This window comes from Rhinolophus ferrumequinum, chromosome 3 (assembly GCF_004115265.2).
Source record: "Rhinolophus ferrumequinum isolate MPI-CBG mRhiFer1 chromosome 3, mRhiFer1_v1.p, whole genome shotgun sequence".
NCBI classification, from domain to species: Eukaryota; Metazoa; Chordata; class Mammalia; order Chiroptera; family Rhinolophidae; genus Rhinolophus; species Rhinolophus ferrumequinum.
The window spans coordinates 45,314,988-45,891,703 of NC_046286.1; the positions used below are offsets into that span (position 1 = coordinate 45,314,988).

General features: G+C 37.5%; 3 protein-coding genes, 1 long non-coding RNA gene and 2 pseudogenes across 7 annotated transcripts; 4 read left to right on the plus strand and 2 right to left on the minus strand.

The window, feature by feature from the left end:
• Positions 1-113,600: 113,600 nt before the first annotated feature.
• Positions 113,601-113,828, plus strand: LOC117020821 (small nuclear ribonucleoprotein G-like; annotated as a pseudogene).
• A 126,706-nt stretch (positions 113,829-240,534) lies between these two features.
• RNGTT (RNA guanylyltransferase and 5'-phosphatase) lies at positions 240,535-479,038 on the minus strand. 2 transcript variants are annotated; one of them, XM_033103163.1, is made up of 16 exons: positions 478,791-479,038; positions 473,061-473,170; positions 468,715-468,818; positions 468,533-468,621; positions 455,997-456,072; positions 454,550-454,790; positions 444,181-444,290; positions 442,942-443,043; positions 410,744-410,879; positions 403,016-403,087; positions 397,660-397,824; positions 359,205-359,273; positions 333,455-333,555; positions 282,800-282,866; positions 244,582-244,705; positions 241,141-243,104 (listed from the first exon to the last, which is right to left on the minus strand). In XM_033103163.1, the coding sequence occupies exons 1-16, from the start codon at positions 478,852-478,854 to the stop codon at positions 242,941-242,943; spliced, it is 1,794 nt and encodes a 597-aa protein (XP_032959054.1). In that variant the 5' UTR covers positions 478,855-479,038; the 3' UTR covers positions 241,141-242,940. The 2 variants fall into 2 exon arrangements, with proteins under 2 accessions (XP_032959055.1, XP_032959054.1); XM_033103164.1 differs by lacking the exon at positions 359,205-359,273 and having other exon boundaries at positions 240,535-243,104; positions 478,791-478,922.
• LOC117020573 (60S ribosomal protein L28-like) lies at positions 265,207-265,589 on the plus strand (annotated as a pseudogene).
• On the plus strand, positions 309,603-313,178 carry LOC117020574 (uncharacterized). Its single transcript, XR_004422724.1, has 3 exons — positions 309,603-309,728; positions 309,885-310,012; positions 312,982-313,178. It is a non-coding gene; the product is annotated as an uncharacterized LOC117020574 (long non-coding RNA).
• Positions 479,039-531,212: 52,174 nt separating the features above from the next.
• Positions 531,213-535,224, plus strand: PNRC1 (proline rich nuclear receptor coactivator 1). The gene is made up of 2 exons (XM_033102418.1): positions 531,213-531,903; positions 534,127-535,224. Exons 1-2 carry the CDS (start codon positions 531,364-531,366, stop codon positions 534,568-534,570), a joined length of 984 nt encoding a protein of 327 aa, XP_032958309.1. The 5' UTR covers positions 531,213-531,363; the 3' UTR covers positions 534,571-535,224.
• Positions 535,225-545,278: 10,054 nt separating this feature from the next.
• SRSF12 (serine and arginine rich splicing factor 12) lies at positions 545,279-560,469 on the minus strand. 3 transcript variants are annotated; one of them, XM_033103555.1, is made up of 5 exons: positions 560,268-560,469; positions 552,663-552,767; positions 551,258-551,361; positions 550,950-551,091; positions 545,279-546,159 (listed from the first exon to the last, which is right to left on the minus strand). In XM_033103555.1, exons 1-5 carry the CDS (start codon positions 560,330-560,332, stop codon positions 545,790-545,792), a joined length of 786 nt encoding a protein of 261 aa, XP_032959446.1. In that variant the 5' UTR covers positions 560,333-560,469; the 3' UTR covers positions 545,279-545,789. The 3 variants fall into 3 exon arrangements, with proteins under 3 accessions (XP_032959446.1, XP_032959447.1, XP_032959448.1); XM_033103556.1 differs by lacking the exon at positions 552,663-552,767 and adding an exon at positions 552,189-552,535 and having other exon boundaries at positions 551,258-551,381; positions 560,268-560,425; XM_033103557.1 differs by lacking the exons at positions 552,663-552,767; positions 560,268-560,469 and adding an exon at positions 552,189-552,308 and having other exon boundaries at positions 551,258-551,369.
• Positions 560,470-576,716: the final 16,247 nt, after the last annotated feature.

Consider the following 576,716-nt stretch of genomic DNA (forward strand, 5'->3'; position numbering starts at 1 on the left):
TCCCACCCTTGGTCAAATCTGGAGAGACTGGGGTGGAGGGGAGCTCTCTTTTGCCCGCTGTGCATTGGGCAGGAGGTTAATTGTTTCATTCGATACATATTTATTGATGACCACCTATGTGCCAGGCACTGTTCTGAATACCAGGAAGGGAACACAGGAGTGTCCATTCTTGTGAAAGAGACATAGTAAACGGGGACAGATAATATGTTCTAATGTCTTGTTTCTCAACTGCTAATGGAGAAAAATAAGGCAGGATCAGAGAGCAGAGATTGATGGGGTGAGTGAATGCCTCCCTGTGGAAGTGAGCATTTTAGGCAAGAACAGCAAGTACAAAATCCCTGGGACTTGAGACACCTAATTAAGGTGTATAAGAAGAAGGCTCAAGAAGGTATGCAGGTATGAGGAGAAGGAAGAGCCATATGAGACAGGTCAGAGGGAGGGGGGCAGGGGCCAGGTCCCTGAGGCAGAATGCACCCTCTGAGTTTTATTCAGAGTATATTGGAGGCATTGGAGGAGAGAAGTGACAGGGTCTGATTCACTGTTTTTTTTTTTTTTTTTTTTTAACCAATATTTTTCTTTTAAACGTCACAGTATATCTCAGAACACTTCAGTGAGAAAAGATTTGGTCTACTAAGGAATCTGCTTGATAGCTAAATACTTTAGACCACAATGTTAAGATTAGGTTACATACATCTTACAACCAACATAACCTCAGTCTATTAAAATAAGACAATGCGAAACTAGAAAAGTAAAAGTAGCTCTGCTTTAGTGCCTAAGTTATCACAGTATCATACACTTAAAAGCAGAAAGAAATCTTATCTTTCCTTTAAGTAGTTATTGTTATGCCATACAGATTTTTAAAATGTTAACAAAAATTTAAAATTCCTTGAAAATATATTATCAGAGGGAATGAATACACATCATACATGGAAGAAGTAGACTAAGCTCTGCCTGAAAAATAGCTTGTATACCTGATTCACTGTTTCAAAAAACCAGTCTGGTGTCATGTGGATAAGAGATGTAACGTGTTTCCCCAAAAATAAGACCGGGTCTTATATTAATTTTTGCTCCAAAAGACTCATTACTGCGTATTTTCAGGGGATGGTTTATTTTTTCATGTACAACAATCTACATTTATTCAAATACAGTCATGTCATCTTCTTCTGGAACATTGCTATAAGTACTAAATGCGTCCATCTGGCTGACGATCTCAATGGGGCTTATTTTTGGAGTAGGTCTTATTTTCGCGGAAACATGGCAGGTGACACAGGTGGAAGCAGGAGGACCAGACGAGATGACAAAATGATGAATTGGGCCTGAATCAAGATGTAGGTGGTGGGAATGAATATATGATGAAAGAGGAACTGACAAGACCTGCAGATGGATTAGATATGAGATATGAGAGAAAGAAAATAAAAAATGACACCTAGGTTTGTTTGCTTAGTTTTTTAAAGAATAATTTATGATTTTAATTAGAATTACCAAAGCAACACATGTTCACTATAAAAAATTTAAAGAATGCAGAAAAATTAAAGTAAAAATAAATAACTTATAATCCCAGCACGTAGGAACATTTTAGTGTATAACGTTGGGTATATAAGTATATATATTATGTATGTATATGTGTATGTATGTATACATATATATACATATGTATATATAGGTACCCCAATTTTCTCACTATACATGTATATGTATGTACATATATGCATACTGACTATATATAATTAGAAAATTGAAGTTATTTGTTTGATTATTTGTTTATATCTCTATAGACTTATGCATATTTATTTTATTATAACGGTTAAAATTCAATACTATCATTATTTATTTAATTCCTCAAATTTTTTCAACTTTGGCTATTAGGAGCTCCTTTAGGTTGGGTCCTATGTTCTTTAGACTTCTCTTTAAAATTATTAAATATTTCATATACACAAAATAATTAAGAATATACATTATATATGATATAAGTCACAATATAATAAAAATCTGTGTACCCAACTCCTAGATTTTTAATCTTAGCAATTGAGTGAGGGTATAGAAAAACGGGAGACAAGCAGGATGGGGAGGAAAATCAGTAGTTTGGTTTCAGCTATGTTAAGTTTGAGTGAAGGATACTGAAGAGAGAGTTGGAGCTCAGTACAGTGGTCAAAACAAGCTGACATTTAGGTTTCAGAAAAAGAAAAAAAATATCCTACACAGTCCTACCACTCAAAGATAAATTCTTTTAATTAACATTTTGGATTAATTCCTTCCAATTCATGTTTTCACATGGCTAAGATATACTGTGTGTGTAATTTTGCATTCATTTCTTTCTCATTTAAGTTGTAATATAAATATTTCTGGTATTTTTAGGATATGTATGTATGTGACATAATATTCAAACATGTTTGCACACCATAATTTATTCTTAAAATTCAAAATTTTATCCCTATATGTCTTGGTTTTAGATTCTTTTCTCTAAATTTTCTTGGCCCCTGGTGGCCCTTTTCAACACCCAGTCTCAGGGCTTTTTTACATCTGAAATATCCTCCTCTGAGGCCTTAGATTACTGGTTGGGTTCATTTTCTCTGTGTTCTTCTTTGGAAATATGTATGATTTAGAGTTTTCAACTCTGTTATTTATCCTTTGGGGTCATTATCTTGTCTTTTTTTAAAGTTTTTTTTTGTTCTGTTTTGTTTTTAATTAACTTTTCTCTTAAGGTCATCTTTTTTTTTCCTTTAAGCCTTTCTAAAAGTTTATGAATAATAATTATCAGACATAATTGGTATGGACGAAAAAGTGTCCACATACCAAACCAGACAAGCTCCGGGGAGGTCTGCATGGCAGGTCTTACAAACTCAGAGAATGCAGACCTCACAAACTCAGAGACCAGAAGTAACCAGATAGGATGGTCTCAATATAAACATTTCTTACTAAAAGTCGTCATGGTGGGTAGTCATGTCCTAGTCCTGTAGCTTCCTTGACAAAGGTCAATCTTTTTTTTTTTTTTTTTTTTTTTGAGTTTCAGGTGCACAAGACAAAGTAATACTTAGACGTTTATCATTTATGTCCCTCACACTGTGTGAACCCCCCTCCCCCCATCCACTATTCCTCTGACATCGCACAGAGCCATTACATTTCCACTGTCTCTATTCCTAACGCTGTACTCCGCTTCTTGTAAGTATATACATACATATATATATAATTATATTTGGCATTCATTATTGTTCAGCTTCAGCTTCAGGTGTACAGTGCAGTGATCAGGCATCTACATCATCCCTGAGGTGGTCTCCCAAATGGGACACGTGTCCATCGGATACCCTACAAAATCTTTACAACATTATTGATTACGTTCCCCAAATTAATTTTCAAAACCCCGTGGCCATCTTGTGGTTACTGACTGTTTTCTAATCCTCTCACCTTCCCCCTTATCCCCACCCCCCGCCCATCTAGCAACCCTCAGTTTTTCCTCTATGTCTCCAATACTGTTTCTGATTAGTTCATTCACTTATTCTTTTCTTTAGATTCTGCATATAAGTGAGATCATATGGTATTTGTCTTTCTCTGTCTGACTTATTTCACTTAACATAATGTTCTCTAGGTCCATCCATGCTGTTGCAAATGGTAAGATTTCTTTCTTCTTTATGGCTGCGTAATACTCCATTGTATAAATGTACCACAGTTTCTTAATCCAGTCATCTACCGATGGGCATTTCGGTTGTTTCCATGTCTTGGCTATTGTGTATAGTGCTGCAATAAACAGAGGGGAGCATAAAGATTTTTGAATTGGAGTGACAAAGGTCAATCTTAAACTTAAGTGAGCCTGTCTACTGTCTTTTTGCTTCTAAGATAACATACCTTTGAAATACTAGAGTAATCTTTTCCAGACCCTTCAGGGCACAACCTTGGGCAGGAGAGCACGAGACCACAGAACCCCTCACTGTTGTCTTGTTCTCCATTTACCCGGCTCCATGCTGTAAATGATAATTATTAACTGTCCTGTACCCACTAATGTAAAAGAAGTATGTTTCTCCATTATGCGTTTTATCCAATCCCAGAGATTTCCCCACTTTGCTTTCTCCCTCTCTCTTAATTATCACCAATGGATTCCATGCAAACTTCTTTATGTCTCTTCCTTTTATCCTAATGTATAAAATAAGTTGCAAAACTGCCGTTCTCCACAGCATTTTCTCAATTCATTGAGATTTTACTTCTCAGCAATTGTCGTCAGTTTGACTCAAATAAATTCATAAAAATTCTCTACAGGGTTCAGTGTTTCTTACGTTGACATTGGTAATACAAGGAAAATATTTTCTAAGATATTCTTTGCCTAATGAAGTAGGAATGAGTAGTAATTTTGATTCCACCATTGCATTTTTAGGTTCCTTAATATATGTGTATACCTCATCTCATCCTATATTTTTTCTATCTAAGCCAACACCTAAACCTGTTAGCTTTGTATAGAATCCAGCCATCTTTTCATTCCCACTCTTCATATCTTTTTGTATTCCTTTTTTAGCTGCGTATAAGTATCTGGGGAAAAAATGGGTTTTTTTTGTTTGTTTGTTTCTTGTGGCAAATCATTTTCAGAGATTTGTGTTCCTCCTCTCTATTTTCAGATAATGCTCCCTTTCTTGGGAGCCGGATATTTCTCTGTCTTTGTTTCTCTCTCTTTTCTAATATTAGTAACTTATCTTTTTGAGGGGATGGGAAGTCTTTATATAAATCTAACTTTGTCAGTGGACATAACCTTTGGATTATCCCTGGTGCCACTGACTGCTCTCTTGGGTACAGAACAATTGATCTCTACGATATATACACAGACTCTCTCCCAGTTCTGTTGATTTGCAGGCTGTGGAGGGATGAATAAAATACGACTTTTACTGGAATCTGTTCATTAGAGGAAGAGTTCATATTTGTCTGCAGTTCTTCTAAAAATCACTGAACATGTAAGTTATACAATTAATACTATAAATACATATATAAATACACATAAAGGCCATATTTTCTAGTCCTAGTTTAATGGGTATAGTTATTAATAATAAATTTGTTTTTTGTTTGTTTGTTTGTTTTTGAGCTTCACCTTTTTTTTATTAGTTTCTGGTGCACAAAACAATGTAATAGTTAGACATTTATCATTCATATCCCTCACACTTTGTCAACCCCTTTCCCCCCATCCACTATCCCTTTGCCATCGCACACAGCCAGTACATTTCCACTGTCTCTATTCCTAATGCTGTACTCTGCTTTTTGTAACTATGTATATATATATATATATGTATATCTATAAATATATACACACATACAAACTTGACATTCATTATTGTTCAGCGTCAGCTTCAGGTGTACAGTGCAGTGATCACGCATCTATATCATCCCTGTGGCGGTCTCCTATAATAAATTTTTAAACAAATATCTCACCTTCCTTTTATGATGTCTTATGAGATACTTTATATGAAACCACAAAGTCTTAAGCACTATTCAGATGTAAGGCACAATTAGTACTATTGTTATTAATAAATATAACAAACTTTTAAGATAAGTAAGGAAAAAACTTACATGACGAATTAATGATAATGAATGAAATTGGAAGGTAGAAACTATGCTGCTTCTGACATCAGAGTAACAAGCCAGAAATGGATCAACATGAGCCCTGAGGTGCTACACCATTGTTATACAGGAAATGTAATGGATTCTTTTATCCTATTTATCCTTGAATAAGGGTTTTCTGTGAGTTCCTTAGCAAAGTAGAATTAAAACTGATATCAAAACCCAACTTTATATGTAAGTTATAATTTGTGGTATGTAATTATATTATAACAGACCATATTAATATAGGTTTACTCAGTCCCAGGTAAGCATTTTTCTGTCTCCTTTTCATGTCCTCATTTGAAGAATCTCTTCAAGTATTATTGTGGAGAGACATCTAGGCTGAGAGAAGCCTTCCTGACTTTTCCAGTAAATATCCTGGTATCCACACACAGATTTCTAAGGCATTATAAGTTACAACTGTCCATTTCAATACCTCAGAAGACTATGGTTTTTAAAAAGCAACATGAATCTCTAAGGAGCATTTAACAGCATAACAATGCTGTTTACAGAGACATACAATAAAAGAAAAATCAGGCATTCATCCTGACGGGGGAAAAAAAAGTTACATAATCCTGATGTATCAGAGACACTTTTTTTTTCCCTTGAAAATCTTAAATTTTTGTTCTGTGGACTTTAAATCATAAATTTCAAAAGTCAAACAGCAACAATGAAATAATGACAACAGCAAAATCTAAAATCACTCACCCAGAAATGTAGACTAAAAGATAAAAATAACACCCTGGAAAAGCAATTGCTTTTATCCAAAAGTTCTAACAGCTGAGACAAGACCCAATCAATAAATTACAGAAAGTAGAAATGGCACTTATTGTTTAATTAAGCACCTAGCAGACAGCTCTTGATTCTCTGCAAATTTAGGTGAGATAAGCCAGTTCACTGTTAGTAATAAATATATTATTTAAGGATTCTTGAAGATCTCTTGCCCCAAATGTGTCTGTCTCTGTACCAACTCTGTTCCTTAAATATTCTCCATGTCAATGCTTCTGCTTAAGGTACTTAGAGCTACTGTTTAAATGCAATGATACTAGAAACTAATAAGAAAAAATTTTATAACCCCTTCCTTTCTTCCCTCCCAGTGGTTCCCTAGAAGGGGTAACATATTCAAAAGTTATCTTCCTTTAACCTTTTAGTTTATCTAGTTTGCTACTCAGTCATCTATTAAGGACCTGAAAAAAATGGAGCCCTGAGGAGAAAAATTTCACATGTAAAAAAAAGTTTTTATCACATTATTGCATAATATGGTTTAAAAAAAATCGAGTATAGAAAGGCGCTTAATAAGAAATGCAGCTAAATTTTGAAGAAGCTCATTGGAGGACAAAACGGCTGGAGTAACCAGGAGGCAGCCTAAGTTGAGTGCCCTATAGCAAAGTGAGGAGACACCAAAAGATAATAGAGAAGGCATGTTGAGGTCAAATTCTACCTACTTAGCTATTTTGCCTGGATCTAGCTCTGAGGGAAAGAAAAATAACTAAAGTTCATTTGTTGTTGTTTCATCTCTTTGGTTCAGTCTTTCCTAATTAGACCGGTAATATGTTGTTTCACCTTTTCTCTTACTCTCAGGTAGAAGTACTAATCCACAGCTAAACGATCTTAAGACAGCCAGGTAGACAAGGAGAGGGCATGGCAAAATGCCCATGGATACCCAGTGGAAGCAGGTAGTGCTCTAATTCTTACACCGGGTAGTGAAAGCAGGGTCCAGAGGGCAGCTGAGCCTCCACCCACACCTGGCATCAGTGAGGTGGAATGAGGTAGCACAAGGTGGGACTAGTTAGCATTCTATTCCCACCATTTCCAGAGCCGGGCTCAGTGGGGAGTTGACCCTCCACTACCAACCTGTATCAACAAGATGCAAAGAGGAGAGGGTATTTATTACTCTGATTCATTCCAGAAAGAAGTAACATAGCATTTTTCAAGTGCTGAAAGAAAAGAACAATCAACCCTGAATTCTATACCTAATAAAAATATTCTTCAGGAATAAAAGGAAAATCAAGATGAAGGATAACAAAGAATCTGTTGCCAGAAGAATACCCTTAAAGACTGGCTAAAGAAATTTCTCTAAACAGAAAGACTGGAACTTCAGAAAGGAAGAAAGAACAATAGCAGGGGCATGAGAAGGGTAAAAAATAATGAGTCATCCTTCTCATGAGTTTTAAAGATATGATTTTAATGGTTGAAGCAAAAATTATAACATCATTTGATGTGGTGCTCAGTAAGTATAGAAAAAAATAAGACACCTTTTAAAAGTGAGGGGGGCAAATGAGCCTAAATGAAAGGAAGATTTCTATACTTCTCTTAAAGTGGTGAAATGTGAATGCCATTCAGCTGTGACATGTTATATATTTATATTGTAATACCAAGAGCAACCTCTTAAAAAAAACTGTAAGAGAGATATTCAAAAGCACTAGAAATCAAAATTTAATTTAAAAAAAATGTTCAAGTGATCCACAAGAAGACAAAAACATGAAAACAAAGAGTCAAGAAACAGAATGAATAAACAGAAAACAAATAATAAAATGGCATACATAAGCCTTAACATAGCAATAATTACTCTAAATGTAAATGGTCTAATGTACCAACCAAAACAAGATTGGCAGAGTAAATTAATAAAACATGACCCAACTGCATGCTATCTGTAAGAAACTTCTTCAAATCTAATTACATGGGTTATTTGAAAGTAAAAAGATGGAAAAAAGATATATAATGCAAATATTAACAATGAAATCACAGGAATGGCTATATTAATATCAGTTAAAGTAGACTTCAGAGTGAAAGAAATTAATAAGGCAAAAAAAAAGGTGATGTAGAATTCAAAGTACAATAGCCAAATTAAGGGAGTCCCTAAAGGGAGAGAGAAGAAAAACACAAAGGAAATTAAATAGGTAATGATGAACCTCTCAGCATTAAAGAAAGATGAAGAAACTCAAATTGGAGCGACTCCATAGAGTATCAAACAAGATAAAGATACACTGGACTTATGATGAAATTTGATAATCTTTACACTGAAATTTAGTAACACCTAAAAACTTCAAGAAAGAGCATATCACTTCTAAAACACCAAAACACAGATTTACATCTGACTTCTCAACAACGACACTGAATGCAAGAGGACAATGGACTAATTTTTTTTAATATTAATGAGAAAGAACTTTTAACCTAGAATTAATATCCAGTCTATCATTTAAATGCAAGGATATGTTTAAAGGGAAACATCCTTGATCTTATACATATGTATCAGTCTATTTCTACTTAATTGGGAGTCTTAAAATTTTGAGGATGCATTTATAATTATCTCAAAATACATTTGAGATGACATTTTTATTTTTGCATCATTACTTATGAATACATGTTTAATTGTTGAGAGCAGCTGGATGAAGATACCGTGTTACTGGTTACTTTGATGACTTATGTTCCAAACTTATTCTTTTTGAACGGCAAATATATTTCTGTGAATGCAGAATTAATAAATTATTCAATATGTTGAAGAACTACTTCAATGAGAAGAAAAGGAAATCTAGAAATATGCCACAAGACATATAGGAACGCAAAGGGATCAAGTAACTTAGAAAATGTATTATCTAAAAAAGCAATGATCAAAACAGAAAAACTGAAAATAAAATAAAACTCCTAAACGAAAAAAAAGGGCATCCGTAATAATCCAGAACTCCTAGGTGATAGCATCGGGGAAGAGGGGTTGATAGAGATAGCAAAGGAGGTCATAGTAAGCCAAAGCACTTGTCGTGCTAAAAGGAACGAGATAGAATAGATCCGTTAATTAACTGATAAATTTAAGAAATTGATATTTTAAATTTGCATAAGTATAAATTTTAAGCAATTTGACACAAATGTCAGAATGACAAAAATAGATGGTATAACATTAAAAGTAAAAGAATAAAAGTTGACATAAGCAATGGAAGACTTCAGGGAAGGAGAAAAAAATTACAGTAAATGTAAAATATGAAGTAAGGTGATAGAAATAAATCCTAATAAAATAATTAAGGTAAACACAAATGTGTTAAACTCCTTCTGAAGACACACAGAATCTCAGAATGGATTTAGAAAAAAGATCCAGTAATTCGCCTATAACAGACATACTTTTGTAAACAGAACATAGAAAAGTCAAAAATCAAAGGATGTGAAAAAATATACCAAACAATGATGGAAGTAGTGTGGATGAATAAGGGTCTACATACCAAACCTGACAAGCTCAGGGGAGGCCAGCATGGCAGCCCTATGATATCAGATGCCGAAATGAACCACATAAAAATTCCTAACTAAAAGCGGGTCATGGTGGTCGTCCCATCCTAGGCCTGTAGCTTCTTGGACAATGATCAATCTTTACCTTAAGTAAGCCTGTCTGTTGGCTTTTTGCAAGATAACATACCTTTGAAATGTCAGGGTAATCTCTTTTCTGGACCCCTCAGGGCATAACCTTTCACCAGAGCACAAGACCACAGAACCCCTCATTATCTTGACCCCCAAATACCTTATGTCTCCTCCTTTGATTCTAATGTATAAGTTACAAAACTGCCATTCTCTCAATCTGTTAAGATTTTGATTCCCAGAAAATGTCAGTTTGGCTCAAATAAACTCATAAAACTCCTCTACAGGTTTGGACTTTCCTTATGTTAACAGTAACAACTTTAATATGTTACAAAAGAATTCAAGACAAATATAAAGGACCAGGGAAAAAAAGGGTTACATTGGTAAAAGAAACAATACTATAGGAGGTAAGGAAATAGAGACAGGAAGTGAAGATAACTCAGCAATTTCGGCTCTAAAAAGAAGGGTAGGATTGGGTGGTACCTGAAGGCAGGATGGTATTTTTAGTATATAATAGTAGAAGCTTCTTGAGAAGGTGATAGGGCCAAACATCGGGGGAGATTGAATACTTCCACAGGAAAAGAAAAGAAAGGAAAAGACAGGGCGCACAGAGGTGAGCGTACAGATATTCTAGGAAGAGTGCATCTTCTGTCAACTCTCACATGCCTTTCAGCCCAGCATTTAGTATGTACACAGATGAAACCTACGTGACACCCTCATACATCTAAGATGTCCAAAGATGAGATCTGGGAGTCTAAACTACTCCTGCAATGAACAACAAGAGAAAGAAAGAAAAATAAGTTTTACATTCTACAACCAAATTGCTTGTCACATCTCAATAAACTCAGAAAGCTTGCTTGTTAAATCATATATATACATATATATATATATATATATATATAATATGTATTATATATTATATACTATATATATATAAAGCAAGCTTTGTGAGTTTATTGAGATGTGATAAGCATTTTGGTGATATATATATGTATATATGTATATATATGCATGTGTATGTGTGTGTGTGTGTATATTTCCACAACTGTGGTCTCTCTGATTATGTTTAAAGATAGAAAAGCAGAGTGTATAAATGCAGCGTGAGTCAAGAAGTGTGAGATATATAACTCAGATTTCCAATCCAGTTTTCAAATCCCAGAGATGCTGCCAAGCTTTGAAAGCTTGGATATACACGTGAACTAAGCCTTTGAAACTTCTATATTTGCCATCTCTGATGGAAATGTCTGCCTCAGAAATGTGCCTTTATTACACTGAGAATGAAAACCATCCGTTACAGTAAGTGGCCTGATGTCTCCATGAGGGACTTTCAAATACAAGAAGGAAATCACGCTCGCGAACCAGTTATGGTGTATCCAGTGCCCATGCAAAAAAAGAGCCAGAGACACAGAAAGCTTGGTCTGGCTTCCCTCTTCTAAGAAAATAATGGAGGTTTTTTTTTCCTGAAAACAAGGAAACCAGTCCAACACGTGCCTGGAGGAGAGAACAAAGGTTGCTATTTTTCCTTAATGACAGCACTGGGTTCTGAAATTGAGCACAGCAGGTAGGAAGATCATGTATAGATTTCAAAATATATCTAAATTTTACACAGGCCCTTCCCTTAAGAATGAGCAGCACCAAACATGTTAGCAGTTTTCTTTATTTTTCAACCAGAAACAAGACATTCTGAGAAAAAGAACCCGTATTCTTGCCTCTACTGTCCCTTGATTCACTGTCAGGAAGGAGAGATTTGGCCATGATGGAAGTTGGAGGCAGGGAAGGGCTAACCTGTCTTGTTCTGGTGACTTCCCACCTTTGATTAATTCCTAGCCTCAGGGGATGCCTCTCACAGCTTCTCTCTTTGTTTCTATAATTGTCATTATTGTTTTGCTAAATGTATCCCTCTGTGCTCTCTACTGCAATATGCTGTTTCAGGATCTTAAGGGATTCCTCTACTCTGGGACATTAAATTATGGAGACTGAGAAGTGCTATTTCCCAAGGCTGATGCTATTTGATGCATTAATTAGAGATCCTAAAAAAAAAAAGAGGGTTTTTTTTAAAGCATTGATCAAATGTCCAATGTATATATAAAATAGACAAATAGGTAACATTTTAAAGGGTGTTTGTGACAAGGCAATTTGATCTGCATAAATGAAAGATTAAGCAGAAAAGAGGAATTTGTAAAACTAGATACAGAGTAATTCAAGGAGGACATGAAAGTCCCAATCACTGCTGGATTTAAGAAACCAAAGCCTGGACCCCAGCAGTGCGTCAAAAGACTGTATAGATAGCTGATGAAAACTAAAGGTAGCTATTCAATGCTGTGCCGTCATGGAAATGGAAATGTGTGGCGTAAATCCAGATGTTAGACATGTTAATGAACAAAAATCCAACAGAGTAAATTTAAAGATCTAATTGGCTTTATTGAACGGTTCATGAGTAGGACAGCATCTCATCTAGTAAATAAAGAGGTACTCTGAAGTTGTACAAATGGAAGGTTTTCATAGGCAGAAACTGGGTAGGACAAGAAAGTCAGCAAAAGAAAAGAAAGGATTATTTCAGGCAGAGTCATTTTCTTTGAGGGAAAGTTAGCAGGGGGTCTTATCAGACAGATCACTTCACTAGTGTTGATAGGGAAATTACAGACTGGTTTAAGGTCACATTTCTGGGAGGGGCTGAAACTGCAATTAAGTCTTGATTTGTTGCCTTGGGTAAGCGACTGCAGCTTGGGCCTGTCATTTCTTTTCGTAACAGACAATTAAGAAAAGATTCTTTTCTTTACCTATTTATAGCTAGATCCACAGACAGATGATGAGTTTTGTAGGAGGAAAGAAGCTTGTCAAGGGCTTCCCCAAGAGCATGGCAGACAGGCGTTGTGAATGGTAGAAGAATGAATTCCTTCATGGTTAGGATAATAGAGCAATCATTCTGCTGAGGATATACATCAATGGAGGGTTCCAAGTTAGTATGGATCAATATTACGGTCAGATGAAATCAAATCATGAAAAATTATGTTTAAATAACAATGGGATGAATAACAATGGAAATATGAGGACAGATAAAGAGATGGATGAAGCAGTAACCGAGATCACTGAAGTGTAGGAATCAAAATGACTGGCAACTGCATTTGTGGGACAGTCTAGTTCCCTCATGGTAAGCTTCATTCTTCTCCCTACCTCCAAAAAGAGTAGGAGGCAAGTCTGAGTTCCTGAAAGATTCTTACAATCCCTGACAATTTTGTGACCTTTGTGTGTACAGAATTACTTATTTTTCTCTGCACTCAAGTGAGAAACTCAAATCATGTTGAGTTTCTAACCTGAAGTTTGTGTTCTCAGAATTGTGAGATCATTCTGGGCTGGTTGTCTCTGGCTGTGCGGGCATTAATTATATCTGCAAATCAAACAGGGTGTGGAGGGGATGATGGGAGATGTTTGAAACAATGCACAGAGGCAAAGTGATATGACGAGGGGTGTCTATTTGATCTCCAGTATCCCTCTTTAGCATAATTTGGCCTCCTTTATATTACCCTAGTTTCTTCTTTGTGAGCTTTCTCAGATGAAGCAGACAGATGGTATATTGGGAGACAGTCTGAAATGAATGGGGAAAAAAAGTGGGCAGTACTTCAGTAGAAGGTGAAAAAGATGAGAGACTAAAGTGGGCCATATTGCCAGTCTCCTAGATATTATATCGGCGGCATCTGTTTGCCTTAAACTCAATTTCCTTCTTATTTCTTCCGCAGTAAGACTTTGTTGACAGCTTTCACTTTAGTATTTAAGTGAAAAAATAGTATGTGGATTATCTAGTGCCTTACCTTAATGAAAAAATATCGCCTTTAATATTTTCTCTGAGTTAACTGAGTGGCTTAGCTCTTGATGTGATGAAAACAGATTATTCAAAGAACCATTCCACTAAAAGTAGACACCATTGGAGTAAGTGTCCATTCTAATGATTCAGCAGCTCAGTTTGCCTCCAGCAGAGGTTAGAACACTCAAAACAAAAAGAAAAATGGTAGTGGAGGTGGGGAGACAATTGTAGTTCCAGCCCGATGGTAGAAATTTCTCATAATGTTATCACAGGAAAATGGTTTGCTAGGGTTATGACAGTAATATCAGGATTTAGCTTAAGACTGAAAAATTGCAATAATTTCTCTCCTTTCCCATTACTCCAACCCAGGAAGTCAGCTGGGGAAACACTGCCATTCATAAAGCAGATGTAACCTTTTGAAGCAGAGAAAAGCTCTAGAGATTAGTAAAGGACAAAGGAGCAGGCACCATGCAAGGAGAGGGTTTCCGGTTCAACAAAAGAAACACTCACTAAAGATGTCTCAAAGCTGGCCTTTGGTATCCTACTTAAACGTATTGCAATTACAGTGATTCTGACCCTAAAAATGGCTTAAAGTATTATCTTCCCAATACGACCCATCAACTGTATAATGCCAGAGACTAGAAATGTCTCTAGTAACTGGTCTTGTTCAGAATTGAATTGCTTTTCTATAACTAATTTGCCACCTGTATTAATTTCCCAGGGCTGCTATAACAAAATACCACAAACTGGGTGGCTCAAACAACAGAAATTTATTGTTTCACAGTTCTGGCAGCTAGAAGTCCAAGATGAAGGTGTCAGCAGGGTTAATTCCTTTTGAGAACTGTGAGGGAGTAACTATTCCCTGCCTCTCCCCTATAGCTCTGGTGACCGGCTGGCAATCTTTGACATTCCTTGGCTTATAGATGCATCACTCTGATCTTTGCCTTCACCTTGACATGCTGTTCTTCCTTTTGCGTGTCTCTGTGTTCAAATTTCCCCTTTTTATAAGGACATCAGTCATAGGGGATTAGGGCCCACCCTATTGACTTCATTTTAACTTGATCGACTTTGTAAACATCTCCTGCTTCCAAGTAAGGTCACATTTTGAGGTACTGAGGGTTAGGACTCTATAATGTATCTTTTTTGGAGGGTACAATTCAACCCATGATACCATCTAACTTAGTTTGCAATAATTCAGTTATTTTTTTAGCTATCCTTAAATGAGAATAACCACCTTCCCCTAGAAATGACCCACTGAGACTTCTAATGTAAAGCTGGTGTCTCACATTACTGGTTCCAAATCCTTCCAGAATGGAGCTAAGCTTCTTCTGAACCTGAGGAGCAGAAGCGACAATTACAGTGATATTTAATCCCATGCCTGCTTTGGAGGTTGTTACCAGGGCTCTAAGTTCCCTTCCAGTGACTTGCCTTAGCTAACAATCAGAGGGGTATTATAGTTCACTTCACAAGGGAGTGATGCCCCCCTCCCCCAAAGTGTATGGTATCAGCCACAGAAGAACTACTTCTCCCACTAACGATGCCGGCTCCACTATTATGGTTGTTCACCGCCTTTTCTCTTGAGGTTGGAGAAGACCTCAGTGTAAAGGGCATTTGCTCCAATGGTATCAGCTCTTAGAGGTCTTAAAATGCATGCCCCTTCCTCCAGCTGGCTCCCCTCTACTGAGAATACTGGCAGTGGGGCTGAGAATAGCTGAGGACATCACTTAATGTTTCTCCTCACCTGATATTACAAATCTAATGCAATTTACATCACGAGACTCTTGAAAAGCACACCCATAGGTAGCCCGATAAGCCACATCTCCGGGCTTGGATTTACAAGTAAGGAAGATGACATCACAGAGATTCAAAGGTGATTGCATGATAGCACGATGAAAAAAGGAGTGTGACAACAAAAGGTAATGCTTTGGGCATCAGAGTAATCATCCTTTATTGTTGCACATAACCTTTGTCCTGTCCTTGGTCTCATTCAGAAACAACAGTGCTAACAAATTGAGAGAAGCGTGAGGATCTTTGGCCTCCGCATGTCTGCCTCACCTGGGTAGAATGTTCTCATGTGTTGCGAGACCACTGATTGCAGTTTTTCCTTTAGCTCTTTAGCCACCAATGCTCAGCCACACAGACCCTGAAAACACTGCTTAGGAGACCGCATTAAATAAGTCAGGGGTGTAGGAAAAAGGAAACCTCACACTGCGGGAGGGATTATTTGTGGGGTCTCAAATATTGATTCCATTGACCACTTACCTCCGATAGTAATGTGGAACCTGAGTTTACCCAACCCAATAACAATGAGGGAGCTCTGCAGGCATTTGGAGGGGTGTGCACAGGGGTTTTAGAAATGTTAGTAATAAAAGTCAGATGGTCTTTATGATTGTGGGAAGGAGATATTTCTTGAAAAAAATGGCAGTTTTCCACTTCTATTATTCTTTTCGTGAGTCAGATGTCTAAACCATGTGGGTTTTTGCAAAATAAAGAGAGAGGTAATGAAAAGTAATATTACCAAGAGAGAAAAGCATATTTCAGCTTCAGATTTTAAAACCTGTATTGCAACATATACATTTTGTTTTTATTAAAAACCAAGTCCGTTATTTCTGGCAAAAGGAAAAGAATGTTTACTATTTGTGATGAGACTAAAAACAAATAAGAAGGACTGAATTATATTACCATTCAGTGAAAACTGGTTACTTCTCTTGGTTGACACAAAGAACTTTTCCTACAGCCTGTTAGAAAATAACTTGAAATTGGTAAAATATATAAACCAGGTTCTCAGGTTGAATAGCAGAAAATTGAAAGTTGCATTGTACACTGCTCATATGCCATCTATTTTCATGGTACTTAGATTCAGTAGGTACAAAAAAACAAAAACAAAACAAAACAAAACAAAAAAACAAAAAACAACCAAAACCAAAAACCATGATAAATGAAGAATAGTCATGTGAGGAAATAAAGAATAAAAGGCTATGCTGAAGAAAGTACAGGAGAGGTGCTCTGGAACCAAGGTTTTTAAACATGTTCATTCTGTTACTTCCCTAAGGCTGTAAGAACTACTGTTGTCCATGTCACCCCTCAGCACACAGGCCAAAAAATAGTTTCTGAGATTTCCTTCTTTGGGAAAGAGGGAACTAGATTAGCCTTATTCTCTGTTCCTGTCACAACAAAGAAGGGGTGATGATGGAGGAGGCATATGTGGTGAATGAGTGATAATGGGAAAATCTACCTATGTCAAGAGGAGCTCCTCCCATTGCTTATTACTGACAAGAAAAGTAGCCAAAAGTGGACCTCATCACAGGAAAGTGCTGGAAAGCTGGTGTGGTGCCTGGAAATCAGAAACTCTGAGAGCTAGGTCAAGCTCTAATTATTACCAGTCTTGTGATCTTGGGCAAGTCACAGCTGGTTCTGAGTCTCAGTCTCCTTTTCTATAATACGAGCATAAATCACTACTCTTAGAAGTATTGATGAGATTGGGGTGATGAAGATTTGCAGGGACACACACACACACACACACACACACACACACACTCACTCAAATGACAGTACAAATGGGAGCAGAAGTCATTATATTGTTAGCTAGGCTAATGTTGCTTCAGTTCAATAAGCTGCGTAGGTCTTCTCCCTCTGCTAGAAAGCCAAAACTTACTGCCAACCAGTCCCTGGAGATCAAAACAGTCAGTATTTACACATGAAGAAGAAAAGAAAGCTAGAAAAAGGGCCAGCCCACTTCCAAAATCCAGACACTGGGCAAGCTTGCCACATGAGGCGGATTCAAAAGGTCAAAGAGAGAGGATTACTCTAATGCAATTGTCTCTTAAAACATGGCTACCCTGGTTGCCAGCAAGTGTGGCCCTGTCAGTGTGGAATTTGGAGATAACCAAGGCAGGAGATGGAGGGGAAGGAGATTTTCCTGCCACCTTTATCTTCCTGCCTACTTATCTCAAAGGACTGTGGTGATAATAAAAAATAAAGGTGAAATCCCTTTATAAACTGTAAAGTGTTATAGAAATATCATGGGTTACAATATTTATCATTAGCGGGAGAAACTGAGAGAGATTTTGCTAATGAACCACCACAATAAACCACCATAACAGAAACATGCTTTGAAATGTCTTTGAGCCTCTCACTTTTGGGAATGCCACTCTAGTCTTAGTGGTGAGTCTCTAGAAAACGTTGGTTTTATTTTTTTAATAAATTTTTATTTTTCAATTACAGTTGACATACAATATTGTATTAGTTTCAGGTGTATAACATAGCGATTAGACACTTATATAACTTACAAAGTGATCACGCCAATAAATCTAGTACCCATCTGGTACCATACATAGTTATTGCAATATTAACTATATTCCCTATGCTGTAATTTACATCTCCAAGACTATTTTATAACTGGCAATTTATACTTCTTAATCCCTTCCCCCTTTTCACTCTGTCCCCCAAACCCCCTCCCATTTGGCAACCAAAATGTTTTCTGTATCTATGAGTTTGTTTTTGTTTTGTTTGTTTGTTCATTTTGTTTTTAGATTCCACATATAACTGAAATTATATGGTGTTTATCTTTCTTTCTCTGACTTATTTCACCGAATTTAATACCCTCTAGGTCCATCCATGTTGTTGCAGATGGCAAGATTTCATTCTTTTTTATGGCCAAGTAATATTCCATTGTGTATGTGTAACACATCTTCTTTATCCATTCATCTATCCATGGACACTTAGATTGCTTCCATATCTTGGCTATTGTAAATAATGCTGTAGTGAACATATGGATGCATATGTCTTTTTGAATTAGTGTTTTGGGTTTCTTCAGGTAAATACACAGAAGTAGAAGTCCTGGATCCTTTCTTCTTTCTTTTTTTTTTTTGGTTTCTTGTTATAGCTTTTGTTTTAAAGTTGTTTTGTCTGATATAAGTATGCTACCCTAGATATTTTTTATTTCCACTTTTATAAAATATTTTTCCATCCCTTTACCTTCAGCTTGTGTGTGTCTTTTAATCTGAAGTGAATCTCTTAATGACAGCATATGTCAGGGTCTTGTTTTCTTATCCATTCAGCCACCCTATGTCTTTTGATTGGAGTATTTAATCCATTTACATTTAAAGCAATTGTTGATAAGTATGTAGTTATTGCTATTTTATTATTCATATTTTTTTATCTTTATTCCCGTCTTTTTCTTACAGAAGTTCCTTTAACATTTCTTGTAATACTGATTTGGTGGTGTTGAACTCCTTTAGCTTTTTTTTGTCTGGGAAGCTCTTTATCTGTCCTTCAATTCTAAATGATAGCTTTGGTGGGTAGGGTAATCTTGATTGTAGGTCCTTGCTTTTCACCACTTTGAGTATTTCCTGCCAAATCCTTCTAGCCTGCAAAGTTTCTGTGGAAAATTCAGCTGACAGCCTTATGGGAGCTCCTTTGTAGATAACTAATTGCTGTTTTTCTTGCTGCTTTTAAGATTATCTTTGTCTTTAACTTTTGGCATTTTAATTATCATGTGGGCCTCTTTGTTGTGGGCCTTTTGGGGTTATATTGTTTGGGACTCTCTGGACTTGTATGTCTTGGACTTGTATGTTTATTTCCTTGGCCAGGTTAGGAAAGTTTTCCATCATTATTTCTTCAACTAGGTTTCAATTCTTCACTCTCTCTTCTCTTTCTGGTACCTGTATGATGCAAATATTGGTACACTTGATGTAATCCCAGAGGCTCCTTAAACTATTCTCATTTGTTTTGGAGTCAGTTTGTTTTTTTTTTTGTTTGTTTGTTTGCTGTTCTGGGTGTTTTCTGCTGCCTTGCCTTTCAAATTACTGATTCTGTCCTCTGCTTGATCTAATCTGCTGTTCATTCCTTCTTATTTTATTTCTGACTGGTTCTTTTTGATGGTTTCTGTGTCCTTTTTTATGTTTACTATCTCTTTGTTGAAGTTCTCACTAAGTTCCTTGAACATTACTATAGCTAGTATTTTTAATTCTGTATCTGGTAATTGTTTACCTCCATTTTGTTTAGTTCTTTTTCTGGAGTTTTTCCTGTTCTTTCATTTGGAACATGTTTCTTTTGGCTGTGTCTGTTTGTTTCTATGTATTATGTAGATCTGCTGTGTTTCCCAGTCTTGGCATGGTGGCCTTATGTAGTAGCTGTCCTGTGGGGCCCAGTGGCACACAAAGTTTTTCTAATCAACTGAACCAGGTGTTCCAGGTGTGGCCCTTGTGTGGGTCCTGTGTGCCCTCCTGTTATAATTGAGCCTTGATTGCTGTTGGCACATCAGTGGGAGGGATTGACCCACAGGCTGATTGACAATGAGAATTGGCCATGACTATAGTGGAGGAGCTGTTGTGCAGAGGTTGACACCATGGAGAAGGATTTGCTTTAGGGGAGAACTGATATCTGCTGAGTCTACCCTTTGAGTTTGTCTTTTGTGGATGTGGTTGGGTGGTGCTCTGGTGTGGTCTGAAGCTGGCCACCAGGTTGTTTCTGGGGCCTCTTGGGAGGGGCTTTGGTGTAGACCAAGGTCAGCTGATGCCTGTGCTCTGCCTGGGGCCACTTAACATCAGCTACAAAGTGATCTGCAGATGGTTGCTGCTTGTGCTGGGCTTGAAGGTGCCTGGGAAAGGCTAAGCTTTGAACTGTGGCTGGCTTCACAAGTATTGGGCTTGGGGTTATTTAGCAAGAAGTACAGGGCATGCTGTGGCCAGATGCTGCTTGTTTGGGATTTGTGGACCTTTGAGAGATTTTAGGCAAGTCCAAAGCATCGTCCAAGACAGGCCATTTATATGGAAAAACCACTGGAAACAGCTTGGGTGGACCCAAAAGTTGGGGTCGGTTCTCAGAGAATCGCAAGCGTGGGGCAAACAGCGTTAGCCAGGTTGATGGAGACTCAGATATGGCACCTGCAGGATGGGTGAGGGGAAGGCTCAGCAAAGGAACAATGGCTTCTGCCAGCACTTCTGTCTGGGAGAAAGCTGCCCTTCCACCCCCCATTCTGAAGCCAGACAATTTAGTTCTGCATATGTCCCTGGAGTCTTTCAAGCTACTGCCTCACACTGGAGATCAGAGTGAGAAAGTCATGAGTAAGTAAGTCCCTACATGGGCCCTTAAAAAGAGCACCTGGGACTCCAGTAGCTCTCGGTCTAACTCAGCCACAACAGCCACTGGTTTACACAGCCAGAAGTTATGGAGACTTCTCTTCCCAGCAGTAGAACTCTGGGCTGGGGAACCTGGTGTGGGGCTGGGATTCCTCACTCCTCAGGGGGTCCTCCACAGCTGAGACATTTCTCTCAATTTTTAACCATCGGACATGGATACGGAGACCAGCCCATTCAGCATCTCCACCCCTCCTACCATTCTCAACTTGGCTTCATTTGTATATCCTTAGTTATAGTACTTTTGTTCAGCTAGTGTTCAGGTGATTCTCAATGATGGTTGTTCTGTTTAGTTGTAATTTTGATGTGGTTATGCGAATAGGTGAGCACAGGATTTACCTACTCTGCCATCTTGACTGGAAAACATTGGGTTTTCAATTCTACTAAACAAACTAGAAGTAGGGGGTAGTTACTTGAAAGCCCAGCTCCACACACCCACGTTGATATTGATATTAACTTTGACATGTTAATCTTGAGTTCTGGGTCCAGGAAACTGCCTCTGCATCTTGCCTGCTTGCACTTGATGGGAGGCTGATATCATGCATGAATAGGGAAACACAGTATGCAGAAAAATTAAGTTATTGGTTTCTTGGGTACTTTACTCTGAAGAACAATTCCAAATTTCTATTCAAATTTAACATTTGAATACTAAATTACCTCTCTCATTCCCTTGGCTTTCTCTTTCCTTTATTATCAAAAAGACTTCAAAAATCAGAACCACTCTAAATGTTGAGTAGCATAGAAATGGGTAAATGTATTATGTTATATCCATATAATAAGACACTATGAAACGAGATGTGAGATTATTGTGATATAATGGACTAAGTGTCAAAAACATCTTACAATGCAGTGGATAGGCCTTGATTTCATTTCAGTAAGACAAACAAAACCCATAGCTGTATGGGAAAAAAAAAACACTAAAAGTGTATGAATACACATGAATGTTAACAGTAGTTATTTATGGATATAAAATATTTATTTTCTTCTTTTAATATTCTCCATGTTCCATACTTTCTATAAAGAATGTATAGAATCACTCCATCATTACAAAGAAACAAATGTTATCTTACAAATAATAAATTTAAAAGGACTTATATATTTTTTTAACTCATTATAGCTTAACTTCAATTCTAAAGCGCATCTTGGAAAATGTGGTACCTCAAAACCATCATATACTTCAGATCAATTTATATTGTCTGGAACATATTGTCAGTACATACAAAGTAGTTACACACCCTGGGGTCTGATGCCTGGGTCCAGAGAGTGGCAGTGGGGTGTGAGTTACCTTCTGGAGAAGGCTGGAGCAGCCTGACCTGAAAGCCTCTAGCGTGGACCTAGGGAGAGCCAGTAGGGTTCTCAAGTAAGATCTTCCCTGTGCTCTGAAGGGTTTCAGCGTATGGTATCCCAAAATATACTATCCCGGCATAAGAATTATTTTGAGCTGAAGGCAATTGAGAAAAAGCAGATGAAGAATAAGCTTTCGACCCCAACTTCCTGAAAGCAGAATATACATTCCCCTTGTGAATGTGCCCCCTTCAACCTCCCATACTAGGAATGGGATAACAATCTTATTACCAGAGACAAGATGGCACTGAGAAAGAATCTACACAAACAAACCTTACTGGCCATTTGGATTTTTCTTCTGGGAATTGCCTCTTCAGATCTTTTGTGCATTTTTTTTCTATTGGTTTGTCTTTTCTTTTTGATATAAAGGAGTTTTTTAATATATTCTGTGCATTAATCTTTTGCCTATTAAATATGTTGCAGATATTTTCTCCCAGTATTTATTTAATAGTGTTTATGTTATTTTCTGGTCTACAGAAATTACGAATTCTGTGAAGTTGAATCAGTACTATCTTTTTGCTCTTTCTAACACAGGAGTTTAAGAAAAGCACATATTTAAAGAGTTGAATTAAAGTCTAACCCTATTCTGCATTTATTTTATTTTATTTTAGAAATTATCATAATGTAAAAATCAACTATTTTCTTTGATGTACAGTTCTATGAATTTTAACACATTTATAGATTTTTGTAAACACTATACATTCAGGATAAAGAACAGCTCCATCACCCTGTGCTATCTGATTTTAATCACAATTTCCCTTCACCCCCAACCCCTGGCAATCTTTTATTTATTTATTCTTCACATAGTTGTTCATAACATTCACTTATTATCTTTTCCATATCTGTGGGATATAGTGATATCCCCTCTTTCAATCCTGATATTGGTAATTTGCATTTTATCTTTTTTATTCTTTGTCATTTTTGCTAGAGGCTTATAAATTATATTGATCTTTTCACAGAAGTAGCTTTTTGTTTCATTGATTTTTCTCTGTTTCTCCATAGAATATGCTGCTTTCTATTCATTGATGTTTACTCTTATCCTTATTATTTCCTTTTTTCTACTTGCTTTGGGTTTGTTTTGCTCTCATTTTTTTAGTCTATAAAGGGGAAAGCTTAATTTGAAACTAATTTTCTTTAAAATATTATACTAATTTAATATTACAAATTTCTCTCAAGTGTATCTCACACATTTTGATATTTTTTATTTTCATTTTTTTCAATTCAAAATATTTTCTAATATTCCTCGACTTTGTTTTTGATCTTTGATTTATGTTTTTAATATCCAAGTATTTGGAAATTTCCCTTTATATTATTTATTTCTAATGTTATTCCATATGGTCAGCAAACATACTTTGCATGATGTTGAATATTTTTAATTTGTTAGGATTATGATCTATCTTGGTAAATGTGTTCCATGAATACTTGGAAAGAATGCTTACTCTGCTGTTGTTGGATGGGGTGTTCTATAAATGTCAATTAAATCCAGTTGTTTGATGATGTTGTTCAATATTGCTACATCTTCTTAACTTTTTTGTGTCTACTGGTTCTACAAAGGAGTATTGGAGTTTCCAAATAGAGTTGTAGATTTGTTTGTCTCTCCTTTCAGTTCTGTCAATTTTTGTTTCATCTATTTGAAGCATTGATTCCAGATATACACATATTTAATACTGTTGTGTGTTGTTGAATTGACAATTTTTTCATTGTATCATGTCCTTTGTCTCTGGTACATTTATTTGTCTAATACTATTAATAATATAGTCATACCAGTTTTCTTCTAATTAGTGTTTGCATGATACATATTTTTATTCTTTTACCATGTATAATTATATCCACTTGTTATCATTTTATTCAAAATGTGTTTCTTACCCATGTATATCATGTCCAAAGTGTGTTTCCTATAGTCAGCATGTCATTGAATCACATTAAAAAAAAAATCCATTCTGATAACTTCTTTTTTAATTGGTGTATTTTTACCATTTACATTTAATGTAATTATTTATATCTTTGTATTTAAGTCTACCATTACACTATTTGTTTTCTGTTTGTTTCCTCAGCTTTTCATTTATCTGTTTCTCTTTTCTCATTTTCCTTTCAGTTGTTTGAACATTTTAATTTATCTACTGGGCTTTTACTATCTTTCTTTGAATAGTTTTTTCTTAACTTTTCAGGATCTATTTAGAATCAATATTTTACCACTTCAAATGGAGTATAGAAATCTTCCCACCATATAGGTCCCTCCTCCCATTATGTTGTAGTTGTATCATATATTACATTCACATAGAAAATACCATTTTTATATAAATGCTTAAGCTATTCTTATGAACATTCATTTCTTTATCAACTTTATAATCAGCTTGTCAATGTTCTAAAACATTCATCTTGAGTTTTTATTGAAATTACAACAAAATTATAAATATTTGGAAGAAAATGACCATTGCTTAATAAAGCATTTGACATGGAAGAGATCCTTAGTAACTATTTGTTGAGTAAATAAGCAATTTGTATTACTGAGAGTTTCCATAGAGAAACATGGCATGCCTTTTCATTTACTTATATATGTCAAGTATTATTTTAAAAAATATTTAGTTTATTCTTATGTTAGAGTAATTAATCTGCACATAAGTGGCTCAGGTTGCACCAGTCATAACACTTTGACTCCCTTGGCCATAACTGATTAGTCCAGGGATGGACATTTGACCCAAGTTGTGACAACCATAACACTTACCAGAATTTTTAAATTCAAAACAGAGAAATAGTTGTAGTTTATCTGAGGTGGTGGATGGAGTGAAATGTGGGGCATTGCTACTGAGGGTAGCCATGGCACTGTCCCATAACAGGGAGGGAAGCCTGCCAAACGCAGTAGAGGGATTTATTCCTTTCCTGGTTCCAGTTATTCTAGGATGCCAGTTGAACTCTTGTTCGTTCTGAAATCAAGAGAGTGACAAATCATCTTTTTCAGCTTAACCTTGTTCAAGTTGAGTTTCTGTCACTTAAAACGAAAAGAATCCTAACTATCATAAATATCCACAATGATCCAAAGAGGGTTATTTCTAAGGTGTCAAGGAAATATCATTAGAGAAACTGCTTTCATGAATAGGTAGTGATTATTACTATTATAATTATCAGTTAAGTATTGATATATAAATGATAGCTTTTAAAGTATTTAAGAGTACTTGAAAACTCTTTTCAACAGTCGTTTAAGTATTTTCCTTGCAATCTTGCAACTTATTTAGCCTAGTAAACGATAGTTAATGTAAATGAGTGAAAGATAAACTTAAGGCTAGCCTCTGTCAAATTATCTAAAATAATGAATTAATTAAATATTACAGTGCTAATTTTTTCAGATAGCAGAATAAGCTACCATAATTAGAAACCACAGATATTTTCTAAAATTATAAAAAATCCTACAAACATTTCAATATTAACAGGGAGGATTGTCAGACAACTTACTAGTGTTAGTATTCCACCATTGTCATTACTCAAAATAAAATGCTAAATACCCCTTTAGCAGTTAATGTTCTAGGATGTCAAGGAAGAGTCTAGTGAACTATCTATGATGACATATGTAGACTCATTGGCCCCCTTTGCTCCCCATAGCTGGGGCTTATTGTTTCCTCCTACAGTCTCTGCCTTATCTGATACACAAACTCACTCAGACTCTGAAGTCAACTCTCTTCTTGCTCAGTTTTAAGAGAGATTTAAGAAGCCCCTCACCAGAAACATCAAGGGTCATGGTTAAGTCAGCTTTAAGGCTACTCTTGCTTTGATCTTGTTCCTTGTGACAAACTGAAGGCCAATTTATAACTGCTAAGGGCCTCTGACAAAGTTCCACAGGAATTTCCAAAGCCTTGACCCTGAACTCTGGTGCTTGTGTCTGGGCGCCTTGATGCCAACCATCCCACTGCTCTTTACCCACCACCAGATTTCCCTGTTCTGCTCAGCTCATCTGCCAGGATACTCTTCTGATGTCAATGCCTGGGTCCTGTACATTCACCTTCTGTCTTCTTCTGGGACCTCTTCAGGTCTTTCGTTCCATCTACTCTGACAGGAGCATCTAGACCCCAGAATCTAGTCCTCCGTCAGCTGCTCATTGTGCTACCACCTCAACCCTAGTACCAGCAGACCCTGCAGATCTGTTCTTCACTGACAATGTAAATCTTTTCTTGACTATTAGGCAAAATTGTTTTTACACCTCTTCCTTTAGCACCTTCTATGAGCCTTTATTATAAGATGTAACAAATGCATTATAATTGTTTACCGAGCTGTACTTTGAAGGCAGGCACAACATTCTATTCAATCTTAACATTCCATGTGCCTATTCATACTTCTAAACCTTCAATAAATGTGTATAATAGTTAAGCTGAGGGGTAATAATAAATTTTCTCTATTAAACAGGATATTACCATCCTCCATTAGACAGAAGAAAAGTTGATCACAATTCTTAGCAGTAATTCTCTCCTACTGCTAAGCATCATGGTACTCAGAAAAAAGAAACAATACCACTCTTTCATTTCATCTAAATCTGTCTTGAGTATCCATAATGATGTCAGTGTTCTTCAGACCACAATACCCTGTTTCCCCAAAAATAAGACCTAGCCAAACCATCAGCTCTAATGCGTCTTTTGGAGCAAAAATTAATATAAGACCCGGTCTTATTTTACTATAAGACCGGGTCTTATGTAGTATAATATAATAATATAATATAACACTGGGTCTTACGTTAATTTTTGCTCCAAAAGACGCATTCGATCTGATTGTCCAGCTAGGTCTTATTTTCGGGGAAACATGGTAGTAGGGAATGAAAGGCCAATGTTGCATTCTCCCAACCTACTACAGTGCATGTCTTTGGTCTTTTGCTCAATTCATTAATTTTAACAATTAATTCTGCCTATGGCATATCATAGTAATGGTGATAAAAGTAATAATGCTAAAATATCTACAACCATTAAAACTAATAGGAATGTATGGTATAAAGTTTAAGACCACAGAATCAAGAGTCATACCTGTGATTAAATCCTGAATCTGACTGTGTAATATTAAGCTAATATTGATTTAACCTCTATAAGGCTCAGGATTGTCCTTTTCTGAGCCTTAAATGAGGGATGATTAAATGAGGGATGTATTTAAAGTGTCAGTATAGTTCCAGGTCAGGCACAAAGAAAGTTCCTTTTTAGGGGAGGATAAAAAAAGCTATTGCTTTTGTTGTTAGCTATTGTAAGATTTTAGAAGCAGCAACATTTTTTTTTCTTTTTGTTTTTGTTATTTATTAATTCAAAACTGTTTATTGAACATCTAATCATATAAAACACTTAAGCATAGTGCTATGGGAAGTATGAAGCTATAAAATGCCACAGTGTCTGTCTGCTGAAGCTTCTAATCCAAAAGAGGGCTAAAACATGGGCCAAAAAAAAAAAAGAAAACTACACGTGAGGACAGCAAATAGGTGGTGTTCCCCAAAAGCCACCAACAAAATGCTAGGAGAGTTTAGCAGATGGAGGGAAAGAACACGCATATCTCAGAGAGGAGAAGCCTTGTGTGCTCCATGTAATGAGGTGCCTAAGAGGTGTCTCATAAATGCCTGCTCTTTGTCCCATAGTAAGAATATTCTCAACTGGTAAAAGGTAGCTACTCCAAAAATGCCAGTCTAAGTAGCTTGAATTTTTTCTGCTTCTGCTACTTATGATTCAACCACCATGATATTTAATTGTATGTTATTTAAGAACCTTTAAGGGATTCTTACAAGTCTGCCTGATAGGTATTCATTAATTCAGCCAAGCTAAACAAGCTGTAAATGAAACTGACAAATGATATTATCCCACTTGCTGTATTTTTCTTTTCATACCCAGCAAAAGATATGAAAGGATCTCAAACTCCTGCCACTCTGCAGAGAGCCAAAGGGCCAGAGATAATTAATGTGGACTGGTGCTGAATCCATTTCTCTTTCATCTTTAATATGTAGTAAAAGCCACTGGAATATGAATCCAGAGGCTTAGATTCAATAGAAATGATGTCCCTCAAAAGTCAAGGATTTAATTATCCCATCCCTATATCTTCCCTTTCCTGGTCTGTAGGTGGAAATGTGGAAGTGGATCTGTAAAGGAGATCTTGCTTTGTGTGCCAGTTGCTCTAAAGAGGGGTGAAGATCCTGAACCTGGGAGAGTGGGGAGAGAAAGTCTTTCTAGAAGTTTATGCCCTTGAAGATGAAGAACAAGGATGATTATTTTAATTGATACCAAGATTATGAAATCTGTGCTGGATTTCTATAGAATCAGAGTTTGTTGATGATCACGAGGCACATTTGGAAGACTTAGGGTCAAGCCTTCAGTCACCTTAAAGTATCAGGGCTTCAAATCATATAATTTAATATTTCTTTTAGATTCTACATATCTTCTCTTTATAGTCCTCTTTTTAAATACAAATGCCTCTGGGAGAAGCCAAACATTGCTGCAGTATTGTTATTCTTTAGCAAGAATTGGTTTGTCAACATCCCTCTGGTCATCACCATCGTATTTTCCTTTAGATCACAGCCAACATTTATCAAATGCCTTTTTATTCCACACAGCCATCATTTATCGAATGCTTGTTTTATTCCAGGCATGCCATAGCTGGGTCAGAAATGGTGAGTACAGAGACTTAAACACAATTAAAAAATCATTCATAGCAGTCATAGATGGAGCAGACAATTGTAAATTATTTATAAAATTCTTCAAGCAACATAAATTGCTTTTCTCTCATCAATTTCTAAATATCCAATTCTGTAGATTAGCAAAAAATAATTTCTATTTGGGCTTGAAATCAATATTGTGCTTTTGTTTAAATATAAATGTGTTCATTATTCTGGTAATTCAGAAATATTTCTTTCATAGTTTGAATTTGCGTCCCTCCAAAATTCATATATTGAAATTGTCTTGCCTAATGTGATGGTATTAGGAGGTTGGGCCTTTGGGAGGTGCTTAGATCGTGAGGATGGAGCCTTCAGGAATGGGAATCGAGCGCTTATAAAAGACCCCACATAACACATAGCACCTTTTGCCCTGTGAGGGTCCAGGGAGAGGTTGGCAGTCTGCAACCGATGAGAGGGATCTCACCCAGCCTTGCTGGTGCCCTGATCTTGGTCTTCCAGACACCAGAACTGAGAGAGATAAATATTTGCTGTTTAGAAGCCATTTAGCCTGTGGTAGTTTGTTATGGAAGCCCAAAAGAACGAAGACAACTTCTAAGCAAACAATAACACTGTACTTTATGAAAGTCTCTCTCGGGAGAGCAGGGAAAACTTTCTGGGTTCCCAAAAACCTTGATGCCAACTAGCTCACCACTCCACCTAGGTAGGGAAGAGTACACAGCCTTCCAGAGGGGCACAATCGCCACTCAGTCTTGGTTGTCCATGTGGCACATTTCTGAATGCCTGATTGGACTGAACGGGGCTGAACTGGGAGGAGAGAGGAAGCAGGAAGCTCACACTTTCCCAGGAAAAGCAGGTATTGTGACTGGATAACTATTCCCTTTCTCTGTCTCTCTGTCTCTCTGTCTCCCTGTCTTTCTCTCTCTCTCTCTCTTTCTCTTTTTCTCTCTCTTCCCTTAGTGTCAGAAAGGAAGAAATTTTCCTCTACCTTTCTACATTTTTCTGGCTGGTCTGAGAATTAAATGACATAAAACAGATTAACAGAAGAAAATCATATTTTAATACGTATTCACGGGTAATTTTCACATTAACGTGAAAATTCTGAACAGTAAGGCAAAGTGAGACCTATGTATATCCCCACCCCCACCCCCACCCCCAACCCCAACCCCAACCCCACCCCCACCCCCACCCCCACCCCCATCCCCATTCCATCCCCATCCCCATCCCTATCCCTATCCCCATCTCCATCTCCATCTCTATCTCTATCGCTATCTCTATCTCTATCTACATCTACATCTACATTTATATCATTCAGTACTGCGGAAAAGGAGGTAGGATCTGGAACTTCAAAGGAGAGTAAGGCAATTCACAGGGAGATGAAAAGAACTGATTTTTAATAAACAAAAGTTTGCTGGGTCATCTAGAGACAATAGGTCTTAGAGAGGACTTAGATCTTGCTTGGTTTCTCCCTGTTTGCTACACCTATTTCATATTATATTATGGTTACCTACGATGCTAGCTCTTCCTGGAATAGGCTTTCCTTATCTTAAATTCTCTTAGGCATGTTGGAGTTTCTTCCTAAGTCTTTTTTTTTCTTAAAAATAAAATAACTCTCATGCCAGATAGACACATTTTGGGGTGGCAAGATTTGCTCCCTAAGTCATCAAGAGATAGATGCTTTGCACAAATCCTTGTGCAAAGATCTTAATTAGAATGATGCTTTACATAGTGACAGTTAGACAATACAGGTTCATTGTGGGTCTTCCACAAACGCTGTCAGCTCTCTTGACACTTAGGTCTCCATCTAAGCTGCTTCCACTGTGCACAAAAGATGCCACCTTTTCTGTGATTGTATGGTGATGCCTGAGTTACCCTGGGCCTAATAATGATTTCCTTTTTGAAACCACCTGTGGCCACCAGTAAGGATTTGAAATTCAAATGCAGTCATATGAAATTTACTCACTTTCCCATGATTTATTTAAAATTATACTCCCTTCTAGTCCCCAGCAAACCTATCTCCCTTCCCTGATTTTCTTTTTCTCAAAATATGTATCACCATCTGACATACTACATATTTAATTTGTGTATTAGTTTGTTTTCTGTGGCCTAATCCTACTACAGATAAACTCTGAGAGTTAGGAACTTTCTGTTTTGTGTTGACTACCGTGTCCCCAGAATTAGCTAATCTCTGGTACAGGATAGGTATTCAGTAAATAACTATTGAGTAAATAAACAAGTTTTTTTCCATAGCCATTTGTACTCTGAATACAAAAGTAGTACAAGATTGATGTGAATTTTTAAAACTACAGAAAATCACCAAGAAGAAAATAAAAACCACCACTCATAATACCACCAATCAAAGATGTTACTATTGTGGTATAAATAGGTGCAGTGTTTTTTCTCAATTTCTAATTGACAAGATAAGGATTGCATTGCACATTTGGCTTGTAACCTGTTTGTCACATTCATTTTTTTCTATTGCATGATTTTTAATATCTGCATAGTAATCCATAGCATAGCTATACGCTACTGCGTTTAATTAATCACTTGTTGAGTACTGAGTTTTATTATGGGAGACTTTTTTGAAATTCCCCTCTGCTATCAAGTATCTAATTCTTCTTCTCTATCAGAAGCATGTGAAATGAACAAAACGAAGACAATTTCTATGCATTCTTAAATAAGATGTGCAATAGACCCTGTAACTCTTCCTAGAGACAGGCTATTTAGATGCCATAAAATAAGAGAATGCCTGCAAATACCATGCTTAAATGTACATTTTTGTTGAAAAAAAAGTTTGCTTGTTCACTTGATTGTTTACTTTTAATTTTTTTATAAAAGAGGGAAAAAAACATTCTCTTTGATGCCCCAGATGAGATAAGAAACCCTCCCTTAATTTCTACCCCAGGAAAAGCAATATCCTCAATAAAGGGGATCAGATCATTCCCCCTTTGATCTTGCAAGAGGTTTATAGAAGACCACCGGAGCCTCAGTTAACATTGCCACCATCACCTCCATCACTAGATGAGACTATCTAGGACCCAGGGACACAGAGGTGAGTATCGACTCGCCTTAGGCCAACGGCAAGGGCAATGGGATAAAACATATGTTATTAGATATTGTTGGGCACCGCGTCTTACAGGGAGAAAAAACTTCAGAGGAGATCTATGTCTACTGGTATCCTGATTTCCATCTTGTTTGTATAAAAAATATAAAAATCTGTGATCTTACTCAGAGAAGGAATTCTCTCTCATTTTAGCAGCCCTCTTACTGGCTTGTTTCTAATTTTTCATGTTTATAAATAGTACTGTTTCATTATCTTTGTTATACATTTTTGTGCACATCTATGATTGTTTTCATAGGGTAGATTTCTAAAATGTGTATTAATATTATTGTTAAGGCTTTGAATCACATTCTAACTTGTCCTCAGAAAAGTTGTGCCAATATCCCTACCACCAACAGCTGAAGATTGCCTCTTCCTACACCCTCACCAATAGTGCCAGTTACTTTTTGGGGAAAAAAAAAATAAAAAAAGCATGTCATTTATACATATGTAAAGGTTTATAGAGAGGTTTAAACTCATTTCACAGCATCATTTCTCTAACTGTGGGTTTTATAGACCTCAGGTGGTATTGTGCTGGGATTTCAGACCATGTTACAAATAGCATTCCAAGAGAAATTGATTCAGGGACTTTTTCTCTAGCCTCAAGATATATCTTAAAAATGTTTTCATTCATATTTTTCTATATTTCTAAGATATGTAAAAATCAAAATATAAAAGTAGTAGATAATTATAAAAGAGAATCCAAGCATGGCTATGCTATTATATTCAAACTAAAATCTAAAAACAGATTTGGCACTAAAGCATAGTTTCTATGGACAGCACTATAAGGTTCTTCCTTACGCTCATGAATAGAACCTGCATTTGTAGTGAGTGCTGTTTTCTTGGAGAGTTTTGCAAAACACGATATTTTTGTAAATTTCTGCTGAAATACCTCATTTTGTTATTGTTATGTTTTGTTTTGCTTTGCTTTGTTTTCCCAGGGATTCTGAGCAGCATATGTACATTTATTTTTCTAGGAAAATCCTAAGAATTATGAATCTCTAAGAACCTTTATAGGGGGTGTGTAGAGTCTTTGTGTTCGGTTTGGCTCCGTGACGCCAGTATTGATTGGATGACCTGAGAATCTTTTTGTTCTTCATTTGCCTTCTTGAGGATTGGTGGGGAGTTCAAATCAGGCAATTTTTGTTGCTTTTTGGCATGTACCATATTAGCAGCAATTGTCTCTGCCTCATCAGTCTCAGCTTGAACATTCACACATGGCCAACTTTTCCCTGTACCTCCTGTGAGATGGTCTGAATCAAGCTGGGCCTGATTTAAGGCTTATTTCACCTATAAAATGAAACTGCCCACATTTCAAATCCTATATTTTGTTGGGTTTGAATTATTAAATCTTTGGTCTCTTTCATTTGGTCTGGTTCTTTGATGTACCATGTTATCATTGATTAAAGGTATTTTTTAATTTGTGTATCTATAAGTACAATTAATTAGGTTTTCCAAAATTTTAACTTGTTTCACTCTAATCCAGGACCTAGAAGGCCATTCCTTACATGGCGAGCTTCTTGGATCTACTAACCTTGGTTTAGGAATTTTGTAGAAAGGGTTAAAAGTACCTATGCCCTGGCTCACAACCCCAAATTTTCAAAATATCTCTAACAATACTGTGATTTGAAAGGTACTGTCCAACCCAAACTATTGCTCCTATTGACCTGAAATTTGAAATATGCTTATTTATTTCTTTGTCTAAGACATGTTCACCAGAAAGTTCTGTCAAAATGAAATCTTACCTTAGATGATAACATTTTAGTGTTTAATATATTTTCATGTTAATTTAGCAGAAACGAGGGCCCTAAGGAACTGTGGGAAAATATTGAGTATTTTGAAGAAAGGAGGAGCCAGAGTATAGGACGCAAAGGTCCAAATGGAAAGTTATGAATGAACCCCGCAGGAGAACCTCTCAAGCAGGCATTAGAGACAGAGCATAATACAAATAGTTCCAAGGTCTACCTTTGATTGAGAACCTACTTCAGGAAAGCTGCATCATTATTGCATTTATTCAAATTCATACAACATTCGACCTCTGTTGTATCATGTGTGATTACTCCCTAGTTAGAGGTGAAGGAAGTGTGCCTCAGCGGAGCTCAGCAAGTGGCCCAGCCTTGAGGTACTGACAAGTGCCTGAGCTGAGCTGGGGGACTGCTGCTTGGTTCATCAGCTCTGTGAATTGTTTCCATTTTGCTATTGATGCCCCAAGTGGGAAGAAAAAGGAAATGGGAGAGGGGAAGCTTCAATTTACAATGCTTTTGAGAGAAACAATTTACAATGCTTAATGTCATCTCTGCCAAAGCCTTCCATCCAGGACATTTAGTGTCTAAAGAAAAAATTTTAAATCAGCTAAAAGGAAGAATTTAAACCATGTGACTTTTAATGCTTGATAGATCACAAGGTTTAATGTAACCTAATATAAAGTTCAAATACATGTCTTTCAGATTCAATATTCTTTTTGAAGGCAGGTGTAAGAATGGACTTTATTATTATTCTACCTTATTACCAAAAAAAGTATTTAAGGGAAATTTAATGGACTATAAATAAAATCAACTAGAAATACATTATAAATAAAAATAATGGCATAAAATAGAATCACTATTGAGATTAATTCAAATGGCACATCATCCATCTGATAAACTTGCTATAAGTGGACTCTTGGCTTTCAAGCACAAGATAAAAAGGGAAACTTGAAGTTATATTAGTTCACTGTGCATAAAATAAGGCAAATCAATTGCTTATATGGCAATCAGGCAAAAATAGGTCCACTAGTACCTTAAATGCAGGAAAAAGTATTCCAAAGAGCACTGACACTTACCTTAAGGTACTGTGCCTAGACTATAATAGATGCTCAATAAATGGCCATTATTAACATGGCCATAGTTGTTTTTTTTCCTAATGTTGCTTATAGCTTCTGTTTTACAGTAGCGTCTCTTCACCAGTGACCAAAATATTTATGAAGCAGAAGAAAACACAAATTTTGTATCAATACTGAAACTAAAATTGTCATCTAATCTATTGTACCTAACAAGAGCATGCACCAGTTCAATATAAGCCTTGTAGAGCTAAACTGAACAAAACAATCAATGCTCTATAATACATGCCAGGTTTCCAGAAACAGAGCAAATCTGATGACCAAAAAGAAAGCAAAGCTCTATTGTGTAATCCCCACTGATTGCCTCTGGCTCAGAGTCTATGCCATTAACAATTAGAGTCTACGCTAATTAACAACCTAGTAGTCTCCTCTTTTTGAAGAGGTCAAAATACTCCTGTCCAAACCAAAATATCACTATGATCAAATCCTCGGGAACAATAGGTTAGACTGGTTGTTGTACTGGTATCATGCATGGCATCTTACTAAGTGTAGTTCAAACAACTCCAATGCTGGATGAGAATGAGCATTCTCATTCTCAGAGGAATGAGAATGAGCAGAGAATATTGAGACAACAAGCAGCAAGGGATGTGGGCTTGGCGAGCTCCAATTACTCAGGTATCAGAAATACAGTCAATAGGTCTAGTAGAAAATCTTATCCCAGTCTGTCAGTGACGGGTGAGTCTGAGGATGAAGCTAGAACGGGGAATGGCAAGATGACCACTAGCTAGAGATCCAAGGGCACACACAGGGAGAGTGAGGAGGGCCTGAAAAAAGGAAAACGATAGTTTATTGTCAAAGTCGGGGTCTGGATGGAACTTTCTGATGGAGATAAGGGAGGGAAAAATAGCTCAAGAATATTACAGAACCAGGAGACTAGATTTTAATAAAAAACAAAAGGAAGAATACATCGCTAAAACAGATATGCTCCTAAAACCAGAAAAAAAAATTAGAAAACTGGAATCCTTAATCATATACAAGAAGGCACAATCTTTATAATAGAGGGGGAGAAAAGTCTAACAAAGACCAATCATATCAGCTAGGATAAAAAGTAATTGGTTTTAAATGTCCTATTTAAACATAATGAAACCCCCCGCTTAGGTTAAGGGGGTAAAAGTCATCAATTCTATCTACTTACAAAAGACGTACCTAAAAGAAAAGACTACTGAAAAGTCAGAAATAATGTACTACAAAAACTGAAAGGGAAACAACACAGGTTGAGTATATATACTAGGGCAAACAAATGACAAAGCCGGGATCACAAAGACAATACCAAGAAATTCAAGACAAAAGCATTGAAGAAGTGAAAAAGAATCATTTCATGTTGATGAAAGGTAAAATTCATAATAAAGGGATTAGATATACGAATCTGTAAATCCTATATAATGTAGTATGATAAATTCTAAAAACTGAGATATTCAAAGAAAAATGGAATGAAGAACATTGTTTGTAATGTTAAACTAATAGCAAATCTTGTACTCTTTAAATTTCTTTTCAAATATCATGCAAATTTTACAAAAGTTGTCATGTAATCTATTACCAAAAACCTCAATGGTTTCCAAAAAAAGAAATTAAACTAGACACATTATTTGTCTGCTGTGTATTAAAACAACAAATTAATAATAAAACCTTAAGCAACAATAAAAACAAACTTATTATAACAATAAACACATATATATCTTCCCCAAAATAACACTTTAAAAACTATTTGATCAAAACCAAAGTAACAACAGAATATTTTTTTAAACAACAAAAATTGAAACAATGGTTTCAATGTTAAAGAAACAGATTGAAAATAAATAAACCATTCAACTCAACATCATAGAGAAGAATACCAAAAAAGGTAAAGAAAAAACTAAAATGAATAAGGTACATTTTAAACAAACAAATAAGCAACAGAGGAAGAAGACTAGACAGAGCTCTGCCAAACAAGAGAAAAATAGCCACGATGCAAGGAACAAGTAGATATATGTGGGAATGATATGGAGGCTGCAACAACAGACACACAATTTAAAACAAGAGAATGTGTTGTATTATTCAATGTTAATATTAGAAAGTTCCAGTGAAAATAAGCTTGTCTTTAAGAACTAAGTTACTAAAATTGACTCAACAAATAATCAAAATCAAATAGACACACAGCCACAGATGATATGGAAAAGGTGTAAAAGAAGTGCTGGCTCTGAAACCAGATGGAGTTTTTCCAAATGTTGAAGGAACAGCTAATGCTACATAAATGGCTCCAAAGAGCAGAAAGATATCGATAGCTACATAATTTATTTTATAAAGATAACATAGCTCTGATACTCAAACAAACAAAAACAAAAAAGCCAATTCTTTTTTGATATTTCCAAAAGCCTGAGATAAATTGCTGAAAAAGTAAATTTAATCAACCAAGTGAGATTTATGACCAGAACTCACAAATCTATTAAATAGACTCAATAAGAAAAAATATTTCAGGATAGATAATAGATACATGCTGAAAAAGGTTTTGATACAACCCATTCTTATTTTTTTTTAAAGATTAGAAAGCTAGAAGTTGAACATTATTAAATCATCAAAGAAGGAGCTCAACATCACATTTCGGGGTAAAATGTTAGAGCCCCATTACAATCAGGAGCAAAGCAAAAATCCCTGCTATAAATGTTATTGTATAAAATTATACACTGAGTTCATGCCAATCAAATAAAATGTGAAACAAAAGATGACATTAAAAAATAAACCCTGGAAACATAGGAGACGAAAATCATCATTGTTTATTGATGATTATAGGTCAAAAATGAAAGGCAATCATGTTTAAAATGAAACCTCTTGGAATTAAAAAGAGAGCTCAGTAAGGCAGTCAGCTTTTTAATATTGGCTTTCCCATATACCGACAATCTCCAGTAAGAAAATGTAATGGGAAAACACGCATTCATTAGTACCGCAGTAAATTCACTTTCTTCAACATTGGCGGCGTCCCCCACACTCCTGAGGAATCTTATCACAGTTTTTTGGTCCATTTTCTATCTTATCATGATCATCCACCCTTCCACCCGTCCTCCATCTTAGCAGATAACTGCCCCTCCCTCATCAGATGGGAACCCTTTCCACTACCTGTCACTCATCCTTCTCACCTACTTGCATCTGAACCCATCTTCCTTTTTCTTTCCCACAGTATGCCAGTGGTCTCACCCTTCTCCCCATCAAAAGCCAGGCCTCTATCTGTCCTTACATCCCATCTCTTCCCACCGTCTCAGAAATCTCACATTATGGATTATGCCTTTTTTCTTCCATTAACCTCTCCTTCTTTATATTTTATTCTATTACCATTTAAATATGATAAAATCTCTCCCATCTTTCTTCAACCCTCGCTCTTTCTTTTCCAGTTCCAATCCCTTTTCCCTTTCATGGTCTTTTCTCCTTTTAAATAAATCTGGGAAAGTTATTTATATTCATCACTAGTAAGATCTATTCAAGGCAAATTCAATGATGTAAATTGTCCATTTACAACTTCTTCCTGGAATGCCCTCGCACTACCCCAACCCTTCTTCACCTACTTTACTCCTATTCATTATTCACCTCTCAGATCAAATGATACTGACTCAAATAACGTGATCCAACATCAAGACTTGCATACATGGAGAGATAATATGTTCCAAGATTAGAACACCGAATATTAATTAGATGGAAATGTTTCTTAAATAATTTGTAAGCATAACACAAGTCCAGTCAAAATCCCAATGGAATGTAGCATTGACACTAAAACTTGACAATGATAGCACAAAATGATAAACTGACCTCATTTATCAATAAGGATGCTAAAATTCTTTATAAAGTTGTAGAAAATAAGATCCTCTCTCTTATTGAAAACAATACTCTATGGCCTAGTAGGATTTGGGGGGGGGGGGAAATGTTTCAACATTGGGAACTGAATTAATAAAATTATCTAACTAATTAGATAAAGGAGAAATACATATGTGTCAATCACTGTTTAAGAGACATTTGATGAAGTTTATGATCTTCGATAATAAAATCTCAACCTAGAGACAACATCATATATAAAATCAAAATATAGAAACCAATACAAGAATGACCACTGCCTCCTCTATCATCAAAAAACAATGCAACAAGGCCAAAAGAAAATGAAAGACGTAAACACTGGAGAAGAGGAGATAAAATCTCTATTATAGATGATGGGGTTGTTTCTCTGTAAGAGCAATTAGAGTCGACTGAGTTAATTGTCATAAACAGTGAAACAAATACCTTTATAATACACCATTAAATTCATTTAAAAGAGTTAAATATTTATTCTAAGTGGAAACAGATATATAGAATATCTAAGAATAAACTTATACAGTAATGTGTTAGAGATTTTTTTTTAATTACAAACAATTTTACTGTTGGACATAATAGAAGATTTGAATTCATGTAGAAATATATCATGTACCTGAAAACTTTACTATCAAAATACCGATTATTTTCCAAACAAAATTTCACACAAAATAAATCTGACAAGAGCAAAACATGTTTCTAAAGTTATTTAATATAAAAATTAACCAGTCAGAATAACTAAAAATTTTTGAAAAATAAAAATGAGAAATGGGTTTTCTCTTACAAGAATTTAAATTGTAGAATAAAACAATAAATGGAAGTGGGTAAAAAAAAAATCAAGGAACTATTATGAACATTTATAAAATTATAGTATATGATAAATTTCATACTTCAAAAATATTAGGAAATGATAGATTATTTAATAAATATTAATGAAATATCTAGCAACTCATTTGAAAAAAAATATATTTTCTATACCACAAAAACAAATAAACCTCAGAGATTTAAACGTTTAAAAAGAAAAGTGTTATAAGACTACATAAAATTGTAGTACAGAAATTTTCTAAATAAGAACTTTACAAAAGAAAATATTAAAATTTAAATATGTAAAAATTAAAAGTGTCTATACATTTAGAAAACAAAACAAACATAAGATAGAAAAAACCAACAATATGTGTCTACTACCATTGGCTTGGTTTTATGTAGGTGTGTATGTAAGAATGTTAGAGGAATATCTAGAAGAAGATACTCCAAAATGGTGGCATTGTTTTCTATGAGTGGCAAGTTTATGAGTGCCTTTTATTTTCTTCACACTCATGCATGTTTAGTAAAATTCTTTATGCAGCAATGTGGATTTGGCTACACATTAACAATTGGCCACACTCCTCAGCCAAGTCCCCATTTTGCTAAAATTTTTACATTCTGGGAGTTGAGGGTTAATAAGAAAATTGAAGAAAGTAAGAACCTGCCAAGAAAATGGCAGACAGTCCCTTCTTAAGAAATAGAAAGCTTGAAGTGTGTCCCCAGTATTCTCATAGCCTGATTTCTCCAGATTGGATTGACAAAATGGGCCCCAGCTCATTAGAAAGTTCCTGGAAGTCCCAATTAGTGATAAGATCCAGAATCGTCCTCATCAATATTTATGGTACAGTGGGCATGTACCACCAGATGGCGTCAAACCACATCTGGGACCAGAAGTGATTTGGAGAGTCCGGTTGGACTTGGAGGTGGGCTAGTGACACAGGCTTGCTCAGGCCATTTTACATGTTTCATTTTTTACAGTACTCTTATTACATTGCAGTGGGACCTTACTGCATTATTTTTCTCCTAATTTTAAAAAACTATCTTTAATTAAATTTTTGAATAGATGATTTTTTACTTGGTTCAGATCCCCAATGAAATAATGGATTTATGCGATGTTCAGCAATCACTTTGCTAACATCACAAAAAAAAACACAACTGGACATTTTCTATCTCCAAATAAGAGAATGGATCACCATATATAACGTGTTCTTGTCAAAATTTCAAACCTGTATCTGCTTAAACCTCTATATATAATTGTCAGTTTAAAAATATACTGGGAACAGTGGAACAGTAAAATGACACCATGGAAGCAATCAGCAAAATTTGGAATCTAGGAACTTCTACTCTTAAAAAATAAATTTCAAGGTGAAAACAAAAAAAGAAAGGAAGGAGAAGTTATAGACTAAAAGAGAGTTGAAGGATTTAGTAATCAAATGCCATCTAGATCGTAACATGAACAAACCAAGAGTAAAAATATTTTAGGAAAAAAATGAGCACATTTTAAAATATTAATATGTAATATTTAAAATTATTGTTAAACTGTTAATATCTGATAATGGTTAATCAGATATTATGGTCGATATAATGTGCTCTATGATATAAGAGCACATTAATGGATAAATGTGCTCTTATATTTTAAAGTAAATACTAAATATCTGTTGATAAAATTGTATGATATCTGGAATTTGCTTGAAAGCAATACAGTGGGGTTTGGGAGTATAGATAAAACAAAATTGTCCATGAGTCAATAAGTGTTAAAGTTGAGTAATAGAGATGTGAGGATTCACTATGTCATTCTCTCTATTTTTTCTATATTTTGAAGTTTCTGTAATAAAAAGCTGAAAAAGAAATGACAAAGTTTCTGTTCTATTCTCTTATCTGCCCAGTTCCCAGTTCTCTAGGTAATAACTATTTGTAGTTACTTGTGTATGCTTCCAGAGTTTGTATGCAATAAACTGTTTTTATAATTTATAATATAAACACGAAAATATATATTTTATATATATTTCTTGGGAAGTATCTCACTTTCATCTTATCAGTTGTCAGTTATTTGAGACCATGCTCATTTCCTTTCCGAGTTCCATGGACACAGCACCAGATCATTGGAACCAGGGTAAGTGCTTGAAAATAATGACAGCAGAATCATTCCTGGTGACTGTTTCCATGGGAATGGAAATGAATCAGCGGCAGAAAACTCTTAAATTTCAGCCTGAGGGTCACAGAAGGCCATTCCATTTTCAAAGGATGGTGGCTGTTTACAGCTTTTATGTTTGGGGGGGGGGGGGTGGGTATTAAAAAATATCAGCTATAAAGGAATTTCATTGAAGAACATTACCTCATCGTACGTATGAAAACCCAGCCGTTATTCAGGGAGACCTGACAAGCTTTCTGCCTGTACACGGCCCTGGTCGTGAGTGGCTGCTCAATACCGTCATCTTCCATTTGACTGTGATTGTCCTGAAATTCTGCCATTCTATAGCATTTTAGAGTAAAAGGTAGGTTTATGGGGGTCTTGAAGAGTACGGCTTTACACCTGTGAGTAGTACTGAAGGGGCTTCCTGTGGGCTACTTGGAATGCAGTGAACGTAAAGATGAAAACTGGGATTCTTTCAAATTAATCTTTGACAAAAAGCAACGCACAAAGAGTTTGAAGAAGGACAGCAATGTCATAAATTCTTATATGGAATTAAGTTTTGAGAGAAGCTATTTAAAGATATTTCAAATAATTTAAATAATTATACTCAATCCAAAGGCTGTTTGTACATCTGTCTTTTTATTGTTTAATAATACTAGATTGTGGTTGCAGAACAATACGTGGTCTCTTCTTTATGCACATCCAGCAGCATGAATCTTGGCAACACATCATCTGGGAAAATTGGTTTTTGGGTGATGAGTTGCCAGGTTAAGAGAATTATATTCCTGCTATCGTGCCTTCATTATCAGAGCATTTTATAAAATATGTTTTTATATGGTACAGGAGTATTGTTATGATAAGAATTAATAAACCACCTTATCAAGCAGCTTAAGAAAGTCAGTGTGGTAGTTTTAGATTTATACTCCACAATATTATGCAGGCAATGTAGATAATAACAATAATAGCATCTTTAAAAAAAATAAACTGTGCAATTAACACCCACTTCTATAAGTGACACAGAAGCATAGGAATAATATGAAGGCATTTTTAGCTGATTCATTAAAATAGATAAAGTAAAAATGAATTTCATGTGTAGCACCAGAGGATGGTGCTTTAATTTAATTTAATTCCACTTTCTTGGGTCTGGGGATAGAGAGAGAGAGTTGAAAAGAGAGGACAAAGACACCAATGTTGCTTTGAAGAAAAATCACAAACTCTTAATTTTCTTGCTGTGGATGAAACAGTAAGTTACCAAGTCATGCGGTGACCTTAACTTGCAGTGACCACAAGTCATGCAGTTTACACAGGTAAACTTCAGAACCTCCTTGAGGCATGAGACATTTAAAACTAATTAACAGTTATTAATCTAGGAAAATTCCCCAGGCTTTAAAATATATTTTCTTGAGGAAACAGGTAGTGAAGACACGTGATTGAAAAGAACGCCCTGTTTTCATTAAGTGGGAGACAGAAGACAAAGCAAGGAAAAACGCAACTAACAACTAACATGAAACAAGCTAACAAAACAACTAACAGCTGACGTATTCTAGAGCTAGACAGAGGGACTTGTAGGAGCATTAAACAATGGCGGTGGCATCATGAATAGGAGGTTTCAAACATGGCATAAACTCTCAGCATTATGAGATTGTTGCATCATTTCTCCATATCTTTTACAGCTCCATGTTTCTCATTTAGAAAATACTATGCAAATATATACAAAAGCAATATTATATTTTGCCTTTTGTGTATTTGTCCTGAGACTGACTTACAATGTTGTATTTTCACAACTACCAGCCAAATGGAGTTTAAACTGTTAAAAGTACAAAAGTTCAACATTTATTCACTCATTTTTAAGCTTTTCAGGTGCATATTTCCATGTTTACAATATATGTTTAAACTGTTGTTTTTGAGTATTTTTCTGCTAGTCTTTAATACTTTAGAATTTTCAAACTAAGGAGTCATTTGGGGTAGAACTTGAGTTATCCGCTATTAGGAAATCATTTTTAGTTCTTGCAATATATGAAAGAAAAACATCCCAAACTTTGGATGTCGAGTGCTGTCTGTTCCGACAGGTACTGTCTATATAAACCTCTGCAACAACCTTTTCCTGCAGACATCATTCCCCATCTATACAAGGCCTGACATTGGCCTAGATTGTTATGGGCTCTTGATACATATTTTGATGATCTTCTAAAGAAACTGAGGATGAAGAATTACATAATTCATCTGAAATCATCTGCTTAGTAAGTGGCAGACTTGAGATTCAAAACTTAGGTTTCTGATTCTAGACTCATGTCTTTGCACTCTCTAGTACTCTTTCTTTTAAAATCAAAACGTGTGCCGAGTATTGCACTATATAGAGTCCATTTAAAAACTGTGCAGTTCCCTGAAGAATTGTTTATGAAGGTTCTATATCAGAAAGAAAGTTGTTTTTTATGTAGGACCTTTGAATTTATCTCTGGTTTTGGCCTTAAAATTCAGCAATCATAACTCCCCACCTCAGAAAATAAATCAATAACGTGCCAACCAGGTAACAAAATCAGAGTCCTTTATATGAATATTGTTTAGTTTCATTTTACAGGCATATGTTTTAGATTATGTTTTGGAATCAGAAGACAGGCTATGATAATGGAAATGGGTTGCAAACCTTCTCCAGATCATAAAATGCAACAGTTCATGCCAGAATAACATATGGGACTGGTGGCCTTCTTGCAGTGAATGAAATTCAGAGGGATATTTCAGGGTCTTATGACTAGGGAGAGGACTGTGTACTTGGGCATTTATCCATTTTCTAAAATCTTTCAATAAATAATGGTCAAGTGAGTTTAATTATAACTTAAGTAACATCTCCTCGTCTGTGAAGTGGTGGGAAAATAGAACCTATCTAGTAGAGTTGTCAGAATTAAATAAGAGTGTGTGCAGAGGGCTTAGAAAAATACCTTTGAGTAACTCCTAAAAAATATTACCATGTTTCCCCGAAAATAAGACCTAGCCGGACAATCAGCTCTAATGAGTCTTTAGGAGGAAAGACTAGGAGTTTAGGAGTTTTTGCTCCAAAAGACTCATTAGAGCTGATTGTCCGGCTAGGTCTTATTTTCGGGGAAACATGGTAGTTGTGACTATTATGTTCTTAAAATGCCCTTAACACTGTGCTGGGTGCTGGAGATTCAAAAATGAATTTGACATTAGTCCTTTCCTGAGGAAACTTGAAGTTCAGTAGGAGACGTATAAAGTCATGCAGATAAGACAGTATATGGTTTTATAGGATGCAGAGGGAGCACAAAGGAGGCGGTAGCCAAATTTGTTTGGGGGTCAAAATAAGCTCCATGCAGGAGGTAAGAACCCGAGTCTTAAAAGGTAAGAGTAAATATTCTGCAGGCGGGGCTGGGAAGGTGGTGCATTCCAGGGAGAGGGCCTTGTAGTAGCAAGTACAGGCTCAGTTATGGAAAGCCTGGTCTGGAGGAACTGCTTATTTATTAGTATGGCTGAAAATAGGTGCTTGATGGCGAGAAGGAAAAAAATGGGTCCTGAGGTAGACTAATTCATGAAAGACTGTCCTTTCAGCAATGAGAAACCACTGAAGCGCTTTCAACAGGAAGATATTATAAACAGATGGGTGCTTTAGAAAACTCATGGAAGATAGGCTGAGGTGGGGCAGAGAGAAGGGTATGAAACTGGATGTAGGAAGAAGAATCAGGAGATTATTGAAACAGACCAGGCAATAAATTAAAAAAGGCTTGAACTAGGAGCAGTGACGTTGGGCTTGGAGAGGATGACAGATTCAAGAGAAATAAGAGGATAGGATAGAAAAGAAGTTGGGGTCAATTAGGTGGGCGGCAGTGAAAGTAAATGTTGGGTACAAATATTTCTGACTTAAGCACTTCGAAGTATGTTTAGCAATGTGGGGAATGGAGGTAGAGGATGTCGAAAGATGAATAGTGAGTTCTGCTTTGGACACAGGAAATTTGAGTGCTGCTAGTACATGCTGGTGAAAATATTCAGTAAGCATTGAATGTATGACTTTTGAATGTAAGGAAGAAGTGAAGCTAGAAATACAGATTTGGAGGTCATCAGCATATCAGTGGACATGGAAACAACCGATAAGGTTCCTTAGAGAGACCATGTAAGCAGAAACGAGAATAGTGCTAAGGTCCAAATGTTGGAGAAACCAACATAAAAGTGAGGCAAAGAAAGAGAAAACTGAACAAACAAGGCTAATAAAAATAATCAAGGAGATAGAGGTTGAAGCCAGAAAGAATGGAGTCACCAAAAGCCAAAGGGAGTCTAGAATCTCAAGGTCACCAGTATCAAATACCATAAAAATTATGTGAAACCTAAAAGACGCTTATTGGAGATGAGCTTAGGGATTTGTTATTGTCATTTCAATCTTTACTATGGTAGTTTCAGTGGGAGCCAAACCATACTAGGTTTCCTGGAATATGTGGCCGTGTGTGTATACGTGTGTGCTTGTGTGTATGCTTATGTCCATATATATATTTCCTCTTATTTACTTTGCTGCCTTCATAAGACTGCCTGAATATTTCTTATTGTATGTATCCCGTCTACTCATGTTTCTATAGGTTTCTCATATGTTTATGCCTGATTTGGCAGTCTAAGTATCCATATGTTGAGTTAGGAGACTAGGTGTCAAAATTAGCAGTGTTTCTCAGAGTTTCAGCTGTAATAAATATGGACAAATAAAAGTAATTCCCTCAGGGTCCTTCTTCCCAAAGAAAATGACTTTTAGCAAAGGGGAAAGAGCCACTCTTCATGATTTCAGTCACATCTACTCAGAAAATGACCTGAAAGGACACAATCTTAATAGCAAGATCTGGCAGACCTGCCATATATTCCTTAAACCAGTTCAATATGAAGCAATGCTTCTTACTTCTCATCACAGGGTGAGTTTTTTTAAAACGCTTTTTCTTAAATTCTAAAGAGATGATTGTTATATAGGTTTTTCCATGGTGAGAGCAGAATCTCAGTACTGCAGGCCTCTATGCTTCAGTGTAACTCATACAAACTCAAAAATATAAACAGAAAATCCATATTTGAATTTTTAACTTTTGATTTTTAGGTAATTATAGATTCACTGGAAATTGCAAAGACAGTACAGAGCGGTCCCGTGCATGTATTTTCATACGTGTTTCACCTATTTTTCCCCAGCGCTTACAACTTATATGTTTGTAACTATAGTACAATACCAAAACCAGGAAGGTGACATTGGTAAAATGTGTACATATTGTTCTATGTGGTTTCATTACAGGTATGAATGTGATGACACTAGTCACCCTGACACTCAAGATACAAAACTATTCCATCGCTGTAAAAGATTCCCTCATGCATGCTACCCTTTTCGTCATTTCAAAAATGTTATGTAAATGGAATCATACAATATGTGATCTTTTGAGGTTGGCTTTTTTTTCACTCAGCATAATGGCCTTGAGATCCATCTAAGTTGTTGCAAGTCCCAATGGTTTATTTCTTTTTATTGCTGAGTAGCATTTCAGGGTATGGATGTACCACAGTATGTTTAACCATTCACTCAGTGAAGAATATCTGGGTTGTTTCCAGTCTTTCAGCTGTTACAAATAAAGCTTCTATGAACATTCATGCACAGATTTTTGTGTGGACTTCAGTTTTTCTTTCTCTGAGATAAATGCCCAGGAGTATGATTATTGGGACATACGGTGAATATATATTTAGTTTTCTTAAGAAAGTGGGGAACTATTTTTCAGAATGGCTGTATACCATTTTAGATTCCCAGCAGCAGTGTGTGAGAAATCCACTTTCTCCACATCTTCAAAAGCATTTGGTAGTGTCACTATTTTTTTTTATTTCAGTTGTTCCAATAGGTGTGTTGATAGATCATCGTAATCTTAATTTGCATTGCCCTGATGGCTAGTGATGTTGAACAGCTCTTCATGTCTTATTTGCTTGCCATTTGTATACCCTCTTCAGTGAAATGCCACTTTATGTCTTTTGCTCATTTTCTAACTGTATTGTTAGGGTATTTTTAACCGATGAGTTTTGAGAGTTCTTTATTACATGTAACATATCTATATATCCTTTGTCACATATGTAATTTGCAAATATTTTCCCCCAGTATGTAATTTGTCTTTTCATCTTCTTAACAGACTCTTTCACAGAGCAAAATATTTAACTTTAATGAAGTCCAATTTATCTTTTTTTTCCTTTTATATTTCATTCTTCTGATGTCATGTCATATTTGGATTTTAGGATTGAAAATTCATTTGAATTTCTGGAGGACAATAAGACAATCAGTGTTTAGCTCAAAAAAATGATTATAACTGAAGTGATAGATGTCTGGGATTTGCTTCAAAATAATCCAGTTTGGAGGATGAGGTAGGAAAAAGTAGATGGGCATATAGATAATTAAGAATGGCCGTGAGCTGATAATTGTTGAAGCAGGGAGGATAGGTACATCAATTTCATGATAGTGTTCTTTCCACTTTTGTTTATGTTTAAAATTTTCCATAATAAAAAAAAGTTATTAAAAAAAAAAACAAACAGTGCATATCTTTGGGGAATTTTGCCTTAAGGAAAAGATTGATATGATGGAAAAAGAAAGCTATTTGTACAGAGATGTTTATAACAATGTTATTTGTGAAAGTAGAAGGGAAAATCAGAAATACAAATAGCTAATGATTAGGGAATGATTATATAATCTATGGTATATCATTTCAGGGGACCATAATGGAGCCATTAAATTGATAAACGTAAGGCTGAAGATACATGAAAAATATTCTACAAAATAATGTTAGATAGAAAAACCAAAACACAATTCTTCAACTATAATTTAACCGGCCATAGTATTGGAATAATGTGATTTTACCTTTCCGTAGCAAAATTTCAGTTCATTCTCCTTAAACAATTTAATGATAATTTCAGTTGCCATAAATAAAATAATTTGGCAACAAGATTCAGCCCCTTCGAGACCACATTGGCAGGTCTAGAAAGCAGGACAGGCATAAAGGTCTCTCTTTCTCCACCATCTATATGTGAGCATAGATAGCAGCCGCACACACACTCCCACCCCTCAAATATACACCCTTGAGTATCGATAATGTGTTCAAGTTTCTGGCAGTTACACTGGCATTTTACTAAAGATTTTTAAAACTTATAAAAATTGAACAGAGTGCAAAAGACATTAAATATTAAGCTGGCAATGGGCTAATTTTTTTGAAAAGTTGCTAAAGAGATACAGTTTATTTGACTTATAACTTGAGGGATAATCCACCTTAGAGTATTGCAATGCTCACAACTACTTCTGCATAAATGTGGCAGAGCAGGTGGTGAACCCCCGCCAGATCATGTTCTTAAAGGCAGTAAATCTAGTTTGCATTGAAAATCATGCTGGTTTTAAAAGACATCCACAAATTATCTGTTATTTTTTCCTTCAAAATGTAGAGCATAATTCCCCTGCCCTTACGTGTAAACTCTACTTACTCACTCATATCTGAAGCATAAAATGAGGTGGAAGTGAAAGTGCCTGACTTCCAGGGTTAGGACATAAAAGGCATGCGGCTTCCTTCTTGCTCTCCCTCAGATCATTTGCCCTGGGGACCACTACTACCAGTTTGTGAGGGCACTCATGCAGCCCTATGGAGAGGCTCATGGGCGGAGCAACTGAGGCCTCCTGCCAACAGCCACACGAGTTAGCTTAAAAGCAAATATCAAGACCCAATAAAACTTTCAGACAACTGAAGCCCAAGATGACTTCTTTATTATTACCACATGAAAGACCTTGAGGTATAATCACTCAGCTAAGCTACTCCTGAATTCGTGACCCACAGAAACTGTGAGGTAATAAATGTCTGTTGTTTTAAACCCCTATGTTTTGAAGTAATTTGTTATGCTACAATAGATGATGCAGAAATTTCTAGAGGCCTTCTAGAAATTTTATTTAATGTAATTCTTAAAAATATAAGTTTAGTGGTATTTTATTGATTTCTCCTAATCTTGAATAGTCTCTTTATGGAACTATGATTTTGCCAACAGAAATTTTGTCAACTCAAAAAATTTTTCAGAAACATACTTCTACAAATGCAAAAAAAAACCTTCTGGATCTAAACTCTATAAACCCATATGATATGGACTAGAAAATGTCACTGACATAAACAATAATGTTAAGAAGAAAAGGATTTTTGAGTGCTTTTAGGTTGTTTAAACATTAATAACTTCAAATATCTTTTCTATTAATATTAGTTCCAAAAATATTTGTCTGTAAAATGTTTCATTATTTGAAATTTGTTTTATTTGTAGTTTTGCTTTTAATATTTAAACTGGAGAGAAGAAAAGGTAAAAGAAAGTTGAATAGATTCTAAAGCCTGAAAAAATAGGATCTCCTCATTTGTGAAATATTTCTCATGTGAGTAGTACCACACGTTTTTAGATTTTTAGGGCAATGTTCTTCCTTTTTTGGGAGACAAAAATAGTATTGTTTAAAATGCATACCAGTTTTTAAATTATTTATTTTAAAGAAAACAACATTATGTGACATGTCCTACCTATGATTTAAGAATCTGCTATGATTTAAGAATCTTTTTCAATGCTTTTTGTGACTGTCAGTTGATTTAGATTCTTTCTCTTTATTAGGGGTTTCAATTAATAGTTGTAACGCCAGAAATGTGTTCTGGGGTCTTGAAAGAAAGGCTACAAGTCTCCAAATCTTTGATTCCTCCATATTGTATATGAACTGGCAGGTTTATTCTGTAATGACACTGTCAGTATACTCCATATGAGAGGCTTTGAATTTCATCGTGGAAGTAATTCAGTGCGAAATAGATTTTCTTTCACTTTCACAGAAATAATCTACTGGGAAGTCTTTCCATTGAGGGTGTGAGGATATTAGTCCATGTTGGATGGGGAGGGAAGGTGGAGTTTTGGAATCATGATAATGCACCACAAAGACCAGATGTAGTTAACTCAGGCAGACAAAAGACTTCCTGAAGCTGAACAATGATAAATTCTATGATAAATGTGAAAATGACAAATCCTAATGATAAAAACCAAGCCTGAATAATGTCCCTGGCTTAAGAAGCAACTTAACAAATGTAACTGAAATATGATGGAATAATAAGCAAATGGTACCAGAAATTATTAAATAACCCACCCCCCTGGAGATACCAAAGGAACTTGTAGAAGCAAGAGCATCTGCATTTGATTCCTGGACTCTGGAGAATGCAAAGGTAGCTAAAGCCACGCATTAATTTGACAGTATGGTGGGACATCATATTGAGTGTCTTTTAGTGATTAGAAAAATGGTGCAGAGCTCCTTTCTATACTCACAGATGTTTAATATATTCCTAAATAGCTTCTATGTCATTGAACTTATTAAACCTACAAATAGGTGCTTTGCCATTCAAAGCATAAGATTAAACTTCACGATGTGTAAGAATTAGAAGCCAATGCACAGATTGTTAATAAGAATAATGTAAGCCTCCTTTGGAAATACAATTAGATACCGTAATATCAGATGTAATGTACAATATGAGATTTGTCAAGGAAAATATAGGATTAATAGTTAACCAACAGTTACCATAATTTTTTTAAGAAGAAAGTTACTGTAAGATGCAAAACTAAAAATGTGGAATATGTGACACAGCCTTACAATCATATCATGTCTTAGCCACAGTCATTACTATTGTTTGCTAAGCAATGTGAAGTATGTAATATTCCACTATGTGCCATATTTAATAAAAACTAGAGTACATAGCTAATCTTAAAAATTAAATGTGGAAAATAGTGTTTTACATCTGCAGTTCTATAAATTAAGACATACATAGTACCTGGAGCTAAGTTCCAATGAGTAAAATATGCTGCCATTTGTCCAGGAAGTTGATTCTATTGTCCTTCCATGGGGAGGCTTTGAACTTTGTTCTGTTTCCAGAGTGGTGTTGACTTATTTGGGGTCTTTCTTTTGGCCTATGTCCTGTTGTTATTAGCTGATTGGTGGGGGTAAAGTTGCAGGTTAGGAGGTCAGGGCAGATGGAGGCTAACTGGTCCTACCACAGTTGCATGCATACATGCCTTACAGAGTTCCAACTACATTCTTTGGCTCATAAGGAAACTCTGAAGGAATTAGGTTCATTGAGTTAGGACAACAGAAAGCTATGGACTGTCCTGCTGACAACCTTAACAGTATGTTTGAAGCTGCTAAATAAATGTTGTCCAACTGTTTTTATTCTACTCAAGGTCATGACTAACACAGAGGGAATGGTCTTTAAAAAACTGTAGCTGAAGAAACCCCAGATGTACATGAATTATTGTTGCAATTTAAGAGAAAGAGGACAGGATGGTGCCTTTTTTGCAATAGTTGGATTTTGTAATTCTTTTTTGTAATGGTTGGATACCTTCTTGAAAATGAAGGAATGGATCTCATGCAACTCTGTAATTTCCCAAAGCACAGAATTCTGCTTGTAAGAGCAGGAGGAAAGAAAAGTGGTTACTATTGATTTCACACCCTAAAATATGAAGGTGACAGGTTATTTTATGGAAGCCATACTAGTCATCTGCTGAGTATTGTATTCACAGAGATTTTTTATCTGAAAAATAATTGATATTTTAGTCATATTGGTTAACATTTAAACAATTAGACTTTTCTTCCCAGATGTTGCCTAATATATCTAGATTGGTGATAATGATTCAGGGTGGTGGGGGTATTGGACATATGTCCCAGAGGAGAAAGGGACCTAGAAGAACTCCCTGAGAATGCCGATGGCCTTTCCAAACTATACCCTCATATTCACACAGACCACATTGTGCGTCACTGCTGTAGGGATACGTTGTTATTAATAGGTGATGACACATCCTTCTGTGAAGCCAGTGGAGAAATGATTGATCACCACTGATGTAGATCAATGCAAGATGAAATCTGATATAGAGCTCAAGCTGTGAGGGTGGACCACCTGGGTCCAAAGTTTGCCTCATCTGAGCTGTGTGACTTTGGGCCAGTTACTTAACCTCTCTAAGCCGCATTTGCCACATTTGTAAGATGGGGATGAAACAGAACCTTGCTCCAAGTGAGAATTGGGAGTTTAAATGCGATAAAGCAAGCAAACCACTTAGCACAGTGACTGGCGGATAGTAACTGGCACTTGATAAATGTTAGACAGTATGGTGATTGCTCCCAAAAGGATTAAAAATTCTTAAATCAGAGAAGAGAGAAAGCTCTTTTTAAAATAGCATTAAAGAAATGTCTACGAAGGGACTAAATTAATGGTAATTTCGCTTGGAAATTGTAAAGGAAAGCCTTCTATTGGGTGGTATTTGATGATCTCCAAGTTTCCTTGTTACATTTTAGGATTCTTTTTTTTCCCTAAAACTACATTTTAGGAAATGCAGTTGAACACAAGAACTTTTGCCACTTAGGCAGTTGCTACAGAATGAGCGCTGTGCAAGCAAACGATTATGTACTTAGTAATTTCAGTGTAATTTAGAGTTCACTGGTCAGGATCATGCCTACAATTCTTTATCTCATTTGTTCTCAGCTGTACTGATTGTCATTATCTATGAAGATTCACATGGAATAACTTACTAAACTTGCCCAAAAACTCCTAAAGGGCAGCCAGCTGGTCTAGGAAAAACATCCTACATTGAATTTTACTTTGCCTGAAATATTGCCACCCTTTGTGTCTTCTTGTTGTTGAAGGAGTTCAAAGTTCTTTCCAAGCTGGTCCTAAATTATGTGGCCAAGTTCACTTCCCTAAGTGTTCACTCCAGGCTCCAGAATATGTCTTCTTGCTGGACCTTCATGGGGAATACAACCACCCTCTTCTCCATATCTCTGCTCTTCATTTCAAGGCCTTTCAAAGGGCAATGCAAATTCCCTGCTCTGGTATTGCCACATGATATCTCTCTCTCTCTCTCTCTTTCTCTCTCTCTCTCTCTCTCTCTCTCTCTCTCTCTCTCTCTCTCTCTCTCTCTCTCTCTCTTCTCCCCTCTCCCTTCTCCTCCCCCCAAGACTGCAATGACAGAATACCATAGACAGGGTAGCTTAAACAGCATACAGTTATTTTTCACAGTTCTGGAAGCTAGAAGTCAGAGATCAAGGTGCCAATGTGGTTGATTTCTAGTGAGAACTTCTTCCCGGCTTGTGGACCAGCTGCTTTCTTGCTGTGTCCTTATCTTAGCCCACTATATGTCCTTACTTAACCTTTGCCACCTCCTCACAGGCCCCAACTTCAAATGCAGTCACTTGGGGATTAGGGCATCAACACGCGAATCTTGGAGGGGGACAAAATTCAATCCACACAATCCTCCTCCCCCTTGCCAAAACCCTCCCGCTCACTCTCTCTTCACCTTTTGAGTCTGCATAGCTTCGATGACCTGTCCTGTTCCCTTGCTGCTTCAGACAACATGTTTTTCATTGTTGGATAGTAGTTTCTTTATATCTATATCTTGTCTCCTCAACTAGGCTGTACGTTGCCTGAGGAAGGTACTGCAGGTTTTGGCCACTCCCAGTCTGAGCATGTAGAAGAGATTCAGTATAGATATACCTGATTCACTCATTAAAGAATACCTTCCATTCAGTAAAAGTATCTACTGCAGTATCAAAAAAGGTAAGACTTATTACCAGCATTTATTAAAGGTTTATTATGAGTTCGGGCACTATTCCAAGTGCTTTAAAAAATTCATTTAGCTAATATGGTTAACTCGTTTTCTTAAGTGTGAACTAAATGCTTCCCATAAGCCAGGTGCTTTGCATAGATGCCTTATATCTCACTTAATCCTCACCATTACCCTGTAAAATAAGTATTATAGTGACCATTTTAGAGATGAGGAAACAGGTTCAGAGAAAGCAAGTTCCCAAGGTTATATGGCTAGTTAGAGGTAGAGCTGAAGTACAAAGCAAATTGGTCTGATTCTAAAACCCACATTGTCTCCACTATATCACACTGCAGGTAACACAAACCAGCAAAGAACCATCTCCCTGAGAGTGTTGACAATGGCATCTTGACTGTTCCTGGACTGAACCATTGTTCAGATACTGTTGGATTTTTGCTGCTAACAAAGGAACAAGCAGAAATTTTTGTGCAGTATGCAATATTTTCAGCAATCCAACAGTGGATGAGAAATTCATTCTGTGCTTATGAGGCTGCCTGCAGTGGCCAAGTTGATTTCGTCTGTCATTCAGAGTAATTCAGCTCTTCATTACAAATACTACATGGGGACAATTAGTATTCCATTGGTTCTAGAACAACAAAATCCTAAGGTGTACAGAAAGAGCATGTGGAGCCTGGCCATGAGCAAGTGTTTCGTGTGGAGATGGCAATAGGCCACCAGGTTGTGAAAAATCCAGTCTGTGTCCAGATAAATTAATACCAAAACTCCAAACAGAAACAGTACCTTTCTGAGTGTTATTGCTCAGTAATTTCATCTCCAAATAATGTAAATGAAACAAAAGGTAACCCTAGGGGGTACAAGGGAATGGATTCTCTCAATCCTTTGCCGGTGGTTGTATAAATTAGAATCACCTTTCAGGAGACAATTTGGAAATACATATTAAAATCATACCTTTGAGCTAGCACCCCAGATGGCCTCTGAACTAACTAGAGGAAAAGAAAACACACAGGGGAGTAAGAATCATCTCTTTCAGTGGTCCCATATCCAACCCGTGACTAATCAAATGAGCGCTTTCCTGCATGTTTGTTGAATTAGGGAGTTTTGAGAAAGGGAGGATGCATTTTATGTTATTTTCTAGTAAGCAACTCAAAAGATACACAGTGTATAGTGAAAAGTCTCTCTCTTACTCCCCATAGCCACCCAGTTCCTCTCCCCAGAAGCAGCCAGTTACTGGCTTATGAATCCTTCCAGAAATAGTCAATGCGCGCGCGCACACACACACACACACACACACACACACACACACACACATTTTCCTCAGGTGATTAATGATTTCTTCTGCATTACAATCAATAGGGATTACAAAGCAGGCACCAAGTTTCAGTGTAAACACTTATATTAGAAATATACTTCATTGTCTAGTCATAGATTTCATCAACACACACTGACTTTCATTATGTCTACCTGGGAAGGGTGGCCACGAATACGAGCCCGATGCTGTTCCTGGCCACAAATGTTTGAGACTCTCCCTCTAGGTTAGTTGCCCTTTCTGCCTGGGGTTCCCCTTCACCAATATCCTGGGAAATCTTTTTGCCTCTCATCTGTGTTTGTAGGCTTTTTGTCCTGCGTTGATTATTCCTCTCTCGATATGCTTTCTCCTTTAGGTACAGCACATCCTCCAGTAGCTTTTTGAGAAAGTAAGAGAGCAAAAATTTTTGCATGTCTGAAAAATCTCTTTATTCCATCCCTTCCTTTGACTGATAGTTTGGCTGAGTATAGAGTTCTAGGTTGAAAATACTTTTCTTCCTGACTGTGAAAGCATTGCTCTACTGTTTTCTAGAGTTACTGTGGAATAATATGAAGCTATGCTAATTCTTCATCCTTTGCAATCCTCCATCTTTTAAGGGCAAATTGGTCTGATTCTAAAACAAATAAATGAAGCAGCATTCATATCCATGCTGCCCCTTCTCCTTCACCGGTCACAAGGCAAGATACTCATGTTCTCTCTCAGGATGGAAGTGGCTGATGATCTGTGAGGTTTCTTCTAAACTTAGGTTTCAATTATAAATATATAGATAAGAACATTCTGAAACCTCTCTGGGTATGAGAAGTATTTATTATCACTACTGGTTAATGATCATGCAAATTTTTGCTTTTCCCTGCTTATCTTTTTCCAAAGCTCTCTTTGACTCTATCCTCTGAGTTGGGAAAACACATTAACTTGGGCTAATTGACCTGTCAGGATTAATGAAAAGTCTAAATTACAGGACATATTAAAACCATTACAAGCATCTGTGTTCCAGAGAAATGAGCTTTGGACCATGCATCTGAAGACCTACATTTAATTAAATCCCAGCTTTGCCACTTACTAGTCATGTGTCCTTGAGCCAGTCTATTAACCCCTCTGAGATACTGTTTTCTAATCTGTAAAATGGGCATAATGCCTAGCTCACAGGGTTGCTGTGACAATTAAACATAGTACAGGCAGTTTTTTAGTAAATTGTACAACAAAGCACTATACACGTAAGGCATTCTTAGAGTAATTTAAATTAGATAATCAAAATTGCCTAGTGGAGTTTCTTGGGAAGCTGCTTTAAGGTATAAAAAAAAGAGTATGTTATTTGCATATTTATTTATGTTAATGCATTTCCAGGTTGCTTAGAAACTGTTACTTCTACATAATTTAAATTTTTGCTATAGAAAGTGGCTTAACTAATGCTTTCTTCTAAAGTATGGTAAAAATAAACTTTAGCCCAGTTCCTTGTCCAAATTATTAGAAATTCCAAATAGATAAGTTTTATTGCAGTTTTACTTTTGTTTTCATTTAGAAAAACATAAAATTGTTATTCTGAAGTAGTAAGACTTTTCTGAGAATAACTGCTAAAATAGCATTGGGGTTTGGATGATTTGAAATAAATGGAACCTTGTCATTATTACTTGAAGCTGAATTGGATTTTTTAAACAGAAAATAAAATAGGACAGAAATGACTTTAAGAAAGAAGTGGCAATTTATTTTTTTTTTAGATAGAATTGTATAGACATTTCTTTTAAAAAGCCCCAAACAAGGAAACAAGGACTAAAGATCAGATCAGAACAGGTTTCATGTACCAGCTACATCTGACATTGTACCTCAAGGACTCTTGCCCTTTGTATGTACTGGTGTTTAGGTCAAAGAAATAAACAAGTAGCATCTGAGAGGTCTGTCATTCTGGAGGAAACACAACTGAATACTGGTAAATATATAAAGAGGGATTCATATAAAATTGAAATCAATTGAAAAGGGTATAGGAGTTGTCGTTACTCTTCCCATCACAGATTTCTCTTGTCAAAATGTCCTTATTTCTAATATTGTGACAAATTTATGAAAAGAATTTGCTATAGTTCAGTCTTTGATCAAATAATATCATTCACTCATTCCACAAATATTTGTTGAGCCCCTTGTGTGTACCGAGTATAATTCTAGATGCTATGAATACAGTAGTGAATAAAATAGACATTTCCTGCCCTTATGGAGCTTCCATCCTAAAGGCACTCAACAGTTGAGTCAGGAAAAGAAAGCATGGGTGGCAGGGATTACAAAACGTGAGGAGAAATGATCCTATATCTTTTGAAAGTATGATCTTTTCCTTGGTACTTGAGGGAACTGAAAGCCTTGGGAATCCTTTGGCTCCAGACCTGATTCCAAAATGTCCTTCCATATACAAGGCAAGGAAAAAAACTCAAGGCATGGTGGTCTGAAAAATCTGGGTGAATGCCTGGCCAATGCACTATACACCTGAAGAGCCGACATAGAATAATATCGAATGTCAACTATCACTAAATATATAGGTATATACACTCACGGGATGTGGAGTACAACATAGGGAAGATAGTCGATGGTATTTTAACAGCTGTATAAGATGTTAGAGGGGTGGTAGCTTGGGGGGGTGGGTTACCACTTTATGAGGGGTTTAAATGTCTAACTATTACATTGCTTTGTACACCTGAAACTAATTTAAAAAAAAAAAATCAGGGTGAAAACGAAGAAATCAGATCATTTAACTGAAAGACCCACTGGTCCTCTCCTTTCACCAGACAGAAAATGGCAAGCTGCCAAACTGCTCTGGTATATCAGGGGTATTCCAGGACAGCCTTAATTTCTAATATTCTGTCTTACTCTCCTCGTGAGTACATTCATACTTGTCATACCATGTTTTCCTAAATGTTTGGTTGGGAAAATATGGCCTGTGTCACTATAAAGCAAATGCTGAAGCATCCGCTGAGATACTGCAACTCTGCTCTGCCAACACCATGTAGCAAGCGCAATGAGGGGAGACTGATTAACAGAGGCAGTAACAGCCTGAGATCATGAGGAAAATATCCATAGCTCTTAATATGTCAGGAAGCACAGTGGCAGCTGGGGAGAAAGAAGGACTGTGTGCTTTTGAAGAGAGAGGAATTTCAAAAAAGCTAAAGCCATTTGGAGCTATGAAAGACAGTGGAGCCCTACCTAAAAAGTAACATTTTCTTCCCATTTCCCGCTGTTTCCCAGATTGGGTGAGAGAGAACTCTGACCTTCTTCCTGGGAATCTCCAGTGGAATTTCTGGCCACGTCTAGATCTTTCTGCCCTGCTGTGTTCCTATTGCAAACTCCCCACATGTATTTCTCGCTAAGGAAGATCATGGAGGTAGCGCCACAGTACACATCGCTGTGGTCACAAAAAAACAAAACCTCTTAGCTTTGTCTCATCTGACCGAAGGCTCTGTTTCCTTTTAATAACAAAAAAAAAAAAAAAAAAAAAAAAAAAAAATTCTATATAGATATGTTTGTATATTTCGAACTTCACTTCGATTTTTCAGGGATGGAGATAGTTTTGTTCTCCACTCTCCTTTCTGATCACATCCAGAGAGGTGGTCTCACTCGTTGAAGTTACTTGATTCCATTAAACACAATGTTGCAAAAAATTTAAGCCAAATCAAACTTTACAGACCACCTAGCCCAAACCCTTATTTTACAGATGAAGAAACTGAGAGCCAAGGAGGTTAAGTAATTCTCCCTGGTCACAAAGCCAATCAATAGCAGGGTCAGAGTCTGCTGACTCCAACCCCATAGTTATTCCACAAAATACAGGAATACTCACACACTCAATAACATTTCCAACAGACTTTTTACATCTCTGACATCATCTACTGCCGTAGGGAGGAAGTGGAATCTCTCTTATGGAACAGGCAAGTAGGAAAGGTACTCAGTCTCCATAGAAAAGCAAGTCCCTAGAGTCCCAACAGCTCCCCATGGGATCAGAGGCTTTCTGACCACGCTCAGAGTGTTTCTTTAGCCTGCGGATGGCACCATCAGGCATAGAGTAATTTAAGATAATTGTATTTGTGACCCTCTGTGTTTGTGTATGTAAGATACAATGTTAGTTAATCAAATTATACAATTTGTATGATTCTCGACCCATAAGATAGTCCCAGCCAACAGCAAAAACATGCTATCACGTGTGGTATAGAAAGCTTAACTCAGACAAGTGTGAACAGATATCCCTTTTCATCACGGTGGATTTCTAAAACTGATTGTGTGTAAAGATGACTGCAATAAAATGGGCTGTAGTTACCATAGGAACACAATCTCTGGTGTTTGGTTGCAGTGTTATAAGTGTATGTGTGTGTATGAGTGTATGTATTTTGGGGTGGGGGGATGTATTCTTGATCATAAAGGATCCAGTAGATGGGTAGCTTTTAAAATGGATAAACCGATTTTTGAATGCAGTAGTCTTACATCATTCATTTGTCTTAGAGTTGATTTATTAACTCCAACATGAATTAATTAAATATTAAATTTGCCATCATTTTATTTGCCTTCTTATATTTTAGATGGACCTTGAGGTGTTAATTTTAATAGCCTAGCTCTTTTTAAATTAGATACCCACTAATTTTGAACTACCTTTTTTTTTTGCCCTTGGAAAATATCACCATAGCGAACAGAATTATTAAAAATAATTCTATTGCCCACAGTTTCTTTTAAAGTGATGGTTACTCCATACATTTTTGTTGGTATTACTAACTGACAAGATTTCTAAAAAATAGGAGTTAATCCTACGATTCTCCCCATCTTCTTCCTCTACTGCCTCAATTTATTTAAAACTACAAGTTAGGGCAGCTGTTCACCTATCAGGCAAAAAGCATCGAGGTCTGGAAACAGTAGGAGCTGCTGTGCATCCTTCATGGTCGTGAGACCAACCTGATACTTTGTGGCTGAGCTTTTTGAGCACTTCACACTCCACTGAAAAGCATCCAGCCAACTGCCAGACCTTTAGAATGGGCATTTTACAAAAGAGCTCACAGAATTATTAAGACAGACATGAGGAACGGTCTGTCTGCCCTGGTACTTTCTTTTTCATTAGAATGGGTACATTGTCACCAGAAATACTGGATAAAAGGGAGCAGACATGGAGAATTGAATTATGGGTATGGATTAGATAGCTGGATAATTGGGACTGACTCTACTGTCTGTATAGCACAACAAGACTCAATGAGTCTGGTCAATTAGCAAAATTTACTGGATTTTTCTGTCTCTGAAGATCTGAATTTGACTATAATAATCAAGTATGTCTCCTAATTCTGTGTTCTATTTATACATGTATTTGAGGGACTCTATCCAGAGACCTTAAGAATATCTCAAAATATAAATGGTTAGTAAACTGGGAAAAGAGTCATTGTGGCACTTAATAAAGAATATAAACAAAAATGATATGCTTTAGCTTTTATCTATTATCCAGCCTAATACTGCCAAGGATGGGCTTAGCAGGCATGGTCACATGCTGAAGGTACAAGTATAAAAAATATAGGCTCTTTGCCAAGGAGGGAGACACTTGTAACTTTTTAGCCATTACTCACACTTGTAGGAACCCTAATTGCTAGTAATCAGTGATCTGTATTTCCATTATTCTGGGTTAAGAACTACCCTCTCCTCACTGACAACTCAGAAGAACATACATAATGTTCTAAAGCAAAGTTTCTCACAGTAGTTTCCACAGAACATTAGCCCTGTTCTTTGGACTAGCCACGAGGCAAAAAGAGTTCTGGGCAGTGCTGAGTCCTGGGTGGCCTCCACGGACATTCCTAGTGCATTTCTGACATATTAAAACTCTAAGAAATCCTGCAGTAAAAAACAACTTGCCTAACTTTATTGAACCTTTTTACCAAATTTACTTGGCCATGGAATCCATTTGTCAGATGACAGCTATCACCCTCCTCAGGTAGTTGGTACAACCCTGTTCTGAAGCAGAAAGTCATAGCATATTATCGTGGAGAACTTAGTCATCTTATTACTACCTTCTCCAAGCTCAGCTATCTCTGCTACTTTGGTCACATGTCTAGTACAAGTGAACTCTATTTCACAAGGAGGCCATTACATTGCTACTAGAAACTTCTTCACCCATTGCTACTAATTCTAGTCCCTGGAGCAATGTGAGGTGAGATTTTCTTCCATTTGGCAGCTTTTCACAGACCTGAAGATAATTATTATGTTTCTACTGAGTTAATTCTACTCTAGGCTGACTAGCTCCATTTCTTAACAATTTGTCCTGTGACGTGGTTTTCAGTCCTTCAGCATCCTAGCTGTCTTTGGTCATGCTCCACTTTGTCAATGTCCTTCTTAAAAATGTAACCCCAAAGACTGAACATAACAGTGCAGGTCTCACAGTGTTTTAGATTATATTATACCCTAAATCATAGCTGGTATTATAATCTGAGCAGTACAGCGGACAGTGGGATTATTAGCTCCCTTGGTCTCAACATTTACTTCACAGATAACCACAATTTGGGTTTCCGGGGGAAACAACTCTGAGATGGAAATCAGTGTGTGGTAGGTTTATTAGAGTGTGTTCTTGGGATCAACACCCATGGAAAGGAGCAAAAGGAAGCACGATAAGGCAGAAGTTGAGCTGTGATGCAGTGTCAACAGAGGTATCAGCTGAGCTTGTGGGGTCGTTCCTTTAACACTGGCCAAGTTGAAGTTGAACAAGTTGGGGTGAGAAGGCTGGGCTTTTCTACCACTCTTTCCTGTCATCAGTCAGTAACTGAATGAAGGCCACTCCAGAAAGCAGAGCCATCTCCTTGGGAAAGGCAACTCTCTTCAGTTCAGGCGATCCCCAAAGGGAGCTGAAGCTGAAGGCTGGCAGCTGACTGCACTCCCTGCAGTTGAGGGACTAAGTCCTTCGCTCCTGAAGGGTATTCTGGGCAGCACATGATAGCCTCTACCATGCAGATCCTTCATGATCTTACACACTTTGATTAGGAGTCTATTTTACACGCGTCTGAAAACCATTAAAGAGTTTAAAGTAGGCGAGTGACATGACTGGTTTTGCATTTTTAACAGCTCACTCTTGCTAGTGTATACAAACTGAAATGGAGCAAGGGTTGAAGAGGGGGAAAAGTTAGAAGGCTACCGCAGAAGCCCAGATGAAAGATGGTTATGGCTTGGATTAGAATGATGGAGTTGAATATGAAGAGAAGTGACCACGTTTGAAATCTACTTCAGAGGTAGAAAGGTTAGGTCTTGGAAATGAATTGAAGTTGATTGGGAGGAGAAGGATGAGGTTAGACACAGCTTTAAGGGTACTGGAGTCTAGAAGTCTGAAATTAAGATGTCAGCAGGGCCATGCTCCCTCTGGAGGTTCTAGGGGAGAATCCATTCTGTGCCTCTTCCAGCTTCTGGTGGCTGCTGGCATTCCTTGGCTTGCGTCTGCATCACTCCAGGCTCTGCCTCTATGGTCACATTGCCTCCTCAACTTCTGTGGGTGGGTCATATCTCCCCATACCTCTCTCTTATAAGAATACTTATGATGGCATTTAGTTCCCACATTGCTTGGAAGTCTCCTTAGCTAAATATCCAAGTTCATCATTTATAAGATCTGCTTTCCTTACAACTGTAGGACACAATTTAGCTAAGTTTCCGATATTACATGAAAAGAATCGTCTTTTCTCCAGTTTCCAATAAAATGTTGAGCGCTCACCGGAAGTGCCTTTAACAGTCCTATTTCAATAAATGTTTTGTTCAAGGCAATCAAGGGTTTTTGCTGTCATGCCCCTCAAAATGCTCCAGCCTCTTCCTGCTATTCAGTTCCAAAGCCACTTATGAACTTTTGGTATATGATTCTGCAGCACTAAATTTCTGGTTCCAAAATCTGTATTAGTTTCCTATGGCTAGTCTGCTTTTCCACTCATAGGACCACTCTGCAATGAAGGCACAGGACCCAGGTCAGACCCATTAGAAATCTTCTCTGAGATTTTAAAAACTTTACTTCAAAAGAGAAAATCCTGATTTATTCTCTAGTTACGTCTGTTAGACTATGTGTTTAGGGTTGTGGACGCCCAGTTCTCTATAATATAGAGAGTCTGTCCTCACCAGAAAAGGATAAAGTCAATACGTTAAAAACACAGATAATGGACAGACATGGAGTGAAGGTCCATTCTGGATTCTACTTCCTGTATCTTTTTGCCCTTAAGGTCAGGACCAAGCCTGAGGAACCCATTTAGAGTTGGTGCCAGCTAAGGAGATTGAAAAGGAGTGGCTAGAGGAACAGAAGGACACCTGGAGCATGTGAAGCCAAGAGAGAAAATGGTCAAGAAGGAGATGGTAGCGTGAGGCAGGTACACAGAGAGATCTAGAAGGGACAATTGAAAAGCCTCCTTTAGATTCAGCAATCAAGAATGATTAGTTAATGCTCAGGAAGCCCATTATAGGGAATAATGAGGACTAAGACAGGATTAGAAATGGCAGAAGAGTGAGTAGGAGGTGAGGAGGCACAGAAGGGATTGAGAGCATATGTGGAGAGAGAAACTTTTGGTAAGAGAATAAAGAAAATGGAGTGGATGCAGGTAGGATTGGCAATTTGTTGGCAGGAATACAAGGACTTATATTTTCTCTGTAACATATGAGGCCAAGTCTACTGTGGGTAAAAAAAAGAAAAGCAGTAAGGTTGGATGGAACGGCGGATGGGGGTGATATTCAGAGAAGTTCAGGGGATGGGAGTTTTTGAAGAAAGTGGAGAAGATATTAAAGTAATTGAGGATGATGGAAAAGTATCTCATGATCATCCTAAGAAGTGACATCATCAATATAAAGGTCTTTGGCATGTTCCAAAGAAGACATTTTAACTAGAGTCCAACTAGATAACTTGAAGGAATAGAACAGATAAGGAAGGAAATCTAATCAATACATTGTTGAGTTATAATTTGTGAGTATTTTTCTATACTTTTCTTCAGTTTCCTTTTTTTTTAACCGTATGTTAATTTCATAACTGGAATGTGACTGTTCCCCTGATATATATAACCCCACTGGGGACCATTCAGAAGTCATGTAGAACACGCCTCAGGACTGTCCACCCAAGAGATGGGAGAAGGGAATGCTTACCCATGTGGTCTACCCAGTGGTCCAGGAGTTGCCCTTGGGTGCTAACTCCCCTGAGCATGTGTCAGAGTGATTGAACAGGTTCCTGCTGGCTCCTTGGCTGATATGACAGAAAAGCCCCAGAGCACAGTGACAGATGTGCAGGCAGACGTGGCGTGGTGTGGCCAGTGTGCGGCTGGTGTAAGGAGGCGAGCCAAGACATGGAACACAGCACAGGCGCTCTGCGCTCACGGCAGGACATGCTGGAGTTTGTAAATGGAGTCCGCATGTGTTTTCCAGAGCCCAGAATCAGGAAATAAAAGAATAGCTCTTTCATAAATTTAGCTGTGAGTTAGTGAACAGGGCCCTGGACTTGGTCAAGAGACTTTGTTTCTAGCACAACACACGTCTCTTTACCAGCTGTGACATCTCCTCAGTGTCAGATTCCTTATCTGAAAGTGGAGAGCAATGCTTACCTCACCAGGTAGTATACAATTAAATGAGGTGATAGAGACATTTACATACGCATACATATATAATCTAAAGTATATTATATATGTGAGTGTGTGTGTGTGTGTATAATGCTAATACATAGAATTTTGTAAAATGTGACCCCCTATGTACAGTGTTCTTGTCACTCTCCATTACAGCTCTGAGCAGAGCTCAAGCAGGGTAAGGCTTCCTGGTGAGTCTTGGAGGGGCCTCTTGGACCCCACACACAGCCCGCTTTCTATTTCCTGAAGAGCAGCAGAGTTGGAATCTGGGGCACCAGCTCTTCCCACTGTTCTCTTTCTTCCTTCCCAGCATGTCCCCTTCCTGTTACTAATTAGTCAATGTGCCCATCAGAGAACCCCAGAGTGGCCACTGAGCTTTACCTTTATAACAAATGCAGGGTGGATTCTGCCAAAGACCTACTTACCTATACTTAATTTTGTCAGAGAAAATCAGTGATGATGCCCACCCCCCTTTAGGGTATGGCATTTTCACCTTGTTAAATAAAATCTATAATCCACACCAACTGAGAATGTTAAATTGTTCATGGTTCCTTAAAAGTTTCACTTCTTTTTAATTATCTCATTGCACTTGAAAAGAGCCAAATGATTATAATTTGTGGTTATAAATTTGTGTTCTAAGTAAGTCTATTTTCTTAATTTGATTTTTACATAATTCAAGCTGTATCTTATATACTGTATATGTACTTTTTTTTCAAAACTACAGTTTTGTATCCTGTTTTTCTATATAACTTACCGTGAGATCATTTTCATATGCAACAGTTGAAAATCAGAAGTTAGTGGTAGAACAGGTGACAAAAGGGAAACTTGGTCTGCTGAACTCAGCCCCTCTGGTGGTAGACAGATGGGTCCTGTAAGACATGGACACAGATAGGGGTAGGATGAAGTGTGGGTCTCTGAGGGGGTGGATAAAGATGGGCTACAGGGAATAGAGACTAGAAGCATCTAAAGTGGGCAGAAGGGATGAGAATACTTCCCCAACTGTCTACCACACGTGGCTCTATCCTAGCCAGCCTCAGAGCAAAATCCCACATGCCCACTTGGGGAGTCTGATACTGTTTCTAAATTATTCGCTGTCCAAACTTTTTCTGTTGGCTATAAAGATAGGTTTTATTGTTAGTGCTATATAACCTCCAGAAATCAGATTTATGCTTTTGGCTTCACACAGTCCCTCATGTGAAACTCAAAGAAAATAAAAAGCCAGAGGTGGGAGGGGAAAAGTAATAAATTTAGGGGTTCTCTAGTCAATGAACAAGACCCTCATTTTCATCGAGTTCAAGGTTATGTTGGCTTTAAAGATCAAGATGCTGATCTTTACGTTGGGATTTCAAGGGAGGCTGCACTTATAAATTAGTAAAATGTATGAGTCATTGCAAAGTTGTGTTTGATCCAAGATTCAGCTACCAGCCTAGCATAACACCAGCATCTGTCCTAAATTCAATGGGCCTTCGTTAAAGCTCCATTCCTATAACCCAACCAGTCTTGGGGTTAAACTGCAGAATGTTTATTGCTGTCCACATTAACGTTCAATTATGTAAAATGATGGACTTTTGTTAGAGATCAGTTGCTATTTGAGAATGTGTGTTTATGTGAATGCATGGTTGGGTTATAAGGCAGAGCTCCCTGAAGGACTACAGCAAGTGCAGTTTTTAAAATGAACTTTGGATAATAACCTTGACCCCTGTGTTCCAAAGACATTAGCAAGATGTGAATAACACTGTTGTGTGGTGGTGGCTTTTGGAAGAGAATCAATATATTTGGGAGATGTAAGGCTCAAGGGGAAAATCAAGAAGTACCAGATAACTCGATGAGAAGCATTCAAAGATAGACTCCATTAAACCAGGAGAGTTTCTTTTGGTGACAACTAACCTCACAGATGATAGAGGTTATTAAATTGAATTATTTGTTCAAAAGACAAAACTCTACAAAGAAAAGAAAAAGATATTTAAATGGCTCTGCCTTGCACAGATTTTAGGCAGTGAATCAAGTTCCCAAACAATTTCACTTATTGATGGACTAAATTATATTAGATTATGAAATCAAGTAAAAGGCAGCACATTCCATGTTTGGGACCCAGAATATATGTGCATTATTGCATTCATGCATGTCTCTGCTGAGTGAAGAAGTGCATGTTTCACAGGTAGAATAATTTTCCAGCTTTTAGTCCAAAATTGACACAATGTCGACACCAAGAAAATTGGTAGAATATCACTAAGGCTTAGATCCTGTCAGTGGGAATCCAATGGGAATTCATTTATGTGCCTAATAGTGTGTTTCTTTTACATCCTGTGCAAAAAGAAGAGCTTCTTCTCAGAGACTAGGGTCTGCAGCAGGGGACAAGGATTGAGCTTCGAGACTGGCAGTTTTGTGCTTTTGTACAATCAATATTGTTTATGGATTGCTCTGACATAGCTGCATCTATTTGAAGGAGAGGGAAGAAAAAAGAAACTACAAATACATACACTTGAGAATTTCAGGAAATTACCCAAACGTTCAAATCCTTCCCGGGGGCAATGGTTTTCAATAGAAGTTTACATGATAAATCCATGCAGTGAATACATTTAAAAAATAATAATCTGGCAGCCGCATGGAACAATAGCACTCCCATATCGGCTGCTCATTTTGAAAAGCATCCTTAGTCAGAATGTGTGTGAAATTAGGCCATCAAAAGGGAAACAAGACAAAAGAGACCTAAAATGACTGAAACAGGCAAGGCAGCTTATCCACTAGTCACTGACAATGCCACGTATGCTGTGGAAACAACTCAGAGCAGGGCTTACAAAGAGGCACCCAAAGCCAGTATGGAAATGGATGATAAGCAGAAATATGTGGCCATGGAGAGCAGGAGAAGAGGCAGCTGCAAAAACAGACGGCAGGAAACGATGGAGTCAGGTTGTACACAAAGGCACCTATAGTAATGACCCAGTGATGGCCATAACTTGCCGGTTGGGAGGCACTGCCGTGAGTTTGCTCTTTGCCTTATCAATGGTTTATGAACTGCTGATAAAACATGATCAATTTCCATAGCCAAAATTATGTGAGGGTTTTGATAAGGAGAGAAAAGATACTGCAGATGCCAAGTATGGTTTTAAAAAATATCATGTCTGAAACTAGAGTAAACAGCAAAGGCTAAATTTTCAAAAGCAAAACACGAGGGCCAGCATTTGTGAGAAAGCCCATTCACACCCACACTCTGGCTGGCACGAGGGATGTGGGCATAACTTGCAGGGAAGTTGCTTCCGAAGTGAGAGGACCACTGACAGCCATCATAACTCTCCCGGCATAATCTCACAGCTTCAGCTCTGTCTTTTGTGAGTGCAAGATCGCCACGTTTTCAAGAACATTTTTAACACCTGAGTCACTTCTTTGCCAAAAGGGACAAGTGTTCCCACAAGACAAGTGACATTCAAGGTATAAGCCAAGAGAAGCTGTTTAAAAAAAAGCAGGAATGTGCAAGAATCCTATTTCCAAAATATCCTCTCTATATTGAAACTCTCCATTTTCATGCTTGCAATTTTCTAAGTGTTGCTTGAATGCTTTCTTAAAGGAAATTTGCCAGCTAATCAGTTTTGGGTTTTTACCCTCTACGGTGCATGGACAGAAAATCGGGTATAAATCATCACTGAGGAATCAAAGGCTATAGCATCAAGCCAGGACTTGTACAACCTAAATCATCCCCTTTAGATCCTCAAATGGATGTGAGAATATCATAAGTTACTCGTATTTTCAGCGGTGGAGGAATAATTTAACAAAAGCACTGTGAGTAAAGCAGTTCATTCACTGGTCAAAAGGTTAAAGAAAGGGAGTTTTAGAATTTGCCCTTAAGAAAAAAGACGTTTCCCTGATTCTGGCTTTAGAAATTGCCCCTCAGCTCCAGCACAAAAGAATGATTGAGGAGAGCACTGACAAAGAATATTGTTTCCTCCCCATTATGTCTCACACCTGGCTCCATATTTACTTGGCGAAAATTCATATCTTATAGTTCTAGTCTGAGTCAATGTCTGCAGAATCGCTCACTACTGTGCCGTACTTTCCCAGCTCAGAGGACACCATGGGCATTTAGAAGGAGGCCAGTGTCCTTCATTCATCAAGGTGGCAGTTTTGGAGGTGTGGGGGAGCTTGTGATTGTTGCTACACGTAGGCTATTGAGAATTGCTCTTTGAAGCACAGCCCTCGTTTCCAAATGAAAGGCAGCCTTTGAGAAAAGCTTCTGTGGTAGGTCGTCTCCTAATAACAGTAGGAAATTATTTCCACAACATTTGGGGCTCTGCTGACTCTCTTGACATCTCCTCCCAGTTCAGCAGGCTCCATCCCTCTATTGGATTACAAAAAGTGAGAGCAGGTCCGGGCCTCATTATAACAAGACTCCAGGGGTTGGGGACCGCGCTCTTCTCCAGTCTGTAATAACTGTGTCAGCTGCAAAAACTGTGCGCCGACCTCCTTTTTATCAAAGATCATATTGTGATGAAGAGGCATCTTTCTTTCTTCGTTGTAGACTTATCCTCAATGCTAGAAGAAACGATTTCCTCTTGTTGTTACCTTGAAGGCGACCAGTGCCACTAATAACAAGTCAGTGCAGCCCGGATTCTAAATGTTAATAGACTGATGACGGGCCTGGGGGGGAGTCCTTCTGGGCTGGGGAAGCGGGCTGGCAGGGACCCATCTCACTGTGTTGACTCATGCCTGAATCACAGCCAGGCTGGCAGGATGTTGTTTTGGGGAAGTTCGCAGGCCTGTCAAAAACCTGCTGTTGCCATTGGCTGATATTATGCAAGATTCCAAATGATATTTATTTATATTCTGCTTTTGGGTTTGTTGTGTGGTGTTTTTCCTCCCCTCCCCCCACTGCATAGGCACTAGAGCATCAAGTGAACAAAAAGAAAAAAAAATATTTAAAAGATAGGCAAGGGCTCATTAAAAATAAAAGACACTGCCCCCAAGCCCGCTTCAGCTCCCAGGTCAGAGCAGTGCCAAGCAATTTGCTCTAATTCATTAAAGCCCTCTCTTCACGCCTCCAGATGGACCCAGTTGGGAGACAGGCCTGGGGAATGAGGCAGAACCCCCTTAGAATTCCATCAACGGCCGAGAGCAGCGTGCAGTTATGTCCAAGCATACTCCTTTCCACACTTGCAGAAGTTCTTTCCAACTTGCTGGACTAACTGTCTCACATTAAACATGTAACTGCCCTAATGAAGCTGGCCTCGGACTAGAAGGATTTCCTTTGTTTCATGTCTAACTGATGTTGTGGGGGCGGGGTGGTTGTGACTGTGCAGCTCTTAGAAGATTCAAGGAGACTTAAGCTTTTCAATCTGAGCTTCTCCCACTCCCAGAGTCTGTAGGAGTTTGACTGTGGAGCTGAGGAAATTCTCTCAGCTGTATCATGTAGCACTGAGAAGTTCCTCTGCAGAAACTTGGTAGGCAGAAAGAGTGCGAGTGAATTCATTTATGTGCCTAATTTAAGACACAATTGAGAGGCACAGTGTTCTAATAGATGGAGTTCTGGCTGAGAAGTTAAGAAACCTGAGTTCCATTTTTAGCTCAGATGATGATGGCTCAGCACAGTGAAACGAGGATTGGCACTTTGCAGAAGAATTTGAACTCTAGAGACAGTCGATTCAGGACAAAATTATACATAAATACAGCCACGTTCCCCATTATCTAGAACTTTTATTGTTCTGACAAAACCCAAATTTTGCTCTCCCTAAATTCTTAGGAAAGCCCTAATAAAAAATGTTCTTTGAGTTGAGCCTCAAAGGGAAAAAGCATTGTTTATTATTCACTGTGCATGGGGAGCTTTCTTGGGAACCTTGTTCAAAGCAGACCTGTGCTGCGGGGGAGGGGCACCCCCTCCACAGGGGCGATGGCGAGAGAGAGTTCTTCTTTCAAGTCCTGCCTAGGGCACTGGACACAGCTGCATCACTGCCTTGCTGGAAAAAAACGACCTTGGCCATTAGCTTGAGTGCTTCATGTTTGTTTCCGTCAGAATAGTGCACTCTGGGAAGATTTTAGGCTTAGAAGACAAAAGAATCGATGCTGATAGTTTCATTGACCTTACATCCACTGCAATCTACTTAGTGGCTAACGTGCACCTTCTCAGGCCACCACGATTGCATAAAAATAGATCTCAAGTATGGTTATAACCAAATAAGATTACCAAACTTTCCCCCCAAAATAATGATCATTTAATGAATCAACACAGTGCCCCGCTAAGTAATACTGTAATACAACGTTCCACTCAAAGTAGTCATTGCCATTCTGGCACTAAAAACATCTGTGATTCCTTTTTCTCCATGCATTTCAATTTTTCAACTGTCAATCAATCTGTATTTGTATCGTGTTTTATTTTATTAAAGATAAACATTTTATTTTTAACACATTTTATTGCTTCAATTATTCAATAAATATTTATCAGTGTCAACTGTTGTACGTTTTTAGGTATTTGGGATACAAAGATAAATGTCTGTCTCTGACCTTCAGGAGCTGACCTTAGGGGAAGACAGACCAATCAGAATAGGACTAGGTCACAGGTGCTCTGATACAAATCTGTTCAAGTTCAGTGGGGATGCAAAGGCAGAAAAGGTTACAAAAGAGGAGGTAATGAATGCGTATTTCTAGGTGGTAAAATGGGGTGTGTTTCCTAAGCAAATTCAAAGTTCAGAACAGCATGAGGTGTTTAGGGAATCTCAGTGATTAAAGCCAAGGCAGAGTGGGGACCTAGGTAAGGGAAGAAGCAGAACATGAGGAGGAGGCAGAGGTCAGATCTTGGAGTGCCGCTTATGCTTTTCTAGACTTTATCATGTAGCCATTGGGACATTATGGAAGGATTTTATCTGGGGGAAAAATGAAATTCAATATGCAGAAAAAGATCACTGTGATCCCTGAATAGAGCTTAGGTTAGAGAGAATTTTAATGGATATTTACTCTCAGGTACACATTTTCTTTTTTCTTCTAGAAACCACTGCTCCCCATGCCCATTTGGTGGGGTTTGTGTAAGATGGCTTGACTCTTTTTCTGGCTCAGTTGGGCATAGGCCACAGTGACAGTTGACCATGGGACTATGCTGAAGCAACTAAGCAAGAGTCTGTCTCTTCCAACTGAGATTACTGGAAGAACAGGCCTGGAACTGAGCTGCCAGCATAATCTACATTTAGAGAGCCCGCCTGAGATGGAGCCACACAGAGGAAAGTAGAGTAGAAGGGTGCAGTGAGACAAAGCCCTGATGATGTCATTTTAGATCCCAGATTGAACTGTCCCTGAATCGTTTGATTTCTAAGTTATAAGAGCCCATTAGTTGAATTTTCTGTCACTGGCAACCAAGAGATTCCTAATTAATGCAGTGAGGCAGGAAGATCAGCTAGAAGATTGATGAATAGTCCAGGTAAGAGATGAGAAGAGGCTGAAGTAAGGCAGTGGTAGCAGGAAGAAAAAAAAAAAAAAACTGAAAAAAGTGAAAGAAACTAAAGAGGTAGAGGCCTAGGATTTAGTGTTAGTGGCTGCTTAAATGTGAGGGTGAGGGGAGGAAGGTATACAGGATGTTTCCAGGGTTTTAACTTGACCCCCATGGCAGTACCATTCACTAACACGGGATGTTTGAGATGAAAAGGAGAAGGTTTGAGGAAGAAGCGAATGAGTTTGATTTTCGATGTGATGAATTAGGTCCTCTGGGATATCCAGATGGAGACGTATAATAGTACACAGTTGGATAATGATTCTAGAAGTCAGAAGAGAAGTCTGGATGAGCTCGAGATCTGAAATATCAAATGTGGCTTACAGATTCCTACCACACATGCGAACTATTAGAAACCCAAAGATCCCAAGATGGGAACAATCAATGCATATGAATCAAAAAACCCCAGCTGCTTCTCAAAGAGGGAACAATTTACAGTGGTCCCCCCTTATCTGTAGGGGATACATTCCAAGACCCCCAGTGGATGCCCAAAACTGTAGATAGTACCAAACCCTATGTATACTATGTTTTTTCCTATACACACATACATTTTACATCTCCTCTTTGGCATATCAAAATTGCCAGCCTCACTACTCTTGTGTTCGGGGCCATTATTAAGAAGATGAAGGGTTATTTGGACACAAGTACTGCGATACCACCACAGTAAATCTGATAATTAAGTGACTAATGGGCAGGTGGCTTATATGGTGTGCATATGCTGGACAAAGAGATGATTCATTCCCCAGGAGGGACAGAGTAGTACAATGTGAGATTTTATCATGCTATGCAGAACAGCTGCAATTTAAAACTTATGAACTCTTTATTTCTGGAATTTTCCATTTAGTGTTTTTGTATTGTGGTTGGCCATGTGTAACTGAAACCAAATAAAGCAAAACTGTGGACAAGGGGGGACTAGTGTACATTTTGGGCATGACAATTCTTGGCAGAACTGTTCAGGATGTTGAATTTTTAACATCTCCTGAAGCTATACACTAAATGTTAGAGCACCTCCCATTCTTGTCAATGGGCCAACTGGAAATGCCTATACATAGTTCCAAACACCCCCCTGGAGAGACAGTGTCATTCTCCGTGTACCATGTGAATTATTCTGACTAGTGTGTGTATCTATATGCTAGCAGGTTAGTATCTATATGCTACCGTATTATTTACACACATATGGATAAAATGGCTTATCTGTAAGTACTGTTGAAAAGCCACACAAAGAACATGAAGGAAAAATCCCTGACCTTGTGAATATATGCTTGTGAACAACCTAACATCTGGCCAATGTTTCATGGCGTCTTCACTTAATACCAAATTAAGTCACCTGAGTAAGTCACTAATTTAGACTTTTCTTCCCAATGCATTACCACTCAAACAGAGACAATGGATGGAATCAAAATCAACTAGAAAATGTCTTCTCTCCGCCATATTTGGTAGTGTGTGTTCTTAGATGTGGTGGAGAGATTGGAGCCTAATACACTTACTTCAAGGTATGAAAAGGAATCAAGGAAGAGTCAGGGCATTTCCTCTGGTCCTTTGTTTCCAGATGGGGAGCTTTCCAAGTGCAGAACCATTTACCAGAAAAGAGAATGGTTTCTAATTGAGCAGCAGAGAGATTGAGAAGTAGAGAAATTTGACAACATTTTGAGTCTTACATCTACTAAAACATGAAAGAAGGGGGGAAAAAGGGGGCATAAAAAAATATATTTTTTATGCATGCTCAGCAATTTTCATCAAAAAATTGTGCTTGCTCTTTCTTTAATGATGTCATCCTCAAAGTCCCAGGATATGCTATTTGTCCGCCTCTGAGGAGAATCTTATTCAGGATAAGCTGTCACATGGCAACATTCTCATCAACTAGGAAAGCCTCCTATGTATTGACAAAGCCAGGGATATTTTTAAATACGCTTCATAACTAAAGAAATGGAATCAATACTGTTCCAAGACCTCTTCGTTATTCACCTCTTATTATTCCAGTGAAAACTAGATTTCTAAATCTCATTTTATTTCTAAAATAATTAATAAAAATTAATATCAGTAATGTTATTAGCATTATTAGTACTTATTGACATTAGTATAATCAGCAGTAGTATTATCAGTAATACATATTGAAAACCTCCCTTTTGTACTTGACAAATTGTAGGGATTATTCTTCCCATTTATTGTTGAGAAAACTCAATATTCAAAATCAAGGGACTTTCCCAAGATTTCCCAACTAGGAAGTGGCAAAGGGAGGGTTAAGGCTAATGCCAGAGACTGAATTTTTTCTGCTACACTACTTTCCTTATGCGAATTCTTCTCAAATTTTAGTGTATTGTATATCAGAATTATCTAGAGGACTTGTTAAAACACAGATTGCTGAGCCACTTCCCAGAGTTTCTTTCTCAATAGGTCTGGATTGGGGCCCCCAACCTGCATTGTAACAAGTGCCGCAGTGATGCTGATGCTTCTGGTCCAGACATCACACCACCCTTTGAGAACTGTTCACCTATTATCTATGTATATTTTTTTCATCCTTCGGTTCTTTGAAAGTTGGCTGCCCTTTTATCCAGAATACAAAAGCACTAATTACTAACTGGCACTGCTTTCTGCAATGTAGTCTGAAGATGAAAGTAAAATATGGGTTTATACTAAAGGTGGGAATGTGTTAGGTAACAAAGTATTACCCAAAATTAATGCCCCTGATATTTAACAAGCACACAGACTATAAAAGGCAATTGGATACATGCGTCCCAATAAAGTTGCTCCTCCAAAGAAGTCCTTTGGGGAACACATGCTTATTCAAAAGATAACATTATTGAATAGCCTTATGATAATAAATCTTTATCTTTTGAGAAAAAAAACAAACAAACATGAAGTCTAATGAAGTAGGTAAGCAACCAAAATGGAATACATCACTTTGGATTTTCAAAAAGACATATTTTCTTGTATGCCCTTTAGACTAATCATGAATACAATTCTGGGGGAAGAGGTTCAAACATTCATAAAGTAATGGCAGGTTGCCAGTGTAACTGCTTTGTGTATGTGGAAGGATTTTGGACTAAACAACTGTAAGATTCCTTGAAACTCTGAAATACAATTCAATAGCAAGCTGGATCAAAAGGTCTCATTTCCTATTACTTTCTATTGTCAACTGAAGGGTCTGCAGTTCCATAGGAAATTAGTTTTATGGAATATTTTTAAGTAAACATTTGTTGAACAATAACATACATATGGAAATGTAAACAAATCATAAGTGTGCAGCTCAGCGTATTTTCAAAATGAACACATCCATGTACTCACCACCAGGTCAAGAAAAACATTACCAGCATCCAAGAAGTCTCCACCCTCGTCCACTGCCAGTCACAACTACTGACTTTTACCACAATCTATTAACTTTGTTTATTTTTTAACTTTCAGTACTCTTGTGTCTGGCTTATATCACTCAATATTATGCCTAAGAAATTCATCCATATTTCTGATATAGTAGTAGTGGTTCACTCTCATTGCAATATCATATTCCTTCACCACAATTTTCTGCTGTTAAAAGGTATTTGAGTTGTTTCCAGTGTGGAGATATTACAAACAGCACTTCTATGAACATTCTGATACATGTCTTTTGGTGCCGACCCCACCCTTATCCCACCCAAGAATGGAGTTGTTGGGTCTTTGAATATACATATGCTCTACTTGAGTAGATACTGTGAGTTTTCCAGAGTCGTGTCCGTTTGCCCTCCTTTCAGCAGTGTATGCATGCAAGACACTGCTGCACGTCCTTGTCAGCCCCTGACATTGTCTGCATTTTTAAGTTTATCCATTCTGATCAGTGTATGGTGGTATCTTACAGTTTTCCTTTGCATTGCCCTGTTGACTGAGGACTAAGTACACTTTCATATGCTAATTGGTATTCTTAGATGTTTTCTGTCGTAAAGGGCCTCTTTAAAGTCTTTTGCCCGTTTTTTCTACTGGTTTGGATGCCTTTTTCTTATTTACTTTTAAGAATTTCTAAATATATTTTGGATATGAGTCATGTGTCAGATATGTTTTGAAAATATCTGTGCTTGCCTTTTCATTCTCTTAGAGGTGATTTTTAGTAATCAGAAGTTCTTCATTTTAGTGTAGTATGATTTATCATTCTTTTCATTTATGACTGGTGATTTGTGTATCCTGTTAATGATATGTTTGCCTATCCAGATGTCAGGAAGGTAATTCCTAGTTTAATTTAAGAAGCTTTAATATTTTACCGTTCATATTTCAATCAACAATCCATTTGGAATTAATTTTTGCTTGTGGTGTGAGGTAAAGGTCAATATTTAATTTTTATTCTTCATTATGGATATCTAATTAACTCAGAACCAGTTATTGAAAAGATCATTTTTTCCTTCACTGCGTTGCAATGTTATTTTCGTGAACATATATGTGTGTCTCTTTTTGGACCTTTCAATTTGTCCATTCAACTACCTGTTTGCAAGTACCACATTGTCTTAATTACTCTGGCTTTATAATAAGTTTGACTTCTGCAAGTGTAAGTTCTTCAGCTATTTTTCTTTTTCAGTGTTGTCAGTGGCTACTCTTTGTATTTGCATATAAATTTGAGATTTGGCTTGTCAGTTTTGAAAAAACTTAATCTGGTATGATTTTAATTGTGATTACAATAATTATATAGATATTTGAAGTGGGGGGAAGAAGTGGTATCTTAGTCATATTGAATCCTCCAATCCATGAATATGTTATATTCCTCTGTTTATGTAGGCATTCTTTAATGTCTCTTAATAATGTTTTGTGATTATGGAAACTACACAGTTTTCTTGTACATCTTTTGGTCAATTTATTTGTAAGAATTTGTTGTTTTTAAGATTATTGTAAATAGTATTATTACTTAATTTTCATTTTCTATTTTTTAATATGCTGCTATATAGAAATATAATTGATTTTTGTACATTGGCCTTGCATCTGACAACATTAACAAATTCACTTATTAATTCTAGTAGTTGGTCTACAGATTATTTAAGAATTTGTACATACTCAATCATGTTATTTGCATATCTAGACAATTTTATATCTTCTGATTCAGTTTTTCTCACATTTCTCTTAACTTATTACACTTGCTAGGACTCCTAACACAATACTGAATAGAAATGGTGATAGCAGGCATCCTTATTTCATGTCAGAACTCAGAAGGAAAACAGTAAATATTTCACTATGATATATGATGTTTATTAGAGATTTTTAAAAATCAAACTAAAGACATTTTCTTCCATTCCAAATTTGTGAAGAGATGATGATGATGATGATGATGATGATGATGAATGAATGCTGAATTTATCAAATGCTTTTCCTGTATTTTTTGAAATACTTACATGATTTTTCTCCCTTATTTGGCTGCTGTATTAATTACATTGATTAATTTTCAAATGTTAAATCAATCTTATATTCCTTACGTAAACCCAAATGAGTTACTTTTTTTGTCTTTTTTATATATGGATAAGAATTGCTAATATTTTTCTTTGGATTTTTGTATCTAAGTTTGTGAGAAAAATTGACCAAGTTTTATCAGGTTTTGGTATCAAGGTGATATTAGCCTTACAAAATAAGTTGGAACATGTTGTTTCCTCTTTCTCTGTTCTCTGGAAGAGTTGTGTAAGACTGGTTATTTTTTCCTTAAATGTTTGGTAGAATCCACAAGTGAAACCTTTGTGGACTGGAGTTTTCTTTGATAGCAGGTTTTTAATTCCAGATTAACTAATTTAATAGGCATAGGACCATTCAGCTGTTTTGGTAAGATGTGTGATGTTAGGAATTTGACAACTTCATCTGAATTTTAAAATTTATTGACATGAAGTTGCTTATAATATATGTTTATCCTTGTAATATAGGTAAGATTTGTAGTAGTATCTCCTTTTCATTCCTTATATTTGTTATTTGTGCCTATTCTCTTTTTTCCTTGATTAGAAGTCATAAATTATGTCTCTTTTCAAGGCTTCAAATTTTGTCTTTCTCCAAAAAAAAATTTTTCATGAACAGTAATATGTGGTAAGCTATAAATTCTGTAATCACAAAAAAAAAATGCAGAACAAGAAAAACCTCAAACTACAAGGATTAAACAGCAAAGCTTAATCCATGACATATGTTACAAAGAAGGTTCTAAAACATAAGTCTTTAGCTGCTTTCTTTACATTTCCATTTCACTAACTTTACTATAAAATCATTGTTATTCACCTACTTAAAAATCCCAAATTCACATCTATTATCACATTAAATTAAGCTTTCTGCTCATACTGACATCAAATATCTTATAGTTGCCAAATTTTAGTAATATTTTTATGTCATTCATGCAGAAAAATAAGATTCATTGCAAGAGTTAGATGACTATTACAGATTTCTTTTCTATTTCAGTAATTTCCAATCTGACCTTTACCATTTAATTCCTTCTATTTTCTTTGGATTTAATTTGTTGTTACTTTTCTAACTTTCTGAGCTGGATAAAATCATTGATTTTAAGACATTCTTTTTTTTTAAAATTTGTATATGGGCCCGCAAGTTTTCCTTCAAACAAGCTTTAGCTTCGTACTGCAAATTTTGATATGTCATATTTTATCATTAATTTTAAAATATTTTTTCATCTCTATTTAATTTCTTTTTCAGTCCATGGGTTGTATAGAAGTATACTGCTTAATTTCAAAATTTTGGGGGATTTTCTATTTGTTAGATTGTTGTTTTTATTGCTATTTATTTCTAACTTAATTCCACTGTGATCAGTAAGCATACTTCTGACTTTCTCAATCTTTTAAAACTGTTGCATGTTGCTTCATGCCCTAGAATATAGTCAGTTTTTGTTAAAGGTACTTAAAAAGAATGTGGATCTGTTGTATGGTTGTGTTCCATATATTTCATTTACATCAAGTTTGTAATCATATACTTCAAATTTTTTATATTCTTTTATTTTTCTGCTTATTTTCTATTAGTTATAAAAAAATTGTGTTATTGTGCCCTTTCTAGCCTTTTCCATTCTTTTTCTCCCTCTTCTTTAGTCTATATACTTTTTACTGTCGTCTCTTCCAATTTGCTCATCCTTTCAATTGTATCCATCTGATACTGAGTGCTTTATTATAGTTACTGTACTTTTCCATTCTCAAAGTTTTACTTTATCCCTTTTTAAAAATAGATTCCAATTATCTGGTAAATGTTTCCATCTTGTAATCTGTTTCTTAGCCATAGCAATCACAATTACTAAGAGAAAAATATATGACTGATGAATTTAATGGCTTGGACACCCATAAGTCTGTATCTATTGTTTATTTATCTCTTTGTCCTGTTTCTTTGTATGAGTGGTAATTTCTTATTGAATGCCAAAAATTGTAGTTGAATCATTGGAGAGGTACAATGCTATCTTTCTCCATAGTGCATTTACTCTATCCTTTGCCAGAGAGAAATCAGATCATGTTTGTACTCTTTGAAGGCTTAGTCTACCTTAACCCTTATGGTATAGTCAAAGGAAGGCCTAAGGTATTGACTAGTGCCCACATTTTTGGTAGGTCTTGGGCTCCAATTTTTATTTCCTTAGCACCATGAAACTGATTTCAAAAAGAAATTCACTCTGCTTTTTATCTGCTTTTTGTTCAGCTTCATAGCCTCTGCCATGCCTAGTTTAAGAATCAGAAAATGCCTCCATGGAAAGACTGGTACCAGATGTGAACTTACTTCTCTGTACCTCCTGTCTCTCTGGGATCTTGGCCCTTCAAGATCTGGCTGCTTTAGCAGGCCCAAACTCCAATTTGCCATCCTCTCTCTGTGAGATTGCCTGTGCCTTTGCTTAGCAACTCAGTCTCTTTCTCTAGTCCAAGAATTGAGAAAATGCCTCAGGAGGAGAAAACCAGCGTGCAGAATACTCGGCTCACCACAGTAAACTTGTAATCTCTCTTAGATCTTTGTCCCTCAATTCTTGGCTGCCTTGGTAGCCTTTAGTCCTTTCACACAACAGATTTGCTTTTGTTCCTGGCCTTTCTAGTTGTTGTCAATGGAACCATCAGTCTTTTATAAACCACACTATCATAACCAGAAGCAAAAGTCCTGTTTCATTAAATATTTTTGTTATATAACACCCGCCCTCCTTCCTGTGCCAACTCCAACACTCGTTAGTATAGAATAATGCTCTATTTAACTCTTTTGAGAATACTGTTACCCCAAATTTATTAGGAAATAACTCCTACAAAACAAATATAGTAAACTTTAAGACTGCAGCTTGCATAAGGAGCTGAGATTTCCTCAGCTACATCCAAGTGTCTTCAGGATCTACTGTAGTGTTTGAATCAAGGACGCAAGCAATCCTAGTCAATGACTGAGCGTGGCAGGGATACCAGGTCCTGGCCATTTCCACCCAACATGGGATTCTTCTACAGGGAATCTTCTCGTGGCCCAGACTCTTTCAGAATAGTACGCACATCTTAGACTCTTCCTCTGCAAATGTCCTTCCTTTCTTCTCTCCTTTCATGGGTGTCAAACCTGCATTGCAGCCTGAACACTTTCCTGTCCACTCCTGTTCCCTCTTCCTTTATCTTTTACAGCTTTTGTATTTCTAACTCCATCTTAGTATCTGCTTCCCAGAAGACTTGAACGGACACACACTCACATAGAGACCTTTCTTCTAGGTATGTCTCCTTAACTTACTCATGATAGCTAAAGAAGTAGCAATATTCTTGGTTGGGTTTTGCCACCAGTTTCTCTTGCATGTAATATATTTATATTTATCTCACTTCCCTGAGAACTCAATAGTGAACACTACTCAAATATTAACATCTCTTCGCTGTGTAGTTTATTGTGTTTTTGATGTTTTTGCTACTGTTGTTGGGAATAAACATATTTATTAATTTATTATTTTCTTTATTCTTTCATTAAAAAAGAAAACCTTATTGAGCATCTAACACCTGCTAGAAACTTGGCTAGATTTTCTTCTCAGGAAAAACAAAACACAAAAACAAAAAACAAGCCCTAAGAGCACAAAACAAACTTACCATCCAGCATGTCATGTTCAATCCCCGTTTGGTGTCTCTCTTACCAAATCCCAGCAGATAAAGCTTCCTCCACTCTTTTCCAGCCACATTAGCCTTTGTCATCCTGAGGTTTTGGTATGTGAATAGGCTATCTGCTTACTATTTATGGCCCAATTGTAGCCATTTTTCAGAACAAACACGTAATGTACTTTTGGTTAAGCTATGTGAATGGCTCTGGAAGTTTGAGTATCACTTCTTCCCACTCTCAAACATCTAGCCGGTTCTGTGTTCCTTTGCTCTTACGATTCTGACGTGCATTGCAGTCAGGGCAGTTGGAGAACGTAGCTAAAAAGGAGATTATAGAACCATGCACTAACAGAAAATCTGAGGAAAAGCCTTGTCAAGAAGCAGGACTTAAAGAGAAGAAGGCATCAGGGAACTACCACAAAGCTGATCATTTCCCAAGGACTGGCATTTATTTCCTCTAGAGGGATGGCCAGAGAGAAGGCTCTTGATGGCCTGTGGGAAACTCATAATGACTTCCTGGTTCCTTTCCATTACCCGTGCTAAAATGACTCTCATTTCAGAAAACACTTTTCTCAGTCATTCTCCTAAAATCCATGGAAATCAGGCTAAACAGTTTCATTATCGTTATGCGGCAGAGAGGAAAAGGTCTCTGACTAAAATGCCTGCTCTAAGGCAGTCATGAGCTCAAATGGGTCAGTGACAGAATGGAAAAAAAAAATGATATGATTCTAACACATTGTGCACCTGTAGGCTTGAAAATCCCTTCTATGGTCTCATAGCCAACTCCTCACTGCTGAATAATTTTAAAGAAAAAGCTGGGTCTTCACGCTTAGAGTAAGATGAGCTTTCACTTTCACAGTGTCTAACACCAGGGTTCCAATTTTGATTGGCTTACATGGATCGGTAATTTCCTCTCTTCTTGACAGGGAGCCCACACTGAAGCCTACTAAATTGTACAAGAAAGTGTGTGATAAAATACAAGCACAACTACAATAAACTCCAACGCGAAGATTAAAAATATAACTGATAAGCTGAGGATCTCAAGATAAGGAATTGAAATACCACCAAGAAATGAGGATTACAGAAGGGCTATCTGTTTGGAAGACAAGCACAATCGAAAGCTCACTGATTCATTTTACCAGTCCTAAAAGGACAATCAATCAGAAATACTCCAGCCACCAAAGACGAGATGATACTGAAGTAATTTTGCAATCTTAATTACAGTGAATTCTGTCCTTTTTGCTTTACATCCCTTTGTGGATGAGTCAATGCTTCTTTTTCCTTTTAAATTCAGTAGGAAATTTATGGTTGAGCTAGATAAGAAAAACAGACAATATTTGTCTGCTCTAGTGTGCCACTAGAGTTTCCCACTATTGGAGAGAGTGTGTGTATGTCAGAAAATATTCCTGAGCAAACTGCTGGGTGACTGTGTAATGTCCTCTTACCATCTCTTTTGGAGCTCCTCCTTCTGAAGTACCAAGATGTTCCCACCCCAGGGAACCAATTCTGTGTGCTCTTACTCTCCACACCCTATCATCCCTGACCTGCTGAGGTGTTAATTCTACCAAGCTGTCAGAACAGAGCGCAGCATTTTAGCCTCCAAACCTTGGCTCAATTCTTTCCCTGCCTAGAATTCCCTCCCCACCCTTCTCCATCTGTTTAATTTCTGCCTTTTTTTTTTTTAAAGCATACATATTGGCCAGAACTCTTTTGATTATAAGTAACTAAAATCATATTCAACCCAGCTTAGGCCAAAAGGGCCTTTCTTGAACTTAAGTACATAGGCAGAGTAGAATTAGAAGGTAGGTGGCTACAGCATATCTGGAACCAGGCTCCAAAATGTTGTGAAGTCCTGGTCTCTCCATTTTTCATCTCTGTTACTTTTAGGATTTCAGCTTTTTTCTCATAAAGAAGCTTTTACTTAGTTGGTTTTCTGCAGGTCATCTCTTCCCAGCTTTTCCAACAGAGAATAATTGCTTCCTTTCTTTAGGTCAAATTTTAAAATTTCATAGAATGATATTGGGTGGACTAAATTAGGGTCACATACTCATATTTATGCACCTGGGAACAGGTCTGTATGGTTTTCAGCCTTTATTAGGGCTACATGGTTGGAGAAATGAGATGGAGAATTCCCTAAAAAAATTTCCTAAAAATATGAAGCTTTTTGTCGAAGAATAAATTGACGGGTACACCAAAAAATGAGTATCCTCATCTATCTGAGTTTAATTCTGCCTCTGTTCAAAGTAGTACCCTCACATACTTGGGTAAGTCACTTTGACTTTCTTTGTCTCAATCTCTTTGTCTATTAAAATTAGGAAGTTGAGTTCAACTTTTTAAGGACCCTTTAAGCTTTAGAATTTTGTAAGTAAGTTTCTAAGTCCCTCTAGAATAAAGGCTTTCATGAACATCTTATATTATTCTCTCCCTTCTCTGAATCTTAGCATCGCTGATATAATTCTTATGGACTATAAAAAGAAGATGTTTATGTTGGACTTTATAATTAGCCTGAGTTGACTATTTGAAGTGTTGATTTAGGAAATTGAGAGTGTCAAATGTGTATGACATTTGTCTTCCTGACAAGAAGGTTGAACTACAAGTTGATATATTACTCAGAGAATCTATGGAGGCAGTCGGGGTTAAATAAAAACATCTAAGATAAAGTTACCACTATGAAAGGAAGAAGGACTTAGAAAGGCATTCCTCTCACAGTCACCAGATAAGATGTAATTGTGCCCAAGTATTAAATCTCTCCCCAAGACATCTCCAAAGTTAGACTGGAATGACTAATAGAATGGAGGGGATAGGAACATGAAAGACATTTCACCTCAGCAATGGAAAAATGAAATTGGACCATAAGGAATTTTAGCTAGACATACTGCAGGTAGAATTTTAAAAGATATTAAGATACCTTCCTGAGAAAGCAATGCCAAGTTGTAAGAAAGCAGAAGAAATTTCAGAAAACCCCCCACAAATATATTACAATAGAATTTTGGCTAAAAGCAAAAGTGAAAAATAAGGGATAGAAGACAATTCTTTTGGAACCAATTTCAATAATTTGGGTCAACAATATTCAGTAGTATTATCTTCACATGCTGCTGAATAAAACTGATGAAGTTAATAAGAGGGGCTTCTTAATGCAACAAGGTGTTCTCATTAGGTGGCAGCTAGCAGAACTAATGTATGGGCAGACATTCTTACCATGAGTATCTGGAGAGGAGACTAAAACAAAATTGAAAACTAGACGCAATGAGTCAGTCCTTAGTGCCTTAGCATCACTAACGGAGGAGAAGCTATGCAGAGATGAAGTTTCCCTTTTGAACCTGCAGAGAAAATGAAATTAGAGATGAAAAAATTTAAAAAAAGAACTTAATACGTAGATACTGTGGACAATGAATAGAGAACAGACTAATAATTGTGTATCTTAAAATTAAGGACTTCTGTTCATCCAGAGACACCTATAAAAGAGTCAAAAGCAAGTCAAGGAAGGCATAGAAGGAGCTATTAATATACATATATCTGGCAAATGACTCTCACCCAAAATATATAAAAATTCCTAACAATAAATTTAAAAAATATGACCCAGTAGAAAAATGAACAAAAGGCTTGAACAAGAACTTTTGTTCCCTACAAAGAATAGACCTTCTTTTAATTATTTACGGATCATTTACAACAATTGAGTATGAATACAATTTTTGAATTCAAAAAGTAGACATTCTGTGACCCACATATCCAGGAAGTCAGATAGGGCTATATGTCAACAACAAGTAACAAATGCTTAAACACAAAAATCTCAAACAACCTGAACATTTTTTTTAAAAAAAACTCTGTCCTAAATAAGTATTGGGTCAATAAGGACAGCAAATTAAAATCACAGACTCTTTTTAAAATAATGAAATTGAAAACACTACTTTTTAGAACTTTGGGAATAGGGACAAAAGCTATATTTAATATTTAAAAAGTTAAAGACATTTTTCTCTATTTTCTTTATTCTTTTTTTTTATTACAGGCCTTTCTGATGACATTTTCCTAGCTAATGAGATTTAAACTCAATCATCTAATTGTCCCTAATAAAAGTTGACAAAGGAGACTACGTTCTCGTAGGGTAGATGGCTGAGAAAGTGACCTAAAGAACCAACTGGACTTCTGCAGTTGGGCTGTAAAGCAGGCACTGGAGATAACCCTGCACAGAGTTCGTTCCCTATGACTGTTACTGCCATCCCTAATAACACCACCCTCTGTATCTCACATGAATTTCTTAAGTGCCTATACAATTTGCCAGTGACACCTGCCATTCTAGAAATGATGCCCTTGGGAGGCATTGGCAGGGTGATGGCAGGGAGGACAGGAGAAGGGGAGCATGGTCCTACTGAGGCACGTTTAACAGTGCTGGTACTAGGTTAACCTGAGTAGCTGGGCTGCAGTGGCCAGCAGGGTCCCACTCTGGCTGGGCAGTGATAATGCATGTGGGGCAGAGAGAAAAGATGGCGCATCCAGCTGGACAGCTCTGATAACTGGGGAAGTCAGCTTTGGTGTGTGGCCACCCATTGAAAAACATAAATGTCTTATAATGAGATTCACTAAGTACAATGATAAGCAAGTTTCATCTGCTCCATTTCAAAAAAGGAGTTAAGAAATCTGAATCCAAAGGGTTCTTTTTACACTCCATTGAAGGCAATAATCTCAGTATCAGACAGGGCCTAATTTTCTCCATACAATTTGGAGTGAGAAAATGCTTCTGCTTCTGGAATAGCTAATATTTCCATGCTAGCTTAAAGTCCACAAAATGCAGGTCACTCGGTCCCATTTTCATAGTGATTGCAGCAAGTGGGCCCCTGAATCCAAAAAGCTCCCAGCAGCTAGCACTGGTTCTCTTCAAGAAACAGCCCGGAATTATTTGCTGGTGTGACTGAGAGATTTGCAAAGTAGAAAAAGAGTCTGAGCACGTCTCTTAAAATGTGACCTGCTTTGGAAACCTTGGGTTAAAAGTCAGAAACAATAATAGGATAGTGGCCCAATACCTTTGGATATTAAATAACAAAGACAGATGGTAAGTATAGTGATTATGAAATTACAGTTTGTAAAGTGCCTCCAAGAATGAAGATGTGAATAGAAATCAGTACCCTTTCATCAGGGAGAGAATGTTTTTGCAGAACCCCTTAGTTTGCTATCCAAATATGTAACCTAGATTTTACCTTTCAAACCTTGTTTATTACCCGTTACTGCTTAAAAATAAAGCCAAGCAAAACTTGCTTTCCTGTCTAGCAAACTCTCCCCAACTTACTCATCAAATACATAATTTGTCATTGGTAAATGGTGTGACATTGTGCCTTCGATTTTCCTACCCTTTCTATCCTTGTTTTTATAATTAATATGAACTATAAATTGTACTTTTCCATTATCTCCCTTGAAGGTAAGTGTTCTGAGCCATCCACATTATTTTATTGAACTCTCTGAGACTAAAGACCCATATGTTTTAGGTGATTGGCTGGAGTCAGGGGTTTGAGTTCGACCTTGGAGCAGTTTTTCTTTCAAATAAAGTCAACTGGCTTACGTGGGAACTGAATTAAGACTGAGCCCATGGATTTCTAAAGTTGTCTCCTGGCTTGTAATTTTTCATTGCTTTTTCTATTACACTTAGAATCCTACACAAAGTGGTTTATGACCCATTAAGCTGAAAATTGTAAAATTATATTGTCAGGTAAGGTAACTATGGCTGAATCAAAGTTTTAATATATCTTCATGTGTTTTCATCGCATTGAAAGAAAATATATTTATGTCATGAAAATGGATGGAGTTCCTAGAGATGGCCATGCTATGTAGCTATAGCCAAACTGACCTTTGCAACTTGTGTGTAAAAACTATTGGAGTCCTGTAATGTATTTGCAAAACTGACTTTACTTTTGTCCTCCACTCTCGCTTTAAATTTGCTCTGTAGATAATTTTTCTTTCTTTTTCCCTTGATGATCATCGGGGCAGGCCCCATTCTTTTTCTGTCCACCCTTTTTAACAACTTTATTAAAGTAGAACTCAAGTAGAAGAAGTATAAAAAGAGCCATTGTGAATGTACAATTCAATGATGTTGTTAGTATATTTTAGTGCATTATACATCCATTGTGACAGACCAGTTTTAGAACAATTTCATGACTTCCCCCAAATTCCTTCAAACCCATTTGGTCTGAATCTCTGCTCCCTCTCCAGCCCCAGGAACTACTTTCTGTCTCTATAAATTTTCTTTTTCTGGACACTTCATATAAATAGAATCATACAATTTATTGTCTTTTGTGTCTGGCTTGTTTCACTTACCATGATGTTTGTGAAATTTATACATGTTGTAACAACATACATCTGTATTTCATTGCTTTTTATTACTAAATAGTGTTCTACTCTATAGACATGCCACAGTTTTGTTTATTTATTTGCCAATCAATGGATATTTAGGTTGTTTCCACTTTGGGCTATTTTGAATAATGATATTATGAATATCCGCGTACAAGTCTTTGTGTATATATAGATTTGCATCATTAATTGACCATAAATATAAAGGTTCGTTTTTGGACTCTTAATTCTCTCTTTGATCTATATACCTATCCTTCCACCAATACCAAGCTTTCATGATCACCATTTTGAAATGCAGTAATGTAAGTCCTCCAACTTTGTTCTGTTCGAAAATTGTTTTGTCTCAATTAGACACTTTCTGTTTCCATATCAATTATTGAAGCAGTATGTCAGTCAGAGTTCAATCCAAGAAGCAGAACCAGTAGGAGTGATATATATTCAGAGATTTATTACAAGAAATTGGTTTATGGGACTGTGGACTCGTAGGGGCTGACTAAGCAAATCGGAAGCCCGTAGGCAGGAGGTCAGGAAGGGCAGCCTGGAACGTATGGGCATGGGCTGAAGCTCCTGTCTGCAAACAGAGATTTTTCTTTTTCTCAGGGAATTCTCAGCCCTGACTCAGAGCCTTTCAATCAATTGAACAAGCCCATCAAGATTATCTACCATGATCTCTCCTGCTTAAAGTCAAATGAATAAGACGTTCATTACATCTACAAATTCCTTTCACAGCAACACCTAAATTAGTGTTTTATTGAATAGCTGGAGACTGAGGACTGGCAAAGTTGACACATCGAAAAAAATTACAATCAGGTTATCAATTTCTACAATATGGGATTTTGAAAGGAATTGTATTGGTTCCAGATCAATTTGGAAAGGACATCCATCTTAACACTATTGAGTCTTCCCAACCAAAACATAACTTGTTTCTCCATTTATTTGTCTTTATAAATTTACCTTAGCAATGTTTTGTATTTTTCCACGTGGGAAGATCTTTCATTACTAATTAGGTCCATTCACATTTTCTTCATCTTGCATCTGTTTTGGCTATTCGAGTCTTTCTAGGAACTTGTCCTTTTCATCTAAGTTGACTAGTTTATTGACATAAGATATTTCAAAATGTTCTCCTAAAATCATTTAAATTTATATAGTACAGTAGTGGTGTCCCTTTTTTCATTCCTAGTTTTGGTAATCTGTGTCCTCTCTTCTCTGTCACTCAAGGTAAGGGTTTGTCAATTGTGTTCATCTTTTTAAAGAACCTACTTTTGGTTTCATTAGTCTTCTCTATTATTTTTGTTTGTTTGTTTGTTTTCTATTTCAATAATTTCCACTATACTCTTTGCTATTTGATTTCTTCTGTTTACTTTTAGTTTAGATTGCCCTCTTTTTCAAGTTTTTTTAAGGTAGGTATTTAAAGTTATCAGTTTTCTGCTCAGTACTACTTTATATTCTTTCCATGTATTTTATATGTTGTGTTTTTGTTTCATTTTGTTAAGAATATTTTTAGTTTTCTTTTCGATTTCTTCTTTGATCCATAGGTTATTCAAAAATGTGTTGCTTAATTTCCAAAGAGATTGGATTTTCACCAGATATCTTTTCTTTTGTGAACCTCTAATGTAATTCTGTTCTGGATCAGCGTATGGTCTAACCTAGAGAATGTTGCATATGCACTCAAAAAGAATTTGTATTCTGAAGTATTTTGAGTATTCTATAAATGTCAGTTAGATCAGAGTGGTTGATAGTGTTGTTGAAGACTTATATGTAACTGTTGATTTTCAATCCAGTTGTTCTATCATTTATTGAGAGTGGGCTGTTGAAATCTCCAGTTACTATTGTTAAATTGCCTATTCTCCTTTCAATTCTGTCCATTTTTACTTCATATATTCTGAGGCTCTGCTGTGTGATATGTATGTACACTTTTAATTGTTATAACTTCTTAATATCATGATCCTTTTATAATTATGAAATATCCCTTTTTCCTTCAGTGATATTTCTTGTCTTAAAATCTATTTTGTTTCGTATTATTGTAGCCACTCCAGCTCTCTGACAGTTACTGTTTCATAATGTATTTTTCCATCGTTTCACTTCCAAAGTATTTATGTCTTTGAATCTAATGTGTGTCTCTTGTAAACAACATATAGTTAGATCTTGTTTTTTGGTCTAGCCTGACAATCTCTGCCTTTGAGTAAGTGTTTAGTTCATCCACATTTATCTAATTATTGATATCATTGGATTATGTAGACAACTTTGCCATTTGGTTTCTATTTTTTCTCAGATTGTTTTAATGCTCTGCTCTTCCTTTGCTAACTTCTTTGTATTAAATAAATATTTAAGTGTTCTAACCAAAGAGGAAAATCTTCTGGACATAGAGCAAGTTTAAGAGTATTAGACATGAATCCAAAAACATAGTATCTATGAGAAAAGAAAAACCATACTTCATCAAATTAGAATCTTTTGCTGTGTGAAGTATCTTTTTAAGAGAATAAAAAGATAGGTTACAGACTAGGAGAAAATATTTTCAAACTACATATTTGGCAAAGAACTTGTGTCTGGTATATATAAAAATATTTGAAAACTCAACAGTAAAAATAATAATCTAATTGGAAAATGGACAAAAGGCATAAACAGATATCACCAAAAAGGAGATATGGATGACAGAGAAGCACACAAAAAGATGCTCAACATCATTAGCCATAAAGGAAAAAGCAAAATAAAACCACAAGTATTACTACACACCTGAGTCTAAATCAATTCAAAATAAAAAGTTAAAAACAAAACTTTCACATATCCATACAAAAAGAGTCTAGTCCAATATATCAATCTATACTTCAAATTTCATCTGATGATAACACTCCTTCTTGGAGTTCTTCATCTTTTCCTGGCTTACTAAACTCCTTCAGAGTTAGAGTTGGGAAGGGGGGGGCGGGGAGGGTTGGGGATACAGAGTAAGGAGGGAAGCAAGAGAGGATAGGACAGCTCCTATCTGACTGGTACTGTATTAGGATGGCCTCATGTTCTTTAGGCCTGGAAGGAGTTTGAAGTGGGTATTCTCTGATCAGCACTGTTAGGGGTTCTTCAGAGACTCCCCATTGGGCCTTCAGACCACAGCTCCCTGAGTAAAGGCTGGCCAGATCAGTCCCCTCTGCCTCTTCTCCCCTGATACACCCCACAACTTCTGAGTGCTAACCCCTGGCAGGTCACCGCTTGGGAAGAATCTCTTTTAAGTAACCCTATGCCAACGTCTCTGTGGTTTCCACGTCTGGTAACTGGAACTCCCAAGCCTTTCATCTGCTGACTAAAATGGGTGAACTTACTGCCCAAAGGCAGAGTCAATTGTGTGGCCACACAACTTTCTCAGAAGTGAATTGGTCATCAGTTCTCTGCATACTCCTACACTCTGGTAAGATCTCTCTAGAATACTCATAGAATACTCATAAGAACAAGAACATGAAATACTACCAGTGCCTTGGCAAATGATACATGACTTCTGAAATCACTACATTAGAATGGGTGGACCATTTTCATTCATACTACAAAACATGCCACCAATTCTAAAATCTATTTTTAAATCATTATAACACTACAGTTTAGCAACCAATTAAATACACACACACACACACACACACACACACACACACACACACACACAAATCAATTTTAACCAGACAAACTTTTTACATAAGCATAGATCTTTGCAGACCCTAAAGACTGCATGGAACCCTGCAGCAGCTTGAGCAATACTCTAAAATGACACACTAATAAGCACAAAAACATATATTAAAAAAAAAAAAAGTTATAGCAAATGAACCAGCAGATCTTGAGGGAACTAACAGGCAAAATCCTAAATTGGATCTGTCACATTCTGGCAATAGCAGTCACTTACGGTTAGTGTGAAACAAGGTGCTAACAGGCTAAAGGGCCCACAAGAAGCCAAAATAAGTGGGAAACAAATGAACCTCCAACAAAGGATGAGAACGAAGACAACTCAATCATTGCAGCCTTCCTTGTCTTGTCAATAATTCCCCCCCTCCCCAGTATACAGATTTGAACTCATTTTCATCCTTTCCTTACATTCACACTGTATGTGCAGTCTGTGCATTTGTCCCTTCAGGCCTACCTCTATCTTGGGGCTTGTCCTCGCAAACCTGGTCTCTCTATGTGTCGTCTGCTACCTCTGATTTCTCCTGTACAAATCACCAAACCTTCCTCAGATGCCATTTTCAACTTACCGTATTTGGGGTCAAGAACTTACTGCTTTCTCATTGGTTACTTCACTCTTACAAGCTCTTTAACTCAATTTTAAGAGTGAAAACAGACTCTGTCTACAAGAGTGTACCTTTCCATTGAGACTCATGGAGAATACATAAAAACTCAGGCACATCTTAAGGCTGTCTGGTGTTTCTGAAGACCCAGCCAGGGAGAAAAGCACTACCTCTAGTCAGAGAGGGGGCTCAGGGCGTCAGATTCTCCCCATACCAGGCAAAAGGCAGCTTGTGCTTATGGCATAGCAGGGCATGGGCATGGTTCTGACCATCTGGACAAAGAGGCTTTCTCCCCACTCCACCCTTTACTTTGGTAGTCAGCTCCAGCAGCTCCGGCAGCAGCAGCAGCAGCAGTGACTGGTGCGTGTTCTACTCTCTCAGGATGTGCTCAAAACTTGGCTATTATACCCTCCTCCTTTATGACTAGAGAAGCTCTGCATACAGATACTAATCCAATGCTGTCTAAGTATTAACATTAATATATGACCGAAGCCACCTATTGCGGGTTGACTTGTGTCCCCCAAATAGCTACGCCTAAGTCCAAATCCTCTGGGCCTGTGAATCTGACCGAACTTATTTGGAAATAGGGTCTTTGCAGATGTAATTAAGTTAAGGATCTCCAGGGAAGAACATCCTGGATTTAGAGCAGGCTCCAAATCCAATCATTGGTATCCTATGACAGAAAGGAGAGGGATATTTGAGACACACATATAGAAAAGAAGGCCAGTTGAAGAGGGATGCAGAAATTGGAGTTATATAGTTACAAGCCAAAGAACACCAAGGGTTGCCTTGCTGGCAGCCACCAGGAGCCAGGAGAGAGGCATGAAAACAAATCTCCCTCAGAGCCTCTAGAAGGAACCAGCCCCGCCAACAACTTGATTTTGGACTTCTGGCTTCCAGAACTATGAGACAATAAATTTCCGTCGTTTTAAGTTATCAAGTTTATGGTAATTCATTACAATAACCGTAGGAAATTAATTTACTACCATAGAAGAATGAACTTTTGGAAACAAGAGTAAATCTGAAATTGTGTACAAAAAAATTTAATTATTTTAATCGTATTGTAAAAGTTTTTATAGTCAAATTTTAAAAGTTTGCTGTTATATACAGTAACAATAATTTCTCACTTGCTACATTTCACCCATGGTCACTATAGTATATATTCATGACATGAATAAGTGCCCACTTTCAACTAAAGTCAGTGGAAGAGCAAGATTTCCAAGGTACCTCATTTTTCCTCTATAATGTTTTTAGCTTCTTCAAATTCTTTATATGTGTATATCTAAGATGGTTTATCATGGACATGGTTGTACATAGTTTAGGAGCTGAAATGCACTTCTGTTGGCAAAGTTGGTATTTATCCTCAAATGATATTTTTAAACCACCCTTTAAGCAAGACTTTCATTTTTAAAAACTCACGTTATAACTAGATTATTTCATCCAAATTTTAAATTAAATCCAGTTCTCAAAAGGTTATTTTGTAAAATAATATGAATGTCAGTACACTAAATAATTCTATGAAAATTATAACATATAATCTAATCTCTAGTGCAGCACTGTTAGAAATGTAATGTAAACCATCTATGTAATTTAAAATTTTCTAGTGGCCACATTAAAAAAGTAAAAAGAAACAGGCAAATTTAATTTTAATAATATATTTTATTTAACCCAATATAGCCAAGTTATTACCATTTCAGCATGTAACCAATATTAAACAATTATTAATGAATTATTTGATATTCTTTTTTTTGTACTAAATGTGTATTTTAGATTTACAGCGTACCTCAGTTCAGATGAGCCGCCTATCATGTACCCAATAGTTACAAGTGGCTAATGGCTACCATACTGGATGACACAGCTTTAGAGAGTGCTTTTAGTGCATACTCCTGAACTGGATGACCACTTCCGAGTACACCAGTGGTTTTGTGACAAATTTCAAGTTGACAATATTTTATTACAATTTCCAAACATAGTTACAGAAAATAAAGTTGTTTCATATCAGAAATTGTAAATGTTACTATCAAAGCAATCTTTGTTCATCCTTTTCACCTCAATGCCACTTTTTTAAAATTTTGTTTCCTAAAGAAATCTTTGCCTTTCCCAAAATTGCAAAGATATTCTTTCATGTTTTCTTCCAGAAGCTTTATAGTTTTAGCTTTTCTGTTTAGGTCTATGATGCATCTTGAATGACTCTTTTGGTGTGCCGTGTAAGGTTGGGGCTGAGATATATTTCTTTTTTCACATGGATATCTAGTTCTTCCAGTATTATTTGTTGAAAGGGTTTCCTTTCTCCCTTCAAATGCTTTGTGCCTTTATTGAAAATCAATTGATTGTATATATTTTCACTTATTTCTAGTCTGTCTATTTCATTCCACCAATCTATTTGTTTAAATTTACACCATTACCACACTATCTTGACTACTATTGCTTTAGAGTATGTCTTAATGTAACCTGATTTTAACACAAAACAGTATTTCATAAATATCTCCCCAGGACAACAATTCCGCTGTGACACCTTCAGCTTTTATGAGTGTGCAGTGTTCTACTCTATGGATGAATCATAATTTATTAACAACATTCCTTATTATTGGCTATTTCTAGCCTTTGTATTTAAAAGAATCACTTTAAAATTCTTTAGTGAACATCTTTGACATTGTTCGAAATTATTTCCTAAGAGTAAATTTTTAGAAGTGGAATTGCTAAATTAAACTGTGTGTTGAGTTTTAAAGATTTTTATATATATTGTCAAAATACTACATAAAGTATGTGTCCATTTATAGCTGCCACCTGTAGGGTATGAGAGACCAGTGCTGTGTATTATTAATTAAAAGAGAAATTTGTTGTGTAATTTTAATTGATAGACAACACTGGTATATCACTGATGTTTTAATGTGCTTTTGTAACTTATAATTTGTATTTTCTAGTAAAGCTGGAAGAATATTTTATGCATATTGGCCATACAAATACAAATTTCTATTTTATTAAATTGCCTATTCATGCCATTTGGTCATTTTCCTACTGCCTTTACTTCATTCAAAATAGACTAATGGTCAAAGCTAATTTTACCTCAATGTGGAAGTCCTTTCAGGCCAATTACAAGATAATTAAATACATCATTTTTTTCTAGAAATAGCATAAATGAAATGAAATTACAGAAGAGGTTCTATTAAATATAGCTGTTAAAATAATTTTATTCATTACAATTATATTATGCCCTTGTCCCAACTACGAGCTCATTTTCCTTATCTTTTGGGTCAATTTCAGGCTCTGCGACTTCAGGGCTTTGGCACTGCACTCAATCTGTCCAGATGGCTCTAACTTCCTACTTTGCCCTTGCTTTCTCCTGAAAACTTGTCATTTCTGTACTCTTGGCCTGTTCCTTCTAAATGTGTTTCTTTACCACTCCCTAGTTGCCTCTTTCAAGTTTATTTTTTACCTACTCAAGTTTTTGACCAATATAGCCTTACTGTGAACTTTCTGTTATTGAAAAAATAGAATGGAGAAAGAAATACTAAAAAGAAAAAACTCAAAAACATTAAAAGGGAGAATTTCATGTCATGTATGCAACGGTTGTGCCTACTTCTCTTAATCATTTCAGTGTCACTGTTTAGAACAGGAAATTTCCCTCTGATCTTGGTACCAGAAATAGTTCGCTCTCGAGCAGTTGGTTTGTTTCCACGTATGGACTTCATGAATCATTTAACCGATCGTGCTCTCCTATCTGAGCTGGCTGCTAGAAATCTCAGAGTCAGATTTGTAGTCCATCTGCACCAACTGGATCGCATCTCAGGACATACTTTCTATCTATTAATCCCACGCTTTTTAAATCATTTTATTCTTTCTACTTTTCTCTTATTTTCCTACTACTTGTTGTCCATTTACCTTGACTTCTTTTTACTTAAAAATATCAAAGTTGTATAGTATGTATTTTGAACAGTGACTTAGAACTTTTCTTCAGAATAAGATGGATTACCTATAAATAATCTCCTATTTTCTAAGAGGAAAAAAAGATGAAAATTTGCCTGTACCTAATGTTATAATTCATGTCTCACCATGAGCTAAAAGCTCCTAAAAGTAGTACCTCTTGCACCCCATTTGCAAATAGACAGGTGGTTATCAAGAAGTTAATTGAACTGCCCAAGGTCACAGACTGAGTCAGTGACAAGTGTCCATAATGGACCTTTGCTTCTTCACACAGTAGTAGATTGTTTATGCATCCAATACTCCCCTTGCACTTGGGTCATGACTATTTTAGGTTAGTTAATTACTTTAAAAATTCATTCAAAACCAGCAGTCCTTGGCTTTCAGGTCTATCAGTTTTTAGATCTATGAAGAACTGGCCTAAGGTTATCACAAAGTTAATTGTTTTGGATTACTTTCTTCTTCTTCTTCTTCTTTTAAAATCTGCTACAGTAGAGAAAAAAATCATTGTCTTGACTTTTCCAAAATCTATAACTCAGACTTAGGAAAAATTACTGTGGTTTTGTTGGTCCTCACTGCTCAAAGAAAAATACAAAGTAGTTATATTCCAAAGGAAAATGTTGTTATATTAATGAAAGTATTAAGCTGGTATGTTAAAATACACAGAGATGCTTAGGACATACAGAATTAGGTCAAAGATGATTTTGGTTAGTTCTAAGGAGAGACTGAGGAGCCTACATGAGTTAGGATTTGAGAGAAGGGTAGGGCTTGAATTTACTTAAGTCAGGAGACAGTGAAGTTACAGAAGCAGGAATGAGGAGGGCGTTTTGGAGATGAAGGAAGGACATAATTTGACCACAGTAGAGAAACCATTTTGGGGATTGTGAGGTTTAAATTGTATTTTCACCTTCATTGGACAAAATGAAAACCAAGGGGAATTTTTATTTTCATTCTGAGTGGTTACAGACATAACCATAGGTTCCTCAATATGACAGTAACGGCTGACCTTTTTGTTGTTTGAAAACACAGCTAAAAGCCCAACGGGAGATAGCATTGAGAGGATTGCCACACAGTGACCATGTGAATGGAAAAGAAATGTTCAGTTTAAGACTCATTGTCTGGAAGAAATAGAAAGAATGTAATGATTGCTTAGACAAAAAGAAAATTGAAGAAGGATAATTGTAAGGCCTCAAATGTTGGCAATGAGACCGTTTTGAGATGTTCAGAAAACATTTGGAGACATGGCCCTAGGCACTTGATAAGAAGACAAAACTGGAAGTGATAAAGTGATAGTTTTAGGTCATTCAATTCAGTATCTCAACTTCTGAGTTTCCACTTCATATATAATCCTATGCTAGACACTACAGAAAGTAAAGGAGGAAGGTAAGACATGATAAGGCAAAGCTTAATTACAAAGAGGAGTGCCACTGAGAGTGAGGAACATAGATCTAAATCAGGAGCCAAGTGAAGTATAAAAAAGGTCTTAAATAGAAGAAAAAAACAACAGAGTGAAAGGCAACCTACAGAATGGGAGAAAATATTTGCAAATCATATATTTGAGAAGGGGTTAATAACCAGAATATAAAAACAACTCCTACAACTCAACAAGAACAAAATAAATAACAAAACAAATCAAAAATGGACAAAAAATTTGAATAGATATTTCTCCAAAGAAGATTTACAAATGGTCAAAAAGCATAAGAAAAGATGCTCCAAAAACATTACTGATCATTAGGGAAATGCAAGTCAAAACCACATTGAGGTACCGCCTCACATTCATTAGGATGGCCACTATTTTAAAAAAATAGGAAGAAAGAAAATAGTGTTTGCTGAGGATGTGGAGAAATTAGAACCCTGTGTGCTGTTGGTAGGAATGTAAAATAGTGCGGTTGCATGGAAAACAATATGGAGATTCCTCAAAAAATTCCTATATGATCCAGCAATCCCACTTCTGGATATAAATCCAAAATAATTGAAAACAGGATCTCAAAGAGATATTTGCACACTCATGTTCATTGCAGCATTATCTACAATAACCAAGAGATGGAAGCAATGTAAATGTCATCAGCAGATGAATGGATAAAGAAAATGTAAGATATATGTATACATCACACACACAATGAAATAATATTCAGCCTTTTAAAAAAAGGAAATCTTGTTGTATGCTACAACATGGATGGAATTTGAGGACATGATGCTAAGTGAAATAAGCCAGTCACAAAAAGACAAATACTGCATGATTCCACTTATATGAGGTGCTTAGAGTAGTCAAATTCATAGAAACAGAAAGTACAATGGTGGTTGCCAGGGGCTGAGGGAAGTGGGGAAAGGAAGTTGTTGTTCAATGAGTATAAAGTTTCAGTTTTGCAAGATGGAAAAGTTCTAGAGATGTGTTGGACAAGAGGTGCATATACTTAAGTCAATACTGCTGAACTTAAAATGCACTTAAAATGGTTAAGATGGTCAATTTAAGTATTTTTTATCAAATAAAAAAAAAGAATAAAAATATAAGAAATCTCTGAGGCTGTGAGCACTGAAAAAGAAGTTTCGTGGGCCCAGAACTGAACCTTGGAGGAAGCCACAATTTAGAAGGAACTCGGAGATGACAGGAGGAAAGCAGTGCGGGATTGAGTAAAGAATATAATATCACAGAAGCTGAAAGAACGTGTTATAAGAAGAACCAAATGCAACAGAGAGATCAACAAGACATCAAAAAAGCGGGAATCATTATAGACCTTTGATGGAGCACTTTCAACATTCACTCATTGATCCAATCCACAGAGATTTATAGAGCTCCAACTATGCACCAGGCACTATTCTAATAGGGAACAAAGAGGACAAAGTCTTATTCATTGGTTTGCACACAACCAATAAATATATGTCAGATAGTGGTAAGTACTATAAAGAAAAATAATCATTCTAAGGAGGCTGGGTTAGGGGGTACTATTTTGTGTTTTTGGTTTTCTTTAAATACAATGACTGAGAGGTCATCTGAGCAGAGAAATAAAGGGAGTCTGTGGATGATTGGGGGGAAACAATCAAGGCAAGGGGTAGAGCAAATGCTAAGGCCTGAAACAGGAACACACTTGGCCTTGAGGAGCAGTAAGGAGGCCAGTGTGGTTGATGCATGGTCTGAGAAAGAAATATCGACAAGAGATGAGCTCTGAGAGGTGGCCAGGTCGCTGTGGCACTGAGGATCAAACAGGAGGAAATGAAGTTTATAGTAATTCAGAGTTTGATAGTGGAAAAAAAGGAGAAATGAAATGAACTGAAATTGAATAGCTCTTTGGCGTCACAGGATGTTTACATAATTTGTTTTAAGAAAAGATCTGGTAACAAACAGACTTTAAAACAAAAGCTGTAACAAGAGACAAAGAAGGACCCAGTAATTCCACTTGTGGGTATTTATCTGAAGAAACCCAAAACATTAATTCAAAAAGACATATGCATCCATATGTTCATTGCAGCACTATTAAGCATCCATCAATAGATGAATGGATAAAGAATAAGTGGTACATATATGATGGAATATTACTCAGCCATAAAAAAAGAATGAAATCGTGCCATCTGCAATAACATGGATGAATCTAGAGATTATTATGCTGACTGAAATAAATCAGACAGAAAAAGACAAATACCATGTAATTTTATTTATATGTGGAATCTAAAAAAAATAAATAAACAAAATAAAAAAAAACAGAAACAAACTCATAGATACAGAGAACATTTTGATAATTGAGAGATGAGAAGGGCATTAGGGAAATGACAGGGGTGTAAAGGATTAAGAGGTACAAATTGGTAGTTACAAAATAACCATAAGGATGTAAAGTACAGCATAAGTCAGGGTAAGTCAGGGTGATTACTTATATGTTATATAAATGTCTAATTGCTATGTTGTGTACCTGAAACTAGTATGTCAATTGTAATTAAAAAATAAAAAATTATTTTAAAAAGATATGGTAAACATTGTGGGGGAGGAGGAGAGGGAGATAGAGGGAGTTGTGAAATGGGAGGGAATTATCATAGAAGCAAAAATCCCTTCAGAGAGAGAGAGAGAGAGAGAGAGAGAGAGAGAGAGAGAGAGAGAGAGAAAGTATACACATTTTAAGAAAGGAAAAAACTTAAAATCATAATGCTCAATATATGCCGATAACAAAAGGTGAATACAAGTCACATTTGACTTCTGCAATTACAAGAGGTGCTCAAAGTGGTTACCATCAGTGTCCAGACACTTCTGATTATGGCAAACTACTGCTTGAGCAAAGTTGACCAATGTGTCCACTTGTATACATTGTTTTGGCACCCCTGGTATATATACAAGGTCTGACAATTAAGTTTGCGAACTTGCCACCGTGTACTTACATTGACAGCACTGTACAAACAGCTAAGTAAGGTTTCATGACCTTGGTATATGAGCGTCTCACAGCTGTATTTGTGTCGATGTGTGGTGGTGTCTTGCTGAGTGGCATTCATTATTGTTGCATAATTTTGTGTGCCATTGCAAGAATGTCTGAGCTTGGATTAGAGCAATGAACAAACATTAAATTTCTTGTTAAATTTGGCAAGAGTGGAAGTGACATCAGGGACATGATAGTACAAGTTTATGGGGATGATACCATGAAGAAAACAGCAGTGTACAAATGGAGTAAACATTTTTCTGAGGGGAGAGAATGCATTACTGATGAAGAGAGGTCAGGGCAGCCAATAACAAGCAGAACTGATGAAAACATTGCAAAAATTCATCAAATTGTGTGTCAAAGTCATCGGCTAACTGTGAAAAGCATAGCAGACCAAGTGAACATTGATAGAGAAACAGTTAGGAAAATCTTAACTGAAAATGTTGGCATGATAAAGGTGTGTGCAAAAATGGTCCCAAAGGAGCTCACCGATGAACAAAAGCAAAGGAAAGTCGAAGTTTGCCAAGACCTTTTGGAGAAACAAGACGATGTTTTGGGTCATATTATCACTGGTGATGAAACATGGGTGTACCAATACAACCCTGAAACAAAGTGTCAAAGTGCACAATGGAAGTCAGCCCATTCTCCACGACCAAAAATTTTCCATTACTCTAAATCAAGAGTTGAAACAATGTTGCTAACCTTTTTTGATATCAGAGGGATTATTCATTATGAATTTGTACCAACTGGACAAACAATTAACCAAGTTTACTATTTGGAAGTGCTGAAAAAGCTATATGAAATAGTTAGACGACCTGAACTTTTTTCCAACAATTCATGGTTCTTGCATTGCGACAATGCACCAGCTCACACAGCACTGTCTGTGAGGGAGTTTTTAGCCAGTAAACAAACAACTGCATTGGAACACTCTCCCTACTCACCTGATCTGGTCCCCAATGACTTGTTATAGGTAAAGGAAATATGGAAAAGAAAACATTTTGATGACATTCAGGACATGAAGGGTAATACAACAATATCTCTGATGGCCATTCCAGGAAAAGAGTTCCAAAATTGCTTTGAAGGGTGGACTAGGTGCTGGCATCAGTGCATAGCTTCCCAAGGGGAGTACGTCAAAGGTGACTGTAGTGATATTCAGCAATGAGGTATGTGGCACTTTTACTAGAGTGAGTTCACGAACTTAATTGTCCGACCTCATATTTATATATATGTGTGTGTGTGTGTGTGTGTGTGTGTATATATATATGTATGTATGTATATATTTACATATATACATATATATGAATCTATACTGTCTGACTTCATATGTATATTTATATATATAAAGTCATACAATATAGATTCATATATACAGTATAGATTCATATATATGGATTCAAATATATATGTATATAAAGTCAGTATAAATTCATATATATATATATATATATATATATAAAGTCAGACAGTATAAATTCAATTCAAATAGGAGAACTGCTTTGATCTTCATTTCCTTAAGACTTCTAAAAATGTTAAAAAAAAAACATTTAAAAATAAATCTAAAACAAATACTTTATAATAATTTAGAAAGTTCACAAACACATTAGAATACATTAGTAGCATGATTTTATGGGGAAAATCATGCCAAATAAAACTTAAAATCTCTAAAAAAACCCACAACCTCACTAAAGTAAATATTGGGAGATTTTAAAAGTATTAAACCATACTATTCAACATGAGGAATGTTAAACAGTCTTAGATTCATGTCCCCTCTGTCTTTAAAAGGTTTGCAGTAGACAAGGTATTTTGGATTTGTGACAAATAGGCAACAAAAAGTCTTGATATTTAACATGCATAGTTGGTGTAATTGACTATAGCTCAGGTCTAATACTGGAGCACTATCTAATACTGGAAACTATTAGAAAAAGCACAGACAAAGAAGATGAAAAACAAATTAACAGCATAGTGTCTTTCTGTGAACCACAATGCAACACCTACCAAGTATTGGAATGACTTTCAGTGTTAGCTAACACCAGTTATCAACTTCATTAATATTTTTTTAAATTGAGAAATATATTTCACTATATATATGTTAAAATTGTGAAATATATTTCACAACATAAGTATTTCACAATATAAAATTGTGAAAAATCCCTACAAAACATATAGAAAACACACATCCATAGTTTAATAAATGATAATCATCCTCCCTTTACTTTCCCCTCAGGGAAAACTGCCAACCTGAATTTTGTGATACTCATCCCCTTACCCTTCTTTACAGTGTTTCAACCTATGATATACTTCCCAATATACTTCCCAAACAGTATATTGTTTCACTCAAGCAGTGACCTACATCCTGGCATTTATATTGACTAACTTTTATTAGATTTTCACCTTTCTAGTTGTTGTGAAATTATACGTCATTGTGGTTTTAATTCACATTTCCCAATTACTGATTTTGAGTATCTTTTCACATGTTTATGGGACAGTTGGAATGGCTCCTCTGATAGTAACTTTTCCCACTTTTGTATTTTTTTTCTTGTTGATTTCTAGGAGTTCTTTATATAATCCTTTGAGTTGTAAGTCTTGCAGATATCTTCTCCTACTTTTTGGACTGATTTTTCACTTTCTTCTTGATGCATTTCAGTAAACAAGCATCCTTAATATTAATGTAGCCAACATTTGCCAATTTCCTGCTATGGTTTTAGCCTTTTCTCTTTCTAACTTAATTGTATCATGATCAGAGAATGATTACAAATTGGTTGGACTAGCTCTTGTCCTAGTAAAAATTCAGTTTTTATAAATGTTTCATGTGGACTATACATTAATATGTAGAACGTGTATTTCCAAACCATTAAATGTATTGTTCTTTAAATCTCTGTTAGATCAAGCTTAATTGTTCAATTAATATCTTCTATATCCTTACTAATTTTTATCTGCCTGGTCTGCCTAGTAGTATTTTAGAAAGTACCATAGTAGTAGATTTGACAATTTTCTTTGTAGTTCTATCAAATTTTGATTTACCTATTTTTAAACTATGGTGTTTTTTTCATAAAGTTTAAATTTGCTGTAACTATAGGGTGAATTAAGAATTGTAATGTTATTTTCTGCTCTCTTTATTTCTTATTTCCTTACAGTCTAATATCTAATATTAAGATAGCTGCCCCAGGTTTCTTTGGGTTATTTGTCTAACAATACAATTATTTGTCACATAATACAATACCTCATTTCATCCTTTAGTTCTAAAAATTTAGGTATCCTTTTGATATATGTGGTCTATTGTAAATAGTATATGACTAGATTTTTTTTTTAATACAGGTTGGTTATTCTTATATTTTACCTATAGAGTTTAGTCCATTTACATTTATTGTGATTAATAATATCAAATAGGTTATATATAACGCTTTTATATTATTGATCAATATAGAGAGAGAGATTTACTATGAGGAATTGGCTCACATAATTATGGAGGCTATAAAGTCCCACAATCTGCCATCTGTAACCAGGAAAGTAGCTGGTGAAATTCAGGCCAAGTCCAAAGGCTTGAGAACCAGGGTAATGCTCAGTCCAATGGCAGAAGACCAATGTCCCAGCTCAATCAGACAGAAAAGGCAATTTTACCTTTCTCTGACTTTTTGTTTTATTCAGACCTTCACTTGATTGGGTGATGGTCACTCACATAGATGAGGGCAATCTGCCTTACTCAGTCTAACAATTCAAATGCTAATCTCACCCAGAAACACTCTCACAAACACACCCAGGAATAATGTTTAGCCAAATATCTGGACACCCCATGGCCCAGTCAACTTGACAAAAAAAAAAAAAAAAATTATTGATCGTCACACCAGCTTATGTCAATAATCCATTCCTGAAACATCATATATTTTACATAAAAACACTGAGAGTCTATTTGCTGTTATTTTAAAAGAGAAAATGTATGATGCATTATATGTTAACCCTGCATTCCAAACAATTTTCTTAAGTAGAATACTTAAAACATAAATAACAAATCCTCATATTAGGATGTAAATGCTTAAAGCATTATTTTAGGATAAGCAAACATGAAAGTCCGCGTGCATACCATGAACATTATGTTTACAATATGGCAAAGCAAATAACAGCAATAAATGTATTTGTTAGTAAAAACCTCAGAGAAAAATTTCCAATAAAAGCAACACAATTACCTGGAATAAACTGTAACTCACCAAATGTGGAGAAAATTTGATATTAGAAGAAAAGTGAGGAGGGAGCAGGACCAAGGTGTAATTTTTTTGTCACTGCTTGTAGAAAGTGCGTATGTGGAGGACTGCATTGATAACAAGTAATTTCAAGCAAACTATCCAACTCAGAAGCTGATAGAAACTTTTTATCATTTGGCACTGTTGAAGAAGCTCCTGAACAAGAAAGCCATGAGACTTTTAAGAATGAGAAACTTGTAAAACGGAGCTTTGTTTAAACTCCCATCCATTTTCTCCATTTTATCTCTTTCACCATGATTTTTTCAATGTTTTTTCAGAGTGTGCATGTGTGTGTTTGTGTGTGTGAGTATGTGCAACTTATACATCCCTAGTTAAAAACGAGAGGCCCCTTGGAAATGTGTTCAGGACAAGCACACAGTGGGAAAGAGTGGTTCCCACTGAGTGTAACACTGTGAGGTTCTGCTCAGGGCCAGCATCCCCTTTGTTGGAACTCTGCATGCTTTTCACAAGATCTTCGTGTGATTCTGATGATTTGCCCATTGTATTTGAAATGTAACCTGATAGTGCTCCAGCACATCATTTTGTTAAAAATGCATTGAGTATTTGGAATGTAATTAGACACTGCTCCTATAGAGCCACTGGCTGATAAAAGATGTATTCAGAGTTCTATGATATTTGGTTATTGAACACCAAGTGGCATTTTACTGGAAAGATATTAGATGTAGAAAACTCTACAAGATATGCCTGTATTTTAATTTACTTTTATAATCTTATTCTTTTTCCAATTGTATCTCTATTTTCTGTTCTCCCTCCTTCCTTCTTTTTTGCCTTCCAGCCCAAATGTGGGCTGGCTTGTGGTTATGAATTATTGAGGGAGATATTAGACCTTATTTTTCTCATTTCCAACACCAAATCCAAGTCAGGCCAATCATCTTGCTGCCCCCTTCCATAGGATGGACTTCATTTCTCCTGTCCATTGCTCTAAGGGTATATGTAGCCTTTCCAAGTCCTAGCTTATTGGGAATATCACCTCCTAAGACTCCCTTAGCTTTAGCTTACGTTCCCTGAATCCATGCGCCTCTGCCAAAACAGAAGCACAGGTACTCAGTATAGAAGCCACTTTGAGTGTACCCAAGGTTCTGCATTTACTTCAGTTCTCACTTCTGAAAAGCCTTTACTTTTATGCCAGCTCAGCAATGAATTTTAAAAGATTAAGAAGATAATTTCATATTTAGCTTGTTTCCATCAAGAATGGCTATTCAGGGCATCTCATGTGGCCATGCTGCTAGAAACAGAAGTCTCCCCTCCTTTGCTAACATCTTTATTATTATCCAAACCCAGGGAGAAGGAAGACTGTCAAGTAACTTCTCAATTCATGCTAAATGAATCCGGAAAATAATCCAAACAGGTCAAAAAGTGCCATAATGTTTTAATATGGCAAAATGGGACAAATCATAAGAGTAAAGTTAAGGTAAATCATGTCATCAGTGGTAAGAGAAGGCTTGTATGCCCACAGGGGCCTGCTACTGCTCACCAAGTTCAGTCGGTTTATTGCTGTTGGGAGTTTGAGCAAGACTGTTAGGATTGGAGGATAGTTGTAAAAAAATGTTGTCCTGTTTTTGTTTAAACTAACAATCCTATGGGCATAGAACAAAGTCTGGAAAAAACTTAACAGTGATCTCTGGGTGAGGGGAACTATGGCTCATTAGTTATTTTATATCTGCTCATCTTTTTCCCCTAAAATTTCTATAATAAACATGTTTTATTTTGTAAAAAAAAGGAAGGTGGCAATACGTTTTTTTTAAGGCAAAGATACATGATATATAGCATTTTGAAATTGGGAAGCAGGGTCTACACCGGGGCTTCAGAAGATCAATGCTTTGCTATATGGACTCTACAGTGCAGACAGATGCTTTTGATCAGAAGGAGCAGAAAAAAAACGATCAAATGACTTATGGGAGTAAATGATGTGGAAAGGTTTAAGTACGAGAACACAGCAGAGAATGATTTCTAAATGTTATAGGTCTTCAACACTTAGGAAGACACCTTCCTTTAACTCATAATAAAATGCTATAGCAAGAAAAGTAAAATGAAAGTTCTTTTGAAGGCTGACAATGAAAGAAACACTTCCTGAAATTGCCTAAGATTAGAAAACACATTTAAATTTTAATTAGGATGATTAATCAGCTCAATATTCTGCACACACAGGAAGGTTCAAAAAGAAAAGCAGTCTTCTTGAGGATGCCCATGCTGATGTCAGCAAAGAAATTTCCTTACACAATCCATTCATTCGATCAGCAAACACTATTCAGTACCTACTATGTGCCAGGTACTATGGGGGATACTGGAATCCACAGACAACTAGTGAGAGTATCGTTTATGCCTTCAAGGATCCCAAGCTCTTTTTAGGAAGACAGATTTGTACCTGAGCTCCACTGTAGCATGATAGAAGCATGCTCATTGGGAATCAAATCCCTTTGTGAATTCGCCACTACACAGTGACCTTTCCTATCTCACCAGGTTATTAAGGGACCAATTTCTGGTCTTGGTGTCTGATGTGTATTCTTCCATCCAGACCCACAGGTTCAATTTTACTTGGTATGTATTTGTTGAAAGCAATAGAAACAATCCCAATCACCTATCAGTTGAACAAGAGACTTTACCTAAATCTACATTAGGGGAGCTAGAGTCTCGGTGTGTGGTAGGTTTGCCAGATCCAAGCCCTGCCCTTCTGTCTTTACTACACAGTCATTGACAGTTCGAATGTTTGGCCCCCAAATGAAGTCAAGAGAAAGAACTCAGATACTGGTGTTTTGAAGTAGAGAACATACAGATTGATTGCCCCTGATCTAGAAACTTCCAGAAACTACTTCAATTTTATAGTTTCTGCAGTACTAAAAAACTGTAATTGCAAATGAAAGCAGGGTGTTTATTCAAGAATATAGGCATGTGATATAATTGTTCCTATTTCCAAAGCAGCTTGAAGAGTGACTTGCAGGACAGTAAAGTCAGAGCATGAAGGGAAGCTCATGACTTGTTGGGTTTCATGGCCTGTGCTTCTTAGGGTCCCTTCTAAAGAATGTGCTCTATCCATGGGCCTTAGAAACAGCATCCCAAAGTGACATTCCCATGGAAAAGGTAGGCCAATCAGATCCTTGGGAGAAGAGTTTGAACTTAGCAGTGGAGACTGTAGTGAGGCAGTAATCATGAAACAGAGTTGGAGCTGTGGCTTTATTAGATCATGGGCAAGATGAGTGAGAGAAGCTGGCCAAAAGAGCAAGAATAGACAGATGAGAGAAAAGCAGAGATAACCAGAGGTAAGAGAGATTGCATGGCCCTGAGATATTGGGGAAACATTGGTTCTTCACTTCAGTCCCTGAATCCATGCATAGCCATGAAATGACCTGACATTTCTATAGAAGAGCTCCTTTCTACTTGGGCTAACTCAGGTGGCTTCGTTTTCTTTGGATTACTAAAGAGCCTTGACTAAGACAAATCAGAACGCAGTTGAGCAGAACCATTTTATTACCTGGTATAAGTAACATTCCAATGCATCAGTGGGTAAACAAACTCTATTAGTGAAAATCAGCAGAATACTGAGAGCAAATGATGAAAAATGCACTGCAAGATACCATAATACCGAAACAGGAGAGGGTGAAATGGATTACATGTTCAACTTGAGATTCAGTGGGAAACCAAGATAAATACCACAAGGGACATTTTAAGCCCTCATCTCTGATGGAAATAACAGCTTGAGTGCCTTGATCGGCTACTGGGCTCAAAAATGTTATGAAATCAGGTACTTCCAATAGCAGCAGCAGTGATATTAATTTAAGAGTAATTCATATCTCAAGACAACAAACTGAGGCTTCATGACAGGCTTCTGGATTTTCCAAGTCACAGTGTGGTTTGATGGACTGAATACATCAGCTTTTGTTTTCTACATGGCAATATCACAGCCATGTTTCTGTGCCTAAGTCACAAATACATGTACACAATCTTTTTTGATACTTACTACTCATTTATTAAATGGTAATGGTCTAGTCCTCCAATAAAGATAAATTAATCTTTTGCTTAGGAGATAAACCTATAAACTGGTTTCTTGTCTACAGCACTCATCCATTATGGACCTTGTGCCTTCTGAAAGATGAATAATTACAGTCCCTGAGGAGATTTATTATATATATTGCTGTGGTAGTCATCAAACTGGAAGGAGGGTTGATAGGTGTGGGCAACAATGATAAAATGAACAGTGCTCTCGTCTGTCAGGCAGCAAAGTAAATCAGTGAGAACAGCCCTCATTACCGCAAGTTGAGAGGGTATGTGTGGTGTCCAATTTCTGGGCATGTACCCTTTCTCTTTGCAATAAAATAAATACTTACCATAAGGACTTACTTATCATAATAAATTCACCTAATGAGTAAGTAAAAGAAAGATCATATATGACTTATGATTGAGTTCATTTGGGGCCCTATTTTATATAAATAACCTCCATTTTAAAATAAAATAGCCATATATATATATATATATATATATATATATAATTTTATATATATATATAAAATTATATATATATATAAAATTATATATATATATATATAAATTTTTTCTTTCTTTTTTCTTTATCTCTCTCTTTCTTTCTTCCTTTTTCTTTTTCTTTTTCTTTCTTTCTTTATTTTTTGCCACATTGGAAGTCTATATTCCTTGGGGGGAAATGGCAGATCAGAAATCAGAATCTAACAAGCTATGCATAATAAATGTGTAGCATATGTTACGGCTGAATTCACTTCTACTGTTTGCAGCATATACATTCTACCTAGAATTGCAAAAGTGCTTGTTATCTTGATGACACTGAGGCAAGAAGAGAGGGTGACAAGAAGAATGCCATATTTAGCTCAAGATATTGCCTCCTGGGATCATGTTAGGATTCCTAACAATAAATCCATGGGAATAAATTCAGGAATCACTAGGGTTTAAAATTGCTATATCCTAATTATAGACTGTTCTTAGCAGTCTTATAGGTCCTGTGGTTTAATTTCATAAATGATGTTGATTTCGTTATAACATATATCCTTTACAAAATGCTGATTAGAAATGAGTCGGGCCTTCTGTTAATTCAATATCTTTGGATGATTCTGTCCTACCAATTCCTACTGGTAAATCAAATCCTTCTCTCTCCAGCTTCAAAACCCTAGTTTCTTCTTTTAAAAGCATCTACAGGATTTGTTATCTTAGTCTTCATTCAGTAAATACTTATTGACTGCCAACTGGGTATAGCATTATGCTGGACACAAAGAAAGATGGAAAGACGGATCATGCAAACTTCTAGCCTTCTAGAAAATTGGTCTTTCAGGACAATAAGCATGTACACATGAAAAGTGAAATATCAATACAGAAGTTAGAATAATGGTGGATCATAAAAGACATATCTCAAAAAAGTACATTTTGAAATGCCAAATAACTGGTCTACACAAAAAAAAAATAAATGAGAATAGAAGCAGCAATAATCTTTCACTGTTCAGTGGGCAGAAAAGACTTCTTGAAAAAGGAAAAGAGATTTGAACCATTTTAAAAGAGGCAGTCTGAGTATTGCCAAGAACATGGGTCAATATGCAGAGGTGGGTAAGGCATGGTGTGTTGGGAGAAAATGTTTCACTCCTGAGACTGGGGGGAAAATTAGCCAGAATGCTGGAGAACAAGCAGGAGAGTAATTTGAAGATAGTTTGTAGAGCCTCTTGACTAGCAGTTAAGTAATGTATATTAATTTATGTATTAAATCAACTTTAATAAGGCATAATTTATGTACAATCAATTGCACACATTTTGAATGTACTGTTAGATGAGTATTAACAAACAGATATTGTCATGTAACGACCACTTCAAACAATATATAGAACATCTCTACCATTCGTGTGACCTGTTCCCATCAATCTTTCCCAAACCCTTTCTTTTTCATTAACACACCACAGTCCACTACTACCCACAACTGGACATTTTGAGTAATTCCAGTTTTATGCTATAAAATATTCAAGCTGTTCTATTATATTTTATACAGCTGCAAACACTTTAAAACACAAGGGTTTTTAAAGGTTTTGTGAATTATTTTCTTAAGCCTGGGCCTCCCAAGTGTATTTCTAGGTTAAACCATATAATACTCCATTCACCCCCTAGAGTTTGAGTGTGGTGTGGTATCTGAGGTCATATTTCTACCTTGCTGTGACCCCCAGATTCCCAGGATACATGCTAATTTTCTTCATTGGCTTTATTATCAGTATCAACAAGCCCATTTAAGGCTTCAACTTAAACATGGCAGATTGATCATACACATATGCCTCCTCTCATTCTCAAGAACTGGAGAGAATGAAAATAAAGGAGATATATATATATATCCACAAAGATAAAGAGAATGGGAGATAAGATATCAGACAAAAAGTTTCAACACATCTTGGGAAGACAGAAGGCAGACAGAGCAGCAGTAACAGATTTAACAGAGGAAACTATATTTGAAAGAGCCTTAGAGATGAGAAACCACTTTATCCATAGAATGTCTCTGAGATTCCCAGACTGTCAGATACTGCAGAAAGAAGAGATGAGGCATGAGGTTGAAAAAAGGGATTGGTTGAAAGTCTGCATGTATGGAGTGTCTAGACTCCAAGGATCCTTCTCCCACATTAGTCTGTCAGGCAATTATGCACCATCTGTATGTCCAACCTCCTCCCCAAGCAGGACAAGGGAGATTTAATTTCTTGAGAATTCAAGGAAGAAGCACTGAATTCAGAGATTCCCAGACCTAGTGGTAGACATTAAGTGAAGAAATTAAATGAAAGAGAGAATACTGAATGGTGGGTGGTCCTTACTTTGCTCACTCCCATGATATTGGCAGCTAGGCATATGCCCTCAGAACAAAATTCCAGAGAGTGACTTTTAGGTTCTACTTCAAAATCAAGTGACCATTCACTGCCGATGCACCCTGCAAAGAAGTCTCCCAGCTCACAAATCTCCTCTGTGTCATATAGAGATTCCAGGAAACTCTTTGCTGCTGCTTTTATTATTATTAAAAATTGACAGCCAAGGATTATTGACATTTCAGGAAATTTTCCAAAAAGAAAGGGAGAGATGAAAACAAAGTGTAAAAAGGAACCCAGAGGAAGGAAAAGAGAGTGAAGAAAACATAAGAAATTTTCTCCCCAAAAACATGAATACTCTTAGAGAAATAAGAGAATGTGTTGCATTCATAAAATAAGAATAGAAAGTTAGCAAAAAGGAATAGTAAAGAATCAGAAAGTGCTCTTAAAAGTTAAAAATTAGATATAATCAAGGAACTCCCCCAGAAAATAAAACAAAAAGGCAAAGAGGTGGAAAAATATGAGAAAAAAATATTACAGTTTCAACCTAGGAAGTACAGCTGAGTTCTGGGAAAAGAAAACAGACAAAATGGGAGGAAGAAAATTATAAAAGAAATAATTTAAGGAAAGTATATGAATATCTAGATGGAAAGCGTTGCCCAGTAAATTGCAAACAGACTTACATGAAGACATATTATTGTAAAATTCCAGAATACCAGAGTTACAGAGAAGATTAATAATTTTTTAAAGCTTTCAGAGAGAAATACAATGATACACACAAAGGAACATGCATCACAATGGCATTGGATCTTTCAATAGCTACACTGGATAGCAGAAAACAATAGAGCGATAGCCTCAAAATTCTGAAGAAAATGTATACCAGCCAAACTATCAATCAAAGATCAGAGTACAAGGAAGATATTTTCATAAAGGCGAAGCCTCAAGAACTGCCTTCCCATACACTCTTTCGTAAAAAATAACTGAAAGATGTTCTCCATAGATGTAAGGAAAATTATCAAGGTAATGAAAGGCACAGAACTCTGAAAATATGGGAATTCATAGGAAAATAGTGAAAGAATTTCCCAAGTAGAAGTTGAAGGAAGTTCCCTTCGACAGCTGTGTAGGAAGCCTGAAGACCAGCTAGTCTAGAGTGAGGCAGGAGCACCCATGGTTCTGGGTGGGGGTGTTCGGGGGGGAAATGACATTGATAGACAACCTGCAATGTTTAAATGTCTTATAGAAAGTCATATGAGAGAAAGAAAAGAAGCAGTTAATAAATGCAAGTTGAGGGCACAGCAAGTGCAAAAATGAAGTTAAAAATGAAAAGTGAAATAACAAGGTGAAGGAGGCTTTAAATCAGTAGGTCTAAAATAAGCAGGGGGTGGGAGTAATGTGGACTGTAAGTGTGTAAAGGCATGTGTGTACATTACACATGTAGATGTATAAATACATAGGCAAGCGTGCACAGACGTGTGTGTGTGAGTGTGTGTGTGTGTGTGAGTGTGTGTGTGTTGCAAGAGAGAAGTAAGGACAGAGGAAGAAGAAAGATTATACCTTATTCAGAGGCCCTGTTGCTGACATAAATCTCATGCTCCTTTACGGACATGTCCTTCAGGTGATTTATTTTTGTTTGCTTGCTTGTTTGTTTTTTGGTTGTTTTGCTTTTGAGTTTGTTGTAAGGGTAGAGGTCACTGCTAATTCTGTGGTGCGCTGTCTATCCCTGGGAGTCAGAATTTCTGGAGTGCGGCATCCACACAGCGCAGCACCTGACTGAGGGCTGGAGGAGTTTGATGGCATTCTGAAGTCTAGTGATATGAGTTTCCTGGGGATCCATAGTATAACCCTTTATGCAGAAGTCTGTGGTCACATCCTGGACCACCTGAGTTGTGTAAAGTAGACTAAGTCAAATCCATGTCAAATGCTACCTTTTAAAGCCTCCATGCGTTTCAGCAAAGACAACAGGAGACAGGGAGGCTTCCTCATGATTTTGAGAAAACAGACTGACTCTGCCTTTTAAAAGTCTTGGTGGAAGCCACAGTGGGAATGCGATTTTGCAGCAATGTTTGCTCTTTGTTTATTCCCTTAATTATTATTGCTAATTATTACTCTTTGTCATTAAGACCTGTGATGCCAGGTGAGGAAGGCCACGAATTCTGTTTGGAGGCTTCTTTTGAACTCTCTGAGGCACTATGAGCAAAGCTCACCCTCCCGAGTTGAAAAAATTTATGGACAAGAAGTTATTGAAATTAAATGGTGGCAGGCACGTCCAAGGAATATTGTGAGGATTTGATCCCTTTATGAATCTTGTCATAGATGAATGTGTGGAGATGGCAACTCGTGGGCAACAGAACAATATTGGAATGGTGGTAATTCTAGGAAATAGTTTCATCATGTTAGAAGCCGTGGAACGAGTATAAAGAACGGCTTTGTTCACCAGAGAAATTAACTGCTTCCCCATGTCCCCTCGCCATAGCTGCTGTTTTACGACAATATAAAAATTGGATCGGGTACATTTTCATGTTGAACTTTTTTGTAACAGTAAAAAAAAAACCTGTGATGATATATATGTCTGTGTGTGTGTGTGTGTGTGTGTGTATGTGTGTGTGTGTGTGTGTATAATATATTTAAAATATTCTTTATTTCACACAGCATATTCTTACAGGAATGACAGAGATGATATCAGGATAGAGATGGATTAGCAGCCTAGTCAAAAAGAACAGCAGGCATGTCAAGGGCATTGGCCTAAGGACGGCCCCAGACCTCTGTGGAGGGTCCTAAAAGGGTGTGACAATTGGGCAGAGGACCCTGGAGCCTGGGATCAGAGATCAGGGTTCAGGGCCTAGCTGTGAATGCAGGCAAATGACTTGACATGACTGCCTCAGTTTTTTCATCTGTAAAATAGAAATAATTACTCATATCATGGGATTATTTCAAAGTTAGGATATGCAAAAGATTTTTAAATGTAAAAGATTATAAAAGTATAATTTATTATTACAATTCATATAATACATTTTATAATATATAATTAGTATAATATGTGATAGATAATTATTATGATTTATTTTATAACAATACATATTTAATAGATACCAAATTCTTTCCATTTTTCATACTTCGATGCATTGTTTCCAACACGTAGACAATTAAACCGTGGCTGATATGTAACAGCAATCACTAAGGTGACAGATCTTGAATTATGCAAAGACAAATTAATCAGCTGAGGCAGCTGCTGAGTAGTAAATGGAGCATTGGGTATTCTTAGGATCCAGGACCAGTCTCCTTGGCTCTGGCACTCCTTAAGCACCCTGATCATGTCATATCCCATCTCTGAGCCTGAGTCTTCGTATCTGTACAGTGAAGGAGTTGGATGGTCTTCAAGGTTCTCTACCAGAAATTTTCTCTCAGAAATAGTTTCTCATGTGCATCTGAGTTGGGCATAAAGGTAATCAGCAACTGTGTTAGTTATCTATTACTATAAACAAATTACCCCCAAACTTAGCAGCTTCAGCCACACTTATTATCTCCCAGTTTCTGTGGGTCAGGAATCTAGGCTCAGCTTAGCTGGGGACCTCTGACCAGGGCCTCTCACAGCCTTCAATCCAGCTCTTAGCCAGGGCTGCTGTCATCTCAGGGCTCAATGGGGGCAGGATTCATCTCCAAGCTCACTCTTGTTGTGACTGTTGGCAGAATGCAGTTCCTCCAGGGTTGTGGGACTGCGGGCCTCAGATCTTTGCTGGCTGCTGGCCAGAGGCACCCATTCCTGGCCGCATGGGTTTCTCCACAGGGCTGCTCGCAACCAGGCAGCTGGTTTTCCCCATAGTGACATCCCGTTGCTTCTGCCAAATTCTATTCATTAGAGGCAAGTCAGGAAGTCTAGCTCACATTTAGGGGAGGGGTTATACAAGGGCATGTTCAGTGGGAGGCAGGGATCTGTGGGACACGTTGGAGTCTAGCAATCAGAGCAAGTAAGAGAGAATCACCAGGGAATTGCCTCATAGTGATCAAGTGATACTACTTATCCATTGGTTCATTCATACGCTAAACATTCTTCATTGCCTTCTGTGGCGGTGCCTAATCTTATATGCTCTGGGATAGCAAAGACAACAACTAAAAAAGCCCTTTTTCCTATCTACATACATTTGTTCTCCATGAAGCAGAGGTGGGAGGTTGTTGGAATTACCTGGAGCTCCTTCTCAACTATGTGTGTCTAGGAGGGCACTCCACCCACATGGATTCTAATATGCCTTCTTGTTAAGAACTACTAATCAGAGAAAGGCTAAGACTGGTACTCAGGAGACTGGAGAATAAAGTAGCAACAGGGAAGGACCGTATGGGTTCTCCTGCCCACAGACCCAGAAGTGTTACTCCCAGTGGCTGTTCCTGAGAGACGTTACTGGAAGAAACAAATGTTATGTATGTAATACCAAGTTCCTATAAGGAACCAGAAGATGGCTGCTTCCATACCACACTTTCAGCATCCTCCCAATTTTATTTTCTTTTATCATTTTGTGTGCGCATTTTCCCCACCAAATGGCAAACATCATTGAGGGCAGAGTCTGTCATATTTACATACCTCCTGCATCCTCCCCTCCCCGCTTCCCTCCCTCCACAACTGTCCCCCTTTCCAGTCAATCTCCCCATTCAGTTTATTTAGTTTAATGTCTTACATGTGGAACTTTGCTACAGCAGCTATGAAATTAATACAGTCCCTAAACACCCACAGAACTATGGGTAACGTAGAAGGAAAATGCATCAATAATTATTTCCTAAAACAAGTGCTAAGTTTTCAAGTTTTTCTGTACTCCAGATGGGTTGTTTTCTGCTTTGGGGACTTTGCACAGACAGGAAAAGGAGCAAAGAAAAGGGAAATGTTTGAAGTGCTCTGGTTTTCTGGCAGAGGGTATGCCCGGGGTGCATGCACACTGTCTGGCCATTCCCTAGAAGGCTTCACCTCAGCAAATGCGTGTGGATCTTCAGAGGGTGTCTGTTAGAGTTAGGCAGCATTGTGAGATCTTGTGACCAATGAGACCTAAAGGGTTATAGGAGGTGAGAGAGTTATTCCTTCACAGAAATTGAAAAATTAGCAAATTCTGTAATACAAGGCACTGGCTGTGTGTGATCATAAAGATTCAGAGAAGGAGGCTAACTGGGAGAGAGTTTGGAGGAGTTAGGATGGCACTAGATGGGGAGCCAACGGGAGTGAGTGAAGAGAGACAGACAACATCTGTGCTAGTTAGACAAACAGACCTTGGTGCTAGATCAACTCTGGCTTTGAATCCCTGTATTGTTTCTCACTACCTGTGCACCCTTATGTGATTCTAAAGCTTTCTAATCTCCAAAATTCAGAGAATAATAGTATGTTTCTTATGTTGCTATTGTGAGAGTTGATGCAATAATGTTCAGAAAACATAGAATTATGTGCTTAAGACATAGCTTAATAAATGGTCATTATCATCATCATTATTAGAGGCTGGGACACAGTATTAGCAAAGTGGAACCAACCTGATACACATGAGCAAGGAGGACACTTGTCTGATTGGAGGATTCTGCAATGGCCACGGCCCTTTAGTAATGAGACTTCCGTTCTTTGGCCTTTAAACTCTTCCCGTGAAATTCAATCAGCTGAAGCACAACTGTATATTTTTGTAAGACTGAAATTCTGTAATAATTGAGAATTTTGAAAACGATTCATTTTATGTATGAAACGATTATTAAGAAGTTTCAAATAGGGAAATACAGTCATTCTATTTCATGAGAAATGGGTTTGCTAGTTCATTTTAGAAATGACATAATTTTACTTTTGAGCCAACATGTTACAAAAATTAAATTATAAACACAGACAAGCCAGAGAGCTGCCCTGTGGCTGCTCCACCAGCCACATGTGGCTATTGAAAACTTGAAATGTGGCTAGCCTGAAATAAAATATGATGTAATTTTAAAATTCAGTCTGGAATTTAGGGACAGTATGAAGAATTTAAACTATCTCATTTATCACTTTTATATGGATTACATGTTGAAATGATAAAATTTTGGATATGTTGGGTTAAATAAGATATATTACTAAAATTGATTTCACTTGTTTCTTTTTACTTTTTTAATATGGCTACTAAAACGTTTAAATTACGTATATGTCTTGCATTTGCATTTCCCATTGTACCTCTATTGGGTATCCTCGCACTAGACAATGAGACACAGAGCTCCTTCTATTTATTTATTCATAATTTATTCTACCATGCTCAGTCCTTTGTACTGGGAATACCAAGACACACATGCAGTCGGTCTTTGTCCACATTACAGGGTTTAGAGGTTACGGAATTAGGGTAGGATATATGGAGCCAGGAGGCCCTGACACCTGTATTGGGCTGGGTGAGTCACTCCTTGTAATATCCGTGTTCTCTGCTCTGGCAGCTGCAGACCTCACCCGCGCTTTGCTTCTCATTTTGCATTTTCTCTTTGTCACAGCCATTGCTTCCTTTGCATCCACTCCTCTAGCACCCCCTCTCCCAGCTCAAACGGGAATTCGGCACTCAGATCTGCACATACGGGACCACACCCAGAGAACTCACCTTCGTCCTTCTCTAAACCACTCCCAAAGAGCTGGCTTCCTAAGATGTTAGTCTTGTGTGTCTCGATTCTTTACAAATAAGGAGCAGAGTTCTTTGTTTGAGAGACAAATACAGACATAAATAATTCTCTGTCTCCCTTGCCCCTTTTCTCTCCTCTACCCACCCCCCCCTTAAAAAGATTCCATAGTCTCCCTTTGATAACCTCATTGGTATTGAATAACATAACATCACACAAGGAGGTGACTTTTTTTACACCTGGATCTTCCCTGCTACAGTCTAGTCCCTATCCTGTATTTCTCACAGGGAAAAAACAGCTTCTCCTATTAAGCTATTGGCCTTCCCCTGTATTCACAAATAGTTAATGTGTTCGTCTATCTTCTTTTTTCATAAAGAATAAGCACAATTTTCAAAGTTTCTTTTTTTTTTTTTTGATGTGTTTTCTTACACTTTCACCTTACTCTACTTAGGTTTTTGAGGCAGTAAATTATTTCATGTACTTTGAAGGTTCTTATTTCTAAAACTTATTTATGCTGGTCTTTTTAGAGTCCTCATGCTTCCCCCACAAAGGTCTTGGTATCCCATTAAATAAATGAGAACAGTGCCTTAAAGCATGGCACATAGAATGAAAAAAGAACCCTTGGTTTACACTTTTTTATATTTTTCTTTATTGTTACCCAGTATTCCCCATCACAGTAACAAGGCTGCATTCTTGATTCATGTTCAACATCCAGGCCACCCCCACCCGCAACCCTGCCATCCCTGTCTGTCATTCTTGTATTATCTGCAATTCCCAAAAGAGTATTTATGTCACTGTCTTTCCTGTTATCCTGCAGTTTTTCATCTTGGATTCCGTGCTATTTGCTTTAAAACTAGCAAAGAAAAAATACTAAGAATGGTTGTTTTTTAGGTTGTAAATGAAATTGTATACAATGGGAGCTTCGGTGTTTTTTTTATTTTTATTTTTTAGCTTATCTTATTCCCTAAAGTGAAAAAAGCACCTGCTACTTAAATCATAATTCTTTTGGCAGTAGTTTCTTGGTCAGAATCAAATTCCTTCTTTGCCTTCAAAAATGGCAAATATATCAAGATTGTTGTTTCATTGTGTATATTGAATTACAGAATACTCATAAGATTTCGTGGCCCTACAGATTTCTTCATTTTTGCAGCATGTAGTGCCAGAAACACTATTGTTTCCACACAACTCAGCTAAAGATACTTAAAGGGCACATGAATCTGGAGTCAGAAAAAGACATTGTTATACACTGTATTTCTAGCATGTTGATACATAAGGCCAATTTTTGGGTTGTGGCTTACAGTGTTTTACTGTAACTGAAAATAAAATTGATAATTAAAATAACTTTGGCTAGTTGAGAAGAGTTTTTCAATCAAAAGCTAAATTACGGAAATATTAAATCCTTATATAAAATGAAAATAAATTTTAGAAAATAAAATGGAAAAGAAATGAAATCCAAGGCTTTAAATCTTTTAGTAACCTTTATTGGAATGCCCTAATTCTAAAAAATAAATACATAAAAATAAAACAATAATAATAAATAAATAAAAATACACTTTCATAATAGAAGAATATGATCATTGAGGTAAAGGCACAAAGAAAAAATAAAATTATTTTGAGTGTTTATTTTTTTTATATTTTTAATTCCTGAAATGTTTTTAATGTCTGATAATCCTCCTTGCTAATATTTCTCCTTTTGCATGGTAACCTGTTTTTTGTTGTTGTTGTTGTTTTTTTTATGGTTGTCATATATTCTCAATACTCAGTGAGAATGCTACTTGGATTTCTTTCCATTCTCTTCATGTCTGCCATTAATTCTCTTTCCCTGGAATGTTTATACTGATTGTCCAGCTAGATCTCTTTCTATACTAGCTCCTAATTCTTCTCAAATGCCTGATTTTTCTAATGATTGTGCATATTTATAGGTTTCAATTTTAATAACTGGTATAAAGTGGATCTCTCTGGTAACTGTGGAAGTAACTGTGGAAGTCATACTGATTAACTTACCCTTGCCGGCCTCTGCCAAAGTTTATTTCTGCAGGAATACAGGCTCTCCCTCACCTCTCTCACTGCCATTTCCGCAGCAGACAAGATCTAGGATCAGATCACACATCCCACCCGACATCATGGCTCTGCTCCCGCCCGCTTCCAAGGACCTCTGATGTGAAACCAGGGAATCTGTAACTGGCTGCACAAGTTGGGATCAGGCTCGTCCGCTCTAACAGGTACTGATGTACGACCCATCACCCTCCCCTACACTGAGTCCCAGAAAAGCAGAAATGCTGCCAGGGTGCCATAAATACAAATACATCAACCCGCTCTACTTTTAAAGAGAAACTAGAAAGTCAACTACCAAGTAGAGAGACTAGGGTACTTGAACTCAACCTCACATTCTCCTGTCACGACACCTTCCTCCATTCTCATCTCCATGTAGAATAATTAAGTGGCACCAGAAGCTCAAAAGAAAAGTGAGTACTTGTCAGGAAATCCCTTACACCTTGACCTTCAATGAGGTTATACTAGAACACAGGGAAAGCCAGTTACTGCCAAAGATAAATTTAAGATGATGTGAACATGAAACTCTGTGTCACAGGGGGAAGAGAAATAGAAACTTTAGTTACATGGACTATTAATTTTATCGAAATCGCAGCAAACACCCAGGAGACTATATTATTCGCTTTTCAGCTGTATTTTTATCAAATATATAAAGGCCTTATGTCCCATACCTTTGTTTTATGCCCCCATTTCTGTCCTTTCTCTGAAGATATCCTGCATTATCTCTTATTGTACTGTTAGCTTAACTCCACTTCCCCTTGATCTCTGTTCCCATTCTGATCCTAGCTTTTGAAGAAACTTAAAGCAAAGCTTGCTTTGGCCTGGCAGACACAGAGCAGGGTTAGGAATTTGACACACTTAGGACTCCATACAGCTCCATGCCTTACAAACTGCACTACCTTAGGACATTACCTGCCCTCTCTCATCCTCAGTTTCCTCACCTATAAAATGCTAATGATACTGCTCAAAGGATGGGCAACACTTTATCAAAGTATCAGAACAGGGGCCCAATTAGAGATGAGATGAGTATGAATCTTCTAGTTTTTAACTGGATGCTTCAGAAATTTGAGAATTCCAGAAGTTCCTTTCATGTACAATACCCTGCATGGGTGCTCGGAGGAACACAAAACCTACAGTGTAATCACATACCTGCTCTCAAGGTGGGCACATGAGCCCAGCCTGATCAAAATGGAGCTCTGAATAGAAGTGGAATAAAAGTTCCTTTCGCAGAAAAAGCTCTCCCGGAGACAATGCTGAAGCTTAATCCCAAATCTTTTCTGTATTCCACTGCCAGTGGCAAGGGCAGGTGGCAATTGCACTGAGCTCTGAAAGCCATTTAATCCCCTTTTGGAAAATATTTGAGGTCATCTCACTCCATTGCCCAGGCTCCTCTCTCAGGGACATGAGCATTCAAAGACATCTTCTTTCAGTTCTGAAAACTCCTGGCTCTGGAACACACCAGGGCTTCTTTTGCCAGGGGGGAGAATTCCAGTGATGTTTTCTTAAAATTAGAATCCAATTCACCAAGCTTGGATTTCTTACTATTACTAATAAGGAAGTTTCCCTGCAAAAATAATTCAGGTACTCTGTGGGTCAGAGGTTAGTGGGAGATTACAGGTTTTCTTCTTATTTTCACTGTACTACTTCTGACTTTTAATTTCATGTTGATCGTACTAAAATTAAACTCACATGCATATTCCAGAGCGTGAGATAAACAAAACCCAAATATAAGGTAAAGATGAACATTGACTTTTACTAACTACCTTCCTCCTACTTCTTTGACTCAAAGAAAGAGTTTTCTTTTGTATCCTTTGCTATCAAACTGGGACCTTCCCACCAGGTTCAAGTCTGAACTTAAAACATAGGTTCCAAATTCTCCCAGTGCCAGTATTTGGGAGAGTTTTGCCTAGACTCACATATTGTGGGAGGACAGGCAATTTCAGGGAAGTGAATGTCTCCTCCTCCATGGCTGAACTGAGTTACCAGGGAAAGGATGAAGCAGCCATGTGACAGCCGGGGTCCCTCCAGATGCCTCACGTCATAATGGCTCTTTGTCTCCATTAAAGTCCAGTCCACACATACTTCAGTCTCTGTGGCAAAGTAAGTAATCCTCTGTTCTAATAGAACCAAATGTTCTTTGTCCTGCTCTACACTTCCCAGCCATTTCCAGTTAGGTAGAGCCATGGGACCAGTTGACCCAATGGGCCATGAGGAGAGGATGAGGTGTGTCACTCTGGGAAGAGACAGTGAAAAGCCCATGAGTGAAAAGCTCCTTTCTCTCTTTCCCTGCCTCAGTGCCAGTGGCATTCCAACCTTCCAGATGGTAGCACCCCATGAGCCAGAGACTCCAACTGACAACAACCACTGAGTCCCCCAACCACCACCACCACTTCAGTTCACAAGGGATTTGTCACACGTGCAAACAATAAATGTTTGGGAGTTCAGATTGCTTGGTTACCATGGCATAACCAAGCCTATCCTACCTAATACATTCTAAAACCCAAAACCCTTATTCCTACCAGAGACTAGGAGAATTTCTGTTGCTTGTACCCAGAAGTCTATGCCACCCACTCATCAATGTGAAATGACATTCATAACTAAGCAAAAATAGCATTTGACCAAAATGTGTATTGTGTGTGTGTGCATTAATAGTTAGAAATGTTCACAAGGATTATCTCTGGATAGTAGAATTATGGGCAAATTTTGTTTCTGTTCTTTATACCTTTCTGTATTTATCCAGTTTTCCTCAATGTATTTATATTCCTTTCACAATCAGAAAGTAATTTTTTTCTTTAAAAATAATTTTTTATTTTGGAGAATGGAGAAATGCTACCTGAATCAGACAGGGCAATCCATTAAATCTCAAATTCTGTCTTTAGCAGTGATCACAGATAATTTACAAGTGAGTAATATTATTTATTACAACAGTCTCAAAATATTTAAATGGCATAATAAGCATTCCTAGCTTACACTTTAATAGCCCATTTTGGCCCAATTACCAATGCAGTTATCAAAACATTTCTTGATACCTTACATTCAAAGCCATGGGTTATTCTATTTACTGAAAATATTCTTCCAATTCACCTAAAACTTGGAGACTATTTAGATGATACACATTTAAAAGTCACATAAATTCCTTCATAAAATTTTCTAGTATAGATATTCAATCTATGTTCATAACCATTCAGCATATACTGAGTTCAAAAAATATCTTTCCTATCATAGATTTATTTTAAAGTTTACTGGGGTGACAATTGTTAGTAAAGTTACATAGATTTTTGCTATACAATTCTGTAATACATCATTTATAAATCCCATTGTGTGTTCACCACCCAGAGTCAGTTCTCTTTCCATCACCATATATTTGATCCCCTTTACCCTCATCTACCACTCTCCTTCTCCTCTCACCGTCTAGTGACCACTAAACTATTGCCTGTGTCTATGAGTTTTTGTTTCTTCATTTGCTTGTCTTGTTCCTTTGTTATTTTCAGTTTTATATACCACATATCAGTGAAATCATATGGTTCTCTACTTTTTCTGACTTATTTCACTTAGCATTATAATCTCAAGATCCATCCATGTTGTCACAAATGGTATTATTTGATCTTTTCTTATGGCAGAATAGTATTTCACTGTGTATATATACCACAACTTCTTTATCCATTCATCTATCGAAGGACATTTTGGTTGTTTCCATGTCTTGGCTACTGTAAAAGCTGTAGTGAACCCTGGAGCACATGTGTCTTTATGGATAAATGTTTTCAGATGTTTTGGGTAGATACCCAGGAGAGGGATTGCTGGGTCATATGGTAATTCTATTGGTAATTTTTGGAGGAATCTCCACACTGCCTTCCATAACTGCTGCACCAATCTGCATTCCCACCAATAGTGTATGAGGGTTCTTTTTTCTCCACAGCCTCTCCAACACTTGTTACTATTTGTCTTGTTGATGACAGCCATTCTAACTGGGTGAGGTGATATCTCATTGTGGTTTTTATTTGCATTTCTCTGATGATTAGTGATGTTGAGCATTTTTTCATATGTCTATTTGCCATTTGCATTTCCTCTTTGGAGAAATGTCTCTTCAGGTCCTTTGCCCTTTTTTTAATTGGATTGTTTGTTTTTTTGTTGTTGAGTTGTACGAGTTCCTTGTATATTTTGGAATATTAGCCCCTTATCAGCAGTGTTGTTTGCAAAAATCTTCCTTTTATAATCAGAAAGTAATTTTACCATTATTTTTAAAAAAGAAATTGTTGCATTGATATCAGCAAAACATATTAGGACAGATAGATATTCAAAAATACAGTTTTTCCTTGCTGCAGACAAAATTTGCTTATGCCCTGTCTGCCCCGGCTTCTGCCTCACCCACCCCTATGTGTGCTCACTGAGGTCACCCCGGGCCTCCGTTTGCCTGTGGGCTCTCATCACTCTGACTGCTCAGCACGTTTTTCTCTCTCCCTGCACTAGTTCCATGTGGATTAGGACATGGATATATATTGGGGGGTGGGGGGCACCACTTAGCCCACTACACTAACATAAGATGAAATTAGCATTTCGTAAAATTTGTTAAATACTCTGTTTCCCCCAAAATAAGACCTAGCTGGACAATCAGCTCTAATGCATCTTCTGGAGCAAAAATTAATATAAGACATGGTATTATATTATATTATATTATATTATATTATATTATATTATATTATATTATATTATATTAAGACCTGGTCTTCTGTTATAGTTAAATAAGACTGGGTATTATTAATTATTGAGACTATATTAATTTTTGCTCCAAAAGACGCATTAGAGCTGATGGTCCGGCTAGGTCTTATTTTCGGGGAAACACGATAGATCAATAAATTATAAATAAGTGAATGACTTCTCCAGGCTGGACTTCCTTCCTGAAGTCTGATTTATTCTTCTCCAGATGTGACAAGAAATGGCTTGTTTACTTCAAACTCACTATGCCCAATCCTCTCATCCCATGCAAGAAAAAAAAAGTGCATTTGGATCTGACCCTGTGGCTCTTAACCAGCTAATACATTTCTGGCACAGTGCTATTTTGAAAGAAAAAAAGGCCTGTTTCCCTTTGTCCAGTTGGTTGTTTAATAAAGTCAGCAGCATGCTGAGCAAATCCACATGGGGTCTGTGGCCCTTTTTCTCAAGGTTGATGCGAGGATTAATCTCCATTGGTGATACTTCTTTCTTTTGCAGTCGAGTCAGCAGGAGCTCTCAGTCCAGAGTGAATCTCACCAGATGGAAGGCTGGAGGTGCAGGCACTATCTAACATAGAATCAACACTGTAATTATTAGTCACATCGAGGAGCCTGGTATGGAAATCAGTAGAAGGGTAACCAATGGGGGAAAGAACAGCTGTATCTTAGTTAACATTAAAACCATTCTTCTCCTCTTAGGTGAATCAGAGATAATCCAGTAGGGAGATACGTTCTTCTTCAGGGATCTTCCATATCCTCAGGCAGCCGCCAAGATCTGTATTTCTAGTCAAGCTGATTCCCTACATAATGTTAATATTATAAACTCACACCATAGATTGGATTTAAGGTATCTCTCCTTGTATCAAATCTCAAATTTTATATTAGTGTGAATTCTTATCTTTGAAACAAAGGAAGGCCTTCGCAAGTACACGGAACTGGGAACCCAATCCTCCCTGTAACGTCCAGTTGAGAACAGAATTGCCAGATTCAGAGTGCTGACATTTGACAGCCCTACCTACACCTTTCTTCTCCAGACAGACATGACACAAGTTCACGTGTGCTGCTGATCTGAGTGCTCCCCGAGGAGTCCCCATGTTTAGAGATCAAAGCGAAGGTCAGCACCCCTACTGTCAGGGGAGCCAGGACCACTGAGAGGAAAATAGGAGCAAAATGACCTTTTAGCAATGAGGCAAAAGAAAGAGCGGCAGTGTTCCTTGTGTGATGTGACACCCAGGGCTGTGCAGAGATCCAGGGGACACAGGGCACTGAGGACACAGGGCACTGAGGAAAGGACCTGAGGGGGAGCAAAAGGGCGTTACCCAGTAAATGTCCTTGCTGACTCCAGGCTGGCCCTGGGTCCTACCCTATGCTCAGAGGGTTATACCATGAAAACATCCCAAGCTATTAAATGCAAGAGTGCTTTCATTTCCATTTTATTAGCTTAGCTTTTGCCTTCCTACACACATTGACTCTTTAAAAAGCTGTTGCAGCTCCATTTTGGCTTCCTGTTTCTTGCTTCACCCATCATAGCAGCAAAGCCTTGAGCTGCCAAGAAGGAAAGAAAGTAATCTCCACTAATCCATTTCATGAAAACTACTAGTCAGTTATGTTTGCCTGTCATCTGACTTTAAAAATTAAAATACATATTCTTTTGCATATAAATAGAAATAAAACTGGAAGAATGAACACTAAAATATGGACAGTGGTGCTCTGACTAGGGAGAAGAAAGAGAACAGACTTTCATATTTTCGTTTTGCTTTTTTTTTTTTTTTTGCAGTAATTCTATAATACTTTCATAGTTAGAAGAAATCAATAGAGATATTTTCTATTAAAAAAAGAAAGCTGAGCGGGTTCATTTTTGCTCCTTACTTGGTCAAAAGAAAATGAGATCATTCTGAAATTGCAATTTGTGAAGAGATGGGTGTGTTTGAGTGTGTGTGCACTCACGTGCACTTCTCATAATGACAAAGTATGCATGCACATGAAGAGCTCAGGGACAACAGTGCCACTGAGGGCTTTTGCCTTCTGTCTGTAAGATACTGAAGTATGAATGCTTCATCTGCACTCCCCAGGCTGTGCAGAAGAAACAGTCCACACCTCCTCTCCTTCTCACAGCTGTGCAGCCGGGATCCTTGTGCCACGGGGGAGTACAGCTCCTTTTGGTGTATGCCAGGAATCTTCATGGAGAAGACAGGGCATTGTGCCTGACTACCAGCGACAGAACTAGCAAAAATAAAGGCCTAACAAAACGACTGAGAGGGATGTGGAGACACACACATTCAACTCATCAAGCCAACAAAAACATACATGTAAATAAACATTAAAGCAAGGAAATAGGAAAAAAATAAAAGAGGTAGTGGGAATAACTTAAGTGGCTGGAAATAGATGGAGCTGATCTAAAGATACCTCTGTGTTAATGGATATGAGAAAAAAAGGAGGGAAAATGGAGACAGAATTTCCTCTTCCTTACTTCTTGCCCTAAATTCACAGCTTGGAAACATAAAAGCTCTCAAAAAGTATTGATATTTTCAGTTTCTCCTTGGAAATGTAGAGAACCTGAAAGAGCACTGCCGTTACACGTATAACAAGAAAAACTGGGACAAAAAACAAATTGACAACTTTTCCTGGACCCACGAGAGAATTGAGGTCACAGGGCAAACTTTCAACCTATAATCTGGGGAGAAAGAGGTAGATGCAGGGAGAAACAAAGCTAAGTATTTGTTTACCTGGGATAAACATTGCCAACTACCATTTAATTAAAGTTTAAAGAATTATTAAAAGCTGTGTGTGCGCTAGTGAGAGTGTGTGAGTTCTCTGGGAACCATAGACCTGGGAGAGTTCATAACTTTGCAGGTTTTGCTCCACAAACAAAAACAAGACACTTACAGGGAATGCTAAGGAGAATCTGGAGAAAGCTTTTGTCCCTAGTGCTGGCAGACATTGGGACACAATGGCCACTGCTGAAACTCCACATGGACCCATTTTTTCCATCTCCCCTATGAAACAAAAGCTTTAATCTGCAGGAGAAGAGCAACAAAATTTGATGCCCTACAACACTGGTAGACATCTATTGCAGCTGTGAGAAGGGAAGAGATTTCTAATAAGCTCTACCCTGCGGGAATGGCAGGATCATGTGCAAGGACCAGCACTACTGCTGGAACGATAGGAACACTTATGAAGACCACACTCCCCAGATCCAGGCTCACAATGCCTGCCTAAGGCTGAGGCTAAATCAGAACATCAGAGAGCAACCACCTCCCTAACTCTTTCCCCTACACCACAGTAACAAGCATTAAGAGGATAACAGTAGAATATAGCTGGAAGAAGCACAAGTGACAGATTCTCTCGGGGGAGTAGACACTGAGAAAAATCCTCCGGCAAAATATCCCACACCCTAAACACAAGGTCTCATGAGAGAAATTTAAAACCTGTTACCTAAGGATAACACAGCACAAAAAGAAACCAAACTCAGCCTGTCTCCTGACTAGATGAACACAAACCTCAGCACGAAAGGCACAGAAGGAAAAAAAAAGATGTGCTCATCTCCATTTAATAAACATAAAAAATAATTACTACAGTATCTTATGTATTATAAAACATGTGCAGCTTTCTACTAAAAAAAAAAGCATACAAGATGGTAAGGAAAAAACCTACCTGAAGAAACAAAACATGCAACAGAAACAGACTAATTTCCAACACAGACGTTGGAATTCAGGGAATTTTAAACAATTTATGTTTTTTCTTCCCATGTTTTTCTCCCCCGCCTCCAACCTGAGCAGGTGGGCAGACTTTTGTCAGCAATTTCCTCAAAGGAGGTTGAAGCAGGAAACTGCAGAGGTAGCCTTTCGGGCTTTGGTTTGCCAAAGCCTGAGCCAAACGTGGGGACACTGCTGAGGGTTAAGGGGGACAGGCAGCTCTTGGTATTCCTTTGGAGGGTAACAGCGTCAGCCAGAAGGCGAGTATAGGAGACAAACTTTTAGGTTCCAACAAATGAGGACCCATAGCCAACTGTCTTTCAGGACCTTGGGGTAAACTTGGGGTCAAGGGAAAAGCAAAATGCGCCTGAGGAAGCAAATCCTTAGCGCTAGGGTTCCGAATCATACCAAAGATTTTCAGAGCCAAGGCAGCAACTCAGCCTCCAGACACATAAGCATTATTCTGATCTAAACAACGGTGGAGTGATGGCCAGGGTTCTCCACATAGTTTGCTTTGCATGAGTTTCCTGGAACCTTTGCCCAACCATGAAAACGGCCAGGAAGAACACTGACTGGATGACGTTATGTTTTCTGACAGGCTAGCTAGGTGAGGGCTTGGGATTAGGCTAAATCTCATTTAAATAAAATGAAATAGTGTAACATTTCTTGAACATTGTCAGGACCCCACCCATGCACCTTTAGCACCTAGCATTTCCCTGCTTGCTGGCCCAGTTTTCAACTACCCAAACCTCCAGGCCTATACCTAAGAGCTCTCTATGGCTGCTGGAGACAGCTGTGCCTGCATGAGGCCCAGGCTTGAAGTTCCAAAAACTCAATGCCCCTAAGAGCAACCTCAACAGTGACTAGTGAATAAATACCCCAGCTCCCTTGCCCCTCAGGCAGGGTAACTCTGTATTTATGTTGTTTCTCAAAGTTCTCCAATGGTATTAAATGCCAGTTATCCACAATGGTAAATTTCTTGATAAAACACCTACACTGCCTTCCTTCCTTTCTCTGTCTCATTTCCCCAGTGACTTCCTAAATGCTATACATTAACATACTATATGCTAAAGTTTGTATCCCCCTCCAAAAAAAATAAAAAGTAAAATAATAGTCATTCACTAAAAACTAATCCCCAATGTGGTGATATTTGATGGTAGGGTCTCTGGGTGGGATTACATCATGAATGAGATTAGTACCCTTATAAAAGAGACCCCAGAGATCTCTCTCACACCTTCTGCCACGCAAGGACACAGCTAGAAGTCTATGAACCAGGAAGCAGGCTCTCACTAGATTCTGAATCTGCAGGCACCTTGACCTTCAACTTCCCAGCCTGTGGGAAGTAAATTTCTATTGTTTATAAGCCACCCAGTCTACACGGTATTTTGTTATAGCATCTTGAATGAATTAAAACACAATATAAACCACTTACATTCAAATCTTTATCTCACAGTCTGCTTCTGGGCAGCCCAAAATGAAGACTCCCAAGATTGGCAGCAAATTAATACCTACTATATTTTTTCTAAAAATCTTTTTCCTGATTGTTATTGGGAAGAACGTTTATTCCCCCACTACTCCTGTTTCTGTAAGAGAAAGAGTAGTCAAAACACTTTCAGGTTCTTATTGCCCGCTCACTCCCACCTCTACACGGAAGCAGTGAGTTATCTGGTGAGTTCAGGAATTCAGCATATTTGAATCAACTCAGGTCATCTGGACTTTGTCATATTTTCTGATCTGCCTGCCCTCTGAGAGGGTACCTTCTGGTCTATTCAGCCCTGCAGCAATTATCAGGACAAGATATGCCTGTCACTACAGGGGTAAAGTATCTCATTCAGAGGTAAAGGATTAATATTTAACACAACTTTGTATTGGCCTAAGCCATTCCCTAATCAACTTTACCAGTAATAGAGCTCAGTATTAATCTCTATCTCCTGTGTTTTGTTTTTCACTTGATTCCAAATTTAGGAGAGGAAGAGGGCAAATAATAATATTTAATTGTTGTTTTAAATGTTGTCCCAGCTATTCTTGAAATTAAGCATCCATTTCATTTGTTTATTGTTTGTTTGAATGAGTATACAATTCTAAGTTGACAGTTATTTTTTCTTTTAGTTCTTTAAAGATGTTGTTCTACTGTTTTGTTTCTGATGAGAAAACTGCTGTCATCTTTAACTTTTCATTCCTTTACTCATGACACATCTTTTTTCTCGCTTTTTCATTTTTCTTTTCTAGTTTTTGAAAAATATGTCTCTCTATAATTAGTTTTGAGCAATTAGAATAGCATGTGCCTTGGTTAGACTTTTTTTTTCATGTTTCTTGTGCATGGCGCTTATTGATCTTATTTGAAATGATTCATAATTTTCATCAAATTTGGAAATTTTTTCAGGCATCATTATTTCTTCAAATTTTTTTCTGTTCTCCTTCCTCCATCAGGGCTCTAATTATACACGTATTAGGCTGTTTGATGTCCCATAGCTTACTAATGCTTTTTAAATGTGTTTTTAATCTTTTTTTTCTGTATGTGTTTCATTTGGGGTAGTTACTATTATGATGTCATCAAGTTCACTAATTTTTTCTTCTGCAATGTCTAATTTAATGATTCCATCTAGAGTGTCTTTCATCTCAGACATTGTAGTTTTAATCCTAGAAGTTTAAGTTGGGTCACTTTTATATCTTCTATGACTCCATTTAATGTTTCAAACATCTGGATTACTTACAATAATTATATTAACGTCCTTGTACTAATTTTAACATCTCCATCAGTTCTCGGTTAGTTTTGCTTGGTTGGGTTTTTTTACTCTTCATTTTAAGTTGTATTTTCCTGCATCTTTGCATGCCTGGTAATCTTTGATTGAGTACTAGAGATTATGAGTTGTACCTTATTGGGGTGCTAGATATTTTTATATTCCTATAAATATTCTTGAGCAGCTTTTTTCTGCAATACAGTTAAGTTTCTTGGAAACTGATCATTTTTCCCCCAACTTTATTGAGGCATAACTGACAAACAGAAATGTATATATATTTAATGCATACAATGTGATGATTTGATATACATATTCATTGTGAAAGGATTCTCCCCATCCAGTTAATTAACATATTCATCACCTCACATATTTAGTTTCTTGGGGTTTTTTTTGGTTCTGCTCACTTAGCAAATTTCAGTTATACAATATGGTATTATCAACTATAGTCTCCATGTTATTATATATTAGATCCTCAGACCTTATTCATCTGACAGTTGAAAGTTTGTATTCTTTTACCAACTTCTCCCTGTTTCTCCCACCTCCCCGCCACTTTTCTTCTCTGAGTTCAACTTCTGTAACTTTGACTTTTTTTTTTTTAGAATTTACATATAAATGATACCGTGAGAAACTGATTCTTTTGGTCCAGAGCAGCATTTAATCTAGAGTTAATAAATTCCCACAGCTGAGGCAAAACTCTTCTGAGTACTCTATCCTGTGAATTATGAGGTTTTCAAATCTGGTTTGTAGGAACAGACACTGTGTGAGCAATGGCCACCATTCTTGCTGGTCCTTTGGGTGCTTTTTCTCAAGTCTTCAGTTGTTTCTTCATACGTGTGTGCTGGCCAGTCATGTGCTGAAGAGCTGGGAGCCGCCACACACCTCTGGAGTTCTCTCTCCATGCAGCTGTTTCCTCTCTGTGCTTTGTTCTCTGCACTCAGCCACTTTGGTCTCCTTGCACTTCAACTCAGGGACACCTTGAGGCTCTGCCTGCATTACCCTCCCTGTGCTGTGGCCTGGAAACTCAAGGTAGTAAGCTGGGGCAATTTTAAGTTTCACCTGGTTTAGTTTCCATCTGTCGAGAATTACTGTCCTTCATTTCAAAAACGAAGATGAAATAAAGGCTTTGTCAGGCAAAAATGTTAAAAGAATTTTCTCTGGCAGAAGAAAAATACCAGAAAGAAATTAGAATCTACACAAAGGAATGAAGAATGTCATAAACAGAAAATAGAAAATACTTTATTCAAATGGTAGCCAGTCTCAGTACCACTAAAAGGTTCATCTATTATTTTTCCACTGAAATCAAATGCCTCCTTTATTATACATCAAATTCCTTAAATACACTTCAATCTATTTGTATATTCTGTTCTATTCCTGTGACCTATTTGTCTATTTTTTTTTCAATAGTACCATTTTGTTTTTATTTCAACTACTATTAAGTTGTTTAAAATTTGTTAGGGCAAGTTTACCTCATTGTTCTTCATTTTCAAAATTGCCTTGATAATTTTTCCATGTTTATGACATAAACTTTAAAATCAATATATCCATTCCCCTTTCCCAATCATAAATCCCTGTTGGGATTCTGACTAAAATTATAATAAATCCATATGTTAATTTGCAGGGCAACATTTAGCTGAGAACAAGTTTCCATTAGGAGAAAGAGATCATGAGAGTCTGGGCTTGAGTAGAACCATGAGATACTACATTTCGTGCTGAAGCAGTGGCGGCTCATGTAATGCTTTGTGGAAGACTGACTGGGCAGGGGACCTTGTTAAGGGGGGAGCATTGGGTCAACCAAGGCGGCTGGAAGAGAGGAATATGTGCATGATTCTGGGTCATTCTGATTTACCCAGCTCAGTGGTCTGTCTTAGAAACATGGTCAGCTTTCTTTTGAAGAGTAACTTTATTGCTGAAATATTATTCTAAGGAAGAAATTGGGGGTGGGAGGAAGTTGCCTAATGACGTATACAGAGCCAACTAGAGAGAAAGGCTTCAATCCTTGGTCATGAACTCACCTGTGGTTCTGCCACTCATGCTTGTATGTGTTGTTTGAAATTCTCACGTAAAGGTAAAAAAGGCCATGAAACCATGATTTTTCAAAAAGAGGTGAAAAAAACTACTATAAAAACATTACATAATTTAAAAAAACAAACAGCTAAAAAAAAATAACGTGTTCTAAGAATTTAAATTTCCCCAATGTGCACAGAGGGCTCTTTCAATCAAAGCAGCTGCGACATTCCCTATGGGTATGTCATCTGCACATAGGTAAGAGCAGTGATGACACAGGTGAGAACTGGGCTACCTCAGCTTCTGTACAGGTATAACTGAGTTCACTACCTTAGTAACAGTAGGGGTCCCAAAGGTAAACCTTGCCTTATTCTTAGCTGTACTGACAGCTGACAGTTCTCCATCAGTGAGGTGATCTTATTTCCCAACTGAAACTCTAAATTGTGAAGGGTTTGAGATAAAAGATTATAACACTCACATATAAATGTGTTCATATTTTGCCTAAATCCTTTCATACAAGAATTTCAAAGCACTGTAAAAACTACATAGTGGCAGGGTTCATGTATCCCCATCTTTCATGTGAAGGAACAGAGAGGAGAAGGGAGTACTAAAGTCCCTTTGAGCTGCAGGATGACTCGGAAGTAAAGCTGAGAGGAGAACTTACACCTGGAACATGCACTTGGAATCATCTTGCCCTGACTGCAGCTGTCTCCCAGCTTGAGTGAAAATTCAAAAATATTCAGTTTGGTTCAGAGCTGTGTCTGGGAAGTGGCCTGTAATGACATATATCGAGTATTCCTTAAGCTGAATCCTCAACCCGAAATTTGTTACTGGGAAGATTCAAGAGGGAAACAAGAGATCTCTGTCATCATGGCACTTATAACCTACTCAGGGGAGAACAAACACAGACACATAACATTGGTTTGCCACACCAGGAGTTCCTTGAGGGTGGAAACTTTTACTCAATGTACCCCCCAGAACCTGGCTTAAAAAAATATTTTAAATAAAAATACCTGCTTAGAACACAAATGAGCATGATGGGTAATCAGTGCTAAATGGGTTCCAAGAATGGAGGGTTCATGGTGGGCTGAGTGGAGAGGGATGGCTGCCTGTCAGAGAAAGGATGTGACCGGAACCGCAAAATTCTTTGAGAATGAATTCCTATATGACCATTGATCATAAGTCCTTCCTTCTCTTTCTGTACCATGAAAACATAAGAGGGAAATCAGTGTCACAATTAACTCTTTTCTTTATCCAGTGAGAACCATCTCATTTATTCATCCTACAAATGATTTTTAGCACGTACTACTGTGTTCCCCCGAAAATAAGACCTACCCCGAAAATAAGACCTACCCCAAAAGTAAGCCCCAGTTAAGATCGTCAGCCAGACCGACGCATTTAGTATATTACGACGATGTTCCAGGAGAAAATGACATGACTGTATTTGAATAAATATAGGTTGTTGTACATGAAAAAAATAAGACATCCCTGAAAATATGCCCTAATGTATCTTTTGGAGCAAAAATTAATATAAGACCCGGTCTTATTTTCAGGGAAACATGGTATATGCCTGGCGTTGCCCCAGGGCCTTGAGATGTAGAAGTGAAGAAGTCAGGCAGTCTCTGCCCTGATACCGTGGAGAGCTATGGAGTCATGTGCTCATGTACTAGCCTCCCCTTGCCTCTGACCTCCCTCTCGTGTTGGGTCAAAAGACTGTCTTCATATCAGAGGCTAATAGATGCTTTTCTTTCTCTTGCTACCCAAAGAAGAGAGATAAAAGCCCATTAGGATCCCTGAGTGTGGTGAAAAGGTTAGCGATGACTGTAAACAGCACTATTACACTATTATTCTTAGGCCCTTGGGAATCTCTAATGAGAAGAAGCCTTCACACTCAAATTCTCTGGTGTCAGTTTCTTTCAGGAGCTTCCCTTGGGAAACAGTGACTGAACAAAATGCCCTTTTTTGTACTATGCATAATCCATTACTCCCAGGAAAAGGTGGGGTTGGAAATAGGGCCAGGACACGAGAATTAACAGCTGGATTCTCATCACGATGATGAAATCACATAGGAATCCGATCCCAGTGGCGTGCCCCTGCCCTGTGCCTTCCTACGCTTAGATTTTAGTTCCACTTTCACAGCCACCTCTCTGAGGTAAAATGTGGACTTGTCTCCCACACACCTGCCCTATGGACCCTGATGCACCCTACCATCCTATGACTTCACTGTGTACCTGTTCTCTGACCCTGTCCACTTAAGTTTGACAAGTCCTCCGAGTTCCATTAAACAACGTTTCTATAAAGGAAGGATTGGGAAACTATGGCACACAGGCCGAATCTGGTCCACTGCCTGTTTTTGGAAATAAAGATTTACTGGAACACAACTCTACCCACCTGTTTATGAATTGTCCAGGGCTGCTTTTGCTCTACAATAACAGAGTTGAGTCATTGTTACAGAGACTACATGGCCCAGAAAAATTTTTTTAATTTACGAATTGGCCCTCTACAGAAAAAGTTTGCTGACTCCTGCTGTAGAGTGAGGAAATGTAGGACGCATTGTATCCTAAATGTGCTTTTCATTGTATAAAAAATGCAGTTGTTTGTATAAAGGAAATTGTATTTATATCTAATATTTTTCAGATAATATAAATTTTATAAGCCGGTTTGAGTCATTTATCTTTGATTATGAGGTTCCAGTGGGATTTGCATCTGTAGTCCTAGTTTGTTGGTTCCCAGAATAGCTAAGGCTAATAATTCATTCCAGTGGGTTCAAAGAAAGGCAATTAAATAGAGAAGTAAAGCATTTTGGGATGGCCTCAAATGAAGATTTTCAAGATTGTATTAGAGAAATGGAAATTGGAGGGACACCTTGTTTTGAAATGTACCCGTCCTTCTTAGGTCAAACTATCAAGTGTACCATAGGAAATAGAAAAACAGTCATAGACTTCCTAAGATTAATATCATTTTCCGTTTGGATGGAAGGAGGTAATCTCAAATATTCAAAACAAAACTCTGGAGATGATCTAAAATTAAGCTCTGCCTAGGAAGCAGGAATTCCTGAGACATAAAGATCTTGCCTGCTGTGAACAATCCTTCAAGTCAGTAGATTGCTGAGGGACAATAAGAGTATGAAGGGCGCTCACTGAGCAAGCAGTTGCTTTGGTTACTCTGATATAAGATGGTCTGTAGTTACATCCTCACGGCTAGTTGATAGTTGATTGAGTCGGAAGAAAGGCCTATATATTGAATTTGCTAGAAATAGCTTTTTTCTATTGGTAGGAAAGTTTACTCAGCTAATATCTCTGACAGATCTACGGACCAACAGAGTAGCAGAGACATGCTGAGTAGCTACCATCAGTGGCTGAGCAGAGTAAGTTGTTTAACCCTGAGACAGGAAACTCAGCTTGGGGGCTGAGGGAAGTCACAGAAATGGGTATCAGACTGAAACTTCACTGGCTGTGATTCCACTGAAAGTGAGAAATTTATTTGCAGATGGTATAGTTGCATAACTAGAAAACTAAAAACTTCCATTAAAACTATTAGTATGAATAAGGGAATTTGGTAAAGAGGCTGAAGATAAGATATACAAAATGTGAAGCTTTGCTCTATGCTAGCAATAACTGATTCAAAACAGAAATGGAAAAAATAATTCCATGTAAAAGCATGAGAGGGCTGATCTCCTCTCCTCCAGGAGGCTTCAGACAAAGTATTCAGGATCATGACCCTCCTGATAGCTTCCCAACTTTCCATGAACTTTCAGGACTAATCCCAACGTGTGTCACATGGCCGTTTTACATCAGTCTCCCTCGTAAGCACAAGCCTTCCCATTTACAGTTTTTATAGGATCTCTCAACCCTACACTACACTGAACAAGCCTTAATCCCACCCCACTCCCGCCCCTCCCCTTTCTCCTAAATTCTTTCACTGAGCTCTCTAACACTGTTAATCTACAATCGAAAATCTAATCTCTGAATGGTTGTCCCCAAAGAACATTGCATTTCCCATAGCCCTCTGACAAAGAGGTTAGTTTTTCTCCCATACTTCATGTTCCTCTGGGCCAGGAAGGAGGTAAGCTATTTCACATTCACCATTGCTTCTTTCCACTCTGAGACTACCACTTCAGGCCTTCTCTTCCTTCAAAACTCTTACTCCTTCTCCCCCAAATTCTCAATTGATGACTTCATTTTCACACCTAACTGAGAGAATAATAGCTGTCATTAAAGAGACCTTTCTCCCAGTGTAAATGTATAAACCAGCGGTTCTCAACTAAGGGCACTTTCACCCCCAGAGGACATTCTGAAAGTTACAGCTGGCGAGGGAGTGCTGCTGGCATCTAGGAGGTAGAGGCCAGAGATGCTACTAGAAATCATACAATAGGACAGCCCCCAATTACAAAACATCCACCTAGCCCCAAATGCCAATAGTGCCAAGGCTGAGAAACCTTGGTATAGACCAAGCGACACAGACACCACTTTTTTCTTTTATTCCAATGGAAGTGTATCTCTGCCTCTATAAAAACCAATTATCTTTCATTCTCAAGAACTTTCCTCTTGAAATGGTCACCTCTCTCTCTGTATCTTCATCTCTCCCTCTCTATTGTATGTATTCAATCATTCAACAAAAAAGTTGGGAAACCTTTCATGTGCCAGAAAATTCCTGCCCCCATAGAGCTTACACTGTAGCGGAGAAAAACAATCAACATTATAAATGTATAAAATATACGTATTATGATGAGTGCAAAGCTGGAGAAAGAGGAATAGAAACCATGTGTGAGGACAGAAGTTAAATTTTACATGGGGTGACCAGGAAAGAGTTCCATAATATGCTACAATTTGATAAAACTCTGAAGAAAGTGAGACAGAGACCCATGTAAATATCTGGGGAAAGAACATTCTAAGCAGAGGGAAGAACAAGTGCAAAAAGGGAGTGAGCCTGTTGTGGGGTTTGTCTAGCAGATCCGAGGAACAGAGAGGAGGCTGGTGCAACTGGAACATATTGAACCAATGAGAAAGTTGTAGAAGATGAAGTCAGGAAGTAATGAGGGCCAGGTAATTGTGTAATTTTGGCTTTTAACCTTCTAAGTGACATGGGGAGTCTTTGGAGGAATTTAGCAAAGGATTTCATCATCTGACTTATGCCTTAATACAGAGGCCAACAAATTACAGCCAGTAGGCTACCACCTGCTTTTGTAAATAAAGTTTTATTAGAACACAGCAATGGCCACTTTTTAATGTATTGTCCATGGTTATTTTCAAGCTACAACAGTAGAAATCAGCAGTTGTGACAGAGACTATACAGTCTACAAAGCCTACCATGTTTGCTGTTTGGCCCTTTACAGAAAAATTTAAAGAGTGCAGAGACCTTAATATTTAAGTCAGAAAGCTTAAAAGCCATAAAATAAAAAGGTATATTTGACACCTAAAATTTTAAGTGATTTAAGTTATTAAGTAAAAGTTATTGTAAACAAAGTGCAAAAATGAAAGATTATGAAAAAAGATTTATCAGAAATAAAGAGTTACTATTGCTCATGCAGATAGAGTCCCTGCGTGCATGGGAGTCTCTTTTTCATATTGATGAAAAAGAGAACAAAAATCTAGGAGAAAAATAGGCAAAGAATATAAATGCACAATTCATAGAAGAGAAAATGCAAATAACCAAGAAACATATTAAAAGATGATCATCATCACTAATGGTCAGATAAATACAAAGTAAAACCCCAAGAAGATACCTTTTGTTACTTCAAAATGTAGGACAGCTACTACTGTAGGACAGTAGTAACAACCGCGATGCAAGAGAACAGGCACTTTCATCTATTGCTGGGGGGAACGTGAATTGCTTCAGGCTTTTGAAAAGGTAATCTGACAATAGCTATTAAAATTAAAATACGCAGATTTCTTGAGCAAGCCATCCCACTTTGGGAAATCTACCTTACAAAAATAAGAACAGCAGCTTTTAGCATTACTTGTCCAAGGAAACAAGCCCCAATATACAATACTACATAATATTATGTAGCTATTAAAAAGATTGTATTTGATACAAAAGGTTAATCTCCTTAAATTTCCTTAATGTACAAAGAGGCTCCATGAATCAATATTGCACAGGACAGATAATCCAATTTTTCAAATGGACGTAGAATATAAATAGACAGTTCACAGGGAAAAAAATTCAAATGTCCTTAAAGATAGGAAATGATACTCAATCTCACTAATAAGAAAAATACAGTTTGAAACTACCTTGAGATACCAGTTTCAATGATCATATTGGCAAGCGAAAGGAAGTTGGATGTCATGCCATATTGTAAGAGTGTGGAGATCTGGGTCCTGCCTTACTGGTAGAAGTGTAAACGATACAGCCTCTCTGTAGGCCAACTAGACTGTAGGTGTCAAAATTAAAAATCACACATTTGACCTTGCAATTCCATTCTAGAAATGCTTCCCAGCATTTCTATCTCTAGAAAGTTATCTAGAGATAATTTGGCGTGTACACGTGAACAAAGTGATATAGTTACAAGATTATTCATTGCAATGTTGTTTGTAAAAGTATGGGGGTAGAAGTCAGGGTTGGGTAGAATAGACTAAATTTCCATTGATAGGGAGTTCATTAAAATATATTTTGGTATGGCTACATAATGGAAAGCTAGGCAGCCATTAAAAAAAATGAAACAAAATTATAATAAAAGAATGATGCAGTTTTATATGTACTGATATGAAATACTTTCCAAGATAGTACATTATTAAGCAAAAAAAAAAAAAAGAACAAGTTAGACAGTGTGGGAAGAATTCTACCCAAAATAGAATGCATGTGTTTTCATGTACAGAATAGCTCTATAGAGCTTCAAAATATAACTGATAACAGTGATTGTACTGCAGAGAGGAAGTGAGTGACTATGGGACAGGAGTAAAAGCAACACTTAATTTTCATTGAATAATATTTATTTCTTCCTTAACTTTCTACCCTATGCATATATTACCACTCCAAAATAAATAAAATTTAATTTTAAGAAAAAATCTATAGGTATGGACCTGGAGAAGTGTCCACAATGTATTATTAAGAATAAAAAATTGCAGTATAATACGTGTAATATGATCCATTTCTGTTAAAAACACTAAATAAACCAAGCTATATGTATATGCACATATGCACAGAGAGAAAAGTATGACGCAGACTATGAATATAAATTATCTTGGTGGGAATGGATTTTGGCTCGAGTGGGGAAGAGATGATTAGCTTTTCCTTAGCTGTCTTTTTTTTGACTTGTCCTAACAAAATAACACTATTTTAAATTTTTAATAATCTAATACACTAAAGAAAAAAAATGCCTGTGTGGGATTGTGAGTAATGTTTATTTTTTTATTATGCTTTTGTTCTGTTTTCTGATATATATTGTACTGAGCTCAGAACCATGAACTAAGTTTTACACAGTCAGCTTCATTCTTCTCCCAGAGTCTCCTTCTGAGATACATGCACTCTGGTCTACATGCTCTCCATTCCAGAGATGCAATACATATCTTTTCAATACACAGCCCCATTTAATTCCACACTACATTTAAAAATACTTAAGAGGCCACATTTACTTTGAACACACACTACGTAGGCACCTTCTGTTGTCACTTCTCATTTAACCGTTGGTATAAGCAACTGCATAAACAGTAACAGTGCCATGGCAAGCCATAAAGCAACTTGAAGGAAAAGGGGAAAAAAAACAGTAATACTGATCTTGTTTTTATTTAAAATGTTGATATTTGTTCATTGTGGATTTTTGCATTAGTTTTTGTTTTTAAGATACTGCATTACTGTGTAAATGAGTATTTTGGTTCCCCCTTAAATTTTATACCTGAGACGAGTGAGGCACTGCTCTAGCCAAGACAAAATGGAAAGCAGGGACTAGCATGGGCGTATCCCAGGAACCCCTAAATTATGAGAGCTTTATGCACTGCCAAGGACCACTGGGTGAACTCAAACACTCCCATCTACCCAACTAGAGCATGAGCTCCCTTTGTTTTTCCTCTTATGCTAGAGCTACTCTGTCCAGTACAATAGATTCTAGCCTCGTGTGGCTATTTAAATTTATGTTAATTAACATCACAAATATGGAAGGAGGAGGAGGTGGCCTTTGGGGCACACCTGAGGTAGCTCTGTGAGCACTAATAGGGTGCTCCACGGGAAAAGCTTGGGACCTAGCACCATGCCAAGTTCATAGTAGATACAAAGTCATTTTTGATTCATTCATCCATTCAACAAATATTCACTGAGCACCTACTATATACACTCTTCTAGGTATCAGGGATGCAGCAATGAATAAAGCAAAAAATCTCTGCCCTCACTCAGCTTACTTTATAGTAAAGGAGATAGAGCAATAAACAAAGTAAATGAGCCAAATGTGTAGTGATAAGTGCTAAGAAGAGAAATAAAGCAGGGAAGGGGGTTGGGATGTATGAGCAAGTGCAAGGCAGTTTGGGGAGGAGGGCTGCAGGAGAAGTAACATTTGAAGAAAGACCTGAAGAGGGTGAAGGAGGGAGCCATGCAGGTATCTGGAGGACTGGGTCCAGGCAGAGAGGGCACCGAAGACCCTGAGATGGGAGGGGTTTGGTGCCATTGAGGAATGGCAAGGAGGCCACTGACTGGATTGGGGAGTGAGGAAAGAACAGTGATGGGGTAGCCACCGGTGGGCTGGCGAGCTTCAGCCTCTTTTGCCCAGGCATGGACCCTGCTACTCCTTGAAAATATCTTTGCTATTTTATCTTTCTTTCTCTCCCTTTCCTGTTTTAGGCTACCACAAGAGGCTCTGTCGCCATCTCACCACTTCCTAGCAGCCATCTGGAACCCCTTTTTGACTAACCCCCTCCCTCCCATCACTGCAGCCTCCCTTCTGGAGCTCCTAGTCCTCATTGATTTTCCTTCCTTTGGGAACATCTTCACTTTTTGAAATTTCATTCCTTGGGTGTCAGCCACCAATACAGAGCTTGCAAGGTGTCCCTGGAGTCTGACCACTAGCCAGAGCTCTACTATTTAGGTTTACAATTCTCATTACCTTCGCCTCATGAATTAAAAATACTTAAGACCATGCGAGATATTCCAAATGGTCAATAACAGGTCGGACAGGGCCTCGCCAAGTGTTAGAGCTGGGGCAGGGTCCTGGACTACACTGTGTCAGGTTAACCTTTGCTGTTGGGTGGCTCACAGTCTGGGAGGGGACACGAAGGCAGGGGACATTCAGGGATCAGGGCAGTGGCTGCAGCACAGAACACTGACTATTTAGCAATTGGTACAGCCATACCAGCAGCTGAATATCCACCATTTAAGGTTTACAAATGGCTTAGTACAAATGGCTCTAATTTCCTGTCTGAGGGCTGACTTCAAATTTACAATCATGGGTTCCTCTAGCAGTGATTATCAGAAGGTAACTTTTTCTCATTTGTGGGTGAGTCAACTGCACAACCCTCACTGAAGGGGCAGGAGTCCTCATCCTAGAGTCATCTTTGCCACGGAGAAAGATTTGTGAGTGGATTAAATCCATCCTCTTTAAATTGTTTGGAGACGATCTGCCCGAGTGCACCACCACCAACGGCTCCTTTTTGTATCAAACATTCAGGTCATGTTCGCAGTCACTAAAACAATACCACACAGGCCTGCTGAGAGATCAGACAACCGGCATAATCTTTGAAGCTAACAGAAGCTTATTTGTGACCCTGACAAGTGGAACCTGTGTGAAAGACTGAGACCGCCTCTGAGTTCGTCTGCCTTCATGTTTCTCATTAAATCTGAAAGCACAGGCACTCCCTGAAAAACTCCTGAGCCCAGGTAGTTCTCTCTAAAACTCTTGGCATTGCTGAAAACTGTGCACTTTGCCAGCATCCAGCACAAAGCACCGTATGGACAGTGGCCAGGAAGAGGGGGCATGCGGAAAGTGACAACGGGCAGCACTCCTCCTGCTACCACTCAAATGTCTTGCCCGGCTGCGAAATCATTCAACTGATGTTGCCTGGGGGAACAAAGGCAAAAAATAAGGTCCCCTAGCATGTACCTGGGTTTTGTTTGTTTGTTTGTTGTGCCACCTCATCAGCTGAAAAATATTGGAAGGGTCTTCTGGTTTATGAGGGCAGACTAAACACATACAGAGGGTGCCAAGAAAATGTATACACATTTTAAGAAAGGAAAAAACTGTATTAAAATTGTAATACTCAATAACAAAAATGAATACAAGTCACATTTGACTTCTGCAGTTATAAGAGGTGCTCAAAGTGGTTACCATCAGCATAATTTTAATACAGTTTTTTCCTTTCTTAAAATGTGTATACAATTTTTTGGCACCCTTTGTATATTTGCCTGCCATTCCTCTTGGGACACCTCTCCCCATCACCAAAATATAAATGTGCCAACGGCCCCTCTTCCGGAGCTCACCAGCAATGAGATGTGTTAAACTGGCCGAGCAAGGGAGGGACCTCTTTGACAGAGTGTATTTACGTACAGACTTTTATTAGGGAAAGATTTAAGGTAGAAGTTAAAAAGCACAGTCTAAGGAGAGATTGGTCAGAATTTGGAAATTTGGCAGTTGCTGGAACAGTCAGTGCTCTTAGGAACTCATGAGTCCACGGGGGTTTCTAGTAATAGTCATTAGTGTTAAAACAGTTTGAGTTTAGCTTGTCTTATCTGTCGTGGGTTTGGTATAGTTCATCTGTTTTGCAAGTCATAGTACTACTGTTCACAGCAAACAGTGGTTTTGTTTTTCAAATACAAAAATAAAAAAAAAGAAATCCATAACAGGGAACAGAACAGAAATGGAGAGTCACCAGTAAATGAGAAATTGCAGCAACTTTCTGGAAAACAAGTACAAATGAGAGTGGTTTCAAGGTGAAACAGATGGAGAAGAGGCAGCTTAGAATATCCTGTGAGACAGAATTACAAAAGAAGGCCCAGGTTTGCATGTAACCAGACATCTAATAGTAATAGCTACTATGTAGTGAAGTGCTGACTGGGCCATGTGCTTTTCATACATTACCTCATTTATTCCTTGAAATGACCTGATGCAGTAGGAATTATAACCCATATTTTATAGATTAAGAATCTGAGACTTGGAAAAATTAAATAATTGCCTAATTTCTCCTAGTTAGTGAGTGTCAGAGCTTGGAATGAAACTCACAGAACTTGACTGTTAGCTCTATAAAGCAAGGATTGTTTCTCTAGTTCACTACTATATTCCTAGTACTTAGTTTAGTACCTGGCACATAGCGGGCAGTTAGATAGATGATATATAGATTGATGATAGATAGATAGAAATAGAGATAAATTGGGTGGCTGGCTGGAATATTGGATGGATGGATGGATGGATGGATGGATGGATGGATGGATGGATGGATGGATGATTGGATCAACCTAAATGCAAACGACTTCAAAACCACCACACCATATTTCCTCCCTAGGGCTTTAAAGCACTGTATAAATCAGTCTACAGACTACATCCAGAGATGTTAATTAAAGCCAGAGGGACACAGAGACTATAGACTTAGAAAGCAAAATCCGGAGTTGGGGTGAGGAAGAGGTGGACAACGGAGAAGCAGGATACAGGAAATTGAGGTCAGACAACAAGGGGCTAGGAATCCTGACCAAACTGTCCAAGCAAGAAGAAGTCAAGAATTGAGAGAAGTCCTGAGTGGCAGTGCCTGGGGCACAATCGCAGCACAGGAACAGAGCCTGTTACTTTGTGCTTGGATTGAGCCAAAAGGCTGGGAAGCAGCGAAGCGTGAAGTGGAGCCGGAGGCCCAGGGAGCCAGGTGCTGGCTATATTTATTCATGTTTATACCCTGCCTGGTTCCAGGAAGAACAGAAGGCATCTTACAAGGGCACAGAAAGTACAAGGTAACACAAATATGAACTAGGTGAGAAAGGAAAAGGCAGATAATAAGGATTGGGGCATAAGAGGAAACCAGGCATGATACAAACGAGCATATCTTAAAATCCTTCACACTAGCTGTGAGACCACCACATGTCTGCATCAAAGCTTTCTAGAGGAAAAGACTTGAAAGAAGACTCAGTGGTCCCTTCCTCCCCTGCCCAAGTATAGAATTACTTAAGATATAGACCTGCAGATCAGACAGATGGAAATGAAAATGATAACAGCAATAAAGTGTATGGCTGAGGTTTGCAACCAAATCGGCTTGCCCGGGGGTTCTCCACTGGATATCTCCTCCCAGCCTAGCCCTGGGGACTGCCCTCTTGTGGGAAAGTTTGTGTCTGAGTGCAGGTGCATTCAACCTAGAGGTCTGGGGCACGGAGGGGCGGAAAGAAGCCAGATCCTCTATACTCACAGCCCTTTACAAGGTAAGCTTTATCCAAACAAGAAACATTGGCCATCACCCACCAGCCCGGGGATACTCCTACTGAAGTTCTCCTCAAACTCCTACAAAAGGAAATACAGGATTTCTCTATCTGAAATATATTAAAAACTACAATGTGCTACTCAGGCATCATGCTCTATCTTTGTATCATCATTGATTATCAAAATGCCTTAAACCTACTAACACTCAATTATTGTTCATCTTAAATCCCCTGTAATTTTCAATAATGTGTTATACTATGACTCAAGAAACATGACATCTGATAATCATCCAGTTTTCATCATCAAAACCTAACTTTTTATAAATCTCATCCCGAAAATATCTATAGCGAAGGTGGTGGAGATAACACAATGGGTGATGGGAAGCTAGTTCTGAGGTGATGGTCAGAGCTTAAACTACATGGCTCCTGGTATCGTGGATACTTTTTCATAAAGTCTGATTCAGAGCATTAAGGGACATTTCCTAGAATAAATGCAGGAGCTATACTTACAATTTGTGGGGGAAAAGAGAACTGTAGTTCTTAAGCATAAGACAAATTTCTCTCTCACACTACTTTTCTTCAGAAAACTCAAAGATCCTCATTTGACCTGAGTTTTAATTTATTTCGGGATCCATGTAGAATACCCTAGTCTGCTAACAGGAAGCATTATCATTGTGTCATTTTTAATGTTTTAGCACTAAAACTTCCCTGACTAATCAATTATTTCCAGCTCAGCTAAGCCTTCCAACTAAGACACTCCAGCTCAAAGTTCTGTCAGCTCCTCTTTGCTCTGTTTCACCTCAGAGCTCTTAGAGCAGACAGGAAGTAATAGGGTCCTTCATCTGTCAAGTTCTTCTCAGAAAGAGACTGTGAGACCAGAGAGCAAAGGTGAAATTCTGAAGGACATGAAGCAACTTTTCACTCTATTATCAACTTTCTTCAAAATCTTTTCTTAATTATTCCCTCTCTCAAGGAGTTATTATCATTAAGCTAATTTAATGAACTGATGTAATGATTATAAGGGGAAATTAGAAAATATGAAAGTCTAGTCACTTCCATCACCACAATAGAATTGAAAAAAAGCAAATAAATATCCATATTCCACCCAACAAATTGTTGTGCAAACAATTTACACATGTTGAATACAGGCAGCAAATTTTCAAGGATAGAAATGCTTGCCTCAATAACAATGAAACAAATACTAATTTAAATAACTTCAGGTTACCATTACATATCTATTTAAACAATTGTTAAGCATTGTTGATGGATCTATCAGAAATAGATATTCTTAAATATTTTGGAAAAGCAATTCATCAACACATAAAAAGTTATGAAGCTTTGATGCAATTTAGTTTCATTTTATGAAATTTACCACAAGCAAAAACAACAACAACAAAAGTATAAAAATGTTCACAGTGACATTATAGTAGAAAACGGTAAATAACCTGATTCTTAACAATAAAATGGCTGAGCAAATGTGACACATTAAAATAATTATTGCTTTACTTCTCAATAGCTCTTTAAAAATATAAGTGTTTTGTCAATTCATAATTAACATAATTATTAATATGCAATTTGTTTCTATATTTCTCACCTTTTGTTATTCTTCTGTTTCTCTGTTACTGCCTTGTCTTGTATAAAACAAACATGTTTTCGTGTCCCATTTCAATTCCTCTGTTGATTTTTAGCTACTTTTAAAGTTATTTTCTTAAAGGTTGATCGTAGGAGTACAATGTGCATATTTAATTTATCACAGTTGATAAATTAAATTACTGATTGATATTGACTTAATTTTGGTAAAATATAACAACTCTACTCCAATATGTTCTATGTTCCTTTGTGTTAATATTATTGTATATACTATATATCATTATAGGTCTTATATATATTCACATATAATCATATATCTCATATATAACTCATATATAGTTACATATGAAATATATAGTTTCATATCATAATTAATCATATATAATGTATAGTACATTGTATTATATATTATGCATTATATATATAATAAACCCAACAATGTAGTATCATAATTATTGCTTTAAGCAATCATTTTATTTAAAATAAGATGCAGAAAGACAGAAAAAACTCTTACAGTCTCATATTTACCCACAAATTTTACATTTTTGTGCTCTTCATTTCTTCCTATGGATTTGACTTACCATCTGATAGACCATCACTTCAGCTTGACTGATTTCTGACTTTCTTCAATATTTTGTAGGGTAGATGTGATAGCAACACATTCTTTTCGTTTTTTATTTACCTGGAAATGTATTTATTTCACCTTTATTTTTGAAAGGTAGTTTTGCTTGACATAGAATTCTTGATTGACAGTTTTTTCTTTTAGCACCTTGACTGTGTCATTCCACTGCCTTCTAATCTTCATTGTTTCTAATGAGAAATCAACTCTAATGATTTCCATTCTGTATTCTTTCACACTTCTTGTTTTTAATGTTTCCATATTCACATCTATTCATCTTGTTTTCATCTCTTTAATAGAAATTTATTTCATCCCCATCAAGGATAACTTTAGTATTGCTTATTTTCAGATTTTGCAGACTTGTGGTATTGCTGCTGTCACTGCTTATTTAACTTTTCAATCTGTTTGTATTGCTTTGGATGGAGAGTGAGTGGGTCCAAGTTCATTGTCCTCAAACGTCACAATTTTTGCTCTGGTGCTGCTTCAATTCTATGAAATATCCAGTTATGGAAGATTTAATTGAAGTAGGGATGAGGCAGAGCTAAGCACTGAGAACTTTCAGGACCCATACAGCAGATGGCATTAGCAAGGTCCAGCAAGAGGTGACAGGATGACTGACAAACAGATAGGCAGGCCTGTCAACAGAGATCCAGCAACATTCAGAAGCATAAGCAGGAAAATAACCAGCAGTATGGATGTCTGATCAGGTTAGCAGAACCCAGCCAAGTGCTGAGATCAAAGCAGGATTCCAGTGTGATCCTGGGCTTTAGCACTGGAGAACCATATCTTCTCCTGCCTGTAGGATCTGGAGCAAGTTCTTAACCTCTCTGAACCTTATTTTCTTATTTATAAAATAGGGATAATAAAAGCTATTATTATTGCAGGGTTGTTGCAATGACTAAAATATGTGGTACACAGTAAGTGGGGCATATGTAATATGCCATGTAATATGCATAGTGGGGCAATATGTAATATGGGACATAGTAAGTGTTTAATAATAGTAATGGCATGTAGTATCATAAGTAAAGGAGCTGATAATATAAGCAGAGCCAAACTCCTAGAGGACCTGTCAAAGCATAGATGCAAGCACTAAGTGAACAAGGCAAAGATTCAGTTCTTAGAACTCAGAACCAAGAGAAGATTCTATTTACCTATATGAAAGCAAAGATTAGAGCTGGATTGTATTCAGAAGTCACCTAAATATTGTACCAGAACTCCTTATGTTTCTATGTGAAGTACCTGATGACACTGATACAAAATGAGCATTGTTTAACAGTTTGTGAAGTTCTTTTTCTACAATGGAGCCAATACATTAACACACCTGGTCTAGTTCCCTTGACTCAGTAAAAAATTACTGCAAAATGTAGAGGCTTAAGCCAATGGCAATATTTACTTTGCTTATGAATCCTCAGTTTTGACAGGACGTGGTAGGATGGTTCATCTTTGCAGCACTCAGTGTCAGCTAACATGATTGGAAAGCTGAAGACGGCAATCATCTGAAGACTCATTCCTTCACAAGATGCTGGCTGCCCTCTGAGATCTCCACAGGGGCTGTTAGCTGAAACACCCACTCATGGCCTCTCCATGTGAGTTGAACTTGGACCTGTACTTACTCATAATATGATGGCTAAGGATGAATGTGAGAGAGATAGAGATAGAAATGACAGAAAGAGATAGAGATTGAGGTAGAGAAAGAGATAGAGAAGTGAGAAGAGAGAAGATTCAATGGGAAGAAACATAAAACCTTATTCTTGATGGAGGAATGTCAACATTATAATTTTAAAAGACATGTTGGATGGGATATAGTAATATAACCATGTTTTCAGAAAAATATCTGCCATTGAGCTTTTTTTCAGACATGTATGAAAAATAAATGAAATTAATTTAGAACGGTAATGGGGAGTTAGTGTTTAATGGGTACAGAGTTGCACTTTAGAAAGATGAAAAAAATATGGAGATGGAAGTGATAATCCTGAATTATGAACAATGTGAATGTACTCAGTGACACTCAAATATACAATTAAAATGGTTAAAATGGTAAATTTAGGGTGGCCAGTTGGGTCAGTGGTGGGAGCGAGGTGCTCTAACACCAAGGTCATCAGTTCGAGTCCCACATGGCTCCAGTGAGCTGCGCCCTCCACAACTAGATTGAAAAAAACAACTTGGAGCTGAGCTGCACCCCACCCCCCAACTGGATTGAAAGACAATGACTTGACCTCCTGGAAAAGCATACTGTTCCTTAATTTTTTTTTTTAAAGATAAATTTATGTTACCTATATTTTTTCACAATAAAAAATGTGAAAACTAAATAAATAAACTGATACACATTTATTCCACATGCTAAATGACAAACCATTGTTAAAAAAATATTCAGAATACATACTCCATGAAATAACTGCTTTGCCTCCATATCTTGCACATATTTTGCTTATTATACATAACCTATAATTTTCCAAGTTCCGCATTGACACCACCAACTGGCAGCCGGGTGGCTTCATGTATCTGACTCACATGGGCAGCCAGGTGGCACACCAAGTTGCTGGTTAGAGCCAGTAGCAGCATCAAATACTTCTCCCACCAAAGTGGAAAAAGATAGCTATCTATAGGATTTGGGTGCGTTTTGTTCATCCTGCACACTGCACTTAGAAGGAAGGTATTAGTTACCTTGTACAAGTCAGCATGGGGGTGAAGGGGAAGGGTTATCACTGTTTATCTTTCAGATTTAACGCATGTTACGGTGTGACCCCTGTTCCCTACACATGCTCCTTACCTACTAGACATGAGCATGACAGGAGGCTAGAAAAACACCATGGAGATTATACCAAACCCATCCCAGATTATTTTGATGCAACTATTAATAATAATACTGTCTTTAGAAATGAAAACATCTAGGAAATACATTAAATAGCAGAGGAGAATTTGGACAATAACATAAAACAGGATTGCTCCAAGTATACTGAGACTTATGGTCACCCTAAAATGGGAAAAATAATTAAACATAACTCTTTACAAGAGTCATTATACAAATTAAATGAGATAATGTTGTGAAAGCATTTTGTATAAAGTGTTATATACATATTTTTCTATATATTAATCCATATATGCATTTTTCCCCACTGATTATTTCAAAAAGAATGTTACCATCATTTTGTAAATTTCCATAAAGTATCTTGCTGTGATTTTAATAGACATTGCATGAAATCCATATATTAACTTAGGGAGTATTGTCATCTTCACTATTTTTAGTCTTTTAAATAAATAATATGAGATAGCTCCTTACTTGTTTATGTCTACCTTTATTATCCTCATTAGAGTTTTATAGGTACTTCAAATAAATCTCTTTGTCCTGGATTATATTAATAGCAAGGATTTAATGTCCTATTGCTATTTTAAGAGAATCTACATTTTCAAGGCATTTTCTAGCTTTGCATCACTTGTGTAAAGGAAGATGGTTTTCTTTGTGTGGTGAATTAATCTTATATCTTTTACTCACAGTTCACCCCATTTGATCTCTTTTGCCTTCTGTGGCTACAATTCCAAAGTTTCTTCCCCAAGTCCCATTCCCCTGAGCACCAAACACATCTATCTATACAACTCCCTACTCCCCAGACATCCCACAAGCACCTCGAAACTTAATATAACCAGAAGAAAATTCATCTTTCCCCCAGAACTTCCTCCTTCTTCGATATTCCTAATTTCAGTGAAGCACATACCCTCTTGTACTAGATAAAAACTCAGAAGGCCACCTTCACCCTATCTTCTTTTACCCTCACATCTCATCACCCACCGAGCCATATACGCTCTCCATCCCTCTTCTCTCTTGAATCCAATGTCTTCTCTCTCTTCAAGTTAAGGCCCAGAAATAGCGATAGTTTTTGGTTTGTTTCTTTGTAAATGTTCTTCCTCCTTCCATTTTTGTCTGACCCCCACCCTTCCTCAACCCTTCCCTACCTTTCCACACAGTCAAGTTGTTCTTCACAGTTACAGCCAAAGGGATCCTCCTGAAACCACCCGTCATCCTGGGTGTCATGTGGGGTCTCTGGTCCCGCTCCCCACACAAGAACGCAGGACATGGTGAGGCCAAAATGGAACACCCACGGAGCCATAGATAAGGGAGTCATACCACTATATTCTCGCTGGTGGCTGGGTTGGAGACACAGGAAGCAGGAGCCACACGATCCGCAACCTGCCATCCACTTCTCTGCCCACCAACCTCACTTGCTAACTGCAATCCGCGCTTGCTAGCTTAGCCATGGCAGTTATATTAGTGACTAATGGTTAACTGGTTACAGTTGATGGCTAACTAGTCACAGCTGAGGGCCATCTACTACCCAAGCCAGCACCTTTCCATGTGAGGTCGAGTGCCGGAAACTGCTCTCTGGGACTGTGTCCCCACACCACTCTATGCTCAGAGTCTTTCAAAAGTTACCCAAAAAGTTAACTTGCTGCGTTAACTGATTTCAAGTTTTTTTTTTTCAAAATATGTCAGAAATCCACTAAAAACAAAAAGTTGATATTTTGACTAGTTTATGCATTTACTAATAACAATTTGAGCTGCTTTGTATATAAATGGCATTACTCTTATGTATAAAAATTTTGGATATATTCGTCCGGATATATGCAATCATCGTAACAAAAGGGATAAGGAGAAAATATAAATGTCATCCTCCTCTGAAGAGGAGGCACAAGACTGGTGGCTTGGTGCCTGCCTATCTGAATCTTCACCTCTCAACATTAAACCACCTCCCACCCCTCGTTCCCTTTATTACGTCACACTGATTTACTTCTGCTGCCCAAAGCCGCCATTCTGTTCTCTGGCCTTTGTAGGAATCCCATTCCCTCCGCCTGGGAACACTTTCAAGTCCTTTAGGTCTCCTTTAAGCGACCACCCATCTCCAGAAAGCTTTCTCACATCCTCTTTTGAGTTAGACTCCACCGTCTGTTTGTCTGTCTCCAGAAGCAAAACTGGTATGCGCAGGAGGTGGGCATCACTGAAGAGGACTTGTGCTGAGACAGCACAATGTGCTTCCTTCTCTTAAAGACACCTCAAAGGAAACGCAGATCTCAACTGAAGCAGATCAGAACTTGAAACTCAGTAGTACATGCAATCAGCTACCGAAAGTGGGAAGTGCAACTTTTATCCTCTTTGACATGCATGGCAAGAATAGCAAAATAATGTGTCACAATGGACTGAAATCAAAGATCAACCATGGAGAAAACTCCCAGCTGTGTGTCAGACTGAGGCTCTTCCAACTTCCATCAGGGTCACTGATCAGGAAAACATGTGGTCGGTGTAACAGTGTGAAGTAAGGATAAGAGGGTCTGTGACATACCCTCACATACATAGGAAATCCATTGTTTGTTGTTGTTCGTTTTTCATTACCAGCTTAAAGAACAGGGTGTCCCGTTGTGAGGTTATCTCCAGAAGTACGATGACTAGGGGTGGTTCAAAGGGAGTTTTATGAACTCAAGGGGCAGTCTACTGGATTCCGTGGAGGTCCCCATGGAGGGTGGGAGTAGCAAAGATGCCATTGGAAGGTGTTTTTAATTTGATTTTTTGCAGTGAAATTGTATCTTTAAATGTGTTAAAAGTGAAATGCATGAACATCTCCTAGTTTCACTAGTTATCAGGTTTCCAGCAAATTCTAGCATGGTGTAGGGGGAAAGAGCACTAACATATTACATTCCCAGTGGACCAGTTACCCTCCCTCAGCCACTGTCATCTGCCAGGACAAAGCAAGTCTAGTCCGGGACAGCAGCAAGTTTTATTCACATAGTATAAATGTTCATGTGAGATTGCATTCTAACTTTTAGTCTATATTAGTTTCAGGAGTGTTTCTCGTATGCAGCTACATGCTTGATTCTGATTTATCATTGTTGTTGCTATTGTTTAAATAGGAATAACACTTCTTTTTCTATAATGAATCCATCCCATTAAGCTTATGTAATATTCTCATAATGCCCTGTAAACTTTACCATTTTTTCTTTGTTTTCTCTTTTTATTTTACATGGGTAGAATGTAAAAATATTTTAAATTGTGTTTTGTTTTAAAAACCAAGTTGGAATATAATCTCTTTTTCTAACCTAATCTTATTACTTTTACCCTTATTAACTAAGTAAACATCTAGCAGAGATAAGGTATGTCACTGTTTGGGTTTCTACCACTTTTCACTTTCCCTAATTGTCTCTTGTGATTACGTCTTTCTTGAAAATCTATCTTAACACCAGTAGTTTTCATAGCACATAATGTAATTCAATAATTTGCAAACTCAATCAGGTGGCAGACATTCTGTAAGTAGCTATGATATTCTTATATTTATTATAACATCATAAATATTAATTCAACCAATATTTATTGAGTATTATGTTCTGAGTTTGGAGGTTCAATGGTGTATCAGTTCACTTTGGGGGCATACCAAATCACCCTAAAATTTTGTGGCTTTAAACAACAACTATATGCTGTTTCTCACAATTCTGTGTGAAGGCAGGGCAGTGCTTGTAGTCTGAGCCGGCTGGGAAGACTTGTGTAGGGTTTGCTCGTGTGTCTGTGGTCACCTAGCAGATTGGTGACTAGTAAATCTAAGATGACCTCACTCACGTGTCCACTGGGTGGTAAGTGTTGGTGGAGATCTCTACGCTCCTCTCCATGTGGCTTCTTACCCTCCACAGGCGAGCTCAGGCTTGTTCATATGGTAGTCTCAGGTTTCCAGTCACAGCAAGAGAACACAAGCCCCAATGCACAGGTGCATTTTACACCTCTGCCTACATCATGTTTGTATGCTAATGTCCTACTGGCCCAAGCAAATCACATAAGCAGCATAGGTTCAAAGAGCGAAGAAACAAACAGATACTACCTCTGATGGGAGAAGCTGCAAAGCCACATATGGCTAGTCTTGCAATCTGCCACAGTCCACCCTTGGCCATAAATTGATACAGGATAGTTAGCATGTCTCTAGGTAGACAGGGAGGTCCCTGGTGGAATAAACAAAAGACAGCCATATCCTAAAACTCCAGGTTTTGAAATCACTCCTTCGCTCCAGGACATAATGTAACAAGGACTTGAGATTAATCATTAAATTCCTTTTGACCTGACAAATGGAGCAGATCTGATAGATAAGCGTGGGTTACTTTGCTAATTCCTTCAGAATGGGCAAGCAGAACAAACCTGATAGACGAATTACATTAGAAGGCGTCAGTTTCCTTCTTCAAATAGTTCCCTTCTTCAAACAGTTCCCCTTCCCCAAACAGGCAAGGGAAGGTATAAAAGTAAGAGCTTTTGCCTCAGTCACCGGGCCACCCCCATTCGGGACCCCCTCCCGCTTGGGAGCTCTGACTCTTTGCTTTCAATAAACTATCCTCTTTTTAAAACTCTTTGCCTCTCCTGGGTCCGTGTTTCCATTCTTCAGCCTCACGAGACACGATCCCGGCCCACACCCAGAAAACTGCCGGCAGATCCAACATCATCTACATCATTTGGGGACTCACAAGAAAAATATTCCTCCATCAAAATTATTCACATTCTCCTCACATACAAAGTACACCCACTCCCATTCTAGCACATACAAAAATCCCATCCAATTACGGCAGTAGGCTTGAAGTCCCAGATCTCATGACCTAAAGCTGGTCCACATGTAGCACCTCTTGACCCAGCGACTGAGGAGCTTAACAGACAAGTTATCATTCCTCACACAGCCTATATACACAATAGTAACACAAAAACAGAATCACTGCAATAGGCACTCCCATTCCAAAAGGGAAAGAATGAGAAGTACCTAGCAGTCATCAGTCCATAGCAATTTTGAAATATGTATGACAATACGTTGCCAGGATCCTCTGTTCCAGGAGCGGAGATTGTTTCTTGCAAAGGGCTCAGTTTTGCTCCCTAGAAATAGCTCCCCAGATATTTTTCTCTGATTCTCCCTGAGAGTGGCTCTCTAGTCCACTGTCCTTCAAGGCTGTGACTTCACCCTCTGGCATCTTGGCAATGCCTTCTGAGACATACTTTTTTTTCCATTGAAATGGCCCAGGTGTGCCACTGCCTACTGTTGGGAGAAAAAGTCTCTCTGGGTCTTTAGCATTCTGTACATTTTACAAGTAGAGACATTAACTGCCTTTGTTCTGAACTATCTTTTTTCAAAGATGTTTATATAATAAACAGCCTTGGAACGTAGACATAGTGTCTCTTTTTGTAAAAAAGGGAAGGTTTGCTTATAGGCCTACGAGATAGAGATGATGCCTCCCTCTGGAACACATGGTCAGGCATACTCTGATATAGAGGACTCTCCACTACAGAGAGGATTCAGGTTTCCAAACTCCAGAGTTCCTCTCCTGTAATGTAACCCATTGCATGTGCAGTTGCCATCTGGCTCTCTTCATATAATCGTGTGGAAAATGGGGCTCAGAGAACTAACGTAAGTATGTTCATACTCAGACTGTTTGCTGGGTCATGAGTGATCAACCATTCTTTGTCTCTGACCCAGAAAGTTCAGGTGTTTCGTCAGCACCAACAGAACTGACAGGCTCACTTGCTAGCTTGCAGTAGACTAAAATCTCAGATCTTTCACAGTTCTCGACACCTGCTTTCTACATATAAGAAGCTGGGGAACAAGAAACCTCTTTGCAATTAGAGAAATTTTAGTACAAACCAGTGGTTCTTTTGTCAGTACGACTCTTAAAATATTTGTATGCTTGCTATGTATTAGATTATGGTCCACTCCAATTGATAAAAGCTACATCCACAATTCTTTTCAAGATAGGGCTCTTTCTACTTTGGGCGGCATGTTAGGTTACTATAGCATAAGTCTAAAGTGTCTTAGAAGCCCTGTTGTCCATCTGAAATGGGGTAATACGCATTGCTTTAAATCTTTCAGAAGTCTAATCTAAGAATCTGATAGTCACATCCCTCATTTGAATCAAAGTTTCTGGAGTCTGTGGGTGAGACACTATCCTGGGCCCTCTATTTCCCTCTAAATTCTGCTTGCAACAGAAAGAGTTCCTTCTTCAGTTGATCTTTTTCTTGCAATATGTTGTCACATATATCCAGAAGCACCTTGACACTTTGAGCATTCTGTCTGGAAATCTACTGAGCCAGAGTTACAACTTTATTACGTACATTTTTCTATCTTCCAAGTTACCGTGTGCAATATTTTTGCCAATAGTTTGTTACTACGGAACATGTGTGGCCATTTTTCCAGCCTCCAAAAACATTTTTCACCACCTTTCCAGACTTCATCAATAATTTCCTTGCCACTCTTTCTGACCCAACTCACTACCCAGCCCTAAATCTTATACACTTTTACTTTGAAGTATCCATTTTTCTATCAGTTCAACACTTGTTTTACCAGTTATCTTTTGTTGAATAACAAATCACCTCAAAAGTCAGTAATTTTATTTTCTCATGATTTTGTGGATCATCCATTTGGTCTGGCCACAGCCTACAAGATAGAGATGATGTCTCCCTCTGCAACAAATGGTTCTATGAAGTGTTCTGGTCTCTCCTGAGACTTTTCACACAGCTGCAGGACTTGGCCGTTTCTCTGGGGCTGGATGGTTTAGGATTGCTTCGCACCCATGTCTGGTGGTTAGTGCTGGCCGTAAATTCCCATTGTCTCTCATCCTAAAGGCTGGTACAGGCTTCTTTACAAGATAGAACCAGGGCTCCAAGACGGCAAACACCGAAGTTGCAAAGCATCTTATAGCCTAAGCTCCACAAATGTCATTTCTACCACATTCTATTGATTACCTCAAGCCCCCAAATAAAAATCCACATTTTGATGAGGAGAGTGGCTATAGTGGATGCTGTGATATACTGCCCTGATCCTTGTTCTAGGATGGAGGCACTTATTCCCACATCTTCCAGAAGCATTGGCTGCTGATGGCCAAAATTGAGTCCCTCCGCCAGGAAGAGAGCTTCCGCCAAAGGGAACTTCCAAACTCCCTGGGGTGGGGGCACTCCAGTCCAGTGACTCAGACCTCTTACCTCAATGAAGGACACCTCTGATGGTTCATTCCATATTTAAAAGTCCCATGAGAGTGACTAAGACCACTGTTGTAATTACATTCAAATTCAAATTCTCCCTCTGCCCAATCCTGTTTCACCAATGCTATCACAGATAGTCCCAAGAGCATTCCACAATAAACTATATCTGTGCAAATCTTTACCTCAGTGTCTGTTTCCCAGAAAACCCAACCTAAGATAGCAGGAAAGTCACTCTGCAACCTACCATAGTTGCAGAGTAAACCACCTCACAACTTAATGGCTTAAAACAGCAGCCATTTATTGCTTCCCATAATTCTGTGTATTGACTGGGCGGCTGGATGATCTAGCACGGCCTCATTCACAGGTTGGGCAGTTTGTAATCTGCACAGTGAGTTGCCTCAGTTCTTCACTGGCCTAACATTCTCCAGAAGGCTAGCTCAGTCTTGTTCATATTGCAGATTGATGTAGATTGAAAAGATGGCCACAAATTCTTTTCTCCTTGTACCCATACCCTTGCAATGGGATGTTGCAGATCCTGTTGACCACAGATGCATAGACCAGCTCAACAGAGATCAGCTGAAGCAACCCATTTTAAGTCTCTAAGTTCTGAGGTCATTTTGTTAAAAAAAAATCTGCATGTGTTAATGTAATATGCAATAGTAAACCAAACAGACCTTGCATCACACCAACCACGAATACTTTTATTAACAAAAAAATGTAGACAACATAAAATCACAAAAAAAGAATGAACATATGTCCATAAAAATCAAACTGTTCAATTAATAATGATGCATTTTCCTGATATTTTCCAGTAATATTTAATTCCTATATTCTCTTAGCAGGAATGGATGTTTTAAGAAAGAATTTGATGAGGGAGGGGAGGTAAGTATTACATTGAGGAAATTATGTTCTTCAACTTTTTTTCTGCATGTTGGGAAAATATTGCAATCATTTTATTTTATTAGTGGGGCACCTATATTTTATAAAAGGGCATTTGAGAATGACATGTCTAATTTAACTATTGATTTTATTTTATGACATTAATCTTGCCCTTTGGGGATGTTCTAGTCTACTTATCTCTTATTCGTGTCTTTCATCTACTTTCAAATCCATAAAATCCCTTGTAATGATCTTGCTAACTGTGGAACTTTGTTGACAATCCATGTGGGCTTTTCTAGCCCTTGAAACCATCTACTACTTGAAGAGAATAAGGTTGACTTCACAAGGCGTTATAATTGTAGTGATAACTCTTTCTTCTCGTTTGCAGAGGTTATTTCCCCTCAAGCCTTTCTTCTCTCTGAAGCTGAGGGTCAACAAAATCATTCTTATTTTTAACACGTTTAGAAGTTATTTCTGTTTCGTTTTTTTTGGTTTTTTGTTTTTTCTTTTAACAGTTTGTAAGTGCCCTTTAAAGTTGTTAATATTGTGACAAGGGAGTAACCGCTGAGTAGAACGCTGGGCCTCCTATGAGACTAGAGGTTTTTTCCATGCACTTCATCAACAAGTATTTATTGAGTATCTGCCATACGAAAGGCATTCTGCTCGACATTGTAGGAGTCACCAAGATGCTTCACAGCGAGCGCTCTGACCACACATCCACACTGACTTCTATTTCTTCTCATAGTTGGATCATACACAAAGCCCATCCTATGTGTAGATTTTCCCTCTCTTAGTTCTGATCGAGCTTTGCTGAATTATGACCTTGAACATCATCAATTTTTCATGGGGCGGTGCCTCTCTGCCACTTTCATAGATTTTTTTTTTCTATTATCATTAAGCAGAACTTGAATTGCCAATGTTGTAACATGATGTACTAAGGTGATGACCAGTCCCTATAATGTTGATCAGTGAAGTTTGGAAAGACTCTCTAGGCATAAGTCCTAAAGAGAGCGTGTGCAGTATTCTACCCAGAAGCAAGAGCGTGACTACAATTCCTCTCAGGAAAAAAAAAGAAAACATGGTTTGGTTTTAAGTTAGGAATTGTATTCTGGTTTACACCACTATTTCGAGTGCTGGTTGACATTATAGCACGGTGGTGAAGCTCTGGGGCTCTGCAGTCCAAATTTCAGTTCTGCTCCTTACCTGTTATACGACACTCATTTCCTAAGTCTCAGTTCCCTTATCTGTGTAATGGAGGTGGTCGTGGACTTCAATTTGGAAGGCTGTTGTGGGAAGTAAATGAGATAATCCACGCAAAGCGTTTAATATGGTGCCTCTGATGGAGTAAACATTTAATAAATAGTAGTCATTGTTACGAGGTGTGCCTCCAGTATTGGCCTTTATTACATAAATGAAAGTCCTTTGATTTTTTTCCCCCAAGTATTTCTTTATAGGTTATGAATTTGGTCTCATTAACTATTTTCATGATATAGTCATACCTCTGATCAAGAGGAAATCATGAATTACTAAGCTTTGAAAATGTATATGTGAAAAAGAAGTCAAAGAAGTTTATGCCATGCCTGTTGTGAGCACTGGCCAATGTTTGGTCGCTGGTCACATACATCTTTAACTGAATTTGAATAGTACACCAAACAAAAACAAATGTCATTACTAGAGAAATACTATTTTATAAATGATTAGAAAAAGGAACTTCCAGAGAGTCATATAATGAGATAGAAGAAAATTCCAGCATTTTTTGATTTACCTACGGGTTTTTAGATACCAATCTCAAAAGAGCATGACTTTCAAAATTCACTTGGAAAACAAAATGATGGTAATATTTAGCTTTTAGAAGTTTAGACTCAAAAGCTTTAGCACAATTTACAACTCTTTAAAAAAAAACAACATTATTGTACACTGAGATAATATCCTTATAAAACCACAACAGTAAAATTAAATAGCCAATATAAATTCCCAGTACAGCCAAAGAGAAAATGAAATGAAAATAAAATTTGTGTTATTGGGTTTTCTCATTCAGAGCAAAGCTGTTCTGTTTCTGTAATATTTGGAAGCTATAAGAGAGTTTTCACACAACTGTTTTATTTAAATATGCAAAATGTATCTGACAAATCCTGAGGAAAAAGAGAAGACAAAAGTGAGTTTACTGAGAGATCGAAACCGCCTCCCAACCGCTAATCCTGCAGTTTTTTGGTGTTTTTTGTGCCTGCAGAAGGAGTTTAACATCGCTTTATCTGAAATCCCTAAAGCAAGACTGAGGTAAGGCACTGAGGCTTCTGTGTACAATTCCAGGGACGCATCCTCTCAGAGAGCAACACAGATGCAGACAAAAAACTTTATACCCCAGCGGAGTTTGAAAAAGAAGACCTGATGTTTAAAGGCACTAAGAAGATTAAAGCATTAGTTGTTTTTTTTAAGCTTCAAACCACTATCTTCCAGATGGTCCTCATTGAGAGTAGAGAGTTTGTTGGTTTTAGATTTGTAAGATAAGAAATCCTTAGATCCCCAGTGTGTGACCCGCCTAGAACGAGGCTTTTAGTTTCACTTCCAGGGCAAAGCTCTGGACTGCCGCCCCCACTGTGGAGTGAAGACGTGGCACTGTAAAAGTCTACCCAAGTGCTGTGCGCAGCACCTGGAGGGATGCTAAATGCCAGGCTGCATCAGTGATTGTCAGTGGGATTTAAGCAGCAGCTACAACAAAGTTCAAGATAGGAAAAAGAAACCCCCTCATTACTCCCACCTATTCACTCATTGTTCTGTCAGTTATGCGGGTAGGAATGGAGGGGAAAGTCTGCTTTTATTTATGGCTACACAGGACAAGGTCTAAGAGCCAAGCTATCTATGCGTTTGATGTGGGGCTTTGCCCCAAAACGGTGAGGAAGAAGATGATTTAAAGTAGACCAAAGAACAAAAGGAAGGTTGCAGGTGGAAGGGGTTTTCGTCAAAACTTCATTCGGTGAGGACCAAATGTAAAACAGGGTTGATAACACTGTATTATACAATGGGGGGGGGGGACTTCATTCGGGTCTCTGCTAAAATATCAGCTCCTCAGAGCAGACCATCCCCCATAATTTAGCCCCATCCATCGCTCTACGCATTCACCCTGCTTAATTTTTCTCTGTAGCACGTATCACTCACTAGAGTTGCACTATGTAGTTATTTGTCTATTGATTTATTTGTTCATTCATCAGCTTTTTATTGATGACTTACTCCAGCAGGTCTTTTCTAAGCACTGCGATTGCAGCACTGAGTAAAACAGACCAAGTGCCTGCTCTTACGGAATTTACATTCTAGTTAGGAATGAAGAGAAAGACTGATAATGAGCAAAGAAACAAGTAAATAGGAAATCTGTCAAATAGTAATAAGTGCTCTAGGGAAAAAAATAACTCAGGAAAGAAGACTAAGGGATGACAGCATGTACAGAATGGTAATTTAGACAGAATCATCAGAGAAGGCCTCACTGAAAACATAACATTTGAACAGTGAGCTGCAGGAAGTGAGGGAGAGACCCATGTGGAGGGAAGTGTTTCAGGCAGATGAAACAATAAGTGCAAAAGCCCTGAGGCAGCAATGTGCTTGGTGTGTTCGAGGAGCACAGGAGGCTAGTGGGCAGGGGAAAGCAGGTAGCAAGAGTGATAGGTGATGAGATCAGAGAGATCCAGGCACCAGGTCATACAGGGCTGATGGAAGGAGGTGGCCTTTAACTTTGAGTGAGATGGGAAATTATTGCTGCAAAGTCACAAGATAAAACACAGGACACCCAGTAAATTCGAACTTCAGGTGGACAGTGATTTTTCCTTTCTTTCTTTCTTCCTTTCTTCCTTTCTTTTTTTTTTTTTTTTTTTGTATAAGTATATCCCAAATAGTTCATGGGATATACTTATGTTTTTTAAAGTATTTATTGTTTATTTGAAATTTGAATTTAATTGGGTAACCTGTATTTTATTGGCTAAATCTGGCAACCCTACAGTGGATGGTTTTGAGCAGAAGACTGACCGAGTTTGACTTAAGTCCTGACTTAAATAGGATTGCTGTGATTGCTGAGCTGAAAATAGACAACATGGGCAAATGTGGAAGCAGGGGGACCTCTTTGGGGGATATTGATAACCCCAGATGTTAAGGCTTTTCTTAATGTGGAAGTAATGGATCAACGAATAGCTAGATAGACGGAGGTCCTTTAGCTTGATGAGAAGGTGGAGCAAATTAAAGTGGACAGTGGGGAAATAATGTGGGAAATGTAGATCAGAGGGGGCTTTCAGTGTCAGGTAAGAGATGTGTACTTCACATTTTAAGAAATGGGAAGCCTTCAGAGGTTTTAGAACAGATGAATGATATCCAGGCCTGGATCTCAGAAGGATATTCAGCTACCACTGGGTTCAAGAGAGAAAATATTAGAGCGGGCGAGACCAGCTACAGTGTGCTGTTCCATCTCTGGTTTAAAGACGCCAAGGGCCTGAACCAAGGTGGGGCCTGCCAGATTGTTATCCATTAACTCTAGAAAGATGTTCTTCCTTACAAATAGGCCCAACACCAAAAGTCTTAAATATGTCTGTGTTCCTGCAATAAAATGTGTGGAGTTCATTGACCCAAGTCATGGAAGACTTCCCCCGACATACACACACCCCTCCATGGAGATACACAACCCAAATGCCCTCATAGCTGCCCCACAAATGCCAGCATTCCTTCACAAATAATCAGACATGGAGAAATGGGGATAATTTATAGAAAACCATTTGGTGACTTGTCTCCAATATCTGTTTCAAAACCTCCATTTGAGAAGGCGGTTCTAAAGGGAGAGAGCAATCAAATGACTGTAGGGCTGCTGAAGGCCATGGACATGCCTACTTTCTGATAACATCCTGGCTGTTTTCAGGCCTCTCCCTTCTCCCACACGGCCATGGTCTCAGGGGAAGCACCTCCCACCCCAGCCCCAGGGGTGAGACTGTGTGGTCCCCCTTGGGTGTGGTGGGTGAAGAGCAGAATGTGACCTGTTTCTTACTAGCAAGTTAACAGGAAGAAAGGAGGAGGTGGAGAGAGGCGCTGGGAAAAGTTCCCTTGATTCTCAAGCAGAACTTCAAGAAGATCCACTCTCACCTCTGATTCTGAATGAGGTAGGGTCTGGAGATGAAGCCATCTCAGAGGATGGTAGGATGCAGAGAAGTAAAGAACCTGGTCCTTGGCAACATGGCTGAGCCACTGAATCAACAGCCCAGAAGCTGCCCTGCCTCTGCACTCCTGCTGTGTAAGATACTAAATGCCTTTGTGGTTCATGCCACTGGGCTAACAGTTCTAGACTTGCTGCTTAGTTGTGTATTCATGGACACACCCTACACAGGATGCCAGGCTCTGAGCCCAGTAGGTCTCATATACTAACCCTCACCTCAGAAGCACCAACCCCTGATTCATTTCCAATTCCTGTGCCCACTGACCGGGCATTTGCCATGTGAGAGCAGATCTCCACATCTAGGAGATTTCCCTCCTTACCTCTCCCCACCTCCTTCTTCTACTCTGTCCCAGAAGATGCGGTATTATCTATCTGATTGATGAGTTTGGGAGGGAAAAAAAAGAAGTCTTCTTGGCTTAGCCTCTTCGCTGTTCCAACCCTGACGAGGTGGGTAAGTCAGAAGTAATGTATTAGCAAGCCTAACTGGCCACATCTTTACGGCCACTTGCCCAACATAGTTGTGTCAGTAACAAATGCAGTACTTGGACCCATATCTGTCTGGGTTCAGCATCCCTCTCTCCATTGGTTCTAAGCTCAGAAAAGGAAGAAAGGGCTTTGGTTTCACCTGTCATCAGGGTAAAGGAAAATTGCTGTAACATAATGGCCCAGCAGGAGGTGTTAAACAAGACAGATGGGATTTCTTTCACACATGGGAGAAGGGACTACTCTAGATTGTGAGCAGGTTCTGCTTCACACACTAATTTGGGGACCCAGGTTCTTCCATCTTGTGGCTCTGCCATCCCCAGTATTAATCTCACATGCGTAATGGATGCTGGATCATTGCCAGGTCCAAATTCCAGTCCACAAGAACGGAGAAGAGAAGATGGAGAAAAAAATACCCAGTGTTGTGAGGCCATGACCCCGAGATGGCACAGGTCACTCCCCAAATCCAGTTCTGTGGCCATCACTGAGTATAAGGGCAAAGTGTATCTCTAGCTTCGTGACTCTACTCTCTTGAGTTTTCACTTCTAGGAATGATTTACTTACTCCAGGATTTACTGTCTCCTTCCACAATATAAAATAATAAAATCCACTGAGCTACACAAAGCGAGGCTGTAAATGAACATCAGTGAAGATCATGGTCCTTCTTGGACAATGTGATTCCCAGAAGCAGCTCCTTCATAGTGGTGCTTCTCAACCATGTGTCTTGGGCTTCACCTGCCCATTGTAGGAGGTGACAGAGCTGAGCTTTCTCCACCCAGCAGCCATGATCGGGAGGCAGGTCTCAGCCTTGACTGGTGCACAAAAGGCGCTTACATGATAATTTGAGCAATGAATGAATAAATGGATGGGTGTGTGGGTTAGTGAGCGGAAGGATGGAATCAATTCTCGTCACAGTCTCATGTGAAGGGTGTGTCTGTGTGCGAGGGTAGGCTGTGGGGAGGGCTGGTCTATGGAACTGCTAGCGCTGGTGGGGCTGTAGCGCCTACAGTCAAGAGAGAATTAACAAACTGTGGGCTACATATTGGGATTTTTTCCCAATCCTCAACTAGGGCAAGCCAAGATGCTCTCTCGTAGCATCCTGAGCTTCACTAACAAGTTCTATGCCTCAGTTTTCCTTCTCATAAAAGAAGGTCAGGTACCAGTTCATCATGTAGAGTTGTTTTAAAGAAAACAAATAAGTACCATGTTTCCCCAAAAATAAGACCTAGCCGGACCATCAGCTCTAATGCGTCTTTTGAAGCAAAAATGAATATAAGACCCGATATTATATTATATTATATTATATTATATTATATTATATTATATTATATTATATTATATTATATTATATTATATTATATTATATTACCGGGTCTTATATTCATTTTTGTTCCAAAAGAGTCATTAGAGCTGATGATCCGGCTAGGTCTCATTTTCGGGGAAACACGGTAAAAAGATGGTCCAGGTAAATCAGTGGGGTACATAAATGAGAAATTACACTTGCATAGCTTTTTCCCCGGCTCCGTCTGAGATAGGTCTTCATCCCTTTGATTCCCTCTTATTCCATACAACCCCATCTTTTACACACCTAGTCTATCAGAGCATCTCTGATACCTTGAGACAGAATAATCCCACCTTCTGAGTTACCACCCAAAGAAGTTCATGGAGAGTGCAGTGTTAGGAAGATCCTGAAAGGGCTTTAAAATAATGGATCCACCCTCTTGGTAATGACAGACTTTGAAAACCTTCTTATAAGAGGACTCATCTTAGTGGGCATGTACAACGCCTGAGGAAGAAAGTGGAAATGCTTTTAGCTTCTTAAGCACCCACCTTGAGTGCTACAAAATAAAAGGTAGAAATGCTTTGCTTTTGGAGAGACTGTTTCATCTGCTCTGAGTTGGAAGGGAGGGAGGGGAAGACAAAGGGAGGAACAGTTGTTTTGTTAGCCTGTTCCTGAAACCTCATCATAACAACACATGGCAGCTCCCCAGCCCTCTGGTCTCTTCAGGCCCAAGTACTGGCAGCAAAGTGTAGCCCTTGACTGCTGGATGCCCTGGAGGACCCAGGACGCACAGGGCTCCCTCCCTCCCTCCTCTGACACCCATGAGACCCACCTGGAAAAGCCCCTAAACAAGGTGGGTAGCAGGAAACGGGAGGAACCCAGAGATGGAGGCTACTGAAATGTCAGAGCAGACACCTCTATGTCCTTTCTTTGTTTGTTGTCAGTACCTCAGTGTAGGCTCTTCCAATTGCTATGAAGACCATGTTTACTGCCTCAGAAAGCAAACATTTTGTGCCTTAGCAGGAGAGAACTTTTCTTTTTAACACGATTCTTCAGGGAGAAGCAAAACCCTTCCTCCGTGAGGTCTGAGTACTATTGTGCAAACCGAGTAGTGCCCGTACTGTGCCTGTGGATGTCTGACTAAGTGCTCTCCTCTGCTCTGTGCTCCTTGCCCTGCACCAACGTCCCTGAGCCACCGCTGGGCTTCGGGTTCTCCCAGCCCTCATGGCTTTGGGACCAGAAAACAGTGAGTTTCTCAGCACCCCCTAGAGCAGGGCCACTCCAGATTTAAGCAGGCACAGATGGACAGCGCGCCTTCAGTGGAGTACCGTGCTTCTCACATCAGAATCACCTGCAGGAAGGCTCACAACCCAGTGACCAGGCCACACCCCAGCCATTAAACCAAGATTTCTGTGTGTTGACTTGGACATCACACCCCAAGTATGCACTAGAAATCTCCTGAGAAGTTTTTCAAAGTACAGATGCCTAATCTCCAGCAACCAAATTTTGAGAATCATGTCTAGTAAAATTTTACCAGCAACTGGACCATAGGCTGTTGGGCAAACATCTCCCGTTCCACATCTGCCCCCCTTTGCCCTGTCCCCAGCCACAGTCTGGATCCCAGGGGTCCTCAACCATTGACCAGCCTATAATTTGAGGTTGGAAACAATGATCCAGTAAAATAATAACAACTGCTATTTGTTGTGGGCCAGGCATTATGGAAAGAGCTTTTATATGTATTATAAAATTTAACCCCCAACTCATCAATACTCTCTTCCTAAGATAGGAAAGAGTCCCAGAGGAATTAACTGACTGCCAGAGTCACACAGTTATTAAGTGAAAGTGCCAGAATTCCAACTTATGTCAACTGATTCCATGGTCTGAGCTTTTAACCACTTTGCCTCAAATTTTTCATATTTTCTTTGTTGATATCCAATAGTCTGAACCTACCCATTTCTCCAAAAGCCAATTCTATAAAACATGTTAGCCAAAAGCTAATTTGTCAAGTTATCACACCACCAAACATTTCCACAAGCCATCTAAAGAGTTTATAGCCATCCATGGTGCACAGTTGGTTTCAACAGATTTGTCAGGATTTGAGGATTTTTTTTTCCCCACAAGGTTTTCATTTTACCTTATGCAGCCTGATGAGAGGACGGGAAAGGCCCTGCCCCTCCCCAGCAGTCGCTCTGCTCCTGATGCTAGCCCTCCATTGTGCCTGTATCCTGCCTTTATCACACCTGCACAGGGGCCCCCAAGCTCTGGGCCCCACAGCTGTTGATGTTCAAGCCCCAGGCACAGAGTGTGGCAGAGGCGATAGTCAGACTGGACTAGACAGGACTCCCTGCCCTTGGTGCTTTGGACTAGACAGGGAGGGAGGAAGGGAGGGAGAGGGAGAGGGAGAGGGAGAGGGAGAGAGGGAGAGGAAGAGAGAAAGAGAGAGAGAGAGAGAGAGAGAGAGAGAGAGAGAGAGAGAGAGAGAGAGAGAGAGAGAGAGAGAACCCTTCAAGCAGGGTAACAGAGGTTCCACTGTAGTCAGTCATCCCAGACCTATCAGAAACTATTCTCTGTCAATATGAGGTAAACTAATTATTCCTCGCGTTGACTTTCAATGAATTGACAAGAACCCTCTATTCATCCTGTGCACTCTGTCCTGTCCCGCCTAAGGCCAAGCACAGATCATGGTGCATTATGAATGCTGCCTCACCTCTCTCTTGCAACGGACTGTGAGTCCTTTAAGGGCAGGGTGTCCCTTTCATTTTTTACCTCCAGCATCTAACACAATAGCTATCTTATTTTGAGGTGACCATAAAATTTATCATTTAGACCAGGAAACTTTGAGAGTGGGAAGGAATACGAATTCGATGGGATACTAGGACAACCAGTGTAAACCAGGACTATTCCGAGCAATATGAGACACGATCACTCTATTTGTAGTAGACTCTCAAATATTGGTTGGATTAATAAAATCACTCAAAAGACATTCATGGGATTGGCTCACTTCCTGTTAATTGTAGAGTTTGGGTGTCTCTCTCTTGAGATAGGGTTTTCCATGAGAAGCCTTAGATGAGATGAACCACCCCACTGAGGGCTGAAGGTACTTGTCCCAAATCTACTCTCTTTGCCATGGTTCCACTAAAAGGCTAATGATACAGCACTCAGCACAGAAGGAGTGCTCCATAAATATCTGATGAATTTAATTAACACACCTATTTAAAACACTCATGTGCTTTAGGTCAAGGATGGGGTTATGGATTGAACTATGTCCCCTAAAAAGATATGTTTAAATCCCAACTCCTGGTAACTGTGAATGTGACCTTATTTGAAAATGGGGTCTTTGAAGATGGAATCAAGTTAAAATGAGGTTATACTGGATTAAGGTGGGCCCTAATCCTATGACTGGAGTTCATATAAGAGGAAGGAAATGTGAATACAGACATACAGGGGAAAATGCTACATGAAGACACAGCCAGAGATTGGAATGATATATCTATAAGCCAAAGAATGCCAAGAATTGCCAGCAACCACCAGAAGTACAGAGAGAGGCTCCCTTACAGCCTCCAGTAGGAACCAACCCTGCTTACGTCTTGATTTTTGATTTCTAGTTTCCGGAATTGTGAAAAAATAAATTTCTGTTGTTTTGAGACATCCAGTTTGTGGCAATTTTTTACAGCAACCCTAGGAAACTAATACAGATGGCACAGGTTCATTGTAAATGAGAATTAAAATGGCAGTACAGACATAACCTGGCATACTCAGTCCTTCATACTCTTACCCACACCTACCTCTCTAGCCTCCTTTCCTCCTACGCTCCTCTGGCATCTTCCACTCCAACCATGTGGACTTGCTCATCGTTCCAAGGACATGCTTTGCCATTCCATTATTCTGTGCCTTCGCGTATACTATTCTCTCCACACTTGTCTTTCAAATCCTAGTTTAACAGCTAACTCTGCTAGAAGCCTTCTCTAAACCTCTCAGAAAAAATTAAAGGCTCCCTTTATTGAAGTCCTGCAGAATATGCTTATCACTCTCCCGTTCACTGTTATGACCCATCTTCTTGTCTTTTGCCCCTGTGGGTGCTGAGTGCTTCAAGGAGCTGTGCCTGAATCCTCCCTGAATCCATGGTACCCAGCAGAATGCTTGGCACACAGAGGGGACAGCATAAGAATTCAAAGGATAGATTGGAAGAACTTTATCCTGGGGAGCAGTTTAGTAAGTAGAGAATGGAGAGTGCCACTTTTGGAGAGAAGATAAAACTAGCAAGGTAGGTTGGATCTGGATTGGGAAAGTTCTGAGAAACCATGAAGAGTTTAGACTTCTAGTGCCTGTGGAAAGTTTTTGTCTGGCCTGAAAGAATATGTGCTATGGAACAATAATTCCTACAGTACTATGGAAGACAGACCAGAGTGGAAGCTTTGTAAGAATCCCAAAGTTCAGCTGGGAGGCTTTTGCCCATCCAAGAGATAGATGGCAAGTGGACAGAAGTGGTTCCGATGAACTCAAGAGATGTTTCTGAGATACAATCAGGAGTCTTAATGGCCAAATCCTGGGAAATACAGTGGAGAAAAGGAACAAAGGAGAACCCTGAGGTTTGCAGCCTATCGATATGGTAGGCGATAGTGCCATTATCACGAGAGAATTGCTCAGAAGAGCACGCTTGGGAGCAAGACTGGCGGCATCCAGAGAGTGAGTTCTGTTCTGAACATACCTGGAGATTCCCAGGAGGCCATTGTATAAGTGGTTCTGGTTGTGTAAGAGATGGCTGGTTGGAGATACAACTGTGGAAGGCGTCCAGGCACAGGTAAGAGCTAGTCGAAGAAGTGGATGAGGTCCTCCAAGAATGTACACTGCAAAGGCAACGTGGGCTGCCACCAGACCCCTGAGAAACACCAGTAGCAAGCATGAGCCTCTCCACAAAGCACTTCCTGGATTTCCTTACTCTGAAACAGCAGTGAGGAAGCCCGTGGTTCTGCAGCTGTCTGTCCACAGAGTCCTCTGGGCTGCCCCAGGGACGGCTCTTCTATGGGGAATAATTCTCCCAGTCTGCCATCTCTCAAATTTATTTTTCTGTGTACGAATAATATTCAGGCACAAAAAATCTGGCTCAGAAGCTTGGGTTTAATGTGATGAAAATCCATATGCACCTTGAACAGACTGTTTCAGGTAACAGATATTTACTTGATCAGATTCCATTATGCCCTCAGCTCTATCCCTGCACACAAGAAAAACGGCTCAGCTCAAGGTTTTGAACACTATTGTTCAGGTCCTTCAGTCCTTGGAACATAGTAACAAGCAGTGACAAATTAAAAATTAATAAATGCACTGTACTAGATGTCTTTCTGTCAAGGATGTTTACCTAGATGAAAGAGCAAGGGAGGAGGGGAAGATTTTGCTGCTAATGTTTTTCTTTATAATTATTAGGTGGGGAAAATTGTTGAAGAAAATGGGGGAAGGAACAGGGCAACAGACAAAATTGAAGGCCTGCACTCAGAAAGTAAGGCAAGCAGAGGTGAGAATGTGTAGACAAATGGTCTCTTCCAGCTTGGATCATATGGCAGGCAGTACACAGTGAAGTACAGAGTATTTCAGGGTTAGGAGCCAAACCACTTCCACCCAAGGCAGCTTCTCCCAAAGCCTGATAATGAAGCGGTTTGGACCAGCCTGAGGCTAGTAGCAGAGACTTATGTAACAAAACAAAACAAAAAAACACTTATCTACTTTCCTCAAAGAAAGTATGAGTCTCCCTATACATTGTCATTTTTTTGTGGCCATAGAGTAGTTTTGTGTAGCTGCTGTGTTATGGTTACTACCAGAGGAAATGTTTCCTAATATGAAGTGAATTACAGTGGCAATAATCAAATAAAACCATCCCCCCACTCCAAACGCACACACACTTGCTGAACCCGGAAAGGAAACAAACCAATAATTTTTTTTTTTATAATGACCTATGAGATCAACAGATTTTTCCTAGTGAATTAGAAGCAAATCTACATATTTTTGAAAAATACCCAAGAATATGAAGAAGCCTAAAGCCAACAAAGACTGCATTTGGTTCAAGTCGTGCTTCATAAAATATGCCACTATGATGTTTTAAGGACATAAGTAAAATTTTGTGAATTAAGTCCCTTTAGAGTATATATATATATATATATATATATATATATATACACACACACACACACACACACATATATATATATGGTCATATATTTCCTAAGGAATTGGTTAAGTGTTAAAACATATTATCTGTGAAGCAGACTGGTTTTTGGCAAGTTAGATCAGTCGGACAGAGCTGGCAGAGTCAAGATGAGGGCTGTGATGGTTTCATGGGCCAGTTGGTCATTGTTTTGTCTGAGACCATGAGCCAAAGGACAAGTATTGTGCTCCCCGTGAAATGGAGCTGATGTAAGTGCCCTTTTTCACAGCACCTAATCCATCCCAAACTACAGAGCCTGGTGGTTCCCCAGCACAGCGAGCTGTGACCCTCACTGTTCATCAGAATCACCCACAGGAGCATTTTAAATCTACAGACACTCGGGCCTCATCCAGAGATTCAGATCCAGTGGCTGGAGGGCTTGTGCAGCCCTGGCATCTGTGGTTTACGAACGCTATCCAGGTGACTCCAATGGACCTGGGCTCCACAAGAGCCCTGCCTTCACTCGTCCCTCGCTCGAGGGTGAGCCCCTTCCCTTCCATTCACATTTCTTCCTGGGTCAGGGAACAGATTATGTCATACTCTTCTCCACCAAGTGTCTGCCGATGGCGGCAGCCTAGTCATGCTGAAAACATCTCTAAGCGAAGAGTGATGTAATCTGGTTTGTATTTTAGGAAAATAACCACGTAGACAGGATGGCAGAAGGACAAATGAGGGAGAGCCTGAGAGCCGGGAGACCAGTCAGGCACCTGACGGATATGGGCTATCAAGGCCACGTAGCGGGGGTCAGGGACTGGAGGGTATGGGAGAGAGTCTGAAAACATGGCTGACACTGAACCAAAAAAAAATGTCAACTGTGTCAGGGAGGGCAAGGGCTAGAAAGGAGTTGAGCATGAAAATACAAGATGGAGAAATGAGTTGAAGCGCGACAAAATTAACTACAAAGAAAACCAGCTGTTTTGGAGGAGGAAGAGCCTCCATCTGCCTGGAGTGCTTGCCGTCCTTTCTTATCTATGGCCCTGGAAGGGCTGGAGCAGGTTCCACAGAGCGGACATCAGACCTACAATAATTTGGGTTTATGTCTAGATTCTGAGCTGCTGAAGGGCAAGGACTGGGTCATCTTTTTTTAGTCTCAGCCCCTAGCACAATAAGCATGAAATAGCACACAACACGATTTTGCTAAAGGGATGAGTGACAATGAAATTGGGAACAGTCTCACTGGGGAATCTCACTGCTATCAAGTCAGCTTTATGACAAAGACTGTTTCCCATAAAAAGAAGCCAAAATGCCTGTCATGCAGGGGACCCTGCTTGCTGCCCCATTTGTCGTGCCAGGTGGCCTGCGGGGTCTCAGCTCCTGCTCCCCACATAAGAACACAGGATATGGTGAGGCCAAATAGGAACACCCACAGAGCCATAGGTAGAGGAGTCATACCACTATAGTCTCACTGGAGGCTGGATCCACATGACCTGCAACCTGCTGTCTGCTTCTCTGCCTGCCAACCAACCAGCCGACCAACCAACGCAGCCACGGCGGTTATATCAGTGGCTAATTGGCTAACTGGTTACAGTCAATGGCCAACTAGCCACAGTTGACAGCCATCTACTACCTGAGCCAGCACCTTTCCACGTGAGGCCGAGAGCCTGGAAACTGCTCTCGGGGACTCTGTCCCCACAATGCCTTCTTCACCTGGGCTGCAAATGGCTTGCATGAGATGATGAGTCCAGTAACATCCTTGGAGAGGAATTGTTAATGAGGAAAGGGTTTTAGACTGGAGTCATCATGTTTGGATGCAGCATGTGCTTCCCAGGAAAGACAGCTTCTGTCTTTCCTGGGAAGCACATTTTCCATGTAAGCGCCATCTTTCTGAATGTGGGAGAGGAGGCTGCCTGCCGATACGGGGCTGAGACTGGAGCCAGTGTCTGTCCTTTTCATGACACAGTGGGGATGCGGGTGGTGGAGAATATGGAGGGGCACGAGGTGAACTTGACCAGCATAACCTGGGGAAACAGGAGATATGCCTGACAACAGAGAAAACCCTTGGAATGGGATGCACGATGGTGGCGATAGCTTTAGAAATCAAGCAATCATGTCCATGGGTGCAGGGAACAGATTCTGTGACTCTTGTTCAGAACTGCCATTCTTTGCTTTCAGATCACCCTGAAACACCCCTTCTTTTCCTGAGTTCCCTGAAACGACAATGACTGAATATGGTTAATTCATCAGTCCGTCAATAGCCGGGGATTATCAGAGAGAAATCCACCAGCATGCCAACTGGGCGGTAACGCAGACCAGGGCATGTCTAACCTCAAATGTGCCTCAGGCAGCGTTTGACCAGATGCTCCATCCCCACCTCTCCTCACAGATGCTTTCTAAGTAGTTTGATCCCTCTCGTACCAGGAAATTGCCCATGTCAGCTACAGTTCTATTTGTCACATAAAATCTCCCTGTGTGACATTTTATTGTGTGCCATCTCCCTCTCCCTCTCCCCACCACCACCAACCTATGTAAATCTAGGGGGACAGGATCGCATCGCCAGTTAGAAGGAGGACATCCAGGCTTCTTTGTTAGCAATGCTGTGAAGGCTTCATTTTCACATTTCTCTCTGGCCAGAAGTGTTAACTCCCAGTTTCAGGAGTTCCAGGTGGGTTTTTCTTTCTATACTTATGAAATTCAGTATAAATTTGTACTCACTTTCCCTCCCTTGCAGGGTTTCTTCTTCTGTGTTTCTTATTTCCTTCATACCAGAAGTCAGCTAAATTCTGTGCTGGGCATTGGTGTTGACAGCTGGGGGTGGGAGGTTAGAACAGAAAGAAGAAGGGGAAAAAGAGATCAATAGGAAAAAGGACTCTTGCAGCAAAAGGGATTTGTCAAAATCATTTTGGAAACAACTCACTGCCTGTTGTCTGCTGTGGGCTTTTGTTTTTGTCATGCAGGGACTCAGCTCCCGCTCCCTGCACAAGAACGCAGGACATGGTGAGGCCAAAGGGAACACCCACAGAGCCATAGATAGGGGAGTCATACCACTATAGTCTCGCTGGTGGCTGGGTTGGAGACACAGGAAGCAGGAGCCACACGATCCGCAACCTGCCATCCGCTTCCCTGCCAACCGAACCCACTTGCTAGCTGCAATCCATGCTTGCTAGCTTAGCCAGGGCAGTTATGTCAGTGGCTAATGGCTAACCGGTAACAGCTGATGGCCAACTACTCACAGCTGATGGCCATCTACTACCTGAGCCAGCACCTTTCCACGTGAGGCCGAGAGCCTGGAAACTGCTTTCTGGGGCTCTGTCCCCCCAGTTTTCAGTGTCTTAAACTCAGTCACCTCCTTATTTATTCAGTTCTGTGAGCCTGGTTCAGCTTTAAATTTGCCTGATTCGTGTCTAAGCATCCTACCTGCGAAGGCCTCCATCATGGAAATGAAGCCATGTTACCAGAAAGCACAACTAAAACTAAAGGGATGAATTTAAGCTATGAGACTGGGAAAAATATTAACACATAAATATTTAGAGCCTTGCCCTGTACCCTGCCTGAAAGAGTTCTGGGCTTTTTCTACCTGTGTAACAGAGGCTGTGGGGAGGAGAACCTCAAAGCCTGGCTAGGTTTGCTTTAGAAAGAGCAGAGAATAGATACGTTATGTGAAGAGCAAGGAGCAAGAGACTCTGCTCCCAACACAGGTTAGAAGCACAACTTGGGGGAGGAGAGACACAGCAGAAGCTGCTGTATTGGGAACAGAAAGAAAGAGAATTTTTGGAAATTTTCTGTACATTATGACTATAAGCTGTCTTCAGCATTTTCTCAAACTGTAGTGAAGACTGAAGTCACTTTTAAGTATTTTGGGGTTACTTTTACATTTCACTTTGAAAGTGACTCCACGCTGAGGAAGGGCCGTATGGCAGCTCATCTTTACACGTTTACACATGTGTCTATTATCATTGTGGAAACTAAGCTGAGTAAGAAGAGCTGGCAAGAAATGTGGTATTGGCTGGGCAGGGGTGTTCAGGGGAAAAAAGTCGGAGAAAGACAATTCTCATAAGGGTATGAAAAAGTCAGGCTCAATTTGTCCACCAGACTGTGGCGGAATACTACGTCACTTATAATTAACGACAGTCATGAAAGAGCCCCAAGGCCTAGGATCTCCTCTCAATAAAATAAATACCTGCAATTACTGGCCAAAGCAGTAATACTGATGCACCCACCCGCCCCCAAACACAGGTTAATTGGAGACACCATGGCAGTGAGGGCAGGACTCACCTGCCAGAGAGGCCACTGAGCACACTTCACCGGGGGCTAGGGACTTCCTCTTTGCTCTCTCGGTAGTTTATTTGAATGAATCCACCATCTCGGGGACTAAAGAAAATCTATGAGAACAAGCCCCCCTTCCCTTAGGGTTTATTGAAAGTATTAACAAGTTACCATAGGTAAGAATTCACTTTAGAGCAAAAAGAAGTGATCAGTTCCAAAAAACCACCGTTCAGAGTATTTGAAGGAAGAACAATTTGAGAGTTGCTGGGAAAGTGGGCAGGGATGCTCCCTAGCCCTTATGCCACAGCTCCAGCTTCCTGGCTTTGAAAACTGCAAACCCTGGGGCTGCACCTGGGCCAATGGGGCCCAAAGAGCCTGCCCCACGCTCTCACCCCTCACACACACACCCCACTCTCCCACACACACACCCCACTCTCCCACACACACTCACCCCACCTCCCCATACCCCCACACACCCCACACACACTCTCCCCACCCCCATACCCCTACATACCCCACTCCCCACACACCGCCACACCCCCATACCCACACACCCCACTTCCCACACACACACCCCATCCCCCACACCCCACACCCCACACACACCCCACACACACAGCCCACAAACACAGCCCATCCCACGCCACCCATCCAACCCCTGGGCAGAGGACTTGGCCCAGAAGATGCAGGTTCCAACTCTAATCCCCACTGGCCCCCTCAAGAATAAGGTGGGAACTCTTCCACTCTGTGAGATGTCATTTTGTCAAAACAGCCACAGCAGTCCTCCCCACACTCATCTCAACCCTAAGAATGGCGCAGAGAACCCGGAATTTTCTCTGAAGTCTAGGGTCAAGTCTTGGTGACCAGTATTTAAAGTTGTATAATCACCATGATGTCTGTTAAATACATACCAAGATAAAAGATTAGAAACATAACCCATGGCTACATTAGAGATGTTCTTATTTTCTCCATCAAGTAAAGCTTTTCTACTTTCCCAATTTTCAGCCACAGTCATCTGTAACTTTTATGATCAGAAAATATCTCTTTTAATTGCGAAAATAATTACAAGTTACAAGTCCTTCCTCTGCCCCTGATTACCCAAGGGTAATAACCTCTTTAAGCCTTGGTTTTCTCATCTACAAAATGAGAAGTCTGTGAGTGTAACTTGCTCACTAAGGTCCCATTCAGCACCAATATTCTGGAAATCTGTGAGAAATTTGATTATAAGTTATACTAATCTAGCCACAAAAGAGTACAATCCTTACAAACCTTTTAGGAGTCCCAATTATATTTGTATCTAACTTGACAGAACAAAAAAATTAAACTTGGCCTAACATAAGAGAAAATCGTTATACGTATGTACTAATTCTGTTTTCTCTTTTGGAGAACTTAACAGCCCATTCGTTTGTCAGGCTTCGTTAAGGGTCTAGTGTGTGCCAGTAACTCTGCCAGCCGTTGTTGTAATCTTCACAGCAGTGCACACTTTTATGGGATGGGTGGATTAGTCAAGGTAATGCTAGCTGCTGTAACAGACCAAGCCCTAGTTATCAGTGGCTTACTGCAAGAGACGTTCATTTCTCACTCCTTTGAAGCCCAAAATGGGTATTCCTCCTTGGGGTGGAGGAATGCACTCTTCCAATTAATGATTCAGGGACTAAGCCTCCCATATCTTGTGTCTCCGCTGCCTTTAAAATATGGATTATTAGGTCAAAGTACTAAGCTACCTTAACCTGACAAAGGGGGGGGGAAGCACGGAGGTTTAATTAAGCATCAGTATTGTAAGTGGTCCTCATAACTCCTGCTCATATTCCCTCAGTAACATGACCCTGCATCTCTACAGGAAAGGCTGGAAAATGCAATCCCACTGTGTGCTCAGGAGGAAGAAGAACACTTTTGGTGATTGACTGTCAGTCTTTGTCTCAATAGGTATTATCTCCATTTAGAAAATGAGGAAACCGAGACCCAGCCAGTTAAGTGTCAGCTGCAGAATTTGAACTCAAGACCCTCGACTGCAACACAAACACCACATTGATATAAACAGCAAATGGACTGTAATTGTGAACTTTGTGATAGTGGTAAGGGAAGCAAAGTGACAAAGAAACTCATTAGGGAGGGAGATTAGCCTTGCCTGTTGATGGTTGTGGGGGACAGAGAATCAGAGAAGTTAATAGCTCAAGCTCAGAAAACCAGTCAATAGCTAAGCTGGGACCCCGAGCCCAAAGCCATCTTTCTGCTACGCTACCAGGCTGCTTTGTATTCCATCTTTAAGGATGACTATGTGTTTGCCAGCCAGCAAGAGGAGGCAGGGCACCGCAGACAGAAGGAGCAGCATGTATAGAAGTCTGCAGGAGTCTGCAGGGTAAGGCCTCCAGAGGAAGAGCAAGTCTCTTCATGACTGTCTAGCTAGGCCAAAAGTGGATTATGTCTGTGGAAGATTATTTCTTGGATAGCCCAGTTGTTATATTGTCTGTCATTTTTATTTTTGCATAAAATTGAACTTTATGATTTTATAGTAATAAAATCCTTTCATTTATACCATGCTTCTACCCACTAGGCTTTCACTAAGATATGTACTTTTATGTTACAGCTATATACTCTGATCAATGCAGTTACAGATCTGTCTAATTCCACATTCAAATAACTTCCCTGATCAATTTTTATTTTCCATACTTTTGTTTTGATCCATTATCCAATTTCTCCAGAATGGCTCTAAGATAATTTGCAATTTCTGGCATTTTACTCTATGTATAGGTGGTGACCTATATGTTTAATAGTTGTGCAAATCAGCCTGGCTTGATCTGTGTTATTCTTCATTATTTGCAGCCTGATTAAAATCATGAATTTCTGAAGGGTAACTATGTTTTCAAGATTGTCATCTAAATTATGTAAATAACTAGCCCCGTAATTAGCTCTCTTCTTTGATGAGCTTCTGTTCAGGTTCAAAGTATGTTCATCTATATTTATCAGGTTCGAAGTGTGCTGATCTCCCAAACAGGCAGACCTACGCAGGAGGTGAGCCTCTCCTGAGAAGGGCCGTGACTGAGAAGCATCCTGACTGAGATGGCCTGGCCACTAGCCTTCCTTTCCAAGCTCAACTCACACGCTTGCCAGTCCTCACGTTTGAAAGATTCTTTCAAGGAACGCAAACAGTTGAATCCTTATTTCTCCTAACTACTTTTCAGGATGCTAATGTTGAGCCCCAAGTGGTTTGGGGTTTTTTCCCATGTTCTTTCTATCTCTGCCAGGAAAACGTTTCAGGTCCTTCTAAAGGAATTTCGTATTTCTCATCGTTAAGTGGAGATAAGAAAACAAGTAAGCCATTTCCCTTTAATAACAAGGGGTTCTTCTTTCCAGCAGGATAATGGCTAAGGTTTCCAGGCTGATCTTTGGAAAGACCCAGTCATTGGCACTGTCCTGGCATCCCGTGGGATGAACAGTGTAACCTGAGTTTGAATCCTGGCTCTGCCATCTGTGAGCTGCATGAAAGTTAACGGCTCCCAGCATCAAGTTCCTCATTGGGAAAATGGGGCAATGCCATGTTTCCCCGAAAATAAGACCTAGCCAGACCGTCAGTTCTAATGCGTCTTTTGGAGCAAAAATTATATTAAAATAAGACCGGGTCTTATAATATAATATAGTATAATATAATATAATATAATATAATATAATATAATATAATATAATACCGGGTCTTATATTGATTTTTGCTCCAAAAGATGCATTAGAGCTGATGGTATGGCTAGGTCTTATTTTTGGGGAAACACAGTAATATTCACTTTACAGAGTTGTCATGAGACCTAAGGGAGGCTAATGTATGTCAGATTCCTGTCAGTGTTCCTTAGAGGAGCAGGGTTATGCAATGGCTACACACCCAGATTCTGGACCAGAACCCTACTCCATCACTTTTCAGGGATCCTGAGCAACTTACTCAATTCTTCTGGGTCTCAGTTTCTTCATCTCTGAAATGGACACAGTGATAGTACCTATCTCATTGGGTTATTTTGAGAATTAAAAGTGAGCACTTAGAGCTGAGCTGGGTACCCAGTTGATACCATGTTCTTAGCTATTATCATTCTGGCCCAGCGCTGACAGATGGTACATGCTCAGCAAAGTTAGTTTCCTTTCCTTCCCACTTTTTTCTCACTGAAGCCCCAGCATGGGGTGGGGGCTTACTGCCACCTCACCCAATTTGGAGGGTGTTTGGAAGTAGTTATAGGACCAGCAATATTTTCTTGCTCTGGCTACACACACACACACACACACACACACACCCATAAACATTTAAGAACTAACTGCTTGTTTTGTCCTGTAGTAATTGAATGTTGCCGTTGGTGCCATTTGCGGGTTTTCGTCTTGACTTTTCCACCTCTGCCCATCACCCTAGTGTCCAATCCCAAAATCCCTCAGTCACTGATGTGACTTTCCAAAAATGTGACTAACTACGGACCTAGCTGGTCTGTCTCCTCACTCAGTGTCATTGTTTGTTTGCTTGTTTGTTTGTTTTTCCATTCCCATAAAGTGCCCTTTGAGGCCCAGGACACAGCCGCCACCAAACAATATTGACTCCATGACACTGTCTGCTGAACGCTGGTCTGAGTGCATGATGGGAAGGTATCTGCCCCAGCAAAGTTCTTCTGCCAAAGTGAGCTGCGATGGGCTCCACAGCCAATAGGAGAGGAGCCCTGAGGCGATGATTAGGTAGTCGGGCCAGAGAGGAAACCAGGGAATGCTTCCTGGAAGAAGAGAATCTGGAGCTGGATTTTAAAACATTAAAAACATCTAAGGGGAAAGAGAAGCTATCGGATCAGAGGAAGGGACCCTATCCACATTGGCCAAAAATCTCACATTTAAGAATGGAGCTCCACAAACCCATAGAAAGTAGGCGAGTGGTTGCCAGGTACAGGGAGTGGGCTGTGACTGCTTATGGGTGTGGAGTTTCTTTTGGGGGTAACGAACATGGTCTAAAACTAAATAATGGTAATGGTTGCACCACTCTGTGAATACTGAAAAACCACTTTATACTTTATTGTGCACTTTAAGGGTGAATTTTATGGTATGTGAATTCTCTCAATAAACTTGTTATTTAAAAAAAAAAAAATAGAAGAAGAATGGAGCCCTAATAAGATCCTGTTGTGGTGACGTCTCTGTTCTGCTGTTCCCTCAGGGCTTGGGAACTGCCAGGAAGCAGATGTGTTCTTGATACAGTGCCACAAACCGCGAGCATAAACACAAGTATTAATTGATAATAACATTTTTTTCATCTAGCTCAGTAGTTCTCAACCGTGTGTGATTTTGTCCCAAGGGACATTTGGCAATGTCTGGAGATATCTTTGATTGTCATGATTTGGGGGGTGCTTCTGGCATGTAGTGGGTCGCAGCCAAAGACACTGCTAAACACCCTACAATATAGCAGACAGACTCCCCCCACCCCATGAGGCAGAAAAGGGTTAAGAAGAGTGAACCTGAAGGGGGACTGCCAGGCCTGCATCCCCTCCACAGGAACTGCCCAGGCTCATCCCCTAGAAATAAATCTAAGATGTCTAAACCTTCATAAAAAGAGGAGATAAGACCCAACTGGTTATAACTGGCTCTTTACACATGCGCAAACTGCCAAAACCTGCTCTTAGTTAAACTCTAGCCTAATTATAGTGCAGTTAAAATGGAATGAACATTAAGGCTTTCTACCACCACCACCACCACCACCACCGCCACCACCACCACCGCCACCACCGCCACCACCACCACCGCCACCACCACCACCGCCACCACCACCACCACCATCACAGCGCCCCCGTGGGTTTTTCTCTATGCATTCTGGGTAAGAGCATGCGCAGAAAGAAACTAGTTATATAACCAACATATGTCAATCAAATGACCTCAGCCTATACGTCACATCTCCTGCCATAAGGAAATTTACCTACACTTTCCTGTATAAGAAAAAGCTAACCTAGGTGCAGTCCTCTGCCCCGGCAACGTCTAGGCTGGTTTCTTACTACTTAAATAAACTTACTTCCTTGCTCTCCCCATTTCAGGCTGAGTCTGTGAATTCTTTTCACCTTTTGCCAATGACCAGGGGTTAATTCCAATGGCACCCCCCCACTGCCCACCCCTCCCACCTCTCCATCTCCCCTATCCCCCCCACAACAAAGAATTATCTAGCTCAAACTGTCAATATTGCCAAGGTTGAGAAACTGGATCTAGCTAAAATTTTACAGGTTCCTCTTACCATCCCTTTCTTACTACAAGTTTGTTGTTGTTGTTGTTGTTGTTGTTGTTGTTGTTGTTGTTTTAAGGCACAGAAATTAAAATCTAAAAGAATTCAAAAGTTCTCTCTCCAAAGAATTTTTTCTGTATATAAAGGTTGCCATAATATCCTGGTTTCAATTTGTTCCAGTTTCACAAGGAAAATAGGCTTTTCCTGTAATTTCCTGGTTTATTCTTCTTTTGGAAGCAAAACTAGGTAAAATCTTTACAAGAGTATGATAATTTCACTAAATTAAAAGTTTGTATGTTTAATTGTATTATTCTCTAAAGTGTCATTGGTATTCCTCTAGGTACAAAAACACTTTTACTTACCTGAACAAAAAAGACATGTTGCTTTTTCCTTTAAAACGAAGTTTAGAAGAAAAATATCTTATTGGAAAAATGGAGTGTGTGTTCATCATTAAAGGGATGTCAGACCAAGAGGCAGTTTGCTGGAGGGAAAGAAACCAGAGCTTTCAGTTAGTCCGAGTTTGATTCTCAGCTCTGCCTCTGCCAGCTGTGTGGTTTTGGGCCGGTCACTGCTCTTTCTCCTGAAACCTCAGTTTCCTCTCCTATGAAAAAGCCCATCATTCCAGGTTGCTCTGAGAGTCAAATGGGACCATATATGCGTGGCACTAAGCTCTGTAATTCCTCCACGCCCAGGCTAGTCCAGACCAGCTGACACACACCACTCCCACCCACCCACCCTCACATTAGTAAATGCAGGACCCCTTTGCTCCTTAGCAGGCACCAGCAGCAGTTTCTAGAAATAGCATTAAGGAAATGGATTTGCCAGAAGAGGTGGCTCTGTCCATTGCCAGGCCTGGAACAGGAGTGGTTAGTGATGGCATGTTGGGATACTGCAAGAGCGGTCTCCTTTGCTGTGGTCAGGCAGGTGCCCCTGGTCTAACCAGGGGCACAGGTCTAACCCGCTGCACGTCTGCTCTCAACTCACATGCGTTGTGTCTCTCGAGTCCTTCCTTCAGACTCCAGGTCAGCCGGGGAGTGCCTTCGGGAAAGGGGGCATTAACATTTATTGGGCACCTACCAAGTGCTAACACTGTGCTAGGACTTTCACATCATCCTCTCGTGTAACTCTTTGCAGTAAGTCATCGTGCGCATGAGCATGACCTGTGATCGTTGCTTGAAATGTACCAGGCACAGAGCTCAACACTTCACATGTATTAACTCCTTTTAATTTCACAAGAAACATATGAACAAGTTTTAATAGTATCCCCATTTTACAGTTGAGAAAACTGAAGCACAAAAATGGGTTCAGTAATTTTCTCAACAGCACAGGGGAGGTGAGTCAGGACTTGCACCTTGGACGTTGGGAGGTGTTATATAACATTGCACCAGGAACATCTGCTTCCCTCATCTCCCCCTCCCCTAAGCTGCCTCCTTTTTGCTTAACAGTGACCTACCTCCAGGGTGAGAACCACAGTTAACCTCTTTTGGCTTAAGATAGCATATTTGGAATACGATCCACAAGTCTAAGGTCTGCCTGCCTCGGGCAGGAATGTGAAATGCCGGATGTCAAGTAAAGGTTCTTAAACTCAGATGCCAACGCTGACTTAGGTCAAAAGCATGCATTTCAAAATACTGAAGTCTCAGCCTTCAAAGTGCTTCTAACTGGAAAACGAGGCAGTCATACTAGCTTTCCATTCCCCAGGCATAGAGAAACTTTTATAGAGTCCTTAATGGGCCGGTTCACCTGTAGGTTACAATGGTCCACATTGCTTTTCTCAGCATTTCACCACAGCCTTTGAGTGTCCTGCTCTGTTCCAAGTGATCCCAGGAGAATTCTGAACCTACGTCTATATTCAAGCGGACCCAGGGGCTCTGTTCTACTTTTAGCCAGTTCTCTTTCCTTCTCGTAAGTCATGTTTGTGGGCAGTCTTAGATTTAATATGGCCCCTCTGTACCTCCCACCTCCTCTGACAGCTCTGGGCTAGAGTGAATTCCCATGCTCAACACAGTCCAGACTTTGAACCCAGAAATGACCTCTGGGATAATGGAATGTAGGTAACGGAATGTACCAAACAGCCCAGTATTTCATCACATGTCACAAAAGTAGAAAGAAGCACAAGTAAACGATATATCGCTGATGAGTCATCCATTAGAGATCCACCCCAAATGACATTTCCCTCTGCGTAGAGGGCCTGTTTCCACTTTCCTCCCATCATCGTCTCACTCATCCTTCAAGAGATGCAGCTCAAATGCTCCCACCTCTGGGAAAACTTTCCCACACACCCACTGAATTAATTGTTCCTGCTCCTGGATTCTCATAGCACTTTGTACTGACAGCAACTCTAGCACCTACTGTACCTAAATGACCTAAGTTGGTCTGTCTCCTCCACCAAACGGAGCTGAGAGCTGACACCATGTTTACTTGTCTCTGGAGTCCCACTGCCTACCAGTATCCGGAGTAGAGTAGTTAGTGAAGTCCTTTGTGAGAGGAGGGGGGAAATAGGGAAAGGAAGGGCGGGGGGAAGGAAGGATACACGGGGAAAGGCAAGGGAATGTTGAAATTTTCCACAAGGAACGGATGGCAAGATGGACATTGCATTCACATGCAAGAGCTGCCGCCACAAATTACCACAAATTTGGTAGCTTACAAAACAGAAATTTATTCTCTCCCTGTTCTAGAGGCCAAAACTCCAAAAGCAAGGTGGTGATGGGCCACACTCCCTCCAAGGGCTCTAGGGGAGAATCCCTTCTTGGCTCTTCCAGTTTCTGGTGGCTCCCGGTGTTCCTTGGCTTGTGGCCTCATAACTCCAATCTCTGCCTCTATCTTCACATGACTTTCTTCCTGTTTGTGCCACAGCTCCTTCTCCTTTCGCTTAAAAGGACATCAGTCATTGGATGTAGGGCCCACCCTAAATCCAGAATGATCTTATCTCAAGATCCTTAACTAATTCATCTGCAAAAATTCTATTTCCAAATAAGGTTACATTCATAGGTACCAGGGTTTAGGATTTGGACATGTCTTTTGGGGGGACACAATTCAACCCACCACCTTGAAAATATAATCTTCAACACCCCCCCCCGTTCTCCCCCACCATGCGGGATGCGGCCACGGATAGCCTAAGGCTGCCACAGAGGGGAGCTGGCTGCCCTAGCCCTGCCTGCCCTATGGCCCTGCGCTGAGGAGGTCATTATCTCAGTTCCCCCGTGACCCCTTCTTAGCCGCTGCAGCTCACCATCAATTCTTTGTCACAACACATGAAAGTCACAAAACTTGGGGTCAGCACCTCCAATCTCATACTATCTGTAGTTGACAGGAGGCTCAAAAGCTGTGTTTCCCTTCCAGGAGCTCCTTTCTTCTTTTTCAGCATCCACCCCCCACCAGAATTTTTTGCTCTCTTCTCTTAGCCTCTTAAAGGGTGAGACAAGGCAAGCCAGTCTCCTCCTTTTACTGTGAATCCAGAAGGAGTCAGGAGCCCACCCCCTTTTCCCTGCGACCTTTCTCCTCCCCAGTGGCATGGATCGTATCTTTGTGGTTGCAAGTCCAGTTTCAAGTTTGCACTTCATCTTCTTGCATTACGCCAGCTGGGTTTCTAATTACATGCAGGGCATACCCCAAACCACACAAATGATGGTGTCTTTTATTCGTTCACCTCTGTGGGTATGGGGTGGAGGCTTTTATTAACTAGCCATTCTGTGGATTTTTTTTGCCTGAGTTCTTGAGAAGAGGAAGGTACAATTTTCCTTTATGTGGAACAGTTCTACCCAGCCCCAATATGGGATTCAGGAAAAAGCCGTTCCTAGATAGAATTCACTTCACATCTCTATTTTGTATTCTGACAGTGATTGGAGTATAATCTGTCCTTCCTGAAACACCCTAATCAACTAACTTGGCCAAGTTCTTTCCTAAACAAACCCTGTGCAGCTTCAAGTTCCTTTTCCGCAAGAAATACCAAATTAGCTGCTTTGTGAATTGCTGGCGAGCCCTGAGACCTTTATTTCATTATTAGGCACTCCCTGGCCTAAGGGAAGCACTGCCTAGAATATCTAAAACTGTCTATTGTTGAAGTTCATTTCATTTCCTCTCTGTGCCTGCGCGCTTCCGTTGGTGATCTTGAACACGGGCTGTATATCAAAATGTTACCAGAGGGGGAAAAAATACAAGAATAAGATGATTATGATGGCAAAAGAATCCAATTCATTTAAAGTACCCTCATTTATTTTCAGATTTAATCATTCATTCTTTCATCTGTGCAAGGATGATAATCAATGTTGGCTGATCTTAAAGGTAATCAGTTAAATTTTCTATAAATATGTTCTCAAACGCTCTACAAAATACATGTGGCTTAGCTTTCCATATTCAAATGGGAAGGTTATTTTTATAAAAAGCAACTTTTTGCAAAGGATATTCAAACTCTCATTTACAGAGCTGGGGAGGTAATTTGGGTGGGTAGAGTTAGTCTGTCCTTGCTGGGCTCACATTTCTGCAAGGACCCTGACAACGCTGTGAATTTGACAGGGCTCATTTGCAGCTTCAAAGACAAGAACCATTTAAATTCACAGCCTTTGTAATAGTTAGATGTACAAAATTGTGGTGATGCTGACATTTTGCCCCTTAACTCAGCTGTGAGTCAGAGCACAAACTATCACGGTGCCAAAATTTTCAAAGGGTGACTTTAATGTTGTTGGCTGAATTAAAACAGACCATATATATGCTGGTCCTATGTCCCCTCAAGGGTGACTATATAATTTATCATCTAAACAGGGACACTTCTGAGAGGGAAAGGGGCTATACTTTCAATAATTTACAGGACAGAAAGGGATAAACCAGGACTATCCTAGGCAAACTGGAAAGTCAATCCTTCTCTTCCTTCCCCCTAGGTCTCCATCTCATCCCCACCTCACCCCTGGACACTGACCCTTCATTCCCCGCGCAAATAAGCTTGTGGATAGCAACGGTTATGGGGGTGGGCAGGGGATGTTGATGGCAGCCGTCTCCACAGCACCTCCCCTCAATTTCACATTCCAATTCTGCCATTGTCAATATATGAGACCACATGGAAATAGGTGAATAGTGGCCACAGGAAAATGTGTAGGAAACTCTTCTCTGTTCTCAGTCTACTCTTCAATTGCCAACACCTGTCTCATTGCATGACTACCCACCTTACTGCCACCAACTCCTTCAACCCATTTATACCATGGAACCAGAAGCCCCCAAATTTGAACTAGGCAAACAATACTTAACAACTCTCTGGTTAACCAACATTTAGCTTTGATGACAGAAATAGATTTAGAATCATAGACTTGGGAGAATCCTGGAAAACATGGCTGCTCCATCCACTGTTTTAAAGGAAATAGTTTCAGTCACATAATTTTGTTAAAATTTGTCTAAAGATGGAGCTTCCAAAGCCTATTTCTACAAGCTTATTCTCATATTTGCCAACATAAGCAACCAGAAACTCCTGTTTCACATCCTCAGAAGTTTAGGATTTATCTCCTCTTTTACCGATGTAGAGCGCCCTCTGTAGCACAACCCCTGCTCTGCTCTTTTCTTTGTAGCCTTTAACTGTCTTTCTTCTTCCAAGAAGTTTCATAATCAGTTTTGGTTACACAGACTATCAGAGAGATGATTTAGGAAGCATAGTTTCCCTATATGATGTTTCTAGATCCTGGAAATATGACTGATAATGACAACATTATCAGAGTTCAAGGCTATCACATGTCCGGGGGGTGGGGTGGGGTCTCACTTGGTCTTTGGCTTCTAACTCCTCCACTAGTGTATCAAGGACATTATGTCTCTCTGCCTTAATTAAACCAATTTACAGGAAAGACATCTGAAAGTGAGTTACAGATGGAAGAGATCTATAAGAACCAAGGACATGCAATGCCTTGCTCTTACTGAGTACTCAATATATTTGCTGAATTAAGTATGCCCAATTTCAAATCTAAAGTGTCCTTTGTAAAACATATCCAGACATGTTTATAATGTCTCCAGTGAAGAATCTTCTGTCACTCACCCTGAGAGGTAACTACGTATATTTCATCATTAGGAAAGTTTTGCTATGGGACAGTCTTATATGTTGGATACAGCTCTGGGCTGGGGCTTTCATGGATCTGAGTTACATCCTGATGGTGTTCAGCCCTGGGACCTTAAAAAAACACTTCAGCTCTTTGAGCCTGGTGTCCTCATTCCTAAAACACAGAATGTAAACTAGAGCCGTACTCTAACCTCTCCGTTTGTAAACTCCATTATTCTATTCATCTATTCTGGTAAATAATGTATTTTTTTAAATTTTCTTTTAAAAAATTGTTCTTTATGTGAAACATTTAAAAAATACAGAAAATTACAGACAACATAATAAGTATTTATCATCCACCAACATATGACTAATCTTAAAATTTTGTCATATTTCCTTGAAAGGTTATCTTTTAATGAAAATGAAATAAAACAAGAAAAATATATTTGAAGCCCTGTTTGAAGACTTCCCTGATTTTTGTCCACTCCATCTCCTAATAGCTTAATACTACCTTAAGGCAAGCATGCTTTTTGTTTCCATTTTTGTTTTTATACTTTCATAATATGTGCAGATATCCATAAATTATAATTAGTATGCTTTGTGTATTTTTAAATTTTATATAAATGATGCTGGCGTACACTCTTAAATCCCTTTTTCTTCTCACCTTAACTCTGAGAGGTTTAGGATTAACACTATCATTGAATCAACCTCTTGGATTTCTGTTGAGAGTTTATCTCACATATCAAATCCCTTGTCTTATTAATCATTTCAGTTTTTCTCTTGGGAGTACATTCTGACTTATGTTCAACTTCATTTAACTGTTTGCTTTTCCTTGTTACGATCTAAAAGTGTGCATTCTTGAAAGGGAAAGGAAAATTCTCATTCAAAATTCCAGAATTTACATATTAAATGAGAGCAACAGTTACAGAAAATTATACCATTTTGTAGTGCAGTTTCTCTAAAGAAGCTTTGACAACTTCTAGTTCACTTGTCCTATGGAGAAACGATTTCTACAGGGTGTAGAATAAAAAGTAATGGCTTCATTTCAGTAAAACCGATTATAACCAGTTGTAATCATTATAACCAGTGTACTGGGGAGGCTGACAGAAAGGCTTGCTAAACACTTGGGTGGACTGGTAAATTTTTCATTCATCAACATTGTCTCTCTTACAAGGGAAGCATCAGGGAAACCACGTCTTGTAAAGTGCCATAGAAAATACCAGCATGTTATAAAAGTTCTGTGGCTGGCCTGGTGGCTCTGGTGGTTGTAGCGCCGTGCTCCTAATGGAGGTCACTGGTTCGATTCCCACATGGGCCAGTGAGCTGTGCCCTTTACAGCTAAGATTGTGAACAACGGCTCTCCCTGGAGCTGGGCTATCATGAGCATCTGGAGGTTGCCGGGTGCTGCTGTGGGCTGCTGTGGGCTACTGTGTGCTGCTAGGAGCAGACGGTGGCCAGAGTAAGTGGCCGGCAGCTGGCGAGAGCTGCCGTGAGCTGCTGTGAGCAGCCGACAGACGACCAGTGACCGACTGCCTCAGCCAGGGGGGAGCACAAGGCTCACAATACCATCATGGGTCAGGGAGCTCTGTCCTACACAACTAGACTGAGAAACAATGACTTGAAACGGAGTGGGGTGGGGAGGCAGAAGAAGCGGGGAAAAAGTTCTGTGATAATAGTGATGACAATCAGTCTTCTGGATAGAAGGCACTGGGAAAGGACTGAAACAAATCAAAATAAATGTTACCCTTTATTTGGACGAAAATCACATACCCCATAATTATCAGATCAAAAGAAAATTAACGTCAGCATGATTAAATCCCCTTCCCCTAAAAATGGGTGAGGGTGATAATGACCATTTACTTTGGAGCATCTCACATTTATATAAGAGGACAAAGCAATATTCCAACATCCAGTGGAAAATACAACGTCCTGCATTTTCTAAATGTTGCTGCTGAAGAGAACTGAGAGTCTGCACCATTTGATGACGTTATGTAAGTCAATGAATGGTCAAGCTAAGATTTGAACTCTAATGGAGAGACTAACATTCAAAGACGATCGTTCTGTTAGGCAACAGAAAACATTTCTAAAGCAAATGAATTGTTATGCCTCTGAAATAATGAGCAAATTGATTCCCCATTTGGGGGACATCTGCCAGGTTGGTAGATACCCACCTGGGAAAATGATCCTTTTCTAAGGTCCTAAGAGACCGGAGGCAAATGAGAACACTCCAGATTAGTGTCCAACGGAGTGTGTCAGACTGAAGCATCTAGTTGTGATGTTAAACTATGTGTCATCCCACATCTGAGACTCCAAAATCAAAATTCAAAAGGAGAAGCTTCTTTGAACACCTTTCTATCTTACTATGCGAGTATGACAAAATGCCCAAGGAAATCAGATATGATGAAGAGAATTTCTTAAGCATGAAAAAAGAGCAATCTTTACACATGAGACACTATTACTGATGCCTCGAAAACAAAATAGTGCAACATCAAAGCAGACCTTGTTGTATTTCCCTCCTACTTTTCCAAGTTTTCATTCATTCATTACTGCACAAAACAAGTATTTCACAGTTGTTCTTAACTGTTAAAAAAACTCTCTTAAATGTTTAAATATTGTATTGATTTAATGTCTTTCTACCATGACCCTAATAATAGCTAATATTTATTGAGTAATTCCTTCATGTAAAATACCATGCTAAGCACTTTATATGTGGTTTTTCATGTCCTTTTTGTAATAACCAGTATAAAGAAGCATTTGGCGAGGGCAGAGGGATAACCCAATGAAAATTGATCTAAATAAAAGTGTATAAAGCAAAAAGACCACGTAACAAAAAGTCCAAGCCTGGCTTTAGGTGTCGGTTGAAGCAGGGCTCAATGGCAGGACCCTCTCGCACCATTCCCCTGCTCCATTTTCTCGGATTAGCTCTATTCTCCACTTGGCTTGTGTCTTATAATTTCAAGATGGTGGCCAATAGCTTCAAATCTTACTTCCTCTCAAATCAGGTCTATTGGAGAAAGTGTCTGCGTCTATTCCAGCATTCTCAGCAAAAGTCTCTGGTTCTGAGTGTGTCACATGCTGATTGATCCCTGCACCAATCACTAGACCAAAGAATGTAGTATGCCATTTCTCAGGCCCAGGTCCCGAGATACATCTCTGAGTGGTAAAGTGAGGTCCCACTGAGAGTATGTGGGCTGAGAGCAAGGAAAGGGGTGACTCATAGAGGGAAATTCCGGAAGAAAGGTAAGTGGATGTTGGAGAAATATCTGATACCAAATTTATAGGATAGGACAGAAAGGTGGAAATTATTCTGGGTGAGGGAAACAGCATGATGCAAAAATATGGAGGGACATAAACCTGGTTTCCATATGAGGAAACAGAGATCATTACATCTGCAGAATATAGCAACTGAGCAGTGGAAGGCAACAGCGGGATGGCAGGATACATCCAAAGGATGAAAGGCTTTCAATTAGACCTGGATGTTTAGACTCGATTCAATAGGCAGTAGATTCATTGTATAGACTTGGAGAAATAAGATGAAAAATAACTGAGAAGAAACGGGCTTTCTGGAATGTTAGAAAGTTTGGAGGCAGAGATGTGATTCAGAGACACCTGGGCAAACTGTGCTTTCCTTCGTGCCCCACCTCTGAAGTCTTGGCCTTATTGATGTTGCTTGGCTTAAGAACAAAGAGAACTTAGGCATGTTTACAAATATTCCCTTAAATGGAAGCATATAGACTATTAGTGTGAATTTTTCTGGAATGTTGATATAATCCTTGAGATTAAAAGGACAAGGTTTTAGCAAGAATTGTGCTTTCATAACCTAACAAGAACAAGTAAGTATGGCTGGCACATCCAGGGCCCTACCAAGAGAAGCTACACCCAAGATAGGTTCTGTGTGCTCCTCCCTGCATCGCCTCCCTGATTGCAAAAAGATTGTCTATCTCTGGCTATTTAATAGAGGAACTTAATATAACGTTACATCTGAGGGTAATGCAGGGGAGTCTGTGGCATGGAGATGTATATCTATGTGAAGAGAGTCTTTTCCCCACAATCCATACCCAGACAGAAATATCACAGTCAGTATCAAAAGTACGATGGACACAAAGACTCTTCCGTTACCACGTTGGATTCTGGAAGGGATCTTGAGAGGTCGAAGGAAAGAAATATGAGCAGAAAATACCTGGATACAGACTGCACAGTCCTTAACGTAAGAATGAAATTTTTGAGGCATATTTTGAAGGAGAGAGATCTATTAGTGGAATTCATCTGTTTCTTTCCAACAAGTCATTCCCAGTGGATAATTTCAAATCATTTCTCAGGGTAAGATGTCCCAGGGCCTCATTCTCTGGCTTTCCATAAATATGCCAGTCATGGCACTGGGGACGATTGGATTATCTCCAAAGGTGAGGGAAGGTTATGAGCGGGGAGGGTTTCTCTTCTCTATCATCTGTGACCATAACATGAAGGATCCCCTGAGTTTCCACCAAGCAGAAATTAGAAATTTGCTGAGTTTTTGGATGTATGAAGGGTGAGCATGGAGCTGAGAGGTACTTTAACTCTTGCTCACTTAATGGCTACCATGGGAGGGGTGAGAAAACAAGGAGGGATTAAGTTGATTCACAAGGTTTTAAACATCCTTACTGACCTTTCAAAAAAAAAAAAAACGTGGCCAAGGAGACTTCTGGTTCTGATTTTAAAATCTTGACTGTAAGGAATTGTTTCCAAAAGTGTGTGCACATAGTTCCCCTGGAATGCAAATCTGACCTTGAGGCAGATTGTCACAAATGTCTTAGGAATTAACTGGGTTAAATTTTGTGTTCTGAAGTTGCACATTTTTCTTAAATGAGAACATAGCATTTTTGTTAGTAAAAAGGTAAGCAATTGCTTTTAGAAACTTCCACTTAAAACAAGTATGCATATATAACCTGACACAGTAGTGTATTTGCATGACTGGGCGAAATGCAGGAGAAAAGAAGGAGTACAAGGCATCATTTTTAGGATATTCATGGTTTCCAAGAATACTGAATGAAAATGGTCTCAAGACAATTTGGCTTAAGCACTAGGTATGTAACTTTTGTGTTTTAGACATGATTCTGTTTGAAGCATAAATGAACTTGCTGGATCAGAGTTAATTGGGGATAAAGAGAATCTGGCAACACACCTAGCATCTCCAAAGCAAGAAATCTTAGGAAAGGAAGTTCTTCCCTTCTCTTGAGTCACCTTAAAATCTTGGCTTGAGGTCACAATTTCTTTCGTAGCTAAGGAGAGTGATTAGACAGCTGTACCTCCCTCCTTTCTTCATTAAAATGTAGGGAAATGCTGTGGAAGATGAATACTGTAGAAGTAGGGGGGATTGTGAAATGGTTATGATTGAACAGAGGGTATAGTACTGAGGACTTGAAGGAAAAAAATCATCAGGGTTTTTACTAGAAAATATGTCCTTTCTGGAGAGAATAACCAAAGCAAGTTGAAGAAATAGACAGAGAACCACGGGAGAAATTGTGCACGTTTATATTTTACTTGGAACACTAGCCCAAGGGACAGAGCCACACAGATGGGGCAAGCAGGAGAGGAGTGTGTAGGGAAAGCCCCTGGCCCCCACCCCCAGTAGAACCAGACCTCCATATCCATCCAACTTCCCTATGCCAGAAAAATTGAGCTGAAGGCCCATGCCCAGCCAGACCTACCCAAGATAAATGAGCCAAGCCGTGAGATGAGGGGATGTCCACTGAGACTTAACAAGAAGTAGGAGACGAAGAATTCCCCAAAAGAAAAGAGTGTGTAGGAGAAAGCTTCAAGCTTCAGCGGTATTGCCCTTCGACCTGAGATGAGGCCCTTAGACCCCTGAGCCCCACACTTTAGAGGGCCCTGTATATTGGTTCACCAATATTTTGTCAGATACACCCTGTCTGATAACAGGAAATGCAAATTTACATTTATTTATATATTTATCTGACTCACTGCCCGGGATCAGGGAGTGCACTTGAGCAAATAGAGTTGTAATCAAGTCCTCAGACCAAACTATTAAAACACTCAGACAAAAAGGAATATGCTCAGAGTCAGAGGGTGGCCCACTCCATGACCCCAAAAGGCTAGAGGCGTAAAGACTCTGTAGAACACAATGGCCTTCAAGAAATTATGTGACCAGTTCTCAAATGGGAAGGCATGGTGGCTTGAGTACCATGTTCTGCAATGGTGATGTGAGCTCAAGTCTGAGGTCTGTGCAGCCGCAAGAACTTGGGGCCGGGGTGAAGGGGACTTGTGTGTGTGAAAAGTGTTGACAACCGCTGTGTGCCCTCTAAGGAAATCTGGGTCCACAGGAAACCACCCAGAGATAGGCCATCTCTTCCTGCCCTGGATGTCTCCCTCACATCTCCTAAGACCTTGTATTCTTGGCTGATCCAACCAGGAATGTAACGTCACTGTGAACGTGAGTGAGGAAGATGGGAGTAAGGGATGATCTCCTTTGCCAATCTCTGACCCAATTGACAGAGTACATACCCTACCTTGAAAAAGAAAAGTTTACCTAAACCAAACAAGCAGGAGTATAATTTCTGGAACAAGAAGTCAGAAATCTCTGGATTTTATCCTTTATCCATTTCAAACATAACGTTGCTTACCCCTGCCTAAAGTGCTTCTGTTTCTTTGACTGAAAAATAGAGTTTAACTATTACAAGTACTTTTTGCTTACATTTCTCAGGAGGCTATGAAATTTAACTAGAAGACATTTATGATCTCTGATAAAAGGTACTCATTAAGTATAACTGTTATCATTACCTGAATCTATTTTTACTTTCCTAATTTACATATATATATGGGGCATGATGTGGTCCACACCAGCTCCAGCGCTAGCATTCTTACCCACTGGCCCACATAGTTCTGTGCCGTCCTGGGCTAGAATGTGGGTAAGAATCTCAAAGCCTTGGGTTCCTGGACACTGGGCCTCATGGCAACCCCAGATCTCGTGCTCCTGTGGGTGGCACTTTCTGGCAAGCATAAAATTTCATTCCAAAACAAATGTGCCGATAGTTGGCTTGCTGTGGGTGCAATTAGTCACTTTTTCAGAAAGAGGAGCAAAGGGCTAATTGTTCTGCAAGTGGACAATTGCTGCTGTAATTATTAGTCCCTGTAATTTTTCATCCGTATATAATTGCATATTCGGATGAGGAGTGCTTGCGCTGTCTCCTTGCAATTCCACCCATGAGGCTTCTCATTGTTATGCTTAGGTTTTTTTCCACTTGTATCGGTCACAGTTGGTTGTGCTTTTCCATGATTGTCCTTTTTCACTCTGTAAAATATAAATGCAAAAGCAGTTTTTAAAAAGTTCTCCAGAACAATTTAAATACTGAATCAGCCCTCTAGTCCCTGGGTTTGTGTTAAATGTAACTTGAGTACTTACAAAGCCAACTTTCTGGCTGAAGGCTATAGAATCATAGAAAAGAATGAAGCTGGAAATGTTCCCAATGCCCTCAACCCCCATCCCCTCAGCGCTCATTATCTGCTCTCATCATGGTCTCTGCTCTTCTCAACATCTCCAAGAATAGGAATTTCGTGACCTCTCTTGGGAACTTCATTTCAGTGTTTTTGTCTCTAACTTGAATGTGTCTGAGGCTTTGTTCCCAAACTCAACTCAGGAATTCCAGGACTATCATGGCAGCAGTAAATTAATTGTTAGTTTCTTTGGGCACGGGGGAGCCAAATTTGTTAGCCCTAGGTTTGTAGCCAGAAACCATCTTGAGAGGTAAACTAATCTGTTTTAGGTTTTTGTTGTGCGGGGTATCAGGTGGGGCGGCCTGCGGGGTCTCAGCTCCCGCTCCCCACATAAGAATGCAGGAGGTGGCGAGGCCAAAAAGGAACACCCACGGAGCCATAGATAGGGGGTTCATACCACTATAGTCTCGCTGGGCTGGGTTGGAGACACAGGAAGCAGGAGCCACACAATCCGCAACCTGACCTCCGCTTCTCTGCCAACCAACCAACCCCTTGCTAACTGCAATCCGCCGCGCTAACTGCTCCGCGCTTGCCAGCCACCATCTTCTTGCTAGCCCCCCCTCTGCTCCCCCCCCAATTTGCTGCTAGCGTAGCCACAGCAGTTATATTCGTGGCCAATGGCTCGCTGGTTACAGCTGACGGCCAACTACACAGCTGATGGCCATGCAGTCACCGTTGATGGCCATTTACTACCTGAGCCAGCACCTTTCCATGTGAGGCCGAGAGCCTGGAAATTGCACTCCTGGCTCTGTCCCCACAGTTTTCATGTGAAGTGTTCTATAAAATGCTTTTGGAAGCGCTGATTTTTCTCAGGAAGAGTTTGGCCAAAATCTACCAGGCTTCGTTTCACCTACAGACCCACTCAGCTCAGGCTAGAAATGAGCTGAGTGGCAATAGATGGTAAGGAGCAGTCTTGCTTCCTTCCAATTTGCAAAACTGCTTGAGAACTCGTACCCAAGTGCACCCCCCTCCCCCCTGTTCCTGGAGCATGGCTGGCTATCCCAGACACAAGCTTCCCGCTGGTGCTGCAGGCTTCTCTTCAGATGGAAACTCTGAATACTCAGAAAACTCCTTTTAGCTCTGTGAGCTCTCATAATGCAGGAAGTCACAAAGCTTGGTAATGCTGGGAAAGGCAAAACTGACTTAAAGGATTTGGGGAGAATCGTGTCATTAGGCACTGCCTTGATTCTTTTGTTTTTTTTCCTTATTCTTTTACTGGTTTCAAGTAAAAGTGAAACTCACTGAAAGTTATAATATCTACCTGCTGAAGCTGAGCAATAGGCTCAGGTGCACTTACTTGCTGTTCATGGTAAACCTGCCTGTACACAAGCAGCAACATGCCTGCGGGTCCTCCTGGCAGCCTCCAAATAACATTCAGCGGCTCCCTCCCTCACCACCCCTAAAAGCTGTGACCCTAGCCCCGAGCCCTCCACCTAATAATGTGAATAACCACTGCCGGAGTCATGCATTGCGTTTCCAGTGCCAAAACCCCGCTTTCTTTCTGCTCAAAGTGAATAGGATCCTAAATGTGCCGCGTTTGCTTTTATGAGGACGCATTTGCCAGTCGGCCTCAATGCGTGCCCGGGTGCTCCAGCAGCATTAATAAAAGGGGTGGTAATCTGAAGAGCCTTATTTTTGTCCCTCATGTTCACCCCCAAAAGGAAATGTGCTTCTTACTAATAATAGAGGATGTGACCAGAAACAGTGAACATATTTATCTGTTCCTAGTTCATTTGCCAAGGCTGACATTTCCTCTCAGAGCTCTCGCAGAGAGGCCAGAACAATTCACCTCTTTCTCACTTCCCCTGCCAAACTTCAGATGAAGAGCAGCCCCTCCTCCCTCGACACACAAACCAAGTTAACACACAATAATGATAAGCGCTAACGGTGACTGAGCTAGGTACCAGGCACGCTTTGGCACTTTACACATGTTAACTCATTTCATCCTCGTAACGGTCCTATGAGGTGGCCCCATGAGGACCCCCATTTACCATCATGGAGACGAAGATGCAGAGACATGAAGTAACCTGCCCAAGATGACACGGCTGGTTAGTGATGCTGTTCTGGAGAGACTGCTTTTGACCAGTCATGCCATCTCTGTATCAGCGCTGTTTTGTGTTTTACGACAATGGAGATGGATCCATTGCCCTCCAACTGGTGTCAAGAGTGTGGGGCCGAAGAGAAAGGCCGTATTGACTCCCCCCATTCCTTAAGACCATGGCTCCCCATATGCCTCCTGCTGTCACTTAGCTCATTTGTGGTTTGGCTGGATTTCTGACTTCTAAATCAGATGTGCTAAAAAAAAAATCTTGGGCCCTACTCCAATACAGCTTCTTCTAGATTCACTTAGAAGTCTCTAAGTAAGTTTACAATAGAGCACATGCGTTAGACAGACAAGCTCATTATCAGATTATGTGTCTAAAGAAATAACAAGCAACACACAAGAGCCAGTCACATCGCATTTATAACCATCAGGCATTTGTCAACGAGAGTCACCCAACTTCAGTGCTCACTGGTAATTTTCCATGAACTGTGCCATGCTCGCGAACAAGAAGGCAGCTACAGATAAGCCTGTCGTCACGTGCTTGTCGCCTGCAATTTGGCCCATGTAATAAGTGACCTTGTTTGTTAATCTGTATATAAATATCTTTATCATTTTAAAATACTTTTTCAGAAGCCATTAGGCTTTGTAATAATTTGATAGGCACTTGTTTGTTGGCAGTTTTTTGTGTTTTACACATAAACTGATTTAAAATTTTTTTTCTTTATTCTGATAAAACTCTTATGCCTTCATTTTTTAATGCCTTTGGCAAGCTCTACAGTCAAGGAGCTGAAAATAGAATTTGGCACCAAGCAATATTCTGTAACATCAAAATACTTCCCTCATGGGGAAAAGAAAGTTATAGGCAACTTTCTTCTACACTCAGTTTGATCAACTGAAGCTCAAAAAAATTCACAGAGGGATCTAGATTTGTATTCCACGTATTTTCCTGGGTGGGTGTCCAAGTTGTGGTCCTTTTTCCTTGTCCTGAAGTCAGTAAGTCCACTGCCCTGGCTAATGTCCACCCAACTCAACCACTCCCAGCTCAAAATCTGATCAAGAGGAGAGACAGCCTCAGGAAGACCTTCTCCCTAATTGGTGAACAGCTTTACTCTGGGTCTAATTAATCGTGGTTTTAACCTTTTTAATAATGAGTTGCTTAGTCTGTCATATTTTTTAGGCCACAGAAGTTTTTCCTCCTTATAAGAAGCTTGTAAACATATGTAAAACATCTTTCTGGTTCCCCAGCCTATAGCCTTCCAAGTTTTCTTCTCACAACTAATACTGTGTCTCTTCAGAGTAATTAACTCAAGTAGAAACCAGCAATCTGTCTTTATAGCTTAATTTTCACTGGTTTACAACAACAATGAAGAAGAAGAAGAAGAAGAAGAAGAAGAAGGAGAAGGAGAATCTAACATCTGTTCAATGGCTCAAACAATTCCCTCGCCAGGAAAGTTTTCAACAGGTGCTACCATTCTGGGGGTGGGGCGTGGACAGGTGGGCAGGTAGAGGAGGGGGCTAGAGATACAGATTTTTGAGTATTGAACCCTGTTTTCATTCTCTTTGGCTTTCCTCTAGGTCCCGAAATGACTGTGCTTAACCAGAGAACTAGAGGCCACTTTTTCTCCACTTCAAGCAAAAGAAAGCACAAAGCCCACGTTTATCAAAAAGACAGTTTGCAGCAGTACTTTAATTAAGTGTTAACCTTTCTGTGAAGAATTAAAAATTACATTAGAACATAAACGTCAGCCGAGGACATTTGCGACTTGAGCTGAACTTACGTAATGTTTCCAATAATAAGTGTGTCTATGTAAGATGTCAGTTAAAAGTTCAAAACCTTGATATGTGGGTGCTGTCAAAGAGAATTGTTAGAGCCATATGTTGGGGTCTTCAAGGAGAATTTTCAAAAAGGTGACAGATTTTGACCAGAATTGAAGGTCACTTTTGGCCTGAAGATGAGTTTTCTTTCCATTCTCCTGGGCCTCCCAAGTGCTTGGGGAAATCTTAATAATATTACACGTGTTTCCAAGTCAGACTCAGTCCATTTTAGAGTCAAGATCTATAGTTTTCCTTTTCCTAAACAAGTGGATAGAGAGCCCCTGATCGACACCCCTTCCCCTCAGAGCGATGATGTTGTGGGTTCTATTCTCCCGGACGCCTTTCAGTCTGCTTACTGGTGAGAAATGGTTTTCCCTCCACTTGGCTGACAGATGCCATAAACAGCCCTAAAGTCAGGGCACCAGTAACTTCCGTGGGGGCACAGTTGATAATCATTTCTTGGCATACAATTGTCTTTTAGGGAATTACATACATGTGAAACTCTCCACATCGTCACGAGCATTACTCAAGACTGCTTCGCCCATTGTGACAGCCCACGATGGTAGACACCGTGTGCACCCGAAGACAAGAAGAATTGTTTTCAGGCCTGTGCTGCCCTCAACCTGTCTCTTTCCACTTCGTTCTAGGCCACAAACTCGGCTCGGCAAAGCCATACTCTTAATTCCACGTAGGACTGACAGTCCTGGGAGCAAGACCTGCCTTACAGGGCGGGCTTTCAAGTCCCACTCTGAAATCTGCGGGCTCCGGGGAATAAATAATTCATCTTGCTCTGATACTATTTCTTTTACAGCGATGTCCTGACAATAGCCATGTTCATTGTGTTTGTTAATCCACAGTAGCAGGAAGAACTCGGGAGGGGAGAGGGAAGGCCCAGCATGGCTCCAGAATATCATTTCACACTGTGAACCACAGGCCATGTCGGAAATTATTTTGTTGTTGTTGTTTGTTCATTTATTTTGTTCTAAGTGAGATCGGATGGTATTTGTCTTTCTCAGTCTGACTTATTTCACTTGGCATAATACCCAATAGGTGAGAAATTATTTTAACAAAGGGCAATAAATGGATTTCGAGGGTCTCTGAACTGGAAATTGCTGAAAGAGTCCATTTAGCCCAGTCGAAGGCTCAGGCAGGACCACGTCCTGGCTGGTCAAGGGAGATGCCTGCCCTTCTAGGCATTCTCTCGGTGAAGACCTCAGGTTTCTCATTATCCAGAAAGAAATCTCTTTCCTGTGGGTTAAAACTCTCTCTCTGGCTGCAATCGACACCCTTCACTTGAATGGTTTGTTCCTTTCCCTGTGCCCTCCGCGACCTGTGGGGCCAGTCCCCTTCTCCCCTACCCTATCACAAGTATGCAGAAGTACTTAGGGAGCACTCTGCATGCTGGGGCTCTCTGTAAGTACTATGAAGATCACTCAAATGCCGGCCTTGCCCTTTGAAAACTTATAAACTGAAATTTAAGATTCCATGAGTTGACAAAACCCAGAAGCAGACACGCAAAGCCTTGCAATGGTTCTCCATTTTATCCTCAATAAAAGCAAAAGTCCATATAATGGTCTCTGAGGCCTGCCTATTCTGCACTCCACCTGCCACTAACACACACACACACACACACACACACACACACACACACACACACTACGACCTTCTCTCTCTCCAACCTTCTCTCCTTCCCTCTCCTCACTCACCGGGCTATCGCCACATCACCCGTCCACTTCAGACCAATTCCGACCTCCAGGCGTTTGCACTTAGATGTCCACTTGGCTCACTCCTCCACTTCCTTTGGGTTTTTGTTGTGAAGTGTCACCTTTTCACTGATGCCCAGCCGGACCACCTAATATCATACTGCAACCTCACTCCACTCTGCCGCCAGCCTCCTGACCCCCTGACCCTGCTGCATGTTTTTTTTTCCTATATTAACCACTTTCTAACATGCCATATTATTTACTTAGTTATTATGTTTATTCATAACCAGTGCCTCCCCCAGCTAGAATACCGGCCTTGAGGGCAGAATTTTTGTTTACTTCGTTCATTGCTGTATCCCCGACACCTATAGAGATGCCTGGCACATAGTAGGTGCTCAACACATATTTGTTGAATGTGAAGAGCACATCAGAACAATAATGGGGCTTCCCAGGCTCCAGCAGAGGAATGAGAGAAGAAGATGGGTGCAGGGAGAGGGCCCTCACCGTTCGGTTTGCTGGGGTGGTGGGAGCAGTCAGCCATGGAGCAGGAGAGCACTGGGCAGCCTTTCCAGAGAGTGTGGACCTTCTTGCCAGCTCAACCCTGCTGTCTCTCAGCTCTTCACAGTGCTGTTTGCATAACAACGTGCCCCAGCTTTACTTATGGGCTCCACACAATGTATGTCCACTAAGCTTTCTAAACATAAATAAAATTATTCACTCCACACATATTCGTGGAGCTCCTACTGTGTGCCAAGAATGTTCTAGGTGCTAGGCATACAGCAATGAACTAAGCTGACAAAGCTCTCTGCCCTTGGGAAGGTTACAGTTTAAAGGGTGTTAGTGAGAGAGAAAGATAGAGAGAAGGAAGGAAGGAAGGAAGGAGACATGGGTGGAAAGAAGGAAGGATGGGTGAATGGGAGGACAGATGATAGATGGACAGAGAGACAGATAAACGTCACCCTCTCCACAGCCTCTGTGGCTCTAGCTTAGTGTCTGCCCTAACCCTGGCTCTGATGTCTGACCCTTCCCAGCAGGTCACAGCCCTTCTCAGGGTGCAGTATTGAAGACTTGGCAATTGGCCTCTACCCCTCACCCTTCCCACGGCCCTTAGTCTCCTCTTCTTCCCCTGATGTTTTCTCTCAAGGCATCGTCTCCTGTTTCTCCTATCCCCAAAGCCCTGTTCCTACACGGCCCCTTTAAACAACCTTCCCAGCTCCAGGCTGCTGAAGCCTCCCAGAAGAATTTAGATCCCTCTTTGCCTCCCCTGAGGCCCACTTCCAGAACTTTTCTGGGTCCTTATATGCTGATTTTCCAAGACCCGGGCATTCTGGGTGGCTCCATCTGGCCTTATGGAGGCTCCTTGGGGCTGTGCTTTTGTTCTCTCTCCTTCTCATCTCCTGAGTGTGGAGGCACAGAGTGTGTACGCGGAAACTGAACAGCCTGGATTTGAATTCAGCTCTGTTACCTCCTTAACTGTGTGACCTTGGCCGGGCTGCTCGCCAATCTCTCTACCTCAACCCACATCTGTAAAATGGGGGTAATAGCGGTGCCTGCTTCATGAGGTCACTGAGGACTAAATGAGTTCATACCTGACAGCTCAGAACAGCGCCTGCGCACAGAAAGAGCCCCACCACTTTACCATTATTAGGATCCCCACCAACTTTTCACAAATGTACTTGCTGCCTCTAAACTCACTCACTGGTGCCATATTTTGTATTATCTTCTCCTAGCACACCTCTGCTTTTTTTTGTTTGTTTGTTTCTCTTAGTTTAGGCAAAACAAGGGATTTCTTGGAGCTCACATAACTGGGAAGAACTCGGAAGAAGCTGGACAGGCCCAGCCAGGTCCTTCTCCCTCACACCTCTCCTGCCTGTCAGTTTTGGTTTTATTCTGCAGCCCAGCTTCATCCCTGAGATAAGCGCCTGGCATGGCCTCTGATTTTTCTTGTACATCCTCTCATCTTTGGTCCTGGGGCTGCCTGGAAATGGTCTGCTCTGACTCTCCCGCTCATCCCCCTCCAGTTTTTGGAGGCAGTTGTACTGCCCAGCTAAAAGGAATCACTGACTGGGGAGTCACTGTCTGGGGCTGGACGAGGGATGGGAGGACTATTTTCCGCACAGTACCGCTGGGTTCTTTTCATGTGCGTGCATGTATTATTACGATGGAATTTTAAGTAAAACAAAATGTTTCCTGTCAACTGGCAAGAAGTTAAAAGACAACATAACTGAAAAACCATGAGACCATGAGATCACCTTTTCTTTTTTTAATTGTGGTAAAATACACATAACATAAAATTGACCATCTCAGCCATTTCTATGTGCACAGTTCTGTGACATTAAGCGCATTCACATCGTTGTGCAACCATCAGCACCATCCCTCTCCAGAATTCTTTTTGTCTCGCAAAACTGAAGCTCTATATGCATTAAACAATAATTCCCTTTCTCTTTCTCCGACCCCCAGCTCCTTGCAACCACCATGCTATTTTCTGTATCTAAGAATTTAACTACTCCAGGGACCTCATATAAGTAGAATTATACTTATGTTTTTATTACTGGTTTATTTAACTTAGCATAGTGTACTCAAGTTTCATCTGTGTTGTAGCATGTGTCAGAATTCACTCCTTTTTGTACACTGAATAATATTCCATTATATGTACATACCACATTTTTTCACCCATTCATCTATCAATGGACACTTAGGTTGCTTCCACCTTTGGGCTGTTACGTTTAATGTTGCTATAAACATGATGTGCAACCAACTCAGCTTTTAAAGTACATTTTTAGAAAAGAGAGGAGATTTTCTTCTTTTTAGTATAAAGATTAGAAAGCCAAGGGAGGCCAGGGCACCTGGGAAATAAACGACCCTCCATCATTTTTGGCCATCAAATGGCTCCATCTTCCATATTCTTTGTTTGGGTGTCTTCTGAGGCAGAGATTATTATCCCCAGAGAGGTTAAGTAAGTTGCCCAAGGTAACACATCTATAAAGGAGCTGAGATTCAACCCAGGTTTCATTCCACAGCCCGAAGCCTTTCTGCTGTCTTGTACTGCCTCCCAAAAGTGTGGTCAAAGCTGGACCTGATGTGTGTTCAAGTGGGCTGAAGGCAGAAGGCTCAAACTGTCCCTCCCTCCCCTGTGCCTGAGAGACAAACGTCCTCTTTTTCTTAAGAGTCAGTGGAGAACAAAGGAAAGTACAGAAAATTGAGCCTAAAGGATTTGGACATGAAGTCTGACTCTCAAACAAGAACACACTTAACTACCTGTAACAATGCTGAAAGGTAGCATGATTCTCAGTCTGCAAGAAAACGCTGAGCAAAAGCTATCAAAGTGCCAGGAATTATTTCAAGGCTGTGCGTGGACAGCAAAATGGCAGGTGAGTTTTCAGAAAGCGAAAGGCCAGGAACTGCACTCAGACAAAATCATCCAAACTGGACTAATAGGAGGATTGCAGCAGAGTGCGGGGTGGGTGTGGGCCGTGCCAGAGAACAGAGCTGCCCAGTGTGTCTCAGCACATGGGAAGGGAGCAAACACACTGGGCATCTTTGGGAAGCACATCAGTCACAAAGCAGAAAACAAAAAGGAAACAACAATAAAAACCCTCACCAAGGTGTAAAATAAGGCTTACATTAGGAGAATGAATAGATCCCACGATGAGGCATAAAGAGGAAATCATTTTTCTTAGAAAACATCAGGGCTGCCTGTTGCAGGCACCAAAAAGTCCAGTAAAATATGAGCAACATCAGAGAAAGCTCCATGAGCGACCTGGGAACAGCCCAGCTCACAGGTCCCTGGACCACTGCATATGCCTCCCCGTGGCATCTCAGGAAAGCAGCGTGGGTGTGATGAGGGTTCAAGAGAGGAGGTTTGGCTACAGAGGCCCAGGTTGAATTGTGAGAATAAATTCAGGAGCCTGAGATTTTCATAGCACAACACCCTACTCAAGGGTTTGACCATGAGATCAGAGAACACAACGCTGTCCCTGGACAGGTTACATCCAGGAGCCCCCTCTGGGTCTATTTTATATACTTATCTTTGTGTTGTGAGGAGACAGGAAGAGGAGAGAATGCCTCTGCCTCTGCTGCCTGGAACTACCATGTTTCCCTGAAAATAAGACCTAGCCAGACAATCAGCTCTAATGTGTCTTTTGGAGCAAAAATTAATATAAGACCCGGTATTATATTATTATATTATATTATATTATATTATATTATATTATATTATTATACTACATAAGACCCGGTCTTATAGTAAAATAAGACTTATACTAATTTTTGCTCCAAAAGACGCATTAGAGCTGATTGTCCAGCTAGGTCTTATTTTCAGGGAAACATGGTAGAATCTCAGGTAAGGACAGCGATGGAGGTTGTGACTTTTTGGGTCCCATCTGGGTCCATGTGTCTGTACCACCATCATCCTTGCCATCAGTCGCTTAGGAGCAGGGCTTCCCTTGTCCCCAAGTGTGGCACATGAACTCCACACAGCCCTGATTCAGGGTCCAGGCCCAAAGCTCAGCTCCAGATGGCCTCACTCAAAGATCCCAAAGGCTATTCTGATTTGTACAGGTGCCCAGGGAAGGGACTGCTCATGACCTGGTGGGATTCAGTTTGGGGAAAGCAGGAAGATAGGAAGACAGGAGATAGGAAGACACGAGGGCACACCGGCGGTTGGGGAGAGCACATTGTGGAGAAAAACAACTAAGCAGCCAATCCAGCTCCCTCAGAGCGGGTAGTGACTGGGGGGGCCAGGATGGTTGTACATCTCCCACAGGGCACAAAGGTGCCTCCCAGAGACCAGGCATCTCTGCATGTGGAGGCTGCCTGTCTAGGCCGTGGCCCTAACACGGAGCTGTGTCCACTACGAAGAGACCCTTTCTTACTCATACACAAAGATGCCTCACCTTCATATGGACAGCCCTGGGCTTCTCACAAAGGGGACACTCGGTACATGTTGCTGCAGTGACTGTAAGACAATGGATGGCAGTGCATGTCCCCTTCCTCTGGGGAATATGTGTTACACACAATATGCTGCACTTGTGCCTGGGCTTTATTGAGCCAGCTTTGGCTCACCAAAGCCACTGTCATGCGGGGTCTCAGTTCCCACTCCCCGCACAAGAACTCAGGACATGGTGAGGCTAAAAGGGAACACCCACAGAGCCATTGATAGGGGAGTCACACCACTGTAGTCTCGCTGGTGGCTGGATTGGAGACACAGGAAGCAGGAGCCACGCGATCTGCAACCTGCCATCCGCTTCTCTGTCAACCAACCTCACTTGCTAACCGCAATCAGCGCTTGCTAGTCAGCCACCATCTACTTGCTAGCCCCCATTTCCTGCTAGCGTAGCCACGGCAGTTATATTAGTGGCCAATGGCTCACTGGTTACAGCTGACGGCCAACTAGCCACAGCTGATGGCCATCCAATCACAGTTGATGGCCATTTACTACCTGAGCCAGCACCTTTCCACGTGAGGCCGAGAGCCTGGAAACTGCACTCCTGGCTCTGTCCCCACAGTTAGAGACACAGGAAGTAGGATCTACACGATCTGCAATGTAATCCACTTGCTAACTGCACTTGCTAGCCATAAGCCGTTTGCTTCTCTGCCAACCAACGAACCAACCAACCAGTGTAGCCACAGCAGTTATATTAGTGGCCAATGGCTAAGCGGTATCAGCTGAGGGCCAACTAGCCACAGCTGACGGCCATCTACTACCTGAGCCAGCACCTTTCCATGTGAGGCCGAGAGCCTGGAAACTGCTCTCTGGGACTCTGTCCCCACAGCCACATCCTTGGCTGGCAAGCGGGGAAGGACATTATACATATGCTGCCCTGAGTGCAGGTACCTACCTGATGTGAGCCCAGGGGCTGGGCATCAGGCCTTTCCCTTCACCCAGAGTCCAGCTTGGCAGGACCCTTGCGTGCAGAACAGAGCAACGGGTCCCTGACCAGGGCAACTGCCCCTCCCGTTCCCACCCACAGGCAGAAGAATCCCTCACTGCCATTAACCAGCCGGCTCCCAGGGTCCAGGAGATAATGCCCTCCCTGTAGCTGCTCCACAGGGATGACATATAAGGACCATCCAAAGTGCAAGGGGACTGACCCTGCTCCACAGCCCTCTGTCAGCTTAATAGGAACAGCTGGTCAGTGAAGTGTTTGCTAGCAATTTAACAAGGCTCAAACAGCAAGAGGCATCTGCCGATAAATCAAAAGAGAGCCTCTCCTAAATGAGGTGTGATTTACATTCCTGTCTCGAGCTGATAGAAGAGCGCGATTGTCCCTCCAGGTTGTATTGGGACCAGCAAGGACTGGGCCAGGCTGGCATCGGCTGGAGCTTATCCCCGGACTGCTTTGGGGGCGGAGGGTGTGGCCCCAACAAGACTGAGCCTTAAAACCAAGCCACACTGCTGAGAGGAAGGTAGAAGGCAAAAGGAAAGAGACACGATGTCATTTCTTCTCTGGCAGAAACCAAACAAAACGACAATCTTCACTCGCTTTGGGAGCCATGGAACTCCTGGGTGCCCACGCCCACGTCCACCGTGGCTGCCCCATTAAGGCAGAGCCCGCTCACGAGGGTGCACGTGAGGCTGGCAGGGAGGAGGACTTGTTCTATGGCAAAGTCACCAGTCAGAGCCACGGTGACACCCGGGAGGGAAAACAAGAGCTGCTCCTTTCCCATTTCCCCCTCACACAAAGAGCTGGACCAAGGCTTTGCGAGCCGTCCGCAGCCCAGGGCTTCCAGTAAGACCTCGCCTGCCTGGGACCTGGGCACAGCCTTGCCGGTTGTGTGTAAATCCCCGTTCCGAACAGACTTGATTCTCCCCTTCCTGCCCATCCCAGTGCTTTTTAACATCAGAGCCCTGGGCTTGCATCAGGCCAAAAGCTGACCCCGGCTTAACGAGTCCTCGCGGCGTGTGCCTCAGGAAGTTGAACAGCTAGTCACCCAAGAGTCTTCCAATTTTGTGAGGCACTGCCACACCGTTTTCCTCAGCGGCTCTGCCATTTTACATTCCACCAACAGTGCACAAGGGTTCCAATTTCTTTACATGCTCGCCAACACTTAAGCTGCTTTCTGTTTATTATTATGATGATTTTTTTTTTTATAGTAGCCACTCTAATGGTGGTGAGGTGGTAGTTTATTGTAGTTTTGAACACACATCCTGGCCCACTTTTGCAGGCTGTGGTTTAAATGTCAGTCTAATATTCAAGGCCTTTACTGTGCTTTTCTCATCTCCCTCTTGTGTGCTACCCAGAGGTCAATCTGAAACCTGAGGGGTATTAGCTCAGCTCCCCAACCTATTGCTGTGTTGGTTCTATCAATTTCACTTGAGGGTCGCCCACGATTTCATTCATAGATTTAAAATATCCTTTCCTTCAGCTCCCTCTTCTCTATAACCCTCCGTCTAGTTTCTATTCAGGAAGGGCTAGTGTTGCCTCTTTGCGCTTCCTTTAGTAGAGGGTGGGGTAGTCAGTAAACAGGGCTCCTCCCCCACACCCCCCTGCAGTTGCTGTGCCAGCAGGAAGGGGAAAGGAGGCACCTCTGCTGACATCCACCTGGTGCAGGGTGGGGACAGGATGGCTGACAGGGTTCCACAGTGACAGGTAGGCAGAAGGCGCTGCCTCCTCAGCGCAGGCAAGGAATGATCCATGGGGCTCTGACCACAGCTTCCACAGCCACAGGGTCCAGTGGGGAGGCAGATGCTGGCAGCTTTTCTCTTGTCTTCACCTGGCATAGGCAGGTGTAATCAAAGCAATGAATCATCCAAGACCCTCCTTTTCCTGGTCCTTTGGTTAAAGAGGGCATGCTTTCTTGGGGCTTTTTTTGGTCTGAGTCAGTGGTATTTCCAGGTTTCCAGCATCTCTAGTGACAAGACTAGAATATACAGGAGGCACACACACACACACACACACACACACACACTCACACACACACACCCCTCACCTCACCTCTGGGTTAGTCTCGAATTTCAGAGTCTCTAGCCATCCATCTTCCTTCCTCCACCTTTTAGAGTCTTCTGGTAGTTAGTGGTTTTTGCCTTTTGTCCAGGAATTTTAGGTGTGATCCGCAGGAGTAATAGGTGCAATGCACTGACTCCATTTGTCTGGAATCAGAAGCCCCTGTCCAGTTTTCATGGGATGTTCTGTGCTCAGGCATCAAAGTAAATTTAACTTTGCAGAGAGGTGCTGACTGAGGCAAGCCTTGATCCATGGACTCTGGGCCGGGCCAGTCTCCCTGCCACAAAGGACCTCCTGATGTGTGTGGCTTACATTTTGGCAAAACAACAGCACCTGCTTTTACTTCACCAACTAAAGAGGACCACTAGGTTTTGTTTTTGTTTTTCTGTACATCACATGAGAGGAAAATTAATTCTCATTGTCAGACACATCAGGGCACAGACCAGCATTTGATGAGGTTTGGGGGATGATGCACTTACACAGACAAAACAATAACAAACCCACGGAGACTTCACACTTTCTAACTCCTTGATGAGCGAGGCCAGCTTGGCTTCAAATTTGAATGCAGATTGGCTCTAGCAATTCAGGACAGGCAGGAAACAAGACTAAATAAGCAAAAGCAGAAAATGTTATAGGAGGAAGTGAGTGCCTTCGTCAGGGCAGATTTGTAAGGAAGGGTGAGTGCTGTGAACAACTGCAGACTGTCATCCCAGGGCCTGATTGTCACCCCAAGGCCAACTCTCGGGGGAAGCTGGGTAAAGATGCCTGACTTTTGTGAGCTTCAGGAACATCACCCACAAGGCAGTGCCAAGGATACCACCTACTCTGAAAAAACCCAAGTGTGACAAAGTCTGCCAGGGGGAAACACAAGACAGCAGCTGAGCTTCCTGACTTGTCATTTGAAGGAGATGTGATTTCTCTCTTTCTGCGTCAGCAAGTGAATTCGCATCCACTGTTTATATGTCTTAAAAGCCAACATTTTCAGTGTGTTTTTGGTGTGGAAAATGATCATCCCACAATTGGCACGGCAAGGTTATTTCTGAGGCGAGGCATTTCCTTTGAGACTGAACTGCCATTTGCAGAGTTTTGTTATTTAAGACAACGCATTGCCTGGCTCCGGGAATAGAACGTGAGTAAACTGATGAACTTTCTGAGGAACGTGAGAGCCAGTCTCAGCTCCTGGTGAGAGTTAAAGCTGGATTTGAGCAAACACCAGGCAGGGAACACCTACATGTTTCACTCCTTCACCAGGCTCCACGTTTGCACAGCCCCTGGCGAAGGGGGTAAGAGTTGGGGTGACTGCGTGTCACATGTACCCTCCCCCTCTGCCTGCTCCCAAAGAGGGCTTCCTGCTCTGGCCACGCCCAGCAAATCTCGCTCAAATTAGAAGGGCAGAACGTGGCCTTTACTTGAGCCAAATCCAAAAGGAATCCAAAATCTGTGCAAAAAAAAATGTGGGCATGCTTCCTGTTTTAGTCACACTAGGAGGTAGTCACGCTTCTCACACACATCCTTGATGCCTCTCCCCTTCCCTTCTTCAATCCGCGTGGCCTCAGAATGTTTTTCTGAGGAAGATGGTTGGGTTAAGCATTCAACTTGAAAGTACAGACACACTCATTAATGAGAGAGATGTAGTTGGAGTGTACAAGCTGCAAAATGAACTTCTTGTGTGGAGTTTGGTGACCATATCCCTAAAGGGGAAGGCATGAACTCAAAATATTTACTCATAATGGATGGATGGGTGGGTGGTTGGATGGATGGATGGAAGGATGGATGGATGGGTCAGTGGATTGGTGTATGTATGTATGTATGTTTGTATGTATGTGTGTATGTGGTAAAAAGGAAGCAACAGCATGCTCCATTGTCCCTTGAAGCTCCTATCCTGTGACTGGGGTAGTTCCCAGCCTTTCTGTCTTAGTGACCTGTAGACAGGACACTGGCCCTGGGCCTGACTGACTGACTTATGCATAAGTGCCCAGCAGGACTTGGAGCATTCTTACCCACATCGACCTCTGTGTCTCTGACTTAGCTGAGGCAAGAACATGGCCTCTCCTAAGAAAGAAAGATAATAGTAGGAAAAGGTCCACATCTGCAAAGCAAATTACAGAGCATTTCAGTTTTAAGGCCAAAATCAATGAGCTACCACCACCCTATTCTTATTTTAAAAGTGATTCATCAGGATAGGAGGAAAAACATCTGTGTTTACTGGCCCTGCAGCTTCTCTTCCCTTCCCAGCAGGGGAAGCAACCTGGGGGTTAGAACAGGGTGCCAGGCAGAGCCCCTTCCTAGCTGCTGGCCACATCTCTGCTCGCTTCTCAGCCCAGGCACCTGCCCCACTCAGAGCACCAGCCTCCCCGTGGGTAAGAGCTGGGCTAAGGTCTGGGACGTGCTTCCAGGCCCCAAACCTGAGGTTGGTGGCTCTGGGGCATTAGCCAGCAGGACCCCTTGACGGACTTTTCAAAGGGCTGAAGAGCAAAGGGCGGGGAGCTCGGGGTGGCTCCCCTTTCCTCTCCCTAGCTCACGGGATTGTTGCACAGGGAGGCCAGACTAACTCTGCCCCACACTTCTTCCAGTGAATGTTCCCTTGGCACACACCTTGAAGAACCCGCTTCCTGGCTCTGAGAGGCAGGTAAGGTGGGAGTGAGTCCCCCTGAGGCTAACCCACTGAGTCCCGACAGGGGTCTTTTTGGGAGGGGCTCCCATCGGTCTGCTTCCTTTACCTTGTTCCTCTTTCTATCAATTCTCCAACTTTATGGTGTGTCTTGTGTTCTGGTCCTAAACTCTTCCCTCTTTTCAGGCTTGTTATGTCTGCTGGATTGTGGGCGATGGGGAAATCTTCCCTACCTATGTGCTTCTGCCTGTCCCTTTCCACCATCCCGAGCACATCCTGGGACCTGCTGGGACCCACATCCTCCCCTGTAAGAAAGCACATGCTGCGCTGCCTTCCAGCCCTGGGTTTTTCTTTTAAAGGGTATGTCGTTGTTTTCTTCCTCAGATCCCCACAGAGAAGTGAGATCTCGCTTCTCACCGCTTCTGGGCCCCATGGAAGACCCCGCACTGAAAACCTCTGCCTGCACTGTCCAGTTCCACAGGAACCACTAGCCGCGTGTGGATATGTACATTCACCTTTAAAGTAATTAAAATTACATAAAACTTAAAATTCAGTATTTCATTTCACACCAGCCACTTTTCAGAAAGCAGCTCAGGAGGCACCTATGGATGGAAGCTATTGTATGAGATGGTACAGAAAAACATTTCTGTCATTGTGGAAGTTTCTCCTGGGCAGCCCTGCTCCCCACAGGGTTTGGGTCCTAGAGCTGAGAAATGCCCTGACATATGGAGATGACAGGCAAGGGCCTAATGATTCTGTTCTGAACCCTCATGCCCAGAATGTCCTCCTTCACGTGTTTCTGAGAAGACTTTAGCACTAACTGTAGGTCAGAGTAAGAGTCCCCAACTCCCCAAACATGAAGCCCATATTGAATTTTTAAGCAGCCACCCTCCCTGCAATTACCACTGTCTGTACCACAGAACCTCCAGGGACCACCTCCCCAGGTGCCATGCGCCTGAAATGGGAGGAGTCAGGGAGGGCAGGGACAAACTAGAACATGGTGCTGCACCCCCCACCCCCGCACCCCCCCTGCAAGAGCTGGCGAGTCTTCTCCTCCAGGACACGTATGTGAAGCAAGATCATGCTCTGAGAATTTTTCCAGCCAGTGCAGCTGGGATCAGAGGCTGCTTCAGCTTCCCAACACCTCCCAGCTGGCTCTGCTTGTACAGCTAGGGTCCCTCTGCCCTCCAGACACACTCCCCTTCAGCCGCACGCCCGGCAGTCCTCAGGTCACACCAGAGTCCCTGTGTATGCAACGCAGGAGACACAAGAAGCACCACTTGTCCCTCGAGGCACTGAGAATCTGGAAGGCAAGGCAAGACCAACGTACTAGGCCAACAAGATGAGAGAGATGCACCTGCTGCGGTCGTCTTTCTACCTGCTCCCCCCCCAGGCTTTGTTCCTAGAGTCCAGGAGGGGCTCAGCTGTCTGCAAAGGCAGGGCCCTCCCAAGTGAACGTCCTGGCCCTTTCCTACCATTTCACATTCTTCCTTTGATAGTTTTATGGACTGCAGACCTTTTCTACCTGGTTCCCCTCCTGCTGTGAGAGCTCCCTTTCTCTTTCTCACTTGTAGGCACCTCTGCCTCACTTTGCTCTGAAATGTTGCATTTCCTGCCTTTCTACCCCGACCCCCTTTTCACTCTATTCATTTTTGCTGTTTTCCGTTTGCTCTTGTTGGATGTATTCTCCACACCCTCTAGGGTCTGGGAGCCCGGCCTCCACAGACCGCATTCCTGCCTCTCTTACCGTCCGCCTGCAGCTGGGACCACCAAAGGGGAACATCGGCAGGAGATGGGAGAAGCAGAGGAGAGAGAATGGGGTTTTTATGACCCTCTCCTTTCTACCCTCCTTCCTAGTCTTGTTGAGATTCTAGTGGGACCTCATTTTTCCTGGGGCCCTCTTTCCCATTTGCCCTGGTCACCAGGCTCCAGTCACACTGTCCCCTCCCCTTTGTCCCTTCAGGCCTAGAGACAGGAATGGCTCCTCTTGTTGTTGTTGTCCAGGTACTTTACCATCCCCCACTGGTTCTCGTAACCCTGCTGCCCACACCTCCGTAAATAGCCACTTCTGCAAACTCTCTCCTTTTAGCTCTTCTGCATGAACTACCTGTATTTTGCCAGGACCCAGAATGATCCAACACCCTTCGCCATTTGGAATGGGTTCTCCTCATCTATTGCTGCATAACAAGCTACCCCAAACAGAGTGACATAACACAACAGCAGTCATTTCTCACTGTTCTGGCTGTTGACTCAGCCCAACTAGACTTAGAGCCCAGCTCGAAGTCTTTCACGAGTCTGTGGTCAGACAGTGGCAGGGGCTGGAGACATCTTAATGGCTTCCTCATTTGTGTGGTCCAGTTATCAGTTGGGAACCTCAGCTGGGGCGCCTACCTATGGCCTCCCCATATGGCCATGGCTTCCTCACAGCATGTTGGTTGGGTTCCAAGGACAAGAGACTAAGAAGGAACCAGGTAGAAGCTGAACTATTTTATGACCTGGTCTGAAAAGTCACCCGGCACTACTTCTGTTGCATTGTATTCTCTAGAAGTGAGGCACGAAGGCAAGTCCATATTCAAGATGGCAATAGCGCTAAAGAATTTGTGGCCATGTTTTAAACTCAGCACAGATGGTAAATTCCAAATCCAACACCTTTTTCTCCCGTTGTCATATTGATCTACGTCCTCCACACCCTCTTGGGTCCCCAAGGCAGAAATGAGAGCATCTGTCCAAACTTTTCCCTCCTCACCCCCCACTGGGAACCAGGTCCTGTTGACTCTACCTCACAGATTTCTCTCAAATACCTCAGCTCCTCTCTACCCCTCCCTCTGCCATTGCTGTGGTTGGGCCTCCGCCATGTCTATGCTGTTCTCTGGCTCACTGCTGACCTCCTTCTTCCTTCCCAGGGGAGCTCGGCGACTGTTGGAATGCACCTCAGACCGTACTATGGCCCTTCGCTTTCCTGAGCAGGAACCTGAGTACCAGAGAGGGGAAGAGACTTACCCAACGTCACACAGCTGACTAAAGCAGAGGCCATGATGCAGGGCTGCTGGCCACTAGGGCTCACTGCTTGAGGGTCAGTCTTTGGATGTTCTTGGAAGGCCTTCTCCTACCAGTGGCCTGGGACAATTTCTCTGCCTCTCCATTCCAGGCCCAAAATATGGTCTTTATTGCTGAATTTTGCAACAAAATTCTTGCTAGAGAAATAAATGGCCACTTTCATTATTTCCGTTATTCCAAGGTACCATTTCAATAGGTATTTCCAGATAGCCGGTGTCATCATCTCAGGAAGGAACCGTTCCTGCTCATAAGGAACTTCCAATCTAAAATTATACATGACACAGACAGAGGAGATAGACACAAAAGAGACACTACGCTTTTCTTTTTTTGGTGAGGGCTGCGGGAAGCACAGAGAAAGGAGAGAAAATAGAAAGGGACAGAAAGAGATCAGCACTGTTTGGTGGATGAAAATAGCATGAGAGACAGCAAAGCACTTGATGGAATCCGTCCCCAGGAAAAAGGAATTTCGAAGCTGGGCCGCTATTTATTTATTTTTGCATATGGAATCAGCCATTTTTATGTGACTGATAACATCAAGGACAATTAGACCAAATTGAGCTTTAATTTTGGATTGAAAGTGTGATTCTTCCACCGAGAACTCCCTCCCACCACGGCTGAAATTACTAACTAGCTGTGGAAGGCATTGCACCCGGAGCCATCAGCGTAGATAAGTGTGAGTTTATTGCTTGTCAAAAATGTAGACACTGATAAGATCCACGTGCTCCTGCAGGGGCATTAGAAAGTCTAGACAAGATGCAGATTAAGGTCGCACCTCAGGGACCATTATTTAAAGCATTAGCTTATTTACGGTTGATTCAACTTTGGAACTGAGTAAGAAAAAGTTCCCCAGAACCCCTGAAGTATCTGGGCTACTACTGGTTGGGGTTTGGGAGGAATGGGGGTCGAGGGGTGTTAGGTGGGACACACTCCACTCAAGAGCTAGATCTCCCTTACAATTTTATTCTTCAAAATGTGCATAACATCCCCTCACCTTTAAAAAAATTCCATCACCTTTTTTTCCTCTTCTCTACTTCTCCCCTTCTTTTCCAATCTGGTCTATAGCAGCATAATATCCAAGTTAAAAGTTTAGACTCTGAGGCCATACAGACCTGGGCTGGGACCCCTCCTCACCTTACACCTTGATGTGACCTGCACAAGTGAGTTTTCTCTGAGCGTCAGGGACCATGTCCGCTAAGTGCTGGTGGTGATGGCATCTACCTCTAAGGGTACTGAGGAGGTTCATGAGGTGATGTATGTAAGGTAGTTAGCCCTGTGCCTGGTGCAAGTGCGGATTTCAGGAACTAGCTGCTGTCACTATTGTATTCATTCCCATCATCATATGGCCTATGACCATCTAGGCCCCTTTCTCCCCCAGCCTGCTAACTGTTGCTGATGAGTTTCCCATCTCTCTCTGCTCCTCTTCTGTTCTGAAGGCTCCATCCCTGCAGGGAAGCTGGGATGCTGGGCCAGGATGGGTGGTCTCACTGCGAGGAGTGTGGCATGTCACTTGTGACATTCCAAGTATGTCCCTTTGTTAAGCTTTTCCAAGGTGCAGCAGGGCGAAGGGTCCAGTTAAGGTTGGGGATGGGATGGACAGAGTTCATAGCTGGGCTTCATCCCTCAGGCAGCAAACTCTGAGCTCGTTGGTCAGGAGATGCGGATGGGTGAGATGTAAGGCTTGTGGCTTCCTGAAAAGGATCAGGGGACTACTTAGTGAGAGACCTCCCAAGCCGAGGGGCACATGGCCAGGCCTTCAATGCCTTCCCTCTGTGTTCTAGGTTGGTGTTTGGGCTTGAAAAATCATGACACATTCCATGTCATAGGCCTTTCTCTATATCTTTTTTTGATAGAGGACATCCCTTTGTTTGACTCTCCCTCTCTCAGCCGGACCTAGATGTCTCTTTCCTGCAGGGAAGGGAGAAGCAGAGGCTGAGTGGGCTCTGCAAGGACAGGGGTCTTGTTGGCGAATGGAACTGAACGGAGGGAGAAAAAGTAAGACATGGTGAAGGATTTGCTCTCAGCCTTTAGGTAGTTCTGGAGTAGCCATATTCATCTGTGCGATTCTGGGCACAGTTCCTCCCCCAAGGAGCTCATGAGGTGGGAGAGAGAGGGATTATAGATAATGTGAGAGATGAGCACAGCGTGTGCTGGAAACCTAAAGGAGAGGTCAGTAAAGGCTTTCAGGGGAAGTCCTAGGACATTGTCAAGGGTAACTGAGCAGGAGTTAGGGGTTAGCCAGGTTACAGGGTGATGGGAGGACAGTCGGGCCTGGGGGGGGTGTGTGTGTGTGTGTGTGTGTGTGTGTGTGTGTGTGTGTGAGTGTGTGTGCTGCAGTGCTACAACCGTTTAAAATAGCTGAAGCTGCAAGTGTGGGGTGTCCATGTAAGAAACATCCAACCCTGTAGAGAGTTTCTGTGAGAGTTTATTTGAGCCAAACTGATGACATTGCCTGGAAGCATGATCTCAAATAACAGTTTTGTGGCTTATCTTATGCATTTGAAATTAAGAAGGGAACGAAGAAAGATTACATGGTGGTGGAAAAAGGCAAAGTGGGGATTGGCTTACAGGATAATTAACTAGATTATGTATTTTCTTGAGGGTGGTTACAGCTTTTCAAAGGTGTAAACCTAGATGCACAGAAACAATGGCAGGGCTAGTTTTAGGCAGATAAACCTTTAATAAAGAAGTTACAGGCCTTAGGTATAACTACCCATCGTGAGCTGCCCAGTTAGGAATTTATGATCAGATCACCCTGTGAGGTAACTTTCCACAGAACTCCTTTTTTCTTCCACAGGTGGGTAGGGCAGGAGTGTTAGGAAGTAGGAAGGTTGGCAGAGGCCATAACACAGGGCCCTGAACTCCGACGTTACAGAATTGGGATTTTCTCAGGTAGGCGATGGGAAGAGCTTAAAGCTGTTGAGACAGATAAGTGCCACAGTAGAACTGCATTTTAGATCAGCCGAGACTTGTCCCCGCCATACGGCTTCAGTCTCAGATGGTCACACACCGGCTCCTACATTTCTGCTTTGCTGAGCTGAGAAGACTGGAGGCAACATTGTTTGCTCCTGCCTTTGCTTACCAACGGAAGCAAAACAAACTAGTCTTCCATGTCATCAGAGGCCTTTTAAAGTGCATTTTTATTTTTTATCAAAGTAGTACATATACATAGGTTTAAAAAGTCAAACACGATGACAAAATACAAAAGAGAAAGCAGCTATCCCTGCCCCATCTGTCTCCCTCCCAATTCTCACTTCTCAAAGACAACGTCCTCCTTCTTTGGGTGTTTACCTCTATTCTTTGCAGTCAGCACACACAGAATGCTTTCTAAATTTTTTTTTTTCAGTTTTAGATTTGTTGTGGAAAACCATGTGATCTCTCCCATATTACACTGCTGTCTCCTTTCTGTTTTCTCAATGGTCATGTCACGCTTTTAGCTTCAGTATTTTCAGCAGAGCGGAGGCCCCTCCTACGTATGGTAAACAACATTTTCTTTTGTTTTGCTTTTTGTTTTTCCTGGAGTTAGTAATTGTCAGTGTGCTTGTTTTTTCCATTAATTATCATCACTGATTCATATCCAGACTCTCCAACTGAGCCCCAAATCACCTTTCATACCTTTGAGCACAGCAAGCCTTCCATAGAATTCCTTTTGTCCTGAGACATTCCTCCTGGACCCTCCCTCTCCTGCTGGATGCTGCTCCCCAGTCAGCTGTCCAGTGGCCACGTGGGGACTTCTTTTGCACTCTCAGCCTGGGAACTCCCTTTTCCTTCAGAGATCCTCTTGGGGGACCATTTGCGGACCCTGTTTCCTCAGGTAGAAGGAGCTATATAAAACTTTTTAAGAAAAGCTAGAGTAATTTTGGATTTTCCTCTTAATTACACTAGAAACTACTTTTAGCCATATACAGAGAGTTCCAAAAAATGTATACACATTTTAAGAAAGCAAAACTATTAAAATTGTAATGCTCAATATATACCAATAACAAAAGATGAATACAAGTCACGTTTGACTTCTGCAATTACAAGAGGTGCTCAAAGTGGTTACCAGCAGCATCCAGACGCTTCTGATTACAGCGAACTACTGCTTGAGCAACGCTGACCAAAGTGTCCACTTGTATACATTTTTTTGGTACCCGAGGCATATGCGTGTCTTGGCTTTCTGAGCATGCAAAATCAAATCCCTCTTTGTTTAAATCCACTAAAGCCTCTATTCTGCCAGTCTGATTAATACAATGGCACACAAGAAACGCAGCTGTTATTACTTCCAGGTGCACACACAGTAATTTATCTAATGCTATCAAAGTCTTTCTACGTAAAAAAACAGGCTTCTGGGCTTGTTTTAATGAATAGATAAAGCTAATTTGTAATTAGTACATTTAGTTGTTAATATGCAAATGAGGCCTGCTGTTATCTGTAATTAGCACCAAATTCTTGATTGTAAGGATACTGCTAAAATACTTAAGAAAGTCCACAAATCTCACTCAAAGTCTCCAACTACCGGAGGACCTCCCAGAGCTCACCTCCAGCCCAGATTCACCACTCTGTGCTCTCCTTCCAGGTGGACCCTGCTGGACCCTTCCTGTCTCTGTCCCAGAAGCACCTTGAGCGATAAAACTGAATTCATCAGGTTCTTTTCCCTCCTTACACTTATAGCCCTTCTAAGAAACCCATTCCTCAGACACAGCTTTTGTCTTCCCTTCTTCTTCTCCTCCAGCAGGATCACCCTGTCTGTGAATATGCCATCCAGCAGTTGTCCAACCCAGAAACATGGGCTTCTTTCTCACAAACTTTCTTCTCCCTCTCCCCCTACATCCCCGCCATGTTCAAGTCTACTGCTTCTTATTCCATCCATTGTCACCTCCATAGGTCAAGGCACACAACCTCTTCCTTGGAGTGGCCTTCTTGCAGTGGCCTTCCATTTCCCAGCAGTCCTATGTATTTCCCATGTTGCAGCCAGCATGATTTTTCTAAGCCCCCTCTTTTACATCTTTCAGGGCTCAGTTTCAACATAGTGACCACTGGGAAGCCATCCAAGACCCCAATTCCCCAAGTCTGCTGTAAGCACCCTTCACACCCACTCCCTTAGCCCCTCATACTATCTCGTGTAGCCTTGAAGCACCCAGCATGGTATTTGCCTGTTCGTTTGTGAACCTTACTCTTTAAGAAAAGAGATGGTTCTGCTATCCTCATCAACCAACTCATCAACAAATGCTTGTCAAAACAATGACTGACTTAATCTCAGATTGTTTATAAAAGTTCTCCATCAATTGTTAATATTCTTGCAAACCAACGCCTACCCACTGCACACAAGGATAACCTTTGTTGGAGACAACCAAGATGGTGCAGTAAATAAGCGTATTTACCTTCTTTCACAACCACATCAAAATTACAACTAATCCCATTATTGAGAATCACCTAAAATCAAGCTGAACTGAAACCTTTCAACTAAGGACTTGCAGAAGCCACCTCCAAACTGGTAGGAAGGTCAGAGATGCAAACGGGCTGGTCCCACACCCATGTGTGATCATTAAAGATCAGCAGGGCAATTTCGGTTGTGGGGTCCCCCCCATCCCCTAAAGGAGCGAGAGATCCCAGCCCCACTGTGGGGACAGAGCCAGGAGTGCAGTTTCCAGGCTCTCGGCTTCACGTGGAAAAGTGCTGGCTCAGGTAGTAAATGGCCATCAACTGTGATTGGATGGCCATCAGCTGTGGCTAGTTGGCCGTCAGCTATAACCAGTGAGCCATAGGCCACTAATATAACTGCTGTGGCTACGCTAGCAGAAAATGGGGGGCTAGCAAGAAAATGGTGGCCAGCAAACGTGGATTGCAGTTAGCAAGGAGAGTCGAGGAGAGTAGTCTGTCAGTTGGCAGAAAAGTGGACAGCAGGTCGCACATCGTGTGAATCCAGCCTCCAGTGAGACTATAGTGGTATGACTCCCCTATCTATGGTTCCGTGGGTGTTCCTTTTTGGCCTCACCATATCCTGCATTCTTATGTGTGGAGCGGGAGGTGAGACCCCTCAGGCCACCCACATGACACATGGCGCAGCGAGCAGGGTACGGTGCCAGCCAAAGCTCTCCGAAGGGCGGTGGAGCAGTTTGTGCATATGAACACCCAGTCTGAGGACGACCAGGAGCAGCTGCTGGAGAGCTGGACCCCCGTGGAGGGGAGGGAAGACATGGACAGTTCTCTGACCAGCATAGGCCGGAGAAAACAAAGGTCATTGCGGCCCTGTGGGCTGGGAAGTGCTTGCTGAGGCAGCCCAGATGCAGGACTTGTAGTCCCAAGAGGAAACACTTGCTGAGTCCTCCGTGGGAGATGAGGGTGAGGTCAAGGTCGTCCCTCACCCCCAGAACAGCCCTGGCGAATGTCTATGGACTATGGGGAATTGCCTTCCATCCCTAATTTAATGGACCGCTTGACTGTTTGCTTGGGAACATACCACCATGTAGTAAAACTGGCGAATGTTTGCTTCTGTGTCTCCACCAGACTCCGTGGAGAATATGTGAGAAAGGCTGGCTGTGGCCAGAAGTTGGGCTGTGCCCAGAGAGAGAGTGGCAGTACCTGAGAGTCCTGGCTGAGTCCAGGAAGTCTGGCTGTGCCCAGAAGTACTGGTGGTGCCCTGAGAAGCTCTGGCTGAGTCCAGGAAGTCTGGCTGTGCCCAGAGAGAGTGGCAGTGCCCTGAGAGGCCCTGGCTGTGCCCGGGGAGACTGGCGGTACCCTAAGAAGCCCAGGAAGTCTGGCTGTGCCCAGAAGGACTGGTGATACCCTGAGAAATCCTGGCTGTGCCCAGAGAGTCTGGCTGTGTCCTCCAGGCTCCTTGCACAGGGCCCCTTGCAGAAGACGCTTGTTGCGTAGATTGTGAGGCGAGACCCTGTAGGGGTGGAGTGTGGGGACAGAGTCAGGAGTGCAGTTTCCAGGCTCTCGGCCTCATGTGGAAAGGTGCTGGCTCAGGTAGTAAATGGCCATCAACTGTGATTGGATGGCCATCAGTTGTGGCTAGTTGGCCGTCAGCTGTAACCAGTGAGCCATTGGCCACTAATATAACTGCTGTGAGCAACACTAACAAAAAATGGGGGCTAGCAAGAAGATGGTGGCTGAGCTAGCAAGCGGCGGAGTGCGGATTGCGGATTGCAGAGAGGCGGATTGCAACTAGCAAGTGAGGTTGGTTGGCAGAGAGAAGTGGACGGCAGGTTGCGGATCGTGTGGCTCCTGCTTTCTATGTCTCCAACCCATTCGCCAGCAAGAATATAGTGGTATGACACCCCATCTATGGCTCCAGGGTGTTCCTTTTTGGCCTCACCATATCCTGCGTTCTTATGCAGGGAGCAGGACCAGAGACCCCGCAGGACACCCTGCATGACACATGGCACAGCAAGCAGGGTCCCCTGCATGACACCCACCCTGGCCCAGGTTTCCAGTGCCAAGGAGAGAAGTCCCCATAATTTTTGGTTGTGAAAACCAAGCAGAGATTGTGACTGAGTGAGAATGAGTGTAGACACTCTTCTTAAAGGGACTGTGTGCAGACTTACCCACTAATGGAATCACTCACTCTGAGCTTCAGCACTAGGGCAGCAGCTGAAAAGGCGGTAGGGACACATGGTAGGTAACTGAGTTGTCTGGCTTGGGACGGAGACTGGAGAGGCAGCTTTCTCCTGGATGGGGGAGCTGGTGGAAGCCATTGTTTCTTTGTTGAGCCCTCCCCCATGCCCTGGTGATTTCAGACCTTCTCCACCCAACTTTTGGGCATACCCAGGCTGCATTCAGTGGCTTTTTTTGTACAGACCACCTGCCTTGGCTCAAGCTGCAGACTTTCGTAAGGTTTTCAAAGGTTCACAGACCCAGACAAGCAGCATCTGGCTTGAGCATGTCCTGTACCTCTGGCTAAGCAGCCCTAAGTTGGCACAAGCGACAGCTGGCTTAGGTTCTCAAGGTGCTTCCAAGCACAGCATGGAGCAGCAGCTTTCTGTGGATTTCTTTCTGGCTCCTGCTGGGTGGCACCCGGTAGGGCACAGGCTGTGGTTGAAGTCAACCTATAGAGGATCCCCTCCAACGTGGTCCTGGTGCTGGCGCCCCCTGTGGCCAGCTTCAAAACGAGCTGGAGCATCACCCAGCTGCCTCCAAGTATGACACACTCAAGGGGCGATTGGGCAGGAACCAGAGTCCTGCTAAGGCAGATCTTGCTCCATAGAATCAGCCCTTGAACAACAACTCTTCCATTGTAGTCAAGGCCTATCCTCACAACCAGTGAGCCCAAGGTTCAGTGCCTCACATTGATGTGCAATTATCAACCAAGGCTCAACTATAAAAAGTGGACACACACAACCCACACAAGGGAAACACCTGGAGCACGTGGCTCAGGTGACCAGAAAGACTGATCCACTGAACCCACAGCACACCTACTACATAAGGCCACTCTACTAAGCCCAGAAAACATAGCAGCCCTACCTAATACATAGAAAAAAACACAGGGAGGAAACCAAAAGGGGGAGACAAAGAAACATGTCCCAAATAAAAGCACAGAACAAAGCTCCAGAAAAAGAAGTAAGTGAAACGGAGATAAGCAATTTATTAGATGCAGAGTTCCAAACACTGATTATAAGAATGCTCAATGATCTCAGGGAGAACTTCAACAGAGAGATAGGAAGCATAAAAATGGAGATAGAAACCACAAAAAAGAATCAGTCATAAATAAAGGATACAATAATGGAAATGAAGAATATATTACAGGGAATCAATAGTAGATTAGATGAATCAGAGGATCCAACTAGCGATGTAGAAGATAAGGTAGCAGAAATCACCCAACCAGAACAGCAAAAAGAAAAAAGAATCCAAAAAATTGAGGAGAGTTTAAGTGGCCTCTGGGACAATATCAAGCATACCAACATTTGCATTATAGGGGTACCAGAAGGAGAAGAGACAGAGCAAAGAATTGAAAACCTATTTGAAGAAATAAAGACAGAAAACTTACCTAAACTGGTGAAGGAAATGGACATAAAGCCCAGGAAACACAGAGAGTCCCAAACAAGATAAACCCAAAGAAGCCCACACCAAGACAAATCATAATTAAAATGCCAAAGGTTAAATACAAAGAGAGAATCTTAAAAGCAGCAAGAGACAAGCAGTTAGTTACCTACAAGGGAGCCCCCATAAGACTGTCAGCTAATTTCTCAACAGAAACTTTGCAGGCAAGAAGGGAATGAAGGGAAATATTCCAAGTGATGAAAAGCAACAACATACAACCAAGATTGCTCTATCCAGCAAGGATGTCATTTAGAATTGAAGGACAGATAAGAAGCTTCCCAAACAAGAAAAAGCTGAAGGAGTTCATCATCACCAAAATAATATTACAAGGAATCTTAGAGGGATTTCTTTAAGATGGAAGGGGGTGAAGGATAGGTGAAAGGGGAAGGGATTAAGAAGTACAAGTTGATTGTTGTACCATAGTCATGGGGATGTAGGGTACAGCATAAGGAATATAGTTAATAATATTGTAATAACTAGGTATGGTGCCAGATAGGTACTAGATGTATCAGGGTGATAGAAGGGAATGGGGTTGGGGGCAGGGTGAGAAAGGTGAAGGCATTAAGAAATACAAATTGACAGTTAATAAAGTATGGGGAATATAATCAACAATGTTGTAAAGATCATGTAAAGTGCCACATGGGCACTGGACTTATCAGGGGGATCACGTCACAGACTGTGTAGATGCCTGACCAATGCCCTATACGCCTGAAGAGCTGAGGTAGAATAATATTGAATGTCAACTATAACTAAATATATAGGTATATATAGTCACGGGATATGGAGTACAACATAGAGAAGATAGTCGAAGGTATTATAACAGCTGTATAAGGTGTCAGAGGGGTAGTAGCTTGAGAGGGTGGGTTATCACTTTATGAGGGGTTTAAATGTTTATTACGTTGCTTTGTATACCTGAAACCAATAAGAAGAAAGAAGGAAGGAAGGAAGGAAGGAAGGAAGGAAGGAAGGAAGGAAGGAAGGAAGGAAGGAAGGAAGGAAGGAAGGAAGGAAGGAAAGAAAGAAAGAAAGAAAGAAAGAAAGAAAGAAAGAAAGAAAGAAAGAAAGAAAGAAAGAAAGAAAGAAAGAAAGAAAGAAAATGGTAACCTTTGTCTTACCCGTGATCAATAGATCATGAATACTGAATTAGGGAGGCCCAAGTGAACTGCTGTGTCCAGTGTCACTGCTGCCCCCAGGTCCACTTTGGGACAGCCGAATAGAACAGGGGCTGGGGCCCTGCCCCGGGTGTCAGCAGGTTGGGATCCTCCCATTTCTGGGCTGTGGTACCTTGGATCACAGGCTCCACTGCCCAGCCTGGGTGGTCTCAGCATGCTGGCAGGGGCATGGCCCTTGGAAGCCAGGGGACCCGCCAGCTCTGCCACATTGGATCGGATTCTCCTGCCTTCAGCGCCCACATCTTCAGCCAGGGCCTCGGTGCAGATGAAAGCGTTTGAGAGCAGGCTCTAAAAACACAAGGAACATTTGAAATAACATCTTTTCAAGTATGGGGAAGATCAGAATACGAGGAGGACGGGGGTGTACTAGGACAGGGTTGTGAAAGGAGGGGCTGGACCCCACAGCTTGGTCTACTCTGGAACAGGTGGTGGTGAAGCTTGCTTTCTTTTCTCTACAAAATGACAAAACCACGGTGGGGATATTTACAGCCAGAATCTCTTGGACATTTTTAAATTTCCAAACTCATGAAAAATAAAACATATCATGTGCATCGGCAAGGGAAATGCTTTATGTTGTGGGATTGTCTAAAAGACACCGGTGAAGCCTGGTTAGCTTCATCAGATTATTGTGCTCTGAGTGTGGGGACCACTGAAACATTGTTGTAGTTTCTGTGCAGCATTGACATAACATGGAAGGTGGTGTGGAGAGGACTCAGCTCTTACTTACAAATCATTGCGGACATGGCCAGCAGATAAGGTCCACATCTTTCCTCTTAAAATGGAGGGGAAGGGACAACGATAAAAGTATTTGAGGTGGAACACTGTCCAACCACCATTCACTGTCTTAAATAGCCTTCCCAGTTGGGAGTTGGATGCCATTTCTGGACCCATAGGTCACCCCTAAGAATCTGGGGAAATGAAAGAGCTTCAGCTTTTCATTCAGAAGAGGCCCAGCGATCCCTGGAGGATCTTTAGCTTTTGGTGGCCTCCCTCACACCTCCTGGCCTCTTAGAGTGGTGAGTTATTGGGCAAAGCTCATGAACAAGCACTTGACCTGGGAGGCAAAGAAATAATAACCCTGAAGTGCCAGTGAGGAGGCAAACTGCCTTTCACCTAATGCCTTTGGCCATCTATAAAGAAATCACCTGCTTCCCCCATTCTCCACCTGACTTTCTATCACGGTATCAGCTTCAACATTTGTTGCCCAATTAATTGTCTTTTAGGATCCAGTATGATACAAAAATTCAACAACCCACCATCACTTAATGACAACTCCTAGCAAAGATGCTGACAACAGGGGACACCTTCTCGTTGCTGAACATGCTATTTCTGGCATGGAAGAGGCAACAAAAAGGGAGGACAGAGCCTGGGGCCTTGTAACTCCAACCTCAGAGGATGGGCCAAGGTGGGCAGTGCAGCTGGAGCCTGAAGAGCCTCTTCAGTATACCCTGGACCATGACTTTCTACGGAGCTCAGGACATATGCGTGTTATGGGCTGGTTCTGAGGTGGATGTTAAACCAGCACTGCTGTAACTTTGGTTTGACAGGAGCATTATCTCCACATCCAAAAGGGGCTCTGAGTGGTGTAACCCTGAGTGATGAACACAGATTGTTCATTCCATTTGGAAATAGGAGGCAAGGTCAGTTTTGTGTCTGGATTCCGTCTCTGTCATCTTTACAAATGCACATCAGAAGGGCTGATAACTTGCCGAATGCCGAGAATCACTGAGTCACCTGATCAGAACTTATTTCATGCAGAAGCTCATGTAAGGGACAGGTCTGCACTGCTGGGACAGGTGTGCACAAATACTCCAAGTCCAAACTTGTCCAAAAATTGCTTCTGGTTCTTAAACTCTTTGGATTGTAGAACCCTTTGAGCATTAAGTAGACAGAAGCTCTGGACCCTTATTCCAGAGAAAAATGTACATATACACAAATATTGCCTATAATTTCCCCCAAAAGCAGACACGTTTGGAGCTCATTCATAGCCTCCATGTTAAGGTCCTGGGTTAGCAGCTGACAAAAAAGTCCCTTCAGGGTCCGGACAGGTGGCTCAGTTGGTTAGAGCACGAGTTCTGGGCAACTGGGGCTGCTGGTTCGATTCCCACATGGGCCAGCGAGCTGCGCCCTCCGCAACTAGAATGAAGTCAATGAGCTGACACTCAGCTCCTAGGTGGCCAGATGGCTCAGTGATTGGAGCGCAGGCTTGTAGTGCAGGGGATCCTGCCGACTACGCCAAGTGTCGTGCGGGGTGTCAGGCGGGGTCTCTGGTCCCACTCCCCACACAAAAACACAGGACACGGCGAGGCCAAAAAGGAACACCCACGGAGCCATAAGTAGGGGAGTCACACCACTATATTCTCGCTGGTGGCTGGGTTGGAGACACAGGAAACAGGAGCCACACAATTCTCAATCCTCACTGCTCCACTTGCAGGCTCAGCCACCATCTTCTTGCTAGCCCCCATTTTTTCTTTGCTAGCCTAGCCACGGCAGTTATATTCATGGCCAATGGCTCACTGGTTACAGCTGACGGCCAACTAGCCACAGCTGATGTCCATTTGATCACAGACATGGCCATTTACTACCTGAGCCAGCACCTTTCTATGTGAGGCCGAGAGCCTGGAAACTGTTTTTTGGGGCTCTGTCCCCACAAGGCTCTCAACCACAAGGTTGTCAGTTCAACTTCTTGACTTCCGCAAGGGATGGTGGGCTGCACCCCCTGCAACTAACAACGGCAACTGGACCTGGAGCTGAGCTGCGCCCTCCACAACTAAGACTGAAAGGACAACAACTTGACTTGGAAAAGTCCTGGAAGTACACACTGTTCCCCAATAAAGTCCTGTTCCCCTTCCCCAATAAAATCTTTATAAAAAGAAAAAGTCCCTTCAAGGAGAAGCATCTTCACTGTGATGTGCAAATATGGAGTTCTCTCTGAATACAGTATAACTGTTTTACCAAGATTCAAATTATTTACAACTTCTCAGGAATGTCTCTGCTGATAAAACAAGATACACCTGTGGCTTGAAGGAGAAAGGCGGTCTCAAGGAAGATGGCTGGAAGGAACTGGTTTTCTACAAAATGCACATCAACCCGAATCCCAATTGCCTCAAGAGATTGCCTGAGTTGTGAGTTGGCATGTGTCATGATGTCTTCCTGGGCGTCTGATCTGCTTCTGATAATTTATCTGAGCAGTGATTGTCTTGGGTGTGGTTAGTGGCAATCTTAGTAACCTGAATTTTGCACAGGTTCACTCACCGGGTGTGATCTATTGCCGACAAGCTGAGCTGTGATTTGGTGCGGCTGAAGCATGCAATCCCTTGCAGCTGAAACAAGGCTCCGGGGGCTGGCTTCTTGTTTCCATCTATTTAGTTGTCACCTTTTCCTCCCCAACACCCCACATACGCTCTCTGGAGTAGTCACCAGAACTAGAGGTTTTAGGAATCACTGTGCAATCCAAATTCTTAGCTGCGATGATGGAAGTGCTGGGTGTTGGAAAAACATTTCTCCTGGAGCCGCTGAAACAGAGTGAGCTGCTTCGCAGGGGATTGGCTGGCCCCAGGAAGAACTGAGAGGATTGACCAGCTCACCCCTTCTGACGGTCAGTTAGTGCCCTGCTGAGGGTGTAGGAGAGGCTGGGAGCCAGCTCACTCTGGGCTGAGCAAGCTAATGGAGGAGGCAGTCTTTCTGATTCCCACCGAGGTATGGTATGGGTGAGCAGGCCCCGGAAACAACCCCCCACTAACAAGTGTGATGATGGCCCACGTCAGAGGTAGAGGAGGAGGGTCCTAGAAGAATGTCCCTGTCTGCAACTGTCCAGGCCTGAGGCTCCACAGTGAAGACAAACAGGACAAATTCCACCATCTGTTTGGCATTAGTATTTGGGATAGGGGTTCGTTGTAGCATCAAAAGAACTCAGGTCTCTCAGGGGAAGATACTGCGCCCTGTCAGGAATACCCAAGTTGGTGGCAGGTTTGAATCAATATTCTTTCTGTTTACAAGTTGCTGCAAATCGTTTTCCAGGGTTTTCACACTGGGCACTTTATCTTCTCAACCTTGGGGTAAGTTCCAGGAGAAGAACTGTGCCTTCTGTTTTTTTAAGGTCCACCCATGACACCAAATCTGAGCTTGTAGAATTCAGTGTCCCTGGACTCATGCTTTTGCTCATGTAGACATGAGTCACCCAGGAATGTGTCTCTGACCACCAGCAAAATCTGAAATGATCAGAATACTTCCCTCCCTGAAGACCCATGTCAAATGCCACCAAAAGGCTACGTGAAGAAAGAAGTCCCAGCTCCACCTCTTCCTGGCCACATGACCTTGGGCCAGGCCTTTAAGCTCTCTGAGCCCCAGTACTCACCTGCACACTGGGAATAACGAGGACCACTCCCCAGAGGTGCTGGGAGGGTCTAGTCATGGGTTGGATGGGCTTGGTTCACCATGAAGTTCTCAGCAGTGTTTGCTCACGGTCCTTCCTCCAGAAAGCAGTTTGCTAAAGCCAACCAAAGAGAAGCCTTTTGGAACCTCCAAAGCAACTCGCACCCTTCATATCTCACTCTTCTTCTGCCTGGTATCAGTTATTACTCATCCATGCAATATACGAGGTCTGACAATTAATTCATCCTAGAAAAAGAGCTACATACCTCATTGCTGAATATCACTAAGGTCAATTTTGAAGTACTCCCCTTGGGAAGCTATGCACCGACGCCAGTGCCTAGTCCACCCTTCAAAACAATTTTGGAACTCTTTTTCTGGAATGGCCATGAGAGCTGTTGTCGTATTACCTTGATGTCCTGAATGTCATCAAAATGTCTTCCTTTCAATATTTCCTTTATCTTTGGGTAAAGAAAGAAGTCACTGGAGGCCAGATCAGGTGAGTAGGGAGGGTGTTCCAACACAGTTATTTGTTTACTGGCTAAAAACTCCCTCACAGACAGTGCTATGTGAGCTGGTACAATGTCATGATGCAAGAGCCATGAATTGTTGGTGAGAAGTTCAGGTCATCTAACTCTTTCACGCAGCCTTTTCAGCGCTTCCAAATAGTAAACTTGGTTATCTGTTTGTCCAGTTGGTACAAATTCGTAATGAATAATCCCTCTGACATCAAAAAAGCTTAGCAACATCGATGCAACACGTTCACGAACTTAATTGTCAGAACTCACAAATTTGCTGTCTACCCTCACCCTTGGCCTTAATACACATTCACATTTTTGTAAGCTTCTGAGGGACAATTTGACAGCTAGTTCAGGTTTACACGCACTAAAGCCTCCAGCGCACATTAGGATTAAACGAGTTGTGCCTGGATTGAATCATTTAGTGTTGTGGGATAAATATTCAAGTTCTAAGAATTAAAGTCACGCAGATACACACAGTGGTGATGCTTCAAACTTGAAGATTTCCTCGGCAACAAAAAAAACTGTTTTTCTATCAGCAGCAGGCTTAGCCAGTCATGTGAATAATTTTAAACAGCCTGAAAAATTACCATTGATTTCAAAGCATTGATTTTCTGCACCACAGTAACACATTAAATCTCTTTTTGGAAAAAGACAAAAGAGAACTGAAAGAATAAACTTTCACTCCAAAGGGTGGGGGTAAGGGAGTGATTATACAACAAAATTAATTAAGTTGCCTATTTTTATAGCAGTGACCTGCGAAGGACATTTTACTTGTATCCAGAAAACCCTGTTATATAATAAGTGATAGCTCAGCTGTGCCCCAAAAAAGAGAGGAGCCGATGCATTTCCAGCCCCCAAAGTGGATGACGGTGTGACAGACTACAGGGCTGCCTCCTCCTCCGAGGCCTGAGGCCCGAGGCCCAGGGACCCGAGGCTGCTGGGAAGAGTGTGAGATCACCTGGGTCTGCACTCACACACCTGCAGCTCCCCTCAAGGCAGTTGTTGTGCCTCCAAATCTGAGTTCTGTGAGAAGAGCCACCTCTGGGTTGCACTTGTTTTGTTATTGACACTACAGGTTTAAAAAGGAAGTGCGGGTTTTCAAGTCAAGAAATCTCCTCAGGCATGTGTGTGATGACTTAAATGAATAACCACCATTCATATTTTGTTCCAAGCCAACCTGGTTTCTGTGACCTTTAGAGTAATCTTGTTATTCCCAATAGAAAATGCTCAGAGCTAAAACAGTCTCGTTATAATTTTGTCTTTACACTGAAAAAAAAAAAAAAATTCCCACTCTCCTTTACTTCTCCATCCCCTGACTGCCCCTACCACCAAACAAGAAAAAAAAAAAGACCCTAAAACTTCTATACTTGGTTTCAAGCTCAAAGCAGATTTTATTTATTTATTTATTTTTAGAATGCATCGGTTAAATCTGTTCGTCTTTTTTGAGTTGAGGGCCTGGGAGAAATCACACATCGTTTCTGATGTGATACACCCATGGGCGGTTTTGCATCCGACCCAAAGATAGCTCAACTTCATTTTAAGATGTTTTGCCTTCTATGGCAATCAAAATCAAACTTTCGTAAGTAGACCTGTGTGCGTTATGCAACTCCCAGCACCCACCAGCGGTGCCTGGGATCTTTGCTTCACCCGGGATGAACTCTGGAGGCGTGTGTGCGCCACTGCTCCCCAGGTCGTGCGAGCGCCCCAGGTAGCTCAAGCTCCAGGATGGGAAGAAAGTAAAGGGCAAATGAGCTAGGAATCAGAAAGTCCTTGTTAACGTCACTGAGTATTTCTGGGTCTCGTTTTGCTCACCTCTAAAATGGGACCAGATGCTGTCGAAGGCAACTTCCAGCTCAAACTCGGTCTCACACTTTTCTTCTCTCTGGGAAGATCCCAGAAGGTGATCAGGGTCCAGGAAGTAGCTCCCTCCTCCCCAAACTTCCTCCACCCTTCCAGCCTCTTGCTGGTTGTTACTCTTCTCCTGCCACAAGACCACCAGCTCTGCTTCTCGCCCCAGGGCAGTGCTGTCCTTTCTGCCCAGGCCTCCCTGGGCTCCCTCCAGTCCCGGGCACCCCATGAAGCAGCTCCCTCCACTGGATTCCCATCAACAAGATATCCGGGTAACATACTTGTAACCAAGACAGGCTTTGAGTAAACCTTTGTCACTCTTTCTGAGTTGTGTCTTGCTTGTGTCTATTACCATAAATTCTCTTAGAACCCTATCAGTTTCCTCAAACTCGGCGAACCTCTGCTCCTTAAATGAAACTTGATTTTCTTCAACTTAGTACTTCCTTTGCAACTTTTTAAAAGGAGACCATTGAATTCATTCAAATAAAATTATTCAGGATCCTCTATTTGCTGGGCTCAAGAAATGCTTGTTGAGTGAATAAGTGAATGGACAAATGTGATTTGTTGGTACTACAGGAGACTCAGAAACAAACAAGGCCTCCTCCCATGCTCTAGCAGGATGGTCTAGCTATGGTAATGGAAAGGATTAAACACACAGGAAAATGACTAGAATACAAGCTGTGCCAGTATTCATGGTATCGCAATCCTGCTTGTATACATTGAAAGACAATACTAGTTGAATACTAGTTGGGAAACAACCTATTCTCTAACCAGCTCCTGCAAGTGTCTTCCTCCTCCCAACTATCCTGCCTCCCCTCTGGAACCCCCAGACCTCGGCACCACCTAGCAACCAGACAGGGTTAACAGGGAACCTCCACTGTGCTGCTCCAGAACTGCTCTTATCGATGGGCACCCATGCCTGTCAATTGGTTAATATTTTGACTATCGCTACTGAATATGTGTAAAGCTCAGGTAGGTGCTGAAAAGAAATGATAAAAGTAATTAGCAAAGAAAGGGAATATTGGAGAGTTGGTTCCATTCTCAGCTGTATTGATGGGCACCAGCCATAGCCTGGCCTTTCAGAGGGCATTACATTCCCTGGTCACAATAATTGGTTCAGAAACGGGCAAATGACCCAACTGCATGCAGTGAGATGTAACAAAACTTTTGTGCAACCATTGGTAGAGAGTTATTTGTCCTTTATGATCAATGTTAACTGAAATGTGATTTTTGAGAGACCAGAGGCTACCATATGAAACTCCATCTTGGTAGGATTTGAGAGCTAGAAAGTTCCTGGATTAAGCTATCCCTGATGTCATTCCTGCTTCTGGACTATTCAGTTATCTAGAGTTAGGTGAGTTTGTTTTTCTGTCATTTTGTAACAAAAAAAGTCCTGATACTGGCATGAGGCAGCAAAGGAAATACAAGTATAAAAGAGACAGAAGTGGAGCCCTGCCATTCTAGGTTCCCTCCTCTCTCAGCTTTTTGGAGCTGGCTCTACACTCTAATCTTGGGATCTGGTCCCCTTACTCTTTCCCATTCACCCCGGCCATCCTCCCCTTCTGACTTTACATAATTTCTTACCCAGTCTGGGGTGAAGTCCCTCACCTTATCAGCCTTCTTGTTTTCATCTTGCCAATCTCCAATCCTGGGCCATCAGAACAATGTTCCCAGCCCTTTTTAAATCATGGCAAACACAGAAAATGACCACATTTGAAGGGCACCTTGGGGTAAAGCTTTAGGGTGTCTCTATGGGTCTCAAGGACGGGGGTGGAAATCCATTACATTTCCTTTACATTATAAAATTGTGGTAAGAAAAAGCAAAATACAAAGTCCCAAAAGAGATATAGCTTTGTATGAAACTTCAAAATAAAATCTTTTCAAAATGTTATATGAGAAACTTGAGCTTGCTTCCCTGAACTTGTCTGTTTTTTTTTTTTAATATCAGGTTTTAAGCTTCAAATGTGTCCTCAAATCCTGATAAAAACTTTTTAATAATAATCTCTTCAAATTCTTGGGAGTTACTGTCATTAGGAAACCTTGCACACGTTGCGAAGAAGAAATTAAAACAATTTATTTGCAACCTTACAAAAATGTCAACAGTTGAAAAGAATCAACGTTTTGTCTTTTTAATTTCTATGTACAAATTTCTCACAATTTCTTTGCTGACATTTCTTGTGATAAAGCAAATAGACTTCTAGTCCAACAGAATTATTTTTACATTAATTTTATCGTGTGTAACCACTAGCCTTGAGAATATTAATTCATCTGTTGACACAGGTTAAACCCCAAACCCACCACCTCCATTTCCTCATATTTTCTCTTATTTTCCCCTTGATCCCAGCCATTACCACAGTGCTTCTTGTCACCTAGAAACTAAATTCAAGGCCCTTTTCTCAGTCCTTGGCTCTCCATGACTTTCCTGGAGTAATCAGAACTATTTTCTGCCTCTTCTTTAAGAAACAGCTCTCTCTCTCTCTCTCTCTCTCTCTCTCTCTCTCTCTCTCTCTCTCTCCTCCTGTGGGCTATATCTTCTCGAAACTTTTCTTCTTGGCCTTACTTTCTTGGTCTGTAACTGACCTTACCTATCGATGCCTTACTTTCTTTACTATTTTTTTCTTCCACCCATAACATAGGAGTCCCTGACGCTCTTTTTACTCCATACCTTCTACTCACACTACTTTTATCTCACTGTTGGTGTGGACAAATTAAACATCTTGCCAGTGGTCTGAGCTTCAGTTCTAAATTTCTGCCTTCTCTTTGGACAGCTCCATCTGAATCTCCTGACAGCACTTCCAGCTCATCATGCTCAGAAGTCCCAATCAGCTCCTCTTCTCAGTTCCCTGTTACTATTACGGGCACCACCATTCATTCCCTCACCTACGCTCAAACCCTTGAAGATAACTTTGGCTTCTCAACTGATTGTTGGACCTTGAAGATTCTTCCTTCCCAAAGCCCATCACATCCATCTCCTCTATTGCTGTAGATGCCACCCTATTCTAGATTCTTTGCCTCTCCCCTGGATTATGACAATAGCTCCCAACTGGGCCTGTCATCTTGTTTTCCTTTCTTGTGCCACCTTCGACAGATTACCAGTTTATTCTCACAAAGAACTCCCTTGCTTAAAAGCTTTCGATAGCTCTTTATTACTGACTACACTTAGCCTAACTTCTTAGCCAGACATTCAAAGCCCTTTGTGATCTGTTCCCAGTCTAACTATGTAATCTTAGTTAATTTATAGGTTCTAGAAATATTTGTTGAATTCCTATACATTATGCCAGACTGGTCTAGATACTGAAATTATAGCAATGAATGAAATCAAACTCTCAGTTCTCATAGAACTTACATTATAGAGAGGAGAGTCAGACAGTAGGTAAACAAGTAAACATATACGTTAGATCCTAAGTACTTGTAGAAAAATAAAACAGGGGGAGAGCATACCGTGTTTCCCCGAAAATAAGACCTAGCCGGACAATCAGCTCCAATGCGTCTTTTGGAGCAAAAATTAATATAAGACCCGGTCTTTAATATAATATAATGTAATGTAATGTAATAATATAAGACCGGGTCTTTAATATAATGTAATGTAATGTAATAATATAAGACCGGGTCTTTAATATAATGTAATGTAATGTAATGTAATAATATAAGACCGGATCTTATATTAATTTTTGCTCCAAAAGACACATTGGAGCTGATTGTCCGGCTAGGTCTTATTTTCAGGGAAACATGGTCGGTGGTGATGGGAGTGGCATTTCAGATGGGATGGTCAGGAAGGCCTTTTTGATAAGGTAGCATTTGTGTAGAGAATTGGATGAAATGAGAGTAAGCCCTCTACAGCAACAGCCCTCTTCCCCTGGACATACAGGGGAAGAGCATTTACAGGTAGAGGGAAGAGCAAGTTCAAAGTCCCTAATGTGGGAACATGCTTGGCAAGCTGGAGAAACAGCACAGGAACCAGTATGGATGAGCAGAGTGAATAAAAGGAGGCCAAGAGATGAGATCAGAGAGGCAGCTGGGAGCCAAGTTATGTAGGCTTTGTGGTCTGTGGTATGCATTTAGGATTTAATTCTGAATGATGTGAAAGGCACTGGAAGGTTTTGAGTAGTTGAGTGACATGTTCTAAAAAATATTACAGACGCTGTGTGGAGAATAGCTGGGGGGCGGAGGGTGAGGGGGAAGGAGTGAAAACTGGGATACCACTTTGGAGGCTATTGCAATATTCTAGGCAAGAGATGGGATGAGATGTGTTGGAGAGGTTGAGAAGTTGTCAAATTCAGTTTGTAGTTTGAAAGTAGTGTTGAAGGCATTTGCTGATGGATTGGATGTGAAGCGTCAGAGGAAGAAAAGAATCAAGGATGATTCTGAAGCAATTATAGAAATGCAATTGCCATTAAGTTCTATAAGAAAACGGTGGGAAGAGAAGGAAGTTTATAGAAGGAGGAAAGTTCAATTTTTAATGTATTAAGTTTGAGGTGACTATTAGTAGCCAAGTAAAGATGTCAAATTGTCAGTTGGATATTTGAGTCTAGAATTCACAAGAAATATCCAGGCTAGAAATAAATTCGGAAATTGTTTGTGTTGATGATATCAGTGTTCGAAGATTAGGAGGGATCTACAACGTGTAGAGGCTGAGAAGGTGAAGAGGGCTCAGCAAGGGAGACCAGTAGGTAGGAGGAGAGAAAACGAAGGACTATAATGGCCTGGAAGCCAAGTGCAAAAAGGGTTCAACAGGGAGAGTAGTTTGTGATTTGTTTTATAATAATGGGGTGTGTGTGTGTGTGTGTGTGTGTGTGTGTGTGTGGAGTGCGGGGCGAGTTAGTGTATAAACAAACAAAAACTGCCACAGATTGATCATTGTTGAAACTTGGTAGATGGGAGTTCATATTACCATTTCCCTTACTTTTGTGTATTTTGAAATTTCCTATTAAAAGTAAAAAAACAAAACCCAAAACAAAACATTGGGAGTGAGAAACTGTGTCAAATGCTGATGGTGCTGACAGGTCAATTAGGGGAGTGGATGTGACCCTGGAAAGGGCATTGGTGGTAGTGACAAGAGAAGTTTCAGTAGAGAGGAGAGCCTGTTAGCCTGTTAGGCAGTGGGCTAGCGAGAGAATAGGAGAAAAGGATGTGGAGTAAACACGTGCAATCACCTCCTTCTAGCAATTTAGTAGGAAAGGGGAACAGAGAGATGGGTCAGCAGCTAGAAGGAGATCAAGGAGCCAAGGGTGGTTGGTTGATTTGTTAAAGATGGAGTGAATATAGCCGTATTTCCTACCACTGTCCTTCACACGAGCTCTAGACAAACCCTCCAAAACACTCTTCCTCACTTCTTCTGTCTGCACCTTCTCTACCCCATCCACCCCACCCATCCACCAAGGCCCAGGTCACTTCCCACCTCCTGCACCAGCCCAATTGTATGTGATGTCTCCAGGTGTATAGTTTCTACCTACATGTAGAATTATCAAGAAATTTTTATAGTAAGAGTTTTGGTTGTGGTGTGCTTCAGCTGGAGTCTCTGTAGCCCTCATCTTCAAAGTGTAGCAAAGCACACTGTGTGTTTATACTGTAGATCAAAACTCCACAACGTGCCCCTGACAGCTTTCAGAAGGGAGGCAGAACTTCTACAGAAATTATCAAGCTTCTTATTCCTTTAGATCCTGGAACAATAGCCCTCCACAGCAGCAACCAGAATAATATCTTTCACTTGCCTTTCCCACTCTACAGACACGGCCAGAAGCACCAATTCACGCTAAGGGATCACGAACTGGTATGTATTTTTAAAAGTAACTGAAAAGCCTCAGCAGTTATCAAAGGACTTCTCTTTGAAAACATCAGAAATTGGGTGGGAGTAGGTGGGTACGGAGAAGGAGCCTTCTAGTTTCAGAAGTGGCAAGCTCAGTAAAAGTGCACTAAAAAATAAGACATGATTAAAAACACTACTTCCCTCACACCTCCCTCAGAGTGTATCACGGCAAGGAGACCGGGTCACGCACTTGATTCTTCCTGCTGACAAGTTTCCCTCAGAAGCACTCATTTTCAGTGCAAAAGGCAAGAACAGACAAGATACTTCTAATCAGGATTAAATACAAGATGCACCAGAGATGGCCTCTGAAGAAACTCTTAAGAAGTAAGAGATGTTATCAGTGTTTCTATTATGCTGAAGCTAGAGTGACAAAACATTATGTTCACATCTGGCTGAACTGAGGGAGAAAATAGCAAATACATGTTGAGTCTCGACCACAGGTACAAAGAGGCATTTGAACCTCCTGCCCTAATTACTGCCGAGTGCCCTCTGTGGGTCACAAAGATGACAGTTCCTCGGCTTGTGGAGCCCCTTTACAGTGGCAGATCTAAGACGCTGTCGATGGCAGGAAGACCTCCTGGATTCTGAGATGAAGGGAGGTCGGCGGCTTCTGGCAGAAGCAGTAACAGGACCACGAGCAAAGGTTCCTGGGTATGGGTATAGAGAGCGTGGAGTTCTGGGAATAGCACGGAGTCACACGGCTGCATCACAGGACAGGTATGAGACCCACACCTGGACACACAGACTGAGGCCTGCTCATGGAGGGCCTCGGACGCCATTGGCCAGGGAGCTCTTACTGGGCAGGAGAAACAGGAGCAGGTTTGCAGTTTTGAAGGATCATTCTGGTGGGAGTGATCTAAAGGAAAAAAAAGACTGTGTGCTGGTGAAAACTGGTGACTCTGTGAGTCTAATTTGTTGTCCAAGCCAAATTCTGTTTTTCTGTGTTGTATTTGGCCATGCTTATTTTCTACCTCAAACGACTGAAGGATTCATTCTATTTGGTTGTTTTTAAACATTCAGATCATTTTGTTTTTTCACCTATATCACAAGAGCACAATATAATCAAGTTTTGTGAGGTAATTTTGCAATGGTCAACTCTGGCTACAGAAATGACCTGTTCCTGGGGAACCAGGGGCTGCTTCTTTCCTGAAGATCTTCTTACCTGCTCCCCACTTACAAGCTCCTTGTCTGGAATTTCACCTATGCAATGATTCCCAACGCTGGTCCATGAAAAGTGTTTACCAGTTTGCGGTGAAATGTAGAAGCAAAGGACAGTGTAGCAAGTCTTTCATAAAACAAAATTTGTTCTTTGCAAAGGCGTGTCCTTTCTTCTAAATTATGTCCTCCTTCCTTTGTGGGCATTAAGATTCCCTTTATTTTATTAAATGATGGCAACAGAATTTTGTGTAAATGCCCTTCTATAGCAGAACAGCTGGCAAGCCCAGAGCTGTACACTGATTTTTGGCAATGTGAAGTCCTCTGAGAAGCCGGGGGCCCCTGCTTGGAGTGCCCTCCACCACCACCTTGCTCATCATGCAGTCGTCACCCCGATACCTGAGTCCGGTCAGGGCAGGGGTACATCTGGGTTACTAAGGCTGACACTGACCTGCCAAAGCCTCAGGGTAGACAGCTGACTACCAACACTCAGGAAAATGTGGGCCCGGTGTGTAATTTTGTCATTCGTTTCATCCTAATGACATCTTTGAATTTAGCATCTTAATGAAAATATTAAACTTCTTTCCACGGCCTCTGCATCACTCACATTTAAGTATTGTTAAATAAGTAGTTAAACAAGGTCCTAAAAATGTGTTTACTTCCCTGCTCCAAACTTGATCTCCCTTTTTTTGCAGACAGGTGTTTGAAGCCTACCACCTGTTAGCACGAAAGAAACAACTTAAATAGTCTGGGAGCCTGGCGTGGAAACAGTTGTCCACGCAAGGCCTATAAAAAGAGTACTTACTGTGCAATTAATTAGTCAGAAAGACCGATGTCAGCTCACAACTTACTAGCTATGTTACCTTGGGTTACTTAACTCTCTGAATCTCAGGTTCCTCAACTACAAAACGAGGTTAATGACAGTACCTGCCTGCATAGAGTCATTGTGTTTAGGACAATCTTGGTGCTTTGCGAATAATCAATAATCAATAAAACTGCTATAATTGTGAATATAGGGTATTTAAAAAGCACTGCCTTTTACACAAGAATTATGTTAGACCTGAAAGTTTCTTTTTGATCATCTGGCCCAATATGGGGATTTTATAAATGGGGGAGGGGAGAGATGAGTTCTAGAGAGAACAGAACCAATGAGAGGCAGAACCTACCTAGAATTGTGTCTGGATCTAGCGTAGGGTTCTCTCCCCTACATTGGTTTTCTCCACCTAGAAGTATTTGGTTCTTGACTTTCTGGGTTTTCTTGACCAGAAAGAACTATACAAGTAGTTCAAAATGGTGGTATCATTTAAGCATTTAAAGATGCACAGTGAACTACAAAAATGCATAGTGAACAAAAAAATTGGTAGGACATTACTTCATCATTTCAGAATATTTGTTGCTGAGTATTCTAAAAGAATTAAATGCATTAAGAATAATGTAACAATAGCTACCCATACAATAGGGTGCTAAGATGAGGTGGATGAACAGAAGTACTATAAATATCATATAAAGATGTGCTTTACCCCCAACCCCCAACATTCCAAAAGGTGTAAACTATATCCCCCGTGTCAATCAAATTTCTTGGTTTCTCAGGAAGAAAAATAGAGGGTTTTCCAAGTCTTTATGATCATCTCTAGCGTGTAAAACAAGCAGATAGATTATGTTGGGTATGGCTGATACCAGTAGGCTCTGATGCCAGCAATAGAAGGGACATAAAAGCATCAGTTAGATAAAGGGACACAGAGACATCATCACAAATACAACCAAGTAAATACAACTTTCTGTTACTTTAAATCAGTAGTTTTATTACAATACACACTGACACACAATTAGAGAAGGAATGTCCTGACATTTTCTGAGCATTTCACGGAAAGCAAATATAACCATCCAGACAGTCGAGTCGTCCACATCCTTTTCAAACACAATGCAAAAGCTTTTATATGTGATAACTCAGAAAAGTTTTCTTATTCTTGCCAACAAAACATCAGGGTCAAAAACCAGTTATTGTGAAGTGGGCTAAGAAGGGAAGTGTTTCCTTCCTGATATTCCAAATCCTGCCTCTAGATTTTCCCCTCCCCCGACTTTCTAGATGACTTTTTATGATACTGCAGATGGTAGTGTGTTCAGGGACTAAATGGGGTCTACTTATAAAGCCAACTATTATACTTTACGATAACTGAAAGGAAAAGAAAAATTAACTGCTGGAAAATGCACACAGGTATGGAGAAAATATCTGGGTGTATTAAAAATGAGATGATCTTTTCACATAACTCATTTAAAAGGTTACAATTACCATAAACATTTTAGCTCCATTAAAGATCACTGGCAAAAGCTTGCTCTTATACCCACAAAAGAGCCCTGCATTTACACAGACTCAGGAGAAAACAGCATACTGTATGAAAAGAGTAACTAATCCAGGTGAAGTAGACGTCAGAGTTGCATAGGCTTTTTTTAGATCCACTTTGTACAAGACACTATGGAACTTTAACAAATTTCCATCTTTCTGCGGTCATTGTGGTGGTCACGTGTTTTATTCCCTTTAGCACCCAAATGCACAGAAACACTCTAGGAAAGAAACACTAAAATGGCATTTTGGATAAATTCACTATACATTACAGAACTTGGGGACAACAAAGAAAAAAGGCCAAGCATGACTCTAGCATTTCATATAGAAAAGCACTGCAAGAGAAAAGTTTGTTTAAAAACATTAAAACTCAGATGAATATAAATACATTTTTGGTTAACCTGTGCTATAACATATAGAAATCCTGTCCGATATTCAGTCTACTAGGTAAGTTGTTTAGATTTTCATGTCTGAGTACGTTAGTAGAAGAATATATACTGTTGCATATACTCACATATATATGCATAGACATATATAAAATTCAGATCATGAAAATTTGTTTTAAATACACATACTTAAAACTTGTACCTCTAAAAATAAATACATTAGCCTCTTAATCGGCTAATTCTCAGATTCCTTCACAAACCAATCAGAACACAATTTCTCAACAATGGCAGATGACCAATCAGCTGCTCTTTAAATCCATTACCTATCAGTAAACGTTTTAAAATTCAGACATACAACAGAAATAGCATTCCCAGAATAAACTATAGATAGAATTCTGGCTTTGAAAATAAATGTCTTGGCTTTCTTGATGTTTAGTTCCTACAGATGTCTACTCTTTGCCTCTCAATTTAGGTAGCAGTGGGAGAGCCTTTCCCAGGGGCAGCATTCTATTCCATTGACATTACCTTCTAATCAAAGGGGTCAGCTGGCATGTCCTTGGCCGTTTTGTTCGAGGGAACTAACACAGCATTGCTTGTGTTTGATGTCACTCCCATAATCACAGTGAGTTGTGTGTTTTAATGTAATTTACAAGGTGCTGATACCACTGAGGTAAAGCAGTAGTCCTGCCATGAAAAACAACAACAACAACAAGAAGTTTCCCAGGAAACAGTAAGTAAGGGCCCTGGTGGTGGACATCTGAGTTCTGGGAAGTGGCTCAAAACCACCGCCACCAGGGGCACACTGGAGATCTGATATTGTAGTTCAAACAACAGACGCAGATGAAAATACTCAAAATATTTCCATTAGAAAGGATGTAATTCACAAAAATGGAGCTTTACTCTTTTACTTTTACATTTCAAAAAAAAAACCTTCTTAAAATGATAAAGCCAGACCAAGTTGTTTAATATAGTACAATACTTAACAACCTTGTCATCTGTTTTTGAATATAAGAATCTCAGAAATGTAGGAAATCCATGATGAACGACAAGAAGAATGTTTAATGCCACTGTCTAAATGGTTTCAAAGGAAATTTTAACATAGCTGAAATACAATTTCTAAAAAATACAGTGTTCTATGCGCTGTCAGTTCCAGATTGCTAACTTTATAAATTAAAAGTAGATGGTATCCATATATAAACAAGGCCTCTTTTTCATTGATTTCAATCTTGTTTAAACCTTTGGATATTTCAATCTTCAGATTCCACAAGGTAAGGCTGAGTTTATCAGATATAAATAAAATGTTTAAGTCCATGATGTACTGTAGCACGAAGGAAACAAATGCATCAAATATGTACAGGCTGGCTACAATACTTTTCTTTAAAAAAAAAAAAATTCAAATGTGTATCAACATGAAGCCACATTCTTTTTTGAATTTCTCTGGCTGCAAATGGGGCAACAGCATTTTTGTTCTCACTCATCTTTCAATCCTAAAGTCAGAGGCTGGTCTTAGGTCAAAGGGCGCGGTCTTTTGGGAGGCGGTGGAGGCATGAGCTCCGTGTCAGGGTCCAGATGATGCTTTCGTTTCTGTCCTTGAGAAGCTGCTGCACATCTGTCGATGAACTCAAATAGCATCTCCTTGGTGACAGGGTTTGAGATGCTGTTGCACACAGCTGTGGACAAAGGAAGACACGTGTCTCACGCGAGGGTTAATTAAGGCAGCTGACTCACCACAGGGAGATGAGAAAGGGGAAAGGTTTTCATCTCAATATGCTAAACACTTCCATTTCACCGGCTTGGATGACAAGCTTCAGATTAAACTATTCTCCTCCCTCTCCGCCCCCCAAATGAGTATTTTTCCAGTGGCTATTCTTTACTGTGCTATCGATTTTAAACCACAACCAAGTACTTCGGTTATAAGCATGTATTCACTATGGTTTCTATCCCTCCCGAACAGTTTTTATAGGATTCTAATCGAGCACAGTGCATCACACTTTAGCCCATATTTCACCAAAACTTCTACAAATAATGTGTGCTCCAGTCCTTCAGTCTTTCTCTCAGGAAGCAGCCCACACTGAGAAGCATATAACACAATCCCAGCCACCATTCCCACTGAATAGGGAGATTTCACTGGAGGGGGTAGATAATGTTATTTTCTTCTAATAACTTGTTTGAAGTAAGGTATAATAAAATTACTAACAAAGAAAGCTTATTTTCTTATGTGATCAAAATGTAGTGCCAGTCCTTTTAATTTTACCTATTTGGTTTTGGGGGAAAAAGACACTGGCTTAATTATTTCTATTTTCGAAATTAACTCATCTTGTCTGAACATAGATGGTAGTTACAACAGAACCTTTAAATGTACAACAGTAATAACTTTTAAGCTGCAAAACTCAAACTGGCAATTTCTGTATTTTCTCATAAGCTTATCAGATAATCATCATCATTACCAACTGAGCACTCTGAAGGTACACTTTCTACTAACCTTTAATTTTCCTTTTTATCTGTTTTTCTCAACTCCACTAAAAATGCAATCCAGAACAACGACTGCTACTAGGAGTAGTTTACCTTATAAACGTGATTAATTTGTGTTGTTCCCCATGAAAGAAACTTACTATTCTGAATTCCCAAAGAACTCATATTGTACCCAAAGGATAGCACAGCAGGTTTTAGGTTTTTTGTGGGTTTTCTTTGGGGGGGAGGGGTTTAACGGCTTTCATTTACTTTGTTCTCCCTTGTTTGTAAAGCTATTTTAGGAGCTGGAAATTAAATTTTCCCCTGCTAATTTTGTCTTTTACCATCTGGCAAACAATGGTTGTTATAGTTTTGAATAGATCTGAAATTATCATGGCTTTTGTTGTTGTTCAACAAATTCAACTTGCAGACAGCCCATTGTCCTGCCCTTTAAACTTCTCTCCCCAGCACGTGGGCACAAGCCCACAGGTCTGTCTACACAGGAGAACCTACAAATCGATTAGAGCCAACCAGGGTACAGACCTGTCAGAACCCTCACCCCAGCAAGCAAGGATGGGGTCCACAGGACTGCATGCCCCATCAGGCTGAACAACTAACACAGCACCTTTTGGTTCTCACACCTTACCTTCTTCTTCTTTTTTAATGTACCAAGCATTGGTAGGTTGTCATACTCACCCATGGCAGTGTTGTAGGCATTAGGAAAACTTTTGTCTGTTCTCTGTCTCATGAAGACCCAGCTGTTGTTCTCAAATTTGCATTCTATAATTTTGTTGTCATACTGTTTTAGCTCTTTTGTCACCTGTTTTAAAAGAGAATTGAGGAAAATATTTAAATCATTTGAAAGGCTTTTTGCTTCCACTATGTGACAGACGCATTAGGAAATGACAAAAACACCTCAGGAACTCTTCATGCAGATCTCTTTGTCATCTGAGGTGTCTAATCAAGCCTAAGGGTATGGTATGCAGTACCTTGTACACACGCTCATTAATCCGACATTTTATAAATAGTCATGAAAACGGCTGTCAATATATAGCAATTAAAAAAAGCTAAGCAGAAACCAGCCCCTTCTGGGCCAACGGCAAATATGTTACCATAGGGACCAATGCCTTCAATACCGTCTGTGTCCCTATGACTTAGAAATTGAGTCTGCTGCTTCTGTTTCATCAACTTGCCAAAAGGTCTCACCATCTAAATTCCTATGTCAAAACCTAAGAAATGCCCTTTACTAGTTAACAGAAAAAGTTACATATAAAAGTAACATCAGAATAAAATTCAGGCAATGTGCATCCTAAATGCCTTGCTTTTGAAGCAGTGATAATTAACCAAAGAGCTAATCTTTAGGCTATTTATCCTTTCCACCTCCAAACTAGTATAAATTTAGGGATGAAGCTACTTTTGATTTAGTTGGTAGGTTTTTTTAGGCTACTTCACCTCAGATGATTAAATATGTATTACAACTTACTCTATCAAAGCTAACAAGTATCCATGGTAACTATAAAACCTTTTAAAAGATATTTCATCAGTCTGTGAGAATGGTTTTCATAAATAGGAACCTAAGCTTATCTTTGCAGTTTTCAAATCAAATGCCAGTCATGGTAATATTTTAATTCTGTCCTCATCTTTCACAGCTAACAACTTCTCCTCACAATATGGTAGATTGCAATCATTTAACTTCATTAGCATTATTTGAAATGCTCTCATTTTTCTACCCACATATTCACTACCACCTAGGAATATGAAGGGAAGCAAATTTTAAAAGATGCTTTCAATTCACAGATTAGGCAGTATATGTCTTCACAAAAACTTTCAAATTGTATTATTTCTTTTCCCTTAATGAGTTATTACACTTGATTGGACAATTTGCATTTTCAACAAATACTACAGGTCCAATACAGTTGGTGGCTCTGGAACCAGACCTGCCAAAAAAAGTGATGTTCCACTTAGCAAACTTGCTAAATTTACTCTCAGATATTCATTATTCTAGTCTCAACTCCCCCTCCTTTCTTTCTAGGGATCCACCTCCTTTTATTTTGATACGTTATCTATATCCAGGTATTAGGCAACTCTCAGTTAGGTAACCACATTTATATTAAACCAAATGTAGGGTCTAACAGAGGTAAGTATCTAAACCTTTCAATCTCCGTTTTCTAATTTCTAAAATGGACAAAGAAGTTCCTAATATTGAGACACTGGAAGAACCAGAAATGAAAGTGCCTGGCACATACTAGCCAACTGGCGAAATTTTAATTGAATATAAAATTGGGAAATGAAACATTGCTTATTAAAAAAAAAAACCTTACAAGTAAATTCACTAAAGAAACCACGATGGCATGGGAAGGCAGACTTTGAAAACAGCTGTCAAGAAAATTATGTCATACGCATTTTACAAGAATGGCTTGCCATCAACATGTGCAGTCTGTACTTTTACTGACTAGCAATTGTAGTAAGTCTTTGTCATATAGCTTATTCTTGTGTTCCTAGTTTCAGAATTGTTATAAATTATGTGTTGCTCAATCTGACTACAGCAATTAAGCACTATTATTAAGTATCTGTGTATCTACTTGGGCATGCATTAATAATCCTGAAAACAAAGCTTTCCAGAAAATGCATGCACCTGCCACTATACTAACCTAAACTTATTTCTATGTTCAAGAACAGTACATTGTTCTTCACTGCTCACACCAGTTTTACTCCCAAGATAGACATACTGCAAGGTATTCATTTGGTTAGGTGGTAAAACATATCTACATAACTCATAAAAAGAATCCCTCCAGTATGTGCACAAATTAAGACAGTTTTCACTGATGGTTAGATCAAGAAAATGATTGGCATACAGGGGAGGAGTTTAATTTTGGTATGCAAATTCTAACTTGTCACTATGACAATACTCATCCTCTGCCAATTACATATCACTATCTCCTAAAACGGAGCCCCATTAGGCTTCAATAATAAACTCTGTAATCCTAGTTTGAGCTAATAAGAGCTTGAAAGTAATAAGGAAAAATATTTATAAATTGGGATTTCATACCTGTATGCATAATTACACTGAATTAATGAGATTTTACTGTTTGGTTTTTTTAAAGAGCAATATATAGTGTATTTTATATTGAAAAATTTTTTTTCATGTGTGCATCTCATGGAGTACCATACTTTTTATACTATTTAAATCTACCAATAATCTGGAATTAAGAGACAGTCAGATGAAACTGGATCTAATAACTCTGGAGATTTTAAATTAGGAGCTCAATGACAATCCCTGGAATGAAGGGCCCAAAACAAAGTCAGGTAGAATCACAGCTGCTCCACTCTGCACCGTCTTTACAGAATACTCTTTGTAAGCTAGGTGCTGGGCACAGTACCAAGTCACAAAAGGCAAGCCATCAGTGTTGGCTAAACGGACCTGCAGAGCAGGTGAAGATGCGTTTCTATTTCTAGTGGTGGGACAGAAGCCGCTAAAACTTACTGCGCTTGCTCCTTAAGGGCTGTTTTGCTATCAAGAGCTCATCTTTTTTTAGAGAGACTGCACAATGGCTTGGAAGGATGGGCAGGGGGATTGCTCTGGAGACTAACTAAATTGCTCTGGAGACACTTTCAAATAACAAGCATGCTTAGAACGAGAAAGCCACCAGGGAGTTGTTGTTTTGTAACTTTCAATTTTGAAACAATTTTAGATTTACAGAAAAGTTGTAAAGATAGTAATAAGATTTCCGGTATTTCAGCCACCCAACTTCCCCTCATGTTCACATTTCACATATCATGGTACATTTATCATCCCTAAGAAATTAGCATTAGTACAACATAATTAACTAAACTATAGACTTTACTTAGACTTCATCAGTTTTTCCACTAATGTCTTTTCTTTATTTGTTCAAGGATTCAATCCAGGAAATGACATTGCATTTAATTGTCATGATTCCTTACTCTTCTGATCTGTGACAGTTTCTCAGGCTTTCCCTAATACTTTTGAAGAGTACTAGTCAGATATTTTGTAGGATGTTTCTCAATTTGGGATTTTCTAATGTTTTCTCATGATTAGACTGAGATTATGGATTTGGGGGAAGAACGAAAGAGAAGTGAAATGTCCTTCTCAATGCATAATATCTGGTGTTGTATGATAACAACAGGATTTATTACTGGTGATGTTTACCCTGACCACTGAAGGTGTCTGCCAGGTTTCTCTACTGTAAAGCTACTGTTTTTCTCCTTTCCATGCTCTATTGGATAGTTACAAGTCACTATTTCCAGCCCCACTCAAGGATAAGGGAGGTAAGCTCCACTTCCTGGCAGGAAGGGTATCAAAGAACTTGTGGACATTAATTAAAACTACCACAAAAATTAATAAGCTTCTTGAGAGAGATATCTTGAGGCTATACAAATATCGTGTTTCTCCTTCAAGTTTTGCTCACTTATTTTGTATTTTAAAAAAATACTTATTTTTTTTTACAATAACTTTTTCAATTTTATATAAAAAATACTTTCAAATTATTATCTATCACTTATATAACTTATTTTCTTAGCATCCATCTGTGAATCCTGCCTGCAGAAATCATTACTGTGGTGTTCAAATAGAATATTCTATTTTCTCCACTCCTTCTACATTTATCATCTGGACTTCTGTACAAAAAGATATGTCCCGTCTCCCTCATTTATTTATTGGCTTATCTGTATCAGTATGGACTCATGGGTATTTATTCTTTGGTTTTTAATAAAATTATTGTCATTTATTTTGTTGCTCAAATTGTTCTAGTAGTTTACACCACTGGGAACTCTCTCAGGTGGACTCCTGTGTCCTTTTAACCTGCTTCCACTTTTACGTATTTATTTTTAGCATTTACTTCCTGGCAATACAAGATACTATGCCAGGTTCATCTTGTATTTTCTCTGCTCCAGCCCTTGAGTCAGCCCTGGGGGACTTTACCAGGATTTTATAAGAACAAAATTACTCTTCAACAGTCCAGGCTATGCTAAGAAAGTATTGCCACCACTTGTTTTAATCAGAATTTAGAATCATTATTGAGAGAACGAGAGGGCGGGAGAGAGAGAAGGATTGAGTATGAGAGTAAGAGAGTGAGAGACAATGAAACTCTAAATATGAATATATGTTTGTACCCATCTTTTGTGAACTATTCTCAAGAGCTAAGCCATTTTTTCTTTTCTGAAGTTACAATTCTATTTTTTGATACTTCCAGTTCAACCTCTATATTGTAACAGAAGGTAGATTTTAAACACATATCTCACATAAATGAACTCACACACAAAAATGATTTTTTTATGTAAATAATTTCAATTTCTACTACTTACGAAGGCAGAGAAAATAAAACAACAAATCAATCAGAAATAAAATGGAATTATAAAAGTTTTCCTTGTGGTACCAGAAAAATATAGCTTAAATATGAATTATTAGATAGATAATCTTTATAAACTACTACATTATAGTAGGGTCACAATATATTGCTTTTAGAAAGTGCATCCATCTACTGGAGGAAGTAAAACATTTGACAAGTTGCCCTTTTAAAAAATACCCAGCCCTACCACTTACAAAAAAAACATGTTGTTCCATTAAAATCTATTTGTGTTTGTGCTTCTATAATGAAGAACTGCCATGTAAATAACACACCTTGCTTTTGCTAGGTTAGAAATACAGCAGCAGAAATTCTTTCCCTCATAAATGGAGGGGGTCTTCAAGTCCTCCAATCAGGCATTCAACTTATGAAAGTATCAAATAAAAAGAAAGTGGCCAGATATGTTATTTATCCTAAAGGTAATTACAGACAAGTCACAACTTCTGGGTATGAAACTCCTGTTACACTACAGACTATTACCTTCTAATAAAATCAGTTAGTAATAGTTATTATTCAAAATACAATAAATCTTCATATAAAATAATTGGACAGCTAAAACAACAAGGTTAATAGTAGTTATTAATGGATAGTGGAATTAGGAATGACTTATTTTCTTCTCTGTGTTCTGTTGTATTGTCCAAACTTCCTTCATTATACATGCTTTACTTTTTAAAGTTTCAGTAATAGAAAAATTCCTAAGATAAAGTATGTTTCATAAAAAATGAAATAACATCCGGCTGGCTTATAATGTAGAGGTACAAAACAGTAAAAAGAGATAAACATTTAAAGATAAAACAGAAATTCTTGGAATAAGGCCCTAAGCCCACAGTTCCCAAACTGTGCCACGAGGCACCCGGGGTACTGCAGCAAACTCACAGGCACTGTGGGGTATTCTACATTTTTAGGAAACACAGTAGTATGTGTTGGACAGCATGCAAGCTACTAGTCAGAGGGCGTTCACAGTTTTAATGTGAGATTCCTTCAGATGACATTATATCTTTGCAAAGCTGAGTTTTGGGCAACTATTGTGATAAAAACCAAGTATCACAAAAATCAGTGTGGATCAGTACATGATGGTGGTATACTACCTGATTCCAGGGTTTGAGAAGTTATGCATGCCTTAACATGTGCTAAATTGTTAGGACATAAACACTTACTCAGTTGATTGGATCTATCCACTTCAGAAATGGCACCTGTTAGGGACTTCTTGTGGCTTAGAGGTGCTCTATGAGGCAAAATAAACCAAGAAATTTTGACGACTTCTGCCCTAAATTCTTTTCATTCAACCTTCCCCCTATCCTAGTGTCTAAACTCACAAATAGCACTTAGTGGAAACCAACCAGAATAGTAAAACACCTTTGCTTGAGGTGCAGAAAATAGATCGTGGTACAGAATGAAATATCTAGCAAGTTAATTTCATGCACTTGATCAACTAATAAAATATGTCCTCCTCACTGATCTCCCCATTATCAGCACCGTGCTTAGTCGGGGCAGATCCTCAGGAAGAATGTTTACTGAATTCAGGAGAATCAGGAGCCTCAGTTTATCACCCAGTTTGCTTGTTGAAGGCTGGTTAAATAAGCTAGTACTATCTCTAACTTTTCTCTGCCTCCTTCCCACACTTTCTTTCTAACCCCACAAACAAAACAAAACGTTTTAAGGCTTAAATACTCTCAGTTTGTCATTTAAATAAACATAACGCCACGTCTATTTCTGGGTGCCTAAGCTAGAGGTGATGCCATGACTAGTTTTTGCTATCGTGGTATTACAGGCAGCATTTCTCCTTTGACAGTGAAGAACAAGGAGAAGAAAGGGAAAGATAAAGGAAGATTTTGTGCCTGCCCGTGGTCAAGCAATATCAACCATTTCTAGAATTGTATGAGTCACCTTTATACAAATAGATAGTAATAACTTACTGAGCACTTAGTATGTGCAAAGCATTATAAATTCGTGATCTACACAAATAATCTCATTCAGTTTGTACCATAATCTTATGAAGTAGGAATTATATTACTGCCCCTCAACTACATTAGTGCATGGAGACTAAAGCTTAGAGTAATTCAAATATCTCAGCGAAAGTCACAGGCCTAGAAGATGAAACAACCAAGTCTCAAATACGGGTCTCCCTGTCCAATCTCACAATGCCATTTCATATCCCACCAGCTATTACAGAGTCTGGGACTTGGTGCAGAATAAATGTAGACTGAAACAAACAAGGTTATTTTCCTACTCAGATTTTGCCTGATGTCGGGTACAGAAACTCTGTGCATATAAGCATAAAAAGCCAGTCATATGAAAACACAAAGACATTGGTCCTAAATCAGCCACAGCACTGAGCTATAGACCCTCCTTCCTGCCTTCTGACAGACAGAGCGGCCAGGAGCCAGGCACAGGGTGTGGACTGGTGGTGTCGGCACAGTCCCTGGCCTTCGAAATGTATAGTCTAGTAATAGTCAAGTAGATAATTACAAATTATGATAAGGGCTATGAAGAAAACAGAGTATATAATAAGGAGTAATGCAGGAAAAAAAGGTGCCTGGTTTTAGGTGGCATAGTCTGACGAGATGATATTTAGGTTGAGATTTACAGGATAAGAAGCCAGCTTATGGAAGGAAGGAAGGTAGAGAGGGAGAAAAAGAGGAAGAGAAGGAGGGAAATAAGTGGGAGTGAGTGAAGGGAGACACATACTTCAAACAGTGATTAACAGTATGTAGTAAGGCCTGAGGTGAAAAAGATCTTAAGATTTTCGCATTTTGAAGGAACCAAAAATAAAGAAATGTTCTCTACAAGCCTTTGAAAAGGGTCTCACATAAGCCTGACTCATTCCCAAACGCTTTCTCTTATACTATATTATACCGTTTTATTATATATATATGTATGTGTATATATATACACATATATATGAGATGATATATATATATATATATATATATATATATATATATATGAGAGAGAGAGAATCTAGCCATCTTTTAGACACCTTTATTTGAGAGCCCCATTGACTTCTCAAAACCAACATGTTCAAAACTAAGCTCTTCGTCTTCCCCCAAACCTATCTCTTCTCTTGCTTTTTCTCTCAATAAGTGGAAACTCCATTAACCTAGTTTCTCATGACAAAAACCTTGGTGTCTGCCTGACCTCTTCCTCTTTTATTTTCCCTCACATTCAATTCATTACCAGAGACTACCAATTCTATCTCCAAAATCTACTCTGAATATGTCTGTTTGTCCCCTCTCTTACTGCCAGTATCATACACAGTCCAAGCCATCACTGTCGCTCAGATTGCTTCAACAGTTTCCACATCATTTATCAGTATTTGTAAACACAATTTTTGTTGGTTATCTATTTAATTATCTGTCAACCAGAATCATTAATAATTGCTGAATCCTTACTAGGTGTTGAGTACTGTTCTAAGTGCTTTGCGTGGATTAATTTATTTAATCCTCACAACAACCCTAGGAACTATCCCCATTTTTACAGACAGAGAAGCAGAGGCACAAAGGAATTTGTAATTAGGTAAGTAATTTGATTAGGGTCTCATAGCTAGGAAGCAGCCGAGAAACATTATTAGGTTGGTGCAAAAGTAATTGTGGTTTTTGCAATTATTTTTAACCTTTTAAACTGCAATTACTTTTGCACCAACCTAATATATTAACCCTGCTAGGTTTTCTAATACAGTATCTAATTTAAGCTGTATGAGAATCCAATGAGATTTCCAAATGTGGAAACTGAGGCGCAGAGAGTTTAAGTGACTTGGGTAAGGATACAAAGCTAATTTGTTTTGGAATCACAATTCAAATTCTAGGCCTTTGTGAATCAAAACCCTGTGCCTTCCCTTTCCCTAAGAATCTAGGCTCTAGGTTGTATTTAAGGAGGCAAAAGTAGACTACACTTGTGGACAATTTTACCTCTTGTATAATAAACTGTGATTTAAATAATTATTTCCAAGGATTGCATTCCACTTGGGAGAGTCTGTGAGTGGAAGATGAGGTGGTGTGTGAGAAAGGCAGAAGGGCATCACACATGGGCTTGAACCAAGCACAGTGTCTGTCAACTTTCTTTTCCTTCACTTTCCAAATGCACACCATTCTGACCTGTATCATCTCTTCTGTTTGCTATTCTGGTTGCAGCACAAAACACAAATCATAGCAAATTGCAGAATTTCTCAATCATTAAGGATTTACAAAGGTTAATTTTAAAATGGGCTGCATTTCACAGCTGCAAAGCTTTTGTCTGATTTCTAGACCAAATGAGAAGTCATTATTGGATTGAATGACCTTTCCATGGGCATGACGAGCAAAAGGAAAAGGTCATGTGACAAAGCAGGCGCTCTGCCAGGTAAGGGGAGGCAATGGCAATGGCTCACTAAATAGACTGCCAAACGATGGCACGATGTATTGCTCCCTGTTTGGTTAGTACTGAGCGTGATGAGAATTACAAGCAGATCATGGATTCAGTGTATGCTTGGGATAATCAAAACAATACACAACCAGGGAAAGCTTTGCAATCTATCATTAACATGGGGAAGAGGCCAAACTGCAATATGCATGTCAAACACTTGTTTTTCTTCCTAAATAGTTTTAAGTATGACAGACTTACCTAATGTTGCTTGTTTTTTTAAGATGTCTGTGCCACAACCAAAGCAAATAAAGTGTATCCATCAGACTGGATTTGGTAAATGGTCTACTTCTGGCAGTAACAAACACCTAACTTAAAATCGTTTTAATGATCACTAAATAGCCATGCTTAACGAAGTTCACAATACACTGGATCTAATGTTCGAGGTAGGCAATTCATTAAGATGTTAACGCACAGTTCAAATGTACCTCGAGTGTCCTTTGTCTACTTTCCAAGGGCTTGCTAACAATCTGAATTCAATAATGTTCATTTTTTTATTCCTTTAGCAATATGTCTGGTAATATGTAACTTTATCTCCTTTCTCTCACCCAAGTTTTAAACCCAACTATTCACCTATGACCTTTTTATAGAGACCTTAAGAGAACTGTTCCCCAGATAGATCTACATGGCATGTGGCAATAAACCAAAATGCTATAATAATAGATTTCCTATTAGATAAATGCTGTTATAATAAATGCTAAAATGAAGATTTCCTTCCTGTTTGCCTACCATTTAGAACACCAACAAAAATGCGGAAGATCTTTTTTGGTCATCTTGTAAACACTTTTCTTTACAATGACTCAGTTTGCTCTAGCAGCACTAACAGGCACGAAAGCACAGAGATCCACGCACCTCTGCATGGTTAGCTGGGGTGCACAGACCTCCTTAGTGTAGTGGTAATGCACTTGTGGGGACTAGGACCCATCTGAGCAAGCAAAGCTCTCCAGGACTCCTTTCTCACAGTCAGTACCTCGGGTCAGCGCAGACTCCCACCGAGACCTAATGAACCACAGGAGCAGGAAACTGCCTTCTGTATATCCAACCGGCCATCCAGTCATTTTTTTTTTCTCTTTGCCATGCACAATAAGTTCTACTTTTATATATACTTTCTCAACAACTTATTTCTTCTTCTTTGAGAAAGAAATCCTGGAGTTATTATATCCTGGACAAAGGCATTATGTAAATACTGAGTGGTAATAACCCTGCTCAGAACCCTCGGGGGGTTCTATTTTGTGTCTCTATGTACTCTTTGAATGATATTCGCAATGGACCTACCTATATAAATCTACCTCATCAGTTCCAGGTATTGGGGATATAAAAAAACCATTCAGAAGATGTTGAAAGTTTGAAAATGATGATAATAAATTACCTGCATCACGTGTCACACTTCCTAAATACCTTCCTTGAAAAAAATTTCTTTTCCAAAACATACCACAATTACCTTTCACAAAACCCAGTATTTTGGAGCTTATAGAAAACTTGGAGATCATCAAATCAAATTCTTTTATTCTGAAATATTCAAGTACTAAAATGCAACCCCTATTATCTCTATTAATTAGTGTATCTATATGTGTGTGAACATTCATGCATCAAGGAGGTGTAAAAGCAGGGAAAGTAGCAAATTCATTATTTTAGTAACTTGTACTCAAAACTAACTTAATATTTTTACCCAAGATATTTTCGTAGGAGATATTTATTTTTAAAATTATTGGCTGAGATTTTTTTTTTCCTCCCCCATGGGGAAGGGAATGGGAGAGAAGTAACATTTATTAACAACCTGTGCAGGGCACTTTACCTTAAGTTTAATGTAATATAGCTTTCTAAAACAGAAATGATAAGAAATACAGGCTGCATGTGAGAAAAACAAACATACAAAACCACACAGCACCCTGCCCTCATGTGCCATGGGTTGCTAATATTAGTCTGATTAAAAGAGGTCTGGAAAGAAGTTAGGAGGAACAAAGTGGGAGAAATCTCAAAAGTGGGTAGGGAAAAGATGTGGAGAAGACAAAGGAAGTTCTAAGTGTCCTAAGCCAGGTCTGTGAAATGGAGATAAAGTGCTTTTCAGTTGAGTAACATTCAACAAAGAAAGATTTCAGCGATGACTAGAGCTGTTTAACTGTTCAGTAGGCTCTAGTGATTCAAAAGTGTTTTCTGTCCTGGCAAGTGGTTTATCTGCTTTTATTTTCAAACTTGAAAAAAGAAGGATCTTTACAAAAACTTATGCATGTATGTAACGTGCACAAAAATACTGGGTATTATCTAAACATTTCTACATTCAGAAGTATCTGATTGCCCAGTCTTTGAGAGATCAGAATTGTCACAGTTCACTTCTCCTGGAGATTTCATTTAGGACCAGATTAAATTTCTCATTTAGTTTCCTCCCTCCCTCCGCCCCCACATTTCCTTGGGTTTTTGGTCTAGTCCTGTCTTGGTGAGGATAGTGGGAATAAAGAACAAAAATCAAAATTACATGGGCAAAATAATCCTCATAGCTTTGGATGTTGACTACTCAACTGCTCTTATCAAGTCTTCAGCGAGTCTAATCTGAATAAGGTAGCTGTGGTTACCTATTAGGAATGAAATTATTTTCTGGGCTATAGTGATAAACTACTTGGAATTAAGTCTGAGGATAAATAAGGCAGGTGGCTTTACCCTTTCCTGTAAAAAGTACTTAGCACAATCTTGGTGCTTAATAAAAAAATAATATATCAGGTAATTGGCAAGCTTGGCAGAAATGCTTTTAACTCACCGGTATTTTATGAGCTATTCTCACACCAGTGTGCCCCCTCTACTGTTTAGAGTCAGCTCAACTCTGATGACTACCAGACCTCACTGTGTGAGTCTTTGAGGAGCCCTCCTCCTACCGATGCCATGCAGTGCCTTTGCCAACTTTTAGGCCAGTGCACCTGCGACCCTGAGCTCCTTCGACTTCCACTGTGGCCGCACACTTGCTACGTGAGGGTCTGCTCTAGCCCAATGACAGTACAGGAAGGGGGGTTTATTCAAAATTGGAGAACACGATGGCGTGTTGGAAAGTAACAAGCTGAGAACGCTGTATCACCTGCTCTGTTTGCCAGCTGCCACAGAAGACGCAGTGATCACCTCCTGGCACTGTTTTGTGCCCAGAGGGTTCAAACTATCACTGCTTTAACTGCCTGGGCACCACACATCGGATGTCACCACTATCATTTCCATTTTTGCTTTTGGAATACTCCAGGAACAAGAGTCCTTCAAATCCCACCATCTAATTGGTGCTAAATTTACATATAGTCAGGCTTCCCCCCACTTTGGTCGTTAAATGGATAATCTAGTCTTTTCTGTCCTTAAGAAAGGGGAGGGGATAATTCCCTGCTTTAACTGTCACACAGTTCGGAGTTTCACTAGCAGACAAAAGCTGTGTAGTCCCACTCCAGAGCCTGGTGATGGCACAGCAAACAGCTGGATTTAACCCCAAATTAAATCATGAAATATGAAACTCCAAGTGACACAGATTGGCAATGGTTTGGCACATGAAAGGAAGTGGCACAGTGAACATGTGAGACTTTAAAAAACAATCTGACCTGAAAAAAGGACAAGTGGCTCATTCTTGGTTACATTTCCTTTGCTGGTTTTGTTTTTTAGCGACTTGGTTTTTGTGCTTAAATTACTTTTTAGAAACCAAAACGCAATCGTGAGAACAATTATGTTGATAATGCCAGGAAATTTGTTTGCTTTGTTAAATTGAGCTTCAAAAGCACATCAATTGAACATACATTTGTGATCACCAGTAATGCCTATTCTTACATCCATTTAAAATGTTTACTTTATTACGGCCTATTACAAATGTGAGTGTGAAATGCAGCAGCATGGCTGCTCAATTTCCAGGCCCCAATTTTATGATAATCATATGAAATGTATTCATATGTCAACAGCACTGCCTAACAATGCCACAAATGGGGTTGTTAGCAGCTCTGTCTTTCTGGTGGCCCCACGGTTCTGTGCTCCATTATAGTAAGAAACTGCTACAAGCAGAGAGCCCTTTGAGAATTTTAACTGAGTTTATAACATACACTATTTCGCTACACTTAGCTCAGTTTAATTGCTGCTATCTCAGAATACAGGTGAGCTCCTACAAGAAAACAGACTTTAAATACCCGAACACATCAGTGGGATAAACGAGTTCTGTTACTTTATTTTATGGTTGGATTACCTTTTTAGGTAGCCTTCAGGTACCAGAGGGAATGAGACTGGAGAGTCCCTCTGCGCTTGATGTTCCCTACTGCACATGTGGTAGAAAGGTACCTGGAGGATACCTTTCGTCACCATGGCATCTCACAAAGGAGTAAGGGAACACTTCTAATATATGGAGACCCGACAACGGAAAATGGATAATGGGTCTAGAGGTGCCCCTCCCTCTCTAGTACTGGTGTCTCTGCAGCTCTCACAACTTCCTCGTTTTGGGGACAAGTAGCCCATATAACTGTCCAGTGTAGGGGTTGAGATCCCAAGCAACATTTTCTCAACTCGGCGTTTTTTGGAGGTTCTGTTACCTAGATGCCAGGCCATGTCATTTACAGGGTTTGTTTGCATGCAGTGGACCATCACCTTTTTAGGGGGAGGGACAAGCAAATTCTGTCAGAAACCCAGATCCTGTGCTAGTAAGCCATCTTTTTTTTTTTTTTTTTTGCTTCAGGCTTTTGTTTTTACTCCTAGGACCACCTCTCTGAAATGATATCAGGTTTGTGAAAAGGCTCAATCAACTTTTAAGACAACTCATTTTTTATACTCAACTACTTTAGAGAGAGAACCAAGTCCAGAATCTTGGCTGGAAGGGAGTATAAGAACTCACCTAGCCCAAGTCTCTTTTTAGACTGAAAACAGTGAGGTTCACAAAAAGTCTACAAGTTGTCCAAAGCACATGCCTCTTTGGGGTTAGAGTTACGAGGGCCCAGACCATGGCATTTCAGTCCAGCACACTGACTCCATGCTCTACAAGAAATCCTTAATAAGCAAAAGGCCAAAATTTTACTTGCAGTCATATAAGTTTCACCAAAGAAGACAAAAATGTACTCATATGACCCAGTTTATCTAATGCAAGAAAAACAGTTTATATCCTAACTTGCTACACAGACACACACACAAACACACACACACACACACTCATAAAACAATTTATTTCCTTGCTTGCTGCACTTTGCTATTTTCTATTTTATTTCATTAAAACAAAAACAAAACTAGTGGAGACCCACTAAATTGCTTTCAAGACCAATTACCAACGTCAGAAAAAAACCTCATCGAGTATACAAAGAATAATGGATTGATTTCAAGCAACTAGCAAGGAATAGGGGAGGCATTTCACCTTTTCTAGTCGTGAATTATATGAAAAATGGACGTGGACAACTCTCAGCTCAGGATGCCAAACTAGACCACACGGTGGCTCCTCCTGCTTTCCCTTCCGACACGTCACCTCCTCTCCCGGCGTGACCACCGTGAAGAGGCTCCCTCGGCCATGCCAACACGCTCACCCATCTCTTCCGTAGTCCCTTTGGCACAACATGTTGGCAGAGAAAGCGGATGCTTGACTTTAATAATTTCAAGTGACATTTTTCTCTAGAAAATTGAGCCTGTTTTGTCAGCTCCTGAAATACCACATAATGTATTATTTTGGAGTATAATTCCTTCCTCTGTTTACCATTCTCCTACCTTAGATGGTAAGGTGCTTGAACAAATACAACAGGGCCTTTGTTTTATTCACTGCCACATCCCACTGAAGACGTAATAGGTGCCATAATATGTGTTGAAAATAAAACTTTGATGAATATTACACAAAGAAATTATAGAAATGACACCAGATTTCACAACATTCCAGCCATTATTAAATGACTTTTGGTCCCTGGACTGACCAGGCTCTCTTGCTGCATGCCACCGTACCTATGCTTCCCTCTGGATGGCAGGCACATCATCTTCTCCTCTCCTCTGACTTGCCTCTTCTCTTTTATCATCAGGGTCACCTTCTCTGGGAAACCCTCTCTGGTTCCACAGACCCTTATGCTTCTTTGACACACTTGTATAGTTCCCTACTGTTCCCTTATCTTAGAAAGACGCCCTATTGAATTGTCTCCAACTTGACAATAAAGCTCAAGCAAGATGAACTTTAATATAGTGCCTAGCATGGAGTATGTGCTCAATTAAAATTTCCACATGCATATGCATGAAAAGTTATGTACTCTGGGCCTGAAAACAACAAAACCAAAATAGGAGAAGCCCAACCTCATGACACAATCATATGGGTAATTAATAGTTGAATCAACCATAGCTTTCTGAGTAGAAGTCCCTTTAAATCATGCTGCCACATAAAATTAGGCTTCTCCTACCTTTGTGGATGTGGGTATGATTTCTAATGAAAGAGGAAATAGGATATTAGCAATTTGGGAGAATTGAAGTGGTAAACCGGAAGGAGAAAGAAAGCAAGCAAACTATCTACCATGCATTTGTATGTCAGATGGGAAACAAACATACAAAATCGTTATGGCATCCTACTACATCATATTCATTATAAACTGAGAATTTTCTGCTTTCTAAAATATGAAAGATAATTACTCATCCACTCAGCATTTATCAGTATTGTTCACAGTAAGAAAAAAAGGTAAATGCATCATTCCCTTTTGTATCAAGTATCCAAATATAAGTGCGAGATAATATACACTGCAAATATGCAAATTTTAAATAAGCAATTTATTTATATAATAGCTCCACTGATAGTAACTCAAAGGTCTTTATAAACATTAACCCTTCACATTCTTGTAAGCTAGTTTTACAAGATTCCTATTTTAAACAGTGACTTAGGACCCATGTAAATAAGAATGAATGCAAAATAAGTTTCTGCCTTCCTGTCTGCCACTCTAAAATGAGCCTACATTTCCTTCTTAAAATAATTTTCGTCTGACTTATTTCACTTAGCATGATATTCTCAAGATGGAAAAAGTCGAGAACCATATGATTTCACTCACATGTGGGATATAAAGCTGAAAACAACAAATGAACAAGACAAACAAAAACTCATAGACACAGACAAGTTTAGTGGTTACCAGAGGAAAGGGAAGGGGGGAGAGAAAGAAAAGTGTAAAAGGCGTTAAAATATGGTGACAGAAGGAGAACTGACTCTGGGTGGTGAACACAAAATACAATATACAGATGACGTATTATAGAATTGTACACTTGAAACTTACATAATTTTATTAACCAACGTCACTTCAATAAATTTAATTTAAAATAATAGATTTAAAAACATAATTTACCATGAGAAAAATCTTAAGAAATATCTCCATCAAATTTCCCACCAAGTCTGCAGACAGAAGAATTGGCAAATTGTCTCAAGAAATATGACTTGCCAAATTAGTTCAAAGTGGCCTCAATAAAAATATTCAATAGGATTGCACAAGCTGAAAGGCTACAGACTGAGCAAAGACATAAACCACACCATTGGGAGTCTGCTCTGAGTGTACAGAGGGTTGGCTTCCAGTCTCTAATAATTTATCCTTTACTAATGATCCAACAGATGACTTAATGAATAGCCCACTAATAAGACCTAAATCCAAATTTGGAGGTTCTTTCGAATACCCATTAGGAAAAATAATATTATGAAATAATTTTAGAGGAGGTATTTTTGCAAAAAACATTGCAGGAAATAAAATATAACTTGAAAAAATATAAAAGATGAAGTCCTAATAAATATTTAATATATAAGGGAAACTGGAAAAGGTGTAATCACCATGGAGGGAGAAATGATAGTAGATTATCAGAACAGGATTTAAAATGAGACATTCCATTATATTTATATTATTATTATTAATAGTTCTCACCCTTCTTGAGAGGAGGGGAGCACATATTACTATAGCAGGAGGTAGAATTTTGGAGGAAAGACACTTGAAAGATGAAGAAATATCTTACTGATTGATGTAGAACTGGGATTAAGTTTGAGTAGTTTGCTAGGCCCACTCTTTTTTCCATCCTTTTTCTCTATATTCACCCAGAAAAATCACAAAATGCCTAGATAAAGTAACAGGGAAGAAATTAATAGAAACAATAAATTCCTTTTTTGTTTGTATTTGTTTTCTGTGTCAGAGGGTGGGTGTGGTGAGTGTGCATGTGCCTACAAGTATGTATGTCTTTGTATGTGATGCATATGTACGTAACATATACTTTTTTTCCTTCAGATTTTAAATACTAAATCCAGAGCTATTAGAAAGCATGTAGAAATCAGAAAGAGGAATAAGCCAAACCTTCCAGTTGAGGTTAGGATAGGAACAAAAAGCTAATGTTTCATTTTTGAATCATCCAAGGCCTAGAAAGATGAACAACTCCCAGCCCTTAATGTGTGCGTGTGTGTATATGTGTGTGTGTGTATGCGTGTGTGCGTGCATGTGTGCGTGTGTGTATGTGTGTGCGTTGTGTGCGCGCGCGTGTGTGTGTGCGTGTGTGTGCGTGTGTGTGCGCGTGTGTATTATCTGTGAGGTCAGAAAATGACAGATTCAGGAACCCTACATTCTTGATTATCAGTCCTGCTGTCTTTCCTTTATATACTTTTATTTCAGCATTTGGATGTATGATTATTTTTACTTATAGCCTCTAGATCTGCAGATACAGGACTTGTGGTTTCTAGTACCTACCCTGGTATCTGAAAATGCATCATAGATTCAATCCTCTCCTGATCTTTGGTACAGAAATAGGGGCACATTCTCATTTTTAAGAGATATAGGTCATTTATACAACAAATACTTCTTCAACTTGTATGACTGTGTAGTCTGATGAATCAAAAGGGCCTCCTCTAACACGACCGAGGGGGAGGCAGGTGGAAGTATATTTGTATCAGAAAGAAACCAACCACAATTCTTTTATGACCAGGGCTCTCTCTAGTACCGGCCCAGCCCATCTGACCACTGTCTCTGATATACATTGTTGAGCACCTTGGAGTGCGTCCACTTCATTTAAGAAAGCCAATATAGTCGCAGCCTCTAATAGACCTTATTCTGAATTCTGCTCTACAAGGAAGGCTATTTCAGAGTAATTTCAATTCATTATTGCTAAGTAATATACCACCCTTTGGTAAACTACTTCAAATTTATGAGGAGGAGGAAATATATGTTACCGTGAAGCCGCAGACAGTGTTTACAAAATTCAGACAGCTAGTCACTGAAGGTTTCAAATTTACTTTCCCCTGACTCCAAAACTCTTACCCACATAATCTGAATATAATTCTCAAAGCATTTACTATTTTATTTGACTGAATATTTTTACCTTTGTTTTATAAATCTTTAATCATATATGACTGTATTTTAGTTTTGGTTTAAAAAAAATAGAAAAGATCTTGGGTATGATTTAATAAAAAAATTACATTTTTAATTAAAAACAAAACCGTTTTAAGACAAAGACGAGAACCCCAAATTTCACAGCCAATTCAGAGCTCCTTCCAACATACCACACTGCTTCCTTTTTACTTCTTCACAGATAACTACGTAGTAAACAATTTAAGGGCAATTTTGTATAGTATCTTCCTCATTTTGCTAGATTATTGAGACAATTTAGGAAAGAATACTACAAGAGAATATAAGGAATTTTTGAGGGGATAGACCTAGATTAAAATCCTGACCCCAGTGCTTCTGATACATACGTGTCATGCTCTATGCTTTACAATCTTATGGCTCTATGATACAATGCTCCACGCTAGGCAACTTGTAAGCTAAGTGACCAGAGCACAGTCGGATCTCCAGATGGCTGCTATTGGGACTGAATGAGGGAACCTATGCAAGCTATTTGGCAGACATCAGAAAGGCAACTCTTCTAGTCTGCTTTCCTGTTTCTTCCAGGGGTAATTTTGCACTCTGTTTATGTAGGAAAGTATGATAATGTATTACATAAACAAAAGAATTTTTCTTCCATTCCATTTCCTTCAACTTCCATCTTAAACAAAAAAACAAAACTAAATAAAGTGAAGAAATGAAATGTTATGCGGTTCATGCTTACTTATTCAATATATATTTTAGCATAAAACTATTATGGCATAGCTTGGAAAAGGCTGGCTATTCCATGAGGCTATTTATGCATTAAAACCAAAGTAAAACCTGGCTTCGAAACAAACTACCTTGGACTCAAAATGTCTCCTTAAATTGGAACTCTGTCACAGCTATGAACGCCTGAGCACAGCATATCCATATACCCCAGGTGTATCAAGTTTTAAGCAGCCCAGTTCTCTACAACAAATATTCAAAAAAAAAACCATACCCATGATTTCAGTTATTTGCTTGCTTAGTTTCTCATGTCACAATCTCTCATATGAAAGAAAAACATAAAAAGAAAGTACATCTGAAGATCGTAATGATCTGGATCCCAAGGTGATAAAAGAATAGGGTGCCTATTTGTAAAAGCTTATTAAATGCGTTGGGGGAGGATGATGGAGTAGAAGGAAACACCATTTTTCACAATGACTTTTATAAGCCTAGCATAGTGCTAGGTGCTTTATCCACACTATTTGTACAATTCATACAATTTTTCTAAGCAGCAGATATTGTCATTCCCATTTTATTGATGAAAAACCAAAGTATATCCACCAAGTTACATAAATTGGATGAGAATCTCACCAGGTTTGTCTAGTTCTAAAGTCTATCCTAAGCTTCAGAGATTAGTTTGCTTTCCAATTGAATGCCAAATCATCTTCATGCATTTTAAAAGATTCATGAAAAAATTTCCATAAAGATTTCTAAAAACTAATTATGAAAGTTAATCCCACACCCCATAAAGGGCATAATCATGTCTTACACACCAGCCTGCCGCATTTCTCACAATTAAATCTAAGCAAAAAAAGCACAAGGACCAAAACAAACTAAAAAACTGAAGGGTTCTATTCTTTGGGATAAGATATACTTTTTCTCTCATCTGCCAAATTCCTCTATTGGTTACATAGCATGAGCAATTTTTCTTACAGGAAATCTCTTGTATTTATAGCAAGCTAATTACTCTCTAAAAGTGACTGTCAAATATACGTAGATGGTTTTAGGATTCAATTTTGTCAAAAGCTGGAAAATTAATTCATGCCTCATCCCATACAAGCCTTATGTTTTAAGAGATTAAAAGCCACTGCAAAGACCTATTACCAGGGAATTTCTGAAGACTACCCTTAACTAAAAAAAAGCCATTAATCTACTTTAAGGGGGGATGATAGAATCTATGAGACAGTTTGTTTGCTATGATAAATGCAATGTTCCAGCTAACTGTGAAGGAAATATCTGTGTATTAGAAAGCAGTTTTATGTTTTAAAGTTTAAACCAAAAAATAAAACTTACATCTTAATCATGAATGTAGTGTATTAAAACATGAAAACAAAAGATTACAGCAAATAAAATGTTCGCTAATTTTCTTTTCTTTAGTAAATCAGATATATACTCGGTAGGTATATTGACTGAGATGTTTACACTGGTTTCTACCAGTTAAGCAGAGGTACTTTCCCATCTTTACAGATGTTTATAAAATACTTTTCTTGCTCTTTCTGTCTCCGGCTGCTGCAACGAGAGGAGCTATCGCCATGTCCACACATTTGCAATAGATAGTCATGTGCAACTGCTCCAGCTTCCTGATCAAAAGGAACAAGTACCGAGCCCAATAATCTGAAGGCCCACAACCCCTTCCGCTCCAACAGGCTGATTTCCTATAAGACGGTGGGTGTGGAGCCATGGAACCATGGCAAAGCTGTGGTGGTTGTCATGAAGCGTAGAGCCGGCCAGCAAAAGCCAGCCACCTCCAATGTGTGGACCACCATCAACAAGAATGCCCGGGCCACCCTCAGCAGCAGCCAGCATATGACCCGCAAGAACAAGTACCACCCGGACCATCTGCAGAGCCAGCGCCATCCTGCAGAGCCAGGAGCCTCTGCAGAGGAAGTGGGCTCACCCCCCCAAGAGCTCCTGAGCACCGCCCCCCCCCCCAAAAGCAACAAAGTATAAAGCATCAGCCGACTTTCTCAAAGACACACACACACACACACACACACACACACACACACACTTTTCTCAAAAGCTACAATATGATATTTAGTATGCAATAACTGTTTTCTCTCAAGGGGGAAATGTAAGCAACATTTTGAAAATTTCAATTTGTTGAAATACATAGCCGTCTGTGAGCTTCTCATTTTGTATCAGCAAAAGTGAATTGTGCTCCTTTTGCTACTGTCAAACAAAAAACATTTAACATGATTACCCGTTTTGATTCTTTTTAATTTTTTTCAGTTGAGTATGGTAATACATTTTAAAAATGATGTCAAAGATGCCACTTTACTACAGCAAAATATTAAAGCAGACATTTGAAGGAATGAACATACGGTGTATCCCTGAAGAATATGGGGAACATTTTTTAATTTAGAGGAGGTGACATCTATTTCTTAATCTGTATTGTGTACCCCCTAAAGCGTGTGACAGTGTTATAAGAAATGTCTCCAGCAGTTATAAGGCTTTTGTGTAAGCATCCATAAAAAGTTTAATAGGTTTCCAAGACTACTCATTAACATACACAGCACCTATTATTCACATACTTCAGTCTGAGACACACACTTTCTCACTTCAAGCATGGAAAGTTTCAGTGGTAAGTAAAGATCTACAGAGGTAAAATCTTAGAAGATAATATGAATGCGGGCAAATATAAGCTTTCACAGGCAGTATATGATTACTTGCCAAGTAAGTGACATAAATCATACACCACTCCCTGGAAGAAAGGATTCCTCCTTTCCAGAAATTGGCTCATACCGCCCTTATAGTTCTTTCTGTACTATTTGCTTTTTCGCTGTTTGTATACATATTTTAAGTTCTTGGAGAGGAAAGATTTTATGTTTTTCATCCCTGAATCCTACCATAATACTGAAAAATACCTAGCACTTGGGGCCTGCTCAGTACACATTTGACTGCCTGAGGAAATGAACCACTGAAGATTGTGACAAAGGTGATGCAGACAGCAGCCACACGGAGGGCCAGGCACTGCCCGCAGCGCTTCAGGTGCATTAGCCAACTTACTGTTGCTTTTCTCTGGGTGTCTCCACTTTACAAATGAGGAAACTGAGGACACAGAGAGAACAAAGAGCTTGCCCCCACTCACCTAACTCCTTCACCCCCGGCAACTCTTGGCTTAAAATTGACTCATGACGGAGGTCCTCCGTGACCCATTAAACAGGGCTCGCTACCCTTGTCACCCACGCAAATGAGCCCTTCGTTTCCCTGTCATTACAGGCATCACCGCTGAAGAGCTGATTCAATCAGCAGAACTGCACATACACAGCAAGCTCCATGAAAACAGGGACGGTCGCAGGCTCACTCACCATTCTAATCCCAGTGTCCATCAAAGCACTCGGCACATAATAGGGGCTTAAGGAACATACATTTGATGTGGCAGGTATTCATTAAATGTCCTTTTCAGGAATAAATAACAAAAATGAGTGAATCTGAGGTGATGTTGAAATAGTCAATGTAATTGTCCAGGAGGCATTTGAAAATTCAAAACTGAGATTTAAGAGAAGAAGGAGGATTTAGAGGTCAAGATTTGAGAGTTATCTGCAGACAATTATCCCACAGTTATAAATGACCATGACAAAGCTCTGGCATTATGATTGACCCATTTCTGAATACATATTATTTGTATAGTCAGGAGAACTCCATAGTATGTTTAAGTTGTAAGCCCCCAAAATAAAAATTCAGAAAGGGTGCTCACTAACTGTAAGATAGATGAAGCCATTCTTTAAGAGTTTCCTCTTAATATATTGCTTTTATGACAGTGCCTGGAATCTGCCATTAGCATGTGTCGAGTTGGGTAGAAAAGCTCCTGGTTTATATTAAATTAAATCTACACTGTGTTTTCTTTAACCTGACCCTGGTGTGGCTGAAATATACCGCCACCATCATTATATACCATAAGCACTCAGACATTACAGATGAGCTGTGGCGGTGTAGAGACAGAGCTAAACTTTCCTCAATCTGCAGATGGACTTAAAAGAGGAATACGGATTGTAAGCCACACTGTACTGCTACTGCTAGACAGAAGTGAAAATTCTTGTAAGGCACTGACTGACAAAATAGAAAGCAGCACTGGCTCAGTCATTTTGCTCAAGAATCTTGAAGATACGTATGTGCCAAGTTACATTGGAAAAAGTATTTTTAAAAGTTTCAAACCTGTTGTACATCACTTGGTATGGCCGTGAATGGCAGTGACAGAGATGTCACCTACGGCCACAGTGAAGAAAGGGAGACTGAGTAAAGGCAGCAGGCTCACTGAAGAAAAGAAAACCACTGCAAACGAAAGAACATTCTTTCTGAGCAAAATGGCTGACGCTTTTTGCCTTCTTGGCTATGTCCACGCATACCCAGCCAGTAAGTAGAACCACATTCAAATATTTAGTGTCACAAGAGCAATGTAAATAATTAAAAGAAGAAAAGGGTTAGTTTGCAGGTCCTTTCAATAAACGAAAACTACACTGGTGTAGTACTGTCTTAAGGACAACACAGAAGAATTAGCACCCTCTCATTTGAAAAAAGGAAAACCAGGGATGCAATGTCAGTGAATGAAAGTACTATCCTTTCCCAGGAGGACGCAGCAACACCTTTAGGCTCACCGGTCAAAACTTATGGATATCTATGTAACTGGGTGCAAATTAAGGCAACTGATTTAACAAGTTTAATTACTTGATTTTCCCTATAATTTTTGATATTTCTTAAGCTATTGGCAGAAAAAATAAAAGCAGTGAGAAAGGAATTGCCAGACTTTGAGAAATGATAGCTGACAGCAAATCACCAACCACAAAAACACAGTAATCGTGGGCCACTTTCTGAGGCAGTACCTGGCTTAGCTTAAGAGACATTAACAATACCCAAGGCCGTCACTTTATTAAAACGCAGGCAAAGAGCCTAAGATAATACTCAAAATAAAAGTTATAGAAGTTACAGAACACATAAGAAGGTGGGGCTACTTCCAATGTATCAAAGAAAAAGATTAACATAAATGCTTGTTTTAAAAAGCTTCATGGGAAATATTTCATTAAGCAATGATGACACTGCTGGGTAACTGAAGGCTTTACTGTCTTGCATTTCTATAGAGCTGCTTCTTTTCAATGCACTGTTGTATGGGCTGACTCCTCTGAAATACTTCATCAACATTCTTGAATGAAAGATTTGTCAGCAATATTTATACAAAAACAGTGCTGTAAGAACAAAGAGAGTGGGCCTAGGGAGTCAGAAAATCCTGGGTTCCAACCCCAATTATTAATATATCATTTATTGGCTGCATGACCAGGTGGCAAGTTACTGAATCTCTCTGTGTCTCAACTTTCTCATCTGTAAATATAAATAATAATTACTTTACAAGACTGCTATACGTATTAGGAGGGGTGATATATCCTGGGCACATAATATGTGCTCAATAAAAATAATTTCTTTTGTTTTTTTTATAAAAATACCTTTTTTAATACCTTGTACAATTAATATCATGTTATAATTCTATTTATGCCAGAGCTAAGTGTTTAAAAATTATCATTGATCTTAACACAAACATCTAACTTTGAAAATAACGTCAAAAGTTATTATTTCCAAAAGGAAGAATACACATCCAACCAGAAATATGCAAATCTATTATTGGGTAGTATATCACTAGAGTACAGGTTTCGCCTTCCAGATTACCATGTAGAAACACTGAAAGAAGTGCTTAGCAAAAATGGTACACTACAGGAGCTAGATTTTTCATGTATTACCTATTAATAATTATTTATTTTTAACTCAATACTAGACTCCTGATGCTATGTTTTTAAAGTCACAGTTTTGAAAGTAACTCTTTGAAGAAGCTGTGACTGCAACAACAAAAGGTAGGGAAAAGGGTGTAATAAACATTTCTTCCTCACAATAAAAATCTGCATTGAACAAACTTGAACCAATCAACCTGTTGCTTCTTTCCAGAATACAATTCTCCTGTGAAAAAGAGGCTTAACTTCTCAAGAAACACATACAAAAAGATGAAAATAACTGAAATAACAACTATGAAAAGGCAGGCTCTTCTGTGACTTGAATTGTCAGATTTAAAGATATAACTAGCCACATTAAGAAAGGTTTTCTAGTGCAGTTACTTCCTGTCACAAACTATAGTTCAGCTTGAGCAGCAACAGAATGTCAGTAAAAACAAATAGAAACATTAATTTGAACTATTTTTATATTAGTTCCCTTCTTTGTTTCTCTCAGAAACAAACACTTCAAATAATATGAAGAAACCACAAAAATCTTTTACTACCTGACAGTTACGACTTTAGGAATCTAGGACTCTTGCTATTGTCCACACCAGTGACCATTATTATTAGTTTCTTTAGCCGGGGCCTGAAGAGGCCATCTAAAATACTGATGTGAATCATCAGGAAAATGTCGGTTCTTTATGTCAAGCTTGGTTCTTACCTAAAATTTTGATGTTTCTCTAAAAAGGTTGTTAGGGCTCCCTCACCCTACTTCCAACTTAGAAATTCTTAAAGTGATCTGTACAGTTTTGTTGTTGGTATGGTGTTTTGTTTTGTTTTTTTAATTTTGTAAGACTAATTTACCTCTTCGACAGTATCTCCTATTAATTCCTTACATAAACCTTTTTCTTATACCCAAGGCAAGTCTTTCAGCTCCACACTTTACATTTTCTATATTCCTAAAACACCTGTCATCTTCTATCCTTACAGAGGGTAAACAGAGAAAGACTGTCTGCCTGCCTGTCTATCTATCTATCTCTACCTCTCTCTCTTTACCCTCCATCTCTCTCTCCCTCTCTCCCTCTCTCTGTCACACACACACACACACACACACACACACACACACACACACACACAACCTACTGTTAACCCAACTGGTAGGACAGTGCAGTTCTTACTTCCTTTGTGAATCCTACCTCAACTGCCACAGTCTATAGTTCTTCCTCAGCTTTTGACATTTATAGATAATGCCAAGCATTTGACACATTGTATCCTACCTTGTTTATTAAATACCTTTTTACAGAGACTTCTTCCATTTCTCCAAATTAGATTATAAATAAGTTGGGAACAGATCAAATATATTATTAATTTTTATATCCCCAGTCTCCACCAAAATACCTTGTACATATATACTTAATGGTGTTTTTTTTGTGTGTTTTTTTGACTAGCAGGTAAGTTTGATATATATAATGGACAAGAGAATCGTATGTATAGTCAAGGGAATAAGGAATTATGTTAGAGAAGAGTTGAAGTTAGGGAAAAGGGCATAATGAGATGGGAAACGCTGATGGAAGGAAATTTCCATTTGCTATAATGGACAATAGGAAGCCACTGTTGGTGATAATTTAAAAATGAATACAGCAAACAAATGTAGGGGAAACTTATGAAAGGTTCTGAAGGCCATAAATAGGAGACTGAATTTATGCTAGAGAGTATGGAGATGCCTAAAATAGAGACTATCAAGGAGTGGAAGGTTTTGAGGAGGCAAGTGATATAGACGTCCCTCAAGTCATTTAGAAGAGGTAGATGTTCACTGTCTTAGCCAACAGAACAGAACAGAACTGAAGCAGAGATCAGGCCTCAAGGTAGGTGGGTCTTTTAAAGACATTTGGGACACTGCCAAGAACGCATCAAATTCAAAAGAAAGGGCTTGTTTTTATTTTTTCTCCCAAACTGTAATTTTTCATAATTTTATTGACTTAATAAATCATTTAGGACAGTAAAAGTTTTTCAAAATCATCATCAGACTAAAGATTTTATTTATTATGAATAAGAATGACTCCTACAAGTGCCTGGAAGTCTATGTCAATAGAATACAATAGCATGGAAGAGTTCATCACTACAAGTAACTTACCCTTACCAATACAATTTTTTCCTGTTCCTTATGTGGCTCCATTCCACTTCAGACATCTCCCCTGTGTAACATCTAATGACCTACATCATGCACGTGTTACCTTATCTCATTCATGGTTTTTCTAAACCATAATCACCCTGAGAACACCTCCTTGCTTATTCTCACAATCACTGCTTTTTACATCATCCAATTACCCTTGTGCTATGCAACCAACCTACTCATCCTGAAACTTAAAAAACATCTGTTCCCTTTCCTTGCAATTCTGCTATAATTCTTTTTGCAGCTCAAATGAGCCCTGAGTCATCAAAATGCCTCCAAGATACACTGATCTTGAAAAACATTAAAATGTTTTAAATCCAGCTCTGCTCATAAAGCATACTCAACTTTGAGCCAGAAAATGAGAAACTGTTTTTTACTATACCTAGCAAAACTGCCACACCTGGTTGGAAATAAAAATCTTGCAAACGAGATGTTTTATTAACCTTTTCTTTCTGAGCTGATCAGAGCACTCAAAATGCTCAGATGATTTGTTTATATACTTGATTTCCTACTAGGTGGTTCTTAAAGAAATAATGTAGATTTCTAGGGACTGTTTCAAATTAAAAACCATACAGTATTTTCACCCAAATCTCTTGGATATTAAATAACAAAGGTAAAATAAAAAGCATTTAGTACAAAAAGAAAAAGAACAAGTAGGGCTGGCCCTTCTAAAACATGATGGCTGAGGAGAAATATATGACACAATAAACTTCAAAATAGATGCTTTGGGAACAAAAAGGAAAATACTTCATAACTATACCAGAAATGTTGTAATTAGAAGCCTTTTAATATCTCAGAGGTTCACAAATGTTCCCAGTACAAGAACTCTCAGCTCTTGCTATTAACAACTAATGAACATAAACATTCAACAATGACTAAATAAGTAGCAGAGGTGAGATTATAAACTTGGAGTTCTTTATGCTCCCATGTCTTTTTATGTAAACAAAACATTAAGACTCTCTATCTTAATCCTATGGTGCAACCACATTTCCTTTGGTCAAGTCATTTAGTCCAATCAGGTTCTTAACCAGTAGTATATCAAATACAGGGATAATTTTAGCCTGCTGTACAAGCAGAACTCAGAAGGGCTTCAAGGACTATAATAATATACTGTATATATAATGTGTGTTCACTGCTAATATTTCTACATCTTACAACTTACAACCAGATGTAAGTCTTAGCAGAAAACTTAATTAAAAGTACTTTAACATCAGAGACAACATGTTATTTTAGCAGATGAATGATCACTTCTGAAGCTATTTCGTGGGTATCAGAAATGCTCTGATCTAGTAACACTGTAGAAAGAATTTAAATATTAATATTTAAAATATTTTAGTAAAACTGTAAATATCTAAATGTACCTCAATACTGACTTACATTTATAATATTAAACTTATATTTCATTACACTTAAGCATAGTTTATGAATTTCATGACATACAAACTTGTCGTTTTTACTTACTGGCAAATAATTCTACAGATGATGAAATCTGGGAATATGGGGCGAAAAAATATTTGCTCACTATTTAGGGAAAAAAATGTTTTTAGAAGATTGGTTAGGTTTACTTGACTATATCTCTTTATTCCTGTTTTGGAAAATTAAAGATCCTTCTTAACCATGCCCCACAATATTTATTTATGACAGGGTATCACTCACCGTAGCAGTGCCAAACTTCTGAAGGTGATGAAGGTAGCAACTTTCCTACTTCTGATTACAGATACTGGCGACATTTATGGGTTTGTATACCTAGTCTCAGAGTCTCAGAGTTTGTTACTGCTCTTGAAGAGTCAACAATGAGAACAGTAGTCTGGACGCTTTCCTAACTGCCTGAATCACCGCCACTGAATACTTTGAAACGGGTCTTTTCTGTTGTCTCTGCATTTGGGGAAAGGTGTTTTTGAAATTTTATTGGGCAAGAGGACAAGTGAATATTCTTTCATAACTGTCTATTTACTGGAGAAATTATTTTTCTCCTTTTATGGGAATAAAATATATGTAACTTCTAGATGCCTAATATAAATCTAGATCAGAAACTGTGACATTATTTGTCAGAAACATGATTTCAGCAAGTCATTTTAGATATGATCTTTTATATTTACATGGTTATCAGTGCCTTTGAAATTCAAGTCAGAGAACTTCTTCTTTTTGGAAGTAAAATATTGGTAGGAAAAAACACAACAGGATAAGAAGCACCATGTTATTTCCTTCCACCAGAATAGGAGGGTCACTGCATTATAAATACCTTGGTAGGCATGATACCATTTATTCTTTTGAGAACATTACAAAATTACAAAAAAGAATTGTTTATTCTTTTTTTTCCCAAACAACGTTTAACAAAAACTCAGCTTGGTATGATAAGTCTAGTTTAAAAACAAAAACAAAAACAAAACTAGAATATGCTAAAATAATTTCTAATGTCTAGCTCAAGAGAGATGGAAAGTTATTGGAATTCCCCGCTAAGAAAAACACTAACTTTCTTAATTGGAAATTAATCTGAGGACTATATTTAAAATGTTCTCAGAATAATATATTCACAAAATCTACATTTCAAATAAAGTTACTGATGTTAATAATAACTTACAACCACAATCTTAAATTAGAAAGTAAAATTGATTTATATAACCTCAAAGATATCCCAACTCAAAGTATAATAGAGATTAGAAAACAAAATTTTAAGGTAGTAAATATGTATGTAATTAGAACCAGAGTTTTAAATATTTTGATAAACTTCATGGTAAACACTTGATGATTAAAAAAAAAATACAAGCTCACAGATACAAAGAACAGATTGGTGGTTGCCCAAGGTGGGGGCTGGGGGTGGGCAAAATGGGTAAAGGTGGTCCAAGGTACAAACTTCCAGGTATAAAATAAGTAAGTCCTGGAAATATAATGTACAGCATGGTGACTGTCATTAACAACACTGTATTGCATATTTGAAAGTTGCTAGAGTAGATCTTTAAACGTTCTCATCACGAGTAAGAAATTTTTTTACCTGTAATGTGACAGATGTGAACTAGATTTATTGTGATCATTTCACAATGTACACAAATATTGAATCGTTACGTTGTAGTACACTTGAAACTAATATAATGTTATATGTCAATTATACCTCAATTTAAAAAAATAAAATTGCTTTCCTAGGCATTCTCCAATAATAATGTTATCAAATATTTACTTAGTGCTTTTATGTCTCAGTCACGAGCCACAGTTCAGCTTCTATGGAGCTTATAACCTTAAGTTTTCTAAGGACATGAAGATAATACTGCAACTGAAACATGTGTGACTATAGGCCATAGTGTTACCCAATTCTGGCAGTAATATTCCCAAAAGCACCTTGGTAAAAATGGCAGGAGAACCACTACTACAGAATACTTTTCAGAAACCTAGTCTGCAATCATTATGTGACTTGTTAGTAAACAGTGCATGGAAGTTACAATATGGGCTCACGTAAGAGCCCAGCAGTGACCCTGAAGCACTCTGTCACCAAATGTGCAGGACAAAAAGTCAGAAATTTAGCAGCTATCGCATAGAAGTGGGGTGACTTTTGGCTTCTATGAGGTTTTTTTTTTTTGAAGTTTCTTTATTTTTTGAATTTGTATTCAACAAATTCAACATCCGACCCTTTTACTGGAACATGATACACTGAAAATTTGCCTCTTCATTTACAGTACAGAAAATTTATCCATTGTTCAATGAATATAACACACAAATCTACATTTGATTCCATTGCTTTCTCTCAATTTCTCACTCACCTCCATTTCTTTCTATTTTTTCATCTAGTAGAGATCTTACCTTATTTTTTTCTCTACCCTCAAAATACATGGAATAATTTCGAAGGCAGAGTAGGCGTAGAAGGCTCCCTTCTGTTCTTGAGAATTAGGATTTTTTTTGAAACAGAAAATAGCTTTACTTGGCTCCATAAAACATCTTAATTCGTTTCTCATTTCTCTTTTCCTATACTTTCCTCCTCCTTCTTCCCAGCAACTATGACATGTCATCGTTTCCTCCCCTTCCAAAGTCACTTCAAGGGCTATCCTCAATTCAGGTGGGAAAGCTTCCACTATCATCTGCATAGTGTAACTGTGGCATTGTCCTGCCAGAAGCATACGGCAGCATTAGCTGGACAAGTACTACCCTGCAGCAACGTCAGCCAAATGGAGTCACGACCCATTTTCCAACAGAGAAGTTAATTTAGTGGGTTGAGACTAGCATTTAAAAACCAAATCAACAGAAATACAAACAGAACAGAACTGAAAATATAGCTATTGCATCACACTTATTTTGAAGTTTCAGTTTACATTGCATGTGTTTACATATATGCGTGTGCATGTGTACTGGGTCTTCATGGAAATCCATTTCTTACATTCCTACAGGCCATGGTCAAAAGTAGGAAAGCTACTATGTTGATGCAAAAGTAATTGCGGTTTTTACAATTATTTTTAACCTTTTAAACCGCAATTACTTTTGCACCAACCTAATGGAATATGTTCTAGGAACCTCATCTTTATTTGATATAATACTTCAGATATTTTAGAGATTTAAAAATGGATGTTAAATAATTTCTTTTATTAAAAACTGTTGATCTAATAAACCACATATTTTCTAAAAAATCATCAGTCTGTAAACCAACCAAATCAGTTTTCTTAGTTTTTTCAATATTTCATAATAGTGACACCAAATAAATACTTTACCTTTAAATTTAATTTAGCCTAAAAAATTGAAATTGACAAGTTATTAGCCATCTCAAAAAATTTTTAATTAATAAAAATCAATTTGAGCGCAATACACCTTAAAGGAAAAATATTCTTTTTTTAACAGAAAAAAGTCTGAGGGATAGTCTGATTTTCTAATATGATTTCAAAAACAAAGAAATCATTATTTATCTGCATTTATTGCATATGCATATGAATACAAACACCAATCTTATATTTCCTTGGCTGTAAAGATTTTTAAAAATTCAAGCTCAGAAAGCTCAGAGTATAAGATTGTGACCAACGGCACACAATCCCTCAGCAGGTACAGAACTAGATTCCGAGGCAGAGAATAATTTAGCTATACAGTAGTCCCCCCTATCTGTCAACCACTGTCTGAAAATATTAAATGGAAATTCCAGAAATAAACAATTCATAAATTTTAAATTGCATGCTATTCTGAGCAGCAATGATGAAATCTCAAAACTTCCTGCACTGTCGTGCCCAGGACCTGAATCACACCTTTGCCCAGTGTATCCACTCTATATGCTATCTGTCCTTTAGTTACTTAGTAGTAGTTATCAGATAGATAATCAGTGCTTGTATTCAATGCTTACTCATGTAAGCATTTTATCATTTCATATCAATCATCTCAAGAAGGGTGAGTACAGTACAAAAAGATATTTTGAGAGACCACATTCACATAACTTTTATTACAGTATACGATTGTAATTGTTCTAACTTATTAGTTATATTGTTAAACTCTTACTGTACCTAATTTATAAATTAAACTTTATCATAGGTATGCATGTCTAGGAAAAAAACATAGTATATATAGGTTCAGTACTACCCATGGTTTCTGGCATCTTCTGAGGGTGTGGGAACATATCCCCTGTGGATAAGAGGGCACTACTGTACTGACTATAAAGAATAATGATTATATTCCTTACTTTTCACATATGGTTGCTGCATGGAATTCGTAGCTAAAATACCTAGCTGTTCTGCAGTGTCAAAGTGGAAACTGTGTGACTAAGTCTCACGGTCGCACACACTTCCTTGGCTGTCAAAACTGGACGAGGCAACTAATACCAAGCCTGCGGGGAGGGACAGCCCTGTGGCCTTGAGACTTTCTGTATAACAACCCCTGAGTTTATTAAAAGTGATGTTGACAAGCTTCAGTCCTTCTGGGTTTTATGGATTTGGGCTGCTAAGTGAGCCTCCAGAACAGGAAACCTATGAGAATAGCATTAAGATTTTCACTAGACTTGAAATGCTCTAGAAAACAAAGCAGAATAATGGGTCTAAAATATAAACTATTGCTTAAATTTGAACATGTCTACAAAAATAAACTATGAATAATAGGAGATATATACACACACAATCAAGATAAAGGTATTATTTAAAGATATACAGAAACACCCCCCTCCAAAATAAGGTACTACTGAGAAAACTTCTGACATCTTGAAAGCATACAAATAAGAATTAAGCATTTTTTATTTTAATCAAAACTTCCCTTTTTAATTTCAAAGACTGCATATAAAGGTATAATAAATCATATCTCTGAAGAAAACCCTAAGTCACATATATCCCAGTACATTTAGAAAGAATATATCTCAATAAAGTTAAAGAAGTTAGTCTTGAATGAGGGTGAAATCTGCTTCATTTACAGCATAAAACAATAGCTATGGATATGTGAGGGAATTTCTTTCTTACTTTGTACAATGCATTATAAAATTACCAGTGTTTTATTTAGTTTATTATATTTTAGGATAAAACAAGAGACTAATCATGCATGTTTAAAATCAAGTTCTTTAGATGACAAATTCCTCCTGAAAACAACTTGAGAAAACATATGCATATTTTATTCACTTCTTAGGGTTCTTAATTTGGGATCTTAAATGCACTTCAGTGGGGTCCATGAACCCTCTAAAATTTTAAGTGTGTGAGTGAGTGAGTGTGTGTGTGTGTGTGTGTGTGTAAATTTTTCTATGGAAAGAGTCCATAGCTTTCATAGGATTCTCAAAAGGATCAATGGTCTGAGAATAGAACTGTTGCCTTGGGTGAAAGTTATATGTAAAAGGACTGAACTTACTTTAAAAAAAAAAAAAAGAACCATCCCAATGATGTAAAGAAGATGTTAAGAGATAGAAGGTAAGTTGGAATAACTTCCCCTAAAAATAATGAAACCTGAAACTAGCATGAAGATTTACTAGTCTAAAACTATAATTATGAGTAAGTCCCATGTTTGTACATTTTTCTGTCTTTATCTGGGGCTTGAATAGAAAACTAAAACTAAAAGCTGGGCAATAATGGAAGTGTGTGTATGCGTCTGCAGAATGGTTATAATGACTCATGTTGTATACGAATAGTACAGATACCTACTGTCATGCTATAGCAAATTCCTGAAGTCATTTAACATTTGTTTGAATATCTATTACCCATTTTTTTCTTTTTCTATTCCTGATCTTTATAAAAACTCCTTTTTAAAAATACAATTGCAAAAGTTCTCTTTAACACCAAGCCACTCACATTTAGTCCTGTGATGTTAATGCATGAGAATTCCTTTTCCTAAATATTCAAGTGAACAATTTCCTATCTTGATTTATAAAAAAATTCAACAACCAATATGCCTTAAGAAAAGCAAAGCAGTTTCTATTTATTAAAGGTTATATCCAATGTCTAAGTCACACGACATAGAAGCATTACATTCAGTTTAATGGGAGAAAAATGAACATTAACAAATAGTGGTATTTTGTATCCAAAAGAAGTCAGGTGCAAGGCAGGGGAGGAAATGAACCTTGAATTTCTAGCCTAATCTAAAGCATTTAAACTATGATTTTTAAATTGTCCTCCAATTAACTTATAAGTATCTAATTAGACAGGGATCTATAGAGCATTTTCACAAGAACCACAGGAATTATGAAAGAACTTCAATAATCAATAGGATTAGAAATCCTTTCACAGTGTATGAGAGAAACCTTTGCCACAGCAACATCAAAGGAAAAAGATGCTGTAAAATGATGGACATTTTTCTACTGAGTTGATTATCCAGGCATAAAGGGTAGAAGAAGGATTGACCTCTGTCACTGGGCTTGTTAGGAAACGCCTGGATGAAGAAAATGTTATGGTAATGAGTCATGTGAGTGATGGAGGAATTACCCTCATACATACACTTAGACTGTTTTTGAAACATGTATAAAACACACTTGTGTGCACACGTACACACAAACATACATTCTACCCTTCCCTAAATATATCAGGTAAATCTCTCACTTTTAGTTATTTCAGCTCTAATAAGGAGAAACAGGATTTTCCAAACCAATGGACAGAAAAAAAAATTAGGCTTTCAGAAATGTTCCTGCTGAAACTTATTAGGATTCCTGGCTATATGTTGAATTCGGTGAACAGGATAGTGAGGGAGGTTTATAAAGAGACTCTTTCCAACTCCACTCATATTCCAGGAATATTAAAAATACATGAAAAAAATGTACCCGAATGCTTGCCATTATTAAGGAATCAGAAAAGAACAAGAGAGTCCACGACTTAAAATCCTGATGACGGATTTTTGAGAGTGTTTTAAGTTAAATTAATGGTAGTATTTAAAGAGGTGCTGATGCTAATATAACTAAGATTTTTCACTTAAAAATGTCAACAATGTGACTAAACCCCTCAGTATTAAATATCCTGAATGTCCTATTCAGGTTATCTATTCTGAACAATTCTTGGTTTTCAAAGCATAAAAATGTATGTCGTAAGAACAATGGAAAGGAATTTAAACTCATAGCCCTCAAATGAATAGGAGAAAAATAACTCACGGGGACAAGAAACAAATGTGAAGAAAAATCAGAAAACTAAACAAAAAACAAAAAGCAATCTTACAGGCCTGTCAAAAAACATTAACAAAAAGTTATAATAACAAAGAAAAAGATGATCTCAAACCTTCCTTTTTATTAACTACCTTGAACATACATAATATTATTCTATTTCTTACAAGAAGGCCTAGATAAAATCTATGATCAAACCTCAACTAATATTACTATAAAAACAATTTTTTAACATTAGTTTATTATTATTATTATTATTTTTGAGTGTGTTTATCTAGGACCCATCAGCTCCAAGTCAAGTAGTTGTTTTAATCTAGTTGTGGAGGATGCAGCTCAGTGGCCCATGTGGGAATCAAATGGGCAACTTTGTTGTTAAGAGCACCACGCTCTAACCAACTGAGCTAACTGGCCACCCCTGTAAAAACAAGTTTTGAAGAAAGACTAAATGCATTCCCTCTGAGATCAGGAACAAGGCAAAGATGTCTGTTCTCACCAGTTCTATTCAACTCTGTACTGTAGGTTTCAGCCAGTAAAGCAAGAAAAAGCAAGAAAAGGAATCCAGATCAGAAGAAGGAAAACTGTCTTTATTAGGTGACATAATCATTTATGTAGAAAACCCTATGAAATCTACAAAAAACTAATAACTGAGTATAGTAAAACTGTAGGATTCAAAGTAAACACATAAAAATTTAATCATCTTTTTATTTACTAGCAATGAATCAAAAATTGAAATAAAATACTTTTATAATAGGATCACAATATAAAATATTTACAGGTAAATTTATTTTAAAATATCCAAGACCAATACACTGAAAAAACAAATATTGCTGAGAGAAATTACAGATCTAAATAAATAGAAATATATGTGTCTTCATGAATTGAAGATTCAATAGTGTTAAAATGTCATTTCTCCTCTAATTGATTTATAGATTCGACATGACCCAAACCAAAATTCCAACAAGCTTTTTTATTGAAATTGACAAGATGATTCTAAACTTCACATGGAAATTAAAGGAACCTAGATTAGCCAAAACAACTTTGAAAAAGAACAAAGTTGGAGGGGTTGCACTACCTGTCTCCATTACTTACAAAGCTACAATAATCAAGATAGTGGTGGTACTGGTGGAAGGATAGTCACATAGGTCCGTGGAATAAAACAGAACCCAGAAATAGCCCAGAAAATCTTTATTGATTTTCAATAAAGATGCAAAGGCAACTCAATGGTGGAAAAGTAGTCTTTTAACAAATGGTTTTAGAATAACTGGATATTCATGTGCCCCCAAAAAAGGTGGGTAGAAGGGAAGGACACTCCTCTATACCTTAAAACTTGAATCATATAGAAAAAATTAACTCAAATGGATTATAAACCTAAACGTGAAACGTAAAACTACATAAAGATTCTAGAAGAATACATACGAGAAAAATCTTTGTGACTTTAGATCAGCACCAAAAGCATGAACCATGAAAAGAAAAAAACTAATAAACTTTATTTCATCAATATTAAGAACTTCTGCTCTTTAAGGACCCTGTTAAGAGAATGAAAAGACAAGCCATAGCTGGGCATAAATATCCGAAAATCACATATCTGATGAAGGAATTAGCAGAAGATAAAAAGAATGCTCAAAACTCAACAGTAAGAAAACAAAAATCTCAGTTAAAAGTGGCAAGATTTGAACACACACTTCACTAGGAATGTACAGATGGCAAATAAACACGTGAAGATACTCAATCATTACAGAAATGCAAATTAAAACTACAATGAAATACCACTATAGACCTGTAAGAATGGCTAAACTAAAAAAGCCTGACCATACCAAATGTTGATGAGCATGTGGGAGAACAGGCATCTTACACCCTGCTGGTGGAAAATACTTCGGGAGTTTCTTAAAAGTTAAACATACGACTGCCATTTAACTCAGCCATTCCCGTCTTAGGTATTTACTCAAGAGAAATGAAACTGTATATCCATACAGAGATTTATATACAAATGTTCACAGCAGCTTTATTTGGAATAGCCAAAAACCATACAATGAACACTACTCAGCAATAAAAAAGAATGAACTATCGATAAGTGCAACAATATGGATGAATCTCAAAACAATTACGTTGAGGGAAAGAAGCCGAGACGGGGTGGGGGTCAGAATATTGTATGATTCCATTTATATAAAATTCTAGAAAATGCAAATTAATCTATAATGAGATCAGCGGTCACCTGAGGACTAGAACGGATAAAGGAAAGGTGGGGATGAGAGTGATTTCAAAGCGGCACAGGGAAACTTTGGGGTGATGGTTTCATTACCTTGATTGTAGTGACGGTTTCAGAAGTGCAAGCATGTCAAAATTTATCAAATTGTATACTTTATATATGTATAGTTTATTGTTTGCAATTACACCTTAATAAAGCTGTCAAAAAATTTTAATGGCAGAAGGGGTAATCTGAAACATTAGTCTATGGCTCTAAATTGTACTATTCTTAACTAATCACTGAAGTACTTTGGTCAAAGTGAACTCTACTATGTATGAGCAAGAATATTAAAATAATTCTTTATAAAACTGAATTATTTCTTCAGCAGAGAAATGCAAAAGCATCTGAAATTATATGCAAAAGCAAATGAAATTAATAGTTCACATTCACAACATTTTTGATATGTTGACGGTTATTTGCAGGGTTTTGATGGGTTTCCTAGACAAGTGAACTAACTACGTCTAGGAAAAGTATACCGGAAAATGAAAACTCATACCTTGATTTGTGCAAAGGGTCTTTCATAACCTCCAACATAGAGAAGGCCAACATTCTGAGGAAGCAACCTACAAAGAAAAAAAAAAAAAGCATTATTTCTAAAATACTTTTCCTTAAATGTAAGGTTGTAGAATCATTCAAAGATAACAGACAGATACTGTGAAAAATTAGTATCTATGCAATTATTCCTTCTTTTTCAGTATAGAATAGTAACTAGCAAAGGAATACTTCAGGAAATAGTGGGTAAGTATTGAGAATGAAAACAAATGCAGAACACTAACATATTAGTAATTCTAGCAAAACTACTACATAGTGTCTCTGGGTGAGAATAGAACGCAGTGATACATATATTTAAAAATCTACAAGGATTCAGTTGAAGAAACACTCATGGTATGTCTATACTTTGCACGAAAGGAGATAATACAAACTTAAATAATTAGGCCCCAAAATCTAATAGGAAAGCCAGACACATAAATAATTAATCCTAACAAAAGATGGCCCCTGGTAAGTGCTATTTATCAAGGTATTCGCCGTTGCAAAGTAGTGGAGTAAGAGGAACTTGCTATGGAAGGAGCTAGAAAAGTCTGAATTTGGGATTTGGGCTTAGCCTTAAAGGGTAGATAAGGCAAAGGAAGAAATTTAAACAAAGTCCTAAGAATGCAGAAGATCTGAGACAAAAAGTAGACAAGTATGGCTGGAGTAAGAGATAATTTAGTTGGAGATGAAAACCCAAAGGAAGTTTTGAATGGACCATGAAGTGTGTCAAATGCCGTATCTTTATTTTATAAGCAATATGGAGTCATATTTTTATAAGATGTACTTATTTCTCATTAAAACAAACTGCACCTGAAAATAAAGATCAAACCATATAGAGGGTGGGAAAAAAAGTTACAGTTACCTTTCCTGAATCATCCCTCCCTTCCTAATCCCACTTCAAAGAGGTTCATCATTCTTGACGGCATGGAAACATTGTCAATGAAAACATACCATCATTAGAACTGTGCTTGTGGAATGTATAGTGCTGCAAAGTAGGAGAAAAGCATAATTAAATATTCTTGTGTTTATCTCATCTTTCTTTTATCACCTTTTCCTAATGGACACTTAATCAATGGACACAACTCCAATCTTAACATTACTGTAATAAAGAATACAAAAAAGAATTGCCTGTACTCTTGTTCCCCCAAATTAGGCCAAGATACAGTCTCCTCAGAGTCTAGATTGTGAAAGCTAACAGAATTTTATGGCAGATAAAAAATCATCTCTAGGATGAATGTAAATTCTGTTGCAGGAATCTGAGAATGGAAAATTGAGTAGTATCCAAAGTGAAGGAAGAAAAACCTGCAAACGCAGAACAATCAAATAGAAAATTGTCAGTGTATCATATTGGTCGAATCATAAAAAATTTTATCACAAGATTATCGTAACTATCCTTTTAAATGCAGTTCGTAATTGCAAAAATCCTACTTCAACAATTCCAGGATATGCATTTATTCATATTTTAACTTCTCTGAAATTAGGATGCCCCTAATAGTCTATGGTGTATTATAATCATTGTTATAGGGTGACAGTTCTGCGGTGGCTGTGTGATTACCTTCCATTGACTCAGTCTAGTAAGACTAAGAAAGCGCACTAATTGCCTGACCACTGCACTATACACCTGAAGCTGAATAATATTGAATGTCAACTATAATTTAATATATATATATAGTCACGGGATGTGAAGTACAGCATAGGGAATAGAGTCAATGGAATTGTAACAGCTATGTACGATGTCAGAGGGGTAGTCGATTGGGGGAGGGGGGCCATCACTTGGTGTAAATGTCTAACTATTACATTGTTTTGTACACCTGAAACTAATAGGAAAAAAAAAGCACCTTAGATTTCATGAAGTAAGGTAGTCAGCTTCCCGGGAACATCATGTGTTCCCCAACATTCTTTAAAGGCCTATAAAGCATTAAAGTCTATTAAAGGAATGTTAATAGCTGGTGAACACAATCCTGAATGAAACCAATTTAGCAAAAAAGCTACTTAAGTTTGCAATATAAGTGAGACTTCATTTTAGCATGTTGTTGAAGGTTATAAACATGACTAACGGCATTTGTTTACTGGATGTAAGTGTAGAAAGCATAGGAACGTCCCCAAATTTCAACTATGAAATGAAAAATTTCTTAGCCATTAATTGACAAATAAAAATTTAATCCAACCAACAAAACTTTAACTCACAAATCACTGCTAGTATCATAAATTTAATGTTAGTTAAATAAAGCAGGGATGATTTATTTCCTATATAAAAAATGTTCACAAAAACTTTGATAAACCCCTTTAGAAGTAAGAATAGTCATTATTCATAAAAATAGAAGCTAGAAAAAGAAGAGAATAAAAGCTGGGTGACATTTAAAAACCAATATGCCTCTAATTCCTATGCATACGCATTTCAGAAAGCTTGCCAAAATACTATTTAGTGTGTTCCCCTTCCTCTACCTTGCCTAGCTAATAACCACCTTTTCCTAAACAAGAAATTTCTTAAATATATCAATGACATGGCATACATATCTTTCACTTCTTCAAAACTGTTCTTTCTCATTCACGTGCCTATTATTCCTTACCATAGATTACACCACCAACTGAGTGGGTTTTAATATGTATCATAATTTAAAGGCCTGCTATGTGTAAAATAATTAATACTTTGAGAACACAAATTCCCACTTTTAAGATGGGGCATTTCTTAAAGTGATTTTACCTTTCAAAAAGTTATTTTGCCAAACTCTATACATAATTATTGTCAAATAATAGCCATTATTTTATGATGACACGGTACTTGTGTATGCTACAGCAATCACATTTTAAATTCCCATAGTAAGGTATTAATTCAGCATTGATAAATGCATTTATATGTACATGTTAAAATGGAAAGCCTGACTCATTTAGTACCAGGTAATTGTTTTGCCCTTAAGTTATGTGAACATTAACATAACCATTATATAAATGCTAACAACTCCTAAAATATTTGTTTGTAACTAAATGCTTCTATAGGGTGGCTACCAAAGAGGCTGTTTTTGGAAAGCAGCAATAAGACACTGTTGGGTTAAAAACAAAACAGAACAAAATTGAATCTATTAGAGCTTTTGAAAAAGTCAAGATAGGCAAGACTAATTTCCCAATTTCCCAAATACAAATATTAACAAATATCTATACAGGAAAGAAAGCTGAAAAATTATTTCCAGAAAAGTTTCTCACATAAAGGAAAACTAAAACTTGTTAGGTAATAAAATAAACATTATTTAAAAGAACCTCATTCACCATAAACTAATGATATAATATATAGAAACACTGCTTCAAAAGAAAACTGAGAATATAATTATTTCCAATTCAAAGTTTAAAAAAAGGGAAAGGGGATCTTTTTAAAAATAAGAAGCTAAATAACTCAAAATTAACTGTTCTGTCTATAAGTCATAATTACAATACCTACTAAAAGATATATTTTTAAACTGAAAAAAAAACTGGAAAAAGTTTACAATATCTTGAGTAGTAACTTACATAAAACTCCATAGAGCTAAAGAGCAAGTTCTCCAAAGAGCAGACTACATCTACTATATATATATATATATATATATACTGCTAGGAAAAAAAAAGACAAAACAAATGCACTTAATATGGGATCAATAGTCTCGCCTTTTAAATTTGAGAAAATGCATATTATTGAGAAGGCCTACATTCTTTGAGACTTCCAGTAGGATGTAAATAAATGCAAGGTGTGCCCTTAAGCCCAGATAAAACTTGGATGAGCCAAAGGGTAAATTTATTATTCTTCTTCTTAGAGACTTTTCATAGCCTACACTTTTCTGTTTTAGTTTGCATTCTAAAACCCTAGTACAGACATAACAAAAGCTCTAGAATTTGGTAAAAAACAAACACAAAACCACCATCACCACCAATAATATGTTTAAATGAAGAATCTGTGTGCAAGTAGAAATAAATTACCTGAAAATGATGTTTGATTAAGTAAAATATGTATGAGTGCAATAAATAATAAATAAAGAAGACTGGGTGAGGATAAATAAGATGCTGAAGTAAACAACAGACAGTTGAACCATTTTGCAAAGGTATATAGGAAGAAATGTTAAGCTACCAATATTCAGAGAATAAGTACTTTATCTAACACCACACACAACCAACTCAAAATGGATTAAAGACTGAACATAAGACCTAAAATGATAAAACTAAAAGAAATCATAAGTAAGGGGTAAGCTTCTTGACATCTGTCTTAGCAATGATTTTTTAGATTTGATACCCAAACCAAAGGCAACAAAAGCAAAAGCATACAAGTGGGACTACATCAAACTAAAAAACTTCTGCACAAAAAAAGGAAACAACAAAATGAAAAGGTAACCTACAAAATGGGAGAAAATACTTGCAAATCATCTATCTGATAAGGGGTTAATAACCAAAATATATGAAGAAAAAGAACTTAATGGCAAAAAACCCCAAACAATCCAATTAAAAAAATGGGCAGAGAACTAAAAAAAAACATACATGGCTAACAGGTACATGAAAATGTGTTCAACATCACTAATCATCAGGGAAATACAAATCAAAACCACAAAAAGATATCACCTCACACCTATTAGAATGGCTATTATAAAAAAGACAAGAAATAACAGGTGTTGGCAAGGATGTGGAGAAATGGGAACCCTTGTGTTGCCCGAGTTACAAACTTCTAATTAGAAGATAAGTAAGTTCTGGAGATGTAATACATGGCATGGTGACTATAGGTAACAATACTATATTGTATATTTGAAAGTTGTTAAGGGAGGGTGCAGTAGATCTGAACGTTCTCATCAGAGGAAAAAAATTTGTAATTACATAAGGTAATGGATGTCAACTAAAGCTACTGCAGTAACCACTTCACAAATCATTATGTTATACACCTTACACTAATATGTTGTTATGTATCAATTATATCTCAGTAAAACTAAGGGAAAAAAGAAATACTAATTTTAAAAAGATATTCAGATAGCAGAAGAAGCAACTGAGTAGAAGAAATTTATAACATGCATTATCTCCTAAGTTGAACACATACATAACCGAGGTCCTGGCAATTCCAATTTTAGGTATATACCCAACAAATGTGTGTGTGTGCAAGGTCCTAAACACATATATAAATATGTTTGGCTATTATGGGTAATCACCCCAGAACTGCCGTCCATCCAAATGCTTATAAATAATATCTCTGAGAGAGACAGAAAGTGAAAAAGAGAAATGAAAAGGAATGAATTCCATACATCATGGGTGAATTTCAAAATCACAACACTGAGCAAAAGAAGCCAAACATAAAAGAACATAGGGATGCATTTACGTAAGGTTTGAAAACAGGCAAAATTAAATCCTACTGTTTAGAGATCCATACCTAAGTAATAAAAGTATAAAGATGAGCAAGGAAGTCAAACAACAGAAGTCTAGATAGTGGTTGTCTTTGGTGGGAGGGAGAAGTTTTTGAGTGAGAAATAGCATGCTAGAGGCATCTAAGATGCTGGAAATATTTTCTTTCTTGCCCTGAGTTAAATCAGTGTTGCTTACCTAAAATTTCATTAAGCTACATACATTCATGTTTTATGTACTTTTTAATGTGCATTATATTTCATAATATAATAGGTCTTAATATAAAAAGGACAAAGAAAAAAACAACATAAGCAATCAGTAAGAGAGTGACTTCTAAATTAGGGGTAGAATATTAATTGGTACATTACCACATTTTAATATTCCTGTATAAACAGATGAGTATTTTAAGAAATGAGCTACTAGGGAATTCCAAAAGTCACTCACCCCCTTCCTAGTATTGGAGCTACACAGTCTATGGCATAAATATCATATGAAAACACAAAATCCGCATATGTGGGCATAATGGTTTTAAATAGAAAGGCATTAAAAAAGAAATATAATTGCATTAAAAATATATAGACAAATTTACCCCTCCTAGCCGAGACACGGTAACAAGGACTGGACTAGGCCCTAGGCAGTGGCACCCGAGAAGAAAAGAAACAAATGAAGTGAGTCATAGCACTGCCCCAGCTTGCTACCCGGAGTTTTCAGACCACGGTGCAAGAAAGGAGAATACAGGCCTATAAAATATAAAATATTTATTATCTGGACCTTTAGAGAAAAAAACGGCCAACCCCTACCCTAAAGAAACGAAAGCAAATGTCCACAAAAAGGCATGTACCGAACTTTCGTAGCAGCTTTATTCTTAATAGCTCTAAACTGGAAATATCCCAAACGTCCATCAAGAGGTAAATGGATAAATCAAGAGGTAAATTGTGATCAATCTATATAGCAATACAAAGAAATAGACTACTGATACATGTAACAATGCAGATGAATATTGAAAGCAATGGGGCGTAAAGCAAATATTGTATACTTCCATTTATATAGAATTCTAGAAATTACTCAATAAAGATGTAAAAATGTATAAAGTTCATTTCCCAAATTTTGTTAACTATATTAAAAAAAAAGTCTACAACTGTTCATAGGTCATACAGTGAGGTGAGACTACAAATAATTATAAATTGATCCACCTTGCCCATTCTAAATGGACAGTTGATTCATTATTTGAATAACTGCCTGTGTAAACATGAAGCTGAATAGGTTGAAAAGTGGATTTAAACAGGGAAATCATTAAACACATATGGCTCCCTACCTAGTTTGTTATCTAATGACCCTAAGAATTATTCTTTGGCTTCTACCTACAAAAGACGAGAGGGGAGAATGATTTATGTAGGGAGTAGCCTCAAATCGAAACATCTAAAATCATCTGAATCATCTTCCCATAAATTTTCATCTTCTTGATATTGATCCCATGATGTATGTGCAAAGCACATTTGTTAAAAGGTTAAACGGAATAAAAATTTCATTTCCTGTATTGGGAAATTCTACATCTTATTTTATTTTTCCCCCTCTATTTTTGTTGTACAAGTTTCCTTTGCAGATTTTGGACAAAAATTTGACTGTGAAGTCCTCCTTTTCCCCTGGGAAAATGTAGGAACATTATGTTAAGAAGCTGTTTCTGCAGAAAAAGAAGTACAAAAGATGCTTTGGAGAATAGAAACAGAAATTTAAGCTGAGCGGATATAATTCACAATTCAATTTTTTAGTCTAAATTATAGCACAATGTCACATGTTACCAGCTATTTCAATAATAGCTATGATCAAAGAGAAAATGTTGTTGTTTTTAAATCAGAGCCCAGAATGACTAAGATTATTATATCCCACAATGAAAGGAATTACCGCAAATCTGAATTTCAGCTTCATAAACTCTCTACAAAATTCTGACTGACACATGAACTATAACCAAAAATAGAGAACCGCCTGTGTCTCATTGCTAGAATACACATTAAATTGCTCTTCTCTTTGCTATTAATTTTAATACTCCCTAGTAAATATTATATATGCATCCCTTTTCTTAGAATATGGATTGTGCAGATATTGAATTATTATTTTTTCATTGTTAGGCATGTATTATCTATCTTTATTGTTTAAAGTAATTAATTCTTTATCATTTTCATGACTATTTATAAATATGAATCAGCCTGTTTCGAGTTAGCTCAAAAGACAGTTCCTGCCTTAATTTAATCAGTATATTCTTTTGTTCAAATAGAGTAACTATTGACTGGTGGTAGTTTGGAAAGCCCTTAAAGGAACTTTTTACCTAGCTGAATAACTCATGTAAAAGGATTTGAACTATGGCAATTCATTTTTATCCTTTATTTTGATACCTTCCAAACACATTTATAACTATTGATACAATACTGGAACTATTTTAATTACTTCAAATTTAAAAGTAATTGACTAGAATGTTGAACTACATGTCAATTATTTTGCTTAAAAATAATTATTTATCCTTGATATATGCCTTTATCAACTAACAATTAAAAGTTAACATAATGTGTGAGACAGTTCAACCTCAGTAATGTAACAACTATAATCTAGTGTAAGTATTCAAGACAAAGTTCCAGAATCTCATGTGCTGAGCTGATAACAGGAAATCGTGAACTGTCTATAGTACTGTCAATACTATAAAGCATCATAACTTTAACATTTCTTCAAACCATGAATATAAGCTAAATGTTACCTAGCTGACTAGGACCACATTTTATAAATGACTTAAAGATTGTCATATCGTTTTGGTGAAACTACTTTGATTATTCCCAAAAAGTGAGGTGCAGGTTATCTAACATCACAATACTTTTCCGTTCATTTTTTCCATTCTACTGAAGTGACTGATGCGAATTCTTGACGCAAGTTATGGTCAGTCATACAATGTTATCTTTTCCTTAAACTTACCAAGCTTTCAGAATGACTTAAATATTTAGTATGGAAGTATAATTGAATAGTCATTTCTTACACAGCTATTTCATAAAAGATTTTAAAATATGTTTTAAAATCCCTTTCTTTGTACACCAATGTTCACAGCAGCATTATTCACAAAAGTCAAAAGATAGAAACAATCTATATGCCCATCAACAACTGATAAACAAAATGTGATATATATGTACAATAAAATATGATTCAGCCTTAAAAAGGAATGAAATGCTGACATGCTACAACATGATGAACCTTGAAAACATTATACTCAAAATGAAATAAGCCAGTCACAAAAGGACAAGTATTGTATGATTCCACTTACATGAGGCACCTAGCACAGTGAAATTCATAGAGGCAGAAAGTAAAATAGTAGTTACCAGGTGCTAAGGAAGGAACAATGGAGTTACTGTTTAAATGGATAGAGTTTCGGTTTGGGATGACGAAAAAGTTCTGCAAGTGAACAGTGGTGATGGCTGCACAACATTAGAATTTACTTAATGTCACTGATTTTGTGCACATAAAAATAGCTAAAATGGTAATTTTATGTTATGCATATTTTATTAAAATTTTTTAAAGCCCAAAAATATCTATTCCTAAAATACAAGTCTATTGACAACTTTAAAACATTTTTCTCCTCTTGATTCCCACAGAGATCGTTCCAAACCTCCATCTCCAAATCTCCTTAGGTCTATCTCTTTCTCTTCTCAGTCCAAAAAACACTTTCATTTCTCATTGAATGGAGAAGACCAAGTCTTGAGTTTATTCATCAATTCATTTATATCTCTATACATATATTCTTAGCTTTCCCTCTCCTCTCCTCGCTAAAGCTATCTATCTAGTCCTCCATTTATCTGATACCTTCCCAACTTTAACACTTATTCTTTCTTTTCTCAAAGATCTATAACCTTTTATTTTCTTCCATTCTTCCCTTTATCGAGGAGGCATATAATAGAAATAATGAAGGAGCTTTACAGCTTCCTAAAATGCTTCTTCAATTTAGTTTTAGAAAAATAAACTTGAGGTATTCATGTAAAAATTTAAATGTTGGGGTATTACATCCATAGCTAGAACTAAAACACCTGAAATCGTCTGTAGCGTAACAGCCAACAAACATTTTTTGTAAATGTTCTGATTATGGCTAGTAGGGCCCAAGTTAATTTATTTTTAAGATCAAACTTAAATATTATACTTCATATCCTAAAGTTTTGTTTTTATTATAGAACTCACCAGTTCAGGGCCTCTTTTCACTTTCTAGCAGGTATATTGAAAACGGTTTAGAATTTAAAATAGCCTCTTTGTAAGCCTAGAATTTCTGCTTCAGAAGTCTTATTTGATTATATATGAATTATTGGGATGGAAATGGGAAGGATGAGAGTAGAGATGGAAAGAGAAATCACAAAAACACCATAAGAGATCCCAAACAAAGGACTTCAGTTAACTAGCTAAGAAGAGATTTCATCTGCTAATATTCCTTGATTCCAAAAACATAAAAGCTGTTCTCAGGACTCTTTTTTAAGTAAATAAGCAGAACAAGGCAGTAGCAGGCAAGTCTTAGAATCAACAGAAATATTGAGTACATCATCAATTCATTGAAATGTCCTTTTTGGGGGAAGGAAGAGGAAAAGTTAAGTCTGTTTTGGGTGAGTAAATGAGGTAAAGTAATGTGTTGCCTATGAGATCAGAATAATTTCATAAGTAGAAGTGTCTTTACATTTTATTTTACAAGGTACAGTGCTCATTAGAATAATAATCTTTACCATCAGATAAAAGACACAGCTGATGAGAAGGAAAAGGCACTGTGGATTTATCTATTATAAATAAATAATCTAGAGATGGTTGCAAAGAAACTTTACTGTAAGTGAGAAACAGTACTGACAGATTTTCTCTCAGGTAGTAGGTTAAGAAGAGCACATGAATATGATTGTCTAATCTAAATGGTCCTAAGCAGCGAGTTGGCAGCTAAAAACACACAATTAGTATTGTTCTTAAATAGAGTTCAACTATACTACCTAAAAATGGCAAGCACGCCTCAACTAATTTCTAAGCTAAAATAAAATTTAGTAAGGCAAATATCAAAGTAACTTAAAGTGAAACAACTCCACCTGTGTACAAGGCACAAATAAAAGCAAAATCTAAAGGTACGTAGGTACTATGTACCTAAGTACTATTTCATAAGTACTTAAGTTAAATTTCAAGTTTGTCATTCATCAGAGAAATAACCAAAAGATTATAAATATGGTAAAGTGAAGATGCCCTACAGATAAAAAGCAAATTAGATTCTATTTATCTGCTACTGCCATAACTAAAATCATCCAAAATACTGTCCTCCATTTTTGTCCTAGAGTACATAAATGTTGTTTATAAACTACCTACCAAGGTTGCTTATAAAGTACTCACCAGATTTGTATTTACTGAAAATTTTAACTATAGTTTAAAAGCAGTCTGACAATGAAAGTGAAACTCAAATTATGTTGTTACTTATAAACTACAAAGAGCACAGTACTTCAGTTATAACCATTCCAGGCTATGAAAATACACTATTATAAAAACAGCTTCGTACATGTAATACAGTTTGAAATGAAACTTTTAATGGTATGTTGGGAACCAACTGAACACAAATATGGTTCAGTTTAAGCTACTGAGTCTTCGTACATCTCTCTCAGGGAAGGAAGAGAATAGCTGTTGGGTGCTAGAAGCACTATGAAAGGAAAACAATCCATTTATACAAGGACTATTTGTAAGACAGGCTTAATATATTAGAAATAACATTATTTATCATTTCTTTATAGGAAGAGTTACTATTTTCGCTTAATTTTTCTTTCTTTACTAATATTTCATAACGCTTCCTTCTCATATCTATTCCTCAAGAGGGTGTTTTGCAGAAGTAAATGAGGAAACTGAGCCATCCTGATAGAACCAAAAAACAAGGTAGGAATAAAGAAAGAAAATTGGTGCTGACTGCATCAACGAGGAACACGATTACTTACACTGACAAGCCCTCTTGTAGTAGCACAAGTGCAAAAAGAACTTGATGTTTCCAATGTCTTGCCTCAGAGAAAGTGACCTGTCAGCATTCATATGGGAACGTGGTAGTAACAAGTTTATACAGTTAGACGTATAAAAGGGAAGAGCTGGAAAAGTTTCAGTACAAAACTTTGCTACTAAGATGTTTAAAATCCAAGACAAAGACTCACACCTTATTTTCTGACTTCCTTATCACTCAGCAATTGAAGGCCTCTGCTTACATCAATTCTGCCTCCTCAAAGTTTTGCGAATGTGCCGTAGTCATGTCCACCTGAAATGTCCTTCTGTCTTTTTCCGATAGGACCCATTTTCCTAGCCACAACTCCAGGACCACCTCCTGCGTGGTTCCCTGGATTGCCCCAGCCTCACTCAGCCCCACTGCACCATCAGCAACCTAGGCCACGCAATGTGGTCCTTATTTATATGGTGTTATACATAGTTCACGGTTGTTTCCTGTGTTTATCACAACCATATTGTCACTCCCTGTGGGAAAATGATATGTAATCTTTCTTCTATATCCCTCACATTGCTTATCATTGTCCTAGGTATTCAATACAATATTCAATAAACATTTGCAGAAGAAATAATAATTATACTGATAGCCAATATTTATTAAGTTATGTGTATCAGACATTGTACTAATTGACGTAGATTAATTTAATCTGCACAACAACTCTACAAGGTAGGTTAACATTAACATTAATCATATTAATATTAACCCCGTTTTACTTTTGAGAAAATTAAAGCTTAGTTTGGTAAGAATGAAGGAAATTATTATAGTGAGCTCTTTATGACTTCTTAGAGAAAGCAGAAGTCTTAGGGTTTTTATTCTTTCAGGCAAGGAGATGGGTACGAACTGTTTCTCAGAAGATATTTAAATAGTTCTCTGAACTATGAGGCTACAAACTAGGTTAATTCCTGATATCACTTTTCCCTAATTTAGACAGACTTTGGTGGGAAATCTTTTCCAAATCATTACAAATGCTATTTATCATCTAAAGCACTCACACCTTCTCCAAAGTACAAAAGACTTTCGAGGTCATAGGCACTGTTTTATGCTGGAATAAGAGACTCTACCCTCAAAAATATTATCTTTTAGTGAAAGACACCAAAAAATCAAGCTCCACAGTTCAATGCAGTAAGTTGAATACACAGGAGAAAGATCAATGGTCTCAGATTCAAGGAATCCACAGGTAGGACTTCACCTGCAAGTATGTTTTACTTCTCTTTCTCATATTTTTTTTCAATAGTATATTTGAATTGATGCCATATTAATACATTTTATAATTTAGGTTGAAGAGTTTAGATTTTCCTGGACCAGGTAGGAGGTGTTCCCGTAAAGGCAGGGCTGGTTCCGGAAAAGGGGCAGCCTTTCAGATTGTGCAATCCAAGGGTTCTCTCCTCCATGCCACAGTGATGAACTACCTGGGATACCAAAAAAAATGTATACAAGTGGCCACTTTGGTGAACGTGGCTCAAGCAGTAGTTCGCTGTAATCAGAAGTGTCTGAATGCTGATGGTAACCACCTTGAGCACCTCTTGTAATTGCAGAAGTCACGTGACTTGTATTCATCTTTCGTTATCTGTTCACTGAAACTCTCAAAGAACTCTACTGATCATAGAAGAAAATTCTACTGCATCTCAAGGTGGAATCTGTTGCATCCACCGTAACCAAGAGCGGAAGGTAACTGCTTACAGGTAACTTCCTACCCCCGTGAAAACTGCCTAACAAACTAGGGCCATGCTGCCAGAACCTATCACTAGACACCACTCGGGACAATAGAAGGTGGAAATAATATGCAATAAGTAATCATCTTGAACCCAGAGGTCATGCTCTCTTTGTAGAAAAAGATTTTATCCTAATCTCATCTGTTTGTTTTAAATCAAACAGATAATGTTGCCATTGGGGTATCTTAAATTTTTATAATTTACAACATTCACACAAAGACATATACATCACATTATTTAGGTTAGCTTACTTTTTAAAACTAAGAGTTATAACTATATTTCACAGTAAGCTTGATATTCCTCTATTACGTTTCTCTTTCAGCCTTATACTACCACAAAAATGCAAAGTAGATGTTATGCTAGACAATGTTAGGAGCCTGTTGTTTGTACACAAAAGAATGCAATTAAAACTGCTTAGTGATTCTTTGAAAATTTTTGTTTTTCCCGCTACTATGAACTATTCAGTTTGTGTCCCCTCAAATTCCTATGTTGAAAGCCTAATCCCCAACGCAAAGGTATTTGGAGGTGGGGCCCTTGGGAGGTAATTAGAGTTAGACTGGATCATTAGAGTGGAGACCTCATGATGGAATTAATGTTCTTATAAAAAGAGGAAGAGACTTGCGATCTGTCTCCACATGCACACACTACGGAAGGTCATGAAAAGACATAAGCAAGAAGAGGGCCCTCACCAAGAATTCAAACAACTGTGCTGGCGCCCTGATCTGGACTTCCAGCCTCCAGAACTATGAGAAATAAATGCTGTTTAAGCTACCCAGTCTGATTTAAGACACCCTCAATAAGACTAAATATACTTATGAAATGTATTTATAGTATGAATTTGTTAAGCAATATAAATTTCTACTCAGCTTGTGTGCAAACCACATCCAGACTTCCAAAAGAGTCTAATCTAAAATAGTAAGTTTTTATTATCCATGTACTATCTAAATGTACTAAAATGTACTATCTGGGGTCTAAAGGTTAAGACCACGTCTTTATCCATCTAAAAGCATACTCGTAAGTAGGTTCTTAAAAAAAAAAAAATGACCAATAGATTTATTATGATGAAGAAAGGGAATAAAAAGATATTTGTATTAAAACAGTTATTTTATTTATTAGACACCAGATTTCAATTGTCCTTCGTATCTTTTTTCAAGCCTAATATTTAAAACTCTTCTTTTTTTTACAAACTGATGGTTGCCAGACAGGAGGAGGGTTGAGGAGAAGGAGAAAAAGGGGAAGGGATTAAAAAGTACAAATTGGCAGTTATAAAATAGTCATGGGGATGTAAAGTACCGCACAGGGAATACAGTCAATAATATTGTAATAACTATGTATGGTGCCAGGTGGGTACTAAACTTATCAGGGGGATCACTTGATAAGTTATATAAATATCTAACCACTATGCTGTACACCTGAAACTAATATAATATTGAATGTCATCTGTAATTGAAAAATTAAAAAAATAAAACTTCTTTTTTAAATGAGGTTTTGCAACCACATTCATCTAAATAATGAAACACAATTTGTTCATGACTACTGGTAAACAGAGGTCCAGACGGCAAGTGATCTCTGAAAGGACACATTTCCACTGAATAAATAAGTCCATAGCACTTTTTACTAGCCTATTACATACAAACATAAGGAGGGCAACAAAATGACATCAGTGAAAGGAAATTAAAAAAAAAAGGTATACTCTCTCTCTTTGCATGAGTTAAAAAAAGTATATACATTGCCAGAGATATAACCCAACAAACATTATTTCATTGTGTTTTTTTAAGTTAGATTATTCTTAGTAAATTGTTTTTGCCTTAAAATAAAAATCAGATATTACTAATGCTACTTAAATGTCTTGGGTGGAACTAGGGATCTTTTTCAATGACACAAGACATTTTCATCTAGAAATAAACCATTTTACTTTTTTTCTTCATCATATCTAACTTTAAATAAAGAGAAAATCTAGCCTTGTACTTGAATAATCTCTAGAGACAAGTTTTAATGTTTTAATGTTCAGCCTTTCAATATTTCTTACAAATAAATTCAAAGTATTAATATTTTATCCAAAATGATTCCCACCAAAGCTCATGTTTTAATTACAGCATTGACATTTAGAAATTTGCTTACCAATAATCACCTATCAAGATTATATACTATATACTTAGTTATCAGTTCTTTATAATTTTTCTTATAATTGTATCTTTCTAATTACTTACTAGCACCTTATGAAGAATAAGATACAGCTTAGTCTATATTTTGAAAATCTCTATAATCCAGTATATATACTCAAATACATACTGCCTATTCTAAGAAATGTATTTATTGTAGAGTAGTGTTGTTTAACATGTGTGACAGGTTCCTATTAATAATAAAACTTTGCTTAAAGAACAGACTAATCTTTGTGTAGTAGTTCAGTCTATGGGTTCCTTTACACTCGTTATATCTCATTTAATCTACTTGACAATTTTATGCAATTCTGTTTAATGGGCCCCAACTTACCAGCTTACTTGGGATAACTATTAACCTGGTACGTCTTAATTAAGTTAACAGGTTTCGTGTAACATGTTTATGCAGAGAATCATCCTTTAGCACTTAAAGAGTTTAAATTAAAATAAAAAATTTTTAACAAACGTTTCAACATAGTGACCTTACCTATAAATACCTATGTAGATAAGCTATTAAACAGACAGGTTATAAAAACAATTCATCAGTTCTCTCATTCATCCATTTATTCATTTTTTTGAGTATCTACCATATGTCAGGCAGGCACTGTTCTGTTTGGACTAGTTGTCTAGATGGCATTTATTAGAATGGAATTTATGGTTTAAAATAATCATCTGATTTTTACCATGTAAATAAAAAGATAAGTGAGGAAACAAAATCTTAATAATCTAACCAGGTGAAGAAAACTGACTATGAATAGATAATAAGACAAAAATGAATATATAATTTGACAGTCCAATGGGAAGCAAGGGAATAAAAACAAAATCAACACGCCATATTATAAAACCAGAAATCAGGAAGGGGTCACATGTTTATCTTGTCTTCAGGGAACTGAATTCAATTCAAAACATGTACTTGAGAATAGGCAAAGTGTAAAGCACTTAATTAGGTACTGTGGGGGGTCAAGTTAACAGCTCACTATAATACAAGGCAAAATATAACAAATGTTAATAATAAAGAACTATGGGACTACAAAGGTAGAAAAATTAGTTTGGATTTGGAGAATAAAATTATAATCATTTAGTTTCATTACAGGCATTCCTCATCTTGGATAGCTGAGATAAGACCTTTATTTTTAAACTTTTTAAATATTACCTCAGACTGAGTCATTTTAAAGAAAATACCCAATGGTGAAAAATAGAAGGAATGAGTGGAAAAGCAATACATCATTACCCAGCTTTACCCAACACTGACTATGTTTTAAACAACAGACTGCCAAAAGAGAATCTAAGTAATAGGAGAAAAGGTGAAAAGAAAAAGAGAAGGAAAATTAAAAAAAGCAGAGAAGAAATCTCCATGGTGCTACAACACTAATCAACTGCTACCTCAGGATTCTAGTTCCGAATGACAATACTGCAAATGTGCTTCCATGATCAATATATTTATCAAAATAAGAGCTAAAGCTAGAACCCAGACCCTTAATTTTTAGTGCCAAATTCTTCCCAACATATTATAACAAAATATTCGAAAAGAAAGCATATCTACATTTCATATAAATATTTCAAACTAACAGACCAATATGGAATGAAATTTAAATAAACCAGTTTCCAAATGCCAACTTATTTTACATAGTAGTATTCTTTATCATGATAGCATTGACAGTTTATAAACCTATCATAAATTTTCAGTAAGTTTTACATTGCAGATGTGCAATATATAAGGTATAGAAATGCAACATATATAACGGCAAGTATATGTTCTATATTTGTATGTTATACATATCACAGTTTTTGTTTTTCTCTAAACTATAAAAAAATTTCAAAAAACTACCATATTTCTTGTTAAGGAGGAAATATTTTTTGAAATTATTGTCTTGTATTATGGACTTTTTATGTGCTGCATTTGAAAGAAAGGATATGATGATGAAACATTGATGCATCAGACTGAAAAATTAGATATTTATGGACCATGTCTGATGCTAAAGTTCTAATTGGATAACCCTTTTCCCACCCTTACCCTCATTTTGAAAGGTATATAAATTTAATTTGGTAGAACTGGCATGGTCTGTTGGACTGAGCACAAGATGGAGGTAAAAAAAAAAATATTTAGAGTTCCAATCTTGGTGTATTGTTCCAGTTCTAACCTCAATTCACTGAATGCTCTTGGACAAGTCATAAACTAAATGATGTTTTTCAATTTCCTCATCTGTAAAATGGAGATAACTGTCCTAACTCATGAAGAAACTTACGTAACTACCGGGTAAAAAGACTGTGAAAATAGAAAATGATGAAAATGTGCAGTCCAATTAAAATTTAAACTTTTTAAAAAGTACTTTTAAAAATCTGAACTGAATACTCTAATAGCATTTGTTGAAAGCCACCTGACTCATCTGAACATTCATCTTTCAAAGGGTGAAGGAGCCTTAAAATAAGTGACAACTTATAATTTAGAACAGATACTTTGACCAGTTCACAAGTTCCAGAGGTGATCTGTGGTTTTGTAATAAAAGAACAGGCTCATTTAACAATCTATAGCACAACAATTAAAAGATAAATGATTATTTAAAATAATTTCCAGTTAACAATGGAAATTATAGGAAAAGACTGAAGTTATTGTTCAATATAATACATTTTATCTTTCCTCTCCTAAATCACAAATTATGTTACTATGAAAAGTACATAAATTGATATATTTGAATACTAACTTGGTAGAAATGCTGCAGGTATTTAGTTCATTTGCATCTTTCTTTTCTCAATTCACAAATATCTTAGATTGAGACAAACAACTTTCCTCAAACAATACACATTACTTTTGATTCAATTCAATAAGTAATTAGTGAACAACTACAGTGTCAGTGGTTCTTAAAGGGTTATGTATAATTAAGTTTCGGCAAATTAAATGATACATTCCTGGGACTTCTTCCAGAAGATGCAGCAGACAAACTTTTCTCTATTTCTCCCACTCAGTACAACTAAAAACCAAGGACATTATATGTAAAACAAACAAGTCTCTAAAAGGTAGAGAGAAGAAGGCAGTCCAAATAGGGAGCTCAGAACCCAGGGAACACATGGTAATGAATAGCCTGGGTTTTCTTTTTGATTCATATATTTCAGACTCAGTACTAGGACTAGAGAGGTCAGCAAGCCATAAACGGCAATAGGAGGTGACCAAAAAAAAATAAAGTAAAATAAAAAATAATAATAATCCAAGAAAAGCCTACTCTCTCTATCCAAGAAACAGGCAACCTTGCAAGACAGAACTTTTAAATACTACTCTACTCTAGTGAAACATGACATAAAAAACTGTCCATGCCGAGCCCTAACAGCAAAAGCCAACTGGGGAGCTTAGACTTCCATTGTCATCAGACTGTAACAAGGAGCCCCAACTCCTAGCCAGGATATGAACAGAGAAAGCTGAGTGGTGAGCCAAGGAATATGAGACAACCCCAACCATAATATCAGTGAAAACCGTGATAAGAATCTAGACCTCCACCGCCACCCTGCTGTAAAGAGGCACACCTCCATCTCTCATTGGGGTGGTCTAGGAGAAGCAGGACTTTCACCATGATGCAGTGATGAGAAGAAGGCTATCTCTTTCAACATAGTGTCAGTGGAGGCCACGTAGCGATTCTGAACTTACACCCAGGCCCAGCAGGAACAAGGGGCACTCTCCATTCCCCCCTACTACCCACGTTCAACAGAGGAAATGTGGGAAACCTAGACTTCCAATCCCTCCTGGCAGTAACAGGGCAGCACTTCTTTTCTCCTGCTGGACAGGTGTCAGGCGACGCCTGCTAAAACGGGAAGCCTAATAAGACAACATCTAGAGTCTATAATGTCCAACACGTCCAGCTTTCGGAGGGAAAAAAAATCATTAGTTATGCTGAGAATTGAGGAAATCTCAACTTCAATAAAACATAATATATTCATACTTACTTTTACTTAGTTTATAGATATCCTTTCATTTTTGAATGATTTTTAAGTGAGAGAATTTTCCAAAATTAGTGACATACACCAAACCATAGATCCCAGGAATACCAGAGAACACGAAACAGAATAAATACTAAAAATTTTGTACCTACACACATCATACTTAAACTACAGAAAACCAAAGACAAACAGAAAATCTTGAAGAAAGCAAGAAGGGGGGAACAACACCTTACCTACAAAGGAATAAGGATAAAAATACATCAGACGTCTTATCAGAAACCATGCAGGCAAGATTAAAGTGGAGTGAAATATAAAGTGTTAAGAGAAAAAAAAATCCATCAACCTAGAATTCTTTATCCAGCAAAATTATCCTTCAAATGAAAGACGAATAAAGATTTTCTCAGGCAAAAAAACAAAAAACAAACAAATGAAAAACCCCACTAATGAAATTTGTTGCCAGAAGACCTGCCCTACAGGAAGTGTTAAAAAGAAGTTTGTTCCTAACAGAGAAAAATAACTATACAGGTCAGAAACTCAAATCTACATGAAAAAAGGAAGAGTGTCAGAGAAGTAATGAATTGAGGTAAAATAATTTTTTTAACTTTTCTTATTCTTAATTTATCTAATAAATAATTGTTAGTTCAAAGTAATAATACTCATAATGTATTGGGTGATTATAGCATATGAGTAAGTAAAATGAATGACAGCAATGCTATAAGGGGTGGGAAGGAGGAACTGGGAATACTCTGTGAGTGAGGGATGTATATGGGAACTCCGTACTATCAGCTCAATTTTTCTGTAAACCTAAAACAGTTCTAAAAACTAAAGTCTAACACACACACACACACACACACACACACACCATACAAGGAAAACCCGGCACATTGGAAGCATTCACTAAATAAATGATACTATTATTAACAAACTGATAAAAGACAAAAAGTAAAGCAAAATTATGGAAACAAAAGCTTTTGTAAGGAGTTTTTTAAGTTAGAGGATCCCTCATGTTTGGTCAATACCCAACAATTCACAGTTGAAATACTTCTAGCTGGATGTGAAGTGAGCAAGATGGAAAATAAAGAGCAAAGGGAGGAAGCAAAACCAAGAGATAACAGGAAAGACATTTAATAATATCATTAAAGAAATACCTTTTAACAAAGAAAAACACCTCTGGAAAAATAAATAGAAAAAAAAGATATCTTACAACTTCTAAGATACAATAACCTTCCAATATCTGTCTATACACTATAAAAATAGTCAGAAAATATGAAATTTTAATTATAACTTCACTTGGTTATATCCCTGTCATTGTTGGATAAATATTTTAACATTTTCCTATCCATAGGGCACAACATTTGCTCATTCAGTATGGCACAAATGAAGTACAAAGGTAGGATCAATAAAGCAGCTGGCAAAAATGACAGTATAGATCTATTAAATGCCGAGGAGAAAGCTGGAATTTATGAGCAGGTGAGCCATGAAAGGACAAGCACCACAGGAAAGGGCAAAGTGTCAGGTTCACCTATTCAAAAATAAGAAGTCTTAGTGATTTAAAAAAATAAATAAATCAATGGTCCTTAATGACAATTTGAAAAACTGAAGACAAAGTTTATATTTGTGTGTGAAAATAGAAAGTAATTAAGCAGAGGAGAGTTTTTGCTTTTAGGAACTATTTTCTATCATGCAACAAAACGTTTTTTTTTAATCGCAACTCATATAGAACAGATTGAAAAGGCTTTAAAATGTTAAAAATGTTTACGATTCTGCCAGTTCAAATTTCACACTTTAGAATTAGGAAATATTTCCCCCATGCAACTGCTACGTTAAAAAAAAAAAAAAGTTTTAAATTATGTCCTGCCTAACACATGCTCTATGTATCTAAGCTAGCACTGTTTAATTTTATAATAAAACCCAAGCAAATCCAAAATTTGAATTGGTATATGAAGGGCCTATTAAAATGTATCCTTTAGATATATGAAATAGCTGATATTCTTTTAAAGAATATCAACAAAATATGTAAAAAGTTATAAAGTATTTCTCATAGCCAAGTGGATCATTTCCCTCAATCTTTTAAGCTGATAATATTTAATTTTTATAAACAAAATGATTACATAATTGTTAGGACATATATTTATTTATACATTAATGCCACCGTACAGGAAACAATAAAATGAATTCATCAATTAATTACCCCCAATCTGCAGACACCCAGGTATCATCCTACTCTTCTTCCAGGAAACCAAATTTATGCTGAAATCCCAATGTTTCTTTTCCAGAAGCAAGAAGAGAAAGATAATGGAGAAGAAAATAAAGAAATTCTGAGAGACAAGTAAGAAGGCATGTTCAGGAAAAAGCAAGAGAGCCACTCTGGAGTTTAGACCTGCTCACAAACAGAAGAGCTGAATTAAAGGCTATTAAAAGATGAAATAGAACACTGCTCTACTTCGTCAGCCCTCGCTCCCCTACACTTACTGACACCAAAAGATGTGACTTCGCAGTCCAAAAACCATTACATAGGTTCCTCAGCAGTTATGTGGTCAAGAACAAATTTCTAAAAGATCTAATTGAAGAGTAATTAGACATAAGAAATTAATATTGGGTGTGGGTGAGTAAAGACTAGGGAGAACTTCTTTTCTTGGCTCCAAACTGTTGCTTTTCCTCTCAGAAACATCTATTAGCTTTATAATTGAAAATAATTATCAATTACTACATTTTGTCCTTCAAGTTGTTATGAGCAGGATCATATAATTTCTTCATATGGATGTAGATCATAAAAATAATCATATAATCTAAACTATTACAAGAAAGAAGCTGAAACAATCATATATACTCATCAACCAATGATAAAAAGCTTTTACTAAATGCCTTTTAATTTATGGCATGATGAAAATGCAACATAAAAACAAGAAGTCTGCATTCTACCAGCATACGGTGTAAACAAAAAGTGCTGATTAAGACAAGACATATACAAATAACATGTGTTAGATACGGCGGAAAGTTGACATTTTATTTTCCAAAAGGGAAGGAGTGTCAAAAACTCACGGAGAGAGATCAGATCACTGAGAGGAAGTGACTCCATTTAAAAGTTCACCAATTCTATTTAAATATTTTAAATATGCAATGGAAAAGCATTTCTTTTAAAGACTTTTTAAAAAGACCTAAAATTGCTAGCTTTTATATCATATCTGTTTTGAAAATTAGTTGAAGTTTAAGCATTAATATATTTACATGACTAGTTAGTTAACATATTAGGATAGCTTTCCAAAGCATCATCACCATCAATAATGTGTGTTTCCTTTGTCTTTCCTATCTTTCACCTGGAAGTTAACGTTTTCAATACATTGGGGAAAAAACTCACAAATTACTAGTGGAAACATGAGGGGGACACCAGATGATCTGACTGTGATAAAGAGTACTGTAGTTAAGTGACCCAGATCTACTGACAAGGCTCGGAGTTAAGTCCCAGATATGAGAAAATTTACCATCAAGCACCAGAAGAATTCCAAGACTGCAATAGCTAACAACTAAAGTTTGGTAGCATTTATATTTAAAACTTACGTGTCAATTTTTCAAACTTTTTAAAGAATGCTGATTTAGTAGTGATTAGATATGAATTTTCTAGCATTACAGTTCTAGATACATGGAATGTTATCTCTATTTTTTCCATTTACATGCCAGGCAAATGAAGAGGCAGCTTGCTGAGTTACAGCTTAAGGCATCACCTTTCATTTGGAGAAAAATACATAGAACACATAAGCGATGTCTAAGGGGAAATAATCAGGCATTAGGACACATGAGGGGATGCTAAAGTTCGCAAAGCTGGACCAACAATTGTAACTTGAAATGGTAACAAACTCGTAAGAAATTTACATTAATCATTTTTATATTTAAAAGCAAGTGCACAAGAGGGCAGTGTAGATTCTTTATTCAAACAAAATACTGTGTTGTTCATGGAGCAGTTTGAACATCACGAGAGTAACAGAAAGAAAAGTTTTTGAGTATGACAAAAATTTGAATACTGACTCCTGTATTTCACAGTATGTGATTTCAGGCAAGTTACTACACCACTTTAAACTAGTTTACTTATTTTGAATGAACATAGCAACACCTACTTTACAGGCTTATTGTGATGAATTGAAATAACAATATAAGCTTCTTAGTACAAAGCGTAGAAACATATTAAACACTTTCTTAGTACCCTATGCCTTTTTCCCTAAAGAATTAAAAATACCATATCTAAGCAACATTCTAACACTGAATTTTTATTTGCATTTGCATTTGTCACCATACAATAAATTTTATTGTTAAATAAACTTTGTTAAGTTCATCATCTCCAGAACATATAACTTAGTACAAGGAAATAAAATAGCATTGTAAACAACCAGTAACTGTTTGTTCTAAAATAGTTGATAAGAATAGGATCATTCTTACCACTCTCTTTATAAATACAGAAGAGGGAGAGAAAAACTGATCATTACACTGGCTCTTTTTCCCAGGAGAATCTTATTTCTGTTAATAAATATAAATAGCTCTTTATGTTATGATATGAGATTAACAAGAATTTCATAAGACAAGAATTTCAATGTGTTGTAATTGCAACTAATAATCAAACATGGTGAGTAATTTGGGAGAAAATTATTTAAATCTCAAGATTGTAATAATCTGTTATAACAGGGCAATACTTTGAAAAGGATGGTTTTATTTACTAAAATGAGATAAACCTACAGAATTTAGGAAGTTAACAAAACAGCTTTCATTTTCTTTATAAGATGCTTAATATAAATAATAAGCTAAGAAATTTATCAAATTATGAATATTTTGGTTGCAAATAAAACATTATTTCTATGTATATGTAGTTCCCAGTCTATTTAGAGATTAAGACAAAAAATTTCTGGAAATAGAAAATTACCATTAGAACACTGCAGTAATAATGGTTGCAGGCAGGATCTACCAATGGAAGCTAAAACTAATGAATGAAAGTTTGAGAAGAAACAAGAGTATTTGCATAGACTAAAAGCATCTTCCCCAAGAATTTATTAATTACAAAAAGGAAAGCACCAACTTTACAGAGAAGAAATCCAGCAGACACCACCTTAACCAAGTGATCAAAGAGCATCACCAGTACCATGGCATTTCGGTATCATCTACTCTGATGTGATGCAGAGAAGCGCCTATCGTGTCTGTACTATTGAAAATAATGCATAACCTCAACCTAATCACTAGAAAATACTGGACAACCCCAAATTTAGGTACCATGTTGGGTGTCCCCAAGAACACCTTCAGGCTCAATCATTCGCTAGGAGGAATCACAGGACTCAGTTGTTATAGTCATGGTTATGGTTTATTACAGCAAAAGGAAGCAGAGTAAAATCAGCAAAGGGAAGAGACACATGGGGCCAAGTCCAGAAAAAACCAGGCACAAGACGAGTGAACGGTGTATGGGGCCTCTGCCTCTGCACTATTTTTGCAAATTTTCTCTAAGTTTAAAATTATTTCAAACTAAAAAGTTAATTTTTTCTTCCTAATTTTGAATCTGAATTTCACAGATTTAGAAGAATATTTTGTTACGGAAAATTTCAAACACATTGAAAAGTACAAAAAAGGAGTACACCACAATGAATGTCATGTAAACCTAGTTGCGACAAACATCAACTCCCGGTGAATCTTGTTTCATTTATTATCCCCACATGCTCACTCACACCTTCAAATTATTTTGAAGAAAAGTCCAGATATGATACAGTTTCACCCACATATATTTCAGTATGTATTTGTATAACTCTTGTTTTTATTTCTAACTCTGTTGTTTTAAATTATAACTAGAATACCCTTATCCCATCTAAAAAAGCCAATTGTCCTATCATTACATATCTAGTTTGTGTTTGAACTTTTCCTATTGTCTAATTTTTTTTTTTCAACAGAAGCAGAATCCAAAGAAAGCACCTACATTTCAACTGATTAATAAATCACTGAAGCCTCTTTTGGTTCTCACCTTGTCCCCTGCCTTTGCCATTTTGTCTTTTAAAGAAACCAAGTCTATTGTGTAGAGTACCTTACAGTCTGGATTTTGTTTTTTTCTATCACCACAGTGTAGTTTTACATGCTCCTCTATTCCACTGTACTTCTTGAAAACAGCTCGTTAGAGCTAGTTGCTTAATGAGGTTCATATAAGCTCATTTATTTATTTTGGCATAACTACTTCATAGGAGGTCTTGCACTCCCACCAGGAAGCACACAATGTCTCTTATCGCTTTCTGTGATGTTAATGCTAAAGCATTTCATTTTCTCTTTTGCTGATGATCACTGCCTGGATCAGAACTATCCAGGATAGCAGTCACTAGCCAAAGATGACTACTGGGCACCTGAAATGTTGCTAATCCAACATTTGGATTACAGATGTGCTGTAAGTATAAAATAACATATTGAATTTCAAAGACTTAGAACAAAAAAGGAATACGAACCATCTTGTTAATATTTTTTATATCGTTACCATGTTGAAATAGCAATATTTTAGATATACTGAGTTAAATAAAATATAGTATTAAAATTAATTTCATCTCCTTTTTTTACTGTAGTGATTAGAAAAATTTTAATTACATACGTGGACTCACATTATATTTCTATTGGAAAGTGATGGCCTAAATTTATTAGGAGTTGCAAAATGGTGATAGTCTATCATTCTTCATTACTTGACTAAAAAAACAAAAAGCTTGAAAAAGAGAAACATATCATCACTGATTATTTGCTTAACTGAGGTATATTTGTACAGGAAAGACAGAAGAAAAGGCTTGATTCTTTATCAGTTTTCAAAATAATCACTTCGTCTCCTTACATCCTCTAAATATAAGTGGCGGTTATCACCCGTAATTGTGCCAGTTATCAGCTTACTGCCTCCTAGCCCCAAATCCACCCTTCTCATTCTGCTCTGTGATGCAGGATCAGGACCCTGTAACATTTCTCCTTCCCCAGCTGGTGCAGTGTCAGGCTTTGTCAATATGGAGCAGTGAAGGGCCACCCCAAGGCCATAGCATAGGTTCTGGTGTGCTTTTTTCCTGTGGTGCAGCTGTCAGTTGCACACTGTGTGGAAAGCCTGGTGGCACTCACCTCAGAGGCCCAGCAGACCAGGTAGTTTACTGACATCCTGGTAAGTTTCTCCACCACCAAAGAATGGCTTCCAGCAGATTGGCTCTGGTTTTCCCACATTCTACAGCAAAGTTTGTCACCACATTCCTGCTTTCTGTAGTCCAACCGTAGCAGCATGTTGCTACCCTCTCACCCAGTTTTCAGATCTAAGCCAGTACCCAAACCCAAAAACCCTTGATAGAAAGGGAGGCAAGTTCCCTTTAAGAAAAGACCCTGCAGTGTTACAACAATTTTCTACCAAACCCTCCCCAGAGAAGCCTGTGACTTTTTCATACAGCAACTGTGCCATGGAGAAAAATAAATATTCCGACCTTTCCGAGATTACTACACACTGACTCTGGGGAACTGATGCTAATTCTTGGAGACACAAAACACTATGGCCCACAAGTCAAAGGGAGGACTTAACGAGGTCAAGTGACAGGTGAAGTCTTAGCACAAGTGTGACTCACAGTGAACCCAGTTAGTCCACAGACTCACCTTGCATTATTTCTCTTGTTCCTGAATACATAATTGGAATAGACATACCTGGCATCTGGCAGAATCTCCACAGGCACTCTCTTACCCTTGTGCTAAGGGTCATTATAACAGAAAAGGGTAAGTAGAGGCTCCTGGCACTTCCCCTGCATAACAAGACAGTAACCCCAGAAATAATACTGTATCCTTGGGGGCACTAAAGAGATTAGTGTTACCATTAAAACTTGAAAAAGGCAGGAATAGTAATATCTATCACATTCTCATTTAACTCACCAGTTTGACATGTGCATGTATCAGATGGGCCTTGGAGAATGACTGTGGACTACTGTAATCAGGTGGTGCCTCCAATTGCAGCTGTTTTTCCAGCTATCTACTGGAGCATATCAGCACAGCCTTTGATTCTGGTAAGCAATTCTTAACCTGGTTAATGTCTTTTTCTCCTACCAACCTATAAGGAACTACAGAAGCAGTTTGTTTACCAGATAGAGTTAACAGTATATCTTCACAGGGCTTTCTCAGCGTACTTCCATTCTCCTTCTCTCTGACATACTGTAGAACCAAAAGATCCCAGGTATTCTTTCATCAGGATACTCCTAATGATTTTTGCTTGCTTTTTATCCTTCCAAATAAACTATATAATCAACTCATGTCACCCCGGGGTAGGAGGGAATTAATGGTATTTTTATTGAAATTGGGTTAGATTTATAAATTAGCTCAGGCAGAATTGACATTCTTATGTTGAATTTTTCTATCCAAGAACACGTTCTCTCTTTCCAAATGTTTAACTCTATTTGGGGGACTTTCAAAGGTGTTTGATAGTTTTCCTCATACCATGTTTCCCTAAAAATAAGACTTAACCGGACAATCAGCTCTAATGCGTCTTTTGGAGCAAAAATTAATATAAGACCTGGTCTTATTTTCCTGTAATATAAGACCAGGTGTGATGTGATGTGATATGATTGATGTGATGTGATGTGATGTGATATAAGACCAAGTCTTATATTAATTTTTGCTCCAAAAGACACATTAGAGCTGATTGTTCGGCTAGGTCTTATTTTCGGGATGTGAGAGATACAAAGATTCATTTATTCATTGAAAAGATATTTACTGTGTTACCAATGTACAGAATGGTAGGTCTGAGGGAAAAAAGAACAAGAGCTTATTCTTCCAAGGAGCATAGGACAAGATAAAAGAAAAAACATTCAGTCCATTCTTGTTACTCACAGTAGTTATGTTCTGCCAACTTAGGAATACTAAATTAGTGAATACTGAAGCATTGCTCCTAGGGGAAATATAGCATTAGGTTCCTACCAGCCTCTGATCATAATATTTTTACCAACCAATTACTACATAACCTTGTTTTCTGTGTGTTTCTGTTTAAAGACACTTTATTTAGTACGTATTGTTGATTTACTAATATTGAACTCACAGCCAACAGCACTGTAACTCATGCCTGAATGAAGCTTATTTAACACACGTATTTTCTCCAAAAGGCACATCACAGCTTTCCTGTCCTTGGGAACACTAAGTAGCACTTTAGTACTACACTTGGAGGCCATTTACACAGCAAAACCTCCAACACAAAAGCACAAAAATGTGAAAAACATAGCACATTAGAAAGGACACTTGTATACAGCATGAGAGTTGGGACAAGAAAGCAGAGCACTGCCTTGCTCAACCTCAGCTAGAACATGTACATCAAACGATGCCAATTTTTTGTCAATCTGCTCAGGTCCATGAATGACTGTGAAAACACTGCAAGTACTCTTTTTGAGGTTACAAATTTTAGTGAGTAGGCGAACTGCAAATCTGCAAATAATAAAAATAAACTGTATGTAGTCAATCATAAAACTTTAGAAAAGAAAGTTACTTTAGAATGATCTTTCCAATGTCCTCATTTTTCAGATAAGAAAAGTTAAGGTTGAAAGGGTTACATGATATAGGCAAGGTAGGCAACTATATATAAAGATTGCCAAACCAAAAAACATATGGCACTTAGTGGAGAATAAAGAATATTGGAATAGCTTAACTGACTTCTTTGCAGTAAACTAAAGCCTTATTAGGTTATCATAACCATGGTACATTTCATTATGTGGCTAGTCTTACCTTCCACCATTCCCCTTTCTTTACATACTAGAAGGACTGCTGTTTCTCTGATCAGATAGGGAAACACAGGACTTTCTTCGTTCTCCCCAGTATATAGCCAGTATCAGATTAAAGAATGCTACACCTTTCTGGCAACCTATATTCTTAGGGAGTAGGGAAGGCATAGGAAAGAGAATATGTCAGGGGAGAGACAGAAGTGAATATAGTGGTGAGTACTCTTCCTTCTCCTCAGAGGAAATCCACAAAGTTGTATGTATCCAGGAGGACAAAAGTCCCCAACAAGGAAAACCACTTTAGTCTACTCTTTCCAATCAGCAGCCCAGCAGAAAGTCTAGGAATTGACCTCCCATGAAACTTCAGCTTGACCTTGTCAAAGTTAAGATATGGGACAATAACTAGTGAATTTAAATATAGGTTCTGGTACCAGGTTCAAAATTCTATTATTGTTAGAAAACTTACCAGCTAAACATCAAAATTGAATGCTGAGCTTGATAACTTTCTTTTCTAATATATATTTGGACTGACAATAGAAAAAACAATGGAAATAACCAAAGACCACATAGAGGGGAAAAAGAGAAAGAGTTATCTTGATGGACTGGTTGCCCAAAGTGATAGGTAATTATAATTCATTTAAAGACAGTAAATTTAGTAAATTGAAAGGAATCTAGTAAAATATTCATAATTTTCTCACAAGAAAGACAAGAATAATTGGTAACTTGCCAATTTCAGAATTTAAAGCACAACAGATTTTTCAATACTCACAGGTCAATGCAAAATAACTATCCTGGATAGACCTCAGGACACATAAAAATGTGGTACGAAAGACAAATTACATCATACCAGGTCAAAAAAAAACAAGCTGAACAGTAAAAACTTGAATCCAAAGGTCAATCTCAGTTCTCATTAATTCGACATTTGGGCATTATTTGACCAATGTCAGTCACTTCCAATTCCTTAATTTTTCCAACGACTTCTTTGCTGATTCTTCTTTGCCCCAGCCTGTGAATGTGGACAGGCCGGAGAGCTCAATCCTTCATCCTCTTCCTTATCTACGTTTCTTCCTGTGGCTATACCATCCAGTCTCATTGTTTTAAATTCCATCTATAATGTCCAAATATATCTCCAAAATTCTAAACTCACTATACTCATCAGCCACTTGACATATAAAGATGGTTAACTATTACACTATCAAACTCTACATATTCAAAACGGAACTATCAACTTTTCTTCCTAAATCTACTCTTCCCACATTCCTCCCCATTCTCAGATGGCGGCAACTTCATCCTAGTGCTCAGGCAAAAATCCTGTCGGCTCTATACATCAGTTATGGTTTAACCTGGGGAGTAGAACCGTCCAGTGATATGGAATCAGGATTTTATTAGAAGGATAAGACCTTACACTATCGTGGAAGAAGCTAAGGAGGAAAGATCAACAAGGAGATGATTGGAGAATCAGAGAGAAGTCACTAACAAAGTACCATTAAAGAATGCATGTGAAGAAGTCTGTGAAAGCCTGTTGCCTCTGTGTTTGATGGTGGACTTGAAATGGATGACAGCACGGCAGACGGTTGGGAAGAAAATCTGGGTATGAATTGGGGAAACGTGGAATAACCAAGAATAAATGGAGCTCACGAGGACAAACTGAAACCCATGTCTATTTTTTACTGCACCTACACTTGATAATAAAGATGACCTGCAAGAAGAATGCATTTCTCTTTCCTACATAGCTGCACATGCACCTGGCTTGTGACTCAGAGAAGCTAAAGGAGGAAATGGGATTCGGGGAGGGGCCAACTGCTATAGGAACAACTGTTGTCCTATGCCAATGAGCTAAACCAGAAGAGCAATGATAACGTGCACATCAGAAGTGTAGCTGCTGCTACACTTCTGCCTTCCAAGTAGCATATATTTCTAGAGGCCAGCTCTAACCTGATATCTACTAAAATATAATTATAGTTTAGTGAATTTGACAAAAGAAAATCACCACACTATGACTTCAGAGGCTATTCAGATTTTGACCATTTCTCATCCTCACCAATGTTATCGCACTAGTCCTAAGTCACGAGAACTCTTGCCTGGATTCCTGCAATAACCTCTTCCTTGGTTTCCCTGACCATTCTCATGATAGCAGCCAGAGGGATCTTATAAAATATAAGTCAAATCGTGTCAATTTTCATCCCCAAACCTTGCAATACCTCCTACTTCCCTCAAATTAAAAGCTAAAGTCCATAAAGTGAAATAATGCAGGGCATATAACCAGCAAAAGAACAAACTTTCAAATTGAGGAGGGAGAAAAACAAAACAAACGAGAAAAAAGTCTATCTAAATGAAAGGCAAGAAAGAAGAGGAAAATAAATACAGAAAAGATGGGACAAATGAAATAAGATGGTAAAAAAAATTTCATATAGACGACTAATTAAAATACCTGTAAATAAACAAAATACTCCACTTGAAAGATACTGTTAAAGTATAACCAAAAAATAATAAATCCAGCTTAAAATGCTGTTTACAAGAGATAAATCTAAAATATAAGAAAAGAGATTGAAGTTAGAGGATAAAACAATATATATCAGTGTATTTGTTTCCTAGGGCTTCTGTAACAAAGTATGTACTACAAACCGGGTGGCTTAAAACAACAAAAATTTATTGCCTCACAGTTCTGGAGGTTAGAAGTCTGAAATCAAGATGTTGACAGGGTCACGCTCCCTCTGAAACCTGTAGGACAGAATCGTTTCTTGCCTCGTTCTAGCTTCAGGGGTTTGCCGGCAATCCTTGGCACTCTTTTGGCTTATAGCTGCAGCAGTTCAATCTCTGCCTCCATCATCCATGGCATTCTCTCCTCATGTATCTCTGTATCTCTTCCTCTTATTATATCTCATTTCGTGACACCAGCCATACTGGACCAAGGGCCCACCCTACTCCAGTCTGTCCTCATCTATAACCTACACCTTAATTACACCTACAAAGACTTTATTTCCAAACAGTGTCACAAGCACAGGTACCAGAGTAGTCAACATACCTCTTTGAAGGGCACAATTCAACCTACTACCCCATGCAAACACTAACTAAAAGGGAGGCAAGGGGAGCTGGCAGATTTCCCAATAATGTCTACCAGTGCCAAACAATGTACTAGGTAAGAACAAGGGTAGCCCAGTAGGACCTATTGCAATAGTCCAGTAATATAATGCTACTTTGAACTAAGATCATGTCTATGGAACAGGGGACTGTCAACAGATTTAAGCCATCTCTAGGAAATAAAACTGACAGGACTTCCCTGGATAACCAGGTAAGGGTGACAAAAGGGACTTACAGGTTTCTGGCTTGTGAAACTGGTTGGAATACGTTGGCAAACTCTATCTTCAAGCCAGAGTTACTTTCTAAAACATAGATAATATCAATTCTTTCTATAATCTTTACTAATTCCCCAAGATCGGTCCTAATGCTTTACTTTGGCTTTACTCTTGCTATTGTTTCCTCGTGGTCTATCACAATCTCGTCTTGGCCTACTTTATTCAAGCTCCATCTCTATAGACTCTGGTTAGTCAATACATATTCCATGTGATTTCGTAACTTCTTTCAGTGATACTTGATGTCTTAAATGTCATGCCTATATATTTACAACCTTCTAGTCAAATGAACCATCTTTTCTGGAACCTTATTTGTGCTATTATGAAAATTAAAATATTTGTATATGAAATGTAAGATGTCTAGGCTCCTGTAGTACTTTATTAACACTGATAGAACAGCATTTGCCACACTGATGTTTATCTAATCTGTCTCCTCCCTCATGCTACTCACACCTTCACACTGGGGCTTATCTATCTTTTTATTCCGAGCACCTACCATCATAGTTCGCACATAATGGTTTTCAATCAATGCTTACTGAATAGCAATTAATCAGTTTTAACTAGCAATGCTATTTACTATGCTGAAAATCTAAAAGCAAATGGAAGTAGGATAGTGGTTTTTTTTAATAAACTAGACTCTGAAAAAGATGAATAAAGGTCTTTGTTTCTTAGTAATGAATTCATGTAATTTACAGTTAATTTATTCTAAAATCCCTTGAGTGTAATACGATCTACTTTCTAAAATAAACCCATATCTAAGTGGCTAAGCAATTTTCAAATCTAAATAATACATACTCCGGCTCTACTTATAAAAATTAAAAGATCACCCAAAAGAGGTAAATTTGATATCCGAGGAACTCATGTAAATGTATAATGCTCAGTAAAAATATTCTTGATACTAATATATTAACTTACATGTAATTTAGACAGTCAATTTTCAAATAATTCAATGAGAATAAAAATGTACTTTTCATAAAAGCTGCATAATCTAGACTTCTTTTGATGACTGAAAACATGATACCTGCAATAGCTTCTGTTTATCAATATAAACACGAAATATCTTTGGAAGATATAGAAAACTTCCAGCTGACAGAGGTTTCTAATCAAAAGCATATTAAGGTGGTAATTTATTATAATACAATTGTTAAATCTATAGGTTTACATTGAACAATACTAGTAGAGTATATGAATATTTAGAAAAATCTAAAGCTTAAGTGCTATTACACTGGGAAATGCATTTCCTATAATTAAGTATAATTTTTTAAAACAAAGTTCATTAATAACAGGTGCCAATATAATAAAATTCAATATTAAAAACAGCCAGTAGCACCACCACTCTATGTAGCTCTGCAGAAATCTTGGATCATAACAGTTCCTACTATCCCATTATTCAACACTTGGAAGTCCAGTTTGCTAAGATAGTTTTCTTACGTACACAAAGAACAAAATGAGCTGCTTCCATACCCTCCCCCCATATTCCTTCCCCTGAGATTCAAAGCTTAAAATGAGTTCCATTTTCCAGAGATAAAAGGACTGCATTAACAATGACATGCCCTAGCTTTCTTCTTTTTACAATAAATTACCATATTTATATTTTGAAGCTGTCATACGCTAGAGGATATTAAATATCCTCCTGTCATAATTAACTCTTTAAACCAAATTAAATGGCTTGGTTCAAAACCGACTGTGAAAGTTTAAAGAATATAATCTTATTACTAATTATTTTGCAATTATTTTAATAATCAGAGCTATTTAATTTATTCCATAATTGATTTTAATTGAGAAATGCACAGTAACTCAAATCTTTCCTCCTTTTACCCTTAAGATATAAACAAGAATTTGAACTTGAAGTGTTTAGCAATAAATACATAGTGTAACTTCGTAAGTACCTCAGGCCAAATCCTAATACAACAAACTGTAACAAATTGCTAATTTTTAAAATTTCACCCATAATTATATAAGCCATTCAACTACAAGGTGTTTCATTTTACTAAAGCTTAGTAATATTTTTATTAAAAACACAACTGTTTCTGCAGTAGACAAATGCAATGCCATGGAAAATAACTCTCCTTTATGTATACAATACAAACTCAGAGAACTATATTATTAGGAGTAAATGGATATTCTCTACTTTTCAAGAACAAGTTAAAGATTTCTGATGTCCTAAAAACAATAATAAAGATTCTAACAGCAAAAAAAGTGTTTTAAACTGTCTAAAGAAAAAATTTCTTAGGAAAAAAGTAAATAAAAATAATAGCATTAGTATTTCAAATTAACTTTTAGGATTTTAATAAAAACACAAATCCATGACAGCTGTTGTAACATAACCTTTTAATTCCCCCTAACATTCAGGTAATGCATTTTTAAAATTTTTGTTTGCAAATTAAACCATATAGAAAGATTTCTGGTTATGAAAAAATACTAAATAAACATACTCCTCAAAAACAGTATGTGAAAATATACTTGAACTGAGAGAAAACTTCTGAAAAAAAAAAAAAAGAATATCAAGGTATGAAATGACTATCAAGGAGCACCAGATAAACAGTTAAAATAGTGATGAGTTTAAATTATTACTTAAAATCTGATTATATAATTAAAATATAAATTCCAACAAACTTTTTGAAAAATATATAAAGAAACAATAAAAACACAATGCACATGATTTATATCCAAAGTCATAAATCATACTCACAAAGCAAAGGAAGCAGGCAAGTAACTGAAGAACTTACTGAGCTTCTTGTCTTACACATGGGAGTCTCAAGAGAAAGAGTTTTACTCTCGGATCAGATCTTTAGGAGAATATGGATTTAAAAGGCCTTTGACAAACTTAAGGTGATTACAAATAGAAGTTAAAAAAGAACTACAGTATTAGACCATAAGGAAAATCTCTATTCCTTGAGTTATGGACTGAAAGTTTTGTGTTCCCTCAAAATTCTTACGTTGAAATCTAATCCCCAGTGTGGTGATATTTTGAGGTAGGCTTTTGGGAGGTAATCAAGTAGAATCCTCATGAATAAGTTTAATGCCCTTATAAGAAGAGGCCAGAAAGGTACCTTTCTCGTTTTCTACCATGTAAGGATATTGAGTAGTGAGCAACTCAGAAGAAGGCCCTTTACCAGAACCCCACCCTGCCGGCACCCTGATCTCAGACGTCCAGCTTCCAGGCCATGAGAAACAAATGTTATTTAAGCCACCCAGTTTATGGTATTCTGTTATAGCAGTCTGAGCTGACTTCCAGGGATGCTGGAGGTGGGGAAGAGGGTTAATTCAGGAACATTTTGGTGATCATAATTTATAAAACAAGCAATTCTTTGTAACGGGTGTAAATGTCTAACTATTACATTGTTTTGAACACCTTAAACTAAAAAACAAAAAAAAACCCAAGAAATTAAATAAAAAAATACAAAAATAAATAATGAAAGTTTAAAAAAAAAACAGAAGAGAAAGACTACTTGAAAATTAAAAAGATTAAAAATCCTAGGAAGATGATGATTTAAACATGTGTGACTCTTCATATCCAACTCCAACTTATCAGCCCTTAAGCCAAGTGTCTTCTGGGTAAAAGTCAGGGCTTTCCGACAAGACAAGTGATTGGTGGCTTCTCCACCATAGGCTGGGGAGGAGCCCCAAGACTGAAAATTAGCAAATCATGAGAAAAGCATATACCACAGAAACTTGAAAATCCTACAGATAAGGTGAACATTGGCCCCAGGCTACGCGCTTGACCTTCCTGGCCTGCTGGGAACTACGGCTGAAAATGTCTGAGGCTTAAGGTGGGAGAATGTAGAGTCAGGAGGTTTCCCCCAGTTGTTTAGTGCGGGGAACTGGAAGCCTCTACCTAACTGATGCACTGGAATAAAGAACACATATATTTTCTTCCTGTGTGGACGCAATGGCACCATTTACAGCATTCCAAAAACCAGGCTTGAGCCTCAGTGAGCCAATAAAGAAAAATAAGAGCAAGGTAACCCAAAAAGGATAGAAAAAGAATCAAACTGATGCTAGATTTCTCATCTTTAACACTGGAGCCAAAAGACAATAAAAAAGAAAGAAAACAACTGCACCTCAAGAACTCTATACTCAGGTAAGACATATTAACCTGTCAGGAAAAAGAAAGATACCTGCAAGAACTCAGAGTAATAACCTACATAGCTCCATCTGAGAAAAGTACTTAAGCAACTATCCAAAGAACAAATGAATCGGGACAAGAAAGTGAAAATGAAGGAAAGAGAAAGGAAAGAGAAAGGTGGTAGGCAATGAATCTTGGAATATATAAATGCTGTTAAATTTAAATTAGATGACAGATTAAATAACAATATACAATACAAGATGCCCCCAAAATATTCTTGAAATAAAAGGTATATGCATGGATAAAAGAGTAATTCTATACCCATAGCCCTGTAAAAAAACACACTTACTAAAAAAAGACTTGTTTACAGTTCTCTGCATCCCATCCCTCCAGAGAATCTATAGTCAAATACTGTCTTCTCAAGTTACTTGAATTAGTTCTCTCCCCACTACCTTCACTGTGATTCAAAGTAGGAATTTAACCAGTATTTAGTCCATACAATATTCCCCAGAGATATCTACCAGGTAACAAGCTAATCATAACATAAACTCAGGGAAATGGCAAGTAAGAATAACATACATTAATTTAAACAATAACTTACAATGAATAAATATAAAAGTTAAACTCAAAAGAACCAAATGATGAAACAAAGGTGATACCAATCTCTGTTTAGTAAATTAGTAAGTGAAATAAAGTAATTTGACTCCAGTGAGGTCATAAGCAGATGTTTTGAAACCACATGCTCCTTTTCTCCTGCTAGTTACTCATAGCAGGAGTAACTATTGTTACTTTATATTTGATATCATATATTGATTGTGTTATTTATATTTGGTAGATGGCCTGGGAAGATTTTCTGTAGGAAGTTGGGAGGACGAAATGAAAGAGTTACCAGGAATTACTAACCTAATAGATAGCCAGGCAGAGAAACTGAAAGTCAGCTCTAGCTTTTCCTTTCCTCTCCCAGCCCACACTGGAAATAAAACACAACCAAGAATTTGATATGACAACCATTCAAAGGACTGAAACCCAAGGAAGCACTGATCTTAATAACTTGGATGATGAGAATATTTTCAAATAAGATAACCAAAGCAGTTACTATGGGCCATTGCTAAAAGATGAAAACAACCATTGTTATACCCCCAAAATGTGACCCGCTATATGCCAAACAGCTTAGTCACTGAATGTACTACATAATAATGTTGGTTATATTAGTATTTTACCTCCATTTTCACTTATTTAAAATAATTTTTAATGAAATGTAAATAAAAGAGTTAAAGCATTTCATTCCAAAAGAGGTGGGGGGAGGGGGAGATAGAAAAGGCGCTGCTCAGCAAAGAAATAAAGAGCATTGCCCCACACAGTTTATAGCTATATTCGTGCTGACTTAATCTTTTCTTATACAAGAGCACTTTTTCAACATTCTACATATTTTACCACTATAACTTCATTCTTAAAAATAATAACACCTGTTCAAATAAGCATGACAAATAGAATTCATCATTCTCTTTTTTAAATAAATCTGAGCAAAAGAAAAAATACTCTACTCAGCAGAGTAATAGGACTTTTTCATATATTCTGCTTATTTCATCATGCTTACTATCAAGCTGGCATTTCAACGTCAAATGCACAGACCTAAGCAGGTTAAGGCATGAGCCCTTCGATAGCAGGAAAAGGCCAAGTCCCCTTGAAGAAGGACCTTGCGACACTACAACTATATAGTATACACCTGCTGTTGGCAAACTACAGCAGGCCCTGTCTGGCCTGACATCTGTTTCTGTAAGTAAAGTTTTATTGGAATACAGCCACACGCATTCATTTGCATATTATCTATGCCTGCTCTTGCACTAGTTGGCAGAGTTGAGTAGTTGAGACAAAGACTGTATGGCCTGCAAACCCTAAAATATTTATTATCTGGCCTTTATAGAAAAATAAATGTGCTGACCCTTACTGTAAATCGTCCTCCAATTATTCTTTTAAAAACCAGCAGCATTTGCTGGTGACTGCACTGGAAAAAAGAAATACTCAGACCAACCAGAGATTACCAGATACATTAAACAGACACTAATTGCCAGGGACCCATGCCATCATGGTCAGTTAAAAAGAGAGCTTAGGGTGATCAGGTGATACATAGGTTTCTGGCTCACATTTAAATCTAAGTGGGACAGTATGTTCACGGATATAACCTGTGGGTATTTTTCAGTTCCTGAATATATAATTGGAAGAGAAATACTTGGTAACAGGGAGAATTTCCACTTTGGCTCTCTGATCCATGGAGTAAGTGTCATTTTGCTAGGAAAAGCCAAATGAAAGCCTCTGAAACTTGTTCTCCCTGCCAGGGATATAAAGCAAAAGCAATAATGCAACCCTATGCCCAAGAGAGGTACAGAAATTAGTGCCATCATCAAAGACTTAACCATGTCAGAGTGATAAAACCGATCATGAATCCATTTAATTTACCTGTTCAACCTCAGAGGGTGGGTGACCATGAAGAATGATCATGGATTATCATAAATGTAATCAGGCTGTGACACCAATTGCAGCTACTGTTCCAGATGTGCTAGATCTACCGAAGCAAAGCAGATTTCAGTCTCTGAAATCTTAGATACAGCTACAAGTTGGCAAATACTTTTGTCTGTATAACAACTGGAGGTACTATCTGAAGATATCTGCCGTTGCCTGCAGCGACTAATTGTACACTTCCTGGCCATCAACTGTACTGCTCTTGGCCACAGTATAATCCACAGAGATGGTGGTCATTTTTTTCTTAATAGTTAATACGTATTTAGTACTTCTTATGTAACATGCAGTGATCAAAATGTTTATATGCATTATTTCATTAAATTCCCACAAAAGATAGGCACCTCTATTATCCACATCGCACAGCTGTAGAAGCACAAGCAACACAGAGATTAAGTAACCTAAGGAAAGGGTGGTAGAGTTGGAACCGAAATCCAAGTGGTAAAATTTCAGAGCCCCTTTGCTTAAGAGGATCTACTACTCTAGTCTGGTGAATAAAAGAGCTATTTTGTTTGCAGTTACCCATTTGTCAGTTGATGGATATTTGGGTTGTTTTCACCTTCAGCTATTATGAAAAATGTTGCTAAGACGATTCATGTACAAATTTTTCTGTTGACATATGTTTCCATCTCTCTTGGGTATACACTTGAGAGTAGAACTGCTCAGTCATATGGTAAGTCTATCTTTAACATTCTGAGGAACTGCTAGGGCTGAACAATTTACGATCTCAATATCAGTGTTTGAGAGCTTCAATTTCTCCATATCCTTACCACCACTTGTTATTATCTGTCTTTATTTTTTCAGAGACGGTGGTCCTTTTGATATTACACAGGACAAAACACGGAGTCACAATGTGGATCATCATGGACGTAGGGCTGCTGGAAGTGATGAGGAGGAAGAATAAAGTTCTTTAAAAGCCTTAGTAAGACATATGTAAGAGAGGAGACGAGAGATAAAATCCACAAAAATTAAGGGGCCCATTACTGGAGTAAGGTTTCCAGGAGTCCAATGACTTGAGACCTGTCAGATAGCTTCTCCAAGGTGCAAGACAAGTTGCTGTATTTGCAGTATTTACTACTTTATAAGGCGGACAGGACACAATGCTTGACAAGCATTTATTTATAAGTTCAGATCAGAACAAGAGAAGGCTCTGTAACAAGTCCAGGCTGTTGAATAAGCTGTTCTACCACTTGAGCCGTATAACCCAGTATATCAATTATCTGGAGCCTCGAGCAAACCCCAGCAGGAGAATCATATCACAAATCACCAGAGTTTTAGAGCAAACTCATGCCATTTCCTAAAAATCACTATTCTTTGGAGAAATTGATCCTAGCTTGTTATAGGGCCTTGAAAGAGAAGGAAGGCCTAATTATGGGAGACAAGTAACCACGTGACGACCTAAACTGCCCATGATGAAATGGGTGCTATCTGACCCACTAAGCCATAAAGTGCAGGCATAGTAGGAACAAACTAACAGTAAGTAGAAATGCTATATAAGATATTGGGCTTGAATAGGCCCAGAAAACATAGGTAGAAGTATGGCTTTCTTACCTGGGGCATTGCCTTCTTTTCTTCATTCCATATCTAACATCATAGAGGAATTTCTTATAACCAAATGAATGAAGAAGAAAAAACTTAGGTGTAGATTAAAGTTAGTTCCATAATGTCCCAGAACAAACAAGAAATGGGCTGCTGCACCGAAGACATTAGTGATGGGTAATTCTCCCAACTGGCCAAACTCTGAGAAGTACAGTCTGGACTGAGAGCTGGCCAGAAGTACAAACCTACACTGAATGCCAATACCATGTTTCCCCGAAAATAAGACCTAGCCGGACCATGAGCTCCAGTGCATCTTTTGGAGCAAAAATTAATATAAGACCTGGTATATTATATTATATTATATATTATATTATATATTATATTATTATATTATACCAGGTCTTATACTACATTAAAATAAGACCAGGTCTTATATTAATTTTGGCTCCAAAAGACCCATTAGAGCTGACGGTCCGGCTAGGTCTTATTTTCGGGGAAACATGGTAGTTTGAAAGATTGGTAAAGGATATGGAAAGCACAGAGCCGGAAAATGAGTGACAGTGAAGTCTGGGGAAGGTATGTAGAGAAACCTCTCAGAATATGCACATATTAATGAAGAAATGTGCATCCATCACAGAGAAGGCTCTCAATAATCAGGTGGCCAAAATCAATCATTCTGAATGTCAATTCATTTATTTCCTCAGTCATCCCGGAGTTTACTCAATAAGCCCTTGTGAAAAATGGCGATAGTGGCAGGGATAGAGTCTACGTGTGGGCTCAATTCCATGGACTCTTCCTCACCACAGTTGATCTGGCCACAGCTACCATTACGTGCTCAACGTGCCAATAGTCGAGACCAACACTGAGGCCTGATACAGCCTCATTCCCCAGGGGGATTAGCCAGCCACGGACCCCCCGCCAGAGGAAGGATCATTACACTAGGTTGATTGCATATTATAAGTCATTATGCTAGGTGATTAGGTTCTAGATAGTTCTGCTACAGCATTTTGGGCAGACATTTTCACTGTGTAACTTGTTGGTCATAAGACAAATCTAAAAAAGACAAAATTACTGGCTGATAGTGTGATGGGTTTTGAGGGTCCTATTCGATTCCATTTCTCCATTAATGAATCAATCACCTTCAGCAGACTTAAAATGTCCTTAAGTAAGCTGTCAGTTTGGTTTCGTTTCTCCATTGATGAAGTGGTCAATTTAAAGAGTTAAATAGAGGTGGTCTTAAAATAGTTAGCATTTCTTCCAGATGATGATGATTTTTGCCCCAAGAGTTAGTTGATTTTTTTTTTTTTTTTTTGAAATACATTGCATTGGGAGAAGAAAGAGAGGCACTGTGGGGCCTCTTTGAGGGTGCAGAGTTGAATCCACGTTTCTCAGAGAATGAAGACAAGTGCTTAGGTACAACCCACAAAATAAAATCAGTTATTTGCATAGTATTGCTATGAATCTACACACATTTTAAATGTTTTCTAATATTTTGTATTTCTCAATAAACTCTTTAATTTTGTTACTTATTTTTAATGTCCCTCTTTTATTTGTGATTTTATCTTTTTTTTACAATAAAATCGCCTTATGGCCAATTAGTTACACAGGGAAAATGTCTGCAGCAAAGATGCTTGTAACAAAGATGCTACAGTGAAAATACTAGACACGGGTTGAGGTCGATTACACTGACTTCTTCCGTCAGAGGGGGCAGCAATTTATCCTCACTGGATCCCATAAATACTCCGGGTAAAATATTTCTTTTTTCTCTTTAAAGCTCCCATTAGTATCATCTCTGTGGACGTATGGCATGATTTATTCATTACCATTGTTTGCCATAAAGCTTACTTCATAGCAAAACAAGTGGGACAAGGGCTCATGGCTTTGAAATTCACTGGTCTGACCCGCCCACCTAGAAGCAGCTGGCTTAACAGAATGATCAATTGAAAAGTCAGTCACAACTCCATTTGGGAGACCACACCTTAAAAGGATGGTGTTCTTACAGGACATGGTACATGTTTTAAAACTGTGACCAAATATATGGTGTAGTTTCTCCCTTAGCCAAAATACATAAATCAAAGAATTGTTGTCATCTCAATATTATTTCTAAGTATCTACTGACAGCATTTTTGTTTCCCATCCCAGCAGCTTTGGTTTGGAAATTTTGGTTTGCAAATACAAATGCTTCCATATCGAGGGACATAAGAATGGTCCACTGAACCAGAAACTGAATCTGCCAGTTGACCATTTTGTACTCCTCATGTAACTGCACAACAGACAAAAAAGATTACTGGCTAAAGTGACAGATTCAATTACCAAAGAAAAACTGGGTCGTTGCTACACAACCTATTAGGGAGGATTATATCTGGAACCCAGGGTATTCTCTGGGGTGCCTCTTAGTACTTCCATGTCCAACAGTTAAAGTAAATGGAAAACTATAATATAAACAAACAAACAAAAAGGCAAGACCACTGAGGATCAGACCTATCAGGAATAAAAGTTTTGTGTTACCCCACTAAGTGAAATACCTTGACCATCTCAGGTCCTGGTTGAGAACAAAAGAAAAATGAAATGGACAGTGGAAAAAGAAAGCTTCAACTATGGTCTCATGACCAGTGCCAGGACTGCTGATGTTAACTAACTTTACAATTCAGTCATTAAGTAATAGATATTCAGATAAACTGGGACTGAATTTGAGGAGTGATTTATATTGCCCAAAGATAGATATTATGAGTATCTCCTAGAAATAGGTAAATGATGATTGGGATGACTTTGTGTCTCCACTTTGAAGGGATAGTGAGAGAGTATCTGCATCTTAAGTGAAAGAATAACATTTTTGCTGTTTTATGGAAATCCAAATGTGTGTAGAAGTGTATGGATGCTAAGCTAAATAACTAAAGAACTGGATTGTGCTAATATTAGCTATTGTCTCTTGGCTTCTTGGCTTTTCTATGCTCCATTTTGTTATGCTAGAAACTCTTGGGGGTATTAAAAGACTAGATGACAAAGAAAGGACCTATTCTTTCCTGTTTGCAGCAAATGTTTTCTACTCTAGGTGTGACAACTGATTCCAACAGTACTACTAGTGGGTTCCACTGAAGTTTCTTCCACATCCTAGACCAGTTTCATTGGGTCCAGGTGAAAAGCCAATACCTGCTGGCCAGTATTATCCCCTTCCTCAGGATGTTTAAAGACAGAGCCATAGGATCCATCCTCCAAGATCTTGAGGCAACACCATCAGCTGGCAATGACCTTATGAGCATTACAGGGCCTCCTCCAAGCTTCTGACTTTTAACAATTCACGCCATTCTTTTGCTCCCCTAGCCCTTTGTGTGGTACATGCTTCCTGCAGTTACTACTTTTTCTTTTCCGTTGTTTAATAACTGATAACAATTTTTCATATCAAATTAATTATGTTAAAATAATTGCTCTAGTTTATGACTAGACCCAAACTGATGTCTATTAATATTACATAACTATGTGTAAATGTAAAATCCAACAATAAAATTGGATATAATCCTAGGTCTGGGATCAATTTCAAGCTTCTAAGAAAACCCTGTATCTCAACAGGCTAAACCCATTTGTAAGACGCTATTTACAGATAACAGGATGTTATTAGCAACTTTCATATAAACACACACATGAAGACGTGCATATATATGACCAATGAGTTACAGAGTAAAAAAAGACACCGAACATTTCTAATTTTTCTATTATAAGTGAAACGTCAATAAAATTCTTACATGCACACCTTTTTGCATTTTTATTAGTTTGTATATACATCCTACCATTTCGTATTTCTTGAGTGCCTGTTATATACAAGCCACCATGCTATTTTAAATACTAGGAATACAACTATGTAGAAGACATGTAAGATCTCTCCTTTTAAAAAACTTGAAGCCTAGCTCCTTAGATATATACTACCTTACCACCTACCAGGACTTGTACCAATCTGCATTCCTACTAAACAGCTTAGGAGAATGTCTATTTGCTCACAATCAAAAGGGACGTTGTTGATGTTTGCCAATGTGATATATAAAAAATTAAATTTCACTGCTGTTTTAAAACGTGTATTTTTTTATTAGAAGTAGCAAACATCATATTTTTCACAGAAAAGTGCTTCTTCACTCACAGCACTTTTTTTTCCCCACTTAATAATACCAGGTCTGACGATTAAGTTTGTGAACTTGTTACAACACTGTTGCTAACCTTTTTTGATATCAAGGGATTATTCATTATGAATTTGTACCATCTGGACAAACAACAATTAACCAAGTTTACTATTTGGAAGTGTTGAAAAGGCTGCATGACAAAGTTAGATGACCTGAACTTTTCACCAACAATTCACGGCTCTTGCATCACGACAATGCACAAGCTTACACGGCATTGTCTAGAAGGGAGTTTTAGCCAGTAAGCAAGTAACTGTATTAGAGCACCCTCCCAACTCACCTTTACCGGAAGAAAAAAGACTTCTTTCTTTACCCGAAGAAAAAAGAAATATTGAAAGAAAGACATTTTGATGACATTCAGGACATCAACGGTAATACGACGACAGCTCTGATGGCCATTCCAGAAAAAGTTCCAAAATTGCTTTGAAGGGTGGACTAGGCACTGGTATTGGTGCATAGTTTCCCAAGGGGAGTACTTCGAAGGAGATCGTAGTGATATTCAGCAATGAGGTATGACTCTTTTTCTACGATGAGTTCATGAACTTAAATGTCAGACCTTATACATGTTGTTTTAATCCATAACATAACCACACATTAAGCTGAGGTTATATTAATAACTATAACAATCAAAACGACAAAAATGATTGAGTTCTATGCTGAGTTCCCTATGTGCATCATTTTTTCATCCCTACAAAAACTTCATAAAGCAGTATTATTTTTGCATTTTAGCCCACTAGCTTGTAATTGCGAAGTCTGTAAAAACATTTACTTTGTTCACTTCTGCAATTACATATAGAGTATGAATAAATCTTCACAACAAATTGAAGAGATAATAAGCACGACTATTGCGGACATTTTACAGATGAAGAATAGAAAGATGAAGTAACAAGACTACAACAGCAAGTAAATAGTGGAGCTAGGATTTGGTTCTGTGCAATCTTGGCCAAAACCTATGTTCTTAACCACTATACATATTGCCAAGATGATTTTAAGACATTTGTTGCAAAAATTTCGATAAATAAAACTTTTGTGACTTAGTTATATTCTTGCTCTACAGGTGTTTAACAATTTATGATTAATTACACAAATAAGTTGAAGATACATGCATTATTAAACAGAAACAGTTAACAAGGGTTGGAATCAAACAAGGAACGATTCACATAGAAACCTGAACTTACACACTACAGCAAACAACAGAATTGTAGGAGTAGCAAAAAGGAAATATGGACTTTTAAATCTAAATTAAAACAAAAATAATAGCACACATTTAAACGCCATGTGCCATCTGTTCTAAAATGTTTTACATATATTAGCTCATTTAATCCTTACAAAAATCTTATGAAGCTGATTCCTATTTTATTGATGGATAATTTGAGGCACAGAAAAAAGAAATGTGCTCAAGGTCACACAGCTAATGAGGAGATATAAACCCAGGCAGTCTGGCTCTAGAATTTGTGCTCTAATTACTATGCTATACAAATAATAAGTGTATACTGCTACGAGTCACTGACATTGAACTAAAGAGTTTGCACTTTCCAGAATACAGCCTACTTTTGTAATCCCAGCTTTTGACAATGACCATGGTTTTTGGTTGTAGATTATATAAACTCATAATATTTTTAAAACAATGTATAGCTTTCAGATGAAAGTCTATATTATATGTCTATAAAGCTCAACCCAAAGTAAACTGCTGTGGTACACAAAAGTTATTTTAGGCCATGATAAACCAATGTTAATATACCTCAAATTTTCAGAAATGACACTAATAGGAGTGAAAAGAACAAAGTTTAGATTTTAATTGCCATCAACAGAGCATTTAACACAAGAAGTTTTTCTATTTGTATTCAGTTTTAATGTAATAGGAATCTATACTATAACCACTTTATCATAGCAGCTGAGTGACTCAAAACCATACTTTGAAGATCTAAGATGTCATAAAAAAAAAATCACTACAGACATTTTCAAAGATTGGTATTTACATTACACCTTTCAAGAATTTCCACTCCATTCTAAGCTTTGTAGAACTATTTAAAAGTGTGATCAAGAAAAGAAATTACTTTGTCTCATGGCATTTTACTATCTTAGTCCCACTTCACTGGTCACATCCTATGATTCTGATGACTCAGAGACATGACTTTCCTTTCAAACTATTACAAACATATTCCAAATAATGATTTCTAACATACTTGACCTAACATAAGCATTAGATATAAACTCATTTATTTAATGAAAACTGCTATTATTAAATATTCTTAACATTAAAAAAGCATATTGTTCTGGTTAACAGAGTAATACATGTTTTATGTACTAGTTATCATGTTATATTTCATATTAAATACCATTTTTTTAAAAATTGACACCCATGTCACATAAATAAATTATGTACCTACAGCAATGTAACTTGCATATTCTTATCAGAAAATTACTGTAAATGCTGACATTTTGGTGTGTTTTAAAGATGTACTAGAATCAAAAGTAATTCAATTTTTTTGATAAGAAAATATTTAAATAGGGACAGTTTTTTAAAGAATAAAATATATTAAAAAACATATTAAGAATAAAAGCAAAACTGGGATGACAAAACTACTAAACTGAATTACATTTTTCTATACTTAATTGCAATGGACAATTACAAGGAAAAATTTATTATCATTTTTGCTACTTAGAAAAATGGGCATTCTACATTTAGCCTATGTAGCTTTTAAGTACTACTACAAATTATGATCCGTAAAAAGCAAATCCAAAATAATTTTTCAAAACTCCAAGAAAACAATCAATAAAACACACAAGGGTTTACATTCCTTACCTAAACATTATAAATATAGTATTAGGCAAAACAGAAGATTTAGTAATGAAGCAATTTAACAAATTTTACTTCATCTTTGATGTCTTATTTCCAAAGAACCATATCCATCTGTGTCTTTAAAAAAAAAAAAAAGATGCAGGCAGCCCCATTAGAAGTACACCCTCAGCCTCCACTGTTTTAGAAGTGAGATGGTTTTCTATAAGGCACTTCCAGAAGAACATAGCAAGCCTACATTCAACTTAAATAACTACTAATGTGTAAGTTCCAGAGTAAACTGGCAACCCAGAATATCTGTACACCAGATACTTTGTCAGGAAGAATAAACTTGAGTTTACTACTTACCAATACATATCCAAAGATTTTAAATATAAACACAGTTTTGGGGCAGCTTCCCGAAATTATGTGTTAATATTTAATTATTCATATTATCGATAATTAATAGTGTTATATAAACAATATACTGGTTAATAATAAACTTTATTGATATTGATATTAATATCAATACTTATCCAAAGATTAAATAAGTGAAATAATGTTTTTGGATAAGTATTGCTAAGTAGTAAACTATGGATTCTTCTGCCTGACAAAATATCTGGTGTACAGATATTCTGGGTTGCCAATATTATTTCTCTTACCTAATCTTTTATTTTAATCTATGGAATATACATATTTATATTGCATCCAATCCTATAAATAGTCAAAAATTTATCTATCTATACCTGGATTAAATCAGACCAATAAAGAGCAAAACACCTGAACATTATTTGGGTCCCTAGATACTTGTTCTGACTAAATGGTACTTCGCATCAGGTGACAAACTCTTATTTAAGGATGTAAAATATTAAATACTCTATATTTTGAAAACTGACACACATATGACTTATTAAACTCCCTTTTTTTACTTAGGATTAACCACCCTGCACATTATCCTTTATTTAAAAATGCACAGTTGCTTCCGAGAACCTTCTGTAATCTGGGTTCATATAACTGATCACATATCCTTTGTTGCATTAGCTACAAAAAAGCAAATATGTGGTTTACCTTTGACAAATGAAAATGACTCCACGACATGCATTGGTAAACTTTTAATTCCTCTGCCACTGTTATTTACTTTCCCTTTATGATTTCCTTGATTAAACATTTTTATATTGTTATGTATTTATTTACATACATGCCATAAAATTTTATGGAACAAGGTGAAATAAAACAGTGAAGTCATTAAAAAAAATTAAACAATAAATGAAAAAATGAATACTTAATGAACACTATGAAAAATCTTATTGAAATTCAACAATTAAAACTTTACCTAATAAAGTATGGATATTTATCCATTTGTTATGCAAATACAAACATAAAGTAGTTTCCTTCAAAGTGAAGCAGGCTTATTTCAAAATATTCAAGTTAAAAATCATCAGATTTGTATGGAACCACAAAAGGCCCCAAATAGCCAAAGCAATCCTAAGAAAAAAGAACATTGCTGGAGGTATCACACTCCCTGAACTCAGCCTGTACTACAGAGCAACAATAATCAAAACAGCATGGTATTGGCAGAAAAACAGACACACAGACCAATGGAATAGAATTGAGAACTCAGAAATAAAACCACATAAATATGGACAGATAATTTTTGACAAAGAAGCCAAAAACACACAATGGAGAAAACACAGTCTCTTCAATAAATGGTGCTGGCAGAATTGGAAAGCCACGTGTAAAACAATGAAACTAGACTGCTATCTGTCACCATGTACCAAAATTAATTCAAAATGGATCAAAGACCTACACATAAGACCTGAAACAATAAACTGCACAGAATAAAACATAGGTACTAAACTTATGGACCTTGGGTTCAAAGAGCATTTTATGAATTTGACTCCAAAGGCAAGGGAAGTAAAAGCTAAAATAAATGAATGGGACTACATCAAACTTAAAAGCTCTGCACAGCAAAAGAAACCATTGACAAAATAAAGAGGCAACCAACCGAATGGGAGAAGATTTTTGCAAACAACGCCTCCGATAAGGGGCTAATATACAAAATGTATAAGGAACTCGTACAACTCAACAACAAAAAGCAAGCAATCCAATTAAAAAATGGGCAGAGGACCTGAAGCGACGTTTCTCCAAAGAGGACAGGCTAATGGCAAATATATGAAAAAATGCTCAACATCACTAATGATCAGAGAAATGCAAATAAAAACCACAATGAGATATCACCTCACCCCAGTCAGAATGGCTACCATCAATGAGACAAATAGTAACAAGTGTTGGACAGGCTGTGGAGAAAAAGGAACCCTCATACACTGTTGGTGGGAATGCAGATTGGTGCAGCCACTATGGAAGGCAGTATAAAGGTTCCTCAAAAATTTACGAATAGAATTACCATGACCCAGCAATCCCTCTCCTGGGTATCTACCCAAAACATCTGAAAACATTTATCCATAAAGACATATGTGCTCCAATGGTCATTGTAGCTTTATTTATGGTGGCCAAGACTTGGAAACAACCAAAGTGTCCTTCGATAGATGAATGGATAAAGAAGTTGTGGTCTATATACACAATGGAATACTATTCGTCCATAAGAAAAGATGAAATAGGAAATAGTACCGTTTGCGACAACATGTATGGATCTTGAAATTATAATCCTAAAACAAATAAGTCAGACAGAAAAAGCAGAGAACCATATGACTTCACTAATATGTGGTAAATAAAACTAAAAACAACAAAAGAACAAGACAAACAAATGAAGAAACAAAAACTCATAAACATAAACAATAGTTTAGTGGTTACCAGAGGGTAAGGAGGGAGAGGAGTGGTAGATGAGGGTAAATGGGGTCAAATATATGGTATTGGAAGGAGAACTGACTCTGGGTGGTGAACACACAATGTGAGATACAGACGATGTACTACAGAATTGTATACCTGAAATCTATGTAACTTTACTAACAATTGTCACCCCAATAAACTTTAATTAAAAAGAAATTAAAGTATAACATTTTTATTTATAATTCACTTGACAGGATTACTTTCAAGTAAAATCTATTTTTGCTTTTACAATTTAACAAAGTTCATTTTTTATATTAGAAATAATTATTTTTAAGACCAAAATTAGTAAAGTTTAAAGGACGCTAGAAAATGTTAGCTGTAATAGGTCAAAGGAGTACCTGTGAAAATTAGATGTATACACGTGTGTATAAAGAATACCATCAAATATAATATTTTACCTTTTTTGTAAAGTATATGTAAAAGACAAACAGCATTATTTCATGCAAAAATGGTGGGGAAACAAAGATGCATACTTACCCTTCTCCTCCCATTCTTGTTATCTTTAGGCGAAAATCCACAGAATTCAGACTGGGAGGTTTCCATTTCAAAATATCATCACACCGACCAGGTTTATATTTCTGAAGTGAATTAAAATGATAATCGTTAATAAGAAGCTAAAGAAATAAACATTTGCTTTATTAAATATAAGATCAATTACTTTTTATTAAGTGAAACTGCTATTTTTTTCTGAATATAATTTTCATTTTCAACCAATGAGTGAAGCTAGGTATCTACCTTCTTATTGAAGGCCTTTCTCCTTTCTCTGTCAAAGCATGCAGACTCTTGTTTGTGAAAACCCAGAAAAATAATGAAACTTGTTCTTCTTTCCAATCTTTCTATGGCTTTAAGTAAGTTTGACCATTTTTAAATTCTTTTGTTTTTTCTTGTTCAGCTTTACAGTGGGATAATTTATAATGAATAAAATTAACCAATGAATTAGGCATTCAATAATGTAATCGTGTAACCATCACCAATATCATGACACATAGCATTTCAGTCACCAAAAAAGTGTCCTCCTGGCATTTGCAGTCAATTTCCTCCCACCAACTCTCTGGTAAGTGACCTTTTTCCTATCACTATAGTTACGCCTTTTCTAGAATTCGTAAGAAATTCTTAGCATCAGATTTTATGATTTATCTATCCTGGTGCATATATTAGTAGTCTGTTCCTTTTTATTACTAAGTCGTATTCCACTTTATGTATATACCACAAATTGTTCATGCATTTGCAGGTCGATGGATAGCTGGGTTATTGCCAGTTTGAGGCTATCATGAATGATGCGGCTGTGAACATTTGTGTGGACAGGTCTTCATAACTCTTGGGTCAATACCTAAGGGTGAAAATGGCTGGGTCACATGTATATTTAACTTTATAAGAAACTGTCAAATTGTTTTCCAAAGTGGCTGCAACGTTTTCCATTCCCACCAGCAATAAATGAGACGTCAATTTGCTTCACATCCACCCGTGGTCTAGCTATTGTCAGTCTTTTTAATTCTAAATTTTTAAGTGTGTATAATTTTAATTTGTATTTCTCTAATGACAAAAGATGTTGAAGATCTTTTAATATGCTTATTTGCTATCTGTTTATCTTCTCTGGTACAGTCCCTGCTCAAAGTTTTATCCTTGTTTTTATTGGGTAATGTCGTTATTAACTTGCAAGAGTTGTTTATATTATATTCTGGATAAATAGCCTTGGTTGGTTACGTATTGCAAATATTTTCTATCAGTCCTTATCTTGCCTTTTCATTCTCTTAATTTCCTTTTAAGATTAAAGTTCTTTTATTTTAATGAAGTCAAAATCACTTTTCTTCCAGCTTTATTGAGGTATAATTGAGAAATAAAAAATTTAAGGTGTACAAGTTTTGACATATGTATACATTGTGAAATGATTACCACAATCAAGCTAATTAACATCCATTATCTCACACAGGTACTTTTGTGTGTGTGTGGTGAGAAGATTTAAGATCTACTCTCTTAGCAAATTTCAAGTGTACATTATTAACCATAGTCACCATGCTATACATTAAGTCTCCAGAACTTACTCATATTATAACTGAAAGTTTTTACCTTTGATCAATATCTCCTTTTGTTCTACCTCCCAGCCTCTGGTAACCACCATTCTAGTCTGTTATGAGTTCAATGTTTTGGGGTTTTTTCCAAGATTTCATATATATGTGATATCATGCAATATAAGGTATGATAAAAAAATATGGTGAATGTTTCAATTTAAAAAATGTATTACAGTAAAATACACATTGCCATTAATCCCCCACAAAATACTCCCCTGAACACACCTTTCTTATCAGACTTGCCACTTTCTGAAGCAGGTCTGGAAGTCCTCTTTCGTGAGTGTCTTCAGTTGCACTGTCGTGGCTGCCTTGATGTCCTGAATCAATTCAAAACGTTTTCCTTTCATGGTCATTTTGACTTTTGGGTAAGAGCAAGAGGTCACATGGTGCCAGATCCGGTGAATAAAGTGGATGAGAACACACCGTAATGTTTTTATTTGACAGAAATTGCCATTCCAGAAGCAATGTGTGACATGGAGTGTTGTCATGATGGAGGATGAAGTAAAGACACTCATGAAAGAGGACTTCTAGAACTGCTTCGGAAAGTGGCAAGAACGATGGGATATGTGTGTTCGAAACAAGGAGGAGTATTTTAAGGGGGATTAATGGCAATACGTCTTTTACTGTAATAAAATTGTTTAAATTTAAACATTCACCACATTGTTTGATCACTTCTCATATTTGTCTTTCTGTGCCTACCTTATTTCACATAGCATAATGTACTCCAGGTTCATCTATGTTGTTGCAAATGGCAGGATTTCCTTCTTTCTTAAGGCTGAATAATATTCCATTACATATGTATACCACATTTTCTTATTCATCCCTCCACAGACACTTAGATTGTTTCCATATATTGGCAACAATCTGTGAATAATGCTGCAGTAAACATGAGAATGCAGACATCTCTTCAAGATACTGTTTTTATTTCTTTTGGATACATATCCAGAAGTGGAATTGCTGGATCACATGGTACTTCTGTTTTTAAGTTTTTGAGGAAACTCCATGCTGTTTTTCGTGAACAGCTGTATCAATTTACATTCCCACCAAAAGTGCACAAGGGTTCCCTTTTCTCCACGTCCTCGCCAATATTTGTCATCTTTTGACTTTTTGATAATGACCATTCTAACAAGTATGAGGTGATATTTCATTGTGGTTTTGATTTACGAGGTCTGCAAATTAAGTTCGCGAACTTGTTGCAATGATGTTGCTAAACTTTTTTGATATCAGAGGGATTATTCATTATGAATTTGTACCAACTGGACAAACAGTTAACCAAGTTTACTATTTGGAAATGCTGAAAAGGCTGTGTGAAAAAGTTAGACAACCTGAACTTCTCGGCAACAATTCATGGCTCTTGCATCACGACAATGCACCAGCTCACATAGCACTGTTTGTGAGGGAGCTTTTAACCAGTAAACAAAGTAACTGTATTAGAAGACCCTCCCTACTCACCTGATCTGGCCCCCAATGACTTCTTTCTTTATCTGAAGATAAAAGAAATATTGAAAGGAAGACATTTTGATGACATTCAGGACATCAAAGGGAATATGATAACAGCTCTGATGGCCATTCCAGAAAAAGAGTTCTAAAACTGCTTTGAAGGGTGGACTAAGGGCTGGCGTCAGTGCATAGCTTCCCAAGGGGAGTACTTCGAAGGTGACCATAGTGATATTCAGCAATGAGGTATGTAGCACTTTTTCTAGGACGATTCACTAACTTAAGTGTCAGGCCTCATATATTTCTGATGATTTGTGATGTTGAGCATCTTTTCAAAATCATCCACTTTAAATTCTTGTGTTTCAAGTGCTCTCTTTAAGGAATCTTTGCCTATTCTAAGGTCACTGCAATATTCTACTATGTTTTCTGAAAGAAATCTTATAGTTTTAGCTCTTATTTTTAGGCATATGATCCATTTGCAGTTAATATATTTATATGGTGTGAAGTAAGAGACTAGGTTCACTGTTTGGCAGACGGATATCAAACCGACCCAACATCATTTGTTGAAAAGATTATCCTCTTCTCACTGAGTTTCTCACTGAGTCCTGGCACCTTTGTCAAAACCAATTATTTATAGACATAGAGATATTTCTATTCTCACTAATGGGTTGCACTGATAAAAATGCCTTTCTTCCGGCTACTAGTAGCACACTGTCTTGATTACTGTAGCTTTATAACAAGTTTTGAAACCGTGTGAAGTCCTCGAACTTTGTTCTTCTTTTCCAAACTTTCTTAGCTAATGTAGCATTTATATTTCCATATAATTTTAGAATCAGCTTGTCAATTTCTATGAAAAATAAGTCTACTGGGACTTTAATTAGGATTGCACTGAATCAATACACCAGGGGAGAAATAACATCTTAACAATACTGGAACTCCCAATACATGAATACTGCAAATCTTTCTATTTATTTAGGTATTCCTAAATTTCTCTCAGCAATGTTTTGTAGTTTTCAGTATACAGGTCTTGCACAACTTTTGTTAAATTTATTCCTAATAATTTAAAATTTGGGGGGTATTATCAAGATAAAAAATTAGTTTTGTTTTTATAAAACAGCAATGAACAATCCAAAAATGAAATTAAGAAAGTAATTCCATTTACAATGGCATCTAAAATCACAAAATACCTAAGAATTAATTTAACCAAGGAAGTGAATAATATGTATACTGAAAATTGCAAAACATTACTGAAAGAGATAAAGAAGACCTAAAAATGGAAGTATACCCTTGTTTCAAAGATAGGAAGTATGATATTAGATTAAGAAATACATATTTGGTCTTCATCCCCTTTTCTGGCACAGAGCTCCTAAAACCCTTGAAACGTCCTGTGATGAGAGTAATAAGGGCCTTTTATTATGTTAATGAAGTGGCTTTTGGAAAGTCCCTAAAGATGGGTGGGGGCTGGCAGTCAGAGGAGCTAACCACTTGATTTGAGGGTTGGAACTTTCAGTACCACCCCCTTGATCTGGGGGGCTGGAAGTTGGATCCACTGCCAATGGCTAATGATTTAATCAATCCTATGTAATGCAGCCTGAGTAGAAACCCAAAATGACAGGGTTCAAAGAGGTCCTGAGTTGGTGGACACCTGGAGATTTGAGGAGAGCAGCATGCCTGAAGATGGCATAGAAGCTCCACACCCCTTTCACATACCTTGCCCTGTGCATTTCCTCCATCTGGCTGTTCCTGAATTCTATTATAATAAACCAGAAATCTAGTAAGTAAAATGTTTCTCTGAGTTCTGTAAGCCATTCTAGTAAATTAAGCAAACCTCCCCAATAAATTTAATTTAAAAAAATTAATCAAACCTGAGGAGGGGTCCAGGGGAACTTCTGATTCACAGTCAGTTGGACAGAAGTACAGGTAACACCCTGGACTTATGACTGGCACCTGACGTCCAAAAAGGGGTCCACAGACCCTCCCATCTACAGCTCTAATCTATAGCCAGTAGGTCAGAAGCACAGGTAAAACCCCAAGTTTGCAACTGATGTCTGAAGTGGGAAGTGGGGGGCAGACTGAGCCCTCAACTTGTGGAATCGGATGGTATCTCTGGGTAGAGAGTGTCAGAATTGAGATGAATTGTAGGCTATCCAGCTGGCCAAAGAATTGCTTGTTGGTGTAGAGAAAACCCCGCTCCCACGTTGGAATTGGTCTCAGAACACCAATTTAGGAAGACTTAATATTGCTAAGATGCCAATACTACGCAACGCGCTCTACAGATTTAATTCAATCCATATCAAAATTCTAATAGCCTTTTTTTCTTTCTTTCTTTTTTCTTTTTTTTTTTTGGCCAAAACAGAAGAGCTGATCCTCAATTTCATATGGAGTTGCAAGAGGCCCTGAGGAACCAAAAAAATCTTGAGAAAAGAACAAAGTTAAAGGAGTCACACTTCCCAACTTCAAAAATTACTACAAGACTATAGTAATCAAAACAGAGTTGCTGATATAAGGACAGAAATATAGACCAATGGAATAGAATTGAGTACAAAAAGCAATCCATACGTCAATAGCCAATTGATTTTTTAACGGGTACTAAGAACATTCAATGGGGAGAGAATATTCTCTTCAACAAATGATGCTGGGACAGCTGTATCTCCACATGCAAAAGAATGAGCTGGACCCCTGCCTGCCCCCATATATAAAAACTGAAAATGGACCAACAACCTAAATACAACAGCTAAAACCATAAAACTCTTAGAAGAAAACATGGTAAATTTTCATAATTTTGGGTTTAGCAGTGTATTCTTAGATATGACACCAAAAGCATGAATTAAAAAAAAGATACACTGGACTTTATCAGAATTAAAGAACTTTTGTGCATCACGAGACATAATCAAGAAAGTGAAAAGGCAACCTATAGGAGAAAATATAAGCAGATCACATATACAATAAGAGTTTAATATCCAAAATATACAAAGAACTCATACAACTCAACAACAAAAAAACAAACAACCCAATTAAAAAACTGTCAAACAACTTGAGAAGACATTTCTCCATAGAAGATATACAAATCGCCAATAACTACATAAAAAGATGCTCATATCATCAGCCATGAGGGAAAATGCAAATCAAAACCACAATGAGATACCACTTCATACCCACTAGGGTGGCTATAATTTGAAAAATCAAAAGGAAAATGACAGGTATTGGAAGGGATGTGGAGAAATTAGAAGCCACATACACCGCTGTAAGGAATGTAAAATGATGCAGCCACCATGGAAAACAGTTTGATGGCTCTTCAAAAAGTTAAATATAGAACTACCATATGACTCGACAACCCCACTCCTAGATACACATCCAGAAAATTGAAAACAGGGACTCAAATGGATACTTATGCCAATGTTCACTGCAGCATTATTCACAATAATCAAAAGGCAGAAATAACCTAAGTTTCCATCACCCCATGAATGGATAAACAAAATGTGGTATATACATACAACTGAGTAGTATTCAACAACAAAAAGGAATGAAGTTCTGATACATGCTACAAAAAGAATGAACCTCAAAAACATTATGCTAAGTGAAATAAGCCAGACACAAAAGGACAAAAATTATACGATTCCACTTAAAAGAAATATCCAGAACAGACAAATTCATAGTGACAGAAAGTAGATTAGAGGTACCAGGAGCTGAGGGGTGGGAGGAAAGGAGAGTTATTATAATGGTTACAGAATTTCTGTTTTGGGTAAAACTTGGGGTAAAAAAAACTTGGGGAAAAAGATAGTGGAAATGGTTGTACAACAATGCCTATGTAATTAAAAAGACCATAGAACAAAATGTTTTAAATGTATTCTGGGCACATGGTAAAAAGAAAATATTTTACTTGTGTGACTTAAGGACTGATTATAGAGGAGTGTTGTAAGCCTTGAAAAATGGGTAATATTCATGCTGAATTAGCATGAAGTAAATATAAGCAAAACACAGGAGTAGTGAAATATAGAATCTACTGAAGGAGAGGCAAGTAGGTCAATTCAGCGAGGGCATCACGGAAAGTGGGACCATATTATGAGAAAGATACTCAGGAAGGCACAACTGCTAAGTGTTCTCATTACTGATATATATATTTAAATATACAAGTCAAATTGTATTCTAACCGATTTTTATAAGTTTGAGGAAAACTGCAAAAACCCTAGTCACAGGAGCACTTATTTCAAACAGTAGTCCATATAATGACCAATGCAGTATAACTTAAGCTTTGCTAAGAAAGACAAATCACTGGAGTTGATAGGAAAGACATTTTATCTGTAGCAAATTTAAGAACATATAATATTTTCCCACAAGTCTTATGTTTAAATATGAATGAATATAAATGAAATATGTAATATTTCAATTGAAGTTTTCATCCACTTATTTGCCCTGAGAGGTTCATTTAGGTAACATATATACACCTCAGGATGATTACAAACAAATCTTAGACTTGCTGAATATAAATTTTTTATAAATGTATGCTAAAAACTGCAAAATTTTCCAACGGTCAACAGAATCTGACAAAATTTATTCTTTTTTCTAATGAAACATATCTGACAGAAATGTCACAGACCTTTTAGTAAGAGTGGTTTATTATGGTAAAGAGGGGTAAACAAGAATAAGGGGAGAAAGGAGGAGTAAGGAGTAAGGGGAGTAAGCATCCTACCCCACTCACAACCTCTCCACGGGAATTTCATACTTACAGACAGATCATCTTTTACTTCTGTTCCCTATTTATTTATATGACTATGAGTATGAAACCACTTAGAAACCAATACCAATCCAAGTTATTAAATTAAGGATAGTTTAATGATTGTATAGCTTTAAAATATTTCATAATGGATATCTAAGGACAAACTAAAAATAATTTTAATATTTAATATTATTTGTACAGTAAATATTAACTATCCTTTACATTCTTCTCTCTGGCAATCAAGACTCAACCTCGTCTAATGAGAATATAACGTGTACCAACTCTTCTGTTTTTATAAGCAATAATTCAGAAATTTAAGTCATTCCTCATCTCACTGCACACCAAACCACTTATGTTAATGTGAAATACTAGACGATATTATTGGGAATTTCAAAGCACTTTTATGAAAATTAATGGAATGTATGATCAAAATTGTTTTAGAAAATTATATTTTTAAAATACTGTAGTTCTCAATTACTCACTCCAACAATGACATAGATTCAATGAGTAAAATATATTTAAATACCTATTAGAATATAAATTCCACTTCAGCAAAAATCATGTCTAATTACATATAATACTTAGTTCTACTGAAATAAATCTGATTTTACCAGGTGATCTGTCAAATAAAAAACTGGGAACAGACTATGTCTGAAAACAATTACCAGTATAACCTGGGATAGCCATTATCATCAAAAATGTAATGAATGTACATGTCAGGCAACAAAGAAAGATGTTTGGTAAAATGTTTACCAAAGGAGAGGATGGCCTGTGCCTAAGTGAAGTCTCTAAAACTCAAATAAAGAGAAAACAAAATGGAGGCACAGGTGATATTATCTGTTGTATAAAGCAGTGGTTCTCAACGAAGGGTGATTTTTGCCCCACAAGGGATACTGGGCAATGACTGCATTTCTTTTTGGTTGTCACACTGGGAAAGGGAGGGGGTGTTACTGCCATCTAGTGGGCAGAGGCCAGGGATGTTTCTAAACATCCTACAATACACAGGCCAGCTCACCACAACAAAGGATTATTCAGCTCAAAATGTCACTTGTACCAAAGTTGAACAACTCTGATGTAAAGGAAGACAGTAGTATTGATAGCAAGGAACAGAAGACATTTAGTTGCTCTGTGCCTCTGCTAACTACCTACTTCATGATTTTAAGTAGCTCCAAGTATAGGCTTCCCCTATGTTGCTTGTAAAAACGCAGTATCATTTTGCTTGCCTAAAACAGGATATCTAGACCAGAGATATCTAAAATGCTTTGCAGCGCTACTCTGTGACTTCCACTAGCAAAATGCGAGTGGTTATGTTATCATACTACATATTCCAGGCCCTTCACCGAAACCATAATGGCTTCTTCACAAGGATCACACCCTGAAGCCAAGAAAGATCCCTGGCCTTACTATGATATTAGTTTTATTTTTGTTGTTGTTCTAGCATTTAGTTTTAAAGAAAACTGAAGAAACCTTAATTGGAAATGCTATTGAATAAAAGAATAAAACAACTCTGGACTAAGTGACTTGATTAAACCCTTTGTCCACATTTCACTGAGAAGCAAATAGCAAATACCTATTGTGTAAAATAAAACAAGACATAAATATCCCATATGGAGGAAAAGTAATTCATTCAACACTAATTACCTGCTATGTGCCCAGTACTATACTAGTTGAAGTAGATATGAGCTCAACCACAATGAGGCTTTTAATCTGATCTGCAAGAGCGATTACAGAGGTGCTAAAATGAACATAAACAAGAGTTGCTAAGAAAGTACAACAGACAACATCAAAATCAGGGCGACAGGAGCAAAGGAAGTTTTCTTGAATAAGAGATGCATGAATTGAATTTTGAAGAACAATTAGTTTGCAAGAAAGTTCCATGCAATGGGACCAGGAATGTATTTGAGTTCAGGGGATGTTTGCTCAAGTTTTCTAAGACTAAGCTGGCTCATTACTCTATGCTGTTCTTATTGATGTAGAGAGGGAAGAGCCATTCTCCAATAAAAACAATGTCAAGGCAATGACTTCGCATTCCATTTCTGAAAAGTCACAAACTTGGTAGAGATGGTAGAGAGAGCTATCATGGAAAAAACCAGGGAAAGAAAATGGAGAATTCCATTTTCAAAAGCTTGCTGACATTTCTCATTTACTTAGAAAGGTTTTACTACTACTTATGGAAACTGAAGTGGTGATTTGAGAGTAAAACTGTTAGAGGACTGATGGAGTTTCTTAGTTTATTCAGGGTGGAAAAATTACTCAGAAATATATTCAGATTATTATTTGTATTATCTTATTTAAAAGTCTAATTAATTTCTTCTGGCTATTGTTGTTTTAATATAAAATAACCTACAGCTTACATTTCTAATGAAACAATTTTTGAAAAAAACTATAGTTACACAAAGACTTATGAAACTTCAGCTTTAGTTTCTATATCTGGGCAGTTCCACAGAACAACTACCAGTGATTTTAAAATTTAACCAATAAAGAAACTGGGATAAAGGCAGGTTAAATGAGAATATCCAGTTAATATTAAGACCAGTTAATAGACCTGGGTGAGAATAGTAGAAAAATGAGTGGCCCTGAAAGCATGCAATAAATTCCCTCTTTTTACAGATAAACAGAAGTTAGGACCTGTCCAAAAAATTCCCAAATCACAGTAATACAGAACTCTTTCTACCATTAACAAAATATATCATTTCTCCAAAAGCAAATGATGAAAGGTTAAAAGGCTGGGTTAGATGATCTCATGAGATGAGATTATAAGACTGTTCCAAAGGACACTAATTTTAAATCAATTGTTTTTAAATTACTCTTAGTCCAGTTTTGTGTGGAATGGTGAGTAGGAGGGGAAAGCGACTGACAAGTGGCCTGGCTAGCAGAAGAGAGAGCTCAGGAAACCTCATAAACTTCTTCAGCACCTAAACCACTTAGCCAATCTCTACCACTAAGGCACCACCAACCAGTGAAAGCTTTACTGAACCCAGTATCCAGTTCTATCTTTAACATTCTCCAAATGCACCCTGACCCTACTCTCTGCTCTGGCTCCACCAAAATGCCTCCCCTACTTTATCAGTTTGAACTCTTTCATCCTATTCGCCATAATGTATAATAATTTGCTGCTATGTTGAGTTTCTTTATAGAATGTTAAGCCCATTTGAGGGCAGAAACCCTATTTTTATTCATTGTTATTCTTTGCAAAACTCAGCAATGTATACGGCATACAGCAGGCACTCCACTTATTAAATGAAAGAATGAGTTAATATATTCCACAATTCAGAATTAACTCTCACTGAATACCCAAGAGTACAGTCATCTGGTATAAAATCCCATTAACTTTTAGAGCTAGCAGACTCTCAGTTTCTCCTCTTCTCTGGTAGACATGTATCTAAATAAAAGCAGTCTACTGACAGGGGATCAAACTCTAGATAACAAGTAACATTTGAAACCTAGTTACTTTACATATCAACTTCATTAACCTCCTTTTTGCTAATTTGTACTGTATAGTATCACCAAAATAATTTTCTATGCTCCTAGTACTGGTATGAAGAAAAGTATGATGGGAGAATCACACTCACCTAGTCTGACTGGCTTCCCCAAGGAAGCAACACCAACACCTAATTTGATATTCAAAAGATAAATGGGACTAATACAAAAAAGAAAATACTTTGAGGTAGAAAAAAGTTTATACAAATATGTACTCATACAATATTTCAGTTTGTAGTTTTTACAAAATGAACTGGTCTATCAGTAGAAAGAACCACTAATGTTATCACTGAACTTAGACAACAAAGGGAGAATCAATTTTTTATTATAAATTGACAAAATGTATGCTTTTAAATATTTCCTGCTAAAATTCTAAATTTCCATAAACATAAGGGTTGGAAGATGACAATAATAAGCCCTATCTTTTTGCTGATTCCAATATGTCCTCAGATATTGGAATTAGTGCTAAAATTAGAGCACTAACAAAATATACATTAAAAAATATAACAAACAAATTCTGAAAAGCAAAGTGCAAAATAATATGCTATTTCTCTTGAAAAATGGGGTGGGAACAAAAATGTATTAACAGATTTATATTTGCTTATAAATGCATAAAGAAACCATAAAGAGGTAACTTTAAAACTAAAAAACAATGGATGACTGAGGGAGGGGAGGAGTGTGAGAGGGAGACTTTTTTCTGTGTTTTTTTTTTAATATATGTTAAAATTTCTGTCTGCTTTAGATAATAAAAGTACTTAGTTAGAAATTAAAATTAAAAATATGCCACTGTAAAACAGAATTTTTTAAAAATCTACCATTAATGTTTTAATATTAAACATAAATTAGCAATAAAAAAAGAGAATTACCCTTAATTCACTGTGTTTAGTATGTTTATTTTATATGAAAACTGATTTTGTACTTTACATATTTACCCTCCTGGAATTCACTGATTCTTTCATTTTTGTGATTATTTATATTCATTTCCCCCTTCTCTGCTACCAATATATCATCATTAACAGTGTCTTTTAGTTGTACAGTGACATTATATATCTATATCCAGCTGAGAATGATTACAAATTATTCATCTTTAGCTGTTTACTTTGTCAACAAAACTAGATGGAAAAGCAAATATTTTATTTATTAAGAAAACTAGAAAAATTATGTTCTCTTTTTTCTTCCTTTACAAAGCAAGCTAAGAATATTTTGCTATGTTCAAAAAGCTGAACAAGAAAAAAAATAAGGTATTTTCTTTCTTGGCACTTAGTTATTACAATTCTTTGGAAATTACTGTATTTTTCAATAAAAAAATAACACATTTTAGGAAAAGATAGAATGACACTTTTCCAGTCTGCCAGGAAACAGAGCCCTTCTTCAAGTGAAGACCTATCAAAATATGCAAGCAAATGTCATGGCAACAGAAGCTCTCACCATGGTAACATCATCCCTGCTACAGAGGAAAACCACTCTAATTCATCATGAACTTCAAGACAAGACATTAGACTAATTCCAATTTTCATTTTACAATCTATCCATAACATTCAATATACCTGGAAGTAGTAAAGATTTAATAAAAACATTAATATTTCACAAGAAAGCAATATTAAAATCAAAGCTGGCTCAATTTACATGCAGACTGATTAATGCGAAAGACATAAAATAAAGCTAACTCACCTTACAAAAAATCAAGATAATGATGAAAACATAAAAGAAACCAATTATATCACCATGGCTTTAGAGTAAATACTCTAGACTCAGTATAGAAACAATTACGTGTTTTACTAATCGCAGTATAGCTGGTAGATAAAACAAGAAAAGTCTTTTTCTTTTTTTAAATAAAACAAAGAACCAGCCTCCTCCCATGACTGGTGACTGTTTAACAAGCTGTGCGTCCCCCACAAAATAGGAGTGCCCTTCTGTGCAGCCTCTATCCCTTTGAACAGCTCCTTCCCGTGGCCCTCAGCAGAACCCTGAACTGGGCTGGGGCCCATCCTGGCAATCACTGCCCGTTCCACTCATCCCTCACTGCACCTGCCCCAGAACCTGGGCCTGGGCCAGAGGGCTCAGTGGGAAGAAAAGGCATTAGTAGGGGGGAAAAAGAAAGAAAGAAAAGAAAAAATACGAACAGACTCAGCTTTGGGACTTCCAACCACCAGAGAAATTACATATACACATATATAAGTATATATCTCTACCATATGTGATGGAAAGACTTTGTTTTCTTTTTCCAAAGAAATAAAATGGAGAAAGCCTCCTGAGTGAGGGGAAAAAAGAATGAAAATACTTTCAAGATTTTTATTATTATCTCTATTTTATAAATCATTATATATAATTCTGTTTTTATTTCATAGTGATGGATTATTAATGGCACAAAAATTCTTATCTAGAAACTAAGTGTCTCCACATGACAACAGTAAAATCAAATATGATTTTAAAAGGTTAGAAATTAATCAATTGTCACAAATAAAAATTTAATATGCTACATAAATCATTAAAATCCTCTTGTAAAAGCTGGTAAATAAATCTCATTAAGTTTGTAAATTAAATTAAAAGATTTAACATCTGTCAAGTAAAAGATCTACTACCTATAGCATAATGTTAAAATGCCAAATGGCCATTTTAAAATATTCATTTTTAGGTGACAAATTACAAAAGATGAGCAATTCAAAATGTCAATGAAATGGTAAAACTGAAAATGATACGTATAAGGGCCTAATAAAACCTAAGTGGTTTATGTATAGACTAATAACCAGATGGAAAATTCAATTTGAAAATGCTTCTTTTTAAAAATGATCACTTCAGTTTGATTAAAGTTTGAACCTCAAACCTTAGAAACAATATAGGTGTATATTAAAAATAAACAGCTATATTTTTTTCTTTGAAGAAAATACCCATTTTCTCAAAATATTGAAATATTTTGTCAAGTATAGCTTATACTTCAAATTTTTAAAAACACTGAATAAAAGAACATAATTAAGTCAGCTTTAAGTAAAAATATTATTTCTGCATTAACAACAAAACACATGAGGAAACCAAAAGGCATAATAAAAAAGAGAGCAAACTGGCTTCAAATCTAATTTTGGTCTTTAACCTGAAAGCAAGGGGAAATTGCTAGAGATTAAGGAAGAAGATCACTCCGGATCACTCAATGTGAAGAAAAGACGGGAGGGTGACAAACTGGAAGTTGCAAGACCAGGGAGGAAGCCACCACAGTGGTCCAGGCAAGAGGAAATGAATGACAAGTCGGATTACAGTTGTGGCAGTGGTAATGGAGAGAAAAGGAAATCATTTAAGAGCTACTTAGGAGACAAAGCAAGGCTTAGAGATGGATCAGCGAGATGAAAGAGGGGAAGGTGTCAAAGATGGCATCTAGTTTCTCTTTTAAGTAATCAAGCTGGGAAACGCTGGGGAAGGATTTGTTGTACGTTTGCTTGCTTGGGGAATAGAGATAAGAGTTTGACTTTAAAATATATTAAGTTTCTGGTGTTTTTCAGAAATTCAAAAGGTAATATCAGGGTAGACAATTAGATAAATAAATCTGGAGCTTAAAAAAGAAATCAAAAGTTTTGAGTCACAGGCTTTTAGGTGACATCTAAAGCCATAGGTGTGGACGAGATTTCTAGGGAGAGAACAGAGCATGAGAACGAATGAAGGTCCAGGACACAGAGCCTTGAGAAATTCCAAACTTCAATGGCTAGTAGAAAACAAAAAGCTTGAATGACACAGAGAAGAAATGGCATAAGACTGGATGGAATCAGGAGCACGTGGTATCAGAGAAGCCATGGAAATAGAGTGTTTCAAGAAAGAGTGAGCATGATATGTGGGATATAAAACAAAGGAACAACAAAGGAACAAGAAAAACAAATAAACAAAAACTCATACACACAGACAATAGTTTAGTAGTTACCAGAGGGTAAGTGGGGAGGGAGGTAGTAGTAGATGAGGGTAAAAGGGGTCAAATATATGGTGATGGAAGAACTGACTCTGGGTGGTGAACACACAATGTGATATATAAACGATGTATTACAGAATTGTACACCTGAAACCTATGTAACTTTACTAACCATTGTCACCCCAATAAACTTTAATTAAAAAAAATAAATAAATAGGAAGAGTAAAAGAAAGAGTGAACAGCAGTATGGAGTACCACTAGATGGTCAAATAAGAAAAGAGCTGAAAAATGATCTTAATTTTACAATGAAGCAAGATCACTGGTGACCTTTCAAAAAGCAGTTAATCCAAATGGCATTTATTAGGTAAAGCCATTTTAAAACAGAATCTTATCTGGTATAATATATAAAAGAAATAAATCAGGGTTCTTGTGATATAAACAGAATACTTACCTATTAATCTATCCCTCCATGTGGTCCCCCTCAGGTAGTTCACAGAAACCTAGAACTTTAGAAATTAGTGTTTTGAAACCACTGAACTAGATAATCCTGGAAGTACTTTTTCAGCTCTGATTCTCTATAATTCTGTAAATAAAATTTAATCTACTTTATTTGAGTTTTTCGTGATAATTAATGATTGCTCTGTGTTTTAGTAAATAGCAAATACTGGTGCATTTCTTTCCAAATACAAAGAAATATCCTAAGCTTTATTTTTCTGGATATACCATCCATTACTTTGCTTTTCCTTTTTCTTATAAAAGTAATAAACTTTGTGCATTTCTGGATGTGTTACAAGGTTATGTCTCTGAAAAATAGAACATTAGATCAAAAGCTAAACAAATTTTTTTGTAAGCTGTTGTTTGGGGTTTGCTCTCAGTGGAATCATCACTTTAATATTCTATCTTTATCACTATTCTTCAACATTTTTACAGGATTCAAAATATTTGTTTAATATTTGTTTAATATTTGTTTAATAGAAGTAACATCTTCTACTTTTTTTTCAACTTCAATTCACTATGATTAATGTAATGGAGCAGAATTAACTTCTTGCTAAGTTTTAAGTAACTAGCACCAAACGATTATAGGCCCAAGTGTTTTCCCACAAGTAGATGCACCAGGAATTCTCTTCATCTTTTGCTATTCATTTGCCTTTGGAATATTTCTGTGGTACCAGGGAATGGATTGCAGGCTAAAAGTCAAGCTTTGCCGACTCCTGGCCAGGACTTCCTCCTCTCGTCAGGACTTCCAGACTCATGCAGATCACTGGGCTAGTCGCTCAAAACAATGCCTTTGTTCATTTATTTGATTTATTGGCTCACGGGAGCCAACAGATACAACATCACTTTGTAGGAAGTTCTGAGGATTTCCTGATAAACGTGGTGGATTAAATATTTATAACCATTAAGCATTTATAACCATTTGGATTTGAAACCTCACTAAAATGGGAGTTACAGAAAAGAGGTATCAACAGAAAAGGGAAAATAGGAGAGAAGACAATAGCAGAAAACAGCACGTTGATGCATTTTTGAAAGACAAAAAGTAGATGGAGAAGTTAATAGTGCACAGAGCAAAGAAAACTGAATACTAAGTACGCGCAGAGAAGGATACCAATGCAAAACAATTCATGTCCCATGCTGCATTTCCCCAGGAAGGATTAGTAATACATGGAACAGACAACTGAGAAGGCTGCAAGGGGGAGAAAGGTGACGCACAGAACTGAAAACAAGGAGACTGGCTGAACATCTATTTAAGGAGCATTTAAATCTCTAGTTCCCTCCTCCACCCCAGGCAAAGGGAAGGAGATAGGTTAATGCTGTGGGGAAAAAATGAAGGACAGAGACTCCAGTCCAGAAGATTCAGGCCTAACAGAAAAGGAAAACTGAAACCTGGAGACGTAAGTGAAAGTTTCCCTATGAAGAGTGGACCCTCGCCCCTTTATCTTCTCTATTCCAAGAATGCTGACAGCCAGGCAAATGGCACCAAGCAAGAGACTAGAGGCTTGGTCTCTGAACAGGCTAAAGAATTCCAGAGAAAAGAACTGTAGGTTCGAACATTTGGATATCCCCCAAGTTCAAAATAAAGGGTGAAAAAAATGTATAATACTTTAAGATGATAAAAAATACAGGTTACCGCCTATCTACTGGATTACTTTGTCATAAGAGTATCATTTACCCTGCCTGCATTGAATTACTAAAGCTGAGTTCACCAAAGGTTGTAGACTTCACCAGAAGAAAAATTTAGAAACACTAGCAAATTTTACATTAAAAGGTTCTTGGCCTGCTAAGAGTCCTAAACTTCTCATTCAGAACTTGCTTCAAATAGCAAGCCTAAGGGAGATAATTTACAAATCTTACAAGGACAGAATCAGACATTACACTGGGTATTAGGGTCTATAGCTATTAGCTGGAAATGCCATACCAAGGTAGATAACTGTGGTAGGAGGAAAAATGGCCCCGAAAGATACTTGGGAAACTTCATACCAAATGGTATACCATTTAGACCATAAATAGAAAATGGTACCGCTTACCCTAAATTGTAAATTGTCCTAAAATTAGATATGATAGAAATGAATCAATGATACTTAATTCTGTTGATAATGTTGTCCTTTGAATAGTGCAAAACTAGGCCCACACTCATTTTGTTGAAAAAGGGAAAGATCAGCAAGTCTTAGATATTAAAAACTAGAAACAGACATACTTTCTCCTTCTAAACTGAGAAAATGAATAAAAACTGGGATAGGACTAAATTTCTCATTGTGTGGTGCAATGCCATTTAATGCCCTGTCCCGGGACCATCGAAAATCACATCTGCTCCCACAATTGGAAGCTACACCTGTCTGTAATCAACTCTCTTCTTACCTCCTTATACAGAAGACTCAGAGCAGCTAAAAAGGAAAACGAAGGTCTTTATGTGCAATAGCAATCACAAAATCACTTGGTAAAGAAAAGAAACTTGATGACAATGTATAAGCACAGTGGTTTCAATCCCAAAGAATTAAGTGAGAAAAAACTTAAGTATCCCTTCTTTGAAAGCCATGAAGAAAAATCTTAAGTCACGAATTATTAGAAAAAATATATCTTAAACTCTGCTTTCTTTAGCAGAACATCATAAATACAGTGTTTTATATTGTCATTAAAGTTCACCTATTAAACAGAAACTTACATTTTTTAAAAAAACAGGTAGAAAAGTCATAAATCTCGGTGTAGAAGCTAAGCAGTCTCACCACTGGCTTTGGCAAATTAAGTCTGAAAATGGAATACACAGGACCACTCCTGTGACGGTGGCCTAAACCAAGGATATACGAAGTTAAAACAGAAAAATCAGACTAAAACTGCAAAAGCAAAATAATAAAAATAAAAAAATAGCAAAGGCTACACAGTTGAATATAATGAAATTCTGCATTTGAATGAGAAAATTGCCTCCTGCTTACTGAGAATGGATTCATGCTAAATGGATTCATTGGAGCCTATTCTGGATGGCAGCGTTAATATATTTTATACTCAAAATATCCTTTAGAAGACTTAACACAAATACAGTAGGAATGCAAAAGAACTATTGAATTAAATAGAATGGGCAGGTATGTGAGTAAATACCATCTTAGAGCCAGATGCCATTCTATCAATTGACAGTAAATTCCCACTAAAGCGAACACTGCAAACACTATGAAAGCATATATTAGGGGTAAAAATTAAGAGCGTTAGAGTTGGAAAAGTGTACTTTTAAGAAATAAGAAACTAGATACAAAATTATCATGATTGTGAGAAATTACAATTATAAATGAACTATATCAAGAAATAAAGACTGAAAGCATTAAATTTTCATGGAAAACAGAAAGGATTAACCAAAGACTAATAACTAGTACAGGTTAGTACTATGCCATCAATTAAACATTTACCAAAATAGGCAGTTGTGAAACATTTTTTAATGAAGTCTTTTGAATATATACATTAATCTTAGAATCTGTATGCTAAGTTATAAGAATCTGACAATGTTCCAAGATGAACAAAATGTGACCCTTTCAGAGCCATTCCTGTATAATATTAATAATTTGGAGGTAAAGTATATAAAAGTGAAAACTCTATTAAAATGATGGCAGGAGAAAAAATTAGTAAGAATACAGTCATGTAATAGCGATAGCAATAAACTTTGTAAGAAGTCTATTTTATCTATTGCAACTATCTAAATTTCCATTTAAGAGACATATTGTTTTTAGGAAAGTAAAATAAGAATAAGAGCTTATTCTCTCTCTTTTATTAAAAATTCTGTACCTAAAACATTTTTAAGGATACTGGGGAAAAAAGGAATTCTTAAGTATAGCTTTATATTCACATACATTGATCATCATCTGATCACCACAAAATTTCACAGCTAAACTGTTATAGCCTGTACATTTTACAGATGAAGAACTAGAGAACCAAAGAAATATTCAGTGGCTTATTTCAACCAAAGACCACTTCTGACCCACTGGGAAGTCGCTGAGGAGAACATGCAAGTACCAAAGTTCATGTTATTGTTTCATGAAGATGGGTGTTTCCATGCTAGACGCTTTGCAAGGAAACAAGTGGGACTTTAAAGAAAGTCATTGAAAAGATTTTTAAAGGAAAGAAAGATACAACATAAATTAAAATGTACATATGAATGTGCCACAAGGATAGCATAGCAATAAATTTAAAAGATATTTGCTTACACTGGTAAAATACAAAACAGTAAAATCTGAACGGCTAGGGAGAAACCTAAGAATGCATTTTCATTTCTTTTAAATTAAATTTATTGGGGGGACACATTGGTTAGTAAAATTATATAGGTTTCAAGTGTACAATTCTATGATACACCATCTATGAGGACAATTAAATTCGCGAACTCATCCTAGAAAAAGTGCTACATACCTCATTGCTGAATTTCACTATGGTCACCTTCGAAGTACTCCCCTTGGGGAGCTATGCACCGACACCAACACCTAGTCCACCCTTCAAAGCAATTTTGGAACTCTTTTTCTGGAATGGCCATCAGAGCTGTTGTCGTATTACCTTGATGCCCTGAATGTCATCAAAATGTCTTCCTTTCAATATTTCCTTTATCTTCAGGTAAAGAAAGAAGTCACTGGGGGCCAGATCAGGTGAGTAGGGAAGGTGTTCCAACACAGTTATTTGTTTACTGGCTAAAAACTTCCTCACAGACAGTGCCGTGTGAGCTGGTGCATTGTCGTGATGCAAGAGCCATGAACGGTTGGCAAAAAGTTCTGGTCGTTTTTGTCTAACTTTTTCACACAGCCTTTTCAGCACTTCCAAATAGTAAACTTGGTTAACTATTTGTCCAGTTGGTACAAATTCATAACGAATAATCCCTCTGATATAAAAAAAGATTAGCAACATTGTTACAAGTTCGCGAACTTAATTGTCACACCTCCTACGTATTGCATTGTGTGTTCACCACCCAGAGTCAGTTCTCCTTCCATCGCCATATACAGAGGGTGCCAAAAGAATGTACACACATTTTAAAAAAGAAAAAAAACTGTATTCAAATTGTAATACTCAATATATACCGATAACAAAAGATGAATACAAGTAACGTTTGACTTCTGCAATGACAAGAGGTGCTCAAAGTGGTTACCATCAGCGTCCAGACACTTCTGCTCATGGCAAACACTGTTTGGTAGACTTCTGTGGCGAGTGTGTAAACTGTTCCGACACCACAGAAGCAGGACTTGTTGCTGTGCGAGGCCTCCTGGATCTTCCCTTGTACACATCACACAGGTACCATGCGTCTCAATCATGAATGCTTGTAATTGTTAGGTGTGTTGGAGGTCCCATTGCATACTCACGCCTCCATTGTCATTGTACTTCCACAACATTCTCGAATTTCAAATACCACTTCAAAATGGTCTTGTGCTACTCGAACGACAACCGTGCTACGGCCATTTTCTTGTCACATGGTGATGCTAGCATTCATTTGATTAACGCTATCTTTTAAGCGAAGGTCATACTATATACATTGCTGCAGTAATTCAATTCAACTTTGAAAAGTAATACATAGGTAACATCTCTTAAAATGCATACACATTTTTTTAGCACCCCCAGTATTTGACCCCCTTTACCCTCCACTACCATCCCTCTCCCCCTTTACCCTCGGGTAGCTACTAAACTGTTGTCTGTGTCTATGAGTTTTTGTTTGTTTGCCTTGTTCATTTGCTGCTTTCAGTTTTATATCCCACATATGAGTGCCGTCATATGGTTCTCGATTTTTTCTGACTTATTTCACTTAGCATGATAATCTCAAGATCCATTTCATGTTGTCCCAACATTTTCATTTCTTTAACAAACATTTTCTAAACCCTATTGGACCAAACACTATCCTAGACACTGTACATATCTAGATAAATAAGAAAGGAAAGGGCTAATAACCTTAAAGAAGCCTATAGTTTTGTAAGGTAAAAACACAACAGGTACTTTGTGAGGTGGTAGCTACTTTATCTAGTGTAAGAAAGAGCAAGGCATTTTGAAGGAGATCTTTTTTGCTTTGAGAATAGTCATTTAAGTGATCTGTTTTAGTTCTAAGGATACTTGGCAATTAAGTAAGAATTGTTCCAGAAGAAAGACAGAAAAGAACACTTTTACTTTTGGCTTCACAAAAGCAAGCCAATTCCCCCATAAGTTCTATAGACTGGAGAGCAGGGGAGAGACTGAGCATGCACAAGAAATCCAAGATCTCATTAAGGTCCAAATGGCTGCTCTTTTCACAATATTATATTTCTTTTGTCTAGGATGCCTCAGAATGAGATCAGCTAGCATCAGAAAACCTGAGAGACTCCAGGTCGAGAAGGGAAATGTAAGCGTTGGTGACCAGGACCTAGACTGTCATGGCAAAGATTTAATTCTAGACAAAGGTGTGTATGAGGCTAGAATTCACTTTGACAGAGCTGGTCTAAAAATAATGATAGAAAAACTATTTGTGATGTGCCTGTGTATTTGTGAGTGTTCCCTAAAGAGTGATAAGATTAAGTGTTTATGCCTAAGGTGATACGGAAGAAAACTACCGACTACTTTTACATCCCCTTTAGACCCTAATATACTGCTACCATCAGACTAACGGATAACTTACAAATATCTATCTACAACAATGTCAATACATAGTAATGAAGGCAGCAAATACACAAAAAATAGTCAATCTATGAACTCATCAGAATTTCAACATTTTAGAACCTGGTGACTGGACACCTTGAATGGAATAAGTTAAAAATCTCAAGGAGAAACCAAGGGAGTAAAAAGAGATCCTTGCAATATTGCAACGTACAGTGACTTGGAAGGGGGACAGAAGGGGCCAAGCTATTTCATTTGAATAATAAAGAAATGTAACCTTTATTTTATTCTTCAAGCTGGAATTCCCAGGATGAGACAGTGAAGAGAAATCCCAAGAAGAAAAGGCTATACAGCAGGACTAGAGAATGGAGGACTTCAGAAGGAATGCCTTAAGTAAAAACTAGATGAGATATATTACCTGATAAATCTGATTGTATTAATAATAAAATTACCTGTTCTTTTAGAGAGTTGAACGGAAGAAGTAGTAATAATCAAAAGAAATTAAAATACAAGGCAATTCCCAACTCTAGGTAAAAAAATGTTTTCTAAAGAAGAAAAATGTATTATACTACTTGACTCCGATATGAACAATATTGATGTCACCATACGACTCCAAATACTGAATATTCATTTGACCAAACAAGTGCTGTAATTTTAATGGGATGACAGATGAGGAGGGGTGAGGGAGTGTTGGTGGGGTTAGAGAGCTTAACCCATGTTCTTCAATAGCAGAAAGTAAGCAGATCATATATAAAACAGAAAACCAAAAAAGAACAACATAAATAGATTTTACAGAAATAGGGAGAAAAAAAACAAACAGCTAAAACAACAGAAAATGATTACCTCCTAGGAAAGGTACTTTGGATGTGGAGAAGAGTAGGAGAAGAGACTGTTCTATTTTTCAGTATAAGCCATGATATGGTAACTGACTTTTAATATCATGGGATTATATTATTATATATTACTTAGAACTTGTATAATTTTTCCATAATAATATTACTTTATTTTGAATGTACAAAAAAGAGAGAAAAGAACTATAAGGAATAATAAGATGGTAGAAATTCTCAATAAACTATTACACCCAGATTCAAAGGTACATTAAAAATTACATATCATGATGAAGTAGCATTTATCCTAGAATGCAAGAATGGGTCAGCATGAGAAAAATCACTGTAATTTACTACATGAATGTCACAAAACAGGAAAATGACATGATAATCTCAACAGATACAGAAAAGGCATTTGTTTACTCCCAAAACCTATTTATGATTGGAAAAAAAAAAGCTTTGTAAGAATAGAAACAAAAATTATTTAACATGATAAAAGGTATCTAAAGAAATCTACCAAAAACATACTTAACAGAGAAAATTTAGCCACATTCCCTTTGAGGTTGAAAATAATGTAAAAATGTCTCCCCTCCTCTAGCGAATGAGAGCCAATATTTAAGCCAGTACTAAACGTTATGACCAATACACAAAATCGGACAATTATTAGAACTAAGAATATTCAGCAAGATCCTGAATCAACAAAATAAATTAATCAACAGGGTGACAGCACATTAGAAGTACCAAATAAAAAAGGCACCATTTACTATAAAAATGGAAAATAATAAGTAACTAGGAATTAAATTAACAATTAAAAAGTTAAACTCGATTAGAGAACAGAAAAAGACCTAAAAAAAAAAAATCCTGTATCTTATTCATTGAAAATATAATTTAACATTGTGAAAACATAGATATTCTACAAATTAATCTAAATTTAAAGCAAATTCGATCAAACTCCCAACATGAATTTTTGGGTAATGTGACAAACCAATTCTGAAACTTATACATTAAACCAGATGTCTACAGATATTTAAGAAACTCCTGGTAAAGAACAGATATCAGATATGCCTTATCAGGTATCAATTACAAAATCATTGTAATAAACATGGTTACTAGAAAGTGAACAAACTAATAAGTCAACTGACTCTACTAAACATCACAGAGACTTCACTTCTCTTACACACCATCAAAATCTCACATATGATTGGGTCTGAACCATGAGTTTAACACTATGAAATTTATTGTAATTACTATTATATTTAGATTTTATTTATTTCAATCTAGGGAGATCAGGCCTGGAAAATACTGAAACTCAAGGATCTAACTTCCATCTTCCTAAGATAGCATTTTCTACCATTTCTGCCCTGAGCCTCTACTCTCCTCCATCTCCTCCTCCTTCAAACTCAGAAGATTTTCCCTCCACCTGTTTGGCAAGGGGTGCTGGCAGGAAGACAGAAGCCCATCACCTTTCACATGATACCTAACTTTGCATTAACGGCAGAGTTTTACTATACGTGTAAAGCATACGTAATATAGTGTTCAATACATAGTGTTCAAAAATATTAGTTCCCTTCCCTTTTCCCCAGGTAGCCTGTTTGATGTCTCTCTATGTAACTCCACAACTAGCTGGTAGCCTAATTTCTAAGAATAGAGTTAGTGAAGGCAAAAGGCAGCATAGGATGAGGTGTGGCACATGAAACAGAACTGTTTCCTGTACAGTAGTGGTTCTCATACTTGAGCACGCACTTGGAGAGCTTGTTAAAACACAAATTGCCGGACTCCATTCCTACAGTTTCTGATCAGGACTTCTGGGGTGAGTGACACTTACAAGAACTTTCTGGATGGTGCTAATGCTCCTTGTCTACAGGCCACATTCGGAGAAACACTACCCTATGGAGCACAGGTTCTCAACTGAAAGCAATTTTGCTCTCCAGGGGAAATTAGGCAGTGAACGTATATATTTTGGGTTGTCACAACCTGGAGGTGTGGGAGGCAGAGGTAATACTGGCATCTAGCAAGTACAGATCTGCTTAACATCCTATCACGCAGAGGACAGCTCGCCACAGCAAAGAATTATCTGGCCCAAGACGACAAAAGTGGTAAGGAGGTTAAGGAACCCTGCTACAGAGTAAAACAAAACTTACTCCAAACGTACGATTTGACCATTAAAGTTGGTGAAAGTTCTTCAGTGAGTTTAAGAAATCTGACATGGGATAAATATTCAAAGAATTGGACTTTTCTTCAAGTACTGATAACTCTTTGAATTTTACTCATTCTGAATTTTACTCATCCACAGCAAAATGAAGTTTTAGAAATATTCATACTTATAGGTATATTGACTGAAAGAAATAAGCATTTATACATTATTGGTAGATTTCTAGTAAAGGAACATGAATTAACATTCATTTCGCAAGAATAAAACTAATTATATTAAGAAACTAACTTTCTTGAAAAATAATGATCAGCCATGTTTATTTCCTAAGCTGACTGAAAAGCAAAAACTGTTCTTTTCACTATTATATATATTTAGTATAAATGAAATATTTTATAATGAACAATCTGTTTTAAGGAAAACCAGTGATTATAGCAGTAATCAATCCTAAGTAAATATGTCTGAGGAAAATGTACTTTATATATACATACACCACACACACACACACACACCACACACACACACCACACACACACACACACACACCACACACACACACACACACACACACACACATGAACTTACTCCAATAGGCTGAAAAATAAGTCCATCCATTTCATGGCTGACTTCTTTGGCAAAATTCCCTTCAAGTAGCTATAAAATAAATACATGTATTTTTAGAAATATAATAATACAATAACCACTTAAAAAGTATTTTAATTTTTTGGTAAGCTTTATAAAAACTTAATACATAAGTTTTAAGAACTGAAATACAAAATGGGGGAGGGGGATATACATAACAGAGGGACAGAGGTTAACATACTAAAATTTTTTTTTAATATATGAAGATTTCCCATTCCCTGGCAGGCTCGATATCTTGAACAACAGTCCTAACTACAACAACCAATATAGTGAATAAAATATTAAAAAGAGATGTTTAAATGCATTGCTGAGACAGCACAAAAAGAAGACATAGAGAACAAAGACAAAGTAAAAGTAGAAACTCTGGGAAGTAATAAAGGGAAGGAAAAAACCCATACACAACAAAGGAGACAGCAGAGAAACTTTCCTGCGGGTGGAGTGCTCCCCCGAGAATCTGTAACCACAGCTAGCTCAGACATGGGGAATGCAGTCCAAAAATACAGTTTCTGTGTTTTCCCCAAACCCTCAAGCAGAACATTTTTTACCCTTTCTTTTTTGTCTTATTTTTGTTTCTTTTTTGGTCTTTTCTATATTTTTTCAAGCAAAGAATTGCATTACCAGGGATGCACAGTACAAAATACAAACAGAAGCTTTTTTTTTTCTGTGCCTTATCTACTAAAGAGCAGTTATAGGCCCTATGCTCTCTAATTAGTTCAGAGCAAGTAGTTTTAAATGCCTCTCTTTCACAGATTTTTATTATTTTGAAGAACTGAACATGTATATCATGGATAGAGAAAGGCCCTAAACATTGATCTCTGCATTTCAGGGAAGAGACGAATATACTTTCACAGAGCCAGGTAGGATAATCTGGGATTCATATGTGTGTCTCCAAAATGTTGGATATGTTGTGGCTTATCCAATCACAATCTCTTATCACAATTACATCCTCTTACAACCACTACACTTACAGGGAGATTTGCCTTCCAAAAGTGACAACCAAAATTTCAAGTATATTTCGCAAGCAACAAGATCTGTGATTCTCCTCCCAAACTATGACCGTCTTCTGTGCCATTTCATTCTTCAAAATCTGTAATTTCTCTAAACTGGGGGCAGTTGAGCAAAATAAGAACAATTCTGAGTTTGAATATCTACATTTCTTAAAACTATAATGCTCCTTAGTCAAATTCATAGGGACAGAAATTAGAGAGGCTGTGGAAGAAGAGAATGAGAAGCTAGTGTTTCATAGGTACAGTGTTTCAGTTTGGAAAGATGAAAAGAGATCTGGAGCTGGATGATGGTGATGGTTGCACAACAATGTGTAAGTACTTAATGCCACCAAAATGTATGCTTACAATGGTTATAATGGTCGATTTTATGCAATGTGTATTTTGCCTCAAATTTTTAAAAACTGTAATACTCTTGGTGTTTGCTGTTTTGTTTTGTTCTTTTCTCCTATTACAACACTAAGAAAGTGGGGAGCTTGCAAATTACAAGCCATATTTATCTAGAGTTTAGCCAAATAGTCAAATTTCAGGACATCTGAGATTCATACATTGCTCTCCAATTCACTCATAGATGTGAATGCCCTGGCCATCTGAAGAGGAAATTTGCCTAAGTAAAAATTCAGCATGGATTAAAGGCACTGATTTCTTATGAATTCCTTTCAAGAGGTGAAAATAAACTCCAAGCATCATTGTCAAAATATCAGCTTACATTCTTGCTGGAAATTTAGAAGGCAATATTAAAATAAACTAAAGGCTTTTTTCATATATATGTGAAATATTCATGCTGGAGAAAAAAATTTTGAAACTTGTACTCATATTGAGAAGTATAGGTATATTGTTTTCTACTTCAATTTTTCTCAAATATCCATAAATTAATGATGAGTAAAAGTTCAAATAAGAAAAAAATGTATAACCTTGATACTTCTTATACCCCAGCATGTAAGAAAAGTCAACTTGCTAAGCACAATTCCTGCTGAGGAACAATGCAATGAAAACCAAATATCACAATCATCTTTTTTTAAGAAGATTTTTAAAAGGTTAAAGGATGTGTTCCCCTTTTATTGTTAGGTATATCATTTATGGCAAGTAAAGGTAGCTTTTCCATTCTTAGACCCAACTTCTCAACTTCATATACTAGACCATTCTTGTGTAGAAATTATGTATAAAGTAACAGTTTAGAGTTGGCAAGACTAGGTAATATGATGCAACCTGTTGCATAAATCAAAGTAACTTCCTTTTTTATTTTACTCTAACTTGGTATGAATCAGAGAATGCAAAGGACTATGCAACTTCTTGGGTCAGAACAAGAGATACTCCTTGTTTTCACTCATTTTACTCCTTAATTACTCCAAACAATATTTCTTTCTTTACTTAATACATCAACATTTACAATATCACCTATCATGTAAAGATAGGTGAAAGCCCTACTATAAAGTGTTGTTGTGCTTGGTTCTTAACGTGTATCATTCAAAACACACCTCATGAGAGATATATTTTTGAGTATGATAATTTTATTCAATTTGCCAGAAAAAGAAACTGAAGCCATCAGAGTGTTAAGTAACCAACTTCAAGTCAGACAGCTGAAAACGTAAAATCACTCAGAACAAATTTCAATGAGACTTTAACTAAAAATAAGGAACCAAAGAAATTCTCTGACTCTCTGAAACAAATACCCCAATGATTTCTGCAACTTCCTCCAATTATTTAAAACGTCAAGAATTTAAAGATATTGTAACATGCAGTATATGAATAAGATGCATACAAAGGGAGATAAAATTCTTGCGGGGGGCGTTTTTCAGGGATAGAGATGAAATCTAGAATTTTTATTATTATTATGTAATTTATTATTTATTTATTCATATTAGAAATCATGTGTAAATTATTATGTTGAATTTAAAATATTGCTTTTTTTTCCTAGTCACAATTCTTGAAAGAAAATTTACCCAAATTTGTTATGAGCTTTCTATATTCCAGTGTCTTCATTATTAGGGCCAATACTTAAGTCATTTAACACGTTACCATTATTTTCACTGCCATCTCTGAGTTACAGCGTACTTCAAATTATACCTGAGACTGTCACTACAGATGTTACCCCAAGCTACAAGTACTGAATGAACAACACTAGGAAAGTTCCTTCCCTCCTCATTCATACTATAGACCTACATTCATAATCTTGAAAGGGGTTAGCTCCTTTAAAGTTATCTTTAAAAGTCTGGTTTAAAAGAAAGTTCCAATTTCACTTACAATGTAAAAAAATGGCAAGAGCATGTCACTTCTAACCTGACAATAATTTAAAAAAGCAGATGATCTATAAAATCATGCCTTTTGGTAAGGTCACACTAAAGGGCAGAGATCTCCAGGAATCCAGGTAAACTGAATGCCAAGCCCCTCCAAAGGTGGAAGAGACATATGAACTGATTCAGCTAAGGGAGAACATAAGAGGACAAAGTGGCAGCCATAAAAGTGAGTACAAAGAAAACAACTGAAAGTCTGATCAATTCTCCAAAACCAAGGGTAGGCTAATGTAAAAGTTTAGAATGCCTGGGAGCCCCAAACACAAGAGGAATCCCAAACCCACTCACACTAATTCTATTCTCCAGGCTTCTGTCAGGGTTCACAGGAATGGGTGGGAGCAGAGTAGGAAACATGAGAAAACCTCACAGATATTACATCTCTCCTGCTTTCCAGACCCTTCCTGATAAGCAGCAAAAGCCATTTGCGAATAAAGTCATCTGCAGCTACACAAGTGGTCTGAAACAGCCTTGAGTCAAGAATATTACATCAATAAAAAGGAGAAAAACTTGCTCCTGCCAAAACATCCCACCTATGCAAGGCAAAATTCAGCTGCCAAGAGGGAAAGGTCAGACCCACTGAGGGAAAACCCCTCCCTGAGACTCAGGCGCTCAGAGCCTGCTTAATACTCCTATTACTATTAAGGCTTGAAGACGAAAACTAAGAAAAATGTACAGTCCTAACAAGTCAGGCACCAAGTGACAACAAACAGTCATTTACATAAAAGGGACAGCATAAGAGCAGGAAAATAGACCAGGTATAGACCAGCAAAGCCTCCTGGAAGCTAAAAGTGAAGTAGCAACACTGGGGAAAAAACACTTAATACTCCAGACCTCTCAATAGCGTCACCTGCTGAAGGAATCTGAAGTCTTTGGTGTGCTCAAGATCACACAAACCCATCTCAAATATAGAACAGAATGACTCAACAACTAACCCCTTCTCCCCCAAATGAGGCCTATTAAACTGAAAAAAAGAGGTATATGCCCATTACTAAGCACAAAGATATTTACTTCAGTCTCTAGTGTTCATACAGGGGGAAAAAATCAATGTCCAGCAATCAATAAAAAAAAAATCACACACACACAACTATACAAAGCAAGAAAACATGATCTGCATTCAGTAGGTAAGGCATTCGATAGAACAAGACTCAGGGATGGCCCATATTTTAGAATTATCAAAGACTTCAAAATAACCTTAACTTTTTAAAGGAAAAAGTAGAAAACATGTATGAACAAATATGAAATTTCGGCAAAGAGATTCAAACTATAAAAATGAGACAAATGGAAATGAAAGAAATAAAAAAAAAAAACCAGTATCAGAGAACAATTCTAATCAATGGGAATGATGATCAATAGGATTATCAGCAGACTGGATATAACAAAGGAAAGAATCACTGAACTTGAAGAAGACAAGTGTGTAGCACTTTTTTCCAAATGAAATAGAAAAAGGAATAAGAAAGGGAAAATTAGAGAGCGGAGAATCAAAGAGCAGGGGTAAAGATGTCTTAAAAGACTTTACAGAACACACATAAAATCAGTACAAATATGAACACTGAGACAAGCTGATCTAATTGACAATTACAGAACATTCCACCCAACAGGAGGAAACACTTTTTTTCCAAGTGCTTACAACACTTTTATAGGTCAAAGTCATACAAACTATGTTTTCTGACCATAATGAATTACATTAAGTATCAGTAAGAAAAAGATACCTGGAAAGTTCCCCAATGTTTGGAAACTTAATGACACATTTTTAAATAACCCATGAGTAAAAGAAGGAATCAAAAAGAAATCTATTTACTATTTCAACCTGAATGAAAATGAAAACACAGTAGATTGAGATTTGAGCAATAAAGCTGAACTGCACTTACAAATTATACTAAATGACTAATTAGAAAAGAAAGGTCACAAATCAATTATATCCTCAATTCCACCCTAAGAAACTAAGAAGAACTCTAGGGAATTTAGGATCTCTGATACAAGAAGCAGCCATGCGGGCTGAGACTGTATATCCCAAAGAAGAGTACCACTTTCCTTAAGGCTAAGACCCAGACATTGAGAAGGGCACAGCTAGGGCTCATGGGATGGCAGACAAGTTGATGAAACGTCCTAATAAATTGTCTCACCAGTTTTTAAAGATAGAAAGTTAGAAAGCAGTATGTCTGAATTTAAAACTTTAAAGTAGGAATAATAGCCAGGGATAAGTTGCCATAGTGAAAGTGACTAAATCAGAATAAAGTCACTGAGATGAAAACTGGAAAGAAAGGAGAAGCCAGGGTTATAAATAGGTCTAAGAAAGAGTATGTAAGTCAGGCACAGACTCTAAGATGTGTACTTAACAAGGAGCCAAAAGAATCTCAGTATACTTAGTTAACATAGCATGGCTTGAAAGGTCAGGTTTTATTTTAATAATTTAAATATCAAATAATTTAGAAACTTACATTGGTATTCTTTTATCTCTGATATTATGTTCCAAGATTTAAGCTACTCTTTTTTTTTTTTTCCTCTTCTATATTTTCAGTAGAATTTATTTATGAGTTGTACTGGTATGCTCATGTAAGAAGTGCTAAGTTAAGCTTTTCTTAGACAATTTGTTGGATGATAATATCTCAATAAAAATAAATTTCATTCAGTGTTCATTCGGGTAGACATTTCCTGACTGCCTACTAAAGCTAGAAATCAGTTAGCATTAGGGATACTGGGGACCCAATCATAACTTAAGCCTAGGCCAACATGACTAAATGATACCTTAATTTTAATTTAACAGTAAAAATATTAAATGCAATGATGTAATTAGCATTTCTCCCTCTCAATCTTTCTTCAGACACAGTTCTATTTAAACTACCTAAGATGTTTTTAAAACACTTCTAACAAATAAGAAAAAGATATCTTATTTTAAAAATACTTAGCTGCAAACTCTTAGAGAAGCTTTAAAGTGGAATATGGGTGAATTATTCTAAAGATCCTAAGATACATTCCTTTCCAAATTACAATATTTTTTATTATTTTTCACCAAATAAAATTAGAAAATATTTAAAAGGTAAAATAGACATAATATATCAAAGTTATTAATAAAGCATGAAAGTATTTCATAAAGCTTTAGTTATAAAATTTATATTTGCTCATCTATGAACAGTATAACATCACTAGAATACCATCTTAAGTATCCTTAAGTGACAGAAGGTACGGAACTTTCCACTGACCAAAGACTGGTGGAACAGACAAAGGTTATACCCGGTGATTGAGTAGGAAGTGACATTTTATATGTCTATGAATCAGGAAGTAATTGGAAACCAAATCATTATAAATGCATAAGCAGAGAAAGATAATGCAAAAGGGCTTGAAATTAAAAACATGTGAAACAAAAACTATAAAGTTACAAAGCACTGAAAGGAACCTTGTAGAAATAAGCAAAATGATAGCTTAAGACTGCAAATGAAGAAGAAAATGAATCTGTAATGTAATTGGGAATGGAAACTGGCAACGATTCATTGTAGTATAGAAAAATAATATTCTTCTCTTAAATGAGAAAAGAGTAAACTATTGCCACCTTTCTGTTCTAGGCTATTCTATTTATATTAGATGTTTTCTGAGCAAATATTCCTACGTATCCTCAACTGATTGCCTGAAAAGACTCAATATAAAGGCTTATATCTGCTGAGTTTTTTTAATATGCTTTCATAACTCCCTTAAAATTCAAAGTTTAGTTTTAACAATCCCCCCAAAATGGAAATTTCCACTCACCTCGATATTACTCTTTATTCTTTTCCTTCCTCAAAGTCTAACTTTTGGTTTAGGTTAAGATGATATCCAATGTTTTTGTATCCTAAAAGTTCCTCTAATCAGTACAAAATCATTCTACAAAACTCATCATTTTTGTTCAACATAAAGTCAATACCATTACCTTCTTTCAAAAATGATTGATTTCTATTATTTGCCAATAATGCCTAAATAATTTTATCAATAAAGTTAGCTACACAAAATAATAAATAGTCTCTGGAATACTATCATTGGCTCTCTCATCAACCCACATTACTGCAATTAATATTAAGCATAATAATTCTGGTGAATCCCACTTGTCAAAGTTAGAAAATCTAAAAACAAAATTTCTCTAGAAAATAGTTTATTTATTATGTTTGGTGGTTGTTAGTCTTATTTTTACCAAAATTCCCCACAAAGTAGAAATCAACCAATTCTCATGGAATAATTAAAGTTCTTTTTGCCAGATTTCCAATTTTTCTTTTTAATCTCATAATTGAGGCATCATTCATTCATTCATCAAAACATACATTTAGTGCCAGTAACTGACAGCCACTCTATAAGTGTTTGAGATTTAAAAGAGATCAATCAGTTTCTATCCTGGAAGAACTAGTGTCAGAGTCTAATGTGGACTCAAACTCAAATGCCTACAAGCATCAGGCCATGAACTTGAACGGGGCTGGGTAAGATAAGAGGGTCTAGAGAGAACTATGATGAACTGTAGAGAGCATCCCCATCTACAAGCAAATTCAGTATTTTTAAAACATTGTATGAACTTGAACTTTCTGTTTAATATGGATGTAAATGCACATAAAATAATAATTTTATAGTAAATGCTTTTAATAGAGCTGTTTAAAGACTTCTGAAGGAATAGAAAAGTAACTATAATTTCATCTGTCATTCACAGTTCTATTCAGATATTTACTGAGTACTAACTATGTATCCATTAAACAAAATGAGAAGAGTAAGAGAAGGAAAAGGAAAAGGTAATACATGTAACACATGCTAAGCACTGGTTCTAAGCTATTTTCTCTCTCTCTCTGTCTCTCTCTCTTTCTCTCTCTCTCTGATTTTAGCCTGCTAACAATACCAAGGAGTAGTGGCCTTTATTATCACCATTTTAAAGGTGAAATTTAGAAGTTTACCTAATGTCACACAGAAAGGAACTGAGGGTCCATTTCTTAACTGTTTTTCTAATCCACGGGTCACATTCCTGGTCTAGGTTCAACGCTCGGCTGACTACCCTCATAGTATCCTGTGCTTCCCTCCATCACAGGATTTTCCTGTTTAATTTTCTGACTACCAAATTGAGCTGTGGGCTTTCTGAAATCAGGAATCACATCTTATTATCATTGTATCTTCAGCATCTGTTACAGTAATCTGGTACAGAGTAAGCTCTCTCTTCAACAGACGTGCTAAATAAATATAAAGTGAATAGCAGTGACAGGATTGATAAAAACAAGCCAATATATATCGGTTAAGTAGGATACATATGGAATATATTATGTTCCAAGAAGTTGTGTAAAATGAAAACATAAAAAATTGTAAGAGAAGTTTAAAAAGGTGTTGATTTAATGCATATACAGATTACAAGGATATTTTTAAAATGCTAAAATTATCACTCATAGTTGATAACTTTCTCACAAACCACCTCTTGTTGCCTTTATTATCTCCAGTGCAGACAAGAATAAAGGGTTCTTAACTGGTTTTGTTGACTGTAGGTTAACTTCCTTTCTCCAAACTATTTCTACTAACTACCATTAGAACTGATCTTCTAAAACAATTTGTTGTATCACAGTCACATCTAAAAATTTTTGAATGCTCCTCACTTCCAACAGTCCAAGTTTCCTTACCATGATTTTTTAAGTTCTTTGTTTTTTTTCAGGGCAACTTTACCTAAATGTTTTCCATAATGTTTATCCAGATTGCAGCTGGTAAGAAGTACGTATAGACAAATGTTTCCTTTGTGGATAGAAAAGCATGACCTACAAGTTTGGAATAATATTAAGCATTTTTACAAAGAATACAGGAATAGAACAAATACTTAGCCATAAACACCTAAGTGATACAATAAAAATTAAACTACCTAGATGGCTGGTCTGAATGTCAAAAGAAAAAGGACAAGAATTACAGAGATAAAGGAAGAGGTTAAATATTTGTAATTTGAGCATAAAATGGAAACCATATTTATTTGTAAAATATAATTTAAGACTTTCAAACAAAGAACAATGTGGTAAATTGAAAAACAATGTATCTCATTCAAAAATACATCCTTTGTTTGCATGGCTGCGTACTGAAGAATTAACTTTACCAAAAGAGAAGACTAGCCTTTGCCCTCTGCTACTGGGAGGTGATCTCTAGGGCCCCTCAAATGTCGTGCCTGACGAGAGCACCTTGGCTCACAGGAGAGTCTAACAACATGATTTACGAGGGGGTCTTTGGAACACACCACATCAGTTCCGACCTCCAGAGGAATGGAGACTAAATGTGTTAGCCTACCTTCTGGTAGGAGCTGGAAACTAAAGGTCAGCCATGCAGGCAGCATGTGATTGAACCACGATATAAACTTTAGATACCAAATGCTTGGGTAAGCCTCCCTGGTTGGCAATATTCTAGTATTGTCATACATCTTAGCCAGGAGCAGGTAACACTGTCCATAACTCCCCAGGGAGAGGCAACCAGAAGCTTCACATTTGGGCTCCTCCCAGATTTTGCCCTGTGTGGCTCTTCTTTTGGCCGGTATTAATTTGTATCCTTTTGTTACAGTAAAACTGTAATCACAGGTATAGGGCTTTCCTGAGTTCTGTGAGTCAGTCCAGTAAATTATCAAACCTAAAGAAGTCCCTGGGGACCCCCGAATTTGTAGCCAACAGGTCTGAAGTGAAGGTGGACCTGAGGACTCCCAAACTTGCAGCTGGTGCTTAAGTAAGGGCAGTTTGATAGGGGATTGTACAATCGGCCTGAACTCACTGCAATGAGTTTTTGTCACTGTATTTCTCTAGTTGCTACAATTCAGACTGTCCTCAAAGTCATAGCTGTCATCAGAAATGCATAGACTTCCCCTGTTGGGCATTATTGCCCAAAGGCTGTTCTAGAAGTGGCAGCCTGTAGAATGATGCCATAGCTGCCCTGTCAGTTAATGGGTAAAGTGACCCACTCGGCCATCACAGATGAGATCTTTAATAGAAATTGAATATCCCTGGCTGAGGACAACACATACTGAGATGCCAAATGGCATTTATCTGTAAATTAACCATGTTATATAGCCTAAAAAAAGTACCAGGGAAATGGAATAAGACTTTAAGAAATAATCTTTATTTTCCACAATATAAAAAGCATATAACATTTCCTTTATTCTTTGCATCAATTTTAAGCTAGCATAGAAATTGTTCAAAATTATATTAAAATAGGACCTAAAATTTACGTCTAAACTTTAGAAAGCACATGCTTCATATTCTCAATACATTTCTGAAAAGCACACTAAAATATAAAGAGTAGAATCGAATATGCTAAAAAACCAAATATGTGAAATATAAGACATTTGATATCTAGACTACTGCATAAACACTTCATGAACAAAATAGCAAAAATATGTTATACCTCTGTTACAGTGACTTTATTTCCAGTACTTAAAGGTAAGCATTTATCAACAATTTAATGCAACAAGTAATTACATGGTTCACTAGAATTTTACGTAACATCTTTAAAGCATACTTGCTTTCATTAGCTGTATTGTCATTAGCCTACTATGTACAACTTCAAATTCTTCCGAGCTCCCTTCACTGCATCTATCTTTACATGCTCTGCCCGAAAGGCCCCGTCCTCCATCAGCCCAGTGAGTCCACTCTTCCTCTCCTGGGCTGCACACATGTGCATACAGTGTATGTGGACAGACCCGTGCGCTTACAGTCCCCAGGCTAAGCCCAGGAATTCTGAGCACATGCAAAAAGACAGGCAAATGATAAAAATGGGGAAAGAAATGAAAATCTTTGTGAAGGAGGAAAAGAAATGGATAGAACCAGTGGAAAAAACGCTTAGCTTATGATGGGGTATTTGACACAAAATAATAGGTTTCAGAGGTAAGACTAAGCGAAATACAATAGGTATTGTTAAGGCAACTGACTTAACAATAACAGCACGTCCTGGATTTATTACTCTTTTGTTCTGAAGTATATAAAAACTATGAATCACTCAAGATTCTACTTGAAAACAACATGTAAAAAAAAATCTTTGGGAGCCTCCTAGATTCAGTAATAAAATCTATTCTAATGACAAAACACTGAGGTACAATACACCAAGATGGAGAAAAGGTGACCCAGATATGTGAGTACTTAAAACTTCATTTTTTTTCTGTAGTCTAAAGGGGGGCTGGGGGAAACCATAAGTGTGCGAGAGTCTCTCTCTCTCTCTCTCTCTCTCTCTCTCTCTCTCTCTCTCTCTCTCTCTCTCTCTCTTTCCAAATAAGAATATGAAGGTCTTATACTCTATAGCATAAACAACTCTAGTCTAATATGCTTAAAGGACTTCTAAACATATGTAAGGCTTTCATTTCAATGCCTTTCTTCTCAGACAGCAAACGTAATGTACAGGTAGGTATTCTGAACCTCCTCATGCCGTGTATCTGGATTAAGGTACAGTTATCTCACCTCATACAAATTAGACATATAGGACTAAAAGCTACATACGGTATTCAGGTCTTTTACAGTTAGGTTTTTCAGGTCATCCCATCAAAAATAAGAGGTACCCGTATTTTTTTCCTCCAGTTGTACAAACACTCTTAGGCCTATTCCTTTCTGTTACTATGCCAAACTGTGAACATAAACAATAACTAACTCATGCCATCTATGCCTTCACTTCCTTCACCACCCAAGTCTACCCCACCACCCTGCCCTCACCACCGGTCAGATTTAAAACTTTTTATCTATACAGAGGTAAGATAATTCAACATGTAACAGTATGACTTCTTCTTTTCCCACTGCAATCTCTGGGAGGCTAAGTATCATGTCTAATTATTCCTGAGTATCTTAAGCACCTAAAAACATACTTGTCAAATACACTATCATAAAGATTAAGAACATAAGCGCAAAGCATAAGGTTAACCAGAAGCATAATTTAATTTTATTTTATCCATGTGGAATCAAATCTAGTCATCCTAAAGATTAATGCACATTTACTGATAATATAAGGCTATAAAAATAGCAACCAATTCATTACGGGTATATACCAGTTTAAAGCTTTTTGTCATTGTGCTTCGAAAACGTTAATCGACGTGAGAAAATAATTCAGGTATAATACTGAGAATAATTTTAATGAAATTAAGTTAATTTCTCCAAAAAGCAGCAGTCAACATAATTTTGCAAAATTTAATCATTATTTTTCTTTCAAAGAAAACTCTATGTGTATTTAGATCTCCAAAACCATTTATGCGACCAGACGTTTCTCTCTTTCCCAGATTCATAAGAGAGAGGTTTCAGGTAGGAAGTCTATCACACTAACGTAATTACACTAACGTACAATAACAGAGAAGGTAATGTGGGGCTGGCTCATGGATTGAAGAGCTCCAAGAAGAAAGGAAGAGGTGAGTTCTGAAAGAGATTCTGAAGACCTTATGCAACTAATAAATCCATGTTCCCCATAACCCTTTCCAAATGGTGGGATCTGCATTCTCACAGCAATTTAAAGTTATTATATTTCCAAGACTTTTCTTTTTACTTTTGTATAGTCCTAATCCTCTGGTTATATCCTCCAGCTACTCTAACCTTAACCTTAACTTTTCAATGCCATCTATCAAACTCACAAGAACTTCAGCACTTGAGTCATGGTCTCCTTCCTCGTGTGTGCCACCATCCTGCTGGCATCCATATGGACAATCCACCCAGAATCCTGGTGTCCAAGGTCCTCAACTTTATCAGCTCTACTGACATTCTTCTACTCTACCTCATTCACTTCTTACACCACTCACAAAATGTGACTCAAAACGGATCATAGACTAAACGTAAAACACAAAACAATAAAACTCCCAGAAGATAGCAGAGAAGAAAATCTACATGGCCGTAGGCATGGCAATGGCCTTTAAAGCACAATACCACAAGCACTGTGCATGAAAGAAATAAATGATAAACTGGACTTCATTAAACTTCTGTTCTGTGAAAGACAATGCCAAGAATGAGAAGACAAACTACAAGCTGGGAAAAAAATATTTGCAAAAATACATCTGATAAAAAAACGGTTATCCAAAATATACAAAGAAGTCTTTGAACTCAACAATAAGAAAATGAACAACCGGATTTAAAAAATGAGCAAAAGACCTGAACACCTCACCAAGACATACAGGTTGCAAGTGAGCACATGAATAAATCCTCAACATCATGTGTAATTAAGGAAATGCAAATTTAAATGACAATAAGATACCACTACACACCTATTAGAATGGACAAAACCCAAAACACTGACATGGAATAACAGAAACTCTCACATATTGCTGGAGGAATGCAAAATGGTACAGCCACTTTGGAAGACAGTTTGGCAGTTTCTTACAAAACTAAACATATTCTTACCATAAGACCCAGCAATCACACTCCTTGGTATTTACCCAAAGGAGTTGAAAACTTATGTCTATACAAAACCTACATGTGGATATTTATAGCAGCTTTATTCAGAATTGCCAAAACTTGAAAGCATCCAAGATGTCCTTCAGTAGGTAAATGGAAAAATAAACTGTGGTACATGCCGACCACAATATTATTCAGTGCTAAAAAGAAATGAGCTATCAAGCCATGAAAAGACATGGAGAAACTTAAGTGCATAATACTAAGTGAAAGAGGCCAATACAAAAAGGCTCCATTACTGCATGATTCCAACTATATGACTTTCTGGAAAAGGCAAAACTAAAAAGACAGTAAAAATATCAGTGGTTGCCAAGGGTTAGGGAAGAAGCAGGAATGATAGGCAGAACACAGAGGATTTTTAGGTCAGTGAAACTACTCTATATAATACTATACTGGGGGGTTCATGTCATTATATATTTATCAAAACCCACAGAACATACAACACCACGAATGAACCCTAATGTAAACGACGGGCTTTGGGTGAATATAATATGTCAATGTGGGTTCATCAATGTGAACAAATGTAACCATTCTGGTGCAAGATGCTGCCAGTTGGGGACGCAGTGCACATGGGTGGTAGGGGTGTATGGGAACTCTCCGCACTTTCTGGTCAATTTCGTTGTGAACCTAAAACTGCTCTAAAAAATGGTAGGAAGAAACGAAGGGAGGGAGAGAGGAAGTGAGTGATTGGCAAGCTATCAAGCCATAAAAAAGACATGAAGGAACTTTAAATGCATATTGCTAAGTGGAAAAAACCAATATAAAAAGGTTATATACTATATAATTTTAACTATATGATATTCTGGAAAGGACAAAATTATGGAAATGATAAAAAGATCCATGATCATCAGGGGTTCAAGGAGAGGAAAAAAGGGATGGATAGGTGGAGCACAAGGAATTTTTAAGGCAGTGAAATTATTCTGTATAATACCAAAATAGATATATGATATTTTGCATTTGTCCAAATCCACAGAACTAGACAACACAAAGAGCTAATAATGTAAACTATGAACTTTAGTTAACAATAACATAAATATTGGTTCATCAATTGTAACAAATGTACCACACTAATGCAGGATGGTAATAGGAGAAATTATATTCTGGGGGAGAAAGGGTCTATGAGAATTCTCTGTACTTCCAGCTCAATTTTCTGTAAACATAAAACAGCTCTTAAAAATGAAGTCTATTAATATTTTTAAACGCAATATAAGAAAGTTATCATATAGGCCTATTTTTCTCATCAACACAGGAGCGAGGAAGGGGAGGGGAAGGAAAGGGTCAAAAAGGGAGAAGTCGGGAGGGGAGAGGAGGGAAGGTCCAAATGGCCCAACACTACTGAGCAGACCCCAATTTTTCCCTACTGCTTACATTGTGACCTTTGTCATAATTCAAGTGACCAGGTATTTGGGCTTATTTCTTGACTATTTTCTTCCTAGGTAATATATTTTTAAAAAGCAATATACCTGTATACACCAAAATGTTCATAACAACATTATTTGTAAGAGTCTAGACTAGAACAACCTAAATATCGATCAATAATAGAATAAATTAATAACTTGTGGTATCTTCAGACTATACCACAATAAAAATGATCAAACCAAGTCTTCATGTAATAAGAGATGAATAAGAAATGTTAAGTGAAAGAAACCAAACACACAAAAAATTATACAATATTTGATTCCATTTACATAGAGTTCAAAAAGACAATAGTATGTAATACTTATCACAATAGAAGTGAGAATAGTGATAACCTCTGGGGAGAAGGGGATGGGGGAATAGAGATTAGAAGGGCATCCAGGAAGGCTTTTGGGATACTACTACTATCGTTTTGCCGTGTATAATGCACACTTTTTGCCCAAATCTGTGAGGGAAAAATAAGGATGCACATTATACATATGTAGTACTAATTCCGTATCTATATAAATGTTTTCATTCTTTTATTTATAGTTTGAGTTAAAAGTGTAACTCTAGAAATCAATAACGATATCCATATGCAAAATAATACCCTGGAATACGCTAAACAGTTTTTGTTGAAATTACAATGAACTTGCAACGACAAAGAGTTCTTGTCCTTCTATGATGTCAAAATATCGTAAATTTGTTACCCATACATAAAATTTCTTATACCTTGTATCTGTTCTTGTGTTTTGTAATTATTTGTTACATAAAATTTCTTGTACCATAATATGTTTAAAAATGCTAAAATTTCTTTACAATACAAAACACAAGTACCTAAATGTAAACAAATAAAAATTTGATTCTACTAACAATTGTCACCCCAATAAATTAAAAAAAAAAAAAAAAAAAAAAAAAAAAAAATTTGAATTAAAAAATTAAAATGAAAGATTTTTTTCCCTGAAAGTCTGGGCCAAAAACATGGGTGTGCATTATATACGAGAGCTCATTATACACAGCAAAATACTACCACAGTTTGTGTGACAATTTCACAAGTTTATTCACTTTGTGAAAATTGCTGAAGCTGCAAACTTATGGTTCATGTACATTTCAGTATATCTGTTATATATCTATGAAAAGGTTTGTTTAAAATACATGCAAAGAATTTGCTAAATTTTAGAAAGCACATGCTTCATAGTCTCAATAAATTTCTGAAAAGCAGACTAAAACACAAGGAGTAAAATCACATATGCTAAAAAACAAATGTGTGAAATATAGGACATTTTAAGAAGCTCTCCAATAACACAAGAGAAGAACAAAGAAATGAAAAGAATAAAAGATAAAGTATATAGAAGAAAAGTATATGTTAAAATTTTAAACAAAATATAAGTAGTAGGTAAAGCTATATTAGGAGAAAAACAAAAGAAGTTAATATTTCTAAGCAAAACATGACTAAGCAAAACTCAAAGTAAACAGGAAAAAATATGTCAACTTATTTTCAGAATAAAATTCATAATGGAGAAATAAAAGCAATAAAAGTGTTAAATGTTTTAAATATTAGAAAAACAAAAAAGACAAAATATATTAGCACTGAACGATTTTAATATTCCTCTCTTACTTTGACAGAATAACTAGAACAAAAAAAGTTCATAAAATTTTTATAAAAACCAATGATATATTAAGCCATAGAGAAAATCCCACCAAATTCCTAGAGAAAACTTATACCAACTGCAAAAAAAGTTACAAATAAGAAAAAAAATAATAAATTGAAAACAAAGGAAAGGGTTGATAAACTTGAAATTTAAAAGCATTCTGTTAAATGTTGTTTGGACAAAGTAAATGAAAATTGCAATGGTCTGCTCACTTCTGGACAAGATGAAGTACCTCATAGCAGACAGCTCTACAAAAGAAACAACTAAAAAGGCCGGGATTAGGGATAGAGGAGAAGTGCCCAAAAATAAATTAAATGTACATTGCCAGTTTTTCCTTGGGAGCATTTCCCAATTCTAAACATAGGGTAAATTTTAGAAAATCCAGGTTCTCCCCAGGGCAAAGGACAGAGAAACCAGGAGAGACGTTGTTGGACTCACGAAACAGACAAAATTGGGAAGGGATTCAAACAGCTGGATTTCCCCTCAAAATTACTACAGAATTCTGAAGTTACACAAATATACAGAAAACAAAATTTTAAAGATAACAGTATTCCAACACCAACAGTTATTCTGAAAATTTTGACGAAATTGATAATTTTCTAAAAATTACTTTTAATAAAATTGACTCATAAGAAAAGACAAAAACATGAGAGCGAAGTTTTTCAAAGAATTTTCTCCTTTAAAAATGCCCTAACAATAATTTTAGAGCTGAGTTCATTCAAACTTTCACAGAACAGTTCCTTTTTAGGGAAAATAAACTATTCTCTATCACAGTAAAAATTGGAAATAATCCAGTTCATTTTATATAATGAATATAAAAACCAACTACAAAACTAATCTCTATCTACCATCAACTACAGACCAATTTCTCTCATTCCTTCAGCAGTTCCAGGTGGTATTCTAGGCTCTAGAAATAGTCGCAAATATTCTTTCACATCTTCTACCTTATCAGAAGGTGTGTCTGTATCACAAAAAGAGAGAAAATGGATGGGATACCAATTAAAAATAGGTGATCAATCTACCCTATTTCCCCGAAAATAAGACCTAGCTGGACAATCAGCTCTAATGCATCTTTTGCAGCAAAAATTAACATAAAACCTGGTAATTTATATTATATTATATTATATTATATTATATTATATTATATTATATTACATTACATTATACCCGGTCTTATAGTAAAATAAGACTGGGTCTTATATTAATTTTTGCTCCAAAAGACGCATTAGAGCTGATTGTCCAGCTAGGTCTTATTTTCAGGGAAACAAGGTATAAGTACATCAACACTTATAATATGATGGTTTAATTTTTGACAAAGGTGGCAGTGCAACCCAGTGGGGAAAGAAGTCTTTTCAACAAATAGTGCTGGAATAACTAGATATCCATAAGGGGAAAAACAAAACCTCGATTCCCGCCCCACTCTATACACACACAAAAAAATTATTTTGAGATGGATCATGCACATTAAAAACTACAAAGCTCTCAGAAGAAAACATAGGAGAATATATTTCTGACCTTGAGTTAGGCAAGCAAAGGTTTCTTAAGCATGACACAAAAAGCACTGACAATAAAAGAAAAATAATTGATAAATTAAACTTCAGTGAATTTAGTAACTACTGCTTATCAAAAGAACTGTTAAGAAAATGAATCAGCAAGTTACAAAATAGGAGAAAATATTAGGAAAATACATATTTGACAAAAAAAAAAGGATGTCCAGGATATGTACAGAACTCTTCCAATAAGGGGATAAACAACCTAATAAAAACTAAAATTAAAAATAAATTAAAGTTGGGCAGCCGGATGGCTCAGTTGGTTAGAGCGTGAGCCCTTAACAACAGGGTTGCCAGTTCGATTCCCACATGGGCCAGTGAGCTGCGCCCTCCACAACTAGGTTGAAGACATTGAGCTGCCAGCAGGGGGGCAGCTGGATGGCTCAGTTGGTTAGAGCACACGATCTCAACAACAGGGATGCTGGTTCAATTCCCCCATGGGATGGTGGGCTGTGCCCGCTGCAACTAATACTGAAAACAGCGATTGGACTTGGAGCTGAGCTGCTCCCTCCACAACTAGATTGAAGGACAATGAGTTGACTTAGAGCTGATGGGTCCTGGAAAAACACACTGCTTCCCAATATTCCCCAATAAAATTTTTTTTAAAATAAATAAAAAAATAAATGAAAGTCTACAAATTATTTTGAAATGTATCCAAAAAATGAACTAATGGATGGATAGAGCAATACACAGATTAACTGATGTATGTTAAAGCAGGTATATAATAAAATATAGAATCTAGGTAGTATGTGGGCATTTACAGTAAAATTCTTTCAACTTTTCTGTGTATTTAAATTTTTTCTTAGTAAAATCTTGATGAAAACTATCAGAGATCAGAAAAAGACTCATTAAAGAGGTAAGACTGACCTAAGAATTAGAAAGAGGGCAGCTAAAACATCTGAGGACAGGACTAAGCACAGCATAAATGTCTTACAATGAAGTAAAGTATCACGTATGGAAGTAAAAGAAATAAGAACACTGATTGGTGACAGTGCGTGAAAAGAGAAAGTCACAGAAAATGAGCAGCAAGAACAGAACACATAAGTCACTACTGCACACCAAGATAATGAATTTAGATTTACTTTAAATGTGAAAAGAATCAGTGATACAGGCACAAAAATCTTCAATATCAGCAAATTAAGTTTAAATATACATTAAACCTGTGCTGTTAATATGGTAGCCACACGTGGTTATTTATATTAATTTAAATTAAATTAAAAATCCAGTTCCTCAGTTGCACTAACCACGATTCAAGTACTCTATAGCCATATGTGGCTAGCAGGTACTGTACGAGACAGCAGACGTTACAACAGAACATTTCCATCATCACAGAAAATTAACCAGACTATCCTGCTTTAAAAGCAAATACACGTTTCATAAACATAATACCAACAAATAAAATCATGCAGGAAATTGAAAAAACACACAAATAAAACGGAAAAGAATAAAAATTATTTACAAAATGCTAAAATTCTTACCAGATGAAAATGCTTAAAGGAATTCTGTCAGTTGTCACATAACATATATTGAACGGTGCAGTCAGAGATGAGGAAATAAAGTGAAAACTGACACAACATCCCATCACATTTGCCATCTGTGGATCAGAAGCAAGTTACAGATCCCACCCATACTGAGGAGGCGGAGATAATACAAAGGTCACTGGGGATTATCTCAGAATTCTGCTACTACATCAGTAGAAATGGATATGGTCACAAACTTTCAAGTATTTGGCAATATGGATTAGAATCTAACATTCCATTTTTAGAACTTGTCCTAAAGAAACACTTATGAACTCTCAGCAAGTTATCTATAAAAATATTGACCGAATATTAGTAAACAACGTACTAGCAATCTAAACATTCAATAAGGAAATACTAACTTAAAATCATTATTTTTAAACAAACGCAGCTTATTTTCTATCTCTCCTTGTGTGTGTGTGTGTGCGTGTGTGTGTGTTTGACATATATACATTTTTTAGGGGTTTTTTCCTTAATGTTTCCTTATAAGCAAATATTATCGTTTTGTGGTTGCAACCAGATTGTTATGCAGTGGTACTGATGTTTCTTTCATCAAAGCACAATACTTTCTATTGGTCTTCTTTTGCAATAGTTCATTATTGTTTCCCAGAAAACACTGGCTATTATGACGTTGCTCTGAATCTGACCATTGTTCTTAAATGTTTCCTCTGCACATCATACTTACGGTTGCCCTATTCCATGTGTTTATATAAACTTTGTTTAAATATCCCACTATCCTCCACCCTACTCTGAAACCCAGCACATATTCAAATAAGTAAATCAAGACTAATGGCACACTGGTGAAAAACAAAGTGAACACAAATAGATGCTCTGATCTCAATCTAAACTATCTGAATACCTGGTTTATATGAACCAATTTTTACAAGTTAGCATGGAAAAAATATAGAGTCCCTCTCTCTACCAGGAAATACATACTTCCCTATTTCACAGTTCACATTTTTTTCACATCTCTGAAAATGGGACATATCTTACAATCAATGACATGTCATAGTTTAATTGGCAGAAGTCTTTCTAATCCAGTGATACATAAAATAAGAGCATGGTCTTACAATTAATGGCATCTTATTTGGTAAAACAAGGTACAGAAAATATGGTTCTGTATGAACAATAAAGTTCTCTGATAACCTGAAACTTCATTACTTAAAGTTGCAGAACCAAATATGCACTAGCATCACACCTGTGATATACAATTTGTTCGCATGCATTTGTCTTCAGAATCTTAAGCCTTATGGTGAATGCTTGAACGGATGAGCTTAAAGCATCTCTGAAGTGACTTCTGAAAGTGTTTTCATGAATAAATATAAAACCGCACCCAATCAATTACATAACAGGATTGTGTCACATATTAGGAGTATTTAATCTGTGACTCCATAATCAAATCAAGTTCTTCAATGCTTCACTTGCACCCTGTGAAGTCATCAGCACAGATTAAACAGTCTACGACTAAACACGATACATTTGAAATAATACTGCAATAAGTAGAAAAGCACACAAAATGAGGAGTCACAAATCAATTTTCCTAGAAATTTTATAAATTATTTAAAAATTTTATTGCAATCCTTCAACAATGACACACAAGTTTTCTATATTTTACTTTTGGTAAAACTGGCTCTGCATGGGGTATAAAAATGACTAAGTGTGTGTTCAATAACCAAGAAATACAACCCAACTGAAAAACGTATGACTCTGACTTTCCTTAGCCACTCCAAAAGTTTATTTCCTTAACCATGTCTCAAAATCTGTTCCCATTTATACATCATCTTTTCAGTTCTTAGGGGAAAACTGAAACATATGGCAGGTTTTAAGAAAGTCTGAAGTTGTTAAATGTCTACTTTCAGCAATGTTATAAGGGCAGTGAATATTTTTCAATTAAAAACATTAAGATGTACTATCAAGTTACTTTTAAACTCATGTGCTGGAACTAATCATTTCAACAATGACCAAGAGAAGGTGGTTCACTTATTCTATGCAACTGAAAAAGGCAAAAGCTATAGTTTAACTTAAGTCTTTCATTTTAAAATTCTAGTAAATCTACTAGTTCATACTTTAATACTGAAGTACTGGCTCACACTGATGAGAGTTACATACTTTTAAAAAAAATTTTCAGTTGAATTTGAAGACATTTGTGTGGAATGTCAATCCTGTGCCTTTGTTAACCTGCAGTAGATTCACAACCATAGTTGGTTAAAACAATTAATCCATCAGACTTTTTAGGAAAGGAACTGCTTCCTGATCATTTTAGAGACCAACAATCATTTTTTTCTTCTGAATCTCATACATAGCTTCTGAATGTTAATTGTAAATAAATAAATAAATAAGCTATTATACTGAGCAAACATAGAAATTTCCCCCATGTTACAAATGTGAATCTTTCATAGAAATGTTTAAAATATATTTGGCATCAGATACAATGATTTCTTCATGTTTCAGTGAACAAGATTTACTACCCTAAAAGAAGTTTCCTGGGACAATAAATCTTGAGGCTCCAAAAGAAGTTAAGAACTCTCTTTATTATGCATTACGGGGATTTTCTTAAATTCTCCTCTGAAATGCTAAATGAATGCGAATGAAAGGATCCATCAGCCATATGCAAGTTCAATAATGATGACATACCCATAGACAAGTTAATGCAAAACTGAACACTAGAAATATGAGGACACATAAAGTTATCCTCATTTTATCTTGCATCTGCCTTTAAACAAAAATAGTTTTATCATTATATCTGTAATTACATAAAAAATTAGGCATAATTATTGAAAACTTCTATGTGTAAACAATAGATCTTCACATTTAAGCAAAGGCTCTTTTTTCAACAACAGTTGCAATAACAAACTCTCAAAGATTCTTTTCCTTTTACAATGTAACAAACAACACAAAACTGATAAAGTCACAGAACATTTGTATATATAAATAAACTATGGCTAGATTTTCTTTATGAACTACTAGTCTTGGACAAACACTTAGAAGTATAAATTTATATTTAGGGATAAAATAAGAAAGTAAAGAAGAGCAAGGCAATACCTAGGAAATATACCTTTCCAGATGAAATACCCAAATATAAATAAAACCTAAATGTCGTACTTAGCAAAGTATGCAAAAAATAATAAATACCTATAAAATTCTTATTAAGCTGCATGCCCTTGAAAAATTAAATGTAGTAAAAGAATAGCCTTTGTTAATTTCTGTTTAATCTTTTCAACTGTTACTAGAAAAGAGATCTTCACATTTTTACTTTCATCCTACATAGCATACATTTTACTTTCAAAACGGTAATAAATAAATCATTATAAAAATATTTTCCGCAGAATTGTAATAAAGTAGTCCAACTAGAAAAATGACTCCAAACAGAGAAAAGCAATAAATTTATTGCTAGGAACTTTTAAGAGATTATTAGTTCTTTCCTTTTTTTTACCTTTTTTCTTTCTTTTCTAACTTCTTTTATTTCTGTGCGATGGGAGAAGGGGACAGAGTCTTGCTTATGTTTTTAATCAACCATAATTTCTTACCGTTTCCCCGAAAATAAGACCTATCCGGCCAATCAGCTCTAATGCGTCTTTTGGAGCAAAAATTAATATAAGACCCGGTATTATATTATACCCGGTATTATTATACTATTTATATTATATATTATATTACATTATATTATATTATATTATACCCGGTCTTATAGTAAAATAAAGACTGAGTCTTATATTAATTTTTGCTCCAAAAGTCGCATTAGAGCTGATTGTCCAGCTAGGTCTTACTTTTGGGGAAACATGGTAAAACCATTCAAGATCAATTCTTTGCCATGTTCTTTGATTGGATCCTAACTACATACATTCCTACAAGGAACATAACTAACTACCTCTAAGGGAAAAGTATGGAGTTAAGAGAAGCAGACAAGCAGAAAATGAAGAAAGACAACTTACTAGTTTAGCAGAAACAGAACTTTGCAAATGGGAAATAATCCAAGATCAAGCTTAGTCATATTAAAGTAAAAACGATGAGTTTAACAAAGAAGAAAATGAATTATTTTTGCCAATGTCTTAGAAAAATAAATAGGCAATTAGGTAAGAATACATGGGTCAATCTTACAGCTTTATAGATTGCTAAAATTTTAGAGTGGTCTTTCCATTTACTTCTATAACAAATAACTACTATGCCCTAGAAATAAAAAAGGGGAAAATAATTATAAAATGTAAAATGCAGCTTCTCAAACTAAGAAAACAATAATAGAACTCTGCAATTTAAAATATTGTCTGTCTAGCAGTTCTGATACAAATTTTCCGAAACATCTACTGAAATGCCTATGAGAAACAGAAGATGAAAACTTTAAATCTCATACCAGGACAAAAAAGTCCATATGCTACCAGAACTTCCAGGCTGATAGATCTCTATTGAAAAGTTTGGTCAATTGACCTTGTACAAGGTGCAGGCAACAAGCCTGACCAACAAAAATGTCCCATTCCCGTTCCCTCATTGTCCACTGTAGATCACAACACAAGATTTATAATAATCAGAAACCAGGCGACTGTTCTTCCATGTGTCTCTATATCACCATGGGGCAAACTGCTCCTGTATCCTTTCTTTGCCCATCTTATAGATGGTTTTCAAAGTTTGTCTATGGACACCTGGGGGTCCCTTGGATCCTTTCAGAGTGCCAGGAGGTCAAACCTATTTTCATAACAGTACTAAGCAAAAGTTTACCCTTTTCATTATCACTCTCTCGTGAGTATACAGTGCAATTTTTCAGAGGCTACATGACATGATATCACAACAAACTGAGCAAAAGGGAACATGAGAATCTAATTAAGCCAGATATTCTTTAATTTGCAAAAAGGTGAAACAAAGCCCCTCTTCACACTGAATTATTTTTTTGCTTTAGAATATGTAATTATTTTTCACAAAATGTTATTTCTATTAATATAGTTTTTAAAATGAATTAATAAATATTTTCAGTTTTAATTCTTAATATGGTAACTATTGTTAGATACAATCCACATAAATAAAAGTTCTTCACAGTCCTCAATAATAATTAAAGTGGAAAGGAGTCATGAGACTAAAAAGTCTGAAAACTACTGCTCTAGACAGTCTCAGTCTTTTGGAGAATTTCACTTCATTTACTGATACAAACAGCAAATCCAAGAAAATATCTAAGAAGGCAGGCTATGTGTATAGTTTTATGGTCACTCATAAAAGGAATGCAGTAGTGAAAGACAGGAGGGTTCCAGAGAGCAAAACATAGTGGACAATACAATATTCATATACTCCATCTGTTCAGAGGATCATGCAGTAGAGGACAAAAGAGTATTCCATTTCACTCTAGCACAGTCCCAGCCAAACAACTGCCATGAATGTCAACTGACAAACCAAATGAAATTTAAACAGAGGGCAGGTAAGAACGATCTACAGCCCTTGTCAATTGATAAGCACGAGAATTGGATGAATCTTTCATCATTTAAGGAAAGAAAAATAATATCATCATGAAAACTGATAGGAAAAGTAGAACTTTCAAAATAATTTAATTTAAAAATTCCATCAAACATGAATACATTTTTAGAAAAGTTTTTGATGGAAGGAGAACTCTGGGGGGGTGAACACACAATGGGATTTATAGATGATGTATTACAGAATTGTACACCTGAAACCTATGTTAACTTTACTGACCATTGTCACTCCCAATAAACTTTAATTAAAAAAAAAATTTATATCCTCAGTAGGATGCCAGAGGACAAAACCTCTTAAGATAAAGAAAAATCAAGTAATAAAAAACTAGATGAGAAGGAAAAATAACACGATGAGATCAAAGGTAAGGTAGGTAAAGCAAAAATATTACATAAAAGGGTAAAAAAGCAAAAATGTTGCATAAAAAGGTAAAAATTCCACTTCAGAGGAAAAACTGGCATGAAGGAAAATTAATCTTTCATGTGAGACCCAATCTCAAGACTTTCCATAATGCGGGGGGGTTGGGAGGAATAGAAAAAACATTAAATCCAAATATTATATGAAAATAATCAACATCTATGATAACAATTTTAACTATGCCCAAAGAAACCAGAACACTTAGAACTAATGCAAGAATAAAGGGCATTTAATACCCACGTCTTTCTTGAAGATGTACCCGAGTTACCACTGTAAAGATAGTATGTACTTCACCCCCTCTAACCAGAGACACCAATAAAATGATGGGAATTAAATTAACCCAGAACAATAAAAAGCAACTGGAGAACCGTCAGAAGATGAGAAAGATTTCAATAGAAGCCTGTTGACAGATAAACCATAACACTGGAGGGAACTTCACTGAGGGAGAGGGGAGAGCTGACAATCAGTAAAGTGACAGCAGAGGGGAACAACTCGAACTGCTGGGCCATCAGACAAGGGCAGTGAAGATCAAGCATCACGTAGCTACCACACTTGGAGGAGATAAGTGTTTTAATCAAACCCAAGACTTTCCAATTATTTCCTAGAAATCACAGCCAGAACATAGGTGCAACTTGCTCCTTCTCCTCCTGGAAATCACATCTAAGCAACAAGGAAAAATTTGTGTGTGTGATTTTTACATACCAAAGAGATTTTTTCTTAAGTAACCCCACCTTTCAGTTTAACTCAGAGACAAATATAATCCAGTCTCTAAAATACAAGTGTAGGCTACAAACAGCAGTAGGATCTGCCAAAAGAGAAAAAGGGCTAAGGAAAGTTCAGAGCGTAGCTGGAAGAACTAGCAGATCTCAGAAACTGCTCAAAAACACACTCCCTAAAAGTAAACAGCTTGTCCTTCAATGCAAAAGCTAAATTTAATGTTTGTAATACTGAGTGCTGAAACCAGGGTGAAAAGGGCTGGAGAGAGAAGCACTCTAGTTACCAGACTAGTTCAGAGCAACAGATTTGGTGGGTCTACTTGAACAGTTACACTGCCTAGAACAAGTCTGACTGGAAGCAAAAGTGAAGCTTTAGGTAGTATAATCTGAAGTAGCACTCCCTGTACCCACACCCCCACAGGAACCTCCTGCAAATAATTGATTCAGGAATATCTAATTTATTTAAAGATGAGTAATATTTAAAAAACTAACATAGCATCAATATAAAAATACCGAATGAAAGAGGTAGAAATGGAATACTAACAGTGCTGATTTGACAGAAAAATATTGCTGCACAATGGATGAAAATTACCGAGCACTTTATCATTAGTTTAAAAATTAATAAAACTCTCACTACTATAAACAACAAAACAAAAAGGTAAAAATTCAAGGAAAAAGATAGGACAACAATAAAAGGTAATATGACAAGACTTGCGAAAAAGTTCAAGGGAAAAAAATCATCATCACAGAAATGAAGGCACAAGAGAGGATATGTATTTAAAAGACACAACAAAATGAAACAGAACAAGAGAAAAAATTTAAAAGGATTAGGGCATCAGTATTAGATTTAGAGCAGTGACTCTCAAAGCAGGAAGCCCTAGGCCAGTAGTTGGGAGTTTCACTCGGAAATTTGAGAGAAATTGCCAATATTCAGGCTACCAGAGACCTACCAAAATCACCAAGTGAGGGAGTAGAACCCAACTTCTGTTCTAACAAGCCCTCCAAATAATTCTGATGCACACTAAGGTTTGAGAACTGCTGCTTTGGAAGATGGAAACGAGAATACAGTATGAGCAGTCAGAATGTCCAAAGAGGAAACATCGCAAATATTTAAAGATACAAGTCCGATAACATCAACATCACAATGACAACATCACAAATATTTAAAGATACAAGTCCAGAAAACTTAAAACTTGAACCTACATATTAAAAAGGCATAAATGCCAGAGAAAACTGACCTAGCACAGTCAACTCCAAGACATATGAGGTGGGACAATTAAGTTCACAAACTCATCCTAGAAAAAGTGCTACATACCTCATTGCTGAATATCACTATGGCCTTCGAAATATTCCCCTTGGGAAGCTGTACACCCACGCCAGCGCCTAGTCCACCCTTCAAAGCAATTCTGGAACTCTTTTTCTGGAATAGCCATCAGAGCTGCTGGCGTATTTCCCTTAATGTCCTTAATGTCATCGAAATGTCTTCCTTTTAATATTTCCTTTATCTTTGGATAAAGAAAGAAGTCATTGGGGGCCAGATCAGGTGAATAGGGAGGGTGTTCCAATAGTTTATTTACTGGCTAAAAACTCCCTCACAGACAGTGCCGTCTGAGCTGGTGCATTGTCGTGATGCAACAGCCATGAATTGTTGGTGAAAAGTTCAGTTCATCTAACTTTTTCATGCAGCCTTTTCAGCACTTCCAAATAGTAAACTTGGTTAAAGTGTTTGTCCAGTTGGTGCTGATTTTTTTGTATATGGCTATACATTATATTATATATTATATATCATTATATATTTTATATATATATCATATATATTATATATATGTATATATGTATATATTATATATCATATATATATCATATATATTATATATCATATATATATCATATACATATGATATACATACATATGTATGATATATATATGATATATAATATATATCATATATCATTATATATTATAATGAATAATCCCTCTGATATCGAAAAAGGTTAGCAACATCATTCCAACAAGTTCTCGAACTTGTCAGACCTCATTATCAAGTAAATTACTGAACTTTAAAGATGAAGAAATAATTTTTTGAGCAAAGAGATAAAAAGATTATTAATTAAAATGGGAGGAGGGGCCAAAAAATTAGATGGCATTTTATTGCTTCACAGCAACAGTAAACTGTGTAAGACAGTGGAACAACACTCACAGGTTAAGTGTGAGCCAAGGATTTTATAGCCCTAGAAACAACCATTTAAAAGTAAAGGTTACAACAAGCAAACATTTTCAAACAAGAACTAAGGGACCACTGCTCTCATGAAGTATTCTTAAGAAAACTACTAAAAGATAAACTTCACCCAAGCAAGAAACAGCTGAGGAATTTATGGGAAAAGGCTCCTGTTCTCAAACCATTAATGAGTAAAACAGATGTGATAATGAAGATGAAAGGAAAGAAAGTAAATATCATCTACTCAATAATATGAAAATAATGTAAATAAAAATTGATAGGAGAAAGAGAGAAAGAATGGACTAGGATTCCAAGTTTATAATATAATGCTAACAAATCAAGTAGTAGAGTGTAAGCATATTTAGCAGTAGGAAAGTAATATTATTCATTAAAAACTAATAAAGAAATAGGAGCAAAAGAGAGAAGGTGAAAACACAAGCTACTTATAGTATTCATGGATCGGGATTTACTAGGTGATGTGAAGAAACAGAGAAGTAAAGTATCGTATAAAGGTATAATTATGAAACTAACCACAGAACAAAAAACAGACCATCCAACTACCAGAAAACTACAAACACGTTGCACCCACACACATTTTAACAGCAGAATGAAAGATTGATGGTTAACTCTAAATATAGAAAATATAACACCTAATGACAGCTTTGATACCCAACGTATCATATGGATAAATGTAAATGGAATAAATCATCACTTTAAAAAATAAAAAAGTTACACACGTCTGCATGAGAACTTGCACTCAAATGTTTATAGCTACATTATCCATAATGACCAAAAAGTGGAAACAAACTGAATGTCCATCAACTGAAAAATGGATAAACAAAATGTTGTATATCCACATACTAAAATATTATTCAGCCATAAAAAGGAATGAAATACTGATTTATACCTCAAAGTAGATGAGCCTTAATGTCATTAGGCTATGTGAAAGAACCCAGGCACAAATGCCACATATGATTCCATTTCTATGAAACGTCCAGAATAGGCAAAGCTATAGAGACAGAAAGCAGACTGGCGGCTGTCAACAGCTGGGGCTTTGGGGAGGAGTGAAGAATGGTTGCTAACGGATAGTTCCTTTTGAAGGTGATAAAAATGCTCTAAAATTGATTGTGGTGACTATACAACTCTGAATTGTGCACGGAATTGAATTCAATGAAACTGTGTATTTTAAATGGGTAAATTACATGATACACAATTACATCTTAATCAAGCTCTTTAACATTCTAAATACAAGAGTTATAGTGTGGATCACAAAGAAAAAAACTCACTGTATACAAAGCACAAGCCTAAAAGAATGTAATTGCAAAAAACCTTGAAATAGGAAGATGGACAAAGGCAATATAAACAAAAAGAAACAGAACTCACAATATTAGTCACAATCTTAGAAATCAAGACAAAACAAGTCAAAAAATAGTTTATAATTCTAAGAAATATAAATCCAAATGAATAAATAAAAACCATGAATTTATCATCACCAAAAAGCATAATATGAATATTCATGAAGAAACTTTAGAAGGCATTATAATTAAACAATCATATACTAGTGTTAGCAGGCTTTCATTCACCATTCTTACTCCATGACAAATCAACTGAACCAAAAATAAATATGAATATAAAAGACTAAAAACAAAAACATAATTAGTAAGGTAGATCTGATTGACATATAGCAAAATCTTTACTAAGAAAATTTAAAAATATCATTTGAAGTGTCTGAGCAGCAGTCCAAAAATTCATAACACCTTATAATAAATTCCAAAAAGCAGAAAAAGTACAGATAATATCTCTTCATCTCAGCACAATAAAACTTAATATTAATAACAAATTCAGAAAATAAAAAGGCCCTTCCACCTTGAAATTTCAAAACTCTTTAACAAGTGTGAGAAAGACAAAAAAAAAATCCAAAATTGCAAAATTCTTAAAAATATGACAGAAGTTATCAGATATATTCTAGACATCAGACTATGGCAGGCTCAGAAGGAAATTTTAAGTAATATCTAAGAGAAAAGAATGAAAATTAATTAATTAAGCACCTAACTGAAAAAGTTAATAAACGACAATAAAGAAAGGTACAAACAAGTGAGTTTTGCTTAAATGAACAGAAATCAAAAAAATTAATCCAGCGCAGCCAGATGACTCAGTTGGTTAGAGTGTGAGCTCTGAACAACAGGGTTGCCGGTTCGATTCCCGCATGGGCCAGTGAGCTGCGCCCTCCACAGCTACATTGAAGACAAGCTGCCACTGAGTTGCTGGAGGGGCAGACGGATAACTCAGCTGGTTAGAGCAGGAGATCTCAACAACAAGGCTGCCAATTCCAGCATTGGACGGTGGGCTGCGCCCCCTGCAACTAAAGATTGAAAACGGCGACTGGACTTGGAGCTGAGCTGCGCCCTCCACAACTAGATTGAAGGACAGCGACTTGGAGCTGATGGGCCCTGGAGAAACACACTGTCCCCCAATATTCTCCAATAAAATTTTCAAGAATAAAATTAATCCAAAGTCTGATTTATTGGGGATAAGGGAGGTAAACCAGTTACCATTATTAAGAAAAAAGCAAAGAAACATTCAACTATAAAAACTAATTCAACTAATAAATCCTATGAGAGGAAATATCCACAAAAACAGAAGAACTTTAAAGTCTTACAATCAATCACTTTCCTCAACTCTACATAAATAATTTTAAAACTTTAATGAAATGGATATTTTATTAAGAAACATAATTTACCAAAACAGATTCCAGAAGAGAGAGAAAATCTAAAATGCCAATTTCCATAAAAGACATGGAGGATATCTAAAATCTGTTAACCCGATCCCAAAGCACTAGGGCCAAATAGTTTCATGGGAGAATTTCACAACACCTATAAAGACTAGATAATTCCAATGTTATTAAACTACTCTAGAACACAGAAAAATAAGAAAATCCTAAATTATTTTTATGAAGCCAGTATAATATTGATGTAAAAGTTTCCAAAGAGTTAAAGAACAAAACTATTTATGAACATCAATGTAAAAATCCTAAATAAAATGTCAGAAAAAAATAAATGGGCAGTACATTTTTAAAAATTAATATATTATGGAGAGATACTCTATGTTCATAGATAGGAAAACTCCATGTTGTCAAAATGTCAGTTCTTCCCAACTTGATCTACAGATTCAATGCAATCCCAGTCAAAATCCTAGCAAGTTATTTTATGGATATCGACAAAGTGATTCTAAAGTTCATACAGAAAGGCAAAAGACCCAGAACAGCTAAAACAATATTGAAGAACTAACACTCCCTGACTTTAGGACTTACTATAAAGTTACAGCAATCAAGACAATATGGTATTGTCAAAAGAATAGACAAACAGATCAATGGAACAAAATAGAAAGCCTAGAAATAGACTCACACAGATAAATATTTTCAGATTTTTGGGGTAGATACCCAGGAGAGGGATTATTGGGTCATATGGTAATTCTATTAATTTTTTGAGGAACCTCCACACTGCCTTCCATAACGGTTGCACCAATCTGCACTCCCACCAACAGTGTATGAGGGTTCCTTTTTCTCCACAGCCTCTCCAACACTTAGTATTCTTTGTCTTGTTGATGATAACCATTCTAACCAGTGTGAAGTGATATCACATTGTGGTTTTTATTTGCATTTCTCTGATCATTAGTGATGTTGAACATTTTTTCATATGTCTATTGGCCATTTGTATGTCTACTTTGGAGAAATGTTTCTTCAGGTCCTCTTCCCATTTTTTAATTGGATTGTTTGTTTTTTTGTTGTTGAATTGTATGAGTTCCTTATATATTTTGGATATTAGCCCCTTATCAGAGGTGTTACTTATCCGTAAAGATAAATGTGCTTCGATGTTCATTGCAGCTTTATTTACAGTGGTCAAGACATGGAAACAACCAAAGTGTCCTTCGATAGATGATTGAATAAAGAAAATGTGGTATATATACACAATGGAATTCTATTCGGCCATAAGAAAAGATTAAATAGTATCATTTGTGACACCATGGATAGATCTTGAGATTATTATGCTAAGCGAAGTAAGTCATACAGAAAAAGTCGAGAACCATTATGATTTCACTGATGTGTGGTATATAAAATTGAAAAAAAACAAACAAGATAAACAGATGAAGAAACAAAAACTCATAGACACAGACAATAGTTTAGTGGTTACCAGAGGATAAGGTGGGAGGGGGTTGATAGATAAAGGTAAAGGGGTTCTAATATATGGTGATGGAAGGAGAACTGACTCTGGGTGGTGAACACACAATGTGATGTATAGATGATGTACTACAGAATTGGACACCTGAAATCTATGTAACTTTACTAACAATTATCACCCCAATAAACTTTAATTAAAAAAAAAGAAATAGACTCACCCAAATACAGTGAAGTAATCTTTGACAAAGTGGCAAAGGCAATAGAATGGAACAAAAATAAATTTTCAACAAATGGTGCTGGAACAACTGGATATTACATGCCAAAAAATGAATCCAAAACACAAACCTTACACCCTTGACACAAATTAACTCAAAATAGATCAGCAATCTAAATGCAAAACACAAAACTATAAATCTCCTAGAAAATAACATAGGAGAAAACCTAGATGACCTTGGGTATGGTGATGCCTTTTTAGATACAATACCTAAGACATGATCCATGAAAGAAATAATTGATAATCTGGACTTCATTAAAATTAAAAACTTCTGCTCTGCAAAAGACAATGTCAAGGGAAAGAGACGCTAGGCCATACACTGGGAGAAATATTTGCAAAAAACACATCTGATAAAGGACTGTTATCCAAAATATAAGAAAAATCTTAAAACTCAACAGTAACAAAATAAATATTTCAATTAAAAAATGGGCCAAAGACCTTAACAGTTACTTCACCAAAGAAGATATACAGATGGAAAACAAGCATATAGAGATGTTCCATATCATATACCATTAGGAAATTGGAAATTTCAAAAAGAATGAGGTACCACTACACACCTATTAGATTGGCCAAAACCCAGAACAATGACACCACCAAATGCTGACAAAGACGTGGAACAACAGGAACTCTTATTCATTGCTGGTGGGAAAGCAAAACAATGCACAACTCTGGAAGACAGTTTGGCAGTTTCTTACAAAGCTAAACATACTCTTACCATCTGATCTAGTAATTTCAACCCAAAGGAACTGAAAACTTATGTCCACAAAAAACCTGCACATGGGTGTTTATAGAAGCTTTATTTATAATTGCCAAAACTTGAAAGTAATCAAGATGTCCCTCAGTAGGTGAATGAATAAATAAACTATGGTACATCCAGATAACAGATTATCATTCAGTGCAAAACAGAAATGAGCTATCAAGCCATGAAAAGACATGGAGAAATTTAAAAGCAAATTACGAAGAGAAAGATGGCAATCTTAAAAGGTTACACAGTATGTGATTCCAACTACATGACATTCTGGAAAAAGCAAACTAAAAAGACAGTAAAAAGATCAGTGGTTGCCAGGGGGCAGGGGCGGGAGGAGGGATGAACAGGCAGAGCAAAGGATTTTTAGGACAGTGAAAATACACTGTATGATATTATAATGATGGATGTCATTAGACATTTGTCCAAACCCACAGAATGTACCCCACCAAGAGTGAACCCTGACGTAAACCATGCACTTTGCGTGATGATATGTCAGTGTAGGTTCAGCCGTGGTAGCAAAAGTACCACTGTGGTGAATGATGATAATGGGGGACGCTGTACATGTGGTGCCAGGGAGTATTCTGTGCCTTCCTTTCAACTTTGTTGTGAACCTAAAACTGCTCTAAATAATAATAATAATAATAATAATAATAATAATAATATTATTATTATTAAGACTAAGTAAGGCTTATCCCAGAAACACAAGAAAGCTTCAGCGTTGGGATATATTTTCATATAATTCATGAAATGAACAGATCTAAACAGAAAAAAATAATAGTATTATATCTATAGTAGATAAAAAGCCATTTGACAACGTTGAACAACTATTCCTGATTAAAAGTAAAATGACTCAGTAAAACAAAACCAGACACTTGTTTAACCTGCTAAAATAGATTTCAGACTCAAAAGAAAACATATTATACTTTGAAGAAACACAGAAGCAATCCCATTCAAATCAGGAACAAGACAAGGATCCCTACAACTATTACTACAACTTAAAATTGTACTTGTGTGTGACTGAATTAGATGAGAAAAAAATTAATGTATGAAAAAATCTAGAGTTAAGCTATGTCTATATACATTTAGTATAACTGAATACCTAGAAAAAGGAAGAGAATCAACTGCAAAGTCAGTACAAATACCAAAACGCAGCAAGAAAATTGTATAAAGTTAGTATAAACCCAAATCAACAGCTTTCGAGTTTAAAAACCCATCATGTATTTAAAAAATATGCTAAAGTCCTACAGCTAACATCATACTTAATAGTTAAAAACAAATTTTCCTGCCCAAAAATGAGAAACAAACAAGGCTGTTCACTCTCACTACTTCTATTCAACATTAAATGAGAAGTTCTAGTCCCTACAATAAGGCAAGAAAAAAAAAAGGAATTCAGATTGGAAAGGAAAAACTAAAAGTGTCCTTTGTTTAAAAAATGACACAACTATCTATGAAAAAAAATCTGATGGAATCTACAAAAAGCTGTAAGAATAATAAATGAGTTTGGCAAGATAAAAGATCAATATACAGAAAATCAATGTATCCCTATGTTACTAAGAATTAGAGATCTAAAAAAATTTTAAATGCTATTTATAATAGCATCATACAGTATAAAATAAATGTGGAAAAAATCAGATGAGTAAAACCTAATACTTAAAACTACAAAAATTTCTGAGAGAAAAATAATGGAAAAAAAGGAGACCTACCAGGTTGATTAACTGGAAAATGCGAAATTGTTAGGATGTCAATTCTCCACCTAATTTGACCTACACCTTCAATGCAACCCCAATCCAAATCCCAGCAAGCTTTTTTGTAGAAATTGGCAGCAGATTCTAAAACTCAAATGAAAACGCAAAGGACTAAAATAGCCAAAACAAACTCCAAAAAAGAAGTATAAAGTTGGGAGATTAATTCTGATTCCAAGATTTATTATAAAGTTAAGGAATCGAGACAGTGTGGTACTTGTATAGACAGACAAATAGATCAAGAGAACAGAACAGTCTATCAATAGACCTAGACGTACATGACATCTATTTTTTTATAAAGTTGCAGAAGAAATTCAATGAAAAAAGGATAGTGTCTTCAATAATTGGTACAGAATCAATTAGATACCCACATGCAAAACAAACAAACAAAAACCTATCAACAGGTTAACAACACAACTGTCTACGACTATGAAATAGTTAAATTATGGTACACTGAGAAAATGGAAATCTGTGCATCTATTTAAAAAAGGAATGAAGGCGATCTCTATGTACCACTACTGGAGCCAGGGGACGCAATACATAAGTAAGTAAGTAAGTAAATAAATAAATAAATAAATAATGTATAGAACAGTGTGTTAAGAATCACTTCTTAAGTGTGATAAGGGTGGTAAGATGATAAATGTATTTGCTTGTACACGCATAAAGAAATTCTGATGGATACACCAAATACTAACAGTAATGGTTACTCTTCTGAGAAGATGATAAAATGAATAGGAAACTTTCTGAGAAACTACTTGCTATGTGACTTTAAAAATTTTGTTAACCATATTTAATCTATTCAAAGAATTCTTTTCTAATTGGCTTTCAAACTGGAAATGCAAATAACATTATAATTTGAGAAAATGCTACTTGTTATTACTGTTTTGGATGCTGTATTCTAACTATGTATATCAAGTTAAAAAACTGAACAACGCATTATCCCTGCCCTGTAGTTGATGGATCAAATTAGGCAAAATGAAGAGGTTGTTAATAGAGCTACACTAATAAAGTCCTAAAATCAAGTTATCTTCAAGATCTTATAGAGAAACGAAATTTTATTATTTTCTACAAAAAAGTATGTATTTTTCTATAGTTGTAAATTTTGTTTAAAACCACATAAAAACAAGCTTTTCTCATAAAAATGATCTATACTTTGCTGACAAATGTTTTATCATTCATCATATCACTATTTTATCATTCCCATTAGCAAAGATAAAAATAATAAGAATCTCTAGAGCAATAACCTGTCAGCTATTACCCTATATCTGGTGTTACTAGTCTTCCCCTTTCGACCAACTCTGCTGCAACTTTCCTTCTGCAACTTTCCTTCTGTATTCTACAACTGAAAACAATTTTAAGAGAAACCGAGAACAAAAAATAACAGTAAGAACTGAAAAGGGCTGAAAGAGGAGGCTAATAATTAAAATTCCAAATATGAGGACTGCTTTAAAAATATATCCTATGATTTTAAAAAGGGGTTATATAAGCTAAATATTAAAAAAAAAGTTAGAGCATCATGTTTTTCTAGTGAAAAACTACATTAAAAGTTGTTCAACATAACTTCTTCAGATCCCTAAAGAACAGTTCTCACAGTCATCCACTGCCAAATATTTCTAAGCAGCCCTGATTTAGACTAATGAAACTATACTAAGACACATTTTCTTAAATGCTGAACTTTGAATTATGACAGCACAAGCTGTCAAATTAGTTTTTTTTAAAACGAATGCAAACTGAAACAAGTTGGCTTCTGCCCAACTTTTACATTGTCTTTATAATTTAGAAAATATTTCTATAAGAGTACATAGCTCCAATAAGCAGATTTCCACCAAGGGTGTGGCCCACGTTAAGTATCAATGTTATCCTTACCCTACCAACTGGGCAGGGCACAGAGGAGCACAGGCTCTTGTAGGCACCCCTCTATAATATGCCTGCTGCCAAAACAGACACAAAAAGCAAGCAGTGAATTGTGGGAAGATCAGGGCAGCAGAAGTCAACCAACAGTTCCATGCCACATAGGCATCATGCAAAATATTAATGACAGAATGGTTAACTTTACATTTGTTGAGAAAAAGGCCTGCAATAGAGCTGAGATTACTGCTAATACTATATCTAAGGACTAATACAAAATTGAGTGGACATGAGTAGAAGCAGGCAAAATACAATAACTTACATCACCTAATATGAGAGGTTATATTAGAAAAGCGCTTAAAACATATAATTGCATATGTTGCTATATCTCATATATTATTCTATCATAACCATCCCTCCTCCAAAAAATAATAATTCCATGGTGCATCTTTACTGTCAAATACTGTGCAGCATCTAAAAAATAATGTGGCAAATCTTTATGCATTGACATGGAAATTTTTCCAAGCCACACTGTTAAGTGAAAAAACAACAGTCCCAGAATATTTACTATGATGCATTTTAAGTATTCAAACAACAAAAATCAATAATAAAAGAAAACCTTTCATGTGTGTATGTATATACATATATATGTAAATGAATTTTTAAAATAAGACTGTGTACTAAACACTGTTGACTTTCAGAAGGCCTAACATGTTATTTTCACTCTTATGTAACTCTAAAGTGCTTACAGCCTTTTTAAAAACATAATACAGACCAACAACCATGAATCAAAAACTATTATGAGAAACAAGGAAGGAACCTAGCTTAAGTTTCCATCACTAAGAACCTTACTAAGGAGGCGGAGACTTGCTTAATTGTACATTTGTCCAAAATAGTACTATATTAAAAACAAAAGTACGATATTCAAGTAATTGCTGGAAAAACTCAAGACAATTTGGCAGGAAAATATCATTCATGTTCCTTTTACAAGCTGAATTAGGATACATTATAAGTATTAATTAGAAAATGTTACCTTTCTTGAAGTATAAATGTCAAAAAATGGCTTATTTCTGACACTAAATGGTTCCTGTGTTTTGTCAATGAGCCCAGTCTTCATTTTTTCATGACGAGGATTTATTATTTCTCGTTCTATACACTGCAGACGAATATTAAAATCACAATCTCCAACTGGTTGTGCCTGAATTAAATGAGACAATTATTTAATTTTCGACTCTAAAGACTATTTTTTCAGCATAATTATCAAGGCTGTCACATTATACAGATGTCTGTGTAAACAGCATCCTTTGGAGCAGCCCAATGCACAGCCTGCACAACCGTACACGCTAGCCCTGAAAATTAATTTGACTAATGATGGAAGCATACTTAAACACACAAACACACAGTTATTTATTTGAAAATTATAAATGCATAAAATAGTATGGGAAAGTGGTATAAATCTACTCTAATAAAAATTGATCCAAAATTTTCACATCTGAATTAAAGTATGACTATACTCACTATTAATTTTTATCACTTATATGAAAAACCTGTATGAAAACTAAAATCCACATAATTCTGGAAAGTATAAGCAAATAAGCAAACAATACATCAAAATAAGCAGTATCACCACCTATGTTTTTTGTTGTTTAAAGTGCTACCACTTTACAGGCATCAATAAGTAGAAGGTATTTATTAGACAAATACATGCTCAACTCTGAAAACTAATATAGAACACAGTTTACATAATATATTCAACGATACAGTTATAAAGAAAGTTCTCTTCCCCCCAAATGTCCACATACAGTATATATACTACATGATACATAGTACATACTCCTATGGTTTAAACCATAAAATAAAAAGTGCATGTATGCTTTGGTATGAGTGGAGGGGAGGGACTTGCCCGAGCCTAATGGTACATACAAATATTGTTTAACACATCATCCGTGCAACAGTAAGCGTCCAGATTAGCAGCATCACCTCAATGGTCTATCAAGTACCACTCTTCTTTACTCAGCAATTGTACACCCGTCAATGCATTTTTCCCATCTTTTCTGTCTTCTTCCTCTTCTCAAATCTATATTACTCAACCTAACATTCACCCAAGTTAATGTTCATGAAGGGTGGCAGCACTTGCTTAAGCTGTGAACAATCAAATGCCTTGAAGATGACTTTTTCTGAACTTTGAAAGGATGATAATTTTGATACTCAGCAAAGAAAAAGGAGCAAGAGAAAGTAAGCAAGAGCTAGGTATGAGGTAGAATATGTTCCCATTACATTCAGGCCTATAACTGTTTGTGAAGGGTATTTATTGAGGAAATGCTAGTAAATAATCACAAAATCCATGTGTAATCTAAAATACTAGGTTTATCAGATTAATTCAGACCCCTGTAAAAGTCAAGTGGGACAAACAAGCCCTTCATTTTAAGAAAGAACGAAAGTCTAACAACTGTTAAAAATAAATTCGTCTCGTCTAAATTCCTTCCTAGATACATTTCATTTTAAAATATACATAAATTCACTAAAACAACAAGAATAGATTGAAAGCAAGTTTACCTTCAAATCTATGCTGCCTATCATAAAGAAAGCTCTTGATAGATAGGTGTTGTTGAATCATTCAGAATAGACTACAGGGAGCACTCAATATGTATCAACTAATTAGCCTGCTTTGCGTTCTTTCTCACTTCAAAACACTATCCATGCTGCCACTGGAGTTATCTTTCAAACAATAAAAGTATGATCATATCATTACCTTAACTAAATCCTTCAATAGGGTCCTATTACAAACAGAACTAAGCTAAAATGCCTTATTCAAGTAAACTGGCCCCCTACTCACCAATCCATTCTCATTTTCTGCTATGTTTCATGTATCACCACACATCAAATACACTGACAACCATCTAATGCTCCTGACCTTCAAAATTAAACTGTGTCACTTTCTCTGTAGGAAATTCCACACTTCAATGACTCAACTATACCCAGAGTAAGTTGGAATACTCTCCTCTCCATTATTTCTCATATATTTCTATATCTCTCATATATCTTTGTAGTTATACTTATTATATTACTATTGTTATTTCTTTACTTATATATTCTCATCCATAAAACCAATGGTCTGCAAATTTATTTTTATTTTGTATCCAAACACATACCATGTTTCCCCAAAAATAAGACCTAGCCCAATAATCAGCTCTAATGCGTCTTTTAAAGCAAAAATTAATATAAGACCTGCTCTTATATTATATTATCATATATTCTATTCTATTCTATAAGACCCGGTCTTATATTATAGTAAAATAAGACCGGGTCTTATATTAATTTTTGCTCCAAAAGACGCATTAGAGCTGATTGTCTAGCTAGGTCTTATTTTCAGGGAAACATGGTATCCTAACAAATGTATATATGTATATTAACTTCTAATAAATTGCAGACATGTACAATTGTGTATGTTATAAAACATAAGAATTGAATAAATATGTAAAAAATAAACAGAAGTTCTCCTGTTTTCTTCTCAAAGCCCAATAAATTGTTGTGGAAGTGGCCTTTGGAGGCCAGTGCACTAAATTATGAATTCTCTAAAGGCAAGAAATTATGTCTTATTCATCTGTATACCCAATACCTAGAACAATACTTGATATATAAAAGATAATCAATTAAAATCTTGCTGAACAAAATAAAGAATTGAAATTTTTTTAACTGTGATTTTTTTTAATAATAGTGATCTTAATTTGGTGATTCAAAATAAACAGAGTGGTTAATCAACAATGAAGCCTAGATAGTAAATTAAAGAGTTAAATATATGGTGTTTTAATTATAAATATATCCTACTATCAGAAATATTTAAAATCAATGAAGTATGGTAAAAGGCACTCAATAAATATTTACTGAATGAATGACTATAAACCTAGAAATGAAAATGATTAATCATTTTAAATCGAAATATGGATGAATTTCCTAAATAAAGACACAAACACACAAACTTTGAGTTCTAATAAGTTTGATTTCATTAAATGAAAAACTTCTGTGGGTCAATGCAAACTAAATTATAAAAGACATTGTTTGCCACATTTATAACCAAGAAATAATTAGAATACAGAAAAGATAATGAATTCCTACACATTAAACAGAAAAAAAAGGTTGGCAACCAAAGAGAAAATTAAAAAATTATTTGAATCTACAATTAAGTCATTAAAGAAAAAAAACAAATGAGTAAAAATATATGAAATATACTTAACTTCATTAGTAATCAGGGAAAAGCAAATGAAAACAAAGTGAGATATCATTTCACACATATCCAAATGGCAAAAATTGGTTATCTGATAATACGAACTGTAGCAAATTGGTATAACTACTTCTGAGAGGAATTTAGCAATGCAGCTAATAAAGCTGAAGTTGCCAATACAATGAGAATCTCCATGTTGCAGGGATAAGGGACAGGACTTTTTAAAATACTTTCCAGATGATTATATCCCAAGAATGAGAAGTGTCCTAGAGAAACTTCAACACATGTGCACAAGAATAAAACATATAAAACTGTTCAACGCACACACTATGGAAATTCAAATGACCATCAAAAGGAAAAAAGATGGTCAAATATACGGTGATAGAAGGAGAACTGACTTTGGGTGATGAACACACAATGTGATAAATAGATGATGTAGTACAGAACTATACACTTGAAGTCTATGTAACTTTTGTCACCCCAATAAATTTTAATTAAAAAAAAAAGAGGAGAAAAGATAAATTCCATATATTTATACAATATAATCATCAACAGTAATTAAAGTGAATGAACTAAAGCTACACGCATTAACAGATAAATCTACAAAATACTGTGGAGCAAATATTGGGTACCACAGTACGGTACTATGACATTTATATCACTAGAAACCTTGCAAAAGAACACCATATCTAGCTTATAGACACAAACATTGATAGTCAAGGTATTAAAAACATTCGTGGGGATAATAAACACCAAATTCAGGGTAGAAGATGTTACTTCTGGGTCAAGGATAGGATGATAGAGGTGGGCACAAGAAACCTCTACCGAATGAATCTGTAACCATTTATTTCTTATTAAAAAGAAAGTGGAGTAAAAATGACAAAGTTAAGCTTCAACAAATCTGGTGGTCAGTACATAAGTATTCTTTATATTATTCTCTGTACTTTGGTGTATGCTGAAATTTTTCCTATTTTTTTAACGAACTGGAGGGTTACTGTCTATGACAAAGTCCCCAGGCTAAGAAGTAAACCTGCACTACACACACTTCACAGCAGAGCTCAGTATAAAGAGGCAAAGGAGACAGTGCTTCCCCATTCACAAAGAAACAAGGCAGTCCCCACCCTTTATGTCTCATTATGGGCCAAGGAACATTATTCCAAGATCTGTGATAAGAGTAAGTCAATTCTGGAAAGCATCACTTTTGAGGAATACAGTAGTCACAGACAGAACAAAATTCAAACTTGATGGTTTTTGACCTTGAGTTTCTTATATTTGAAATTCTGTTTAAAATACAGAAATTCAACAAAATAAAATGAGATATATACATTGAAAATTTCCAGGAAAAAATGCCATTAAGTGATATGGATTAAGGTAATCTTGAATATTAATACTGCAATTTAAAATATATACTCCTCAAAAAAAAGGTTTTAAAAAGTTATAAATCTTCCAAACCTTAAAACTTAACACTTTTAATTCCAGAATTCTTAATTGCTTTCAGTCTGCTTGGAATAATAAATGATTATACAATCTGAATAATGTATTTCTAGAGCAATGATTATACCTTTTCATAGATGTACACTACTGAATTTCTTCTATTACAGAATTCATCTTGTACTACCTAAATAATTTTGACATTCAATTAAACACTAACAAGCAAACAGATTCTTGGATAGTCTAAACTACAGGAAATGGATAGAGAATATAATTTCTCTTTTTTGATACCTATTTATAATAGGGAATTTTATACTTTGTTTTTAAGTTTCCTGCCTATACTCAAGAATACCATATTTGTGCCTCCAAGTTATACATTCAACACTCACAATCAGTTTCCCCTCTCTTTTTTTTAAATGACAATAATAAAATTGGGGGACTCCTTTTTTAAATCAAATACAGGATAACTAAAACCAAGACATTTCCATTTTACAATATATTATCTCGTTTTATCCTAGTTAAACTGTTTTTCTTTACTCAGTTGAAGTACCTAAAGAATCTAAAGACAAATGTGCAAAATATTAGGCAACAAGAGAAGGAAAAGATGTAAAAGTAACTTGAAAGAATCACAATTTTTCTTTCCTGCTATATCTAAGGTAGCAACACTTTTTATTTGTTAAAAACATCTATTATCTCAGTGACCATTTTTATTTTATAAATTATAGAAGATACTTACATTGAATTTAATTATGTCATAAATCAAATATCGAGGAACGGCTTGTCCATTTACTCTGTCAATAATCATTTCCTTCAAAGAGAAAAGAAGATAAGTTTCTTCATTCTTTAACAGCAATTTCTTTAATTTGATGGAAATGTAACATATACACAGAAAGCACATAAATTATACAACTTGATGAAATTTCAAAGTGAACACACTTATACCCAGATCAAATCAATACTGTCAGCACCCCAAAAATCCCCATCACAAATTTATTCTGTATTGAAATACAATCATATGACAATATCTCCTTATATTTTTTTATATTTTAATTTCTATGTTATATTTTGTTTTATGTTTGAATTACTAAGCTACTATTGGGATAAAAAGACTACAAATTTTGAATTCCAAATATCAGGGACATTTTAAAAATAATTTTGTTAAATCATTATTGCTTTATATTTTGTTATATACCAATTACTTTAATCACAAAATCTACAGGTATAAATGGTGCCCTTATAATAGATATAATCCCCTGATGACCCACGTGGTTCCATGTCCGTCTATTTTGATCAAAGGGGAACAGGACGAAAGAACATATCACAGCCATTAAACGAAAAGAACTTAAATTTTGCATTGACAGAAAAGACTAAAGAATGATTACAGGTAAAAATGTAGTATTTTATAAAATTTGAATTCTTAATAATAGGTTTGACCTAAAATTACTATACTTTCCTATAGTCTTCCAAACTAAACAGGTTTTTTAATCTAATTTCATGACAGAAATTCCACACACAACCATCTAGAATTACAAACACACTGATTTAGGACAAGTATATTTTGTTGTTTTAAGAAATTATTACCAATTAATTTCTTTTTCAAATATGTATTTGCTAAGCTACAAACATATTAATGATTATTGTCTTGAATCTAACTCTCACTTTCATTGTTTTAAACTGTTTAATGAAATATTTTAATACTTGTATCTGAGAATTTTACGAGCCACAAGGCGGTGCCAATAATAGGTTTCAATTAATCATTCTTTTCAAAACTGGTAGATGGAAATTAAGTGGCCTTCCAGGTTCAGATTGCAGACATCACAGAATTTCCCTCCCAAAATACCTGATGAAATGAGCAACAACATATCTTTCTTTAAACATTAATAAAAGCAAAAAAAAAAATTATTATCAGCAAGTAAAACAAGTAAAAAGGAATAAACAAATGAGTAAGCTTTAAAAATTGACAGCACGAAAACTACCACGATTCTAGTGGAACAAAAAGGCACAGCAGGGTTCAGCTCCAAGCCCACTAAATCCCCAGAAGCTCTACTTGTAAAATGACAAATTATTGATAACTGTCACTATTACACTCAAATACAGACAAAAACTCTGGTTATTCTCATCCTCTTTTTTTCCCCTCTTCTCATTTGTAGAGTAATAAAAATAGCAGGACACTCTTTCTGCCTGAAGTAGAGGCTCCCAGACTCCATGCTAAACTGAAGAAATAGTCTGAGCATTATTGGAATAAAACATGGTTCCCAACTAGCTGAAGAAAAACATTCACCAAGAGTTTTTAAAAGAGAACAGAACCCAGGGAGTCTAACAAAGACCCGATACCCCGGCTGAGTTCTTTCCAATAACACACTCAACACAATGTCCCCTTCCCCACAGCTGCCATCTCTGCCCTAGGCTACAGAAAAGTAAGTAAACAAATTAACTAAACTTCAAACTTAGTTTAAAAAATTGGAACCCTGTACACTGTTGGTGGGATTGTAAAATGGTACAACCACTATGGAGAATAGTATGGCAGTTCCCTCAAAAAATTAAAAATAGAACTATCTTATGATCCAGTGACCTCACTATGGGTATGTATCCAAAAGTATTGAAAGCAAGGTTTTGAAGAGATATTTGCACACCCACGTTTATAGCATTATTCCAATAGCTAAAAGGTAGAAGCAACCCTAATGTATATATATGCCACCTTTATTTATCCATTCATTTGTTGGACATTTTATACATACACATGTGCCCGCGTGTGTATAATGGAATATTATTCAGTCTTGAAAAGAAAAGAAATCTATCAAATGTTACAACATGGATAAACCTTGAGGACATTATGCTAAGTGAAATAAGCAAGTCAGAAAAGGACAAATACTGTATGATTTCACTTATATGAGATGTTGAAAGTGGTTAAATTCATAGAAATAGAAAGTAGAATGATGGTTGCCATGGGCTGGGGTGATGGGGAGCTGTTTCATGGATATAGAGTTTCAGTTTTACATGATAAAAAAGTTCTGGAAATGAGCCCTATAACTGTCCCAGCTTATTGCAAGGAGAGTTTCCAGGCTTCATGCAGGCAGGGGGATTATAGGTGGAACCTAGCTTTCTCCATGAGTTGAGAAAATACAACGGGTTGTCCAGGGAAACCAATGATGCTAGAGTTCTTAGGGTAGAGCATGAGAGAGAGAGAGAGAGAGAGAGAGAGAGAGAGAGAGAGAGAGAGAGAGAGAGAGAACAGAGAGAGAGAGAGAGAGAGAGAGAGAGAGAGAGCCCCCGCACGCCAGCGCCCGCCCCAGGAAAAGAACTCCAGATATCTACAGATAGACCCCTTTGAATATTTAGCAGAGTATACATGTGAGGAAACTATTCAAGGCCAGGCAAGGAAAAGTCTTAAAGGGAACCATATCTAGCACTGACACGAGGTTGGGAATAATGCCCGTTCCCACCAGCCAGATTAGAAAATCTCATAATTCACAGGGTAATGAGTACTCAGAAGGAGCTTGTCTCAGTAGTGGAGAATATTATTCCTAGACTAAAGACTGCTGTAGTCCACCTAACAAATCTCAAAAGCAAGACTCAAAAGGCACAAACTAGTTCCAAATAAATTAACTACATCCCAGAACAAAGCTCACAAATATTTATAGGAATACAAAAATATCAAGCCGCCAAAATGGCAAAATTCAAAATGCCTGGCATCTAATTGAAAATTACCAGGTATACAAAGAGGTAAAAATATACAACCCATAAAAAGGGGGGGGGGGGAATCAATCAATATAGACCCCAGAGTGAGAGAGGTGTTAGAGTTATTGGGCAAGAACACTAAGATGGCTTATATAACAGTATTCCACATATTCAAAAGTTAAGTAGAGACATAGAAGAGACACACACACACACAGAGGCTCAAAATGAATTTCCAGAGGTAAAAACTACGTCTGAGGTGAAAAAATACTGTGGTTGGGATGCATAGCAATTTAGACACTGCGGAAGTAAAGATTAGTTAACTTGAAGATATAACAGAAACTAGCCAAAATGAAACACAGAGAGAAAAAAGTTTGTTTGTTTTAATTAAAAGAGCATTAGTACTTATATCTCCAAAAGGGGGAATGGCAGAAATAATGGCAAAAAATTTTCTACTTTTGATGAAAACTTTAAAAGATACTCAAGAAACCCCAAGCATAAGAAACCTGAAGAAAACTACACCAAGGCACATCAACTTTATATCACTCAAGAGCTTGTTAGAAATTGCCCCACTATCTTTTGGTATTAAATATTACTGTGGAGAAATATGAAGCTTGAATCCTTCATTATGGTTCCCACTCAACCCCCCCCCAAAAAAATTCCTGCATGTTTGTGATTTTTCTATCCTCTATACTTTTCTATATTCCATTCCCTTTAGTTGAAGTCCCCGGGCATCCACTCTTCTGCCTATCTATCCAGTATCTCCTGAACCCAAACTATGTATTAGGCATAGCTCTAAGTGCTAAAGAAATTAAACACACAGTGCCTATCTTCAAAGAACTTAAAGTCCCAGAAAGAGTGGAAAATGTATAAGGAAATAAATCCAACGAAGCATTATACCTTTAATAACGGATGGTCATATAGATAGAATGACCTAAAAGTCTAAACCAGAATATTTCTGAGACTGAAACTTATTGCTATTAACTAGTTTACTATTTAATAGCTATACTAATTCAACAGGTATATACCTATCCTATGCCAGCCAAATAAGGACATAAGATATAAGGTTAAGAAGTAGTAGTTATTTCTACTTGAAGAGTAAAAGAATGGTTTGATAAGGTGCACTGCCCTTAGTTGAACCCTGAAAGATGCAGTGGACATTTTCTAGCAGGACGGTGGATAGAACAAAAGGTATTACAAAGGTAAGACAAATGATGGTTTGGGGTAAATTGTCAAAGCTCAGTATAAGAGGAACTTATGGTTCAAGGGCTCACAGTCAAAGATGATGCTAAAGACATTGGCATGGCCTGGATATAAAGATCATGTTGAGTAGTTTGGCTTTAGTGCTATGGGCAACAAGGAACCTTTGAACGGTTTCAATCAAAGAGATAATTAACTGTTCTCTGGAAAACCTGTGGGCACTCAAAGCTCATCTCAAAGGTAACCCATTCCTTAAAATCCTTTCAGATAAAGCCGACTCATTTCTAATTATCGGAGTTCATCCAGGTGATGAAATGCTCTGGAATTAGGTAGCAGTAATCGTTGCACAATCCTTCGAATATACTAAAAACCACTGAATTGTACACTAAAATGATGAATTTTAAAGTATGCTAGTATATTTCAATTTTTAAGAATAAAAATAATTTCTTTTTAAATCCTAAAATCAATTCTTCAGAGTGAAGGAAAATGATAGAACCCCAGACACACAGCATATATTCAATGTAAGTTATGTACATATTGATTATACATGTTCTATAAACATGGGCACAATAAAATGACTAAAAGGAAGTACATCAAAATGTTAAAATGCAATCTCTTCTGGGATAATTGAATTTTTCTATTTTATAATGTACAGACTTACTAAAATTTTAACAATGAGCATGCATATTCCTTTATAAAAAATTAACAGTTGAAAAGACACGCCTTTTTTCCAAGATTCTTGCTATTAACTTTAATGATTAACTGCCATATCTTCCTCTTAGCTTCAATATAAAATTGATTGAATTTCACTGATTTGTTTCAAGTGAATTAATGCCATATTTTAAACTCCTATTTTCCACATTTCGTGGGTCAAAGAATATCATTTAGAGAGAGAAACAAAAGCTTCAGTGCTCTCATCTGACAGCCAGACAATTAGGTAGTTTTGAGTTATTCTAGGATTTGGAATTTTACAAAAACAACTTGCAAATGAAAATACAGAAGAAACAGGAAACTACAGAGGACTGTTTTAATTAACTAACTGGAAAAACAGATATGACAACTATAATTTTGGTCCAAGTAAATTGATACCATGAATCATATTGCTATTTTAAAACCTCACAAGAGTCTATTATGCTGCTCTCAGTTATCCAACTTTGGGGTGAAAATAAATAGTATTGCTAAGTTAAATCTGAAGATGGTTAAACATCTAATTTTCAAGCATTATTTCCTACCTGGAATGCCCTTCAAGCATTATTTCCTACCTGTAATGCCCTCAGCCTATGTCCAACAAAACGCTCTTTTTACATAAATTTTCCATATCGAATGCCAACTCCTCTATTATACATCTTTAGTTCCTAACTAGATGCGATTTATTTCTCTTCCAAACCACAAAAGGACTTGTTTTAAATACCAATTATTTGGTATTATCAGCACTTTACAAACCACCACAACAGCACCAAGAACTAAGTATTGTTATTAGCCTCACTTCGTTATAGATGAGGAAACTGAGAAAATTATATAAGGTCCCTCATGTAATAATGAATGGAGTCAATAAGGCACCATGATTTAGTTAGGGCTCTTAACCACTATGATATACTATCCCTTAAAATGGAAAAGTCCTTCACCAAATTAGAAAATATAAAATTTTTAAAACCTACCGTTTAAGACAATGTACAGAAACTTTATATATGGTTGGTAAATTGTACATGTGTTCAAACTTTCTGGAATTACACATGTCAATATTTAAAATGGGCATGCCCTCGAATCCAGCATGGTGAACACAGTACAGCCTGTTACTATCCCTTCCTTGGGAGCCCAATTCCCACACTCCAACTGGTGCTGCTACCAATGAGTTCCTGGCCTCCACTGCCTCTCCTCCATGGTATATAATTCAGGCAAGGCCCTCTGGAGTGGAGTCTTCCCTGGGATCAACATTATGGATGTTGGGAGAAAATGTTATCTTTCAGCTTGAGTGGCAATGAAATTTGCCTCTCAAGTGGCAAGAACCTTCATGCGGAATGAAACCAAACAGACAAGTAAAGCAAAGACAGCGAGAAAGACAAAGCGTGGCCACTATTATTTGAGCCAGACCCAGCCTGAATCAGGCCAACCTGAAGCATAATTATCTGAATCACTCTTGTTCTTTTTTTCTTCAGTTACTTTAAATCGGACTTCAGTTACTTGCAATCAAGATTCTAAATACACATTACAAGCTCACCTCTAAGAATCTTTTTAATTATAAAATTGCACAATTGTGAAAGGGAAAGGTATAAGGATATACATTAAAGTGTGTCTTATAATAGAAAATAAAACTACAAAAATCACAATGTCCCCCAAAAAAGGTCTGGTTTAAAAAAATCAAAGAATTGTTTCTTAAAGTTGCCTGACAGAACCACTTGGGCACTTTTTAAAAGTATAGATACCTTGGCCCCTGGGATAATCTAATTCATTAGGACTAGGATGGGCTATTGGAATGCGTCATATTTTTAACAAACATCCCCTACAATTTTCACAATCAAAATAGTTTGGAAACCCCACATTATGGTGTATCACAATGGTGTATCATTCAGACATTTATGAGAAAGATATCCAAAACAAATTGCTAAGTGGAAAAAAAAGACAAGTTACAAAACTCATATATCATTTAGTTCTTTTCATGCAAAATTATGTAATTATCTATGTGTTTACCTATTTGACCAGAGCACTCATTTGCAACCAGGGCAGAGGTGTCATAATTATTCAGAATCTTACTGAGCCCAAAAGGGGGTCCCAATCCCCCTAAAAATTCTGATACACATTCTCTTTAAGAATCTAAGCTGTGAGTTGCTATTATTAATATGAATGTGTTGTATCCCTCAGAAACAGACAGAAGATTGAACTCTGGCACAGAGGAAAATCTGGAATAATGCTCATCAAAATGGTAGGAGTTCAGATAATTCTTACCATCTTGTTTGTAATGCTTTGTATTATTTAGTTTTTATTTACAATGAATCGATATTTTTAGAATTGGGGAGAAGAAAGCTATTTGCATGAAAGCAAGTTAAAACATTTTTAATCAAGTACTTATATGATTATTAAATGCAGATTTTCTGAAATAGGAAAACTTATCACCTTTGAAATTTGAATGTAAAAGTACAGTGGTTGCTTACATACAAAGGCATGCTTCTCTATAAAAAAGAACTATTAGTCCATATAGCTAAAGAGCCAAGGGGAAAATGTGGTATGTCCTATCACTTAATTAAAATTCAACTGACAAGTAAAATAATAAAATAAAATTAGTCTTTTTCAATACGAATTTTGTTTCCAATCACAAAGAACAAAATAATTAGTATTTAATTTTGTTCACTTACTCTCACACCCAAGACAATGATCAAGTGACAGTAACTGCAGGTAAGAAATAAACGGAATTTAACACCCTAATAAAAACTAGATTTGATTCTTTATACATCAATTATACCTAATTTAAAAAAAAACATTAAAAAATTAGGTGCAATTCTTAACTTCCCATTTAATTAATAAAAATACACATTTACGAGAAACAAAAATATCAATGTTTGATTTTTTTTAAAAAGGAAAAAGTATTACTTACCCCATCCAAGAGAGTATTTGATAAATGTATACGGAGATCTTTACGAAATGGAAATTCCAGATTTGAAACATGAAATACTGAATTATCTCTATCAACCATAAAAACTTCATTTGTGCCATCAATCAACATCATATACCTATAAATATTAAAAAGGTAATATTAACAGTATAATCCAAGAATAGAGTCATACGAAATAACAGTTAAATTGTTTTTCCTTAGATTTACAATAGCTATGTGGAATAATGGTCACAAGATTCCCGACCACCCCACATCATTCAAATTAAAGTACCACAAATAACAAATATTCTTTTTAAAAAAATTGTTTCCTATAAAAAAACACAAACTACAGAGAAATCAAAGCTTTTTATGGAGACAATGTGATGCTCAAAGGCAACCTTATGACCCATCTTAGGAAAGAATAGTTCTATAATTTTTATTAGATGTTAAACATCAAAGTTTACAAAACACATCAACACACAAACATGCAATTGACTGCATTTTGTTCGCTCAACAACTACAAATTAGGTATTACTTTCTCCACTTTGCAGTACAAAAAAAGAAAGTCAGTGATTTGCATATGGCCAGACCTCAAACTATCCAATGCCCTTTCTACCACACTCCAGTTAGCAAAACAGTCCCTCTTTGAATCAAAATTACAATACAGCCAGATATCACCATTTCAGGTACAATTCTCATTCGTTACTATAAAATTAAAATATTTTTAAATACAAGCCTTTGAGAATTTCTATTAGCCCTTATCTTCTTAGAGCCAATCAATACATGGGAGAATTTAAATACTTTAACATATGTCATTCTTCAAATGGTCAAGTTACCATCACTGATTCCCATCAGTGGATCAAGAAAGGAGCTCTTCTTCATACTATATATAGAAATACAGTCCGGACAAGTTCAAGCTGAGAAAATTACAGACTGATAGGCAATGCCACCAAACAGATAATGGCAAGATTTGGGGTGAACAGGGAGACCACCACGCCCAGGTACCAAACTCTTCAAAGAATGAGAGAAAATTGACAGCAAGAAATTAGTAAGTTAAAAAAGGCAGGAGCTTCAAAGAAACAGAATCATTTTAGGTTGCTTTTTGTTCGTTGTTAAATGCAAGAATGGAAGAATAATAGTCAGGATGTACCATGGAAAATGGAGGAGAATGCTGAGCAGTTGGTCCAACCTCATACCCATGAGGTATATCAGAAAAAAGAAAGGACAACTGAACGCTGGAGCTGAATCAAGTTAAGGCCAAGGCACAGAAGAAACATTAAATGAAGAGATGGAAGCTAACATGGTACATGGCAGATGTTATAAAAAAGGATAATTTGTTTCATATAAACAAATTAAAAGGATAATTTGTTTCATATAAACAAATTAAACAAGAGAAAATAGACAGGTTTAGGCTAGGTGAGGAGAAATGGGAGAGCTGATTAAGGTAAAAGAAGTGTGTGACAACAGGGTGTAGCGCATCAAGACCAAAGGGGCTGGCTACATGTGGGAACTGGATTGGAAACATGCTGGATTTAGTATTTTTAAAGTAAGTAGTCATAGCAGGCCCCTGTGGAGGAGGTAGAGAGCTCTTGCTACATATTGAAACAGCTGTAGCCCTAGTAGATGGGGATTCTGGAGACTCAGTTTCACTAGAAAATAAAATCTGCCTCAGTCTGGACTGACTGCGTATCTGAGATACTCCTAGACCAACTGCCAGGCCAGCAGGCTGGCAGACAACACGAATATTGAGTTCCCAAAGCCTTCCTGCACATGCTTTTCAAACGCAGCAATTCTTCGTGGGCAAGGAGAATTTAGGCTTCTTGGAAGAAGTCAGCCTTATCCCGAATTGTGTTTCAAAAAGAATTTAAGTCAACATAAGAAAAGGTCAAATAAAAAGCAACTGTGATATCTTCTGCAAAAATGGTATTGAAGACACACTCCATCATGTTGTTTAAGGACCTAAACCAGCATTTTACAAAGCTTAATATTTACTTGAAAAAGCATTTCGTGGCAAAATAAACTAGGGAAACACCTCATCTTTCTCTTAGGTCAAGATACATACTAGGAATATTTAAGGTTATAGGAAAACATATGTAAGTCTGTTTATCTTATTTAGCCCATTTTTTCCTAAACTTAATCCTGACATGTTAATATTTGGCAGAATAAGCATCCTATATTCACAATTGGAGGAAAGCTGGCTTATGCTAATAAATTTTAAAACTCAGGAAAAAATTGGTTTGTTTCTTCTGATCATCTGATGATGACAGAAATTATATTTCCCTTTCCACTGGTTGCCCAGAAGCTCAGAATTAAATACAATGTTCAAATAGAATAAATATTAAATCCCAGGCTGCTAGTATATTTGCTTCTACTGTCATAATTGCTTATTTTCCATCCATATTTTAACACACTTATTTGATACACATATGTGTATGTGTGTATATGTATTATATTATCAGACCTTTCTTTTTACTTAAAGTGAAATACTAAAAGAAATTACTGTCTATATACACTTACACATGAACAGAATAAAAGCCTGAGGAAGAAAAGGCTTTAGAAGATAGAGTTCACTACAAAGGATTGCTCATGGGCAACACAGCTTCAATCTGCGGAGATACCAGAGGAATTATTATTATTCAGCAGTTGGTATTTAGGGATCCTTCTGCACATATACATTTTCAGGCTTTAGAACAAAAGTTTCTGGGATATGATGTTTGGTTTGAACTCCAGTCACTCCAAATCATGTGTTCTTTGGTTATGTGATACCTACAAAAAGTAAGGAGCTATTTCATGTTAGGAGAGAAAGGTAAAAAAAGATGGAAATATTTCCACATTACTCCCGTCTCTGAAAGCAGCCAGATTCTTTAAAAAAGTGGAAACTATCCCATATACTGTCAGATGCTGGCTTAGTACATAACTATGGTTCTACCTTCAGTAGCTCTGAATCACTAGTGCAAAATAATTTCTTATTAATTAGGAAATTACCTCAATAGCAAATTTAATATTCATAATTACTAAGTTGTTCATATTACATCCAGTCTCATTAAAAGACAAAAATTAATTCAGTAGAAGTTTCACTGAATTAGAAAACATTGATTCACTTTTTAAAGTATATATACCAAAGTTGTATAAATTACCAAAAAAAGCCAAATTTATAAACTTCTTTACTTTAAATGCTGGTTTTCCAGCTTTACTAGAAACAATCTTTCAGGGCAGTCACTGAGATGTGAGACAACTAATCAAGTAAAACTAATCAAGTAATTCATACATTAATGAAATTTAGGAAGGACCTAATTAAAGAAGAGAAAAATTGTTTAAAAACATTAGTGACTAATAGCATCTCAGAGTCCTAATTCACATGCCTAATACTAGTAGTCTAAGAGTAAAACAGGATTTAAACATTTTATAATTTAAATTTATCACCAATTCAAACCAAACTTCACCATCAATTACATTTCTAGGAATTTATCTTACACTCTATGAAAGCAGAGATCATATCAATTTTGTTCTTTCCCACAGACCAGGTGTTTGCACTGTCTATTTGAATATACATAGAAGGCACTCAAAAAATACTTGTCAAGCAAGACTGTACATATTAGGATGCTCGTCCCAGCATCTTATAAGTGAAAAACGAGAACTCCAATGTCCATCCTTCAGCAGATCAGTTAAATAAAGACTGCACATCCACGTAAAAGCATACTATTCAAGTACTTTTAAATGTTGATTAAAATCTCCATTAATATGGAAAGAAATTCACAGTATATTAAATGAAGAAAAAGCAAGCTAAAAATCAGAATGCATAATATGATTACAGGGGTAGAGAGAAAAAGCTTTGTATATACAGTACAGGTAGACAGAAAAGCTTACACCAAAATGTTAATAACTGTCATCTCTATGTGGAATTATCAATGATATTTGCTTACTTTATTATATTTTTTGTACATTCACAAATAAACACAAATTATTTTCACAAGCCGGGGTGCGGGGGGGGGGGGGGTGATTAAAGCTACAGAAAAAAAATAAGAAATACAGTCTAATCAGAGTCCAAGGAACACTTCCTTTTGGTTAGTGACAATGAAATAAGATGGGATGCTAAACCTTGTTTGTCATACCACAGCAGCTTCAAAATTAGCAGGTATTTCTCCTCTCCTATTATAGAGTGTCCATACTAGAGCTTTTTGGCAGGTAATAAAAACAGAAAAGTCGATCATTTAAATTAATTAATTTCACCACCATCTCTATCCATTTGTAGTAACTCCTATCAAACTCACTATAGTTTTTCTTTAAAAATAGTCAATTTTTAAAAATCTTTACTACCATGTTTCCCCGAAAATAAGACCTAGCCGGACTATCAGCTCTAATGCGTCATTTGGAGTAAAAATTAATATACGGCCCAGTCTTATTTTAATATAAGACCCTGTCTTATAATATAATATAATATAATATAATATAATATAATATAATATAATATAATACAATACCAGGTCTTATATTAATTTTTGCTCCAAAAGATGCATTAGAGCTGATGGTCAAGCTAGGTCTTATTTTCGGGAAAAAACGGTAAAGGTCCAACCAGGTATCAGGCACACTGCTGGATGCTAGGGATATAACAGTGAACAGCACAGATTCTTCATATAACTTCATGTAATTTATACCCATAGCAAGAAAACAAGACACTAAACAATTAATCGCAAGCACACTAAGTACTGAAAAGGTGAAGCACAGGGTGCTACAGGAGCATATAAAAGGTAGAACCTATCAGAGTTTGGAGGTCAGGAAAAGCATCCTAGGGGGATTCTCATACGGCTGATAATAACAGCAAGTTATTATTACTTATTGAGCAATGCCTATGCCCCGAGCCATGTTCAAAGCACTTTACATGAACTCATTTAAGCCTTTCCAACAAGCTTTCCATGTGGGTAATATTATTATCCCCATTTTCCAGATGAGGAAACTGAAACACACATTAAGGAAGTAAAGGTCATAAGGCCCATAAAAGAGCAAAGCTGATATTACAACCTAGAGCAGAGCCTATCTACAACCTCTACAGTACACAGCCTCTGACCTGCATTGTGCAGGCGTTAGCCAAGCAACCACTGTGGGCCGGAGGGTGAAAGGACGCAGCGGGAAGTTGGTGATAACCAGTGCTTGGTACACATTGTTCCAGGTGCGATATCCTTGAGACAAAATACAAAAAAATGTGCATGTTCTGGCAACTAAAAGCAGCTTCAGAATACTGATGCACGAAGGGAAGAAGGGGAATGGCATGGCTTGAGACTAAAGTAGTAGTCGGGGACTTAGGAATGAAGGAAAACTATTTTTTACTTTATCCTAGAAAATGGAAAACCCCTTGTATGAAAAAAACAGAAACCACAATGGATAACTCAAACACAGGAGATTTAGTACAGGAGACGGGTTATATAGATATGCGAAGGCTGAAAGGGTAAAAAAAGGAAGGTTTAGGTAATCAAGATTAAAAATTGCAGGAAGCACTACCACCTGAAGGGCTGGGGGAACAAAACGGAAGAAGTATGTTATCAGAAGCTAGGAGCCTGGAGGCAGGGCATATGGGGCTGTGCCTGAGAGAGGGTGGGGGAGGCCCATGGAGCTGGGTGCTCAAACCTCTGAGGAGGTAGCACCATATGGCAGGTACCTGGACCTCTAAGAACCGGAGCCCTGCAACTCAAGTTTGAATCTCTCCAGAGGAGGCACAGAAGGGAGGGTGCTCAAACCAGTAAGAGGACAGGCTAGTGGGTGAGGAGATGATACAGGTGGCACTCTCTCCACCCAGGATGGACCACCCTGAAGCTGGAACCTCTGAGGGGAGCAGCATAGCATCCCTGGTGCTGGGAATGCCAAGAGAAGCTGGAGAATGAAGTGATACTTGCCGCTGCCTGCTGGAGGTATACAGACACAAGAAACATCAGAAGACCCTTCTCTCACCTTCCAAATTCCTGCCAGCCTCCTAATGGTAAAACCCAAGAAGCAAGCTGGCGAGGGAGTCGCAGAGTCCCAGTCCCTTATCACAACCCACGAAGGGGGGACAGGAGCTGAGAAGCAGCAGGTAAACAAATGGCAGGCCACTGCAAGGTTCTTAGCAAACAGCAAAATGTGACCTGCATGTTTAAAAGTTCAGCCCTGCATAATGTACACTCCTATAGGGTAGGAACCAATCTGTAGACCAGAGACATTATGTGGCTTCTACAGTACACAACTGGGACTACAATGGCAACAATACTGGGGGGTAAGTGGATCAATTTAAGACATTTCAGAGGGAGACTGACAAGACAATATGCTATTGACTGAATATGGGGCTGAGGGAATAGAAGTGAAGGATGACTTCCAAGCTTCTGGCATGAAGAATTGCGTCTGTTTTATTTACTAAGTCACGGAACATTTAAGGAGGAAAGAGTAATTGTTCCGTGTAGTGTGGGAGACGTGACAGGCACCGTGGTTTGGATGTAAATATGGATGGCTTCATTTTCACATGGGAAACCACAAGGTCCAGATTTTCTCTATCCCTGTTCTTAGCAGGTTGGAAACAGGCTAAGCATCTAGTAAAGCCAGACAACAAATGTTCCTTTCCCAAAACTTTTATCTTGAGTGAGTGGCAAAGAGGCACAGAGACAGCTGAAAAATTATTCAGAGAAACAGTGGGGTGACTGTCAGCAAGTGCCAACGGTGGCTTCATACTCAACGTGCTCTTGTGCCTGACCTTGACTCTGGTGCTTGTTGCCCAGCTTCCCTTGACTCAGATCCATTTTCTGAGACTTATTCTCCTGAGAGCCTTCCAATTTATTCCTTTGCTTAAATTAGCCAAAGTGGATTTCCACTGCTTACAGTCAATGTAATGCTAATGGATACGCTAGGGTTTTCTTCCTCTTTGCCCACTATATATAGCCGAATTCAAGTGCGCGTTAAATGTGCCTACGATGTAACTCCACTGTTATGTCCCCTAACATATCCTCAAGACCAAGGATTACAGGTACTAGCTCTTCACATAACAACTTCATGCCAAGAGACGTGCCGTCCATTTCTCGTCCTTCAACAGAGGTAAGTGTATTATGCTAAGCCCATAGCTTACTTTCCCTTTGTATATTCTCTCTGATAAGAATTCACTGCCAAACCTCTATTGTTTCAATACCAGCTACATTTCCTCTCATTTATATTCCCAATAGAATTGGCACACAAGTCCCTGAAACCCAATTTTCAAGGTTGTAGAGATATACAGAAATAAATTCAGGCATACTAAAATTTCTTATAAAGAAAATTCACAGTTTAGAGCCACTTCCCCAGATACAATTATAAGCCTTCCTAACATAAGAGCAGTTGGTCAGGCTCTGCCCCCTACCCACCAATACCTGTCATACCTTATTCTAAAAACAATACAGGAACAGCTGACTTGCCAGACTCCACCTTTCTTCCTTTCCCATGGAGGCTTATACACACTTTGCCTTTTTCTCTCACTAGCACACTGCTCAGTAACTTGTATCTCTGGTAATCTCTTTTAGAAAGTATATCCATGTCCTCTTTAACCTATTATTTTTTTGGTTCTTTCAACTCTTAACGATAAAGAAAATTTATGTTATATGTATTTCACAATTTTTTTAAACAAAAAAAGAAATTTTCCTCCTTCTCGCCTCATTCACATGGTTCCATTAATGAGCCTAAGAAAACTCTTACCAAGGCTAGTGACACCTCTGTATCAAGCAAAATGAAAACTTGTGTTTAATGGATTTAGACAAAATAAAGCATCAATGTCAGAGTCCCCTTAACAATTTCCATAATACTCTCGGTCTATATCCTCCTTATCTTATAAAATCAAATCTATTTTCCTCAATAGAATTTTTGAACTAGTCAAAATAGTTCTTGTAAACTTCTTACTTTTCTCGCAATTATAGTTTGTTTAGTTACCAGTGGTGAAACAGCACATTTTGTCACTTTTCACAGCAGACATACAAAGTAAATAATTTAGATGCCTTAGGAATTAAGCAAGCTTTATAGGCTACATTGGGAACCTAGCTACTATTCAGACTAGAATTCTATGGAAACACAACCCACAACCTAAAGTTGTATCTACCAACACAAGGTAAGGAATTTCAGCAAAAGACGTCAGATAACTTTAAACATCATTGCTTGCATTGCTTCCACAAAAGGATCAATCAATATGTAATGATCAAACCATGTAATCCTACACGAGTTTTACTTTCAAACTAACAGTTATTCTACTGTTTATCTGACACAAATAACATTTCAACCCGTGGAAAAAAATTATTTGAGGAAGTACAGCTTACTTTATTTCATTTTCCCAGAAATTCAAAGAATTCACATTAAGGTCATTCTTATTTTCACATTAACAAATAAAAGAGAGCATATGCACATACCTCTTAACCTTTTTAAAAATTTTAATGCTGATGTTAACAATCACTGAAATGAAAACACAGTTCTAAATTCACTTGAAGCCCACAGTTTCATTCTACTGTGTGATCACTTACACACAAACAACAGTAATTAAACAGACAAAATGTCTTATTTAATTTTAAATTGCCAAGCCCATTCACTTCACTACCAATTTAATTGTCAAATTTGTCTAACCAGACTTTAATCTCAGAATGTTAATTGTATATTAAATGACACGTCAGAAGCATGCCACTGAACATTTGGACAATTTGCCATAATTTAAATGTCTTCTACCTAAGCATAATTGTCTTTATTTTATATGCTGTTTATACAGCAGATTTTCTACTATGTTTTATTCATCTAAGTTTGTTTAAGCTTGCTACTTGGTAAACTTTGTCTATGGAAAAATCATCAGTCAAAAGAGTTTTATTTCAACTGAGGTAATTCATCACAAGCAAATCTTGAAGACCTAGTGGTACCTACCATTAAAAAAATTACAAATTCTCCAAGCCTTCTCATTAAAATATCACGTGTACTTATTTCTATTAACAGATATTAATAATTTTCAAAGCAAAGCTGTTTCTGTTTAAAGAAACCCCTTTCAAGCAGCAAGACTTAGAGTCTAGTGCAAAGCTTAAAAAACAACACTATGAAAGAGTTTGGCAAGGTGTAGGGCCCACTGTCCGTTTGTAGATTTCTCCCTCCCATTCCACAGAATTAATGATACATAATACAAATAATCAAGTATATAATAAGATATAGAGCAAATTTGTTCCAGACCACCCAACAATTAAAAAACAATTTAATTTGCTTACTTTGGTTACATGAAGTGTCAATGGTACCAATGCTATCATAAAGGTCTTCGGAAAGAAAATTCCAGTTCCAAACTCACTTGTGCTTGCTATCTACACCCTTAAAAAACAGGCAGGCAGATTGCAACCAAAAATCTCATCAAATATTATGAAATGATTCTTTTTTTTTATTTATTTATTTCTGCCTTATTACATGCCTATCACATGTCCACTGCATTGTAATATTTACACCAGGATTCAACTGATGGAACAACCACTATCTGAAACATTGTCAATGCTCATGGTAGAGAAAAAGGACCATGTTAGAAGGCCTTTCACAAGTAATTGAATGCTTACAGCTTATTGGCCAGAACTGGTCACATGGTACCATCCAACCTCAGGGAGTGCCAGGAAAGAAAATTCTACCTGCCCAGAAGACAGAACTACATGATGAGTTTTCTTTGATGGATATTACATCCAACATGTCTACCAAACTGTGGCAGTCCTTCTGCAGTATGAAATGATTCTAACTGTCCAACTCCAAACATAGTTTAACTTTAGAATTGCAACTTCCTTGCCCCTTTCTCATTTTCCCATTCTCCACTGCTCCGAAGTTTGTACACACCTACTGCTAAGCCTATATGTCTGTACTACCATCTTGTCCTAAAATACACATCTTGAAACTCTTACTCAAAACTCTGTTCCATAAAATTTCTCATACTCTATATAACAAGTCCTTTTCAAACCACTCTACCATTCTAAGTTTTCCAAAAGTTATAAATATATTATGTATAACAAATAATCACCTCTGGTAGAAAAGAAGCATATGGGAAGCAAGTAGGAGCCTTAAAATCCAATCAGAGATGCCACTTTACTTTGTAATTGAGTTGATTTATAGCTGAAATGCAACAAACATTAAAAAATAATATACTGTAAGTTCATCTCCCAACATTAGTATTAAAGGTATTTGTATTACATACCATTAATTATATATTAAGATATACTAAATAGGAGTGAAGATATCTGTAGGCAAAACAGATGGCATCGACACAGAAAGACATATGGGTGTCTACTGTGGTGGTTAGGAACAGGCATCCCAGACAGGCTCCTCCTAGCTTATGATTTTGCACAAATCACTTAACTGCGCTATGACTCAGTTTTCTCATCAAAAATCTCCACCTCCTAAGGCAGTTGCAAGAATTAAATAAGTTAGTATGCCCATGTTCATAACAACATTATTCACGATAGCTAAAGTGTGGAAGCAATCCATGTGTCCATTGACAAATGAATGGATAAGCAAAATGTGGTGTATATACACAGAGGAATATTATTTGGCCTTAAAAAAGGAAGGAAGTTCTGATATACAAGGTTGGACAGTGAAGTTCACAAACTCATCCTAGGAAAAGTGCTACATACTTCATAGCTGAATATCACTATGGTCACCTTCGAAGTACTCCCCTTGGGAAGCTAGGCATCGATGCCAGAGCCTAGTCCACCCTTCAAAGCAATTTTGGAAGTCTTTCTGGAATGGTCATCAGTGCTGTCGTGGTATTACCCTTGATGTCCTGAATGTCATCAAAATGTCTTCCTTTCAATATTTCCTTTATCTTCGGGTAAAGAAAGAAGTCACTGGGAGCAGACTAGGTGAGTAGGGAGGGTGTTCCAATACAGTTATTTGTTTACTGCTTAAAAAATTCCCTCACAGACAGTGCCGTGTGAGCTGGTGCATTGCCATGAAGCAAGAGCCATGAAGAGGCGAAAAGTTCAGGTCGTCTAACTTTTTCACTCAGCCTTTTCAGCACTTCCAAATAGTAAACTTGGTTAACTCTTTGTCCAGTTGGTACAAATTCGTAATGAATAATCTTTCTGATATCAAACAAGATTAGCAACGTCCTTAATTGTCAGACCTCGTATGCTACAACATGAACGAACCTTGTGGACTTTATGAAATAAGTCAGTCACAAAAAGACAAACACTGTATGATTCCACTTACATGAGGTACCTAAAGTATAAGAAATCAGAATGGCTGTCATCAATAAATCAAAAAACAACTATTGGCGAGGATGTGGAGAAAACGGAATACTTGTGTACTGTCAGTGGGATTGCAAATTGGTGCAGTCACTATGGAAAACAGTTTTGAGGTTCCTCAAAAAATTAAAAATAAAACTACCTTATGATCCAGAAATTCAACTTCTGGGAAATTATCCAAAGAAATCCAAAACACTAATTCAAAAGATATATACACCTCTATGTTCACTGCAGCATTATTTACAATAGCCAAGATACGGAAGCAACCTAAGTGCCCATCAATAAGACAACTGGATAAAGATGATGTGGTACATATATAAATGGAATATTACTCAGCCATAAAAAAAATAATGAAATCTTACCCTTTGCAACTACACAGATGGACCTAGAGGTTAATATGCTAAATGAAATAAGTCAGATAGAGAAAGACAAATACCATATGATCTCACTTATATGTGGAATCTAAAGAACAAAATAAACCAACAAACAAAATAGAAATAGTCTCATACATAGAGAACAAACTGATGGTTGCCAGATGGGAGGGGTCTCAGGGGGCTGGGTAAAAAAAATGAAGGGATTAAGAAGTACAAATTAGTAGCTACAAAATAGTCCTGGGGAGGTAAAGTACAGCATAGAAATTAGAATATAGTCAATAATATTGTAACAACTATGTATAGTGCCAGGTTGGTACTAGGCTAATCAGGGGGATCACCTCACAAATTATATGTCTAATCACTATGCTGTATACCTGAAACTAATATAAAATAATAGTGTATGTCAATTGTAATTGAAGAAAAATAAACTGACATACAAAAAGATTTTTTTTAAAAAAGATGTTTGGGAGGTAGAATGGACAGGATTTGGTAACAATCTTGATGAAAGGAAAATTATAGGTCAAAAGAGACTTTAATTTTTTCCATAACTTTTTTAAAGGAAAATGTACTCAGGAATTAGTAACATATCTAAAATTAATTATGGTAATAATAAAAGTAAACGGAAAGTTAAAAAAAAAAAAAACTCGTGACATGTTTAAAAATATAAACGAAGGACTTAACCAGCCACCAATGTAACAATTTTCTTCCTTTCACTTTAAGTACATAACTTCCCAGTGGCCAGAATTTACATAGATTCTGGATTTACACCATTTATTAGTCAGGTCGGTCCAGCTCAGGCAGGCTGTTTCCATCTCATGACTTCCTCTGTTGCTCGTCTTGCCCATGTTACTCACTCTTCACTAGTCATCCTCCTCCTAAGAACTCCTACGTTCTTAGAGTCTATGTCATGTCACTTTTAGGCAATTCCAGTTCACACTGTTCTCTCATGTATGCCTATTTTAATATCGCAATTAGATTCTGACCCATTTAAGGGCATGAACCATGTCAAATTTTTTTAACTATGTACAGATTTAAAAAATAGAACTTTACCACAACTAGAAATTTTCTCTTTAGAAAGTTACAGTTTGGCTTTCAGTATTTTACTTTAATGAATCTACTAATTGGGTAGAACGTGTAACCATCAACTACATTTATCAAGCACATTTACTACTAGTTAAGTATTATTTTAAGTGCTTTAGATGAAACTACTTGATCTCCATAACATCTATGTATGACATAGTTATTATTGTTATCACTAATTTTCAGATGGGCAAGCTGGAATACAGAGAAGTTATATAACTTTCCTAAGCTCACATGACTAGTAAATATAGAAACTCTAGGATTTAGATCCAGGCAGTCTAGTTTCAATGCCCAAGCTATTAACCACTATGCTACATTGCCTCTCAAAAATAAGTCAGATGTTATTTCAGAATTTTGAATTTTTCTAAAAAAATTAGATAATAAAAAATACATATATAATAAAATATAGTTACAAATAATTTTCCTCTCAAAATTTTATTGCCATTGAAATTGACCACACATTAAAATATTTTATTTGGTGGCTCCAAGTACATTTAAAACTTGTTGAAAATTAGAAATTTTCTTTAAAGTAAGAAACATCTTTTTTGTGTGTATTATTTCTACTAGAACAATGAATTGTTTTCTTAATTATTTTAGTGAAAGGGAAAAAAAGACCTAACCTACAAGAAACTGGAAACAATTTGTTTTAACACAGATATTATACTTTACCTTAAATACTTTACTATAAAAACCCTCAATTACTTATTTTTAAGTTATAAATGGATTAATAGTACAACTAAGGTATTTTTAAGAAAGAAAATTAAAAACACATGTGGAAGATGAACAACACAACGATACTTGGTTTTATTTAATATTGCTTCATGCACATAGGGAAAATGTGAGTAAAATTATCGCTAAGTGATGCACATGTTTTAAATAAGTTTTAATTTCTCTACTTATGACTACATAATGTTTAACGGACCACATTATTAGAAATTAACTGTTTCCACTAGTCTTTGTTCATGTTCACATAGAAATATCAAGAGAAATACTAGACACACCAATCTTAAAGCTAACACTAAATGCAAGTAGCTAAATACTGAGACTACAAAAATAAATACAATATGGATTCATAATATTAAAGCAACTATTAAGGCCAGATGACAGAGTAAATTCAATGTGCAACTGCTTAAAGTTTACAACTTAAGCAGCAATTTTATTTGTCCTACATATATACTGTATTCTATACCTCTAGCCAGTAGTTTACATTTTATCAGGCTAATGCAATACACAAGAGGCTTAAAAGCCATTCTAAAATAATTCATGGGGAGACAAAATTTAGTTCTCTGCCCATTGAAATGTATTTTAAAAAATAAAATTTCTAAATTCTAAGATGTTACTAAAATAAAATGTATCCAAGATAGTTCACCTGCCAGCAAAAATATCAGCACCAACATTAGAACTGGGCTAAAAGCGAGAGATACACTGTACTAAGATGGGCTGCCTATAAAATCTTCAAATTAGATTTTACAATTTAAAAAGAGTTGGCAGAATTACTCATTTTTGATTTCTTTACCTAGCTCACAGACACTAATGCCTTTTGGGAACCAAATTACCATTAATATGCAAAAGCTGAACATAGTTCTTCAAGAAAGTAAAAATACTATATATATGATTTTTTTAAAAGAAAGCAAGTGGTTATAGAAATTTCTTTCCCAAAATATAATTGTAGCACATATTTCAAAATTACTGTCTTTCATATACCACGTACAATGTTAAATGACTTTTCTACCTTCTGCACATAAGTTTCACTATCTAAAATAGAAGAGTTATATTCCAACATTGAGTTTTTCTATTAGACTGCTTTGCTCCCAACACAAACAACTAGGAGCAAAAAAAACCCCCATGAATAAAAGAATCTTCACCTAATTCTTTCACTCTCTGAGATTCCAACATAAGAACATCAGCTTGTGGAAGCAAACAAAAACACTTTTAGGGACTTAATATGGCAAAAACGTTTTTAAAAAAATAGTTTCAAAATGACACTACACGATCATCTACAAATAAAATAATTCAAACGCAATTCACAAAAGAACATGTCAACATTATCAAAACTGCTGTTTTCAATACTGTTGTACACTGATCCACCTAATCCTTACTAAATATTTAATAATCCCAACTAATATTTGGGATGGACTAGTTGTACAGTGCACTGGGAACAACTAGAATTCCACTGCTTCACTAAAGCAGCCTGCATTAAAGCTGGTCCTCTGCTGCCATCTACTGAGTCATGAAATGCCAAAACTAAACCAACAGGGGAAAAAATTTTTCAGTGATGAATCTATTTAATATGAAAATACACAAGTTCAAAACATGTCATTAAAATACCACTGCAGAAAATGGTACAAAAATATTTAATATGCTGGAGTTTTTTAATTTTAAAAAAAAGTGTGTGTATTCCCACAAATATATGCCAGAGCATCCAGAATACAGCAATAAACAATTATAATGAACTATCAGGTGAATAATTAATTACTCATATGAAAAATGTTATCTAGAATAATATTATCACAGTACTATTATAACAGCAAAAATTTCAAAACAATCTAAATTTCCAACCACACCGGATTTGTCAAATAAATTATGGTGCATTCATACATTGGAATATAATAATCCAGCATGACTCCTTTCCCTACCAATACACTATCAAAATGATAACACCAGTTTTTTTGTGTGTGTGTTTTTATTATAAAGCCATCTGGTGGTTTTAAAAATGTCCACAACTCTGGGACAGCCGGTTAGCTCAGCTGGTTAGAGCGTCCTGCTCTTAACAACAAGGTTGCCGGTTCAATTCCCGCATGGGCCACTGTGAGCTGCGCCCTCCCACAACTAGATTGAAACAACTACTTGACTTGGAGCTGATGGGTCCTGGAAAAACACAATTAAAAAAAACAAAAAAAATGTCCACAACTCTTCAAACTCTTTGACACTCTTCTCTTCAAAAAGGTCAGCTTCAACATCATTAAGAAATGCAAATCAAACCCACAATGAGATACTACTGCCTCACACCAGTCAGAATGACTATTACCAAAGTCAGCAAATAAGTGTTAGAGAGGATGTGGAGAAAAGGGAATCCTTGTGCACTGTTGATGGGAGTGCAAATTGATGCAGCCACTATAGCATACAGTTTGGAAGTTCCTTAAAAAATTAAAAATAGAACTATCTTATGACCTAGCAATTACATTTCTGAGTATTTATCTGAAGAAATCCAAAACACTAATTGGAAAAGATATATGCACCCCTATGTTCACTGCAGCATTATTTACAATAGCCAAAATATGGAAGCAACCTAAGTATCCATCAACAGATAAATGGATAAAGATCACACACACACACACACACACACACACACACACACACACACTGGAATACTACTCAGCAATAAAAAAGAATGAAATCTTGACATTTGAGACAACATGGATGGATCTAGAGAGTATTATTACGCAGTGAAATAAGTTAGAGAAAGACAAATACTGTATTATTTCCCTTACATGTGTCACCTAAAAAAACAAACAAAATAAAACAAAAACAGACTCATAGAAACAGAGACTAAAGGGATGGTTACCAGATGGAGGGGGTGGGAAGATGGGTGAAAAGGTGAGGGGGAATACAGTCAAAAATATTGTGATACTCCTATGTTTATTGCAGCACTATACATAATAGCCAAGACATGGAAACAACCGAAATGCCCACAACAACAAATACCATATGATCTCACTTATATGTGGACTCTAAAGAAAAGAATAAGTGAATGAACTAATCAGAAACAGTTTTGGAGACATAGAGGAAAAACTGAGGGTTGCTAGATGGGCGGGGGGGTGGGGATAAGGGGGAAGGTGAGGGGATTAGAAAACAGTCAGTAACCACAAGATGGCCACAGGGTTTTGAAAATTAATTTGGGAAATGTAATCAATAATGTTGTACAGGTTTTGTAGGGTATTCGATGGACACTTGTCCCATTAGGTAGACCACCTCAGGGATGATGTAGATGCCTGATCACTGCACTGTATACCTGAAGCTGAAGCTAAAGAATAATGAATGTCAACTATAATTTTATATATATATATGTATATATATGTATGTATATACTTACAAGAAGCGGAGTACAGCGTTAGGAATAGAGACAGTGGAAATGTAATGGCTCTGTGCGATGTCAGGGAGAGTGGATGGGGGAGGGGGGTTCACACAGTGTGAGGGACATAAATGATAAACGTCTAAGTATTACTTTGTCCTGAAACTAATGTGCACCTGAAACTAATAAAAAATAATAATAATAATAATAAATTTGAGAGAGAAGAAAATTAAAAAAAAATATATTGTGGTAAGCTTGCACAGTGACAGATGATTACTAGAATTAGTGGGGTGATCACATTCTAAGGTATACAAACAAATGTTGAATCACTATATTGTACACCTGAAATTAATATAATATTGTATATCAATTATACTTAATTTTTTTAAAGATGTACACATTAAAAAAAAAACCAAAGAGGTAGAGCTTAATTTCCCTCCCCTTGAGTGTGGGCTGGATTTGTATCTCATCTCTAACAAACACAATATGGCAGAAGTGATTGTAACTAACTTTTGAAATTAGAAAAGGACTAGTCCTCCCACCTTAGATGTCTTAGAGTATTACTCTCTCTCTGGGATCATCTGGTCTGGGGGAAGCTGGCTGCAGGGTGGTGAGGACACTCAGGCAGCTTCAGGAACCCACTTTGAAACCCAGAGTTAATATGAAGATTACTTTAAAGTGAAGACATTTGAAATTCAGCAGGTATAGAAAGAAACCTCAGAGCTTCCCTTCTGTAACTAAGAGCAAAAACTTATGGGAATGAGGCTGCCATAAATCCCTTTTTAGGGCAGCTTCACTCCCGGTAAGGAGACTAAAGGTGATACTATCTTAAATCTTCTCTCTGGAAGAGTTACTATCATGAAAAAGAAAAAGACCGCTGCACCAACATAAACAACCATTATCATAAACTTTCTTAATCTCCCGTTTGTTGCCCTAAAAACCCATTTGTCTTTCCTAATAAAAACCCATTTGTTCTTCCCATAGAAGCCTTTCGACTCCACTCCCTCTCCCCTGTTAAGTTAGGCTTGTATAAGCCCCTCACTGCCCATTAAGCAAGCCACTTGTTCTGTGCACTGCCATATGCATAGGAATACACTTTGTTTTTTCTTCTCTGTCTTTTGTCAGTTTAATTCTCAAGCCCCCAAACACTAAACCTCAGTGGGCAGAAGAAAAGTTGTTCCTTTCAACACAGCCTATGGACAGGTCCACAAGGCAAGGAATGGAGGCCTGAGGCCAACAGCCAGTAAGGAGCTGAGGCTGCCATCAGCCACATTTGCGAGCTTGTAAGTGGAGCCTTGAGATGACAACAGTCCTGGCCAACAGCTTGACAGCAACCTCATGAGACACTGGGCCAGAAGCACCCAACTAAATTGCTCCCCAAAACTATGACATAATAAATGTTTGTTGTTTTAAGCTGCTAAACTTGGGGGTAATTTTGAGGTAATTTGTTTGTTAGGTAGTAATGAATAACTAATACAACACAACAATGAAGATAATGAAGAAGGGAAAAACATTGGCAGATGAACTATTTTAATAAATTTCTAGTCAACAGAAATAGATGGAAAGGTGCTGAGAAGCACTGCACAGAGGTGACAACATCAAAAGTGGAGCTGCCTCGTTTTGCAAAACCCCAAAGATCCAACGCAGAAACTTCTACTATAACGGAATAAGTAATTCATTAGAAAGATAAAAAGAAAATGAGGAAACGTCCTAGAAAGCTGAAAAGTAACAAGTAGAGGAAAAGTACAAGAAAAAATTAGAGATGAAAAAGAATCCAGAATCTAGAAGGTATAAGAACCAGTAGTAGTAGTTCTAGTAAAGGAAGGAGGAGGGGTGGTAGGGGGAAGGGGAGAAGAAGGGGAGAAGGAGAAGGAGGAGGAGGAGGAGAAGACGAAGATGAGGACAAAGAAATAAAGAATCAAAAGATAAAATTTCCATGAATGGAAGAAGCCAGGTTTTCAGATTCAAAGAGATCACCAACTACCCAACACAATGATTGGACAGAGTGGGGAGGGAAACTCATAGTAAGACATCCACTGGGGAATTTTAGGCCAAGAATAAAGTGAAAATTCTAAAAGATTCCAATGGCAGACCACTTACAAGGAACTAGAATCAGAATAGCATTTGACCTTTTATCAATAGCAGAGGTTAATAGGAAATATTACAGTAAGTTTTTTAGTATTCTGCGGGAAAATCGTTTTTAATCTAAAATTTAATATACAGCCAAACTACTAAATACAGAGCCAGAGCAATAACATTTTCATACATCTGAGCATGCATATGGGTTACTTCCTACACATAACTTTCTTAGGAAGCAATTTAAGGAGGTACCCCTGCAAAGCAAGAAAAAAACGGAAAGAGAGGGGAGAAAAGAAAAACATGGACTCCAGAAAGCTAGATCCAAACATGCTAAAAATTGGGAACAGAGCTTTATACAGAAGTTAGAAATCACAGAAGAATAAAAAAGTCTGGGATAACAAAAAATAGATGAAAGAAATAAAATGATTAAAACGTTGAAAAACGATTATGGGGTAAAGGTAATTAGTAGAGTGAAAAAGAATTTATTTATATTAAACAGTAGGAACATTCTACTTTAAGTGACAGAATTCATGACTTTGAACTCTGGGCAAGCTAGTCATCTTTTCTTTGTCAGCTCCATCCCTATACTTGTGTGCTCTTGGTGTATCTTGGTTTGAGAGGCAAGCAACTTACACGTCCCAGACTCCCTTACCAGCACTGGAAGGAGATTGGAAAAAAAGGAAAAAGGGAGAAACTTCTTGATTTGCTTCTGGCAGCATCTCAGGTGGCACTGAAGGCAGCAGCCTTGGGATTATGGGCTCTGCTCCTCAGTGGAGATCCTCTCAGTGAATGGCTATATTCTGCAACACTGAGTACATTCCACGGGCAGCAGCCAGAGCTGAGGTACCTCTCTTCCAGCACATCAGCAGCAAGTGCTCACCAGGCTCTAATCAGACGGAGCACCAGCTCGCTGATTGCTAATCTTGAGATGAATCTTGTGTTTCTCCATCCATTCACTGCCTTTGTAAGGAATTCTATGTATTAAATCCCTAGATGTTTAAAATATTAAGATGATTTTTCTTTTCATGCCATAAAAAGGAAATCTATTCCTTTCCACTAATCTAAAAAACAGTTTCAGTGAAAATAATTTTTTAAGTATTAATATTTCCACCAGTTAAATTCAATCACAGACTAAAAAAAATCCTTATGTTTACCAAACAGCATGTAAATGTAAAAATGGAGTTGACAATATTAAAGTTAGAGCTGACAGGGCGGCCGGTTAGCTCAGTTGGTTAGAGCGCGGTGCTCTTAACAACAAGGTTGCCAGTTGGATCCCCACATGGGCCACTGTGAGCTGCACCCTCCACAATTAGATTGAAACAACTACATGACTTGGAGCTGATGGGTCCTGGAAAAACACACTTAAAATAAATAAAAGTTTAAAAAAAAAAAGTTAGAGCTTACATAACAGAGGTCAATGGAAGACAGGGAACTCTAAAGTCCTCATCTTAAAAGAGTCAAGAAACATTACATAGGGGTTATTAGGATAAGGGGAAGATTAAATACACAGGCATGATCAATGAAAAACTAATAGTAATAGTTTAACTATGATGAGAAATTAGAAGTAAAGGTAGGCATCAAGATTTTGCTGAGCTACCAATGAGGGGAAGCTAAAACCATTCCCCTTAAGATCAGGAACAAGACAAGGTTGCCCACTTTCGCCACTTTTATTCAACATAGTTCTGGAATCAGCAATCAGACAAGAAAAAGAAATAAAAGGCATCCAAATTGGAAAGGAAGAGGTAAAATTGTCATTATATGCACATGACATGATACTATATATAGAGAACCCCAAAGACTCCACCAAAAACCTATGAGAACTGATAAATGAATTCAGTACAGTAGCAGGATACAAAATTAATATACAGAAATCAGTTGCATTTGTATACACCAATAATAAACTATCAGAAGGAGAAATTAAGAAAACAGTTATTTACCATTGCTTCAAAAACCATAAAATTCTTAGGAATAAATTTAACCAGAGAAGTAAAAGACCTGTACTCAGAAAATTATAAGACACTGAAGAGAGAAATTAAAGAAGACACAAATAAATGGAAACACATACCATGCTCATGGATAGGAAGACTTAATATAGTTAAAATGTGCATACTTCCTAAGGCAATATACAGATTCAACTCAATTCCTATCAAACTACCAAGGACATTTTTCACAGAAATTGAAAATATAATCCTAAAATTTATATGGAACCATAAAAGACCCCGGATAGCCACAGCAATCTTGAGAAATAAGAACAAAGTGGGAGGTATTACCATACCTGACATAAAATCATACTACAAGGCTACAGTAATCAAAGCAGCATGGTACTGGCATAAAAACAGACACATAGATCAATGAAACAGAATAGAGAACCCAGAAATAAATCCATGCCTATATGGCCATTTAATCTACGACAATGGAAGCAAGAAATTACATTGGGGTAAAGACAGTCTATTCAATAAATGGTAGTGGGAAACCTGGACAGACACATGCAAAAAAACGAAGTTGGACCACCTCCTTACACCACATACAATAATAAATGTTAGCAGTAACCATTTCTAACTGGTGATTACAGATGCTTTTCATTTTTGTCTTTTTACTTACCTTCATTATCTAAATTTTCTACAATGAATACAAATTACTTTTATAATGGGGAATATTTTTAAAGACACTATCATTTCTTTGTTATTATAAGACCAGAATCACAAGACAAAAAAATATATTTTTACTGAGATGTAAATTACAAATATAGTCATTGATCTTGACCTAATTAAGAGGATCTGAAAAAGCATTCAAGATAATGGAATACTACAAAATCATTATTCATTGCATAAATCAGGTAACCAGTCCCAACACTAGTAAACAAATCTCATGAAATCTACTAGTTCTGTAGATAAAAAGCCTCTTTTGGTCATTTTAATTAGTTATTTTTAGATTAAGTAGCTCTGTTCATAATAAGAATATAGAATGTCTTTATCAGACTTTAAAGTGTAAAATCAAATGATATTTTCATTTGTACTAATCACCATGAATGTTACAGGTTATGCTTTTTAGAACTTCATAGCCACACACAAATATGTAAAATACTGTATCATTTTAAGTGGTCTTCCACCAGGGAGAGTAATGCCATATTGATTGCTCTGATTTACCGTGCTCTGGAATAAAATTTAAATGCCACTTAAAAATGATTTGGGCAGCATTTATACATCAAAGGCACAGAAAGATATGAAAAACATTTTGATTTTTATAAAACAACCAGTCTTCATGAGAAGAAAGGATCAAAAGAAAAATTCCAAAGGTTTTGTTTTATTTTACATTAGTCCCTGACATGGCTGACTACTTTTAATTTTCTTTTGTATAAAGCAGGCATTCTTTAAAAAAAAAAAAAATCAATTATAATTCTTTCAATTTTTCACTGATTCACAAAGAGGAACGGATTTGTTTTCTTTTTTTTACCCAACCAAGTACTTGCCATTTCTATAATCACACATAATGGGCTACAGCATGTGAGCAAATAACCAGTTCTTAAAGTATCATGGAATTGTGAAAAAATAAGTATGAAAATCCACTCATAATGGGCTAGAGCATGTAAGCAAATAACCAGTTCTTAAAGTATCATGGAATTGTGAAAAAATAAGTATGAAAATCCACTCATCCGACAGATCGCTCCATAGCTGAGACAGGAAGAGAGGCAAATGTTCTTTAGTGTGGTCAGTAGCACTATTCAATACTAAATAACAAATATGTTTGCATCTCTTACTTACTCCACTATCAAAGGTAAAAAATCCATCTAGGACACCCCATACTATACTCCTAAAATCAAAACAAATACTCATATTCCATAAGGAGTATCAAGTAATGTTCCTCAGCAGTTCTTAGGTACTGCTCCTTATTTATTCTGCCTTGTACTACACATAGTTTTACTACTCCTCTTACTACAGCTGAAAGCTGATTCAGGGCAGAAATTGTATTTTATTTTCCTATAGTGTCTGTATTCTAATAGTTATCTGGTAAAGCGATACGTTAAGTATTATTTCTGCCATGATACTGATTCTTCCATTAAATGAAAGGCTCAGTGCAATTCCAATTACTATCGCAAAGTATGTGAAGGAAAACTGATCAAGTTTTCTACAGTTTATAATAAAACAGTATATATCACATCCCTTTAGCATGCAGGATCAAGCAGTGAGGGAAGAAGGCAGCAGGCAAGAAGACGGAGACATAATGTCTACAGGAACCAAACATCCAGCTCTTAACACTAATTATCCCAAGGAGTGTAAAAACAGTGCTCACAGCGAGAACTTCCAATCTCCCTGTATAATGTTTCATAAGGAAAACATTAGCAGAATAAGTATATTTTTGACAAAAATTCACCTAGAAGAATAAAACAGTAAAAATAACCAAAGAAATATTGAAAAAGAATAATGAAGACATTATCTGGCAATATAGGAAAAATAAACACATTTACAATACAGCATATAAAGATCATAGGCTCTGGAGTCAGGCCACTATATTCAAATTCCATCCAGTCCTGTCACTTACATAACTGTGTGGGTTTGGAAAACCTACTTACCTTTACATGCCTCAGTCTCCTAATTCATAAAATGGGGATAATAATAGTACCCGCACCTCACAGAGTTGTGCACATTAAATGAAGCACTGTGCAAAGGACTCAGAACAATGTCTAGTATACTTAAGTGCTCAACAAGTGCTACCTGTCAAAATATAATTTTTGCTATAGCCAAAATACATAATGAACTTGTGCCACCACACTGGTGCTCAAAAAAGTGCTTTTTAAAGGAGTAACAAAATTTCATTTTCCAATTGTCAATTTAGCTACATTATTATTTATACTAAATGAAACTACCCAAAATGGCCAAGGATGCAATGAAATGGGCTCTTTTAGGCAATGCTCTTTAGCCCTGATACCTACAACCTTTGGCAAAGTATACCACAGACGTTAGAAGTTTCCATACTCTTTTAAGTAATACTACAAGTAATACTACTTTTATCATAACTTATACAAATATGGGTATAAAGAGGCCATTTCAGTTATTTATAACAACAACAAAACTGTAAATAGTCTAAATGTCTCAGTAATAGAGAATAAACAATTTCATTGTGGCAGTAATTAAGTAATATTTTTAAAAGTATGTTCTAAAAATGGAAAATGCTTGTGTTAAAATCAAAATAATACAAAATAATCATATTATACAATTTAGTTCTACTATCTGCTAAGTCTACCACAGTCTCTGGCATATGGTAGATGTTCAATAAATATTTATTGACTGTATGAATAAACAGAGACAAATTCAATCTCCTATATTATCTCCTCATGTATTTGGGTCCTGTAGCCTAGCTCCATTTAAAAATATACAGAGGATGCCAAAAAAAGTATGCACATTTTAAGAAAGGAAAAAACTGTATTAAAATTGTAATACTCAATATATATCAATAACAAAAGATGAATACAAGTCATGTGCATGTATTTTTTTGGCACCCCTGGTATATATTACCAAAAAAGAATTTTTTTAATGTTTCAAAGTTCCAGATGTTTGCTACCCCTAGAATATGGACAACTGCAAATCTGACATAGGCTGCATCTATGTTTGCAACAGAGGTTTTACCTGTATCTATTTAGCTCTAATTGTTCCCTAGCCAAATTTGGTAACAGGTAACAAATTCTGTTGACTTTTAAGTACCATTTCAGAGACAGTATCTCTATTAATTAGTAGTAATTCTGATCCTTAGGATTTAAATAAAGAAACTAATATTTAAAAGACCTTTTTATCCTTTAAAATTTTGATTTTAAAATAGATGATCTTTGTCCTATACCTACTTTTCTTCTTTTATAGTAACTATACCACATCCTAAGAGAATTGTGATTGGACCCTGGGAAACCAAATGTTGGTTCCCATATAAAAATGGTTTTCCAAGGAGTCTTCAGCTATGATAACAATAACTAACATTTATTGAACACTGTACTAAGCATTTTATATGAATCTCCTTTATTCTCCTTTAATTCTCAGCCATATCCTTACTCAGTGGCTGGCTAAACATTACTCTTCTTTATGTCACTGATTTTTAAACTGTTCCACAGGGCTCTAAGGGCAGTGGTTCCCAAACCTGGCTAGAAATCAAAATCAACTGGAGTGCTTTTCAAAAAGGCCAGGTTCTCCAAGCCAACCAAGGCCTACTGAATTTTGATCTGATTTTTTTTAATATATAAAAGCTTCCTATGGTAATATAATCATGATGATGACATAACCTAAACATCCAAAGTTGTTTGAGAATTGCTGCCCTAAAAAGTTCCACAGTGGCTTTAGAGACTACCCAGAGCGTAAGCCCACACGCTCTCCCAAAATGTTCAACAAACAAAGCAGCACCACTTTTATCTATTTTATATATTGGAGCTCCAAGTAAGACTTGGGCTTACAGGAGGAGTAAAATGAGTTCGGCTACTTTCTTTTTTAACCAGTTTACCACCAGATATCAACTACAGCTTCAGATCACTAAACAGTTTTTCCTACTGATCGCTAATCATTCTTTGAGATAGTCTCCCTTCTCCATTATAAAAAACAAACAAAGGAACATGGCTTTATTGTGTCCCTCCTAGTTGCAAGAAAACAGGCCTGGATCCCTCACAGTAGTTTTAATGAAACTAAAAAACAGGGCTGGAGTCTTTAAATGATGCAATCTGGTCTACATTCTCTCTAAGGGTTTTTGGTTATCGCCAGAGGTATGAAGCTAAACATTTAGTAAGTCCCCAAATTCACTGACTACATTATATTATAACAAACCTAATTTTAAAAGCCCAAATACTAGAATACAGAACAATGAAGCAAAAGCCAGAACAGAAGACCAGAGTTGTGCTGCTGACTTTGCTACTATCTACCTATATAATTGAAACAAGTATTATATTTTTCTGGATTCTGGCCCCTCCCAGGCCTCCACTAAAACTCTAGGTGTCCCTAGAACAGTGTAGAAATTAAATATCCTTTCCAGGTATAACTTCATGTAGAAGTGAGTTTCTAAATATAGGTATGATGTTATGGCTATAAGTTAATATTTATTACCAAATAAGATAGGAGATAAATTCTTATTTGATACTAATGTTCAGTCAAAGTTCTTATGTTATATATTATAGGGAACTATTTGCTTTGCAATTAAAAGAAAAATAGAGCTAAATGGAAGTTTTTATTTGTTCTGATCTCTTCCCGTAAGTGGAATTGAAAAACAACTACTAAGTGAACAAATCTAAATTAAAGTAGTATACACATTACTTAATTGATCATAATTTGACTTACTCATTCTGTCCCTGAGTAGCATAAAACAGAGTTTGGTTTTTGTAGTTCACTGAAAATTATTCCAGCGACATCTGAAACCTCTTTAATATTCCTGTCAGTAAGACTTTTCTAGTCTAGCAACTCATTACCTCATCCACACTATTGCTATCTGAACATTCAGCTCCAGTCATTAGAATAAACATCTGCTACAAACATTATTGAGATACATATCAAGGGTTCCAAGTAAGCTAACTACCTGGGGTAATTACACCGTTCTGCATAAAAACCGTTAGAGCAGCAAATATATAATAGAAGCTGCCTGAACATATTATAAACTGAGTACTCTTATAAGAAAGGCATAAAACATGATTTTTATGAGGAAAAAAAGGTTAATTTGCCTCTCAAATTTATATATTTAGTGAATTACTTAAATAAAAAAATACCTCCCAAGTACCAGGGGGTTAGCAATAACTTACAATTAATGGGAAGAAAAACTTATTGCAACTTTTATAATTAACTGAAGCGAACTTTAAAATAAAACGTCTTCATATTAAACTTATGTTTTCCTACCGTAAGCTCACTTTTACACTTTCTTATGAAGGAAGAATATTTGAGATATACAAATAGTCCTTTAAGGAGAATGTATTCCATCATAGGTTGGCAAACATATGACCCAAAGGCCAAATCTGGCCTCCTACCTGTTTTTGTAAATAAAATTTTATTGGAACACAGTTATGCTCATTTGTTGACGTAAGAGCAGCAGGGTACAGCTGCTTCTGTGCTACAGTGGCAGAGATGAGTAGTTGAAACAGACGCATGGCCCACAAAACCTAAAATAGTCATTATCTGGCCCTTACAGAAAACATTTGCTGAAACCTGGATGACACAAAAAACTTAAAGCTGAGGATTCTGATCCATTCAGCACCTGACACAGCCTTGGCGGTAAACAAGGTTTCAGTATAATTTTTGAATGATTGAGAGAGAAGGGGATTCCCTGACCAGAGTTCAGGAAGAATGAATCTGACTACAATTTCCTCCAAGAAGCATTATACAAATATGTCTCGCTTACTTAAATAGATGTGTTCTAAAAAGCTGACTATAAATTACATTTCCATAAATGCCTAAGAGGCCATTTTTTTAATTCCTGAAATAATTTACCTGTATATTCAGTTTTTCTTCAAGTAGGGTATGCTTATATATGTGTATTAAATACATAATACCTATTTACTAAGTCAGAAGATAAGTATATGCATGTGTAAATCAGTAGCTGTCTTTTACTGAATGTCTACTGAATGCTAATTGCTTTAAATTAATTACTTCATTTAACACTTTCGTAACAACTCTATGGGGGTAACAGATCATCCCTATCTTAAAGAAATCCAACCAAAAGTTCTTTCTTAAGTCTGTCTAGCTTTAAATACTGCCCTAGTGTACCATTTTCCTTAAAATATGTTTTTTTTTTATTTTACTAAACGTTTTTGTTTAAAAATCAAATGTGACATAGAGTTGTACTTTTTTTAATCTCAAAATTTTCACAACCACAGTAAGTGTTTCCATATATTTCATGCAAAGACATTAGCAGCTTTTCACTTACTACTTCATTTCATAAGTATTTACTGAGAGCCTACCATGTGCCTGGCACTACTTTCGGCCCCTGGGGACACACACAGTGATTAAAGAGACAAAAGTCCCAGGCCTCAAGGAGCTTGCTTTCATTATGATTATCAATTCATTACAAGGCTTTTGCTTGTCTGTTACAAATTATTCCCATAGCCTTACAGTTTTCCTAAGTCAAAGTCTGAGTTATTATCTTTTACTTCACTATTTGCATTACAATAGTAGCTACAAAAAAATAATAATTTGGTTTTTAACCTCATGATTCAGAAACAGTTGAAATTAAATTTATATTATTTAATCTCTAGATAAAAAAATTAAATAAATTGTGAGATTAATTCTAAAAATTTTACATAGTTCTAAATCTTCACCACTTTCCCATGGATGTTAAATTAATTTTGAATGAATGGATTTTGAGGACTGATCATTTCTTTTTATTGCATGACAAATTCTGCTAATAAACTAAGTACACAGAGGAATTCTATTATAAAAGTTCTAATTATCTTTTCTCAGAATAGTCTACAAAATCTATGGAACAGCAGTATTTCACAACTACAAAACAGTTCAATTTCAACTGTGTCTGCAGTACCCTGGTATCATTTCTGCTGGTGTTGCATTTATACTCAAGAAGCCCCTTTTGTGCATCTCCACTATGACCAATACAGATGATCTTTCTAGACCCTTTCCTTGGAATTCTCCCATAGGTCAAGCTGTATGTCGTTCCCTAGATACAGGGCATTTTATTTATGCTGTTAGATTAAGTATTGTATTCTTTCATGTAATCACTTACTTTATTAATCCCTCCTACAGTAATTTACTTATTCATTCACTCATTTATTCAATTACTTATTGCATATCTTTGTTGCAGCAATGAGTGCAATCCATTTGTGAAAAGAGAGAAGAGAAAAATAAACAGTAGCTATCTTTTACTGAGTACTTCATTCATGTATGCTAAGCAGTACACTAATTGCTTTAATTACTTCACTTAATCATTTTACAACTTTATAAAAGTAACAGATTTTCCCTATCTTATATAAATGTTCTAGATATACAACAAAAGGGAAAGATCTGCAATTCATTTATTCAAATAAATACTCAGAAGTTTCCCTTTGGTTTTAGTGAAGCATTGTTGTACAACAAATGAGTTACTTCCATTATCGATCAAAAACATATTAGATCAAATTACTTAGCTCATCATTTAGGGGTCTGACAGTACTGAGACAGAAAAAGAGGAATACAACTGCTGCGGAGTAAAAATAAACAAAAGTAAGATGGCGGAATATGTGACAAATTTTGCAGACTTTATTATATTATTTTGCCCAAGGTTTGGCACGATCACAGCCTTCGATATATAAAGAAGGCAATGTAGAAAGTGAAGAATATCCAGAATATGAAGCTCATCAGATCAAAACTATGCCTCACTCCCAAATCCCAAGGCCATTTTGGAGTATAAAGCCTAGAGATAGGCACCTTTATCACTCATTCTCCACTCAAAGAGGTAGGTAATAAACCCATCTGTTAAGAGATTGTTACGTATGAATTAAAAATATATCTCTGGGTGGTGAACACACAGTGTGATTTATGGATGATGTGATACAGAATTGCACAACTGAAATCTATGTAATTCTACTAACAATTGTCACCCCAATAAATTAAAAATAAATTAAAAAAATAAAAAAAAAATAAAAAGGTATAAGGATTTCTTGGTAATAGTGTGGTAAGGTATCAATAAATATTTACTAAATTGAAAAAAAAATAAAAAAAATAAATAAATAAATAAAAATATATCTCAACAAAAACTCAATTTATGCTAATCCTTACAACCAATTTAACAGATTCTGAACTTATTGTAATCCAAAAAACTAAATATAATTTCAACATTCTAAAATAAGCAATGAGGCCAATTTTCAGTTATCCTTCAAAAATACACACCCACAGGGAGGAGGGCATGGAAAGGACAAATCATCCCAATTATCTATATCTGAATCTTTAACGGTGTCATCCTTATACATTCATCCTTGTGGAATGAATACTCCTAGAAGCACCCAAGACAAACAAATTTTTCATTTTATCTATCTATACTGTTTGAATTTTTTATCATACATTAATATTAATTTCTAAAGCTAGTTCATTTTAAAGCAAATTCAAAAGAATGTAAACAAATGAACATATATGTGTAAATATATAAAAAATATTAAAAATATATATGGAAAACATACTTTGTTATTTAACTATTTGAATTCACTATACCAAGCATTAATATTGAAAACAATAACTTTTATAACCAAAAGAATATGGTCAATAGTTATGGTAGTAGTTATCTCTAGTGATAAAATGACTACTTTTATTTTCTTCTTTTACTGTTATGTTCTGAACTTTACTGAACCTGTGTTACCTACAAAATCCCCCCAAAAACTAAAAAGCGCTAAACTGAAGGAAACCATTGTTTCCAACAAACGCAAATGAAAGAAAATATTTTGATATATTCCCAAATAATAAAAATAAAATGTGATAAATTACTAGAAAGCATATCATGTTGAAATATCATTATATTCACCTATTATTAAAATTAAGTGTATCTGCCCACTTCATATCTCCCCAGATATTTTTTTTTTTTAATTAAAGTTTATTGGGGTGACAATTTTAGTAAAGTTATATAGGTTTCGATGTACACATAATGTGATATATAATGTGTTACAGAATTATACACCTGAAACCCATGTATCTTTTAAGATCACAAGTTAAATGTAGATAAAGAAAGAATGATACAAAAGGTGTAACTACCATTTTGACATTCAAAAATTTCTCTTAAAAATTAAATGCAACCTATACCATCTTCAAAATAACATCTAAAAACTAAAATATGAAAACAGGATCTCAAAGAGATATCTACATTTCCATTTTTATTGCAGCATTATTCACAATAGCCAAGATATGGCAACAACCTAAGTCTCTGTCAACAGATGAACAGATAAAGAAGATGTGGCATGCAGCATCCCCCCTTATCCACAGGGGATACGTTCCAACACCCCCAGTGGATGCCTGAAATCATTGATAGTACCAAACCCTATGTATGCTATGTTTTTACCTACATATGCATACCTTTGTTAAAATTTAATTTATAAATTAGGCACAACAAGATATTAACAACAATAACTAATAATAAAATAGAACAATTATAACAATGTACTGTAATACAAGTTACATGAATGTGGTATCTCACGCAATCTCTCTCTCCCTCTCTCTCCCTCTCTCTCAGCCATGAGAAAGAAATCCTGCCATTTACTATAACACAAATGGATCTTAAGGGCATTATGCTAAGTGAAGTAAGTCAGAGAAAGATAAATACCCTATGATAGCACTTACACTGACATCTAAGAAAGCCAAACTTACAGAAACAGAGATCAGTATGGTGGGCACCAGGGACTGAGGGGAGTGGTGGAAATGGGAGGTGTTGGCCAAAGGGTACAAACTTCCAGTTATAAGACAACTAAGTTCTGGAGAGCTAATGTACAGCATGGTGGTTATAGTTACTATATCATATACTTTAAAGTTGCTAACATAATAGACCTTAAATGTCCTGACCACAAAAAAGAAATGGTCATGATGTTAAGCGATGGACTTGTTAACTAACGTTATGGCAGTAATGATTTTGCAATACATAAGTATAATATAGCAAATCAACACATACACAGTAAGTTACACAATGGCATATGTCAATTATATCTCAATAAAGCTAAAAAAAAAACTAAAATATAGATGCACTCCTAATTATTCTAAAACAATTTATTATAAAAAAGGTAATAAGACTCCTATACTAATATCTGTTAAAATAATTATTTCAACTATCAAAACATTTGATAAATAAACATTTGCTAAATATAACAAAGCTATAAAAATATGGATTACAAAAGTTAAATATTATTGAGGAAGCATAAAATTTATACTAATAAATATTTTAAAACTTAGGAATATGAAATTTGAAGCTAAGCTTTATTATAAGAATAAAACAATCTTAAGAGTGTATAAAATCACATAAAGAATTAGCAAGTATTAAAAGAAAAACTATTCAAAGAAACAAAAAAAAGACTGAATCAGGGAGACCTGGTAATTTTTAGATTATAAACTGACAGCACATCTGTTCATTTTAGAAGTGCCCAACAATCATTAAAGACAAGGTGGTGGGCAGCAGACATACCAAAAAGCACGATATTATCGAGAGAAATAACACTTTCAGACTTAAATTTGCTATAGATTTATGTCAAACTAACAGAACTCTGAAACCAAAAATTTAGCAGGAAGAGTACTGCACAGCTAAGAATACTAGCAAAACAAAAACTATTCAATATTTGAAACATGCTTAGTTTGCCGCTCAAGCCAGAAATTCACACTCTTTAGAGAGCAAACCTTCTCTAACAACAAAGCAATATTCTTCAAGCATTAAGGTTATTTGTGTAACTTTTTGAGACGTCTAACTTACCGGGTACCATCTGCTTTCCAGCTTACTTTATATGGCTTCTGCTCCAAAAGTTTAATATTTTGCTTGTCCATGGAAACAGGCTGTGCTCCAGGGAATCCAGACCTTAAAGAGGAACATTTTACTATTATGGCTGGTATCCATACAAAGCAATACATGTCCGAAACCAATCTCACATGAGTCACACATTTATCACAATGTTCTCATCATGAGATTAATGTCAATTGGAATAATATTAGCTTTCAGAAGAATACTGACAAAGGTTATCATTTTTTTGACATTTAGATCACAAGTTAATAAGATTCTAATTGCCACTATAACTATTGGGCTAATTTTTAAATATTAACATACATGATCTAAATAGTAAATATGTTTACAAGTCTTTCAAATCAGAAAGAAGTTCAAATCTTGCCTTAATTATCTTACATTATTCTAGACCCCATGTTCCTCCATCATGACACCGCCAACTTGGCGTAACTACAGAGTTGGCAAGTGTCTCCTCAAAATATGCGCAGAAGTGACAAAAACAGGAGACATGTAGATCAAGATTAAAGTACACTGACAAGGATTTAACACAACTAAAATCAATATTACTTCATCATCATTTTCATCTTTTAGTTACAATTATTTCTAGCTGGTTGATCTGTATGTACCAGTCAAAAAGTGCTTTGTATTAGGAATTTTTAACAATTAACAGTCCTGTTTTATCACGTTCCAGCTGTACTATAATTTTCTGCCACAGATAGCAATGATCAACGGAAATGATCATAGACCAAGACCTGAGAGAATCCTCTCCCATGAAATGTCTGATAAATATTTTCAAGGCCTCATAGAGGGAGCATATTTAAAACCAATTCTCCCAGTTTACTGACTACAGAAAAACTGAAAAATGTGGCACATTCAAGTTTCACCTCTTCTCCCTTAATACAACGATAAGGGCAACCCAAACGTTAATCAGCAACAGTAGAATCAAACACACAAAACAAATACTAGATAGTGACAACAGTAACTTTCTACTCCTTTAGGGAGACCTGTGCGTCATCTAATTTTTGACTCAACTGTCTAGTTATTACACTGGCTGTCCTGAGAACAACCTGATAAACTCTTACATGACATCTTTTTACGCACTCTATGTAAATATACAAACTTCAAGGAGCAAATAAGCTATGTTAATGTCTGCATCAATATTAAGTGTTGCAGGAAAAGAATAAATTTGACTTAAAACATTAAAATGTTTCTTACCCTTCCCAGCCACAGAATTGATGACACTTCTGCTGTACTTCTGCTAACTTCGGTTGAGTTGTCACTTGAGTTACACCTTTAACAGTTATACCTTCCAAGAAAATAGCACCCTGAAAATAAAGAGAAAGAAAAAATATTTTATTAGAGTTCAAATCCATTTACAAAAACCAGACTGAGAGATAGATTCATTTATCATCACAAATCTTAGCAAATATATGAAACAAAAATGGTCTGCTCCAGGAAGCTCTATAAACTCCCCAGATGTACACTAGTTCTCTTTAATCCAGCAAATAATTTCAGCTCAGTGTCTATATAATATTGTCAAAGCATTTCATAGGCACTACTCAGAAATTATAGCAGTCATAATAACTTATCTTCCATTTACTCAGAGCTAGGCAGAGTACCTGGCATTGTACGAACATTTTTCTAACCCTTCTAACAACTCTGAAAAGTAGACTCTATTATATTTATTTCACAAGTGAGTATATGAGACATAAAGACTGCATGCAATTTATTCAAATGGTAATAACAAAATATGAACCCAGGTCTACACTACATCAGTCACCAAATATCCTCATTTGGGGAAGGGTAGAGGAGTTGCATCACTTACAGAGTATGGATTTAAAGGGATAAACACCCACAATATATATCTTTCTAAACTGGAATAGAGGATCAAAATAGACAAAGTGGCTAAACTACAGTCACTCGAGGTATCAACATAAAAATTAAATATTACTCATCATTGAACTTTTAACCTAAACTCTTTAATTCAGACCTACATAAAGTATCTTATTATATTTCGTAGCATATTTTTTAAAAATCACAGAGAAGTGAGACAGTTGGAAAATTTATATATCACATAAAGAACACTCCTGAAAAGTTTAAAAACTAAAAAAATAGTTTCGATTCATGCTACAGTTACTTTCCATAAGAGGGCTGGCATTAGTCTCAAGAAAAATCCATAAAACAACTCTAGCTGTTAATGTAATTACAGGATAAAAAAACATGGTCTACAAGCTGCAATGATCAACCTTCTAGCAAAGACACGACAACTTGAGCCACTTGGGAAGAGAAAAAGAGAACACAATATTTATTCCACATACAGCCCTGTCAAATATAGAAGAGTCCTGCATCGAATGCAGTCATCTAATTCAGATCCCAATTCTGATTCACATTATAGTTATCTAATATGCTGTCTACTTTATTTTTCTTAAATAAGCATACTTCAGAGATTTCATGAGCCAAGGATCAAAGAATACCATTGCTCTCTCTTACACCATTAACCTCTCTTTACCAGCCAATGAAATTTGTTTTAGAACAATTTCTACCATTAAATATAATAATGAATAAATGAATGAAAGAAAAAGAGAGACAAGAAGGGAGGGAAGGAGAGAGGGAGGGAAGGAAGGAGGGAGGGAAGGAAGGAGGAAAAGAGGAAGGGAAGGAGGGAGGGAGGGAAGGAGGAAGGGAGGAAGGAAGGAAGGAAAGAGAGAAGGATAAGAAAGCATTTTTAAAGGAAAGCTAAACCAGGTGGATAAGATTTTTGCCATATTCAGTTACTGAGATATTGAGATATTCAGCTAACTTCAATATTCTTATAAAAGTATTCGTATATCTAGTTATGCTAATTAAAAGAGAAAATATTAAGAGTTCAAAATTCAACATCTTTATTCTGAAGGTACTAGTTTTACATGAATAAAGTATCTAGCTTCATTTATAAACATGTATTACCTAAGCAAAGCTACGAAATCAATGATAATTTCTGAAAAGCAAAGGCCAAATTAGCACAAATTAACCTTAAAAACACAAACATTACTTCTTTTTCTAACAGATAATGAAAAGGACTAAAACAGTGGAAATATAATCAACATTCAACCAAGCACTTTCCCACAATATTACTACAGAAATATTTTAATAAGTCTATGCAGTTGAACAAGCTAAATATTTTTTAATTTAACAGAACAAATAAATATTGAACCTCAGTACAGATTTAATAACCATTGAGTTTGTTTATAAAAGGTAATTCCAACCATTTGTAAATGTGTCATCCATTTATTTTTTTCTTCCTTAATCTTTCCTACAACGTAATTTCTTTTTTACTTCTTTACCTTCCCCTATTTTTTTCTGCAATAACTAGTATTAAGTAAAAATAAAGGTAGGAATAAGTCCAATAAAAAAAAGTAAAGCATGATGTACCTTATTCACAAGTAATATTTAATAACTTTAAGATAACTTAATTTGCTATCTACTGTCACTACAAGTCTCTTGTGACAAAAATATCAGTTTATAGTATTCAAAATTATGTAATATTTCCAAGAAAGATCACTAATTCTAAATATAAATAGCAATGTCTTAAGTCTGAAACTACTTTCAAATATAACATAATTGAGTTTTAAAGTCACTGACATTTATTTTTACTTTTTAACAAATTACCACTTCACTGTGTGGAAATATAGAAAAATCAAAAGTATAAAGATAATATATGCTTAAGATTTTAAAAAGTGCATTTCATCGACAGATTATGCCAGCCTAAAAAATGGAAATTTGTATGGCTATCACAAACAAGACAAACGGAGTGAGTGTTCAATTAGAGAGAAATTAAGGATATTATTACAGAAGATGGGGGCAAATAATGTGAGAAAGAGGTGTGTGTGTGTAAAGAGAGTAAGCAAATTTGCATGTAATGTGTAATAAGGATATCTGAGCAATGAAGAAAATGCATTAGCAGTTTTATTCAAAGAGATGATCCCAAACATCAATTCAAAGGGGCAAGCAACATACCTGTAAGTCATGCTTTTCCAACTCAATTAACAGCATATGCTCAAAAGATGAATAAAGAAGGTACCTTAGGAATGTGAGGGCCAAGTACAGGACATGTACCACTGTTATAAACCAAACAGAACTATCAGAATTTACTACAAGGAGTCAATTACTTCAAATCACAGTTATATCAATATACGAGTAGGAAAGAGGAACTCAACAAAAATAAAGTTTCATGCCAAGAATTAATCACTCTTGGATTACCTCTGCTATCTTCAACCTCAGATTGAAAAAAAGGAAAACAAAAGCTTTCCAAACATGAGTTTGCCAGTTAATTACACCTACACTTCTCATCCCTGTCAACCATACTACTGACATCACCCAAAATTCAACTCTCCAGTCACCTTTTCTCTCTGATGCTCTTGTCCTCGCTACTTTGGAGTCCCTACTCCTTGGTTCATCTAATCACCTTCCCAGAGTGCCAATATAAACCCTGGAATCTGTTTTCCACAAATAACCTATAACTTCTTCCCTATAACCTCAATTTTTTTCATGAACCCCATATATTCTGTGTCTTAACTAAAAGCTAGCTCTCCACCAAGAAGACCACTTCTCTCTTCAGTTGAAGCTACTCATTCTCTCATTGCCTAAGTCCCATGGGTAGCATAAACCATTCTATATCGCTTCTTTTCTAGCATCTTTCAAAAGCTCCTTGCCCATTTAGGCTAACTCCATTCAGCTACATCACTCAACTGTGGTAGGCCAGACATTCACAGTGGTTGGTGGCATAACAGCTCTCTGTAAGAGCTGTCCTCCCCATCCACTAGACAGAACCCTAACAGCCATGTTACATGACATTACAAAATAACACCCTCCTCTAGCCAAAGTTGATGGGAGCACGCGTGAACCCCCTAATTCAATCTGAACCCATCAGGTTCTCTTCTAGTAACTTTGGAATTGAGATTCTGCCTGTGGCTAAAATGATTAACATGTAAGCTTTTAGAAGATATAGGACAGTTATAATCTCCCAGGTAAACAAGGAACAAAGGAGAGAGATAGAAATAAAAAGGAGAGAAATGCAAAGAGGAGGAATTAAGAACAAATAGCAGAGGGGTGGCCGGTTAGCTCAGTTGGTTAGAGTGCGGTGCTCTTAACAACAAGGTTGCCAGTTCGATCCCCACATGGGCCACTGTGAGCTGCGCCCTCCACAACTTGATTGAAACAACTACTTGGCTTGGAGCTGATGGGTCCTGGAAAAACACACTTAAAATAAAAAATCATTTAAAAAAAAAAAAAGAAGTTCTAAAAAAAAAAAAAAGAACAAATAGCAGAAAGTAGGTTCTAGGTAGCTTTCCAGGTCCAGCCTCCAGTCCCTTCCTGAGATCGGGCTATATTCTTGTGCTGGAGAGTTCCACCATTTATTCATAGTAAGTTCCTCTTATTATTTAAACTAGTTTGAGTTAGTTTCTGATACTTGTAACCAGAGAGTCTAAACTTAACCAAACACTCTGTGCTTCGTGTATTGACCTCTGGTTATTTCTCCACATTCATCAAGAACAGTATTTCCTACCATGCTAACTTCTATCATTATATTGGTAACAGCAACATTCACTGAGGTAATTTGACCCATCAAACAACTTAGGCTTCACAGTTCAGTCATTTCATTTCCAATAACCCTAGTCTTCTGCTTAACTTGAACAACCAGCTCGATGGCCATACCATCATCATTCCATATTGCTCCACCTCTTGATTCATCAATTCAACTCACACTGAGTGCCCATATACCTCTAAAGCCAACGTACCTCTCCTGACATCTTTCATTAAATAGCTTAACTCTTACTCTTACTGTGCTCACTTTTCAATTTCACCACGACTAACAATCTCTCACTCCTCCCTTTTCATAGTCTAACAGCCCCCAATCCCGACCTTATTTGCAATTCAGTCTAGATCCTATGGCTGATTACTTCAATTATTCTTTGCTTGATATCCTCTGTACTCCTTTCTCTCTTTCCATCACATCTATACTAAATATACCCAATATTGTATCAATCTACCATTAGTCTCTTCCACTCCCGCATAAGGCTTAAATTTACTGAGGAAAAATCACAACCTCAGTACTGAAGATGAGATATCCCTCCCCCCTTGTTGAAGAACTTTCTCCATCTACTCTTGAACTACATTCCCTTTCATCTCCTCTGATTGCTCTATCATTTATTCCCCAACTTTTATTGACATTCATTGATTCCATTTGCATCTTATCCACAAGTAATAAATATGCTTGAATTTGCCTTTTCTGATTATGTCTGCATCAAGCAATCACCCTTACTCTCCCTTTTTTATCATAAGCAAACTACTTGAATAAATAGACTGCACTCATGTGCAGAAAAGAGTTAACACAACGGGACATAAGGTTGACATCTGGAGGGCATCTGGGAATGACTCTCAAGGAGTGTTCTCAGTAAAATGATAGGGGTGGTTCACTGTGCTAGACTATTTGTACAAACAATACAGTTTATGCTGAACAAATGCTTTCCTTCTGGGATTCTGAAATTTTGGTACGTGCTAGACAGAGGCTGCCTACGTGACCGGCCATCAATAAAAACCTTGGGCACTGAGACTCTAATGAGCTTCCCCAAGCAGAAACATCACACATGTTGCTGCATTTCATTGCTGCAGGACGCATAATGGGAAGGAGAGCATAAGGAACCCTGCTTATGGACTCCTCTAGACTACACTTGTCATTTTCCCTTATGCCCCACTTACTTATCATTAGTACATCACTATAATAAATCTTAACTATGAGTACAGCTACTCGTATATGCCGAGTCCAAACATAGAAGTGGTACTGAGAACCCCTAAGACAACTCTGTCTCCATTTTCTAGCCTCCCATTAGATTCTTAAAATCCATAGTCTGACCTGGTCCTAATGTACCACAGAAAATAATCCTCAGATGAACATGCTTTATCCTTATTGTATTTGTCCCCTGTGATATTTCATATTATTAAATCATTCACATAAATCATTACATAACTCTAAACTATTTTTTATTTTTCTTTATCCTTTTGTGCTGTACCAGGGAAGAATTTCTTAGTTAGCTCTTCCAACTTAATAATTTCCTATACAGCTAACCTCATTCTGCTATCCAACTCATCTACTGAGTTTTTTGTTTTTTTATTTTTTATCATTTCCAAAATCTCTAATTTGTTCTTTTTCATAATAGCCTGCAATTATTTTATGGATTTATATCCTCTCTCATCTTCTTAAGAAATCTTCTGTTTGCTTTTTATAAGCTGATTCTTCTGGTGTTAACTAAAATGAATGAGGTAGTTCTATATGTACTAAAACAATATATCCAAGTTTTTCGTGTTTTTTTTTTTTTTAATTAAGGCTGCAGGAAAACACATTAATGTTTTTAAAAGGGAGGGGTAAGGTCAAAACCGAAAATATGTATGTAAATGCATACAAAAATTGTATTTAAAAGGACAGACCTTTTAAAAAGTAGAGACTAGTGGAAAGGGAGTGAAGAGATACCTTCACTTTTTACTCTACATAATTCTAGATGTTCACATTTTTATTTTGCAAAGAAAACTGATCTTTAAGTCATTTCTGTACACTTTTAAAACAATGATTGAGAGAGAAAGAGGGAGGGGTGCAGAGAGAGAGAGAGAATGGGGAGAAATTCTTCAAAGATGACAAAAATGCCAGTAGAGAGGTGAAAATTAAAGAATTATAAATTGTTTCTTTAGTTTTCAAACTTTCTTTAATGTAAGTGTATTACTTTTATAAGTAAAAATATATTTTTACAATTTTAGTATTTACTAATTATGATTTCAAAACAGGAAAAACTACCATAAGGCATAAGTTGGTTTTTTTTTTTTTTGGGGGGGGGGTTGTTTTGTTTTGTTTTCATAACTCTGCCTTTGGAAGTATAGCACATACATTGTTGAAAATCACCAACCCCTCAATGCTAGTTAGAAATCAAACCTAACTGTTTTCTCCAAAAACAAAGGAAGGGAAGATTGCTGCTTTGAGCAATGGCAGACCAGCTTATTTAGACCAATTTTGAAGCCATGAGTAAAACCTAGACAAAATGTCTTTTGCACCTATTTGAAGACAATGGAGAATTAGAAAGGCAATAAGAACTTGAAGGACCAAGAGCTCAGAGGGAAGGGAAGCCCAGAGAGGTGAGCTAGACATCTGGTATAGCTTTTCTCCTTTAGGATTTTCCTCTACAGGCACTGTTACAAAAATGGAGTTGGGAGGCTAAGAAGCTAAACAGAACTTTCAGCAATATCATAGGAATCATAAAACAAAAACTGGAGTTCCAGGCCACTAAGGAGAAGGGATTCTATTTAATTCTCCAGGCTTTCAATTAAGATTGCCAAAGGGCTACACTCTAGGAATAAGGGTGAACCAAAAACAGACCAGCCTCCCAAAACTGAAACCTAGCTTCTAAACGATTCAATCCTTGACTGAGTTAAGATGTTCAACTCCTAGGCCTATATAAGAGCAAAAGTACATCTTCTCTGAAGGAAGGTAACGTGATGTAGAGTCCCAAAATATTTCCACAATTTTTCGTACATAATGTCTAGTAATCAGAAATACCTATGTATGAAAAAAACAAAAAAACCCTACAATTGACTAAAAATCAAAAGGACATTAGAAGAAAAACTAAAGGAGATCCAGAGGAGATTCACACATTAGAGTTATCTGTCAGAGGCTTCAAAATAACTGGGATTAATAAATTCAAAAACCTAAATAACAAGATGAAGAGTTCCACCAAAGAACTGAAAACAATTTTAAAACTCAAATGGAAATTCTAGAAGTGAAAGTAAAATAACTGAAATTAAGTACTCAATGGATGAATTTAACACCAACTTAGACAAAGCTAAAGAAGGAATTAATAAACTGGAAGATAGGTCAGAAGAAAATATCCAGACTGAATTAGGAAACAAAAGGATGGCAAATATACTAAAGAATTTAAGAGACATTAAAAAAAAAAAAAAGGAGCCTACTGAGTAAGGCCCAAAAGGAGAAGAGAGAAAGAATGGATCTGAAACAATATTTGAAGATATTAATAGCAAAAAATTATCTAAAACTAACTTTTTTAAAAAAATCCAACCATAGATTCTAGAGTCACAGTAAATAGGAAGCAGGATAAATACAAAGAAAACCACAAGTAGAAACATCATTACAAAACTGTTGAAAATCAAAAACAAAAAGATTACCTTCAAAGAAGCAACTTCTCAACAGAAATACATTATGGAATAATATTTCCAAAGTGCCAACCCAGAATTCTACGAACATTCTTCAAAATGATGACAAAAAAACAGACATTTTCACACAAATACTAAAGGAATGTATCACAGCAGACCCATATTAAAGAAAATACTAAAGAGAGCTCTTCAGTCAGAAGGAAAACTATCCAAATGAAACCACAAAAATATATAAAAGAATGAAGAGCACTAGAAAGCATAAATATGTGGGTATAGCTAATGAATATTAACTATACAAAACAATGATGATGATGATGATGATGCCTTATGGGGTTTTAAATTTTTATAGAATTAAAATACATAACACCAAAAACGTATTTTCTGAGATTCTTGCATTGTCTAAAAAGTGGCAAAAGTATTAATATATACCAGACTTTAACAAGTCAAAGATGAATACTAAAATCTTGGGTAACCACTAAAAAACTAGTAAACTAGTAAAACTAATAGGCAACGGGCAGGGGTGACAGAATTAAAAAAAAAAAAAATTGAGTATAAAGGAGGCAAGAAAGAAAGATAAAAAGAAACATACCACAAATGGGACAAACAAAAACAGACAGTAGAACAATCAGTAAATCTAAAATAAGTAAATCAGTAAAATAAATGTACATGAACTAAATACTCCAATGAGGCAAAAACTGTTGGCTGGATAAATAAAACCCAACATGATATTTATAAGAGACATAATACCTTAAATAAAGGATAAATAAATATCAAAAGTAAAAGGACAGAAAAAAGATATTTCATATAAACACTATCCAAAAAACATTTGTACAATCATACTAATATCAGATATTTTACAATGCTAAAAGTTAAGACACTACAAAGATAAAATAATCTTTTACACATATTTGTATAATAATAATATCACCCCAAATAATATCACCCCAAAACATAAAGCAAACCTGACAGAACTAACAGGAGAAACAGGTAAATCCACAATCATAGAAGAGAATTTATAAAATACTCCTCTTAGTAACTGACTAAACAAAACAGGAGAAACTAGGTTTGGGATTTTATATTGAATGTTATTTACTTTCATTTTTTTAAAAAATGCCCATCTTGGATATTTTTCTCTTAATGCTGCTTGAGCTCATGTGCAACTATAGGAATTTGATGGTACTTGATATTATAAAATAAATGTCATTTTTAAGACCCTTTCTGCTGGCCAAAAAAATACAAAAACAAAACCTGCAAACTTTACTCCATTTTGCAAAATAGTAACTCTTTGTTTTAAACTCTTTTACACATTAAAATACTATAACATAATTCAAAAACACATTAAGCATATGCTCATGATCATTATTCTTAAAAAATATCCTGTATAAAAATGGTATCATAAAAGGATAATCATCTGTATGTTATGTTATTCTACTAGACTTTCTTTAGAATGTGATTCCTATTTTTCTAGGTATATGATTCAGTAATTTCTTATATCTAAATCCAGGAAATAATGTTACACTAAAAGAATAATAAGCTATTTTTGAAATTATTTCTGTTTCAAAGCAATTCACACTTTTAGTGGCCTTAGAGTTTTGAAGTTTGAAACGTGTAAATACATACAAATGTTTTTCAAACAAGGGACTTTTTTTAAAAGCCTAAAATAACCATTATATGATTTACATAGAACAAGACATTTTCTTCCTTGCCTGTGAATCACAGCCTATTAATAAAGGCTGTGGTTGTTTACTGCTCAACCATGATTCCCACACACCTTAATTATTAACTTCATTAGCACTTAATTATCTCCACACTTTCCCTAACTTACCCTTTGGCTGAGAGCACATACCTGTGTACACACAAGTACAACCCGTACTTTTCTTCTCCACATCTCTCCTATCCTTCCAAGAAAGGGAGATTAACTCCTAATGTTTTTAGTTAGGCTTTTATTTCTAGAAGATTAATAGGAGTTTGTCATAGAAGTAAAAGTCTTCTTGGTTCAACTTTACAGAAAATATGAAAATACCACCACGGGGAAGGAGAATGCATATGTAAAGTTATTTTAACTCTGTGAGATTTTTGTAAAGCATTAGTAAAATTTTCACTAGATACTTAGTTGGGATCTCACAATACTTTGCAAAGAAATAGTAAATTCTCAATCTAAGGTCTAAGAGTTCTTTGCTTTACCTAAGAAACAAAAACAGGATGAATTTATGTAACTGAGACTTTTCTTGTAGAAAAGGCAGACACATGGCTATCAGGAATCTTTAGAAATAGCCAGAATGAAATAACCTCACAAATCTAGTAAAACAAATACAGTCAACATTGCATTTGCATAAATCTCAATAAACCTGGTGAAGAAAAAGGTAAAGACTATAATAATTTTAAACATTACCAGTTTTAACCGTTCTTTTCTCCTTTTGCCAAAGGAGGCACTTGACCCAGGTTCTGATTCCTTTCTTCCATCCTCATCCTCATCTTCATCTTCATCATCCTCAAAACACCAATCTGGCAATAGAGGTGGGGGTGGTGCTTCCTCTATATCACCATAGCGACGAAAAAGTTCTTTCAAATAATCACCCTTATAAATTCCTGGTGGTCTGGCTTGAGCAAAAGTAGCAACTGCTGCTTCAATACTATGGAAAACAAACACCATGCAATTTCCTCACTACTCTCCATTTATGCAAATTTATTAAAACTCACTTATTAAATTTATGGCACCAAACAAAGTACGTTAGAGATTTATAAAATAAACAAATCACAGTCCTGTTCTTAAGGCATTCAATCTACGAAGGGACACATTCATTCCGAAACAATTTTAATATAAGGTACATCAGTAATTCCTAAACTCCAGAGGTAAATTGCAATGAGTGTACGGAAGAGACCTGTATAGTCTGTGAAGGATTTAAATAAAGCTTTGAAGGTTGAGGTCTGACTCTGAGGGAAACATCAGTCAAAAAAATGTGAATAGCAATATGAATGAAAGTAAAAAGCATGCTGGTTTTTCAGGAACTTTCAACAGACCCAGGCAATAAGAACATCGGTCATCAGAGAAAGGCTAGGCATAAGCTGAGTCTGACACAGGACTCTGGGATTATTGTTTACAGCATAAGAAAGGCCAGAAAAGCTGAGCTAGAAGTGCATGCAGAAGAGAACCACTTAGGATGCACGAGCAAGGAAATAAAATATAAAATCACATGCATACTTCAGCTGATTATATTCAGAGAAGGACCTACTATGTAAAAGGCTTTGTAACCAAAATAATGACCTTCAATCAGTAAAGGAGGAAATTCAGTTAGTAAGATTCCATTCTCTCAGGAATTTTGAGTAACTAGGGTTCTAATGTCTCAGAAGCTAAAAAGGCACTTGACAAAATAACAGGTGCTTAATAAAGACATGCTGATTGATTTAAATAGAGTAACTCTGTTCCAAAAATACCTTCTCTGTATAGCATTATAAGTTTTTCCTAGTATTCAACAGCTATAAAAAGGTACTATTTAAAAAAGGATAACAATAGTAACATCCAAAGATGAATAAAAACACGAAATATTGGGAGAACTTGTCTCTGATAATCCTGTAAGATGTGAAAAAACATCTGGACAAGAAAATACATAGTATATGGGATCCATAAGCACTCAACTACAGGGCTACTTAGTACAAAAACACCAGATAATGAATGGTATTCTAAAGATTAACCAAATCTAAAATGAAAACAAATTCAAATTATATTAATTATAACTTCACCAAAAATTTGGCAATATAAAGTGCTAAAACTAAAAAGTCAATAAAAATGTTTTTATTAATTACTAAATATATCTTCCATTATAACAAGAAACAAATACCTCCAATCCATTTTCTCCACCAAAAAGGCACATATGAGGAAACCAGTGCGATTGAAACCATGGGTACAGTGAACACCTAGAAAATAAAGTAGCTTTGGTTTAAAATTAATAATTTCAGAGACCACATTTTACTTTAAAATTCCAACCTGCAATCAAAACATTTCAATCATTTTATAAAATAACTACATTTTTAAAAACTCAGCCCTTTCTTATAACTATTAATAACTTGTCAGTTTAAGTTGCTTAGAGTCTAATTCATAACATTAGCTAGAACTTTAAATGTACTACATGTTGATTTATTAGTTACAAATTGTCTGTAAGGTCTAAAGATTTCTCTTAAAACTAAAAGATTCCAAGTATATTTTAAATAAGGAGGTATTTTAATCAAACATACACACACACAATCACACACACACAAATACACATACATACACACACACGACACTTGACTCTAAGTTCTCTGGAAACCAACTTACTGTATCATTACATTAGCTTATAATCTTTCAAAATAAACTTTTAGGAAAAAAACCTGCTGAGAAAAAGGTATTTGTTTTTCTTAAACCTTTTTTTCAGGACATATTTGAGATCAGTGTGGCCCCACCTCTATATTTTAAAAAGCTGCAAATGGGCTTCATAAATTACAAAAATGATTGCATTTTTAAATCATTATAATTACTTCGAAAAAGTAAGAACAGCTTGATGCAAACTGCCACATGAAAGCATTACTGCCTTCAGGTTAATTCACTCTCCTGCAAACCTCAAAGTGGAGGTTTTCCTATTATCTCTGTTTAATGGGAGGATATCCTGACATTCAAGAATATATATCTTTCTTTTTAATGTTACCTTTTACAAACTACTCTTTTCTGTGTATATAAAACATCCTGGTAGAAAGCAACGAAAATCAACTACAGAAATAAACTAAAAGTCAGAATTACAAAACTTCTAGAAGAAAATATGGGAGAAAATCTTTGCAACCTTAGTGTAGGAAAAAATTTCTTAGATAAAACATAAAGTAAAAGGAAATACTGATAAATTGGACTACTTCAAAATAGTAAATGTTTGCTCTTTAGAAGATGCTTGAGGAAAATAAAAACACCAGGCACAGAAAATATTCACAGTACATATACCTGACAAAGGACTTGTATCCAGAATATATAAAGAACTCTTACAACTCAGTAATAAGATGAAACAACCCAATTTTTTAAAAACCAGGCAAAAGATTTGAACAGACACTTTACAAAAGAACATATGCAAATAGTCAAGAAGCACATGAAAAGATGATCAACATTATTAATCATCTGGAAAATGCAAATTAAATGAGATTCCTCAATGAGATTCCACTACACATTAATCAGAACAACTAAAACCAAAAACACTGACCACAACAAATGTGAGGATGGAGAGGAACCAGAACCCTCATATGCTTCTGGAAATGGAAATGGCACAGTCACCTTGGAAAAGAGTTGGGCACTTTCTTAAAAAGCGAAAAATACAGCTGTATCAAATAACCCAGACATTCTAAGCCCAGTTATTTACCCAAGAAAAATAAAAACATATGTGCTTCACAAACTTATACATAAAGACGAATGTCCACTACAATCCCAACACAAATGTCCACAGCAACTTTATTCATAATGGCCAAAAAGTGCAAACCTACCAAATGTTAATCATCAGGTGAAAGGATAAACATGTTGTATACAATGAATACACTCAGCCATAAAAAGGAACAAATTACTAATAAATGATACGAGAATGATTTCAAAACCATTACGCTGTGTGAAAGAAGTCAGAAAACAAAAAGAAAAGTACGTATGTAATTTCATTTACATAAAATTCTACAAAATGCAAAAATCTGTATAGGACCACAAAAGGCCCTGAATAGCCAAAGCAATCCCGAGGGGAATAAAACAAAACCAGAGACATCACAGTTCCTGCTTTCAAAATATATTACAAAGCTACTGTAATAATTCCAGTATGGCACTGGTATAAAACTAGACACACAGACCAATGGATACAGAGCCCAGAAATAAACCTCACATATACAGTCAACTAATATTCAACAAGAGAGACAATAACACTAAATGGGGAAAGGAGAGTCTCTTCAACAAATGGTGGTGGGGAAACTGGATAAACATATGTAGAACAACGAACCTGGACCCCTAACTTACACCACTCACAAAAATTAACTTGAAATGGATCAAAGACATAAGATCCAATACCATAAAACTCCTAGAAGAAAATGTAGGGAAGAAGCTACTTGACAATGACTTTTGGGTATCAGACCAAAAGCACAAAGCAAAAATCAACAAATGGGATTATATTAAACTTAAAAGTGTCTGCCCAGCAGAAGAAACAATTAACAAAATGAAAAGGAAACCTATAGAATGGGAGAAAATTTATGCAGACCATATATCAGATAAGGGCCTAATGTTGAAAATATATTTAAAAATCATACAATTCAATAACAAAAAAAAGTCCAATAAAAAATGGGCATAAAATCTTAATAGACATTTTACTAAAGAAGACATCCACATGGCTAACAGGTATATGCAATGATGCTCAACAGCACTAATCATCAGGAAAATGCCAGTTAAAACCACAATGAGCTACCGTGTTTCCCCGAAAATAAATCCTAACCGGAAAATAAGCCCTAGCATGATTTTTCAGGATGACATCCCCTAAACATATGCCCTAATGCGTCTTTTGGAGCAAAAATTAATGTAAGACCCAGTCTTATTTTCCGGGAAACACAGTATCACCTCACACATATTAAAATGGCTATCATCAAGAAGATAACAGATAAGTGTTGACAAGAATGTGGAGAAAAAGGAACTCTTGTGCACTGTTGGTGGCAATGAAAATTGGTTCAACCACTACGGAAAACATAAACGTTTCTCAAAAAATTAAAATAGATCTGCTATATGATCCAGCAATTCCACTTCTGAATATATACGCAAAGGAAATAAAAACAGGATATGGAAGAAATGTATCAACTCCTATGATTATTGCAACATTATTTACAATAGCCAAGACATGGAAACAACCTAAGTGGCCATCAATGGGTGAATGGATAAAGAAGATGTGGACATCCCACCATTGCAACAACACAGACGGACCTTGACCACATTATGCTAAGTGAGACAATCAGACAAAGAGTAGTGTATAATATCACTTATATGTGAAATCTAAAAATGCCAAATTCATAAAAAATATAGAGTAAAATGGTGGATACCCGGGGTGGGGGGTGGTGCACAGGATAGATGTTGTTTAAGTGTACAAACTTGCAAAATAAGACCTAGAGATCTAACGCACAAGTACAGTAAATACAGACAACAATACTGTATTGTAATCATAAAACTTGCTAAGAAATTAGAATTTAATTATTCCAATCACTAAAAAGAAAGGATAATTATGTAACATAAGTGCTAATTATAGTATAACAGCAATCATATTACAATGTATAAATGTATCAAATTAACATGTTGTAAACTTTAAATTGCAGTTATAGGTCAAATACACTTCATTTGAAAAATTCTAGAAGATGCGAACTAATCCACACTGACAGAAAGTAGAAAGTGATTGCTTAACCCACAGTGAAGGGTTGAAGAAAGGATGAACACAAAGGAACATGTGACGCAAAGGCTCTGAATCTTGACTGTGGTTTCACAGGTGTCTGTATCTGTCCAAACTCATTAAACTGTACACTTCAAAGGAATGCAGTTTATTATATGAGTATATAAATTACATGCAATACTGTTGATTTTTTTTGAAAAGCTAGCTGTTAAAGCGAGATGCAAGCACAAGTCTGCAACTGGCTTTAATAACACATTCCAAATGGTAACGTCCATCAGCATGGCCTTGTTTTCAGTAATTGACTTTACTGAAAATGTTATAAATTGGATAGGTTTTTAAAAGCATACCAATAAAATATCATTTTCACCTCATTTCTGTAATAGGTTAAGATTTCTTTCCAAAAACGGTTTTTGCTACTTAAAAAAACATTTGAAAATCTGTAGCTTAGAGTTACTATCAATTGAGCCAAATCATCTATTTCTACATCCATAGTAAAGAAAATGATCGTTAATATTTAGAATCAAAATCTTAGTCAATGAACAACGCTCAATCAACAAGGATACAAAGGAACTGCAGACAATAAGAGCAATTTGTGCAAATTAAAATTTATGAATCAAAATAGACTTTAAATGAACCATACTGGCTAGAGCATGGAGTATGATAAGAAAGTAATGCCAAATGCAGCTGGAGACAATGAGAGGGTCAAAATCTGGAAGAAACGTGTGCACCACACTGAAGAGATTATAGGAGCATGGAGGGATAGTAAAGAATCTTAAGCATGGCAAAAAAATTAGCAGATTTCAGCAAATCCACTCCAATAGCAGCTCAACAGAAATAAAGAAGCAGCAACAACGAAAGCAAGAAAACCAGTAAGGAAGCCATCCCAGTAACTTACGCGAACGTGTGAGATAAGTAAGATTCTGTGGAGGGAAATAATCAGAGGCGGACTAAAGAGACATTTAAGGTAGTATCTGCAACTTGAGGGGTGAAAGACTGACAACACTAAGAGAAATGATTTAAAAGGAGTCTTTGGTTTCTGACTCAGGTGACTAATTGGGCAGTGGTACCATTTACAAGGATAGGAAGGAAGTACAGTTTACACCAGTCTGTGGGCAAGGTAATGAGTACAGCTGGACATGCTGAGTTTAAGGTTCTCACGGGATTGACGAGTATTTGGAAATAACGACAGAGTTTCACAAAGTGGTCTGGCTGGAATTGTAGATTCAAGAATAATCAGTTATACAGTTAATTATGGAAGGGGTCTGTGGTACACATAAGATCACCAAGAATGAGTATGTAAAATAAGACAAAAAAATTAAGGATGAAATTTGAGGAAAACCAACCTTTCAAGAATAAGTGTGGGGGTGGGTGGACAATAAACAAAGACTAAGAATGAATTGTCATTCTTAGGGAACATGGGGTCATGTACATCCAGGAAAGAGGAAATTTCAAGATATGAGTGTTCAATTGTTTAAATGTCACATGATAATTAGAACTGAAAGTCACTATTTGATTAACACTGCAGATGGAAGACTCCAGATTGCAATGAAGTGAATGCAAATAAACCGGATTCAAGTATCCATCTTTCAAAACGTCAGCTGTGAAAGGGAAAAGGGAAATATAAAACAGAATGAAAAGTGGCGGTTTTTGGGGGGAGGTGGTATCGTATAACATGAGAGGCTTAGGTATGTTTACAGATTGAGAAGGACCTACTTAAATCACAGAGGTTGACAACAAGGATATATTATAACTGAAGTTTCTGAAGGGACAAGGTAAAAAAATAGATCTCAGCCTTGAACACAAAAAGATCCCCCCTTAGAAATAAATGTCTATAGTCTTTAAACTCTGTAAGTTCCATCATGTTCATTGCTTTGTAAGAAAAGGGGCCTCAAAAAAGTTACACAAAGATGTTTAGCTGTAAAGACTTTTAAATTCAACATGTAGCTTAACCCAACAGGTAAATTTCCTTTCTACTTTATATTTCAGACCAATTTAAGCAATAAATGTTCTAACTTTAGATGTTTCTCACCAAAACCATCTAATTAATTTACTCTAGCAAGATCAACTAAATATTTTTATGAATAGAAAATGTAAGAATTGCCAATTAAGTGATTCAGTCATGTGAGAATATATAATGTAAGAAAGTACAATTGCTCTTTTAATATTCTATTATAACAAGACATATAAAGTTTCAGTATTATTGACAAAACTCTACAAAAAATTTGGAAAATTATGTATTTAATGTAAAAAAATTCCATTAACTATACAGTCCATTAAGTATACTACAAGCTTAGTCTAATATGTCTTCAATGTTAAAATTTCAGTTTTCCTCCGTTTATTATGAAAATGGGTCCATCTAGTGGCAAGTAAAGTACAATTTATAACTAAAGATTAGCTCACTATTAAGTATTTCAAGTCAACTTCTTATTCAAATTTGTCTTCATTTTCTAGGTAAGCTAATAAATGAAATAAATTTACATAGCATTTTAAACAATATTAACACTAATCTACGCATTAAGGGAAAACTGTAGTTCTTTTAAAATCAAATCAAGAGAAAAAACCATCTCCCCAACAAAAGGAGAGAAAGATGAACTGTAAGTATGTAAATATACATACTAGATATATAAGTATAAATTAGGAAGAGATGACTTATAAAGGACTAGTGACAATATATCTTTAAATGAAGCCTGATTTCAATACACAATTTCATTTCTATCTCACCAATCAGATACATTATATTTTTAGGATCAAAAAATTTACCTGATCTGTCTATATCAGTGGTTTTACACTGGGGCAATTTTGCCCGCCAACCCTCAACCCCCGAACACCTGGCAATGTCAGGAGATAATTTTAATAGTCACAACTAGCATTTGGAGGGTAGAGACCAGGGATTCTGTTTAACATCCTGCAATGCACAAAGAATTACGAGTACAAAATGTCAACAGTGCTGAGGTTGAGACCTCATCTAAATGAGCAACAAAATAAGAACAAAAAAAAGAAACTTACACTTACAAAGAACTTATGATGTGCCAAGCTATCTTAAATATTTTTATTTAAAAGAAATGCTTTTTACATAAATAAGTGTGTGCTACTCATGAAAATTTATATTTACAAATCTGTCACATGTACTTATAACCAGAAACACCTAAAGTAATTGGAAGCATTAGTTAAGCTATGTATCTTATACATAGTCTACCATTTACCAAGAATTGAGCTGTTTCTCTTTTAACACAAAACAGATTTTCTCCACCCCACAAAATTCTTATTCTCAAGTTACTTCTGTACATGCAAACAAATGCACTATACTTCCATAATCTCTTATTTGCAATTATAATTTCAAAAAAGTTCTAAAAAAATAAGATTTTTTTTGTAAATCATTTGGGGACAAAAACTGACCTGAACTGATGTGACATTATTTACAGTCTATTTTTCCCTCTTAGTGTGAAAGAATATTCATATGTTCAATTGCAAAAAAATGTTCAAGTGTTTAATTATGGAATGCTCTCTAACACTGAGATTATCTCCATTATTTTCCACTAAAAGGAACTCAGGAACCAGGCTCCTTAGAAAAATAACTGAATCTGGAAAACATCTCATGCCAGAAAACAAGAAACCATCAAAGACTGATAGGGTGATAGAAGGATACAGAAACCAACTTGAAGGGGCTTCCACTGGCCTAGGATGAAGCAATTTGGACATAAGAATCAATACTGACTGCAACCGATTTAAATACATCAACTGTATAAAAATATACAGTTCCTACAGATACTCCAAAAAAATAAAATTTATCAGTCACTACTAGAGACTGCTAAGATACCAACTCACTGTTCTGAAAATAGAGAAATACATAAAAGGAAAGAATCAAATATTTATTTTGCCTTTACAGTACAAACTGCATTTCAGGATAAACAAATTAAGAAATGGTTCCTTACTAAAGAAGAATTCCAGCTAATACATAAAAAAAAAAAATAAGAGAATAAGAAAAATCATTTTGCAACCCCTAATGAAATATTGGATCAAGGCAACAATCATTAATGGATACTAAAATCATTAGATAAAAAACAGATAAAGAACTTTATCACAGAGAAAACAAGCTGCCACCACCTGAACCCACTTACCCGTTAGTACTAGTAAAAGTGGGACAACCAGACATTATGTGCTTCCTGATGTAGCGTGAAAGGAACCATACACCACCAACTATAAAGTGTTCTGTCTAAAACCCTAAAACTGAATATAACTATGTCTCTAGATTTAACTACCAGTTTACACCACATACAAGAGATAAAGGAACAAGGTAACTGATACCATGAGAAATCAATCAGATAAATCCAGAACATGGAATATTTCATAGGGCCAATGACCTGGTTTATCCAACAAATTGATGTCACTTAAAAAAGAGAATCAGAGAGACTTAACAGACATAACGACAAAATACATGGACACTGTTGGATCTTGGTTTGAAAATCTAACTTGGAAAAGATATTTTTTAGATAATTGAGGAAACCTAGAAATGAACTAGGCTTTAGATACTAAGGGATTTTCAATTATTCTATTTGGTGTAACTGCATGGTGGTTATAGAATAACCAAAAATCCTAATCAGTTAGAGATGCTTACTGAAACATTTTTAGTAAAACAGTATGTCTATGATTTGCTTTAAAATACTCAAAACAATTTGTTAAAGGGAGGAGAGGAAAGATGAAAAAATCAGCAAAAGATAACTACTGAAGCTGGCTGACAGATACATGAGATCTCATTTTACTATTCTCCCCACTTTCGATGTATTTGAAACTTCCATAATACAAATAATCAGGGGGTACTGCCCTCAGGGGAGTTGATATATGGTAAAAAACTAGAGACATCCGACCAAAGGGCATCAGGTACGGGATTATGAAACTGTAGTTCTTCCTAAAGATCAGAAAACATTTCAGGCATCTGTGGTAAATGTTTCAAGAACTTAACATTTCCACTAAGCCTATACAGCATTATTCCACAACCAGGCTAAGCGCATAAATTACCAATTACATCAGCTAATTTAAAGACGATTTTTTTTTTTAAAAGAGTAGCTTTGAAAATAAATGAGTCTCATTTTCACTATGTCACAAATGTTTACTGTTAGTCTCAAATGTTTACTCAAGAAAGTATGCTTGAGCAAGAATGTGTGCAAAGCTGATGAAAATTCCATCACTGATACTAAAACACAATGAAAATATTGTAAAAGCAGGCCACTTAAACTTGATTCCTTACTTCCCTTTGCAGGAAAAGGCATTACCAGCAACTAACTCTAAGACCAGTTTCTGTTATTATCTTCAGAATATTACTACATTAAATAATTGCCAATACAATCTGTGCTGGAAAACTTGGCAGGCCCAAAGCAAATGTTTCCACTTCAATCCACATAAACAGAATCACTACCCGTAATAAAAGACATACATAATAATATATATTGTAGCAGAGTTCTATAATTTTTACAACCTGTAAAACAATCAATTTAGAAATTTTTCTTATCACTTTTTCCAAGAATACAACTGAACAATTTATATCAACGGTCAACTTATTCCCCTAAACCTGAAAGTGTTACTCTTTCTGAAATCGTGACATCTGATTCCAGACGTTAAGGTTTCTCAACTGCCCTTCTTTGAATTCTTCAAGAATACTTAGCATATACCCCTACAACGGTTTCTCTCAAATGAGAAAAGTTTCTAAATCGTTCCAATAAAGGCCTCGATGCTAGCTTAGGCTGTTTATCGTCTAGTCGTATACCTAAATATATGTGTATATATGTGTACTTTTTACACATATTCATGTGATGTGTAAATATATACACATATACATATTGTAATACTATGTCATATATTCCCATATGATTGTTCTTCTGTTAAACAGTACTTGCATACTGTACAATATAAATGACCTGCTTTCATCAGCTACGTAAGCTGTTGTTTTTTATTACAAATGAAGCTGTGATGAAATTCCTTTCACATAAATCTTTATGTTCACCTCTAAGACCTTAAAATAAATTCTGAGATGTGGTCTTGATGAGTCCAAGTGTATGAACACTTTCAAGGATCTTGAGAAATATCACCAAACTGTCCCTCCAGAAATGCTGTATCCATTAACACTCTAATTAACAGTATATTAATGCAAACATTTTATCCAGTCCTTCACGTTATATTTTTTTAGTTCTTTGTCAATTTGAAGGGGGAAGGTAACGACATATATTTTAATTTGTATCTCTTATTAACAAGTGAGAACAAAAAAAAATCTCTCATGTTTCTTGGCTATTTGTATTTCATATTTTATAAATTACATTTTCATTGTCTTCCATATTTTTCTATTGAGAAATGCCTCTTTCGCCTGTTAGATTATAAAATCTCTTTGTACATAAAAATACTATTTTTGTCATATATGCTTCAAACATTTTTCCCAATTTTTCAATAAGCAATCATTAATAGCAGCTGTTACTATTATTAATAGACACATTTTAATTTTTGATAGCAGTTCTCAAAATTAAATGTGCATAAAAATCACCCTTGTTAAAAACAAAACAAAAAAATAACAACAAACAAAAAAAACAAACAAAAAACACCTAGAGTCCTGAGCTTCATTCCCAGAGTTTTGTATGTTAAGTCCAGGATGCGGCCCTAAAACATACATTTCCCCATAAGCATCCTCATGTGGCTCTGATGCAGGTAGTCCAGGAACACTCAGAAATGAAACACTTTCTCATGGAGTCTGCCTTTGGTGATACACTGGGAATACCTTCCTCAGGCCATAAGTAAATGAATACTGACCTATATTTTTTCCTATATACTTATGGGTCCTTTTAAAAATATTTAATTAATCTAAAATATATTTCATGGGGTGGCTGGTTAGCTCAGTTGATTAGAGCACAGTGCTAATAACACCAAGGTTGCCAGTTCGATCCCCGTATGGGCCACTGTGAGCTGCACCCTCCTTAAATAAATAAATAAATAAATATATTTCCTCATCTAGTTGGCTAATTGTCTCAACACCATTTGTTAAATAATCACCCTTCCCCCTCTGATTTGAAAGATATCCTCTACCACCAGGAAACTATTCCAGCTTCCATTGTTTTACCTTATGCTTTAATAACTGGTAAGGAAAATCCCCTCATTACTTTTGCTTTTCAAAATTTTCTTGTTCGTAATCTTGCCTGTTTGATTTGCCAAACTTTTTTTTCTGTGCTCAATCAATATTTACTGACTTAACAGAGGCAGTGGACTTAACAAATAGAAATTAATTCCACAGTAATTCTTCCAAAGTATCATTGGGATTTTGCTTGGAATTACATTAAAAAATTGAAATTAATTTGGAAACAAATAATGTCTCTCCATTTCTTCAAGTCTTTTAATATCCAAGTATATTTTCTTCATAAAGACCTCCACATTTCTTAGTAACTTTACTCCTTGTTTTGTACTTCTGTTACAGACAAGAGAATTGGTTTAGAGTGTGAATTCTCAACTCAGATTGATTAAGATTTGATCTAAATTCTAACCCTTACTAGCTGTGTGAATGACATTGAGCAAGTCACATAACCTTTTCAAGCCTGTTTCTTATCATAAAACAGGGGTGAAAATAATATATACCTACTAGGATTGTTGTGTGTGAGAAGAATATGAGATAATGTATGTAAAATGTTCACAGAGTGACTATTAGAGAGGAAATGTTCGATAAATGTTAGCCGATATTAATAAAATTATTAATGAGACCAGTCTCTAATTATATTTTCTAACTAGTTACTGCTTATTTGCAGGAAAGTTGCTGATACTTTCTTATTTATCTGTGTGCAAATATATCCCCTGAACTTCCTTACTATTCCTAATAGTTTTTCAGTTAATTCTCTGAATGAGGTAAATACAAAGTTGCTTAAAATATTTAAAAAAAGAAATCACAAAAGAAAACATATTGAAAACAAAAAAGTTTTAAACGATTATGAAAAAAGTTAAGATAAATGAACTGAAAAATTTTCCAGTAGTACATATAAGAAGTTAATTTACAGCATGTAGGTATCAGTAGAAAAAATACTCAATAAGCTGCACTAAAAGAAATGATTGGTTATATAGAAAACATTTAAATTGGATCCTCAGTTCAAATCATATGCCAATATAAATACCAGAAAGAACAAAAAATCAAAGCTCAATATCAAACCTTAAAATTTCTGAAAGACCACTCCTAGCAGCATGGTTTATAGTAGGAAAAAAAAAACTGAAAATAAGCCAAATATCCTTTTAAGTAACTCTCACTTTAAGAAAATTTACTTCTGAAAGATCACTCCTAGCATCATGGTTTATAATAGTGAAAAAAAAAACTGAAAATAACCCAAATATCATTTTAAATAACTCTCATTTTAAGAAAATTTACTTATTTATTTATTGCCTGCCTTCCCTCAATCCACCACCCCCACTCCAAACCCACACTAGAATACAAGCTCCGAAGATCAGGGACCTTTTTTCTGTTTTCTCCACTGGTATGTTCCAAGAGTATGTACCTGGCAAAGAGTAGCAATCAATAAATATCTGCTAAAAGAATTGTCCATCAACAGGAAAATGGATAAGCTATTGTATATTCAGATGATGGACTATTACACAGCAGCAAAAAAGTGAACATCAGTTACCTATACCACCATGGATTACCCTCAGATACTGAGTGAAAAAAGTTTCAGAATAATACATATGGTATAAAATGTAAAATTATAAAAAATAACTACATAGGTTTAAGGTAGTTTCCCAAGGGTACACCCAAAGAGGGGCAATTAGGGCTTTATCTTGAAAAATATAAAAACTACAAAAATATATTTATTTTACAGTTCACAACAGTCTATTACTTTAAGAAACATTTCTTGGTGATTACTTAAAAATAATAATAAAAATAAACTCATGAACTCACGTGCAAAAAAGAGAATGGAAACCCAATTGCAAAGTAAAAGTCAAGTCAAACGTACCTATAAGTTCAGGTGGGTTTCTTTCATTAAACCGCTCACATAGACGAATAAATGTCTCCGTATTCTCAGTTGTGGGGCACTCACCATGTCTAGTAATATGAAAACATTTCTTTTTTAAAAAGAAGAGATTACAAATCTCAGCAAGAGGTTTCAATATTAAAGAATCTTAATACATGGCTTACCCTTTACACTGAAGTTTTATATATTTGATTCCTTCTTTTTCTATGTCATTTCTGTCGTAGAACCTTGAAGTATTTGTCAGATCCACCAACAAGCCCATTTTAACCTTAAAAAAAAAAGGTACATTTATTATCAACTGAATTTGTTCCAAAACAAGCTGACTAAATGGCAGTACTCCAGTTCAGACATCTATATTGAAGGAGATGTTATGTTCACTCTTAGCAGGCACTAAATGAAATAAATTAACCCACAAACTAATGATGACACAAGAACATATACAAAACAGACTCCACTTCAACATCACAAAAGTCTACCTAAGAAAGCAAACACCAACATAATTTTCTGCATCTGTCACTGCACTTATGATTTGTTAGACAAGAGGCTAGTGCAGGGATAGCATCTATCTGAAATACACCCAACCCAAGCTCCAGACAAACATCAATCCAGCCATTCTAAGCAACCATCACTACATCACGTTAGGTTAGGCAGTTAAATTCTAAAGCAAGTATTATCGGGTAAAAAGTATGTATGCACAGTCAAAATTCCCTTGTAAATCCCTTAAATAATCAATAAAGAACTGTACACATGGCCATATTTGTGCATCTCATTGAAGCCTTAATCCCATCTCTCAGCCAGTTTTTCTTCCTGCATTAGAACAAAAATCATTATTCTGTGAAGTGCTAAGTGACGTAGTTGACTTTTATTCAGAGGCCAATAAATTTGAAAAATCTTTACCTAGAATCACATTCAGCCTGGCAAGATAGTCTCGCTAAGAAGTACACACCTGAACTGCGCCAACAAGAAAATCGTTAATCATACATCTTCCACCTCATACTGAAGCATATATTCTCTGGGAAGAATGGTAAGAGAAATAATCCATGCTGTCTAAATTGTTATCTTTAACTCTTTTGTTGTTATTGTATTTATTGGGTACCTTTTGTCAGACTTGCCTAAAAGAGATGAGTCTACATAATTCAACTCCATTGTGACACAGGGAAAACTGACAAAAACATTTTCACACATGACAAAATAGAACTGTGTGCTTCTAAAATATAACTAGCTGACATAATGTGCCCTACTGATTTTTTCCAGATTCCTTAGCGCATGTGTAGAAGAGAGATAGGTATACCAATCAGGTGAGCTCTTCCTTACAGAAAATGTATTTTTGATGGTATTTTCTTCAATTTGCTACCCTGGGCCTACTTCTCTTCCTAAATAGCTTCTGCAGTAATCTTAATTCATTCAGAGGATACATATTGCCAAATACAAAGATTTAGATATCATATTAGTTTTTCAATGAGTTAGAATTAGAACCCATGTTGTTTCTCTCCAGGTTCAAAATAACCAGTGAATGTAAATAGGGGCTGAGAAAGCAAATACAAATTTTCTAAATACCGTGTTTCCCCGAAAATAAGACCTAGCTGGACAATCAGCTCTCATGCGTCTTTTGGAGCAAAAATTAATATAAGACCCAATCTTATATTATAGTAAAATAAGACCAGGTCTTTATAATGTAACATAATATAATATAACATAACATAACATAACATAACATAATATAATACCGGGTCTTAATAAGACCGGGTCTCATATTAATTTTTGCTCCAAAAGATGCATTAGAGCTGATTGTCCGGCTAGGTCTTATTTTCGGGGAAACAGGGTATATAGGACTACTTTAACCAAAAAAACTGAGAAATTGTATCGTGTGACTTAATGGCTCTGAGCCATATACGATGTCTGACAATTAAGTTCGCGAACTCATCCTAGAAAAAGTGCTCCATACTTCATTGCTGAATATAACTACACCTTCAAAGTACTTCCCTTGGGAAGTTGTGCACTGACGCCAACGCCTAGCCCACCCTTCAAAGCAATTTTGGAACTCTTTTTCTGGAATAGCTATCAGAGCTGTCAGCGTACCCTTGATGTCCTGAGTGTCATCAAAATGTCTTCCTTGCAATATTTCCTTTATTTTTGGATAAAGAAAGAAGTCATTGGGGGCCAGATCAGGTGAGTACGGAGGGTGTTCCAATACAGTTATTTGTTTACTGACTAAAAACTCCCTCACAGACAGTGCCATGTGAGCTGGTGCATTGTCGTGATGCAAGAGCCATGCATTGTTGGCGAAAAGTTCAAGTCGTCTAACTTTTTCACACAAACTTTTCAGCACTTCCAAATAGTAAACTCGGTTAACTGTTTGTCCAGTTGGTACAAATTCATAATGAATAATCCCTCTGATATCAAAAAGATTAGCAACATTGTTGTAACAAATTCGCAAACTTAATTGTCCGACCTCATATATATATATATATATATATATATATATATATATATATATATATATATATATATATATAGAAGTAGAATTGTGTGTATGTATGATGTGTCTGTGTGGATAATGTGCTTGTGTGTGAATGCATCTGTGTGTATGACATATACACATACATATATTACATACAAATATGTATTTTTCATAATAGATAATCCCAATGCATAAAGCAAGTAACCTCGTAGAGTTGTTATGAGGTTTAAATAAAGTCCTTACTCTGTGCCAAGCACTATTCTACACGTTTTACATGCACTAATTTTATTTACAGATGAGGAAACTATAACATGAAGAGATTATGTAATTTGCCCACAAAGCTGTAAGTGGCAAATTGGAATTCAAACCCAGTCTGTCTGGCTTCTAAGCCCAAGCTCTTAGCACACCACCTAGGAAATATTTAAGGCTTTATAAATGTTCATTATGACTTCCAATACAATTTTTGATAATAAAAATTAAAAGTTTATAAGCTAAAATAAAAGATATAAACAAATAAAAACTTGAAACTACACAAAGAAAAGGAATGAGTAAACAGGTTTTCAAAATCTAAATGGTGATTCTTCTATCCCATGACCGGAGTCTTGCACACAATGAGCACTAATATTTGTTGAATGTACTAACATATAGCATACAGTAATCTTAATTCATTCATAGACTACCAAGAATATAAAAGAGTAACAAAGATTGCAGTTGAATTATGTCCCCTAAAAAAATATGTTCAAGTTCTGACTCCCTAAGAATGTGACCTTATTTGGAAATAGGGTTATAGGGTCTTTGCAAATACAATCAAGTTAAGATGAAGTCATACTGGATTGGGGTGTCCTTAGGAGAAACATTTGGATACAGATACACACATGGAGAATGTCAACAATAAGGCAGAGACAACTGATGGAACTGGAAGCCAAGGAATGTTGAAGACTGCTGGCAATCACCAGAAGCTAGGAGAAAAGAATGGAAGAGATTCTCCTTCCAAGCCTCCAGAAAGAACCAACCTGGCCAACAACTGCGTTTGAAACTTCTAGCCTCCAGAACTGTGAGAGAGTGAAGCTCTGTTGTTTTAAGTCACCCAGTTTGTGGTAACGCGTCACAGCAGTCCTAGGAAACTAATACCATCAGTATTATGTCAGAATAACACATAAAACTGCAAAGTTCCATTTCGGGAAATAGTTTGGCACATTCTTGTAAAATTAACCATGCACTCAGCAATCATATTCTTGGGTATTTATCACATACAAAATTGAAAAGTTATGTTCACTCAAACACCTGCACATGAATGTACAAGGCAACTTTATTCACAATACCCCACAACTAGAAACAATTCAAACTGGTTGAAAGCTGATTTAACCATTCAACAGGAGAATGGTTAAATTAAGTTCTGCTACATCCATCCACCTGGATACTATTCAGCAATAAAAAGAAACGAATTTTTTGTTGATATATGCAACAACTTGGATAGACCTCAAGGGCTTTATGCTTAATGAAAAAAGCCAGTACCAAAAGGTCACATACTGTTTTATTCCATTTATATAAAATTCTTAATTGCCTGTATACAGGCCATTTATATAAAATTCTCTGTTGCCTGTATACAGGGACGGTGGTGGGAAGAGGATCTGACTATGTGGAGATATGACTATGTGGAGATATGACTATGTGGAAATAGTTTTGTTACCACCGCCACGAATCTGTACACTGGATCAACCTGCAAAGAACTATACACACACACACACACACACACACACACACACACACAAATGAATGCATGTCACAACCGGTAACAACCAAATAAGGTCTGCGACCTAGTCACTAGTCCTGTACCAATATCAACTTCCTGCTTTTGATACTGTCCTACAATTATATGAGATGCCTAATGGGAAAAACTGGGGGAGGGTTCATAAAACTGTGCACAATTTTGGCAGTATTTCAAAATAAAAAAGTTTGTTGTTTTTTTTTTTTAAAAAAAAAAGCCACCTGAAGAACAAGAGAGGGCTAAAGCGCATTAAATCAGTATCAAAATGTTTTGTTTCTTACCTTCAGACTCTTGAGATAATTTGAGAGCATACTGGGATGGAACCGATTTTCTTCAGCAACTTGACTATCGTACCTTGGTCCTAACATTGTCTTCAGAGGTAAGAATCTTCCTAAACAACATGAAGATGAGGAACAATTTTCATTAAAAAAAAAAAAAAATCCAGGTTAAAACTCTATATTAGCAGTTCTCAAAATCACTTTCTTAAAATGTTTTAAATAAACTATTCATGAAGCACTCTCAATCTAAACTATACTTTTAAAAAATTCTGCTTTGGAATTTTTAAGGACAACATAAATTCTAGAAATTGACAGTCAAATATAATAGCAAAAGAGAAATTACCAGGTAATGAATGGACTCCCATAAAGACTCTTAAGTTCTAAACCAGTACATTAAAAAGTTACTGCCTTAAAGCCTTGAAAGATATGGTACTAGAAAACTGATAATGGAGTGAATAAATCAATTTTTCAAAATTCCCAATTATAACTCTTTAATATGAGCTTGGAACTTTCTCCATCTCATGGACCTTACCTACATCTCAGGATAAGGATCATGCTGAGAAACACACTAACCAAAATCACTCTCCGGACAACTATCAGTGATTATAATTTCAGCAACTGACCTTTTTGACTGACCTTTTTGGCCTTTTTTCCTGAATCACAATGTAAACACAGGAGAAATTACCTTATAGAATCAATTTTTAAATCACCTATTTTAACTGATTTATATTTTAAAATGCAATAAAATGAATAAGAATAAATATCTATGTAAGAATAGAATAATATAGCTGAGTGAAATATCTGAGTAAAATATCTGAGTGAAATCTTAACATCTGTCCAGAGGCTTTAACCTAAATTTCATAAACAGATAATTTTTAAAGTTTCTATTTTCTATAAAACCACTCAAGGTCACCAATAACCTCCACGTTGCTAAATCCATTGGTCAATTCTCAAACAACTTTGTTCTCAAACAACTGATCACTTTTAAAATCAAGAGGGAGCTCTTAGCATCGTCTTTTTTCCCTTGCCTTCCAGGACACTACCTCCTCCTGCTTTTCCTCTCTCTATGGCCTCTCCTTCTCGGTCTCCTTTACTGGCTCCTCCACATCTCCCCGACCCATCTGTGCTTTGTCCCAAGGCTCTGTCCTTAGGCCTCCTCTCTACCCACACTCTCTCCCCTGGAGTCTCATCTGGTCTCATAGCTTCAAAAGCCATCAACGTGCTGATGCCTCACAAATGTCTGTCTACAGCCAAACCTCTCCCTTAACTCTAGACTCAGATCTCAAACTGCCTACTTGACTTAGTCTCTACTTGATGTCTAACACACATATCCAAATCTAAGCTTCCAATATTCACACTCCAAAAGCTTCCCCCTCAGGGTCTTCCCCGTCATAGCAAATAGTAACACCATTTTTTTAGTAACTCAGGCCAAAACCTTTAGAGTTATCCTTGACCCCTTTTTCTCACACACCGAACATCCAATCCATTAGCAAACCCTGTCACCTCTATCTTCAAAATATATCCGGAATCTGACCACTTCTCACCAACTTTACCATTATCTCACCTAGATTATTATACTTCATTTAGTTTATTTGAGAGATATTTCATGAGTGCCTAATATGTACCATTATTGTTCTAGGTATGTGAAATACACTAGTGTAAAGAAAAAAAAAGAAAAAAATCCCTGCCCCAGTTGAGCTTACATTCTATGGGGAAATATAAACAGTCAACAATAAACATAACAAATAAGTAAATAAGATGGTATGTTAGAAGACGCATGACCCATTAGACTCTCTCCAACTATCTATCTAGCAAACTTCTATTTATTCAAGATAATTCATGCATCAGCTCCTCTGGGGAGCGTTCCCCTTCTTCCTCATCTCCTCTTCCCCAACCTCAAACAAAGAATTAGATTCATTATCTCTGGCATCCCATAATACTCTAAAAGAGTCATTAGTGCATTTGTTACAACAGAACTGTGTTTACAAATGATGGTTTGCTACTCCCATCTGTACTCTTTAAGGTGAGGTACTATATCATAACCCAGGCCCCAAGGAGCAGCACAAAGTAGACACTCAAATATTTGCTAAGTTAAATGACTTCAAAGTCACCGTCACTACCACATATGAGACTGTCTCATACTTATATCCCCAGTTAGTTCCTAGTAAATTCTTCACACATAGTAAGTACAAAATAATGTTATGTTGAATGACCATTAAAAAATGAGAAGTTCACCTGAAATCTATCACTCAGGAGAAAAAAAATTTTTTTCAGAAATAAAGCTTGGCCCTATCTCCAGGAGCTCTCTCTCATTGGAAACCTGGTTTAATTAGAGAAGGTGACTTCATAATGGAACAGATTATATATAATTAGTATGATCTTCTTTCTAAGTCAAGAAAATGATGAACTTCTAGTACTAATAAAATGCATCCTAATGTTTACAATGACCAAAATGTAATTTAAGCAGGCCTAACGTATTTTCCTACAGAGGCGAAATATCAAAGAAATTATACAGTAAGCATGGATTACTTTTATAATCAGAAAAAAAAATAAGAGGACAAAGATAAGAGGTAGAAAAAAGGAATGGGAGTGATTCCTTAATTTTCACTAAAGCTTGCAAGAATATAGCTAGTAATTCTTGCTCTGCTGCTATAAAACACTGCTAACCCGTCATTCCCAAAATACACAATGTGGCATGAAGGCTTTTAGGACACAGACAGAAGGAACTTTAAGGGAAATTCAAACAAATTTCAAGAATTCTATTACATTCATTTTACTTTCTAATAAGCATCACAAGCTGAAGCACTGTTGATTGCTAGTGAAGATCCAGTTGTCAAGAGGCCTGTAGTTCCATCCAGAGACCACAATCAATCAAACAGGTGAGCGTAGTTACTCACTGAACCACAATAATTAAGAATCTAGCTTTTGGGGGCCAAAATATTCCAATACAATAAAAAGGAAAAACTTTTTATTCCTGACCCTTCATTCCCAGCAGAGGGCATACAGCTCTATTTCTCAGAGAGGTAGAAAGCTACCTGGAGCTAAGCACCTTGCTATCCACCCCCAGTCAGTGCTGTATTTGTCCCATTTTTAGTCTAGCAATAAATCAGTATTCTAATATGTCATTGCCATCCTGCAGACCATATTAAAATTCTGATCTTTTAAACTGTTTTTCTAATTCAAAAAAAAATTCACATTGACAAGAACTTCTTTATGATTCTGTTTTTCTCACAAATCAGTGTAGCAGTTAACTCTAATGAAAGGATCCAGGAAACAAGCTCTAGGCTAGAAAAGAAGCCAGACATCTAAGTTTAGAGGTTTCTTCATAACTCCATAGGGAAAACCACATATAAAAAAAAAGGATTCATTCAGTATTAAGTTAGAGATGGTAACCAGGAAAAAAAAGTCAAAATGGCTGGAGAGTAAGATTTATAAAGTAAATGTAAAGAACTGTGATCAATTCATTTGAAGAAAATACAATGGTTATCAAGTATAACTGTTTTCATTACAAGTAAAAATGCATATAAAAATGGTTAGAACAACATAAAGAAAATTATTTCATTTTTCACCTTTTCAAAGGAAAAGATTTACTCATCCTAAGACCTCCTTAGATTATCTTTCAGTAACATTTATATCCGTCATTTACATGGCTTCATTAACTAATATGTGAAGAAAAGCTGACAGACTAGAAGAATCAGAAAACCTGAATAAAAAATGACTTACAGAATCTCCTCTTCCAACGACTGTATATAACTAGACAGACATAGTTTAGATATGTACTCATAGCCCGCTACAAAATCCTTTAATTTTTGTTTCAAAACACCTTCTAGAAAAAGCATACGTCCAAAAAAGGACTTGTATTTACGTGATCAAAAAATATAATGAATGTTTAAATTTAAAAAATGTATTACAGTAAAATCACACTGCCATTAAATCCCCCTCAAATTACTCACCCTTGCTCCGAACACACTTATCCCATCGTTTTTTGCCACTTTCTGAAGCAGTTCTGCAAGTCCTCTTTCGTGAGTGTCTTTAGTTGTGCTGTCGTGGATGCCCACGATGTCCTGAATCGATTCAAAACGTTTACCTTTCATGGTCATTTTGACTTTGGGGAGGAGCCAAAAGTCCCACAGTGCCAGATTTGGTGAGTACTGTGGATGAGGACACACGGTAATGTTTTTATTTGACAGAAATTGCCGTACCAGAAGCGATGTGTGACACGGAGCATGTCTTGATGGAGGATGAAGTAAAGACACTCACGTAAAACGACTTCCAGAACTGCTTCAGAAAATGGCAAGAACAATGGGATAAGTGTGTTTGAAGTGAGGGGGTGTATGTTGAAGGGGATTAATGGCAATGTGCCTTTTACTGTACTACACTTTTTTTGATTTAAACATTCACCATACCTTTTGATCATACGTCGTATATAAAGAACTCCAATAATTCAAAAATAAAACAACCCAATTTTAAAATCAGCAAAAGATTTGAACACTTCACTAAAGATGTATGAATTGCCAAGAAGCTCTTGAAAAGATGCTCAACATCAAACCACAATATTACTAAACACTTATTACAGTGGGTAAAATTAAAAAGACTGACCATACTAAGTGTTGGAGACTATGTGGAGCAAACAGAACAATCATACATTGATGGTGGAAATGTAAAATGTTAAGATTTTGGAAAAGAGTTTGGCAGTTTTTTCAAGGTTGTCCACCTATCATATGATCCACTCCTATCCGAGAGATTTACACAAGAGAAATGAAAGCATAGGACCCTATAAAGAATTGCATACAGCAAGTAAATTTGTAATAACCAAAAACTGGAAACAACCCAAATGACCATCAACAAGTGAATGAATAAACAAATTATGCTGTATCCATAGCAATGAAATGCCACTCAGCAATAAAAAGGGATGAACTGCATATAAGAACATGGATAAATCTCAAAATAATGCTGAATGAATGAAAGCTGCCAGAGACCCCCCCAAAAAGAGTGCATACCGAACGTTTCCATCTACTGAAAAAATACATAGAAAATACAAATTAATCTATAGTGACAGAAAGCAGATCAGAGGTTGCCGGATGAGAAAAGAATTACAAAATAGCATAACCCATCACTTTGTAAGGTGATGGGTTATGTTTACTGTACTGATTGTGCTGATGGTTTCATGGGTTGTTTCATAAGCTATGTGTGAGTGAGTAGTCAAAATTAAACTGTACACTTTAAAGTTTGTTGTGTGTCCCGCTCAATAAAGATGAAAATATCCACAATAATAGAAGTCATTTAAAAAAATTTTTTAAACTCCAGTCTCTCGCCGATCTATTACACCACAGGGCACTGCCCCTCCTCTTCTTTAGCCCTGCTCCATCTCAAGACCGACACTTGTCCCTTCCCCTTCCGAGACCCCTGAAAGAGTCACAAACTTCTCACTAAGCTTCAAAGTACTGCCCACTGTACTCCTGTGCCCTCAGCTCCTGCCGCACAAACCTCTTGTCTACCTTCGCGTCCGCAATACTTAGGCTTACTAGATATTGACAAGTGCCTCCACCCACTGACCCACCCCCTCCAGTCCAAGTTCCCAAACACTCATCCCCGAAGCTTCATCGGACCGAGCACATCTCGGTCCTGAAACACTAGCAGGCACGCAAACACCGAAAGCTGCGCCCCGCAGACGGCCCACCCCGGGACCCGCCAGTGCACGGAGGAGGCTCGATCACCCCCCGGCCGGGTTACCTGCCACCGGCTGGCCGCGCCGCGGACAGTTCAGCCACCGCGGCGGGATCTTGTTGTGAGCCATGTCTTGGGGCCGCGCAGAGCCGGCCCCTCCACCAACGCTCGCCGCGCCTCCGCCGCCGCCTCCTCGCGATCCGTTCCGCACCGGAGGTGCGAGGAACCCGAATCCCGACCGAGGTCCGAGTTCCAGCCGCTCCGATCCGGATAACGTCAGGGGCTGCGCGCCACTTTCATTCAGGCTCAACTCCACTGCTCTAGGCAAGCCCACAATGCACCGCTACTTCCGCTCCAGAGCCCCGCCCCCTTCTTTCCGAGGTCAGAGGGGAAAAAGGGGAGCTCCGCGGAGGGATAGGAAGGGGTTAGGGCCTAGGCGAATACGAGGCGGGTTTTCTCTCGCTCTGAGATGCCCAGATCCCCGCGCGCGGGTAAACAGCTTGGCGCCGGCCTAGAGCCCCCTTACAGGGTTGGCAGAGTGACGCGAATTTGCTTTGCCCTGCAGACAGCTGACGGAATCTCCGCAAAATGAGAGGAAGCTTTCCTAAGGGCATCTGTTTACTGAAGGAAGGAGCCTTCCCGCCGGTATCACAACTGAAGAGCCCGATCGCCCTTTTTCGGCCAAGCTTGGCGTCCCGACTGGCTCATGAGTTTGATTTGGAATTTGGGAAGTTTTCCGTGACGTGAATCAGGGGAAGACGCTTTAGAGAAATAATAAGGGCGGAGCGATTGGAGTACCAGAAATGAGGAATTTCTCTTCAGGGAGGTACTTTTAAGGATCCATGCCTTGTCTGAAATTAATCCAAAAACATTTGTTAAGAGTTCTCTTTGTACATTTTTGGAGCAAAGTGTCAAAGCGTATTTGAGCGTTTCAGAGGATCCATGTCTGAAAGTGACTAATTGACGTGTGTAACTGGCAAAGGCAGGACTTGCCCAATGGAGCACCACTGTGTGGCGGCGTTTGCCTTTGCCTTACCAAACACATTGTCTTTCCCTTCCAGCGCCGCAGAGATGACTGGAAGCATTTTATAAACACCATCCGTAATAACACTTTATTTAGGCACCAGACTAAAAGTACTGCATATAAAACTGGGTGATGGCAAATTAATTGGAATGTAGCAGCTTGGCTGCAAGCGCCAATGGTCTTACTTGAAGTGCAAGAGCAGGCGGTTTGGGGTAATATATTTTTAAAGGGTTGGTGGGAAACTTGCGGGGGCAGCTGCGCCCCTGCATGCCTGGACCCTCTTGAGTATGAGTCGGTATTCGCCCATAGACACAAGGGCCCAATGGCTACCTCTCTGGAAGAGCCTGAGTTAGAGCCTGATCCTGCTATTATATCTGCTGAGAGCTGGTAGTGAAAGTGTCACTTGTTCCGACAGGACAAAATAAGACTCAGTTTCCTTACCCACCAACCTACCTAAATGATGCCCATTTCTCTTTGCAGAGAGAGCATGGCCCTGCCTACACCTTGATTTCAGACTTCTGGCCTCCAAAACTGTTGAAAATAAATTTATATTTTTTAAGTCAAGTTTACTGATATATAATACAGTTTCATGACTTATGGTTAAAGTGTATAATCCCCAAATGTTCCCTCACACCCCCACTGTAGTCAATTTCCTTCCCCCACTCCAAGGTCCTGGCACCACTGATCTGACTCATGTTCCTATAATTTTACCTTTTCCAGAATACATGTAAACAAAATCATAACAACATGTAGCCTTCTATGTCTGACTTCTTTCACTTAGCATAATGCTTTTGAGATTAAATGTATGTTGTTCTAAGCCTCTCAGTTTGGGGTACTTCTTTACCACAGCTCAAGAAAGCAAATACAAGGCCCCACGAAACCTGGATCTGCCCCTGTTCTAACCCGAGCTCTTGGAGCCAGCGTCCTCTGTACCAAAATCCTCAACCCTACTATAAATGCAGACAATTTTTTCTCAAGCCCTTTTAAATTTACCTGTTTACATACACCCTTGGTGTTTTAGTGCCCAAACACCTATTCTAAAGAACTCAGACATTCAGCCGCAAACACTAAATTACTGTTTCCTATAAGAACACTGAGGTCTTCAAAGGAAGAAACAGGCGTATCTTCAGGTGGCAAGCATTATCAAGTATCTGCCAGGATCTCCATAGTCCTCCGTGTCCAGGAGTCTCTGGTCCTCAGGTGCTGGGAGTGCACCCCAGAAACTGCCCTCAGACCCAGAGCTTCATCTTCCATCAGAGGGCCCCGCTACTGTGTTAGTTTCTTAGGGGTGCCATAACAAAGGGCCACACACCGGGTGGCTTAAAACAACAGAAATGTATTTTCTCACAGTTCTGGAGGCTACAAGTTTGAAATCAAACTTTTGGCAGGGTCATGCTCCTTCCAAAGCCTCTAAGGGAGGATCCTTCCTTGTCTCTTCCAGCGTCTGGTAGCCCCAGTCATTCCTTGGTTCCAACCTCTGCCTCCATCTTCACATGACCCCCCATGTCTGTTTCTTCACATGGCATTCTCCTCTCTGTGCATGGCTGTGTCCAAATTTCCCTCTTCATACGAAAACATTAGTCTTATTGGGTTAGGGTCACCCTAATCCGGTATAACCTCATTTTAACTTGATTCCATCTGCAAAGACCCTTTTTCCAAATAAGGTCACATTCACAAATACCGGAGTTAGAAGTTTAACATATCTATTTGGATAATTCAACCCATAACACCCACCCTTACCTCTGGAGGCATACCCAACCTCGCAGAGACCAAGCTTTTCTGGATCCCTGGAATTTGGCTGCTATTTATCTTCCTTTTTCAGAGAGCCATGAAGTTTTTCAGAAAGGCAAAGACTGAGACAGAGGCCTTAAAAATCACCTTCCATGCCCCTCCCTTTCTTTGCATACTGCTAGGAGCTACAGAAAATAAAATATCATGAGAAAACTCAAATTCACCTCCTCTTCCTACTTTCTACCCACAATGCTGAACCTGCTTGAAGAGTTTAAGGTCGTTAGTGGCAGGCTTTCAAACCTTGTCTCCTCCGAGGCTCCAGGCACTCCCTCTGTGACTTCTAAAGGCCCAAATTCATGTCTGCACATTGTCAAAAAGGTAAATTGAGGCATACTAAAAATGTTAAGAGTTTATCTGAGCAAAACTCGATTGGAGCCAGGCAGCATCAAACCAGAAGTTAGGAGCATTCTGAGGACAGGAGGTGGGGGAAAGACTTATACGGTATAGGGAAGGTGTGGAAGCTAAAAGGAAATTATTCGATTGGCTCTGGTTGAAAGTCTAGACATCTGTTTGTGATTGGTTGTCCTTAGCATTTTCTCAACCGAGAGGTATTTACAGGCTTCGATTTTGGTTTGCTTACATAGGCCTCCACGGCATTAGAAGCACTGCAGTCTACTGGCCTGTTCATTAAATTTATGTCAATTTCCCAATAAGGTCTCAACATGAAATGACTCCGGTTCCGGGGTGCAAATATACACCTACCCCTGAATAGGCTCTACACGTAGAGATCTGATTCTCTGTTGTGGGGGTGGAAGAATAATTCTCTTTCCATCTTTCTAAGTTCTTCTGGCTGGACTAATAATCAATTAACACGAGACAGATTAACGGGAGAAAATGACCAAATTTATTACGTATGTATTGACAAGAGAAAAATTCTGAGAAGTCCTACATTAAATTACAGCGGGCCAGGGAGTGAGAGAGACAAGAGTATTTAACCAATTAATAGCTGTGGGCCAACTAACAAAAGACTGCTCACATGCCCGATGTGTTTTGGAGCTTTGAATCAACTCCTGCAGTGACCACCAGATGCCACCATCCTGCTTATGCATGAACTTTCACACTGTTGCCCACCACCAATCAAAAATAGTAATTATTTCTTCCTTATAGACTATGCACCTATCTTAGAACTGCTCCAGTTTCACATTTTCCAACCCCCTTATCTGTAGCCTATATAAATTCTTTCAAAACAACTGACATCTTCCTTCCCCAAACCATAATGTGTAAGAGTCCCATCAACTCCAAGATGGGGATCATCTTGCCTGCTCCATCTAGCCAAACTGCTGGTGGTTTAGACTTCAGACCCCGGGACCTGGTCAATTTCTCGAATAGCATTTGGCTCAATAAAATCTTTCAGAGAAGCTTTTGACCATGGAAGTTTTTTAACAGTGCATACAGAGGTTCCATAAGAATATGAAACCCCGGGACGCATGGGGCTGTTGAGGCTTATACGCCATTCCGGACTAGAGATAGGCAGGTAGAGGTCTGGGATTTCAAGGGGAAGGTGAGCAGTCCACAGGGAGATGAGAAAGAACAAAGATGGTAAACAAATTTTTGCTGGACTACCCAGAAACAATGGGACACAGAGGGGAGTCTACCAAACAGGCTTTGCTAGATTTCTCCGTCTGTTCCACTTAACTCATATATGCCAAGGTGAATATGCTAAGGTTCAGTTCCTGCAGCAGGTTTTTCCATCTGAATTTCTTTGGGCTGGTAAAGGGGGAGTGTCAAAGTTTCTTTCTGAGTCTTTTGTTTCTTAAAAATAACCAGCTTAAAATAATCAGTATCCCAAAAGGCATATTTTTGGGTAGCAAACTCTGATCCTCTTCACGGGCCATAAACCTGCATGCAAGGATATTGCATCTCTTTATTTTCTGTAAATCAACTTAATCTTGATTCTGAATTCTCTTTCTGCTAAATAGGTAGTATAGGGGAGGAAAAGTAATTTTCTTCTATCCTTCTGAGTTCTTCGCTAAGAACCCCTGTAATAAAAGATAAATTTACAAGAGAAAAAAACATTAGTTTATTAGCATGTATAAGTCATGTGTAGATGGGAGATATCCAGGGAAACTGAGTAACTCCCCCAGATGGCCCAACCCACCACCGTAAATGCCATCTTTAATTAAAAAAACAAGAAAGCTGTTGGGGGAAGGCCAGTTATTGGAGGTTACCAGGAAAAACACAGCTGAGGGTAAAGTTTGTTATGCAGATTTAAGTCCCTGCCTTCTCTGTGGATAAGATTCTCTGGTGATTTGGAGTCGTCCTTCTCTATGTGGTACAGAGAGGGAAACTTCCTCACAAATGAAGATTTCTTTTATAAATGAAGATTTCCCTTGCAGAAGAATAACTCCTACTCTGTGTCTGCTTTTCTCAAAAATAATCAGCTCAAACTAATTCTTACGCCAAAGAAGAATATTCTGCTGCCCTTCAGTGGGAAATTCCAGCTCTGGCATTCTTGGGGCTTCCTACCCTCACTTATACGCCTAGAATTATATTTGGTTCCAGGGGCTCAGACAACACATCTCCAAGAAAAGGCCGGACTACGTTCTCCTTAAAGAACGGTTGCCCTCTTGTTTACTTAGCTTGTACTGATCCTTGACACGGCTCCCTGGGGTCCAGCAGCCATCTACTGCTCCCACGGCAGGCATCTTCGGGGAGGGGGGGGAGAAGAGGGCATCTTTCGTAAGGCTGGAAACCCTATTGCAGAGGCGTAATGTTTTGAGAAATTAATTGGGGAGTGGGGCTTGACGATAGAATGTACATATCAAACGAGGGAAGCATCAAAGATGACTCCAGCCTTTCTTTTCTAAATAGGAAGGTCTCCAACTTTCCGACCAGCTCCAAGAATCTTAAGCCTATTATTTTAAGTATTAAAAAACAGCATTAAAAGTGTATATATTGGATCATTTCTCCTGAATAGTGAGAAGATGGACGTTTTTGCGTTACAAGATAAAACTTGAATTCCCCATATTTTCTCTACAACCGAAAACTGAACCATGTGTGGCCACTAGATGGAGCTAAAACCCAGGAAATCCAACCCCCTTTTGTTTTGGTAGCCAAGAAAGTAGGTCAGTGAGTCAGGTTCTTCAATTACATATGTGTGTGCCTATTCCAAAGGTTCAATTTGGCCCTAGTTCACCAAATTTATATTACCAGACGTCAGCCTACAAGATGATTAAATAACTGCCTGGCAGAGTGCCTCTGCTGTGCAGTTTATGTAAGTTTCTTCATTGGAAAATATGAAACATTAAAGAAAAAAACAAATGTTTGCTTTCTAAGCATTACTGTCAAAGCATGAAGGTTTACAGAGATATAAGTGACTCTCTGCTTCTGTGTGCCATAAAAAATTTCCTCCTACTGTTTAAATTATGTGGAATATTGCCTGTCTTTTTGTTTGAGAATAATAAAATGTTACATGTGACTTATGCCTTACCTTGTACAAAGTGTTCAGAGATTTTCTAATTGGAGCTAATCTTCACAATTCTGTGAAGAAGTAAACGCTGCTATCATCTCCATTTTATAATGAGGAAACAGGCTCAGAGAGATTTGGTAACTTGCCCAAAGCATCACAGCCAGCAGGTTAAAGAACGAGGCTGTTGAGGCAGTGTGTGACAGTGGAACCCGCCATCAGAGGCAGGAAACCAATGTTCCAAATCCAAGCTCTGCCACCCATGTGTGTTAAACCTTGAGGGGGGAAAAAACATCACCCGCTGAAGGCCTGATTTTTTAATTTTCCACTTGAAAAAAAATTAGATGGTTCCTAAGACAGTGTACCTTAAAATTAAAGGCACTCAATCCTTGGATTCTTATTAAAATGCAGATTCTGATTTAATAGGTCTGGGTTGGGCCTGACGTTCTACATTTCTAACAAGCTTGAGGGTGATGCCCCTGATGCTGATTGGAAGACCACACCGCTTTGCCTTCCTATTGTGGGAAGCTAATCACTAACATATGCAAGGGAAAGTATGTCCCAATACTAAGAAATGGGCAAACCATATATCTGCAACAATGCTTGCAGTCTGAGATACTCACTAGTAGCTGTCTATTTGAAAGGAACTCCTGTTACTTGATATTCATCTATCTCTGATCTATCTCTTATTAATTCTAGATTAATTAGAGCCTATTAGATCCTATTGAGGAACAGAACTTTGTTATTCCAATTAGCCACCAATATAGCCTTATCATTTGCTTCTTAGATCAATTTTTTTTATTCCTGATTGATGGCACACCTGGAATCTCAGATTATCTCCTATGTGACATCTGATATGAAGCTAATGTTTTATGTCTTTGCCATCAAAACCATAATCTTTATCTAATTACGTGCTGGGAAACAGGTAAAGGGTGTTTTCCAAATAAGTAACACTCAGATTTTTATAGTCTCTCCATACTGGGACATTCTTCTAACTCCTTGCAGATTTCACCTGCTTGCTAGGGAATTATTAAATTATAGCATGTGCTTAAGTTCAATTTGAGAGATTTTTGCATTTACTCAATGTAGTGCTTTACAAGTTCGAAGAACATTTTCACCTATGCTAACTCATTTCATCCTATAAAAATTTGGTGAATTCGATAGGGAAGATATCATTTTCTGCACAGCAGATGAAGAGACAGAGGCTCCAGAAAGATTGTGACGGGCAGGAACACAGCCAATATCTCCTGACTCTAAATCCCAAGCGCCTTTTACCTCACTACACTTTCCTACTCTGCCATGTGGTTCACTGTGTATCTGAATCTGAGCAAAAAAGTGTGTCCATGCTGCAGATAAAGGAAGAGGAAAGAAGGAAGTGGACTAACTTGGGATTACTTTATTAAGAAAAATGAGGAAATATGAGTAGTAAGTTGAGGTTAGTTGATGGCTGGGAAAAACATTTTGATTACGTTTAAGTTTCTGGTGACATTTTCCAAAACTCCAGTTTCGATTCTATAGAACTGTAACTTCAAAGGTCACTAACTCATTTCTAAAATGGACATCTTAAACTGGGCCCTAGTTTCAGGCTCAGATAAAGTACACTCAAATCTAGTCCATTCATTCTATTCAAGTATCTACTGATTGCTCACTGTGTGTGAAGAAATGCAGCAGATACAAAGATCAAGCTACTTTCTTGAATCATAAAAAGCTTATTATTTAATAGGGAGCTTTATTATTTCAACTAGTTGTGTGTTGATTCATTTAAAAATAGGATTTAGCACTTTGCTATGTGCCATCCCCTGTCCCAAGTGGAGAACAATGGCAATGAATAAGACAAGGCCCCTGACCTCAGGATTTTATTGGCCAGTACAGGATACAGAAACAAAAAACAGTATAATAACTGCCACAAAGGGGGGCTGCCCAAATTACCATAGAATCAGAGAAGCGTGTCCTAATTCTGAAGAGTCGGGAGAAGCTTCCAGGAGGAAGGGACATTTAAGCTGAGCCAAGATGGGGTGAAGGGGGACCATACGTGCAATGGCCTAGAGGCAATGGTGTGTGGTAAATGTTTAACAACCATCTCTCTGGAGATATGCAAAAATGCCCTAATTTGTAGATTTTTGCCAATTTCCTTGATATAAATACTCCCACTGTGGCAGACTTTAAGCTGCCAATATGACATCATAATCACAGATTGGGCCGAGATGTGCACCACAGGCTCTCACAAGCGGGATAAACGCCAGCTCTAGGGCACCATTGACTAGAGACAGACGAACATGCGTCTGGGGAATGACAGTAGTTCTGTGGGGTGGGAATGTCCAGTGTGTGGAGAGGGCAGTGGGCAGCAGAGAGGGGTATAGGTAGAAAAGGGAGTGGGAGGAGGGAAGGCTGGAAAATGACCATATGCCATTTGAAAGATTTTGAATTTTATCCTGAGGTAAATGTGGATTCCCTTTAGGAAAGGGAGTGGCCTTGTTGAGAGAAGTACCTGTAGACTAATGGAGACAGAAGCCTGATTAAAGTACTCTGGAGTGTGAATGAGAAGGGACGAAGTAGACATATAGAGTACAGACAACGGTTGCAGACAATATCTATACTTGCCGGTGAAGCTAAAGGAGCAAGGCGCTAAAGCAGTAATTGTGGGGTAACTTGAAGCCAAAGGGTTTGATTCAGGGATTTTTTTTTTAATATGGAAAATATTTTTGATTACATTTAAAATGAATATGATAAAGAGCCAGCGGAGAGAAGCGGGGACTCCAATGTAGAGTAAGGTCTCTGAGGACAGGTAAGGATGGAATCCCAAGTTCAGATGACCTATTACAGGGTAGAGTAATATAAGTATCATGAGATTAACAACATTTGATTAATGCTAAAAAAAAAAAAAAAAGAAAAGAAAAGAAATGCAAAGTATTGCTTTGAGAGCGAAACCCTGGTCTGTTCTCCTCAGCACCTAGAAGAATGCCCAGAACAGGGTAGGTGCTCAGCAAGTATTTGCTGGGTGAATGAATGCATGACTGGATAAAAATAACCTTTAATTAGGCACATACTTTGTGCCAAGAAAGTGAAAATGATTTTCACACATACTATCTTTAATTCTTGCAACATCTCTGAGGTAAATATTATTTCCATTTTACAGATGAGGAAAGGAAAGCTTAGATTTAGAGATGGAGTTCAGGACATGTCCACCCTCCGACCCCCCACCCCACACACACACACACACACACACACACACACACACACAATATGCTGCTTTGGCATATTGGTTATTTTGAGCTGAAGGTACTTACGAAACAGCAGATGCAGGAAGAGCTCTCTGATCTACCCTTTTCTACCTAAAAATAAACCATAAAGTTTCCTGTGAAAAAGGTGTTCTCACTGTACCAGGAAGAGAAGGGCACGCTTCTCACCAGAGACTGGGAGTTGACACTGACATACAGGTCTACACAAACACACTTACTGAAATAACCCTGACCTTCTACTGGTTTACCCCTCAGAGATCTCCTAGTTGCTTGCCCACAATTAACTGCCCCTAACCAAAACCCTTTGACTTGTCATTTCTTCACAAATTTATTTCGTTGTCTTAAAAGTATAAAAGCTTCTTGTTTTGGTCATTTCAGGTCTTCATTCTTTTGTGAAGGCCCCCACGTACGTGTAAAGATATAATAAAATTTGTATGCTTTTGTCCTATGAATCTGTCCTACATCAGTTTAGTTCTTAAGCCCAGCTGGAGATCCTAAGAGAGTAGAGGAAAATTATTCCTTCCCTACAGAAACTTGCCATAACTACGCAGCTAATGACTGGCAGACATGGGATTTCATCCAGGTCAATCTGATTCAAAGCTGTGCTTGTAATAATGACAATGATTTGAAGTGTCTGGCTTTTAAACATTCTATCACTTTGTAGATTACCATATTAGCTAAGTACTAGTGCTTTAACCCACTCCAGACCAACTGAGATGGAGGCCCTGGAGTTGGAACTCAGGTGTCAGTATATTTTAAAACCCTCCAGGTGATTCTAATGCGCAGAGACTGCTGTGAACTACATAACTTCATTACATAATTTCCTAATTTGAGGTTATAGATATTATCTACCTATATCTACCATTTATTTTGAAGCAAACATTTTGCAAGTACACCAAACAAAACATTGCATCTTATTTTCCTTGGTAAGTAAAGTACCAGGCACAGAGTGAGTGTCCTATAATTAAAGTGCTGTCAGTAGTACTATTTATCCATATCTTTATTAAGAAATATTAAATATTTGAAGTAAAAATTGAAAATATTTGAGAAAGGAAAAGGAAAATGTCTTATTCCTTGCACCAACAGAGTAAGTAGAAATGAGCCAATTACAGAGAGACAGAATACCATAGCAGTTAAGCGTGCAGCCTGTGGAGCCACAGATCCCAACCCTAATGTTCACTGTGTGACTTTCAGAAAGTTACTTAACCTCTCTGTACACTGGATTCTTTTCCTATGAAATAGAGAAGACGATAGTTCTTACTTCTTAGGATTGTTAAGAGAATGAAATGAGTTCATACGTGTAGAGCAAATAGAGCAGAGTAACGTCTGTGTCAGCCAGCATTGTTCTTGCCTATCTTTCCCTACTAGAGAAGGAGAATTTTTGTCTATTTTTTCCCAACCATATCTCCAGTTCTTAGACTAGATCCTGTATGCCACAATGTGGCTTCTCCATAAGCTTATTATTTTTTTTTGAAATGAGATAATTATGTAGAATGAATGTCCAGCACGTATGTGTATGCCACTGAAAAATATTCATTGAATCTTAAGCTAATAATATAAACTTTGCTCAGAAATCATGTTATGTGATCATACTTTCAAAGGAATTTGGTAAGCCACTATAAAATAAAGAAACTGGTGGAACCATTTAAAGATATGGTTAGACAGTCACGCTTTAAATTTTACATATATCATCATCCAAATATTGACCTTAGGTTAGAATAAAAACATGCAAAAATGAAAATAGTTAAATATTAAGATTATAGAGTTTTAGTGACTTTACCATTTTTCTCTGGTTTCTTTTACATGATTATTGAACCATCATGCCTTGGATTATCTTTTTTTCCCTCCTGACATTAAACTGAGAGCAGCTTCATCTGCTCCGGAGAAGGAGAAAGAAAGACAGGAAATAGTCCAACAGTTGAACTGTACTGAATAGTTTCATGCTGCCCTTTTAACAGCTGGAAATTTTTCATGGAATGGCTCCAGCACTCCTCTACTTGTGAGAAAAATCATTTAGGAATCTTCTGCCATATGAGCAATTCGTAACGCTGAGGAAAGTTGGATCAAAGAAATGTACAATGTGCCTGTGAGTCATCCTGAAAATACTGATATTTTCTTCAATAAGCTTCTGTAATGGGGGAAAATTATCATTCCACACAAGCTTCGGAGACCTGTTATCACTTGGTAAATTGAGTAACCCTTGGAGACAAGGCAATCTACTGCCTAGACAGCCTGGAAACAGCCTCCAGACCTATCAACCACCTAGAAACAGCTTCCAGACCAATCAACCACCTAGAAACAGTACCTGGACCAATCACTGTGTTCTAAGAACTGTTTCTTCTAGTATCTGCTACTGCTGCCTTGCAAACCCAAACCAGAGAAATAAAACATACTGGAATTATTTCTATGCTGACTTCACATGTCCCAGACCATCTATGGCCTATTTGACAAGTACTTCAAAGTTTGTGCCACTCATTCTGTACCGAGTGATTTTTTTTCAGCCACGTCAAATCCTTTGTGGAATTATGTAAGGAATAAATACATTTCAGTATATATCATTTGCACGTTGTAGTGGTTTTGATGTTATTTTATGAGTACATTTTTTTCGTTCACACTAGGTTGTTCCCAACCTTGGGGGCACAACAGAATCAACTAGGGAGTTTTAAAAACCCTGATGCCCAGGCCTCACTCCAGACCAATTAAATCGGAATATTTGTCAAAGTTTCACAGATGATTCTAGTGGGCATCTTAGGTCAAAAACAACTGCTTCACCAGATCTGAACTAGATTAAAAGCATGCCAAAGGTATGGCAATTTCTTATATTTTGCTTTATCTTGCCCCATGCTGCCTAGTACAGTTTTTCTGCCTAGAGTAGACAACCATGTGATAACAAATACACAGGGAGTTACAGAAAGATGCCTAGGATTTGGGTAAAATCAGGATGACGTCACCCTCTGAGCTCAGTAATCACCACCCAACTCTCTGTCCTAAAGTAAGTTAATTGTAAGATGGTGAAATAAATGTATTTATTTGAGAGGGTGTCATAAGGATTATATTAGATAATGGTAAGTAAAGCACTTAACTTGGACCTTGGTACATGCTCCATAAATAAATAGTAAACTAAGAATTAAGACAAAGTGGTTGAAATGACTGACTTGCGAAAGTAATCCTTCCTAAGAGGTGATTTGTAACATTAGTGGGAGGCTTAGAAAGTGACCTGCAGTAACAGTGTTCAAAATGTATCCTCAGACCTGTTATTTAAACAGAAATGTGATCTGATCAACTCATTTGTAACTTGAACATTTCTAGTAGCATTATATTAATGAAAGTGTCACTGCCTGCACAGAGAGGCTATAAAAAAATTTTTTTTTTAATTTAAAAACCACTATAGAAATAGAAAAAAATAAAATAAGAGGTAGAGAGAGTTTGTGGAGCGTCTCTAGCACTGTTTAAAAGAGAGAGCCTATCTTCCCTGGTGGGAGCAATTTTGTCCCAGCTTTGGTAGACTTTCTTAGATTATTAGAATAAGAAAGAAACTGCTGCTACTCCAGCTGCAACTTGACTCTCTAGAATCGAAAGGCCTTTTCCAAAACAAGAACTCTTTGGGGCATATCAAGCCTTACCCAATTACAAAGCTTCCTGGATCTGGGAGTTAGAACCATATCATAGCCTGATTTTTTGTCCTCAAGAAACCTCTCTCAAAACCCAATGTGTAGTATGAAAAAGTTTTTAAAACTTAATTACATTTACATTGCAGTTTGTTAAGGCAGGAACTTCTCTTTTTTATTAACCTCCACTAGTCATGATAATACCAGCTCCCATATACATGAAGGGCACACAGTGAACTCGATTCTTCCAGTATCTAAAAGAAGCCTTAGAAAGAAATTAATAACAGATCCATTAACTCTTTCAAGCTATTCAGCTATTGGCTTATGAGATTTTATTTTTGCAATGTCGTAGCACCTGCCCCTTCATCCCGAGCTAGGAGTGTCACAAATATGTATCACTGGTCATAAATAAAATTAGAAATTTCTCTTACTAGGAATGTAGAGGGTCTAAGTACATTCTAAAATAGAAGGCCATTTTTATTATATCATCCAGAAAATAAAGCATCATTTAATGAATTCAAACTATTTTCTAAATGATTCCCTTGTGTACTCAATGTTATTGCAGGCCTTTAATAAGTTTTACTTAATAGTAATATTCCTGTGGTTGGAGAAAACTAGCATAGCAGTAACATGCATAATTTATTTCCCAGGACATGGATAACATAGACTCAAAATTGAAATCTATCATAAATATATACTACAAATGTCATATACAATGACAATCTTTTCATATAGATATCCAGTTGTTCCAGTCACATGACTGTCCTTTTTCCCATTGAATTTCCCTAGCACCTTTGTTGAAAACCAATTAACTGTATATGTGTGAGTCTATTTATGGATTCTATTTTGTTCCATTGATCTATTGATGCCAATTTCACACTGTCTTGATGACTATACCATTTTAGTAAATCTTGAAATCAGGTAGTTCAGTCTTTCAACTTTGTCCTTTTTAAAGATCATTTTAGCTTTCCTATATCCTTCGCAATTTCACATAAACTTTACAGTCAGCTTGTAAATTTTTAAAAAAATAATCCTACCAGGATTTTGACTAGATGGCTTTACTGCTATAGATCAATTGATGGAGGGTTGACATTATAATACTATAGAGGCTTCCAATCCATGAATGATTTGCCATTCTGTTTATTTAGATCTTTAATTTCTACAACAGTTTTTATTTTTCAGTATAGAGATTTTGCACATTTTTTTGTTAAATTTATTTATTCCTAAGTATTTTATGTTTTGATTTTCTTGTAAATGGTATTATTTTTAAATATCATACATGACCCAGTAGCATAAAGTATATCTTGGTGAATGTTCAATGCGCACTTTTAAAGAATATATACTCTGTAATTATTGGGTCATCTAAATATGTCAAGTCAAGTTGATGAGAGTGTTACTCAGATTTTCTATATCCTTACTGATATTTTGTCTACTTATTCTATCACATACTAAAAAAGGAGTATTAAAATATCCAAGTATGATTATAGGTGCATTTCTTTCTGGTCAAATTTTGCTTTCATACATTTTCAAGCTCTATTATTAAGTACACACACACTTAGGATTGTTAGGTCTTCTTGATTAACTGACCTTTTTATCATTACAATATTGTTCTTTATCCCTGGAAATACTCTTTTTCTTTAAATCTACTTTGTCTGACATATAGAAATACTAGCTTTCTAATGCTTAGTGTTTTCATGGTATAGTTTTTTTACACTCTTTAATTTTCAAACTGTGCCTTTATGGTTAAATGTTTCTCTTGTAAACAGTATATAGTTGGGTCTTGCTTTTTATCCAGGCTGACAATCACTGTCTTTTAATTGGAGTGTTCAGTCCATTTATGTTAGGTATAATTATGTTACTGATGGATTTAAGTCTACTACTTTACTCTTTGTTTATTTGTCCCCTTTTTGGTCTTCTTTTGGATTCAGTATTTTTCGTATTCCACCCTATCTTCTCTATTGGCTTTTTAGGTAATGTTTTTAAAGTGATTATAATATGCATCGTTAATTCATCACAGTCTACTTGGAATTGATATTATACCACTTCATGTATAATGTAGTGGCCTTACAACAACATATGATAACTTTTGATAAAAGTTGTATCTTTTTTGAAATTTCAAATTTTTACGTATATATTTATCAAAACTCATTAAATGGAACACTTAAGATGTTTCCATTTCACTATATGTGACAATTACCATGAAAAATAAAATAAACAAACAGTAAACTTTTGCTAATAACAAGCATACTGAAGTGTCCAGGGATGAAGTTGACTGATGTCTGCAACTTATTTTGATATACATCAAAAAATAAGATGAATTGGTGAATGGTAAGAGGAATGGCTAGATAGATATGTGACAAAGCAAACACAGCAAGACATTGTATAATATAGGTGATTCTTCCAATTTTTCTCTTCGAAAATTTTCATAATAAAATGTTGGATAAAAAGCCAATCTTCTAACTTGACATAAAAATTAAAATTTAATCTATTTTGTAACATCAATTAACTATTGAATGAAATCTTAAGAGCAGAAAAAAAGTTATGCACATTTTTTTTCTGGTGATGGCCTCCATGCTCTACCTCAGTGATCCCTTAATTCTTAATTCCAGATCTGGCCTGAATCCTACATTCACAACACTGTCTACAAGGCTGTACAAGATCTCACCCTTGCTTACATTTCCCGTCTCATTAGCACCCTTCGTCTCCTCACTCTGCACACCAAGCATCTGAGACTCAGTTCCCTGACTGCCCTGGGCATCTGCTTGCCTGAGGCCTCGAGGCCGCCACAAAAACGATTTCCTTGCGTGGAATGCTGCCCTCCCTAAGTCTCTCCTTCTTTTTTGAAAAATCATGCTCATCACTAGGTTTGAACAGAAATATAACTTCCCCAGTGAAGCAATCCCTCATCTCCCAAAGTAGGTCAGGTTCCTACCCTGGAGGAACTATGGGAAAGCACCACAGGGCCTGAATTTCTCTGAAGCCCACACAGAACCATGGGATTCTCTTCTCAAAGAAAGCAGATGTCACTAACAGGCTTGTGACCTTCATAAATTATCCGCAAGTAAGGCATTCCCCTTCTCAAAAATAAGGAGAAGTACATGTAACATCTAAAAATCCCTTAATAAAAAGCCTTCTTTGGTTTAGAAATCATGCTTGCTTGCTTTTTATGTTATATAATAATAATAATAATAATCATAGAAATATGTCCCCTCAGTGTCTTAAGTGAGGTAAGAGAGTTGTGATTGGATATTACCATGGGCCCACAATTTCTGCCCTCCAGAAGCAATTTAGCTGGGGGTGGGGGGGAGGGGGTCAGAACACCAGCACGCACGCGCGCGCGCGCGCGCGCGCGCGCACACACACACACACACACACACACACACAGAAGAGTAGTCAGGTAGCTTGTGCAGTAGCTCATCAGCAGGCTGTGGGCAAAACCCCTGTGCAGACTGCCGCCGATCTCTACAATCTGCCCACAGTCTGCCAAATCTCACATGCAGAACGGTCTGAGCAACTGCAGAGCTTCACCTTCAGAGATCTAGAAGCAGTGCCATTATAACTGAATAGTGATAAAGTGCAGTAATAAGCAACAAAAAGCAGGGGAAAACCTTCGCTTGGTCTCTGCTTTTTGGTGCCCTGTGTTGTCTGTCTCATTGTAAGCAAAAGATGGAGAGTAAGATCTGATTCTGATCAAGAGAGAGGAAGCAGCTGCAAGTTGGCAAAGGCTAGAACAACCCTCAACTACACATTGCCCACAACTCCATGTCTTCTCTTTGCAAAACTGACTCACAGTCTTTTCGTCAGTGCTTCTCTTTCCCGTCAGAATCTAAAGTCCGTGAAGACAGAAATACATCTGTCTTGTTCCCTGTGGTATGTATCTTCAGCCGTAAGTGCACGGTAACACCTCAATAAATATTTGTTGGAAAAGGGAATCTCTGAACCTTCTTCATTATAATACTGTTTTGTATGTTCCATGACGATCCTAAATGCCACTTTATTGTGTGTATTTTTCACTGTATTCATGCAAATGATCATTCATTTAATCATTTACTTAGCTGACATTTATACAATACCTTCTAAGCACTGAGAAAGCAAATATTAGTATTCCCTACCCTTAAAAAGCTCATACTCTGTAAGGGGCCCACAGATTAGCAAATAACTACCATGTGATACGGAAATGCCATAACAGAATCTATAAAGGAGACTATAAATATAGTAGCTAAATTAATAACAAGGAACTATTTTCTCCTACCAAATTAGTAAAATATAAAAATAAAATAGTAATAGTCAAACCTCCCTTGTTCCTTCCTAATAGAACCCTACTATTTCTTCTGGTATACACTCCTCATCCATATAGTCAGGTGACTCAAAAGAAGCTAACTTCATCCTCAGCTCCAAAAGTTGATGCAAAACAAACCAAAGATCATAATCCCACCCAGTGGGATTGCCAGGGTTCAGTTCAAGATCCCAAGCCTAAGCCAAGTTTAGGGTTAGGGTTATATTCCCTCAGGAACTATTCTATGTCCCAGGAGAAGTACATGACCTAAAAATGACCCAATCGGGCTGAGAAGTGGAACTTTATTCCATTTTTAGGGTAGCATTTCTTCACCTGTCTTACCAGACATGAGCAAGGAAGCAGGCTGCCCCAGCCTGTTACCTGAGGGGGCCCTGAGGACAGTATCAGCCCATGAAAGGGGCGAGGGAGGTAGGGAACAAATGTGAGATAACTGCAGAAAAATAGGGTAGAAACCCAAATTATAGCATACCTGGAGCGTGTCCTACTTCTGTGACTCCTCTTACAGCAGTAATAGTAATTAACATATATTCCTTATTGTTTAAGACCATTTGAATTGTGACCTGCATCCAAAACTATCCTGACAAAGCCAAGGTATTGTGAAGCTGTGCAATTATATGGGGAAATGTTTAGGTTAATACCACTACCCAGAAAGATAGAATACAAAATAATATACACATAATGATTATAACAATATTAAAAAGTCTACAGGAACAGTTACAAAAATACTCACAATTTGATTGACTTTAGATAGACGTGAGATTGAGGACTATTTTTCTAGATCTCCCAATTTTCTGAGATAAATATATGTTATTACTATAGTGAAAAGTGTTTGAAAATGTTATGGAAACAGAGAAATGAATACCTACCTCTACTTAGAGAAGTCACAGTAGCTTTACTATGAAGTGATATGAGCTGACACTGGAAGGAGGAAAAAAAAGGGGGCAAATCCAGGTCACAGTTACTTCTTTTGTTAGGTTTGGCAAATTAATTAACTCCTATTAGCCTCAGTTTCCTCGTTTTAAAGTAGGGATAAAATTTCCTACCTCACAGAGTTTGGGTTAGAATTCAAATTTTTAATTATTATGGATGTTATTGTTATGTCAAAGGCAAAGAGTTATGAAAGTGCATGGCTGGTTCGGGGAGTTTAGAATATCCCGAACAAAGTATGTTTGGAACAAAGGACACATAGAGATGGAGCTGAAAGTGAGGCATTGGCCACATCATGAAGAGCCTCGTATGTGACATGAGGGATAGAGCTTCAAATAAGCTCGAAGCCTTATCCTGTTTGGGAGTCAGATTCAGAGGTCACCTGAGATGGTTCTTAGATCCCACCTGGGCTCACTGTGGTTGCTTAGACATGTCCTGGGGCTGATTTCACCATCTCTAATACCAAATGCCTGAAAAGGGGCATAGAGGTAAATATCTCCAGTGCAGGGTGCGTTCCTACCCTAAGAAAGTTAATTTGCAGTTTGCACCAGCAGACTGACAGAGAGACAAAACAGCAACAAGCCTCTCGGCACAATTGGGAGAGGCCATCCTGAGTGGCCTGTGATGGCCCTTCTCAAAGGGCATTGGTCAGGTGGCAGCATCAGCATAGGATGCCATTAAAGCAACGTGAAGGCAAAGAAAACTTGGCTTTCCTATCGGGAGGACGCTGCCCAGTCGTGTTTTACCCTGTACAGCAAAGGAACTTAAACCTTTTACCTGCAGTGTTCATAGTATCTTTTCACGACCTTCATTACCTGTTTTGGTTACATGCCAAGGAATGTGTTTTTCTCCTATAGGCCAGTAGTTCTCTCTCGTTGAGCCACAGACCTTTCTCAGAATGTGATGAAAACTACAGACCCTCCCCCAAGAAATAGGACATATTCACATCATTTGTCTATACAATTTCAGAGGCTTCTTGGCCCCTTGTCCATTTATCTACTAAACGACTGTGGACCATAAGTGAAGGACCTCTATTGAGGAGAGTGATGAGTCACGGAAAGGTTTTAAGAAAGGGACGGACCAATCCCTCCAGTACTGTGGTGAAAAAATGGATTTGGAGATAGATGGAGTGAAGCTGAGACTAAAGCAGGAAAACCGTTTTTGAGGCCATTGCAAAAGTCCAAAGGCCAGAACTAAAGCAGTGTCAAAAAAGAGAAGTGGAAAAAAAGAGAAGGTGACAGCTTGGACAGGAAGAATATGGCAGTCTTGGCCACTAGATCTGTGGAGGGTGGGTGAGGACCACTTGAAACGATAGGATGGGTTTTGGGAGTCCCCCTTCCTTTATCTTCACTCACCATGGTTGAAGCTTTGGGATGCCAGGAGAGTAAGTCCTGCTGCGTAACATTTAGATCTCCACATGCCATCTCCCCACAAGACGGCAACCAAAAATTTCCAATCTGGCAAATGTTTATGATCTACAGTATTAAGCAACAAAAATAACACAGAATAAATTTATTAGAAGTTGTGGTCTTCTGAAAGTACCCTCCTAATAAATCTCCTGTGTCAACTTTTAAAAAAATAAATAAAACTAGGAACAATTCCTCAGAAAGCATCAATTTATATTATAACAGAAATCTATTCTTTTGATAATGTTAGTTGAAGTAGCCACCTAGAAACGATCAATTTTAAAAAGAACATAGAGTACTTGTACAAAGATTTATTACTGATATGGATTTCCTTTTTTAACTTAATGACTCACCAGTAAAATCCTTTAGAATTGGAAGGCTCTGTACTTTGTGAGATTGCCAAAGTTAGTCACTGATTTATTCCCGTAAGTGTACTTTGAAAGAACCTGCTGTGTAAATCGGAATACTGTAAACCTGTAAACCATGAATCTTTTCAAATCTAGTTTTCCTAATAATGCTGCCCAATGATTGAGAGTAGCATCATAAATTGGGGTGCTGGTGGGGGGCGGGGGGAAAGGTGAGATCTCTACCGTGCTAAACTTCTGTGCAAAAACTTCCACAGAACCACATGCAGAGGATCAGCCACCAGTTCAGCAGGTACGGAGGCAGGCATGGGTGCTTGGACAGGCCATCTAACTTTCTGACTATGATTACAAGGACTGATGCCTTTGGAGTGGGTAGATATTTCTGGAATTCTGAAATTTATCACAAGAAAGAGACCCTGAAAAGGAAAGTCTTTCCTGAGTGAAATGCATCATTAGAGATTGTGATTCGTGTTGTAAAGGAATGTGCATGGTTCTGTGATAACGTCTAATGGGATTGACTTGGTTGGTCTGCGACTTAGAGAAGTTTTTTGAAGTGACTCTTTCAGTTATCTGTTGCTGCACAACAACCTACTCCAAAATGTGACAACTTAAAACAAACACCCTGAAGAAGAGGAACCATTTATTTGCTCACAGTTTTGTCGTTTGGGTTCAGCTCTGCTGGTCCATTTCCCAGCTGTTCTTGTCGGTGGTCACTCGTGTGGCTGCACTCAGCTGACACATAGGCTGGACCACAAGTAGGATTCTCTCTCGCAGTCTCTCCATTTGGTCTCTCCATTAGGAGAATCAGATCTTTTATATGTTGGCTCAAGAGCAAAGAAGCGGAAGCTGCCATCTTTCTCAATGTTTAGGCCTGGAATTGGCACAGCATTATTATGGACTGGATTCTATTGGTTACAGCAGACACAGGGCCAACCCAGAGTCAAGAGGAGGTGACTACACAAGGGCACAAATACCAGAAGGTGTAATTCATCAGGGCCATATTGTAACAAACTACCAGGGTGACATTGACATTAGGCAGAGATCTGGAAGATGAGTAGGAGTTTACTGGGCAAAGAGGGTGGAAGAGTGTTCCAGACAGGAGCGATACTACACGCAAAGCAATTATGGCAGAGACGCATGAGGAGCTTCTGAGTGGCTGGAGCAGAAATCAAGGGGAAATTGGTTACCAGCAGAAAAGGGCCAAACCATGTCATGCCATTACATCCCTTAGGAATCGTCTGTGTGCAAGCGGTAGAATCCCAAGGAAACTTGTTTAAGCAAAAACATAAATAAAAAGAGAGATTTTATTAGCTCATATTCCTGAAAAGTCCAGGGCACAGTTCACTTCTGGTATGGCTACATCCAGGACTTCAAATGATATCACCAGGAATGTCTCTACTCCGTCTCTTAGCTCTGCCTTCCTCTTGGTTGGCGTTACTTTCAAACAGCGTCTGAAGTTCTACGCTTACATCCTTCCAGACTTAAATCCCATAAAAAAGAGAGTTCCTTTGTCTCTCTGACTGAACAATGTTCCAGGACTGTATCAGCATCAGTTTGGGGCTCAATAAGAATGGGATGGCACACTCAAAGTAGGATAATTTTTTAAAAATTTATTTATCAAGGGACTATTTCAGTGGTGTGCTGGAGCTGCCTCACAACTTACAAAAGCTGGTTCTTAGCATTTCCTCCCGACTCCATGGTCAGTGACTTCACATTGATAGCTTGAAACGGGCTATGATAATAAACCACAGCAAATAGCAAATGCTGCAAATTAAGGCTCTTTCCCTCATCCTCCCACCACCAGCTATTTACCAGCACACCACTGGACTATTTACAAAGGTTTAGAAAAGGTGTAGGAATCCTGCAAGGACCCAAGACTAATGGCAGCAGAGGAACAAGTAGAGAGAGAGGTTACTAGAACGCAGAAGAAGGAGCAGTGAACTCCTGTGAGGGGTATCGCAGGAAAGGAGCCAGAGGATAAATATCCTGACCTTAACTTTCTGCTCCAAAGAGAGTAACATGGTTTTATAAATTCCGGGGGAAGAAAGCCAAAATGACATGATCAGTTGTTAAATCAATATTATTAGGATGTGGAGTATTTAGCTGCCAATTTATTTGCAAAATGCTAAAACGTGAAGGGCTAGCTTTGGAAATTCCCCATGCTTTCCTTGCTGGAAATTCCCATGGCTAAATAATTCAGGCAGCCAGCCCCTTCTCCTGTCATGGACTTCCTCCTTACACTGGTTTCAGATTCACTTCTATATATAAGCCTCAGAATTGCCACTGACAGGGGAATTTAGTATATGAAAAAATGGTGTTTCAAAACAGTAGGAAAAAATAAAGTATTCAATAAATAGCACTGGGACAATTGACTAGTCATTTGGAAAATAAAATAAAATCCCTACCAATATAAAATCCCTACCAAAATAAAATAAAATCCATACCAAAATCGTATGTTTACAAACTTGGCAGGAGAGAAAGCTTTAAATAAAACACAAAAAGCAAAAACCATAAGGTAATGACTAAGTAGGAAATATTTGTATAGGTAGATATATATGGACATGGATATCTACATAGGTATTTATTCTACAAAATACATATAAAAACTACTAAAGATCAAAAATAGAAAGGTAAACACTCCAATAGAAAGAAAAAAGGAGAAAGAATATGAAAAGGCAATTCTATGAATAGATGTTCAATTATATTAGCAATTATGGATCTAAGAATCTACTTACATCAATTTGCTTGGCGAAATATAAATATTTGTTATACCAAATATACACATATATATGTCAAGGCATAGGGAAATAGTCTCATCCACTGCCAGAGGGATAAGCTGTTTATGGCCACTTCAGCAGCCATTTGACAATACTTTCAAAACTAAAGTGCGCATGTCTTATGATCTAGCCACACTACTTCTCAGTGTCTACCCAGGAGAAATGTACAGACATATACCAAAAGAGACATCTGCAAGGATCTTCACTCTGCATTGGTTACAAAATGAAAAACTGGAAACAATCTAATGCTTATCGTAAGCAAATGCTAAATAAACTAGGGACTCTCCATACTGTGGAATACTATATGGCAATTTAAAAGAATGACGCCTACCTATATGGACTGGCATGGAAAGTTTTCTAGAGTGAGAACAAAATAAGGTACAGAATAAAATACAGTATGACAAGATAAAAGTAAAAAACACAAACAAAAATCCACACAAAAAGCAAAAAAAATATTTATTTCTATAAGGAAAAGGCCTGGAAGGATAAGTAGGTATATATTTTGGGGAAAGGTAAAAAGATTTGAATGATAGTTAAATCAAGGGAGAATTTAACTATCTATAATGTTTGATTTTGTTATAATAAGAATGACTTATTTCTTGTATAATCAAAACTTTTCAAAAATATTTTCTTTAAATGCCATGTTTTATCTTTCTGTAAACAGCTTTATTGAGGTATAATTCACATACTATACAATTCATCCATTGAAACTGTACATACATTTCAGTGGTTTTTAGTATATTCACAGGGGTGTCCAACAATCACTACTATGTAATTTTAGAACATTTTCATCACACCAAAAAGAATAATCACTCCCTATCAAATGCCCATTCCCCCAACCCTAGGCAACCACAAATCTACTTTCTGTCTCTATATATTTCCTTTCCCTGGACATTTCATATAAATAGAATCATAAAATATGTGGGTTTTGTGTGTAACTCATTCACTTAGCATAATGTTTTTAAGGTTCATTCATGTTGTAACATGTATCAGAACTTTATTCCTTTTTATGTAATATTCCATTATATGGTTATACCACTTTTTGTTTATTCATTCATCAAATAAACTAAAAACACATTTATGTTATTTCCACCTTTTGGATATTGTAAGAAATGCTGCTATGAACATTTGTGTATAGGTTTTTTTGTGAACATATGTTATCATTTCTCTTGCGTATATATACTTAGGAGTAAAACTGTTGGGTCATACGATAACTCTATGTTTAACATTGTAAGGAAGTACCATACTGTTTTTCAAAACAACTGCACCATTTTACATTCTCACCACATGATTCGTCTTTTGAAAATTATACTGTGGGGTAGGTTATCAGAGGCAATAGTTGTTACCCTTCTTTAAATTACCTTCAAAAAAAAGGTTTATATATTAAATTTTATATATATATATACATATATATGTGTGTATCTATACATCTATACACATATATATGTATATATATATATACATATATATGTATATATATATATAAAATCGTATATATATAAAATCAGCTGATTTCCAGGGTGTTGTATTTGTTTCCTATTACTGCTGTAACAAATTACCACACACTTAGAGGCTTACTATATATAATTTATAGTAAAGAACAAAACCCTAGGTAAGTACCATGTTGGAAAGTCCCTGGAATTAGAACGGACAGATATCAGCTAGAATCTGGCAGAATCATTGGCTAGAGCTGTCTGCAAGGGCAAGAGGGATGACCTAAGACGACTCTAGTCTAAGACAGCTCCAGCAAGACTCCACCTGCAGGATAGAAGCGGCAGCTGGAGCCAGGAATCCTGTTGGTCTGCTTTGTTTGGGGCTCCACGGTGTAATGAATCAGGAGGCCTGAGGCATAAGAAAGAATATTAGAAACAGGGTCTAGTTTCAGGGGGAGGGGCCTGCTGAGAATCAGAACCAGGTGCAAGGGTTGGTGGAGCCAGTTTTGACAGCCCGTCAGCCAGAGTTCAAAGCTAGGCTCTAGTCCCTATATCCCCGGCTGCAGAATACCAGGCATAGGAGACGGCTCTTATGGTCAGCCGTGATTGGGAAATGGGGGGCTCTCAGAGACCGTTTCCCAGCTGCCTAGTGGGGAGGGTCACTTTAATAGACCAGACGACAGCTTTTCTTTGACCTGGACAGCATGGCAATATCATAACCAGCAGAGCAGGTAGGAGGCCTGGAGCGGGGAGTATAGCAATGACACGTTTCAAAGAACTCTCTTCACACTGTAGCTCATCCGTTCACACCTGATGCGCTGGCTTGCCTAAGGATTGTTATTATCCCCAAATATCGAAACATTTCTAAATTGCCATTTATTACTTGGTATGAATTTTTACAACTCTTTCCTAAGCCTCCAGTTAGGATATAATTGAGGATGTCAGCTCCCCAGAATGGAAGCCCCTCAAAATAATATTCTTTAAATGGTTGTTCAACATGTCAAATGTTATTTTTATCAATAAAAATCATTTACTTCAGATTAATTTGGTCTTTCATTTTCACTAGCCAATGTAAAGTTAAATGTCTTGGAAAAAATCTGCACAATAATTCTACCTTTTTGTGGGTCTTATTCTCTCTATAGCTTCATTTTGTGATTTTTGTTTGTTTGTTTTTAAACTAGGTAACTTCATGTAAAGTATATTAAAGAGATTAAAATGTAGGTAAGAAAATAAATCATTTGCTTCTGGTTAACTAAGGCTATTCCTTGTATTCCATCCAGAAGTTCAGCTGATGAGGCCACTTACATGTGCCAATTCCAAAGCATCCCAAAGATGAGTCCAAAAGGTGAGGAGATCTTTGTTATTCTTCTCTTTAAATTCCACTCAAGAGCACTGTTTACTTTAACAGAGCCAGGAAATTTTACAGACGTAAAATTGTAAGAAATTGTATGTGGAAAACCCGCATTCACAAACACCATATTCTAATGTATTCAGCAACAATTTATGCCTCTTACAAGCACCTTGGGCAGCTGCCTGGCTGGCTTGACCCCTAATCCAGCTCCACCTGCAATATTTACCTTTTCGGTGGGCACAGCCTCTTGAAGTCACGGAGTCTATATTTTAATGTATGCCAAATAAAGAGGTATTTCCTTTTATTTTTGTTGGAAGTTCTGTTAGCCTTCAAGAAAGATTAATATTTCTATTTTTTCAGGATTTGAGAAAATAATCCATGATTATTCTTCATTAGTTTATGACTTTAGTGTTTTTTTACAAATGGAATCTTTTTTATTTTTACCGCCCTATGTAATTCTCTCTGCCCTTGATCATTTTTAATGTCCTTCTCTGGATCTTTTCTAGTTCTATTATATCTTTGAGAAGCAGAGACCAGAACCCTATGAAATATTCATCATATAAAATATTCCAGAGCCAGCCACTCCTTCAATTACAGTCACTTCACTTCTCTTTTTCTGCAACAATCCCCAGACACGTTTTCAATCATTTTCCCTGACACATCTCCCAGACCTGTGCTTGCCAAAAATCAAACCTTCATCCATGACTGGTTCCTCTGTTGTGTCATGAGCTGAATCCAATCAAAACAAAAATCACATTTGAGACCATAATCTTTCCTTCATCAAACATTTATTGGAGTTTAAGAATGTGCCAGGCATTGTGCTAGGTAGAGATACGAACAGGGGTTGGTTTCAAATATTAATAAGAAGCAGCAGTCTCTAAGAAACAACAGTGTAATGGGGGAGACATATGTATTTAAAAAATGATATATCTACATGTAAATGCCACAGGATTCAGCCAACTTCTAGGAAGTTGTACTTGTTTCCTATTACTTCTGTAACAAATTAACACACTCTTCATGGCTTAATTCAACAGAAATGCATTCTCTCATAGTTCTGAAGGTCAGAAGTCAGAAATGAGCCTAAAGTTTAAAATCAAGGTTTTGACAGGGCTGGTTCTTTCTGGAGGTTCCAGAGGAGAAGCCATTCCTTCCCTCTTCCAGCTTTTAGAGGCTACCAGCATTCTTTGGTTTATGGCTGCATCATTCCAACTTCTGCTTCCATCATCATATTAGCTTCTCTTCCTCTCTCTGACCATCCTGTCTTCCTCTTATAAGGACTCTTGTGATTGCTTTGGACCCACCTGGATAATCCAGGATAATCTCCCATCTGAAGATCCTTAATTTAATCTGCATTGTCCCTTTACAATGTAAATAACATATTCATAGGTTCCAGGGGTTAGGGTGGATATCTTTGGGCAGCCATATCTGAGCTTATCACAGAAGTCAAGAGAGCAATGACTTAAAACGACACTTGAATTTCAATTAGCTAACATTTATTGGGCAGTTGCTTTGTGCCAGGCACGCTGCTGAGTGCAAAATGTGTACTTTCTCATGCAATCTTTTCTTTTTTAACTTTTATTTATTTTAAGTGTGTTTTTCCAGGACCCATCATCTCCAAGTCAAGTAGTTGTTTCAATATAGACCCATGAGCTCCAAATCAAGTAGTTGTTTCAATCTAGTTGTGGAGGGCACAGCTCGCAGTGGCCCATGTGGGGATTGAACTGGCAACCTTGTTGTTAAGAGCACCGCACTCTAACCAACTGAGCTAACCAGCCATCCCTCTCATGCAATCTTTACACTAGCCCTTCGAGGTGGTGGCTATTATCTCCATTTGACAGGTGAGAACAGTGAAGCTCAACAGGTTAAATAACTTGCCCACCATCCTAGCTAACAAGCAGAGGAATCAGGATTCAAATGAAGGTATCTGACGTAGAGCCTTGCTCCAAAACACTATGTTGTATGGATAAAAAGAGATACCAAGGAGAATAGCATTCCAGGACAAGAAACCATTATATTAAAAGGCCCAGAAAGAGCACAGAGCCTATACATTATAACTGGGTTGGGGGTTTGAGGGGAAGAATGAAGAAAGACAAAGATGGGAAGGGAGATAGGGGACTTGATGGTAATGGACTCCAGGGTGAAGGGGGAGGGGTGTTTTCTGTCAATAATGGTCAATCATTACAATATTTTAGAAAGGAGATTAATCTAATCAGATGGGTGTTTGAGCAGAAAGATAACTCCAGGCAGCATTTCAGAAGTAAATTCAAAGTGACAAGGAGGCCTGCTGTGAGGTTATCATAAAGACCCAGTAAGAGATGATGGAAGCCTGAACTAAAGCCTGGTGTGGAGAGGAAAACTTGGCTGAAAAGCCATTGAATAGGAAGAACCTACTGGATCTTGCTGAAAATGTCAATATGGATATGAGAGAGGTAAAGAGGGAAGAGTTAAGGATGTTGCAAGCTTATGGCTTGGCAACTGGGTGTCAGTAATCGAGATGAGTAATAGAAGTTTCACATATTGGAAAGCCCTCTGTTTTGATTGATAATGTAATTAAGGGCGTTCCACCCTCTGAGAAACTGAACTCTAATGATCAAGGAGACAACCTCCACACAGTGGTCAGCCACAGTCACTCAGGTCCAACAGCCCAATCACAACCTCCCTATATTCTAGTCACCTGGTCTGATCCTGTTACCACAACCTAATGGAATTGAAAACAGTGATGTCAACAAACTGAACTGCCTACAAACTGTAACATACTCAAAACCTGCGTAACCTTGCTCTATGACCAAGTACACATTCTAAGAGGACTTCAAATAAGATTTCAGCCTTTTCTCTCTTCCCAGGGAGGGTTTAGGCTAACTGAGGATGCAAGACAAACGCCACATGAAATAAAGAGCAAAAATATAAGAGACTTCATAAGTAAGTGCTAAATTATGAAATAAATTCCATTCAGAGAAAAGTGATGTAATTTTTACTCTGCTAGAATAGCCAGAAAAGATATTAAATTTTATTTAGCATCTACTGCCAAACCACTACTGGGAGAAGTATTGTTTCATTTTCCGGAGAAGGTAAAGGAATTTCCTTAAGTCACACAGTTGCTTAAGAGGCAGAGCCAGGGCGTGAAGTCAGGAGATATTGTGTCAGAGCTGGCGTTCAGGAATACACAGCAGGAGCCAAGATTGGAAAGCTCCTGGGTTCGGTCTGGGCTGGCCTGGCCTACGGGTGCAGCAGGGAGGGGCGGGGGGTGGAATCATGTGAGGGAAAGCAGGGAGGCGGGACTTGGCACGACTCATTAATTATTCCAGAAAAGAGACGTTCTGACTTGAGACTTTCAGTTTGCCTACCGCTGCTGGGTGTTTTAAACATTTCAGTTGGCAATAAACCTAAGAAGTTTAGTAACACAGTTGTAAGCCCGGAATATTCAGTGACTGCTCACCGTCATGAATCATTATTACAAAATACCAGCTGTGAGAAGATCATGGGGCAGCAAGCCCCCCCTCGTATACTTGTGTCCCACATAAGGGTTTTCCAGTATATAGAAACCAGACCAGCTGAGCATTCAAATAGCTGCTCCAGTCACAGTCCAGATATGTATTTCTATTGGTGAGAAGGATGACTAACTAGCAGGCTGATTTACATGCAAGTTCCTCCTCGGCTTTTTTCCTGTCAGCAAAATGCACAACTGTCTTCTAGCTATCTTCCTATTTCACTATTAGACATTGTTACACTCTGGCAGTAAAACACATCCAGCCAAGTGAAAGAAAGGTTAAAAATAAGCATGCAGGGGAGCAGGAGGCTGACAAAGAGGTAGATGAAGAAAAGGAAGACGGAAAGGAAGAGGCAGAGGAGGAGGAAGGCGAGGGGGAGGAAGAGAATGGAGAGAAAGACGTGAAGGCTGGCTACTGGAAACGCACAACAGAAGATAGAAGAGGATGACCAGACAGCAAAACAGGAAAAGTTAAACTTTGGAAAAGATAAAGAAAGAAAAGAAAAGAAAAAGAAAGGGTAGCCGTGACCTAGTCACCCCCCACTTCTTATCTCAGGATCTAAACCTGGTCACCTTCAAGTCACATCCAGCCAGCCTACTGCCCAGGGCAGGCAGCTCCTCCGGCAGATGACACACATTCTCCACCACCCAACCCAAACCACAACCTCAATTTGCAGCAGAGGAGAAAAAAACGAACAAAAACTTCCAAGGCCCTGTTTTTTTGTGTGTGGTTTTTTTCTCCCCCTTACAAATACTTTAAGAAGAAAAGTTTTGTTTGTATTTTTTATTTACTTTTTATTTTGTTGTACATATTGTTAGGGGTCAGCCATTTTTAATGATCCGGGATGACCAAACCAGGCTTTGGAGCATTCTCTGTCCTACTTCTGACTTTATTTGTGGTGTGACCATGCTCATTATAATCTCAAAGGAGAAAACAAAACTTGTTGGGAAAAAAAAAGCAAAAACAACAACAAAAAACAATCTAATTCCAAACATTTCTATAACTTTTTTTTGTGTATGTTCTTAGTTGTACTGTAAGTAGTTGGTTTGTATGACATGGTTAAAAAGGCCAAAAGAAGGGGTTTCTTTTTCCCCCCTTCTCTGTCTACAAAGTTGCCGTTTATTTATTTTTAAATTTAATTATGGCCTGTTTGATGCATGTGAAACAATGTTGTCCAACAATAAACCAGAGTTTTATTTTGCTGAGTTGTTCTAACAAGAAAGAGACAGAGAGAAAGTAGATAATATGGGTTGGACTTTACCAGGAAAAACAAGAGCACATACTGGCCAAGGAATGTTGCCAGGAAGGAATAACAAACTCCAGTTATGATCCTGGGCAATGTTACAGTTGCACTTTTGGTTTATATTAACTAGTACTAGAAACACATAATGAGTGACCTAATTCTTTTCTAGTGGCTGTTCCTTTATTAGAGCTGTGCCCTGGTAGGCTGCTTAATTTAAGAATTTAAAAAATTAACACTGAGTACTACTTTGAGTTCAACCCTGACTTAAATTTTCAAATATAGCATTATAATATTTAATAAGCATGTAGTTTTTAAAAGTTTTTTGAGGGGTCATTTTACATTCCATGAAGTTCACCCATTTTAAGTGTACAATTCAATAACTTTTATTATATTTATAGAGTTGTGTAACCATCGCCACAGTAAGAATTCATTTTGAGTTTATTTTTTTTATTTTATTTTATTTTTTATTTTTTTAAAGATTTTATTGGGGAAGAGGAACAGGACTTTATTGGGGAACAGTGTGTACTTCCGGGACTTTTTTCCAAGTCATGTTGTTGTCCTTTCAATCTTAGTTGTGGAGGGTGCCATTCAGCTTCAAGTTGTTGTCCTTTCAGTTTTAGTTGTGGAGGGCGCAGCTCAGCTCCAGGTCCAATTGCCGTTGCTAGTTGCAGAGGGCACAGCCCACTGTCCCTTGCAGGACTCGAGGAATCGAACTGGCAACCTTGTGGTTAAGAGCCCACTGGCCCATGTGGGAATTGAACCGGCAGCCTTTGGAGTTAGCAGCATGGAGCTCTAACCGCCTGAGCCACCGGGCCGGCCCCTTGAGTTTATTTTTTATTGGACTTTTTCAATAGATGATAATTAAGAGTAAATGGTAAGTCACAAAAAGGACTGCAATATAAGTTATTAACTAAGCTTTTATTGAGTTTTAGTTGAGTAGCCAGAGGTCTTCCACACTGCTCTTTCAGATGCCTTGTGTTTAGAGAAACAATGTGTCCAGATAATGTGGCTTATGTTCCAGCTCATGCTGTGGTTTGACTGTTAGTCCATGTCCCCTGAAACGAATGATTACTGAGTAGGGAGAGAACAATGTCCTCCTCTCCTTACACTGGGGCCCTAGCATCACACTTAGGAGGCAGTGAGCAAACAGCTTTGGGACAGCCATAAAATCAGCTATATTTAATGGTTCTTGATAGCACCCGTGGGAAGTCCCCTCATGGATCAACAATGTCAGGTATTTCTATTTTTATTTTTCAACCCTGATTCTAATTCCCTTCACCCACCTACGTCAGACACTGTGACCTTGAAGTGTGGAATAAATCTCTTTCCAGTTTTCTCCTTTCCCACACGGATCTCTGTGCCCTTGATTTTGGCTTTCTTTATTTGGTTTGCTTTCCCTTTATGCTTGATATAATGATTAATCCACTTCCTTTGTCAGAGGCATCTTCATTACTGTTTCTTCCTTCCCTCTCTTCACAAACTATTCCTAAAGCACAGATCAAAAGCTTTACTTATACGTAGAAGTAGAAAACTTGGTCTGAGGAGCTTCTGCACTGTAAAGTTCTATAGGTAGCTCCTTCCAGAGTTGCATTCAAAATCTTACTCAAGCATCCCATTCTTTGACCACCACCACCCAGCTTTCCAGCTTTGACTTCAAAAATCTTCCACTCTCCAAGCCAACTGTTTCACACCTTCTCTTCTCTTCTCCAACCTCACACAGCTGATGACCTTACCTCCCATTTCCCTAAGAAAAGAAAAGGAAGCCAACCAGAAAAAGTCGTCAACGTACTCCAATCACATCTACCATATCCTCTGCCTTCCCAAATGTTGTCAAAGATAAACTATCCTCCTGCACAAGGGCATTGTCTCCACTTGGGTACTGGAGCCAATATTCTCTCACCTACTCAAAGACATAGCTTCAGAAATTAGCCCCCTCTCTCCTGCGCAAATTATCTTCTCTGCTAGATCATTCCCGTCAGCCTATCAACATGCTCTAAAATACCCTCCTCTTAATACATGCTAACATTTACTTTGTAAGACTGTGTTTTCTAGTAAAAGTCCTTGAGCATTATTTCCTTCCTCTGATTCAGGGCCTTCTCTGGGGCCTTTTCTGAGAGGAAGTGGCCCACCAACCCAAAGCAGATTTACCTTTCAAAACCACGTCAGCGTTCAGAGGCTGTGCTTTATTTTTAAGGAACAAACAGCCTTCTTTCCCACAGATCAGGGAGGTAAGCTACCCCAAACTGGGAAGGTGATTTTCACCAACAGGAGATATCTAAAAACCGCTGTTTTACATATGTATACTGTTGAGTACAAATGTATACTTTTGTTCCAAAATGTATCCAAAATATATCCCAAACCACCCTCAGAGAGGGTGATTTTAGAGGTGGGAAATGGGCTAGTTGAGGGTAGACGGAGCACAGCCTTGCAGAGTCTCACGGGAAGAGCACTGGCCCGGACACCAAGTGATCCAGCTTCTAATTCCAGCCCCACTGCACTGGACCTTCAGGGGGTCCAGGCAGCACGTCACATCTTCATCCAGGGCTTCAGTGTCCCTGTGTGAAAAACGTGGACCAGGAGTTCTGTCAGGTTCCTACTATCTCTGAGGACACTAAAGCATGGAGATGGGAAAAATATAATGGTGGTGGATTCCTCTGAGGCTATGTCAGAGGAGAAGAGAGTAGATATGGAGGATAATTTATTGTCTGATTTCTCTTGGCAAAGAAAATTATGCATGACGACTAAAAATCTACCTACTCATTGTGAATAAATAAAAGGGCCTATGTAATAAATCTGACAAGTCCAGTGACCGAAAGTAACCTCAGTGTGATCCAATCATAAATTGCTAACTGGTAGGTACTCATGCCCCAGGCCTATAATATAAAAGGTTTATCTTTGCCTTAAGCAAACCCTGTCTGTTGTTCTTTTGCATCTAGGTTAACACACCTTTGTCATGCCAGAAGTAGTCCTCTTTTCCAGAACCCTCAGAGGTGTAACCACATTCAAGGAAGCATTTGAGATCTTGTTTGCCAGCATGCCAATTTGGCTCAAATAAACTCATAAAAATTCTCTACAGGTCTGGATATTTCTTATGTAGACCTCATATACAAATTAGTACTAAGGCAGTCTGGGGAAAAGAAATGGCACCTTGATACAAATGAGATTTTTCTTCCTATAAAACTGTTTTATTTTTTTGGTTTTGTTGTTGTTAATTCCATCCCCCTACCCACCTCCCTTTGGCAACCATCAGTTTGTTCTCTATATCTATGGGTGTTTCTATTTTGTTTTGGGTTTTTTTTTTTTAGATTCTACATATTAGTGAAATCATATGGTATTTGCCTTTGTCTGACTTATTTCACTTAGTGTAATACCCTCTAGGTCCATCCACATTGCCGCAAATGGTAAGATTTCATTCTTTTTTATGGCAGAGTAATACTCCATCCACATCTTCTTTATCCATTCATCTATTGATGGACATCTAGGTTGCTTCTGTGTCTTGGCTATTACTCGTAATGCTGCAATGAACACAGCATTACATGTATCTTTTCAAATTAGTGTTTTTCTTTTCTTTAGATAAATACCCAGCAGTGGAACTGCTGGATCATGTGGTAGTTCTATTTTTAAATTTTTGAGGAATCTCCATACTGTTTTCCACCCTGGGTGCATGAATTTACAATCCCACCAGTTTACAATAGTCCACATCCTCCCCAGCACTTGTTATTTATTGATTTATTGCTGACAGCCATTCTGATAGGTGTGAGGTGATACCTCATTGTGGTTTTAATTTACATTTCCCTGATGATTAGTGATGTTGAGCATTTTTCATATGTCTGTTGGCCACCTGTATGTCCTCCTTTGAGAAATGTCTAGTTAGGTTCTCTGCCCTTTTTTAAATAGTACTGTTTGGGTTTTTTGTTTTTTGTTTTTTTGTGTTAAGTTGTATGAGTTCCTTATATACTTTGAATATTAACCCCCTATCGGATGTATCATTTGTGAATATATTCTCCAATCAGTAGGTTGTCTTTTCATTTTGTTGATTATTTCTTTCGCCATGCAAGAGGTTTTTATTTTAATGTAGTCCCATTTGTTTATTTTTTTATTTTGTTTCCCTTGCCTGAGGAGACATATCCAAAAAGATTTTGTTAAGAGCAATGTCAAAGAGCTTACCGCCTATGTTTTCTTCTAGGAATTTTATGGGTTGAGGTCTTATATTTAAGTGTTTATTCCATTTTGAGTTTACTATTGTACATGGTGTAAGAAGGTGGTCTAGTTTCATTTTTTTGCATGTATCTCTCCAGTTTTCCCAAGACCACTTATTGAGGAGACTGTCTCTACCCCATTATATATCCTTGCCTCTTTTGTCGTACATTAATTGACCACATAAGCTCCCTGTCTCCACATGACCAACTACTACCATGTTTCCCTGAATGTAAGACCTAGCCGGACAATCAGCTCTAATGCGTCTTTTGGAGCAAAAATTAATATAAGACCCAGTCTTATATCATATAAGACTGGGTCTCATAGTAAAATAAGACTGGGTCTTATATTAATTTTTGCTCCAAAAGACGCATTAGAGCTGATTGTCCGGCTAGGTCTTATGTTCGAGGAAACACGGTAGTAACATTTGGGTTTTGGCTTAAGGAGAAGAGTCTAATTGAGTCATTCTTTCCAGAGTTTCCTGCTTCAGGGTTTCACACACAAGCCCAGCAACAATAAAATGTTAATGCAACCAGACTGAAATTTTATCACACTACATCACAGATGTGCAAAGAAAATGTTGGAGGTGGTACTTAATATGACCAATTAAAGTATCTCACTCTTCTAATTTAAGATCATCTCATTCTAGGTAATAACTTCTCATTAAAGCTGTTTCTCTTCCTTTTTCTTTTCCTCCTCAAGATGGTGTCTGGAGGGTGGTGCTTAAGTGACCTCATGGTGGCTCAGAGCCCCTGCTCTTCTCGCCTGTACTGTCACCAATCTGTCCTGCAAGGTGCTGGTCTGGTCTTGTCCCTGAGCGGCCGATCCCAAGGTGTGCTCTCCGGCTCTCCTCCTCTCCACACCCCTGTGGCTGGCAGGAACTTTCCTTGCATCATAGCTGCCTCCTTACCAAGATGAAATTTGTAAACACTTACTTTCAAGGCCTACTAGCAGAATGGCTACTGGGGAACATGATTTATAGGACAGGGTAAAAAACACACGTACACCCCCCCACACACAATCTTTGTCACATTCCTTTCCTGTCCTTCATCATTGTCCATTGTCTGATATCACCTTTGGGAACCTTGTGGGGAAAGGAACCTGGAATTTGGAGTTCCCCCAGATACTTCCTAAAGTGAAGTTCTTACAGGTAATTTCTTGTATTGCTCCCATATGGCTTTATTTCCCATTATACTCTCCCAATATTCTCCAGTAGAATGTTCAGGGATTTGCTGGGGTTTTTTTAAAACTGCTGCTAAGTCATGTCTGAAATAGTACATGACACAAGGTAGGTGCTCAATAAATATCTGTTGAATGAGTGAGTGGCTGATCACATCTGCTGTGTATGGATTTATCCAGGTCAACTCTCAGGGGCAATCTTGTTTCCCTTACGTCCAGGCCTCGCTGAGAGACACCCAGAAGCTCAGGTGCTGACAGCAATCACCAGCTGGGAGGATCTCAGTGAGGTGCCTCGGGAAGAACAAGAAAGAGGATAAATAGGGGCCACCAGCAGACTAGAGCAGCAGTTCTCAAACTTTGAAGTCTCAGAACCCCTTTACACTTTAAAAATTGTACAGGACTCCAAGGAGCTCTCTTTATATGGTTCCTGTCAATATTTACTGATAAAAAAATATGTTGCATGTTAGCACAAATAACATTTTTACTTAAAACATAGCCATGTTTTCAAAAACAAAAGTTAATGAGAGGCACGGCACTTATTTTTTCTGCAGATCTCGTGCCTGGCTTAACAGAAGGCAGCTGGATTCTCATATCTGCTTCTGCACTCAATCTGTGGTGATGTTTTGGTTGAAATCCAGTCTCGCACAGACATGCAGTTGGGAAAGGGAGGCTCATGGGGACTAAGAAGGTTCTCTGGCCACATTCTGAAAACTGCTGTCCTACAGCGATAGCTGCTGCAGCAATAAAAATGGTCTTCTCTGTTACAGAGCCCCCAGCTGTCCAGAGACCCCAGACCCTGATATTATTTCTTATTTCTCACCCCTTCTACCTCCAGCCTCTGCTTAGGATTGCACAACGCTTCAATTAGTTCCGAAACAGCAGGCAGCCTTGGGGAGGAAAAACTAGGTAAGATATAAGTTCCTGAGGGAGTGCTGGTCTTCTGTGCAAAGGAGTGGACCAGACATCCTAGAAAGGGAATGAGGGAAAGAAAACACACCGTGCATTTTCAGCAAGGAGAAGAGGTTATAAAGTTCAGGCACATTTATGAAGAGATATGTCTCAGTGCCAGGGTTGCAAAAAGGAAACAAATAATGAAGCTCAACCTGCTGGGTGTGTGTCAAAGGAGTTGGTTCTGAGGGGGAGGAGCTGGTGTACATAATTATATTTCTATCTGTGTGTCTTCGTGGGCCTAGCTGGCAGAGCCACTGCTTTGTCCCCACTAGTTGGGGAACTGATGGAAAGATAGCAGAATCTACCAGGTGCAGCTCTAAGACTAATAAATTCTCAGCACATTGGAGTGGCCTTGTTACGGTGATGGGAAATCTCCTGGTAAATACCTGTTTACACACCCTTCCCTGTGGGCCAGCGCCACTGCCAACAGCTTCACTGTGTATCTTGCTTATCTACTTTATAGAGGGAAGGTACAGGCAGCCATCTGTCAGAAGCCCTGGCCTGGCCCCAGATACTACTCATCTTCCAACACAAACGCCCCGGCTCTACTTAGACGGATGTGTGCATGCGTGGGCATGAGTGATTGTGTGCTCCTGCAACAAGAAGCAAGAGCCACACCCAGGAGTGTTTTAACAAACAGATAACAAGCCTAAACTTTGTACCTGGAGCTATCCAAGGCCTTTTCTAAAATACTAAGGAATAACCTTACCATTTCTACTGCACTCAGTCCTAACCTGACATGTGACATCTTTTGCAGTATTGCTCTGAATTGCTATTTAGGTGGTTTGGGACCATGACTATCTTGTTTAGCACAGTAATCTCCAAGTTTCAAATAGTGTTTGGTACTTAGAAAGCATTTAAAAAGTTTCAGTGAATGAATTCTGGTGGTGTTATTTAACGTGTACAAAAAGCATGTGCTTTTCATACATTATGCCATTTAATTCAACTGTTCATGCAACACTTACCTTCCCAAGAAGGTTGAAAAGCTCTTTGAAAGCAGGAAATGTGTATTTGTGTTTGTTTTCGACATTCTAAACAGCACCCTATATCCAACCATCGTACGGAACTGCACCTCAAATCCCTCTAAAAGACATATATTTTATAGTATTAAAAGCTGTACCTATTTATCATATTGCTATAGGGTAGGACCTGTTTAGTTTCTCTTTAAGTCCCACTAATGATTTTAGAGTCGAGAAAGTTATAAGTTTATGGTCTAATAATGGTCCCCATTATTCAGAAAAGATCCCAGCTAAAAAGTTTATTTCACTATCTATTTTGTAACAAAACTGGACTCTTCACGAAAGTACGTGTTTAACAGACCAGGTCCCCCACTTCATTTCCAACCAGAGAAGCTCTGTGTTTATGTGTTTCAAATTCAAAGGGTTCCACAGATTTTTCCCTAAATCAGGGCAGCAATGCCTGGGGAAGGAAGATGTCGTATTTCAATGGAAAGTTTGACAGACATTAAAATAACAGATGAATTAATTAATGGAGAGCCAGAGAGAGGAATTTTCCACTTGGAAACAAGATCTCTATGTCTAAGAACTCATTTTACCTATGACCGTGTTTCCCTGAAAATAAGACCGGGTCTTATATTAATTTTTGCTCCAAAAGTCGAATTAGGGCTTATGTTCAGGGGATGTCATCCTGAAAAATCATGCTAGAGCTTATTTTCCAGTTAGGTCTTATTTTTGGGGAAACATGGTAGCTCAATGGATACGTATAAATAAGAACTGGATTTTTGTTTTTTAATATAACAGCTTTATTGAAATGAATTCACACACCATAAAAGTCACTTTTGAAGCTTACAATTCAGTGGATTTTAGTATATTTATTGAATTATGTAACCATCAGCACTATCTAATTTAAAACATTTTTATCAAAACACACACTTTGTTTTCACCCCCAAAAGAAACCCCATGCTCATCAGTAGTCACTCTCTATTCTCTCCCGCCTCCAGCCCCTGACAACTACTAATCTATTTTCCTTTCTGGATATTTAACATCAATGAAATTGTACAATATGTGGCCTTTCATGTCTGGCTTCTTTCACTGAGCATGTTTACAAGGCATCCATGTGTAGCATACGCGTATATCAGTATTTCATGCCAGTTTATGCCAAATACTATTTCATTGTATAAATATGCTAAATCTTGTTTATCCATCCATTAATTGATGGACATTTGGGTTGTTTCCACCCTTTGGCTATTATAAATAATGCTGCTATGAACATTTATGTACGTTTGTGTGTATACATGTTTTCTACTCTCTTTGCTATATACTTAAGAGTGGAATTGTTGAGTTATAAATAACTGTATGTTTAACATTTTAAGGAATTGACAAACTGTTTTCTAAAGCAGCTGCACTATTTTATAATCCCACCAGCAGCATATGAGAGTTCTAATTTCTCCACATCCTCACAAACACCTGTCATTCTCTTCTTTATTGTATAACAGCAAGCCTACTGGATGTGAAATGGTATCTCTTTATGTTTTTTTTATTTGCATTTCACTGTTAACTAATGATGTTGAACATCTTTTCATGTGCTTTTTGGCCATTTGTATATCTCTTTTGGAGAAATGTCTATTCAAATCCTTTGCCCATTTTTAAATTGGGTTATTTGTCTTTTTATTGTTGAGTTGTAAGAGTTCTTCATATATTCTGGATACAAGTCCCTTATCAGATATATGATTCACAAATAATTACTCCCATTCTATGCATTGGGTTCTCGCCTTAACTCTAAACCTTGGCAAATTGTTTCACTTTAGTCATCTGTAAAATGAGTGGGTTCAAAAGACTCCAGGATTTACAACTTAGTGTGCACATACAGTGGGAGCAGACATCAGTAACGCAGGAGCAGAAGACACCAAGAATTCATGTAGTTCATCTTCTGAAAAGCCAATATTACTTAAAGATTTTAGGTCAGCAGAATCTTGCCTTTCCATGTGTGAAAGTCTACAGAGAAGAATTGTATGTACTGAGCAAACAGAAATTTTGATGCTTTTGAAAACCTGGTGGCAATGGTATTGCAGTTGTATCAAAGTAATCTAGGAGAATGGACTTTAGAGAGAGAAAAATATGCCTGACTGTTGGAACCTGTGAATTGAGCATGGGACTTCACAGCAAGCCTCCAAAAGATTTTCTCTTAAAAACAAAAAAGCTAATTTTATGGCTTTTAAATTTTGATCACTTAAAAAATCATTAACAAATGAGCTCAACTTCCTGCTGTCATTATTCTATTCTATTCTATTCTATTCTATTCTACTCACTAGATTGTGTTTAATTCCACTTTTTACCACTTTTTACCCTGTAAACACAAATATATTAAAAATCCTGGTTTTCTTGATTGCTAGTGTCATTTTGTTAATTTACTTCTCAGAGTATAATAATTTAAAACTAAATTTTCTATACCAAACACGGGTAGGTGGTTAAAAACAGGAAGTTTGAAGTATAATCTCAAAAGAGTTAAAAGGAAAAAAACAGGCAAAATAATAAAGGAATTTTGGAATAACCTGAAATCACTGAGGGTTGAAATAAACATGGCATTGATTGTCCTTGGGGCACACCAAGATGAATTTGAGAGAAGATGATAAATACCATCTCTACAACCGCAACTACTGAATCATTAGGAAGAAGCATAGGATATTCTTAGACGCTTACTTAAAATATGGAGTTTAACCTGCAGCTGATGTGCACAAATCAAAACCTTGGTTTTTTTTTTTTCTGTTTGAGAATACCCTGACCACAAAATGGCAAGAGATTTTGCTTCCACAGCCATATTTTAAAACCAATAATGTATATCTGATAAGAGACTAGTATCCAGAATATATAAAGAACACTTACAACTCAACAACACAAAGACAATCTAATTTTAAAATGGGCATAAGACACTTATCCAAAGAAGATATACAAATAGTCAATAAGCATATGAAAAGATGTTCAACATCATCTGTCACTAAGGAAATGCCAATAAAAAATACAATGAAAACCACCTCACACCCACTAGGATGACTATAATCACAAAAATAAGCAAACACAATCAAAAAACAATATCCCTCCGCGGCACATCCCTCAGAAACTGAGTCACATTCTTCAGAAAACAGTTATGGCCATGACAGACTCACCTATATTTGCACAGTGTAACAAGTATGTTCACATTAGCAAGGATGTAGAGAAATTGGAAGCTTCCTACATTGCTGGTGGGAGTGTAAAATGGTGGATCCGCTGTGAAAAATGGTTTGGTAGTTTTCCAATAAACATACCATATGCCCCAGCAGTTCCACGCCTGGGTATATACCCCCAAATTGAAAAACAGATGGTCAAATAAAAACTCGTACACTAATGTTCATAGTTGCACTCTTCATAATAGCCAAAAGGTAGACACAACCCAAATGTCCCTCAATTAATGGATGAATAACCAAGATGTGGCATCTCCATGCAACGGAATAGCATTTGACTATAAAAAGGAATGAAATACTGATATATGCTATAATATGATTAAACCTTCAAAACATTAGGCTCAGTGAAAGAACCAGATGCAAAAAGCCATGTACTGTACCATTACATTCATGTGAAATGTCCACAAAAGGCAAGTCCATAAGAACAGAAAGCAGACCAGTGGCTACCGGGGACTATGGGAGGGGAAAACGGAGAGTAAGGGGTTTTCTCTCAGGATGATGAAAATGTTCTAGAACTAGGTAGTAGTTGATGGTTACACAACATTGTGAATGTACTGAATATCACGGAATTGTAAACTTTAAAATAGTTAAATGGTAAATTTTATGTTACGTATATTTTCCCACAATTTAAAAAACAATGCAAACTTTCAATATAAACATACATTAATTTCTTGAAACTTAGAAGAAAAGCCTTAGCAGAGAGCTATTTAGTAGAAAGCACAAACAAAGTACAAATTGCTTGTAGTTCCCCTGACAATTAATTGAGCCAAGAGTACATAGCAAATACAAGCTGGGTCACGCAGAGCCCTTTCTTGGGAATTTGAAAGAGAGGCTTCCGTGGTTGGCTTGGTCATGGGACAAAACAGGAAAAAAGCATCACCCTGAGTTACTAGGCTGTGTTGATGCCCTGGGGCCCCGACTCTGGGCTTGGTGAGTTTTCCATGGATTCCTTGAGATTGGCATTCTTACATTAAATCCTGTTTTGCTTGAGTTAGCTTGTATGATTTCTTTTCCCTGAAACCAAGCATCTAATCCCCATGTATAAGACATTCAAGTTATTAGGTATTTTAGGACATTTAGGTAATGTATCTTACCAATTGTATTAGGCTCCTATTGCTGTCATAAAAAATTACTACAAACTTAGTGGCTTAAAACGACAGAAATTAATTTTCTCATAGTTCTGGAGGCCAGAAATCCAGGAGTCAGGTCATGCTCTCTTTGAAAACTCTTCCTTGTCTCTTTCAGCTTCTGGTGTTTCCAGGTGTTCCTTGGCTTGCAGCTGTATCACTCCAATCTGCCTCTGAGGTCACATTGCCTCCTCCTCTTCTGTATACTTCTTTTCTGTGTGTGTCTCAGAAGGACACTTGTCATTGGGTTTAGGACTACCCAGATAATCCAGGTGATATTCTCATGTCTAGATCTGTAATTTAACATCTCTAAAGTCTTTTTTTCCAAATAAGGTAACATTCACAGGTTCTAGGGATTAGGACATGGGTATATCTTTTGGGAGGGCCACTATTTAATCCACTATACCTGTACGTAACTGTAACGTATTATAACATGTTGCAGTGAAAGATATACCCATTTTGAAGCCTGCTGATACATACTGGCAATATGTATCAGTGTTCAATGTTGCCGACATTGCTGAAAACATTTTTTGAAACTTTTCATTTGGCATATCCCTTAGAAACTGAGTCACCTTCTTCAGAAAACAATAGTAGCCATGACAGACTCACCTATATTTGCACAGTGTAACAAATATGTTCACATCCTTGGGACTTCATAAATGACCCTGAATTAATGTAGGCTGGAAGAGTTAATTAATCCAATTGCTGGAAGGGTTTTGTTTTCTTCTGGCCAAACTCAATGCCTTCATTTTTTTAAAGATTAAATATCATTTGGAGAAAACTTTGTGGAATGAGGAGGACCATTAAAATTGAGCAAACTAAATTTTGGCATTAGAATTTCCCACATGGCATGTTTGGAAAAGACCAAGTCATTCTAACTCCCTCTTCTCCCTCACTCTACATCGTATCAGTAAACCAAATTCTGTCAATTCTACCTGGAATGTTTCTCACATATCTAATCCCTTCCACTCCTATAGAACGTGTCTGAGTTCCCTCAGACCATTCAATGAAAATATTTTCTAATTATTCTCCCTGCCTTTCAGCTTTGGGTGTCTTGCCCTTCTCCTTCTACCTACCTTTTTCAAAACACACTCACCTGTATGTGGCGTCCCTACTCACCCACCTTCTAGGGTTCCCACAACACAGACAATGAATTCTAAGTTCAGCAGGGCCCTGAGTACCCTGTTCAGTATGACCTCTCTAATTTTCCAACTTCTCTGCGTTATTTTCTGCTTCCCACCCATGCCTGCCCTGCTCAATCATGCCTCTATGCCTTTGCTTTGACCTTGAAATCTTGTCAGTCTGTTTTTTTTTTTTTTAAATCAAGTATTTGTTTTAAAAGTATTTCAAAGCCTGAAACAAAACCAGAGGTCTCCTGGAATCCTTCTGTACCCCCCTCCTTCCTGTCCACTCCCTCTTTTCCCAGGCAATCTCTTTCAACCTTCTTACCTGTTCTTTTAGTATTAACCTCCATATTTTAAAATATAATGCTAATAGTGTATTTCCTTTTTGGTTTTAGATATGAACTGATAAATCTCTACTAAAAGATGAAATTTTAGCTCTATTATTAACTATATCCCATCTATATACATATATTTACATGTATACGTATATACATACATTCTCCTTCTCCATCCTCCTAATGTAGTTATGTTTGCATTCTACTGATATTTGCTGTTTACATGTAGTTGTACTATGAATATATTCTCTTTCTTGTACCTTTCCTCTTCTTTCAGATTAATCATTTCCTTGCTCCTTCCTTGACTTTATTTTCCTTGCTTCATTTCCCATTTACCCAGCATTTATTTATCCCCAAGCTCTCTGCCAGAAATGTACTTCTCTTCTCAATTCCTTCATACATATTGCAGATTCTACCAATTTCATCTTTTTCTTGGATATCCTCCCATCCCTTCCAGAATCATCCATCTTCCTGCTGCAGTCTAGGTTATTCTCTAGGCCACCTGTACAGCTGTCATCCTGAGCTCACCTCTCATCCTTACCCTGGAAATTCTTTTCCCTCCTCTCCTGAGTGAGATCTCTGTTACCTTGTTCCCGTGTCTTATTCTTTCTTGGTTTACTCACTTTAATGAAGTGCCTCTTCTAGTAGCTTCCTGAGAAAAACTGCATGGGGAATAAATTTCTTTATGTATTTGGAAGATCTTTATTCTGCCCTTATGGCTTGATCAATAGTTTGGAAGTTATCTTAGTTCAGCATGCCATAACAAAGTACCATAAACTGTGTGGCTTATAAACAATGAGAGTTATTTCTAATAGTTCCGGAGGCTAGAAGTCCAAGATCACTGTGCCAGCCTGGTTGGGTTCTGGCAAGAGCCCTCTGCTGAGTCCCACACTGCAGACTTCTCATTGTATTCTCACACGGTAGAGAGCAGAGAGGAAGCAAGCTCGCTTGCTAACTGTTATAAGGGCACTAATCCCGTTCATGAAGGCCCCACTTTCCTGACGTAATCACCTCCTAACGGCCCCACCTCCTAATACCATCACATTGAGAGGCAGGACTTTAACGTATGAATTCTGGAGGGACACAAACATTCGATTCATAACAGGGGAAACAGATTTCTAAAGTGGAATTCATTTATCCTTGGAATGTTGAAGTCATCATTCCACTGTCTTCTAGCTTCAAGCTGACGTTTCAGATACTATTCCGATTCTGATGCTTTGTATGCCACCTCTTTTTCCCTTAGAAAGATTTCAATAATCATGTCATTTTTTATTATCACCTTTCTTGGTATAGGCCTATTTTCACCCATTAGGCTGAGCACTCAGTGGGTCTTTTCAACCTGCAGACTCTTGTTCTTCGGTTCTGGAAAATTTGTGTGGTTTATTTCTTTGTTAATTTTCTTCCCTCCATTTACTGTTTTCTCTTTCAGGAATTCTTATTTGGAATATTGGGCATCCTGGAGAGATCCTCTAATTCTTTTTTCTTTCTTATTTTTCAAACCCTTTTATCTTTAAATTTTACTTCCTGGAATATTACCTTAAATTTATCTTTTAATTTTTCAACTGGAATTTTTATTTCTGCCACGGTATTTTAATTTTTCAATAGCTCTTTTTGTATTCTCTTTCCTTTTTATAGCATCTTGGTTTTGTTTCACGGATGTGTTATACTTCTAATATCTTGAGGCTAAATTAGAGGGGCTTTTTAAAACCTTCTTGCATTCTCTGTTTCTGTGTCCTGCAAATTCTTTTTATTCATGTTTGTTTTGATTTTCAAAAATTTGGTGATCCTTGCCTGACTGCTGACACTTTAGGGTATAGCAATAAGAAGCTGATTGTAAGCTCTGTGTGCATGGCATGTGTTATTGGCTGGTGAACATCAATGTTAGATGATCCGACTGGGCTGTATCTAAAAGAACCCCTGAAGTCAGTACTTACCCTAATCACATTATATGCAGGTGTACATGTGAAGAATAACTGTAATATGTTAACTGACTAGTTACGCCAAAATATCAACCTCTTCTTTCCCCTGAAACTCAGAAAGCTAATGACATCATTTTAGATACAGCATTTATAGCAATGAGTCATTATTTGGCTGCAAGTCATAATCAATATCTCAGAGAAAACTTGGCAAAATAGCAACATCACAGCTTCATTCTGAGCTTCTCTGTGAAGGTGGTTGTGGTTCTTCGGCTGTGCAACCCAAACATTTTTTTGGTCTTTCTCTATGTGTTCAGGAATATTTAAAAATGATATAACTCAAGGAATGTCAGTTTTACCTTTTTGTACAAATCTTAAGTTTTTAAGGATAAAATAAGGGCATAGTAAAGATAACTCAGGCAATGTTGATTTGTTTTATAAACCCTAAATCTTTCTGGGTGTTATAAGGACACGGAAATGTTCTTTCTTAAGAAGAATTAACAGAAAATAATTGGCCAAATATCATTTTTTCTTTTTACGTTCTGAGGTTACAAACTACCAAAAACAAACAAACAAACAAAAAACTCTATACAATCTCACTTAGGATTGAAAATCATAAGCATTTCTCTGAAACAAGTATTCATTTTGTAACCTTTCACTATCCCATTGTTGAAAGAGCCCTAGCATCTGAAATTCTACTTTATCGTATCACCCTACATTCAAATACTATAAAAACTGGGGCACTGTAGTATTTGGTAAAAATGAAATATGCTGTTTTCTTAATGGAATTTCAGTTGACGAAAAGGACAAGATTAAATGACTGTTCTGGGGCCAGAAAAATAAAGATTTGACAGGATATGTTTCAATCCATTTTCCTTAATTTATTTTAAATTTCTTAGAAGTAGTTTAACTCCTATTTTCTGGAAATGTCAATTGAAATAGCCAAAGATAACCAGATTGATTAAACAAATGGATTTCCATGTTTTTGTACTGAACAAGAATACAATAAGAATACTTTTTCTATCAGGGCTCAAAAACAAGTAAAAAACAATTATTGTGGTGTTCTTTTGTTTCTGAGCGATAAAACTTTCAATTAATTTGTCTTTAAAACGAAGAACATCAAAAATAAAACCTTACTAAACCACAAAAATCATATTTTCTCTTTAAATTGCCCCTTTTGGATTTTCATATTCCTGTCAAGACTATCATTTCTCTCCAAATCAAACAGTCTGAAAGTCTGGGAGCCATCTCTTTTACTCTCTCTTCTTACCTCTCCTTACCCTCATACTTCCCACCCTGTCTGGTCTCCCCACTTGATTCATGTTGTTAATCCCCATGTCTCAGGCTTTTCATCTCATGTCCATCTTTCTATTTCCTCTGAACTGTCTTAGCCTGGGTCCTCGGGTCCCTCACAGCTAAGTTACTGCCATTTGCCTCACTGCCTCCAATCTACTTTTAGAGGAGTTTCAAACTAATTTGCCTAAAGAGTCAGGTAAGTAAAGAAGTGAAATGAGCTGAATGAGTACAGGCCTTATTTTAAAAAGTCAGTCTCTACTCAGCTCCAGTCAACTGTTGTTTCACTAGGGATGATGGGACAGTTGCTAGCAATCCAACTTGTCAAGAAAAGTCAAGGATCTCCAGAGCTTCCCCTGGATGCCTGGGAATTGTAGGTACAAGAAGAGGGATGTTTTGTGCCTGGAAGGTAGGTTATGCGATGTACAGGGCTGGCCAGATTTCTCGATGCTAGTCATGTCCACAGTCCCTAAAGTGGTCCTCGGTGGCTCCTTATAGGTAGGTGCCTGACTATCTAGCCAGGAGTCACCCAGAGGAGGTCTAGTAAGAAAGCTCCATTGAACCAGGATGATGGTGACAAATCATGTAATTATCCAACCCAGACTAATCCAAACTGTACCAATCAGTTCCTCTCTCTCTGGAATTTGGACTTTAGATAAACAGTGAGCTAACTGGCAATGATATTCAAAGTGGAGATACACTGAAAATTCAAAACAGAAAGAGTGGTTGAGTCATAGCAATGACAGAGCATTAGAGTAAGGATCAACAAACACCTGCCAAGGAGTGACAAAATAGCCAAGTACTAGGGTTGTACCAGATCCTGAATTAATTTTGAGTTTCCAAACTTTATTCCAGGTCTGTTAGACACTATACTATAATTCCTCTTCTTCCCATGAGTTCTGGGTATGAAGGTTTTCCTGGGACGCTATAAGGCCTGCTATCTTCCTTATGTTTGTGTGTGTGTACCCTTAAAACAAATACCCCTTTACTTTAGGTAACCTGAGTGAATTCTTGTGATGAACAAAACCTAACAATGTATACAATGCTTTTTTTTTTTTTACTTTTAAGAAGTAATTTTACTCAAAATTGTAAAATGCTTGTCTCAACTGCTTCTCTTCTGTGGTCCTCTGCCCCGTCTCTATTTGTATTGATAATAGAATATTGTTCTGGAATATATATTAAGAACTCTAGTTACTTAAATAAAAGTACATCAGTAAGTCAATAAAAATGTGCCAATACTCTACAGAGTATATTCTGTCACACACAAAAAAGGCATTAAGTTTTTGATGACTGGATCTGGAGTAATTGCAAGTAGGGATGGACATAGAGGTCCCAAGTTTTACAAGGAGCTTAAATCATAAAGACAATAACTCTCCACAAAACACTGTGGAGCAGGAATTATAATTACATGCTTTGAATATTTAACGGAGGGGAGATGAAATAAGGATGATGATGATAACAGTAGGAAAAAAATTTAAAAGATAAAAAGGGGAGAAAGACATGGGAGACAAAGTAGAAGAAATCAGGCATCAAGGTCAATGAAGTGATTACAGAAATGACAACTAATGAGACAAATAAGGATTAGAAATGAGAGCGTAATTGCAATTTGGGTGAGGGATTAAAAATTTAAGATTATGTTAGGAAGAAAACTAATCATTTTTACAACGGGATAAATGTTTTAAATGATTTCATAGTGCTAGAATTAAATTAGAATTTTAAAAAAAACAAGGTAGACTCATGACTTTAAAAAGAAATATCTTCCAATTTTGTCCAAAAAGTGGCCTACCAGTGATATTATCCTAATCTCAATCTGTATTCATGCAAAACAATCTGATATTCATCATTAATGTCCAGATTTTGCCACTAATATTTTTCTTCATTTAAAGGAGCAAAGGTTCTTTATAAAATAGCTCATTCCATGTTTTAGGTCAGACAAAGATGAAGATAATCTGGAACATCTTGTTTATATGAAGCAAGAATGTTTTCAAAAATGCTTGGGAGAAGTGCTGAAGAGACCATAGAACCATCTTTAACAGACTCACTGGCCAAGCTCTAAAGATTTGAGCAAAAAACGGAAAATGATTCTAGATGATTGAAACTGGTAACATGTGAAAATCCATAATGATTCTCCAAAGGAAAAAGTTTACAATTTAGTAATAGGGAGTTTGGCTTTATAGTGAATGTGATTAATATAGATGTGTTAATTTTTTAATGGGCCTATTAATTATAACAAATTAATGAGGCAAAATAAATTAAAATGAATAGTTTAGTTCAATAAGAAACTGTTCTATAAGGTGGCCAAATGAAACTCAAAAATACATTATTTTGGGAAAGACAATGGGCTCCATTTTGTGAATGGCAAGGATTTTAAAAGTTTTATCGTTGTATAAAAGGAGAGCCAGCCAGAAGGCACAACCAGGGCTGTGACCCAACTAAGATTCTATTGGTTGAAATCTTAGCTGGTCCAAACATGTTTTTTCTTTTGATTTTACATCTAGGATGAAATAGAATCAAGTATCCATAATATTATTGTACCCTAGGGCTGCCACTAGTCCTTTTGACTAATTAGAAAAAGACATCCATTCCTTTCTCCAGGGGACAGTCCCCTGGAAGATGACTTTAAGAGCAGAGTGAAAACTGTCTTTCAGTTGTCTCTCTCACCCCATCAGCCAGGCACCCTACAGCAAAGCACAATCTGCGCAGGCCTGCTGTGCCCCTTAGGAAGGTTTATGAAGAAATAAACATGTGGTGACATTACAGCCCCAGAAAGGTGTAATTTATAGGGATAACGAAGACATTAATTTCAACCGGTGATAATAATACTTTAGAAGCAATTTAAGTGTCAGTACAAATTTTCTCATTATTGTGAAAATTTGTGCATATTTTGATTGCTTTTAACTATAAACCTTAAAATTTGGATTAAACTTTTCAGAGTATGTTGATGAAATAAGGTTTGTAATCAATGCTTCAATGGCAGAGAATTTTTTACTTGTTAAGTTTAAACATTTTGATTTCCTTGATGTGTTCAATACTTAGAGAAATATTATTTCATAGACTTGAAAGATTAGTAATTTGAGCATTAAGGAAAGTATCAACTGGAGTAAGCGTTCCTTTTTTCACACAGGTGTCACTTAAAGCTTAGACATTTAAGATCTAAGCAACAATAGGTAAAGGAAATATAAACAAAGTCACAGTGAGGGGCAAGAAAGACATTCTGAGATGGGAAAAGAGAAAGATGATATTCAAGGTAGAGAAAGGAAGAAAACAGCGGAAAAATGGGAGAGAGACAAAGATATAAGAGGGAACAGAGGAATTCAGAGGACTCTGAAGTGTTAATGCAGGTAAACTGCTTATTTCAAGAGATAGCCTTTATCTCTTTCCCTGCTCTTTAATACTGGTTTACTTTTCAAATGTTTATTTTTTAAAAATCCTTTAAAGAAAATGTTGACAGAGCAAAAATAAAATCAAGGTATGCACTGAGCAAAAATCTTCAAGAATCGAGACCTCCCAAGATATACTTTATCCTTGGAATGTCTTGCTACCTCCATGATTGGTCCTTTGGACCCAGACAAGAGTATCTGACCTTTTCCTTTATATCACATAGCACAAATGAAACCAGGATGGAATATTAAAATTAGACTTTACTAAAGACTAAGAGTCTACAGGAACTATATACAAAGAGTAACACAAAATCCAATAATGATTTATAAAACCTGGATTGCTCTCTTCTGCTGGTCCATTACAGCTCTCAGTCTCTTAGTGGTGGTCACCATTTTAACACCATTCACCCAGATGGCCACAGCTGCAAGGTTACCTTCTTAAAGTAGAGAATCCAGGATCTAACAAGAGGCCTACACTTCAGGCAGCAAAGGATGAACTAAACAATCATACAGTAACTCCTTCACCCAAGAGATACACACAGACAGTAAGTGTCCTTGATCAAGGGCCACTGAATTGAGTTCCAATTAGCAGCCCCCTAGAAGGTAAATCATCCTCCAGGAAAGTGTGATATTACTCCCTGATAAAGTCAAACCTTAGGCCGCGGGGTATAGTGAAAAGAGCACTGGACTAGGTTTTAGGAGTTAAAGTGATTTAGTCCCTGACTCCTTGGCAAGTTACTCTATTTTTAGAGGCTTTTTGAACATCACATGTAAAACAGAACCTATCAGTCTATTTTAAAGGATTAGAGTAATCCTTTACAGGATTAGAATAAAATGAGATAAATAAAAAAGTGCTTTCAAAAAATAGAAACTCTTGTAAAAACAAAACAACAAATTACCTCATTCCAGAGGTTCCATAATCTTTGCTTGGTCTTCACCAACTTTTCCGACATTCTCTTCACTTGGACCCTAAACCCATCTTCAATTTGCAGACCTGAGGATTTGAATTCAAGGTTCTCAAAGATCTTTTACAGCTCTGTTAAGTATATGATTCCCATTCATCCAATAAAGAGGAGCATTTATTTACCATGTAGTAAGTGTTGAAAACACAAAAAATGAGTAAAATCCAGCAAATATGATAAAAGCCAGCAATCAATAACGATGGCATACAGTATTAAAAGTGTATATAAAATTATTGAGAAGCATTATTCTGCATATTCCCTCTAACTTTGTTATCAATCATAACACTTATCAAGCACTACAAAGCTGAAAAACATTGGTTACAGGCTGTGAGGATACAGAGAAGTGTAAGATTATGGTGGTGTTCTAAACACCTACAGTCTAGTGAGTGGGCCCGTAGTGTGGATGATGTTAAAACTGTGTTCTTGCCAAACGTGGACTGGAGTTCAAATTCTTATGTTAACTTACTGCATGATATTTAACAAGTACTTTTTGCCTCTCTGAGTCTGTTTTCTCTCCTGTAAAATGAGGACATATGTAGTACGTATTCCTTAGAGTTGTTGAGAGGTTCAAATGAGGGAATTTATGTAAGAAACAGTTCCTGGCACATAAGTGCTTGATAAATAGCCACAATTCTTTTTAAGTATGAGCTCAGTGCGGAGACATGATGAGAGTGAGATTTCTATCAAAACACGGCTAGCAAAATACACTATATTGCAAAGCTGTTTCACTTTCTCCCTTAGAGATGCAAGCTTCCTCCATTGCTTCCCACTCAGTATCAGCCGCCGTTCTGCGATCCCAAAGTCACAGTCCTTCAAGTACGAAGACAGTAACATTTCCAATACCCAATTACGGATTTACGGAGAACTTTTTATATGTTAAGACGCTGATTCAATCAGTAAGTCACTCCCTTAATTCTTACTCTGATTACCACAGCTAATGAGCAACGTTGCTCAGCCGAGTAAATTAAAAAAACGTGAGCCACACTTCATCATATATAAATGTGGACTGATTTTCTTCACGATTGCTGGAAAGAAATCCCCATAATGTACTTTGAAATATTTTTTAAAAACTAATATTATGTTGGACTTGAAATAAGAATTTCTTCCCCAAGGTCAGTGGCCTTGATGCTTCCAGATTTTTTCTTCCTCCCTCAGGCCACCCAACCCCATTTCTAAATTCAGCCTAGATCTAGCAGTCTGACCTCTGTCTTCAGGGCGAGGTGCGGGGGCGAGGGAGGAGAAGGGTGGGGGTAGGTTGGACTGAAACGGAACTTCATTGTTCGCGGGACCGACTCCCCGAAAGAGCCCGTTGGCAGCGCCTGCGCAGTAAGCGTTCTTTGTGCCCGGCTGCAGCAAGCTAGTTGTTTGTGTCTCTCTCTGAGGCTGTGGAGGCAGAACCGAAGAGGCGTGGCCTGCCCTGCCGAATCCCGATTGGATTTTTGCAGGGAGGTAGGCGGGTGTAGGGCGGAGCTTCTGATAACAACACTAGGAGCTGGAGCTTCGGCTATTTGTTGCTGCGCCGCCACCGCCCGAACCACAGTCCGCTCTCCTTTCGGGCTCTCTTAGCAGCAGCCGTTGCCGCCTTTCACCTCCTGCTTCACTTGCTCCTTTTCTTCCTGCTCAGCTACCTTCCTCCTAGCGCTATGACCGTCGTTTCCGTCCCGCAGCGGGAACCGCTTGTCCTGGGCGGTCGCCTTGCGCCCCTGGGCTTTTCCGCCCGCGGTTACTTCGGGGCCCTCCCGATGGTGACCACGGCTCCGCCGCCTTTACCCCGCATTCCGGACCCTCGGGCACTGCCCCCCACCCTTTTCCTCCCTCATTTCCTAGGGGGAGACGGTCCCTGTCTGACTCCTCAGTCTCGCGCCCCAGCACGTCTGCCCAACTGCAGCCTTGCCCCGGCGGGGGGCACCCCTCGGGCCGCGCCAAAGAAGCGGCGAAAGAAGAAGGTGCGAGCCAGTCCGGCAGGGCAGCTGCCCAGTCGCTTCCACCAGTACCAGCAGCACCGGCTGAACCTGGAGAGCGGGCGGAGCCCCTCAACGGACCAGAGCGGAGCGCAGGGAGTCCCGGACCAGGCCGCCGCCTCGGCCCCGGGTCCTGCGACCGCAACTCGAACTGAAGAAGCTAGCCCTTTCCCTGGTCCGCTGCCGCTCGCGGCGCCAGGCCAACCCTCGTTCAGTAGCGAGGTGAGTGCCGCGGAGGGGTAAGGCGACCGTTCGGGAGTTCCCGCACTTAGACGGCCACAGCTGGGCTCGGGGGTTTGGGGCCCTGTACGAAGGGGGGAGGCCGAGGTTAGGGGCGGCTGTTTACTCGGGAGGGAAGTTTCCGTGACGCCTGCTCTGTTCTTGCTGAGAAGAAAGGGGAGGGAAGGGATGCGGTGGCGCTGCTGATTGGCTCCCGGGAACCAGCCAATGAGAGGAGCGGCTGCGCCCCAGCAACAGCCCTGATTTAGAAGGCTGGCGGCGTTCCAGGGGGTTTCTGCGTTCCGGGCGCGCGGTGGGGTGGGGCGGGAAGGGGCCCGCGGGGGGGGGGTTGACGTCAGCGCGCGCTACGTGCGTTGCGCTCCGGCGCCGGTAAAGGAAGCGAGGCCGGCTGAGGGGTGGTAGGGGTAGCGGGGAGGGCGGCCTCCGACTTCCTGATGGTGGGTAGCTCCTAGACTAGTCGGCGACGCGTGTACATACTCTCACGCCGCCCTGGTGTGGTGTTTGGAATCGGCTACATCGGCTCGATTCGTTTGGCTTGCTTTTCGCTGAGCTGTGAGGGCACCGATCCAACTGGGGCTCTGCCCCTCGCCGGGCCAACCTACTTAGCTGTAATTTTTAACTTTGCAAGTTGGCAGGAGCGGCGGCAGAGTTCTTGCCTCTTTGAAGCGACATATTGTGTGTGCTAGTCTATCAGACGAACGGAATTTGTTTTAACAATTCCAACTCTTTACCAGACTTAATGGAAGTTAGTTTTATTGTGTCCCCACTGATGAAATTTTCGAAAGAATTATCAATTGAATTGACGTTATGCTGTCCAGTTGCCTTGCTGTTGGACTAAGATAAAATTGATAACTTCACCGGGATCAAACCGCTAAAATGATTTGAAATTCACCTTTATATCAGAATAAAATTTTATTGACTTAATTTCAAACTTACTCTTTGATAATAATGAAATGAAAATAAGTTACTGGCATTTGTTGAAAATATTGTAGTGAGAGATTTGCTGCGCCCTTGGAAAAATTAATTTGTACGCCGTGATTTCTTTGTCTTAGATTCAAGTTTTAAAATACCATGGCTCTTAAGAAATATTAGTGACAATCTAAAAGCGACTTTTAGTGCTTATCGGTTCCTGGTCAGCAAGATCCCTTTTTCCTTTAGATTAGGATTAAAACCAGGAATCTCTGTTGGCAGCTACCTCTCTTATTGACGTAAGTGTGTTACTTTGTGCTTTGGCTTTCTATTTTTCTGTCCTACTTCCCAGCCATACTTCAAGTGTTGTAAGGGCAGTGATCTAATGGATTACCTTATTATATTAATACTTTCCATCTGGTCATGCCTTTCTATAAGGATCACTTGAGTTAGGAAAGGGATTAGAATTATTGCAGCCAACGTTCTTGAAAGCAGTTGTGAAACCAGAAAGTAGTGGCAAGGCAGGAAACACTTTTTTCCTGATTTGTTGTATGTAAGTATGTATAACTGGAAAAGATGATAAAAAGTGATAAGTATTTTAGTATTTGAGTTTTTATTTTAGCATTTAAATACCTGAAAAATTTTGTTTTCCGAAGCCGGAAGATAATTTTTCTGTGTGTACTTAGTAACTATTACCAAAAGACACTACACTTTCTCACACTCTAGCTCCTGCTAATAAATTTTTTATTCTGAAAGTAATCTTTTATTCCTCACTTAACTCTAGCTCCTGCTAATAAAATTTTTATTCTGAAGTAAATGTCTTAAAGGTAAATAGCATATCTATTAACATAGTTTTTATTTTTAACTAGACTCTGAACCAACCAAAATGAAAGCATTAGAAAATGTCTGGACAACATTCTATTGTGAAAACACTTAACTTTTGTCAGAAACAGGTTGGCATACATGTTGGGAAGATAGCTCATTAATCTTTCTGAACAGTCACAGAAAGATAGACTTGGGGTTACTTTGGGTTTTTTACTTTGATTATTTTACAACTGGCTCATACATTGCATACTGGTAACAGTGGTGATTAACTATTATTTTTAGTGGTAAAATAAATTAGATATATGCATGTTTGGACATCAGTGGTAAGTGCAGGAAGCACATGTTTTTAACTAAGGCAGTGAACTAAAGTCCAGGGTAACTTTAAAAGAAAATACATTAGATATGTGATGTGAGGTTCATGACTGATTTTTATCACAAGACTATTCACTTTTATGTTCCTTGTCTTTGTAGGTTTTAAAATCAAACATGGGAAAGTCGGAGAAAATTACCATTCCCCACGGGCAGCTTGTTTATGGCATGCACTTGTGTGAACAACCAAAGATAAACAGACAGAAAAGCAAATATAGCTTAACACTAACCAAGATGACCTCTGCAAAAAGAAATGAAAATAACTTTTGGCAGGATTCTGTTTCATCTGATATAATTCAGAAACAGGAAAAAAAGCCTTTTAAAATTATCGAGAACATTAAAAAAAAGCATTTGAAGAAATCTGCATTTCTAACTGAAGTGAGCCAAAAGGAAAATTACGCTGGAGCAAAGTTCAGTGATCCTCCTTCTCCTAGTGTTCTTCCAAAGCCGCCCAGTCACTGGATGGGAAGCACTATTGAAAAGTCCAACCAAAATAGGGAATTGATGGCAGTACACTTAAAAACTCTCCTAAAAGTTCAAACTTAGGTCTCGGATTTCAGTATGTATGTAAAACATAGATTTCCAACATCCCTGGACTCTTGAAAAAAAATTGGTACAGAAATGGAAATTTGCCTTGTTGCAACCCTACAAGTGCAAAAAATGAGTTTAAAAAATTACAGCTTGTATTATATTTTATATTTTGTAAATACTGTATACCATGTTATTATGTGTATATTGTTCATACTTGAGAGGTACATTATAGTTTTGTTATGAAAGTATGTATTTTGACCTGCCCAAATGGTAGGTGTTTTGTATATATACAATGGAGAAATTTTACATGTGTGCTAAGGCACATGGAAGACCAGTTTATTTGCACAAGGTACCGAGAGATTTTTCTCAAGAAACAGCTGTCCATCTCAAGGTGAAGATCTAAATGTGAACAATTTACTAATGCACTACTGAAGTTTAAATCTGTGGCACAATCATTGTAAACATGGGGTTTGTCTGTGTTTCTCTAAATTGATTTCTGCCTTCTAATCTGTAATTACTGGAAAACTCCTATTCCCATTTTTACCAAACTTAATTTCTGGTTTTAGGTTTATATCAATATTCAAATTTAAAATACCTCTAATTTCAATGCCAACAAAATTGGTTGTAATCAAATTTTTAAATAATAATTTGGCCTCCCCCCCTTTTAAACTAGTCTTGATTCTTTGTGTGTGAGTGACTGGTTTTCATGCTTGTGCGAGTAGGAGATGGATTTTAACATTTCATTTTACTGGCTAAATGTCTAATTTTATACTAATTGTCTGTCTTTCTGCTGAAATTTAGACGGTGCAATACTTAACATTACTACCTCTAAGGGGAGGAATTCCCCATCTCACAAATGGAAATGGTTATGGTCAAAAGTAAAGCTGATTATAACTTAGAATATATTTTTATATATGAACTGTTTCATAAAGTACTATTTGACTTAACCATACCATACATTTTCAGTGAAAGAAATGACACTTATGTATATATTACTGAGTTTCTATTGATATTGAATGGTGGTACTTCCAAAGCAAGCACAATTGATAAAATAGTAGATGGGAGATTTGAATTCTGAAGTATTCTTGAAGGTAAACGGCAGCTTATGTATTTTTGTTAAAATTCAAACTTGGTTCTTAATAGTATACGTAAGGTCTATTCCAATAAGAAATTCTAAAACATAATTTTCCCTGTGTAGTTTTTAGTTATACAAAGCTCAAGTTTATCTCAAATAATAAAGCTTTTCTGATTAATTATGCAATATTTAGACGTGAAAAGGAAAAGGGTATTAAGATATATATATATAGATATATGGTTCTATCACTTAGACTAGATAGATGAGAAAGGTGCTACCATTCTTACTAGAAAAAAGTAAATGGAAGAGTCTTAGCTCTTACCTTCTTTACCACTTGGTTCACACGGGCAGGGAGGAAGACGCTGTCTGGCTATACAGATGGGTAGTTGTATTGGCACCTTACTTAGAATCAGTATTGACTTGAGCAGTGCCAGGAGGGTATAACTTGTGTTACAGCCGCCACAAAATCGGAGAATTAATAAACAGATGTGCTATCTTACAGATGTAACTAATATGTAACCCAGCCAGCTATAATTCTTTGTCACTGGCTATAACATGCTTTGTTCTTATATATTATATCTAGAGAAAGCTACACTTCATTACATACACACTCCCCCAATTCCCGCCCCCCCATACACAGTTGGCTTTAAAAAAATCCATTTAGAGAAACAAACTAATAAAATAGAGGTGAGCTTTCAATCTTGTAAAAGACTAAATGTTAACACTGGTAAAGAGAATGGTTAAAAATGTTAAAGGCATGGAATAATAGATATTATAAAGTAATAATAGGCTTTATAGTTTGAAGAGTAAACAAAATTGGTTGAATTAGACTAGATAATATAGTTAATGAAACAGTGTTAACAAATTTAAAAGTTAAATAGTGTTGCTGTTAGAGTAAAATACTATTAAGCAGTCTTAGTCCCTTTGTGCTGCTATAAAATGCTAGAGACTGAGTAGCTTATAAACAAATTTCTCACAGTTCTGTAGGCTGGGAAGTCTAGCAGATTTGGTGTCTGGTGTGAGCCCACTTCATAGATGATGTCTTTTCACCGTGTCAGTGTCATGGCAGGAGGACGAGGGAGCTTTTGGAGCCCATTTTGTAAGGGCTCTAATCCCCATTCATTGAGGGTTCTGCCCTCATATCCTAATCACTTCCCAAAAGCTTCACTTGTTAATACCATCACTTTGGGGTTAGGTTTCAACGTGAATTCAGACTACAGTACAAACCAGTTATTCAACCACTTCTATTTTAACTAGTGGCCTGAAGCGGGGGCTTGTAAAGAGTTGAAAGGTTGAGAAGTATAGTATGTGAGTGGAAAAAAATTATTACATGCAGTGTTACTTCACTATAGAACAAATAACCAATATGTGCTTAGTATTTTATACTGAAGTTGCTTTTAGATATATTTGTGCAATTTGATTCCAAATTTATTCAACTCATACCACTGATGAAGCGACAAATTTATTCAACTCATACCACTAATGAAGCGACACTATAGAAGCAGAGCTGCTTGTATTTGCATTAATCTTGGTGCTAAGTATCGGTGTCTTCCTTGTAGGCAGGAAAAGGAAGGTAATGAAAGACCAAACTACACTATTAAAAAGATTGACAGGAGCCATTCTTTTGTAACTTAAAGGTGGTTTGTAAGTTAAAATACAAATTTTAGGGTGGTTTACATGGTTTATAAGTTAAAAGACTAGAATGTACTAGGCAAGTAACCTACATTTTATATAAGGACCTACAATTAGGTTTTTAAGCATAGTACTATGTAATTTCTTCACATTTTAATACAAAGCTACTGTGCTGCACAAATGTGGGACTTGAGTAAGTTAAATTTAACAGTATAGGTGGATGGGCAAGAAGACAAATGTAACTAAAATACAAGCTGCACCCTCCCCTTACAACAAATGCCTGAAAGGTAAAAACAAAAGTCAATGTTCCAAAAAGTAGTGACTAATTGTGGTAAGGATTGTCTAGTTGGGAATATGACACCTTAGAAGTAGCACTGAATAGGGCCTTAAAATATTCAATAGTCTTTGACATGCAAAGAGGAAACGAACTGTCTCCAAGGTAAAAGCCTGAGCAGTAGTGTGAAAAGATGTGGAATATCCATCCACTAACTAAAGAGAAGTGCAAGGAAAGAAGGTTCAATGTATTGAAAGGTGTTGGGGGTAATAATGAGGGCCTTGAATGTCACGCTGAAGTTTAAACTTTATTCTGTAAGCTGGCAGAGCCATAGGTTTATGAGCAAGGGAATGAGATTCCTGCTTCAAAAAACTGGTGAAAATACAAAAAGCTTGGAAAGGGTAAATTTGAGACAAGACGACCACTTGATATTTCAGTAGTTTAAAAGAGAAAACCTAAAGGACATGATGAGAGGGAATACAGAAGCATTGACTTACTTAAGAGCAACTGCAGGGAGAATAATTGAGTTTTTAAATTGAGCAGTTAGGAAGATAAAAGTAGCAATTAGGGAACTTTGGAGAAGATCAGAATTACAGAGGAAGATAATTTTTATTTGCATGTTGAACTCTGCGGTGCATGTAGATACTCAATTGGAAATATGTAGCAAGTAGACTGAAGATAGGTCAGGCCAAGAGGTAGGTACAGCTTTGATAATTATGCACAGAAGCACTAATTCCAATATGAAAATTGAACCGAAAATATTTTGTCTTCCAATGTCCTCTCCTTTTACCCTCATGAGCCCTGACCCATTTATCAGTACTTGACCTCATCCTTTCTGCCTCCTATGGATTCTCAACGTCATCTGTAATAGGAAATTAGTTGAATTATTTCCTCTGAACGAGTGTTAAATGGTGGTTGGTTCTCTACCTAACCTTATGTCTGTTAGTAGACAGTTCTAATTTAAGTTCTGAATTTTGATAGCAGGGACCCAGTTGGTGAAAAGGAATAAAGCGTCCTTCCCTTTTCTTAGTCCAAGAGTTGAAACTGGGTAAAAACTGATCTTTTATAGTTGTCTCTTTTGCCCTTCTAATGACCCTCCCATTATATTGAACACATTATCCTTTACAGGGTGGAAGGCCCTCCAACTCCCATGTGCTCTATGCAATTGACAGCTGCTTCAGGTTAAAGGAATCAAACATACTCATACTTGGGCATGAAAGGCTGGTAGTCTCATTAGCCTGTATTAAATGTTTTAAGGACATTGCTGAACTAAATTTTAAAATCAGGCCTGCCTTGCTGAGCATATGATCCCTGAGCTAACTCCTCTGAGTTGTTTTTTGTATTTAATTCCTTTCTCTCCATAAATCTTTCAAAAAGTCCCAAATACAACCGTTTTCAAATAGGGGAAGAATATGTCTGAGGCAGAATTGTGTAAGCACAAATCATGTAATTCAAGAACTACTTGTTTTTAAATCTGAAATTTGAGTGCATTTTATAGAATGCTATTTATAAACAAAATTTAATCTTTAAAAAATTTTTTCTTGAAAGTTTTAGAGCAGATTCTCTGAAGGTATGAGTGAATGGAGCCCTTTTTTTAAGAGTTAGGGATACTATTTAATGCTTGAAGTAAACCCTTTAAATCTCTTGGATTAGACTGTCTTCAATTAATCTGACAGTTTTCAGATTACTTTTCAAACCCTTTGCAATTCTCTTGGACTTCTGAATTAAATATGCTAACATGTATAAGTAATGTTTTTAACTCCCAGGAATTATATTTGCCAAACTTCAATTTATAAAAACACCAAATTGAATTAAGGTTTAGAAAGGTTTTGCATTTGCTGAGAATTCATTGTTGGGATACTAGAATTCATTTTCTAAGTAGAGTTTATAGTAATGTTTCCTTAGTATAGAACTGGTGACACAGAGTTCCCTCTATTAGAGGAATAGCTTATTGTGGCGTTACAGTCTCTGAATTAAGGAATGGCATGAAGGGACAAGGAGGAGGATTGGCAGAAGCAACCTACATAATCATGGAAAATCATGCACATTTGTCAAAGGAGGCTACATATTCTATTCTAGCTCCTTTAGATCATGTATCTTGAATGTAACCATAGCTTAGACGAAATGACGTTCTTAAAAAATGAAAATACTTCATTTCTTTAGTCACTCACCCAATAACTTTTATGCATGTGTAAGAAAGAACTGGGGAAAGCTAAGTAATTTTTCCAACTGGCAGAAAAATATGTGCAATTTTTTTTATCTGGTTGTAAAGATGATACTAACCAAACTCCTCCAAAGCTGGCCATATATACATAACTACTCAAATTATTACAGACGGTTCCTTTATTCTGCGATTAACCTAATCAGTTGTCAAAAAGAAATTACCAATGTGTTTTGGGCAGTCTAGAAACTTGGGGAGGGGATGGCAGGTAAAATATTTTGATGACTTATTTCCAACATTTTTAAGTTCAACTCAAAATTGCCTCCCAAGATCTTTAAAGATCTGTATTACACTTTACTTGGCAACACGGAATCAAAGCCTTGCAGAGATTTATGATCTGGGGTATCTTTTTGTTATAAGACCTCAAATGGTTCCTTCCAAAGTTGAAATTACCCTTCCTCTTCAAGTGATCAGGCATTTACTACTTTCACATTTTAGAACGAAAGGATTAATACCAAAGCTTGGACTGCCCTTTTCCATCAGCCTTCCAAGTGTGCTGGGCACTGCATTCAGTAGTCTCCTTAGCCATCTGGGTCTATTTCTTAAATTCCTGTATCACCTGATTCTTGAAACCAGATCCTAAATTTCAAAACTTAAGAAAATAGAATTACATTTATGAAAGATATTGAAGCAAGGTTTTCTGGGAGGAAATCTGTGTTATATGTGAGTACCAAAAGAGAAGAAAGGGAATGGCTGAAAGGCTCGTTACCACTGAAAAGACTGGAGTAGAGGGCAAGGCACTGTGCAATTCTTAGTACTTGAATGGCTCCAACTCTTTAATGCCTTCAATGCTGAGTTAATATCAGTGAAGCTAACAGAAAGCCAAAATCGTATAAAATTGTTCCGTAAGTGATGTAATTCCACTTTCCATGATAAACACTCACAAAACCACAACCTTTGAGTCTAAATTCATAAAGGGTGGACAAAGAGTGGTCACCAAAAGTTCTGAGTGTCAGTTATATCTGACTACTGACAGGCAGCTCAGAGCTCTGTATAAAGTGGTTTTCGCCATATTTTAGAATAAATTTTTTTCATCCATTTTGTTAAGTGGTATTTTTTTAAAATCCCATTCAGTAATTATATGGTAAGAGTAGGAAATTATAAAGTATAAAACAATACAAAAAAAATGGTTAGACTCTAGACCTTAAAAATAGCAATGAATGTCCTACAAAACTAGAACATTAGTATCTATGTCTAGTTCAGCTACATTTAACATTTTAAGGTCAAAATTTTAAGGTTTACTGACAGTGATGAAGCTAATGCTCTTCCCTACAGCTATTTAATTATGTATTTCACAATATGTTAAGTTTAAATAACATTCCTTCTCATTTTTAAAATATAAGATTGCCCAGAAGAGTCTGACTAGTTATATAGCTTATGTCAATTCTGAAACCAAGTACTTTCTCTCAAGGTGTAAAATATTGCCACAAAGCAGATACTGCTTCACAAATGTAATAGGAATGATTCTTAATCTCCCCACCCCCCAAAAAAAAATCCATTAAATTTTTCTATTATTGAAAGCTATCACTTAGGCTTGGTAGAGTATATCGATTTTTGTTGAAATTAAAGTCAATTTAACAGCATTTTAAGTCTATACTTTTAGGAGTAAGCTAAGAAAATTAGAATTTAACTATTTCTTAAGAAAAAATTCTTTAAAAAACAAGTGGTTGTGTAAGCAAAGAATTCGGATTTTCATCACTCTACCTCTATGAAGCTATTTCTAAAAAGCATATTAGTACCTAGGCATTTAGTTCATAGAATTATACTCCTAGAGAAGTAATTTTGCTTCTTGTTTCAGTTCCACTTTTTCTGAGGAACTCCTCATCCTACACAAGCTGTAACACACATATAATCAGACATTAATGAAGATGCAGTCAATCCATTTCTAGGACTGAGTACTGGCTAGTCATTCTTTCATCTGAAGAGAGATGGACCCTTTAAATTTTCTGCAGGCATTTTGAAAGAACCTGAAACCCGACATTCTTTATTCTAATTTGTAATCTAGTTTATAAAGTAGTTTATAAACTAAGAAATGTAGGTTGAATATTATTTTGATTTATGTGAACCATATACTTAAAATCACATACTTTAAAAAAATAGTAACCATCAATCCACTGAGCATCCACCTACTTCCACAAATTGGTATTATTTCTTTTTGTAAATTTCAGAGTTATGGTATATTCTTAGAATATAAGATTCAGGAAAGACTGATCATATAACCCGTTCCCCGAGACAGAATCAAAACAATACCATGTTTTATGAAAAATAATTTCTTCACATGATTCCTTTAAAGAAATGACATTTGTCATTATTATAAAGTACTGTTCTAACTTGAGAGAAGTTGAATCAACACTTCTTTCAGGGTCTAAAAAGGTTTTTGACTCAATTACTTTATACTTAATTTGCTTAATTCTGTCAACATGTTTTTAAAGGAATACAAGATATAAATTTTCCAGAGGATTTAAATTGACCTGGCAGACCAATGCCAGAGTTAATGCTATGGTCCTAAATATTCAATTATCATTAATAGAACGATTTAGATGCTAAGGTACATAATCCTCATTTAAAACTTGAAAATGTTTTCTAACCAAATATATATGAGTTCTGACTTCAAAACCCTTACTGAACCATGGGTCCTTAAATTCTTGGGAGTCATTTGTTTGAGAAATCTACAGGCCTAGACCTGAAGCTTTGGTTCCATGATGCCAGGTTAAGATCCTCTGCACCAGACCATGCTGTGTGAGTAGCATACATTTATCTGTACAAGTACCCCAAATATTGTACCACCTTGTTTGGACAACAAATTTAATTTTTAACTCTAAGTAAGTAATTACATTTTTACTGTAGTGTAGAAGAATTATGAAAGTATTTCTAAATAGTTTTTAAACTGCCTAATTTTGCCTCTTGTAATGGTATTAGAATAAACACATTCTTATTTGTAATACAACAGTATGTCTTAGAATAGTTGTATCTCAAGTAAACTGCAAATAATATGTAGTCCTGAAATTTGTTAATAATTTACATTTAAAATAGATTAGCCCAGTGGCGTAAGATTAAATCATAGGCTCCAAATAAAAAATTCAGCATATTCCCCCATTATCTGTTTTAAAAATATTAGCTGCTATACAGAAATTATTTGTGTATTATTTATAGGGAGAAAAAAAACAAGTAGTTGTGGCCATCTTTATTTTCTTTGTCATTAACTTATCCTCTATGATTCTGAACAAATGGAGGGAGGTAGGTAGGGCCCCTACACTAAACTTGGGAAATACTAATATATTATCTTTAAAGGAAATGATCACAGATGTGTAAAACATTTGATTTATTAACAATCTTACTCTACATATTCTCTCTTAAATGGTCCAAGAAATAATTCTGTAAAAGTGAACCCTAGAATAGATATGCCTAAAAGGCAATTTTCCTGGGTACCAGCACAACCGGCAATTAATTTCCAGTCACAGAACCCATTTTCACTGAAGCCTAGAATCATTTCCTAATTCTATTCTTTTTGCTCTGAACATTATCTTAATTTAGTATACATCTGTCAAAGACTACTTCTTCCAAAAAGACACAGCATTAGTTGTCAGAGAGAGGCAGTCTGCAGCCCAGCCACCCCCCAGCTCCAAAGTCTGAAGGCTGTGTGCCCTTGTGCATGTCATGTAACCTCTCTGCATCTCACTTTCCATGTCTGCAGTGGCATTTACCCCATAAAGCTGTTGTGATGATGAGCGAATAATGTAAAACTTAAGAGCAGTGCCAAACATATACTAATATGCTCAAAAAAGTCTGAACTATCATCATTCCAGTTTTCCATCAAACCGAACAGTATCCTTCTAAGCAGATCTACAGATTTACAACTGAAAACCAAATCAGAGGTAAGTCAAAGGATTAAGCATGTTCAGAAACAGTGACTTATTAACTTGTTATTAAGACAATAATTAAATGCAGAGTAAAGACACTATAATGAATTCCTAGTTAATATTTGGAATGACTGCGTATGTGTGTAAACCCAAACATTTATTTAGAAAATATAAAAAATTACTATTAATATTTGCCTTGCTCTTTCTTCAGACATAAATTTCCTTTAAATTTTCAATAGTACCACATCATTTTATAACTAAATTTTATTACAGCTGAACAATTCAAAGAGCTGTAGTTTTGAAATAAATTTTGCTATGATTAAATAGAGAAGCTATTCAGAAAGTACAGTAAACATGAATTTATGGTACTTGGCTAATTACCAGTATATAAACTATTTTGTAAAGTTATTTCTTACACAAAGGATCTAAAATGCAAAGAAAAATGGAATTTGTATTCAAAACAAATAGAAGCAACACCAGCTCCTATATACTAAAAATATACGACAGATTATTTTTCTTAAGTACTCTAGATACAAATATTAACTGTATGGGCTGAAAACTTTTAAATTTTCAGCATAATTCAACAAGGTACACAAGTAGGACTCTATAAATATATCCCCTATAATTATCATATTTATCACAAATACTACCAAAAGCCTCTGAAAACCATAAACTACAAACACATTTTAAAGAAATTCTCAGTTTTAACAACTACAAAAGCAATTAATAGCAATAGTTATTTGGTTTAAAAAATGAAGGGCAGTGTAATGTAAATCCAAACACTGCACAAAGTTGTTTTTTGAGAATGCAGTCTTGAGTTTCTTAACACAAGGTTCTAAACACTTGCAAAAGTTGAGATTTGTTCTATACAATTTAAAGTCTGAAGCTAGGGCTCTAAAAAAAAAAACACATTAAGATGAAAAGTAGGTATGCAGAAATAATGGTATAAAATATTATTTTAATACAAAATGTACCACTCTTCAAATGTATAAGGCTTAGTATGAATATTTTTGGACTATGAGTGTTGTACATAATTTTTATAATCTCAAACCATTCAAAATTCAGTATTTTAAAAAGGTTTTGATATTTCTGAAGTGAATGAACATAGTACAGGAGGCAATTTAATGTCAACTTATCTATACTGTTCCATCCAATAAAAATAAAAACCTTTTTTGAGCTCAGGAGAGAATCTATCATTTGACTATTTGATCTCTATATAAATTCTACTTTGGGGAAAGTCAGAATTTTGTAATATGACTAATATCCACCAAGAATTGGCCCAAGTTTAAACATAAGACACAAGAGAGACATAAGGTATCAAATAGTTTAAGTCTGCCCTATACAATTATACAGTCATAATTACTTTTTACATGAAGTAAAGTGCTTTAAAGTAAAAAATACTTTTGTAAAAGGTATTATTAATATTATCAATACAGTAGACCCCCTTATCTGTGGTTTCACTTTCTACAGTTTCAGTTACCTAGTCAACCTTAGTCCAAAAATATTAAATGGAAATTTCCAGAAATAAACAATTCATAAGTTTTAAATTGCGTGCAGTTCTGAGTACCTCACTTCATCTCATCACGTAGGCACTGTAATTATCTCACATCATCACAAGAAGGGTAAGTACAGTACATTTTGAGAGACCACATTCACGTAACTTTTATTACAGTATATTGTTATAAATATTCTATTATTGTTGTTGTTAATCTCTTCCTGTTCCTAATTTATAAATTAAATGTTATCATAAGGTATGTATGTATAGGAAAAAAACAATATAGAGTTTGGTACAATCTGAGGTTTCAGGTATCCACTGGAGGTCTTGGAACGTATCCCCACGGTTAAGGGAAGAACTGCTATATTTAATATCCAAGTAGAATTTTCTAAATTAGTTCCATTTTACCTATTTCCTTTGAAAAGTACCTTCTGTCACAATGTAAACACAAAATGGTCCATAAAATGGTGACATTAGACACATCATAATTTGTGGTGTGGGCCCTTAAATTGAGATGAAATCTTTATTAACCCAAAGCTAGAGAGATTTTATTTCTTGCACATGCCCAAAGTAACTAACATCAACTCACGTTTTCTGTAAGCCTTGAAGAATTTTTATTTAACATAATGAGAAGTTTAATAACTTATATTAAAGACCACCTAGGGTTCTTCTGTTGTTCACCAACTGTTTTTGTGACGATAACTCCGAGATCTGGAATATGATCGAAAATGAGAGTGTTTTGCTGTTTGTGCTTTAGTTTCAGAATTGGTATACCCTTTGGGAGATTTACATGGGGATCTTGCTATGGAGTCAGAATGTCTTCCATGTGATCTTGATTTTGTTCCTGAGCTAGTCTGCTTTTGAGGTGAACTTGATTGTGATTTTCCTATTGACTTGGACCTTTTTTGTAAGGACTTGGACCTTGACCGTCCTCTAGAACCAGAATTCCTTCTTGGAGTTCTTGACTGCCTTGCTGAGGTAGATCGCCTTGGTAGTGATTTGGAGCGAGATTTAGACTGGCTATAGGAAAATCGCCTGTGTCGAGACCTAGAAACATCCACAAAGTTAGAGTATATATTTCACAAAAAACAGTTAACAGATTAGGAAACAACACTTATAGGAAGTTATATACTTTACATAATGTTAGTTAGGTTTTTATTGGTAAGTTAAAAGAAACAATTCATCAGATTTTATTATGCATGCTTTTGGTTCAAACATAACAATCTTATAATACTTGTTATACTAAAATGTATAACCAAAAGATTCTTATTTTACTAGATATATCTTGACATGGGTCAGTTCTGAAAAATGCTGTGCATTTTTAGTCTGGGTTACACAAGGAGGAGGAGGGGGAAGAGGAGGAAGAGGAGAAGGAGGCGGAGTAGAAAAAGAGAGAAAGAAAATAATTATTTAAAGTTTACCAAATAATGCTTATAAAAATGAAAACCTAGATGCAGGACTTCTATATTCTGCCATGATAGAACAGCTTGTACTAGACTAGTCTTCCCACAGAAAACAGCTATATAAAAAAGCTAGACAACATTTATAAAACAACTATTTTAAAGTATTAGAGAACAATCAACACAAGCAAAGGGGTGGTAAGTCATGCCTTTTTTACTAAGATCATTTTCCTAATGTCAGCATCGGGGAATTGAGAACAACCAGAAAATGACTGACTAAGCTGGAGACAGAGGTAGAATTCAGGGCTACCAAAATGGCTGGGACTTGGAGGCAAAATTCTAGAGGTGAGAGAATTGCAGACAAATTAACAAAAACCCTAAGATCTGCCTACAAATTCTCAACTCACTGGCCACCTTCTAAGCTGTGCATACATAGGATGAGACCCCCCGAAGAGGTCAGCAAAAAACTGCAGCTGGAAGATTCAATAATTGAGCTGAAATATTATCAGACACATAGTGCTGGGGATAAGAGGCTGGAGTTTAAGCCCCCAGAAGGTCAAGGAGTCTTGAGTAACAACCCAGGCTTCCAATTAAGGACCCAGAAGGACGATGTCAAGATGATCTGCCAATAACTCTTCCTGCTAGAAGAAAACAACTTTCTTTGGAGGACATTATCATTGAAAGCTTCTATAATTTTTCATCAACAATGCTAACACCCAATAAAAAAAAATTATGAGGTCTGTGAAATATGTATTAAAATGACTGAAAACTAAGGAAAATAAAAGACAAAAAAAACATACAAAAGTAATTTGGTTATTGGTGTTAGACAGGAATTTAAAATATTACTATGACTAATATGTTCAAAAAATAAGAGAAAAAGACAAAGCAGACGAAAAAGATGGAGAATTTCAAAAGAATTTTGGAATTTATAAAAAGAAACAACTGGACATTTTAGAACTGAAAAACTATATCTGAAATTAAAGTCACTAGATGGATTTAACAGCAGTCTAGATATAAAAGAAGAAATAATGAACTCAACTGAAAAACAGGTTAGAAAAACATTATACTGAAACAAAATAAGAGAAAAGGAATTTTAAGAAATCCAAAACAGAGCATAAGTGATATCTGGAACATAGTTGCATGGCCAAACGAAAAAACTGAATAAGGCAGAAGCAATATATATCATAGAATTTTCCACAACTAGTGAAAGGCATCAACTCACAATTTCCAGAAGCTCAGTACACCCTAGGTAGAATAAATACAAAGAAAACTACACAAGACATATCACAATGAAATTGCTGAAAACCAAAGAGAAAAATCTGAAAATCTGCTAGAGAATAAGAGACACATTACCTTCAAAAGAGCAACATTAAGAATGCCAGCTGACTATGGATTTCAGAAAAACAATAGTATGATATTATTAAAAAGAGGGGAAAAGTTCCCGCCAACCTAGAAATCTATCCCAAGCAAAAATATCCTTCAAAAATGAAGATGCTTCAGACAAGCAAAAGCTAAAGAATTCATTGCCAGCATATCTGTACTATAAGAAATACTAAAAAACTTTTAGACTGAAGGAAAATAACCCCAGATAGAAACATGGAACTACAGGAAGAAATAAAGAGCACTGGAAAGTATAAATATATTGATCTAGAATATATTCTAGAATAAAAGCAATGTTTTAGAAATTATTACATTTCATTCCTGTGGTACATAGTTGTCAGAAAAAAATGGAAAAACTTTCCTTGAAAAAAAAAAAACAACATGGAAAATAAATAGATGCTATTTTAAAACTCTTCAGGAATATTTAGGAATATACACACATTCACTAACATAAATTCAACCAGATTTAAGGAATACCTAACACAATCTAGGGACTACTGCTAAAGTGCTGGGGATATAAGCAAGAAGAAAACTAAAGTCCTCGCTCCTCAAAGAGCTCACAAGTCTAGTGATAGCAACAAACTAGTTTTTTTCCATGTCCGCTGAAGGCAAAATGAGAGGCCTCTTTTTACTCCAAGGTAATAAATACCACATATACTGTATATACTCATAATGTTCGGCTTATATATATTCTATCTCTCTCACACACACATACATACATGCACACACACTCTGATCCCCATAAATACCTTGAGAGGTAGGTCAGATTTACATTCTCTGTAATACAATTTTACAGATGAAAAAAACTAAGGTCGCATTAAGCAACGGTCTTATAACTAATACAAAGCAGAACAGCATTGTCTCCCAAGAAGATGTAGTTCTTTCTATTGCTGATACTCCATGATGATTTGGGACAATTAACAAACATTTTTTTTGTTTTTGTTTTTCTCCAGGCACGTATTATACTTTATTTCCACTAGAAGGCAGCAAATGTGAATATCCACTTTTTTTTTTAGATCAATCAGGAGAAAAACTGGTAACTAAGGGTCCAATGTAATGCATTTGGAAACAGCTTGTATTATTAATGAATCAAATGGGCAATTTCTTTCTTTTCTTTTACAAACTAAGTCTTTCTACCAACCCAGTGGATATTAGTAAGTTAAGACAGTGCTATTTTGGGCACAAAATTACATTTACTTTGATCTTTGAAATATAAACATTTCATACCATCCACATCATTCTAAACTTACAGTGAACTTTACGTGTATAGTTTATACTACGTATAGTTATACACAGTCTAAATACTGTGTATATATGGTAGTGTATAGATAAATATAAAATTCAAGTAATATGAGTGAACTGTTAATATCACTCCCTTATACTATTCATGTCCTCTGTGAAGCCAGAAGCAATACCAACGGTACTGGTTTGGTTTTCCTATAGACAAGGCATGTCAAACTCTTTAAATCTTAATTTGCTTTCATTATGTTTTAAGTTCTATAAATATAATTTTTTGTTTGATTATAGAAACTATAAAAATCCTTAGCCATGGGACAAGCTAGATTATTCTCCACAGATGTAATGGAGGTTTATATTCTTACACTATCAAAGAAAGTATGATAAAAAGGATCAAGTTCCAGAATACTGACTGTTTCTAAATATTTCTTCACCAATATTGGTAATGGTTCAGTGCTGACCTGGGTTGTTCTCTTGCCTTTTAAAAGGAGTTTAAGGCTTTCTCCCACATGCCTTCATAAAAATGGGCCAAAATCAAAGCATACCCAATGACAGGGACTGATCTGACATGAGAGATTCTGACATGAGGGCTCTGACTACGCCACATTTTCTAGCAATCAGGATTCTTAGCTATTGAAAAGTCATAGTCATAGAATGTGGATGTGGTTCTCTCTTCCTATCTTTTCCTCCCACTTGGCTGGAGGAATTGGAGCCAGGCCACTTCACAGTCTTGTTTTTAGAACTAGGAACTTGGAGTAAATACTCTATCTCTCCAACTCTGGTACAAACTGTATTTTGAGCATTTTCTTGTCTAGGCTTAGAGTTGAGGAATGGAGAGAGTGGAGTGAAAGTGAGCAACCCTGGTGACCAGCTTTGATTTAAAGTTAAGTGGGCCGATCTATATAGCTTATACTACATGTGGTCCAGGAGAGCTAACTCTGTCACTCACAGAAAGGGGATACTCGTATAAATGCGGATGATTCTTTAAGAACAGAATTCACCTTAAAATTCTACATGCCTAAAAATTACAGCATTAAAACTCAAGATAAAAAGTACAAATGTTTAACAATTTAGTCATGTTAATACAATTTGAGTTATTTAAATAACTTCAAGTAATTAATTTTCATTGTGATTTATTATTATTCTAACAAAAACCACTCCTGGCTAGCAAAATAGATAACTTGCAAATGTCCTCTGAAAATACCTTTCACAAACGTATTGATTTACATTAAATTTAATCAACCTCCTTTCACAAGTGATTACATTTCTTATGAGTTTTTAATGACCAGAACTCCAGATTCTTAATCGTTGGGTCATTTAGGAAAATTTTATTTATTTAAAATTCCTCATTTTGTCAAGTATACATTTTTTAATTTTTTGCTTTTTCTTCAGTATACATTATCTTTCCACTAAAAAGGTTAAATAAAAACACTGGAGGGTATCCAATAAATCGAAGTTAATCTTTCTACAAAAGATGAATATTATTTATTTATTTATTTACTGGGGAATATTGGGGAACAGTGTGTTCCTCCAGGGCCCATCAGCTCCAAGTCGCTGTCCTTTAATCTGGTTGTGGAGGGCAAAGCTCAGCTCCACAGGCAGTCTCCATTTTCCCACCATCCCATGTGGGAATTGAACCAGCATCCTTCTTGTTAGGAGCTCGCGCTATAACCAACTGAGCCATCTGGCCACCCCAAAAGATGATTCTTTATGTATATTAAACAAAATGATTCTGGTGGCTTATTTTCGAAAACTCTTTAAAAATGTTTTCCACAAAAAGTAAAAACTTAAGTTTTCAATCCTCTTATATTTTGTACTCACTCTTTAAGGCTATCAGATCGCCTTCTATTTCTTCCCCAAGAAGAACTTCTACTTCGAGTTCTCCTTTGGCTGGGGCTTCTTGATCTCCTATGATCGCTTGGAGAGCAAGGGTGACGTTCTTTTGATTTCATTTGGCCTGGTGCTAGAATATGAAGTGCAAGACTTATAATTCATTACATGGAAACCTCAAAAACAGCCACTCAAATAGTATTATTGTCTGAAAGAATTTTAAACAACAACAAAAAAATCTATCATGGCTGAAACTCATTCTGCTGAATAAACAAGCGCTAATGTTTAGCCACACTTACTTTTGCGATCACCTTGTGCAAACTGTATTTCAATTTGACGGCCACATACCCACTTTCTATTGAGGTTATAAAGAGCGTCTTCAGCATCGCGGACATCTTCAAATATGACTAGCTGTTAAGGACACTTTGAACATCAGATATCAAGTAAAAATATTATTTTAAAACAATTATTCACATGACATGAAATTTAATAGAAAAACAAGTTCTAGTAACTAAGCTCACATCTCCAATATGAATAATCAAAAAAAATTTTCACCGTTATTATGGAAACAAATGCCCCATTATGATTTAGAAGAGTGAATCTAAAAATAAAAACAGTAACAAACATGCAACTATATTTTTAATGTATACATCAGTGTAGTTGCAGTATGCCTATATAAAAATATGTTATGAGAAAAAAATAAGTCCGACATTGACTAATATTATAAAATAAACTGTTTAGGACTCACTTCCTTCTTTCAGGTAAAAGATTAATTAGGTTTTTTTACTGAAAAATATCAGCATATAGAAGAAGCCTTTATTCTGAATTTAAAATTACTCTTTCATTCAAAGGCTTTTACATTATGACACTCAAGAGAAACTGATGATAAAATTGTACACACATGTGAGCTAAAATATAGTTTCAAAACTGATTTGGCCCTTTAAAAATGACCATATTTACCTTTGATCCTACTGCTTTAAAATACCTTTATAAAAGAAACATAAAAGCCACCTGTAAACATTTGGAATTACATATAGTGGTTTGTAATACCCCACTAAACTCTGTTATCTACATAAATTATATATTAATCCTAACTAAAAATGAAAATAAGCTATACAGAATGACTGAATTGCTGTATTTCAGGAGGTTGTTCACTGCTTTAATTTTTTTTTTTAATTGAAAACAGAAAAGCTCAAGAAATACAATACAAAATGAGACTTTGGCAATTACCTCAATGTCACTTGATCTTGAACCTTGACCTTTACTCTTTAAGGCTTGCAAGATGGACTTTACAAGAGACGCAGAACCAACAAAATCAGACTTGGCTTTGACTCTGGAACTCTGAGTAAATGTAGGAAAGCCGAAGTCTCAACCTGGTGTTGGCTTTGTCTTTTGCTTGATAAAGACTTCCCCTCTTCCAGGTCTTTATATCTGTGTCCACCCTCCCTCTTTACTCCTTGATGCTTGAACTTTAGGTGCCTTTTGTCTCGCCTGCTCGGTTTATGCTCGGATTCTAGCTAACAGGTTGGTTCAAACTGGGGGGCGCTTGCCAGCTACTGTGGACTGCTTTAGATTTTCTGAGATAAAGAAATAAACACATTTAAATTAGGCGATATTAATTTCATAACATATGCTCCTGAATACATATATGTATATACACGTGTATGTAGGCTATTCACATGCACACAGTAAGATAAAGGATATTGAACATAAGCAAATCCTCTTGGGCGGCGGGTGTAGAAGTCAAGTGGAATGTAAACGTCTACTATAGGGCCATATCGACCAAACTCACGGCGCAAGTCCTCAGGCCTGAAGCGTTTTAGAAATAAGGCAAACAAAATATGAATAGCTGGATTAAAATATTTTGCCTACAGAAATCCAGTTGAAATCCTCAAAAGAAAGACCTTATCTAGAGTAGCATTATCTAAAATTGTCTTCCATAAGACTCACCCAGGGTTTAGAAAGGAAGACAGAAAGAAAGAAAACAAATCTCAGGCCTCACTTTCAGAGAGTCTGATTCAGGAAGTCTGGATTAGGGGCTAGAAATCTGTATTTTTAAAAGCACTCCAGGTGGCTGTTACACTTAGTCAGGTTGGGGAAACACTGACCTTTGAAAGGTATTCCTATTACAAGGTTTTTCAACTGTCAGTATAAAGAGTTCTAACTATTAACTACTTCATTAGAGTCATATTCATTTGTTTCACTATAATCTCATGTTTAGGTTAATTTTGTTTTCAGATAGCAAGAATTAGATTCTAAAGAAGTCCTACACTTATTTCTCAGTCTTTAAAGAAAAATGGATGTTTTACTGTTAAACATAAAGCAAAATAACTACAATGCTCTCATATTTGACAAGTATTTTTGAGCCTCCTACATGCCTTCTACTGTGACAGGTATAATGTTTCCCCCAAAATAAGACCTAGCCGGACCATCAGCTCTAATGGGCCTTTTGGAGAAAAAAATTAATATAAGACCGGGTATTATATTATATTATATGTTATATTAATTATATTATACTGTATTATATAAGACCCGGTCTTATATTACAGTAAAATAAGACCAGGTCTCATATGAATTTTTGCTCCAAAAGACGCAGTAGAGCTGACTGTCTGGCTAGGTCTTATTTTCGGGGAAACACAGTATTAAGGGGGAATACCAAAGACATTCATAGCATGTTTGTATTCGTGGAGCTACAATATAACTGAAGAGACAAAATACTTAGCATTAATAGCTGACAGTTATAGTGCATTTCTATATTAGCCATTGTTCACCTTAAGACCACCTAATTCTCACAAAAACCCTATGGATGTTTTTATAGATGAGGGCACAGATGGATAAACTCACCTAAGGCCACTGAGCCAGCAAGTGACTGAGCTGGAATCAAACTCCCAGACTGACACTAGTCTGTTCTTAACCACTAAGCAGATCTTAAGAGATTCTGCATCGAGCTATCAGCACAAAACACAGCTCAGAAGAAATGAATACAGAACAAAGACTCAAAGATAAATGCAAAGCTTCTAGCTTGGGCAAACGGAAGAAAAGATGGTGTCAGTGACAAAAATTAGCTAGAAAAGAGAGTTAGACTGAAGATGGAGGAGGCAAAAGAAGCTTTCAGGTTTAGAAATGCCAAATTTGAGGTGATGATGGAACTCCACAAGAGTTCTATAAGCAACTGAAAATTGTGATTATACAAATTATATTAATTTACTTTCCTCTCAAAACTGGCAGAGAAGTCAATGATTAAAGCTAGAGATGTGGATTTAGGAATTATTACATAAAGATTCAACTAACATTGACTAAGCCACTATATACCAGGCCATGCAGCTGATACTGTGTTTCCCCCGAAATAAGACCTAGCTAGACAATCAGCTCTAATGCGTCTTTTGGAGCAAAAATTAATATAAGACACGGTCTTATATTGTTCTGTTAAGACCCAGTCTTAATACTATATTATATAAGACCCGGTCTTAATACTATATTATATAACACCCGGTCTTATTTAAGACAGGGTCTTATATAATATAGTATTAAGACCGGGTCTTATATTAATTTTTGCTCCAAAAGATGCATTAGAGCTGAGTGTCTGGCTAGGTCTTATTTTTGGGGCAACACAGTACTATGACCCACTTTATTGTATTTTTATTTTTATTTCATTTAATGCTCATTATAACTTGTTTAATTGTCTGCCTTCCCTGAGAGACTGTTAGTTTTAGAGGGCACTGACAATGTCTTTTTCTTTCACTTATTCATTCAACAAATACTTTTTGAGCACCTACTTTGGGCCAGCCTCTAGGGATATGGTAGAGAACAAGAAAAACACAATTCTCACTTCCATAAAACATAGGCTATGGGGTAAAGATTCTCAACCATTCCTGAATATTGGAACCATTTGTGAAAAGGATGTTACAGAAACAAGCACTGATGGATGAACACTGGACCTAATTAGTGCTTCCCATGATGAGTCAGTTATTAATTTTTTTACGGGCTTTATAGGCAATTCTGTGCATCACGGTTGAGAATCACCATCTAAAGCAGATGTCTTCATCAGTGTAGTATCTCAGTCCCTAGTATAGTTGCATGGCACATAGTAGGCGCTCAATACAGATTTGCTGTTATTAATGAGTGAAGAACACACTGTAACCATTAATAGTTAAGGAGACAGTAAGTTACTTTACCCAGAGGTACACACAGCCAGTAACGAAGCTAGTTCAAATGAATGCCATCTGAGGCAATCAATCCCACCAACCAAATGTGAGAAGCTGATAGGAAAAGGAACCTAGATGGTATAAAGGAGATTGAAGCAATGTGTGTCACAGGCTTGGAGTCCCAGAAGCCAAGGGTGACAGGAATCTGAAGAAACAAATCTCAAAAGAGCTGGCTCCCATTCACTCTCTCCACTCCCTCACCTGTTAGCTGTTGTTTTGTTTTCATTTATTTTTGTACTGGTTGTGATCTATTTTGATATTCAGAAAAGTATAGCGAAAAATAAAGCAAACAATCATGTATCCACCAACAATACTTATTATATCTCAATACTTGCCCTATTAGCCACAATTTTTAGTATTTTTGTAGAAATGAGACTTTATATCCTTCTACCTTGAAACAATCATTGGTGATCACCATCTTCTGCATAACTTTATATTTTTACTGCAAATGCACTTATCCAAAAGTACATGTTTTTATACATATCAAATTTCACATAATTTTGCACCTTGCCTTTTCCTCCCTTGAGATTTCTCCATGTAGCTCTAGTTCACTCATTTTAACTCTGTATTGGTATTGTTATGAATAAGCCACAATTTATTCATCCATCTTTCTGTGGATGAACATTTAAAATGCTTCCTTTTTTTCAATTGCAAACTGTGCTACCGTGTACATTATGATACATGTGCTTCCTAGAGCAGTGCTACAGTTCTCTGGGATGTATCACTAGCAATGCAACTGGTAGGTTGGAGAGTATGCATACCTTCAGCTTCACTACATGTTCTCCAAAGTGGCCATAAGAATTCCTACTGCACCACCTCTTGAATGAACAACTTTTAATCCTTGCCATTCTGAAGGATATAAAGTGAATGGGTATCTCATTGTTGTTTTAATTTTAATTTACCTAATGACCAGTGAGGCGCAACATCTTTTCATGCTTATGGGTCATTTATTTTGTGTTAATACCTAGGAGAATTTCTGGGTTAAAGAGGATGTATATATTTAACTTTTATGAAACTGCCAAACAGTTCTGCAAAGTGGTTGTACCATTTTATACTCCCACCAATAATGTATAAGAGTTTTGGTTATGCCAATCTTTGTCAGCACTTGGTATTGTCAGTCTTTTTAATTTTAGCCATTCAAGTGGGTGTTAAGTGAAATCTCACTATAATTATAATTTGCATTTCCCTAATGACAAACGGTGCTGAGCACTTTTTCACATGTTAATTGGCCATTTGTATATTTTTCTTTGTGAAGTGTCTGATTCCCCCCCCATTTTTAATAATGTTTCTTTTTATTATTGAGTTGTAAAAGTTCTTTATATATTCTGAAAACAGTCCATTGTCAGATATATGTTTTGTGACTATTTTCTCTCATTCTTTGGCTTCCCTATTTACTTTTTTAATGTTTTTTTTTTTAAAATAATGAACAGAAATTTCAATTTTGGTGAAATCTAATTTATCGACATTCCTTTTTCTTTTATGGTAACTGCTTTCTTTATCCTGTAAGAGATCTTTGCCTATCTCCAGGTTATGAAGATATTCTCCTATGTTTTCTTCTTAAAGCTTTATAGTTTTATCTTTTACATTTCAGCTGATGACCCAGCTCAAATTATGATGTAAGGTAGAGGTTACAGTTCATTTACTTTTCCTATGATGATATCCAGTTGTTCCAGCATCATTTGTTGAAAAGCTTTTCCTTTCTCCTCTGGATAGCTTAGGTACCTTATCAAAATCAATTGATTCTGTAAGTGTGGATTATTTATGGACTCTCTATTCTGTTCTATTAATCTACTTATCTATCCTTAGGCCAGTATCACATTGTCGTGACTACTCTATCATTTTAGTAAGTTTTTAAGTCAGGTGGTCTTCCAGCTTCAGTTATCTTTTTCAAAATTATTTTGGCTATTCTAGATCCTTTGTATTTTTACAATTAATTTGTCAATTTCTATTTTTTAAAAAGAGTTTGGTCAGAAATGCCTTGAATCTATAATATAATCATTTTGGGAGAGAACTGAAAACTTTGTATTTTGTTTTCTAATCCAAGAACATGGTATATCTATCAATGTATGTTGGTCTTTAATTTCTCTTGGCAAAACACTGTCGTTTTTCAGTGCAAAGGTTTTTATGTTTTTGTTGTTAAATTATTCCTAAGTATGTTTTTTGATATAAAAGTAAATGGAATTTTTATTATTTTAAATTGTTATCAATTGTTTGCTGTTAATATATAGAAATAGGATTTTTAAAGTTTACTTCGCATCCTGATAACTTACTATAACTCATTATTACTTACATAATTTTATGTAAACAAACATGTCATCTAAGAATAGGGACAGGTTTTACTTCTACCTTTATAATTTTTATGTCTTTTATTTATTTATTTATTTTTACCTCGTTGCACTGGTTAGGACCTGCAATAAAATGTTGAATGGAGGTTGTGAGAGTGGACATCCTGTCTTGTTCTGCTCTTAGGGGGAAAGCACTCAGGTTTTACCATGGAGTATCATGTTAGCTACAGCTTTTTCATAGGTTGAGGAAGTTCCCTACTATTCCTAGTTTCCTGAGACTTTTTCATCATGAATTTCATTTAATGCTTATTCTATATCACCATCAATGTTAACATCAACATAGCCTCATGTACACTGTAACCAGAAAATGCAACTAAGTATGTCCGAGGGAGGTACTTGATCATTGCTCCCTGACCTAACATGACATTATGCTTCATAATGGGAATGTTGTATTTGGGATTTAGACATGATTTTGTTCCATGAGAAAACTGTATCTGAGATTTTTTAAAAATTACTCTTCTACACAGTAACAACGCAAAGATATTAAAATTAATAGTCTTCCTGACCCACCTCGTTTCACTAATAAAAAGAAATGTAACAAATTATAAAATTACAAAATGTACTTTTAAGTCCTTCTTTAGTTCTTGTGCTCAATTGCATTCCTCACAAATTTTGTGCTGACCCATAATTAGTCTTTTAATGTCTTGTACTTTATCGTATATATTTAAATGGTCACTTCAAAGAAACACTTTAAATAAAATTTGCTTTGTTATGAACATTTTTACTAAATAAAATTTGAAAACAGGAAAACTAAAATCATTTAAATGGATTTCTTTTCCAGCCTCATTTTCTATATGGTTTTTCCTTTCTTCACTTTTTATATAATTGCCATCATACTGTACATATAATTTCAGTTTGTTTTAACATTTATCCCAATGATCTTCTTTATAAGCATCCTAAATGTTAAAGCTAATTCAAAATGTCTAGGTGTCATATTGCTAGTTAACTTACACTGTATGCTACCGTGTACAAAAAACCTGTTAATATAGGTTATATGTATGATTCTACTTTCCTAACACGACTCAGCAGCTGTGCAATCTTAAGCAAGATACTTAATCTCTCTAAACCTGGGTTTCTCATCTGTAAAATGGGTACATTACAGGAGTATTGTAAAAATCTAATAAGATAATATGTGCAAAGTTTTTAGTACAGTGCCTGGCCCATAGTGAGTACTCAACAAATGTTAACAATTATTGTTTCATTAAAACAATCCTGCTAGATTTTGATTGCCCCTCTCCCAGCAGTGTTAAGAAGTGGTGATAAAAATTAGGAAGACATGGCAACAAGTCCAAATGTCTATACAAGTAGTTATCAGCTAGAGTTTAGCACTAGCAGCTGCTGTCCCCGTTAGATGGCACGTGTTCTTTTCCATTTGCTATAGTCCACACCACCCTACTGTGTGTGCCTTATAAACCGACAACTTCACTCATTGCTATTACCCCAGCTGCACCCTGTGGCCATTACAATCTGAAACATCTCATTTTTTTGTAGACACAGTGGAGAGATGTGATGCTAATTTAAGTGGTCTGTTTAACTGAGGGAATTTTTTTTTTAACCTTACCCAAACTATAAATTTTGCTTATTTCCCAAGTAATGTATAGATAAACAGGTTGAGAAAAGAAATGTACACACAGGCATCTTTTAGATGTTAAGTAAGGTATATTAACTCAGTCTGTAGTTGTGACATACATAAAAGTAGGGATCAAAAAAAAAATTTTTAACATTTACTCCTCAAAGGTAAATCACGATGATCACAACACATAACTCTGGAGCCGAGGACTTCAACGTATTTGTAGCTGTGAAGCCCCAGGTAAGCCATTGAAACTCTGAGGTTCCGCTTTCCTTTTTGTACAGTTAAGATAATACTGCATATCTATGAAGGTTGGGGTGAGGTTGTAAATTAAGCCCAGTGAAATAAAAATCTCTATTAATGCCCCCCACGCCCCAGTATTCCCTCTGGCTCCGATTAAGGGAGAAAACTGCTATACGAAGAAGTTATTCCTTGAGATCTATGTTTAGGCACTATGCAGACAGAATTCTCAAAGGACGGGGGTGGGGTGGACTGAGAACATCAAAAAGGACCAGAAAAATCCATCCAAAGCGTTCTAAGGGGTGTTTATACAGTATTCAGAACTTTAAAGAAAAACATAAATCTTTCACTGAAGTTATCCTTTGTATATAGTACAAAACTGTAACGAATAAAATTTAACCAGCACCACCTGTAAGTAGATCAGACCGAAGGAAAAGAAACTGTAAGACCCACAGTACGCATTATTTTGTCCCAATGTGTTCTCACCATCCTCAATTCTTCATCTAGGAGGTAGGGCGCGCGGCTTTATCGGGACCCGGCGACAAAGGGGCTGAAACGCAGGCGCCCGCCCCAGCAAAAACACTCAAGGCCAGAGGCGGGAGGGACCTCGGCTCCCGGGAAAGGGGCAGCCCGCGCTCGGGCGCTGCGGGAGAGGACGGGCGCCCACCCGCCGGGGGCGGTGCCGGGGACGCGGAGAGCGCTGCGGGGCACGACGCGCTTCTGTGCGGCGCCCGGGGGAGCGCGGGCCGGGAGGGCGGCGGTGCGAGTCCCGCCCAGGCCCCGGGCAGCCTGCGGCTCACACTGCCCCCGGGAAGGGCGCCTCCGCACGAAGTGCCCGCCGGGCGGGCGGGGAGGCGCCGGGCAGACCCCCGGGCCGCGGCCGGGCTCCGCGACGCGGCCGTTACTCCGCCCCTCCCCCGCGCCCCAACCTGCGGCTGCTGCCGCTCACCTGGTGGCATCCGCGACGTTCCTGACGAACAGGGAGGTGTTGGGGGGCCTCGTGTAGCGAGACATGACCGGTTCCTCCTTTCCCTCCGGGCTTGCCCGCGGCCGCCAGGCTCACTCCGTCTCTCACTGCAGCCGCCGCCGCCACAGCAGCTCCGCCGGCCCCCCGCGCGACCCCCTCCCCTCGGCCTCGGCCCCGCCAGCGCGCAGCCGCAGAGGCGGCGTGGGGGGGGGGGCGCACAGAGCGGCGCAAGCCTGTCCGTGCAGACCGCGCGGGGCGGGGGCGGGGCCGACGCGGGGCCCGAGGCCCCGGGCATCCCGGGAGGGGGCGGCGCGGGCGGCCGGGCTCGGAGGGGATGGGAAGGCGCGGCACCGGGCGCCAGGGGGATCTGAGACGGGGCTGCGCTGGAGGCCCAGGTCTAGGGGAGGGGGAGGGGCGGCGCTGGGTCCCAGTCCGAGGGTACCCGGGAGGGAGGGGCCGCTGCCGGGGCCGCGGGGGTCCGTAGAGGGGGCGGCACTGGCGGTGGGGGGCGGTGGTTGGAGTCGGAGTGCGCCCGGAGGGCGGAGGCCTGCGAGGTCCTGGGGGCTGGGGCGGGGAATCCGCCACCGAGCGAGCAGAGTGGGGGTGCGCAGAGGTGCTGGAGGCGTTCAACCGCACGACAGCCCCAGGGCCACTGGGGCCTTCATCCCTGCATCCTCGAGCCTCGATCTGCGTAATTCCCCGCCTCCTGCGCCCTTATCTGGAGTCCTATTAGGCTTTCAAACTGTGAGGATGTTTTTTTCTTTAGTTATTTGAATCTTACTTCATTATAGGATTAGAGGAGAGGATACTCCTAAGCCCCCCAATGGATGCCTGAAATCTGGGATAGTACCAAACCCTATATATGCTGTTTTTTTCTTAGACACATATACCTGTGATAAAGTGTAATTTATAAATTGGGCACAGTAAGAGATTAACAATAGTTAATAATAAAAGACTGATTATAATATACTGTAATAAAAGTTATATGAATGTGGTCTCTCTCCAAATATCTTATTGTATTGTAGTCACACGTCTTGTAATGATGTGAGATGATAGAATGGCTACATAATGAGGGAGGGTGAGTGACAGCCATTGTGATGAATCATACGGCTTCTACTGACCTAGCCATAAGTCACAAGGAGGTTCATCAGCTGCTTTCGATCCGGGATTATCAGGCCATGATGATGTCATGGTTGGATATCAGGAACAGATGATGTTGGGTGATTGGGGAAATTCAATATTTTCAGACTCTGGTTGACTGTTGGTAACTGAAATTGTGGAAATCCGAAACTGGATAAGGGAGCCGACTGTTCCCTTAGGGCATAATAAACCTATTCCCTGACATACTACGTGGGGTAAAAAGTCACTAGACTCTGTAAACAATGCCTATGTAGTTAAAAATATACTGGAGGTGCCAAAATAAATGTATACAAGTGGACACTGCGTCTGTTGCTCAAGCAGTAGTTAGCCATAATCAGAAGTGTCTGGATGCTGATGGGAACCACTTTGAGCACCTCTTGTAATTGCAGGAATCGAACGTGATTTGTATTCATCTTTTGTTATAGGTACATTGAGTATTACAATTTTAATACAGTTTTCCTATCTTGAAATGAGTATACATTGTTTTTTTTGGTACCCTCTGTATGAATCCATATGTTCATGTATAAATTTTTTTTCCTAGGTGGAGGCATTACACTCTGATATTTTCTTTCTTCTTATCTTTGGTACTGTCAGATTATTTTCAAAATATTTTTTATAATGGGAAAAACCCTACAAAGCTCTTTACAGTTTGAAAGAAAGCTTTATTTTCGTTTCTCTTTAATTTTTTTTTTTTTTTTGGAGGCCCTTTAGCTTTCCCAGCCTCAGAATAAACAGTTGAAGAATGAAGCTGGGGCTTGCCACTTAGAAAGGCTAAAGAAGTGTACAGACACTGAACAAATCTCTTCTCCACCTCCAGGGGTTTCTGCTCTAGCTGCTGCTATTCACTAACTGCTGCTGACCTGCTTTTCAAATTTTCTCCTAACCTGGCAGCTTCATGCTTACTCTCTTTTGTTTTGGAACCATCCATCTGGGGAGCAGAAGCTGCAGCATCCACAGAGCAGCCAGGGCACCTGGAGCAGTGTTGTGATTGGAGGCTGGCAGGACTTGGCTTATTGAAGGGCGGAAAGAAAGCTTTTGTAGAAGTATGTGAAAAGATGGTGTGTATGGGGAGTGGCTTTTTTTTCCTGTTCCTATTGATGGAAGTATCTGAGGAAAGGGTCTTAAACTGTGAAAGGAGGTTCTGTTAGAAACTTGAACTTTAAAGGTAGCTGGAATTGATTTTAAAATAAGTTGTGGAAATGGTAACTGTGAGGAGATTGATGTGTTAATTAGCTCGACTGTAGTAATCCACTATATGTATATCACACCATCATTTTGTATACCTTAAATATATACAATTTTTATTTAAAATGCTAAATAAAATATGTTGTGGAGCCAAAATTATGTATATTACATAAAAACATATACTGTTTCTATTTCCAACTCGGATTGGGGCAGCCAAGCATAAAGAAGTGTAAATAAACTGCTTTGCAGTTGGAAGGCCTGAGAAGGGACATTGAGACAACTACAGAATGTTCTACAATGCTAGGCTTGGCCAGTGTCTTGGCCAGGTCCTTAAACCAGTTGAGATGAATAACTTATGAAGCCGCACTTTGTCTTTCCCTTGGCATTTTTGGGTGCTCTTTTTTGGGCGAGGGGGGTTTATCTAAGTGAAAGTTTATTTAGAATAAGGAAAGACATTGCAACAAATTGCAAATTTTTAAAAGCTGACAACAACCCTAATGTGAAATGTGGACTCTCAATAATAATATATCAGTATTGGTCCATCAATTGTAACAATCATACCACACTTATGCAAGATATTACTGATATGGGAAACTGTATGAGGCAGTAAGGGGACATATGGGAACTCTGTACTATCTGCTCTTTTTTTTTGTTTTGTTTTGGTAAACCTAAAATTGGGGTACTCTTCAATAAGCAGAGAAAAAAGACTGAAGTCAAGACTAAATACCCTGCTTGTTGCCAGACTCACATTCCTATTTACCCTAAGTCCTAGAATTCAGCTAGATGCCATTTGGTAAAACAATTGCTTTAATAAATCATTGCTTTAAGGCACCAAATGGTACCCTACAGGCTTGGGAGAATTAACGTTCTTTCTAAATTCCAAGGAGTATCCTACTGACAAAATCTGACAATTGTGTAATAACTGTAGCCCCTTTTTTACAGCAGAGTTTAATGTATTGTTCTTTGCAGCAACTTCCTTTCCATTTAATACGTGTTAAAAATTACAGTCTATCCTCACCACAAAAAAGAAATAATTATGTGAAGTGATAGAGGTGGTAGCAAATACTACAGTGGTAATCATGTTGCAATATATAAAATGTATCAAATCAAGTTGTACACCTTAAACTTATACAATGTTACATGTCAATTATATCTCAAAAGATAAATGAAACAAAGTTACAATCTAATGCTTCTTGATTTTTCCCTGTAAGAGACAGACTTTAATTGGAAAATGGTTGAGTAAAATGGATAAGTCTCTCATTTAGAGACTCAGATTGCTTTATCTCACTTTTCAAAAGTCACAGCATGAGTGTCTTGAAATTTGTGTGATGAAGAGTTCTTTGAAGAAACAAAATCAGGATTAATGAAGTCACCTGATAGTGAATATCATCTTATGCTGCGAACTCAATCCCCAACAGATGGTGCCAGTGATCCTTTAGTAAGAGCTACTCTGGTCTACCTATTCTTAAAATGGACCATGACCTTGAAAGTGAAGGTGATGTGGTGATTTGTAGAGAATATATTGTAAACACTCTTCTATAGCCCCTGAACTTTGGTTTATAAGACATCATTCCACATAATCCAGTTGGAGAATCTATGATTGTATGCTCTTATGAATTTACTTCTTCCACTGTAGCTATAGGAAATAATTTAAAAGGGCATTTATATGATAGTAATGGATATTATTTAATTTTTTCAGAAAAGTCAGCTTGGGGGAGGCCTGTCACTTTACCTATATGTTCCTAAAAATGACACTAGGTCTTGAAAATGTTGGAGGTGGCTGTTTCTTCCTAACTTAATTAATTTGACATGTTTAGTGATAACTGTATGTTAAGCATAGCGCTAGGAACTGGGGATGAAAATAGGAGTTATGTCTCCTAATTCTAAAGGATCTAGACCAATGTTTCCCAAACTTAAATAGTTTTCATATATCCTACGAGATTTTTTACCATAATAAAGCACTTTTTTACCATAATATGTTACTATTTTTTTCTAAATTAGCTCACTTTAATTTTAAGTTTTATCACCAGTATTAATTTTAAATGTCTCATAGATGGAAGGTAATCATTAGAAAATATTACCAAAAAAGTATGTAAATTCTAGCCTATTTGATCTAGGAAGCTTCCAAGCCTGAGGCCTGCTCTTTGTTTAAAAAAGGGAAACTAATCAAAACAGAGTGTGCCCTTAAGCCATACTAGTACCTAACTAACACTTTTTCCCTAACATAAAGTATTAAAAGGGGAGTAACTCTTATACTATGCAATTCAATATCAAATACAGCATCAGTGTTAACACATAAAACCATGGATACAAACACCAATTGTAAGTGTCCTAAATTTTGAAAGACCTTCTAGCTAGAGAGAGACACACATGTAAACAAATCATGATTATACAATTTCATGAGTGCTGCATAAAGATGTCTCAGAGTACTAGGTAGGACATGAAACAGATTGGTTCTCTACAGAAAAGGGACACTACAAGTTATTTTAGAGAAAATCAGTGTTTGAGCTATTTATTAAAGGATGGATATAAATACCAAGAAATAGAAAAAAATAGGGCATTTCAGGGAAGGTGAATTAGGCAAGCAAAGACAGAGTGTAGTGGAAGTAGACGATGTGCAGCACGGTGCGGGAGGGAAGAATGGATGTTAACAGGCCGGATTGAAGATTAGGAAGCAAGTTTGGAGAGACTGTGTATGTAGGCCACACCAAGGAGCTTTGGCTGATTCTTTTGGTAATCGGACTCTTTAAGCAGGGGAGTAACAAGATCAGATCTGTGTTTTATAAGGATGATTCTGACAAATGCCAAGGATGAATTGGAGGAAGTATGGTGCAAGTAGACTGGTATAAGCAGATCAGTTAAAAGGTTCTTGCATCTATTTTCTCTTTTAAAAAATATTTCTTAAGTCAAACAGAGAAAGGCAAATACTGTATGATCTCACTTATATCTGGAATCTAAAAAAAAAACCAAAAACGGAGCTCACAGATACCCAACAGATTAGTGGTTGCCAGAGGTGGGGAGGGGTAGGCAGTGGGCAAAATTGGTGAAGGTGATTAAAAGGTACAAACTTCCAGTTATATAAAAATAAATCCTGGGGATACAATGTACAGCATGGTGACTGTAGTTAATGATACCATATTATATAATCGCAAGTTGCTGAGAGAGTAGGTCTTAAAAGTTCTCCTCACAAGAAAACAAAAATTTGTAATTATGTGTGGTGATGAATGTTAACTATATTTGTTGTGGTAATCACTTCCCACTTAGATATACATCAAATTATTATGTTACACAGTAAATCCTCACTTAATATCATCAATAGCTTCTGCGACTTTAAGCAAAACAACATATAACAAAACCAGTTTCACCATATAACACCAATTTTAGGTATACAGCAGGTCCTGGAATAACATCAGTTCCTTGTTTTGTTCAACTTCATTTTGTTATAAAGTTGCGATGCCATAAAAGCTCAACTCTTGTTTATACACTAGCCACAGTTCAAGTCCTCAGTAGCCACATGTGGCTGGTAACAGCTCTAGCTCGATCATATTTCAGCAAATATAGCGGACAGAAGAACACATTGATACCATCACAGGGAAGCGGTCAACAATATCCACTCTGTGGGAACCTATAGGACAAACTACCCAGTTTCTTTAACAAATTGCATGAAGAAAATAAAAAGGGGAAAAGCTGGAGGAGTTGGTGGCCTGTTTTGTGGTAAAAATCGCTTCACACTCAGCATGGGGCTCTTCCTACAGAGCTAGGGGGCTGCCTCTTTGATGTGAGGAGAAGTGAGAGGGAGAGAAAGGAGGACCGAGAGGTCGGGGGAGGTGGAGTAAATGGGGAGCAAGAGGGATGGGCTGATGTCCAATCACGTGCACTTGTACAATGGAATTCTACTGAGAATGAAAGAACGGATGGAACAACATGGATGAATCCCAAACACATTATGTTGACCAAAAGAAGCCATTCTGTATGATTCCATTTACATAAAGTTCAAGAAGAGTCCAAATTAATATATGTCGATAGAAATCAAAATGGTGATTGTCTTTGGGGAGTGGGGATTACTGGAAGGGAGAACAGGGAACTTCTGAGAGGGATGAAAAGTGTTCTACAGCTAGAGTGGAGTGTTGTTTACACAGGTGTATATATTTGTCAAAAGTCATCAAATGATATGTTTAAGATATGTGTATTTCATAGTATATATATTTTACCTAATAAAAATGTTTCATGATTTTTTTTAATTTGTTTATTTTTATTTTTATTTTTTAATTAGGAAGGGAAAAGGGATCACTGGTGAGTAAAACAAAAAGCTCTTTTTAATTGAATCTCTCCTTCCACTGGACCAGCTCCCCTGGAGGCCTGTTTAGGCTGTCAGTGTGGGGTATATGCAGGCGTAACTAGAGAGATATCAGACATTTGTTGTGGGCTGGTGGAGGTGTTCTGTGCCATGGAAGGGCTTCAAGCCACTGTAGAGCTTGGCTTCAGGTGTCCTTGAGAAGCCACCCGTTGTGGTGGAGCTGTGGCTGGACGATGGGAATCTGGACCCTGCCATCTGCAGCCCCAGCCAGAGTAGTAACCAGTTCACTAACATATTTTATGGACATTTTATGGACGTGCACCTGTCATTAGCCATTGGTGGGTCTCAGATTTGTTCAGAATTGTCCTGTTGGCTAGAAGCTAAGTAAAATGGGAACTGCCGCTTTCACAAACACTGGCTGAAATTTTCACAAACACCAGCTGTGCTAATTCAAGAGAAATGTCAACTCCTTGACAAACTTGGCTCTGTTCAAAAGAGGAATGCAAGGACTGAGTCATTTTGGAGGGTACTAGCCAAGAAAGTCATCAAAAATTCAGAGATACATATGGAAATCTGAAGAGAACCAACTCTATATCCTAAAGGAGGAAGTAATTTCCTTAATAAAAGAATTGAATAAAGAGAGATCCAGACAGTGAAGATAAGAGGAGGTGATGGCTGAAGTTATAAGAATTATCCAGTCACCGACTGAAGAGTCAGCACATCTCAATAAGCTTCTCCAAACAAGTTCTATCATTGTCCCGGCAAAGGGTGGGCCTTCCTCTGAAAGCTGAGTACCTCTTTTCCCTGTGCTCGGGCCTCCTATGCCGTCAGGCCATTTTTACTTACCTACCCTCCAATATGAGGGTATTTATCATTGCTCTAGATCCAAGGAAACAGTTCCTGTGGAGACCTCCTTTTCCTTCCTATCTTCTAGGAAGCACTTATGGAGCCTCCTTCTTGGGCCAGAGTTTCTCCTCTGCCTTTGAATCCTAAAAACAGAAGTGAGTTCCTTTGAAGTTAATCCAACTTCAAATGAACCACCTATGGGAACCAACATCAAGAAACTAGAGACTTTTTTTCCAATTGCAGTTGACATTCAGTATTATATTAGATTCAGGTGTACAGCATAATTGTTAGACAATTTTATAACTTACAAAGTGATCCCCCATAAGTCTAGTACCCACCCGACATCATATATAGTTATTACAATATTATTGACTATATTTCCTATCCTGTACTTTACATCCCCGTGAGTATTTTGTAAATATCAATTTGTACTTAATCCCTTCACCTTTACATCTAGTTCCCCTAACCCCTCTCCCATCTGGCAACCATCAACTTGTTCTCTGAAAAACAAAATAAATGAACAAAACAGAAACAAACTCGTAGATACAGAGAAGAAACTAGAGACTTTCAAAATCACGTTGCTTCCAAAGGAATTTTAATCTCACTCATTAGTATTTTTAAAACTGATGTTAATTTAAAGGCCTGTACTTGTGCTCAAAGTAGCATTCAATAGAATTTTATTTCTCAGAATAATGTTTTATAAATATTGTTTTTATATAAACTTTATAATTAAACTATTTTTACTTTATTTTTCTCTATACATAGTAGATATATTGTGTTTTATTTAACTACACGTGTACTTTGTTACTAGTGTACAATTTCCAGTGGATTCTATAGAGTTCTTCAGAGGGTCCCAAGCAGGACTGAGCCCTGGCTGTATATGGTGGTAACCAGTTCAATAACACATTTGATGGACGTTTTCTCCTTGCCTGTACCGCTCTCCTCTTTCCTAGGTTTATCTTTCAAATAAGTCACCTGCATCTAAGTGTATGTGTCTGGCTCTGCTTTCAGGGGAAACTAGCTAAGACATTGGAATATGCAGCCAGCCATACCATCTATAACTAGACCCTCCAGGCTGACTTTCTCTTGCCCTCTAAGGGTGGTGGTTAATGTAGACATTGGCATCAAGCTTAGTCACAGCCTTCTGAACTTCAGCCCCTGGTGTCAGAGAGAAAACATGCAATAGGGACAATGTCATCCCCAGGCGGCGGCTGCCTCTGGTCCCTGAATTCTCTAGCCCCTTCCTGTGCTGCTCCTTTACACAGGTTCCTGCATGTAGCAGTCACACTAGATCAGTGAGATTGGCTGAGCGGTTCCTTCCCTACTCCACTGCTTCTCCGACGTCACCTAGAAAGTTATTGGAATCTTTGGGCCGAGGTGTCCCTCAGGAGTGATGCAGTCTCAGCCAGTGTCTGGTGGGAGGCTCGTAATTCATTCTCAACTGTATCAGGTGGTCTGAGAGGCTGCAAGCCTGCAGTACGTATGTTCTTCCAGCAATTCTGATACGGGTCTGTGTCCGAGACCAGCTCCTTGGAGCCAGGGGCACCTCATCACTCTTGGGGTGTACAATAAATATCAAGGCAGTACAGCACAGAACACTGAGCATGCACACAGTCTGTTTTATCACCTGCAGCCTCTCAGGCAAACACATACTTTTCTGAACCGAGAGCTTTGGAACTGGAACAAGTGTATATTACAGGAATCTCTGGGACTCATGCTCACAGGCCCTTGGACTGGCAAGAGGGTCCGTCTTAGAGAGACAGTCTTCAAAATAATGGTAATTCTTGGCTCTCCGTTCTTATTTAAGAGAGAAACACCAAAAAAATGGATTGGAAGCTTGGCCAGGGCAGCTGTACTCTACGGTTTATCATAGACCTCTACTTAGGTCTTACCTTGAAGATCCCCCAAATATTAACATCTACAGGTTTTATTGTTTTTTTTTCTCTCAGGTTAGCTTTTTGTTTGGCTCTATTTTTCAGGAGTGAGATCCCCTCTATCCTCCTGCCGAGGGCATCAGCCTGGCTGCTATCATTCTAGGAGTCGAGTAGGGGAGGGGCTAAGGTTATCACAACTCAATATGGAGAATTTAACTTAACCTCCTGAGTGTACCTTTTGTCTCACTTCCCTGAAATATTCCTGAGGCTGGAGTTCTGTGCCAGGGAGAATGCCTGCATTCCTCTGTTGGGATGAGGAAGGTTTAGGTGCCTGGCTGTGCCGTGTTAGGACCGGCATCTAGAGATCAAGCTACCCCTTATATGGACTTTCCTTATGTGGCTATTGTTTTCAGTCTACACCACATTCCAAGTGCCAGGTGTCTCTAATTACAGAGCCATTCTCGTCTTGCTTTTTGGTGTTTCTGACTGTAGGTACTTAAATTTCAGCTTTCTCTGCCTTGTTAAGTCTCTACGTGTCCACCTGCTTGACATTTTCCAAGTTGTATTCTAGCAACAAATCACCTGTCTGAAAAGAGTACTTTTCTTGGCCTCCCTTGCTTATACTGTGGCAACGTGACCAAGTTCTGGCCCAAGATACTCCAGGGGAAATGTTACGAAAGACATCTGGAATGGTCCCTTAAAGGGATTCGATTCAGCGAGGGGTACACCTTTTTATCCTTCTTCCTACTACCTGAAATATGGACATGATAGCTAGAATGCCAGCAATTATCTTGAACTCATAAGGAAACCTTGAGGTTTCCTCAGTCACAGACTGAAGACAGCAGAGCCGAAATGTAGAAACCTTGACCCCTGGTGGCTGTGGAGCTGCCTGGACTAACACCAAACTTCTTTTATATGAGAGAAATAAAATTCTATTTTGTAGGTTACAAGACATTTTGGCTTTTGGCTTAAATACTGATAAATCTAATCTTAGCTGATTCATCGTCTACCCTACCTCTTTAACCCAATCATTGGTGGTGACAAAAGGCAGAGAGAATAAACATAGAAGTTGCCAAAATAGTGAGCAACCTAATCTTTCTCCTCAAACCACTTCAAGAATGAGACCCCCATCTTCCAGCTCAGGGTGTCCTCTGTGCGGTGATACCAGAATGTAGGACCAGAAATAAATCTAGAATTTGAGGAACTTAATGCTTCTACCATTTGGGGCATTTATCTAAGAAAAAGAATACAAATGACAAACACAAACTTAGACTCTCTCTTAGGTGGGGTTCCCTGGAAGCAGAGTTTGAGGTAGGGATTCTTGAGAAAGTGATTTATTGAGGGCAGGCTCTCAGGAAATTGTTGGCAGTGAGGGATGCATGATAGGGCCGGAGAAGCTAGGCAAAGGTGTGGTTTCAGAGACTGTATCTAGCCTCGGCCTGATCTCCTGGGGGCTCTGGAGTATGAACTACCAGGCTATGGAGCAAGGGCTTTTATGCTCCAGTCAGTCATGGGGGTGGTCAAGCCTCCCAGGCACCTGCAGGCCCAGCGGCTCCCCTACGCTGTGTGCAGTCAGTTTGCTGCAGCAGAGACACATGTGAGTCCTCAGCAGTCAACATCTGCAGCAGCTGGCAGGGGGATGCACTGGCCGAGGAGTCAGGGCAGGAGACCAATAGCTATCACCACAGCTACAAAGGTAAAGAAGAGGAAATAGTCAATTTTAATTTTTAAATGTTGCTAAATATTGTAAATACTGAAATGAAATCCAATATGTATGTATAATAGAGGCGCTTGACACCTCTCCAAAATACTATTTCTACTTGGTGTTGCTCCATAGTCTTCGATCTCCTCTTCATATAACAATGGTTTGTAATATTTTCTATAAGCAGCACAGAAAGATAATGTAGTCTAGCACGACTGACTGAAATTTGTTTTTTATTGTTGACAATGTGGAAACGTTTCTTTTAGCTTCACAATTCATGACTAGGAACGTCATGTATATTTTTAGGATTATTGTCAAACATGATAAAGCTGCTATCAAGTTTTTTTCACATATAAGCTATAAGATTTAAAGACATTTCAAGTTTTCTTGGGCAGTGATGAATCTTAAATTTTCTTTGAATTGGCCACACCCATCATCTAGTTTGTCCTCCATGTCCTGTCACAACGGTGTATAATGAGTTTTACGTTATTTTTATTGATGTCACTATTTTGCATTAAATCAAGAGTAAGTTAAATCTCCCAATGAGTGATATGTCATTTGACTTCAGCAAGATCAGATGCATCAGGTACACTAACACACAATCCAGTACTTTGCAATGCGCGTGTGTATAATGTATGACTTCACAGACAGATGTATTCATTGTGTGTAGTACCGGTAAATTTGTACAAACACAGTAACTTTGATACATTCTATTATGGACAATCTCAATCAAAAGAGGGGAAACTAGGAAACATTTATAATTATATACATTGTATTATTGAATATATTGCTGACAGGACAGAATTTCCATTTTGACAAGGAGAATGAAAATAGACTCCTCCCTCCTTAGCAGTTTTACATATCTGGTCATTCAAGGAGTTTCCAAAAAACTGACTTTTACGTCCTTTTATCTTAAACTTTGTTTCTTCTCTATTGCCCACATACTTATGTGACACTGTCAACCACAGGATAAGATCACATTACAATATGACCTCTGGCCTTCACATGACAGGATGCCAGGTGAGTTGGCACAGCGAGCAGTAGGAATATCCCTGGAAGCCACTTCCAAACCTGGATGATTAGCAATACTTACCTCTCCACAGAAGTGACTGCAATACACATACTTATATTCCACTAAACCCAAACCAAATGTTTGTTCTGTTTAACTTCCCATTAACTAGATCTCAAAATACGGCCATTCCAATATGACATGACCAAGGGGAAGTGTATCAGAGAGAATATCAGCATGGAAAGAGATAGTGGTCTTAACTGCTTGTGATTGAAACACCTTCTGCAAATTTTACTCAAACACGAGTTTGAGAGAAACCATTGATAGGCCCTTCTTGTGTGTTGAAAGCAGTTTGTGTAGATGAGAGGCCCTGAAGCTTAAGTTCCATTAGCTTCACAGTTTACCCACTCTGGGTAGGCCAGGTGGAATAACAGTTATCCGGGAACACTTAGTTTATTTATGCTGTTGTAACCACAGCACCAGGAAAAATAACACCCACTATGCCCAAAATGTTCTTGAGTTGAGTGAGACTCAGGAACATCTTTCTCACCCACAAATCCAACTCTTGTCTTTGATTTTAATCATAGGCTTCTTCATAAATTCCTCCCAAGTTTCACTTCTGTTTCTCCCTTTCTTGTGGTTGCAGTAACTTCAAACTGTGAGGTCTTTCTCTGTGTTAAACATATTTCCAAGTATCTTGCTGACCAAGACACATCCTTACCAAATGAGTCATGTTCACCTAGCTCTGCTAATTCAGTGCAATTTGTTTCTTACATATTAATACACAAAGTAACCGGAGTCATGGGTGGGGGGGAGGCGGAAGAAGGGGAATAAATACACAAAGCATTGTTTAAAAGTATATACTATCCACATGATGCTTTAATCCTTTATATGATTTCTAACTAGATACATTATATAAATATTTATACTTGGAAAAGTTCCATGTTTTATACACTTATTAATCTTATAAATTTCCTCAGAATAGATTTGTCTTTTGATGAAGTCTACACTTCATCGTCAGTTTAAAAAAGTGGTGTCGCAAAGGAATGGTGGACAATTTCTCTGGCATGAGTAGTGGAAGCTAAACATAGAATCCATCACTACAGTATTTTCACCTTGCAGGCCAATTGATATTTTTCATAAGATGTTTTCTTCAGATTGTTCTGTCAGCTTTCAACGTTTTTCAACTTTCACAGGCTTGCTGTCTTGTCAGATCGTGGGTTGGTTAAGCTGATTCTCTACAGAGCGATATAATTTTCTTGCATACATGGGTCTCAATTCTACTGAAGCTTTACTAATAATTGCTGTGTCAGATACCAAGTCAACCAGAGTTAACTAATAAGCCCTTGCTGGGTGTCTACATTGATTTAAAAACATACAATAAAGCAAATAGAAATATTAGCACTCGTAATTTTGGAGTTTGAAACTGGAATCTAGGTTAAAGTATGTAGATTTGTTTATTTCAGAGCCCTAGATATTTGAAGATCAAATTCTCTTCTATTAGAAGCTATGATGGGTGATTATGTTGTGCAACTTAGAAATTCAGATTTAATATGATCTTGCGTAGAACTTATTTCACCATTAATTGAAAGCAGACTAATAGACTGGTCATGAATTGGCAATTTTGGTCTCTCTGCTTATTTATTTATCTTAGTTTGTTTTCTTAAACTTCACCTTCAGTGTGTAATCTCTGGGCTAAAAATGTGTATTTTTTGCTGTGTATTTTATTATATTTATTGTAGGCTTAATTTTATAAAATAAAAATATTTAGGTAAGACTATAGCAATGTAAAAATTACACAGTTGCATACTGTTTTGTTTTTATTTGTCTCCTTTTTACTCTCTCTCTCCTTCATACACAATGATGCATTGTTAGTTTCTTTTGAAGTTTCTCTGGTATTCTAAAATTATGGGGCCTAGTATCTGTCTCTATTAATGATGAGAAAAACCATTGGACAGTTCAGTGTAATAACTTTGACTTCAGACCTTTCATTCCCACTTTAAATATGATTTTGGTTCACTTCCAGTCAATAGTACGCTCTTTTCCACAATTAACTGTTCTGTGCTCAATTCTGATATTGAACGTTATAGTTCTGATATTGAAATCTGGGCTTTGAAGCTTTCAAAGCTACATGATGGGTCCATATTACATGTCCATATGCTTGCAGATCTCTGTATGGTCAAGTGTTCCTGGAGAAAGAAACTGACCTCTTGGTAACAACACTGGGGAAAATTACAAACTGATTTTAGACAGGAAAAAAATGAGAGCATCAATTGCTATCATTTGGTATGAATTAAACAATGAAAAAATATTTCCTTTTCTGAAATGATAATAGAAGTGACATTCTAGATTTTTAAAAATTGGCCAGCTATCATATATGCCTTAAAACAACTTAAAATATTTAATTATAATAAATATCTCTTCTCTCATCATTCAGCCTGAACAAACTTTTCTCTTAAGCCAAATTAATTTATAGCAAAGTAAGCTAGTTTTATTGAAGTTGAGTAGCTTATAACTATTACAATATATACATTGGCATAAAATACTTATTAGAGCAAATAGGACTGTAGAATGCATCTTTTGATGTTTAATCTGATTCACATTTATCGCTAAGGAAAAACATGAAATTTCAAGGAATGATCTCTTAAAAGGAAATGACCATTCCTAATTCTATTGTTATAAGTGTATATTATGACTTTTCAGTTTCTCAAGGAAAATACTTGGAAAACCTTTATGAAAAATTTGTCTAATTCAGTATATGTATTTACTATAGGTGTTGCTTTTTAGAAATACTTATTATTAAAGCATATAATGAGATCTTTATTCAGCACAAACAAGTCTCCTGCTTTGCTGATATGTAGTTATCTTGGGCAGGTGGTGTGGACTGAATTGTATCCCCTCTAACATTCATAGGTTGAAGCTCTAACCCTCAATGTGACTGTATTTGGAGACAGGGCCTTTAGGGAGTAACTAGGGTTAAATGAGGCCACAAGGGTGGGGTCCTAATCTAATAGAATTGGTGTTCTTATAAGAAGAGGAAGACAACACACCAGAGATATCCCTGCTCTCTCTCCTCCTCCCTCCCCTCCGCCCCTCCCACCAGCCCCACCCCTGCAAGCATAGAGCGAAGGCATTTGAAGACACAGTGAGAAAATGACTATCTGCAAGCCAGGAAGACGGGCCTCAGTCAATACCAATCCTGATGGCAACTTGATCTTGGACTTCTAGCCTCCAGAACTGTGAGAAAATAAATTTCTGTGATTCAAGCTACCTCCTCTCTGGTATTTTGTTATGGCAGCCTGAGCAGACTAATATAGTCTGCACAACATAGACATAAAAAGACTGCACATTATATACAATTCTGAGTCTGCCGATTGGCAAGGTCAGGCGTGGTGCACAGCATCGTAGATGGCAGCGCTTTGGGAAGCATCCGAACATCACTTTTGAACAGAGGAGACACTTTCAGTTGAAACATTATAACCTAAGTCATTTGATGGTGGTGATGCATCTGCTTCATTCCACTGGTCACTGAATTACAGAAGCTAAACAACATTTTAAGAACTGAAGAAGAGACTGCGGACTTGCAATTTCTGTTATTTTCTTTCAAAGCGCTTCATATGCCTGGACTTTTGTAAATGGAGAGATATGAAAGAAGGCTTTCCCTGGGTTAAGGTATCCACCGGACATGTTGAAGAGACTAGGGTGACATCAAGGTTAGAGCGGGACCTTCATCCCAGAGCTCCTGGAGCACACATTGCTGAGCTGGTGGTGACCAGGCAGACCCCTTAAGTGTCTTGAGAGTCAGTTAGCTGCTTGGATTTAGCAGATTCTTTTTCTTTCATCTCTCCAAACTTGCAAAACAATTATGAAACTTGAGAATGTGTCATCCTTTCCCACTGGTGTGTGTCAACATATATGTACACAGATGAACTGACTCATCTGGTACAGTCAACAGGTGGTTGAGGTTTGTCCGAAAGAGCCCTGGTGTGAGGGTTTTGCAGAACCAAGTCTGCATGTTTCAAGGATTGTCGTGGAGTGTGGGAGGCCAAGGCAGCTGGATTGGCTGTGGAGGAGGTGGATGGGCAGGAAGGGAGAGAAGAGGCAGCTGCCGGAGGGAGAGGAACTCTGGAGGAGAAATGTTGAAAGCATTTTAAAGAAAAGTTTCAGTGCAAGGTATAATGTAATGCTCCCTTTATCTTCCTTCAAAGCATTCAGTAAAATCTGTAATAATCATGAGTGATTTAGACTTCAATTTAGTGCATCAAGTCTGACCTAAATATGAAAATGGGGCAAACACAGGAACTGTAAAAGGGGCCTAGCTGCAAACGGATTACATTTGTAACACACACATGAACATATGTGCATACATATAGGGAGA

Excerpts from the sequence above, each read along its gene's own strand:
- RNGTT (XM_033103163.1), bottom strand. The coding sequence starts at position 478,854 with ATGGCTCACAACAAGATCCCGCCGCGGTGGCTGAACTGTCCGCGGCGC. Across the intron at positions 359,274-397,659 it reads ACATTTATACTTCAAGAAAG|CTACTTGAAGGGAATTTTGC; the intron begins GTAACATTTTCT and ends TTTATTTTATAG. Across the intron at positions 243,105-244,581 it reads TGCCTACAACACTGCCATGG|CTGTGTGCAACAGCATCTCA; the intron begins GTGAGTATGACA and ends CTTTGTCCACAG.
- PNRC1 (XM_033102418.1), top strand. The coding sequence starts at position 531,364 with ATGACCGTCGTTTCCGTCCCGCAGCGGGAACCGCTTGTCCTGGGCGGT. Across the intron at positions 531,904-534,126 it reads AACCCTCGTTCAGTAGCGAG|GTTTTAAAATCAAACATGGG; the intron begins GTGAGTGCCGCG and ends TTGTCTTTGTAG.
- SRSF12 (XM_033103555.1), bottom strand. The coding sequence starts at position 560,332 with ATGTCTCGCTACACGAGGCCCCCCAACACCTCCCTGTTCGTCAGGAAC. Across the intron at positions 551,362-552,662 it reads AGAGGATTTGCTTATGTTCA|ATTTGAAGATGTCCGCGATG; the intron begins ATATCCTTTATC and ends ACAGCTAGTCAT. Across the intron at positions 546,160-550,949 it reads CGATCTGATAGCCTTAAAGA|GTCTCGACACAGGCGATTTT; the intron begins GTGAGTACAAAA and ends GGATGTTTCTAG.